We start from the raw sequence: 545,934 nt of genomic DNA on the forward strand, positions 1-545,934 counted from the left end.
TCTTTAGATATGAGAAAAGCAAAAAACAAATAGCAAAAGATAGGTCCAAATTCAACCATATCAATAATAATAAACATGAATGAACTGAACATTCCACTGAAATGGCAGACACTGTCAGACTGCATAAAAAAGGCAAGATCCACCTGATAAGACTTCCATGGAAGATATAAAAGATATAAAACTAAAATGAAGCAAATAATTTGAATAAACACTTCTCCAAGATATAAACATGGCCAATTAGCACAAGAGAACATACTAAAAATTATCAGTCACTAGAAAGATGCAAATTAAATCTACAATGACTAATTTGAGATTAGAATTTGGATGTTTAGGACTGGGGATGTGGCTCAAGCAGTAGCGCATTCGCCTGGCATGCATGCGGCCCGGGTTCAATCCTCAGCACCACATACAAACAAAGATGTTGTGTCCGCCGAAAATAAATATTAAAATTCTCTCAAAAAAAAAATTTGGATGTTTATTAATTTGGATATGAATAGTGTGAGATACCACATTATATCCACTAGAATGGTCATACTCAAAACAGTAGACTACTAAGAAGCACTGTAAATGATACAGGGGAAGCCAGACATCATGGAGCATGCCTGTAATTACAGTGAGTTGGGAGGCTGAGGCTATAGAATCACAAGCTTCAGACCAGCCTCAATGGTAAAGGGGCCACTGGTCTCAAAACCCAGTACCATAAAAGAAGATGTGGAGGAATGTAACCCTCACCTACTGCTGGCTAAAAAAATAAAACTGTCACTTTTGAAAACAGTTCACTTGCTGGGTGTGGTGACTCACATCTATAATCCCTAGGACTCCAGAAGCTGAGGAAGGATGATCACAGGTTCAAGGCAGGCCTCAGCAATTTAGCAAGGCCCTAAGCAACTCTCTCAAAAAATAAAAAGGACTAGAGATGTGGCTCAGTGGTTAAATGCCCCTGGGTTCAATACCCAGTACCAAACAAAGAAAAACTGTTCATTCATTTCTTAAAAAAGTTATCTACAACTGGCATGATAAAATTCTGGGGAAAGAGGAGTGATGGCAATGTTCTACAATCTGATTATGGAGGTTATTACATAAAAAGAAATATGTACATTGTAATGAATTTTATAGCAAGTGAACTCAATTTTTAGTTAGGTTAAGGCCTACAGGTATTCCTAATGTACACAGGTAGGCTTGATGTTGGCTAGTATGACAATCCAGCCCTAAGTAACAGAAATAAAGGGTTCTCTATGTAGAAAGATTTTACAAGCTCAGATGACAATAAGTAGCTTAACTACATCTTATGGGAATGGGGACTTGTAACATTAAGAGTTAAATGTTGTGGGGCCGGGTTGTAGCTCAGTGGTACAGCCCTCACCTAGTAAGTGTGAGGCCTTGGGTTCTATCCTCAGCACCATATAAAAATAAATAAATAAAGGTATTGTACCCAACTACAACTAAAAAATAAATATTAAAAAAAAGAGTTAAATGCTGTGTTTACATTCCTGATAACTTGGGGATGTTAAAAGATTTACATCCCCAAAAAGTCTTGACCACTCTGGCCTTGTTATGGGGACAACCTCCTGATGATAGAGTATTAATTGCTACCATCTTCACTGACACGTCCCAGATGCTGCAACATTTACTCAGTACTCACGTTTTTTGTTTCTCTCATAGAAGCACCCATCCTCAGATGACTTTACAATCTATTCTTCCCCAACCAGACTTCAATCCAACCTGACTTCTAAAAGGGAACTCCAAAATTGCTTGCCCCAAACCACCCCTTTCAAGTTTGCTGTCCCATTTCCTTACAGGAGTAAGAAGTTCCTAAAATTAGAGAGGTCAATGAAGCCAGAATTAGACAAGTCGGTATAGATAGGTAAATAGAGTCAGGTTAGATCCAGTCAGGCCAATTTTGAGTGAGTCCTGGGAAGTTGGAGAGTGTCCCTTGAGGGACTGAAATGTAAATTCCTTCAGAGCCCTACCTACGCCCTTATCAAGAACCTGCCCCTGTTCCAATCTGTAGCTAAGGTAACCTGTCCCAGGAATTGCAGCTCTCTACAGAGAGCTATAAAGTTGTTAATTAATATGTACAGGGCTGCACCATCCTGTTCCCCCTCAGGCCACCTGGTTCTCACCTTTTGGCCATCCCACCAAGCATTCCTGGGCCTCATCATTATATCAGGAAGGAGAGAGAAAAGGGAAAGAGGGCAGAACAAAGGAAGCCTAGGACTTATAAAAATGAAGAACACAGTGCTTCTTGGGATACCACCTATGGCCCCTCCAGGGAGAAGCCTATGTTACACCTTTTTAAATAAACCCTGCTTTATATGCTTGCCTCAGGGTGCTTCTCTAATGTTCAAACTTCAACATGTGAGAAAGCAGAACTCCTCACTGATAAACGGTGGTATCACATTCAAATTGGATAAGACAGAGAATGTATGTGAAAACGTGGAGAATTAAAACAAGTGGTATATAGGAGTTCCATATATTATTCTGGCAATAATCCTTGGTTTGAAATTACATCAAAATTTAAGATTATCAAAAAGAAAAGGTCAAGGATATTATGTTACAAGCTCCATCTAATTATATCCATATTCTTCAATGAAGACCATATACAGCTTAAGTTATTAGAAAACTATAGGTAATTTTAATAAAGTCACTTCAAGAATATATTTTGGTTATAAAACCAATACAATTCGTTCTAAAATATTTTCTAAGTTAAAAAAATTATTTGTAAATCCTAATATCTTCATATTTATAAAATTCGGATGAAAAGTAAACACAACCTCCCATTCCTAACACAGGGTAAATCAAAAGCTCCCTTTGAAGGGAACTTGAGTTTTTGCTTAATTTTACTTTTGAATTAAGCATATAACTATGCAGTTATTCAGAAAGAAATCTGTTACTTGTTTATTTAACAAAATACTACTATTTTGAAATAAAGGCCATTGGTTATAGCATAAAAAGAACATGAAAATGCATGCTGCATTTTTAAAAGGTTAAAATCATTTAAACTGTGAAATTGTGAGTGTATTTTTATGTTTGTTATTCTCTACTCTGAAGATTTTTTTAGAAACCATTTTATATATGGGTCAGTCTGGAACATAATTAAGTGCGTCTTAACCATGATGTACATAAAAATGATTTACCAACAACCAAACAGTATTATTGATCAAAGAGAAATGTAACTATCAAGAGATAATGATAAGTTTTCAGTAATTTTACCTTGTAAATTAAAAATACTTACCAAGAACTAAAGGCACAATTTTTTATTCACATGTATTAGCATACCCAACCTAAACCATTATTATCATCAAAATAATAACTGATTGATATTTCTCAAACAAATTGTTTTCAATCCTGATGGTTCTTTATTTTTTTAAATGTATGTGCTATGGGTTGCTAATTTGCAACAGATGTCATCATGAGAATAACGAAAATCAGACAAATGTGACAAAAGACTAACAAATTATTTCACACCCTTGAATTATATGAAATCAAGAATGGGAGGGGGAAGCATTGCAAAAGGAGACTACTGCAATGCTATTTATATTTTTTCAATAAAACCAGCAATGCATCCATACAGAGAGTTATCATCTCACTTCCAACTTCTTCCCCTCAAGAACAATTTGAATCTCTTTGGCATCCAAAGTCTCATAGGTCAATAAAGCTTCTGCTAGATTCTTATGTTCTTTTGCATGAGTTTTCAAGATATGTTTTGCTCGTTCATATGACTCCTGAAATAGAAAACAGACATGTAAGAAGCACAAAATATAGGGGAAGCAAAACCACAGGCAATGAGGAAAAAAAAAAGCTCATGGAGCTTAAGAAATCTATTGATTTAAATTTGTGAAACATAAAAGCATTTAAAAGCTTGGTTCTAGAGTACAGATAATTTGTGCCTAAGAACATGAGAGCCAGGCGCAGTGGTGCATGCTTATAACACCAGGGACTCTGGAGATTGAGGCAATAGGATGCCAAGTTTGAGGCCAGTCTAGGCAACTTAGTCTCAACAAACCATGTCTCAAAATAAAAAGTAAAAAGAGCTTAAGGACATGGCTCAGTGGTAGAACGCCCCTGGGTTGAATCCCCATTACTACATTCCCGCAAATCAAAAAAGAAGAAAAAAAAGAAATACTACATGGAAAAAGTCTCTGCTTTTCCAGAATGTTTATTCTCTTTGATGTAAACTACTTTAAAGCAAGGCTTCTACCTCCTTGAATTAATCAAAACCTGGCTTTCTCTTAAACCTTAAGAATGCATTCCCTAAGCCCTCTCCCAGTGTTATTTATTTGCTCCTATCCTAGATACTTTTTGTTTCCATTACTACTTTCAGATCATTATTAATCTTTGCTCTTGTAGGAAATATTATTCCTTTGAAGACCAAGCCATTTGACTACCAACCTATCCAATCCTGTTCACTGTGCCATCTAATGCCCACCTACATTCTGATTCACTAAAGACTCTGGCCTTCAGCTCATTCTTTCTCTCCATTCCAAGACCTGCCTCAAGGAATGGATAACTTCAACATCCAAGTGGAACACATAACCATCCTTTTGAGTAACCTCCAGACCCACATAACCTATTTCTAACTTGAAATCTTCATCAAGATGGCTCAAATTAACATGTATAAAAATGAATTTATGATCTACCCACGACCTGGCCTTAGTCTAGTACTCTCTAAGTTTCTTCAGTGACTGGCATAATTATATAATTTCATGATTCAAGAAATCTAGAAAAACAGTTTTAAATACTCTCTTATCCTTCATATGGAAAACATCAAAAAGACGTGATGATTCTACTACAGCAGTATCTCTTAAACCTGCTCATGTTTGTTTCTATTTTCACCACTCTAATTCAAGCATCCTTGATAGTATGCCTAGACTACCACAATACTGAATTTACTTTCACACATTCCTATACGCTAATCTGCATAAGATACTGCAGCCAAAAGGGACTCTTTCCTTTATTTTGTATTCTCAGCAAATACACATTGCTGGAAACAAAGTGAATAACCAGTAATATTTTTTTAAATAAACATATGAGAATAGGAAAACAGGAGCCACAGAGATTCAGTAACCAATATCCTACATTCTCTATGATTTTTCAGCTAAAGTAGAACTGAATGCTACACAGCCCATGATCAAAATAAAATAAATATCCAGTCCTGGAAAAGAGATTTCTTGATAACATTAAAACCATTATTGCAAGGCATACCTATTTTTATTTTCTAAAGTAAGAGTTCTGGATAACAGAGTATTTAACTATCATCACTTTGGTTTGGCTTTGTTTGTGGTATTGGGAATCAAACTGAGAGCCCTGCACATGCTAGGCAAGTATTTAACCATGGAGTAACATACCTAGCCATTGTTGTCATTTTTAAAGTTCATTCTTAGGCATATAATGTCTAAAAAATATAAATAAGAAAATACAAATACTATTTTTACCCTTAGGAGAATTCTTATTTCTTGTTCAATTGCAGATTGAGTTTCAGGACTCAGTTTTCCTGTATCACTGTATGTCATAACTCCAAGCTAAAACCAAAGGGAAAAAATTAATTGAACAAAAGTCCCCAAAAGCCAAGAAATTTACAAAGTACTAGCCTACATATAAGGATATAAACATCATGGGGCAAGAAAAAGGCACTCTGAAAATGCTCTTATTCCTCTAAAACTATAAGAACTGAGTTCAAAGAAGTAAATGTGAGAGAGAAATTTTTAAACCATTTTAAGTCTGGTTTCAAGTGCCTCCTTAGGAAATCCTGGAAGCTATTCCAAATTCAGTAATCCACGATTCACAGATGATAGTTCTTCAAGGAGCCACAATGGTAATGTGGGAAAGTGAAATATATGGAAGAGGTAAAGCAGTTAAAAAAGTAGGTTCTTTATGCCAAGAAAAGGCTGAAGAAGGTATCTTGTCACCTGGTTAACTCATGAAATGGCTACTATCTGAATAGCTAATTCTGAGCAATATTATGAAGAAGAATATTTAGAATATGTAGTCTTAAATGCATTTGATAAAATGCAGGGAAAGTGTATATGTTATCAAGTTAAAAATCAGATCTCTCAAAAAGATACTTGGGCCTGACCCACATCGCCGGAAAGGAACACTGACCGATGAGGAGAGGACTGTGCTGTGGTTCCCTATTCACCAACGTGGGGATCCACCAAAATTGCCTCCATTTTGGGACACTGCAGCCATTGCCATAGCCCTTCCCACATGGTAATCTCCAATGTGGGACACTGGACAGGGCCAGGAGGCAGCTGCCCATTGCAGCACTGCACACCACACTGTGGCATCATCAAATAGGACACCCAACACCATCATATAGCCCATGCTTCTAGCTCCATCTCTGAAAGTGGCTGCCACCATAGTGGGACACCTCTACCATCATTTTGGGTTACCTCTGCTGCTGTGTCCACTATCTTTAGCTGAGAAAGATTCCACCTTAGGACACTGACTGGGGCCTGGAAGCCCAACATCAAGGTACCTACAGGCTTGACGCTACTGCCACCAACAATATGGTCACTTCCATTTAGGGACAACAACCAGGACCTGGAAAACGGTCACCAAGGTACCTGTGGGCCTGGCTGCACTAGAGTTATCTCTACTAGGTTTGCTAACAGACACCGTCCCATTGCAGAGGTAATAGGGAGCCTTGCATGGGGTTGCCTCTCTTTTTTCTCCTGTTAACAGCTAAATTCGTTCGATTACCCTTTCACTAGTCCTATAATCTAATGCCTCTATATTCTCACATCCTACCTCATATACATCACAGCCTCACCCCTCCACCATTAGAAACTGTAAACCATTATGCAAAGCTACTGGCTATATGGTAGAAGATAAACAAACTCATCATTTTTGTTCATAGAGACAAAATTGTAAATGTCAAAATAGAAGCTAATTGGTTTATGGCTGTATATTGGTTGCACTAGGTGCTGTAAACATTGATATTCCCCTTAAAGGTGAGGTACTGGTAACCTGCAAGGACACTACAGGGTAGAAGCTGTAAATACCTCAGATCTGTACTGCAAGAGGGGAAGACACATAGACAACATGATTAAAAAAAAGGGAGGAAAGTGCCCCACACAAACCAAGATACTACAACAATAGAAACCATTGACTGTCAGGAGGAGTTCAGAATGTACATAATGAAAATGATCTGCGAATTAAAGAATGACATAAGTGAGCAAACACAGGCAAAAATGATCACTCCAACAAATAGATACGAGAGCAAATATAGGCAACAAAAGATTACTTCAAGAAAAAGAGAGACTCTGGGGGAAAAAAACAATCAGAAATCCTTGAAATAAAAGAAACAATAAACCAAACAAAAAACACAATAGAAAGCATCACCAACAGACTAGATCACTTGGAAGACAGAACCTCAGACACTGAAGACAAAATATACAATCTTGAAAATAAAGTTGACAACACAGTGAAGATGGTAAGAAACCATATAAACAATATCTAAGGGGCTGGGGATGTGGCTCAAGTGGTAGCGCGCTCGCCTGGCATGCGTGCGGCCCCGGTTCGATCATGAGCACTACATACAAACAAAGACGTTGTTCTGCCAAAAACCAAAAAATAAATAAATATTAAAAAATTCTCTCTCTCTCACACTCTTTCTTTAAAAAAAAAAAAATCTAAGAATTATGGGATAACAGCAAAAGACCAAATCTAAGATTTATTGGGATAGAGGAGGGTTCAGAGATTCAAACCAAAGGAATGCCAAATCTGTTTACTGAAATAATATCAGAAAATTTCCAAACATGAAGAATGAATTGGGAAACCAAATACAAGAAGCTTACAAGACACCAAATGTATAAAATTAAACAGATCTATACCAAGATACGTTGTAATGAAAATGCCTAACATACAGAATAAGGATAGAATTTTAAAGACCACAAGAGAGAGGAATCAGATTACGGTAGGGGAAGACCAATTTGGAAATCAGCAGATTTTTCAACAATCAAAGCCAGGAGATCCTAAAACAACATATACCAAGCTTTGAAAGAAAATGGATGCCAACCAAGAATTTTATATCCAGCAAAGTTAAGCTTCAGATTTGATGATGAAATAAAAACCTGCCATGATAAACAAAAGTTAAATAAATTTACAGCAAGAAAGTTTGCACTAACAGAACATTCTTAGTAAAATAATCCACAAGGAGGAAATGAAAAACAACAATGAAAATCTGCAAAGGGAGGAAGTACACTATAGGAAAGGCCAATCAAAGGAGAAACCAAGTCAAAGATGGTAAAAACCAAAAATAAACCAAAATGACCGGGAATACAAACCATGTCTCAATAATAACCCTGAATGTGAATGGCCTACACTCATCAATTAAAAGACAGATTGGCAGATTGAATTTAAAAAACAAAAAGACCCAACAATACGCTGCTTTCAAGAGACTCACCTCACAGGAAAAGACATTCACAGACCTAAGGTGAAATGATGGAGAAAAAAATGTATCACCCACGTGGACCACGTAAACAAGCAGAGGTTACCATCCTCATATCAGATAAAGTGGACTTCAAACAAAAGTTAGTGAAGAGGGATAAAGAAGGTCATTTCAGGGCTGGGGATGTGGCTCAAGCGGTAGTGCACTTGCCTGGCATGCGTGCAGCAGGGGTTCGATCCTCAGCACCACATACAAAAACAAATATGTTGTGTCTGCCAAAAGCTAAAAAAATAAATATTAAAAAATTCTCTCTCTCTTAAAAAAAAAAAAAAGGTCATTTCATACTGCTTAAGGGAATCATACATCAACAAGACCTAACAATCATAAATATCTATGCCCCAAACAATGGGGGATCTATGTATATCAAACAATCCTTTCTCAAATTCAAGAATCACATACACCATCATTTTGATGATGAAATAAAAACTTTCCATGATAAACAAAAGTTAAATAAATTTACATCAAAAAAGCCTGCAATAACAGAATATCCTTAGTAAAATAATCTCGAGGAGGAAATTAAAAACAACAATGAAAATCAACACAATAATACTGGGTTACTTTAACACACTTCTTTCACCACTGGATAGATCTTGCAAACAAAAACAAAACAAAGAAACTATATAACTCAATAAAACAATCACGAATTTAGATTTAACAGATATATATGGACTATTCCATCCATCAACAAGTGAATACACTTTTTTCTCAGCAGCATTTGGATCCTTCTCCAAAACAGACCATATGTTATGCCACAAAGCAAGTCTTAGCAAATACAAAAATATACAAATACTACCCTGCATTCTATCTGACCATAATGAAATGAAATGAGAAATCAATGATAAAATAAAAAGTAGAAGCTATTCCTAGAGACTAATGTTATTGAATGACACATGGATAACAGAAGACATCAAGGAGGAGATAATAATTCTTAAAATAATAAAATAATTCTTAGAGGTAAATGAGAACTCCAGTACAATGTATCAAAATCTCTGGGACACTATGAAGGCAAGAGGAAAGTTCAGTGCATTAAAGGAAGAAAGAGTCAACAAATAAATGACCTGACATTACATTTCAAAGCCTAGAAACAGAGGAACAAATCAACACTAAAAGAAGCAGAAGACAGAAAATAATTAAAATTAGGGCTGAAATCAATGAAACTGAAACAACAACAACAAAAACCAAAAAATTCAAAAAATTGCCAAAAATCTGGTTCTTTGAAAAAATAAATAAAATTGACAAACTCTTAGGCACCCTAATGAAAAGAGAGAAAACTCAGATTACTACAATTCATGAGGAAAAAGAAAATATCACAATATACACTATTGAAATTCAGAGGATAATTAGAAACTATTTTGAAAATTCATATTCTAATAGAAACTCTCAAAAAACATCCACAGATTTCTACAGGTATATGACTTACCCAAACTGAACCAGGAGGACATACAAAACTTAAACAGATAAATTTTAAGGAAATAGAAGACACCATCAAAAGCTTACCAACCAAGAAAAGCCCAAGTCCAGGCAGATTCTCAGCTGAGTTCTACAAGACCTACAAAAAGAAGTAATACCAACACTCTTCAAATTATTCCATGAAATATAAAAGGAGGAAACCTTTCCAAACTCATTTTATCACCCTGGTACTAAAACCAGTAAGAGACACATTGAAGAAAGAAAATTTCAGACCACTATTAGTGAATGAACAAAGATGCAAAAATTCTCAATAAAATTATGGCAAATCGCATACAAAAACATATTTTTTTAAAACAGTGCACCATGATCAAGTGAGGTTCATTCCAGGGATGCAAGGCTGGCTCAACATACAGAAATCAATAAACGTAATCCATTACTTCAATAGACTTAAAGAATCATCATTGTATCAATTGATGCAGAGAAAGCACTGCATAAAATACAGCACATTTTCATGTTCAAAACACTAGAAAAACTAGGGATAGTAGTAGGAGCATACTCTCAACATTCTAAAAGCCATCTATTCTTAGCCCAAGGCCAACATCATACTAAATGGAGAAAAATTGGAAGCATTCCCTCTAAAAACAGAAATAAGACAGGGATGTCCTCTTTCACCACTTCTATTCAACAAAGTCCTTGAAACTCTAGCCAGAGTAATTAGATGAGAGAAACTAAGGGGATACAAATAGGATAACATGATTCTATACTTAGAAGATCGAAAAAATTCTACCAGAAAACTTCTAGAATTAATAAATGAATTCAGCAAAGTAGCAAGATATAAAATCAATACCCATAAATCAAATGCATTTCTATACATCAGTGATAAATCCTCTGAAAGAAAAATTAGGAAAACTACCCCATTCACAATAGCCTCAAAAAAATAAAATACTTGGGAATCAATCTAACAAGATAGTTTGAAAGGCCTCTACAATAAAAAGAATACTAAAGAAAGAAATTGAAGAAGATCTTAGAAAATGAAAAGATCTTCCATGCTCTTAGATAGGCAAAATTAATACTGTCAAATGGCTTTACCCAATGCACTATACCCATTCAATGTGATACCAATTAAAATGCCAACATCTTTCCTTACAGAAATAGAAAAAGCACACGAAATTCATTTGGAAAAATAAGAGACCCAGAATAGCCAAAGCAATCCTTAGCAAGAAGAGTGAAGCAGGAGGTATCACAATACCAGACCTTAAACTATACTACAAAGCTGTAATAACAAAAACAGCATGGTATTGGCACCAAAACAGACATGTAGAACAATGATACAGAATAGAAGACACAGAGAAAACCCACATAAATACAGTTACCTCATACTAGACAAAGGTACCAAAAACATACAGTGGAGAAAAGCTACCCTCTTCAACATATGATTCTGGGAGAACTGGAAATCCATATTTAACAAAATGAAAATAAACCCCTATCTCTCACCATGCACAAAACTCAACTCAAAGTAGATCAAGGACCTAGGAATTAGTCCAGAGACTCTGTGCCTAACAGAAGAAAAAGTAGGCCCAAATCTTCATCATGTCAGATTAGGCCCTGACTTCCTTAACAAGACTTCTAAAGCATAAGAAATAAAATCAAGAATCAATAAATGGGATGGATTCAAACTAAAAAGCTTCTTCTCAGCAAAGAAAATAATCATTGAGGTGAAGGAAGAACCTATATTTCAGGAGCATATATTTGCCATATGCATGTCAGACAGAGCACTAATTTGCAAGATATATAAAGAACTCAAAAAATTTAACACCAAAAAAACAAATAACCCAATCAATAAATGGGCTAAGGACCTGAATGAACAATTCTCAGAAGAGATACAGTCAATCAACAAATATATGAAAAAATGTTCAACATCTCTAGTAATTAGAGAAATGCAAATCAAAACTACTCTAAGATTTCATCTCATTCCAGTCAGAATGGCAGTTATCAAGAACAGAAGCAACAATAACTCTTGGCAAGGATGAAGCAGAAAAGACAACTTATACATTACTAGTGGGACTGCAAATTGGTGCAACCACTCTGGAAAGCAGTATGGAGATTTCTTAGAAAATTTGGAAAGGAACCACCATTTGACCCAGCTATCCCACTCCTCAGTTTATATTCTAAAGACTTAAAAACAGCATACTATAGTAATGTAGCCACTTCAATGTTTATAGCAGAACAATTCACAATTGCTAAACCATGGAAACAACATAGAAGCCCTTCAATAGAAGAATGGAAAAAGAAACTGTGGTACATATACACAATGGAATATTACTTAACATTAAAAGAAAATAAAATCAAGCCATTTGCAGGTAAATGGATGGAGCTGAAGAATATCATGCTAAGTGAAATAAGCGAATCTCAAAATCCCAAGGGCTAAATGTTTTCTCAGTTAAGTGATGCTAATCCATATAGGGGGTGGTGCATGGGAAAAGTAGAGGAACTATGAATGGGGCTAAGTAGAGGCAGAGAGGGGGCAAAGGATTAGGAAAGATGGTGGAATGAGATGGACACCATTACCCTAGGAATATGTATGACTGAACGAATAGTGTGACTCTACTTTGTGCATGACCAGAAGTAAAAAATTCTGCTCCATTTGTGTACAATGAATCAAAGAATTTCTACTGTCATGTATAACTTATTAGAATAAATAAATAATTTTTAAAAAAAGATACTTGGTACATCACTTGATACATGAAAAGGATTAAAATTATTACCTTTTCACTCATTCCAAATTTGGTAACCATCCGCTTAGCTATTTTTGTTGCATTATCAAAATCACTGGAAGCACCTAAAATAAACAAACATACAGTTTAAATTTTGAAAAATATCTTTCAGTCAACAAACAAAACTTAACCATTATCTAAAACCAACCTGTTGTAATGTGGTCAGTTCCAAATATAAGCTCTTCTGCCACTCTTCCTCCCATACTAACATCCATCTGTGCAAGCAACTGGGCTCTAGTTTCATTCCATCTGTCATTCTCAGGCAACAGGGACACCTGGACAGTTGAAAAAGAAAACAGATATTTCAAATACAGTTCTGAAATAGTTACATTAAAAACAGAACTATCATATAACTCTCACAAGAAATATTTATTACAATGATTCTAAAAACTGACAGATACTTAAAAAGATTGTCATCAGGTGACCAATAACAAAATCAGCAATTGAAAAAATAAAGTATTCTTTATAAATCAAAAGTATATTTTATAAGCAACAGGTAGACAGATAATACTGTAAATGAACTATTTTATCCCAGTTGCATAAAAATGTTTGAAAATATACTGGAAAGATATGATAATGAAACTTATACCAAATGAGGGAAAACTATGGAACCAGTCACTGTGACACATCATTGGTCTCTTAAAGGATGGCAGGACAATTAGATATTTAAGAACCAGACTGTTATTCCACAATTAAAATTTCACAATGTAAAAATACAACATCTGAAATATATTATAAAATATTCTTTATTAACAGAAAAACTTCACAAATGTTGATTTCAAGATGGTTTAGGAAGTAAGAGAGATCCTATCAAAAAAAATTAGGAAGTAGCTCTATTTAAAAGCAAGTAAAAATTTTAAAACCTTACATGTCCAAGTGTTGGCCCTCGTGGCATGATTGTAGCTTTATTAATAGGCATTGCATCTTTTGTGTAATATGCAATAATAGCATGACCAGATTCATGATAGGCTGTGATGGTTTTATTTTTGTTATCAATTTCCACACTTCTTCGTTCAGGCCCTAAGATAAAAATTCAAATAAAATACTTCACTAAAAGGGTATATTTAAATAAGTGAAACCCATTTTCTTTTGCAAATCAAATATCTGCTTTCTTATTAATATAAAGTAAACAAAAAATGAAAACAACAAAACATTAACCACAAAGTCATTCTTAGAGTAACAATTTAATATTAACAAATATTTTAGTAAGTTTAAAAAATGAGTAGGTTCAATGTACAACACATAAACACATAGAGCCTAACAATTTGTTAAATACTAACCAAAATCATTAAAACCTATCATCTTAATCCTTATATCTAAAGGGAAAGCTTAATTATTCTATTTCTAGAAAACAAACCTTCAAATTAACCTGAAGGACAAAATTATCTGTTTATAAGATGATACAAGTTTTAAAAATCAAAGTTAAAAAGAATAAATAAAAATAACCATCCTTTTTTATCAGCAATATTGGACAAGAGGAAATACCTGGGTACCCTACCACAACCACCAGTCCAATCATATAAGCTACTAAAATACATTTGTTCTTTCAGAAGCCAAATTGTATTACTATTTTCAAGTATATATTTTCACGTTCTTATAAACTGTTCTTTCTTTTTTTTTTTTTTTTGAGTGCTAGAGATCCATCCCAGGGTCTCAAACATGTGAGGCAAATAATATACCACTAAGCTACACCCCCAGCCCTACATTTTTTTCCTGAACCTTTCTCTTTCAGTCAAAAAAAAAAAAAAAAGGTATTCCAAAAGAAAGACAAAGTAATGAATGTGTTACGCTATCACAACTGAGTTGATATCACTGACAAAACAGGTATTAATCTGGAAATAGTAAAGAAAAAAGAAAAACCTACCCATTAGAATTTTATCTTTGGAAAATTCTAGTTCCTTCATGGTAACCATATCTTTTCCATCAACAGCTGCCTTTAATGCAGCTTGGTTTACAAGATTCTCCAACTCTGCTCCAGAAAACCCAACAGTACCTCGAGCTATGATTTCTGGATCGACAGCTTTGCAAAAAGAACACAATATTAAAAATCTGAAATAGCTAAAGAAAAGTGACTCACACAAAAACTCACATTTTGAGGGAAAAAAGAACACAACTATTCTGAACTACAATAAAATATTTATGTTAAAACTCAAATTTACTGAAATCCTTGCAAAGTGCAAAATATGTCATTAAAAATGCAAACAGGTAAATCACAATAGTTCTAAATTTAACTACCTTTATGGGGGAAAAAATGTACATTTGCCTGATGGTAATTACAAACTTCAAACATGACCTATATTACCATGACCTATATTACCATCAGTCTAAGCACAAACTGTAAAAGCACACTGACAAAATTCTTTTCCTTGAATTTCACCTTGAAATACCTCAGACAAAAAAGCTCCCATTATTAATTGAAAACAAATTTAATTTTATATATTACTTCAGCTACCTTGAGAACACTGCAGCTTTAATAGCTTCCCTTAATTCAAAGGGGTCCATAATATTTCTATGTATCTTGTTTTATATATTGTTTTTCCCCTTGTGGTCCCCCAAACTGATTATTAAGTTATTATTCCTAGAGTTATTTCTATTATTTTGCATTTTTAATTAGTATTTCAAAAAATCCATCCATACATACATATTTAGATATAACTGTCTGAATATTTCAAAGAAAATTTTCTTTGGAAAAATTTTTTTAAATGACAAAATTCCCTGAACACATGCATGCTAATTAAGGAATGGCTTTTTAAAGGATATGTAAGTGGGAATAGAAAAATGAACTGATCTTTCAAGACATCATCAAGTAAGTATCACAAACAGAGTGAGTAGATCTATTACCATCTTAAGGAGATAATAATGACTGCAATATAGAATTAGACTTACATTTATCAAACTTTATTTTATTGAGATACCATTTCAAAATTTCTGTTCGACCTTTTACATCTGGCCTTGGAACTGTAACTTGCATGTCAAAGCGACCAGGACGTATTAAGGCACTAAAAGAAAAATGCAAAAGGTAAATGAATAAGCTGATTATGCTAATGCATGTTAAGAACATGACTCAGGTGACAATCTCAATGAACAGAAGGTAGCTGGGCATGGCAGCACATGCCTATAATCCCAGTTACTTGAGAGGCTGGGCCAGGAGTATTCTTAGATCAAGGCCAGCATGGACAACATAGTGAGATTCTCAAGAACATACAAAAACAATATAATGGAGAACAAAGGTTCATTCAGAAATACATGTGGTTTGTAGCTAAGGTAGTACACACCTTCAGAAACAACAATTGCAAGTTGATCAAAGGACAAATAATTCTATAGCAGACTATTGTAAGAACCACAGACCATTTCAAACGCTACACAGAATGTGACACCAGAGTATTAGGCAAAGACAAACTTCTGATCAAATGAAAATAAAAATAATCTCTAAAATAAAATTTAAAAATTTTAGTAGTAATTTTAATTTAAAGTTAAATATTACAGTAAATTTTATTTTTAAAATGCTATGCACTTAAAATTTTTGTGGTATGTAAGAAAAAAGAAATCTTTTGACAGCTTTATAAATGGATAATTTAGTTGTTTTTATTATATATTAAAAATTATGCAAACATCACTTCAATCTAATTTTAGAATATTCTCATACCCATAAAAAGAAATCCCATAACCAATGGCAGTCACCTCATTCTCCCAATGCTCTAGCAACCCATAATCTAATTTGTTTCTATGAATTTGCTTATTCTGAACATTTCCAATATAGGGAATCATACAATGTAATCTTCTATGATGAGCTTTTGTTTTTAGAATTATGTTGTAACATGTAATAGTACTTCACAAAAATTTTCTTTTAATACTTACTTATCTAATGCCTCTGGAAAGTTTGTGGCTCCTATAATGATTACTCCTTCATTAGGCTTAAAACTATTTAGGAAAAGAAAAAAATTATCTTTTCACTAACACAAAGAGCAAAATGATTTGCACAAAGCTGTTTATAATCAATCTTAGTAATAGCCAAGAAAAGAGACCAATAATAAAACACCAATCAAATATGATCACATAATTTCATAGTATCTGTTCTGCTTAGGAAAACATGATCTGGTATGAAAAGCTTGGGTGCCTAATTTTTAACAATTACTTTCAAGTATACTAATTCAAATTATTTATCCCTAGACGTCCTATTTAGTTCCCAAAATGTCTCATACTGAAGATACTTCTTTCAAAGCTTTCAATCACTTCTTGATTTCTATACTATACACACCGATCTAAGCTTCAAATGTACAAAAAGCTAGTCATAAGTTGTGTAAAAACCAGTGTACTAGGCTGGGGATGTGGCTCAAGCGTAATGAGCTCTCTTGGCATGCACAGGGCGCTGGGTTTGATCCTCAGCACCACATACAAATAAAATAAAGATGTTGTGTACACCGAAAACTGAAAAATAAATATTAAAAATTCTTTCTCTCTCTCTTAAATAAACAAACAAAAAACCAATAGTGTACTATTTGGTTTTTATTTAATTATTTTTGTGTGTATGGTGCTAGGGACTGAATATAGGGCCTCACACATGCTAGGAAACCACTCTATCAATGAGCTACACCCTTAACTCATTTCTTTACTTCGTGAAAAAGACAAGTCAAGTTTTAACTTGATCATTGCTTTCCTATAATAAAAACAATGCAACAAATTTTTTAAAAGGTATACAATATCATAAATTTGAAAGTAATTGATATTATCAAATTATCCAATCAGTAATGAAAACTATACAAATACAGAGAGAAAAACCTGCCCCTGATTTCTTTGATGAGGAACTACTTTGTTTATATATATATATATATATATATCCTTATATCCTTTATACTGCAGAATATTATCAAATGCTCTATGGGAACAATTTACTTAAGAACAAGTCCACATAATATCAAGTGCTGGGAGATATCTATTATCCTACACAATTTAAAACGTAATTTTTAAAATATATAACCAAATTTCACAAAGGAAAATTTCATTACCCATCCATTTCAGCAAGCAGTTGATTTATAGTCTGCCTTGAATATGGATGCATGGGAGATTCAATTCTCTTTCCACCAACAGAATCTAATTCATCAATAAATATAACACAAGGAGCATTTGCTTTCGCTTCCCCTAAGAAAACAGAAAAGATTCCAGTGAGATCAAAGAAATGAACATTTTTTTCAAAGAAAATCTTATAAATATTAAAATCTATAAGGATTGTCAAAGGTCAAAAAATTGAGAGAATACACAAAAGCAGTCACATTTTACCAAAAAAAGTATGAGGGTAGAGGAGGACAATGACAAAGAAAACAATATAAAATAAAAACAACTGACTATTCATTCATCCAAATTGTACAAATACATAGTCAAATTTAAGGCTAATAACTCTTGATTACATACTGCAGACAGATGAATAAAATGAAAACAAACCAAGGGCTTTACTACAGCCTCTAACTTCAGATAGTACTACTGTTAGTTCTTACTACGATTTAGACTATTTAGAAAAAGGGTACAGTTCTGTTTTATCTCCTACATTATCTGAAATCAGCACCCCACAATGCCTATTACAGCTTACTATCAATCACAAGCAATTAGCAGAGAAAGGGTAAGAAACATCCTTCCCCTAATATTAAGAAAATTTAGTACTGTATAAAAGAATCAACAAAACGTACTAAAAAGATTTCTGATACGGCTGGCTCCTACACCGACAAACATCTCATCAAATTCTGATCCAGAAGCATAATAAAAAGGAACATCAGCTTCTCCTGCCACAGCACGGGCAAGAAGTGTCTTTCCAGTTCCTGGGGGTCCAACTAAAAGTATACCTAACAGAAAAAGTAAACAAGAATGATTAAAAAAAATTTTTTAACTCTTGATATGAATGAATAAAACAATTATTAATTAACATAATTTTGAGATTGAAGGCATACCAATGACCCAATATTTTCAAACAGCAAAATATTTATCTGTTAATGATTTACTTCAGGATCTTCTCTACAACTAATTTTTTTCTATCCTTTTGAGATTATTTATATATCAATATTAAAGACAGGAAAATAATAGAAAGCCAAAGGAATATAAACCCATTATAATTAAATGAGTAAGATTGAATTCACATTAAAAACAACCAAATATAATGTACAAATATTGGTGCTTTTCCATAAAAAAAATAAGAGAAAATTCTAGGAATATTTGGTAAAATTAAAAAAAAAAAGATTAGCAAACATATGACATTAAAGCAATAGTACTAATTTTCTTTGATTAGGATAAATTAGAATGTTGTCCTTGTTCTCAGGTAACATATACAAAAATATTGAAAGGTAAGATAGCTAGCATCTAGATCTTTAATTCAAAAGTTCAGGGAACAAGGTATACACATGCATGTATACACACACAGAAAACAAATAAGACAAAATATTAATAACTGTTGAGTCTGGGTAGATAGCACGTATATGCTAACTGTACTACTATTTCAAGCTTTTCCTAATACTTGAAAATTTTTATAACACAAATAAGTTTTTCACAATAAATTGAAAAAAACAAAAAACAAACAAACCAGGATTCCCTGATTAGCATTTGACTTTGTAAATGTAAAAATTAAATTTTAAAAAGGCAATAAAAAGCTATATTAACATTAAAAAATCTTTTTTAAGCAAAGCTCAAAACAGCCCGAAGAATATCCCATGTGGCTGGGATTGTGGCTCAGTGGTAGAGAGCTTACCTGGCATGTGTGAGGCACTAGGTTCAATTGTCAGCACCACATATAAATAAAATAAAGGTCTATCGACAATTAAAAAAATATTTTAAAAAATCCTAGTACTGATGTTTTAGTGACACCTAAATAATTTAAATCTTAAATTAATCTCTATAGATCTTATCTGTACCTGAGGATAAATTTATAAAACATTCCTTGATTTGAAAAAGGAAGACTGCAATTTTTTTCAGTGGTTTTAAGCACTCTATGATGTTGTGGCACTGACTCCCTAAATATACCCTAAATTTTTAGCAAAGGTTCTTGAAAATATTCTCACAACAAATCAATATTAATGGTTAAATAAACATTCTATAAATACTCAGTAATTTTTCCTTCACAACTGTGAAGATCATGAAAGACTTCCTTTCTTCCACCCTACCACCCCTCACTAAAAATGCTAATGAACTGTGTCATATTAAAGAAAATATCTAAATGCTACATGTGATCCTAGATTGAGTCTTGACACTGGAAAATGTGGAGTGGAGACACTACAAAATATTACTGGAAAAAAATGTGGAAATTTGGGTTTGGACTGTGAATTTGCATCCATGATAAATTTACTGATCTTAATAATTATATACTCATTATATAAAAGAATATCCTATTCTTAGGAAATAGAGTTTTAGAGGTAAAGGAGCACTAACTCTACAAGTTCTTCTTAAATGGTTAAAAAAATACTTGTATGTAAGGAAACAAAGTGAGCAAAATGACAAAAAATAGTAAGGATTAAGGGTATGAGCAAACATTCTTTTATACTGTTTTTGCAAACTATACTAAAGTCTTAAATTTCAAAAAAAGGTTATAGAACTGTTTTGAATAAATACACTTTTTTAAAAAAAATAGTAATTAAGAACTAAATTTTATCATTTAAAATCTGATAAAATTAGTAATCTATTTTTTGACATCAAATAATGGCAAAGAGAAAATATCTTACCTTTTGGAAGTTTACCTCCAAGCACAGTAAATTTTTGTGGGTTTTTCAAGAATTCAACAACTTCTTGTAATTCTTGTTTAGCTTCCTCCACCTAAAGTTACATAGTTTGTCAAATAATTTTAAGTAATGGTTAGATTTGCTTAGATTATGAAGGCCATGTCTTTAAAAATCATAAATTTAATTTGGATATGCAATTAACTTGGCCTTCTTTGTTTCTCTGAAAAATGTGTGCAAAAGTGCCCCCAAACACATATACAAATGACTTTCTCCTTTCCCTACTTTCTAATTATGCAAAGTTTCTTCTAATGCCAACCAAAACCATTGAACTTCTTACATTTTTCTCAGTGAGAAAAAAAAGTCAAGTACACTGGCAGGGTTAAAAGAAAACTACCATTCAGAGAACTCAAAAAAACAAATAATCAATAAATGAGCAAAATAACTAAAAAGACATTTTTCAAAAGAAGAAATATAAATGGTCAACAAATATATGAAAAATTTCAACATCTATTTAGCAATCAGGGAAATGCAAATCAAAACTACAGTAAGATTTCATCTCACTCTAGTCAGAATGGCAATTATCAGGAATATAAATAATAATAAATACTGGCAAGGATGAGGGGAAAAAGGTACATTCAAACATCGTTGGTGGGACTGCAAATTAGTATAACCACTCTGGGAAGAAGTATGGAGATTTCTCAAAAGACTGGGAATAGAACTACCCAGTGACCCAGCTATCCCACTCCTTGGTACTTATCCAAAAGAACTGAAAACCATACCCTACTGATACAGCCACATCAATGTTTATAGCTGCACAACTCACAATAGCCAAATTATGGAATTAGTCCAGATGCCCATCAACAGATGGATTAAGAAATATGGCATATATATACAATATAGTTTTACTCATTCATAAAACATGATGAAATTATGGCACTTGCAGTTATATGGATGGAAATAGAAAACACAATGCTAAATGAAATAAACCAGACTCAGAAAATGAAGGGTTAAATGTTTTCTCTCATAGGCAGAAGCTAGGGCAAAATAAGGGGAAAAAGGTGAGGGTGGGAGAGAAATGCCATAAAACTAGAAGGGAGATCAGTGGAATGAGAGAGTGGGAGGGAGGAGGGATGGGAAAAGGGAAGAACTTTGGAATGCAACCGACCAAATTATGCTATGTACATAAATGATGCATTCTACCTTTATGTATATCTTTAAAGTACCAATTTAAAATATAACAATAAATAAGCCAGGCTCAGTGGCACACGCCTGTAATCCCAGGGGCTCGGGAAGCTGAGACAGGAGAATTTCCCCCTCATCCTTGCCAGTATTTATTATTATTTGTATTCTTGATAATCTCTAAGCAACTCAGTGAGACCCTGTCTCTGAATGAATAAACAAACAAACAATAAATAAATAAGTAGAAGGAATACCAGCACAGAAGAAGCGGAACAGGAAGGATAAAAGAGGGGAAAGAGGAACTACTGGGGACTAAAATTATATTCCACACAAGTATCATTATTTCAAAATAAACCCCATTATTATGTATAAAAATAATGCACTAAGAAAGGCATTAAAAGTAAAATTAACAAAAATAACTACCTGGAAAGAAACCTACTGAAATATAAACATATCCTTAAGTCAAATAGCAATCTGAAAATAAAAAATTTTCAGGCCATAACCATTTTCTATTTCTAGGAAATTTCCCATAAAATAATTGTTTAAGAGTTATCAAGGTTTTGTTTTGTTCTGTTAGGTTTGGAATGATCTTTGAAAATTATTCTAGTAAAATCATTAAGATTCTACTAAAATTTTAATGGAATAAAACAAATCTCTAGACAGGTACACTGATGCATGCTTGTAATCCCAGTGACTCTTGAGATTGAAGCAGGAGAATCTCAAATTCCAGGTTAGCTCAACAACCTAGGGAGACCCTGTCTCAAAATAAGAAATAACAAGGACTGAACTCAGTGGTAAAGCACCCTCAGATTCAATCACCAGTACCAAACAAAAACACCCAAAAATCCTAGGCCCAGAAGAAATGTGAATTTGAAATTGTTCTTTGTCAGTTATACCAATGACCTGCCCATTGCTAAAATGAACGGTCAATTCTCACTTCATCCATTAATAGTATTTCACAGAGTTGATTCCTCTGTTATAAAAATTCTATCACGCCAGTTTGTGACTAACTTTTAAAGAAACTAGCAAACTTTTTTTCAAAGTGACTATACATTTTTATTTTTTAGCCAGCAATGTATGAGGGTTACAGTTCCTCCGCATCTTTTAAAATTAATTTATTTTTATTCTAATTTGTTTTATATGACATCAGAATGCATTACAACTCATATTATACATATAGAGCATACATTTTCATATCTATGGCTGTATATAAAGTATATTCACACCATTCATGTCTTCACACATGTACTTGGGGGTAAAGATGTCCATCTCATTCCACCATGCCCCCAAAGCATTTGACAAAATACAGCACCTATACTTCTTCAAAACACTAGAAAAACTAGGAATAACAGGAACATATCTCAACATAATAAAAGCTATCTATGCTAAGCCCCAGGCCAACATCATTTTCTAAATAGAGAAAAATTGAAAGTTTTCCCTCTGAAATCTGGAATAAGACAGGGATGCCCTCTTTTGCCACTTCCATTTAATATAGTTCCTGAAAAACTGGCCAGAGCAATTAGACAGATGAAAAAAATTAAAGGGATAAGGATAGGAAAAGAAGATCTCAAATTACCAGGATTTGCTGACAATGAGATTCTAAAACTTCCACATATTTTATAGTGCTTAAGATTCTACCATTTTGGTTACACCATTCTAGTGAATATGAGAAATATATCTCCCTAGTAACTAATGATGTTGGACATCTTCTCCTGTGCTTATTGGACATTTTAATATCTTTAAGAAATGCCTATTCAAATCTTTTGTCTCCTTTTTTGAGTTGTATATCTTATTGAGTTATATATAACCTTTATCAGATGGATCTTGCTCTTCTTATATACTATATCATTCTCCAATCCTACTTTCAAAATTTAACCTCCATAAGGGTAGGAATTTTTTTGGTCCTAACGCAGAATCTAAAACAAGGCACTATAAAATATATGTTAAACAGGGCTGGGGTGGTGGCTCAGTGGTAGAGTGCTTGCCTAGCATGTATGAGGCACTGGGTTTATTCTCAGCACCGCATAGAAATAAATAAAGATCCATAGACAACTAAAAAAATATTTTTTAAAAAATGTATTAATCCATCTAAAATAAACTACCATCAACACATTCTTTTTACAAAAGAAATATATACTAATATGTCTTAGATACCAGAACTGCAAAGATCAATGAAAACAGGTGAAGTATCATTTACTGACTGACAACTATAAACCAAGCACATTTTTTATCTTTGAAAACCTAAAGTAATTTGTTCAAGGCACGTGGCCAGTAAATATAAAATAAATTTGAAACCTTGTTCTTTTTGACTTCAAATCCACATATATTTCACTACACCATGGTGCTTCTTCACAAATCAACATAAGCCATATGATGAAACAAGATTATTTTCTGGTACTATGATTTACTCTAGAATATTAAATTTTCTAATATTTTTGGATATGATTTTTACCTACTCCAGAACAACTTTTAGAATCAAATGTTGACCTTGTATAGAATCAGTTGGGTAATGTACAAAAAAGGCAAAGAAAACTTACTCCTTTAACATGTTCAAAGGTGACATTTTTCATCTGGACAGGATCTACTGCAGAATCAAGCCCCGTGGTTGTTCGGAAGCGGACTAAAAGAAAGAAAATATGTGTTCATATTTGACAGATTAATTATATTCCAACTACCTTAGTTTTTAAATGCAATAATAAAGCAAAACCTAGAAAAATTAAATTTTTGAGACTGAAGATCGTATACATTAAGTCAAAGTGAAAAGAAGGAACTTGGTCTTCTGGACTTCTAGACCATGTTCAAGGACCAAATGATGCAATTGAGGAGACATGTTTGTACCTTCTAGTTAAAAACAAGAGTGATTTTTTGCCTCTTTTTCATCAATGGTTATCAAATATCAATGTGAATGAGAATTCACCTGAGAAAAATGTGTTAAAATGCAGGTCCCTAAGCCAGGCAACATTCTTATGGTTTACATTTTAGTAATTGCCCAGGAATTTTGTTTTTTTTTTTTTTTTTGGCCTCACACAGTGCTCTCTACCACTGAACTATATTTCCAGTCCTTTTTTTAAAATTTTGAGACAGGGTGTCATTAAATTGCCCAGGCTGGCTTTGAACTTGAGGTCCTACCTCGATCTCTCTCAGCATCCCAAGTGGATGAGATTACGGGCATGCACAACCAAGTCCAGCAAGAGTTTGCTTTTTTAACATGATTCCTTAATTAGTCTGATACAACTTATCACAGATGTACACTTTGAAACACATTGTCTTAAATATAGCATAAACTTAAAACACTAATTTTTAAAAAATCATTTTTTTAACATTATTTCATCTTTCAAATATTATTCTTCACTAACGACATCCTTCAGTATAAAAGAGGGAAAGTCTAGCTGGGCTTAGTGCTCACGCCCATAATCCTAGCTACTTGAGAGGCTGAGACAGGAACATACCAAGTTCAAGGCCAATCTGGACAACTTAGTGAGACCCTATCTCAAAATCAGATTTTAAAAAAGGACTGTGACCATAGCTCAGTGGTAGAGCGCTTGCCTGGCATGCATGAGACCATGGGTTCCATCTATAACTCTGAAAAAATAAAGGAAAGAGTAAAATACTTGACAACTCTAGAAAACTATTACAAGGCTTTCTTAAAAGTTTCCTGTGGGGAGCCACTCTAAATGATTCGCGTCTTCCATCCTGGAGCGGAGAGGCTCTGATCGTCACTACATCTTATAACGACCTGGACATTGCCCTGGCCCTGGAAGTTTGAGGCAAGTCTTTAGACATAGGCGTGTTGTCCCATGGATTGAGCTACATTCACCTATTCCTTTGTGATACTACCCCTCTGTCCTGTTTAGGATAGAATGTTCCATGTCCCCTTCTCTTGCTCTGCCTTTGGATGTGGCCTTCCTAGATGTCAATTAACCCGCTGACAGAGGAAGCTAGACTCAATCCTCTGAAACCTGACCCCATTCCTCATTTGAATGGCTTCTCCTCAATAAAAGGGTGCTTTCTCTTGCTTTCTGCAGACCCTTGGGGTGAGAGGCGTTGTCACAGGACCCCAAGAAAAAGGTATCTCTGTCTCCTGTGTGATTATTTCGTGCAGCCCAGTTGCCCTGGAGTGACCCTGAGTGTTTTAGTCATATGAAACACGACAGTTTCCTTCTTTGTTAAAATTTCCAAACTAGAGCAGTTATAAAGGAGCAAACAGTTATCTCTAATTTCCTCAGGAGTCCAAAATATAAATGAAAAACACTTTATCAAAACCCCAAAGTAATTTCACTGATATTTCTACAGCATTTACAGACGGGAACACAGAAAAATTAAGATATCCAAAAGCCACTGACAAAAGTTAAATGCAAATCAGTGGAAAAATATCACCTAAAATATACCTAATTTCCAGATCAATTATCATGAAGACCAAAAACAAGGATGTCATGTTAACATTTCTTGGGCACAAAGTATCAACAAGTAGTTAAAGCAAGAATCATGAGTTCTCACAATCTCCCAGAACCTCATCAACCAAAGAACTCTGCCTCTCTTCGCTGGTATCACCATTTGTGCATTTTAAATGGCATATAGTATTGTAATTGTGGGGTTATGAGAAGCAGAAACTTGGTCTTCTGGATTTCTAGACCATGTTCAAGGACCAAATGATGCACATTAAGGAGACATGTTTGTTGTGAGGCACTGGATATTAGAAAACCCAAGATCACAATTATGTGCTCTGTCGGCCCTTCTGGAACCCTATTAAACACTGTTCCTTCCCAGACTACTCACTTCCCACATACAAGTGCCTTATGTCACTAATTATACTAATAAATTTATGTATTATTTTAAAGCTCCACACCCCCAAAAAATTACGGAAAAGAAAAGGGGCTCGGGAAGTAGCTTAGTGGTAGAGTGCCTGCCTTGCATACGAGACCCTGGGTTCAATCCCTAGCACTGCACCCCCCCCCCAAAAAAAAAAACAAAGAGAGAAAAAGGGAAAGAAGAATAAGTAGAGTGAAATTTAGAAGCAAAAACTGAGTAGGCAAAAATAAAGGGTTAAGAAGAAATGCTTAACACATCAAGAACATACAAGTGGGCAGTTAATAAAAAGACACACTAATAGTTGCACTAGTATAGTGTTTATTAAGGATATTAGATACTTTATCATAGAGTAAAGAATAAGGTAAAAATGAATAGTAACTGAAAAACTAATAAATCCACTTAAGCCTAATAATACTTCATTCTAAACCAACAAACTGAAAACTACTGGACTCATTTGTAGTTATTTTAAGAAAAAGTTCAATTTATTAATTTACCTTAAAAATAGATTATTTTCTTTTTATTGCTACAAAAATTCTTTGTAGTTTTAAAATTTGATCACTGGACAGGTATCATTTTCTAAAAATTTGGTAAACTAACCACTAGTAAGAATGAAAGGCTTTGCTGTAATTTGAGTATAACTTGAGTGTGGGAGACTAAACTTACACGTGACTGAGTCACACTCCCCAGCTGGGTGCTGAGGCGCTCAGTGTCTGGTGCAAGGGTGTGTCTTGCTACAGCCCCATGGGTGAAGCTATGCTCACCTGTTCCTTTGTCATATAACCCCTTGCCCTGTTTAGGATAGAATCTTCCATGGAAGTGCCTTGTGTGTGTCCCCTTCTCTTACTGTGCCCTTGGATGTGGCCTACCCAGGTGTCAGTCAACCTGGTGACAGTGAACATCATGAAGATACTCAGCCCCCTGAAACCTGACCCCTTGCCTCATTTGAATAGCTTCTCCTCAATAAAAGGGGTCAGCGTGTGCTCTCTCTCTCTCTTTCTGTGGACCCTTAAGGTCAGAGGAGCTGTCACAGCGACCCCAAAGAAAAAGGTATTTGTGTCTCTTGTATGGTTATTTCGTGCAGCCCAGTTATCCCAGTTTAACTGGAGTGACCCCTGAGCCTTTTAGTCTCAAGAACAGAAACCTGGCACTTGGGTCTATCCCACAGGTGTTCATGTATTGGGAATCTGGTCCTCAGACTAGAAGTGCTGAGCCTTTCAGAGATAGAGCATAATTAGAGGTCATTGGGAATGCTGCCATGACAAGGGATTAAGTAATTCGTAATTCTTGTGGGATCTTAGTTCTCACAAGAGGATGAATATAAAAGAACAAGCCAGGTACACTAATACACATCCAGCAACTGGGAAGGCTGAGACAGGAGGATCACAAGTTCAAGGCCAGTCTCAGCAACTTAAAGAAGGCCAAATAGACAGAACCTGTCTCGAAATAAAAAATAAAAAGGGCTTAGAGATGTAGCTCAGTGGTGAAAAACCACTGGGTTCCAAGGCCCTAGCTTCCTGTTTCACCACATGATCTTTCCCCTTTACACACACTCCCTCCACTGTGATACAATCCACCAGAAGGTCCTCACCAAAGCTAGTAGAAGCCATGAAATCTCTACAATGTGAGCTAAATAAACCTTTTTATTATGAAGTATCCAGTATCAGGTGTTTAATTATAGCACCAGAAAATGGACTAATATAGATCTACCTAGCAAATCCATTAACTTGAATACTTTCTCTAATAAGTAACCATAAAAAAGGAAATAGGTATTTAATGAAAGAAAATTTTAAAAAATAGCAAGTATGATAAATCAAAGAGCCTTTACCAGATAAAAATGGGTTCTTTAAAAGTCCATAAATGCCAAACAGTAACAGAACAAAGAGAATCAGACGAGTTCGCCTTAGGGAATCTAGGAGAGAAAGAAAAAGTCTTAAATCAAATGATCACAATAAGATATGACAGCTCAGTGAAATGCAAATATTTGCAGGGTGTGATGGTATATGACTATAACCCCAGAGCTCTGGAGGCTGAGGCAGGGGTATCGCAAGTTCAAGTCTAGCCTTAGCAACTTAGACCCTCTAAAAATAAAAATAAAATAAAAAGGGCAGGGGACGTATCTAGTGGTAAAGTGGCCCCGAACTCAAACTCTAGTACCTCACCCACCCAACCCACTCCTACAAAACAGCAAATATTAAATTTTTTTAATTAAAAAAATTTTTTTTTTGTATTAGGAATTTAACCCAGGGTCAATTTATCACTAAGCTACATTCCCAGTCCTTTTTAGTTTTTAATTTGAGACAGGGTCTCACAAAGTTGCTGAGGTTATGACTGAACTTGCATTCTTCCTATCTCAGCCTCCCAAGTCACTGGGATTATAGGCGTGTGTAACCACGGAAGCCCGTAGGTTATTATTAATAATCACATTTGATCACATGCAACTTTGGAATCTAGTATGTTTTCATACACCTGCCATGATTTCCTTTAAGTTCCTGTTCCCAAAAAACTTCATGAAGCTAAACATGCTTCTATCCTTGACTTTCGTCTTTCTCTTGAGAAAATAAAACTGCCAAAAGTAATTCCATGTCCACATAGCTTAAGTTATAAATATAGGAGAACATAACCAATGTAAAGATGTCACTAATAATAACTTAAATTTAGGACTACAGGATCTCCCATGGCACAATTGGTTACATGTGGTACTTACAAATTTGGGACTATAACACCCTTTCAGTTATTCTTCAAAAATCAACTTACCATTTGTTTTTTGTGTTAATGCTTGAGCTTTCAGAAAACCCTCCGCAAAACCAGTTTTAAATGCATCTTGATGAGCTTCAGGTATGTTTTTAGTTTTCATGAGTTTGTCCAAACTCTCAACATCTGATCCTCTGTCCCTCAAAAGAAACCCCTAAATACATAAAATACAACAGTAATGACTGCCTGCATAGATAGTAATACTCCTCCAGAAACACTGTAACCACCCACACAAAATTTCAGTAAAGCCTAGAATTTAATTTGTATTGCCAATGTGAAGAAATAGTATAAGACTCAATAATGAATTGCTTAATCAATGACCAGGATATTAACATTAGATTCTACACCTTCATCAATTAATAATACTCTAAAGAAAGTGATGACACTCTAGATAGAATACTTTTATATAGTGAAAATAGTAAAAAGATCACGTTATCTTAGGGTTTTAATGGCTGATGGTCACACTGCTTTATCTCTGCTAAAGGAAAATGTCATTGACTTACTAAATACTACTGCATAACTTCCAGATAACAGGCCTTGTGTAAGTTCTGAAAATAAATCACAGATCTGACAGTTTTCAGGCTCTTGGAGAAAGATGGATATTTCTGAAATAATTTTGATGCTATGTTGGAAAAATTAGGTATGGTAATAAAATACCTGTTATCTATGTAAGGACAGGAAAGACCTAATAAGAGAATGGGACATCAAAACCACATATAGAAAGCAAACACAAACACCATGAATAATCTAATAAAGGCACTGAATAGTGCTCAAGAACTGTTAGTAATCTGACAAAGAGTTAAAATGTCAAGAGGTAAGGATAGGGATCAAAGTATGTGGCATACTAAAAGATGAAAACAGAATAATGGTCAGTAGAGGCCATGACATGCCCTATATACCAGACTGAGTTGGATAAGAAAGCAGAGTAATTCAATTAGGTAATCATTTTAGAAAAATGAGTGACAATCTGAAGGCAAGACTGAAGACAAGGAGACTAAGTGTTTATATTAGAATAAGCTGCGCAAGAAATTGTTATTTCCTATGTCTGGCTTTAGAACTGGGGATGAAAATAAAGGATTCAGAAATATTTAGGAGATTGGATCCATTCGATTTAGTGATTAACAGATAAGAGAGGTGAGGAAAGACAGACTGATTGATTACCAGGTTGATTACCAGGTTGGTAGCTTGGGTGGATGCTACTCATTCATATATCAGCTTATATAAATTGGTAGAGGCGAAAAAACCATCAGCAGAAGAGATCTAATTAACAAGTAAAAATAAGTCTGCTGTCCAGGAGAGCACCGGGTATAATGAATACACATTAATTCCTTATCATCAGTAGAAAGAAGAGGAGGGGGAAAAAAAAAACCCACCAGCCAACACAAAAATTAAATACTAAAGATCCTCATTGATTAAATAATTTGAAAAATTATTGCTTTCTGGAACATCTAATTACCTTCACGAATGATGGTGCTATATTCTGTGTCTCTGCTAATCTTTCAGAGGTGGACTGTAGACGTCGGGTCCTTGATTTCAAAGTTTTAAAACCCCGAGACTGTATGAAAACTGAACAAAACAGTACCATTTGCTTTGTAAATTGTTAAAGGAAAGAAAAATGCCTGATTCTAAAGTCTGAGACTATACCTGCACATCCTAATCTAAGTTTTTGACACAGTTCTTTTGCCTGACACTTCAACTTGCTTTACATTATTACTTCTACCATCATGTTTTCAAAAGAACTTGATTTATAAACACTTTATTTCATGTTGATGGGAAGAAAACAGAAAGAAAATTTTACAATATAATTTAGAAAACAGGACCATAACTGATAAATTGTGACACCCAAAATATCCAAGTCATTAAAATAGGTTGAATCCATACAATTAACTTTATATTTTCTTAATTTCACGACATCTAAATTTAGAGTACTTAAGAGTATCAAATAAAAGCCAGTGACCCCTAATTCCTCAAACCTTAATCCCACTTCCTCAAAATAACCACAGTTAACAATTTCATGACTACTCTTCTATGCATGCACACACATGCACTTCCTATAAAAATTATTCTAGAAACAGAACATAACTTTATACAATTATCTTCTTTTATCCAATAATATATCATGGATATACATCAGAATAGGACGGATGTTGTATTCAGTTTAATAGCCGGTTATAGATTTATCAGAGTACAGCAATTTATTCAACTAATATCCCAACTATAGAACTTATTTACATATTCATTTTTTGATTTTGGTTGTTTTTACTTTGGTGCTGAGGACTGAACCCAATACCACTGAACTATACCTTCAGACCCCTATTTTAATTGCTAGAAATGATACTGCAGTGAACATTCTTGTGCGTATATCCTTCAACACATGTAGGCCAAATTCTTAAAAGTGAAACTGTGAAGTTTATATTTTGTTTGACACTAAGAAACTGCCTTCTAAGAAGGCTGTTGTCAATTTTTGTGATCAACAATGAATGAGTGTTCATTTCTCCATACCCTTGCCAACTCTAGATAATATAAATCTTTTAATCCATACAAATTTGACAGGCAAAATAAACTCTATATTCTTGTTTTACTTGGCATTTTCCAGATTACAAGTGATAATGAATTTTGAAAAGATTTCTACATTTTTACCTTTTTTCTTAATTGACCATTCATGTCCTTTGCACATTTTTAATTCTTATTACTTTGTAAAATAGATGATATATATAAAACCAATGATTACTATCCATAATATCTCTATTTTATCTATATATACACACATATATAAAGACGTTCTAATGTCCTTGTCTTTCAATTATATAATACGGTAATGTTAATAATAGCCACACTCTTTCATCCGTAGTGTTTCTGCATTTTGTTTTGATTAGTTCCTTCCCCAAATTAAGATTTTTATTTTGTTTATTCATTCATTCCTCATTTATTTTTGTACTAGTAGGGATTGAAACCAGGGCTTGAACATTCTTGGAGCTACACCTCCCAAAACTTAAGATTTTTAGACAGTCTGCTTACTTCAAAGACTTTCAGTTTTACATTTTATTTTCAGACCTTTAAAGTATTTGAAACTTATTTTGGGTATAATGTAAAAACAAGAACTTGATTCTCTTTTGTCAAAAATGGATAACCAATTAGCCAAATAACATTTATTGGTAATCCATCATTTGTTCATTGACTTGAAAGTCTTAATTTTCTTTTACTAACTTATGCCAGTACCAGTTTAAATTCTGTAGTTTCACAATTATTTGAGATGCTATATACTACTGATACACATTATTAAAACACATATTTTGATATATTTATATAGGATAAATCCCCCTTATTTGTATTGTTTTCCAATAAATTCTTAGTCATTACAAATAAGGTTTAAAACTAATTTCTCAACTTCCAAAACAAGTCTTAAGAGTTTTGATCAGAAAAAAAACTAAATTTATAAATTTAGACATAAATGCTTATTGTTAAAATATAAAGATCTTTCAAACAGGACTGTGGCACTCCCCTATTACTCCACTCAGCTCTTTTTATTTCAGTAATACTTCACATACGTACGTATGAGTATGTATGTAATTGGTGCATATTTCTTATCAGGATAAAACATTGAATGGATTTAGAAAAAATTGTAACTAAAACCTACCACTAAAATGTTAAGAAAGCTGTTGATTTATCTTATATGCTACCAAAGCAAACTCACGACTTGAACTGCTTTTTGGTTGATTCTCTTGCATTTTCTGGTAAATAATCATATCACTTGCAAATTATAATTTTGCCTGTTTGTGTATGACTCATTTCTTTTTCTTTTCAATCATACTGTTCCAAAACTCCAAATTAATGCTATGAAAAAACAAAAAACAGGGTACTAGATATTTTGTTTCTCGTGACGGTAACATAATAATGTTTTAAGAAATTTTAAAAGTCCCCTTAAAGTTCTAATTTTCTAAGAGTTCTTAGAAAACATAACTTTTAAAACAGATCACATGCCTTTACATCATACACTGAAATAATACTGTTTTTCTTCTCCAGTCAACATGATGAATTAGCAGACTTATTAATGTTACATTATTCTTATATTCCTTAATCATAATAAAATATTTTTAGTGCACTTCTAGGCTTGTTTTCAGAGTTTATTTAGGATTTCTATAATATTTGAATAATAAGAAGCTGATCTACTGTATTCCTTTTTTGTGCTAATGTTGACCAGCTTTAGTAATAATACTCTCACAGAATAAATAAGAAGGTCTATTTCATCCTTTACTCTTTCAGGGGGGATGAGATCTCCTATGTTACCCATGTTGGTTTCTCCAAATTAAACATGTTTCTGGTTTAATTAAGTTATTTCTTGTCTGGATAACACAGCACACACCTAAAATAGCAGTGTGACTATGGAGGCTGAAGCAAGAGTACTGCAACTTCAAGGCTAGCCTGGGTAACTTAGCAAGAGCCTGTCTCAAATAAAAAATTAAAAGGGTTGTGAATGTAGCTCACTGGTAGAGTACCACTGGGTTCTGTTTCCAGTAATGCAAAAAGAAAAAAAAAAGCAAACAAACAAAAAAACCTCTCTCACTGTTTTTATTTTTTTCATATCAGGAATTGAACTCAGGTACACTTAACACTGAGTTACATTTCCAGCTCTTTTTATTTTTTATATTGAGACAGGCTCTTGCTAGGTTGTTTAGGGCCTCACTAAACTCCTGAGGCTGGCCTGCTTTAGCCTCCTGAATCACTGGGATTACAATTGTGTGCCACTGCACTCAGCTTGATATTATTTTTTAATGCGTACTTTTATTTCACATTAATTTGTTTTCAATTTATTTTATATCTTTCTTAGTTCCTATTATATACAATTCCCTTAACACCACTTTGTCCTCAACCAGAAGTTTTTCACATGCAGATTTTCAGTGGTTCCTGCCTATAATTTCAGATTTGATTTCCCTTCAGTCACAGATCAGACCTTTTAAAATTATTAGTATTTCAGTATTATTTTAGTAGTCCTATTGTTACATTCTGTCTGAAGATCAGAGAAACTAATCTCTGAATTACAACATAAAAATCTAAGATAATTTTATACCCTAATGCACGATCAGTTTTTATGTGTTCCCTGTCTCCTGCATTAATCAGAGGATGATTGGTTTCTTTTTTCTTTTTCTTTTTTTTTCTTTTTTTTTGGTGTGGCAGGAGTTAACTGGGGACTGAACTGGGGGAGGGGGCTGCAAACACTCAACCACTGAGCCACAGCCTCAGCCCTATTTTGTATTTATTTAGAGACAGGGTCTCTCTGAGTTGCTTAGCACTTTGCTTTTGCTGATGCTGGCTTTGAACTCACAATCCCTCCTATCTCAGCTTCCCAATCTACTGGGATTACAGACATATGCCACCTCGCCTGGCTGGTTGGTCTCTTTGCTCAAGCTGGTGCCTCTTTTTCCATGCTTTTATAAAAAATGTGGAGATACTTAGCAATCAATTTCTATTTAAATATAAGAATATAGGGGATAGTAGCAGAATACAACAGTTACTAATAGGGCATTATGTAAAATTGTGGATGTGCAACCGACGTGATTCTGCAATCTGCATTTGGGGTAAAAATTGGGAGTTCATAACCCACTTCAATCTAATGTATGAAATATAATATGTCAAGAGCTTTGTAATGTTGTGAATAACCAATAAAAAAAAGAAATAAAATAAAAATAAGAATGTAGTGATCAGTACTGACAGCAAATGGGTTTCCTCAATAATAACAAGGCAGTGAATGCTTTCGGACTACAAATCAAAGACTATTTTGAATAAGCAAGACACCGGAAAAGTATGAATGATTCAAGACCAAATTACTCTCGGGTATTTTTTGTTTCTTTCTTTGATATCAATGCTCAAACCAGGAGTCTCTAGAGACAAAATCCCCTAAAACATCCCCCTTGCCCATTTCTTATTAGAAAGTGTTTTTTGCTAATTATATTCTAAAAGTTAACATTATTTCAATTACTGGCCCAGTTTGGGCCATCTTTCAACTATTTACTGTATCAACAATCCTTAAGCCCACTCTTATTATTGACTCTCAGCTTGGGGTTTTTCCTAAGTTCTACTAAAAATATTCAAGTCTTTTGTGATACTCTAAGTTCCCTGAAGGTGAGGACAATGTCTTTTTCATTTGCAATTATCACTGTAACCTAACACTTATTGCTAGTGCCTAGTATTCAATAAGTATATTAATAAATGCAAATTTGACTTTGCTATCAACTTGAGGTCACATAGTTAATTACTCAAATTTCAGGTCTAGTAATAAAAACTCGGGCGTTCCCTATCTCCATTTTAATACCTTTTTCCTATAATTTCAATGGGTTTTTAAATATGAGATCAAGTAAAAAATGTACTCAAACCTGTTTCAAAACAATCTATTGTAAAAAAGTTCCCTGGAGTTTGCTTTGCTGTGGCACTTAACACTCATATACAAAGATTAGCTCCTATTATATATTTCTCAGGTCAAAAATTAAATAGAATTACTGAAATTAATCAATTCCAAATGCTCTAAGTCCTACTATGCACTGCAAGTAGATGCTCATAATCATTAACATGGCCAACAAAGACCACGCTTAATATGTTCAATAAATCTACTATGATTTCCAAAATAAAAACATCTGTTGCTTCATACCTGGCCAGTAATGAAGATCTGAACAAATGCTTTGAAGAGTTCTTGGATGTTGTCTGTACAAGCAAGAGGAACGCAAAGTACTGAACATATCTAAGTAACCTGGAGGGAAATTGCAAATAAGTGAATTTCCTAACTGCTAAAACAAAAACACAAAAATCATATGAATGTAAATAACTGTATCAATTATTATATAATATACATGAGTTTCACCTTTTATTTGCCCTTGATTTCACTTCTATAAAATAGCTAAAGCATTGTTAATCCAATCACTTGTAACTGCAGTTTTTTTGCTTTACTATCACTTGTCCTTTTATCTGGTGTATGTAACTGCCGATGAAATTAAATTCAAATCCATAGAGGTAAAAGGTATGTACATTTAGGTTAAAACTGCTTTTATTTAAAAGCAAGAAAATGAAGAATTTTTATTTCATAGATAATTTCAAAAGCTCTAAGGATGTGACAAAAAATGTAAACCAGATTACTGCTCCTTCTCTCTCAAAGTTTTTACAGTAACTGGGCATGAAGAGAGTTCTTTCCATATCTGTAAGGCACGATTATTTCCATGTTCGTAAACTCCTGCCCTTGATTAATATGTCCCATCCCACTTTACATTTAAAATCCCAGTGACACGACTAGCAGCAACAACAATAGAAAACAAGTGGTTATTATCCATCTGTGTGTGTCGGAATTACAGATTCTTCACAAAAACTCATAAAGACAAATTAAGAGATGCCTTCCTAATATTTCTGCCTGCCTAAACAATACAAGCAATTGGTAGTATGAGAAAGAACCTTAAAAATAAAAGTAATTAGGCAGATTAGAAGAGCAGTATGAATAATAATACAATAAAGAAAAACTTATCCAATTGAACCTTTACTATAAGTCAAGTGGAGTTTTGCATAGAGACAACAGAAACACATTGTCAGTCTGAGCCACCAAACTCAAAAAACATTCCATTTTTTCTCATTCTTGCATTTTTAATGTCTTTATATGAAGTAAGGACAATGGAGTAATAAAGAATTTGAACATGAATTAAGCTAATGAAAAGTACAACTTGAAATCAAGCCTTCATCATAAACTATTCAAACCTGATCTTTTGAGACTTTCACAACTTGTACTGATTTACAAATCTGTCCTGCCATCAATATGAAACAGGTATTCTGATGGATTGGTAAAGCTCTAATATTCTTCCAAAGAGTAACTCATGAAGATGACATGACATCCCTTTCAATAGATTATAGTGTACCCTATTTATTATAATACCAGAATGTTACAAACCTCAAATAAGAAAATACATAGACATTCCATAAAAAGGACTTTGTGTCTTCATCAAGGTATTCTCAGGGTATAGTATTTTATACAGAATTTAACAAATGTGTGTCACCTAAAACTAAAACAACAATGATAATAAAACAATCTTCTAAATGTGATGTGATATGCTGCATTAGATCCTGGAACAGAAAAAGGATACTACTGGAAAAATTAATGATTTAGTTAAGTCAAATGTTGCTGAAATCCAAACACTCTGTACATAATTCAAAATGTTGTAAAGAAAATAAATAAAATGTCATGCCAAAAACATATATCATACCAATCTCAAAGTCTTGGTTTTGACAAATATACAATGGTTATGTAAGATGTTGACATTAAGTAAAGCAAGGTGAAGCATATATGGAAATTCTCTGTATCATTGTAGAAACTTTTCTGTAAATTTAACATTATTCTAATAAAAAAACTTATAGAAAACAATTCAAAAATAAAGTGGCCCATAACAAAAACTAATAAATGGTATCTAATATAATTATCATTACTAATATAAAAAATGGCTTATTTTAATTCAAACAAAAAATGTATCAACATACCATATTTATTTTCAAAGAAAGAATGTGCAGAGACATGAGATGTATGCCAGTGGGAAGAAATGTTTTTGCCTTTGTAAAATCCAGGAAGTAGATTTTCTACCAGTTGATCAATCTGTCCAATTTTCAATTCAGATAATCCAAGGTCCCTTAAATTAAGTGAAGGCTGTAAAAGATTAAGTCAACCAAATAAACATTAACATTGAGATATTTAAAGAGATTTATTATTTAAAAAATTATTAAAATATAACAAATACACTAATTTCTTAGTGCTTAAAATAGAAATTGATGAAAACATTCTTATAGTTCTAATTTTACTGAGATTAGTTATGTAAAGTCTGACAATGGTCAAAATACAATATCCCTAATGATATCTTTAAATAATAAAATCATATTTCAATACCACTGAACTAAGCATGATTCACAAAAATCAAGTAAAATGCTTTCTATGTCCTTTCCCTCTCTTCATAAGAGATTCTCATCTAATGCTAGCCTATCAAACATCAGCCAAACACTTATTTAATGACAAAAACAAGAGTAACTACTTGCTCAGTTAGAAAGTGTGTTCTATGGGGCTGGGGCTGTAGCTCAGTGGCAGAGCACTTGCCTAGCATGCATGAGGCATTGGGTTCGATCCTCAGCACCATATAAAAATAAACAAAATAAAGGCCCTCTGTCCATCTATAACTATTAAAAAGATTTTTAAAAAAAAGAAGTGTGTTCTACATGGTCAGGGGCAGAAGTGATTTGAGGTTAATTGTTAAGATGCTTTAACTGAGTAATAATCTTCAATTCCTCCAGTTCTAAATGCTCACAAATAAAAGCCCACCAAAATAACTGATATCTCTATTATTAGAGGACATCTCATTTCTCTAGCCTGATAAAGATCCTTCCTTGAGCTGAGGGAGTTACAAAGTAACTATATCTAACTTTGAATAAGAAGGAACAGTCAATAAGGTCAAAACATGTTTAACAATCACAAAAATGTGTAAAAACATGCTCATCTTTAAAGACTTCTAAGGTAAATACATAAGTGTAGATTTCATTTTTCTTATCCACATGATCCAACAAGTTAACAATCATATATTATTGAGTCCCAAACAGCTAAATCATCAAAGTAAGGAGAGAAAAAACTAAGCAGAACAAGTATCACCTTCTTATGACTGACATAAGGAGAGATCCATGAATTATATAGCTCTGAATTTATGTCTATGGATTTACTGTTTACTAGATATGTGACAAATGACTCACATTCCATAGTCCATTTCTTCATCACTAATGACTTTGAAATATGCCTGAATCTGCAATGGTAAGGATCAAAGGTAGGATGCTTAACTCATCCATTTATGCTAACATATATCATGGCAACACATAGTAACACAGAAGTATGATGAAATAAAATATTTAAAAATACTTTTAAACTATTAAAAATGATGGCCAAAAGCAGTGGCACAAGCCCAGTGACCTGGGAGGCTGAGGGAGAAGGATTACAAATTCAAGGCCAGAATTGGCAATTGAGTGAAAACTCTGTTTTGAAACATGAAAATAAAAGGGCTGGCAGTATAGCTCAGTGGTAGAGTGCCCTGAGGTTCAACCCCCAGTATCACAAAATAAAATAAATAATTAGCACTGATGAAGGAGAAAGGCCTGGGGAATGAAACAAACAAAAGTCCTACCAAGATCTGGAATGTCTCCAAAAGTGAAGGAAGAATGAACTAGAAAGATGGTCTATAGCCAAACTGTGAAAAGCCTTCTTTGAATTTAATTTCATCAGTAATATGATCAGTTTCATTTTACTTGAAGAAAATCCTCTAATAAAGAAGACAGAAAGTGTAAGAGAGAAGGCTGATGTATTCTGGGTTTGATTCCCAGAAAAAAAAAAAAAGGTATGTAACAAATCACAGAAAACAGATATTTGAAGAAGCCAGTAGGTTGTAGGGATTGAGAAGATAAGGAGTTCTGAATGGATGTGATAATCTATAAGGATTATCAAAATGCTGTCTCTTAGTTCCTCTTCATCATTTAGCTGGCTCCATGAATATCAATCTGCATCCTTTAAATATTTTTCCTTTGCCAACTGGCACAATGTTAAGCTTTGTCAGTGTAGTTACCAGAGATAAACTGTAGGAGAGAAAGAGTTTGAGTTCCTGGTTCTAGTGTGCTTCCTCAGCTGACTCCAGTCTGCAACACTCATGGTTCCTAAATAGTATGTAGCTACTGGCTCCTGGAATGCACAGTGGCCAGCAACACTCAACATCTTTCCTCAGTACTACTTTTCTATTTTTTCTTGCAAGACACATCTTCAAGAACAGCTTTCTCCAGTCTAGAGGACAGATTTCCAGCAAATTCAGCTGGCATCATACCACAGTGACATCTCCGCCATTCTGTGAGCCAAAGTCATGCTCTCTCCAATAAGGTCATTCCTCAGCCTGGAAGCGGAGCTCTTTTCCAGGGATACTCTATCTCAGCCCTAGAAGTATTAGTTACGTTAAGTCCACAAATTCTGTATTTTCTTTTAGGATGTTCATTACTTCTTACTAACCAATCCCTATCTACTCCAATTCCCAATAAAAGTAGGTGTTTGAAATAGTAAATTAAATTGCATTAAATTCTATAGTAAGACTTTATTGTTTAAGTGACTGTGTGGTTTCTCTCTCCTGATTGGATCCAAACTGATAATAAAGGACTGAAACCACTGTAAGCCAAACATATTGGAATTTGGGGAAATAATTCAGTTTTGGGTATCTAAGGTCCCTGGATATTATCCAAAGGAATATATATGTCTAATAAGCCACTAGATACTTGAAAACTTTTGAGAGAATTAAGGGTTGGAGACATACTTGAGAGATATCAGCATATAAATACAAATATTTAGATATAGATGTCAATGAAAGATATGAAAATGGATATCAAAACATCGGAGAAGAGGCTGGGTTTATGGTAGAGTGATTGCTTTGCACATATGAGGCACTAGGTTCAATCCTCAGCACCACATTAAAAAAAAACAATAAAATAATTTTTAAAAACCTGGAAAAATGTAAAGAATGAAAATTAAAATAAGGATACATATGCATAATAAACTCATTTTTCCCTTATACATAAACCTAATATCTAAGAAGTTGGCAATTTTAAAATGCCAGCAAAATATAGATATAATCACAGCAATAACATTCAATTAAAGGAATTATTTTGAAAGTAGTACACACTTGGCCTGGTTAAATGCAAATGATAAGTATTAAGAATCATATTTTTAAGACATGTATTTAGCACTAAGGAAGTCACCAATGAGTTTAGCAAAAAATATCTTTAAAATAGTAAAAGTAACATCCAAATTATAATGGGAGATGTTACTGAGAGATAGGAAGAGAGACTCAAAAATTTTTTAAGAATAGATACAAGCTCAAACTACTCATTTAAAGCAGAGATTTGGAATATGGCTCCATGGTAGAATACCTATCTAGCATGAGACCCTGGGTTTGGCCTCCAGCATAGAAGGTAGATAGATAGAGAATAATAATAATAATAATAATAATAATAATAATAATAATGCAAAAGGAAGCCAGTTACTTGAGGAAAATTCAAAGGAAGGTTTTGTTTTGTTTTCCCCTTGTCTTCTGGAGCAGATGTTTGTTAAAGAAGTCATCACATCCCCAAGAAAGTTAAGAGGTAGGATACTCAAAAATATGAAAAACTTCTGATACTGTAAAAGTACTTGTCAAAGACAAATAGAAGGACTAAGGAGGTATAACAGAGATTAAGAATATTAATTCTATATTTCACACCATTACTGTCTTAAACAAAACACTGGCTTCTAGGGTTTAGTTACCTTGCAAGGATCAAAAACATCCTTTACCAGCAACTCAGCAATTTTACTTGACACAATTATCAAAGATTTAACAACAAGCACAACAATAATAGCATTGTTTATGTCAACAAAAAAGAAACTGGAAACAATATCCAACACTGGACATCATACAAAGAACACTAAAAAGTCATTAAGAACAAAGAAAATGAGCCAAGTGCCATGGTACACATCTGTAATTCCATCTATTTGGGAGAGGGAGGTAGAGAATCATAAGTTTGAAAACAGTCTATTCAACAAAGCAAATTCACATCTCAAGGAAAAAAACCCATGATAATAATAATAAAAATAATAAAAATGGCATAAAAATAAAAAGTTCACTGAATGAAAAAAAAATCAGCACATGCAATATAATGCAATTATTATGTAATATAAAAAGCCCAAAAGAAGGAGACATGAAATATTTTCCAGCTGGACAAGGTAGTGCACATCTGTTATCCCAGAGACCCAGAGACTCGGAAGGCTGAGGTAGGAACTTTACAAGTATAAATAAAGCCAACCCCAGAAACTTAGTAATATCCTGTCTCAAAAAAAAAAAGCTGGGGATGTAGCTCAGGGGTAGAACACCTTTGATTCTATCCCTAGTACCACCAAACAACAACAAAAAAGAAATATAAATATAAAATATTAACAGCACTGTCTCTGGAAAACATGATCACAGATGAATTATATCTTCTACCTATATTAATATTTTCCAAAGTTTCTAAAATGAACATAATTTTGCTGCATGTAGAAATTTTTCAAGATACAGTAATCCCTCACCTGTGGTTTTGCTTTCTGCCACTGTAGTTACCCATGGTCAACAAGGAGTGTAGCACAATAGTTATTTTAAGAGGGACCACGTTTATGTGATATAAGTTTCACTACAGAGTATGATTATAACTGTTCTATTTGATTATTACTTTTTGTTAATCTCTTATTATATGTAATTTAGAGTCTTTTAAGTAGTAAAGTTCTCAAGAACTACAATTTGAGAGAGGGATGTCAGGAAAAAGGATAATGGATTACATATAGAAAGAAGCAACAGGAACTGCACAAACAGAATAAAAAGAAAACATAAAGATGACAAACTTTTCATCTAATTAAACTTTTATCTCTAGACTGACCCCCCCAAAGCACTCCCCCTCCCCCGTACTTACTTACATCCAAGGCAACGCTGGTTTTATAATTACATGAACTAAAAATATGGGTTTCCTAGTTCATATATTTCACTTTCAAGTATCTATATTCTGTTTAATTACACTAAAGGGTTCTATAAGGCAATGAATGATAATGTCTCAGTATACTATCTTCCTTGAGATTTAATTGTGGTCAGTTACCGGTGAGTTCACTGCCACTTGGAGAAACACAAAAGAATATCTTACTGATATCACACAAGCAGTAAGTCTGAAGGTGAATGCCAAATGCAATGCCTTATGAAAAAAATTTCTAAATTATATGAAGTAATTTTTAAATATATACAATAAAATCCATAATTAGTTATCTTTAATTACAAATTACACTGAACATAAAAGACACCTTGATATAAATGTCTAAATAAAGATATTTCATCAAACATGTTTATAATTCAGTATATAAAAAAGGTTTTCTTATACAGCCAGGGTAAAAAAATATTACCTCATTGCTGAAAGCCTCATGCTCAGGAACTACATCTCGATGCTGGTTTTGAGAAACTGATGTACTGACAGAAACAGATACTGTTTTTGGTGAATGGAAGGCACTGATGAGATGACTGAGAGGAACTGTAACCTAGAAAAAGATAAAAGTTCAAATTGAGTAATGTGTTTCTTTTTAAAAATAAAACCATCTCCTTTTCCTTGAAAGGATTTAGGCTATGTTAAAAGTTAAACATATAGTGCATAGCAAAAATATACACTGAGTTGGGGCGTATACAGCTCAGTGTAAGAGCACTTACCTAGCATGTGTGAGCCCCTGGGTTCCATACCCAGCAACACACAAACACATGTGCCAGCAAACAAAAGTATGTCAAAGACAGTATTATTCATTTACTGCTAGTGGGAAGATATTTGGGTCTATTCATTCAGGATACTATTCTTGATATATGAATCAAAAATGTTTTAAATACATATATTTTTTTCTTATTCCAGCAATCTACCTTCTAGGAATTTATTCTTAAGGAAATAATCCAACAAATGCTTGCACATGCAGACATAAAAATTTTTATCAACACATTTAAAAATAGCGGAAAACTGGAGAAAAGGGAGTAGTAAAATAAACGACACTATACCACAAAATAAAATATTTCACTGACATTCCAACCCAGGGCCTCACACATGCCACGCAAGTGCTCTACCACTGAGCCAAAACTCTAGCCCCTCCAATGGCTTCTTTTCCAACTTACAGAGTTAAAAATAAAAGCCAAAATCCTAACAACTATGACCTATAAAACCTTCCATGGTTTGGCACTTTATTACCTCCTACCCTAATGCTCCCTGTTTTATTCCTTCTGCTCTAGCTCTACTGGCCTCCTTGCTATTCCTGGAAGATACCTAGCAGGATCTTATCTCAAAGCCTTTTCACTGTTTTTATTCCCTCTTGTCCAGTTAGTAATATAGCTTGCTTTCACATTCCCTTCAATTCTTTATTCAAAAATCATCTTTTTAGGAGTCCTGTCTCTAGCCACCCTAATATTTCAATGACCTTTCCTCAAAAATATGTCTTACCCATGTTCTCTATTCTATTTTTTCTTCCTGGTACTTTTCGCTAACACTTTAAATATTTACTTAATTATCTGTATAAAAATCTGTCTCTGAGTATTCACCACACAATTTCCAACACCAGTTTGCTGCCCAACAATTCAACTTTAACACTATCTACCAGGAGGAGTTAAAGAGACCCCATAGGGTAAGGACTCAGTCCCATGACACTGTCTCCACTTCTGATGCCAGTCAGAGGGCGTGATCATTTGCTAGAAAGGCTAACCGATGTGATTCTGCAACTTGTATTTGGGGTAAAAAATGGGAGTTCATAACCCACTTGAATCAAATGTATGGAAGATGATATGTCATGAGTTTTGTAATGTTTTGAACAACCAATAAAAAAATAAATAAATAAAAAAAGAAAGGCTAACAGAACTCAGAAAAAAAAAAAAAAACTTTATGTTTACCAGTCTCTAAAATAAATAAATAGCCAGATCTATAGCAAGGTCTAAAAGGGTCCCTACTATAGGGACTCCTGTCCCCAGTCAGGTGAGACACCCCTCTACATGGATTGTATGCACACATTCACCAACCCAAAATAGGGTGACTTTCCCAGTTCAAGAGTTACTAATGGAGCTCAGTTTCCAGCCTTACCCTCCCCTCTCCAAAGATGAGGAAATTAAAGTACACTCTCAAACCACTTGGCCTTTCCCTGACTAGTCCCATCCTCAGGCTATTTACAGATTGAAGTCATTTTATTAGCAAAAACACAGATGTGATAAACAAGTTTCCCTGAATTTTAATAACTCATGAAATCCCAACAATTTTAGAAGCTATGTATCAGGGAGATTACAAAAACTACAAAAGTATTTTTCATTATACCATATTCTATAACCAAATGGCAAAAAAATTATTTTCCCTATTTCATTTTTTTCTATTTTATTCAATACTGTATCCCTATGTAACATCAATACATACAGCGACAGCATTAAATAAATATTTGTTGGGTAAATGAATAAACAAAATGGGTTCTTAGTATATACCAGGTCTTCTAGTTATCTAGTGTAATCCTCCTAAGAGTCATAAAAAATTGTTACTATTTCACTTCTTGTTAAAGTTTGAATATTTGTCCTCTCTAAAATTCACATTGAAATTTAGTTGTCATTTTAACTAGTTAAGAGGTAGAATCTTCAAAAGGTGTTAGGTTTCATAGCAGTGGGTTATCTCCTCTTCCTCTGTTTTACACGATGCCTTTCATCGTGTGGTATGTACTACCATGTTGCCAGATTCTGGCACCTTGAAAATGGATGTCCCAGTCTCCAGAACTATGAACCAATAAATTTCTATTCTTTATATAAATTACAGAGTTCAAAGTATTCAGTTTTAGCAGCAGACTAAGATACCTCCTATTTAATAGATGAAGACAACAAAGATTTAGATAGATCAGTGTCATATCCAAGGTCAAACAATTAGTATGAGTCTAACCCAAAGTATCTGATTCAAAATTCCAGTTAAAAGGCTTCTTATTTCAGAGCTATTGATACAGAAATAAGTTTATGACACTGCATGAATAAAGCAAACTATAAAGTAATATTTTTAAGTATGCATTCCCTTATTAATAAAGAGGGGGAAAGGGGTGGAATTTATTCTAAAATGTGTATCTTGAAATTATGGATGATCTTTATTTTCTTTCAGCATTTTTGGAAGAATATTATTTTTTGAAGTCAGAAACAGTAAGTTCCTTTTAAACTACAGGAATCAAATACAAAAACATATGTTATCTGCCTATTTCTTTGAAAAGGCTTATTTTAGGGATAGGGTGTAGACCAGTGATAGAGCACTTGCCTAGCATGTGGGGGGCCCTGGGTTCAATCCTCAGCATGGAAAAAAAAAAACAAAAGATTGAGCTGAGTGATTGAGCTCAGCTATGTCTTCCCTATTTCTAACATTTAAATTCAAGTGTATTCAACCAACTAAGCAACTAGGAATTCCAAATATGTTTATAATCCTACATAGCATAAATACTTCAGGGTCCTGTATTTGAGCCCAGTTAAGCCAACACCACACAAAATCCTTTCACCAGCTCTACCTACTTCACATAGCACCAATTCTCCATCCAGCCAATCATAAATTCCCTTAAAACCAGGAGTTCTTGATGTGAACTAAGAGTTTAGTTTCAAAAAGTTTAGCACTGTAGGCCAAGTCAGACCTGTTTTAAAAACAATTGTTAGGACTCCTCCCCAAATTATCATCTAGGCAAATAGCACCTTCCTGTATTCAGTTGATCAAACCAGAAACATCTCTCTCCACCACCTCTCATGAAATTCTACTCTTTGTTCAAATAAATTCATTCTCTACTTTTACAAGCATTGCCACAACTTTAGTGGAGCAACACCCTTATCCCAAAGTAGTGCAATATAATTCCACTCCTGCCACTTCATATTCTCCATAAGCAAGACAGCAAAGTGATTCATTAAAAAATGAAAATCTAGGCCAGGCACCATGATGCACACCTGTAATCCCAGCGACTCAGAGGCTAAGACAGGAGGATGGCAAGTTCAAATCTAGCCTCAGCAACTTAGGCCCTAAGCAACTCAGTGAGACCCTGTGTCTAAATAAAATACAAACAGGGCTGGGGATGTGGCTCAGAGGTTGAGTGCCTTAGAGTTCAATTTCTGATACCAAGAAAAAAGTGTGTATATATATACACACACATATACATATATGTGTGTGTGTGTGTGTGTGTGTGTGTGTGTGTGTGTGTGAGAGAGAGAGAGAGAGAGAGAGAGAGAGAGAGAGAGAGAGAGAGAGAGAGAGAGAGATTGTTTTAAAACCTTCAATTGTTCCTTTCAACTGTTTTCACTTAAAATAAAATCCAAACTCCCTAAACTGCCTTAAGGCTTCTCTCCAATCTCATCTCTGGCAATCCTTCCCTTAATCTTTAATGCTCTAGCCACCTAGACTTATTTTTGTTCCTCCAATCTCGAAATATCTTGTCCACTGTTCACCTGGCTAACTCCCTAATCATCTTTACTTCATATCACTAGTAAGATAAAATTCCATATTTGCTTTGTTCTTCTGCTGCCCAATAACTAACCAACCACTTCATTTTCTATTATTCAGCCAGTACTGCACTCGTACAAAAAAGGAGGGAGAGGAGTTAAACAAAGGAACACAACCATATACTTGAAATAAGAAAGAAAAGGTATCAAAAAAATTTAAATCTGAATGTTCTCAAAAAAAAATATTTGTCTGCAAAGCTCTGAGCATTCTCAAAAATGAAAAAAAAAGAAAGAAAGAAAGAAAAGGAAAAAAGAAATCTATCAAAATGTGGGGCTGAAGCTGTGTAGATCAGTGGTAGAGCACTTGCCTAGCATCTGTGAGGCACAGGGTTCGATCCTTAGTACCATATAAAAATAAACAAAGGCATTCTGTTCATCTATAACTACAATAAATAAACAAATAAATCTATCAAAATGTTACCACTAATGAAGTGTCCTGAGAGTACAATTTTATTCAATGATTGCAGACAATGGAAAAACTGTTGGTGCTATTATTGGTCTTTTTTATATAACTCAAAACATACTACTATCCTTGGTCTTTTTATATAAACATACACATCTCTAAATGTAATTTGAATTTTTGACAACTTTGGAAAAAGTATCCCAGTTCACCTGTTGAATTGGCCTTGTTCAGAAATTAACAGTCATGTTGGTCTAGAAATGTTAAGCTTATTTCTTTTCTCTGTAAAGGGGTAAGATACTGTTATTAAATGTATGATCTCATCTATGCGGGTGTGATTACAGAAACTAATAAAGTATTCTTTAATGAGAAAAAGTTGCCATCAAAAGAAAAAAAATTTTTTTGAAGTGAATAAAGGGCAAAACATTGTCACAACTGATAATCTTTCAAAGAGGGTCAAAACCCTTTAGAATTTTTCTCCCCCCTCTGGCTTAACTTTTGTTTCATTTGAGGATGAGGCTGAAATCAAAACTTTAATGGCAAATTAACTACACCAAAATTCATAAACTGGACATGATGTAATCCCTGTAATCCCGGGAGGGTGAAGCAGAGGAGGAACCAAATTCGAGGCCAGCCTCAACAAATTAGCGAAACACTGAATCAAAATAAATAAATGAAAAAGGCCTGGGGAAGTAGCTCTTTGGTCAAATGCCTCTGAGTTCAATCCCCAGTACTCAAAGAAAAGAAAGAATACTTATTAGTTTTTTCTAACCAAAAAGAAAAAAAAAAGTAGTTAGTCAAATTATTATAGAATGTTTGGGTTAAATTCACTTGCAAGGAGAAAAAAAGAGAGCTCGGAAAGGATGGAAAGAACATTACTTTTACATCCAAGAGGAGACATTTCCCCAACCCCCAACCCAGAATGTCCGGCCCTGAACAATGCATGACGGGTTCTCTACCAGAAAATTCCACGCAATCAATCCGATAAGCCCAGATCTCCATCACGCTTATACCGCGCCTCTCCCCTCGAACCCCATATGCTTAGCTGTCAGCCTTCAAGGCTCCGGTCATACTCTCTTCGTTATCCCCTGATCCACTTTCAACCTCGGGACTCTGCGTGGGCTAATAGTTTTCCTCCCTTGGTTCGCTTCCCAGAAACCGATTCCACGAAGGCAACTGGAAAACATCCGCGGGCAGGGCCGCAGAAAAACACGCTGAAAGTAGGGCTCACCTGGGGCTGCACCGTGCTCGTCAGGGAAAACATCTCCGGGCCCTCAGCGACCTCTCCCGCCTGCCGAAACTGTTTTCCGTTCTCGGCCCGGCAGGGAGGCGCTAAGCCCCCCTTTTTTCCCCTGTCTCTCCCTTCCTTTGCCCCTTACGCTTCTCAGAAACGGAAAATGGCCTCCCCTTCCTACAGCTGCTACAACAGCAATCTGCCCCGGAAGGCAAGGCGTTAACGCAACAGTACTTCCGGGGCAAATCGGCGCCCCGCCTTTTCAGAGACGTGAGATAGTACCACGTCCTGCGGGCACAGATTGATATTGGCAAGGAACGGAATCCCTTAGGCTGTTTGTAGCGTGGATTTACCCCACTTTTACAAGGGGGAACAGCATGCACCCTGTTGAGCCTTTCTCAGGCTCTCTGTAGCTTCCTTATCCAACATATTGTACTGAAGGTTGCTAAGAAGGTTTGCGGGGTTTTTTGGCTGCAATAAATCTAAACTTCTTCCTGTTGGTCTTAGCCTCTTTCCGTCAGGCAGATTACATTTTGTGAATAAATTCAGGTAACAGTGTCGGCTACCCGCCTCCTGCACATCCGGTTTCACACGTTCGGTGGCTTCCCTGGCTTCCAAACGTCATCTCGGGCCACTGCTTTCCTGAACAGACCAAACAGGTCGGGAAGGGCGGGATAAATTGCAGGTCTGGACTAGACCTGGGCAGGTTCCTTGCAGACTCGTTGGGAGGCGGGGAGACATCTTTTCAAATCCCGCGATTCAGATTCAAGTCCCAGTTGTCCCTCTTCTTGTTGGCCAGAGCTATTTGAACCTCCTCCCTCCTAACAAGATGTGTCAGCGGGCCGTGAGTCACCGCCTTCGAAATTTCTGTGGGGAACTCAAGTGTTCCCAGTGCCAAGACCTCACGCCCATTGGGCAACTGTACTTATTTAAGGGAGGTGACAGGGCGGGGCTGCTTTGGACTCGGCGGGACGGCGCGGTGGCGCGGTGACGTCACGGACAGCGTGCGGTGTGGGCGGAGCCTCACTTTGAACCCAGTTGGCGGGATTTGCGGCTGGGAAAGGCCGTGGCGCCTGGCCGGCTGTCCTCCTCTATCTGAGCTGTCCAGCGATGGAGTCCAACGCCCCGAGCGAAGAGAACGAGAGAGGCGCGGCGACAGGAGAATGTTTGAATAAGATCCCGGTGCCAAGACCGCCCTCCATTGAGGATTTCACCATAATGAAGCCCATTAGTCGCGGCGCCTTCGGGAAAGTGTACCTGGGACAGAAAGGCGGCAAGTTGTATGCAGTGAAGGTAAGAAAGTCGAGGAGTAAAGAAAGGGAAGGCGTGCAGCCGAGCGACCCTCTGTTGTACCTTCTGACTTGGGCAGGTTCCGGGGCTGCTGCAGTAATTAGTCTGGACCAGCTTGCTGAAGCCTGCAGAACCTTGCGAACTGACTTCTGTTTGGATTCCGTCAGGCGTGTGGCCTCTGCCCTACCCTGCCCCGCCCTTCTCTCCACATCCTAGTAGACACTGCCCAGTGAAAATAGCAAAACTTGACCCCCTTCGCCGTAGCCAGTGTCAACAAATGAGAACACTGAGGCCAGAGGAAAAGGGACTTGATTGAGGTGGTCAGTGGTCCTTTAAAGCTACAGCCATGATTCATGCCTAATCCGAATTTGACTCATGTTTCTAAATCCAAAAAGTTTTAAGTAGCTGGTGATGTCTTCTTAGTTTGTTTGCTTTGACATACAGATACGCTGAAATTTTTCTGTCCCAGTTTAATTAATTTGTAGCCACTAATTTAGAGTTTGATCCTAACCAGGAAGAAGCTACATGACTTTCAAATCTGCTATGAAATTGTTAAAATTAGTATTACCTATTCATTTTATGTATCTTCTGGATCCTTTTTACTAATATAGCCTTTACCAGGATGAAGGTTGGAATTTTCATTGTTTGTAATAGTTGTTTTCATTCTATATTTTTTGATATAGATTATTTGACCTGTTTATACAACCAAAAGGTCTCATTAAACAAATCTCATTTTTTTCTGTTCACACTTTCCACTCTGAGTCTAGGATATATTTCCATTTAAAGAGCAAGATGAAACGTGTGCTAAGTCAATCCTTTTATCCTTAAACCAATATATATCATTCTTAAAACCCTTAACATGTATTTGAAGTTATTCTGTCCATTCTTGGTTCTCAACCACTCCCAAGGATTCAGTTTATTCACACTTCAGCACTGAGTGAAGGAGGTAAAGGAAAGGAAAATCCAACGGACTGGATGAAATTTGAATTTCCTGTTAGAAAATGCCAAGTGAATATTTATCACTCATCTCCAAATTATACTTGCCAAATATTAAACAATCTCCTCCACCTACTATCTAAACTCTGAACCTCCTGTATTCCCTTCTCCATTTAATAACTCTACCATTGCCCCTGTCCTTTGGACTAGAAACCTGAGTCAATTTAACTTTCTTCCACTTCATTTGTGTATCATACCTCCTAATTAGTACTCACAATTCTGCCTTTCATTCTTTTTACTAACCCCTCCTTCCATTCCCAAGTTCTAGCAACACCAATTGGACTATCCCCCTAACCTATGTATTTTCTTGCCTTGGAGCTTATGTTTATGTTTGTTCTCCTTTAAGTGCTTTTCTTCCACCCTTCTGACTCTTCACCTATCTTGTTCTTGTATGAAGGTTCATTTTTGCTCTCCTTCAAACCTTTGATCTTTCAGACTCATCATGTTGAAATTTATTGTTACTTGCCTTATATGTTCCCAAGATTTTTGCTTTTCCTTCTACCGTACATAGTAATCAACCATTATCAATTGTTAAAATAGAAGCAGCAATTAATTTGTTAAATAAATATTTGGGGATATGGGATACAGTAATGAACAAAGCAAACATGTCCTCACAGAGTTCCCAACCCAGTGGAATGATAGGTGAAATCACGTTATAAGGTTCCTTTGTCAATTTCCTTTAGTTTTCTTAAGGAAAGGCAGTAAGGCTAGAATTTATCATGTATTAACGGATGTATTAAATACTAGGTAAATGCATTTTTCTTGTAATAGTAATGATAATTGATCCCAGTGTGTCTTACTGTTCAGTTCAGAGCTCCAACTTTAATGTAGATCACACTTTTGTTTCTGTGACAATTACCCTGAAATTCAAAAATACAGTTAGTTGTTTTCTGTAAGACAGCATCTGAGACTTTCATTAATTCTAATCATTCTTGCTCAAGTGAGGCAAACAAACTTCCAACATTTTGATTCAGTTCCTTTCTGCTAGAGAATCAGAAGTTTAAAATAAATAAACAAATAAAGACACACACACGCATACACATACATACACGGATGTGTATATGTATATATACACATCCGTGTATGTATGTGTATATGTATGTATGTGTATATGTATAGTGCTATTACACTGTATCCAGGTTCCTGGTTATCTGGGGAATAATTAGGAACATTACTATCTTTTGACTTTTTTATAATAACAGAACAGAATCTCTTCTGTAAACATGCAAATCAGTCAGGGAACATTTATTTAATTCTTTTTCCTTGTCAAAATGGATATGATAATTTTGCCATTTAATACCAAGATGAGCAGTTCTATGTTGAAAATAATGGTTTGATGCTGTTTGTTTGACCATCTTACTAGTTTTCTGGTACCATTTCCTGGTGGCAGTGTGAGGTGTGAATAATATCTGTTTTTTCTCTCATTTTTATGATGGCAATGTTGGAACCTGAGGACACTTTGTAATAAAAAATAAAATGTTTTTATTGTCATGTGTTCTATTATAGGTTGTCAAAAAAGCAGATATGATCAATAAAAATATGACTCATCAGGTACAAGCTGAGAGAGATGCACTGGCACTAAGCAAAAGTCCTTTCATTGTCCACTTGTATTATTCACTGCAGTCAGCAAACAATGTCTACTTGGTGAGTAAATAGCTTTACATTTTTTCTTCATGGACTCAGCCATCCATATATGAATTCTGACACTCAAGAGCTTTATGATTTTGGCCAGGTTGCCAGTTGTATTAGAGTTCTCCAAAGAAGAACACCTAATATTGTGTGTGTGTGTGTGTGTGTGTGTGTGTGTGTGTGTATGTGTGTGTGTGTGAGTGTGTGTGTATGTACATACATAACAGACACAAAGATTTACTTTAAGCAGTTGGCTCAGAAGACCATGGGGACTGGCGAGTCCAAAATCTGCAAGGTAGGTTGTTAACCTGAAGACCCAAGGAAGGATTGAAGTTGTAGCTCTGGAGGCAGAATCCCCTTTCCTCTGGGGATATCAATCTTTTTTTCTCTTAAAGGCCTTCAGCTGATAAGGGCTAATCACATCATGGAGGTAATCTCCTTTATCAGAGTCTACTGATTTAGATGTTAATCCTATCCAAAGAATTCTTTAGGTCGGTTTTCAAAATTATGTCTAATTTAAGAACTCTTCTGGTACCTGAGAATTTAATCCATCTCTAGTCTTTTAGCAAATCTTCAAGTATTTTAGACTGCTGTCAAATGTGGTATAAAGATTTACTAGGATAGGCAGAAAGTTTGGAAAGTTTTTTTAAATCTCTTCTGGAGATGTGGGGAGTATCTTTTTTTCTTTGCATAAGGACTAATTAAAAAAAAATAACATTTTTTGACAAACCACAACTTTAGTCAATGGTAAAATGTTATCATATTGTAAATACTATAATTCTGCTTTTTCCACTTAATGGTAACCTCATCATTTTCAATGATAACAGAATTAATAAAATTATGAATTTCATAATTCCTTTAATAAATGTACTATTGATGAATTTGTTTTAGGATTTTCCAACTATTTTATTGTTCAAAACTGGAATGAATTGTAAATTACAGTACTTGGTTATAAAGAACTCCTTTATGTGGGAGATGAGACATAGTGATTCAGAGGGAAAGGAGTTTGAGTGAGGACACAAATTTGTGTTGGAATTCACCTTCAAAGCCAGGTTAAAGAAAGCCCCTTTAGGAAATAAGATTCAAAGAGATCTTTTTAGAGTGGGGATGGAGATCTTTTTAGAATGATTCATTATCAGAGTCAAAAAGAAAAAATATATACTATGTGTACTAAGAATAGTTTTTGTATTTTTAAAAGTTTGGAAATACAAGTATTTTAAAATATATAAAAATTATATGAAGGGCTGAGGCTGTAGCTCAGTGGTAAAGCACTTGCCTAGTACACGTGAGGCACTGGGTTCAATCCTCAGTAACACATAAAAATAAATAAATAAAATAAAGGTATGGTGTCCATCTTAAAAAAAAAATAATATGAACTTGCCAGGCACAATGACACGCTTATAATCCCAGGAGGATCGCAAGTTAAAAACAAGTCTCCACAAAAGCCAAGCACTGAACAACTCAGTGAGACCCTGTCTCTAAATAAAATACAAAATAGGGCTGGGGATGTGGCTCAGTAGTTGAATGCCCCTGAGTTTAATCGCTGCTACCCCCAAAAAAATTATATGAAATTTGAAATTCAGAGAGTAAATAAAGTTTTATTAAAACCTAGCCACATTCTTTTGTTTACATGTCATCTACGCCTTCTCTTGCACTACAACAGCAGACTGAAATAGTTGCAATAAAGTCCTGTAAAATCTAAAATATTTACTATTTAGAACTTTACAGACTATAAAGGGAACATTCATTTATGCTGTATCCAAAGAAGGTAAGGGGTTATTTAATCCTTTAGTTCTTCCTGAGGTCCTCTAATACCTTTACAAATACTGTTTCATATGCAATATGTATGACCCCCTTCCCCAAAGCCATGACAACGGCTATAACATCAATTCTAATTTAGCTCTATGGGAAACCAGGAATTTCCTGAAACCAAGTCCAACAGTGAGTGAAAGAGCAGGTCCAAGAATTGCTTAACTTGGTAGATTTTTTCCAAAGGTTATGTCCTAGAAATAGTAGAAGTAAACAACTATAATATTTTTCTTTCCTTTTTGGGGAGGTGGGGTGGGCAGGGAGTGATTGCTAAAGATGGAACCCAGGGCTTGTACATTCTAGATAATACTCCACCACTATTTTTACTTATATTTGAAATTTATTCCTATTTATCTGTAAACCCTATCTTGTCTACCTAACTTCACCATGGGTTTAGATCCTTGATACTCCAAATATACAGACAAGCAGCATCAGCATCATCTGGAATCTTATTAGAAATGCAGAGGTCTGGGAATGTAGCTTAGTGGTAAAACACTTACCTATAGCATTCATTTTTGAGACCCTGCATTCTATCCCCAGTACTATCAGAAAAAAAAAAAAAAAGGAAGAGAATACAAACCTCTCTCCAAATCTGCATTATATGTCTCATCTGGTAGAAGTAACTGAGAAAGATTCAGCATACTTTGTAATATTTTTGTCAAAAATACATAACCTGGCTGGGCATGGTGGTATATGCCTGTTATCCCAGTGGCTCCAGAGGCTGAGGTAGTTGGATCTTAAGTTCAAAGCCATCCTCAGCAATTTAGTGAGGACCTAAGCAACTTAGCAAGACCCTGCTGAAAAGAATAAAAAGGGCTGGGAATGTGTCTAATTGGTAATGCACCCTTGGGTAAAATTCCTGGTTAAAAAAAAATGTATAATTTGAATCAAATCATGAAGAAATAATCAGATAACCCCAAATTCAAGGAGATCTGTATTCTTAAAAAAAATGTATCATACAAATATTCTTTTAAAATGTTTTTATCCAACAAAAAGAAGGCTGAAAAACTGCCAGAATGAATATAACAACTAAAGCCATGCATGGGCCTGGCTTGAGAATGGAAGTGAGGAAAGATGCTAATAAAAGACAATATTGTAATGGTCAGAGAAGTTTCAGTGTAGATTATATGTTAGATAATAGGATTATCTTGGTATGAAATTCATTGAATGTATTATACTCTAAACTGGACATGGTGGCACATGCCTGTAATCCCAGTGGCTCAGGAGGCTGAGGCAGGAGGACCATGAGTTCAAAGCCAGCCTCAGGAAAAAGCAAGGCGCTAAGCAGCTCAGTGAGACCCTATCTCTAAATAAAATACAAAACAAAGGGCTGGGGATGTGGCTCAGTATTTGAGTGCCCCTGAGTTCAATCCCCAGTACCAAAAAAAAAAAGAGCATTGTACTCTAGTTACATAATGATATCTTACTAGGAGATACATGATAAGAAATTTAATGGTAATAGGTCATGAGCTTTTCAGCTTTATTCTTGAATTTTTCAGGAAAAATTTTTAAATTACACATTGGCTGGAAGTAGTAGTACATATGTTTAGTTCCAGCTACTTGGCAGGTTGAGGCAAAAAGATCTCTCTCTTTTTGGTACTGAGGATTAAACCCAGGGGCACTGAGCTACATACCCTGTTCTTTTTTATAGATTTTATTTTGATACACAGCCTTGCTAAATTGCTTAAGGCCTCACTAAATTGCTGAGGCTGGCCTCAAACTTGTGATCTTCCTGCCTTAGCCTCCTGAGTTGTTAGATTACAGGCTTGTGCCACCACACCCACCTCAGAAGGATCTCTTGAACCTGGAGTTGGAAGACAAACCTGGACAACATAGCAGGATCCTGTCATTGGGGAGAAAATAAATAAATAAATATATATATAGGCTAGGGTTGTGGCTCAGCGGTAGAGCACTAGCCTAGCAAGTGTGAGGCCCTGGGTTTGATCTTCAGCACCACATAAAAATAAACAAGTGAAATGGAGATGTTGTATCCAACTACAACTAAAAAATGAATAATTTTTTTAAATATATATATAATACATATTTGGTAATGTTTCCATTGATTTTTTAAATTAAATGGTTTAAATTTTAAAATTTACATGCATGTATAATAAATAACGCTTATGTTGATTATATTAACTGGTTTTAATCTATAAAATATTAATATATAATATACTGAAAATTTATTTTATATACATTATGAAGAAAATTAGAATATCTTCCATATATAACTAGATAAATAATATATGAAAATACTCTAATAGTCTTCGAATTTTTCTGTAAGTCTGGATTTTATTCAAATTACCCAGTTTAGATTTTAATTAAAAATTATATAGTAACATGTGCAAGCCTGGTATTAATATGTAATGAATGATAATAGGAAAATGTGTTTTAAGTGCTGGTGATATAGCTTAATAGTAGAGCATTTGCCTTTTTATGGAATGCTCTGAGTTCAATCCCTAGCACTGCAAAAAATTTAAAAGGAAAACAAAAAAAGAAAATGTTTTGTTAATAGAATCGTCTTAAAATATATGACTATTATGCCCAAATACTTTATTTTTAAATTATTTTATTCCACAACATTAAATTTCTTTTTCATAGATAATGGAGTATCTTATTGGTGGAGATGTCAAGTCTCTCCTACATATATATGGTTATTTTGATGAAGAGATGGCTGTGAAATATATTTCTGAAGTAGCATTGGCGCTAGACTACCTTCATAGACATGGAATCATCCACAGGTAAAGATCACCTTTTCTCTAAACTAGTATTAAAAATACAGGTAATCAGATTATTTACCAGAGGTTACAGTCTCGAGACTGAGGCAGAAGGATTACAAGTTTGAGGCCTGCCTGGGCAACATAATGAAATGTATCTCAAAAGAAAAAAAAAGTTTGACTGTCAAATATTTGTAGTAACCACCTGCCCATATTTCCAGGTTATCTTAAGTTTAGTAGCAACTCATACGAGTTTACAAATTCCATTAACTCTTGTTTTACCTTCCTATGTTTTTATAGTTTTCAACATGAACATAGATAGCATTTTAATATGAGGAATATTGAATTCTTTTCTGTTCCTACCATAACATGCTATATTGTGAACCTTGCTGATTTACACTGTTTTCCTCTGTACAAAGAATGATTATGTGACTCTACTCTGTTAAAGCATAATTTTACCTCATTTAAAGAGAGAGATGTATTTTGAATGACTTGAGGTTGATTTTATTTAATGAGATTATTTGTATTAATGGATAATGACAAAGATAATCTAGTTAAAATCACTTAACATTTTTGTAGATTCAAATAATACGAAAAAGATGTTTTTGCTTTTCAGAGTTGTTTTCTGTACTTTTCAAAACTACCAATGAGTGCCTTTATTGTAAAGGAAATACATTTGCCTCTTCTATAACACTCTTTCTCGCTCTCTCTTTTTTCACCCTGGACATTCTAACATCAAAACTCCATTTTTTTAAAGTTATCCACTGTGCCTTTTGTATGTGCAGGGATTTGAAACCAGATAATATGCTTATTTCTAATGAGGGTCATATTAAACTGACAGATTTTGGCCTCTCCAAAGTGACTCTGAATAGAGGTAAGAAAAATAACAGGTAAATGTGTCTTTTTAAAAGTCCAATAAATTTTAGAGACATTAACTTACACTATTTTCTTTGTTCATTTACATCAAATAAAATTGATGGTTATTTATTCTAAAATAGGCTAGAAAAATGTAATAGTGTCTTTTTTTTTCCATAGCAAATGAAAAACTTGGTGGGCAGCTCAGTGGTAGAGTACATGCTAGCATGTGTGAAACCCTGGGTTCAATTCCAAACACCAAAGAAAAAAAAGATGAAAAATGGGCATGATTCTTCTTCTTCTTCTTCTTCTTTTTTTAGTTATAAATGGACACAATACCTTTAGTTTATTTTTTTATTTTTATGTGATGCTGAGGGTCAAACCCAGGGCCTCACACATGCTAGGCAAGTGTTCTACCACTGAACTACAACCCCAGCCGATGTGATTATAGGTCCTTGAAAAGCCTTTGATGTTCAAAAGGAACTCAGAATTGCTGGTCTTCTGAATTTTCTCCCTACTGAAACTGGTCCTTACACTTAAGCATCAATAAAATGACTAAACTATTAAAATATGATGAAGTATTAATAATAGCTGAAAACTAATTCAAATATTTATGGCCATCACTAAGTGATAAACAAACACAGGAGCAAAGAAAATGAACACATAATTCACACATATGTATATATGAGAAAATATGTTCATTTCACTAATAGTGATTTAATAAATGTTAATGTAAAAAATTAACCATCAGAGATGGAGTTGTGGCTCAGCAGTAGAGTACTTGCCTAGCACATTTGTTAACAGGAGCACGTGCAAGGACCTGGGTTCTATCCATGGCACCACATAAAAATAAATAAAATAAAGGTATTGTGTCCAACTACAACTAAAAAAATGAATATTAAAAAAAAAAAAGTTTAACCATCTGCTTTGGGGTTGTAGCTCATTGGTAGAGCTCTTGCCTAGCACATGTGAGGCACTGGGTTCGATCCTCAGTACCACGTAAAAATAAAATAAATAAAAATAAAGGTATTGTGTCATTTACAACTAAAAATGTTTTTAAAAAATGAACCATCTTACACTAATAAGTATATATCAAAAAGGAATACTGATGATCTAGTTAATGAGACTACAAAAACTGTTTTTTGATGGGCATTATAAATTAGCATAGTGCTTTCTAAAGAAATGCTGTAAATATTTTTTTTAAAATGGTTTTAATTCTTTTTGATCTTATGTTTTAGAATTTATAAGGAAATTATTCAAGAGAACAAAATATATGCAAATAAAATTATTTGTAGCAGCATTGTTTCCAATGGGTAGAAATAAGAAGTCACTTAACTTCATCACAGAAACATGGATAGATGATAGATTGTCATCTTGGAAACATATTGTATTCACTATTAAGAAGCATAGAAGTAGACTGAGGATATATAGCTCAATGGTAGAGCATTTTCCTATCATGTCTGAGGCTCTGGGTTCAATCCCCAACAACACACATGCACTGCAGAGGTTAGAAAGATGGAAAGGCATTTTTTAAAAATAATTTAACAGTAACCTAAAATTGAGCTTATGAATTATAAACCCTGGAATTATAACTACTTGAGAATATATGTAATGCTACAATTCTTTTTATAATTTTCAAACAATTGTGAATACCTTACAGTTTTTTGTAGTAGGATGATATTATCAGAAATTTAAATTATTTTTACATCATATGACTCTGATTTTTTTTAATAAAATATCCTTTAAGATTAATTACTATTACCTATTGGATTTCCCCCCCCCCTTTGGTTCTGGAATTAAACTCGGGGTCACTTGACCACAGAGCCACATCCCACATCCTCAGCCCTATTTTGTATTTTATTTAGAGACAGGGACTCACTGAGTTGCTTAGCACCTCACCTTGCTAAGGCTGGGTTTGAACTTAAGATCATCCTGTCTCAGCCCTCTGAGCTGCTGGGATTACAGACATGCCACCATGCCTGACACCTATTGGCTTTTATTACTTCATCAGTGTGAGGTATAAATTAAATTTAAGTCTACTTTTTTTTAAGTCCTATGCCATATACAGAACGTTAGACTTCTCATACCGTTTTTGATATCTAAGAAAATAATATGGTGTTATGTGTCAATGTTTAATTATTTTAAAATAGTGTGTACTGAAACACGTTAGCAATAGAGGTGATTTTCTATCTTGACCTAAGCTTAGATATATTTGTTAACATGAGAGGCCCATATTTGTATTAATTCCTTACTACCTCCTTTTCCAATATTTTATTTACCTAAAGATCATTTTCTTGCTAGTTGGGTAACACTCATTTTCAGTCACTGAGTATTCCCTAAAAAGCTAATAGAATTCTGAGTCATTTCACTGTTATTTTTATTTTGGGTAAGACAGTATTCTATCAACTTTTTAATGATTTCAGTTAATTAACTAGTATTTCTTCTATGGCACCGTAGATGATTCCCTGTACATACATATATAGGGAAAACATATATATATGTTGCATAAGCCAGTTTTATAGATAAAATTAATAATGTGGGAGCCAATTTGAGAACACATTATTAACATCTTAGTCGATGACAATGGGAGATTTTAAAGAAATTTCATATACTTTTGCATACATAGATATCAATATGATGGATATCCTTACAACACCTTCAATGGCTAAACCTAAAGAAGATTATTCAAGAACCCCAGGACAAGTATTATCTCTCATCAGTTCTTTGAGATTTGTAAGTACTTGATAAGAAAAAACTCAACATATACATACATACATATACATACATATATATACATACATATATATATATATATATACCCTTCTGTGATTAAAACTTAAAATTTAATGGGGATGGAGATATAGCTCCATTGGTAGAGTGCTTGCCTTGCATGCACAAGGCCCTGGGTTCAATCCCCAGCACCAGAAAAAAAAAAAAAAAAAAAGCCTTAAAATTTAAAATCCTTTAAAAAGGAAAAAGATCAAAACAAATTGAAATATCAAGCATGAGGTGGTTTTTACTTTGAAAGTTTGTCTACATAGATGGTATAAGTCTATACACTTCAGTGATGTTTTTGTGAAGATGACTCTTAATGTTTCTTTAATTTTCTCTTTTTAATAGTTCACACCAGTTGCAGAAAAAAATCAAGACTCTATAGATAACATTTCAACTCATCTATCTGAAACAACACAATTTTCTCAAGGATTAATTTGTCCTATGTCTATAGATCAAAAGGAAGCTAATCCTTATTCTAGCAAACTACTAAAATCATGTGAGTATAAAAGAAAAGATACTTTACTCCATTCAGTGTCTCTTAAAAAACAAAAATATTTCCAATGTTTCAATTTCTAATATCAATTTAATAATTTAAAATGTAAATATTTGGATTGTCCTGTATTTCATAAATGTCTTTGCTGATAGGGATTGCAATGATTTTTAAGTTGACAATAAAATGTCTAGCTAATGAGATATCCTTCAGTGACCTATGGTAGTGGTCAGTTTCACTAAACTGGGTCTGTGGAAATCTTTTATAAAGAAGATACAGGGGGCTGGGGCTGTAGCTCAGTGGCAGAGCGCTCGCCTAGCATGCATGAGGCACTGGGTTCGATCCTCAGCACCACATAAAAATAATCAAATAAAATAAGGGCATTCTGTTCATCTACAACTACCAAAAAATTTTTTAAAGAGAAGATTTAGTACCTGCAGTGTTGATTATCTCTATAAGCCTAATTCCAAAATATTTTGAGGTAGTTTAAATTTAAAATTTTGAGGATTTTTTTTGCATGACTTAAAAGACAAATGTAAAATAGTAGAGGAGAATGGGACAGATGTTTATATAGCACTTGACTTCATCTCTTATTACTTATTGATAGTGGATAATTCTCTGAACTCATGTTATTTAGGTTATGAATTTGATGAAGTTATTAGTTATTTTCATAGGTTTTAGCTCATTTTTATTTTGCCCTTTGACTAAACTGTACATATCTAATATATTATACTAATGTCTCCTTTTTTACAAATGAGAAAACTAATATTTGAAAATATTTAGGCTGGGCACGATGGCACATACCCGTAATCCCAGCAACATGAGAAGCTAAGGCAGGAGAATTGCAAATTTGAGACCATCCACAGCAATTTAATAAGATCTTCTCTCAAAATAAAAAGGACTCAGTTGTAGAAAACCCCTGGGTTCAATCTCCAGTACCAAAGAAAGAAAGATTTAGTTATACAGTAGTAGTAAGTGGGAAACTGAATCTTGATTGCAAATACATTTCTGTCCACTAAATTTGTCCTCCAAATGTAATGAGTGTTATTTCTTCTGTCAAAATCACATGGCTAAATTTAAAAAAAATGTATACCTTTGACAAACAGAAGACTGTTAAAATATGAAATATACAGATGTAATATCCTTATTCTGCATTTCTCCTAGTCGTTCAAATACTCTATCAAAACTAGATAGGCACTGTGCTGGTCATTGAGTGGGTATAACAATGAGTAAATGAGGTCCTGGCCTCTGATAATTTGTAGTTTTGTGGTGAGGACAGGTATAAAGGAATAACATGAACAATCCTCTAAAATAAATCAGCCAAGAAGGAGAAGTAACAAGTGCTAACTGGAATGAATCTGGAATGGTTCTAAGTAAAGACATAGTAATGGCCAACTTGGACCCAGAAAGAGAAGCAAGAACTTCACTTGCTACAAGTTTGGTGAAAGGGGGCATTTCAGATAGATGGTAGCATATGCAAAGGCATATGCATGTGGAAGTATATTCCATCTTCAGACAATAGGGATTAAATGTGATATGTGACAATGAAAACTATGTACAGTGGGAAAAGAAGCTTGGCAGGTAGATGGGAAAGGATCAAGTGTCATTACAGGAATACTAGGATTTTACTTGTAAAAAACTGGGAGCTATCAGAAGTTCCAAAGTAGGCAATGTTATGATCATAACAGTTATGGAGAAATAATGCAGTAGCAATATATGGTATACCCATGGCATTGATTAAATATAATTTCTTATGTTACTGGGGGAAGGGCATTGAGCACTTCAGTCATATATCAGGTTCAGTTTTCAGTGAGTTTCAGGAATTCCATTGAGAGGATTTATGTATTAGAAAACAAAGTGGGGGCTGGGGTTGTGGCTCAGTGGTAGAGTGCTTGGCTAGTATGTGTGAGGCACTGGATTCAATTCTCAGCACCACATATAAATAAATGAATGAAATAAAGGTTCATCAACATCTAAAAAAATATTTTTAAAAATTTGGATTAAATAGACTTTGAAATTCTCCTTCCAGTTTTAAAGTTCTAAGGCTTATTAGATCAAAAAGCTATAAACCTAAGAATTTCCTTGAGATTAAATAACGTTCACCTTTTTGGGGGGCAAAGAAAACATCTTTATATGTATGAAATCCTTTCATTCATATATTCTAATCTTCAGTTAAAACATAATTGTCTTACATCTATTAGTTGAGGAACAAGCATTTTATAGAATTATTTAAATATATTAAAGGAATAGGTGCTATATAGATGATGCTACTTTACTGTGTTGGCTCATTGTTAGCTGCTTTACCATTACGGTGCTGGGAATTGAACCCAGGGCCTTGTGCATGTAAGGCAAGCACTCTACCAACTGAGCTATATCCCAGCCCACTTTACCAAGTCATATTAAGAAAACACCTTACATGGGGTTGGGGATGTAGCTCAGTGATAAAGTGTTTTTAAAGCATGCTTAAGGCCCTATGTTTGATCCCCAATACTGCAAAGAAAAAGTAAAAAAACAAAATCCCTTAGGATGCCTATAATTCATACTCATAAGCACATAAATCTCAACATTACAATAAAGCTATAGTTCTAATTAAGTACACATTAAACTGAGTCACATTCTAACCTTATCATAGCATAACTGATATAGCATATGAATAGTGCTCCTTGGGGCTGGGATTGTGGCTTAGTAGTAAAGTGCTTGCCTCCCACACATGAAGCCCTGGGTTTATTCCTCAGCACCACATTAAATAAATAAATAAACAAATAAATAATAAAGACATTGTGTCCATCTACAACTGAAAAAAAAATACTAAAAAAAATAATTATGCTCCTTTATCCAGAATTATTAGTAACTCAAAATGGATTCCCTTCTAATTGTAAGAATCCCTTATCTTGATTCTAACTTTACAAATGTTAAGGGGATTTTGTTTTGTATTATCTTTGTGAGCAGTACTTTGTAACAATTTATGAATCTATAATGAGAATCATGCCCCAACCACCTATAGGCATCCTTGTAGACTTGATAGTATTTACAAAGAAACAGTCCTGATATGCAGTACCTAATACGGTTATCTGTAAAGATTCAGGTTCAGTGAGGAATTAAGAAAGCTTTGACATAAGTTTCAATATTTACTTTTTCCTACAGGTCTTGAAACATTTGCCTCCAACCCAGGAGTTCCTGTGAAATGTCTAACTTCAAATCTGCTCCAGTCTAGGAAAAGACTGGCTACCTCTAGTGCCAGTAGTCAATCCCACACCTTTGTATCCAGTGTGGAATCAGAGTGTCACAGCAGTCCCAAATGGGAAAAGGATTGCCAGGTTAGGAGAACATTTATTTTACTCAAAACCAAATGTGTATATCAAATGAATGAGAAAGACACCATAGCTTTTCATATAAACCCTATAAGGAAATGAAATTGTTTCATGAATGACACTCAAGGTATTATCAAAAATTCTTCATTTGTTGCCAATTCTTTTGAAATATTTTATTTCTCATTTTGTTGGGAAACTGCTCTTGCTTAAAATATAGTAATTAAATAATTATAGTAGACTTATAGTAAATGCTTCTAGGAATCTAGATGGGCTTTTCTTTTTAATTCCCAACTATGATATTCACACCAGCATATTGAGGTTTTTGTTTTGTGTATTTGCTTCTAATCTTTAGAATTCCAAATACCTCCTTCTATACTTTTTCCCACCAATTTCTCACTTTAAGGAATGGTAACTCTTTAGAAGTAGCTTTTATACCACAAAGGTAATAGGGGTATGCCCTTAAAAGTATCTATTCTGAGGAAACTGCTCACCAAACGAGTGGATTTTGTTAAAGTAATTTACTTAATCTATGTATTGTTTTTGCCTTTTAAAAAAGTTATTAAGCCAGGCATGGTGGCATACGACTGTAACCCCAGTGGCTGGGGATGCTGAGACAGGAAGATTGTGAGTTCAAATTTCAGCAATTTAGCAAGGCCTTAAGCAACTCAGTGAGACTTTGTCTCTAAATAAAATACAAAATAGGGCTGGGGATGTGGCTCCGTGGTCGAGTGTCCCTGAGTTCAATCCCCCGTTACCCTTCCCACCAAAAGAAGGTTATTAAAGCTAGAAACAGTAATAAATTTGGAAACAGCATTGTCTCCTTGTCATTCTCTGATTGGAGATGTCCCCGTCTCTCTCTAGAGAGTGCTCTCTGCTTCAGCCTCACTTTGCTTTTACTTTATTAAGTTTTTAAAGCTATAGTTCTAAAAGAGATAGGAACTAAAATGTAAAAGTATAATAATGTCTTCAAAGAATGCTGATAAAATAATGTTAGATTAGAATAAACCTTCCATTTGGTAAAATAAATAATTTGGATTATATTTATTTGCTTTTTATTCTCAGTAATTTTTTTCTCCTCTCTTTATAGGCTGTGCTATAAATAATATATGCTATAGGAAAAACATATACAGCTTTCCTTTTTTTCCTCCCACTTCTGCATCCCTGAGGAACACAAAGGTTAGATTATAGTAGTGCTTCTCAAGTTGTGATCAGAGGAGTGATAATGGACCATAAGGAACTCTCTGATAACCTTGTACTGATCCCTAAATACATATTTTTCTGTGCTTGTGAGATCAAGAATTGTAATTCAGGAATTTCCTTTTTGGTTGTAACTAAATGATCCTCCTTATTAAGTAAGATAATAATACTTATTAAAGTTTGATATTTGTACTTCAAAAATAGGCAATATAAGAGTTTACTGAAGAATCATTCTAATGGTTGATTGGGGTTGTGGCTCAGTAGTAGAGCACTTGCCTAGCACATGTGAGGCACTGGGTTCAATCCTCAGCACCACATATAAATAAATTAATTAAATAAAGGTATTGTGTCCATCTACAACTTAAATAAATAATTACTCTAATGGAGTAATCTTATAAAAATCCTTGTCACTATGAATTATTTTGCAATATTACATACAAAGCTATTGAGTATACATGAGCACTTGCAGATAGTTGGAATTCAGTTTTGAGAAAAGCATTTTGTTATCAATGTATCATCAGTTCCTCATATTGACAAAAGATTTTAATTCCTGCTATTTTTGGCATTATTACTCATGCGAAATGATACATGTTTATAATAATAATGTTTTTGCCATTTAATTTTTTATTGTTTAATTTTCAAGCCCTAGGCATTTTGTACTTTGAAACAGAATCATTCATATACCCCTAATACAAAACAGATATATACATAATGTCCAAATTTGCCTAAATATGTTACTCATAATAATATGTAGTATACTATCAACCTATGTAATAAAGGATAATTGACTTATATTTCAGATTATGTTTCACTCAAAATAATGTGCATAAACTTATGCTCTATGTGCTTATATATTTTTTTAATTCTCTGTGATTATTGTTCTTTTGTTTTAGTGAAAATAGGTAGCATTATATTTTATGGGTTATCTCTCATACCTAGATGGCCAGAAAGTAGAGAGGCAGGAGGATCATGAGTTCAAAGCCACCCTCAGCAAAAGCGAGGTGCTAAGCAACGCAGTGAGACTCCATCTCTAAATAAAATATAAAATAGGGCTGGGGATGTGGCTTAGTGGTCGAGTGCCCCTGAGTTCAATCCCTGATAGCCTCCCACCCCCCCCCAAAAAAGAATCTCAGATTTATAAAACTAAAAAAGTATTTCTCTTCTTCTCAGGAAAGTGATGAAGCATCGGGCTCTACAATGATGAGTTGGAATACAGTTGACAAGTTATGTGCAAAATCTGCAAATGCTGTTGAGACCAAAAGTTTCCATAAAAAGGATCTTGAGTTAGCCCTTTCTCCCATTCACAACCCCAGTGCCATTCCTGCCACTGGAAGTTCTTGTGTAAACCTTGCTAAAAAATGCTTCTCTGGGGAAGTTTCTTGGGAAGCAAGAGAACTGGATGTAATTAATGTAAATATGGCTACTGACACAATTCAGTCTAGTTTCCATGAGTCAAAGCAGTGGAATATAAATTCTAGTGATGTATCTGAAGAGCACCTTGGGAAAAGAAGTTTAAAAAGAAAAATTGAGTTGGTTGACTCTAGTCCTTGTCAGGAAATTATACAAAATAAAAAAAACTGTGGGGAGTATAACCATACTATGATGAATTGTAACACAAATCAAAATTCAGGCTTAACAGCTGAAGTTCAGAAGTTGAAATTATCAGTGCACAGAAGTCAGCAAAATGACTGTGCTAATAAGGAAAACATTGTCGATTATTTTACTGATGAACAACAAACATCAGAAAAATTACCTATACCAACGATAGCAAAAAACCTTATGTGTGAACTAGAGGAAGATTGTGAAAAGACTAATAAGGACTACTTAAATTCTAATTTTCTGTGCTCTGATGATGATAGAGGTCCCAAAAGTATTAATATGGACTCAGATTTGTCTTTTCCTGGAAGTTCTATCATGGAAAGTTCATTAGAAAGACAATCCTTAGATCCAGATAAAAGTTTCAAGGAATCCTCTTTTGAAGAATCAAATATTGAAGATCTACTTATTGTATCACCAAACTGCCAAGAAAATACCTTGCCAAAAGAAGATGAGAACCCTGTTATCCAAGATAATAACCAAAAAATATTAGCTCCTTCTTCAGATGTATTGAAGACCTTAACTCTTTATAAAAGAAATGCTGTAGTTTTTCGAAGTTTCAATAGTCATATTAATGCATCCAATAATTCAGAACCATCCAAGATGAGCATCACTTCTTTTGATGCAATGGATATTTCATGTGGTTATACTGCCTCAGATCCCATGGCTGTCACCCCTACTCATAAAGGAACACCCTATATGCCATATCAGGTACATTACAGCTTTTTAATAATTTGTTCTTTGAATTTTAGAAAAGTAAATTATTAAGAAAGACATTCACCTCTCAGGTAGAGTATAAGGTATTGATTAACTGTATGGTTTCATTCTCCTTATCGAGAATCTATGAATTGTTGGAAGTTTTCTTGCAGAATGGTAAAACTGTAGTAATAATGCTTATTACTAACAATAGTAACTTTCATTTGTATAGCACAGTATACTTTTCTAAGCAAATATAATCACACATTTTTACTTGATCTCAGCAATACTATACAATACAAAATTAAAGTCTACTTTCTTTCTTCCTTTATTAATAGAGCTTTATGGTTATATGTAGTAGTTAGGTTAATCCTGACAAATTAAAATCTACTCTTAACCTAGTGTCTTCCAAGGACACATTTAGATGATCTCGTTATAGAAAAATGTTAAAATATATATAATTAAAATAACAATCTAGGTGCTGTGGCTCATGCTTGTAATCTCAGCAGCTCAGGAAGGTGAGGCAAGAGGATCACAAGTTCAAGACCAGCCTCAGCAATTTAGCTAGGCCCTAAGCAACTCAGTGAGACTCTGTCTCTCAATGAAATATAAAAAAGGGCTAGGGAAGTGTCTCAGTGGTTAAATGCCCCTGGGTTCAATCCCTGGTAACAATAAATAAGTAAATAAAAATAACAGCAAATTATGCTTATTTTCTAAACCTTACCTTTTAAACCAAAAGATTTATATTTTTTCTTCCTTTGGAAGGACATCATAATATAAAAAGCAGGAACTCTGAATTTAGGTTATAAAACTAGAACTTACTTAGGACTTAGAAGTGCCTCAACCTTAGAGCCTATTTTTCCAACTGTGTGCAATACTGGTCCTCCAGGACTCAAAAGATTGTTAGACAATTTTCTTAAAACCTTTTAAATGCCATTAAGTACAGGAGATTGTTTATATTTAGTTTATCACATATTGTCCTAATAATTCAATCATTTGTCAGCAACAACTTTTCTCAGTAAATCTTCCTAAGCTTTGTGTTTATCCATACTGTCAAAATTTTTTTTCTTGCCAGGCACTATGGCGCACACCTGTAATCCCAGCAGCTCAGGAGACTGAGGCAGGAGGATCAAGAGTTCAAAGCCAGCCTCAGCAACTTAGCGAGGCCCTAGCCAATTTAGCAAGACCCTATCTCAAAATTAAAAAGGGCTGAGAATATAGCTCAGTGATTAAGCGCCCCTAAATTCAATCCCTGGTACAAAAAAAAAAAAAAAAAAAAAAGAATTGTGCACCTTTTCATTGTTTCTTGTGTATCCAGATATTATCAAAATAATTGATGTTATCTAAGCTACTGAATTTCATTACATGTAAGGACTTTTTCATAATTACAACTAGTTGTGAACCCATTGAGTGTATCTTACATACCTACCAGTCCATGATGTAGCTTTTTTTAATTTTAGTACTTTACTTTTGATAAAAAGAATTAAGATTTATTTATTGTCTCTTAAAATCCTTTTGAATTAGCAGACCCCAAATCAGATCAAATCAGGAACTTCATATCGAACTCCAAAAAGTGTGAGAAGAGGGGCAGCCCCAATGGATGATGGGCGAATTCTAGGAACCCCAGACTACCTGGCACCTGAGCTGTTATTGAGCACAGCCCATGGTAAGACTTGTATGTCTTGGGTTTTGAATCATGATCTATCACTACATTTATCTTTTAAGGTAAAAATTGTTTTAAATTTGATACTTACCTTACTAACTTAAAGTAAAAGAAAATATACTCATGTTTTTTGGTTTTTGTTTTTTGTTTTTTACAGTACTGGGGATTGAACTTGAGCATTCTATGCAAGTGTTCCATCAATAAGCTTCATCCCCAGCCCTATTTTATTTTGAGACAGGGTCTCAATAAATTGCACACACTGGCCTCAAACTTACGATCCTCCTGCCTTAGCCTTCCAAGTAGTGAGAATTATAGGTTTATGCCATCACATTCAGCTTGAAATACTCTTTTCACCCATATATTATTGTAGGAAAAGAAAAAAGAAAAAGAAATGGTTGTTATTTTCTGAATGTAGAAGACCAAATACTAAAGAACATGCAACTATTTGTCCTTTGCCCTTTCTGTTGAGGGGGGAAGGAGTACCAGGGATTGAACTCAGGAGCACATGGCCACTAAGCCACATTCCCAGCCCTATTTTATATTTTATTTAGAGACAGAGTCTCACAGAGTTGCTTAGCACCTCACTTTTGCTGAGACTGGCTTTGAACTCATGATCCTTCTGTCTCAGCCTCCTGAGCCAATGGGATTACAGGTGTATACCACTGTGTCTGACTATCCTTTGCCTTCTTTGATTCAATGTCATAATATAGAGAAGCCCCACCTCCCACACCCTATATTATATTTGCTCTAAATGTTTCATGTCTGGTCTACAATGAGTATGACTATAATGTTGGGCATGAATTTCTGTTCAGTGCCCAGAATCCTCTTCCTATTTAGACCTTATCCTCGCTCACAACTTCACAAGAATAGACAAACCAGAACTGAACCATCCTTCAAAATGGTACATAATAATGAAAAGATATTTTCACCTGTCTTCTTTATTTTCTTTCCTTTCTTTCTTTAAAAAATATTCCTTTCCTACATTTTGAAATGAACTATATTCATTTATTAAAACTTCTGTAATAAAGCACCACAAATTTGGTGGCTCAAAACAACCAAAATTTATTGCCTAATAGTTCTGGAAGTTAGAAATCCAAATTCAAGGTGATGACAGGGCCATGTTTCTGCTGAAACCTTAGGGAATCCTTCCTTGCCTCTTACAAGCTTCTGGTGGTTTCTGAGCAATCCCTGGTCCTCCTGACATGGTAGCTGCATCATTACAGTTTTACCTCTGCAGATGGTTGTTTTCTCCCGGTGTTTCTATCATATGGCTGACTTCTTAGAAGGACAGCAGTCATTTTAAATCAGGGTCCTACCCTATTTCAATCTATCCTTTTAACCTAATTAATTACAACTGATAAAGTCACATTTTGAGAGGATCCTTACTAGGAGTTAGGACTGGGTTTTTTTGTTTTGTTTTATTTTGTAATACTGGAGATTGAACCCAGGGCCTTGGGCATGCCAGTCAGGTGCTCTACCCCCGAGCTACATCACCAGCCTGGGAGTTTGGACTTTAATATACTTTTTTTTTTTTTTTTTTTCAGAAGTGACAGTTCAGTCCATAAGATAAATTTCTTCTTTAACATCTTGATGTTAATTACTTTCCTTTTATTTGGGCTTCTTTGGTTATCACCTGTTTCATCCTCCCCACTCAATGTCTCACACCATTTCTATTTTTATTTCTTTGCTTGTTTTTATCCCCAGCCTGAAAGTAAGTTTCTACTTTTGTCTTGACCTCACTGAGAAAAGTCTCAAAGGTTGCCTCTTTTCTTTGCCTGATTATTTTGTTCTGATAATGTGCTTGTTAGCTTGGCTATTTAACTGAAACTTTTCTTAACCATTACCACCGTCCTTATTGTCAAACCAATAGTTTCTTCTCAGTCTCATTCCCCTTACCTCTATTACAATTGTCAAGTTTTTTCCCTTATGTCTGTCAAGTATAATTCCCTCAATATCCATGAGGGATTGGTTTCATGATTCCCCAAGGACTACTAAAATTTGATAATGCTCAAGTCCCTTGTATAAAATGGCACAGTTAAAAATAAAAGGTGGTGGTGGTGGGGAAATGGCACAATGTTTGCATATAAACTATGTATATCCTCCTGTATACTTTAAACCACCTCTACATTACTTATAACATCTAATACAGTCTAAAGGCTATTTAAATAGTTGTTGTACTTATGAAATAATTATAAGACAAAAAAGAAGTCTGTACAAGTTCAGTACAGATGCAGTTTTTTTTTCAAGTATTTTCTACCTACAGCACTGGATACAGGACTGAGTAGTTCTTCAAGATATTGCCCCATGCTTCTGTTCCCTTCCCACAGCCCTTAATCTCCTCACTCCAAAGGACTTTAATTGTTACCTCCATTTGGATGATCCCCAAATCTCTATCTCTAATCCTTTCCCTAGGCAGCAAACACACAGCCCAACTTGCCTAGTCAGCATTCTACTGATCTTTCAAGTGTTGCATGTAAAAACAGGACTTGTTATCCAGTTCACTCTCTGTTCCCTATTTGTTTCACCATCTCCATGGAGACAATCATCCCTACATTCAGGCATTAAATCCATTTAATTAGATCTCTGCAGAGCTTTTCATCTCTGCTACTGTTCTAAGAACCTCATCTTTGTCTTTCATTATTTTAATGGCCTTCTATCTGATCTTCTCATTTTCATTCTATTGTCTGTAATCATTGCAACCAGATTTTTCTTCCTAAACTATGGTTCATTCTGTTTTTTGTTTTGTTTTGTTTTACTTTTTTTTTGGAGGGAAAAACTATGATGGTTCCCTCTGATCTGCTAAACAAAATCCAAATTCCTGATCATGATGCTCAAGACTCTAAGCTCATCTCAAAGAATCTCTATATGCTTTATGCTTTCATTCCTTTTCTTAATGAAATACATTTGACGTCCAACTCTTCCTTATTTTGCACATATATTTTGTTTTAGTTGACAATCATTATCCAGTCAAGTTTCTTCTCATCATCAGTTCAAATGTTTTATCTTTATAAAGTATCCCTTGACCAACTACTAAGATTTATTTCTGTATCACCTTATTAGAAACTTGGGGACTGAGAATATAGTTCAGTGGTAGAGTACTCACTTGGCATGTGTGAGGCCCTGGATTCAATCCCTCACACCATGGAAATAAAACTAAACCAAGCCAGGCACCATCATACATGCCTGTAATCCTAGCAACTTGGGATGCTGAGGCAGGAGGATTGCGAGTTCAAACCCAGCCTCTGCAACTTAGCAAGGCCCTAAGCAAGGTTCTCAGATGACTTTCATCATCTTGTCCCTCAAACAAGCTGAGTTTCTTGTAACTTTTGGGCACATTTGTGTTTCAGCTATTTTAACATTGCATTAAAAATATCTATATTATCTCTTCTTGAGAAGGCCGATTTCATCTTATATGTGGTACACTACCTTAAATATAGTGAGGGAATTAACTCACAATTTTAACAGAGTGTACCTAACTATTGTTTTCTTACATGCAGGGTTTCTGACTTCAGGTAAGTAAGCTTCTCTATAAAGTAACGTGGCAGAGCACATTAAACCATAGTCAAAGTGTAACTAGATCACATTGCATAATAAAATAATGTTTACTTTAAGCTCAATACAATACTGAACTGTCTCTGTGTTCTGAGCAGAAAGACATCCAGAAAGATGGTTGTTTGTGAAAAGAAATGTAGGTAATGACATTTTTTTATAACTTAAAGGTATCAAAGAGTAAAGAGATAAGCTTTTTATGACAACAGAAGCAATAATTTTGATGAACTTATTAAAATTGAATTTTCTACATTTTAAATTTCTGTACTATTAGAAAATAGAAAGATAACAATATCAATATATCCCTACAAATTATGAATGGGTTTTGAGTTAGAAAGCCAGTAGTATAAAACAACCTTGTTCTTTTTCTCCAACTAATAAAGTGTTGTAATTGCTAAGATTTATCTCAATATGTGGTCTTATTAGACTTTGACTTAAGTGTATGGGTATCTGTGACATATCTGTGGAGAAATCATGAATGCTTTTAACACAAGTACAATTTCAGCTGAGCTGGGTATGGGTTCTAATGTCTAACTCAAGGTAAATAAAAATACATTTCTTCCTGATTTCTTCCAGCTTTCCTGTTATTTGGTTATATTATCTAATCCATTGGAATAATTCTTTCTCCATGCTGCTTAAAAGGTGTACTAACTGAGGTGGTCTGTATGTTTTTATAATGATTTCTATAGAAATAGAAACCTACAGACCATTAGCATCTTATAATCCTCAAAGGGAACAGGGGATTATGGAGTTTGCAGGTAAAAAGGTACTCTAAATGCATGCAGTTTTTTCCACAATGCTTTCTTACTTCTTTTAAAATGGGATGGTGGTCGTTGCTTAAAACTACAATAATAAAGTTTGTGAAATTGTCTTTAAAGAAGTTGGGTGCAAGCCAGGCACAGTGGCACATGCCTATTATCCCCATGGCTCTAGAGGCTGAAGTAGGAGGGTCACAAGTTCAAGGCTAGCCTCAGAAACTTAGTAAGGCCTTCTGCAGCTCAGCAAGAAACTGTTTCAAAATTTAAAATGCTGGGATGTGGGTCAGAGGTTAAGAGCTCCTGGGTTCAGAGGAAAAGAGAGGAAGGAAGAGATGGAGGGGGAGGAAGGGGAAGGGCAAGAGAGAAAGAAAGGAAAGGAAGGAAGGAAAAAAAGGGAAAAGAAAGAAGCCGGGTACAATGGTATCTCTCTCTAATACCAGCTACTTGGGACGCTGAAGCCGGAGGGTCAGAAGTTCAAGACCAACCTCAACTTATTGAGACCTTGTCTCAAAAAGTGAAATAAAATAAAAGGTGCTAGGATGTAGCTTAGTGGCAAAGTGCCCCTGTGCTTTTAAATCTCCAGTACTAAAGAAAAAAATAAATGTATAAAAGAATAATTTGTAGCAAACTTAGCTACAAATTCTTAATTTTAAAATTAACCATTTTTATCAAAAATTAATCTTTCTATAGAAAATACTATTCATAAGCAGAAATAAAAGTGGAAACCAATTTATATGGTCATGATTAACATAATCATTAAAAAAAATCTTTGTATAGCTGGGCATGGCACATGCCTATAATTCTGGGTACTAAGGAGACTGAAGCAGCAGGATTACTTAAGCCCAGGAGTTCAAGGCCAGCCTGGGCAATATAGTGAGTCCCTTCTTAAAAATAAAAAACAACAACTTTGTATACAAATATTGTTTTCAATAATGATGTTATTCAGATATCAGTTTTACCTATTTATTATCTCCTAATTTCTTCTTCAAGCCAGAATTTAAATATTTTGTTAAACTAATTTGTCTTAGGTTCTTAAAAAGAATAAAGCCACATTAGAACATTCTGTAATTAGGGCCTTCCCTCCTTATCAAGCCATCTTCCAAGTTGTATAAATGTTTCTATCTCATCTCTTCCTTTTGTGACACAGTGGAATACAGATAATCATCTAAATGTAATTATTCCTGACTCGAAATTAAGAAATAGCATGTCTTAGAGAATATTCTTTAGGTTAAATGCATCCTTTTGTTGTGTTTTAGGAATTAGAACATATAAAATACCCAGGATATCAGAAGTTATTAATAAATTAAAATAAATGGCATTACTGTTCCTTTAAATAGCTGTGCTAGTTGCCAGTCTAAATTACTTAGAAAATAAAAAGGAAAGTAATATGTTTTTGGATTTTTGAACTGTATGAAGACAGTAGAAAGCCTTAGCCAATGAAAGCCTTGATTATACTCAAATATCTCTACACTGATATTTCAGTTTTTTTTTTTTTTATGGAAAAATACTTGCAAATTCAGCTATTTCTTCCTAAATTCCAGGTCCTGCAGTAGACTGGTGGGCACTTGGAGTTTGCTTGTTTGAATTTCTAACTGGAATTCCCCCTTTTAATGATGAGACACCACAACAAGTATTCCAGAATATTCTGAAAAGAGGTGATTCGTTTTCTCCTATTTTTCTCATTGAAAGATTAAGATAGATTCATTTATCTGTTAAGTAACAATTAACAAGTTTATTTGTGTATTTATATTTATAGATATCCCTTGGCCAGAAGGTGATGAAAAGTTATCTGATAATGCTCAAAGTGCAGTAGAAATACTTTTAACTATTGATGATACAGAGAGAGCTGGAATGAAAGGTAAGGTTTTGTATTAATGAACTCTCTTATTGTTGGTTTGTTCCAGCTGGTGATTTTTAATGACAATATCAAGTTCTAGTACAATACTACAGATAATCTGACTGCTAAATGGTAAAAAGATGATTTCATTTATTTCTCTCCTCTAGGTATATGCATTAATATATTTGTCATACTCCATTAAAATTAAGTACAGTCAAGATAAAATATTCATATACTGAATTTTGTTACTCCCACAGAGGTACCTGAAGCAGTCTTATATGTTGGTATCACACCCTGATAAACTATCAACAAATACAGGAAATCTGTTTCATGAAAACTTCCTGTTTTATCATTTCTTAACTGTTTAACTTCTAATAACATTTTTTCATTAGCAAATTTATCAGATTCCAGACAAACTTAGTACATTAAGAACCATTCAATGGGGGCTGGGGATGTGGCTCAAGCGGTAGCAAGCTCGCCTGGCATGCTTGCGGCCCAGGTTCAATCCTCAGCACCACATACAAGCAAAGATGTTGTGTCTGCTGAAAACTAAAAAAAAAATATTGAATTGAAATTCTCTCTCTCTCTCTCTCTCTCTCTCTCTCTCTCTCTCTCTCTCTCTCTCTCTCTTAAAAAAGAACCATTCAATGGTTTTCTCACTGCAGAAGTATATTAAGTAATTTTAAAATTCTAGTAAATCTCATCAACAGCAGCCTTAAAGTAATTTTGTAGGTCTGGGAATTAAGAGAGCTCATGCACAAAGCCCTAGGTTCTACCTAAGTACCTAAATCCTGTTTGTGATAAGGTATTACCATATCTTTATGGTAATATAGAGACATATAAATATTATGTCCCAAATACATTTTTAATGAATTAGGGTATATTTAGGAAATCAGGCTTTAGAAATAATGTCATTTGCATCAGCTTCTAAGTGTTCCCTCTCATAAAATCAACACTGTGAATTTCATCTACTCTGGAGGCTGAAGCAGGAGGATCGCAGTTTGATGACAACCTGGATAATTTAGCAAGACCCTATCTCAGAATAAGAAAGGTTGAAGATATAGCTCAGTGTAGAACACCCCTGGGTTTGGTCCCAAGTGTTAAAAGAAGGAGGAAAACACACATACACCAAAAAAACAAAAACAGTATGTTTGTTTATTGATTTAATTGAACCCATCAAGTGATTTCATAACTTCTAGCCCAGGGCTATACTAAGGATGAACTAGACTGAAGTCCCTTTCTTTATGGAACATTCTAGTAGAAAGACAGGTTGTAGGCAAACAGCCATAACATAACATGATGCATGGGTGAGTACTAGGAAGAAAAATAAAGCAAAGTGAGAGGATACAAAGTGATGGCAAGAGATGTTTTTAGATATGGTGATTGGAAATACCTCTATGAAAGAGTGAGATTTGATCAGAAACCTGTAAGAAGTGAAAGAGTGGTCATTTGAAAACTCAGCTTCAGCTTTCTTAAGAAGCCTAGGACTTCATTTAATATTTTTCAGTTATAGATGGACACAATATCTTTATTTTTTTTTAATGTGGTGCTGAGGATCGAACCCAGTGCCTCATGCACGTATTCTACCTCTAAGCCACAACCCCAGCCCTGAAGTAACTTTTTTTAAAACTGAAGAATATCCATCCTCTGCTTCACTCTGTAAACTGTTTGATGAAGAAAAAAATTCTGTGGTGTCATTAGTAAGAACATTTTTGTTTTATCCCCACTTAGTTTTAACAACTTATAATATATTATTTTCTGAAGAAGAGTTTCTCTGCTTTATCCAGATAATTGTGGGGCCTGTCCTGTTGACTGTAGAATATTTAACAGAATCACTGGCCTCTACTTAGTAGATGTTCCCACATTTATGACCACCAAAAATGTCTCCAAACATTGCCAAATGTCCTTTAAGGGTAAAATAACCCCATAACCACCATTCTGAAAAGTTATCCATGCTTAGTTATTTGGAACATTAAGAGACAAATTCTTTGTATGTAAACTATTGTTGCTATTTTATTCCTTTTCCTATTAGTCTTTTAGTGTAGAGAAAAATCAACTGGTAGACATTGATCTCCCAACTCCTCACCCCTAATATAGACCCATAATTCTTTCCTGTCTGTGTAGTCCTCTTCCAATATTTTACTTAAGTTGGGTTACTTTTTGTGTTGGTTTAACAACTTACTGCCTTAATTTCTTGTTTGTTAACATCTCTATTATTGGTTTAAGGATTGAAAGGTTCAGGCTAGGAATGTAGCCTAGTGGTAGAGAGCTTGCTTAATATGTGCAAGGACCCCAGTTCAATCCACAGCAATGACACACACACACAAAAGAAGAGTTTAGAAAAGGGGGGTGGTTATTTCTACCAACTAAATATCACCATGTGGTCAAATAAATGAACATACTTTTATTTTAGTAGGCAGAAAGAAATAGGAAGGATGAATAAGGTATCAATGTATATGTTAAAATCAATCACCATGAAGAAGGATGGAGCATAGGGAAGAAAGCAAGGGAGTGAAGGATGAGCTTCATGCTCAAGTTATCTGGGGCAATAGATAGTGCTAAAGATTTTAGTGATACAAATAAGTAGTTAGGCCTTGTAATGAGAACTGAAGCATTAATCATGTGATGTCAGCTTTATGGAAGTTGTATTTGGGAGCCAGAAGTAGGCCAAACTCTCTTCCCTCAAGTCAGGGATTATGTAAGAAGATGCAGGCAGCAAGAAAAATAAGCTTCATTTGCTCATTTGGCAAATCTAAACCAGGAACCTATTATAAGCCAAGTAATAGACAAAATCAAATGGTATTTGACCTTAACAGGGAGACAGACATTTGTAGAATTGGCATAGTAAATTCAGGCAAGATACATATTAGACATCGCCTTTTTAATTCCAAAAAGCAGTACTTACTTAGGCAATTGTGTCATAATATTGTTTTGTTTCATGTTTTTCCTAAGAACTGAAACGTCATCCTCTCTTCAGTGATGTAGACTGGGAAAATCTGCAACATCAAACTATGCCTTTCATACCTCAACCAGATAATGAAACAGATACTTCCTATTTTGAAGCCAGGAATAACGCTCAGCATCTGACTGTATCTGGATTTAGTCTATAGCACGTAAATGTTTCTTTTATTTAAAACTTGTATTATAGAATAAGCTTCATAATTATATACTCTTTAATACTAAACTGATAAAAGAGGGATCAAAATAATTATTCTACCTGGGTTGATGAGCTTTTAATGTATGTGACAGCTTTCACAGAGTTAAAAAGATATAAGAAATGTAATTAGTAATATCTCAACTTGAGAACTGTATATAAATCTTCAAATCTTTTTAAATCTTATTTATTTTATTTTCTGCACTTTATGAAAAGTAAAGCATCAATAAAATTAGAATGGCACTACCACTATAATACATAGAGATAGTTAGCAACAAGCTTGATTTTTTTCTTTGTGTTGATTGTAGTCCACCATTCAATGTGGTAACAACAAAAAAAGTATGGTTTCATTTGAATGTAATTTACTTGCCCATGTTCCAGTGACCTTGGAGTGTGAGGTTGGTGGATCGGGAGTTGCAGGCCAGCCTCAGCAACTTAATGAGACCCTGTCTCAAAATAAGAAAATAAAAAGGGTAGGGATGTGGATCAGTGGTAAAGTGCCTCTGGATTCAATCCCCAGAATGGAAAAACAAAAACAAACAACCCTGTGGTCTCATGGGCAATCATTTAAGGCATCATTTGTAACCTCCAAAATGTAGCTGGAAAATTTCTTCACTCATTAGTGTAACTCCTTTGGGAAACAAAGACTAAATAAAGGACTAGATTTTTAGTTTACAAGTTACTAATGATACAGTTTTATTGCCTTGACTGCTTTTGGTGCTTGCCTCTAGGATATTTATTTATTTATTTTAATACTACTGGAAAGGTTAGGTGTGATATACTGTAAACAAAAAAATTTAAAATAGTAATATAATTTTGCTTAATAAATATAATTATAAAAGTAAATTATCTGTCAGCATCAACACACACTGTAAGCATTCAGCTCAGTCATATCTTAAATTCATTGAGGTTTTCAGCATACTTAACACCTAAAAGAGCAAAGGTCAAATATAAATGTAGCATAAGTCTTCTGCTAATAATCTTTTAAATACCGTTTTCTTTTTGTACATTGGCTTTACTGTTTGTTTGCCCTGCTGTGATGTAGTTGACAAAGATACAAGTTGAAACAGTTACAGTGAAAGATATACCATTATAATCATTTCTAAGTAATTGAATTCACAGGCTAAAGGTTTTACTGAGCTTGGTTTAGTAATGACTACTTAGATTTAATGCTCCTCATAGTTACCCCTTGTAATAAAATGTTCAAAATACAGTTGTTTTAACTTCATTTAGTTTTGAGTTATACATTTTTACCCTAGATGAGAGCATAGAATTAATTACCTGTCATCATTTTATGGTATTGTCAAGTAGTGAAAAGAAAAAAGGCTGCGGAATCAAACGGATCAAACCATCACTCTGCCACATTAAGACACCTTAGGCAGATTATTTGGGAGCAGCTCTATGTTGGGGATTATACTGATTACTTTGAAGAGTTGGAATGAGCAGAGCCAGATTAAGAAACAACCACTTTTGTGGCTTCCCAAGGAAGGTATCAAGGACTTGAAATGTTACTTAATTGGAGAAATGTAAAATTAGCTGATTTTCAACAGAAGACAAAGCCCTTGAGTAGAAAATTACACGGTTTGTTGTTATAAACGTAGCTAGTCATCTGAAATGCTGCCACCAGGAAAGGCATGTTGTCATGGTATTTAGGGGGAATGTGTGATTTATCATCTAAATATATAACTGTCAAGGAGTTGTAAGTTCAGACACTTGTTAAGGAGAAACCCATGAAGGAACAACAATAATGAAATAAAGAACATTGACTACGATGAGTGGAAATCTGTGCATCTTTTACTCTGAAGGCAATCAGAATGTGTCACTCCAAAATGTCTCTGGCATAAAAAATATTTTTGACCTAAAGGAGGCAGAATAAGATTTCTCCCTCTCCTCTTGCTTTTTTGTCTAAAGGTAGGCTATAAATTCAACTTCACTGAAGAGAACTCTAGAGTCTTAGCCAACAGGTAGTACCAGAGGACTCTATAAACAAACCTTACTCCATTCTTTTCTCCTTTATATTTATCTTCTGAGAGTTTCCCTGTTTGGAAACCTAAAATCACTTTCTTTTGTCCTGTCATTTAAAAGATACATGCAAAGAAATGTGTTTGTTCTTTGTTGAAGATTCTATATTAGAATTCTAAGCACTCCTTGGGTTATTTTACATTGAAGTATCTCCTGCATAACATGCACTACACACAGTAAAAACTTTTTTATTGTTAATGTCTTTTGTTACAGAGAGCCATCCCAACTTAGAGCTCATGATGGTTAAGAAAAAAATTTCTTCACCAACAACTACTATATAATTTTAATTAACAGAAAATCATTTTCTTCCTAGCCCCACTAAATGTAAAAAAAAAATGCAAAAAGTGTTTGAAAAGCTACCTATTTATCTTGGCTTCTCCATATTAGAATAAAACTAGACAAAGTACTTAGCAAACACACACACAAAAAAAAGGGTTTACTAAATGATAATTATTTGAAAACCTTACCATGTTGTTCCAAAGTCTTTGAAGGACATTTAGGTCAAATAATTATTCCATTTGCCAAAAAGAACTGTCATAGTTTTAGCCAATTGCAAACATGTTCAGAGTCCAGAAGATATGTTCAAACATACTGTTTACACCAGGTTTTTCAATTAATACCAAGCCAACATAGATGGGTTATTCTTTCACTGTTGAAGTATATTGTGTGGGATAATTTTTTAAAGAAGACTAAGTAAAATGTACTAGCCTACCTGGATTCAAGATATATTTAGATATAGAATTATCAAAACTTACAGATGAATGGAAGGAACCAAGTTTGACTTGAGCAAGTGGGTCAATTGTGGTATTGTACCCTAAAATAGAATGAGGAATGGGATGGGTAGAAATGTCTGTGAGACACTCAAAGAATACAAGAAATCAGTTGGAGACTTCCAAGAAAAAATGGTGCCTGCAATTTCTTTTACACTATTGCCACAAAAAGTAGAATTTAATTATTCTTCCTATGAAGATAGGCAAAATGCATTGAATTGCATCCAGTGAGTCAAGTGGTGGAAATGACTCCACGTAGCTTTCAAGGCCAAGTTTAAGATGGCAAAAAAGCTTCTCCCTGGCTTTCTCCTGGGACATGCACTTTGGGAGCCTGAGCTGTCATATAGGAAGTCTTGCTACCCGATAGCCACCATACTGGAACAACCATGAGGAAAAGCATAAATAGTTACCCACAGATACCCCACACACTTTACCAGTTTCCAATTCTTCTGAGTTTCCTCAGATATGGAACCCTGCTATGCCTTTCATGGAATCCCTGAGCACACCAAATGGCTGCTTTGTGCCACTGAGTTTTCTGGTTATCCCTATCCAGCTATAGTAACATTGTAACCCTCAGGTACTGACAGAATAAGAAAGCAATTAAAAAAAAAAAAAAAAAAGCAATGACAATTTGGAAGGTGGTAAATAAGTGGGTAATTAGTTTAAGTAATGCAGTAACTAACTGCATCATTGTGAGTCATGAGAAACAAACAAAAATTAATTGAACTTACACTACGTAAGAGTTGGTACTAGGTACATCCCTAAGGGTGAAAGGTAGTAGTTGAATTAGTTGGATTCCACTTAAGCAGATCATAAGATCCTCTGTCCAACTGCACATACCTTCTATCCCTTCTTGACCCTTGCTAAATAGTAGGAGTTTTTTTGTTTTGTTTTGTTGTTTTTCCTCTGTGTAGAGGATAAACAAGAGAGATATCAGGCACATCAAAGAAAGTGCTGTGGTGGAGATCTCCCTGTCTTTCCAGAGCCACCTCCATACTTCTGAAGTCCGCTTTGTGCCCAAGGAAATTGCTATGCTAACCATGTCAAAAGACTCCTATGTTCCTCTGGCTTCCAGTAGATTTGGCTAATACAGGGCATCAGCAGTAGATCCCAGGGGAAAAAGAATGAAGGAGGAATGCCGATTCCCTAACTTTCTTCCCTGTGGATCCTGGTAGGCTGGTACTTTCCTTGACCAAATGCTGCAGTTTCTATAAGGTATCTTCATAAGTCCCAATCTGTGTCTGGCACCCTAAGAGATATTACACCAATTTTATGAATGAGAAAACTGAAAACACATACTAATTTCCCGTGACTGTACAGCTAGAAAGTGGCAGGCTGGCTCCAGAGCTTATACTCAGTCCTCAGAATAAAAAGACTACCTGTATGGGCTGGGGTTGTGGCTCAGTGGTAGAGCGCTCGCCTAGCATGTACCAGGCCCTGGGTTTGATCCTCAGCACCACATAAAAATAAATAAAGGTATTGTGCCCAACTACAACTAAAAAATAAATATTTTAAAAAAGGAGCTACCTGTATAGTGGTAGCAAGCATCAGAAACCTTCTTAAGTACTTTAAATAAGAAAGCAAATTTACTGGGGCTGGGGATGTGGCTCAAGCGTAGTGTGCTCACTTGGCATGCTTGCGGCCTGGGTTCGATCCTCAGCACCACATACCAACAAAGATGTTGTGTCCGCTGAGAACTAAAAAATAAATATTAAAAATTCTCTCTCTCTCTCTCTCTCTCTCTCTCTCTCTCTCCTCTCTCTCTTTAAAAAAAAAGCAAATTTACTAATCAATATAAGCAAATTATAGAGAGTTAGTATTGTTTACAGAGTTAAATGGATAGAGGGACTTGACCATGTCCTCCCGTCTCTAAGCTATGTTATAACAGTATTGGCCTTATTATCTAAGGCTCTTCCAAATGATAAGAGACATATTACCCTAGGGTAATATAATCTTAGCAGACTATAATTCAAAGAGAAAGAATATTCAAAAACAATGAAACCACAACATTCCTATCAGATCGACTAAAATCCAAAACACTGATAACACTAAATGCTGACAGAAATACTCTCATTCATTGCTAGTGTAAACAAAATGGTACAGCCACATTAGAAGATTATTTGGCAGTTTCTTAAAATAAAACTAAATGTACTCTTAACACATGATCCAGCAATCGAACTCCTTGGTATTTACCCAAATGAGTTGAAAATATGCTCACACAAAAACCTGCACAAACATTTTTTTAATATATTTTTAGTTGGTGATGGATACAATACATTTTTGTTCATTTATTTATACGTGGTGCTGAGGATGGAACCCAGTGCCTCACACAGGCTAGGCAGGTGCTCCACCACTCAGCCACACCTGAGGCCCCACAAACTGTTATATTTATAACAGCTTTATTCATAAGTTGGAAACAATCAAGATGCCTATAGTAGGTGAATGGATAAATTGTGGTATTTCCTTACAATGGAATATTATTCAGTGATACAAAGACATGAGCTATTAAGCCATGAATAAACACAAAACAAACATAAGTGCATATTACTGAGTAAAACGAAGCCAGCCTGAAAAGTCTACATATGGTGATTCCAAATACATGATATCTAAAATATGTAAGACTATTGAGACAGTAAAAAGATCAATGTTTGCCCGGGGTTAGCAGAGAGGTAGGAATAGGCCTTGCACAGATGATGTTTAGGGTAGTGAAATGACTGTATTCTATTAGAAGGTGAGTTCACATCATTTTAAATTTGTAAAAACCTACTGAATGTACACCAAGAATGAACCTAATGAAATCATTTGTCCATGTTAATTCATCGATTGTAACAAATGTGCCACTCTACCAGGGGATGGGGATGGTTGGAGAGGTTGCATGTGGGTGTTGGGAGAATGGTAGGGGAACAATGAACTTTTCACTCAGTTTTGTGGTGGACCTGAAACAGATCTAAAAAATTTTGCAAAGAAAAAAAAGTAATAATGTTCATTGGTTGCAAAAAAAAAAAAAATTGCAAAGAGAAGGGGTGAGAAAGAATATTCTCTCCTAGTTCCACAAAGTAATTCCCAAAGATTAACTCCAACTGTCTCACTGATGATCCTGTACCCATTCCTGAGATCATAACTTTTTCTTAGAAGAATGGGATATAAACTAGTAGGTGGGGGTCACATACTCATTACTGTGGCTTGGGTGGAAAGGAGTGGGCATATCTCGGTGTTCCATTTAACAGCCTCAACAGAATCCTTCAGTAGGAAAGGAAAAGCTTCCAAAGGAAGAAGGAAAGGGACAGAGGATACAGTTCTAGCTAATTAGATATGAGAAGTCTCCTACATGAGTCTTTCAATAAAGATAATTGTTTCCTAATTAGATAGGAAAATACAACTTGAAATTGCCTTCTTCCCTTCACTTGTCCACCTATACTGTAGATCTGGGAATAAAGAGAAAAGCTACACACTAAATATGGTAGAATAGAAGACAGGAAGTGAGCCCTATATCCATAATGGCATTGTGGAAGTACCAGCCCCAGACTTACTACCTCTGAGCTTCTAAGAGGAAAACAAAAAATATTTGGTCAAGCCACAGCAGAACACTGATATCTTAAGTGGTACAAGTAGTTAACATCACTTTTATACTATCATGAAATTATAAGTTATATATGCAATAAAAACACAAACTCACCATGTTCCACCTACAACCGATGGTATATATTCAAGATGGCTATTTTTAGGGGTTCACCGACTCCTTTGTGAGAAGCTATTTATTTAATGTTATGAACTAAACTAAGATTTTTGACTGGATCACTAATTCTAATCAACTAGATGATTAAATGAGTTAAATGTCATCCCAGCTTGATTTTTTATAAAATTATATATAAGCATGGCTTTATTTAAAAAGTAATTTTATGAATTCCTTCTATTTATTCTCATTTAATCTTTAGTATATAATCAATACACTAACAGTAACAACATTTCTCATTAACCTTTTATTTTAACTTAGTTTACAATAAAGAAACAGAAAATAAGTTGATCATTAAAAAAATACCATAGCTATCGATTTAAAATGAGATTCTTATTAAACAAAGCAATAACACTATACCCTATAATTACATCATTAATTTATATACAAGAATTGTGTGCAAAGTGCTTTTCAAACTATAAAATAAAGACTTTGGAATAAGATACAAATGGTTATCCCTAGCAGTTAATTACCCCTGACTGCTTGTAATGAATCCCAACTTCCTACATTCTTAATTTGCATTTTATTTATTTAAATACTAAGAAAAAAGCCACCATTTTGTTATTTTCATACTTGATATCTAATTTTTTTAAATAATCCCTGATCCACAAGTTTAAACTTTATTTCTACATATAATTCAGTTACTTTCTCCATTTTTTTCTAAATAAGTAGAGGATAGGTTGTTTCTTTTCGTTGTTGTTTTTAAGCAAAGGAAGATCCTTTTAGATACGTTTTAATCTAGATGGATTAAAAACTAAAAAAACATTAAGTTATACGAAAGAAGAAATAAGAACATGAGTTTGGGAAAAGCAAACTGTATTCTCATATTTTTTCTTCAGGCAAATAAAGAACCACTCTGTATATTAAAGTTGAACTAATTTCTTCCCTCTTATTAAAAACACTCTGAACACATGCTAATCCCAACATCTTGCAATACAGAATTCTTCAAAATTATCTGCTACAAAGTCTCTGATTCATAGAAATCTTTAAAGCACAAAGTACATCTAACTAAATGTAGAGTTTTGTAAGGTATACAGGAAGAATGATTTTCCAAATGCAATCTTCAAGGATCTAAATTACAATCTTCCTTTTAGTCTAAAAGGTGAGATGTGGGATAGAGGGACTTGAATTTTCATTGGTTGAGCATGCCTATTCATAAAAAGCATATGGCCTGTTAGCTTGTAAAACCTTCCAATACCCCTAATGAAGTATGTATATCCAAATATTATACCCCCAAGGAAAAACTGAGGCACTAAGAGGTTAAAGAGTCCAGTCTGTATAGTTTACCAGTTGCAGAAAAGTGATATTAATGTGTTTCCTTTTTTACCTTTGTAAAAACAGTATAAATAAGTTTTCATTTTATATTTCAAAGCACCCTATGAAGCATACACTAGATATCCTCAAAGAAAAATAATTACAAAGGAATATATGTATATGATTGAATTAAAATCTTATAGGTTATCTGTAGGCTCAGAATATACTTTTAAATCTATTACATTAAGCCCATTTTTCATAATTTCCATCATCATGTTATGTCTATCTGTAACTCATTTGTAAAAACTAAGGGATATAATTTTTAATAATGATGCCTGACATTTAACTCTGAGATGTGACTACTCAAGAAAGATTATGTGCAGCCCACAAAGTGAATGTAGAGAAGATTCTTCCAGCAGTTTCTACTACTTGGCATGGCAATTCAGTAACTAATATAAAATCCATTTACCCTCATTTGAAACTCATTCTTGGTTTACATTCTTTCTCATATTTAACTTAGAAAATGAAAAATACCCACTTATATAAATCTGATCTTATTATCAGATCTGTACCTTGGGAAGCAGCTTATATTTCTCTATGGAAGATAATCAGGTAAATGTTACCAAACAATAATTTAATGTCCTTCAAGTTCAAGAGTAGGGTACAATATATGTTACTTATAAACTAGTTCAGATTGATTATTCAAGTATCAGCACTATTAGTCCTTAAAATGTTATCATTTGTGTAGTGCAAAAAATATGTATGTATATATGTACACAAACCAAACTACTGGACAACAAAAAAGAAATGTAATCATCACAAATTAAGATTTTTCTTGTGAACTCCACAATCCATTTCATTCTGAGGTCATCCAGGCCCAGCAGTCTTCTTAAGTAAAATATCATTTTCTTCAGTTCAGTTTTCTTTAAAAAGAAAGTAAAAACCAGTTTCCTGTGAGTATAAATGCAACCCAATATGAAATACATCCATATCAAAAATTCTTGGATGATAACATAAAAACATTCAATTTCAAGATAAAACCATAAATTACAAATGATCCTCATGAAACTACTTTGTGTGACTTAGTCCAATAGGAAGGATCTAATTGTAGGCACTGACATTATCAAAAGTTTTTATTTATTTAATTTTTGGTACTGGGGAGTGAACCCAGATGTGCTTTACCACTGAGTCACAACCCTAGTCCTTTTTATTTTCTATTTTGAGACAGGGCTCATTAAGTTGCTTAAGGCCTTCCTAAGTTGCTAAAGCTGATCCCAAACTGGCAATCCTCCTGTCACAGCCTCCTGAGTCTCTGGTATCACAGGCATGCACCACCACACTTGGCTCAAAAGTTTTCAATAAATAAATTTACATTCCTTTTTTCTTCCCTTCTAGAATTTCATCCTTTTCCAATTGGCTACTATACAATCAAGACTTAAGGGAATTATTTCATAATTTTATGAAAATGGAAAGCTGTGAAACCAAAAGCTTAATTAACCCAGACTATTCATTTACTCAACACATACTTGTATTTATTATTTTCCAGACTCTATTCAGGCACCTGGATTCAGACATAAATAAGGCAGTCTCTTATCACTCAAAAGAGCTCAGTTTAGTGACAATGGAGACAGAAACATACAGCTCCCAAACTTGGATAAATATAACACAATAGTTTTAATGATAGCAGAGTGAATGAGCGACTGGGAGAGGGTAGGCTTGTTAGCACAAGACACAACAATCACATATGATTTAAGTTCTACAAAATGTTTCACTGCTGTAAAACCTCCATACCCTCTTGAGCACTCAAGATGCCTGTCTAAAACTCTCATATTAGTCATTCCTCTCTGTAGAAATACTCAGATTTTAAATAATCAGATCACTTTCTTACGATCTGTATAAATTCTTTTATATACACCTTCTTGGCATGAGTGACATTTTCAATAATCAGATCAGTTTTCACCTAACAGGAGTTCCCTGCAGAAGGAAGAAAACAGGTCCCTGGAAGAGGATAAATGAAATGATGGACAAAGACAGATGTGGGCGGTTCTAAAGACAAACTGTCTGAGTGAGGTTCTAGCACAAATGTTAACTGCAGCTGATTTGAACTCATGATTCTCCTGTCTCAGCCTCCCGAGCCACTGGGACTACAGGTGTGCGCCACTGTGCCGGCATTTTTTTAAACATTTAATGAAGTGGTAGGATAACTATTTTTTTTTAAATATTTTTTTCAGTTGTAGATGGACACAATATATTTATTTGTTTGTTTATTTTTAAATGTGGTGCTGAGGATGGAACCCAGGGCCTCTCACATGCCAGGCAAGCACTCTACCAATGAGCCACAACCCCAGCCCCAAAAGATAACTATTATTCGAATTTTATTTGATTTTGGTCCTACCCCAAGTTTCTCTACCCTCCAACTTTCTTCTACAAAGGAAACATGAAAAGGAATTTTGAAGTCCAGGGATGTAGCTCGGTGGTAGAGAGCTTACCCAGCATATGTGAGGGCCTGGGTTTAATCCCTAACACAGTAAAAAAATAATTTTGAAATAGTACAAAATATGTAAACACCTACCTTTAGTGTCACTGTGCCTATAGTTTAAGTTGAGCATTACTACTTATTGAGAAAAGATTTGGTTCTTTTTTCCTCCTATATCAAGGATACTAGAATTTAAAACACTGAACAGGACTATACCCAAACATCATAGGAGAAATTTATAATGTGTAAAACAAAAAAACAGATTTAAATTAAAAGTCTATATAGTTCTTTTGTTTTCCCTGTATGGTGCTGGGGATCAAACCCAGGCTCTTGCTGATGCTAGGCAAGTGCTCTATCACTGAGCTTTATCCTCAGCCCAACATCTATATCTTTTTGACAATTAAAAAAACAAATATGGGCTGGGATTATGGCTCGGTGGCAAAGTGCTTGCCTAGCATGCATGAGGCACTGGATTCAATCCCTGGCACCATATAAAAATAAACAAAGAAAATAAAGGTATTGTGTCCATCTACAACTTTTAAAAAAAAAAATCCATTAAACAAACAAACAACAAACATACGAATGGACTTAAAAGGTAAAAGTACTACTGAAAAATCAACTTAGTCTGGGTTTGTTGGTGTACTCCTGTAATCCCAGCGGCTTGGGAGACTGAGGCAGGAGGATTTCAAGTTCAAAACCAGCCTTAGCAACTTAGTGAGACCCTGAGCAACTCAACAACACACTGTCTCTAAATAAAATATATTGTTTAAAAAAGGGCTGGTGATGTGGCTTCGTGGTTAAGTGCCCTGGATATAGTGCCCCCCAAAAAAAGAAAGCAACTTACTTTTCATATGCATTTCAACCTACCTACTGTGATAGATTATAACTGGGTTCTTTGGTAAAGGAAAAACACCCATAAATATTTAAACTCACAGATTTTTTTAAATGTGTGTCAAGTGTGCCCTATTGCTTTCTACCCATCTATTATTACTTAATGGGAGATGATGATGAAACATGGAAGACACAATCAATAAGGTAAAGTAATGGTCTACCTTGCCAATTTGCTCAAGAAAGTAATTCAGTTTTTGTGTCCAGTTTTTGGATTGAAGATTTTCTGGAACACCTCAGAACAGAGATTCAGGGCACATTCAGGAATTCCAAGGTATTTCTCAGACCTGTGTGAGTTATCTTCTATCATCCCAAACTGGAATTTTGGCCCTCATAATAAACTACTTCTTAATTCTAGATACAGTCAACCAGCAGGCTGAAATTTTTCTGAAATGTTAATGCCCATCTGTCAAAGGTATACAAAGTAAGCAAGTATTATCTGTTTACCTTTCCACTGTCATTTATATTAGCAAAGGGCCCAAAACAAACATCATAAAGCCATAAAACTTAAGAAGCATATAGTAATTTTCTTGTTGAGCAGATCATAGGTATACAAATCTATCAGATGTTCCCAAGGGAAAACTAGTCTTATTAAGTACCGAGCAATCGCCAACATATCATTTCCAAGGTAGCTTTAGTCTCAGGATCAATATAGAATGTTCAATATGACAATGGACCTATTCTCTTAGTTGTTGCTGAAGACTATCAGTTATAAGAATTTATGCATCATTTCAAATTATAAAACTATAGTATTACCTTCTCCTTCTTTGATAATATAAATGCACCAACCACTGGGCAATAAAAGGCCATATAATAGCAAAAGTTAATGCACCAGGAGACATCTCAAAGGGCCACCAAGATGGTCTCTGGAAAAATAAAATAAACTTGTCAATAATCTATTAAATATTATAAACTTAACAAAATACTTAATTCTTAATTTTTAAAATATAAAAATCCTTATGAAGGGAAAGTGATATTCTGTATTTCAGGCCATAACTCAGTAAATACACTTTCAGGAACATTTCAAACTTAAACAAAACAAATATTTTTTAACTTCAAAGCTTTAAAGGATAAAATTCATCTTAAATGCTATACAGACCTCAAGATGTAATCTAAATGTACTATAACTCATTTAAAACCCTGCTACTTAGATTTGAAGGAAAAAAACATCTTACCTGTGAGGAAGGTTGAGTACTAGTCTGCAACGTTGATGATTTTGCCTGTGAATATAAATGAAAGTGACTCAGCTTGACAAAAGGAAAAAAATATGATAATTTTTCTATTTCCTGTCCTTAAAAAAAAATTCTAGGGCTAGGAATATAGCTCAGTTGGTAAAGATCTTGCCTCGTATGCACAAGGCTCTGGATTCAATCCCCAGCACCAAAAAAGCAAAAAAACGCCAAAACCCTCAATCAATTTAAGCACTTGCTTCTTTAAGGGGCTTATTACATTATCTACTTCCTTTGTTTCCATACAAACCAGCAATTTACAAGCATATTTGAGAACTGCAGCCTTGATTATTAATTAAAATAGACTGTAAACAATATCCAGAGACTTATTTGGGGAAATCCTGACAAGTTATAGCAAAAAAAATATATATGATATATATGAGAAATGAACTGTTAGTATTAAAGATTATTAAGTGAGAAGCAGTAAGTGTGTGTGTATAGATATAGATATAGATATATAGATATATATTTCTTTTTTTCCCTAGTGCTGGGAAATTCTGTAAAAGAGCTCACACGTGCTTGACAAGTGCTCTATCAGTAAGCTACACCCTGAGCCCGAGAAGCAATATGAATTAAACAGAACATTTTCAATTAATTCAGGAAACTTAGTCTAAATCAAGTTTCCTCAGAGTTATTAGAAGCTTATTACTCCAGTTTTCTCTATTTATTATAATTTTAGATAAAGGGAATGAAGATTAATGAGATCATCCATTCCCTGAAGAAAGGTTTACTGAGATCTATTATGTACTAGTCACTCTACTGGGCACTAAAGGTACAGGAAGAAGCAAAATGACAAATCCTTACCCTAATGGAACATATCCCAATGTAGGGATACTGATAATAACAAATAAAGTAATAAATTTGCAGCATGTCTGGTGTGAAAAATGCAGTAAGGAAAAAATAAAACAGGGAAGACATATGAGACATATCAGAAGAATTGAAGCCTGCAAGCAATTTTGTTTTTCTTTTTTTGCAGTGATGAAGACTGCACATAAGCAAGCATTCTATTACTGAGTTCTACCCGCAACATACTTACAAGCCATTTTAAATAAATTGTTTGAGGAAGGTTCAAAATTGTGGCTAACAGAAGGAACAGCCTTCTGTGTAAAAGTAAAAGCAAGTTCAAAGACCCAGGGTGAGACAGAGCCTACTAGAAACTTCAAGGAACAACTAGAAGGCCAATGTGATGAAGTTCTGTGAGATAGAATAGCAGCAAGGTGGGGCAGAAGGAAAGCAGGCTTTTAAATTCTTATGGGTTGGCTGGGGCTGGGGCTGGGGCTCAGTGGTAGAGCGCTTGCCTAGCACGTCGGAAGCCCTGGGTTTGATTCTCAGCACCACATATAAATAAATACAATAAAGGTCTATTGACAACTAAAAAAATATTAAAAGTTTTTTTTAAAAAATTCTTATGGATAATGTGATTTCAAGTAGCCTAGTATGAATATGGCTTACAGGTGCAACTAAATTAGATGCCTCTTGATGTTGCATTAGTCCCTATCGACCATTAAAGTGTTACACTGGTGAGTTGTAGTATACTCAAGCTGAACACTTCAAGTGCTAAAAGAATGAAGACAAGGTAATGACTCTTAAGCATAATAATATTCAACCAAGAAATGTACCTATGGCACTTCTCCAAATTAAATGTAATAAAGAGTAGAATTAAAAAACTGGGCTCCTAGGTATCCAATAACTTATATCCAACATCATATTAGTCACTATGAATTGGAATGAAACTCCAGGTGACCAAATTCCTAAGTGACAGACAGAATAACTACTCTTCATTACAGTAGAAACACCTATTAAACGCTAAAGTTGAACTGGAACTGTTTAACAGAACTTGGCTTACAGCTAAGAAGTAACCAACACTAGCTGGGCACAATGGCACCTGTCTGTAATCCTAATGACTCAGAAGGCTGAGGCAGGAAGACAGAAAGTTGAGGCCAGCCATAGCAACTTGGCAAGACTCTAATCAAAATTTAAAAAAAAAAAAAAAAGGAAGGGCTGGGAATATAGCTCAGTGGTAGAACTGGTAGAACACACTGGGGTTTAATCCCCAATACAAAAAAAAAAAAAGTAATCAGCACTACTTGTATAATTAAGATTATAGTTTTGGTTTTGCTTCAAAGATATTTATCCATATATATCAAGAAACTTTTATGTAAGTTCTAGTTAGAAATTCACAGTTTAATATTTTATTATTCTATTGCTAGATTAAAATAGAGGATTACTGATGGCTTTTCTATTCCTTCTGAGGTGTTGGGGATCTGACTGAGGCAAATACTCTACCACTGAGTTACATCCCTAGCCTACCCTTTCCCAATCCCAATTGTTTTGTTTTGAAATGAACTCATGGGCACGTGACTGCTGAGCCACATCCCAAGCCCTATTTTGTATTTTATTTGGAGACAGGGTCTCACTCAGTTGCTTAGCACCATGATTTTGCTGAGGCTGGCTTCAAATTCGCAATCTTCCTGTCTCAGCCTCACAAGTTGCTGGGATCACAGGCATGCACCACTCTGCCCAGCGTTTTTTGAAATTCATTTTGGGGCTGGGGATGTGGCTCAAGCGGTAGCGCGCTCGCCTGGCATGCGTGCGGCCCGGGTTCGATCCTCAGCACCACATACCAACAAAGATGTTGTGTCCACCAAGAACTAAAAATAAATATTAAAAAAAATTCTCTCAACACTAGAAAAAGTTGTGGATTTTGGAGCATTTCCAATTTTGGATTTCCAAACTATGGATGCTCATCGGATAAAAGTCTATGGTCATATTCCAAACTACAAAAAATCTCTGAAATCTGTAATACTTGGGGTCCCAAGCATTTTGAAGAAGGGATACTCAATCTATAGTAACTATTGCAAAGGAAATATGAAAACAGAAAATTACTTAAATTAGGTCCTCTTTAAGGTTGTGAGCCTCCTGAGGGGAGGAACTAAGTTGTCTTATCATCATCGTTTTTATTATCATCATTATCATTTCATAATGACAGTAATTACTGCTTACTATGACTTTGCTCTGCCACTAATTAATATAGCCCCCCAATACTTTAGTTTCTTTTTCTGTTAAATAAGTTTGTTAAACTAAGTCTCCTTCAGCTCTACGATCTACTACTATTCTATCTTCAATTTACTACTCATGAGTCATCCAAGTAAATTATTCACATTTTTAAAAAGTTCTTTATCATATCAAAATCTTTGTTTTTTTCCCTCAAAGACGGGGACTGAACCCACGGCTTCCAATATGATAAGCACAAGTTCTATCACTGAGCTAAAATTCCAGGACCCCAAATCTTTTTTTAAAAAAAGGGTTTGTAAAGACAACAATGAAAAAGTAAAACTTATAAATAATATCAAAAGAATTTCAGCAATATTTCAGTATCATTAAAGACACTACATATATACAAAATATTCCTTTTAAAAATAAAATTGCAAAATGAAAAACAATTTAAAAACAAAAATAAAATCACAGAATGAGAACAAAACAGACTGGAACAATAATGTTCAATAATAACTACACAACAGAGGCTTTTCTGTATGAGTACCTCTTTTTGGTTTCTCTTAAGATAACTCTGTATTATCTATCCTAGGAATAGTGTACCGGGATCATGGACTTTAAATATACTTTATTTCTCAAGTGTATACAAAATACTATAATTTCTTACTAATGAAAGATACAAATAAAAATTTATTTGATAAACAACTTACAGATACCTATATAAATAAGAATGTCATGTTATTTATTTAAGGCAGTATTCCTTTTTCCTTTTCCAAATTTAATTTTCTTTTTATTTTTTGTATTTTAAAAAATAAACTGGGGCTGGGGTTGTAGCTCAGTGGTATAACATTTGTCTAGCATATGTTAGGCACTGGATTCTATTCTCAGCACTGCATATATGTAAATAAATAGAACTAAATATCCATTGACAACTAAAATAAGTATTTTTAAAAAACAAATAAAAAAATAAACTGGGTTTAATTTTCTCATCTTAAACCTTTATTATTTTTTTAAAGATTTTTTTTTTTAGTTGTAGATGGACACAGTACCTTTATTTTTATTCATTTATTTTTATGTGGGGCTGAGGATCAAACCCAGTATCTTACACATGCTAGGCAAGTGCTCTACCACTGAGCTACAACCCGAGCCCTATTTTTTTTTTTAAATGTGAAAGATACTCTGAAACACTAAATCATACACATGAGACACTATTTTTAAATTTTTTTTTAATCACAGATCCTGTTGAGAATCTGATAAAGACAAATCCTTTCTCCTCAAAAATCAAATAAAATTTGCATAGTATTTTAGCGGGTTCATAGAAAATCTAGGAATTCAGTCTGATAATAAAACATAATTGAGAATCTTTGGGATACATACCATTGAGAAACCTTATGATACACTGAGTAAGTTACTGATTTGGTAAAGGGTAAGATATTCACAATGAGCTGGGCAGGATGGCACAGGCTTATAATCACAACAATTCAGGATGCTATATGAAGCAGGGGCCATCAAAAGCTTGAGGTCAGACTCCACAATTTAGCAGAGAGACTGTCTCAAATTAAAAAATAAAAAGGGCTGAGGATGTAGCTCAGCAGTAAAGTACTCCTGGGTTCAATACCAAAAAAAAAAAAAAGAGTGTGTGTATATATGTATGTTTTTTTTCTTACAATGGTTAATTAGAAAGCCTGTGGGTATCAGTTTGTTTATGTATCTACATTCAGTGTGTTTATCTTGCAATGGAAGCCTACTGCAATGGAAGTAGCAATTATTCTTCTAATACCAAGTAGTATTCAGTAGATCCTTCTTAGTTTTTAGAAAAATCACTAAAATTTGGGTAAATTGTGAAAATGTATGATTTGTATAAATCTGAAAAACAGATTATTTTTCACTGCTTTGCAGGATCTACAAACAGAAGACACTTCATTTAGTTTTTATTTGTTGTACTTAAAAGCAATGAAGTGGGCTTGGATTGTGGCTCAGCGGTAGAGCATTTGCCTAGCAAGTGTGAAGCCCTGGGTTCGATCCTCAGCTCCACATATAAATAAATAAGATACTGTGTCCAACTTCAACTAAAAAATAAATATTAAAAAAAAAAAAAAAAGCAATGAAGTAATTGGGCTGGGGCAGTGGCTGGGCAGTAGTGCACTTGCCTGGCATGTGTGAGGCACTGGGTTTGATTCTCAGCACCACATATAAATAAATAAAATTATAAAGGTCTATCAACAACTAAAAAAATACATTCAGAAGCTTACCTGTGAAGCGGTTAGTGTTTCCAGTTTTTGAAGTCTCTGAAGGACATTCTGCATATCCTCCTGCAATCTCATGAGCACTAGAGCAATCTGCTCATTGAGGCTGCCTCGTGATCCTCTGTCTGAGCCCCAGCGTTCTCCATCACCTCCACTTCCCACTTGCCCACTTTTGGTTCCTTCGCTCCAATGTGGCATCCTATGTCCTATTGTAAGAGAGCAAATAAGTTAGTTTTAAATAAAACTTTTTTAAAATTTTGCTTGTATTTAAATAAAAATAGAAATAGTATGTTTTATTCATTTTCCTCTGTTATTTCTTTAAGATCTAAATCTCTAAAGTAGAATAGAAACAATCAGGAAATAGACAAAATAACTCTTAGGATAAAAGAAATAAACATATAAAATAAAAAATATAAAATGTTATGTTTTATATAAAACACAAAATAAACATTTATTCTGACCTATTTAAAAATTTTCTTGCTTATGTTTTACATATATTAATGTGACTATATTCATATAATTTACAAACAAGATACATGTGCAGAGTCCATGATAAAAAATTCTTGAACAAAGGTTAAAAAAACTGAAAAAAATTGAAGATTGCTTCTCTAGAGTACTAAAAGTTATATTAAATAAATGTTATGTTTCCCTTTTTGGTTTCATTACATTGTCTCACAAAAGATTTAAATGTGTTTTTCTTATTATAAATTGTACAATTTTAATACATATTAAAACCTAACTACTAATGAGATTTTGCTAGCAACTGTCCATTCTTTTTTTGTAAGATTTGTCCTTTCTTGAACTTTGGATTGGGCAAAGGAGAGGGTGGAGAGGGATTATGAGGATAGGAAAGATGGTGGAATGAGATGGACATCATTACCCTAGGTACATGTATGATTGCAGGAATGGTGTGTCTCTACACCATTTACAACCAGAGAATTGAAATGCTGCACTCCACTTGTGCCCGATGAATTGAAATGCATTCTGCTGTCATATACAACTAAGTAGAATAAAATTTTTTTTAAAAAGGATGTCTTTTCTTTATATATATATTTATTTTTTAAATTTTATTTTTATGTGGTGCTCAGGATCAAACCCAGTGCCTCATATGTACTAAACAAGCACTCTACTACTGAGCTTCAACCCCAGCCCCTCTATTCTTTTTTCTATGCAGATATTTACAAAATTGGCACTACCCCTTATACTTGTCTTTTTAAAGCATATTATGAACAGATGTCTATATCATTAAATGTTATTCCAAAGACATTTAAATTAGTGTATGAATTTCCTAACTATCCAAAAGTGGAGAATGAGTGAATTACAAGTAATTCACTTTTTGATAGTTATGATGATTTCAAATTTTTGCTAATACAAATAACACTGCAAGAAATGTCGTTGAATATAAATTCTTATCCAAATTTCCACTGATTACTTTGACAGATTCCAAGAATAATAATTTCTGAATAAAAGGATAACAGGTTCTTGAGTTTTATGCTGCTCTGTTTAACAGTACAACCATGTTACCCTACCCTTGCAGAAATGGAGTATGCATTTCACATCTTTCCTCATACCAGAAGCCTTAAGGGCCTTTGGCAGTCAGAAACAATTATCCCTGAGCAATTATTCCCCCTTGCTTTTCGAAAGTCCTCTTAAAGGGAAAAATCAAATGTGAAAGCAAATCCCAGTTTCTTCAAACTCTGGCTATGTTATGCTTGTCCACTGTGGAAGTAACTGGCTAGATATATGAAATTCAGTGAACCAGGTGCTAGGTTATCCAATCCCCCTTTCATTTTCTCTCTTATGCCTTCTGTATAACAGATGATTAGTTCTATTAGATTATTCTCCATTCTCCAACCTTCTTCTCAACCACAGGTATTGGGGGGAGTCTCAGTTATTCTATTTATTTATCCAAAGAGGTTTTAAGAGGGCACTATAAATTCTTTTATTCAAACCACTATCGTTTACAGTTTACAACCCAATATATTGAAGAGATTTTTTCCAAATTTCATCAATTTGCCTTCCTCCTCATTGAACTACTTTTTTCAGAGGATGGGGTAGAATTTCCCATATATTCCAAATCAGATCCTTCATTTTCTTCTTAATTGTTTGCTGCTCTGCTGATACTTTGCAAAGTTTATGGTATAAGACCAAGTTCCTTAACTAGTTTCAGGGCTGTGTCATATATTTAGATATTTTCATATTCTTTTCATTCATTTAGGCAGAGTGTTATGAACATGCAGACACTTGCCTAATAATCCCAAGAGCCCACTTTCAACAAATAATGAACAATGAGAAAGGGAATGAGTAAAATGATACAAGGTGATACAAGGGTAGTAAACTACTTTTTTTTTTTTTTTTTTTGATACTAGGGCTTGAACCCAGGGGCACATAACTATTGAGCTATAACCAGAGGCCTTTTTTAATTTTTTGAGATAGGATCTCACTAAGTTGTTCAAGTCCTTACTAAGTTGTTGAGCCTGGCTTTGAATTTACAATCCTCCTGCCTTAGCCTCCCAAGCCACTGAGAATAGTGTGCCAATGTGCACACTATTAAATTAAAGTTAATGTACGGCTAGTGGGGCTGGGGATGTGGCTCAAGCGGTAGCATGCTCGCCTGGCATGCGTGCAGCCCGGGTTCGATTCTCAGCACCACATACAAACAAAGATGTTGTCCGCTGAAAACTAAAATAAATAAATAAATAAATATTAAAATTCTCTCTCTCTCTCTCTCTCTTTAAAAAAAAAAAAATGTACGGCTAGTGATATAGCTCAATGGTTGAGCACTTGCCTAGCATGTATGAGGCCTTGGTTCAATACCCAGTACTGCAAATAAATAAATGAATGAATGAATAAATAAATAAATAAATAAATAAATAAATAAAGTTAAATATAAATTATTGGGTACTTATTAAAAGTACCATTTCTTATTGAAATATGAATAAAGGGGTAGTCAAATATTTAAAGAGTCAAAATCCCATGATAGGAAAGGCATATAGAAAGACGCAGTGACTGAAGGAGCAAGGTATAGACATCAGAGTGGAAACATTTCCTTTGCTTATTCAAAATAGATGCTTAAAAGAAGTGATTCAAAAATTTAAAAAGGGGGGCTGGGGATGTGGTTCAAGCAGTAGCGCGCTTGCCTGGCATGTGTGCGGCCCGGGTTCAATCCTCAGCACCACATATAAACAAAGATGTTGTGTCCGCCGAGAACTAAAAAATAAATATTAAAAAAATTCTCTCTCTCTCTCTCTAAAAAAAAATACATTTAAAAAGGAAGAAGGTAATAAAGGCAAGGATCACAAAGAACAGGTTGGATTTAACTTTCTTAAGTTTAATTCACAAGCTAAGTTTAGACTTTATACAAAGATCACAAAAAAGTGATTCTTGAACAGGAATAATATGCCTTACAAACACATTAAAAGGAAAAAAGGGGCTGGGGCTGGGGCTGTAGCTCAGTGGTAGAGCACTTGCCCCGAAGGTGTGAGGCCCTGGATTCGATCCTCAGCACCACATAAAAATAAATAATAAATAAATAATCTGTCCATTTACAACTAAAAAAATATTAAAAAAAAAAAAAAAGGGGGCTGGGGATGTGGCTCAAGCAGTAGCACGCTCGCCTGGCATGCGTGCGGCTAGGGTTTGATCCTCAGCACCACATACCAACAAAGATGTTGTGTCAGCCGAGAACTAAAAAATAAATATTTAAAAAAAAAAAAAAGGAAAACAAGGCACAGTGACACAAGCCTGTAATCCCAGTTACTCAGGAGCTGAGGCAAGAGGATTATAAATTCAAAGCCAGCATGGGAAATTTAGTGAGATCCTATCTCAAAATAAAATTTGAAAAGGGGCTAAGAGGCCAGGCACAGTGGCACATGCCTATTAATCCCAGTGCCTTGGGAGGCTGAAGCAGAAGGATCGCAAGTTCAAAGCCAGGCTCAGCAACTTAAGGAGGCCCTAAGCAACTCAGTGAGACCCTGTCTCTATTTTTTAAAATTAGAGTGGGCTGGGGTTGTGGCTCGGTGATAGAGCACTTGCCTAGCACGTGTGAGGCACTAGGTTCTATCCTCAGCAACCCCTAAAAATAAATAAACAAAATAAGGGCAATATGTCCATCTACAACTAAAAACAAAATAATAATAATAGTTTTTTAAAAGTGTTAATTTGAAAATAAAAAAAGAAAAAGGGCTGGGGGTGTGGCTTGGTGGTTGAGTACCCCCTGGGTTCAATCCCGGAAACCAAAAACAAACAAACAAGCAAGCAAATAAACAAATAAATAAAATTTTGAGCTGGGGATGTAGCTCAAGTGGTAACCTGCTTGCCTGCCATGCACGGGGTGCTGGGTTTGATCCTCAGTACCACATAAAAATAAAATAAAGATGTTGTGTCCACCGAAAAACTGAAAAACAAATATTAAAAAATTCTCTCTCTCTTAAAAAAAAAAAAAAATTTAGGGGCTGGGGATGTGGCTCAAGCAGTAGCACACTCGCCTGGCATGCGTGTGGCCCGGGTTCGATCCTCAGCACCACATACCAACAAAGATGTTGTGTCCGCCGAAAACTAAAAAATAAATATTAAAAAAAATTATCTCTCTCTCTCTCTCTCTCTCTCTCAAAAAAAAAAAAAAAATTAAAAGGGCTGTAGATGTAGCTGAGTGATTAAGCACCCCCTGGCTTCAATCCCTAGTACCTAATAATAATAATAATAATCATAAATTAAAAAGAGGGGCTGAGGATATAGCTCAGTGGTAGAGCACCCCCAGCTTCAAGCCCCAGTACCCCCCCACACACACATTAAAAGAGAAAATATTGTTCAGAGAAAAGATTTAAATAGTGAAAAAAGAAAAACAGTCATAAAAAATGAAAAGCCTTGGTTCAAGCACAGTGGCTTGCATCTATAGTTCCAGTTATCGGGGAGATTGAGACAGGAAGATCACTTGAGCCTAGGAGTTCAAGGGAAGGTATATGAGACCCCCATCTCAAATAAAAATAAATAAGTAAATAAAAAGAGGTCTCTGTCATCAATAAAAAATGAAAAGTGTGGTTTGCTATCAAAACAAAAAGAAAGAAAGACTATCATTGACAGTCCTGCACTTTCTACATTTGGTCCAACATAAAAACCTATAAATCTGTCCAACCTCAGGATTTTACGCATACTTTTTTTTTTTAGTGTAAAGAGTTGCATAATCGGACGCAGTGGTACATGCCTGTTATCCCAGCCACTCAGGAGGCTGAGGAAGGAAAATGCCAAGCTCCAGGCTGGCCTCAACAAACTAGTGAGGCCCTAAACAACTTAGTGAGACCTGCCTCAAAATAAAAAAGAAAAAGGGCTGGGCATATAGCTCAGTGATAAAGCCACTATGGGTTTAATCCCCACTACAAATAAATAAATAAGTACATAATTCTACCTCTTTATATCACACTTAAACATCATAAAAGGATGTCTTTGTTTTTGTGCAAGTTTTTGAAACCGGGTCTTTCTGTTATCCAGGCTGGCCTCAAACTTCTGGACTCAAGTTTGATTCTCTTGCCTCAACCTCCTGTATGGCTAGGACTGCAGCCATGTACTACCACACCCATTTTGGCCTTCTTTGTCTTGATGCTTTTTGGCCTGACAATAATCTTCCCTGATATCAAAATTTAAAACCTTGCCTTTAAATTTGCATACATGAGCTACCATTGCAATATCCTTTTATTTTTATTTTCTACTTTTTAGAATAGTCTACCTCTTGGGCTGGGGCTATAGGTCAGTGGTAGAGCACTCACCTTACACGTGTAAGGCACTGGGTTTGATCCACAGCACCACATAAAAATAAAGATATTGTGTCCAACTAAAAATAAAAAAGAATATTCTACCTCTTGTAGACTATAACATTAAAGTTATGTTTTGCTTTGCCAACCAAGGAATACCTACTTTAAACAGGTGAGTACAGCCTGTTTACTTTACATTTTGCAGAGCTGAGGATTAAACTCAGGGCCTCACAAGCATACTAGGGCAAGCACACTAGCACTGAGCTATATCCCTAACTTTTAGCCTGTTTACTTTTATTGCTATTTCAAATAAATTTGCTCTAAGATCTTTTTTATCACACATTGTTTGGGGGGGGGTAAAAATTATTTTTCTATGTAATTTTCTTTTGTTACTTTTTAAAAAAATGTGTGCCATTTTTTTTTTCTGATAAATTAGGAAGGTTTGTATAAGTACTCTTTCACTTATATTAGGGTTATATCTCAATAAACCCATTGTAAGTTGAAAGTCTTGTAAGTTAAAAGTTTTATAATTTGAAAGTCTTGTAAGTTGAAAATGCATTTAATATGTCTAATCTACCAAACATCATAGCTTAGCAGCACATCACAGAGGATCCATTATTTATCCTCTTGACTGCATGAATGACTGGGGGTTAAGGCTTGCAACTATTGCTCAGCATCTTTAAAAAGTACCTTACTACATAGTGCTAGCCTAGGAAAAGATCAAAATTCTAAATTTGAAGGTTTCTACTGAATGCATAGATTCTACTTTTTTTTCAACATTACGATGGTGTAAAAATGTACCCATACAGTCACTTGTCTTTCACTTTCAGTATCGGATCCAATGAAGTACATGAAATAATCAATGCTTTTTTATAAAGTAGGCTTTACATTAGATGATTTTGCCCATCTATAACTAATGTAAGTGTTCTGAGTACACTGTAGGCTGGGCAAAGCTACACTGCTCAATAAATTAAAAGTATTAAATGCATATTCAAGTTATGTTTTCACAATGGGCTTAGTGGGACGTAGCTCCACTGTAAATTGATGAGCATTTGTATTTTGTTCAAGTGTTTATTTTAAAACTATTATTTATTTTCTTTTCCTTTTTTTTTTTTTGTGGCAAGGATTAAACACAAGACCTCATGCATACAAAATACATGTTTACCATTGACCTACAATCCTAGTCCTAAACCATAAGTTTCTATAATATCTTTAATTCTTTTTTCACAACATCTATTTATTTCTTACCAGAACAATTTTTTAAAAATATTTTTTAAGGGTCGATGGAAAGTATTTATCTTTATGTGGTGCTGAGAATCAAACCCAGGACCTCACACATGCTAGGTGAGTGCTCTACCACTCAGCCATAACCCCAGCCCTTACCAGAAACAATATAATGAGCATATTTATTTTTCTTCTCCATTCAACTCTATTCTGTTACCTGATGACATCACTATTCTAAAGATTTATCTTTACGTTGTTAAATGTTCTTTCATACCTGTTATTTAACTTGTCAGCTTTAAATGATCTCTTTTGTCCTAAGTGGAAAAATGTGGAAAAGATAAAGAACTCAGATTTCTACCTGGGGAAGAAGCATCAGCACAGCTGGAAAAGTGATTATTCAGGGGGAAATAGAACATAAATTTGGTTACAAAAAAATTGCATTAAAATTTTAGAAACAGAAATGTTTTCTCTGATGCTTTCAGAGATGACACATTATGCCCAGTGTCAAAGGGGAAAACTAGACAAAGAAAAACTGAAGATGTTATTAACTTTCAGCTTTACGATAACCTTTGCATACTAAACATACTAATGCTTCTGTTGTTTAGAACTTTCCCATTTTACCAATTAGTTTATAGTGAGGAAGAAGAAAAGAAAATACACACCTCTCCCTCTTCTGACATTAGAGAATTCCTCATTTTCTCCGCCTCGCTTCTCACGGTGTGGTGCTCCACTGTTACTTCTGCCATCTTCTCCTCCATGCTTTACTTCACCTTTTCCTTCAACTGTTAACACCTGCATATTCCCAATGTTGCCACTTCCAGGAGATACTTGGACATCTTCAGGAAAACCAGAATTTTCCAAGGGCTGATTGCAATCACTACCCAAGTAATACTGAAATGGTCCATTGTTTGATGTAAAACTGTCTAAAGACTACAAATTTAAAATGACACTTCATTAAAAACTATAAATTGTTATATACCATAAAGTTTTCATGGCACTAGAAATACCGTCTAAAATGTTATTTCATGTTTTATTGGAAATATTCCTAATCTAAAACATTTCTTCAATTCATCACCAACTTCCTACATGCCATTTAAAAAAAAAAAAAAGATAGGAATGATTTTGTCCATGACATTTTCACAGTGTACTGTTCTTATGAATCAATCACTCATCCAAGAAACATGTAAATTTCTATTCTCACCATAATTATTAACTTTAGGGATACTCTGAAGAAATAGGTAGGATCCCTGCCTGTATGAAGGTCACAATCTTAGGGAATCAGAGAAGGTTATAACAACACTGTTTAATAAGTTTTATGAAAAGATATGCAAAGAATGCTATAGGAGCTCAGAGAACGGGTAACAAACCCACACTGGTTTGTTTCAAGAACAGACTTCTTGAAAGAAATTAGATCAATTATGACTTGAAGAACAAATGATATATGCCAAGTCAAAGGTGTCATAATAATAACATCATAAACTAATAAATTAGTTGGAATACAGGATGATTTGAGAACTTAAAAAAATTGTTTTAAATATTTTTTAGTTGGAGATGGACACACTATCTTTATTTTATTATTTATTTTTATATGGTACTGATGATCGAACCCAGTGCCTCACATGTGCTAGGCAAGTGCTCTACCACTGAATTACAACCCCAGCCCAGACTTGAGAACATTTAACACTATAGAATCAACAAGACTTGAAGACTGAATAAGGGGAGTAAGGGAAAGAAAAGTCTCTAGAGACTAGATGATTTGTTGACTCACCAAGGTGAAATACTGAGGATAAAGAGGTTTCAGGAGAACAGAAAGGGAAAATGGTACTATTACAGATAAGAAAAAATTGAGGTCCCCAGGCAAGATATCTAACAGGGCAGTTGGAATTCAGAAAAACATTGGATTTATCACTTGAGAATAATCAGCCTGTGAGAAATGGTTGAAACTGAGGAAGTGGTAACTAGAACTACATGACTGAGGAACACTAAATTTAAGAGATCAACAGAAAAAGAAAAACTCAAAAGAAGAAGACTACATGGAACCTAACAAGTAAAAGAGAAACCCTTTTAAAGGAATGGTATAATGGAATATTTTCCAGGAGAGAATAGTTAATATTTTTAAATGATAGTCAAATGACAGGAAATTAGTGAACAGAGACAAGTTGGCATGTATGACAGAAACCTGACTGAGGTGAATGATGCAATTAATGAACACACCCCAAAAATGTCTGGCCATAAAGTAAAGGAGGTCGATAATACTTAGAGGTTTTATGAGATTAAGAAAGCATTTTCTGGGCTGGGGTTGTGGGGTTGTGGTAGAGCACTTGCCTAACATGCATGAGGCGCTGGGTTCAATCCCCAGCACCACATAAGGAAAAAAAAAAAAAAACTAAACAAAGGTATTGTGTCCATTTACAACTAAAAATTAAAATAAAAAAAAAAGGAAAGCATCTCCTTTCAAAGATAGAAGGGATATGAACATGTGTTTAGCATGAGAAGAAAGAATCAGAAGAGACACAATTGTTGGGGATAGTCTAGAGAGAGTAGAAAAAATGAAGGTCTTCAATGTGGAAAAAAATAAGACACAAGCAAATCAGAGAAACTGGCCTTAAATGGGAAGAACATGTTATCCACTGAGGTAGGAAGAAAAGTGGCAAGGATTAAATAAGAGAAGCTAATAGTAAGTTAAAGAAGTGTCAGGTATAAAGAACAATAACCTATTCTTCTATCTTCTAAGTATAATGAGAAACAAAATTATGCAATGAAAGCAAGGGAGTAGGAATATCAGTCCCCCACCCATACTACCAATTCTGGTAGAACTCTAGTATCTTTCATGTTTTTGATGTTACTAAGAGTATGGTCTGCAGACTACCAGCAGCAGCAGCAGCAATTTGAGCTTGTTAGACATGCAAATTCATAGATCCCACTTACTAAATCAGAGACTCTGGGATTGATAATGGCCCAGGAATCTATGCTATAATAGGCTCTCTGTTAAAATTTTGAGAAACAGCCAGGCACAGTGGCGCACACCTGTAATCCCAGTGGCTCGGGAGCCTGAGTCAGGATAATCGCAAATTCAAAGCCAGCCTCAGCAATGGCGAGGCACTGAGCAACTCAGTGAGACCCTGTCTCTAAATAAATACAAAATAGGGCTGGGGAGCCTGGGTTGTGGCTCAGAGGTAGAGCACTTGCCCAAGCATGTGTGAGGCACTGGGTTCGATCCTCAGCACCATATAAATATAAAATAAAGATATTGTGTCCACCTATAACTAAAAAATAATATTAAAAAAATAGGGCTGGTGACGTGGCTCATTGGTCAAGTGCCCCTGAGTTCAATCCCCAGTACCAAAAAAAAAAAAAAGCCCCTGGGATTACAGGTGTGTGCCACAGTGCCAGGCTAATAAAACAAGATTTTATTTACCTTAACAGACAGGCTAAATACCTCAATGGAAGAGACTGAAGATGAGATGAAGTTTGGGAAGAAAACAAATAATGAATCTTAAGAATAAGTAATACTGCAAATCATAAGGAAGTAAAGCAAAGGAAACTCCTGATGAAGTGATAATGTAGAACACAATCAAAGTCAACATTCTAATAGAAAAAGGAAAAATTCTCAAAGGCAAACATCAGGAAAAAATATTCCAAAATTATTTTAGCCTTTTTATTATGGAAAATGTCAATCACCAAATTTCAACAATTACCCCTTCAGGGCCAATCTTGTTTCACCTATGACCTCTATTTCCAGTGAATTATTTTTAAGCAAATTCTAAATATCATATCAGACTATTTTTTTAAAAAAATATTGCAACAAAATAAATATACCAAAGATTTTTGGTATGTACATTGCTTACTCTGTGTGGTGGTCTGGGTGTTAAACTTAACTGACACCTTGAAGAGGCTATTAACAGAATTCAATAAATACTTTTATAACAGAAATACAGTGAGAAGAGAAAAAGAAAATGTTTAAATTGTAATAGTCAAAAAAAAAAAAAAGAAAAACATGATATTAATGGTCCACAAAAATAACTTGAAAGGGCTGGGGATACAGCTCAGTTGGTAGAGTGCTTGCTTCAAACACACAAGTCCCTGTGTTCAATTCCCAGCACCACACACATACACACACACACACACACAAAAAAAAAAAAAACTTGAAAAGGAGCTGGGGTTGTTGGTCAGATCTTGCCTGTCACACGTGAGACCTTGTGTTCAATCCCCAGCATCACATTAAAAAAATAAATAAAAAATAAAAATAAAGATATTGTGACCGGTCTGGGATTGTGGCTCAGCAGTAAAGCACTCACCTAGCACTGTGAGGTCCCAGGTTTGATCCTCAACACCACATAAAAATAAATAAATAAAATAAAGATATTGTGTCCAACTACAACTAAAAAAAATTTTTTAAAAAGATATTGTATCCATCTACAACTAAAAAAAAAATTTTAAATAAGTAAATAAAATAAATGTATTAAAAGAAAAACTCAAAAAGACCTGGATTTTAAGGATTTCAAAACTGATAATAAAGATTACATAAATATTATTTTAAAAGATTCCACCTAAGACATTTGTGGATGACAATCTATAATTAAAACAGACTTGGTAAGGGTGGTAATGAGGTGGAGCTGTACCTATCTAAGAGGGTTCCTTTAGGAAGGAACACCTATGTAGGGTGAAAAGAATATACAGGAGTTAATCTACTACATGGAAAGAAGGAACTTTCCAGGCCAAATGAATGCACAGTTGCTAGTGCTGGACATGAAAAGGGGAAGAGACTTAACGTATATTAGAAGAAAAAAGTATATTAAAGAAGGTCAGGATGGATGGGGAGTAAAATTCTGACATAAGAGTGGTATTAACAAAGGCCAGTGAGGTAAGAGCAAGAGAGATCAGAGAGCCCCAAGAAATAACTCAGTCTACTATGGATTTATAGAGAAAACAGGAGCAAACCTAGAATTTAGTAGTCAGATATTTACTGAGATTCCACCCTATCCAGACCCTTTTCACCAACATTCTCCAAACAATAAAAATTTTAAGAGAAAATAAAAGGGAATCTAGGTTCTTACCACTTACTTTCAAATTTCATAATTAAGCTTATTCTCAGTTTGGGCTCCTGATTTTTCCAGTCTGTACTACTCATTTATGTTTAACCATAGTTAGTAAATTCTTTATTCATGTGTTTAAAAATTTGAGAAAACTAAGAGTAGATTCAATTGTCTAATGAAATGAAAAAAAGGGAGGGACATAAAAATTGTTATATTAGAGATAAAAGCTCAATGTTTTCTATACTACACTATCACAACAGGGGTATAAGAGAAATGGGGAGCGGATGTAAAACTGCCAAACGGAATCCCAGTTGTCGCAAGCATCCTCAACATCATCAGAAATAGTTTTCAAAAAGAACAAAACAAAACATGGACTTTGTGGGGGGGTTTTTTCCCCAAAATTTTCTCTTTTAATACAGAATCTTAACTAAAATTTAAAGATGATTTTCACTAAAAATTTTAGAGCAGAATTAGAGTTAATGTAAAGAATAGGCTTATTTGATTGAAAACTATTAAATTTTCTTTATTAATCAATGTTTAAAACATGATTAAACAGTTTACCCTCTGGATCTCCATCCCACCTCTGCCATAATACTTATAAAATATACATATGTTACAAATAATAATAAAATATTTAAACAGAAAAAATGGATTTTCTTTGAATATTCTACAATCTTATACATAAAAGTTTACAAAAAGTAAAAATGTAAATGCTTAAAGATTCTAGAGGTATGTTTTCAAAGTGATGAACAGCATGTACATCTGCTATTGACAGAAGTTATGCATTGAATTCTGTTATACCACTTTGAAAACTTACCAATCAGAAAATGTCATTTTTACCTCTTCTTGTCCAAATTGCTCCATAGAATCACAGTAAACTTCACTGTCTGAATCACTTGTCAAATGCTGAATTCCTGAAACATCTTCAACATGATCATCATTTATATCTAAATATGAACAAATACAAAAGTAGTATAATTATATTCTAACAGAAGAAAAACACATTCCATTTTCAAACTTCACCAGCTCTATATTATATGCATACTGAGTGACACACATGATTTAACAAGTCATACCCTTTTTTAAATTTAAATTTAGTTAATAGTTCCTTTTTTGTTTGTTTTTTGTTGTTGTTATTGTTGTTGTTGTTTTTTAGTTCCAGGGATTGAACCCTGGGGAGCTCAATGACTAAGTCACACCCCCACCTCATTTTATTTTATATTTTCAAACAGGGTCTCATTAAATTGCGTAAGGCCTCACTAAGTTGCTGAGGCTGGCTTTAAACTTGAAATCCTGCTTCAACCTCCTGAGCAAATGGGATTACAGGTGTGGGCCACAGCACTGGGGTTAGTTAATAGTTCTTATTTGAAAAGATTACAAAGTATTTTACCACTGAATTCTATGAAAACACTGTCCTGTTGAAACCTTAGAAAACCTAATAACCACCAAGCTCAGTGGCACATGCCTATAATTCCAGTGAACTGGGAGGCAGGGGCAGGAGGATCACAAGTTTGAGGCCAGCCTCAGAAACTTAGTGAGATCCTAAGCAACTGAGCAGACCCTAATCTCAAAATGAAAAAAAAAAAAAAAAAATTTAAAAAGGACCGGGGATATTATTCATGGTAAAATACTCCTGAGTTCAAGCCCTAGTACTAAAAAGAAAAGAAAATCTATGAAGTCAGCCTATAAGGCCTAAATTAGAGATGCAACTATGCAAGTTTGGTTGTTACGCTAAGAAATGACATTTCTTGGTTTCTGGACTAAACTGCACCACTGTTAATAATTCACCATATGCATATACAGGCTCACCCTGAGAGTCCTAGAACATGAAAAAACTATAAATTAAACTTATTGACTTCAGAACAAAGGCACCATATAATCAGAGGTTAAGAGAAATAATCGGGGAAAAAAATAAAAATTTGGAAGTTTTAGTTTAAAATATATTCTGAAATATCATATGGTTAGCATAAAAAAAAGTTTCAATACAAATATAAAATTTCTGGCTCTACTTCTCTGTCTTTCAAAGCTATAAAACCTTGTAACATTAATCAACCCTAAAAGATATTAAGAAATATTTTAAAATTTGAAACTATTTCTAAATATATTAAAATTATTAAAAGAAAATTTTAATTATAGGATAAATGTTAGACAAAAAAGTATTTGGGAACAATACCTTGGTGAATGCAGGCAGCAACTTTTTCAGTTTGCTCCAAGTTTTTATCTACAGGTTTTACATCATCAGCACTTTGGTCATTTGGAGAAGAGTTGGCATGAATGTCATTCTGTATCTCCTGAACAAAGCTGTCTTTATCATAGCCATTCGTGACAATAATCTCTAAATTCTTATAATCTGATTTCTTCATCATCTGCTTAGCTTTCGTGAGAAAATGGAGAGATTAATAAAAAGTTCACAGTAGGTCAACTTCTGATATTATGTTCTAATATCTGCTACTCATTTCCCCAATCTATCATAATCCTTTTGAAGGGTTTCCTCCTTGGATCACAGAGATGGGGAACTCCTTGAAAAGGAGCTTATTATATGTTGAGGGTTTACTCAAAAATTGTATTAGCTTCAAAAGTTTTCAATTCCCTGTAAATCTTCTAACAATAATCTTTCAAAGTCCTTATACTCTACCAGGCATAGACAAACTGCTCTAGAGAAAAGATCCAGCAGGAGCAATTATAATTTTTTAAAAAACCTCAAAGACTGAAAAGTAAAAGCAAAACAAAGTTGTGTGGTTTGTTTTACTGTCTTTCTATATTCCTCTTCTAAAATAGTCTTCCCATGAATCACAGACAAGGCTCCCTGAATACAGCTCCTGTAATTCTAGCGCTTGTCTTCATCAAAACTGACGCCTGGATGGAGGCTGGTGTTGTGGCTCAGTGTAGAACTCTTGTCTAGCACATGCAAGGACCTGGGTTTGATCTTCAGCACCACATAAAAATAAAAAGTAAAATAAAGGTATTGTGTCCAACTACAACTAAATATGTGTATGTGAGTGTGTGTGTGTGTGTGTGTGTGTATGTATGTGTGTATAATTTTTTTTTGAGAGAGAGAATTTTTTAATATTTATTTTTTAGTTTTCAGTGGACACAACATCTTTTATTTTTATGTGGTGCTGAGGATTGAACCCAGCACCTTGAGCATGCCAGGCAAGAGCACTACTGCTTGAGCCACATCCCCAGCCCTAAATATATAAATATTAAAAAAAAAAAAAAAAGAAAGAAAACGGATTCCTGGAGCCAAGCACAATGGTGCACATCTGTAATCCTAGAACTCAAGAGGCTGAGGCAGGAGGATTCAAAGTTCCAAGCCAGCCTCAGCAATTTAGCAAGACCCTGTCTCAAAATAAAAATAACAAAAGGACTGGGGATGTAATACCCCTGGGGTCAATACCTAGTATCAAAACCAAAAAAACTTATGACTAGAGGCTGGGAGTGTAGCTCAGTGGTTTAGTGGTAGAGTGTTTCCCTAGCATGTGCAAGGCCTTGGGTTCAATCCTGTGCACCACCAAAAAAAAATTGTTTTTTAATTAAAAAAATAAAAATTAAAAGCTAGTCTATTTCTCTGAATTTTTATTTATTTATTTTAAAAATATTTTTAGTTGTAGATGGACATAATATCTTGATTTTGTTTATTTAATTTTTTCATGTAGTGCTGGGAATTGAACTCAGTGTCTTACATGTGCTAAGCAAGCGCTTTACACTGAGCCACAACCCCAGCCCCTCTATTTTATTTTATTTTATTTTTAGAAAGATAGAGAGAGAGAGGAGAGACAGAGAATTTTTTAATATTTGTTTTTTTAGTTTTCGGCAGACACAACATCTTTGTTTGTATGTGGTGCTGAGGATCGAACCCGGGCCGCACGCATGCCAGGACAGCGCGCTACCGCTTGAGCCACATCCCCAGCCCCCTCTATTTTATATTTGATAAGATAGTGAGAGTTTAACTTGCTTCTGGTCCTTGGTAATATAACCATGTCCATGTTGGAAACACTAACTTAATACTCCGTAATAGGGCCTTTGGTCCACCACAAACCTGAATATAAGGTAAACAACTAACATCCCACCAGATGCACTAACCTTGTATAGTACCATATCAGCTCAAGTCTTTGTATCTTTTCATCTTATTAGTGCAAAATTATTGGCCCATTATCCAAAGCTTACCATTATCCATTTGTTCTGCTCCTTTTACTTCTTGGGCCTCTTCTTCCTCAGACTCTGCTCCACTATCACTGCTTTCAGCTTTACCATTAACAGTCTTAGCATTTGGAGTAGAAGTTAGAACATTACCAAGATCTAAAACATGAAATGACCACTTAATCATTAATGTCGTAACATATGATAATTCTGTACTTTATAACTAATAATTTTGAATTAGAATAGTAGAATTTTATAGATAATTAACAGTATTCTTTTTGACTCCAAATACAAACTTATATAGGCAAATTCCTTCCATTATTAAGTTTAAAACAAAAATGATAAAGCTATCTTAATTCCTTTATGGGCAAGGAGATAATAAATTACTTTTAAGTTAACATCAATCAAAACAGTAAAGTTAGAGATAAACAGTCTTCTTCAAACATATAAATAAATAAATAAAGAGATATACTATAGCATCTGAAAACATAAGTATGCTATTTTTGACCCTACCAACAATCTCATCAATATTTTATTTGGAAGCTGGGCACAGTTATAACAACTATAATCCCAGTTACTCTGGAGATTGAAGAAGATCTCAAATTTGAGGACAGCCACAGCAACTTGGGGAGACCCTGTCTCGAAATAAAATAAAAAGGGCTGCTGATGTAGCTTAGTGGTGGAGTGTACCTGGGTTCAACCACCAGTACAAAAAAAAATAAAAACAAAAAAAACCCCCTGTAATTCAATTCGATTTAAACAATTTTTCCCCTTATTATCTTGAGGATTTCAGGTACACAACTCACATTCTTATGTATTAATTATAACACACAAGAATTTCCTTAAAGCATCATTTAATGTAATGTGATCTCAAAGCAGCAAATTGTTGTCTTGGACAAAGTTAAGCCCTCAGTGTAAATGTATCAAAACTTCTTCTCAAACTATAACATGCATAATCAACTAAAATCTACTTAAGATACATATTCTGAATCAGTAGGTCTGAGGTACTCTAAAATTCTGCATTTCTATAAAGTTCCCATGTGTTGCCAATGTTTTCGGACCACATTTTGAGGAACACGGAACACCATTTTCATCAACTCTTTTTTTTAAAGAGACTAAAGTCTTCTTAGAAGGCCAAAAGAAGTAATTTTCCTTCATTCACTTTTGGGCTTTATTTTCTGTGAAATGAATGCATTTTGGATGCTTCTCTGCATCCCAAATAATATATTAAATTCCAAAATATCATACACCTTAAACAATCAGGTCTATATTTTTATTTAAGCCTACCTAATTAAAGGAACAACAGAACAAAAATTTAACTCTATTATTACAAAACCATGGCAGCAGCAGCATATATTTTTTGTTTGTTTCTTTTTATGGTGCCGGGGACCAAACCTAGGACCTTGCACATGCTAAGTAAACAGTATTCTACCACTAAGCTGCATCCCAAGCCTAAAGTATTGTATTATGTACTTTTTTTTTTCCCAGTGCTGGGAGTCAAATCTAAGACCTTGTACATGCTAGGCATGGAAACAGCATAGTTTCTGAATCTCTCTAACAACCAGAAAAAGGAAGAACAACAAATTTAAATAGCCAAGAAACTACCCACCCATGAATATCTTCAATAAAATGTAAATACAAATCACCTAAACCCCCATTAAATGGATAGTTGTAACAGAACCACTTCACAGCAGTAATAGCAGAGGCCAACTCAATATCCAAAAACCAATTAATGCAATATATCATATTAACAGATTAAAAGACAAAAGTCACATGATTATCACAATACATGAAGAAAAAACTGAACAAATCCTATTCTCTTCATGGTAAAAGTCCTAGAGAAACTAAGAATACAAGGGCATTTCCTCAATCTGATAAAAGACTTTGGAAAAATTAGGATCATATTTAATGTTAGTAAACTCCTAAAATAAGGTACAAGACAAACAAATGGAGAACTTATACTTTCACATTTTGAAACTTATTACATATGTATATTCTGAAAAAGACCATGTGAAACTGATATATCTGTTCCACTGGGTTTAAATGTCTACTTTTAAGAGGATGCTTTGTTTGGAAAAAAAAAAAAAAAAGGAGTCAAGATTGCAATTGGCCTGAAATTTGGCAATTCTTACTAGATTACAAACACTTCTTATTTCACTTCTAATATTATTTCTTACAAACATACTTTCAATATGTAAAATATCATGTACCTAGTTAGTTACTCTCAAAAGCTTCTGAAGATCAAAAAGAGAAAATCATCTAAATAGCCATCAGAATGGTCCAAGTTAAATAAATTACAGTGTAGGTCACAATTCCTTACTGACAACTCTTGGATTCAGAAATTTTTTAATTTTGCAAATATACATGACATAGTATGTTATATAATACTTCCTATGTGGAATCTCAAACAGCTCACTAAAAATAATAACATAATTATTATTTTTATATAACAATATAATCATTTTTTCAGGAAAATATGTTAGTCACACTGAATCATATAAAGAATCAAAATACCCTCATGTCATTTCAGATAAGGTTCTATTCCACAATGAGTTCATATGAGGTCAGGTTTTTATACCAAATGAGTTACAAAACAACCTTAGGTTTTCAAAGCTTTGGGGATTAATAAATTAAAGGAAAGTAATTAGTCCTGCGCACTTATAACTATCATTTACTCTTCCTTGTTTTGTACTTTATTATTCAAGAATGCTTCTGGCCAGTAGATTAGACACTACTGAAATAGGTCAAAATTTCCACCTGCATTCTAACAGTGTGCTTGATACAGAAAACATTTAAGTTTTTTTTCCTCAGCTTAATAAGCATAAAGTATAAAGAGAATTATTAATATTTGGTTCCTCTGCAAAATAATATAGAATGGTGTGATTCAGAATTATGCACAACAAACAAGCAGACACTGTCAGTTATACATGGTTTATTGCCATGAAAGACACAAACTTTAAGGCCTTTTAAGAGCACAGGAAAATTACTGTTCTGAAACACTACAAATCTGTTAATTATTAAAAGATGCCTTATGAACAGGAATCCAGGCTAATTTTTAATTAAAGCATACACAATTTTCATCTAAATTTACTCTTGAGGTTTCATATCATCATTCTGCTTTCTAAAAAAATTTAAAGAGCAAATGGTTACTGTTAATACCAGTAGATCTAGCATTTTTTTTAACTCCTTCTGGTAGGCAAAACATAATCTATCGATCCTTTACTGAAAAAATGCATACTTTTTAAAAGAGATACGTGAATTCACTGAGTCTTGTTTTTGCTTGTTATGCTACAATTAAGCCATACTGTAAACATACCCATTTTAAAATTAGATAGAAAATATTTTACTCCATGGAACTATTATTCTAATTCATACAGTAAAACAGAAAATGATTCATCAAAACATACTTTTGTTCATACTAAGTGAACCACCTAGCATGTTTTAACAACAGTTAAGGTTAAGAACCTAAGGATTTATTGTATTTTAGAACTTTATACAATGTGTTTTCTTGGAAAAAAATTCCCAACCTACAATAAGTTCTACAAATTTGTGCAGAATGCTTCAAACAAAATTTTTATATGGATTTCATTATTCCTACCTTCTAAATATTTAGAGATTTTCTCCAGTCGGACTGGCATGTGAAAGTAAAAATAAAAATTAGACATATAAATATTAATGCATGTATAATCTATAACTGGCCAAATTTTAAAAATAGGTAAAATAGTCCAACCTGAGGTTAAATCAGAACTCCTTCCACTCTTTTTGTCTTCTACAATTTCATAAAATGGACCTATGACATGTAGCAATTCTTCAACTTTTTCAGTCATTGGCATAGTTTCAAGAATCTGTAATCAAAAGAGACAAATATTGTAAAATTACAAACTATTAATTTGACCTGAATTAATATTAAATAGCTTATGGTTTCCAATTTATTATTAATTTGGAAATCTGAAGTTCATTAATAAATTCTCTTAAGAATCTATATTAATTATATGCCTAATATATACATACTTCTAGAAAAGTTGTAAGTATATTAAAAATCTAAAAAGTATTCTTATTTATTTTTTAGTTGTAGTTGGACACAATACCTTTATTTTAAAATTATGTGGTGCTGAGGATCAAACCCAGTGCCCCACACGTGCTAAGCGAGTGCTCTACTGCTAAGCCACAACCTCAGCTCCTTATTTATTTATTTTTGTTCATGCATTATAATTATACATAATAATGGGATTTTGGGGGGTGTTACTGGGAATTGAACCGAGGGGCATTCTACCACTGAGCTAAACTCTCAGACTCTTTTTCCTTTATTTTTTTTTTCTAATTTTTATTTTGAGACAGGTCTTGATAAATTGCTCAAACTTAACAATCTTCTTGTCTCAGCCTCCCAAATTGCTGAGATTATATATGCCTGCACTACCCTACCTGGCTGTTTAGATGTATTTTTAAAATAGCATGTATTTATATTTTTTAAACTCACAGCAGGTCTAGACTCATTAGTCACTCTCCTTGCTTTACTGTTCATTTACTGCCTGATTTCACAATACACTATAAGCTCAATACAAAAGGACCTTCATCTAGTTTTGTTCACTCCAGTTTTTAGTGTCTAGCATATAAAAGCTATTTAACAGTCTGGTTTAAAACTCTAAAATTCTTATTCAAATAACATGCTTTTATTTTTAAACCAGATACAGAGTAGATCATCAGTAATCTATTATTATAAACAAGTCTGATATTATTTTAAGCTGAGATAATATCCATAACATCACCACCCTCAGTGTGTTCCAATATGGAAGGTAGGTTTTTGGGAGAGACTATACCAAATGAACAACAGTAACAATAACTAGTTTTAGAGATTATCTTTTGATTTTATAGCTCATAGTAAGTTATCTATTTGCTGTTCCTATCAATATTAAGGAGTGAAAAATGGTTTATTCAGAAAATTTCTTTTTGCTAAGAAAATACTTGTTCTGAGACTGAGAGCAGTCATGAGGGAAAATTTTATAACTTACTATATATATATTTAGGTTATGGTAATAATTTTAAGAATTAGATTCAAGATAACTGAAACTATGAGGTAGTGTTTATTTTCAAGTAACCAAATCACAGCTAATATGCCAAAGATAAAACTGAAAACAATTCAGCACTTTTTTCACTACCCTATATTGCCACAACATGAATATTGATTTAGCAGAATCTGGTAAGGCAACCAGATACCCTATCCTGAACCTCATTCAACACCTCCTTTGATCTTCCTCCAGAACAGCTCTCTATTAGTTTTCTCATTAAAGCAATTTACAAACCACCAAAACAAAAAAAAACTCCTTCCTTAAACTCTAATTTGTCCTGAGCTACTCAGTTCAGTGTTTAGGTTCCCCCATGCCCCATAAAATAAGAGTGAACTTTGGAGTTGAAATGTCAGAACTAAATAAATGGAGTATGTACCAACACTGAACAAATATAAACAGTATTCTTTTAGTAAGGCAGAACAGTAGAAATGACACAAGTGGCCACCACAAGACCTACCTAGAATTTAAGTTTCTCATGAAGAAACTAGAAATCAACAACCAAAAAAATTCTCTCCCTTTCAACAATGCTGAAATTAAAAAAAAAAAAAAGGTACACACATGCATGTGTTCAGGCATACAGGAGACGTACAGGAAGAGAGAGGTGTACACATATACATACAAGAGATAGAAACAGAGACACACACCCAAGGTCAAACAAGGAGACACAGGCAAATCTCAGTCTAGAAGAGGTAGTACTCATCCACAGAGAGTTCAAGTTTTAAGTTAATAAAATTAGTTCAAGCGTAGACTTCTTTTTTTTTTTTAATATTTTTTAAGTTGTTGATGGATCTTTATTTGATTTATTTAAATGTGGTGCTGAGAATTGAACTTGGTCCCTCACACATGCTAGGTAAGTGCTCTACCACTGAGCTACAACCCTAGCTCCAAGTGCAGACTTTTAACGTTTAGTAAGCTGCATGGACTGTAGATGAACAGCATTCAAAGCACAGTAATTTTTCTAGATATATCCAGCACTTTTCCTCAAAGAGACATCATTTTTAGGTGATAAAAATATATCTGGAAAGATACATATATGCTTTATTAAGCAAAGAAAAAATTCCTCAGGTTTTTCTTGTCTACAATGAACATATCTTTTAAAGTTACCCAAGTCCCAATGCTCAATCTCTGTTTAATAATCTTAGTAATCACAAATTTAGTCTCTCCAGTGCTTCTGACCTTCTGATGAGACTCAGATATCAATCCCAAGTATGCCAATGATTAGAAAGGTCTATCACCCACACAAAGTAAAGAAATTGGAATCCTACTTTTTCCCTCAGTCTCTAAAAGATGTTTATCATGAGTCAAATCTTAAAAATACAAGTCAACTCAAAACTCAGAAAGTCAGTGCTCTAGACTTGTGTAGCTCTAGACTAGACCCTCAACCATGGTAACTTCAGGTTCTATCCTTTATAAGATCCCACTCTAATCCTCCCTCTATTACAGCAGATATCCAATCCTCTTAGAAATCCTGACACAATTAATCTGGAGTCATGCAAGGGCATCTGTACCAGTGAGTCTAATGTGCAGACAGGATTAAGTACACTGATTTCTCTTTAAATTCCACAGACAATGTATATTATTCAAGTGTTGAATGAATATTCTGGAAATCCCCATAAGATTTTGTAAAACTAGTACAAAAAATAGGATTTTATACTTCCCATTGATTATATATCAAAATAAACTTCAAAGAAATGGATTTTTCCTTAAAACCATCTTACTTACTTTATTCACTCAAAGCTAAAACAATTTTGGATTCCAAAAACTTTTTTTGGTGATATTTTACTGGACAATTTTATAAATTATGATAAGCAATATTCTACCAAACAGGATCCATTATAAAACACAAATTAATAAGGCTCCTGAAATCCATGAAATGAGATTTATATTCTAAAGAGTAATGGTACAATGATTTATGAACTATGAAACATGATTTAATGACTGCTTCAATTAGTAAATTATTAGAAAAAGTTACAAATTCAATATTCAAATCTTTGGGATAGAGTTCCATTCCACAAGATTATTTAGAAACATGCAATTTTTTTATACCTTTATTTTTTATGTGGTACTGAGGATCGAACCCAGGGCCTCGCACATGCTAGGCAAGCACTCCACTGCTGAGTCACAACCCCAGCCCCTAGAAAGACGTAATTTTATCTACTGATGTTCATAAGCTGAACTCTGAATGTAATTTAAGACTTATCACATTTTCAATCTATAGATATTTAATATTTTAGATTTAACTCTAAAAGTTAACTATAAACTTTGTTATTTGTAATAGAAAATAAAATTTTTAAAGCCTATTGAAGATAGTTTGTTTTTTTTAAAATAGAGAAATAATTACAGAAACTCATATATGGAAGAAGTATTTTAAGACAGCTAAAAGGCAGCACTATAATTTAAATGAGGGTGGAATGTACATTGTTTTATCCCCTTCTTATTTTAAATTGTGACAACATTAATTAGTAAAACTGGATAGGAAAAATATGTAAATTTTGCTTAATGTGGCAATTCAACCTTATACTATAGAAGTTTATCCTCAAAATTATAATGACACTTAAAGTAAAGAGAAAGAAATAGGGGGCTGGGGCTGTAGCTTCAGTGGCAGAGCGCTTGCCTAGCATGTGTGAGGCAGTAGGTTCAATCCTTAGCACCACATAAATATAAATAAAATAAAGGCATGCTGTTGATCTAAAGAGAGAGAGAGAGAGAGAGAGAGAAAGAGAGAGAGAGAGAGAGAGAAAAGAAAAAGGAACAGTTATCAAGCCAAACCAAAAAGGTTTTGAATTTTCTTTCTCTCTCTGATTTGAAAGGCTCTTTTTTTATTGTATTAATGATACAGATAACAGCCAAAAGAATTAAACTCTGCCCTCTACCATAAAGTCCACTAAATAAAAATTGTGAAAATGTAACAAAGGGCACCACTTGAGCAGCGTAGAAGAGAAACAACTAGAGATTGATACCATCGAGCCATTTGGCAAAAAAGCTATTCCTTTTTTACAGATTTTCTTTATGTTCAAAGATAATTTATTTAAGATTTTCAAACAGATTTAGATTTCACAACTTCTGACCCATGCCCAATATAAAATTCATGATTTTTTCATAAATGTATTCCTCAAAACGATGCCTTAGTCTCATGTGGTGGCACATGCCTGTAATCACAGCGACTAAGGAGGCTGAAGCAGGAGGATTCCAAGTTCAAAGCTAGCCTCAGCAACTTAGCAAAGACTTAAGCAACTTAGTAAGACTCTATCTTAAAATAAAAAGGTTTAGGAATGTCTCTCAGTGGTAAAGAGTCCCTGAGTCCAATCCCCAGTACCAAAAACAAAACAAAATGCCTTTGATAGACTTAAAAGAGCTAGTTAAAAAGGAATGCCCTCCTCTGTAGTCCACAGGAATCCTAAAAGCATCATTATCTTTTTCTGCCTTTAAAGGAACTATGCATTCATAGAAAAATGCTTGTTACTAGTAAGTCCACTGATTAAAATGCATCAATTTAACAGTCAAAACTTGTAAGAGAACATTGCTGGGGAGTCTTCTTAACTTTTTCTCCCAAATACAATGTTCCACACCTGAAATACTTTTCAGACAGACCAGCACTTACAAGACTCCCAAGTAAGAGACACCAATATTTTCAAAGATTTGTTGCGCAAATATTTATATATATTTTTCCAAGATTCCTATTTCTGTACTTTTTCCAGAAGTTGACTACAGAGAAAGAAAGATGTGAAAAAAAAAAAAAGCTACAATATTCCCACAATATAGTATCTTAAGGAAAAAATACTCCTGTTAAGATGAACTTTAACAAAGTACATAAAGTTCAAATAAACTTAATAATCTAGATTCTATAGCAATGTACTACAATCTCCTTGATCCTGAAAACAAAGCAGCTAATTTGTCAAATAAAAGTAAATTAGAGGGGCTGGGGATGTGGCTCAAGTGGTAGCGCGCTCGCCTGGCATGCGTGCAGCCCGGGTTCGATCCTCAGCACCACATACCAACAAAGATGCTGTGTCCGCTGAGAACTAAAAAATAAATATTAAAAATTCTCTCTCTCCTCTCTCACTCTCTCTTTAAAAAAAAAAAAAAGTAAATTAGAGGGGCTGGGGATGTGGTTCAAGCAGTAGCGTGCTCGCCTGGCATGCGCACGGCGCTGGGTTCAATCCTCAGCACCACATAATAAATAAATAAATAAATAAAGATTTGTGTCCACCGAAAACTGAAAAATAAATATTAAAAAATTCTCTCTCTCTCTCTCAAAGGAAAAAAAAAGTAAATTAGAGCTGCTCTGAATATTGTTATTTTCAACTACAAATTATTTTCCCTACCTTTTTCATTTCTTCAACATATGCAATCATGGCTTCTTCCTTGGTCATATCACCCAAAGAACTCCAAGCATCCCTAGCAATGAAAATACATACAAATAATAAAAAAAATAACTGATTTTTCAATTGTAGAGATTACAACTTATAGTCAATTAATTTAAAATAGGTTCTACTTAAAGCCACTATTATGTTTCCAAAAAAATCTCATTACCAAATATGTCACCTGGAAGAGAACTATAAAAACAAAAAGAATTGGCAAATTAAATAGCATTAAAACAATAAGTAAATAACCTATCCAGATATTAACATATCACAGAAACTGTAAGCTACTCATAAATATTGCCTAAGAATTCTTTAAAAGTTTTTACATATAATTATACAAAACAGTGGTGGAAATGAACATTTTAGAAGTCTACTGTCACAGCCATGTTTTAAATAAACAGAAGTTTTGGTTAAAAGTTTCCACTAATTTAAATAAAAGTAATGTATACACTAGAACAAAAACTAAAAATGGTTCCTTACTTCTAAAAAAATGAAAATATAAAGGTAAGAAAGTGTTTAAATTCCTTGAAATATTTGCCTAATATGAAAATCTCTCTTTTTATACATTTTTCCCAGAAGGAATTTAACTTCACTGAAGTTCAATTCTAGGGAAAAAATGTTAAGCAAATAAGTAAATTTTCTTGAAACAAAGAACATATTGCTATTTCGTTTAACCTATTACTTTATTATCATTCATAAAGATCTTACTGGAAGTATCATATTTAGTACTTTTAGTGGCTCTTAAACATGCTTCATCAATTAACATACTTTGTTAAAAGGTACAGTTGAAAATGGACTTTTGTGAGACATTCATAAAGTGTGCAATGGTATTTTAAAAATATCAAATGTAAGTGGACTGGGAAAATGATAACAACATCAATAACTTATCATTCTTTAATGGTATTAAAAATCAAATTTATACTCAAATGCAGTGGCTCAGAATAGCCGAGATAAAAAGTTAACATGGCAGTACCTGAGTCATATTTCTAGTTACATATTATCTGAAAGGCTCAAAGCAAACAGTATCAGTTGATGAACAAAAGTCATTACTTTTCTTGGCAGCTAAAAGAGGCAGGAAAGTTTATCTCTTGTACTTAGTTCAAGAGTTGCTTTGAAATTTAAAAAAAGAAAAACTACTTAGTTCATGAGTTGCTTTGAGGGCTGGGGATGTGACTCAAGCCGGTAGCTCGCTCGCCTGGCATGCGTGCGGCCCGGGTTCAATCCTCAGCACCACATACAAACAAAGATGTTGTGTCCGCCAAAAACTAAAAAATAAATATTAAAAATTCTCTCTGTCTCTCTCTCTCTCACCTCTCTCTTAAAAAAAAAAAAAAAAGAGTTGCTTTGAGATTTAAAAAAAGAAAAACTATAAGAAGATGAACTGAAAATCCTTTGTTTTTGATGCACCTAACCTCTTGGTTTACTGTTTTCTTGTCTTGCCCAAGATTTTCCTATTTGTGTAAGTAAGACTGTATTGAAGAGCACCTAGAGGGAAAAAACTGTATGCAGTACACCTAGGATATTTTATGCACTGAATAGTATATAACCACATAAGTAATAGCTGTGTGATAATTATTAAAATTTAAATCCTTTCTTGGCTCTATAAATGAAATTACCATTTATATCTTCCAATAGGATCCCAGAATCCAGGTCTTGAAAGCTTACAGGGTCCTTCAGTTGCCTGTTTATAGAAGCTATAGAACTTGAGCATCATTTCATTTGTTGGCTGGAATGAACCTATTGGAAACATACATTAAATACAAATTACTTGGGGAATAACACTGATAACCTATGGTTGTATATTAGCTTAGCCATGCAGTACTAATAGTGATCTGATATTTTAATAGTCAGGTAATTTTTTCTATCTTAGAAACAAAAGTTATGGCAGTTTTATTAATTAATCTGCTCCTTTGATTAAAAAAAAACTCTGAAACTTTAAACTTAAACAATGCTAAACACGATTCAGAGGCTTGGGAGGCTGAGGCAGAAGGATTTTGAGTTCAAAGCCACCCTCAGCAACTTAGCGAGGCCGTAAGCAACTTAGTGAAACTGTCTCAAAATAAAAATTAAAAAGGGCCGGGGATGTGTCTTCATCAGTCTTACACAAATAGGAAAATCTTGGGCAAGACAAGAAAACAAAATGTTTAAGCATCTCTGGGTTCAATATCTGTACCAAAAAATAAATGAGTCAGTCAGTCAGTCAGTAATAAATAAGTAAGTAAATAAATAAAATGAATAAAAACTCTAAGGGTATAACCAAAATAACCAAAAATAACCAGAAAACATCACATAAAATATATGGAAGTATAGGGCTGGGGTTGCAGTTCAGTGGTAGAGTGCTTGCCTACCACGTGCAAGACCCTGGGTTCGATCCTCAGCATCACATAAAAATAAATAAATTAAAGGTTTTGTGTCCATCAACAAATAAAAAATAATTTAAATATGGAAGTACAGAATAATGTTATTAAGCAAAATAAAGCTTGTGAAAAATCAAAGCTGACTAGCATAAATGAAAAAAAGTAAGAAACATACTTTGGTTACTAAAGTATCAACAGTAAAAAATCCAAGTCCTCTTGGCCAAATTTCAATTTCCCACTGGATAAGGAACTTTGGCCAAAGCCAACCAGTGTGTACTTTAGTGGAAAAAGAACTAATGCAATATAAAACATATTTCTCAATTTCTACCTTTGTAATTTTGGTTATATCAGTTTTTTGAAGATGTCTTCATATATGCTTCTAGCATATCTATCAATATTCATAACCTTTTTTATATTTGAAATTTTCAAAGTGTATACTCAAGTACCATAAGTTGGAATATAATTTTTTTTCCCACACTGTGAATTGATCTCAGGAGCTCTCTGCCACTGAACTCAGCATCCTCAGCCCTTCTTATTTTTTAAAATTTATTCTAATTTTTTATATACAACAGCAGAATGCATTACAATTCATGTTATACAAATAGAGCATAATTTTTCATCTCTCGGGTTGTACACAAACTAGAGTTACACCATCGTGTCTTCATACATGCTTCTTATTTTTTATTTTGAAATGCTGTCTCACTAAGTTGCTAAGGCTGGAATCAAATTTGTAATTCTCTTGTTTTAGCCTCCAGAGTAAATGGGATTACAGGTGTGTGCCACCACACCCAGCTACAATACTCTTAAAATGAAGAATTGGAATGCTAGTTTTTTTTGTTAATAGATAACTGGCTAGATAATTATGATACACACAAGTAACAGAATATATTATAATGATAGCCCCAATAATGGCCTGATAAATTTCATGATCTTCTATAAACTGTAGGTTAAAAACAGCATATATAATGTGATCTATTTTTACAAAATAAGAATTTACATACATGAAAAGTACATCAAAAGGCTATACATCAAAATGTTAAAAGGAGCTACCTCTGGATAGTAGATACACAGATTATTTTATTTTCCTTTTTACTTACCTATGTTAATTTTTTTTTTTTTCAGTATTAGGGACTAAACATGCTTAGCAAGCAATCTATCTCTGAGCTACATCCTCAGTCAATTTTCTTTTACTTTGAAACAGGGTCTCATTAAGTTGCCCAGGCTGTCCTTGAACTTGAGATCCTCCTGCCTCAGCCTCTTAAATAGGTGGAATTACAGGCAAATGCCACCACACCTGGCATTTGTTTAAATTTTTAACTTAGTGCATATTACTTTCAAAGCAAAAATTATTATACAAACAGTAAGCCAACAAAGTAAGATATTTTGTGTGTATGGTGCTTGAGATTGAATCCAGGACCTTGTGCATTCGAGGTAAGCATTCTATCAACTGAGCTATATCTCCAGCCCACAAAGTTAAGATTTAAAGGTTTATAGGCTTAGCTCAATGACACATACTTTATATTAAAAAAAAAAAAAAAAACCTTGCCAGATTCAATGGCACTCTCCTATAATCCTAGAAACTTGTTAGGCTGAAGCAGGAGGGATGCAAATTCAAAGCGAATCTCAGCAATTTAGTGAGGCCCTAAGCAACTTAGCAAGATCCTTAGCTCAAGTGCCCTGGGTTCAATCCCTGGTACCAAAAAAAAAAAAAAACCCAAACAAACAAAAAAATTATTGAACATATTGTGCGCTGTAAGATTGCAGACAAAGTATGATGTATCTGATCTTTTGTCTTTGAGGCACTCACATGACATACTTAATATATGTATTTGAAATATTATCTAAGAATTTACATTTCTAAAAATCAAGGTCATTATTGCACTTAGCGCCTTAAGGCCTTAACCAACATAGCTAAACCCTGTCTCAAAATAAAATTGTTTTTAAAAAGCCAGGAGTGGTGATGCACACCTGTGATCCCAGCAGCTCAGGAAGTAGAGACAGAAGAATCTCAAGTTCAGGGCCAGTCTCAGCAATTTAGTGAGGCTCTAAGCAACTTAGGGAGACCCTATTTCAAAATAAAAAATAAAAAGTGCTGGGAATATGGCTCAGTGATTAAGCACCCTTGGGCTCAATCCCCACTACCAAAAGAAAAAAAGAATTTACTATTAAATATTAAGCAATAAAAACAAAACTATAAGATTTTGTTTTTTGTAAAATAGATCAGAGCAGACCAATTTTAAAAAACAGTGTTTTATAAAAATATTTAATAATTCCTGTGAACCAAAATAAACTTTCCCTCCTGAAAAAAATTAATTTAAAATAAAAATATTTAATAATTCGTTATAACAAACTTGTGGTTTAATGAATATTAGTTCAGTTTCAGAAAAATAACATGATTTTTGTGGGGAGCCAGTGGGGGGACAGATGCTGGGGATCACACTCAGGGTATCCTGCATGCTAAGTCTGAACTTCGTCACTAAGCTACACCTCCAATACTATTGTTAATTTTAACTTTGTAATGCCTTCTAAAATGTTAAGTAAATACAAACTCTTTTAATTAATTTACATGAGTTTTTTTTAGTAAGTTGACTAAAATGTTAAAAAAAAAAAAGTAGGCAGCAGACATTAAGTCTAGCTTTTTCAATTTTCAAAAAATTTGTACTACTTATATAAAACTCTTGGAATCATACCTTTCTATAAACACCCTTAACCTAACATTAAAATATCAATACTTGATTGTAAGAGAATAGCTCAACATGGCGGCGGGCGCGGAGAGATCAAGTCTCTGACCTCTTCAGCTGTGCAGGCATAGGGAGTCGTAAACAGCCTAATTCTGTTTGCTGAGGATCACTAGGCAATGCTGAGCTGACGTGGATCTGGAACGAGCAGTCTGGGCCTCTCAGAACACACACTGAACCTGGATCGGCTGAATTCAAGCTCCCGTTCGCCTGCTTCCCGCAGACAAACAGCTGTGACTCAGCACTAATCCATCCGGCTGAAACAACCGGTCAGCCCTTCTGATCCTACGGAGGTAAATGCCAACCGAGCCTTCATAGGTAGTGGCCACAGGTGTGAAACGGGGCTTGGGAGAGACAGTAAGGACCCACCCGTTGCATTGGTCACCCGGCAAAGGGAAACGAACTGTCGCCATTTGCAAGAGATACCACCATGGCAGAGAACTGACGTCATCAGACTGCGGCGGAGGAGATAACTTCATTGAAACCTGCGGCTACAGGTGTGTAATTCGCTAGCCTTCCCTCTCCACACATCGGGGAAACCTTAAGGGCCAATCTCAGCTCTCCTGTAAGGGCCTCTCCCAGCTCTCCCGTGAGCACGGTAGCCAGACCGAGGGAATTAGAGGTGGCGCGGGACCCGCCGGCGCGGGACTACCGCTCCCACCAGTGCAGACAGCTGAGGTCTCTTGTACCAGCTACCGGGGGTGTGGCTACCGGAGGGGCAGTAAAATTCGCTGAGGATTCTCAGCCCCAAGCTCTACAAACTTAGGGTCTGAGGGAATGGCAAACTGGAAAAGTGTGCCCAGTCATTCATGACAACAGGGCTCCCGGGAGCAGCAGACCTGGTGTGTACCCAGTATTGTGGTGAGCGGCACCCGTGAGAGGGGCCTGGCTAGAGGAAAAGTGGGGAAGTGACTAGACACAAGAGGACGCCCTAGGCACCCAGGATTGGAGACTTGACCAGTCTGGGAGGAGGAGCTGCTGCACAGTGATTGGTTTCCGCGTATTGATAGGAGAAACTTGGCCTGGTGGTCACAGCGCCACCTACTGGAAGAGAAGTTAATCAAACTCTAAGACTGCATTTATTAGTTTTTTTTTTGTTGTTGTTGTTGTTTTTGTTGCTGTTATTGTTGTTGCTGTTGTTGTTGTTTTAATTTTGATTTGGGGTTTTCTTTCAGTTTCATTTTTCTTTCTTGTTTTTTTAATTTTTTTTTTTTTTTTTACAATTTTTTTAAAAAATTTTTTTTCTTCCAATTTTAATTTTTTTTATTATTTAAAAATTTTTTTTTCTTTTTTTATTTCCTATTTTTTTTCTTCTTTTGTCTTTTCATTTCTTTTCAATGATCTTATCCCCCCTTCCTTGAATTCTACCTGCTTACTCTCATTCTCTTTAGTGACTTTTTCCATTCCCTTCTAATACCTTTCCTCCCAAGCATCAAATAAATTTATAGGAGTAAACAGTAACGCAGCAGTCAAACAGAACAAGAAGTAACATGAGCAGCTTCAAAAAGCAAGGAAGAAAAGGAGTACAAACAATGCAGGACAGCCTAAATATTCAGGAGGAACTAGAGTCATCAGAAAAATGGTCATATAAAGAACTCAAGGAACACCTTAGACAGATGGAATGGAACCTTAAAGAGGATACGAGACAGCAAATTCAAGCAGCAAAAGAACACATTGAGAATGTATTACACAAACAGATAAAAGAAGAAGTTAAGCACCTTTATCAGGAGATAGAGATTATAAAAAAGAATCAAAACATAATCTTGGAAATGAAGGAAACTATAAACCAAATTAAAAACTCAATTGAGAGTATCACTAACAGAGTGGAGCAAGTAGAAACCAGAACGTCAGATAATGAAGACAAATTATTTCATCTTGAAAAGAGTCTAGCCAACTCAGAAAGGCTGGTAAAAAATCACGAGAAAAACATCCAAGAGTTATGGGATAACATAAAAAAGCCAAACTTACGAGTCATCGGGATAGAAGAAGGTACAGAGATTCAAACCAAGGGAATGAGTAACCTGCTGAATGAAATAATTACAGAAAACTTTCCAGAAATAAAAAAGGAAACAGATATACAAATTGAAGATGCATACAGGACACCGAGCACACAAAATCACAGTAGACCAACGCCAAGACACATTGTTATGAAGATATCCAATATACAGAACAAAGAGAAAATATTAAAAGCTACAAGAGAAAGGAGACAGATTACATTCAGGGGTAAACCAATAAGGTTAACAACGGATTTTTCATCACAGACACTGAAAGCAAGAAGGTCATGGAACAATGTATTTCAAACACTGAAAGACAATGGATGCCAACCAAGAATTCTGTATCCAGCAAAATTAAGCTTCAGGTATGACAACGAAATAAAAATTTTTCATGATAAACAAAAGTTAAAAGAATTTGCAGCCAGAAAACCAGCATTGCAAAGCATTTTGAGCAAAACACTACATGAGGAAGAAATGAAAAACAATAACCAAAACCATCAGAGGGAAGTGCCTCGGTAAAGACAGAGGGCGAGGGGGAAAAATAATCATGGAAAAACAAACTAAATTTTTTTTTTTTAAAAAAAAAAAAACGATAAATAATCAAACATGGATGGAAGTACAAACCATATATCAATAGTAACTCTGAATGTTAATGGCTTAAACTCTCCAATAAAGCGACATAGGCTGATATCATGGATTAAAAAAACAAATCCAACAATATGCTGCCTCCAGGAGACACATCTGATTGGAAAAGACATACACAGGCTGAAGGTGAAAGGATGGGAAAAAATATACCATGCACACGGTCCTCGTAAGCAAGCAGGGGTGGCCATCCTCATATCAAATAAAATCGACTTCAAGACTAAGTTAATCAAAAGGGATAAAGAAGGACATTATATACTGTTAAAAGGAACCATTCACCAACAAGACATAACAATTATCAATATTTATGCACCAAATAATGGCGCTGCGACATTCATAAAACAAATTCTCCTCAAGTTCAAGAATCAAATAGACCACAACACAATAATTATGGGTGACTTCAACACACCTCTCTCACCATTGGACAGATCCTCCAAACAAAAGTTGAACAAGGAAACTATAGAACTCAATACCACAATCAATAACCTAGACTTAACTGACATATATAGAATATATCAACCATCATCAAATGGATATACATTTTTCTCAGCAGCACATGGATCCTTCTCAAAAATAGACCATATATTATGCCACAGGGCAACCCTCAGTAAATATAAAGCGGTGGAGATAATACCATGCATTTTATCTGATCATAATGGAATGAAACTGGAAATCAATGATAAAAGAAGGAAGGAAAAATCCTACATCGCATGGAAAATGAACAATATGTTACTGAATGATCAATGGGTTACAGAAGACATAAAGGAGGAAATCAAAAAATTCTTAGAGATAAATGAAAATACAGACACAACGTATCGGAATCTATGGGACACAATGAAAGCAGTTTTAAGAGGAAAATTCATCGCCTGGTGGTCATTCCTCAAAAAAAGAAAAAACCAACAAATAAATGAGCTCACACTTCATCTCAAAGCCCTAGAAAAGGAAGAGCAAAACAACAGCAAATGTAGCAGAAGGCAAGAAATAATTAAAATCAGAGCGGAAATTAATGAAATTGAAACAAAAGAAACTATTGAAAAAATTAACAAAACTAAAAGTTGGTTCTTTGAAAAAATAAATAAGATCGACAGACCTTTAGCCATGCTAACAAAGAGAAGAAGAGAGAGAACTCAAATTACTAACATATGGGATGAAAAAGGCAATATCACAACAGATGCTACAGAAATACAGAAGACAATTAGAAATTATTTTGAAAACCTATATTCCAATAAAATAGAAGATAGTGAAGACATCGATAAATTTCTTAAGTCATATGATTTGCCCAGACTGAGTCAGGAGGATACACACAATTTGAACAGACCAATATCAATAGATGAAATTGAAGAAGCCATCAAAAGACTACCTACCAAGAAAAGCCCAGGACCGGATGGGTATACAGCAGAGTTTTACAAAACCTTTAAAGAAGAATTAATACCAATACTTTTCAAGTTATTTCAGGAAATAGAAAAAGAGGGAGCTCTTCCAAATTCATTCTATGAGGCCAACATCACCCTGATTCCGAAACCAGACAAAGACTCCTCAAAGAAAGAAAACTACAGACCAATATCTCTAATGAACCTAGATGCAAAAATCCTCAATAAAATTCTGGCGAATCGAATACAAAAACACATCAAAAAAATTGTGCACCATGATCAAGTAGGATTCATCCCTAGTATGCAAGGCTGGTTCAATATACGGAAATCAATAAATGTTATTCACCACATCAATAGACTTAAAGATAAGAACCATATGATCATCTCAATAGACGCAGAGAAAGCATTCGACAAAGTACAGCATCCCTTTATGTTCAAAACACTTGAAAAACTAGGGATAACAGGAACGTACCTTGACATTGTAAAAGCTATCTATGCTAAGCCTCAGGCTAGCATCATTCTGAATGGACAAAAGTTGAAGGCATTCCCTCTAAAATCTGGAACAAGACAGGGATGCCCTCTATCACCACTTCTATTCAATATAGTTCTCGAAACACTGGCCAGAGCAATTAGACAGACGAAAGAAATTAAAGGCATAAAAATAGGAAAAGAAGAACTTAAATTATCACTATTTGCAGATGACATGATTCTATACTTAGAAGACCCAAAAGGGTCTACAAAGAAACTACTAGAACTAATAAATGAATTCAGCAAAGTGGCAGGATATAAAATCAACACGCATAAATCAAAGGCATTTCTGTATATCAGCGACAAAACCTCTGAAATGGAAATGAGGAAAACTACCCCATTCACAATATCCTCCAAAAAAATAAAATACTTGGGAATCAACCTAACAAAAGAGGTGAAAGATTTATACAATGAAAACTACAGAACCCTAAAAAGAGAAGTAGAAGAAGATCTTAGAAGATGGAAAAATATACCCTGTTCATGGATAGGCAGAACTAACATTATCAAAATGGCGATATTACCAAAAGTTCTCTATAGGTTTAATGCAATGCCAATCAAAATCCCAATGGCATTTCTTGTAGAAATAGATAAAGCAATCATGAAATTCATATGGAAAAATAAAAGACCCAGAATAGCAAAAGCAATTTTAAGCAGGAAGTGTGAATCAGGCGGTATAGCGATACCAGATTTCAAACTATATTACAGAGCAATAGTGACAAAAACAGCATGGTACTGGTACCAAAACAGGCGAGTGGACCAATGGTATAGAATAGAGGACACAGAGACTAATCCACAAAGTTACAACTATCTTATATTTGATAAAGGGGCTAAAAGCATGCAATGGAGGAAGGATAGCATCTTCAACAAATGGTGTTGGGAAAACTGGAAATCCATATGCAACAAAATGAAACTGAATCCCTTCCTCTCGCCATGCACAAAAGTTAACTCTAAATGGATCAAGGAGCTTGATATCAAATCAGAGACTCTGCGTCTGATAGAAGAAAAAGTTGGCTCCGATCTACATATTGTGGGATCGGGCTCCAAATTCCTTAATAGAACACCCATAGCACAAGAGTTAATAACAAGAATCAACAAATGGGACTTACTTAAACTAAAAAGTTTTTTCTCAGCAAGAGAAACAATAAGAGAGGTAAATAGGGAACCTACATCCTGGGAACAAATTTTTACTCCTCACACTTCAGATAGAGCCCTAATATCCAGAGTATACAAAGAACTCAAAAAATTAGACAATAAGATAACAAATAACCCAATCAACAAATGGGCCAAGGATCTGAACAGACACTTCTCAGAGGAGGACATACAATCAATCAACAAGTACATGAAAAAATGCTCACCATCTCTAGCAGTCAGAGAAATGCAAATCAAAACCACCCTAAGATACCATCTCACTCCAGTAAGATTGGCAGCCACTATGAAGTCAAACAACAACAAATGCTGGCGAGGATGTGGAGAAAAGGGTACTCTTGTACATTGCTGGTGGGACTGCAAATTGGTGCGGCCAATTTGGAAAGCAGTTTGGAGATTCCTGGGAAAGCTGGGAATGGAACCACCATTTGACCCTGCTATTGCCCTTCTCGGACTATTTCCTGAAGACCTTAAAAGAGCATGCTACAGGGATGCTGCCATATCGATGTTCATAGCAGCACAATTCACAATAGCTAGACTGTGGAACCAACCCAGATGCCCTTCAATAGATGAATGGATAAAAAAAATGTGGCATCTTTACACAATGGAGTACTATGCAGCAATAAAAAATGACAAAATCATAGAATTTGCAGGGAAATGGATGGCACTAGAGCAGATTATGCTTAGTGAAGCTAGTCAATCCCTAAAAAACAAATACCAAATGTCTTCTTTGATATAATGAGAGCAACCATGAACAGAGCAAGGAGGAAGAGCAGGAAGAAAAGACTAACATTTAACAGAGTCATGAGATGGGAGGGAAAGGGAGAGAAAAGGGAAATTGCATGGAAATGAAGGGAGACCCTCATTGCTATACAAAATTACATATAAGAGGTTATGAGCGGAATGGGAAAATAAACAAGGAGAGTAATGAATTACAGTAGATGGGGTAGAGAGAGAAGAAGGGAGGGGAGGGGAGGGGGGATAGTACGGGATAGGAAAGGTAGCAGAATACAACAATTACTAATTGGGCATTATGTAAAACTGTGGATGTATAACCGATGTGATTCTGCATTTGGGGGAAAATTGGGAGTTCATAACCCACTTCAATCTAATGTATGAAAATATGATATGTCAAGAGCTTTGTAATGTTGTGAACAACCAATAAAAAAAAAAAAAAAAAAAAAAAAAAAAAAAAAAAAAAAAAAAAAAAAAAAAAAAATATCAATACTTAAATAAATTCCTATGTTATTTCTATATATTTTGTTTCTTCTAGCTTAACTTTCAATCCTCTCTATGACCTCCTTCAATGGAATGTTTGAAAGTATAAAAGAATCAGGAGACTAAGGCAGAGAATCACAAATTCAATGCAAAATAAAAAAATTTTAAAGGGATGGGGATATACCTCAGAGCCTCCCTAAGTTCAATACTAGTGGGGGCGGGAGGGGGGATTACAAAAGGGAACATTATTTTTTCTGTACATTTGTTTTCATAACTTTCTTTTTTCTTTTTTCCAAGGGTGTCACTGGGATTGAACCCAGGGCATCATTCAGCCTAAGTACTAGCTCTACAAAACTTTCTGAATCTACACTTATCCAATTTTAGAGTGAACTGTATTGAAGATTCATTACTTAGCCAAATATGATTAATGAAAACCAAGAAGATGATATTAAATACTCTAGTAATATATTTATATAGTCAGGTTTCCCACTCTGGTACAGTAATAGTGCTTAAAAGCATTTTTTAAAATTAGTTTATGATTTAAAATAATCCTTATGATGCAAAGGACATGAATTGCAAAGTGAAAGTCTCCCTCCCCGTGCCACTCTACTTAGAAAAGGGGGGAAAAAAATTAAATAATGGCTGAAAACTTTCCAACACTGCCCAAAAATAAAATTACAATTTACAGTTTACAAACTGTAAACAGGATAAATAAGAAGAAAAAACACATCTAAACACATCATAGTCAAATTACTGAAAACCAAAGATAAAACAAAGAAATGACATACTAAAAGAAAGAGAACAATAGATCTTTCCCCACAAGCTGCAAAGAAGGTCCAATATAAGTATATGTTAAACAAAACAAAACGCTAATACAACGGAATAGCAGCAAAAAAAAAGGTACTATATTTATTAAAATAAAAATAAATCGTTTTACAAATGAATATTGCTATTTTTTCCTTTCCTTTACTTGACTTCCTTTCCCTTACTTCATAGCAAAAGTTTTCAAAAGGTTTGAATTGTAGATTTTCAAGTATAGGGTACCAGGTATCCCATCCCAGAATTTTTTTTTAACAAATTTGCAGTCATTAAATGAGAAGACTTTCGTTTTTAACAATCTAAAGAACTTAAAACGTGGATAACATTTGTCTGTGGCTTCAAAGATCAGCAGGTCGTTAATTCACATTCAATACCTCCCCTACCAATTACATGCCTTTACAACACAGGAAAAAAGTAGGCTAAATAAGCCAGGCTTGAACCAGAAAGAAGGTTAAAGAAGGTGAGGTTTAGAGACCTGGGGCCTCTTCGGAAGGCTTTTCCAGCGAGGCCCAGTGCACGTACCATTTTTCGGCAAACTCTGGATCACCTTCACGGCCGCCTCAAACCTGGTTTCATGGACCGATCTAGTGTCCGCCATCTCCAGCCGCCAGCGCGGGCCCCGGTCCCAAGATCGGTCTGCAGGAATCAGGCAGCAGCAGCAGCACCAGCTTTCCCAGGAGCCTGCATGAAACTGGAACATGCAGCGCAGCCGCGGATCAACAAGCCCCAAAGGGAGGAGGCCTAGGAGCGCAGCTGGTCAGTTCCCCCTTTGACCTGCTCTATCCAGGCCACACACACTTCGAGGTGGCCTTGCTCCTTCCTCCTCCCCGGGGCGTGACTAAGAACCAGAACCCTGCCCGCGACGACAGAAAATTAACTCACCGAGAGGAAAAGCATCTCTAGCAGAAGGCAGAGGGGGTCCGGCCACCGGTGGTCGCGGAGCCACTCTCCCACTCGAAGGACGCTGGCCGAACAACCACACCCCCCATTCCCGCGGAGTCGGTCTTTCAATCGGCACCCTGCCCACAGCCCCGCCCCGGAGTCACCGCAGGACCCACCAGCTGCCGCTGCCGCCCTGCTGCCGCCGCCGCCGCCGCTGCGCAGCAAACCCCTCCCACCCGCCCCGTGGCGCTGACGCTCGCCGCCTGTGCGTCCCCAGAAAAGGACCTGGGAGAGGCAAAAGGAGAGACTGCTGTCCAAGGGACCACCGACCCGGATTGGTCGGGGGAAGACTCTGTGCTCGGTTTTGTTCAGGAGGGTGGGAAACGAGGTCGCTATACTCTGGGATCACGGGATTGGGTTCTGCCCCTGGGCCCTAAGGGCGCGCGTGGGTCTCTCCGGACAAAAACAAGAAAAGAAAAAGAAAACCAAACTGCACAAACGCGAAAGATTGTGCAGTCCCCAGCTCCTGCCTTCTCTTAGGATAGGGCTTGAAGAAGGTAATGGGTCAGAAGCAAAGAGCTTTAGATCCAGACAGGCTCGGTGCGAATCTTTCATTCTGCCACTTGGATTCTGTGACCTAGCGCAAGTCTCTTAGCCTCACCAACGGCACCGAGATACCACTCCAAAAGGTACAGGATGGGGACTCTGGATGGAGATGCTTGGCCCCCAAGTTATGACAGCTTTCACCGACCCGGCCAAGGATGTCCGAGAAGCAATCAAAGGAGGTCATCCGCTACTCGACTGGGTCGGAAGGGGGGCACCTTCCCCTACGCGACCCCTTTCTTTGAGCCCCAGGAAGCCCAGCACATCCCTTCTCCAGCCTGACTTAAAAGGGGATTGGGCGTGGGGGAGGGGCGTTAGAGGACCCTACACGAACCGTCAAACCTACAAAGGGATACCCTGGGCCTTCCTCGAGCAAGCACAGCTCCCCCGCTTCCTTGTGCATTGGGAAAGCGCCCCCAGACCCGTAGGGGTGTGTTGTCTAGGGTTGCCGGAGCGGAGGGGTGCGACTCGGAAATCTCAAAGTCGCCCCACTGGGAGCATCGTTTCTGTCGGTTCAGGATGGGTTAGAGGGGTTACTAGCACAAATCTAGTCGCGGATCCTAAGTGACTTTTCTCTTCGAGCCGCGGTGCCGGCATTTACCTTAGTACTGCCGGCAAGGCCTGTCCGGTAATGTCCCCGACGCCCACCCCTCGCCCTGCCCTGCCGACTTATGGGAAATGTAGTCCTTCCTCCGCGGCGCTTCCGGGCGCCGGCGTTCCTCCCGCCTGTTCCGGTGGGCTTCTGGGTATGGCCTACCCTCCCGGCGTTTGGCGGAAATCCCTCCTCACGGCTGGGTCGCGCTTTGTGATCCTTCGCGGAGCCACATCCGCTTCTAGCAAAAAGAACTAAGTGGCTTGTTGGAGAGGTATCCTAATTTGACTGGACGTGGTCGGGAGACGGGTTTAGTTTCTTGCCCTTGGTGCTTATTAACATTGAGATCATATATGAAGGCCAAAGAATACCGTAATAAAGACTTCCGTTTAGTGAGTGGCTAGTGTTTTGACAATCTCCAGACACTCCGAAAATGCTGTAGGGTATTTACGAATGAGGAAATGGAGGCTTTTACTAGCGAAACTGCCCAAGGCACTAGGATTTAATAAGCACCAGAGCCAAGATTCACAGAATCCCCAAATTTGGCCTTTTCCCAGCACAACAAAGGAAGATGTTAGCAACTTTAACTTATTCAAACTGGAATGATTTTATGTGTTTAATATGATAATATGTGTTGCTAGTTATGCATATTAATTAAAATATTTTGGATGTTTACTTCTAAGACTTCATTTTGACAACTCGTCATTGGGATTTTGTAATGAGCTACTCATTGTTGCTCTTTAGGTAATTATGAATGTGCGAGCTCTGCCAGTGATACACTGAATTTCCATTTCCTGGTTGTATAGATTTCCAGTTACAAACAATAGCGTAGAATAAAGGAAATTGAAGGTATTCGGGTAATGATTTTTTTCAAGTAGGATTTTGTTGGTTGTTTTTTGTTAGTTTATTTTCTTTGCTTGTTTTTGTTTTTGCCAAGAAGTGGAAACAAGTATCCATCAACTAAATAGATAAAGGAAATAAGGTACATGTACACCGCAGAATACTTTTCAGCCTTAAAGAACAAAATCTTGTTGTTCATAACAACATGGAGATCGTTATGTTAAGTAACATAAACCAGACCCAGAAAAACAAGTACCATATGATCTCACTCATGTGGAATATAAAAAAAAAAAAATCGATCTCAGAAGTTAAGAGTAGAATTGTGGTTACCAGATCTTGGAAAGTAGAGAAAAGAAAAGAGATTTGTGGGCTGAGATTGTGGCTTAGTGGTAGAGCGTTTGCCTGGCATCCTCAGCACCACATAGAAATAAAAAAATTTTAAAAAAGAGATTTGAGTTTGCTCATAGTCAGATAGGAGTAAGTAGTTCTGATACTGCCCTGTAGGATGACTATGGATAATGATAATGTACTATGTATTTCAAAAAGCTAAAAGTTTGAATGCTTTCAGTATAAAGAAATGATGGATGTTCAAGGAGATAGATGTTTGAACATTACAATGTATACATGTATCAAAAAAAATCATAGTAGTACCCCATAAAAACATACAATTATGTTTTTGTATCAGTTAAAAATAAAGTTTTAATTTTAATATTTAGCTCAATATATCTTAAACATGATCATTTCAATATAAAAACAATTATTAAGATGCTGTACATTTTTTTCATTCACAGTTTTTGAAATCCATTGTATTTTTTGCATTTACTGCATATTTTAATTCAGAGCTACATTCAAACTAAACTATAGATTACTACAGTCTCAAGTGGTCAGCAGGCACATGTGGCCATCGTGTTGATCAGCATACTTCTCTAGTTTACATGTACATGTTGATGTTTTCCACCTGTTTAGCTTTCATTCCCTGCTGTTACAACCATTCTCACCTGCTGAAGTTTGGAAACAACCCCGTCCTTTTGGTACACATGTAAGCTGGGGTAAACAACCATCTTGATTTACCTGGGACTGAGAGGTTTACTGTGAAACAGGACTTCACAGGCAAAACCAAGACAGTCCCAAGAAAACCAGGATGGTCATCTCACATGTTATATATACCTATTCAATTACTATATTGTATTATCCTGGCTACTCTAATGTATTCAGCTGTGGAACATACAAACCTGGCTGCAATCATGAGGTTTTATGGGAACCAGTGGGAAAAAAGAACCTTATTTTCTGTGGTGGTCATTATCTATACAGCTTCATCTAATCACCTTTACATTAAAAGGGGAGCACCTGGTTGAAAATATCATCTATTGTGCAGGAAACCACAGCTAGAGAGAAACTGAATTCGGGAAGGTGTTTTTTGTTAGGTTTGGTTTGGTTTTGGTTTTTGGTTTTTGGTTTTTTTGAGTCCTAGATCTAGCCCTTCCTGAACCTGTTTTTCTTGACTTTTTAGCAAGCCAGTAAATTTTTTTTTGTACTGGGCATTAAATTCAGGGGCACTCGACCACTGAGCCATATCCCCAGCCCTATTTTGTATTTTATTTAGAGACAGAGTCTCACTGAATTGCATAGTGCCTCATTTTTGCTGAGGCTGGCTTTAAACCCACAATCTTCCTGCCTCAACCTCTTGAACCGCTGGGATTACAGGTGTGTGCCACTGCACACTGCAGTAAATTCTTTATACATATTTCTGTTTTGTTTTTAAACCATTCAGGTTGAATTCACATTATGTAAAACTAGAACAGTCCTCGCTGATAAAATAAAGGAAGAAAAAATATGGAATCCAAGAAGTTTAGCTGCAATATGACAGATTCATGAGAAATGCACTGTGGAATGTGTGTGTGTCTCTAATGAAGATTGGAAACTTAGTACCTTTGTGAGGTAGGGAATTGAAGGCAATGAAATGCATGCTGGCAATAACCTACAAATTTGTAGGGGTTTTTATTTACTTTATTATTTATTTTAATTAGTTCATTATGTTGTACATAATAGTGGAATTTGTTGGTACATATGTGTACATGCACACAATATAATAATTTGGTTAATATCATTCCCTAGAACCCTCCTTCCCTCCTCTACTGCCTCCTTCTGTTTTCCTTCCTCTTTTCTAGTAATTTTCTTTTTATTTTCAAGAGATCCCCTTCCAACATTTTTCTTTCCTTTTTTCTCTCTACCTTTATGTATGAGAAAAAAACTTATGACCCTTGACTTTCTGAGTCTTATTTAACATAATACTATCAAGTTCCAACCATTTTTCTTCAGTGACACAATTTCATTCTTCTTTATGGCTGAATAAAATTCCATTGTGTATATATACATTTTCTTTATCCACGTGTATCCATCAACAGACACCTAGGCTGGGTCCATAATTTGGCTATTGTGAATTCTGCTTATATAAACATGGGTATGCATGAATCACTACAGTATAATGACTTTGATTCTTTAGGGTAACTCTGGTTATACTAAAGTCATGGTATAGCTGGAATATATGGTGGTTCTATTCCTAGTCTTTTGAGGAACCTTCATATTGATTTCCATAGTGGTTGTACTAATTTACAGCCCCCAAAATACTGTAAAAATGTTCCTTTTCCCTCAATCTTCGGCAGCCAGTGTAATCCTAGTTAGGAGTTTTTCCTTCTATAGAGAACTTCCAGGATCATGCTGACCAGCAGAGTTAGACTTATGACCACAGCAGTAACTATACCCACCACAACCCAGACTGGAAAAAGGACAGACTGTCTTTTTCAACCATAAAGCCTAATGTGCCAACCAAAGGGAGTGTTCTTGACATCACAGGTATAGGTGCCATTGTGTATAAACTGTATATTTTCTATGTAGATTGACGCACTTTTCTTATGGAGGTCTCCAGCCCTTAAATGGTGGATAGTTCCCAAGGTACACTTCACCTTGGGAATAGCAGAAAAACAACACAGTAGTTTAGGCCCCCTTGGGCTGGAAACTTCAGGAGATAAATATCGACCCGATGCTGGTGTTAGCAGTCTTGAAATTGCACATCAGCTTCCCTTGTGTCCTGTTTGACACAAAGATTTCTTTTGGTATGTATGCTGCCAAAGCTGACACTCCTGCATTTGATAGCACAAGTATCAGGGTCAGCAGTAGCTATGGCCAGGGCCTGTGGCCTGAAGCTGTTATTCCTATGCCAGCTCCTGCTGGCACTGCTATGGCCCTGCCACTGCTGCAGCTGCCCCTATGGGCACTAGACCAGCTCCCCACTACAGCTGTCTCACTGCTGCTACTCTGTACCTCTACCTTGTTTGTATTCTTGATGGCCATCATTTTAACAGGAGTATGATGAAATCTCATGATAGTTTTTTAATATTTATTTTTTAGTTATAGGTAGACACAATATCTTTATTTTACTTTTATGTGGTGCTGAGGATCGAAACCAGTGCCTCACGCATGCTAGGCAAGCACTCTCCTCTAAGCCATAACCCCAGCCCTCTTGGTAGTTGCATTTTCCTAAATGATAGTTGTTGAAAATGTTTTTTTCATATATTTGTTAGCCATTTGTATTTCTTCTTTTGAAAAGTGTCTGTAGTTCATGTGCTATATGTTAATTAGGTTACTTGGTTTTTTGGAGGCATTTTTTTTCGAGCTCTTTATGTATTGTGGATATTAATTCTATGTCAGAGTAGTAGCTAGGAAAGATTTTCTTCTATTCTATAGGTACTCCCTCTTCCCACTCTTGTTTCCTTTTCTACATAGAAGATTTTTTTTTATGTCTGATCGTTTATTAATTCCTGGTTTTATTTCCTGAGCTTTAGGAATCTTACTGAGGAAGTCATTGCCAACATCTACCTATATCTTGGAATGTTGACCCTACATTTTCTCCTTGCAATTACAAAGTTTCTGGTCTAATTCCTAGGTTGTCTTTAATCCATTTTGAGTTGACTTTAGTGCAGGATGAGAGATAGAGGTCTACTTTCATTATTCTACAGTGTTCTCAGCAACATGTTTAAAAGATTGGCTCTTCTTCAACATATGTTTTTAGTGTCTTTGTCAAGGATCAGATGATTGTATCTTTGTGATTTGTCTCTGGGACTTCTACTCTTAACCCTTGATCTATCTTTATGATTTTATGCCAGAACCATTCAGTTTTTGTTACTATAGTTCTGTAGTATATTTTGAAATCCAGTATTGTGATGCCTCCAGCATTGCTTTTTTGTTGGCTTGGAATTGCTGGGCTATTCTGTGTCTTTTATTCTTCCATATGAATTTTAGGACTTATAAAAAATCTAACTCTGTGTAGAATATCTGGTATTTTGATAGGGATTATGTTAAAATCTTAAGATCATTTTTGGTAATATGATAATTTTAACAATATTAATTCTGCCTGTTCATGAACATTGGAGGTTTTAGATACTGTAGACATCGTTGTCATCGTCTCCTCCTCCTCCTCCTCCTCCTCCTCCTCCTCCTCCTCCTCCTCCTCCTCCTCCTTCTTCTAGTTTCTGCTTATCTTGGAAGGTTTTTATTTCTTCCAAGTTTAAGAATAGCTTTGCTGGATATGAGCAATCTTGATTGACAATTATTTTTTCATGGCTTGGAACACATACTATCAAGCCCTTCTTGATTTTAGAATTTCCACTCACAAATCCAAAGTAATAGTGATTGGCTTATCTCTAATATTTTGTTTTTCTCTTAAGGTTTTTAAAATTCTATTTGAACCTGCTTGTGTTTTTTTTTTTTTTCATAATTTCTATCTCCCTATTCAACTTCTCATCAATAGCCTATACTGAAATCTTTAAATCACTCAGTTATGTTTCTGTTTCTCTTGTATTTCATTAATCATTTTTATAATTCTGTATAATGATAACATGTTGTGGAGAGGATCTTTTTGATCTTGTCGCTTTGGAGTTTTGAATTCATCCTGTGTGTGTGTGCACGTCCATCTCATTGCTAAAATTTGGAAAATATTACTATTTCCATAAAGAGGTTATTCATACCATTAGAAGGCATATGACAACCCTCTTCAATTCCAATTATTCTTAAATTTGGTCTTTTAATTGTAAGAGTTCTGTATATTCTGATCATGGTTACTTATTTTCTTTTCTTTAATACAGTGTTACTCTTCCAGTCTGGCCACATTGTTTTCCAGCTTTGAGCTGCTATCTTCTCATGGTCTGCTCTAGTGGAAAAACTTTCAACTGATTTTTATTTGATTTATTAAGCTCTTCATTTTCAAGATTTCTGTTTGGTTCTTTTTCAATGTTTTTATCTCTCTATTGAATTTCTTGTTTAAATCCTGAACTGCCATGCTTAAGTGATGTTGTTTTCTTGAAATTCATTAATCATTTTTATAACCAGTCCTTTAAATTCTTCATCTGATATTTCATTCACTTCAATGTCTTTGGAGTCAGATGCTGGTGAATTATAAACCTTAGTAGGTATCATGTTATCTTGTTTTTTTCATTCTTGTATTACTGTGTTGAAATTTGTGTATGTTGGAATGGATTGAATGGGCCTTTTGAGATCACAGCTTCCTCTTGGTGAAGTTTTCTGGGATAGCAGATTGTTGTGAATTATTCAATATATTCCTTGTGTGTTTTGTCGTATACTTTCACTGCTAGTTCTTTAGTGATGATGAGTGTACTTTGATACAGAGTGTATTGCGTCAGAGCTTGATGATCTCACTTTCTCTTTAGGTCTTACAAGAGTATGGTTCTTCTTATAAGTATGGCTGTTGTATTGTATACAGCAGAATGTATGGGATGCACCCTTTGTGATTGCTCTTCTAGCCTTAACAACTGAATATTCTAAAAAGATATGGGTTGAGATTCCCTCATAGGTGTGATGTCAAAAATCTTTGTGTTATTTCTTTTTGTTTGGTTTGGTTTTTTGGAGCACTGGCAGTTAAACCCAGAGGTGCTCTATAACTGAGCTTTATCCCCATCCAGGCTGGCCTCACAATCCTCTTGCCTCAGCCTTCCAAGTCACTGGAATTACAGGCATGCACCACTACACCTTGGTTCTCTGTTTTTGCAGTAGGTGTGGATGTCCATGGGTGGGACCCGAAGTCTACCCTTTAGCTGTCCATGCTTGGGACTGATCATTGGTTTAGGTTTTTGTTTTTTGTTTTATTTTCCCCTATTTTTTTATTTCATGGGGGGCAGAAACCAGGGCTTGAACTTAGGGGCACTTGACCACTGAACCACATCCCCTGCACTATTTTGTATTTTATTTAGAAATGGGGTGTCACTGAATTGATTAGTGCCTCGCTGTTGCTGAGGTTAGCTTTGAACTCTAGTCCTCTTCCTCAGCCTCCCAGCTGCTAGGATTACAGGTGTGTGCCACCATGCCTGACTCTCCCCTATTCTTTATGTTAAGTGTGGCTGAAGTTTGATCAAGGTTAGTTTGTGGAGCAGAGTATGCTATATCTTGGCTGGGTTGTGGACGTAGCTCAGATTCCCAGTATCTCATAGAAAAGGGGAAGATAAACAATAGCAGTGAAAAATATACAGCATTAAAATAAATACCCTCTGTGACATTTACCACACTAATTCCACTAAAACAGGAATGGCAGGTCAACAATTGACAATAGCAACAACAAAAACAACTATAAACTAGATCTGGCCTTAAAGTAAACAGATGTCAACTGCGCCCTCTACACTACTAATAACCACAACAACATGAATGATTGGAGCAGGGATTATATAAACTATATTTTTCTAAAAGATGGTAAAAATGCAGTTCATTAAAAGAAAGTGATTCATGAAAACAAAACAAAGTTTTAGAATATTCAAAATGTGAACAGAAAGCAGAAGTCCAAGTGATGTCTATAAAGAAGAAGGAGAAAAAGAGTTAAAAGGAACAAAATAGAGACCAAGAGAATCTAGCTATTAGAAGGAGAAGAAAAAGTAAAAGAAACAAAGAGAACACAACAGCATCAAAACTAAACCAAACAAAAAACCCTACCCCTCAAAAGATAAAGCAAAATAACTAATGAATTAAAAAGTGATAAAAAAGAAACATATATATATATATTTGAATGTATATAGAGTCACATATGTATGTAGTATATATGCATATGTATGTTTGTATGTATATCCAGGAACTAAGAAGAGCACAGCAAGAACACCAAAGGAAAAAAGTTCTTAAGGAAAATGAAAAAATTGTCACCACCCAGGTGGTCAAAATTGTTGATGAGGAGAATGTTCTCTGCCTATGTTGAACTATCCTTCTTTCCATTTCTTCTTGGGCTATGTATCCCTTTGATACAGCAAATGCTGAAAATTGTTAAACTCGTCCTCTTTTTGTATTGCTCATCAAGCTGCCAACTACAATGACCTGGAACCTAAGGTGGTTGAAATAGCTCTCAGCTTCCATTCTTACCAGAGTAATAGGATGGAATGTGAAGTCTTGTCAGTTGGAGTTTCTTCTGAACAGACTAGTTCGATGCCCTCCCAAGCAGAGCTGATGGAAAGTTCTATGTGGGAAGTTACAGCAGCTGGGGTTTAGCTCTAACTGAACCTTTGGAGCTTTGTCAAGCAGTATCTGCTCTAGGTGGTATCTGCTCAGGAGAGTTTAGATCAGCCAACCCCTAAGGACCCAGCAGACACCAATCTGTGTTGGGTATTTGGATCTTAGGGCTGCTAAAGAATTCTGTTCATAGAGTGAGGTAATTTACGCTCCACAGATCTTGCACACTCTATCGCCTACAAATATGACCTTCCTAGGCTCAGTCCCCAAGTATAATCATGCCTATTTACTCAATTTCCTGACCCTCTTCTGTTCACATGAGCAAGTTAACACTCAGCTCTATACTTCTGACCTGGAACCCCTGAGTACAGTAGTCTCTATGTTTGTTTCAGTCATATTCTGCCACAAGGTAGGTGCATTTCCTGGCAATATTTGCAGTGATCTTCTGGGCTCCCACAGCAGCAGACTGCAGCCTATCCTTCTCTACATGACTCCCTGCCTCAGCTCTCCACTTAACAGTTAGAAACCCAGAGCACTCATCAAACACCAGCTCATTGTGCAGCCTCTGGTTCAGCTAAGTTCAGACTGCCTTCCTGTTCAGTCAGCTATGTTCCTCTCTTTGTTTGTTACCTGTCCTCTATGGTGAACTGGTGCTGCTGCCACCATTTGCTAGGTGCCAATGTACTCATTTTCCTCCTCTGTTCCAGGTACCCAAATTTGGGAGTCTGTAATTATCCAATATTGAATCTCACTATACTAATTCCCACTGTTATATACATTGCTGAGAAGGAGTATTCCTGCTGCTTGAATCTGGAGCTACAGAGCAACAGGAAAGTGTACCCTTCTTCTAATCCACCATCTTTGATTAGGATCATCTTTGATCCAGAACTCAGGTCCAGCTCATGCCTGGCTCATGTTTGTAGTCTCAGCTACTGAGGATACTGAGGCCAGAAGGATCCCTTGAGCCCAGGAGTACAAGGCCAGCTGGGCAACATAACGAAAGCTTACCTCAAAAAAAAAAAAAAAAAAGCAGCTTTTTTTTTTTTCTTTTTCATGGCTGTGCTGGTTTAAATGTGATAATTCTTGTTAATATATATTAATGATATGATAGACTAAATCGCTTTCCAGAGTGCCTTCCAATTATGTGAACCTGTAATTCTACCTAAAATATGCTATCTTGAGACATTAATTAATGCCTTTCCATATTTCCAGTATAGTACCTACTGTGAGGCATTATTAATCATATGTTTCCAGGGACTGGGGTTGTGGCTTAGCGGCAGAGCACTTGTCTCTTACATGCAAGGCCCTGGGTTTGATCCTCAGCACCACATAAAAATAATAAACAAAATAAAGATATTGTGCCCATGTATAACTAAAAAAAATTTTTTTAAATCATATATTTCTAGAAATATTTTAATTAAAAGTAGATCCACTTTTATATATGACTTTAAGATAGGTAAGATAAAACATTTATGGATTTTAAGAAACACAAAGGAATAAGCATTAAAATACCTTTTTAAAAGGATTTGTGTAGATGTTCCTTCCTTTACAAAGATTTCTTTAAGTCCTAGTATGTCCCAAGTGATGTGCTTGACACAAAATTCTGACACACACAGGGTGAGGTAGCATATATCTGTAGTCTCAGTTACCCAGGAGCTGAGGCAAGAAGATGAAAGGTTGAGGCCAGCCTGGGGCAATTTAGCAAGACCCTGCCTCAAGGAAAAAATAATACAGTACTTGTGCAGTCAAGACAAACTGGGTTTAAACAAGCTGGCTGCAACATTAAGCTAAGGAGAAGGTGGTGAAAAATCACAGAACACAAAAGAGTAGTTTTTAAATCGTGGGCGGGATGGCCCTTTGAACTTAAGGGTCCTGCTTCCACACTGGAAGGAGAGAGGGCCTGAGTTTGGTTTACTTTATAAAGGGGACATCAAAGGCAGGGATAAGGTTTCAAGGGCAGAGTCTTGCTTTAAGATGTCTCCCGTGTTCAGCAGATTGACTGATATCTTGGCAGGTCACACTCATCCCAGGTGCTGTGTGCAATCTTAGGCAGAGCTTGTGAGGAGGCTCACCTGCATCATGCGATGAGTCCCTGACGGGGAGTTTGCAGGGCCAGATCTATCCCCTCATTTCCCAATGTGTAAAACCTTGAGTTCAGTTCTTTTTTTTTTAATTTTTTTTTTAGAATTTTAATATTTATATTTTTTTTAGCTTTTTGGCAGACACAACATCTTTGTTTGTATGTGGAGCTGAGGATTGAACCCGGGCCGCACACATGCCAGGCGAGCGCGCTACCACTTGAGCCACATCCCCAGCCCGAGTTCAGTTCTTAATACTGGAAAAAAGAAACAGTAAGAGACCACTTCACATCCACTGTAACCTCTTATCATTTTTTTTAAAACACAAAATAACAAGTGTTGATGAGGATGTAGAGAAATTAAAACCTTTGTACATTGCTTATAGCAACCTCAAATAGGGTAGTCACTATGAAAGAGAGTATGATGGTTCGTTAAAAAAACTAAAATAGAATTTCCATATAATCTAGAAGTTCTATTTCTGGGTATTTTCAAAAAGAATAAACAGCATGGATTCCAAGAAATACTTGTTCAGTGATGTTCACACAGCCATGTTTACAATAACCAAAATATAGTGTGACCCAAGAGTCCAATAACAGATAAATGAATAAAGAAAATATAGCATAAATGTACAATGGAATATTATTCAGCCTTGAAAGGAAAGAAAATTCTAATATGTGCTCCAACATGATGAACCTTGAAGACATTATTCTAAGTAGAATAAGGCAGTCATAAAGCCAGATTCACGATTCCATTTACATGAGGTGGAGTAGTTGGACTCATGAAGACAGAAGGAAGAATAGAGGTTGTCTGGAGTTGAGAGAAGCAGAGTAAAGGAAGTTTTTTTTTTTTTAATGGATGAAAATTCACTTTGAGAAGATGAAAATTTTCTAGAAATGAATGGTGGTGATGGTTGCACAACAATGTGAACAAAGTCACTGCCACTGAAGAGGACACTAATATTGGTTAAAATCATCAATTCTGGGCTGGGGTTGTAGCTCAGCAGTAGAGTGTTTGCCTAACACATGCAAGGCACTGGGTTCCATACTCAGTACCCCATAAATAAAATAAATAAAAGGTATTTTGTCTAACAACAACAAAAAAATTGAAAAAAAAATTATCAATCCTATGTTATGTATATTTTATAATAATAGCAAAAGTCAACTTTATAAAGTTACATTCCTTTAGAAAGACTGAAAACAGTGGGAAAGGGAAGAAATCCTATTACATAAAAATTAATTTTGTAATTCAAGTCATATTTTCATGGATAACTCAAGCCTTTATATTTATTTCAATGAAGCCAAATCCAGTGAACTATTTTCAGCCAGGATTAGTCAGAACTAAAAGGCTGAACTGTTTTTCTTCAGAGACTGAATGTCGTCCCTCCCTGCAATAGACCAGTGTGTTCCAAACAGAGTAAATAGAATTGCCCTAAAAAAAAAAAAAAAAAAAAAAAAAAAAACTGGTTCCAGTATATTTGGGGGCCTGTTTCTGGATTTCATATTCTTTTTTTCTTTTATCTATCTATTTGCCTGCCATTATGAAGTCAATTTAATTATAGTTGCTTTTAAATATGTTTTAATAACACACAGGCTAGATTCCTTATGGAAAAGTAATAACTGTTCATTGTAGTATTGTGGTAATAGCCAAAGACTGAAATCAATTTACATGTCCCTCCAAATGGGATCAGTTGTTTATGACCCATCCATTCAGTGGAATGCTATAAAGAATAATGGGGAAGGATTTAATAGATGATTTGGAATGACCTCCAAGACATATGATTAAATAAAGAAGCAAGAAGGCACAAGACTTAGAATTTATTAAAAATTTTTTATATGTGCATGGAATTAATCATGAATCCTGTTAAGATAGCAATAACATTTGTTGCCTTTGGTATTGTTGGAGACCAAGTCTTTTCAATACATACTTTTTTTACCCTTTTGAAAACTGAATTACACATTTGACTAAATAAATAAGATCTGTGAAAAGATCAGGGAATCAAAATACATTCACTGCTTGCTTAAAGTGGATATAATATCTATAAAGAGTAATACAGATATACACAAAAAGTGTTGGGGATCAAATCCAGGGTTTTGGGCATGCTAGGCAAGTGATCTAACACTGACCTTAAACTCTCAGCTCAACTACATTGACCTGACACTTGAGATGATGTCACAGTGACTATCATGTATGAACATTTGTATTGACTTGACAGTGCATGGTCCAGGTTTCGCAAATTTAGAAATTTTTGCACTGTGTTTCAGAGTAAAATATGTTTTATATCACCATCAAATACTCATATACATGTTTTATTTAAAATTAATAGGGTCTGGGGATGTGGCTCAAGCGGTAGCGCGCTTGCCTGGCATGCGTGCGGCCCGGGTTCGATCCTCAGCACCACATACCAACAAAGGTGTTGTGTCCGCCGAGAACTAAAAAAAAAAAATAAATATTAAAATTAAAAAAATAAATAAGTAAAATTAATAATTAAATATCATAATAATTTTAGTTTTGTTAAGCCAAACAGTTTTAATGTTTTATTTTAAAATAATATGTATTATGCACTCTCATACTATCTCTTATAAATCCTAATCATGACCTATTTTATTGATTTTTTTTTTAACTTTTAAACTTTGTTTATTTATTTCTGTGGAGCTGGGGAATGAACTCAGGACCTTGGACATTGCCAAGCATACACTCTTAACACTCCCAACCTCCATTTTATCGATTTTATGATTATTATTAGAGAGAGTCACATTTGAAAAATACTGATATTCTTTATGGTTACAATTGAATCCTTGCAAATATGTCATGTTATTTCTCATTGGTATCTCTGAAAATCAACAAGTATATAAAACTGGTAAAGAGTGGAATAGGGGCTGGGGATGTGGCTCAAGCGGTAGCACGCTCGCCTGGCATGCGTGGGGCCCGGGTTCTATCCTCAGCACCACATACAAAAAAACAAAGATGTTTGTCCTCCAATAACTAAAAAATAAATATTAAAAAAAAGAGTGGAATAGCTGAGTCTAAAATTCTTATTTATTTATTTATTGGGACTAAAATTGAACCCAAGTGTGCTTTACCACTGACCTACATTCCCAGTCCTTTTTATTTATTTATTTATTTATTTAGAGTCAGGACCTCAAAAAGTTGCTGAATGTATAAACAAATCATGGTACATTCATGCAATGAAAACTACTCAGCAAGAAAAAATAACTGCTAATGTACACAATGCCACAGTCTGGCTGGGCACAATTGACGAGCCACTTATTAAGCAGAAACAAACTTTATTTTTTGAAGGCACATGCCACACCATGGGAGCTCTTCAGGAATTCCCTCAGAGCCCAACTGCCACCACCAGCTCTCTCTCCCAGCACCTCAACCGCTCTTGAGGCAGATTGGTTGGGTTGCATGGGCGGAGCCAAAAGAGTCCCCCAATGAGCAACTCCGTGGTCTGAAAGGGCGGGGAAACTGCCCAATGAACATCAAGGCAGAGGAGCCAATCAGCTGGTTGCTGGGGCCACTTTCGCTGAGGCTCTCAACAACTCAGCAAGAAAAAAATAACTGCTAATGAACATAATAACATTATTAATCAAACTTGTGATCTTTCTGCCTACACCTCCTGAGTCACTAGTATTACAGGCATGTGCTTCTGTATCACTTGTAGAGTTTAAAGTACTACACTACTGGTGGAACCAGTAGGGAGGAAAAGCTTTGTGGAAAAGACCGGAGTTTCCAGCAGAAGTGCTTACATTTGGTGAAAACTCATTTGAAACTGGTACTGCTAAGTATTATATGATATTATCTGAACTATATCATTTATTACTCCCAAGACAAAGAAGCCAGGAAAGTTATATAAGTGAAGCCTTGGGTCACATAACTGGTTGATAGCTTAGATTTAAAACAAATGAGAGGAGGCACTTCCAGAGGAGAGGTGTAGAAAATCTTCAAAGACCTACTGTTCCATAAAAGTAATAATAACATTGGCAAATATTGTAAAAGTCACATTTTTTTAATATTTATTTTTCAGTTTTCGGTGGAGACAACATCCTTGTTTGTATGTGGTGCTGAGGATCGAACCCGGGCCGCACGCATGCCAGGCAAGCGCGCTACCAATTGAGCCACATCCCCAGCCCCAAAAGTCACATTTTTTAAAACTTTGGAATCAATCAAGGTTTATGATACTCTGAGCAATACTGATTGAAGAAAAACAACCAAATCTCAGTAAGAACAAGTCCTGCAATGTTTTTAACTTGCCTTTTTTCCATCCCTCTCTCCCAGCTCTACAGTACCCTTGAAAACAAACTTACAACCATGTTATCTGTGAAAAACAACAGCATAGAGGTCATTTGAGGGGAAAAAATAAGTTTAAAGTGCCTCAAAAGCCCTGTCTCAAGAATTATCACTACTTGTCCTGAATGAAAGCTCCCTGGAAACTTTACATTTTCAAGACTTGTCTTCATTTGACCTAAGTTGGAGCTCACCGTATGTCAGTAGCCCTACTTGTAACCCTATCCTCATGGGATTTGACAAAACTAATCAATGACAATTATAGTAATATTTCATTCTATAAGAAGGATGAATTCTGAGCAATGTGACATTTAGCAATTTTGTCATGTGAACATCATCACAGAGTGTATTCACACAAACCTAGATGGCATACCTAGTAGTATAAACAGTATGCATTTCTAACTTTTTTCTTCTATTATTATTTAAAGGTCAACTACCAAGAGATTATAAATCTGCATTGATGGGCTTATAATGCTTAAAAATATAATTTGTGATAATAATAGCACAAAGTGGAAGAGGGAATGGAATTATATTAGAGCAGATTTTTTGTATGATATTGAAGGTTATTTGGTATTCATTGGAATGAGTTTGTTTTAAATGTTAATTGTAATTCTCAGGACAACCACAAGAAAAAAAAACACAAAGAAATATACAGAAAGAGACATGTTAAAGGAAGTAAAATGTTATAATAGAAAATATCTATTTAACCTGAAAAAAGTCAGTGGAATAAAAAAAAAGACATACACTATGTAGAAAAAAAAATATGGCAAAAAATAAATTTTATTTTATCTATACTTAAAAGTAACTGGATCAAACATTTTAACTAGGAGGCATAGATTAGCAAATAGTTAAAAAGAAAAAGATATGCTCTAACTATACATTAAACTACAAGAGATACATTAGGGTCAAATTCAGGGTCTCACATATGCTAGGCAAACGCTCTACCACTGAGCCACAACCCCAGCCCCAGACAAAATCGGTCTTTTAAAAAATTGTTACCAGAGACAAGAAAGAAAATTTTATAGTGATAAAAGAACAATCCACTAGGGATCATACTGATTATTAGTATGAGTGTGTATAATATATATCTATCAGCAGAACTACTAAATACATAAGATTAAAAACTGTCAGATTTGATGGAAGAAATAGAGAATTTAAAAATAATAGCTGTAAACTTCAATATACATTTTCAATAGTGAATAAAAAAGACAAAAAGTAGAAAAAGACTTTAACAATGCTATAAACCAACTAGACGTAACAGACACCTATAGAACAAGCCACCAAACAACAACAGAATACATATCTATTCAAGTTCACTTGAAACATTCTCTGTGATAGAGTATGGCAGGCTGTAAAAAAAGTCAATAAATTTAAAAGAATTGAAATCATTTTTAAAAATCTCCAATCTAGTGGGATGAAAGTAGAAATTAAGCCAAGTGTGGTGATATGTACCTGTGGTCCCAAATACTTGAAGGCTGAAGCAGGAGGATCACTTGAACCCAGAGTTTGCAACCAGCATGTGCAAAACAGTGAGGACTCATCTCTAAATAAATAAATAAATAAAATGTGGAAAATTCACAAACATGCAGAACTTAAACAACACACTTTTAAATGACCAATGGGTAGAAGAAAAAAATATCACAGCAGAAATTTAAAAATACTTGGATACAAATGCAAATGAAAACACAATGTACCAAAACTATGGGATGCAAAGTGTGCTCAGATGCAAATTTATAACACCAAATAACTATATAAGAGAGATGATCCAAGCTGGTGGTGCATGCCCATAATGCCAGCAACTCTGGAGGCTGAGGCAGGAAGACCATGAGCTCAAAGACAGCACAGCAGATTAGGAGGCACTTAGCAACTCAGCAAGACCCTGTCTTTAAATAAAATAGACAAAAGGGCTGGGGATGTGACTCAGTGGTTAAGCACCCCTGGGTTCATTCCCTGATACCCCCCACCAAAAAAAAAAAAGACAGATGAAAGAAGACTAACTATTCTTTCTAATCTACTGAAGAATTGAAACAATAGGAAAAATTAATAAAAACTAAGTTGGTTTTTTGAAAAATGAAATTGATAAAGCTTTAGCTAGAGTAACCAAGAAAAAATAAGACTCAAATTACTAAACTCAGGAATAAAACTGTTGGCATTACTAATAACATTACAGAAATAAAAATAATAGAACTCTATGAACAACAATAAGCCAACAAATCAGGTAACCTGCATGAAATGGACAGATTGCTAAAAAGACAAAAACTACCAACACTGACTTAAGAGGAAATGGAAAACCTGGACAGATTTTAACAAGAAATCGAATTAGAAGCCAAACACCTCCTCCTCAAGAGGAGTACAGGCTTAGATGGCTTCAGTGGTGAACATTTAAAACAGAGAGGTTTGTTTGTTTGTTTGTTTTCTTTCCTGGATTGGACCCAGGACCTTGTACATGTTAGGCAAACACTTTACCACTGAATTACATCCCCAAATAAAAATTTGAAGAACTAACACCAATTTTTCACAAACTCACCAAAAAACAGAATAGAAGAGGACATGTTTCCACTCATTCTATAAGGCCAGTGTTACCCTGATAAGAAAAACAGACAAAGCTATCACAAGAAAAATATAGAGCTATATTGTATACATGTGCAAAAATCCTCAATAAGGTACTAGCAAATCTAGCAGTATGTTAAAAAGAATTGTAAAACATGATCAAGTTTGATTTACCCCAGAAATGTAAAGTTGGTTCAACATATGAAAATTAATCAATGTGATGTATTATATTAATACAATAAAAGGATAGAAAAGTTTTTTGTCTTAATTGATGGGTAAAAGAAAAAAATTGACCAAATCTAACATGTTTTTATGATAAAAGTATTCAACAAACTAGGTATAGAAGGGAACTTCCTCAAGCCAATAAAAGGCATCTGGAAAAACCCACATACAGTAACATAGATAACAGCAAAAGATTGAACGCTTTCTTCTAAATCAGAAACATCACGATGAGGATGATATTTGCTCTTGCCATCTCTCTCAACATTCATTCTACACATGGGAATTCGGGGGAAAAAATTGAAAGGCATCCAAATTGAAAAGAAAGAAGTAAAACTATGTTCACATATGACATAGTTTTGTATATTTAAAAATCCCAAGTGTGTACACACACACACACACACACACACACACAAACTATTGGAGTTAATATGTCAGTTTAGCAAGGCTTAAGAATACAAGATCAATATTAAAGAATCAATGATATTTCTATGTTCTTGCAATGAAAACATCTGAAAATAAAATTAAGAAACCAATTAATTTTATAATAGCATCAAAAACAATAAGATACTTGGGGGTAAATTTAACAAAAGAATCATAAATATTAACGATGAAAGTGACAAAACATTGCTGAGTGAAATAAAAGGACTAAATAAATAGACATTCTGTGTTCATCAACCAGAAGACAATATTGTAAATATGGCAATAATCCTCAAATTGATTTACAGATCAGTGCAATCACATACAAAAGACCATTAGTAAGATTAACAAAGTACCAGATGGCTTTCTGCAGAACTTGTCAAGCCAATGCTAATGTTGGTTTGGAAATGGATGGGAAGAACAGTGAAAACAATCTTGAAGTAGAAGAACCAAATTAGAGAATTCAAACTTAATGACTCAGAACTATCTACAAGCCAGGTATGATGGTACACAGCTGTAATCCTAGTGGCTTGAAAAGCTGAGGCAAGAGGATCACAAGTTCAAGTCCGGCTTCAGCAACTAAGTGAAGCTCTAATCAACAGAGCAAGACCCTATCTCAAAAAAAAAAAAAATTTTTTTTTAAGGGCTGGGAATGTGGCTTAGTGGTTAAGTGCCCCTGGGTTCAATCTCTAGTACCAAAATAAATAAATAATAAAAAGTAGAAGCATTGGGATGTGGCTTAATGGTACAATGCTTGCCTAGCACACATGAGACCCTGGGTTCAATTTCCAATAATGGGTAAAAAAAATTAAAGAGTGTTACAAGAGCTGCTTCCTAAAAGCCAATAAAGCACTTTTGTGTTGTTTATTTACTTTCCATTATAACTGCATTCTCCACCCCTTCTCTCCCAAAGGAGGAAAAAAAACAGTTGTCAATGGCAAATGGCAGTTGTAGGGAAACAACACCAATAAAACATTATGGCTTCTCCTGGTAGCTTCCAGTGATGTATCTGTTCAGAGAAACTTCTCTAGTAATAAAGAACAGTAATGACCTCTGAAAGTCTTTTTGCTAACTTTATTTTTAAATTTTTCTTTGCAGTGCTGGGGATCAAACCCAGGGCCTCCTATATGGAAGGCAAGCGTTCTATCACAGAGCATACCCTCAGTGGTAGAGCACTTGCCTTGCATGTGTGAGGAACTGGGTTCAATTTCCAGCACCACATAAAAATAAATAAAATAAAGGTGTTGTTCCCATGTATAACTAAAAAAAAAAAATTTTTTTTTAATTAAAAAGGGGCTGCAATTGTGGCTCAGTGGTAGAGCACTTGCCTACCATGCGTGAGGCACTGAGTTCAATCCCTGGCACTACATAAAAATAAAAACAAAACAAAACAAAACAACAACAACAACAACAAAAAGCACCTCTTCCTCTGAATGAATGCAGTCCACATTAGGACTTGCAGTTTGAGACACATAGCTTAGATTCTAAAGCAAAGTGCTCTGTGTGTACGTAATCTGCGCAGTTGTAAAAATTCTCCCAGTTGGACTGCATACCTGACACTGTTTTCTTTTGATTATCTACTCTCTGAAACTTCCCATGCAAACCTCAGGGTGATTCAAATAGCCTCCTGATTCTGTTGTTTGAACATGCCTGTACTTCTGAAGGTGAAGAGTGGAAAGAAAATGAAATTCAAGATAGACTAGTCAGATTCTCCTTTTGACCATGGGTGTGGAACTGAGGAATTTCAATCTCAGATTGAGTTTCTTGAATAGAGCCAATGAAAAACATGGGAACCAAGTGTGTCATGCTCTTTACCATTTAGAATGAGTAGCAGAGCACTTTTAGCATAGAAGCAGCATTAATTAAGAATACTGCCTGAGTGCCCACTCACCTTCCAAATGATTTGCTCTAGAATTTTCTTAGTGATTGCATTTCTATCTGTGGGTTCTATGCATAAGTAAGACTGAATATTTATAACAAAATTATTTTTAAAAGAATCTTTCCCCTTGCCTCTTATACTCGTTTGAGTTGTTTTTTATAAGAAACTTCCAGCTAACTACATGGATTGTCATTTATCCTTAGAACTTTTTTTTAGTACTTTAAATTAAACCTAGGACCTTGTGCATGCTAGGCAGTTGCTCTACCAGTGAGCTATGCCCTATCCTATATTATTATTATTATTATTTGTGGTACTGGAGTTGAATCAAGGGCCTGGAACATGCTAGGCAAATGTTTTGCCACTGAGCTACACCTTTAGCTCTTATTTATGTTTATTTTGAGACAGGGTCTCTCTTAATTGCTGAAATTGCTTTCAAACTTGCAATCCTCCTACCTCATCCTCCCAAATCCCAGGGATTACAAGGCATGCAGCACAATGCCTGCGCCCTTAGAACTTTTTAAGTATGTTTGTTCAATGTGTTAGTCAAAGTTCAGTCGGGAAAGGAGAAATAACTCTAGATATTTCAAACAGTAAAGGATTTGTAAAGCCTCTGAAAGGGTTATCTGTCAAAGTTCAGGGAAGGCCATTAAATTAGTTCCAGGTTCAGAGAACAAGGTACTTGTTATTGCTGGGTCAACTGCTCCAGAAACTGCTTTGATTGTTTCCAATCAGCCTGCAGTATTTTATCAAGAAGTCAAGAAAGAAAGAAAGAGGAGGGCAAGTTGATTCTGCAGTCCAAGATCAACAAGAGGTTAATTCACCCAATCCATATTTCAAATACTGCAACTTCTAGAGAAAAAAAAATCTGTAAAGACTTTTTATTTGCGGGGTGGGGGAAAGGTGGGGGGGTGGGGGAAGGGCCGGGTACAACTCCAGGCATTTTGCATCCCCCCACCCCCCACCCCCCGCCTTTTTTTTTTGTACTGAGATTGAACACTTTGTACAGGGACACTCTACTGCTGAACTACATTCCCCAGGCCTTTTCAATCTTTTATTTTGAGACAGGGTCTCCCTAAATTGTTGAGGTTGAACTTGAATTATGATCCTCCTGTCTCAGCCTCCTGAGTCCCTGGGATTACAGGCATGTATCAACACACCTAGAGAGAAGGCTAAAGTTCTCTAAGTATGCAGTTTTGCTCCTGGTGTGCAAGATAACAGGATCAACAATTACATATTAAGATCATCTAAATTATTATTTTGACTGGAATATCTCCTAATCTTTCTGAAGTATGGTTTCTATAATTGTCTGCAGTCTGATTTTAGAGTACAGTACATACAATTTCAATTTCTTCCCATGTGTATATCCAGAATTTGTGGTTACAAACTGTTTTTCATAACCAAATTGATTAGCCTGAGCAGATGTCCATGAAATGAAAGTACAAGTTCTGATTTACAGTTTGAGCTCTAGAAATAGATGATTTTGGCTGTGTGTGTGTGTGTGTGTGTGTATGTGTGTGTACCAGGGATTGAACCCAGGGGCACTTAACCATTGAGCCACATTCCCAACCCTTTTTAAAATGTTTTATTTAGAGACAGGATCTTGCTGAGTCACTTAGCACTTCACTAAATTGCTGAGACTGGCTTTGAACTCAAGATCATTCTGTCAAGCCTTTAGGGCCAGTGGGATTATAGGCTTGCGCTACCAAGTCCAGCCTGGATCATTTTGTTTAAAGTGAACACTATTATTCTTTGTTCTGTTGAAATTTTTTTGAATGGCATTTCATTGTAATTCATTTAAATAAAAACCACAGAAAGAGCATGAAAGTACACAGTATGGAGGATGCTGGAAAAAAGATACACAGGGGAGAAATTGATTTTTGAAAGTTAGTATGATATTCTTAATTTAATGTCACAATGTCTATCTACAATTCTCTTTCTTTTTAGGGGGTGGTACTGAGGATTGAACCTAAGGATGCTCCACCCTTGAGCTATGCCCCCAACTCTTATATATATATTTTTTAAGACAGGGACTCAGTAAATAGTCCAGGCTAGCCTAGAACGTGTGATTCTGCCTCAATTTCCTGAGTCACTGGAATTACAAGCATGTATTACCATGCCTGACTCATTTACAATTTTTTTTTTTGATACTGGGGATTGAGCCCAGGGGGCACTTAACCACTGAGCCATATCCTCAAGCCCTTTTTAATTTTTATTTTTTGAGACAAAGCCTTGCTAAATTGCTGAGGCTGGACTGGAACTTTCCATCCTTCTGCCTCAGCCTACTAAATCATTGGAATTACAAGTGTGCAGTGCCAAGCCCAACTCATCTATAATTCTTAATGGTATTTCTTGATCATTTGAACACCTTCACCTTTATTACTTGGGAAAGCAAACTATCCCATATCTTTTGGATTGGGTAACTTTTCATCATATGTCAAAAGCAACAAAATATATAATTTTTCCCTTGCTTTTTAATATTCGAAGCAGTGGGGTTTTTTTTTTCCCCCTTCTGCCTGTACTTTCTTTGGTCAGCTTCCCTGAGATACAATTTAGTTACAATAAAACTCACAGATTTTAAGTGTACAATTCAAGGTAGTTTGATAAATGTGTGTAATTATGTAAATCCTCCTACAGTCATCATCTAGAACTTCTCATCACTTCTAAAAGTTCATTTGTATCTCTTTGGAGTTACCTCTCACCTCACTCCTCTAGCAGAATTTGATCTTATTTCAATCACTGAAATAATTTTGTCTCTTCTAAAATTTCCTATCACTGGAATCATAAAGTATGTAGTCTTTTTGTGTACCTAGCTTCTTAGCACAATGCTTTTGAAATTTGTTCATATTGTTAAATAAATCAGTTTATTCCTTTTTAGTGCTCAGTGATATTCTACTATATGAACTTATTACAGTTAGTTTATAGATATAGGGTTTGAGGTTTTGGCTATTTTGAATAAAGCTGCTATGAATATTTGCGTGTAAGTCCTCATGTGAATATGTTTTAGGTTTTCTCAAGTAAATACATAGGAGTAGAATTGCAGGATCATAGGATAAGGGTGAATTTTCCTTTTAAAATAACTGCATAAGCACTTTTCCAAAATGATCTTAACATTTTGAGTTCTCAGTGGCATTGTATGAGAGTCACAGTTGCTCCACACACAGTTGTTTAACACTGGTCTTATCAATTTTGTTTTTTGTTTGTTTTGGGGGGATACTAGGGATTGAACTCGGGGGGGGGGCCACTGAGCCACATCTCCAGCCCTATTTTGTATTTTATTTAGAGACAGGTTCTCATTAAGTTGCTTAGTTCCTCACTTTTATTAAGGCTGGCTTTGAACTCGCAATCTTCCTGTTTTAGCCTCCTGAACTGCTGGGATTACAGGCCAGCATGCCCAGCATCAATTTTGTTTTTAACTACCCAACTGTGTGTGTAATGATATTTTGCAGTTTTATGTGTATTTAATTATGACAAATAATCAGCATTGAGCATCCTTTTAGGTATTTGTTCACATCTTTTGGCTTGTTTTAATAAACCATTTTATTTGTCATCTTATTGAGTTGTAGGAGTTCTTTATGTATTATGAATACAACTCCATCAAGATACTTGTTTTGCACCCTCCTTCTCCTGCTCTTCCTCCACTTCGTCCTCCTACCCAGCCTTGGCCTTCTCACAGTGCTGTTGTTCTCCTGGGACATACACAGAGAACTTGGGGTAGAGAGTAAACTTAGTTTATAGGTGCATAGGAAGCAATTGTCTCTCTAAGGGTCAAGATCTTCAAGGAGATCTGCAGCTGACTGCAAAAAATTCTGGCCCTTTTCCTGATTCTAGTGCAGGATTTGCAACACCATTTCATAGAGTATTGATAGAGACTTTGCTTTGCTGATCATGGTGCCTAATGCTTCAGAAACTGGAAAAGAAAGCTGCCATTTCATTTTGAATTTCCTTTTCTTTTTTTTTTTTTTCTTTTTTCATTCAGTGCTGGGGATCAAACCTGGGACCAGGTACATGCTAGACAAATGCTATACCAGTGAGCAAGCCATTTCTTTTCCCTAACAGTATCTTTTAAAGAAGAAATTCTTTAATTTTTGCAGAAATCCAATTCATCGTTTTTATTTTGCATTTTGTGTTTTCATAACCTATTTAATTGTTGCTTAACCCAAGTGTATTCAGGTTTTCTTCCAGGTTTTAGTTTAGAAATTTTATAGTTTTGTTTCTTTCATTTGGTCTTGACCCATTTTAAAGAGGCAAGGGATTTTGAATATCAAACTAAAATGTTTCTTAGCCAGGTATGGTGTCACACTCCTGTAATCCCAGCTACTTGGGGGTTGAGGGAAACTGAAGTAGGAGAATCACAAATTTGAGGCCAGTCTGAGCAATTTAGTGAGACCGTGTTCCAAAGTAAATAAATTAATTAAAGGGCTGGGGATGTAGCTAAGTGATAGAGCACCATTGGTTTTAATCCCCAGTACCTTGAAACAAAAACAAAAACAAAACAAAACAAATCCAAAAAAACCTAAAATGTGCTTTAGAAGATAGTTTGAAACCCACATCATTGCACAAATTTGTAGAGGAACAAAATTTGTCTGTATTCTCTTCCTCCCAACCAGTTAAACCAAGGGAGATACAGGTAGAATTACTAGTTATCATTTCAATGAAGTTGCTGCTGGAAGTCTGAAAATCTCTTCTTTTCATCATTGTAACTTATATTATGTTCCCTTTTTCATTATTTTCTTTCTTTATTCTTTCCTTCCTTCCCTTCTTTCTTTTTTTGATGGGGTGGTGGGGAATAGGGGCTGGGGATTGAACTCAAGGATGATGAGCTACATCCCTGTTCCTTTGCCGGGTTTCTGTTCCCACGACTAAAAGGCTCAGGGATCACTCTAGATAAACTGGGCTAACTGGGCTGCATGAAATAACCACACAAGAGACACAAATACCTTTTTCTTTGGGGTTGCTGTGACGTCTCCTCTGACCTTAAGGGTCCACAGAAAGAGAGAGAGAGAGAGAGAGAGAGAGCACGCGCTGACCCCTTTTATTGAGGAGAAGCTATTCAAATGGGGCAAGGGGTCAGGTTTCAGGGGCTGAGTCTGTCTTCATGATGTCCACTGTCAGCAGGTTGACTGACACCTGGGTAGGCCACACCCAAGGGCACAGTAAGAGGAGGGGATACACACAAGGCACTTCATGGAAGATTCTATCCTAAACAGGACAAGGGGTTATATTACAAAGGAACAGGTGAGCATAGCTTCACCCGTGGGGCTGTAGCAAGACACACCCATTTCTGTGACTGAGCGCCTCAGCACCCAGCTGGGAAGTGTAACTCAGTCACCCATAAAGTTGGCCTCCCACAGTCCTTTTCAGTTTTTATTTTGGGACAGGATCTTAATACATTGTACAGACTGATATTGAACTTGTTATCCCCCTGTGTCAGCCTCCAGAGTAGCTAGGATTATGGATGTGAACCACCCTACCTAGTTATTTATTTCATTTCTAAAATTGATTTTTTGTGTCTGTTAATTTTAAGGCTCAAACATTTTATATCTTAACTTTTCTGCTTGTGTCATTGTTCTCTGATAGGGATGTATTAAAAACCGTCCTTTTATGACATGGTGCATTAATTTTTTAAAGTTTTTATTTATACATTGAGATACTGTGATGTTTACTGCTAAGAAGTTACGATAAGTATATTTTATTTAGAAATTATTTCTTTATTGTAATTGAATGTCCCTCTTTATATTTTGAGGCATTGATTCTAAATAGCTTGATATTATTGCAATGACAGTTTTTTAAGGTTATATTAGACTGGTAAATATTTTTTCACCATTATAGGTGTCTCTTCTAAGCAATATATAGTTGGATTTTTTCTGTTAAAATGCCACACATAAACCAGGCATGGTGATGCAAGCCTGTAATCCCAGTAGCACCGGAGGCTAAGGCAGAAGAATCACAAGTTCAAAGCCAGCCTAACTAATCAAAGCATTAAGCAATTTAGCTAGACCTTGTCTCAAAAAAAAAAAAGAAGGACTGTAGATGTGGCTCAGTGATTAAGCACTCCTGGTTTTAATCCCTAGTACCAAACCAAACCAAACCAAACCAATCAAAAACCATATAAGCCAGGCAAGTGGCATAGGCAAATGGTGACTCAGGAGGCTGAGACAGGAGGATAGTGAGTTCAAGACCAATCTCAACAATCTCTCCCTTGAAATAAAACATAAAAAAGGCTGGGTATGTAGCTCAGTGGCAAAGTGCCCTTGGGATCAATCCCCAGTACCTAAATAAATAAATAAATAAAATAAACAAAATAAATACCACATGAAAAATCTCAGATGTTTTACTTGAAAAAACTGTGATTTTGTTAAATCACAGGTAATCTGTGTTAGCTTTTTATTGCTGTGATAAAATTGCTGAGTAAAACAACTTAGAGGAGAGATGATTTATTTAGCTCATAGTTTCAGAGGTTTTAGTTCATGGTTGATTGGCTTCTTGATTTGGGCCCGAGACAAGACAGAACATTATGGCAGAATGAACTGGCAAAAGGAAAGGAACTCACCTCATGGCAGCCAGGAACACAGAGGGAGTGGGAGAAAGGGGCCTGGGAAAAGAAATACCCTTCCAGGGTACACCTCCAGTGACCTACTTCTTTTAATGTGGCCCCCTCCTACAATTTCTACCACTTCCCCATAATGCCATCAAAATTTGAATTCATCAGTGCATTAATACATTGAGGTTAGAATCCTCACAATACAATCACTTCCCAAGAGTCCCACATTTGAATGTTGCTGTATTGGGGAATAGTTGTCAACACATGAGCCTTTGGAAGACACTCTAGATCCAAACCATAACAAACTCAAATTTGCCACTGTATTTCATTTTCATTGTCTTGTATTCCACTTTCCATGTACTTAAAAAAATCAGTATAATCATGGTCCAAGCGTTTGAACTATGATCATCCTTTTTTTGTACTGGGGATTGAACTCAGGGACACTCAACCACTGAGCCACATCCCCACTAAAATTTTGTATTTTATTTACAGACAGGGTCTCACTGACTTGTTTAGTACCTCACCATTGCTGAGACTGACTTTGAACTTGAGATCCTCCTGTCTCAGCCTTCTGAGCTGGTGGGATTACAGGTATGCCCCACTGCTCCTGGATATGATCATTCTTTCATTGATATTTAGTTAAGTTTAAATTCTAGGTTGAGAGTTATTTTTTCTCAGTGCTCTGATGATATAGCTCCCTAATATTTTTCACCATGAAATCAATTTAATAGTCCTTTTTAGAATTAAAAATTAAGTAGCATTTACCAGAATTAAGCCTGCCTTTCTGCCTTCCTGGGATGGTGGGGGAGATGCTGCTGAAAAACTGAGCCTCTTTTACAGAAATAGACTCAAGAAAATAAAGAGAAAATAGGGTAACAAATGAGATTGTATCTCTGATTTTTTTACTTTCTCCTCACTAGCTTTTTAGAGATAGGTCTATCATGTGAACTCTATGTGCACCTATGTATGTGAACTTTTCTTGTCCAGGAGGAAGTGGTGTCAGGGGCTGTCATCATCAATATTAATGCTTTATTCGGGCACAAGTATTTTTTTTTATGAAAAAGTGGGTGGGGGCTTTGGTTATAGTCAAGGGAAAAAACATTCATGGATCATGCAGATTGTTTCATTTACTCACCACTAAACAGTTTGAAGGACTTCGATATGAAGAGCCAAGTCTATGAAGTGAAGGATTCCTAGGAGATTTACAATTTGGGTAGGACTCACAAGCATCTATAGGCCGACTAGTTTCTTGAAGTGTCTATAAGCAGAATGAAGTCTATATGTTCTTATATGACTGAGTTTTGATCATCTTTCTTTTCTAATAACTTCCATGGTCTGGCTGGCCTTCTGAATGTACCCAATACTGCCTGGCTTCAGATCTGTAATGTGAGCTTTCTTCCTTTTCTTATTTATTTATATATATATATATATATTTTTGGTACTGAGGATTGAACTCAGGGACACTCAACCACTGAGCCACATTCCCAGCCCTATTTTCTGTTTTATTTAGAGATGGAGTATCATTAAGTTGCTAATCGCCTGTTGCTAGATCCTACCTCATGCCTACGGCCCCCCTGCCACTCTCCCTTAGCTGCTGGGATTATAGGCATCTAAGTTTTTTTTTTTTTTTTTAAACTTGTTTATCTTCTTTTATATCAATGTTTAGAACTTAAAATGAACTTTCTTTTTCCTCATTAGGTATTCAAATTTCTGTTAAAAAATGAAATAGAATGTTAAGAAATGTTAAGAGCATATATCTAGTTTTGTGAAACTTTTATCTGAATTTATGTATGTGTGTCTTGGGTCATAGCATACTATTGTAGTGGCACCCCCTCCTCCACAAAAAAATCTTAACTAAGCTTCTCCAGAAATCTTCACCATAATTGATTTTAAGTCTATAAGCAAAAAAGAGTCTCTACAAAAAAGTTCAATGTAGTTAAACTTCCTATTTTCCTGTTGCTCTATTTCACTTGGCCACTGGCCAGGAAGAAATTAGCACTCCAGGTGCTGAACACCCCTTCACTTGTTTTTCACAAACATGTATTCAGTATAGTAGTTTGTAGAAATGTGTAAACGAGGCCACTGGCCTTGAGCTGGAGCTTCCACAGATATGTCTACATTTCTAAGATAAGAGAAGTTATCAACTGGGCTCCAGGGTAACAGCTGGCAGGGGGAGGAAAGCAAGGGGAGAAGAAGCTCTCCCCTTCTCAGGTGTTGTCCTTGAAGGGTTAACTTGCCCAGAACAGTGAAATAAAAAGCTGTTTTTATGTGAACTTCTGCAGACTGTGAACTTCTGTGCCCTTCCCTTTACAAGCTTGGTATAAAATTCTGAAACTACCTAAACTCAGGGTTCAGGGGATTAATTGATTACAGTAAAAGCTGTGCCCTCTGAACCTGGCTGTAGCAAAACAAAACAGAACAAAACAAAACTGTTTCCTGCTATCTTTGGTGCCATGTCTCATCTGTCCCTACAACAATATTTTTTATTGTGAATTGAGTTAAAAAAAAAACTGATGAAAGACATTTGTTAGAGTATGGTGTTGTGTTTTATGGTTTTATCTCTACAGACACCATTTTTTTTGTGTGTGTGTGTGTGTGTGTGTGTGTGTGTGTGTTCATTTTCTTCATTGTGTTGTCCAGGCTGGTCTTGAATTTCTGGGCTCAAGTACACTAACAGTTGGGACTATAGGTATGCACCACTGTGCCAAGCTTAAAATCAATTTGGTTTTAAATAAATACTGCTTGATTACAGACTATAATTATCAAGGAAACCAGCTTTTAAAAAATGACAATACATGGATTAACATACTTAACTCAATCACTTTAAAGAAATGAGTGATTGCTTCTTTGAAATTGACTTTGAATCACAAATCTTTATACATAGCTGCATTACACTGTGGATAGGTTAAAGTCTTAGCAAACTTTATTACTGTTTTCAGTGCTCTTAGTTAAGTCTCTTAAGCTAAATTTAAATTTCCCTGTACGAGAATTATATTTAGATTATCTCAGAGGTGTGAACATTAAAGAAATCTAACAGTACTTTGAAAATAGTATAGCGGTATCATTTTCCTAATTTCTCTCCCATTGTTGTTGAACTGTATTGATATATGGATATTTGCAAGCTTAGTGATTTCCACTGTTAACTTTGACCCATGTAGAAATCAAGAACATATCAAATTATTATAACTTGGATTAAATCATGTTTGTTTAATGACAGATACTAAAGAAAGACTATTATGCCTCTTCCAGATATTATGGAAAGTAATCCAGTTTTGATTTATGAACCATTGAATCCTTGATGTATAATCTGTTGGCTAGGGTATATTATCAATAGATATGGAGTTATGGGAGATCTAAGTTTTTCCTTCTAGAGGTAATATATTTTATGGTCTCTAGTAAAGGCAAAATTCTCGAAATATTTGTCGATGGCAATGTTTAAAATTTGGTGGAGTAATATTGTTACTACTATAGTTGTGATTCTAAGTGACTTCATGGAGAGAAATGAAAACATGGGTTTTTAAGTGACATTTAAGTGTTCTTTCCATCTTTGAAGAACACTTCTCATAGCCGATTATATCGAAAGAATTTAATGTTCCCATGGAAATGAAAGCTTGCAATAAAGGACCTTTTGAGCCTCTTCCAAAGCAAGTGATGATATCAAACAAAAACAAAAACTAATATGCACAACTTAGAGAAAATGTGTACGTGACTTTAAAAAGTAGGAATATATATGCAAAGAAAGGTCAGAGATAAAAAACATAAGAAAAATAATAAAGAATATATTAGGACAGGAAAATACTGAAAATTATGTGTTTATTTTGTAAATGTGTGTTTATTTTAAAATTGTCTTTTTTTTTTTTTTTTTTTTTTTTTAAATTTTTATTATTTGTTTTCTAGTTCTCGGCAGACACAACATCTTTGTTGGTATGTGGTGCTGAGGATCGAACCCGGGCCGCACGCATGCCAGGCGAACGCGCTACCACTTGAGCCACATCCCCAGCCCTTAAAATTGTCTTTAAGGGTACAGAGTATCCTTGTTTAACTTGTACCCCCATTGTCTGGCACATTGGTACACAGCTGGCAATCTTCAAATGTTTCCTAAATGAACTGATGGGGGCATAAGTTTAGAAAGGAAAACCTAAGTCACATCTCTCTCAGAAGATAAAGATTTTGAGTTTCTCTTTTCAATCCTTATCTGAATGGGTATCTCTGATTAACTGACATTTATTAGTTGACAAAGTTCTTCCAAGTTTCAAAGCCCTCTAGAATCACCCTGTGGCGCCACCATCCGGAGCTGCAAGGAATCTTCGGACTTAAAACCACCGCCCTGGTTGGATTCACGTTCTTTACGTTCCTCCGCGTTCGTTTTCGGAGGTCCCCTGAACGCACGCGCTTGTGATGGGACGCTAGCCTACAAGAGACTACAATTCCCAGAAGGCCGTGCCACAAGAAAAAAAAAAGTCCCGCTTTGAAGGGGGGCGGGAGGAAGGAAAGCTCGCGAGAGAACAAGGTTCAGGCGGCTGCGCGAAGTGGATGGAGGGGGGTGGAGAGAGTGAGGAGGAAGAGGAGGAGGTGCTGTCCCACAATACCAGGCGGGAGGGCGGGTAGGCGGTTTGTATCCGGGCTGTGAGGTGCTCCGAGCCTCGGCGGACCTTGCTGCCTCTGTCTCTTTAACGCGAGAGGAAGCGATGCAGAGGGGTGGAAAATGGCAGAGCTGCAGATGTTACTAGAGGAGGAGATCCCATCTGGCAAGAGGGCTCTGATAGAGAGTTACCAAAACCTGACCCGGGTGGCGGACTACTGTGAAAACAACTACATACAGGTGAGGAGCGCGGGCGGGCAGGCAGCGGGCGCTGGCCCGGCCGAGGACCCGCCACCGGCCGCCCGAGTGACCAGCCCACTGGGCGGGGTGGGGAGCTGCCCTCACCTCAGCCGCTGCCTCAACTCCAGCCCTAGCCGTAGCCCCAGCCCCAGCCCCGCTGGGCAGAGGGCAAGTGGCCGGGCTGAGGGAGCGGCTGCGATACAGGAAGTGGCTGTGGGGATGGAAGCCGACCCGGGGGGTGGGAGAAAATGGGCGAGGGAGCCGGGAACCCGCCGGCGGCGCAGTCCGGCGCCCCCCTGGCGTCCGCCTCCCTGAGGGCTCGGCCCCCGGCCGCCTCCCGTCCGACGGGCGTGCGTCCTGGAGACCCCAGCTGCCGCCCTCTGCCTCTGCGCCCCGAGACGGTTCTGGGACCAGGAGATGGGAGAGGAAAGGGCAGGGAGAAGCGGCCAAAGACAGAGGGAAAGCGGGGTGTGTATCCGCCGAGGGTGCGGTGGGGGCGATTATGTCAGTTCAGCCCGGAGGGTGTGTCTTTTATTTATTTATTTTTTTTTTAAAAGAAAATTTGTCATGAGTCACATTACACGGACCTCCCCGAGGAGAGAAGGAAGCGGGTGTGGGGAGTGAGGGAGGGCGTTTGCGAGAAGTTAATCTTAAAATTCCTTTAATTGAAGGTTAGTAAATCTGTCTCTTGGTCCTTTTGCAAGTCGGGGTTTTCCCCCCTTCTCATCATTTTCACTTCCGCCTTACGATGATGTATTCTCGTTATAAAGCATCAAGTATTCCTAACTATTAGGATAAATGACTTAAATATTCTGTCTTCCTCCCCAAAGTTCTTGAGCTGTTAGCTTCGTGAGTAACTTAAAATAGAGAGGTGTCCTCTCCGGCTGCTTATTTTCTGAGGTTTCTCTTTCTGATCGAAGTAAATGTATAGAATTATGAATCCAAATAGATTTCCAAACATATTTAGTTATTCTTTGAACCACAATGCAAAATACCTGTTATTGTTATTTTATCAGAAAATTCTTGGAACCTTAGCTATGACAGATGCTTGTTTTTATTTTTGTGACTGGAAGTGAATTGTGTGGTAGTTTGATTTGTAGATCTTTATGTAAACTAACAGTTTGCAGTAGAAGCAAATAAAGTAGCGGAGTCCATTGTGTCATTATAATGGCACCAAAATTCGTTTTTTAAGGAAAGACCAACCTTGGTTTGAAAGGTTGGGGTTATTGCAGTTTTGATCTAAAGTATTTATAGAAGTGCCTCCCATGTGATTATCATTTTTAAGAACCAGTAGTTTCTGTTGGCGAATGCATTTCCTCTTTATTTTTAGAGGAAGATAACTGTTTTCAGAATATTTTGAATATTTCTGTTTCCATATTAGTGACATTGTATCTTCAGTAACACTACTAGGAATTTCTCTTCATGACTTTTTTCTAGCTTTTACTTTAGGAATTCTACTGATAAGTAAACTTGTTGAATGCCTGCTATGTCTACTATTTTACTTGTTTTTGCAAACTTTATATTTGGCCTTTTCAGTCTTGAAGAAATGTGGATGTAGTTTGCAAATAGAAAAGTGATCTTTTAGTTTATTGGTATTAGAAATGTGCCATTCTCCATTCAACTTAACTTGAAAACCCTTGCAGTTGAGGTAAACCTTAATTTGCTGAAAGTTTGAAAGGTTCTGAAAGGGCAAACATGGGAAGTTAAATTGCACTCGTTTTAGAAAAGTCATTTCTTTGTAGAAGTCAGCAGATAAGTACTTCATTAAGGGTGCCTCCTTGTTTTGCTTATTGGGAAATCTGACAAGTTTATGGTGTGGTAATGCTGCATGTTGGCAACTGTTGGTAACTATAACATGTTTTAACCTGTCTGTTGACTGTTTATTTTTCATATAGTTGTAGGCTGCAGTACTTTTTTCCCCCCTCACTCGGGCACCTTTCCTTTTCTCCTCCTGCTGTTAACATGTAACTTAGAAGCACTTTAAAACTTAAATGATAATATCCTTGATTAATAGAAGTTATTTCTCATGTGTCACTAAAAATGTTGACATGGTGCCAAGAATTACTGTCAGTGGCCCCAGACTTTTTTTGATCCTAAACCTGAATTATTCTGATCTGACTGGGGAGTAAGGAAATGAAATTCACACACAGCAATGATTATTGCACTACCTTTAAACTTTGGGCTTTATGATCCATGTCACTAGTTGCCTTCTTAAGGGGCTTGGAGAGGGTCAGGTTCAGACAAGCTCAGAAAATGATGTGGATGTTCTTGTGGTACGTAGTGCTGCTGACACTGGTACTGTGAATGAGGAACAAATAGTATTAGAAATATCCATTTGGATGAGTACTGAGGTCTTTCTATATCCTTTCTGTGATTATGATTGGGTTATAAATAAATATAGACAAATATACCTCCTTTTAGAGAAAGTATATAATCACTTATGTTTGAGAATTAAAAAAAAATACTCAGTTAAATTATTGGTTGGATGATTTTCATCTTGAGAATTCATTTTAATTGGGCATTTTGGGTCTTTGGGTTTCATTGACTCTTAATTATTAAATTATAATACTAATAGCAGAATTTCTCAATATTCCACTGTTCTTAAAAAGGACAGGGATTTAAAGGTATGAGGAAAATAGTATTAAAAGTAGAAGGTTTTTATGTAGACAAGTAGAGAAGTCTTTGCCATTTACATATATTTTTTTCAATATATATATTTTTTGGTTGTAGGTGGACACACAGTACCTTTATTTTATTATTTATTTTTATGTGGTGCTGAGGATCAAACTCAGTGCCTCACATGTGCAAGGCAAGCACTCCCTCGCCCCCACTGAGCTATAACCCCAGCCACCACTTACATCTTTTTGATATCAAATTGATTTTTTTCTGTTAGATTATGTCAAGTACAGTTATTCCTTAACCTGAACACATTTAGCTAATTTTCTTTGCTTCACTTTAGAGTTCTTAGTCCCTTTGCTATGAAAACTATTTTGGGGAATAGGAGGGAAAGAAAGCTAAGTGAAGTGGAATAGAAATTGTTTAAGAAAGGCTTCCCAGGATGCAGATTGCTGTATTGGATAAGAACAAAATGTCTTCCATACAGTTTAACTTTTTAGTTTAATATGTCTGACTGGAATTCCACCAACAAGAGCATCATCTGGGTTAACAAGAATGTTCTAATCATTAGTCATATTATTACTGTGAGCTAGGTAGTTTTGCTTACTTTACTCAACTCACATGACATTTACTTAGTTATGTGCATTTAATTTTGGAATGCAGGTAATTTTTGAGCAGGACCATTTTGGAGTTGGTAAAAGCTTCCCTTTCAGGTATTGTACAGTGTATGTCAGTTTATAAATTGTCACTTATATGTTTCTCCTTCACCCTTTCTTTTTCTGTTTGGAAACTAAATCTTTTTTGCCCAGCCTGATCTTATACTCTTGGGCTTAAGTGAATTTCCTGCTTCATCCTTCCTAATAGCTGAAGACTATGGTGTGTGTGTGTGTGTGTGTGTGTGTGTGTGTGTGTGTGTAAGAGAGAGAGGGAGAAATGTTGCCCCTTCCTCTCCTTTAAAAAAAATTTTTTTTCGGGGAGTACTGGGGATTGAACTCAGGAGCACTCCACCACAGAGCCACATCCACAGAGCCCTATTTTGTAATTTATTTAGAAATAGAGTCTCACTGAGTTGCTCAGTGCCTTACTTTTGCTGAGGCTGTCTTTGAACTTGAGAAAGTTTATCTCAGCCTCCCAAACCACTGGGATTACAGGTATACATTAGATGCCCATCTCTTTTTAAATTTTTGGTGACAAATCAATTATCTAGGTTTAGAGACATTGAATATCTAGCCTAAAGTTTAAGAGCTTGTATGAAACAGTGCCTGGAATCAAACCAGATTTTCAGTTTTCCAAATTCTAAATTCCTTTTAATAAATCCTAAATAGTGTGCTTATTGTAGTATAGGGGATTTAAAAAATATGAAGAGGATAATAGAGAACAGCAGGAGTAATAATATAATCAGTCATTTCTTTAATTTTGGAAAGCAGGTAAGTGACCATTAGTGATTGGATGTAGGACTCCCTAGGATGCCAAAGTCCCTGGATGTTAAGTCCCTTATATGAATCAATGTAGTATTTGTATATAATCATCACACATCCTTCCGTATACTTTTAATCATTTCTTGATTATTTACAATACAGAATACAATGTAAATGATTTGTGATTATACTGTACAGGGAATAATGACAAGAAAAAAAAACTGTACATGTTTGGTACAGATATAGGTCCCCCTCCTCCCCAGGTTATTTTGGATCAGGGTTTGGTCTACTCTTTGGTGGCTGAACCCATAGGTAAGAAGGGCCAACTGTAAGTGATACTATTTATTGAGTACCTAATCTGTCACAGCAGGTATTTATACTAATCCTTACAAACTCTCCATGATAGAAGTGCTCTCCCACAGATGAGTAACTTAGAATCTGGAAAATTCAATAAATTTTGTTTGGTCATATGGTTAGTAACTGGCAGACAGGATTTCTGTCTAATTCTGACAGACTCCAGAGATTATGCTTTTTTCATGTCACATTGTTTCCAGACAAATGAGTCTAGAACTCAGATTAGTTCAGCAATGTCATGGAGTAAATAGATTCTTGGTCAAGTCTGGCAACCTAACAACTTTAAGTTGCAAATATAACAAAGTTTGTAATTTGGAGACTTACTTGTAAAATCTCCAAATGATGAAAGTGTTGACTGTAGGAATTGAAGGCTAGTTTTTCACTGATCCCCATGGATTTTTTTTCTTTCTATGCATCTCTGCTTGTTTTTTTCCTATTCTGATTCATTTGTAATTAGGTAAGAAAATTTGTAGAATTAGAAATTAACAAAAAGTCGTGTGTGTGTGTTTATATATATATAATATAATATATATATTTTTATATGTATATATTTGTGTGTATATGTGTGCGCGTGCTGGGCATTGAACCCCAGGGCCATGTGCATGCCGGGCAAGCACTCTACCAACTGAACTATATCCCCAGTCCTTAAAATATTTTTGATAGTTCTGATTTCCATACACATTGGATTTGAGGAAGGGGTCAAAATGATTGAGGAGATTAGGACACACAGGCAAGTTACAATACTTAGGATTGCTCTTTGGAGTTTGAGTAAAGCAGTGAATACCAAAGTTAGAGGTGCAATGGGATATGTAAATGAAGTAAACAGGGGTTTAGTTAATTTTATAGAAGATCCTCAGGTAATTGTTAAATTGACACATACCATGTTTCAACATGTTTATTACTGCTGTTGTCAATCATCAAACTGGGCTTGGGTAGAGTAGGATATGACCCAGCATATTTCTTCTTAAGAAAGTCCATACCATGGGATATCTTATCGATTCTTGCTAGAAATACTCTCAAAGAATACTGAATTTATTTTTATAATTTTTTTAAGCATTTATTTTTTAGTTGTAGTTGTACATAATATATTTTATTTTTACGTGATGCTGAGGATTAAACCCAGTGCCTCACGTATGCTAGGTGAGCACTATTACCTCTGAGTCACAACCCCAAACCAAATACTGAATATTTTTTAGGGTATATATTATTTAGAAGTTTGCATAAAACTAATATTCTCTTTTTCCTTTTATAACTTTAATACCAATAAGAGTTTTACATATGGTACTTTAGTTTGTTTAAATCTTCTACGTCAGTGTGTTTCATTCTTTTGGAAAGTTGTTAGGAAATTGACACTTCTAATTCCTCTTAGATGCTTCTGCTTTCTCCTGTTCATTTCTGATAGTTGAGATATATTCCTTGTGGTGGAAAAGAGATATTTGGGCAACTGAAGGTCTGGCTATTTATATTAAATTATCTTGCAATAATTAGACATTTGTGAGTTAACAGTCAGTGTATCATTGCCGCAGTCTGGCTGGGCACAAATCATGAGCCACTTAAGCAGGAGCAAATTTTATTTCTGAACTCCCCCAAACAGCACCCATGCGGCCTTCTCTGGGACACACCACACACCAACCTGAACTACCCCAGGGAACTCTCCCAGAACATCACCGGGCTTGGAGCACATTCACTCTCGAACCGGGGACAGTAAAGGTCTAATATACAGTTGAATACACAGCCTGTTTCAATTCAGCATCATCCAGTCACGGCAGTTATAGACAGCTTAACTTAATATCATCATCTTAATGGCTCGCCTTTCAACCATTACTTCTGGCAAAATGCCAGGGGCCATTCCGACTGGGCTGTGGCTCTCAGCATATCATTCAGAAAGGAAGAGTGTACCCAGGCACTAATGACACATGCCTGTAATCTAAACTGTTTGGTTGGCTGAAACAGGAGGAATATAAGTACAGGGCCAGTCTGGACAACTTAGTGAGACTGTCTTAAAATAAAACAGTAAGAAAGTGCTGGGGATGTAGCTCAATGATAAAGCATCCCTGGGTTCAATCTCCAGTACTACACACACCAAAAAAAAAAAAAAAAAAAAAAGGAAGAATGATAGTGCTAATATTGGAGAAAAGATTGAACCAAACAGCTTACGAAAATATAATTCTATATAATACATGAAAATAGTGTTATGAAAAGTAATGTTCACACCTAAGTGCTAATCTGAGAGCATTTAAAAAGTTTTGAAAGAGGCCATATTTTTTTAATGTCTTGTGTTGATTGTAATTTTTAAATTTTATTTATTTATTTTTGGAGGTATTGGGATTGAACTTGGGGGCACTCAACCACTGAGCCACATCCCCAGCCCTATTTTGTATTTTATTTAGAGACAAGGTCTCACTGAGTTGCTTAGCGCCTTGCTTTTTGCTGAGGCTGGCTTTTAACTAGCAATCCTCCTGTCTCAGCCTTCTGGGCCACTAGGATTGCAGGTGTGCACCACTGTGCCCAGCTTTGTTGATTATAATTTTTTGAAGTTGTGATCTGATTTTAAAAAAATAATAAACCCCCAAACTACAGATTTCTTAAGTCTTAATATTATATTAATAATACATCAAGCTATAAAATTAGGGATTTTTTTTAAAAAAAGTATATCACCGAGAAAAGATACTAGGAAAATAGCAATTATTGGATTTTGTTTTAAAAGGAGATAGCTGAGTGGGATTTTTTTTTTTTTTGGGTGGTGGTAGTCCAGTGGAATTGAACTTAGGGCCACTTGACTACTGAGCCACAGTCCCCAGCCCTATTTTGTATTTTATTTAGAGACAGGACCTGACTCAGTTGCTTAGCACCTCATGTTTGCTGAGGCTGGCTTTGAACTCACAATCCTCCTGCCACAGCCTCCCAAGCCACTGGGATTATAGGTGTGCACCACTGCACAGCTGTAGTTGGTCCAAGTTGATTATTTTAACAGTAAATGTCTATTTAGATGTGGAGATTATTTTCTATTGCTACCAGTGCATAGACTCAAATAAGTATTTTAATTTTAAATCTACTAACATTCTCCATTAATAAAATAAAACTTTCTCAGAAATGGTTGGTAGTTAATCAGTGTTTGTGAAGAAAATCTGAAAGCAAAATAAACAAAACATCCCAAGGAAGATAATGTGTATTTGTTATTAAATGTATTCTAAACTTTATATGCATCTGTACTTAGCACATTTCTTACACAGGAACTGTTTGTGGAATTGAGTTTTTATATTGACTAAAGAATACTGGTAGGAACATTTCAAGTATAGCTTTAAGTGGAAGGAAACTTTATATCTTATTTTAGTGTTCTTCATTCATATACCATAAATATATATATTCTACCATATAGAAAAAGAAACTTTTTAGTTCCTAATTTAACAGCCTAAGGTTTATAATAAATACTTATTTTAAGATAAAAGTAGTAGAGAGTGTGTATGGGTGCCATTTTAACATTTTGGTTGCCACCCAGGAGTGGGCTTTTAGCTTATAGCCTAGCAATGCCATTATTTTTTGTCAGACTAGTTTTTCACTTATCATAAACTATTTGAAAATTTTCTTCCCTTTTGATATCTCTTTTCTTTTTTTGTCTTTTATTTTTTATTTTTTTTAGTTGTAGTTGGACAAAATATCTTTATCTTATATGTTTATTTTTATGTGGTACTGAGGATCCAACCCAGGGCCTTGCGGCAAGCTCTCTATTGTTGAGCCACAACCCAGCCCTCTTGTCTTTTATTTTATAGAGAAAACAGACTTTATAAGACTTATAATTCCCTATCAATAAATCTCCAAACCTATGTAAATAAGGCATTCTTGCTTATCCTATTCTACTTCCTTGTTATAATGGAGAAAAGGTGTCCTTCTTCCTAGCAAGGGTCAATCTTTTTTTTCTTTGCTCTGGGTTCCATCCTCTCTTAACCTTTCCAGAAACCTTACACTTTATTTTTCTTTCTTTTTTTTTAGGGAAGGGGAGCTTTACCACTTAGCTATACCCCCACTTCTTTTTTTTTTTTTTGTTTTGAGACAGGTTCTAAGTTGTGAGGATCTTGCTCAGTTGTTGAGGCTGGCCTTGAACTTGTGATATTGCTGCCTCAGACTCTCAGATTGCTGGGATTATAGGCACATGCCACTGTGCCCTGTGAGAAACCTTACACTTCTTACATCTTTTCTCTACTGAATTTTTGCAGTCCAAATTGAAACGTTTCAAGTCTCTCCCATATTGGGAAACTCTTTTGACTTCATATGCCCATCTAGTTGACTTAACCAGTTGTATTAAAACTATTGTCAATATCTTCCCTCCTTCCTTTCATCATTTTGCTTTCACTCTTTAGCTTGCTTTATTTGGTTAGTCATCTCCATTGCTTCATAAAATTATGCTCAGTATCTTCTTGTGTTGCAAAATTCATAGAATACTTTTAAAATTCTCATCTTGCTTGTCTTCTCAGCATCATTTCACATAGTTAGGCATTCAGCATTCTTCAGTTATCCTCCTGCCTCAGTCTCACATAACTGAAATTATAGACATGCCCCATTGTGCCATGTTCCCTCTTATTTTGAAAAGTTAATTATTGAGCTTCTTTGATACCTTTATTTCCTTGCCCTTTGTTTTCCTTTAAGTATTAAAGTAGTTTTATATGGGCTTTTTTCTTTACATGTCACCTTAAATTGTTTTACTTATTCCCATTTGAATCTCGATGTTATATCTGTCTTACACTTAAGTTTAGATCCATATATCCAAACACCTGCTTATGACACCTTTTTATTTGAACACGGGTGCCCTAGACTGAAGATGCTAGAAATTGTACTCATCACCTCCCCGCACATCTTTTACTTCCTATCTAGCTACTTACTCACCTACTGGAAACTTATGCATCATTCTTGACTCCTCCATTGTACTTCCCTGTTTTTTCATCCTTCTCCCCACCAATTTATTACCACTAATTCATATGTTATAGCTCTTGTTGTTTTCTTCTTCTTAAATGACTCTAAATTTGCCTATTCCATTCCACTGTACCACCCATTACAAAGCATTATCTGTTGTTTAGGCAGCTGTAGAGTTTCCTAACTGTCCTCTTTATATCACCACATCTCCTTCTGATCCATTTCCCACACTGAACTCCTGTGTAGTGCTGAAGTTTTTTTTCAAAATAGATATCCATCATTTTACTTCCCTGCTTAAAAAATCCTTTAGTGAGGGCTGGGGATGTGGCTCAAGCGGTAGCGCGCTGGCCTGGCATGTGTGCGGTCAGGGTTCGATCCTCAGCACCACATACAAACAAAGATGTTGTGTCTGCCGAGAACTAAAAAAAAAAAAAAAAAAACACCAAAATATATATATATATTAAAAAAATTATAAAAAAAATTAAAAAAATCTTTCAGTGATTCCCCATAAGTGTAGGGCTCTGAATGATGGTTTGAATGATAGTGTCTCATCACAATTCATGTTGTGCTTTAGTCCTTATGGTAGAGATACTGAGAGGTGGGACCTTTTCAGATGTCCTTGTTTTAAGGGTTACCACCTCATTAATGGGATTAAGTGTCCTTATAGAAGAGCTTGAGGGCCTGTTTAACCTTATTGCCCTTCAGTTTCTACAGTATACAATACCAAGGAAGAGACCCTCAGGAGTTGCCAAATGCCCACACCTTGATCTTGAATCTTTTGGTTTCTAGAACTGTGTGAAATAAATTTCTTTTGTTTACAAATTATCCTGTCCGTGGTATTTTTCTATAATAGACTAAGCCATATAAGTCTCTAAGAGACGTGTGTAATATAGTTTTGTCTGAGACCCTATTAATATAACTTTTGTCTTTTTAGTGTGCATTCATCCCACTGGCCTCAACTTGCCAGTTTCAAAGAAATCTCATTCTTTTCTGCCTTCACAAATATTGTTCTTGACTAAAAAACTAAGTCCTCTTGATCTGAATGTTACTTGTTAGGTTTCTCTTGTGGTTCAAATGAAAGGTTACTATATTAATAATTCATGCATTAATTCTTCATTTGATAAAAATCCTTTTCAGAACCTGCTGTGTATCAGATACTATTCTAGGTCCCAGAGATAAAATAGTGAGCAAGGCAAAGTCCTGTCCTTAGGGTTTTTTCATTACAGAGAGGAAGGAACTGGACAGTATTCACCAAAAAATAATGTTTCAGATTGGAAGAAGTTTTGCCTAAAAAAGTAAGTGGATCAAGATGGGAGGTAGAAAATAGGGGTTCGGAAGGAAGATTTCCTTTAGTGAGGTTAGGAAGTAGTAGTCTGTGGATGTAACTTTTTATTTTAATGAACCTTTATTTTATTCATTAATTTATATGTGGTGTTGAGAATTGAACCCAGTGCCTCACACGTGCTAGGCAAGTGCTCTACCACTGAGCCACCACCCAGCCCCTGGATGTAACTTTTGAACTGAGATTTGGAGGGCCGAGAAAACATCTTCCATGTGAAGATCTTAGGAAAAGGAATTGTGAAGGCTCTAAGATGGGGAAAACTTTTTTAAGAATAAAATGACTAGAGAGTAGTTAATGAGAACAAGAAGAGTACATGATAGAGTGGAGAGCTTATCAGGGGCCAGTTCACATATTGTGTGGCCATGGAAGGTTTTGGATTTTGTTTAAGGTGTGATGGGGTTATCATGGAGTACTTGATGGAATACTTGATTTTTTTTTTTTTCCCCCAAAGATCATTCAGGCTATTGAATGAAAAACAGGTTGAAGAGGAAGCAAGAACAGAATCAGTCAGCAGGGAGGATATATGTAGAGGGTATAATAATGAAGAATTAGAAAAAGTGGATTTTTTTTGTTAAATATTTATTTAGTTGTAAATGAACACACAGTATCTTTATTTATTTTTATGTGGTGCTGAGGATTGAACCCAGTGCCTCACACATACGAAGCAAGCACTTTACCACTGAGCTACAGTCAGTCTCAGCCCCAGAAAAAGTGTATTTTTAAAGGCATAGATAATGGGGCTGGGAATGTGGGCTCAAGCAGTAGCGCACTCGCCTGGCATGCGTGCGGCCCGGGTTCGATCCTCAGCACCACATACCAACAAAGATGTTGTGTCCGCCGAGAACTAAAAAAAAATAAATAAATATTAAAAATTCTTTCTCTCTCTCTCTCCTCTCTTTCTTTAAAAAAAAATAAAGGCATAGATGAACAGGGCATGATGGTGGATTGAACGCGGTATGTGAAGGAAAGAGAAGTCAAGGATGACTCTTTGACAGATGTATTATTTCTAATCAGTTACTCAGCAACTTTTAGTTTTGAGATGAGGTCTCACTGTGCTGACCAGGCTGGCCTTAAGCACCTGGTCTCAAGTTTTCCTCTGGGCTCAGCCTTCCGAGTAGCTGGAATTGCAATTACACTACCATACCTGACTCAGCATCCTATTTTACATCCTATTATGTGTTAGATGTGTTTTGTCAATTGGATCTAATCTCTCTCTCAAGGAGTTTTTGTCTGCCTTCCTCATGAATCAAGTAAATCATCAACTATAATAAATTAGGGAAAGTACTTGTTGGCATAAGCGTGTATATCAGGTAAGCCCATATAGCGTGGTGTGTCAAAGAAGTAATGTTGGAATTCTGAAAGGTAAATAAATATGTATTAACCAAGAAAATTTTGGGGGAGGGAAAACAGGGTCCGTTATAAAGAGAAGAGCATGTGAACAGACCCAAAGATGAGTGAAAACAGGGTGATTTTGAACAAATTATAGGCTTGTGTGTATTTAGAGTGAAGAAATGGTGCTAATGGAGATAAGTAGGAACCAGATCAAACTCGAAGCCTTGTTGACTCTGTTAAGGATTTTGGTCATTTTCTTTTTTTTTCCCTGAAGTCGATGAGAAGGCATTCAAAGTTTATAAGCAATGGGATAACATTATCATTTTTCACTCTTGTTCAGAGTGAAGAACAGATTAGGAGGAGGTTTAAGTTACAGATTGGCAAGAGCTCAAGAAGAGATTGGGGAGCTGAATGTAGTGGTGTAGGCCTGTAATCTCATTGAATTAGGAGGCTGGGGCAGGAGAATGGGAAGTTCAAGGACAGTCTCAGCAATTTAGAAGGACCTCATCTCAAGATAAAAAATAAAAAGAACTGGGGATATAGCTTAGTGGCAGAGTACCCTGGGTTCAGAACAAGGGGGAAAAAGAAAGAATAAGGAAAAAAGAAGAAGAGAAGAGATGGGGAAGCTCGTATAGAGGTGATGGTAGCAAGTAGTGGTAGATTATGAAATCCCTATTGCCTGGAATCGTCAAGGTAGGCTGTGACTCCTTGTTTTGTTTTAGTTTTTCCTAGAAAGAGAAGTGTTGGGATGGAGGTGCGGTTCAGTGATAGGGTGCCTTGCCTAGCATGTGTGAGACCTAGAGTTCAGTCTCTTGGACAACCAAACAAACAAATATACACCTCAGAGAATCCTAAGCTGGCTTTACATTTTCTTCTCAGAAATGCTACATGGCACTTGGAATTGTTTAAAAGTAAAGTTACTCAATTCAACAAGCCTTACAAAAAGAAAAGAAAGAAAAGTGTTCAATTCTTTTGGAATTTGTTGAACTGAAGTAAAGGAGGATTCATTCGACAAATAGTTTTCAATGGCCTACTCTGTGGAAGGCTCTGCTAGGTACTGTGATGGGATGGTGTAATGTAGATATTATATATGATATAGTTATGCAGAAATCATTCTATTATGGATTATAAAGCCTAATCTAAGAAAAAGGAAACTCTTCTGTAGTATTTATATTTGAATGAAGGAATATTCTCTATAGAAGAAAAATAAAGAGGTATTTTTTTAAAGGTTTATAATTTTAGTTTTGACATTCAGAATTTTGCTTATGGAAAGAGAAAATGTCAAGCAGCTTTTTAAAAGAAATATCTAGATAATTAATATGTTCCTATAAAAGTTTCAAGTAATACAGTTACATTGAAAACAGATCCTACCAGGTGCGTAGGATCTGCATACTGTTGTAATCTTAGCAGCTCAATAGGCTGAGGCAAGATTGTCATGAGTTCAAAGCAAGCCCAAGCAACTTACTGAGACCCTGTCTCTAAAGAAACTATAAAAAGGACTGGGGATGAGTCTTAAGTGGTTAGGTGCCCCTGGGTTCAATTCTGGGAACCAAAACAAAACAAAACACCCCTGAAATTCTCCTTTCTTCTTCCTTTACTTTATTTATCCTCTCTCCTAACAGGTGCTTATTTTATATCCTTGCGATTTGTGAAGAGAGGATGGGGTGGTTTAGGAAGATCCATCTTGCATTGGGGCATGATAGATGGGGAAGGGAGAGACTGTATGCATTCTGGACCTATATAGGACTGTTACATTTGTCCAAATCTGAAGAATGTTTGTAGAGTTGAGACAGCTATAGTGAAATTTAAAAGGAAGGTAAGAGTCTGTTAACTTTGGTGAAAGATATATGAGTTCTCCACAGACAAACTCAAAGATGGCTTATTTTTCCTGTGTCTGTTCTTTCACCATAAAGCCTACAGAAGGTAATTTGCAGTCACAGAAGTGAATCTTAGAGACCCTTTCTTTTTCAGCCATTAGTACACAGTTGGTTCCTGACACTTTCCAGCTTTTACTCCTCCACAATGGTATTGATTGGCATAACAGTGGGTTGGAAAATAGGAATAAGACTTGACTGCTAGCTGGCTGTGTGGGCAGAAGTAGGGAGAGGGAGGAAGGAGAAGAAAGAGACTCCCGGGTCTCTGGCTGTATACTATTATGACATGAGGTTGAGGTACAAGTTTCTTTTTCAAATATTTTCATTTCTGTCATAACCTATGTATTGGCATTTTCTTACATTTAGACTTTAATTTAATTTAATTTTATTTTTTTTAGTTGTAGGTGGACACAGTATCTTTATTTTATTTATGTGGTGCTGAGGATTGAACCCAGGGCCTTACACATATAAGACGAGTGCTCTACCTCTGGGCTACAGCCCCAGCCCCATTTAGATTTTAACACATTTTTTTTTTTTTACAAATAATTTCAAAATATATAATGTATATGGATTGAAAACTACTGCTCTTTGAAAGGAACTTTTAGATTTTTTTTTTTTTGTACCAGGGATTATATTTAGGGGAACTCAAACCACTGAGCCACATCCCCAGCCCTTTTTTGTATTTTATTTAGAGACAGGGTCTCACTGAATTGCTTAGTGCCTTGCTATTGCTGAGGCTGGCTTTAAGCTTGCGATCCTCCTGTCTCACCCTTCTGAGCTGCTGGGATTACAGGTGTGCACCACTGCTCCTGGCTGAATTTTAGAATTCTAAGGAACTTTTGTGTAGTGTTTGGGGGTGTCTCAGGAAAACTTCTGAAAGAACAGATTTAGCCAAGTCTTGAATTTAAAGGGTTGCTAGGAAAGAGAGGTTGGGATGCATGGGGTTTAGGTATTAGGACCAGCAAGAAAGCAAGGCATTTTTCACAGAGCTGTGAGTAGAGTCAGCTGCAAGAGAAGATGGTGGAAGAGATGAAGTCTCAATCGGAAATGTACCTGACCTGCTATAGAAAATCAGTTCAGTGTTTCCCACATTTAAAAATAGAGAGAAATCATGTTTTAAATTTAACATTAGTAAGATGAAATCGTGTTTTTGCTGTATCCTGACATACTATGTTCCTTTGTTTAGACACATTTGGCATAATCAACAGAAACCATGCAATAAGTGGGTAAATACAGGAGAAATGAGTTATGGATCTGAATAAACCACTTTTTATATGAGCTAATTGTCATAATTTGGGGACTGCTTTGCATTAGTGGATTTGTTGTGTTTATTAATATATCATTGCATATAGAGTCACTTGTATCCAATTGAGTTGTGTGTTTTCTTCTATGTATTCTTACTCTTCAAGGCCCCTCATCCCCCAGCCTAAGAAAAAAGGAGAAGAAAAGCAGTATGGTACCATCTGTAAAAGTTCCATCACTCTTGGGGTTTTGTTTGGTGGGGAAGAGGTACAGTGTACTATAGAACAAACATAAGATACATTTATATCACTGAGAAGAAATGCAATAAATTTTTCCTTTTACAGTCAGAAGTCTTAGGAAAATGTTTGCTTTCTAAAGATGTTTTGATCTCATGGATACTGTGAATCATACAATAATCTTGTTCCTTATTATTTGTGGTTCATAGAGATCAGAGCCAAACTTATGGCTTTACTTTATTAAGTAGTGCTCTTTGGTCTCTGTGGTCTGTGTTAACCTCTCACCTTTGTTTTATTATTTATTTATTTAGTTGTAGTTGGACACAATATCTTTATTTATTTTTATGTGGTGCTGAGGATTGAACCCAGGGCCTTGCACATGCTAGGCAAGCGCTTTACCGCTGAGCCACAATTGCAGTCCATTACCTTTGTTTTATACTATTAGATATCTTGATTTTATTTTTTTCAGTGCTGTGATTGAATCTGGGGCCTTGCACATGCTAGGCAAGTGCTCTACCACTGAGCTATGTCCCTATCCTGGTTATCCTGATTTTTTTATCTGTGTTTTTTTTTTTTCTGTTTTATATTGTTTATACTAGTATTAGCTAATCGTCCTACCCCAGACAAATGAAATCAGGGGAAGAGTTAGATTGGGTCCCAGGCTCTGGAATTGTTTTCCCTCCCTTCTGCCTATCTTTCCTTTTGACAGGGTATTGCCATCTTTTGCCCTGAACGACTAGGCTCAAGCCTAGTCTCTGCCTCCTGAATAGCTGGGACCACAGGTGCATGTAATCATGCCTGCCTAGAATTTTGTTTAGCTGTTGATGGACTTTTATTTTATTCATTTATTTGTGTGTGGTGCTGAGAATCGAACCCAGTGTCTCACACATATGAGGCAAGCACTCTACCACTGAGCCAGAACCCCAGCCTATGCCTGGAATTTTTTGAAAGCTCATCAAGTGGTGCTGATGTCCAGCTGAGTTCCACCCCCCTGGGGTGTGTGTGTGTGTGTGTGTGTGTGTGTGTGTGTGTGTGTGTGTGTGTGTGTGTGTTGTATTTTAGAATATTGTACTGGTAGAACTTAATAGAAAACAAATAACCTGATTTAGAAGTGGGCAAAGGATCTGAATAGACAAAAGGCATAGATACATAAAAATGACTAACAGGATATGAAAAGTTACTCAACATCATTAATCAAGAAAATGCAAATCAAATCTATTACAATATTACCTCACACCCATTAGGATAGCTATTATAAAAAAGTCAAAAGAATATCAAATGGTGGTAAGGATGTGGAAAAAATGAACAAACACCTGTACACTGTGGGTGGGTATGTGTACAATCATTATGAAAAACTGTATTGAATTTCTTAAAGAAGGTAAAATACAACTACTCTGTGACCCAATAATACCTCTTCCGGGCATATACTCAAAGGAAATGAAATCACCATCTAATAAAGGTTTCTGTACTGTTATATTCATTACAGCTTTATTTCAAATAGCCAAAATCTGGAAACAATCTAAGTTTCTATCCATGGATGAATGGGAAAAGAAACAGTGGTATATGCAGTTGAACATTATTCAAACGTAAACAGGAGGATCCTGAAAGATATACATAAGATATACTAAGGTGAACAGAGAAATAAAAATATTGCATGAGCTCACAAATTGTTAGTTAGCTTTCTATCACTAAAAATATCTGAGATAAAGAGAAGAAATGTTAATTTTGGCTCACATTTTAGGAAGTTTCAGTCCATTGTTAGTTGGCCTGTTGCTTTTGTGCCTGTGGCGGCAGCATATTGTGGTGGGAGCTTGTGATGGAAGAAGCCCCTCACCTCATGGTAGTTGTCAGGGAGTGGAGAGGCTGGGGTTCCAGTATCTCCTTCAAGGGCATGCCTCCAGCAACCTAATTTCCTTGTACCAGACTATTGTGGTTTGGATGTGAGGTGTGTCCCCCAAAAGCTCATGTGTGAAGCAGTGCAAGAATAGAGGTAAAATGATTTAGTTATGAGAGCTTTAACTTTAAACAGTCAATGAATTAATCCCTTGAGAGGGATTAATTGAGTGATAACTGAAAGTGGGTAGAGTGTGGCAGGAAGAGGCAGGTCATTGGGAAATGTGCCTTTGGGTTATATATTTGGTGGGCAGAGTTTAATCTCTGCTTTCTGATCATCATCATGTGAGCTGCTTCCTTCTGCCACTCTTCCACCATGATGTTCTGCCTCACCTCAAGCCTCAGGGAATAGAGTTGATTGTGGACTGAGACTTGTGAAATCTTGAGCACCTAATAAACTTTTCCTCCTCTAAAATTAAAATTGTTCCTCTCAAGTCTTTTAGTCACAGCAGTGAAAAATCTGGCTAAAACACAGACCATACCTCTTAAAGGTTCTACCGGCTTCCAAATAGCTCCACAAGCTGAATACCAAACCTTTAATATATGAGCCTTTAGGGGATGCTTATCCAAACCATTAGCACATGTGGAATTAAAAGAAAAGAATCAAATATTCATAGAAAGAGAAAAACAGTGATCATCAAGGGCAGGTGAGTGGGTGGAATTAGGGAAATGTTAAGTCAAAGATTAAAAAGTAGTATCCATGTAAAATGAAAAAGTCCAGAGATCTAATTTATAATACAAGGATTATAGTTAATAAAATAGTACTGTATTTGGGATTCCTGTTAAATGAATCATTTTTAACTGCTTTTGCCACAGAAGCAAGCACACACAAAAAAGTATCTGATATTGTTTCAGTCATTTTGTGTTACAATAACAAAAACCTGAGAACTGGGTATAAAGGAAGGCAGTTAATTTAACTTGGACTTTTAAAAGTGGCTCTATCTGGTTGGCCTCTGATGAGGGCCTTCTGACTCTTGTCATAACACTGTGGATGACTTCACCTAGTGGTAGTACATGCAGGAGAGAACATAGAGAGAAAGCCAAAGAGTGAGGGATGAAAATACTTGTTTTATAGTAGTCTGCTCTTATAGAAACGTATCATCCTGTGAGAGTGAGGACCTTACTCCTGTGATTAAAAAACAAACCCTCCTAAAGATCTAATTACATCTCTTAAAGGTTCCACCAGCTTTCCACATTGCTATATTAAGAGACCATGCTTCCAGCATATGATAAACCTTTGAAGAACAATTCATAGCAGTGATGGCTACTTTGCTTCACTTGAGTAACCATTTTGGGTATTGATGTGTATCTCTTAATGTTGTGTCATATACCTTAAATAAACAATGAGATTTATTTAAGAAATAATATATGTAGTTCATATAAAAATAAACAAAAGCTCACTAGGTGGTGCTGAGGTCCACCTAGTTGAGAATCACTGTTCTAAGCAGGAGTGGGCAGATAGTAAATATTTTAGGCCTTCCATGCCGAATGGTCTGTCACAACTACTCACTCTGTCATTGCATTATGAAAGCCATAGATGGTTGGTAAACTTTTTTCTTTCTTGTGGCAGTGGTGTGGATTGAACTCAGAACCTCAGTGCATGGTAGGCAAGCATACTACCAATGATTCCCCAGCCCTCCAAAAGCTAATACAAAATATTATAGTACAAATGGGTGATACTGTGTTCTAATAAAATTTTTTTGCAAAAACAGAAGAGGAAATATTAGACTTTTTTTTTTTTTAATAGAGCCTGAACTTTAATTCTGTGCTACATCATCGTGTTGGTCAGTGAAGGAGTATAACTGTACTTGAGCTAACGTGAGATGAGTTTGTTTTTAATGCTGTGGTATTAATTGGTATTTAGATTTCTAAGTGATTAAATTATGTTTGTTTGGAATTCAGTATGTGATTATTTATTTATTAAAATTTTTTTTAAGATATTGATGGACTTTTATTCATATGTTTACATGTGGTGCTGAGAATTAAACCCAGTGCCTCACACATGCTAGGCAAGTGCTCTACCACTGAGCCACAGCTCCAGCCCCTGTGATAATTTAATAAAAAGTTTTTCTCTATTTGGTCTCTTTCTTTATTTTGTAATGTACTTGTGTGAATAAAATGTCCCTGTGTTAATGTCTCAGAGTTTTGGGAATAACCGTATTTTAGTAAATGCAGTTGGTTACAGTAAAGATTTGTTAATTGATTTTTTTTTTTTAATTGTTGGTCGTTCTGATTTTTTTTTTTTAATGGTACTGAAGATTTGAGGATTTAACCTAGGAGTTGCTTTACCATTGAGCTACATCTTTAGCTTTTTTGTAGTTTTTATTTTGAGGCAGGGTCTTGCCAAGTTGCTGAGAGCCTCAGCCTCCCAAGTCTCTGGGATTACAAGAATGTGCTACCATGCCAGGCTGGTTCTTATATATATATATATATTTTGTTTTTACTAAGAGGAAAGTTTATTGCATTGAGCTCATTCATTAAAATTATAAAAAGTCAACAAATAAATTACTTAATGTCTCATCTCAAAGTCCTAGAAAAAGAACAAATCAACACCCAAAACAGTATAAACAAGAAATAATTAAAATCAGAGCTGAAATCAATAAAATTGAAACAAAGGAAGCAACTGAAAAAATTGACCAAACCAAAGGTTGGTTCTTTGAAAAAATAAATAAAATAGATAAACCTTAGCCATGCTAACAAAGAGAAAAAGAGAGAAAAATTCAAATTACTAAAATATGTGATGAAAAAGGAAATATCACAATGACACATCTGAAATACAGAAGATAATTAGAAAGTATTTTGAAAATTTATACTCCAGTAAAATAGAAAATATCAAAGATATTGACAAATTTGTAGTGACATATGACCTACCCAAACTGAATGAGGAGGTCATACATGATTTAAACAGATCAATTTTAAGTAATGAAATAGAAAATACCATCAAAAGCCAACCAATTAAGAAAGCCCAGGACCTAACAGATTCTCAGCCGAGTTCTACGAGACCTTCAAAGAAAAATTAAAGCCAAGAAGTATTCTCAAAGTATTGCATGAAATAGAAAAGGAAGGAACCCTTCCAAACTCACTCTATGAGCACCATCACAACTTGGGCTCATTATACATTATTACTTATGATTCCTATTTACAAGCTCTAAAGGATTATAAATATGTAATGCAAAAATATTAAGTCACATGTAAGTTGTTACCTATTATAAGTTATGAATTAGTGAGGATTAATGAAAAGGCTTTTTGTTTAGTCCTTAAGCCTATGATACAATTTCCATAATAGTATTTCCTTTCATCCTCTAAAGATCTCCATTTATGTTAACATTGTTTCCTTTGAACTTGGAATTTCTCTATGCAGAAGGTCAACTGAGAGTGCTGATGATTTGCACCATTGTCCATAGTGTAACAGTCTCCTACCCAGTAGGTAAGAACTGTGGATTGTTCCATGTTACCATTGGTGCCTCCCTGTGATGGCATCCAGCACATGACCATAAGTAGTATTGATACTGAACAGGGTACCGTTCCATTTGACTGAGCCCATGTGGTAACTTGTAATACCTAGACACCTGAGTGACTTGCAATATCTAGAGACTAATTGGAAGAGTAGGCAGAAAGCTTTGGGATTATTTTATTATTTATTTTTTTAAAGAGAGTGAAAGAGAGAGAAGTTTTTTTTTTTTTAATATTTATTTTTCAGTTTTCGGCGGACACAACTTGTTTGTATGTGATGCTGAGGATCGAACCTGGGCCGCACGCATGCCAGGCCAGCGTGCTACCACTTGAGTCACATCCCCAGCCCGGCTTTGGGATTATTTAAATGTTGATTGTCCCAAGTTCTTTAGTTTCTTGTTCCTTTGTGTCTTTGGTGAAAAGAAATAAGAAAAGGAAGCTTTGATGCACTTTAGAGTATGATACATCAAGCAGCTTGTGGCTCAGACATTGTTCCATGGATATGCTGGATCTGATCTTGAAACCTTGACATTTCAGCTTGATGGATCAACCTGAGCTTTTTGGCTTCTTCCTGCAGATGATGTTCCTGCTCCAACTGTTGCTGTGCCAAACAGTTTGCTCTTTCTATCTCTATAGTCTTATTTGCTGCTGATGGAGTCTCTCCTTCTCTTTCATCATTTGCTGCATGTCTACGAATCACCTCCACACTTTCTGCTTCAGCCTTGGCAGCCTCTGTTATTGCACATGCCTCTTTCATCTCGTTTTCCTTGGCTGTGAGAGCCAGGACTGTCTGTAGAACAGAGTTACTCAGACTCTTTGGACTTTAAATTCTTTTGCAGAGCTTCCTCAGCTTGTGTTCCTTTCCTGGGCTGCTGATGGAACTTTGTCTTCAGCTTCTCAGTCTTCTGAAGGTAGACATCATGGCCTCTTGGTTTAGAATAAAGCCCTTGCTTCACTGTTTCTTTCAGAGGACCAGAAATATCCTGAAGAAAGCTGAGCAATCTGAAGAGGCTTCTTCATTCTGTTTACAAATGTCTTTCTGCTTTGCATCTAGTAGGGTCTGTAATTCCTTCTGGAAACTTTGGTCCTCATCCTGGAACCAGTTCTTTGTGAGGATTTCTATGGCCTCTCTTTCACTGGCCCTGTGCATTTCCAGCAGCTCCTGGAGGGTCTCTGTGGGCAGCTGCACCTTCTGGCCCATCAGCTGGTCATAGTGGGCAAGTGCCTTTTATACTGCAGCTGAATTTTCTCTCTGGGCCAGGGCCAGGACTGCATTCTCCTTGCAGGGCAGATCCCCACTGTTGATACCATTGACATAGGTCAGCCCCAGGTTCTCTAGACCTTATCTACATAAAATCCGGAGCAGAGATCTTTTAGAATGGGCAGAAAAGCTGCTTTAAGGAGGACTTGGTAAGGGTCAGTACCAATAGTTTTTCTTTAGTTTAGCTGTGATGAGTTCTGATTGGTTCTTCTAATTTTTATAGAACAGATCAAGAGATTAGGATAAAAGTAGCTAGATAGTTTCATGAATTTTTGTCTTGATTTGGAAAATGATTAATGAATCACTAGGTTAGAGGTAGCCAAGACTGATTCTTTGAAACTGTATTGTAAATTGGTTTAAGTGAGGAAATAGGCAGAATCAATGGTCGGACCAAATACTTATTATTTTTTAGAGCTTCATTGTTAACACATATTAGTTGGGTTCATCCCAGCAAATACATACATGCATAGAAATAGATTTGTTCGTGATCATCCTTTTCCCTATTTTCCTCCCTCCCACTCTCAAATTCTCTTTCCTCTACTTGACTTCCTTTTGTTCATCTATTAATTTATATTTGATTGGTTCTTTATATTATCCTATCCTTCCCTCCCTGTTTTGTTTGTTTTACTCTAGTTTCTGCATGTGAGAGAAAACATTTGACCTTTCAGTTTCTGAGTTTGGCTGATTTCACATAGCAGGATTCATTTCCATTTCCATTTGGGGTTCGTTTGTCCTTTTTCTAAATCCTTGAGGTAGAACATAAGTTTATTTATTTGGGATCTCTAATTTTACTCTTGAGCTGCTGCCGTACTATCCTAGAAATTTTGATATTTTTTTTTCTGTTCTCATTCGTTTCTAAGAATTTCTTGATTTCTAGTCCCATTTATTCTTTGATTTATTCTTTGAGACAGAATTAGGGGGAGCTAGTATTGTGGCTCAGTGGTAGATTGCTCACCTAGCCTGGGTGAGGCACTGGATTCAATCCTCAGGACCATATAAAAATAAGTAAATAAATAAAAATAAAGGCATTGTGTCCACCTACAACTAAAAAAATAAAAATAAAAAAAGAGTATTGTTCAATCTCCGTGAGTTTTCTGTTTTTCTTGCTGTTGATTTCTAGCTCATGCTGTTATGATCTGATGGAATTATATCACTTTTGTGGTATTTGTTTAAGATTTGCTTTGTGGCTTATAATATGATCTATTTTGGAACAATATCCATGCCCAGTTAAGAAGAAGTTAAATTCAGCTGTTTTGGGGTGGAATATTCTGTAGATGTCTATTAGGTCCATTTAATTTACAGTGTTGTTTAGGTTGGAGATATCTTTTTTGTAAATATTTTTTTATTGATTTTTTTAAAAAAATCAATGACAGTGGAATGCATTACAATTCTTATTACACATATACAGCACAACTTTTCATATCTCTGGTTGTAAAAAAAGTATGTTGACACCAATTCGTGTCTTCATACATGTACTTTGGATAATGATGTCCATCACATTCCACCATCCTTGCTAATCCCGTGCCCCCTCTCTTGCCCTCCCACCCCTCCACCCCATCTAGAATTCATCTATTCCTTCCATGTTTCCCCTCCCTACCCAACTGAGTCAGCCTCCTTACATCAGAGAAAACAGGTTGGAGATATCTTTGATTTTATGTTTTGATGACTTGTCTGTTGGTGATAAGGGTGTATTAAAACCTCACAGTATTATTGTGTTGGTGTCTATGTGGTATTTAATGTCATAGAGTATTTTTCCCATGTAATTTGGTGCTTTGACTTTTGGAACATAAATATTTACTATTGTTCTATCTTCTTGTTGAAGTGTTCCTTAGGATGTAGTGGCCTTTTTTGTTTTCCTCTTCTGATTAATTTTTGCTTAAAATCTGCGTTGGCATATAAAAAATCTGCTTTTCTTGAACCACATACATGGAATTTTGTTTGCTATCCTTTTACCTTCAGCCTGTGAGTCTTTGCCTGTGAGTCTCTTATAAACAGCATATAGTTCAGTCTTGTTTTTTGATCTGCTAATCTGTATTTTTTAATTAGGGAGTAGAGATTAACATTCAGTGTTAATATATGTATGTGATTGTGGTTTGTTACCATTTGTGTGTGTGTGTGTGTGTGTGTGTGTGTATGGTTTTGCTATATTTTATTCTGTCTTAATTCTCATTTAGGGGATTATTCTGCTGAACTTCTTATGTTTTTGAGCTTTCAGAATTGTTTTTTAGTTTCTTTATGTGAAGTTTATCTTGGAGTATTCTTTGTATTGCTGACTTGGTGCTTATGAATTCTTTTAGCTTATTCTTTATTTAGAAAGGTTTTTTTTTTTTTTTTTGTGGTGCTGGGGGTTGAACCCAGGGCTTAACCTAGGCAAGCACTCTACCAACTGAGCTATATCCCCAGACCCTTGGAAAGTTTTTATTTCCTTCTCTAATTTGATACTGAGCTTTGCTGGGTATAGTAACCTTCACTGGTAGGTTTTTTTTTTTTTTTTTTGGGCTTAGAATATCTCATTCCAGGATGTCCTTGATTTTAGGGTCTGAGCTAAGAAAAAAAAAAAGAAATGAGCCTTATTGGTTTGCCTTTAAGTATGACCTGGTATTTCTCTTTTGTGTCTTTTAGGATTATTTCCTTATTTTCTATGTTAGGCATTTTGATTATGATATATTTTTGTGAGCTGCTTATTTGACTAGGTCTTGTTTGCAGTCTATAACCTTCCTGTATGTGGATGTCTATCTTATTTTTGAAATGGGAGACATTTAACTCATTGAAAATGTTCTTTGTGCTTTAGTTTGTATCTTCATGTTCTCTTCCATCCCAGTGTTTCTCAAGTTTGGTTTTTTTAAAGTTACCCCAGAGTTCTTGTATATTCTGGTCATGTTGTATAATTTTTTTTCCTTTATTGCCTTCTGTGTACTCAAGATCATATAGCCTGTCTTCAGTCCCTCTTTAAGGGTTAAGATTCTATTTTCCATACAATCTAATCTGTTAGTGATGCCTTCAGTTGAGTTTTTAATTTGATTGATTGTGTCTTTCATTTTTAGGAAGTCTGCTTGGTTTCATTTCATTGTTTCCATTTTTCTCTATTAAAGTGGTCTTTAACATCTTCTGTAATTGCTCATTTATAATCTTTCTGATTGTAACCTTAGTTTTTGTACCAAGGATTGAACCCAGTGGTGCTTAATCACTGAGCCACATTCCCAGCAAACCCCCCCTTCCTTTTTTACTGGGGATTGAATTTGGGTGCATTGGACCACTGAACCACATCCCCAGCCCTATTTTGTATCTTTTTAAATTTATATACAGGGTTTCATTGAGTTGCGTAGCTTTTGCTGAGGCTGGCTTTGAACTCAAAATCCTTCTGCTGTAGCCTCCCGAGTTTTAAGGGTCTTGCTAATAAGTTCCTTAAGGCCTTGCTAAATTGATGATTTTGGCTTTGAACTTACTGCCTCATCTTCCTGAGTTGCTGGGATTACTGGTGTGCACCATGGTGGTGTGACCATGTTAACTAATACCCTATCTAATATTTTGTAAAAAGATATCTTAAGTAATTTTCTAGCAAAGTACCATTAATTTTGGTTTGGATCAAAGGTGTCAATTTAGTATTTTAGTGAGGATGATTTAGAACAATGTTAAATGTTTGTTTCTTCTACTCTCCTGTATAGAACACCAATTGTTTCATGGATCAAAGACATTTTCAGAGGCTGGGGTGGTGGCTCAGTGGTAGAGTGCTCGCCTAGCATGTGCAAGGCCCTGGGTTCGATCCTTAGCACCACAAATAAATAAATAAAATAAAGCTACAAAAAATATAGAACAACAAGAATTAAGAAGAAAAAAAAAAGACATTTTCAGCAATCCTGAGCAAGTCAACTTCCTCATTCTCCTCCCTTTACCCTTCTGGTGAATTGAAATTCATGTGGTACATAAACTAGTTAATGATTTGGAGTGGCTTATCTTAAAGGCAGTATTTTACTGGTTCACTCTGCTACATTTGAATTACACTTCATTCACTCTTAGAATTACAGATCCTAGAGGCATTGTGGTCTTTGGAAACAGTCTTTCACTTTAAACTTTCCATATTTTCTTTATTCTCATTATTAAGCTAAGTGGAATATTTAAAATAAAGATATCTTTCTTATGCCTGGCACAGAGTACTTCTGCAACAGAATCCCTACTTCCATTTTTGTATCCTCTTTTCACTTACCCAGTCCAGTTTACAAAAGTGTAGCTGAAGTAAATGTTTCTAAAGCTTAAAACTAGTCCTGTCTTTTCTTCCTGAATTTGTTTCAGTGTTTCCTTATTAACTTCAGGATGAAGTCCAAATTTCTTATGCTTTCAAGAGCAGGATTTCTCTAGCCTTGCTTTGTATTTCCCATGAACCTGCTTACTACTTAGACTCACTCATCTCCATTCTGATGTTCATTTTCATCTCCAAGCATGTTCATTCATTCTGGTAGGAACCATGTCTTCTAATTCTTGCCCTTGCCTTTCTTTGCCTCCAAGCTAATTCTGCTGTTCTTCTAGAACATTAGCTGAGGCAAAGTTTCATACTCAAATGCATAATAAGATTTGTGTAAAGATATTTGGACTATGATTCAGACCTGCATTCTAGTTCTAGCTCCTTCATTTATTAGTTAGGGAATCTTAGGAAAAAATTAGTTTTCTCAGTGCTGTATTTAGTGCCTTCATTTGTGAAACCAAGATAAGTTTGGTTTATGAGAATGCTTGGAAAACCAAATAATACATAGCTGTTAAAAGTTTATCAAGTGTGTACTTTTTTCTTTTTTTCTTCTTTCTGTAGTATTGGAGGTTGGCCCAGGGGTGCTCTACCTCTGAGCTATGTCCCTGTCTTTCTTTAATTTTTGAGACAGGGTCTCGCTAAGTTTCCCAGCTTGTGATCCTTTACTCTCAGCCTTCAGAGTAGCTGAGATTATAGACCTGCACCATTGTGCCTAGCAATTTTGGATATTTGTAAGATGGCAACATTTCCTGTTTGAAGAGAAGGATTATGCTATGGATGTCTTTCCCCCTCCTATTCATGAGTTGAAGCCCTGACTCCTTATGTGACTTTATAGAAGATAAGGCCTTTAAGGAGGTAATTAAGATTGAATGAGGACATAAGTGTGGAGTCCTAGACCTGGTATCTTTATAAAAGAGGAATAGACACCAGAGATTGATCTCTTTTGCTATGTGAAGATACATTGAGAAGTTGGCTGATTGCAAGCCAGGGAGAGATCCCTTACCAGAAACAGAACACTGATGGAACCTTGATTGTGGACTTGGGGCCCAGCCTCCAGAACTGTGAGAAAAAATATTGTTATTTCAACCACCCAGTCTTGTTAATGGTCATCAGAGCTTAGTAATGCATATTAAAATATAATTTGCCTTATGGAAACAGCAAACTAAAATGATTTCTTAGGTAATTAAGATTGTGTGTCACTTAGCTATAAATTTAGCATAGTATTTTAGAAGATAGCTTCAATAATTTGGAAACTATTACTAATTACTAAATTACCCTAAGAGATCTTTTGCCTGTGTGACTAGGGGTATAACTATCAATTGTTACTTTCAAGTTCAGCCAGGATCTTTTTCTGAAAGTTAATCTCCTCTCATCCCCATCTTTATAAAAGTCAAATCATTTAGGATGCATTGACTGTAAGCAGTAAAATACAATTAGGCTTAAACAGCAAGGAACATTTATAATTTCTTTTTTTTTTTAAGAGAGAGTGAGAGAGGAGAGAGAGAGATAGAGAGAATTTTTAATATTTATTTTTTAGTTCTCAGCGGACACAACATCTTTGTTGGTATGTGGTGCTGAGGATCGAACCCGGGCAGCACGCATGCCAGGTGAGCGCGCTACCGCTTGAGCCACATCCCCAGCCCTATAATTTCTTAATAAAAGAAAAATCCAAAGTGGAATTGTTTCTGGATTGGTTAATTTTTCATGTTAGTGTCAAAGGAGTCAAGTTCTTTACATTTGCCTCCTTAGCCTTGGTGGGGTGGTAGTAAAGTATATTATTTGCCTTATTAGTCTTTTGGTGTCTATAAGATGGTTACAGTAAAAATGTTACATGTAATTGTTGAACATTTGGAAATGCCACAAAAAGAAAAAGATTGTAATAACACAAGGGGCTGATGCTGTGGCTCTGTGGTAGGGCGCTTGCCTGGCACATGTGAGGCACTGGTATTCAAACCTTGGCACCACATAAAAATGAAATAAGATATTGTGTCTACCTACAACTAATAAATATCTCAATAAACAAAAAAACCCCACAAGTTACTTGAAATTGAAATGAACATGCCAATGTATCTGCTTTTGTTATTTAGTGTATTAGTTTGTATAGATACTAATCATACCAAACAAAAGATTATACTGTGTACAAAAATACCTGTTTTGGAGTTCTTTTTCTGTTGAAGAGAGATCAAGAAAGTTCCCCATGTAATCAAAAATTCTTAGTAAAAATAAAATTTTTCCGATTCTTGAAGTAATAATTATTGTGAATAATTGGATGCAGAAAAATATAATGAACAATAAAATTACCATTTCTTATCACCCAGAAATAACTGCTAACCAATAAGTATTTCCTTTTAGACTTTTTGTTTGTATGCATATATACGTATTTTTTAAAAAATCAAGTACATAGTGGTTTTTTGTGTGTATACTCCTGGATATTGAACCCAAAGGCATTCTGTCACTAAGCGCCATCCCCGGTCCTTCCTTTTTTTTGGACAAAGGATCTTGCTAAATTGTTGGGTCTGTACTTGAACTTGAGATTCTCTTGCCTCAGCCTCTCAAATCACTGGCATGTGACATTTAGAGGCTTGTGCCACTGCACTCAGCAAGTACATAATAATTTTATAGACTGCTTTTATTATTAAAATCTATACACTTTATTTGGTTCATACTCTTGTTAATTTGATTTTTCACTTAATGTCACACCTGTGGCTCATGAAGAGTTCCAGTTGACCGAGGAAGAAAAAATTTAGGCATGGCTTAGACATTTATAGCATCATAGTCATTCTCAGGGGTGACTAAAGGACAATGGTGAAGGGAAATTCTCCCAGTCAGTGAAGATTTCATTAGTTCACTCTAGTTATTTATTTTATCTATAAGAGAAAAGGTTAAAGATGTGGGTCTACTGTGATTCATGACTTGGTAGGAGTATGGATAGAATTATAGGGATTAAATATGTGGAAATATATTCTGAATGGGTGCAGAGTAATATTCAGTTTTTTCCTTTAGTGAATGTCTCCTCACAAGAGGAGCATCTTGATGATCAGTTAGACAAAATGGTATCTCTGGATTTCAGCTATTTCTCAGCCACTTCTCTCTTTGCATAGTGAGTTTATAAAAAAAGATGTGATGATTATGGGTATGGAGGTTTTGCATGTGCTTACTAGCAATATGGGATTCCACTCACCAAGTTTGACCTACTTACTGTGCTACAACAAGGAAGATGTATCAACTCAGTATTCAAACTGGGAAGCAGAACCACTGTAACTTATGGAATAAAGAGTTTATTAGGGGCTAGGATTGTAGCTCAGTGGTAGAGTCCTTTAAATAAATAAAGGTATTGTGTTCATCTACAACTAAAAATATGTATTGTGTTTTAAAAAAGAATTTATTATAGTATTTTAACCTTACGATTATAAGAATAGTTGGGGAAGCAATAAAAGTCCAGTAAGGATGATCTCTATAATTTTTATTGTCTGCATGGTATTCTTTTTTTTTTTTTTTTTTAAGAGAGAGAGAGAGAGAGAGAGAGAGAGAATTTTAATATTTATTTTTTAGTTATCGGTGGATACAACATCTTTGTTTTGTATGTGGTGCTGAGGATCGAGTCCGGGCCACATGCATGCCAGGCGAGTGTGCTATGGCTTGAGCCACATCCCCAGCCCCTCTGCATGGTATTCTAATATATGCATTTTAAAAATCCTGGTTATTAGCCATTTAGATTGGTTCTAGTTTTTTTTTTTTGTTGTTGTTGTTATAAACAAAAGTGGTTTGAACATACTTTGGTCTTTATTTCTTTTGGGATAAATTCTTAGAAGTGGAAAACCAATGCATATTTAAAAAATGTGTGAAACATATTGTTTTCTTGCACTCCCCAGTATTATGTGAATGTATTTGCCCAAGATATATTATTGGTTATCATGGCTCTTGCAGTTTAATTCCTTTTCAGAAGAAATAAAATGGTGCAAGATAATTAGTTAACATGTAAGGAGTAAATGAAAGGAAAGCAAGTCTCTTGTACTAATTATGAGATACATTTGGTCACTAATACTTAAATATGTATTAAACTATGTGTTTAAATGTAGTTGTTCTTTCTAGAACTGGATTTTTCTGGATTGTGCCTTAAGCCTGTTTTTGAAATATAAGTCTGTATGATACAGGATGATAGACAAATTAGTTTGGGGAAAGTGTTATTTGACTTAGGCTGTAGTTCTGGAAAAACTTAAAATTTCAGAGCCAAGTTTATCTACTTATTGGAAATGCCCTGAGGATATAAACTAACTGTGAAGGTTTTAAAACTATACCTACATTATAGTTGAGTTTGAAATTTTATATAATAAATGTACTAGCAGTTAATTATTTTTTGTTAGTTTCCAAAACAGAAAAGAGTGTGCCTCAACTCCCATTCCTGTCCATCAGACACAGCAGGCAACAGAGACTTCCTTTAGATGCTGCTGTGAATGAAAGAGCTGCTAGGCAGTTAGTTGGCTGTTGCTTAAGTGGGAGGGGATGGCAATGTGTTGTGTTAAAGTTTACAACATAAGGTTTCAACATGAATTGTATGCAAAAAATTTATTGTTTTGGTTGAATATTTGCCATTACCTGATAGGATTTCTTTTTATTTTCATTTTATTAGAATGAGAATTCTGTTGGAGAAAATTTAGATTCTTTCAGTGGTACTTGAGCATTTGAATTTATGTATACTGTAACCCCTATGATTTGTGCTGAACAGGTTTGTTGTCAGTAGTGTCCCAGCACTTGGCCTGTATATTCTTCTGATCCTTCCCCACAAAATTGACCAGGAATTTTTCCTGGGAGGTTTTTCAGGTCTGAAACCAATCAAGGCCTTATATTGGTCTTTAGCAAAGTAGATGTTTTTCTGTAATTTATAGTGTTTAAAAGTCTTCCTCTTGCAGATACTAATACTCGAAATTTTAATTTTTCTTATTTGTATTAATATACTTTTAAAAAAGTCTGTTAGGCCAAGAAGTGTGTTTCTTATATACTGTATTTCATCAATTCTAAGAATTTCCTTCTCTTTACTTAATAGCTCTGAAATTGGGATGTATTTTATAATTAATGATAGCCATAAATAAGCTTTTTGGTGAGGCAGTAGTTATGAAATAGTTGCCATGCTTTGTGTTTGTGCAAATTTGCTTGTTTAATTGGTGGCTCAGCTGGATTTTTGGAACCTCTACCAATAAACATTTAAAGACCATTTGAAGAAAAATAGAGTTCTAGTTTTTGTCTTAGATTTTTATTTTTGTTTTTGTTTTGCTTTGTTTTACATCTTCTGGCAAATTCAAGAAAGTACAAGCATCAGAATGTGCAGAATTGGTGTTGGCAGCTTGGCAGAGAATAATAAAAATAAGTGTTGGGCTGGGGTTGTGGCTCAGAGGTAGAGTGCTCACCTAGCATGCGTGAAGCACTGGGTTTGATCCTTAGCACCACATACAAATAAAATAAAGGTAGTGTGTCCACTTATAACTAAAAAATAAATGTTAAAAAAATACTGTCATTTTAAAAGCTGTATCACCTGTAGTGGGAGTTTATAGTATTACTGTATTCTGGCCACTATGTTTAATCTGAACCTAACCATTAGGAAACATCAGATAAATCCTGCAAGACACCTGGCTATATTTCTAAAATAATTTCTGTGTTTTGAAAGGAGGGGTGGGACAGGTGGGTTTGAGGATGTTCTATATTTAAGGAGATGAAATAGGCAGATTATTAACAGCAGTGAACAATATTTGGCTCTTGGATCATACAGAATTAAATAAAACAGATATAGTCTTTTGGAATTTGGAGAAACTGGAGTGTAGGTTTGGAATCGATGATAAAATATGACAGACATGACATTTTTAGAAAAAATAGTAAGTTAAAGACGTGGAAACAAGATGGCAGAAACTTTTTTTTTCTTTTAAATTTTAAATATATACTGTTTTATTACCTAAGCAGATCATTTAGATAGTTTGTGGTTAGGACAGAAATTATTGTTTCCAAAGAAAGCAAAATATATTCTGGTACCCTAGGTAAACGTTTAAGGAAGGATTCAAAGTAAGAATGAAAGAGAAGATTTTAAGTTATACTGTTACTCCAAAATGTTATTATGCAGGCCAGTACTATAGTATATGTGTCTATATATAAAGATTTTGTTTTTTTACATATGACATCTTTTAGTACAATAGGACTCTAACTTAGAAATGATATTCTTAAAGTTATCTAGTAGTTATGCTTGAAACTTAAATTATGCAGCTAAAAAACAGTGGTAACATGTTGAAAGAAAATGGTTAGTTTTGTTAAACTTATAAATCAGTAAGTATTTTTAATAAATTGACAGTTCTTATATTTCAAAAAGTAAGATTTAAGATAAGAGCTAGAACAAAATGACTATTGGTATTTTCTGTAATATAAAAAAAATATCTGTATTAAAGTGGAGTTTAAAAGGAATTCTGGGTTCATTAAAAATCAAAAAACTAAAATTTTAATGGCTTTTAGATATAAACCTTTACAAACATTATAAAACCAAGTAAAATGTGAATTCATAAAACTAGGATGTTTACTGAAGTTAAAGGACAGCATATAGGGTTATCATTTATACTAGGAGATATTTATAATTAATTGTATATATTTCCTTCTCAAGTCCTACATCTTGAAATATTGCTATCTCTTGTTTGGTAATTTAGAGGCAGTTGTACTTGAACTTATTTTTAACTGTGCCCAAACCATTGATTATTTAGTTAAAAATCAAATGAGAGCTAGTGGGTTTACACCTGTAATCCTACTGGTTTGGAAGGCTTAGGCAGGAGGATTGAGAGTTCAAAGCCAATCTCAGCAAAAGTGAAGTGCTAAACAATTCACTGAGACCATTTCTCTAAATAAAATATACAATAGGGCTGGGGATATGGCTCAGTGGTCAAGTGCTCCTGAGTTCAATGACTAGCAACGTTCCCTACCCCACCCCCCCCGCCTCCACTCCCCAAAATCATCTAATGAAAAATTTGGTTAAAAGAGGAACTAAAATGAGTGTAGGCACTTGCTGGTTACCATCATAAATCATGATGTCATTGAAAATTACTTTTTGAAAAAGATGCTAGGGAAGAATATTATGTGGGGAAAGGTTTATGGTATATTGTTAAATGAAAAAAGCAAGATATATAATTATGGTATATTTTTTACATGCATGCATACATACATGTAGTGGAATGACTTGAAGAAAATTTTAGCTGATATATTTGAGTGATAGGACCATGATAAATATTTCCATTTTCATTTGTTTTTTTTCTCTTATTTCTATTATATCAACAATTAATGCATTCAAAATCAGAAATAAGAAAAAATTGAAAAGTATATAGCATTTGTTTTCATTTAAATTTTGTTACTTTCTCTCTCCCCACCTTTTTTTTTTTTTTTACTGTGTTGGGGATCAAACCCAGGGACTCATGCATGTCAGGCAAACACCCCAACACTGAGCCTCATCCCTCTCCCTAAATTGACTTTTAGGGATAGTCATGACAAGGATGTTCTCTTTTTCTTTGAGGGATCAGGCATTTACATATAATAAAGAGAAGGAGGAAGGTTTTTAAAGATTTTTCCTTTAATAATAGGTGAAGGATGAGAAAGTGAGAAGAAAGGCAATTAAATGTGTAGGTGAGAGAGAGAGAGAGAGAGATTGATTATAGCTAGTAATTTCTATTTCAGGTAGTGAAAAAGAAGAGATTACTTTGCCCGTGTGTCACCTTCTGCGGTGAGAAAATGACTTAGAAAAGTAAATTTTACTTTAGAAGATGCTCTACTCCAGCTCAGATTTTCATTTAGTAACTTAATTCTCACAGAGGAAAAAGAAGAGAGTAAGTTTATATGTATGAGATGAGATGTTCAGAAAGTTAATTATCTAAGGTATTTCAGGTTTAGCTTTGGTTACTTGTTTATTTTTTTTAAGGTTAACTATTTAAAACAACTAACTTTTCTTTTAAAGATGATTTTTAAAATTATTATTTTATTTATTTTTATTTTTATATGATAACAGAATGCGTTACAATTCATATTACATATATAGAGCACAACTTTTCATATCTCTGGTTGTATATACATAGTATATTTACACCAATTAGTGTCTTTATACCAGTACTTTGGATAATAATGATCATCACATTCCACCATCATTAATTACCCTATGCCCCCTCCCTCTCCCTCCAATCCCTCTGCCCTATCTACAGTTTGTCTATTCCTCCCATGCTCCTTCTTCCTATCCCACTATGAATCAGCTTCCTTACATTAAAAAAAAAAAAAACAACATTCGGCATTTGTTTTTTTGGGATTGGCTAACTTCATTTAGCATTATCTTTTCTAACTCCATCCGTTTATCTGCAAATACCATGATTTTATTCTCTTTTATTGCTGAGTAATATTCCATTGTGTATATATGTCACATTTTTCTTATCCATTCATCTATTGAAGGGCATCTAGGTTGGTTCCACAATTAAGCTGTTGTGAATTGTACTGCTATGAACATTGATATGCCTGGTGCTGGGGATTGAACCCCGGGCCTTGTACATGCGAGCAACTGAGCTATATCCCCAGCCCTTGTCTCCTATGTTATAATCAGTTTTGTGTGACCTTTGGAAGATACTAACGTTTGGTATTTATGTAGTGAAAATATCTAGGGGAGGAAGACCAGTTCTTGGATACTAAACTTACAAAATCAAAATAAGTTGGCAATGGTAATTTGTGTGTAGATTTAACTTTCAAATCATAGTTCTTAGAGGAAATTAACTGTGACTAGAACTGTATCTCCCAATAAGTTAATTTCAGTCTACATGTGGCTATTTAGCAGTTAAAGTATGGCAAGACTGAGAAAATAAATTTTAAAATTTTATCTAATTTTAATTACTTCAAATTTAAAAATAGAGGCATTGTAAATCTTGGTTTCTGCTAAACACAACTTTATTGTTTTGATACAAACATTTTACTTTATTGCTGTGGAACATGCATGGGAGGTTTTTATGATCAGGCCTTGATGTGACATCATTTCCACTGACATTTCATTAGTGCTACTTATTTACATGATCATATAGTAAAGGAAGTGGAGAAATAAAATGTAACTTTATGCCTGAGAGGAAAGGAACAACAGACTTTAGTTTAAAGCAGGCATTGTTTTCTGAGAGAAAATGATGTATATAACCTGTACACTGAAAAGTAAAAAATAGGCAGATGAAACTCTATAATAGTGAAAATAACCAAGACTTACTTCCATATTCTCAAAAAGAGCATCTGTGGAAAACCTTTATTCTGTGTTTTAATGGTAAAAGACAATGTGTTTCCTCTGTTGGGAGCAGCTACTTTTATTCAATATTATATTAAAGTCCCCAGTCAATGTAGTAGAGCAATAAAAAGAAACTGAAGATATATAGATTGAGAATAATAAATAAAATTGTTTTTATTTAAAGACAGCATGATCGTACAGAATATCCTAAGGAATCACAAAAAAAGTGACAAAAGCTAGAAAGTGAATTTAGATTACAAGGTCAGTATTTAAAAAAATTAGTTTTCTGTCATTCAGCTTAATTCAGTATCCTGAGACTATAATAATATTGGTGCAGTAATTTTTTGATTGAATTAGGCTTTTAAAAATTAAAATTTTGTCTTTCTATAGAATAAATGCATAATGAATATTAATCTAAGTAAATATTGATTGTTTTTGTTCTTGTTTCAGGCTACAGACAAGAGAAAAGCTTTAGAAGAGACCAAAGCATATACAACTCAATCTCTAGCTAGTGTTGCTTATCAAATAAATGCATTGGCCAACAATGTACTCCAATTATTGGACATCCAGGCCTCTCAGCTTCGGAGAATGGAGTCTTCCATCAATCATATCTCACAGGTAACAGTTTGTAAACACATTTATATTTACATTTCATCAAATGACAACTTATATCTAAGAAGTACCACTGTACATTGCTTAATGACAGTTATGTATTACAAGAAATCTGTCAGTAGGTGATTTATTCTGTGAACATTGTAGAGTATACCTTTATACACCTAGGTGGTCTGAATCAATCGGTTGACGTAGCTTCTTGATGCCATCAAGAGCAGCAAACACAAGTTGTATGAGGCTGTTGCTGGGTATGGCATACTGTTATGAATTAATTTTTTTTTAAATAAAGTAATACACTCTAGCATACTGATAAAGAGTATAGTAAATATACAAACTAATAACATAGTTGTTACATATCACCATCAAGTATAATATGTACATAATTATATATGCTGTCCTCTTAGATGACTGGCAGCACAATAGATATGTTTACTTTAATATCACCATAGAACACATGATTTATGCATTATGTTAGGATGTTAAGACATCACTAAGTGACAGGAGTCTTTTCAGTTCTACTATGGAACTACTGTTGTAAATTGTAGTTCATTACAGACAAAACGTGGTGAATATGGTAGACAGACTGGAAATATGAATTCTTTGTCTTATTACTGACTGTAATCATTATCGAATTTAGCATCAGTTTTAAATTCAATAACTTACTGTTTTTACGAGGCCTTTAAAAAATTGTACTAAAATAAACATTAAAATGACCAATTAAATCTTTTTTGTTTTGTTTTCCTGGTACTGAGGATTGAACCCAGGACCTTGCACATGATTGGCAAGTGCCACTGAACTACATCCCCAACTCTTTATTTTGAGACAAGGTCTTGCTGAGTTGTCCAGGCTGAACTTGTGATCCTCTTGCCTCAGCCTCCCAAGTAGCTGGAATTATAGGCATGTGCCACCATGCTTGGCATTTAACTCATTTTTAAATGTGCACTTCAGTGGCAACAAGTACATTTACATTGTTGTGCAACTGTTCCCACTCTTCAAATAGCTAGAAGTAAAATAAATTTTGCACAATTAAATTTTATAGTTTTTGATCTATTTTGACATACACAGATGTCCATGAGACCATCAACACAATTAAGATAATAAACAGGTGTTCTTTTGTAATTCTTCCCTCCTTCCCTCCCTTTACCCTGTCCTCAGACTTTCTGTCAATATAGATTAGTTTACATTTTGTAGAATTTTATATAAACAGAATCATATAATATGTACCACCACCCCCCCATTTTTGCAAAAGCTTTTTTCACATACATAGTTACTTTGAAATTCATCCATGTAGTGTATAAAAAGATTTTGCTTCTTTTTATTGCTCAGTGGTTTCTGTTGCACATTTTCCATATTTACATGTTATTTGAAATCTGGTTTATTTTCATATTTTGGTTTTTACAAATAAAACTTCTGTGAACATTTGTATATAGAGCTCTGTATGGTCAAGTGTTTTTTTTTTTCCTTGAGTAAATATTTCTGAATAGGTAGTTCATATAGTAGGTATCTGTTTATAAGAAACTACTAAAATGTCATAGGTTTCTCTTATTAGGAACAGATAATGTTCTTATCATAATAGATAATGGATTTTGTCAAATGCTTTTTGGGCATCTATTGAAATGACCATACTTCTAAAAGGTCTGTTAATATGGTGAATCACATTGGTTTTGTTTTTCATTTTGTTAATTTTAATGTTAAACTGTTGTTTTTTTTCTGGGGTAAAGCCTGGCTGACTATAATGTATTACCAATTTCACAGATTGTTAGGCTTAATTTAATTTGTTAGAAATTTGTTAGGAGTTTTTGCTTCTGTGCTCTTGAGGATTATTTGTTCTAGTTTTGTTTATTTTGTGATGGTTTGGTATTAGCATAATGCTGGTTTTACAGGCTGTGTTGGGAAGTATTCCATGTAGACCTATAGTTTTCTCAGTGGGAAGGTTTTTAAACTATTATAAATTTAATTTCTTTAATAGATTCAGAAAATGTATTTTTAGTACATACATTTTCTAGCTATCTGCTTCTTCTTGAGTAAGCTTTCCATCTTTCCAGGAATTTAGCCATTTTACTTAATTTGTTGGATCTAAAGCTATTTTGAACAATCCTCTATCCTTTTAATATCTGTAGAATCAGTAGTGATGTACTATTACTCATTCTTGATATTAGTAATCAATGTCTTTTTTTAAGTTGTTAATATGAATGGTTTACTAATTTCTTTGTTCTAAAGAACAGCTTTGGTTTTATTAATTTTCTGTATTGTTTTTTCTATACCATTGATTTTCATTCTGATTTTTTTTTGTTGTTGTTGGCGCTGGGGATTGAACTGACTGCCTTGTGCATGCAAGGCAAGCACTCTACCAACTGAGCTATATCCCCAGCCCCCTCATTCTGATCTTTTTTATTTCATTTATTTACCTTGGGATTAATTCTGCTTTTTTATTTCTTTCTGTCACAGGGGCTATTTGGAAAGGTGTTATTTAGTTTCCAGATATGTAGGGATTTTGCAAGGATATTTCTGCTGTTGGTTTCTAATTTAAATCCATGTAATCAGAAAATTATGCTTTGTATTTTTTAACATTTTTCAGTAGATAATTAGGTTTTTTTTGGCCAACTTTATTAAGGTGTAGTAGCGTGTGCAATATAATGTTTGGATATACATACATATTTGATATATATATATGTTACATAATTATTACCACTATCAAGTTAATTAACATATTCATCACCTCACATAGTTTTCCATTTTTTGGTATGGTGAGGGTGTTTAAGATCTACTGCCCTGTCCTAGCAAATTTCAAGTAAACAATATTGTAATATTTTTGGTACAGCGGATTGAACTAAGGGACACTCAAACACTGAGTCACATCCTCAGCCTTATTTTGTATTTTATTTAGATACAGGGTCTCACTGAGTTGCTTAGTGCCACCTCACTGTTGCTGAGGCTGTGTAGGCTGGCTTTGAACTAAAGATCCTCCTGCCTAGCCTCCCCAGCTGCTGGGATTATAAGGCGTGTACCACTGCACCTGTCAACAATACCATATTTTTGACTATAGTCACCATGGTGTGGATTACATCTCCAAAATTTATTCATTCTGCGTAACTGAAGCTTTATACCCTTTGATCAAGTTTCTGTTTTTTTTTTACCCCTCATTCTACTTCTGCGAGCTTGACATTTTAAAATTTCATATCTCAAAAAGTAAACTTATTCAGTATTTATCTTTCTGTGCCTCGCCTATTTTGTGTATCATAATATCCTTTAAGGTTTATCCATTGTTGCAGAGCTCAAGATTTCCTCCTTCTCTTTATTTATTTATTTAGCACTTAACCACTGAGCCAATCCTCAGCCTGCATTCCTCCACCATTTTATTTAGAGATAGGGTCTTGCTGAGATGCTAAGTGCCTCACTTATCTACTGAGGCTGGCTTTGAATTTGAGATCTTCCTATGCCTCAGCCTCCAGAGTTGCTGGGATTATAGGCATGTGCCACTGCGCCTGGCAAGATTTCCTTCTTCTTTGAGAGAAGAAAACATATTTCTTGTTTTTAAGGATGAATAGTATTCAACACTTATCGAATGTGCGCATATATAGTATGTTCACGCACACATGCCCACACACATACACACACACACCCTATTTATTTATTTTTACAGTATAATGTATTTTGATATATTGTACACAAATGGAGCACAACTGCTCATTCCTCTGGCTATACATGGTGCAGAGTCACTCCAGTAGTATAATCATACATGGATATAGGTTTATAATGTCTATTTCTCCATCCTTCCCATACTGGCAGCCAAACCCTCTCCTCCCTCCCCTCTGCACAAACCAGAGTTCCTTAATTCTTCCGTATCCCCCTGCATCCACTTATCAGAGAAAACATTTGGCTTTTGAGATTGGTTTATTTCACTTAGCATGATATTCTCTAGTCCCCCCCCCCTTTTTAAAATTCATTCATCCATTTATGAACACTTACATTGATTCCATATCTTGGCTATTGTGAATAATACTTTATATGATTTTATCCTATCAATTTACTAAGAATTGTTCTGTACCAAAGAATATGGTCTATTTTGGTGTTTTGTATGCATTTGAAAACAATGCATATTTTGATATAATTGTGTGTATTGTCTCTTAAAACTCTTTAGGTCAGTTGGTTGAATGTTGTTCAGTTCTTCTATATCTTTATTGCTTCTACTTGTTCTATTAATTATTGAGGAAAATAAGATGACATTGGCAACTGAAATTTTGGATTGGGGTGTTTCTCTTTGATTTTTATCATTTCTTGTTATCTATATATATGATTTTATTAGATAACATCCCTAGACTTGTTATATCCTCTGAACTGATCCCTTTATCATTAAGATCCCCTTACCTTGTTTGTTTCTGCTTCCATTTAGTCTTCCTGATAAATATCTTTAACTTACCAAATGAAGGTAGACTCTTGAAATAGTCTGTTTAAGACCTTGCAACAGTTTTTCATTCTGTTTCTCTCCTACCTTTGTGTTGTTGGTGTCATGCATTTTCCTTTTAGGTATGTCTTAAAACCCCATAATGCTTTGTTCTTATTTTTATGCTTTTAAGAAATCAGTTTCAAAGAGATTTAACATTAGGAAAATAATTATATTTAACCATAGATACCATTTATTATTGGAAAATATATGATTTAAGTCCTTTTAACTATTGGAAATTATTTTATAGCTCAAAGTTTTGGTGGCCTTTATTCCTCTCTTATCATTTAAGATGTAGTGTCTGGTGGTAGGGAATTATTTTTGTTTCATATGTCTTAAAAAGATTTTTTTTCTGTTTTTTCCTTTTTCCCCTTTATTATTATAGCTAAAATATACAGAACATAAAATTTATCATTTTCACCATTTTTAAGTGTTACAGTTCAGTGGCATTAAGTGCATATACATTGTTGTGCAGCCATCACCACCATCCATCTCCAGAACTATTTTTTATTTCCTCAACTAAAACTCTGTACCTGGATGCCAACAACCCTTGACAAACACAGTTATACTTTCCATCTCTATGAATTTGACTACTCTAGGTACCTCACGTAAGTAGAATCATAGAATACTTACGACATGCTTGTTTTCACTTAGCATAATGGCCTCAAGGTTCATTATCCATGTTGCAGTGTGTATCAAAATTTCCTTCTTTTTTAAAGATGAATAACATTCCAATCTCTCTCTCTCTCTCAATATATCATGATATATATAACACATATATATATATATATATCACATTTTGTTCATTTGTTTATATATCCATGGACACTTGAATTCTTTCTACTTTTTGACTATTGTGAATAATGCAATTATGAACCTGGGTACAAGTATCTTGAAAACTCTGCTTTTAATTCCTTTGAGTATATACTCAGAAGTGGAATTGCTAGTTCATAAGTAATTCTTTGTTTAATTTTTTAAGCAGCTTCTATATTGTTTTCAGGTTTTGTGATATTTTATTTCCTTTGTGGATTTTAGAACAAAATGGATATAGATTGGAATTTTGCTAAAATAATACTCTATATAGGACAGAATCTATTATTATAAAGTGGTCCATCCTGGGTCTTTAGGATGACCACTGGCAAATGATTGGTTTATAGTAAATATTTTACTGTATTAAAATAAATCCTTCTGAGAAAGATACTTGGGGAAATTTATAGTAGAACCTAATGTTTTTGGTTTTTGTTTTTTGTTTTTTTGGTCACCAGAGATTGAACCCATGGATGTTTAACCACTGAGCTACATCTCCAGCGCTTTTAATATTTTATTTAGAGACAGGGTCTCAGCTGAGTTGCCTAGGGTTTTGCTAAGTTGCTGAGGCTGGTTTGAACTTGTGATCCTTCTATCTCAACTCCCAAACTGTGGAATTACAGGTGGGCGGCACGAATGGCAGTTAATAACTTGTACATTGATTATAACCAGAGAATCACTGTATATTCAGTGTACCAGCAGTTGTTGGTTTACGTGGTTGTTGGAGATTATAAAAAGTGACCAGGCATGCTACCTTCTAATTGTATAGTTTTGTTATGAAGCAAACATCTTTTCTGTGCCTTGTGAATGGTTGTACTACTTTCGAAATGTCGGTCAGCTCTCAATATTTTGTCCTTTGGTTTTTCAATATTGTGAAGTATCCCCGAGAGTTTCATTAATATGAAATATCACTTCATCTGTAACAGCATCACCTTTTTATCTCAACTGCTTTGTTCGTTTATGTCATGTTCACCTTCACAATGTTCCTCAGTATTTATAGAGTGTCTCAAGTGGCAACAATGTCAACATTCTTACATTCAACTACTTTTACAAGCCATTTACATTCTCTTTTTGAATTTCACTTTGTAGCATTATTACTTTTCATGTTTTTGCTGCAATTTCATCTTTGTTGGCCAGTTCTTCTTTTTGTAAGATGTCACACAGTGGTTTATCATTGGAGGAATTACATACTTTGCATTATTTGATGAACCAAATAATAAAGGTATAATTTCACTAAATGAACTTCAAAATAGTGACATGATTGGTCACTAGTCACAATGCTCATCTGATATTTATGTGGTGATTTGTGTGCTGAATAACTACTAGCAATGTTTGTACTTTATGGAATTACAATTCTTGTGTTAACTGAAATTTGAACTATGTTTTTAGGGAATTGGTGTTATTTAACTAAAATGTGGTTGACTAAAATTCATGTCTATCAGAACTGCCAAGTAAGGACTGCCTGTACATGTTTTTAAGTAACAAAACATAAAATTATTTTCTCCCTTTAATTATACGTGTTCTCTGTATTTTGCTGAGACTATTAAAGCTTACCAAATTTGGGGCTGGGATTGTGGCTCAGTGGTAAAGTGCTTGCCTCGCACATGTGGGGCACTGGGTTCCATCCTTGGCACCACATAAAAATAAACAAAATAAAGATACTGCGTCCATGTATAATTTTAAAAAAAATTTTAAAAAGCTTAAAAAACAAATTTATTTCTCATAATGTGGAAGCTATTTTAATTCTTATAACTGGAGAGGTTTTCAATAGATTTAAAAATATAGCTCCTATCAGTTGATTTACTGAGAGTCATGGGAAAAAGTTCAAAGGGAAGAAATGAAGTATTTCATTTGTAACTTATTTTGAAATACTTGGGACTCTTAAACATAATTTAAATCTAATCGGTTTAATTCAGTTAGAAATAAGCTTTTGGAGGAAGACAGTATATTCTTTTGAGGTGCTAGGATTTGATTCCTGGGTCTTGTGTATACCAGGCAAGCACTCTCTCATGAGCTACATCCCAGCCCTGGGCATATTATTCTTCATTGGAGAAGTAGAAAGATTATTTCCTTGCTACTCCAAATTATTGTTCTTCAGTTGTTACTTGAATGAACTCATTGTAGTGAAAGAAATTTTTTTTGACTCTCAGGGTTTTATGAGAAATTTATTTCTGTCTTGCCTTGCATGCAAGAAGGTATGCTTTTAGTTAAAAATTTGCTTTCTAATCTAAAATATAGACAGTAATATTAATAGTAAATTTGTCTATTAAAAATTTTCCAAATTACCCACTTTTTAACTTTATCACAATTAATCTTTGCTCTGTAGAATGATTATTACTATCCATTTTGATTTCCTTTTCCATTTTGAGTTTTTCACAAATTTGGAATTTAGAACCATAAAGAAATTAGGTCTTTTTTGTTTATTTTGTTTGTTTCTGCGATGTTAGGGATTGAACCCAGGGACACTTGACCATTGAGCTATGTTCCCAGCTCGTTTGTTTTTTTTTTTATGTTGGGGAAGAGTTTCAGTAGATTTCTTAGATTGTCCTTGAACTTGACATCCTTCTGCCTCAACCTTCAGAGTTGCTGGTATTACTGCAGCTGGCAATATTAGATCATTTTATTTAGCCTTTAATTTTTTTATGGTTCATAACACTGACACCCAGAAAAATAAAAGATTTGCATAAAGTTGTACATAGCTAGGATGCCTTTCGAAATCAAAAGCTGGGCATCTTAACTTAAAAATGACTTACTGGTTTTCTCTTCTGTACCACAGTGCCTTCTAATTGTAACTGCATTCTCCTATATATAGGAATGCCCATCCTCTATTTTTGTATGGGTGAGTAAATACCTTACATAATGAGGTCTTGAAGTAGGTGCAACTCTTAGGGGACCATTTAGTTTTATGTAGGCAAACCTAGTCATTTATGGGCACTGTGTAGCAAGCTAGGGGCAAGGCTCCTAGATTGAAAGAACTAATTAACCGTATCAATATTCTGGGTTCTCAAATGTATTTTTCTTAGGATCCTTTTACATGTTACATTTTTGAGCATCTGAAAGGACTTTGGATTATGTGGGTAGACAGTTCAATACCTATCAAAAATTAACAGAAAAATTTGCTAGCTCATTTAACAATAAGATAAATGCATTATAAGTTAATACAGTTAACGTTTTAATGAAAAATAACTTATCAAAACCAAAGATTTTTGTGAAGCATTGTTTTATAATTTCTGCACATATCTTTTGTTATTAGAAGAAAACTAGATTCTCAGATGTGTTTCTGTATTCATTTTGTTGTGATTTATTGTTTTGGTTGAACTAGGTAAAGAAAGTTTGGCTTCACACAGATAGTTGGAAAAGTTGAGAACTATTTGGGGACTCCAGGAGTCTTTAGACCACAGTTGAGAACCATTGCTATATGTAGTTATTGCAGTTTAGTCCCTATGGATATGTATTTCCAATTTCATGTACTGGCCTTAATGTTTGTTTGTTTGTTTGTTTTGGTGGTGCTGGTGTTTGAACTAGGGCTTCATTCATACTAAGCATGTACTACTACTTAGTTACACCACAAGTCTACATGTTAACATTTTAAAAAAAAACTTCCAAAGTGATAATAAGTTTCTACTGATAGTTTTATTTGCCTCTTTGTTGAGTTTTTGGTCTGTTCTTATCAAATATCTTTGGTCAGTGATATTTTTGGTACCCTTGTCTATAACATCAAGTAAGGCACTTCTCCTTACCCCCATTGGATTGCTGATATTTATGTTAGGTTTCCTTAACCAATTTACTAAAGGTGTTTCAAGAATTTTAAAATCAAGTATGCTACTCTTCAAGTTGTCCTCTGTCCCTCAAATTCATTTGTTGAAGGCCTAACTCGTAGTATTTCAGAAGTGACTGTGGATAGAGTCTTCAAAAGAGACAGGTTAAAATGAGGTTATTTAGGTAGGAGTCCTAATCCAATATGACTGATATTCTTATAAAATGAGGAGAAAATGGCCACCTATAAGCCAAGGAGAGAGGATGTCAGTCAAATTTAACCCCGTTGACATGTTGATCTTGGACTTCAGCCTCTAGAATTCTAGAAAATAAATTTCTGTTCAGTCATCACATCTATCATACTTTGTTATGACTGTCCTGACAAACTCACTCAGCACCTTTATCTTTAGCATCATCACTTTTATACTTTTTGTCAGCTACTATGGATATAAACTTTTTACCAGAATTTTCACTATTGGCAAAAAGATACAATGTGGATTGATGAATGTCATCCAAAATAAAACAAAACAAAAAAAAAAAAAAACACAATATGTTGAATTTGTGTCCAATGGCTAGCAGCATTCAATAGTGCTAACTTGATTGGTTAACTTAACTGTACTTGTTCAGTACTCTGATTTATGTACACATCTGATCTTTCTAAGATGAACTATGCTGTGATAGACTGAGTAAAGCCTTCAGAAATATCCAGGACCTAATCTTTGGAAATGTGGATATTACCTTGTATGGCAGAAGGGGTTTTATAGATAAAAATTAAAGATTTTAAACTGAGGATATTATTCTGGATTATATAGTGATCCATAAATGTAATAACAGATGTCCTGATAAAAGGGAGGTAGAGGAGGATCTGACATAAAGATCAGAAAGTGATATAAAAACAGTAGTAGAGATGGGAATGATGAGCATCAGTCAAGGATTGATGGTAGTCAGTAGAAGCTGGAAAAGACTAGAAAACATTATCCTCTTTGATGAGAAGCAGATGTTAGTTGCTACCCATCTTAAAAGAGAAAGTTTGAAATCAATGTAAGTTTACTATACTTTCCAGAAGACTATAACAAGGTCTAGAATTTCTTTAAGATATTACTTACCATACGTAGAATGTAATCTAAAATTACTGTTCCTGTGAAAAAACAAGAAAAGATGACAAATACTCAAGCGAAAGGTGTTGTAGGGGCTGGGGATATAGCTCAGATGGTAGAGTGCTTCCCTGTCATGCTCAAGGCTCTGGGTTCAATTCCCAGATACCCCCCACCCCTGCCCAAATTAGAAAGGTATCGAAAATCAAAGTTGAGATGATATGCATATTAGATAAATAACTATTCCTTTGTTTGACCAGTCCTAAATTCAGGAACTTAAAATGTTTTATGGTCATAGAAAGATTTCAAGATATTGAATCTAGTCTCATTCTTCATTATTTTGTCACATATCTTAAGGTCTAACCTGTACTTCACAGTTGACTAGTCTTTCTTACACTGGTATTTCTCACTTTCTTTTGTTGTTTCTTTTTTCCTGTAAGGTGTTACTTAGTGTAGTTAAATAGGTGATTCAAAGTCCCAGAAACAGAAACCATTCTAGCCATTTAAAGTATGAATTAGGTTTTCATGAATAAATCCTAGAACCCATACTGATCCACTGTGTGTTGGTGTTTTTCCTGTACTTGACAGGCTTTTGAAAAGACAGAGATTATATCATGCCCCTGCCTTGCCACCAGTACTAGGGATTGAACCTAGGGCCTTGTACACACTAGGCATATCATGTTGAATTTTTCAAATTCTAAGACCTAGTAGTATCCTAGCTGGTATAGACTAAGCATTCCATAAATATTCATTAAAAAGTTACATTTGGGGGGCTGGGGCTGTAGCTCAGTGGTAGAGCTTTTGCCTAGCATGGGTGAGGCACTGGGTTCGATCTTCAGCACCATGTAAAAAATAAATTAAAAAAATAAAGTTATGGGCTGGGATTGTGGCTCAGTGGTAGAGTGCTCGCCTAGCATGGGCGGGACCCAGGTTTGATCCTCAGTACCATATAAAAATAAAGGCATTGTGTTGTGTCCATCTATACATCTATATATTTTTTATATATTTATTTTTTTAAAAAATAAATATATAAAAAATAAAGTTATAAAATTATAATTAAAAAATTACATTTAGGAGAGATTGGTATGCGTATTATTAAATACAATACAGGGAATTAGTTAATAGACACTGTGATAGAGACAAAAGTGCTGTGGGCATATAGTTTGGATGGCACTGAAAGAATGACATTTGAATTGACTGTTAAAGCCTGTGCAAATACAGAACATTTTAAAAAACTAAAAAAAAAAAAATAAAAACTATAAAAAAAATTTAAGTTTAAAGACTGTGCCTCTGTCATGTTGACATGGGAGTACAGATTCCAGTCTGAAGTAGTGGCATTAGACAAGACATTCGCCACTTTCCCCCAATGAATAGAGTATATGTACCTGGAGGCTAGTTTGGAAAAATAAGTCTACAATTCTAAATTATATTTCATGTCCCTGTGATTTTATTTTATTAATGATGAGTGATGCTTACATTACATTAAAGAGGCAGATGGTATTCTTTTGCTTCTCAACTGGTTCTTTTATCTGCTTGGTGCTGGAATGACACAGCTCCTGAGTCAGAGCAACATGCTTAGCAGAAATAAAGCAAGTATCAGTCTTCCTACAACATCAGATGGCAGACTGATTTGATTGAGCCCTGAGTTAAGGAAAGATACTATCTTAGAAATTGGAGACTCTGTTCCTTGCATTCAAGGTAAACACCAGGCTATTATACTTCTGTTCAACATGCTTTTTGGAGAGATGAATCACACAAGTCTACTTTCAATCTTAAATAACCTATTATGGAGTTGAGGAAGCAAACCTCTAGTCTCCTCCCTGTTCATTACAAAGTTTGCACTAACCCATTCCTTTGTTGTACTTTAGTTAATTGTATAACAAGGGATTATTCTCATCTCACAATAAAAACTACCTTTTTTTTTTTTTTTAAAGACTGGGTTTTTCTCGAAGTTGGGTTTTAAAAGCTAGTTAGGGAGTCTTCTTTCTAAATTTCAGATTCTTTTGGCTGTCCATAAACCATTCACCAGATTGCAGCTCAGACCTCCCAATTTGTTTCTGAGTCTTAACAGTATTCTAATCTGTATCAAAGTCTGGAAATAGTTCTTTCCTTTTGTATAACTTAAAGTTCAGATTCCTTAGTATGGTTTAAAAGGCTCTTTGAACTGGTTTCTTCAAACTCATCATATTTCTGCTGTGCTCAACATCTTGACATTTTCCATAATGTATGTCTTATCTGGAATTAATTTGGTCTCTCTCCTGCTTAACAAAAGTACCATCTGGAGTCTTCACTGGTCAGCTCAGGGTAACTGGCTCTCTCTTTTGGGCTATACCCTTTAACTTAATTTTGGATATAACTGATTCTAATTCTTTATAGGTAAGAACTATATTTTATTTATCTTTGTATCTTCAGTACATAGTAGCTGGCACTTAAAAAAGTAGTTTAAATAGTATTTGTTGAATGAATAAGGCATTATGGTATGGCATGCTTTACAATCAGAAGATTTGTGTTTGGATCCTAGTTCTGCCACTGTGTGATTTGTTCAAACTTTATGTGAGTTTGTTAAATTAGATCTGAGTTTTCTCATATGCAAAATTGGATCAATAATGCTGACCTTGGAATTCAGGGAAGAATTGCATGGAAAACCTTTAGCCTAGCACCTGAAGATAAAGTGCTGGCATTATTATTAAATGTATCATTCCTCTATCTCTTACAGTTAGCCTCTCTTAGTTGTACACTGACTTCTGTTTAACCTCTCTTGTGCCCCAGGCATTGTTTAAACACATTCATGAGCTTTCCTGTCTTTTGAGATATTGTGCCTTTTCTCTCTTGATTTTGAGATACTACCATTTCTCTCTTGCATTTCTAACCCAAGTTCTACCTCATGGCATCTTCTTCCTCCAGATATGCATGTCTCAGTCCATTGTGATTTGACTTTATTTTTATTCCATTTCTGGGCTTTAATTTTTTTAGAAATCATCAATTATATCTTTGTTCTAAGTCTGATAGTATTTTAAAACCTCATCCTTGTTGCTTTTGTTTGTTGCACAAAACAAATTTCTAATTACGTTTATATGCTTACTTATTTAACTTATGTCCTCCTTTAGAGGTAAGTTTAATGATGGCAAGTTTAATACTGATTTGTTTTATGTGTACTATCCCCTAGTGCCTTCTGCAGGGTCTCTTAGGGAGTGGATCCTAAGATCTTTAGTCTTTTGCAAATAGGGCATAGGTGTTAATTTTGATTTTTTTTTTTTAAGTTCTGGGGATTGAACCCAGGAGTGCTTTACCACTGAGTTCTAGTTCCAATTCTTTTCCTTTATTTTGAAAAAGAGTTTCACTAAGTTGGTGAGAGCCTCACTAAGTTGGTGAGAGCCTCGCTAAGTTGCTGAGGCTGGCCTTGAACTTGTGCTCCTCCCTGCCTCAGTCTCCCAAATCACTGGCTTTGAACCTCCATGCCTGGCATTGATTTTGATTTTAGAATGGGTGTACCCTAGTGTAAAATTTGAATTATCAATTATTTGGTTCAAAGTAGATTGCTTAATGTGGTTACAAAAAGTATTCCTGCCTTCCTGTTCCCTGGAAAAGTCAAAGTGTAGGGAATCTGATCAACAGATGAGTCTGGGGATGTAGCTCATGGTAGAGTGCTTACCTGTAAGGCCCTGGATTAAGTCCCTAGCACCACAAGAAACAAAAACAAAAAGCAAAAACAAACAGTAGATGAAGTAATTTTAATTTTGTAATTAAGTATTAGCAGTGTTTGCATTGTTCTTTACACTCCCATTCTATCTTGCCATTCTTGTGAAATGACCAGTTAGGAGCTATTCAACCAAGAAATAAAAGAGTGAATTGACCTTTACCATGTAAAACAAGAACAAAAACGCTGTGTCTGTTATAATTTTTAAAAACCCACATCATTTGTACATTGTGAGGTCATATCAATCCACTTCCCTTTCTGCTTCATAGCCTGTGTTTCAAGCATCCTAATATACTGGTTCCAGCAGAGTATCTTTGTGGTGGCTCTTCTCTTTGAAGGCTTGGATTATCTATCTTCCCTGTTGGCTCCGACTAACTCCTTCACATTCTTTAGGCTTCAGCTTAATCATCTCTGCCACATGGGAACCTTTTCCTAAGTCCCAGAAGTCTGAATCTTTCTTAGTTACTTTTGTGTATACCCTACATGACAGATAACTTCTTTTTGATCATCTTGATCTATTCTTTCTCTTCCTTGGTCTTTACCATGGGAAACTTACTTGATGGATTATGTCAGTGAGCATCTGTGATTTTGGGTTTAAGAGTTCAGCCAATGTGTAACACAGGCAGATCAGAATCAGGAAGGAAGGAAAGCCTCAGAGTGTTTATATTCTTCATTTCTTCCCTGTGAAGTTACAAGAGAGATCACAACTTCCCTCAAGGTGGCCTTCTTGATCTGACTTTTTCTTCCAAATTCCAGTAATTTCTTCTACCCCTTAACACTTTGGATTTAGATGTTTGGTTCCTGTTGTTAGCACTAGTTCCTCAATCTTCCATTTTATTCCCCATCTTTCACTAGTCCTTTGTTTTTAGTTCCTTTGTCCAAATGATCTGTGAATGATTCTGATTTGAATATTTTATTACTCTCTGATTGGAAGTGTGGCTGATATATTCCACCATATATTATTTGTAATACTACTTTCTGTCAAACAAATGCCTGTTTTTTCCCCTTAAGTAAGAGGTCCATCTGGTGAAACTGGAAAGTGCTCTCTTCCCACCTTAGGCAGAAAGTGCTGTTTGTTTCTTATTATACATTGTGATTCTATGAGGGAGTTGATTTGAAATTAGGGTTATGAGCTGACAGAGAAATTATCTTATGTCAGTGTCGTGGCATTTATTGTGAAAGACTTTTTCCACCTAGCTTTCACTCATTCCTTAGATTTTAGCCTAACTTTTGTTTAAGAGTGATTTTTCTAATTTCCCTTTGTGCCCTGCCTGCATATTATTAGAGTACTCTGTTAATTGTCTTTATACTATCCTATAATTTTCCTTCATAGCATTTATCATTTGAATTATGTAGTTCTTTGTCCAGTTATTCAATATCTGCCAATTGTAGGGGGTTTGTAACAGATATTGCTATGTTCCCAGCTTATAGCATATGTGCATAGATAATATTTATTCAACCAATGAAAGGAAATGAAGTTAAAGGGGAAGACTATAACATATTTTTGGAGAATCAGTTTAGAGTCATAGTTTTGAAAAGGGACATCCTTTACTAATTGCAGTTGATGAAAAATCAGTATGTCCTCTTTTTAGAAATTTTACTTTATTGTGTTCCTCTTCACATTGAGGTGACATTGTTCACTAAATACTCATGAATTTGTGCTTGGAAAGGTCTATACTCACTGGCCAGTGGCTGGGGAGGATGATGAAGGAGGGTAGCTAGTTCAAAGCTAGCCCCAGCAATTTAGCAAGGTCCCAAGCAACTTGCTGAGTTGCTAAATAAAATACAAAAAAAGGTTGGGGATGTTGCTCAGTGGTTAAGCACCCCTGAGTTCAGTCCCTGATACAATAAAAAAAAGAAAGTTCTGGGGCTGGAGTTGTTGCTCAGCAGTAGAGTGCTCGCTTAGCTCGTGTGAGGCCTTGGATTCCATCATCAGCGATCCTCAGCACATAAAATGAATAAATAAAAAAGGTGTTGTGTCTAATTACAACTAAAAAATAAATATAAAAGAAAAAGAAAGCTCTATACTTACGACTTAATAATAAAAATAATACTTTATGACTTAAAACACTTTCCAGGGGAGCAGTTTTGAGTTTGCATGTTTAGAAGTTGCAAGAACAGGCCAAAGCTTTTTGCTTTGAACAGTTTGAGAATAATTTGTTGGTATGATGCTCCCATTAATACCTGAATACTATGATGTGTATTTTTAAAAATTAGATACATTCTGTTCACGTAACCTCAACACAGTGGTCAGAGTTGGTAATGAACATTGATTATTGCTACCATCTAATCCTAAGATTCCTTCAAGTTTGTCAGTTGTTTCAGTACTTTTATAGGAGAAGAATCCAGTTTAGAAACATTTAGGTATCCTGTCTCCTTATTCAGTATGCAACAGTTTTTTAGTCTTTCTTTTGCTTCACCTGACCTGGCTACTTTTGAAAATGTATAGGCCACTTATTTTGTAGAATGTCTCCTGATATGAATATGTTTATTATTTCTTCAGGATTAGATTCAGATGATATGTTAAAGATGACTTTTTAAAGATAATAGTTTCCTGTTTAAAAAACACTGCCATTGTCAGTTTTTTTTTTTAAACTTTGTTGCTTAGATTCTCTTTTAACATGTTTTTTTGTTTGTTTGTTTGTTTTTAGGCTTGAATCTATGATGATCTTTAAAGCTAGAGGAAACCTATAAAAAAAAAAAAACTTGGCATGTACATCAAGACATAACATCCCTAAAAATATTTTCTTAGAGACCAACAAAATATAATATCATAGGACTTTTTTCCCAACTAGTCAGGAACAATTTTTTTTTGCTATAATTTGTCATTAAGATTATTTCAGATTGAAAAATTCTTTGACTTCTGAATTGCCAGCAGTTCTTGAAAATGTCTAAGGCATAAATAAATATATTAACTATGACAACTTATTTCTAAAATAATCCTCTTGGTTAAAAATACATTTCTTCTTTTGGTTTTTAGCCTTGAAATAATTTGAATATCCAAATGAGGCAGTCAGAATCACTATTCTAAGCCTATTTTTAGATTGTTTCCCTCTTTAGCTGGTTTCCTTTTTAGCCACCTGCAGTTTTATGCAATTGCAAGTGTTCTTTTTTTTTCAACAACCCTTTCCCCTCAACTAGCTGGTTGTTTAAGTAGTTTTTTTTTTTTTAAGAGAGAGAGAGAGAGAGATAATTTTTTTTAATATTTATTTTTCAGTTTTCAGCGGACACAACATCTTTATTTTATGTGGTGCTGAGGATCGAACCCAGCGCCTCGCACATGCCAGGCGAGCGCGTTACCGCTTGAGCCACATCCCCAGCCCTAAGTAGCTTTTTTTTTTTCTTGAGAGAGAGAGAGAGAGAGAAAATTTTTTAATATTTATTTTTTAGTTTTCGGCAGACACAACATCTTTGTTTGTATGTGGTGCTGAGGATCGAACCCGAGCGTGCTACTGCTTGAGCCACATCCCCAGCCCCCCTAAGTATCTTTTTTAATGCTTTTGACTTTTTTTTTTGAAGAGTGAATGTAAGTTATAAAGCTCCATTGAATATTTATATTGATTTAATTTTTTTTGATAAAATATCAAATAATTATGGATTAAAGGACCACTTGTCTTTCAGAATTCTTTTTGATTATCATTTATATTGCTATTATTAATGTTAGTATTAGTTTACAGAATATATCTATTCCATTCTTGCAGGTTTTTTTTGAGAGTTGTCTGTTCTAAGCATATAACTGGATTCAAAAAATATTTCTTTTAATGGAGTATTTATTGTATTTACATTCAACATAATTATTGGTATATTTAAATATAAATGAACTGCTAGTAGTTTGTATTTTCTACTCATGTTATCTATTCTATTTCTTTGTCTCCTAACCTTTTTTTGGAGTCACATTTCTTCGGAGGCCTTATTATGTGTGTGCATGCATATGTATGCTTCCTCTTAATTATGGTTAATTATTTCCTTTTATATTTTGAGCTCTTTGTGGTCTTTATGCAGCCTGTGGGATACACATCATAAACTAAGTTGAAGGTGGTCTTGTGTTACCAATTGTTCTAAGAATACCATCAGTTCAGGACTATTTATCGCTTTTAAGTCTGAAAACTTAATGGAAACAAATTACACTTCATGAGATAATACCAGCAGTTTCCATGAATGTTTTAAACTGCTGCAATAACAAATTCATAAATTTGTTATTGATAACAAACACATCTTTGTTATCTCACAGTTCTGGAGGAGAGTCTGAAAGGCGTTTTACTGGGTTAAAATTAATGTGGGTAGGGCTTTGATGCTTTAGACATTCTAGGGGCAAAAATATATTCCTTTGCCTTTTTTTTTAAGTTTCTGGAGGCCTGTATTTTTTGGTTCATGGCCTCTTCCCCCATTTCCATGTCAGTAGTGGCCAGTTGAATCTTTTTCATATTACATCACTCTAATCAGTACTGACTCTCCTGCCTTACTCTTTTACTTTTAAGAGACCCTTGTGTTTTCATTTTGCCCACCCCAGTAATCTTGGATAATCCTCCCATCTCAAGATCCTTGATCATATCTGCCCAAGTCCCTTTTGGGGGGCAGGTACTGGGGATTGAATTCAGGGGCACTCAAAACAATGAGCCACATCCCTAGCCCTAGGTTGCATTTTATTTAGAGACACGGTCTCACCAAGTTTCTTAGTGCCTCCCTATTGCAGAGGCTGGCTTTGAACTGGAGATCCTCCTGCCTCAGCCTCCCAAGCTGCTAGGATTACAGGCGTGTGCCGCTTTGCCTGGCTGCCAAGTCCCTTTTAATATATGAGTTCTAACTTTCCACTCTCAGGAAGCCCAAAGGTATTGTTATTTTGTCCCCATGTGGCATAAAACTCCAAGCCCCTTGTTTTTTGCTCTGAGTTTTAGTTCTTCCTTTTTCCTACTCTTCCAGGATTTTCTCTTTTTTTTCATTGTACTATGAATTTTAAAAAGATGCTGTCACAGCTTTTTAAAAAATCAAGCCTATTTAGGTATTTTATAGTGGGCAAGCTTTCAGGTTCCCAGCATGCCATATTGCCTCAGTGGACATTCCAGTGTATTTGAGTTTAATAAGACTTGAAGTTTGTTACCTTTGTTTTTTCCTTCCTTCCTTCCTTCCTTCCTTCCTTCCTTCCTTCCTTCCTTCCTTCCTTCCTTCCTTCCTTCCTTCCTTCCTCCCTCCCTCCCTCCCTCCCTCCCTCCCTCCCTCCCTTCCTTCCTCTCTTCCTTCCTCTCTTCCTCCCTCCCTCCCTTGTTGTTGTTGTTGTTGTTGGACTGGGGGTTGAACCCAGGCTTGCTCTGTCACTGAGTTATTCCCCCATTCTATTTATTTTTCTTTTGAGGTAAGGTTTCACTAAGTTCCTGAGGCTGTTGGTCTTTAACCTGCCTCAGTTTCCTAAATCACTGAAATTACAGACATGCACCCCCATACCTGGTCTGTTCAGCTATTCTTAAATGGCATGATTTGAATCAGTCTTGTTTGAGAATCTGTTATCACTGTGTTTCATTATCCTTAGTTTTATATTGAAAATTATTTTCCCTAGGATCTTTAAAGGTAATAAGTTCATTTCTTCTATCTTCCAGTATTGTCTCTGAGATGTCTGGTATTTCTGATTCCAGATCCTTTGTATGGAGCTTGTTTTTTTCTCTCTGGAGATTTTTGGACTGTGTACTTTGTTTAGCTATTGTGTTTTGAAATTTATCAGGAATGTAACTTGGTATTGGTCTTTTAAAAGTATGTTGTGCTGGGGCTGGGAACATAGCTCATTTGGTAGAGTGCTTGCCTCCCATGCACAAGGCCCTAGGTTCAATTCCCAGCACCTCCCCTTCCCCCCAAAAAAGTATATTGTGCTGATACTTGGAGGGCTCTTTCAGTGTGGAGATATTTCTGGGATAGAATGTTCTCTCTTTGATGATTTATCTTCTGTTATATTTTTTCTAGATGTTTAAGATTTTAGTATTCTTCTTACTTTTCATCTTTAAACTTTCCGAATTTCCCATTCCAGCATGCTTGTTGTTTAATTTTTACATTTTTTAAATTTCAAGAGTTCCCATGTCCTTAGGTTTATTTTTAAAAAATAAACTGAATTCTTATTTTATTATTGGATTGGTTTTTATTCTTCCAAGTTTTTTTTCTTTTTTAAAGCTGAGACAGGAGGATTGCAAATTCGAGGCTAGCCTGGGCAATTTGGTGAGATCCTGTCTCAAAATAAAACCACTCTAAGATTTCATCTCACTCTATTCAGAATGGCAGCTATTATGAAGACAAACAACATTGTGTTGGTGAGGATGTGGGGAAAAAGGTACATGCATACATTGCTGGTAGGACTGCAAAATGGTGCAGCCAATAGGGAAAGCAGTATGGAGATTTCTTGGAAAATTGGGAATGGAACCACCTTTTGACCCAGCTATCCCTCTCCTCGGTCTATACCCAGAGGACTTAAAAACAGCATACTGCGGGGACACAGCCACACCAATGTATATGGCAACACAATTCACAATAGCTAAACTGTGGAACCAACCTAGATGCCCTTCAGTAGATGAATGGATAAAAATGTGGCATATATACACAGTGGAATATTACTCAGCAATAAAAGAGAATAAAATCATGTCATCTGCAGATAAATGGACGAAGTTAGAGAAGATAATGCTAATTGAAGTTAATCAATCCCCAAAAACAAAATGCTATATGTTTTCTTTGAATAAGGAGGCTGATTCATAGTGGGATAGGGAGAGGGAGTATGGGATGATTAGACAAACTCTTCTAGATAGGGCAGAGGAATGGGAGGGGAAGAGAGTGAGCATGGCGTTATAAATGATGGTGGAATGTGATGATCATTATTATCCAAAGTACATGTATGAAGACATGAATTGGTGTTAATATACTATGTATACAACCAGAGATATGAAAAATTGTGCTCTATATGTGTAATAAGAATTGTAATGCATTCTGCTGTCATATATAAATAAATAAAAAGGACTGGGGATATAACTCTGTAGTAAAACACCCTTTGATTTAATCTCAGTACTGCAAAAAGGAAAAAAAAAACCAATACACACAAGCTTAAGTTGAAATTTTTTAAGTGTATGTCAGAGACTTAATACCTATCAGGGTGATGAGACTGTGAGCAGAGGCACCTCCAGTTTTCAGTATATGTTAGTCTCTTGTGTTACTTCTATTTCTTTTTTTTTCTGGTCCCTTTTGTAAAAAATGTAAATCATTTGAATTGGTAAAGAAAACCATAAACATGTACTGTGTGTTGTTTCAATACATACATATTATGTATTGTTGAAATCAGGGTAAACATGTCTCCTTCAGCATTTATAATTTTTATGGTGAAAACATTCAGAATTCTTTTTTTCTAACTTTCTAAAACATACCACACATCTTCATTATCTACAGTCACCCTGCAATAGCATAACAGAACTTCTAACTCCTATCTGTCACTTAGTTCCCATTGATCAACCTCTCCATTCCCTGCTCCCTGCTTCTCAGCCTCTGGCAATCAAAATTCTGCTCTCAACTTCTATGATTTCTTTATATTCTTTTGTATGAATGAGATCATGTGGTATTTATCTTTCTGTGCCTGCCTTATTTTACTTCATATTAATGATCTCCATTCCTATCCATGTTGTTGCAAATGAAGTATTTCATTGTTTATATGTAGATATTGTATTTTTACAGTGAAAATCTTTTAATTTCCTCCATGAAAGTCACATTTATGAGGGAGTGCTAGCATTCTGTGAACATGGTACAGACTAAGATGGACTGTGTTCAGATACTCAATTTTTTTCCTGCTTCTCCTCCTCTTCCTACCTCCCTCCCTCCTCCTCCTCCTCCTCCTCCTCCTCCTCTCCTCCCTGCCCCCTCCTCCTCTTTCTTTTCCACATTGTGGATTGATTGCTGGGCCTTGCACATGCTAGGCAAGTACTTTACTACCATATGCCTTACTTTTAAAGTAAAATTTTATGGAGATATGATTAACATATCATGTAATTTATCCATTTAAAGTATATAGTTCATTATTTTTCAGTATATTCACTATATATATATATATATTCAATACATTTACCACCAGTCAGTTTTAGAACAATTTTATATTTCCCAAAAGATACCCTGTACTCTTAGCTGTCACTCCCAATTCTCTGCATTTCCTTCACTTACCCCCTATGAAACTGTTAATCTACTTTTTTTTTTTTTATAATTTGCCTGTTGTGGATGTTTCATATAAATGGGATCATGTACTATATGGTCCTTTGTGATGACTTATGTTTATTTAGTTTAATGTTCTCATGGGCCATTTATGTTAAAAATTATTACCTCATTTCTTTTTATTGCCAAATAGTATTTTGTTATATTGGTAGACCACATTTTATTTATCTATTCATCAGTAGACATTTGGATTGTTTCTGTTTTTTGGCTGTTATGAATGCTGTTATGAACAGATGTGGACAAATTTTTGTTTTTAGTTATATTGGTTGTATACCTAGACAAGGGATTGATGGATCATAGGATAACTTTGTGAGGAAACTACCAGCTCTTTCCCAAAGTGCCTCTGTATACCATTTTACGTTCCTGCAGAGCAATATATGAAGGTTATAGTTTTTCTCTATTCTTACAAACCTGTTTTTCCTTTTTTGGTACTGGAGATTGAACCCAGAGGTACTTTACCACCCAGCTACATACCCAGTCCTTTTTATTTTTTGTTTTAAGGTAGGGTCTCACTAAGTTGATTAGGCCCTTGCCAAATTGCTGAAGCTGGTCTGGAACTTGGGATCTTCCTGCCTTAGTCTGCCAAGCCACTGGGAGTACAGGTGTGTGCCAGTGTGCCCAGCTGTGTTTTATCTTTTTAAAAATTTTTATTATTATAGTCATCCTAGTTAGTATGAAATGGTATGCCATTGTGGCTGTTTATTTATTTATTTATTTTTGATGCTAGGGATTGAGCCCAGGTCCTCATACACGCTGGGGAAGCACTAAACCACTGAGCTACATCCCCAGCCCTGATTATTTTTATTTTGAGAAAGGGTCTCACTAAGTTGCTGAGGCTGCCCTCTAACTTGCCACTGCCCTGCTTCAGCCTCCTGAGTTGCTGGGATTACAGGCGTGCCCCACTGCACCTGGCTTCTCATTGTGGTTTTAACTTTTTCTCAATTTTATAATCTGTAGAACCTGGTACTTTTGAAGTTTGAGTCTGTCAGGGCTTTTTTTTTTTTTTCTTTTAGGGTTAATTGCTTTGTGACATACAGGTGTTTAAGGTGCTTTTTTTTTTTTTTGTTGTTGTTGTTCTGATCAGTTACTACAGTCTTATCTCCATTTGCTTTCTCATATCCAAAGATTTATTGAAAATTCTTGTCCATTGATTATTTCCCTTATTCTTCTGAAAAGGTATATTTAAAATATATGAAAGTCTCAGGAAGGAGAGACATCAGTGTGTAATCAATTCTCATGTTCATATTTGTGCTTTTTAAATATCCTCAGTATAAATATTCCTAACTGCAGTCATTATTTCAAAGAATTATAAAACAAGAAATAGTCCTGTGATGAAGAAAGAACTAAGAAAGCTCAGAGTGGACTACTATTGAGTATAATCCAAATCCTTTCAGTGTTGGATTTGATTCTTCTTTTTTTGATAATACCTGCTGTGTTTATAATGTAAGTGGGGCAACTTAATATTTTCTAATTTCTAAAATTGCTACTAGTTTTATTTATTATTGGCTATAAGCTTTTAATGGTTTCATACCAAGTAATCTCAGGTAAGTACTTGAATATGGATTGAGGAACAGAATAATAAAAATAAAAGCTAACATTTAGTGAGTTCTTTCTACATAGAGACATTGTTGCAAATCCCTTACATTAACTCATAATCCTTAAAATACTGGTGTGAGATTGATATTGGTTTTTGTTTGCTTTTTATTTTCCAAATAATCATATATTTCAGCTTGTGTCACTACAGATTTCTCATTCTCTAATCCATTGACTTTAAATGGTAAAAGTAAAAAATATAATGCACTTTGTAGTTCCCACAAATATATCATAAATACACCCGGATAATATTCCAGAGCAAACCATTACCAACAGCTTCACAGGATGGTGGAGTAAAATCTTTTTGACAGGCTTGGATATTCATTCATAACCTCCCAGGATCATTATGGAGCTGGAACACAGAGGGCATTAGCTAATTTTCATCTTAGTGATAACATTGACTATTCTTTATAGTCAAAGCACCTTCTGTGGTACTTTATGAAGTGGCTTTATTTTATCTTTAGGGCAACTTGGCAGTGTCCTGCTGGTGACTCCCATTTCATAAATGGGAAAGCTGAGTTTTTACTCAGCGTTGTCCAGTTGACTAAAGGATAGAGAAGAGGGACTGACATCTTCATCTTATCTGTTCTGAGCTGAAGTCCTCCAGGGTTTCCCTGTAGATGGCTCCCTGGTTTTTTACAAGAAAACTACTTGGAGATACGGGTGGTTTGAGAGTTAAGGAAGGTGTGGTAGAATTAAGGGTGGTAAGCTGGGAGCCTGGAGACCCTGGTTTCAATCCCTGTCTCTGTAGTCACTGATGAACTTGGGGAAGTCTGAACCCATCATTGTAGGAGGAACCCTCTGGTTTGACTCTGGGAGTCTGTTCTCTGATAGGAAGGACCTCTGCCCAGGGCAGGATGGTGAGAACTAGTAGACCCCATTGTGACCTTTCTTCACAGCCTCACCTCTCTCTTCCCTCTGGCTCACGTGCTTCCAATCATGGGCCACACCCATCAAGGCCACCATTTTTATTGCCCTAAAGCCTGGACCCCTCTTGAAAAGATAAGTTTTAGAGCTGGTTCCTTCCCACTCAAATTTACCATCCCACCATCCTAGCCCTGTTTTACTTATTCAGGGTCATTAGCTGCCACTAAGTGAAAGGATCTTGTTGTTTGTTCCTCTGTTAAAGCAGGGCCATGTCTGAATTCTTCATCTGTTTCTCCAGCCCCAGTACAGTGTCTGACACATACTAGATGCTCAAGAAATATCTGTTGAGGAAAGAAACTGGGCACATGGCTTGTCCAGGAGGTAGAGGGAGAGCAGGGTTTGACCGAGGTTCTTCCTCTGCTTCTGAGCAGACTTTCCATTGCCAGAGCATGTTTAAGCCTGTTTCTAAGAGTGGACAGTCAGCTCTGGCAGAGCCCTGTGTCTACTCACCAGCCCATGTGGCAGATGTGGGAAAGAGCATGGTTCGGGAAGTCAGTGGGACTGGAATAGGTACCTAGTCCTTGATGCAGGGTAGTGGGTGAGACCCTAGAATTGGGTGGTCTGGGTTTGAATTCTTACAAATTACTTGATTTCTTTGGGCCTCAATATCTACTTCTGTTCTGCCCCAGGATGATGTTCTGGGTAAATTTTGAGAATTTTCTGTCTCATCCCATAGCTGAGATCCTGACAGGATGGGACATCCCTGCAGGGTTCTTAGCTGTTCTTTCCTCCCTCTTTCTGTGGTCAGACCCCCTCAGGACATGGATCAAAGGTTCCCTAGGCTCCTCACAGTGACCCTCACCTCTGAGCATCACAGCTTAGCAGCAGAGTCTGCTGGTGTGTGTAGGTGATCATGTGGCTAACTAGGAACTGCAGCTTTCTCCTGTGCCTAGCATCATAGAGGGTCCAATACTATTTATCACTAGCCTCCTTGGTGCAGGTGAGGTGCTGAGTCTCACAGTGACAGGACCAGAGCTGGGGCTACATCATCTCTTAGTCTTCAGAGCCCAAGGACACTTTTCATATCACCATAGAAATTGGGCCTGAGCTTGCCTGGAGGAACACACTTTTTCTCTGTGGAGATACAGCCTAATTCCTGCCATAGTTCACAGGGACATATGGAAAGGAAAGGGAAGAGGAAAGGGGAAAAAAAAAGACCAGAATAGAAAGGAAAAGGGGGAAAAAGGAAATAGGAAATGAAGGAAAGGAAAAAGGACAGAATGGAAAGAAAAGGACTTTTTGTTTGTTTTAAAATCTCATCTGGGGCTGGGGATGTGGCTCAGCGCGCTTGCCTGGCATGCGTGAGGCACTGGGTTTGATTCTCAGCACCACATAGAAACAAAATAAAGATATTGTGTTCACCTATAACTAAAAAATAAATATTAAAAAAAATCTCATCTGTATGGTGAAGAAACTGCCCCCCTCCCCCAAGATAGATGGCTAACAACTTTTAAATCTGTGCTATTTGGTTCTTGAGCCTATTCATTTAGTTGTTAGAGTATATGCCTGATATTTCTAGAGAAGTTAAAATGAATTACATTTTTAAGAATAGAGAAACATTCATGAAATATTAAAATAAAAGTTAATTTTTGCACAGTGTGGTGGCTCACACCTGTAATCTCAGCAACTCTGGAGGCTGAGACCGGGTTCCAAGTTTGAAGCCAGCTGTAACAACTTAGTGGGACCCTGTGTCAAAATAACAAACAACAGGGCTGGGATGTATCTCAGAGGTAGAGTGCCTCATCCCTAGTAACACACACGTACACAGAGTTAACTATTAGAAAAAGTAATAGGATGAGAAATAACTACAAATTTATGACCTTATTTTTAGAAGATAAACTGATTTAATGTTGTCTTAAAAGTTTGTATTTAGCTTATATCCTAGTTTGAATAAAAAATGGTTATCATTGGGGCTGGAGTTGTGGCTCAGTGGCAGAGAGCTTTCCATACACATGTGAGGCACTAGGTTCGATCCTTAGCACCACATAAAAATAAGTAAACAAAATAAAGATATTGTGTCCATGTGTAACTAATAAAAATATTAATAAAATGGTTATCATTGGATTAGAGGAATATATCACTGGTAGAGTGCCTAGCATGTTCAAGGGCCTGGCTTTGATCCCTAGCACTGCAAAAAAGGGGTATTTACCATGCAAGTGTTCTATACTTTATCTTATTTATGTTCTTAAATAGGTGGGGAGCCCAATGGCTCAGGAGACTGAGGCAGGAGAATCTCGGCATTGGCAAGGCGCTACACAACTCAGTGAGACCCTGTCTCTAAATAAAATACAAAATAGGGCTGAGAATGTGGCTCAGGGGTGAAGTCCCCCTGAGTTCAATTCCCGTTACCAAAAAAAAAAAAAAAAAAAAGTGGGCAGGAGGCAGAAAATGTTATTGATCAATACTGAAAAATTAGCATGGGCCAAAGTGTCAGATCTTGTTTTTCTAAGGATAAAATATTTCAAAACAATTCTGATTCAAGTGTTTTATAGTATGCTTTCCCACCAGTCTGATTTGCAACTCTTCTAAACAAATCTATTTTACAGTATATGTATATAGGTCATTCTGAATCAAGTTAACTTCAGAGTTGATTGGGACCTTGTTTTGAGCTCATCGAACAAAGCTCTGTAACAAAATTTTGGGCATGGGGCCATTTCTAGAGTCTGGTCCAAATAAGCAGTTAACAAAGCTTGTCTTTTTGTTGGCTGAAGGCTTTCTCTGTGTAGCTTATTCAGGATTCTTTTATGCTTTTTCTACTTTTCTTTTTCTATTCAAGGCAAAAGTATTTTAATTTTTTTCCCATAGTTTTTTTTTCCCTTGGCAAAATTTATTGTATTTTATTTATATTTAGGATTCTTTACCTATAGTGACAGTGACAGTTGTTGAGGATAGTAGGCATCCTAATATAATATTGTAGAAAATATGTGAAACATTAAGTAGTGTTGCTGTGCCGTACTTCTTTCCTGCCTGCCTTTCCATCTTTTGGTAAATAGGAAGTTTTTTCTGGAAGGCCTTTAAAAGAAGCATCTATCTTGTTTTTCCCCAACAAAATGACAAGGCAAAGAGAACACAATTAAAAAAACATCTCTCTATGTAGTAGTTTTAGATAACCAAATCTTAAAATATAATTTGAAAGTCATCTATTCATTTTATATCCACATTTGTTTTAGAACATAATATTTTCTTATCTAAATAGAATTGCTTTTGGAATATTTTCTCACTCCATTAGAACTTCATCACACAATTTATTTTATTTATTCAATTTCTAGTTATCTCATATTTATAAAGGTCCTGCTTGACCCTTTAAAAAAAATTGGCAGTTGATCAGTGAGTACTAAGTTACAGTTAGGTAGGAGCAACAAGTTCTAGAGTGTTATTGAACAGTAGCATGTGGATAAAAAAGTGTATTGTACATTTTAAAAAACTTGAAGAAAGGATTTTTTTCCCAGTTATGTACATGTATGGAAATATGAAACTCTGTGAAAACAATTTTTGTTTTTTGTATCAGTTAAAATATCAAGTTTTGTTTCCTAATTTCTACAGTTTTATCATTAACTTTATTAAAACTTAAAGAACAGATGCCCAGCTTATTTTTATTCATTCTTTGTTATCTTCATATTTTCCTGCCTCTTTGCTTATGCTGTTAGCTGTGCTTGAATTTTCCTCTTTTCCCTGATCTGCTTCCTTAACCTGCCAAATGTAGCTGGCTAAAATGACATTTCATTAGTGGAGTCTGTGGATGCTGCTCCAGGAATTAATTTTTCTCCTTTTCGCTTTTTCTCTTCCTTTCTTTTGTGCTGGAGATCAAACCAAGGACAAGGGCAAATACCGTACAACTGAGCTGTATTTCCAGCCCTAGCAAAATGAAGTCTTAATAAGTTAAAACTTGTATAAAATTTTATAATAAGTGAAAGAGCCAGTATTCAGTCTTAGGTTTTATGATTTCAAGCTTACATGTTATTTTGAATTTTTTATTGCTGCCAGGGATTGAACCCTGGGTCACTTAACCACTGAGCCACATTACATCCCTCTCTCCCCCCAGTTTTCTGACAAGGTCTAACTAAGTTGCTTGGAGCCTTACTAGGTTGCTGAGGCTGGCTTTGAACTTGCAGTCTCAGCTTCCTCTTGCTGGGATTACAGGCATTTGTCACCATGCCTGGTTTACATGCTTTTTAAAAAAACAGTGGGTTAGGCTGGTGTAGAGAGCACTTGATAAACATGTGCAAGGCTCTGGGTTCATAACCAAACCAAACCAAACAAACAACAACAACAACAACAACAACAAAAAAACCAAACCCAGTGGATCTATAGACTTCTCTAGGGTGCTCACCTTGAGCCTTCTAATTTCTTTCAATTAGGGTTACTGATTTTGTCTCTAGTATAATAAGATCAAAAACTATTTTTCTTTGCATCGAACTGCTTCTTTTGTTATCTAAAGAAATAAGTGTGAAATTAAGGAAATTCAAATATGAGAAAGAATTAGTTTTACTGTAAAAGCTTGGTGAACATATGTATGCTGTTGTTATACAAATGTTCCAGACCTGTTCTCCTCCTACGCACGTTATTTGCTTACCCTGCCATATGGAAGGTTGTACATTACTGGATGGGCTATAATTTAGACTTTTGTGATTCAAAATTGGAAAAATGAGGAGGGAGTGGAATCATAGGAGAATTTTTCAAGCAATTTGAAACAGTGTACTGAATATTTCTTTAAGTACTTGAAGAAAGTAAGAAGGATGAGAAAAAGATGTGAAAAGAAGGAGAGTTGTGGACTCCATGATGTTTGAGAAATATAGGAAAAGAACTTGAGCCATTTTGAATTTATTTTTCTCTTGAAGACTGAGGATCATGTGGAATGCTTTTCAATAGAATTTAGGCAAGTGAGATACAACTTTCTTTTTATTTTGCTTTCTTTCTGGCCTTTTTCTTTTGGGAGGTGGAGGTAAAGATCACATAATTATAATAGAGCTGATTGGAAAAAGGCCATATTGGATTCAACTGGACCAGTTGGAAGAATATTGTAGTAGCCAAGTTGAAAGAGGATAGTGGTTTAGGATTAAAGTGTTAAAAACAGAAGGAAACTGATTTCTTGTGTTTAAAGATAATTAACTCATCAGTTTTTCTAGTAGGAGCCTCCCTTCCAATCAAGAATAGCCTAATTTTGGAGAGACCACAGTTGTCTGTGAATTACTTTATCCTCTTTTTGGTACTTCCTTAAACACTTGAAGGTCAACTGTGACTACTTCTAAGTTGCAAGTCACCACATTTTTGGAAGAAGGCAAGTTCTTGACTTCTACACAAAAAGTACTCTCAAGGCTATATATTCCTCATGAGGCTTTTACTTCTATAAAGAATATGTTGTTTACAATTGTGTGTAGTGGTCCAGATCAACGCCCCGCGCGCCCCCCCCCCCCCACACACTACTTAAGTCAAGAGTTTCAGGATGACAGTTTCTCCGCTGTGGCTTTTAGCCTTAGGCTTCTCAGTACCTGAAAGCAATTGGTCCAGTCTATCCAATCTGTCCCATTTATCTGTGCTAATAGCCAGGTGGTATTCATCTGCCCCTTGGAATGTCTGAATGATAGCTATAGGAATGGGGATAGAGGTCTTGACAGGTGTTTTATGTGAGAGACAAAGGATCTTGGACCATCTACTGCTGCTTCCAACATCTGCTATGAAATTAAAGAGAATGGTGATCAGAGCATGTTCGACCAGGTGTATGTTGGACCTGCAGTTAAATTTAGAATGTTTACACAGTTTATGGGAGCTGAATCAGGAAATTTTCCTTTGTGAAGACAACTCCAGTAGTGATTCTGAAAGACAGAGTTCACAAATGTCCCTTCTTTTTCTTTATCTCCTAAGAGCTAACATGTTTCTCCAACAGGTGCCAGGGTTGACATCCTTCTACTGCCACAGATATCATTGGTATCTCATTCTAGTAGCTAACTTTATCTTTTTCTTTGGTCATTATGGACATACCCATACTTTTTTTTTTTTTTTCCTGGAGCAATCAGGTATAAGAGGGACAGGACATTTTTATTAAATTTATGGAGACCCTCTTCTGTCTTTTACTTTGGCCCACACGGGTCACCATAGGGAGACTTGATGAGCAGTGTACTTAACCAAATGGCCATTATCTTAACTAAATGGCCATTATCTTTCCCATTTTTTTTTTTTTTTTAGAAGAGATGTCTATTTAAGTGTCTACCCTTGCCCCCATTGTGTTCCTGGGAATTCAACCCAGTGCTTTGTGCATACTAAGCATGTACTCTACCCTTGAGCCACACCCAGCCCTCTTTTGCCCACTTTTTTTTTTGGGTTTTTATTTCTTTTGTTGTTGGTGGTGAGTTTTTTTTTTTTAACTTTATTTTTGAGGAGGCTGTTTTATTGCTTAGCAATATAAGATGCTTGTGGAGGCTGGGGATATAGCTCTGTTGGTAGAGTGGTTGCTTTACATGCTTAAGGCCCTGGGTTCAGTCCCCAGCACCACTCCAAAAAAAAGAAAAAAGAAAGGAAGATGCTGTGGCTGGTAGAAAATATGGAAGGTATCAGATAACTGTTGAGTAACAGCCCATTGTTGAATAACTCTTTTTTTTTTTTAAAGAGAGAATTTTTTAATATTTATATTTTAGTTTTTGGCGGACACAACATCTTTGTATGTGGTGCTGAGGATCAAACCCGGCCTGCACGCATGCCAGGAGAGCGCACTACCGCTTGAGCCACGTCCCCAGCCCTGTTGAGTAACTCTTGTGATTAAAAGCACACCATACTGTGCATGGTTATGCATGCATGCCTGTAAATCCCAGTGGCTCCCAATGGCTTTGGAGGCCTGAGGCAGGAGGATTGAGAGTTCAAAGCCAGCCTCTGCAACAGCTTGGTGCTAAAAAACACAGTGAGACCCTGTCTCTATATAAGATACCAGATAGGTCTAGGAATGTGGCTCAGTGGTCAAGTGCCCCTGTTCAATCCTTGGTATGCCCCTGAGTTCAATCCCTGGTATCTCTCCACCCCCCCCCCCAATAAGCATGCCATTATCAGATAATGAATGATGTAAAAAATAAAAATCATGACATAGTCAAGTGTTACATTGTCGTGGCTAGAGTCAGCTGATTTTGTTGGGATAGCATTATCAGACCCTGCAAATGTCACCAACAGTGAGGCACCACTGATAGCCAAAAGAGAAATGTCAAAGGTCTTATTTAGGCAATCTGTCAGTAGTATATAAAATGACTCATTTTCTGAGATTCACAAGTCTGAGATTAGTTCCAGTATCAGGAATATAGTCTTTTACACTGTTTTCTACTCTATGAAATGTGTCTATGATGATGTGTCATTGCTTTGGTATGGTGATCAGTTGGCAGCAATCAGTGGTGACATTATGGACATGCAGACTTAAATCTGGTAGCTTGATACCAGTTGGTGTTATGAGTCAATGGTCCTTTACTATGAGTATTATATTAGTGACCCTTATGGTTCAATCTACAACTAAGTTGATCTCCATATTTTATGGGTAATCTTTTATAGTTTTCCAAGTAGCAGACCAAATAGCTTGTCCATTGGTAACAGTCAAGGGGTCAGTAAGAATAAAACAATATTTTTAAAGGAAATATTGACCAGGAAAGAGAACATCTTTGAGTTTTGCCTGCCGAACCAAGCAGCCTCACACATTTTGAGTTCTGCATGGTTGGCACCAAGGTTGAACAATACAGCAGTCCACTGGGCACATAGGGTTTTAACATAGTTGAATCATCAGTGACCTTGGCCCAGGCATTTAAGGAACCTCTGAATCAAAGGCCTAATTGAACCAGAAGCTTTGTTTTACGTGGCAGCATAGAATAAGTTTTCCAGAAAGAGGGGTACCAGTTACTTTTTCATGTAGAGCTGAGATACTATAGGGTTAGGTTGATTGCATTCTTGAATATGCCATTTCCATATAATGAGACTAGCTCCCTGGGCCTTTCTCATCTTGTTGGTCATTGGGTTTGAGTTTACTTACTCCAAATGGTAATCTTTTTGTTAACTGGCAGGGGTCCTGGGAATCTGAGGTTTTCGTCATGTTTCTTGGCTCTTAGTTTCTTTCTTTCTTTTTTTTTTTTTTACCTGTCCAAGATTTTATTAGCACGACAGTCACAGAAGAGAAGGGGAGGGGGGAAGAGAGAGAGAGAAAAGAGGGGGGGGAGAGAGGAGACAGAGAAGAGAGAGAGGAGGGGGGAGAGAGAGGGGAGAGTAAGAGAGAGAGGGAGAGTGAGAGAGTAAGAAGGCTCTTGGTTTCTTGTAGGAGAAAATTTCAGACAAGACATGAACCATAGTAAAAGCAAGGGGAAAGGAAAAGATGCACCTAAGGGAGAGAGGGTGGATTGCCGCAGTCTGGCTGGGCACAATTCAGGAGCCACTTGTCAAAAGAAACTAACTTTATTTTTAGAACCACACACCAAATAAAACAGCTCCTCAGGAAAAACCCTCAGAGCCCAACTGCCACCACTGGCTTCCCACAAGCCACTCCCCCGACCCCCCCCCCATCCTTGTGCTCTTGAAGCCGATTGGCTGGGTCGCGTGGGCAGAGCCAAAAAAAGTCCCCCAATGAGCAGCTCCATGATCTGAAAGGGCAGGGAAATAGCCCAATGAGCATCACCGCAAAGGAGCCAATCAGCTAGAAGTTGCTGGGGCATCTGTGAGCCAATCATCAGCTGGCAGTCTGAAAGTTTGCTGGGGCCCCTTCGGCTGTGGCTCTCAATAGTGGATCCTTTGACAGTAGAGTTATATTGTGCCTCTTTGTTCTCTAGTTCTGTTGGGATCTTAGGAAAGTTTCAAGAGTCCTACCCAGATATCATTTCTTAATTCTTGACTGACTTTAGGATTGCATCAGATTTTTTTAAAATTTATTGTTGTTATTGTTTTTTATACCTTTATTTTATTTATTTATATGTGGTGTTGAGAATCTAACCTAGTGCCTCATACATGCTAGGCAAGCGCTCTACTACTGAGCCCCAGCCCCAGCCCCTGCATCAGATTTTTAAATGCCTACTGCACACTGTTTTATCCAGGGTACCCAAAGTGAACCCCATGAGGTGGGGGGGAATTTTACTATTATAATAAGATTAAAATGATAGGCTACAGATCTAAGGCACTCTCATTCACCTTGGTCCACTTGGACTGGTTCTAATTGGAACTTGTTATTTTTACAGATGTTATTTTTGGTGGACTTCACTTTTAATTGTCCTTTTTTTTTTTTTTTTTTAAAAGTCTGTATAAAGGTCACAAAATTCTCCCTGAATTCAGGGTGATTTGTGTTCTTGTTGGCAGTGGGCTGGGAGGGATGTTAAAGTCCTCAGCCCAGAGACTAGCCTTAAGGAAAATAAGCATTATATGCCTTACTCTTTGTCTTCCAAGCATGTTAGCCAAAGATTTGATTGGTTCTGTTCACAGTAGCTGCAAATTTTCCTCCTTTACACACTCAGTGCAGATACTCATCTCTAACAGTTGTCTGAAAAGGACAGAACCTTATGTTTTCTCCCCTCACCAGACAGATATTAGTTCTTGTTCATGGGACAGACCTCCTGAGGCTGTCAGCCTGGTGAGAGGAAGCTCTTCCATCTGGAGGATAGTTGGCAATAACCAGTACATTATTAGGCCTTGTCTTTGAATCTACCTACTTTTGATACTCAGCCTGAAATATCTCTTCAGTTCAGCTTCATTAACAGCAAAGTAAAGGACCATTCACTTACATTCTCATGGACTTTTCTCAGTTCACGTTAACTGGCCTTACTTCTATTGCTAGAAAAACTTTGTTAATATTCCATCTTCATTGCCAGAACAGTTAAAAATTGTGAAAAGTCAATGAGATTTTACCCTTGTGAGCTAATAGCTTCCACAGTTCTATGGATTCTGCTGGAAGACATAGGACTCCTGAATCAGAGACAAAGGACATCAATACTCATGGCAATTGAAGTAGCCAAGGAGTCAGCATTTGTAAAGCCCCAGTTTCTGCAGGATATGTCAAAGAGAGACAGGTGATGCTTGCACACAAATTTGTATGCACTACAGGAAAAGGACTCCCAGTGTAAGGGGCCACGCTGTGTGTGTGTGTGCGCGCACACACACACACACACACACACACACACACACACACAGCTGGAGTTGACCCTAGGGTCTTGAGCATGCTAGGCAGGTGCTCTACTACTGAGCCACATTCCTAGCCCAAGGGGCCACTTTTACCATTGCCTTGAATGCCTATATTATCTTTATTATATTGGACAGTAAACAATCTTGCCTTTTGCTTTCTAAGAAGACACTGTTTGTTATATGTTCTATGTATAATCAGTCAGAACAGAGGGAGGTAGTACATCTTCTTACAATGTATGGAATTATTTTGGAGTTAGGCTAGCATTTTTGATTATAGTTTCTTTCCCAACCAATTTAAAAATTCTGGTGAAATAAGACAGAATCTTTTTTTTCCTGTTTTCTTTTTTGGTACCAGGGATTGAACTCAGAAGCACTTGACCACTGAGCTACATCCTTGAGCTCACTGAGTTGCTTAGTGCCAAGCTGTTGCTGAGGCTGGCTTTGAAGTCAGGATCCTCCTGCCTTAGCCTTCCAAGCTGCTGGGATTACAGGCATGCATCAGGGTACCTGGCTAGGAAACAGAATCATAATGGATCTGTTATAGGCATAACATTAAGCTTTCTTTCTCCTGACAGTATCTCTTTCTTTCCTCTTTTCCTGCTTTAATTCAGTTCAGAATTCTAGCATTTTCTCATCTAATCAACTATAGTTACCTCCTAACTGGTCTTTTAGTCAACTATAGTTGCCTATCAACTGGTCATACTGTTGATTGTCTTATTCTTTCTATCCTCAACATTTGTGTCAGAGGGATCTTTTTTTTTTAAATATTAATTTTTTAGTTGTAGTTGGACACAGTATCTTTATTTTATTTATTTATTTATTTTTATGTGGTGCTAAGGATGGAACCCAGGGCTTCGCACATGCTAGGTGAGCGCTCTACCACTGAGCCACAATCCCAGCCCCAGAGGGATCTTTTAAAATGGAGATATGATCTTGTTAATTTAAATTTGTCATCAGTATCCTATTATTGTTAGGACAGTGTTTAAATTGTTAAGCAGTTGAATGATTATTTCTTGGAATCACTCTGTTATCCAGTTTTTAAATGTTCACAACTAAATAAAATACGTAAAATTTTATTATTGTTGTTGTTATTATTACTTTATGGTACAGGGGATGGAACCCAGGCCCTTGCATGTACTAGGCAAGTATTCTACCGTTTAGCTATATTCCCAGATCCCCCCCCCCAAGTATTTTTTAATGAGCTACATTTCTAGCTCCCCCAAAATATATATATATATTTTTAAAAAACCTCATAGGCCATTAGTAGGTAGTCTGTACTAAGTAAGTAGAAGGCTTCTTGTTAATAGTTTATAACCTTTGCCTTTTATTTTTTCCTCTCATGTTTTTGTCTGCTGTGTTCAGTCCTTCTGCCTTTTAATAATTTCCGTGTTTGTCCCCTACTCCTATTCATATGTTTAATAAAATATATTTATCATGTAAAGACTAAGTGAATTCTTTTCACTCTAATTAAGTATCTTGCTCTGAACACTTTTCTGTAATTTCTAGTAATCTGTGCATATGTCACTATAGTGCTTACCTTCGTTGTGTTATAATTAGTGATTTCTTTTTCTGATCTGCATCCCTGCTATGTAAAGTGGTAAAGTGTAGGATACTCAGTGCAGAACTCCTTAACACATTGCTTTTCTGACAAGTTGTTTTAGTGTCAAATTTATTAAATTGGTGTTTTAATCCCCTGTGAGTGAGTATACCTTGCTTTGAGACTTGAGGAAATTTATTTGTTTAATTTTGAAGATAAAGATAGTAAAGATAGAAAATAGACATGTGGTACAGTCAGTCCCATGGTCCAACCTATATGTGGCCCAATATAGATGGACTCTCATAAATGTTATTTACTCCAAATAACACTTTCTTGCTTTGTTCAAATTTAAAATACAGACTGTGGATATTCATAAAGAGAAAGTGGCTCGAAGAGAGATCGGTATTTTGACCACAAATAAGAATACATCAAGAACTCACAAAATAATAGCACCTGCAAATATGGAGCGCCCTGTAAGATATATTCGAAAACCAATTGACTACACAGTTCTCGATGATGTTGGCCATGGTGTGAAGGTAAGCATTTTAAAGTACAAAGTACATAACTTGAATTAATTTTGGATAGGAGATATGGTGATAAGATAATTTTCTTAATTGATAGATTCTCTTTAGTAACTAACATTATAATTTTATATGTATTTAATATTAATTGTGTATTTTACTAAGGTTGGAACAGAATTTTACCTTTGGAAGAGGCTATATTCGGAAAGATAAGAAAACTTGAAAAAGCTGTTCATTAAGTAAATCATTTGAGTTCTAGACTACTGTTATAAATTTGTATTGTAAATGCTTTTACTACTGAATAATATTTTAAAATAAAAAATTAAGTGCTTTCCAAAATTGGTTTAGCAAATAAATTATACATAATTTTGTCTTCTTAATCCTAAATATGTATGCATATTTGTGCACGTATGTACGTTGATATAGTTCTAGCAATTTATAAAAAATTGAAAAATTCATGAAATTTTCTTCATTATATTGTGTTGCTCCTTTCCCTCCCTTGAAAAAACCCCAAAATAAAAAATACAACAACAAACCACAACAGACTTTTAGGAGAGAGATAAGCATGGCAGAATTAGCTGATCTTGATGGATACCTATAGTTTTTCAGTTTTGGATATTCATGTGTCATTTTGCAAGCATCTGGAATGACCCATATTCTTTAGCTATCTCTGCTTAAGATAAATTATTTCTCTGAAATATGATAGTCCCTTTGTTTGAGGACCATTATTTGATTTTGTTTCTGGTATTTAGAATATTTTATAATAATTTTTAATGAGTGAAAGTGGAACTTTTCTACCTTGTTGTTCTGGCTATTGCTAGATCTGTTGCATTCCTCAATTTTCTTGGGTTCCTGATCCAGAAAGAACTATAGCTAACAGTAGTGGTCACATTTTACTCTTATCTAAGACTTTTGAAATCTTCTCTTCATTTTCATTAGTGGGAATTATATGTAAAGTTGGAATACTTCCAAATGTAGAGGAGACTGCTTGTTCCTTGTACCTTTTTCCAGATACGTGACTGTGGTTGTAAAAGAGGCAAAATTGCGTTTTGAGAGTCTAGGAAAACCTTATTTTGTATTATTACCCATCTTGGGATTAAAATAGACACACACGTACCCTATACATAGTTATATGTTTACCTGTATACACACATACACATACTCACTCATTCACCCACTTTACTTTCTTTTGTCTCATCTTGATTTTTCTTCCCACTAAAACTAAAAAAATTCTGTCTCATTAGAAGTGAATAACCTCCTTTATCTCATCCTTCCACTAATTGTGTTTAAAATGCATTACTTAGCAGAATATAAGGTGAGTCCTAATTTTAAAACAAAGTTTTGGGTGAGAAAACTTAACTATGGCATCAGGTGTGCAGGTAGTCAATGTAAACATAGCATAATATGCTGAAATGGCAAGGATGTGAATTTTGGCAGTATGCTTTCTAGCTATAAGATATTTTGAGAGATTTGTTTTAAAGTTGTTTCTTGTGGTAAGATACATGTAACACAAAATTTACCATTAACTATTTTTAAGTGTATAAATCTGTGACTGAGTACAGTCATTTGTTGGACTGTCTATATTTAATATACTTTTGGATACTGGTAGGAGTATGTGAAAATCCTATACCTTAGAAGCTGTTATATTGCGTATTTGCCCATATTTGTTTCTGTGGTATACACACACAAACAATTATTTCCCCTTTTAGTCTCATTACTGTTTTATTTTCCTAGTTTTGTGACTTCTGTAAAAGATCATTTTGCTCTTAAAATTTCTATAGGACTGTAGAGGTGTGTGAAATTAAGAAATTTGGAGAATAGTTAATGAACAAATATCAGGGCCAAAATTATGAGAAGGAGAATTTGAAGCTATCATAAAATTAGTATTTTAAGTATAAGGAAATACTACGAGCTCTAAAGCTATTTTATTATTCTTTGCCTATTTTTCTCTTTAGCAATTTGATTTTGTATTGACTTGTAAAAGTTCTTTTTCTGTTATGGAAATTTGTCCCTCATAAATTGTCAAATATTATTTCTTCATATTGCTGTTTGGCTTTTAACTTTGATGTTTTAGCATTTTTCAAAATATATACAGAATTTTAAAAAATGCATCTAAGTAGATTAATAATCCTATACCAGGTTTTAAGCTTGAAACTTCCACACTTCAAAATTAATGTTGTATCATATTTTACTATTTTTGTTATAAATTTAAGTGTTTGGAATTTGTATTTCATACACTTGGGCTTCATTTAAATAGTGTTTATTTAGTTAATACATTTTATGTGGCAAAATAGATGGTATACACAAACTTAATAGGAATTTAAATCTGGCTTGATTTTGTTTTGGAAACAATGTAAGATATGGATAAAAGAATCCCAGTATAGTGAAACTACCAGAATATGTGCATAAAGGGAATGAAAGATGATGAACTATAAATGAACACAAAGTTCAGAGTAATAGATAGGCAAAGGCTGGGACACTTAGCAGAGAAGTTTATGTTATTATTGATAAACAAAATAACAAATTTATGGCCTAGTTCATAAGTTTACAAGGACTTTCCATATGTATTAGTGTTCCTGTGCTTGCTTGCTTATTTATTTATTTATTTATTGGTTCTAATCACTTATACACGATGATAGAAAATTCTTCAATTCATTGTACACAAATGGAGCAGAATTTTTAATTTCTCTGGTTGTGCATGAAATAGAGTCACACCCTGTACTTATTTTTATGCTTCAAAAAGACAATGTGATATAGTAGTTGTTGGATTTTATTGGTGGTATTAAAAGATAAACATTAAAATTTGGTAACTCCAGACCACAGGGGATGTGAAAAGAAATTCACGGAAGTAAGACAACGAAAATGTTTTGTTAGTTAGAGGTTATTTGGCAATTTCGGATTGGTAAAATCTCTAGAGATTAGTTGTCAATTTTCTGATTATTTTGAGTTGGTTTTGGTTTGCTTTGTCAGAACCTAGAACACCAGTTTTTTTTTTTTTAAGCATAATGGCCTCCCAGTTCATTTAACAATGTAGTTGCCAAAGCTTTATAATATTTCCATAGGGATGTTATTTTTAAAAATGAGTTGAGCTAATTAGTCATTTCAAAGAAAGATTTGGCCTTACATACCTTTAATAGCTGTCATATGTAAATCTCTTATCTATTTAGGGATAGAAAAAGAGAGGAACCAGAGAGTTTTTAACCTGTGATTCTAGGGAAATGGTAAAATTACTTATTCATAAATGTAACTGTTGGGCTGGGGTTGTGCTCAGTGGTAGAGCACTCACCCAGCATGTGCGAGGCCCTGGGTTTGATCCTCAGCACCACATAAAAACAAATAAATAAAATAAAGGTATAGAAAAAAATTTAACTGTTAAGAAAATGAAGTAGAAATCTTAAGGAAATAAGAAAGGTCTTAATTTGGATATGTTTTGGGTATATTTAAGTAGATATTTAACTTACATTATTTCAGGTTATTCACAATCAAAATATTTTGAATTAGATTATTTCCTACAGCCTCAGATTTTCTATCTACTTACAACACACTTAATAGAGGAGGCTGAGCTCCATAAAATGTTAAAGATTACACCATTACATAGAAGCAGAGTTCAATTAGATTTCTCATTCCCAATCCAGTTCTCTTTTTTTTCTTTCCTTTGTGACAAGCTTACCCTTGGATGTTAATGTTTTTGGTTTCCTGTTTACTTGAAATAAATGTGAAGAGATGTGTGGTCATATTTAGAATATTTTTGGTTAAAGATAATGATTACTGTATTGTAATGCATATGCATTATAAGAGATATATATATCTGTGTATCTTATCAAGATCTTAATAGTAGTCACATTTATTTTCCTAAATCCAGGTGTGAAATGAAGTGGTTAGGTAGGGTTCCAGACATTGTTTTTCACTCATTGTGAGCCCTATTATTTTATGCAAACATTAAAGAATACCAAATTTCTGACACAGTTTCTATAAATGAGAACATATCTAAGTAAATTTTTCTATTGGATGATTTCCCTAGAATCACCTGAAAAGTGGTACATGTTAAGGACAAAAACTTGAAACCCAAAAAAGTCTATAAAAAGTAAGATTCTAGAAACTGAAGTTTTTTTTCCTTAATGGCATAGTATAAGTAGTAATGTTTTAGAGCTATACACATTGTTTGATACATGTAAGCTAGTAATCTTTCAAAGAAGTAGTCCTTAGAATCAAAGCATACTTTTTTGCATTTTGAATTCTGGTTTAACTGGTTCAGAAGAAAACTCAGGACTAAGAGCAACAAAACAAGTTTCTGTTAGTGTTGGCTTACTCAGGATTTGACTTTATAAGCTAGAAATGAGAGGGTTTTCCAGACCCCGTTTGCTTTACTGAATTGGGTCCATTACTGAATTTGGAAGCAACCTGTGGTTTTGAATTGCTTTGATTAGTGCACCATAGTTACACATAACAGTCTAGCACTTTTTTTTTTTTTAAGAGAGAGTGAGAGAGAGAGAGAGAGAGAGAGAATTTTAACGTTTATTTATTTTTTCTTAGTTTTTGGCGGACACAACATCTTTGTTTGTATGTGGTGCTGAGGAACGAACCCAGGCCGCACGCATGCTAGGCGAGCGTGCTACCGCTTGAGCCACATCCCCAGCCCAGTCTAGCACTTTTTATAATATACTATCATTGAAGTAATGCTTACACATGAACACTCACTATCCAATGGTCTTAAGACTTGTAGAATGATGTATTAAAATAGGTTTACATCTAATGAATTATTGTGATTAAACTTCATCTTATGAACTAATCAGTTGAATTAGTTTCATAGGATAAAATTTTGATCTAAGAAATTATTGGGCTCATATGAGCTTGACATAATTAAGTTGTGGTTTCCTTACAGATTTCTTTCTTTTGAAAACTATATGAAATGCATAAGTATTTTCCTAGTAATTATAGATAACTTTTTTTAACAAAATATTTGAAATGTGGCTGGATTTAAGCTTAATAACAAAAATTGAATAACTATAAATGTAAACCTGTCCTATCAAATATAACATCTAGAATTAATTTCTACTTTTTCCCCCCTTTTTATGCCAACGTAAAGTGGCTAAAAGCCAAGGTAAGAGACACTACTTATCACTTGATCCACAGTATTTCCTCTATATTGATAGAGACCGCAGAGCCACTAAAATTTGAAAACTCTTCTTATGTCTGTCTGCTTTTCCCTATAGGATTTATGTAGATTAAATATACTCAAACTCGGTTTAAATCAGCAACACTTAGCTTGGCTGTGTTAATATATCAAAGATATGTTGACATTTGCATTTACATAGGAACATTAATTTTGCTAACATTTATTGCTTTGCTCATTTTTTTTTGATAGCTGCCTTGCTTTCATTGACTTACAATTAGGAGGTTTCCCAGACATCATATGTGACTTTGTTACTGAATTATTAGATAATTTTTCAGATGGGTATCTTAACAAATTGACAGTGAGTTCATGTTTATGCATACATTTCAGAAATTCAAAGCAATTAAGTATTTGAGTGCAGATAAGTTTGATTTCCACAAACATGTTTAACAATAAAATAATATCTAAAATTCAATAATCACACCTGTATTTTAACATAAATTGATGTAAATGGCATAAAATAATAGGAAAGACTGAGTGCAGGTGGTTCCTGAGTTATTAAAATGTACCAAAGTCTTTATTAAATCTGTCTGGGAATCCTTACTTCACATTCTGATATTAAAAAAATAATACATGGTGTTAAAACATCAAGAGAACAATTTGATATAAAAATAAATGCTTTTCTTTCCACATTTTAGCATGGAAATAACCAGCCTGCAAGAACTGGCACACTGTCTAGAACAAATCCTCCTACTCAGAAACCACCAAGTCCTCCCATGTCAGGCCGGGGAACGTTGGGGTAAGAATTCAACTGCATTTTACAAAAGAATTTCTGTGTTAAAAGATGTTTCTTAAATGTATGGATCTTTGTCTTGGGACACACTTTATGTGACACTATCTTTTATAAATTGCTTTTGATTCTTATTTCCGTTAATAGAATCCAAAATGAATCTCCCTGCTTAATAATATTTCTTATAGAAGTCTGTATTAGAAAAGTTAGTTCTTTTGTGGATGTATAAATTTATTTTTTCTTTCATTTTTTTAAATTAAATATAAATCTAACTTTAAAGTTTATTTCAGATGGAGTGAATTTTGCATATAAATGGTTGTCTTTGCTTATATTTATAGTATTTATTTAACAGAACTAATAAGTGGTCTACTTTGTGTAGTTTTACTTAGTAGTCTGTAGCTCCTCTGTTTCCCTTATTACATGGCACCTGAGACTTAGGTACTTTTTACTTGGAGTACTTCTGCATGTGCATTGGCTGGTAATCTTGAGCCCCATTATACTAGAGTAGCTTTATGAGAAGTCCCATTGGAGAAATAGAAAAGGTAAGGATGGTTTCTTTCTTCCCAGTGCTCATGGCACTAAATATACAGAATACTTACCAAGACAGTTTTATTTTTTAAATGACTAAGCTACCCACTGCCCTGCACACTTTTCTTTTTCTTTAAATTTTTAAATTGATTTTTAAAAAATAAATGACAGCAGAATGGCTGGGCACCTTTTTAAAATAATCTTGCTAAGTTGCTTAGTGCCTCACTAAGTTGCTAACGCTGGCCTCAAACTTATGATGCACCTGCCTCCTCAGTTGCTGAGAGTATAGGTGTGTGCCACCACACCTGGCTTTCTAAGACATTTCTGAAAAATTATTGACCTTAATACAGGAGATATTATATTAGATTTTTTGGTTTTGGTAGAGAAGTTGACCAAGAATTGGAGCTTAATTTCTATTTTCATTCTTTACTTGTAGCTTAATTTCTATTTTCAGTCTTTAAACTCTTTGTCTCTTAAAAAAATGAAGTTATTACAAAAGTAAAGATCATTTATTTAGATATCAGTGACTGCAGTTAGAGTCAAAATGTACTTCTCCACATATACTTCTCATGTTGAAGTTTGGAAACATTACAAAGAAAATATTTTAGCTTCTTATGTAAAGGACAGGACTTGTGGGTGACTGAAGTGGGAATAAAGTACATTTCAAAGTTTTATATTATTAAGCATAAAAATTGTAACCATTATTTTTATATATATATATTTTTTTTATTGATTGTTCAAAACATTACAGAGCTCAAGACATATCATCTTTCATACATTCGACTCAATTGGGTTTTGAACTCCCCAAATACATAATACAGACTCACTTCTGTTACATACTCACATTTTTACATAATGGCATATTAGTGACTGTTGTATTCTGCTACCTTTCCTATCCCCTACTATCCCCCCTCCCCTCCCCTCCCCTCCCATCTTCCCTCTGTAACCATTATTTTTAGAAATAAAAAAACTTTAAATTACCCTTTTCTTTAGTTTTCCTATGTTAAAGTAGCAAATTTTAGTTTTTTTTTGTAATAGTAACAAAAATTCATATGCCCCAGCTAAGAATTATTTTTTTATAAGCTTTATTAATTTTTAAAAAAAATATGTTATACTTATTCACAAAGGGACAGTCACAGATTTGTTAGAAGGGATATTGTTTTATCTCTCTTATTCATTTATTTCTTTGTTTTCTTCTTCTTTAGACGAAATACTCCTTATAAAACCCTGGAACCTGTTAAACCCCCAACAGTTCCTAATGATTATATGACCAGTCCTGCAAGACTTGGAAGTCAGCATAGTCCAGGCAGGACAGCTTCTTTAAATCAGAGACCAAGGACACACAGGTAAACCTTCAGGTTCAGCATTTGAACATTTGAGTGTTATTGATAATGTAAAAGGTGCTAAGGTGAAGTACTACTCTAATGTTAATATTGAATGTGAAAGTCAAGAGTGATGATAATATATGTGCTTCTACAAATTGGTGTTATAAATCCTGAATTTTAGATTTTTAATTTTTTTGTGGTACTGGAGATTGATCCTGACGCTTTGCATATGCTAGGCAAGTACTCTACCACTGAGTTACTCACCTAGGTTGTTTTTCTTTTTTCAATATATGTTTTTACTATTAACAAATTGTTAATATTTCTCCCTTTTGACAAAGATAGAGTTGTATATTTGAATTAAAGCTAAAGAATGTTTTTTTAAAGTGGTCTTTCAAAAAAGCATGAGGGAAGGGGCCGAGGTTATGGCTCAGTGGTGGAGTGTTTGCCTAACTTGAGTGAGGCACTGGATTTGATCCTCAGCACCATATAAAAACAAATGAATAAAGTAACGGTATTGTGCCTCCCTAAACAAGTTAAAAAATAACAAAACAAAACACAAGGAAGGTACAGAATGGGAGAAAATCTTTGCCTCTGGCAGCTTAGATAGAGCATTAATATCTAGGATATACAAAGAACTCAAAAAACTTAACAAACAAACAAAACCCAGTCAATAAATGGTAAAGGAACCGAAGAAGTACTTCACAGAAGAAGAAATAGAAATGGTCAACAAATATATGAAAAAATGTTCAACATCTCTAGCAGTTGGATAAATGCAAATTAAAACTACATCAAGATTCCATCTCACTTCAGTCAGAATGGCAAATATCAAGAATACAAGTAACAATAAATGTTGGTAAGGATGTAGGGGAGAAGGTACACTCAAGACATTGCAGGTGGGACTACAAATTGGTGCAACCACTCTGGAAGGTAGTATGGAGATTCTTCAGAAAACTTGGAATGGAACCAGCATTTGACTGACCCAGTTATGCCACTCCCAAAGGACTTAAAATCAGCATATTATAGTGACACAGGCACATCAGTGTATAGCAGTTCAATTCACAATAGCCATGCTGTGGAACCAAACTAAGTGCCCTTCAATAGATGAATGGGGGCTGGGGATGTGGCTCAAGTGGTAGTGCCACTCGCCTACCATGCATGAGGCCCTGGGTTCGATTCTCAGCACCACATAAAAATAAAATAAAGATATTGTGTCCACCTAAAACTAAAAAATAAATATTAAAAAACCCCAGATGAATGGATAAAGAAAACACGGTATATATTAACAATGGAATATTACTCAGCCATAAAGAAGAATGATTATGGCATTTGCTGGTAAATGGATGGAATTGGAAACTATGATGCTAAGTTGAAATAAGTCAGTCCAAAAAACCAAAGACTGAATGTTCTCTCTGATATGTGGATGCTAATGCATAATAACTGGGTGGGGCAGAGGATGGAAGAATAGAAGTTCATTGATTTAGACAAAAGGGAATGAAAAGAAGGGAGGGGGATAGAAATAGGAAAGTGAGTGAATCGGGCATAACTTTCCTATGTTCACATATGAATATTCGGCCAGTGACACTCCACATTGTGTACAACCACAGTAATTAGATCCTAATTAGAGTAAGTTATGCTCCATATATGTATGTCAAAATACATTCTTCTCATATATAACTAAAAAGAACAGATAAAAGTTTTTTAAAAAGCACAATGTAGGGCTGGGGGCGTAGTTCAGTGGTAGAGTGCATGCTTAGCATTTCTTGAAGCCTTGGGTTCAGCATACCCCCATATTTCACGTCTCCCAAAAACCCCACATGGCAACAAAAGCTTAAATACTATAGAAGTTATATAGCATGATTTAAATTTTAAAGAAGTTGAAGAAAGATGATTTCACTTATTTCTGAAAAAGAATTTCTAAGAGAGTTGATGTTTTTAAGAGTATGTTATTATATGTAATATTAAAAAAATGTACAAATCAAATACCCCATTGTGTGTTTTAAAAACTTAGGGAGTGTAATATATGTTCTGTAAGGTATGTATTAAGTATCCAACTTGATTGATTAATTCAAATTGAACTATTTCTTCAATTTTACCTCTCAGTAACTTGGGCAAGGAACCTCTCTTTGCCTTGAATTTTAGGTTGGTGAATTAGAGCTAACTTACTACCAAAATTATTTGTGAGGATTCAACAAAGTAGGGCACATGAAATTGATAAATGCTAGGTAATTGCTAATTGTTGCTGTTGCTCTTATGGTAAATGCATTATTGTGATGATACTGCATATACCATGCCAGGTCAAATTCAGTGAGGACCAAAATTATTCTCTTTTTGTGTTTGTTATTGAGTTACTTGATCAAAGTATGGTTTTCCCTTGTAGTGGAAATAGTAATAGTTAGTAATAGAACTAAGGAGCACTTTACCACTGATTGCATCTCCAATCTATTTTATTTTTTATTTTGAGACAGGGTTTAAATTGCTGAGGGGCAAAGTTTCTTAGGCTTGCCTTGAATTTGTGACCTCAGCTCCTTAATCACTGGTATTGTAGGTGTGGACCACTTCTCCTGGCTCAGTGGCTCCCCCCCCCCATTAAAATGTAATAATGTAAAGATAGATTTATCATATTGGAGAAGAAAATAAAAATCTTATCCAAGCACTGCAAATCTTTGCTCTTTTGGGCTTGTGGGCTTATTGTGCAAATGTTGGTTTTTAAATACAACATGAACTGGGTATTGTGGCTTGCGCCAAGTACTTGGGAAGGTGAGGTAGGAGGGTTGCTTAACACCAGGAATTCAGGGCTAATCTAGTGGGACTGTGTCTCAAAATTAAGCAAATAAAATCCAGAGCCAAAGGCTACATGTGTACATAAACATGTTTTCAAACATGTGTGTCTCACAGCTAAAAGGACAGTATATCCTTAGTAAGTAGAATACTAGGGGATTGATTAGAGTTTACCAACAACAGTTATTCCAGAATATTTATGCTGAACTTTACTATTTTTTTCTGTTGATATTATGCTTGCTTTCTAATAAAATTTCTATTTTATTAGATTTTTTAAAAAATTAAGGTCAAGTTACCAATTATTTCTCTAATACCATCTTTTTGAGTCTAGACTAGTAGGGAAGAAGATAGTTGTTTAAAAAGTAAACACAGCACAGTGGTATACACCTATAATCCCAGTGGCTTGAGAGGCCGAGGCAGGAAGATTGCGAGTTCAAAGCCAGCCTCAGCAACTTGGCGAGACCCTGTTTCAAAATAAAAAAGAAAAAGGCTGGAGATGTGGCTCAGTGGTCAATCCCCTGGTTTCAATCCCTGGAACCAAAAAAAAAAAAAAAAAAAAAAAAAAAAGTGAACACAAAAATCTTAGATATTCTTTTAGACTTCTCCTGCTATAGAAGCAACTAATTCTTTAGGAGATGAATAGAGTTTTTAATATAAATTTCAGACCATGATTAATTACTCTTATTTTGTTTGCTAGTATCTTATATATTCTCTTTGTTAGTGTCCATAATTATTATTATTATTTTTTCCTTCCTCAGTGCTAGGGATCTGAATCCCAGGCCTCATGCATGTTAGGAAAATGCCCTTCCACTAAGCCACATTCCTAACCCTATATTACACTGTTTGAAAAATATGTTTCTTTATGCTTCACTATGAATTCCATGATAGTGTGGTTCTTTTCCGCATTGCTAACTGCATGTTTTAAATACACTTGTCAACTCCCTGTACTGTGAGATTTTTATTGACCATACCTTTCTCAACAGAGAAGGTTCCAGGTAGTGTGTTACTGCATTGGTTTCAGATGTTGAGAACTAGAGTGAAACACAAGAGCCACTCACTTCAAGTGTAAGAGTGAAGTTTTATAATAAACAGTTTTAAAGTTTACACACACAGTCATAAAAGAAGCTTTTAGTGGGTTGATAATTACTTTTTTTTTTTTTTAAATGTCTCTCACTGTGTTGCCCATGCTGGATTTGAATTCCTGTTCTCAAGGTGATACTCCTGCTTTGGCCTTCTGAGTAGCTGGTACTGCAGGCATGCACAGCCACTGTTGGTTAACCTTTGTTGTTGTTGTTGTGTTTTGGCAGGGGAGTGGGGGTTCTTATTTTTAATCTGTAGAATTGCTGCTTTCAGGCTTTTTTTTCTTGTTTGCAGTGGAAGTAGTGGAGGAAGTGGAAGTCGAGAAAATAGTGGAAGCAGTAGTATTGGCATTCCCATTGCTGTGCCTACACCTTCACCACCCACTATTGGACCAGGTATGTCATTTATTACTTTAATATGTGGTAATATTTCTGAATTTTATTATGAAAGGTTAAAATAAATTAGTAATATTAGAGAGAATTATTTCTTGCATTCATGATTATGGAATAACAAATTTAACAATATTTTAGATTCATTTTCTTGTCCTATTTTTTTTTTTTCTTTTTGAGTACTAGGGATTGAACCCAGGGGTGCTTTACCATTGAGCCCCCTCCCCAGCCCTTTTTACTTTTGATTTTGAAGTAGGGTCTTGCTAAATTGCTGATGCTTGCCTCTCACTTGTGGTTTTCCTACCTCAGCCTCCTGAGTTTCTGGGATTACAGGCATGCGCCACCACACCTGGCTTTTAGATTCATTTCCACAAAGTCATTAGGATTTTACCAGCTATTTCTTATGTATTAAATAGCTTCATTAAGTAACTTTTTGACCATTTTGCTTTATCTTATCTTTGTCAGTAGTCAAGAATGATATTATTTCAAGAGCAAATCAATATTGTATGATATTTCAGCCAAAGGATCAGTATATAAAGGTCACTTGTTTCCAAGAGATTTTATGTTGCCTTGTGTATTTTAACTCTGATGCTTGTTCTATTATAACTTTCACTATATATTTCTGTGAAATGCAGTGAATATAAAGTGAGGTTAAAATAGGAAAAGTTCTTTTCCTTTTTAGAAAATACACAAATTTAAGATATCCTTGGGAAACATTAAATCAGCCTCCTGAATTTTAGAAAATGAAATGGAGACTTTTGATAGTGTTAAAGTGTACATTTTAAAAGTAAATATGATAATGAGAAATATTTTGGGGAAAAATCTTAGCTTCTCAAATATACTTTTGAAGGAGCAACAGGTACTTTTAACAGGCATGTTTTACAGTTAATACAGTTATAAATTCAGTAGCCTTTTTACATAGTAAAAGACTTATTTGAGCAAACTTATGTATAAGTGTCTCTTTTTTCTTTCCAATACATTGTGTTTTTCTGCTATAGAATGTTTAGTTCTCTTTTCTTGCACTCTGACCTGAATTATAAACTATTTTATTAGAAAACATTTCTGTCCCTCCTCCTTCTGGAGTTCCACCAGCACCACCTCTGCCACCAGTTCTCCCAGTGAGCACTGTGATAGGTGAGATTGCATAACCACTGGAGCCATTGAACTTACTTTGTAAAATTCATAATAAACTCCTTTTTAGCTAATAGACTGGTAGCTATTATAGTTAATAGATTATAGTTGTTAATACAAAGGCTAAAGTATGAAATCTAATTTACACTAATTTCTTCAGGAAAAAGCCTCTGAATTTACATAGTAAACAAATATATAGTAACCTTTTTCTAATATTAGACATTTCTGTGTGTGGTTTATAACCAATTTAATTTGTTGTTTATTTGTCATTTATAGATTTTTGTAGAATTATAACAACGATCGTTAAAAAGAAATTTCTAAAAGTCCACAATAGAATTCCCTCTCCCCAAGAGTGAAGATTGGTTTGGTATATATACCAAAGGATTGGGGTGAAGGTAGTGATAGGAGGAAGAAAATTGAAAGGAAAATGTTTTGATGTGTGATGCTCTGATGATTTTCTGTGGACTACAGTTTGAAAAACTCTGGTATAACCTTGTTTATATGATAGCTAAGAATGCCATGAAATGGTCTTCTCAATAAAATGCACTTAATTGTTCCAAGTTGGGGAGGGATTAGATTGAACATATAAATAGTTGCACACGTATCCTCTGTATAAAAACTGTTCAGCATAGAAATACACTTTAGTAGTAATCTGGGTAGAAATGGATAATGAAGTATTTCAAATAATGAGACATAAGTTTCAGTTTAGGTAAAATATAGCTGTGTGGCAACATCTTTTCAAAACATTTGCACATATATAAAAGGAAAAAGGAAGAAAGTAGGCAAGAAGAAAAGAGCTTGATAAAAGAAATTGTTGACAGGAATTCTGTGTAAAAATAAAATACCTTCAACCTAATTATTAATCAGGGAAAATAAAACCACATTGAGACACTATATTATAACCACTGGATAGGTAAAAAATGTACAAGTCCACTCGTATTAATGTTGGTAAGGATATGTCATAGTTGAAATGTACATTGCTGGTGGGTATTTTAGTTGATATATACTTACTTTATAAAATAATTTTTTGTTAAACCTGGTAAAGTTGGACATGTTGCTACCCTTGATTTATCAATTTCATTTCTAGATATTTACACTGGAGCATTATTTCCCAAAATATGGTTAAGTGACCCCTGAGAGTTGCCATGATCCTTTGTTAAGAGTTTTTGAGGTTATTACCATATTCATTGTTTTGTCTTTTTCATTAATATTCTATTGGAAGTATACAGTGGACTTTTCCAGGGGCTACATAAAGTATAATAAAGTCACTGCTACATGATAGAATAAAATAAAATAAGTTAGTCATATTAGATAGAATTATTTTTTAAATTCATCATTATGGAATAACAAATTTAACAATATTTTAGATTCATTTTCTATTTTTTTTTTTTGAGTACTAAAGATTGAACCCAGGGGTGCTTTACCACTGAGCCCCCTCCCCAGCCCTTTTTACATTTGATTTTGAAGTAGGGTCTTGCTAAATTGCTTAGGCTGTTCATGTGTTTCAAAAATTTATCAGAAAAATTTCTAATACAGTAATTATCTATACTTATAACTCATATCAATAAAAGCTTTTTGACTAGTTTTTTAGGGCAACCCTGAGACCAGAAATCGAAAACCACTGTCTTTGAGCAGAATTAGACACCAATTATCTATATCCAGAAACTAGTTAGAAATGTAAGTTCTTAGATCTCATTCCATTTCATATTTAGTCAAAAACTCTGAAGGTGGGATCCAGCAATCTGTATAACAAGCTCTTAAAGTGAAATTCTGATTATTGTTGAAGTTTGAGAACAGTTGTCCTAGGGAAATTCAGGAATCATATTTAGGAATTTTTGTAGTAGTGGTAATAGTAATGGCACAAGTTGTATGGATACATACCTTTATTTTATTATGGCAACCAAATGTTTAATAACAGAATCAATAAATAGTGTATTCACATACAAATAGAGTAACAGAAATGAATGACAGACACATTGGTATGCTTACCTACATGGATGAAAAATAGTATTCAGAGGTAAGAGTATTTCAGTTATATGTATAGATTCATTCCATTGCAAAAAAAAATTATAAATTTGTAAAAACTCTTTTATGTTTATTGCTTAAGATTATATATACATATATGAAACTACATAGAAAAGAAAGGGAATGTTTAACACATGCCTTGTGGGGTTGGGAATCCAGGAGAGGGGCACACAGAAAGCTTTAGTGATTTTGTTAATATTCTATTTCTTTAGCCAGGTGTTTGCCTTATTTTTTAAAAAAATTCATCTATACACATATGTATGCTTTATATACAATTAATATGTAACATAAACATGTGTGTGTGTATATATATATATATATATATCAGTCATACCCTTTGACATAATGATTTATTTCACAGTAAAATATTAAATAAATTCTAAAATAGACAGTTGAAACTGCTCAATAATTGTTTTTCAGTTTTGACTTACCAAGAAAAATAGATTAGATATTTTATATTTTTTTATACAAGTCGAACATAGAAATCATTTTACAGAGATTTATGTAGAAATTACTAAAAGTTTACTTTAGTAATGGAACCACCTGTCTGTTCAATATTACTCATTCACAAAGGCTTCCTAAATAGATTATTATTTTAAAAATGTGTTTCTATTTAGAAAATGTATACGTGGATGATTCAGATAATTAATGACCACCTATGGCTTGAGAGTTGCAAAAATATCAGCTCTTATGAAATAAACAACCTCTCCTGTGTATTTCTACTACTTTGTAGGATCTCTAAAAGAGATTAAATTAGAGTACTGAATCAAGATAATCTAAGATACTTTTTAATTACTCTGTCATGGTTCATTGAGCATTTGGGTAGGGCAAGGAGGATAATATTTTTCCTGAAGTTGACCTTGAAAAGTGTAGTTAAAATTGCAGGTTTGCTTTGGGCATAGCGCAGAAGGAAAAGTCTCCTAAATATAGAAAGGCTGTGATAAGTATGTTAATCTTCCATAAAATATCTGATTTGTTTTTTCCTCCTCTGAATACTGGGGATTGAACCCCAAGGGTGCTTTGCCACAGATCCACATCCTTAGCCCTTTCTTTAATTTTTTAGAAAATAATTATTTTTTAGTTGTAATTGGACACATACCTTTATTTTATTTTTTATATGGTGCTGAGGATCAATCCCAGGGCCTCCTATTTGCTAGGCGAGTACTCTACCGCTGAGCCACATAAAAAATTTAATTGTTTAATTTTTTATTTAGAGACAGGTCTCACTAAGTTACTTAGGGTTTCAGTAACTTGCTGAGGCTGACCTTGAATTTGTAATCCTTCTGTCTCAGTCTCTAGAGCTGCTGGGATTACAGGTGTATAGTACTGTGCTTGGCATACAAATCTGATTTTATATGTGTTTTAAAACTAAAAATTGTACTTCTCTCAAAAATGAGAGTATGTATTGGTAATATTATCTGCTAGAACAATAATAATTCAAATGAAAATAGTAGTAAATGTAGAAGTTATGCTTAGCAGTTTAAATTTTATCATTTAACTTAGACCTGACTAATAGATTCTTATATATTGTTAATCAAAATTTTGAAAATTTTGGCAATGAAAAGGAAGAAGTTTGTAAATCAGATATGAATACATTCACATCTAAAGATGATGCTTTCTACCTCATAGTATCTTTTGCTATTAATTTTATGGAGAGACAGTTTGTATATAAAAGTTATATCAAGTTGGCCTTTATTTCCATGGGTTCAGGAACTCCCAAAGATACCAGAATCCTCAATGCCCAAGTTCCTTATATAAGATCGCATTGTATTTGCATATAACTTTCACACATTCTTAGTATACTTTAAATCATCTCTAGATTACTTATTAGATCTAATGCAGTGTTAGTGCTATGAATACTTACACTGTATTGTCTAGGGAATAATGGCAAGAAAAAATGTTTTTACATGGTCATTATGGATGCATTTTTTTTCTGAATATCTTCCATCTGAGGTTGATTGCATCCAGAGATATGGAACTCATACATACAGAGAGCCAACTGTATTCTAAAATGCACCTTATTTGGAAGGTTTAGAATATTGCATTTTTTACTTTTGTAGCTTTCTACACAGGAACTGTTTTTACTTGTTCTTAACTTCAGAGTAGTTATTTGATTTTTATCTTTACTTTTCCCTTTATTTTGTGCTTTGGGCTTTACAAAGAAATAAGTATTTCTTATTGAGAATTCCCCCCTCTTTGTTCTGACATCTGAGGTGATCATAATGCTCAAGTTTCTTTGTTGGTTGCCTTTGACTAATGCTTTTCAGCAGCCCCGGGCTCAGCTCCTGGTTCCCAGTATGGCACAATGACCAGGCAGATTTCTCGACACAACTCTACCACTTCTTCGACATCTTCTGGTGGATACAGACGGACTCCCTCTGTGACTGCTCAATTTTCTGCTCAGCCTCATGTTAATGGAGGTCCACTTTATTCTCAAAATTCAAGTAAGCTTGTGCTTTGCAGGCATTCAGCAACAGTGGAGCTCCTTTTGAAGGAAATTATTTGCAACTTATGCTTTGCCAGTGATAGACAACAATTGAGAAACCATGCTATTTCATGTTTACTTTTGCTTTAGTCCTTGAATCATACCATTTTAAAAGTAATTACTTGTCACTTTCTCCTCCAAAATTCAGACTTAAGTATCGAGTCTGTACTAAAATTGAGTGCTTCAATATTCTGTTTTTATCACTACAGTGTAAATAGAACTGGAGAACAAAAATATCATTGAAATAAATGAATTAATTTTTATTAGCATGCTTGCAGTAGTTCAGAATAGTAAAATTAAAGACACATTGTGAGAAATTTTCCTTTTAAAGAATAAAATTAAATTGCTGGCTATCACTTTTAAGGCTATTAACTTATACTGAAGTTATAAAACATTTGTGATTTCTTCTTAACTACTCCATCTTTGAATAATTCTAACTGTGGGAAGGAAGGGTTTTCTTTTGATTGCCTTTTGTTTGCCTTTGAATTGCACATCTTAATACTAATCACAGACAATATTTAAAGCTGATAAGATTAGGAAATGGTTTTAGGATATGATGTTAGAAAGTTTGAGTAGCTTAGGGTAGTCATTCATTTCACTTTCCATATTTAGATACTTAATTCAAAAAGGAAAAATAGTAAAAATGCAAAGCAAAGTCTCAGATGAGCTGTTTGCCCAGTGTTTGTTATTGGCTCAAAGTTGTGGTTACGAAGCATAGACTGTAGATTTTGTAGCTACTTTCTAGACCAGCATACTATATTATTTTACTTAAAAAATGTTGAATGCTCCATATTTACATAGAAGCATGGTTTAAGTACTTTTTATTTATAATGCATGTCCTAAATATGTATTTTAAAGTGGAGCTAGGAAAAATTTTCTTACCCTTTTTTTGTTTAAATTTTAGAGATGAAGATTAATTATTATGTAACATAAACTCCTAGAAATTGAAAAGAATTTTGGCAGAAATGTTGAAATTCTAAGATAATTTCAAACTTATATAGTCTTTTTCCAGACTAAAATTTTTATTCAAGCTGCCCCAAATATTGAACTACCAATCAGAATTTTACCTCACATTTTCCCTTTTTTTCTTTTGTTATTAAAAGATAGTGTCTGAATATTCCACAAATTCATAATTCACTTGTTTCATGAACTTTAATTTTCATGTTCTGCCTTTTTAGATCCCATCTTTATAATTTTCCTTTTTCCCTCCTAGACATTTAAGTTACTCTGCAAATAGGTGTTTTACCTTATAACATGTTTGTATAGTTTTATTTTAGTAATATTTGAAAATTATTTTCGAATAAGACACTTTCATTAGTAATTGTCTTCTTTTGAATATTAGCAAGCAAATTTGACCTGAAATTTTAAATATATCATGTTTTGTCTGATTATCCTTCAATATGAGTTACTGTTGGTGTTTTAGTAGTATGTAAATGTTTTTAGTGTTTTGATGTGCATATTTTTCTTTTTGTCTAAATGTGGTGCTAATGACAAGTATCTTCACAGCATAGCTTTTCTTTTTCCTTTACATACTAACCAGCATGGCTAGACACTAAGGGTTGTTTCTAAAAATCATTCAGGATTGTGGAAGCTTTTTTATTTATTTTTTTAATTTAAAACCTCTAACCTTTTATTTATTTAACAGCCTTTTATACACAGAGTATCAGAATGAAAGAGGACCACTTTCTTAGTGAATTGAATGTTATTTTGGGCTATACAATGAATATTACTGTAAATATATTGCTTTGTTAAGTTGTTGCTTCTTTGAACCCTGAACCTCTTTCAAATTTTTATACTTACCAACAAAATTTATATTATTAGATTAATTGAAACAACCTTTTAATGAAATTATCTTGAGAAACCAATAAATTGTTCTTCTTGTCAATTTATTGTCATTTATTGGTAACCACCAATAAATTGAATTTTGCCATCTAGTCTTATTGAATTTTTCTGAATCATCTTTGGAAGTTACTTTCTTATTAAAATGAGACAAAATAGTAAAAATTTGAATGTTTTTTCCTAATTTATGTTATTAGAGTTTTTCATACATTTGCTGTCCACATGAGCAGTTGGTATCAATTTCCCATAAATTATGTCCTTTCTCTGAAAGAAGTTTGAGTATGTTTCAAGCTAGCCAATGATTTGTGAAAAATTTATTTAATATAAATAGTTGTACATTTTAACTTACTGGAGATGAGGTTTCCTTCTTCAGAACATTGATAAAAAGGTTACCCTTTTGAGATACCTTGTTTCCTGAAACTCTGAATCAATATGGTATATGGAAGACTATTTCCTTAGTAAATTTAGTAATCCTATCTTTAAAAAATAAAATTGCCAACTTAAAAAAAAATAACCTTGTTTTCCAAACAAGAGTTTTTCCTGGAGACCTGTGTGTATATTTAGATGTATAGTAAAAACTAAAATCTAAATTAATATATTTATCTATGCAGTCAACAGCTATTACAGAATACATTCATTTTATTTATTTGACTTCTAATTTACAACATTATCTTAATGTTAAATAGCCCTGTTTTATAGAGTTATAGGAAAAGCAATATTCTGGAAACTTTCGTAGGTAATCATTATCTATTTTAGAAGTCTCTCCTTAGACTTTGAAAACTTCATTGCATTAAAGTGAATGTAATGGTAAATTAAAAATTTCCCCAAACTCTATAACGTTAGAACTGAATTAGGTATGTTTGTTCTTTTGTACATTTAACCAATTGGCTAAGCACAACATGGCTTCTTTAGGTTTATTTTTGGGACATGAACTTGAAGAAGGTTCTGCAGGTTTTTGTTTTGCTTTTGTTTTGTTTTGTTTCATTTGCAAACTGTTCTTTGCATACTTACGTTTGTGGTCCTTGTAACTGACTTCTGCTTTTTGTTTGTTTCCTTTTCTTTCCTTTATCTGTTTTACTTCCCCATACTGTGTTGTTGCTACCAGTTTCTATTGCTCCACCTCCTCCCCCTATGCCTCAATTGACTCCACAGATACCTCTCACAGGCTTCGTGGCCAGGGTGCAGGAAAACAGTAAGTTTGGAAAAAACTGAGCTATCAAAGAATAGAGGCTGTCTCTTATAGCATGCATGGCTGATGAGTCATCATTTTCCTTTTATTGAGAAGCTAATCTTATCTTGAAATAGGTGCAGATATGATCGAAACTGAAGAGCACGGTCTTCAGTTTCTTCTCTTGTGCATGATTACTGACCCATATAAGTTTCAAAACTGCAATTTACTTAAGTTTTTATATGATCTAAAACACGAGATCTAATCTTTGCCTATTCTTAAGGAAAGAGTAATTACACAAAAATACAAATTGTACAGAAACTTCTAATAGTTATTGAAATTAGAAAACATTTTGTATTCTAACAGATTTATCATGATGTACTGTGAGATTACATCTACTATGAAATTGGGACAAATTATTTTCCTTTTTAATTACTTTTTTTTTTTTTTTTTGGTGCCAGGGATTGAACCAAAGGGCACTTACCAACTGAGCCACATCCCAGCCCTTTTAAATTATTTTGAGGTAGGGTCTCACTGATTTGCTTAGGGCCACTTTACGAAGTTACTGAGGCTGGCTTTGAACTTGAGGTCTTCCTACCTCACCCTCTCAGGCTTCTGGAATACAGGTGTGCCACCACACCTGGTCTAATTACAAAAATATTTTACAGAAAGTTTGGCCTAACATCTTTGTACATAGAATGATTTTAAACAATATATATATATATATATATATATATATATATATATATATATATATATTAGTTCATTGTTAAAAATGAATCTTCAGGAAAAAGTAAATTATATTCCTGCTATTCATTTAAAGGTGAGTGATAATGATTATAGAGCCTGCTTTCCATTTGGACTACATGTGGGCCCATGAGGATTATTTCTGAATATGTAAATCTGCCAATTTTTTAGGTCATCACTGAATGAAGATCATGTTTAATGATTTTTGTTGTTTTTAATATATAGCTTCAATCAGGACACACTAGTTTATATTACTGCCTGATTATTTTTGAATTTGTAGAAGATATATAATCCTAACTACATGATCACAGTGAATGTTCTATGGGAAAATGAAAAATAACCACTACTATTGAATTACATTTTGCCAAAAAGCTGTTGAAAATAAGATGGAAAGTGATCTACTTCTAATTTACTTCTTTTGGGACTGTCACTATGAAAATGTGTTTCAAAATGGTTTAAACAAATGACTAGCCCATCGTTCAGGAGAATATATTGTGGCAAATTCCATTTCAACATTTGCTCAGTCTATTTTCCTTCCCTATTTCCTCCCCTCCACCAGTGAAATATTTGTTGAATTATTCAGTGTTCCATAGGCTCTGGGAAGAATACAAATCGTTTAAGACAAAGTCTCTTCCTTCAAGAAATATATAATCTACTGGGTTTATTATAAAATATTATAGCCTAAAATGTTAAAATTTCTGAGTGTGTGTAAACTGTCTTTATTATTCTGTTGAAAACTCTTAAAAGTTTGACAACTTCTAAAAGTAAGTGAATAGCAAACTACTGGTCTTTAATGCTACAGCAGTTTAAAAACAGCCTGCAGGAATTTACAAACTAAACCAGTTCATCTTTTTGAGCTGCCATATTGCTAAGAATTAATAGGTGGTAAATAGCCATAGTGAATATCAGTTTTTTGGGTCCAGAGATCATCGACTCACTCTTTAGTAATTTTTAAAAATAGAAATTTAGCATTAATGTGCGTTATATTAAGTATGCATGATCTGCTTAAGAGGCCATTATACTACTTTTTTAGTTCTTTTTTTACCAGACATGAACTTGACTCAGTGAGTTATTCTTGTGTTATAGATTCCCAAATTTCATTTGGTATCTTTTTTCTATAAAATCAAGTTTAAAAATGTAAGAATAAACTGTGTATCAGCACTTGAGATGTTTTACGAAATATAGATTTCCTGTTTTCTTAGATACCTAGTTTCTTTGGGACTCAAAAGTGGGTGGTAATGAATGCATGTAGCGATAAGTATTGGTTTAAGACATGAGCTTCTAAGTCAGCATTATGTTTATATCTCTTTATGATTAACATCAGAAAGCCTTTTTGCATATTTAGTATAAAGCATGGTGCAAATTTAGCATAATTCAGAGAATTAAATCCACCAGACTTCTGCCATAATTTGAAGATAAGTCAATATATATTTAGAGCAGTTTGACTTTTGAGTAAAAACATTATGTTAGTAAGTTGCGTATGAATCAAGAGAGGTGGCTATTAAGAGAGTTAGGCAGGCATATGTAATTTGCACATTAAGCCAAATTAAGGATATGAACTATGGCTATTTGATGTCAGGATGGGTTCATACCTATTTTCCTCTTCTCAGTATTAGAAAGCTTTATGGAGGAGGAATGGGCAAAGAAAATGGATCTATTCATGTGGTGGAAAAATTAATTGTAGACCCTTTTGATAGATATTAGAGTAAGTATCACCACCCACAAGTTATTTTTTTAAAGCCCTTTTCATCCTCTAAGAGGATAAAATAGAAATCACAGTTGAAATGAGGATGCAAGTAGAACTATTATCTGCAAATGTTTCAAATATGGACCTTTTGGTTATACTTCCATCACATTTATTACAAATCAGGTAAACTTTAAAACCTGTATTAGATTTCATAAAATTATTTTAATTTTTCTTTTGAACTCTTATGGAAATTTATTGGTCAGAAATTTAATCATTAGTTGTGTTCCAGGTTTGAATTCCTTAATATTGGAAGCATTTGTTACTTGGTATCATATTGGTTCAGTGAATACAGTTCTAATTTGACACTTTCCACTTCCACTTCACTGTTAACATCTTAACAGTGAAGTGGAAAACACACACACACACACACACACACACACACACACACACACACACACCAAGGCCATATAGAATTTGAGGTATGAGTCATTTTTATTGTTTTGTTTGATATTAGTTCCTTGTTTTCTTTTATTACATTTTCCCTCAACACTTTATGTTTAAGTCTTAATTGTGGTTGTATTCTTAGAAAATTAGATCTTTAGGATCTGATCTTTCCCTCATCTCATGCTTATGTTTTATTAGCAATAATGGAAAATGTTAGCTTCCTTTCTACATTAGAAATTGATAATGAATATAAACAGTTTTTAAAAGAATGTGATTATCTACTTGTTGAATTATTTTTAATTTAGCTTTTTATATTAAAATTTAAATAGTGGAAAACCTAGAAACAGAGCAGACCTGAAACTACCAACTTTTGCGTTTCTCCCCCTTGAAGGAAGTAAAATATGCAAATAAATAAAAATATGCCCACTTGAGATTTAACTTCTAGGGCACTGATGCTATTGAAAATCCAAATCAGGGGCATGAATGAGCACAATAAAAAGTTATTATTAAGCCACTGTTATAATGTTATCAGCATTTTATTGTAATCTAAATTACAGAGGAATAAGCTTAATTTTAGAGCAACATTGGTGTTGACCTAAGCCTTGGAATAAGGGAACTTCTTTATCCTATAATCTTTATAAAAAGTGACATTGTGATCTAACAACCTCTTGCATTCATTAATTTGCAGTACTTTTTGATACCCTTATAGCTCATTTTAATATTGCAAAATTATTCTTAAGAGTAGCATAAACTTAACATACCAAGCTTTTATTTCTAATCATTGCATGTTACTATAGTGCATGCTATATATGAATGAATAAGCTTTCTTTAATTGTTAATTTATAAATTTCATTTAGACTACTTTCTTCAAATTAATTATCTGAATCTTTTTAGTTGCTGATAGTCCAACTCCACCTCCACCACCTCCACCAGATGACATTCCCATGTTTGATGACTCTCCACCCCCGCCCCCACCTCCTCCAGTGGACTATGAAGATGAAGAAGCTGCAGTAGTTCAGTATAATGATCCATATGCAGATGGGGATCCTGCCTGGGCCCCCAAGAATTATATTGAGAAAGGTATGGTACTATCAATGTGGAATTGGTGCACAGGACAATAACCTAATTACAGAATTTTAGAACTTTTTTAATTTTAGAAATTTTTTTTTTTTGGGTACCACCTTGCCCAGTGTTTCTCAATTTGAACTGCATTACTCACCAAGATGATTTACTTAAACCTTACTGCCTTTACTTTGTGTTATTTCCCAAAATAAAATGAGGGTTCATTCTTCATATTTTAAATTAAAATATGCTTTCAAGGGGTTGGGGTTGTGGCTCAGTGGTAGAGCACTTGCCTAGCACGAGTGAGGCACTGGGTTCAATCCTTAGCACCACATTAAAAAAATAAATAAAAAGTTACAAAAAACATGCTTTCATCTGCAGATGAACTAGCCTGTCTACATTTTATAGATAAAACAAATAAGGCACAAAAAGGAGCTAATTGACTAACTAAAATCATATATAATTGGTAAAAATTTAAAAAGTTTTACAAGCTCTTAATTAAAATAGATTTCACATCTGAATATTTAAAAATTTATTGGCACTATCATGAGAAAAAGCCTAACTTAAGATTCCTTTATGTGATTTCGTGTAGAAGATAAATCACTAGGATTGTTTTCATGAACTTCTAAAGTCCAGATTAACCTACTGTGCCTGATATTCATTGTGATTATTTATTAAAGAAATGTGGATGGGAAAGAAAAAAGTCAGGTTTCTAGAGTTTGTTTTTTCAGAGTTTTAAAAATGCTTATAATTTAGTTGATCAATTTTGGTTGTCTTTGAAATATATTGCCTTCCATTTACTTTATTAACTGATTTAAAGCAAATAACTTTAGGTAGCTCTGAGACCAGTGACATTCTTGCTTGCCAGTGTTTAAAACCTATGGCAAAAGCAAAATATTTTTTTTAGTATATTTAAACAATAAATAGTTTACATATTTTAAGGAAATCTTCAATGTTCTTTGTATTTGGAGGTCCATTTCCTTCAAATAGAGATAAGTTTTTAAACTTTAGGTTTGGATGATGTTTTTAGTCATATTTTCTTACTTTGGTAAGTAAATTTAACTTTATGTATATGGGACTGTTATATTTACATAAACTGACAAATTTGGGATAATATATTGATTAATATATTTGATATTAGAGCAGGATTAAAGAATTTCTTCACCCATTGAAATAATGAGTCTTAAGCCAGGGGTTACTTTTTTTTTCTTAAAGCAAGGCCAAATAGTAAATATTTTAATGTGCTATTCTTAAAACTCAGCCTTTTGGCAGCACAAAAGCAGGCATAGACAATACGTGAGTCGATCTGCCTTTGTTGTGATAAAACTTTATTTAGGGGGGGCGGGAGGAGTAGCTTGAATTTGTCCATAGGCAAATGTTTGTGGACCCCTGGTCTAAATCAAAAGTTGAGATTTAGTAGGGTTATACTTAAACCCATCATGTTACCTTTGTAATTACAAAAATGAAGGAATCCTGAAATTTTGAAAAACAGTTAATTTTATAACTTTCCCAAAAACCCTATTCTTATTAACTTCAGCCTAAAATGTACCCATGTACCTTTATTCATTAAATGTACCAATGTACATGTATATATTGTGTATGTTAGACTAATAGACCTTTGAGTTCCAAAGAACCCTATAGTACATATGCAGAGAAGAATTTGGCCTTTAATATGGATTAGATTCTAGAGCAGAATGGACATCAAATTGGTTTTTTGGCATCAGGGATTGTAGGGGCATTTAACCACTGAGCCACATCTTCAGCCCTTTTTTAAATATTTTATTTAAAGACAGGGTCCTACAGAGTTGCTTAGGGCCTTGCTAGGTTGTTGAGGCTGGCTTTGAACTTAAAATCCTCCTGCCTCAGCCTCCTGGGCCACTGTACCTGGCTAATCAAATTGTTAATGGTTAAATATTTTAGCAGGAAAAGAAATTATATGAGGGAGTATGCACTGGGGAGGAGGGCTGGGTGGCACTAGGTTTTATTTAAAAAGGGCACCTAGGAAACAGAAATATAATTTGGTTTAGTACCTTTATCATCTTTTTGCCTCAGTGGATCTAAGAACACAGTGAAGTAAAATTTTTGTTTTAAAATTTTTGTTTTAAAATTTTTGAAACTTGTATGCCATTAAACTCAAAATCACAATGCTGTGATTCTGTTACAGAATTAAAAGGAGAGAAATGAACTTATTGAGTCTACTTAATACAATGTTTTGCAAAGTTAAAAATGCCTATTTTAACATAGCAAATGATGGCTATGGAACAGTACTTCAGATCTCTTCCATAAAAGTTACTAATTCAGAATAATTATAGGGAGATGCAGTCTTTCTTAGGGGAAAATGAATTCCAGAGTATTTTAAATATCTATGAAAAATGCTTACTTCAAGAAAAAAAATGACAGCAAATAAAAATGAGGTAAGTCAATGAAAAAAATACATATCAGATATTATTCATATTAGAAGATTATGTATAATTTTAGAATAAAGGTAGACTGAAGGTAATATTTAAATTCATAAACCAGTAGTATGGAAAACTAATATTTTTTGTTTGCTATTCATTTGTATAACACTGTTTGCAAAAATAAATTTTTTTTGAACTTGAATAGTTGGGAGTGGAAGAGAATGTTTTAAACTGAATTTCGGATACCACAAAATTGTAAGATTTTTTTGAAACAAGTTTTATTTATTTATTTATTCAAAAACTACATTTGCCACCTTAATAGTCCTTCTAGTGCATGCCTGTAATTCCAGTGTCTCTGGAGGCTGAGGCCAATAGATCACAAGTTCAAAGCCAGGCTCAGCAAGTGAGACCCTGTCTCAAAATAAAATATTTTAAAAAAGGGCTAGGGATGTGACTTATTGGTTAAGCACAGGGTTCAATCCCTGGTACCAAGAAAAAAAGAAAAATAAAATAGTCCTTCTTATCTTTAAGGTAAGTGTAGGTATAATGCATTATTAGAATGCTCCAATTAATAAAAACGTATAGGTATAGTCCTGTAACTTACTGTGGATCCTAGGATGAGATTTAACCTCTCAATAACAATAAATGACAATAATAATGTAGTATTTTTAAATTTAGAAAACTTGGTTTGTTACCTAGTTTACTGAGTGGCTTTGCAGCTTTATCCAGTAATTATTTTGAAAATGGATCTTTGCATGTGGTGTAGGCACTTGATAGATACTTGAATGGGTGAATTAAAATACTTAATCCTAAAATTCAGAGATTTTTCTTCCTTTTTTTGGGGGGGGGGCGGGGCTCCAGCACTGGGCCTTAATGCAGAGGTGCTTTACCACTTGATCTACATTCCCATTCCTTTGTTTATTTATTTATGTGGTGTACCAGGGATTGAACTCTGGGGCACTCGACCATTGAACCACATTCCAAGCCCCGCCCCACTTTTTTTAAATTTAGTTTTTAGAGACAGGGTCTCCTTGAGTTGCTTAGCGCTCTGCTTCTGCTGAGCCTGGCTTTGAACTTGTGATCTTCCTGCCTCAGCCTCCTGAGTGGCTGTGATTTCAGGCGTGCACCATGGACCCAGCTTTTTTTTTTTTTTTTTTTTAGTTTTTGAGACAGTCTTACCAAGTTGCTGAGGCTGACCTCCAACTTTTTTGATCCTTCTGCTCAGCCTCCTGAGTAATAGAGATGGTAGAACCTGTTGTCTTCTTTAATCTAATCAGATCGTCAGTTTGGCTTCAAGATGAAGTCATTGATATAGGCACTTGGGTAACTAACCATTGACCTATCTATAATGATACATATCACAATTTAAAATCTTTATAAAAATAGTTTGTTTGCTACATTATAGACTTAATTGGCATCAAAATTCAAGCTAAATGTTGGGTGCAGTATACTTATGTAGTATTGCATCTGTTTTCTCCATAGTTGTTGCAATATATGATTATACAAAAGACAAGGATGATGAGCTGTCATTTATGGAGGGTGCAATCATTTATGTTATAAAGAAGAATGATGATGGCTGGTATGAAGGAGTCTGCAATCGAGTGACTGGTCTCTTTCCTGGGAACTATGTTGAATCAATCATGCACTATGCTGATTAATTATTTCTTTTTCCTTTTTTTTTTTCTTTTAAAGTAGGTTCTTATTATTCAGTCATACTGTGGGACTCTTATGGTTAACAGAATTGTCTTAATGTTTTAAAAATGTGCCCATATTTTCAGGACATGCTGTTTTATTGGTATATTTGAATGTCTACCTGTAAGCATAAATCTTTGAGGCAGTTTTTGTATTGCTAAACAACAGTTTATACAAGAGGCTGTCTATAATTGATTATGCTTATGTACTTACTTACACATTGTTAATTTTATGACCAGCTTAAATATTCTGGGGAATTGGGGTATATTTAACAAATGATGATTCAGATTGTACCATTACATGTTTCAGTGCAGCATGGTTACTAATAATACTATGTCAAACTAATATTAAAATCAGAAAACTTAAATGCTGGTGCTGGTCATACTTTTTGTTTAGATTCTCATTTTTAAAAAGTGTAAAGCATGCATAAAATTTATGTATTGAAATGTACTTAAAAATTCCAAGATGCTTCCAATTTGTGTATTACTTACCTACCTAGTATACTCATTCTAGGTGGGTCTCTAAGGTCTATATGTGAAACAAAACAAAAGGGGTTATCTGTAATGTTGTAATTTGTACCTAAGTTTTTTAATGAGTGAATTTGCATTATAAATTTTTTTCCATTCATAAATACATAAGTGAACCAAAGGTTTTTGTCCTTTCCTTCACTGGTTTGCTTTTAAAAAAAATACAAAACCAATTTATTGCAGAATTATGGTTCTATTTTCTCAACATATTAACTTGGAAAAAAATTTTTAGCCTTATCTCAGTCTGTCCCAATGGTAATGTGACGGATGTTTGCAGATTTAAAATCTGAGGTAATTATTTACAAGTCAATCTACTGAATTACTTTTTTAAAGTAACTTTTGAATCTAAGAAAATGTGTCAAAGCGTGCACATCCTTCTATAGGTAAAAGTCTTAAAGATTGCCATATTAGTCCTTCAGTTTTACAGTGGACTATTCTAGTACACTGGTTCAATGAAAGGAAATTATAAATATCTTTTACATATTGTAAAAGTGTATGCGATTAATTTGTGAATAGGCACTATTTAATCCATTACCTGGCACTAGAAAGAAACATAAGATTTTAAAATAATTGGGAAAGAAGATGGGTCATGTATTAATCAGTGAACAGAGATATACTTAACCAACAGATTTGTATTGAAATGCAACACATGCACTTTGTGTGTCTCCTCTTAATTTAAGGGAAAGTTAGAAGGATGTTTTCTTATCTTGTGTATAATTCTGTATTGCTTAGAATATTAAAGTAGAGCACTCAGTGTGGGTTTCTGTGTATTGAGGATTTATTTGAAGTTCAAATTACAGTTATGTACTGGGCGTTACAGATTTATCAGCATAGTGAATGGTGAGACTAGTGCAAAACATTTTATTTCTGAAAATTAAAGACCATTATTACTACCAATTCAATGTGACTGTTTCATATGCATTTTGCCTTTGTTAATTTCAAAGTATCATCAACGACCAACTAGCTACCTTCTACTTTTCTTTTTTCAAGTGGAATGTTCTCTTAATTTGTATATAACCTGTTGTCTAAATTTTATGTACAGTCTTTTATAATAAACCATTCTCCTATATGAAATTTTGGATACTGTTAAAATATAAATAATGTGGATTTCAGACCTGACTTCACAAATTTCTGACCTCTACTCCTATGGTGAAATAGGACAAACCGTTTGAATTTTAACATTGATTATTTATTTGTGTAATGGCTTCACATGTGGATATTAACAGTGTAAACAATACCACGAATAATCATCAAGATACCTCAGTTAGAATTTAAAGGACTCTATGACAGATTCAGGCAGTTAAATTAATTACATTTAAAAAGATTTCTGGAAAACTTTGCCAATAAAAAAAAAATACCCATCAATAAGATCAGAATTATTTTAAAATGATTTTTGGTTATTTGCATATGAAGCAAACAAAGTATATTCCACAAAATTCTTTAGGCACAGTCTGGTAAAATAGCTGCCAGATAGAACAGAAAGAGTTGTCATTTATCTCTTGTAAGTACAATTTCTGAAAGTTGAATGAGGGCATCTCTTTCTGGGGATGGTCGAAGTTTACTGATCTCTCTTACTGCTTCATGGCAGTATCGCTGGGCGAGGTAGGTTGTTTGTTGCACACCATCACTCTACAGATACAGAACAAAACAAAAAGATAACAGATGTCATTGACTGGATCAGGTCTTAGGTTTCTGCTATGATGAATTAAAGCATACTTCTGAGGTCAAATGAACCAAGGATCAGTCATAGTTAATAACCAAATTAAATTTCTCATATGTTTTCTTTCCAACTCATAATTCTAGCTTCCCCTGCTTACTTCTTTTAGATTTTTTTCTCAGACTGGAGCACATTTTTAGTCTATTAGCAAAGTGTCTGGCTCATTAATATCAAGTAGCCATTTATTTCTTCCTATTTTTTTACTTAATTATTAGAGGTTTTTTAAAAGTCTTACCTATGTGATACCTACACAGAATTTTAAATGAAAAAAAATTTAAGGAGAGATGGGCATGGTGGCACAAAGCCTGTAATCCCAGTAGCTTTAGGGGGCTGAGGCAGGAGGATTGCAACTTTAAAGCCAGCCTTAGCAATTTAGCAAATCTCGCCAACCCGGTGAGACCTTGTCTCTAAAGAAAATATAATAAATGGCTAGGGATGTGGCTCAGTGGTTAAATCCCCAGTAAGAAATAATTTTTTAAAAAATGAGGAGAATGGAGGTATATCGAGAGATGCCTTTGGGATGAAGCAAGGAATATATATTCAAGTGAGAATTCAGGTACCCTCCAGAGTGAGACATCAATCTGTCAGTATTCTCATTTCTTGGTTACCAATTTTGTTGCCTTTCTGTTAACAAAGACAGACATTTGGCCCACACATACAATGTCTCTTAATTTGGTCATTATATTGCTGTGTTTACTTCTGTTGGTTACCTTTGAGGATACCAGTGTTCCTGTCTTCTCCTCTTAACTATATCATTGCACTTCAGACAGAGGTTTACATTCTATTCTGTAGTCTTTTTACTGTTGGTGCTTTCTAAAAGCGGACACAATTAAAATACTATTTCTATGATGCAAAAATATTTACTGTGAAATTAAGTCATGACTATTTAATTTCCGTCTTCTTAGTTAACGATCCCTTTTCCACTTAAGTATTCCTAACATCATGATTGAAAGGCCTGATTTTCTCTACCAGTTGCTCAAAATATGACATATTTCAATTTGCTGTGCCTTTTTGTACAGAAGTCTTGCCAGATGCAAATGACCTACCCAGAAAAGTGTGAATGGGAAGTCAACTTTTGAATCCTTATGTGTGATTACTTTAGTTTGCCTTAAGATTTAACAGATGAATTAACTGAGTCTAGGTAGGTGTGAAATGTTTATTTTTCCTATAACTGTTAGATTTCTTTAGTATTACTTTGCACCCCTTCTTTGGAGTTTTCCAAAATCATTTTAAATTTCTTAGAGCTTGTTCTAACTCATTTTAAAAATATTTTTTGCTTTTTTTTTTGTTTTATAAATGAAGTACTTTTTGGGTCATCCTATTTATATTTTTCCTGAGTCTTTATTTCTATTCATCTTGGTCTTTCTGGCTTAGCAAGATTCAATCAACTCCTCAGTAATTCTGAGTTGTCTATTCATATTTAATGAAGGAATGGGTCTAAAAGCTCTCTGAGTGTAGAGGGAACTATAATTGAGGCCTTTGGGCAATTTGCTTAGAGAACATTCCTGTGGAGTTTTGTCTAAGTGCATTTCTGGCTAGGAATGCTTCAGCAAGAAAAAGCAGGCTTCTGTATAAAAAGGCACAGCAAGTGGGGCATGGTGGTATACGCATGTAACCCCAGCAGCTTGGGAGGTTGAGGCAGGAGGATTGTGAGTTCAAAGCCAGCCTCAGCAAAAGTAAGGTGCTTTAATAAGCAAATCAGTGAGACCCAGTCTCTGTAGTATAAAAACTATACACATATCATTTACATCTAGAGATGATTTAAGTAAGTATCTGAAAGAATGTGTAAGTTATATCTGAAAGCTGCCTTTTTTTCTTTTTTTAAAATAAGGGGCTTTTGCATATCTGAGGTTGGGGCAGGGTGTCTTGTATCTAGTGTCCCAGGGACATAGGGGGGTGACTATAATTATTTCTGAAGCCAGAACCTCTCTCAGGTTTCTTTATCAGTTATAGATCCCTCTTATACTGAGTTTTTAAATAACTGCCAAACCACCCTCTTTGCAAATTGTAGAACATAACATTATTATGCATTAGTTAAAAAGAAATATATCCTTTTTGGAAGGGTTTTCTGCTTTTGAACATTTAAGAATCTGAACTTCAGGCCACTTTTTTTAGTAATTGTTATGCTTACTCTACCTCATTTACTAGATCTGTGGCCTCCAAATGATTGAATGTGCAAAAGCTCATTCTCAAAAGACAGTCACCCAAATTGAAAATATGCAAAAGATCTGGTTTCTACAGAATAATGCCGAAGATACATGGCAGTATATTTGAAACAAGCCTCTAGCCCCTGAACAGTTAAATGTTTCTTTCTTTAAAAGAAAACATAAGTCTAAAGTTTGCCTGTGTTGATTAAAACTTATTTTTAAAATTAAAAAAAAATTTTTTTTTTTTTTTTTAGTTGTTGATAGTCCTTTATTTATTTTACATGGTGCTGAGAATCGAATCCAGTGCCTCATACATGCTAGGCAAGTGTGCTATCCCTGAGCCACAGCCTCGGCCCGATTAAAATTTTTTTAAATGAGTATTTCTTTAGTTACCCCTCCAACAACTAGATAGCATGGGCCATTTGTGAGTGGACTACTGTAGTCTAGCTGTAGGGATGAGGGTTTGGACTAGGTTGGAAGCCAGTCTGGATACCTTGGAGCATAGCAGTGTGACAGGTGTGGGGAAGAGTAGTTTTCAACCATCAGGGTTCAACCATGACTGCACAGTAGAATTACTTGGGCAACTTGTAAAAACTTAATGTGCACACTGAACTTGTGACCAATTAAAATATTCGAGTAGTATTATAGAAGAAAGATGAAAATACTGAACAACAAGTGTTTCCTTCCCAGTTTCTATTAAATCAAAACTTAAACTTGGTCTTGTATCTGAAATGTAACTTTTCATTAGTGTTACATAATTTGTTTGGTGCAGGGCTGTGCCACATTGTATATGCTGCTGCCTTTTTTCTTGTAAACATAATCTTACCTGTAATACGTACTGTCGAGCTCTGTCCACATCTCCTGGCAAACTGAACCGTCTCATTATCATTGCATTCATTTCTGGGAACTAACCATAAAGAAAGAAAATGTATTTATTGTTCTTGAAGAATCAAGTGTTCTAACACTCGTTTGTAACAACAGGAAATAATAAAAAACAAAGGTGATCAAATTCTGTGATGTAGGGGAGCAGTAAGTTGTAGCATTAAAGAAGCTGAACAAGTGGGCCATGTCCATGCCCAGGAGCTATGTAGGTGCACATGGGAAGTACAGCCAAAATAATCTCATTGACTTCTCTGATGATTCTGAAACTTCAGACTGCAGCAGAATCACCTGTACTGCCTGTTGTGGCTCTTCCTCAGTTTCCAATTCAGTAGTGTAGAGCCTGAATATGCGTTTCAGACAAATTTCCAAATGATGCTAACTAATGCTGCTGGTCCATGCTGACATTTTGAGAAGCACTGGCCTAGGATGAGAGTAGGAATTAGGCATTCTAGTACTCAACTAAGTGGAAATGAAAGCTGCTGAGGTTTCTGAGCAGAGGGTAACGAGCTCTGCCCTAAGCAGTGTGTGGAGTGGCTCTGAGCAGTGGTGCTCAGTGCTGACTGCACATTGGAATCTTTGGAGGAAGTTAAAATACCATTGCCTGAATCCCACTCCCAAAGATTTTCATTCAGTCTATTGGCTTAGGGTTTAGCTTAGGCCTAGGCATGTTTAATGTGCAGCCCAGGTTGAGAACCTTAATAATTAGATCTTAATCAGGTTACTGTAGTGAACTATGAAAAAGGTCAGAATAAAGCTGATGGTAATTAGAGGAAAAAAGCAGGGAGGCACAAAAGATTCTGAAGACATAAACTATTCTATAGTACTTAGCAGTTATTTTGGAGAATTGCCTCCAGGAATAATAAGGAAACCAGGAGAAAAATCACTTCACTTCCTAAACACTAGTCCTGGTCTGCCACCAGGTGCCACAGCTGAATGAGTTCCTTAATCTCCTATCTTGGCTTGCTCATCTATCTTGTGATCTGAAATCCTTGATTTCTAACAGTCTGTCATTCCATGGAATAAGAGGTAAGATGTGTTTGGTCTTAGACAAGTCAGTGCTTACAACAGTTGCCAGTTTTTCCCTGGCAGTGAACTTGAAGGATGAAATAAACTGTCCTGCAACCATCACCCTGATATTAGTAATCCTGGAAGAAAAAAGGGCACACATAGAAAGAACTCAATCAAATGATGACACGCGAGGAAGATTTTTTCTAACAGTGAAGTATGCATTAGAACAAAGTTCTAAACGTGTAGAGGCTTCTAACGTGCTTCTAGAAACTAAGGAGCCAACAAGTGGCTAGTTCTTAAAACCAACAATTTGCTTTAGTTATTTGTCTTTTAAAAATAAAATAATTTAAGCTTTACTGGAAACAATTCAGGAAAGCCTCAATATTGTAAAAAGCCAAATGAGGCAGGCATTTGTTTACATTCTTTAATAGCACATCCCAAAACTGGGCAGCTAGAATGCTTTATCTTTATAATGTTGATTGTGACACTGGGCTTGAGTAATTTTACCTTGTTTACAGTGTATAAACTTTATCTGCAACATAGCAAGTGGTAAAATGTGCTGATTGGTGGTTTCTCTGATGCTTTTTTTATACTAAAAATATTTGCATTGAATGTGACTGTTTGTTTTAACATGCAAATATCAAACTTATTTTAGGCACTACTCCCCATCCCCCTTAAAGTGTGTGTGTGGAGAAGAAATGAGAAACAGGAAGAACAGCTGCCTGTCTGCAGATTTAATGAAAGCATAAGAAATTTTTTGTTTGTTTAGGCTGTTTTTAAGAGTAGGAAAACCTGTGGATGAGTCCAATTGTGAAATCCGCCCATAAATGAACCTACAAAGGTGATCAGTAAATTGGAGTGTTTACCCAAACAGAACTTGGGTAACTCTAGGGCACCAACTAGTCACCACAACAGCAAAAGCCTGTGCAGCTGGTGCAGGGGATGGTGATGCCAGCTGAAAGTACAGCTACATGCTGACATTTAGGTGACATCAAGTAAGAGAAACAGAAGAAAAGAAGGTTTTCAAAAAGATCTTGCAAACTAATGTAGTCTCACTGAAGAAAACACTTCCATTTTATTTCTGAAGATGAGGGTCTAATCAATATATTCTTGGGAAATTTAACAAGGTTTTTGTTGTCCAGTAATACTGAAAGTTTTCTTTCTTTCTTTCTTTTTTTTTTTTTTGTGGTGCTGAAAACAGACCAGAGTCTTGCACATGCCAGATGAGGGCTCTACCACTGAGCTACAACCCCTAAACTTGTTAAATCCCCTGTATCAACTATTATCAGAAAACATCTTTAGAGGATGCCAAGAATATTAGAATCCCAAACCCAGGGAATTTCTGACAATTGCAGAATCCAGCAAATTCTAATTTCAAGATAACCCAGCATGCCTTAAAAAGGCAGTTGCCCAATATTGCTTGTGCTATACCAATGAGACTCAGCAGATGTTTGTAAATGGTTAAGGTCAAAGACTAATCTACAAACAAAAATTCACCTACCTATGGAGAAGGATTACAAACACCTTAGAACTACTCTACTAAATGGGCATGTTAATCACAAATAAGAAAAAGTAGACTTCAGAGCATTATCACTGCATTTTCAATGCCAGGCACACTGGTTATCTGCTCTGTGGGGAGACCTACTGGGTATTACACAAGCTCATCAGGTAATAACTTCTGGCAACATTATCAGTGGTAATAATAATTTATGATGTAGTAAAATGAATGCTGGTCCTAGAAAACTTTGCCATGTTCAATTGCCTTTTGTGCCATTGACCAGATGTTTGATTTTGGCCAGGCTTGAGCATCAATTTCTTATTTGTAGAACAGACATCATCATATCTACCACAAAGAGGATTAGATATAATGTATGAAAGAGTCCTTTATAAACTAAAAAGAATGCATTTTCATTAAATGAAGATACTGTACTTCCTCATGTTATGTTTGAAACTTGTTTTAACCAAAATTTCAAAATGATAAACCCCATAAATTTGGGGGTGAAGGTGGGAGTACTGGGAATTGAACCCAGAAGTGCTTAACCACTGAGCCACATCCCCAGCCCTTTTAAATTTTGAGACAGTGTCTTACTGAGGCTGGCTTTGAACTTGCGATCCTCCTCGCTCAGCCTCCCAAACCACTGGGATGTGCCACTGGGCCTGGCTCCCACAATTTTTCTGACAAATTTCTTGATAAGAATCTCTTTTTTTTGGGCTGGGGATGTGGCTCAAGCGGTAGCGTGCTCGCCTGGCATGCATGCGGCCCGGGTTCGATCCTCAGCACCACATACCAACAAAGATGTTGCGTCCGCCGAGAACTAAAAAAAATAAATATTAAAAATTCTCTCTCTCTCTCTCTCTCTCTCTCTCTCTCTCTCCTCTCTCACACTCTCTTTAAAAAAAAAAAAAAGAATCCTTTTTTGACATTGTAATCCATTAGTATAGCCTAACTTTGCTGTTTTATTTGAAAACAATTACATGTTTAACTAACTATGAATACACATTTGACTAACTTCTGGCCCTTGTACCACCAGACAAAAACCAATCTATTTATGAAATAAGTCTTATGCAGAGTTACTTCCTGCTTGGCTTCATCATGTGTTCCCTTTTCTAAGGCTACAATGTGCCTTTTTAACTCTCTTTTCCAGCTGCCTTATGGGCAGATGAGGAAAGTGCTGTCTGGTGACAATGAGTGGATGCCTCATGACCCTGGGATTTCCCACTGAGACACACATAAAATCATGGTTTGGGGCTTTGAAACTCTTTGTTCCTTTTCTTTGCCCCTAACTCCCACCAAACCCACTATTTTTTATCACACATTTATCGACAGATCAATATGTAGGAGGAGTTCATTCAAACTGCTCCCCACTTTGCACCATTATATCTAAAGGCAAAATTAGCCATTATTTCCTTGTGTAGAGAAAATTAATTTCTTTTGAAATATGTTCACAGTGAAACAATCAGAAAAGGCCAGTCTCTTCTTGAACCAGTTATCTTAAGGTTTAAGTAGAACTCAACTGTTAGTATGATGGGGCTTAAGAAAAGTATTTGTAATTGTTGAGATTTCTAAAAATATACAACATTGTAGCAGATTGGAGGCTTTTTTTAAGGAAAGGCATGCTCTTAGTTATCTTGATAATCTCAGGGCCCAACTGAATCTTTGCCAAACTAGCTGTGTTAGCCTACTTATGCCGTGTCCTTCTTCACCCATGTTTACCAGCCACTGTCTGAGGAGACTGTATGTAGTTTTACCAGTCCTGGTAGCCAGTGACTAATTTTTTCTAACCTCAGGCTTACCCTTACATTTACACCGCTAATGAGTATTTTTTGTGTGGGATTATGGCAAAACAGGAAATGTTCCTCACTCCTGCTTTAATGTGTCAAAGGGAGTTTTATAAATTTTTGGCAGAATTTGGCATACATATTAATAATCTTCCTGAGTTTGAAACTGGTTAGTCTCAGTGAGAGAAAGGACCCGTGAAAAGCACACTTTTCACTTCAGCCTCAAATTTTTTCAAGAGGATGAAGCCTGGTAATAATGGTGTTTCTATCAAATGCCCCAACATCTCTGTTCACAGCCTTTATTCTTTGATTGACTGCTGTTGCCCAAGGCAACCTGATCAAGCACCCAGGATATCAGCCTCCCTTGGGATTGAATCACCCTGGCAGCAGCTCTACTAGATAATAGCTGCAAGATGATCGCTCTTCTCTAGATTAAAATGGAATCAACGAGTTCTACAAAAGACATGATTTACCTTTATAAATTTTAAATCAAAAAGGTAGTATTTAATTTAATGACATGGTGATGAATATCTTATTGCTTTGCTAAATACCCAATGCCTCTAAGTGAAAATCTATTTAAAAAATGGTCCAAGCACCAGCCAGTGTCCCACTTATTTCAGATAACACTTGGCACAGCCGAAAGCAGTGCCGCCAGGAACCAAAACATGGTTCTTGGTGGAAATGTCTTGCCTTGTGAGTCACAGCAGCATCTTTCATCCATATTAAGGAGAATATGAAGGCAGCTTTACTTACTTCCTTGACATCCCTCAATCTGGAGAAAGAAGGAACTGTGATTCTAGTGGATTCTATTGACTTCTTGACATTCTGAGGCAAAGGCTGAGGCTCTGATGCCTCATAGCAGTGAACAGTCCCATTAAACTTCTGGAACTGAAGAGTTTCTCAGGCTTACAGGCCCCTTTTTAATGGGCCCTGAGGCACACCCAAAGTCCAGTCCTACGATCAAGATGTGGGAACCAATCACCTAGCCAGTGCCCAATATATGAAACAAATCCTAATACTACAATAAATAAAATACCTATGGTACCTAACACTTTACAAGATAGTAAGAAGTATTCTCTCAGTTAATCCTCGAAACAACCTGGGGAAGAAGTGTGTAATCTTTTATATTTTATATTTTATATTTTACAGATAAGGCTTAGAAGTAAAAATGACTGGCTCCAGTATCTCAGTTCTAAAACCAGGATCAAACCCAGATCTGTGGTCTCTTATCTGTCTCCTTAGCTACTCCTTATCTCAGCCTTTCCATCAGATGTGACCAGAGACATTGGCTCTGTAAAGCTACATAACAGTGTATCAAAGGCAATTTGTAAAACTTACCTGCTGACAAGCAAACAAGACTGGGCCGGTGGCCAACCCAAGTTTCAGATCAGCAGATGTTGGTTTGCCCATCTGATCAGAACAGGAGGTGAAATCCAATACATCATCGATAAGCTAGAGAAAAGAAAAAGGCAATGTAAACAGCATCACAGTGCCCACATCACTGCTACTCTGTAGGGATTTTACACTGGGGGGAGAGTACTTGCTGTCCCAACACACTGCCATTCTTTTAAATAAGAAACACACCAACCTGAAAAGCTATTCCCACATTTTTTCCATATTGATAGGCAATCTCATGCACCACTGGGTCAGGGCATCCTAGGACAGAGACCTGAAACAAAGATTCTCAGATAAGCTGCTGGCAGCCAGAAAAAGGCCAAACCCTAGATCAAAGAGTCAGATGAAGATTCTCTTAAAATAAGAAGTTGTGAGGCTAGATTATGTAGAACCAGGAATCCCCAAAGGATACAAAACAAGTACAAAATAAATGTTCTTTTTCTTACCTTTTTTTTGGTGGTGCTAGGGATAGAACCCTGAGCCTTATGTATGCTAAGCAACCACTCTTATCACTGAGCTAGCCCACCCTCTGTTTACTTAAATACTAAGAAAACAACCTTACCCTTCCCCCTTTCTTTGCAACAGAATAAAGTCTTTCTCATTGCCTGGGAAAAACTGAGCTATTAGGAGACAGTTCTGCTATCAGGCTAAGTAAACCTTTGTGACATGAAAAAGAAACAGATTCCATTATGTGAAATACTGGCTTCCAGCACTCAGCACACTGGCCCAATATACTGTTGGCTTTAAAGAACCTCTACAGATTACCCTTCATTTTAGGGCGAGATATCTCATCAAATCATTCACATGATGTGTATTTCCCCATCTGTACTCTTTTCTTTTAATAAATTTTGGTTATTCCACTTACTTCTGAATGTAGTTGTTTCTTGCTCTGTCTGCAACAGTCTCAAGCCTTGTGCTTCAGACATTCAGATTTTATTCTTTCATTATCAGAAGGATTGTCCTTGGTTCTACTCTTCCTATATTTCTCTTGCAAGAACTAATATAATTGTGTAACAAGTGTTTTATCCCCTTGTTAGTGGGGTTCTGGAGAAAAAGGGCTTCAAAAGTCTTTTTTAATACTCAAAAGATAACTAGTCAGCCGCTTGAGTGTACTTCCCACTGCTCTGTTAAGCATGCTAAGCAGGCTTGGCCATATTTTCAGAAAACAAAGACTGGGTAAAAATACAAAGAGGGAAGGGGGTGCTCATTTTGCTTTACTGGAGAGGAAATGTCTACATTGACTCTCAATGAGAAAGTCAGATGGAGGTCTTCATGTAATGATCACTGGTGATAAATAATCCTATCCCCAACCTTTAGTCCCTACCTCTGTGTTTGAGAACCCATTTTGCTCAGGCATCAGCATGGTACAGTGGGGCACTCTCTGCAGTTTGCCAGCAGGGTTTGAATTTTGCCCCTTACCCCAACCATGTGACCATGGCATACTATTTAAGCTTTCTGTGTTTCAGTTCCTTTCTCTGTAAAATGTAGGTATTAAAAGCACCCCTCACATGGGTGCTGAGAAGTAAATGTGATGTTGCACCTAAGCCTCAGTAATTTTGCCTGGCATCTGGTTAGAACTCAATTTGTGTTTATAATCTACCCCTCATCCTCCTCTGTCCACTGGATCCAGAACCAGCAGCCTGGGCAGGGTCCACTCACTTCTGCTTTTTAAAGTTAGATCATATAACTTCCTGAGCCTGGAGAATGTTTTTTGACAATGTTAAGTCTGTGACTAGAATGCTTAGCTGAAAGTGCAGGATAAACTGCCCACACCATAAAGGGTCAGGTGATCATTTATTTGAATGGATAATAAGCTTGTAACTGCTTTCAATAGACCTATCTGGGGCTCTGAGTTTTAATTAAAGACTCTCTATGAGACATAGGAAATAATTTAGAAACTTTGAAGGAAGCTCAGATATCCATCAAATTGGCTTAAAGAATGAGAGCATGGCAAGATTTGGGCAGCTTGGGATATGCTGAACTGGGCAGAAATAACTGACAATGAAGCACACTCCTGTAGCTACATTAATGCTGTCTTCTTAACATAAAGCCCCTCAGAAATACAAACTGAAAAAATGGAAGATTTTTTAAAGAGGTCTTCTACTTCTAATGTTATTGTTAATAGATTAACAATCACGGAGCACATATTGTTAGCACCTTGTATCATCTTGGTTAAAGCTCACAACATCCCATAAATACTATTATGTGGCTGATGATGAGAAAAACTGACAAATTCTGATCACTCGCTCTGTACCAGACACCATTCTAAGATTCACTGCACAGGAAGTCACTGTGAGGTCTGAGGAACTGAGATGCCAAGGGAACAGGAGTTACATTCAAAGACATGCTGGAATCTGAATCCAAGATCTGGCCTCAGATACCATTTTTTTTTTTTAAATCCTTTTGTAATACTGCTTCCAACAGACAGAACAACAGAAGCTCAAAGAGGTCAAGGAACATGCCCCAAGTCGGCATAAAGCCATGAAGTCTGCCTGCCATGTCCCCTCCCCACTCACATCTGCCCAAACAGCCATGAGCTCCTCGTTAGCGGGCAGCTTCTACCTCACACACAGTGAAGGGTCAACGTTTGTGTTCACATTTCAACTCCTGTAGCACAAAGACCTCCTCAGAGTCCTGTTCCCTTAACTAGGTTAAGAACTGTTGGGATCTGTGGCAATCTAACCGAAAACAACCACAAATAGGAAAATCATACAACAAAGCACAACACATGTATGGCAAGGAGGTAAGCTAATGTAAAAGGACACTGCTCAGCATCAGAGATGCTCACGTTTCTGAAAGTGGGTGGAAAATAGAGAATGAGTAAGTCAAAGAAAGTAGAGCTTCACTGATTGTTTTGGTCGAAGCAGATGCCACAGCCATGTTGTGCTGTGTGTGTATATGTGCTTCTTTCTGGGGAAGGGCCACACCTTGCATCAGATTCTCAGAAAAATTGGGAAATACTGTTCGTATTGGAGAGGGAAAAATACTTGATATTTAATAAGGATCTCTTATCTTTTTTTGGTGTACTGGGGATGGAACCCAGGGGCACTTTACCACTGAGCCATATGCCCAGCCCTTTTTATTTTTTATTTTGACCCAGGGTCTTGCTCAAGTTGCCAAGTCTGGTCTGGAACTTGCAATCCTCCTTCCTCAGCCTCTTGAGCCCCTGTGATTACAGGCATGTGCCACTGCACCTGGCAAGGATTTCTATCTTTGAAGAATCTGTTTCTTCAACATGGATTAAGAGAAATATTTGGATAGGAATGTACACATTGAATCTTATTTGTTAAAAACAGCAGACAGAACTGAAACTCTACTATCACAGAAAATATCAAAAAAGGATACCGTCAAAACCAACTGAAAATATTCAGAGAAAATACATATAACATCACAGAAAAATAACTAATAACTTATAAAGAGCTCTTAAGAACTGAGGGGATAAAAGATCAAATAGGCAAAAGATAGGGACAGATAATTCTCCAAAATTAAAGAAATAATAACGACTCTTAACCATATGAAATGATGTGCAGCTTCACTCAGAAGAAATACAAATTAATCACCATGATACCATTCCTCATATATTAGATTGGGAACAACTAAAAAGTCTAATGCCGTATTCAGTTAGTAAGGCTGTGGGAAAGAAGTAAGACACCCTCATCAACTCTGACAGAAATGCACACTGTTATACTCTGTACAGGGAATTTGCTTATGTGTCTAACAAAGCCACAAATGCAACTGCCCCTAAATTAACCCAAAACACATACCTCTCACAATACAAAAATACTCTTACATAAGGTTAGTCATTGTAATGTTATTAATAATGATAAAATACCGGAGACCTGAATGCCCAAACATAGGAAAGTAGCTGAATAAACTATGGTACATCCACACAATAGATACAGTTGCAGCTGTTTTTAAATGAGGCAGATTCTATAATCATCATGGTATCTGTTCAGAATATATTATTAAGTGAATAAAGCAAGGTGCAAAAGCAAAACAAACACAGAGACCCGTGCATTCTTTGTTGTAAGAAAGAGAAAGAAAAGATAGACACGTGTTTGTTCGCTTGTACAAAATGAAACACAGGAAGGAGGAATCAGAAAATAATGAGACTAGTCACCCACAAGCTGCGTGCAGCAGATGGGGAAGTGACGATGGCATAAAAAAAAAAAGAAAGGGGAGCTGGCTTTTTGTAAGTTTTGACTTTTGAGCAATGTTAATGTCTTATATACTCAAAATAACAAGAGTAACAAGACCCTCACACAAAACAAGCAAAATCAGTTAACAACAGGAAGGAACCCCTAACATGGAATTAAAATGATCCAAATTTTCAAATAATAACCACACCAGAAAGGAGAGAGGAATTATTATTATTATTATTTTGATACCAGTGACTGAACCCAGCGTGCCTAACCACTGAGCCATATCTTCAGCTCCTTTCATTTTTAAATTTTTGAGACAGGTCTTGAGCTTGTGATCCTCCTACGTCATTTTCCCGAACCACTGGGATTACAGGTATTACAGGTGCCACCACACCGATGGGAGAGATAACTTTTAAACAGTGCTTTGATTTATCCTCAAGCTAAAAACAAAAGGATCTGTAAACAAAACACTAAATGCTAGCCACTGGGCTTGTTTTTCACATTTTGATTTTGAAAGTCCTATGGATACTGTAGGATTGAGCATATAAATACATTGTGGAGAATGGGAACCAAGTTTCTCACAGTTGGGGAAGAGTTACAAATATGGAAAAATGGAATGCTAGAATAAATCATGAATCCTGAGGGGTGAGGTGGATTTGGAGCCACCAGTAGGATACCTAAAGGTTTCAAAGAAATCTGGGTGGATACAGAAATGTACATATCCATAGGTGTTAGTCAGCTGTTTGTCACTATAAAGGAATACCTGAGAAAATCAACCGCAGAGGAAGAAAGATTTATTTTGGCTCATAGTTTCAGAGGTTCCAGTCCATGGTCACTTTGGTGAGGCAGAACATCATGGTGGAGAGTACACAGTGGATCAGAAGTGTTCACCTCAGGGCATCCAGGAAGCAGTGAGACAGAAGGGTCCAGGGACAAAGCATACCCTTCAAAGGTGTGCCCCAAGTGACCCACCTCTTCCAAACACACCCCATCTCCCAAGGTTTCCACCCAATGATACCACCAGCAAGGGACAAAGCATTCAACACATGAGCCTTTGGGGGAGAATCCAGATTTAAACCATAACACTACATACATACACAACACATACACAGGTATGTCCAGCTATTCCACCGACAGGGCCTAGAAACAGTGACACGCAGTTCCAAATTCTGATTTCTAAATATCATCTCCACCAAAAAGAATTTGGGCTCCATGGAAGCCAGGGCTGGAAAGCACAAGATGCGCCTGGAATATCTCCTGCCATAAATTAAGGAAGTGCTAAAAGAATGTTGGAAACATATTAAAAGATGTAGAAGCAAGATTAAAGGGCCTCCCCCCGTGGCCAAATATGGGACAATTAAGCTTTAAACCTTGATAAAGGGTTATAATCCATAGAATTACAACCTAAGATTCATCCAGACAAGAGCTACCTATAACAGAAGACTAACACTACTGTAGAAGAGTGACTTGGAAGGAATGACAGGAAAACCACCATTTGGCAACTACCATAGTAATAACTGCCTCAGAAAAGAATCATTAGAAGATGCTAAAACCAGCAGGTGAGAGTTTGATGAGAAACAATATTTACATAATATGAAAATGCCTCCTTAAAAATAGGGCAAAATATTAACTTTAAAGTAAAGACTCCTGGCAGATAGCACCCTCTCCAAGTGATCAAAGTGCACCTCAGTAGTTAGGAGCTAGAGACATCAGGCATCTCCTGAGGTGATAAACTGAGAGGACAGCACTGCTTGTTGTACTCCTGCCACATTCACAACCTGAATCTAATCTTGAGAAGCATCAGACAAACACACCTTGAGAGGCTCAACAACATAATTAGCCTGAGTTCTTCAGAACATCAAGGTAATAACACAACATGAAGCCTAAGGAACTGCTTTAGACAACAGAGACTAAGATCTCATGACAACTGAAGGCAACGTGAGATCCTGGAATGGATCCTGGGGGAAAAGATTTTTTCCCTTTTGTTATTTTGTATTTGGACAATTCACAAAATCTGACTAAGGTCTATTCATATACAGTAACAAAAACTCAGCATTCTGCTAATATGATCCAGAACACAAAATTCTGTGGTAGCACTCTAGAGCTTTGAAAATAAAGCAAGAAGAAACCCCAATGATTCCAGGACACACATATTGCTGGAGAGAAAAGAAACCCAGGAAAAAGGGCCAAGGATATAGCTCACTGGTGGAGCACCTGTATGTACGAGGCCCTAGTTCAACCCCCAGTACTACAAAGCCAAACCAAACCAAACCAAGGGGAAAAAACAACAAAGCAGGATTACCTAGTTCTAGGTTCAAGTCCCAGCTTAACCACTGTCTAGCTGAAGAACACTGGCCAGACAACACGACTTGTCAGCTCTCATTCCAAACAATATTCTGGACAACAAGTCATCACTTTTACTGGTAAGCTATACAATGTATTTTGCACGACTGTCTAAATAAACGCCCAGTCATTTTTTGAACATAAGATTAATTAATTCTATTTTTAGAATTAACATCAGTTACAAAAACAAATCTCCCTAGATAGTCCTCTCTTAGATTTCCATATTATTCCTGCTTATAATAAAGTGGTTGGTTAAAAAGGATAAGGTGGCTTGGGGTAAGATGGAAGAGGAAAAATGGTGTCCTTGGTAGAATGAATTAGAAGCTGGTAAATTTCTTTCCAATTCCTAAAACATTTTGGAAACCCACTAGTTCTTCTATAATAATACCAATCTTTACATTCCTATTCCCTCTTTTGGCCTGTTTAATTTGCTTCGTATGCATTTCTTCGGAGCTCACATCTTTGCATTTTAAATACCAAGAGTACATAAAAATAGCAATTTTCAATACATAACACCACTGGAATATTTCCACCCATGGGCACTTAAATATAGAAGCTTTTATTCAGAGAACACACTATGATTTTGTTTTATTATTCTAACAGCTCTGGGGTTTAGGAAAAAATTACATGGAAAAATAGATGGTTCTGGGGCGATGCCAGCATGACTCCTAGTGGAGGGCTTAGAGTATTTTGTTTTTAATAAACGGTTGAGTCATGTTCATACGTTCATTATTTACTTGCTAAAAATCTTTGAAGAATTCAGTACTATTTATGAAAGAATACCTGTGCATTATCTTTGGCTTCTTAAGCAGAGGATAGTGACCATAATTAAATCTTTCCTTGATAACTTAGATAACTTACATCCATCTCCTCGGTTTCTGGCACTGAGTGAATCAGTCCCAGTTCTGGCCCCAGGCAGTACTGCTCCTTTGTGCCTGAGGTTGTCCACTTTGTGCAATTCTAATTCCAACAGCCCCCTCACCTGCTCATGCCTCTAAACTGCAGTCTCAAACTTAGGAATTATCAATGAACTTCTCACTTAACATATTAGAGTGTCTTATGATGGGTCCTGATGCAGATTTTGGTCATCAATAATCAATGAAGGATTAATGTAACAGCTTTAAAGCACCCATTTTAAATAGGCCATTCTTTTATTTAACATTCGGTATCTATCATATTTTCATCTCTTAAAAAATAAAAAACTCCACACTTGTAATTTCTTAGAAATAAGAACATAATAGCCCTTTCAATAAAAAGACAAAAATGGCTGAGATTGTGGCCAGCATGTTCTACATAATTCACATTCCTTAGGGTTTCAATTAGATCTTTTTTAGGAAGACAGTGGTGTCCTCATTCTTTCCCGGCTCACAATTACACATTTCTTGACACTTATCAGAGATGGTATTAGCAAGGGACTTATTCACTGGAGAACTCTGAGAAAAAGCTCTCTTTAATTGTAGTCATGTTAAAAGCATGTCACGAAAGCAATTTCCATTTGACCCTCCGAGGTCTTCTTTTCTTGTTGCTGTAATCACATGGGATGATTACTTATCTCTGTATCCCTTAGGCTGAGAGACGCTCAGATGAAATTGTATGGAGACATTGGTTTTCATTTGTGTGCTTAACAATGAATACTACACCTTTTAGGCTATGGATTAAAGATGTTAACTAATGTTAAGATATCATCAGTGTAGCCAGGTGTGATGGCATACGCCTGTAATCCCTGCAGCTCGGGAGGTTGAGGCAGGAGGATCACGAGTTCAAAGCTAGCCTCTGCAAAAGCAAGGGGGCTAAGCAACTCAGCGAGACCCTGTCTCTAGATAAAATACAAAATAGGGCTGGGGATGTGGCTCAGTGGTTGAGTGCCCCCAAGTTCAATCCCTGGTTCCAAACAAAACAAAACAAAACAAAAAAATCATCAATGATAGTCTGAAGAAATAAGGCTTATTTATATTTCATATAATAATGTTGGAAAGATCTACTATCTATTAAAAAAATATGTAGAACACACTTCATAACTTTCTAAAGGTAAAAATGTCAGAAATAATGTGACAACAAATGTGAAAAAAATTGCCACAAATTGTTCAGAATGTTACAGTTTGAACAATAAATTGGGGATATAATATAAAGCTTATTTTGATTCAATTCTTAGGAGGCAAGATAAAAAGAATAGTTAATGGCTGCATATCAAAAGAAGATAGCAATGGGGTTGGGGTTGTGGCTCGGTGTAGAGCACTTGCCTAGCATGTGTGAAGCACTGGGTTCGACTCTCAGCACCAAATATAAACAAGTAAAATAAAGGTTCATTGACAATTAAAAAATATTTTTAAAAAAAATAGCAAAAATTAAAAACCATAGCCCATAGTAGAAGTTGTGTGTGTGTGTGTGTGTGTGTGTAACCCAGGGCATTGTGCATGCTAGGCAAGCACTTTGCCTCAGTTTTCTAGTGATATATTTTCTACAATTAGCTCCAAGAAAGAGCTATGAGACTTTTTTAACTTGAAAAGAGACAGAACGTACATACTGCTTTACAACTGTTGGCTATCAGACTTGCGGTCTTCTTGAAAGTCTTTTCAAGATAGTGGGCAAATCTTTCATTCTCATTTTCTTTTGACCCTAGTTGGAGAAATTCACCTGAAAAGAAGGAAAAAAGTCTCTTGAGATATGGTTTTACTGCCTACTAAATACCAGGATTGAATAAATTTTAAAAAAAAGAGTTAAAATCAACATACCACGCACCAAATCTTCAATAACTTGGGTTAAAATGGATATAACAGTTGTATTTCCGATCCGTGCCAGAGCTATAGATGCTGCAGAAAGAATTAAATCTCCAGCAAGAACAGCCTAGAAAAAGAAGAGGAAAAACTCAAATAAAAAGATGAGAGCAATGGAGTCAATGATGAAGCTGTCTTGTCAGAGGATGAATGCAGAATAGGAAAGAATGAGTTTCCTCCTTTCTCAGCAGGATTACATAATAATCAGTTACAGATTTGGGCCACTGTCTGACCTGAGCTGACTCTCACATATTACCTTAGTCATGGAAAGGGAATGGAATTTACCTTCTTACTTCATCCCCCAGAGGCCACCAAAATGCAGCTGCCTTCATTTTAGCTATACTGGATCATTTGCTCTTCCCTCAAACCACGTCACTCTGCCTTTTCACTTAATGTTCCTTTTGCTCAAAAAGTTCTTTGGGGGCTGGGGTGTTACTCAGTGATATAGCACTTGGTTAGCATACTCCAGTCCCTAGGTTTGATACACACACACACACACACACACACACACACACACACACACACACACACACCCTTTTTCAAGGGGAACTCAATTTGTAAACTCAATTTGCAAAATTAGCTCAAATACCACCTCCAAGAAGTCTTCTCTGCTATGGCAGTCTGATCAGATGCCTCTGACTAAGTAAGCACAACCATTGAACTCTGCACCCCAAGCAGCGTTGTCCTGTTCATTTCACTCCTGGAGGACCCAGACAAGGAACATTTCTGCTAGTACTTAGCATCCCAGCATGTTTTTTTCCCAATGAGAATTAAACTAAGGATATTTTGCTCCAAGTTCAATACTCTTTGCAGTGTTTTACACTGCCCTTCATTCATAGGTCATACCCCAAATTCTTTTAGTGTTGGGCATCAACCACAGGTCCTGGCACCTCCTAGTCAAGTTCTCTGCCACGTAGCTATACTCCCAGCCCAATTAAATATTGTTTTCATTGATTATTAGGTAATCAATACTTTCTCAAACTTTAGATCATGAGATGTCCACAAAGTATTAGCAAATAATCACAAATTACATGTAGTTGAATAACATGCTGTAATCATGTACTCACATTAATTTACATATTTAAAGACATGGCTTAAGTGTTATTAAGTCCTATTGGAATTAGTCATAAATGCTAGAGCTCACAGAAATTTTAATCCATAGAATTTTCAACATAACCATTTTAGGTATTTATTGTCTGTTCTCTTGTATCTAAAAGAGAGACATGTAACATTCAGAGTGTGTTTACTAATTAATCACCATTTTTATATAATACACATATCACATAAGCTAGCACCATGTAAGTATACACTTATAAAGTAATTTGACACATCATGACATATATGTACACACTTATACCCACCCATTTACCCGCCACAGCATTAGCAACTTGACGCCTGAGATTCCTGGGTCTTTACCTCTTTCCTTTCTGGCCCTAAGGATCCTAGAGGCCCAAAAGTTATAGCACATGAAACTAGAACCACAAGGATCTAGATAGCTAGGTTTGAAGAATTAAAGGGAACCAGGGGCAACAACGGCTCAGGTGAATGGATTCTTGTAGCAATAATACAGTCATGTGGTTTAGAAGCAGGAAAAAGGTGACTAGCAGGCAGACTCGTGCTGAGCAGGCCACTCTAGTAACAGAGAGAGGCAGAGGATGGCAGCAAACACCTCCTTTTACCTGCACTGAGAAGCCCCCATCAGCAGTGGCAGACACACAAGGAGAAGACCATAATTTGTTCCCTTGATGATCCTTCCCTGCCCAACAGCTCCAAACAAATAAGGCTCAGGACTGGCCCTGCCTGAAAACAGACACAGCTGATGGCAGGAATGAGTCATGAAGTTACCCGTGTCCTCTCCAAAACAAAACTTCATCTTCTTTTTGCCAGCATTCTCATGTTTAGACTTCAGTCAACAGGATAAAAACCTTTTAATTTAAAAGGCCTGTGCATCCTTATTTGTTCCTTTTTTAAACTTTATTTCCATTGTTCAACCTATAATTTATATATCCTCAAACTGAAGTCCCTAAGGTGCACACTGTCCTCAAAGAATGCTAATAAACTAATATGGAATTACATTTTAAAAATACATACTCATATGAACCAAACCCTATTGTATTGACTGAATTTAAAAAGATTAAGATTTTTATGGTAGAATAGTATCTAAGATTTTTTTTTCTTTTTTAGTTTTATTTATTTGCTTCAACACTCTTGTATATAGTAGTCAATCAATAAATGTTTAAAGAATTGGACACAGTCTGAGTAATTTGAATCCAAAAGTAAAATGTATGATTCCTGGGCTGGGCTTGCGGCTCAGCGGTAGAGCGTGTGCCTAGCTGATGCGAGGCCCTGGGTTCGATCCTCAGCACTACATAAAAATAAACAAAATTAAGGTATTGTGTCCAACTACAACTAAAAAATAAATATTAAAAAAAATGTATGATTCCTTATGAAATTCACTTTTTGGAAACCCATGAATATCCCTTTCCTTACAACCAAAAGAAATGCTATATGAAATGATGAGGAACCAGAAATACTAAGTTTATTTTCTATGGCATTTTCTCTTGTTTATGAAATATCTATATACAAAAGTGACATGAATACTTTTTTGAAATTTATAAGACCGTATTTGAACAAGCATGTTTTACTTCGGAATTAGAGACATATCTGAAAAACAAATGTAATCCAAAAAGCACGTGATTTGGTAAGAAGGAATTTTAAAAGCCATACCTTCTTTTCACCCCAGATCTTATTAACTGTGTGTTTTCCTCTTCGAGAACTTGCATCATCAATAACGTCATCGTGAACCAGACTAGCAGTGTGGATCATTTCTGCAATTAAGGCTATGGAGCGCTGGCTGGCTTGCATATCTCTAGTTAACAGAAAGCAATGCTTTTTTTAACAGAGGCGCCTCCTAGAACCTTCTCAGCAATCATCTTGTGAAAAGTGGACATCGGATCTAGGACAAAGAATTTTATTTCTCTAAGAGAAACTGTATAAAAATGATGGCTTCCCTACAGAGCTATTTCCATCACTTGGAGAACATTTTAAAAATGCACAAAAGATCCTGCCAAGACTCTAATTTATGGACTCTACATTAAGGAGTAGAATTTGCATAGTTAATAAAAAAAGGATAAATATCTCAAAAGTCTGGCCACTGGGTGAACAATCATCTTTATGTCCTTTAGTAGTGGACTTGGTCAGTTGTCCAAGTTATACTTAGGTTACAATTAAATTTCAGGGTTGCAAGGTGAAAAAACATAAGAAATATTTTTAAAGTGTCTTAAAGAATCAACTGTCACTATGTTTAAAGCTCTTAATAGTCTTAAATTAAATGGTCAGTATGACAACATCAATAACCAAGATAGAATGTTTTAGATTGTCTTCTATTTCATTAAATATGAATTTTTAGTACTTTTGTCTTGCTAGGAGCCCAGGCCTAGGCTGTAGTGCTTCTCCTGCCTCAGCCTTGCCTCAGCCTCTAGAGCAGCTGGGACTATAGGCATGTGCTACTGTGCCTGGCTCACTATCTCCATCTATGGGCATTAAAAAAAAAAAAAAAAACACAAACTAAAGAAATAGCTAACTCATTTTCAGTCTCATACATATGCCTGACTTAAACACACTACATGTTTCACTCATTCTGTTTACTCGACCTTGTGGGTGGGGAGGTGCTGGGGGTTGAACCTATAGTGTTTACTGAGCTACAGCCCTATTTTGATTTTTTATTTTGAGACAAAGTCTCCTTAAATTAGTGGGATTATAGGCATTCTCGACCATGCGCAGCTAGGTTATATCTAATGAGGGAAGGAAATGGAGTGTACTACTGAAATGACCCTTTTATGTAAAAATTTAATCTGAACATCTGTATAAGAGAGTGCTCATTCTTTATATCTTGCAGAATATAATTAAAAATGCAGTGTAACTACAGAAAAGATGCAGGAATCAACAATAGACACTAAGAAAGCATGTGACTATCTTCTGCTCTTTCTTTAAATAGAATTTTAAGATGATTCCTTGCTGGGTTCTCTTACCCGAGGCCTTAGAACTAAGACTCACAACTTTCCAAATGCTTTCAGCTTGAAATCAATTTTACATGATGCTCATCACTTATTAATATTTCACAAGCCACAACACAACAGTTCTTAATACTTCCAGATCATGACAGATTCTTCCAAGATGGAAAAAGTAAAACAAAAAAAGCAACAAAGGGATAGGGCTGTAGCTCAGTGGTAGAGCGCTTGCCTAGCACATGTGAGCACTGGGTTCAAATCTTAGCACCACATAAAAAATAAATAAATTAGAGGTATTGTGTCCATCAACAACTAAGAATAAAAAAAGCAACAGAGGATGGAGACAAATCATCATATAAAACTACTTCATTGGGCTAGGGGTGTGGCTCAGTAATGCCTGTTCAGAGACCCTAGGTTCGATCCTCCAGCACCGCAACAATAAACTACTTTGGTAAATGAGAAAACAGAGGTTCAGATGGCTTTCAGGAGCTTGCACTAAATTCCTCAGTGAGACACTCAGACTTCATATTAGGAACCTATGCTGTTTTTCAGGTAAAGATAGATTCTTATAGTTGGTTTTAAATATAAGGCTATTTTAAAAGAATATTTTCTCAACTAGGTTTCAGTCTAATAAAATATACTTTTCTTATCAACTAAGGATGGAACTTACCTTAAAGAAACTGTCAAGGCCTCTAGCTTTTCTCAGCATTCCTAAGTTGGGCACCACTTCCATTATCACAAGTTCTATCAGCCGACAGGGCTCCCGCTGGGAGGTTACAATGAAATGGAAGGGCTCATTCAGAGGCTAGCTTGTTTTGTTTTGTCATTTGAAGATATTAAAACAAAGACTTATTAATATTCTGAAATTTCATAGACTGGATATGCATACAAAAATGTCATTTTGCATGGCTTAATTACTGACTAATGAAATCAGAATTCTTGCTTAGAAGGCTATTTGGCACTGTGACATAGCCTCTACACCAGATTTTAGATGCTTTATGAGTCTGATGTATTTTTTTCCTACACAATTAGATTTTAATGTGTGCCACCTTGTAACTGCATAATACTGCCACTGCTTATCCTTAATGCAGCATCCTATAGGGACAGATGACTGTAATTTACAGATTACAGAAAAAGCTCACACTATCTTTAAGATGAAATCTTTGAAGTGCCAAACCGAGTCATGTCTTTGAAAAGCTGGGCACCATTCCTACTTCCTACTGTGAAATAACTGCCACACTTTCCCAGCTCCCTGGAGAGGTGACAGGCAAGGTATCACGAGAAAAAGAAGCCCTTAGTTTTGAAAGCTGGCTTTGTCCTGTGTGCTATGATTGAGCAAGCCCCTCGGAATGCTTTTCCCCTTCATTAGATTAAAATAATTTTCTAAATGAAGAATTTCAAACATACAAAAAATGGATGACTATAATGACCCTCCTCACACTCTTTATCCAACTTACATGTGACTTTACTTTTATTTAATTATTTGTGAGATACACAATCTCACTATGTTGCCTAGCATCTTACTACGATGCTGACCTAGAACTGCTGGGCTCAAACAGTCCTCTTGCTTCAGCCTCTGGAGTGGCAGGGACTACAGGAATGTACCACAGTGACCAGATAGGTATGACTAAAACCACTCCCCATTCATACTATTAAATAATGTGAAGTCTTAAATTACAAGCAAAACTAAAGTGTGTGTGTGTGGGGGATGTTATTGGCACCAAATCAACAGTGCCCACAATCTAAGGGGTGGCACAGGATGTAGGAGGGATGCCTGTGAGCTCACACTTGTGGGCTGTTATCCTTGGTCAAACCCATACTTTTCCCCCAGGTATTCCTCATCATTAACAGTGGCCTTTACTTTCCAGTGCTGGAAGTTTCACACAGGAATGGATGGTGCCAATGATGGTAGTAGGTCACTTCAACAAGGCTACCAGGAGAGGTTTGGGAGAAAGACATAGACACCATATTGTGCTATAAATACAGCAGAGCAATTTTAGAAAAATGTATTTAATATAAAGCCCCTCCCCCATCTTTTTTTTTTTTTTTTGAGGTAGGGGTCTCAGTATGTTGCCCAAATCCCTGATAAAGCTCAAAATTCTTTGATAACCTAAGTGCTGACCTAAGTGTTGGTTTAGGTTTTGTTGAATTCTATTACAAGTTAAATTATCTGGGACGCATTCTGAGATGGAGCCTAATTTACAAGATGTAGGCTGGGGATATAGCTCAGAGGTAGAGCGCTTGCCTAGCATGTGTGATGTCCTGGATTTGGTCCCCTGTATTGCCAAAAAAGCAAACAAGTTAATGAACTGGATGTTTACTAGAAGAGTCTTTAGGATCAACACCCAGGGGAAGGAGGGCAGAACAGGAAGGCAAGGCAAACCCAACAGACTTAGCCCAGAAGGAGCTCTGCAACTGGAATGGTCCTTTATCTATCAATCCCTAGACATGAGCTGCCTCCAGAAAGGACAATAGCATTTCTTGACAAGGCTGAGGAATGAAGGCAAATAGGCATTAACAGCTGAGGCAAAGAGTATTTCAGTGAAGGGCAATAGAGGAGGAACATATCAGAATTCACCGCATCTCTATTTATTGGACATTTGAAACCTGAGTCTGTATTCCCACTTTACTTTCCTATGTATGGTGATTATCAGGATATAGGGAGGAAAAAAACTGGATCTTAATCTTTTCAGGGCCATATTATCCTTCAAGAGTATATAGTAAGCCATGGATACCCTTCCCCAGATAAATGCAAATACACAAAAAATTTTAGCTGGGCATGGTGGCACACGCCTGTAATCAGCTTGGGAGGCTGAGGCAAGAGGATGGTGAGTTCAAAGCCAGCCTCAGTAATTTAGTGAGGCCCTAAGCAACTCAGCGAGATCCTGTCTCTATATAAAATATATAAAAGGGCTGAAGGTATGGTTCAATGGTTAAGCGCCCTTGGTCCAATCCTCAGAACCAAAATAAATAGATAGATAAATAAATAAACAAATCGTATATAATTTCAAGGGTTCACCGACCCCCACAACTCCTATAGACCTCAGGTTTAAAACTCCCAGTTAAGTCATCCAGCAGAGAACATTTAATAGATAGCTGAAAAGCTTAATAAAGGCAGAAAAATCAACAGGTGGTTTTCCCTTCCTTACTACTTCTTGAGATTCCCGTTCTGTCTTCTAAAATCCTCACCATGTTACTAAATGATTTAATACACACTTTAGAAATAAGATGTCTGATAAGGTTCATAAACAGCTGTTAAACTTTGACTGTCAAATGATAAAGAGGGTCTCTCTCCATTGTGCCATCACCAAGAAGCAAGCATGTGAGGCACAAGAATACATAGAGTGTCACTGGGATGAAAGGATACTCTGGCGGCACTGGCTAAAATGGAGGCAGTGTATGGTCCTGCTCCTGAATCTTTCTTTTTTTTTTTTTTAAATTTCTTTTAGTTGTACATAACGCCTTTATTTTTATTTATTTATTTTTATGTGGTGCTGAGAATCGAACCCAGGGCCTTGCATACTCCAGGCGAGCGCTCTACCACTGAGCCACAACACCAGCCCCTACTCCTGAATCTTAAAATGTTGTTTTTCTATGCTGTTCTGGACCTTTATGAGCAAGTAAAATCACAAATGGCCCAGCTCTTCAGATGTTGCTGCCCTTTTTTTTCTTCAAGTGGCACAGAAACAATAGCCACATATTTAGCTCATTAAGGGCCCAATTCAGAAATGTCTCTGAGAAACAAGTATTCTCAAGAAGTTGCAACTTGGAGAGTAATACTGGCAGAGTACTAGATCACCCCAATGCAGGCTGGGATTGTGACTTGTCCCCATGCTAGACATTGACTATGTATTATATATTAGTCTGAGAATTTAAAATATAAATATACTTTCCCTAGACCAGTGGTTCTCAACCAGGGGGGATTTTTGCACCCCATGGAACATTTGGCAATGCTAAAGACATTTTTGGTTACTATCAACTGGGGGGCCTTCAGTAGGTACAGACTAGGGATAGTGTTAAACATCCTATAATGCACCAGACAGTCTAACTCTCATCCCACCAACAAAGAATGATTGGCCCCAAGATGTCATGGGGCTGAGAAACTTTGCTCTAAAACCACATGAGATGTGTTTTAAGTTTGGTTCAAGGGGATCATTTCTGCTGTTCTGCCTTCTAGGTAAAGTCAAAGTGGTCCAGATAACAGCTAAAAGGTTTTACTGCATGCTCAAAATACATTGTAGCTCTTTGAAAATCTTATGATTTTAAAATCTTAAAATCTCTTTTAAAATCTTAAGGTGATTCTGAGCACTGTGATTGTGCTGGACATAAAGAGGCATCGCTGTAGGACACAAGACTGCAGGCAGAGGTGGCACCTGCATTTGCTAAGAAACATCTGGTGCTCATTCTTATAGCATCAGCATTAAAGTTAGTGCTGACAACTCTTAGAAATTCCTTAGAAGTAACTGTTCAACTCTAGGGATGCTTATTATGGTCTACTGGAATTGCCATTGATCGGTAACAGGAAGATACTTCAGCAATAAGGTAAAGAGTTTAAAAACAATGGCAAGAAAGCAAAGCAGAACACAAAATTATATATATTGAATAACTGAATGCAAGAAGAAAGGGAAGCAGAATGAGCAACAGGGCTGCACAAAGTAATGGGGAAATGGTTTTTCCTTTTAAGATTTCCTGTAATGTTAAAATGGTGCAGCTATTTAAAAATAAATCAATACGTCTTCTTTAAAGATTTCTCTTCTGCACGATTCAAAAAGTTACAGGAAGCAGTAACCCTGGGTGTGTGCATCCACTGCCCATAATAATGGCCTGCTCAACTTCAGAACAATCAACCTTTGGACTAACCATCCAAGTGTAAAATGATTAAATACACATCCCGGTATTCTTTACTTCCCAGTGAGAAAAACAAATATGGTTTTGGATTTTTATTTGTAACTTAAGTTATTCTTCAAAGGACATGAAGAAGTCTGCAAAAGGAAGATGTCCACAGTGACATCAGTGATTCAAAGTTAGAATCTATACATAACAGAACAAATTCTTAGATATATGCTTTTGTTTGTGGTACCGGGGATTGAACACAGGGGTGCTTTACCACTAAACTACATCCCCGGCCCTTTTTATCTCAAGACAGGGCCTTGCTAAATTGCTAAGGCTGACCTTGCACTTGCAATCCTCCCACTTTAGCCTCCCAAGTCACTGGGATTATATGTGTGCACTACCACATCTAGCTAGATATATGTTACTTTTAAAATGGGAACAAAATGGTAACCTGGGGAATGAAAAATCTCAAATATAACGCAATGATAGGGTGTGAAAGTATGGAACTCACCGGGAGTTATTATAATGACTATTACACGCTCGGGCCATTAGCACCACAATAATTGGTCGAAAGGCTTTTCCTTTTCCATCAAAGTAGTACTCAGACATTTCCTTAAGTTCTGTTGTAGATATGAGCAGTTCCTGAAATTAAGATTCTTTGCATCAATAAGACATTTTAATTGTACAACAAAGTCAACAGGATCTATTTTTACAAAACTTTGGTTCAATTTCAGTATGTCTCCTTCAATTAAGAAAGTGAACACTCAGCTGGACAAGGCTTTGATACTGTATGGACACAAACCTGGATGCCCTGTGGGCCAGAACACAAATGATGCCTGGCTCAGCCCCAAGTGGTCTCCTGCACTGCTAACTGCCTCAGGGATAATATCAGATATCAGGATGCAGCAGCAGATTAGAGGGAGCACTGAGTGGCCCAGGAACTTCGGGCTAGTAACAGGTGGACAGAGAAAAAAACAGGGGCTGGTAGGTAGCTTGGAAGATGGAGGAAAGAAGAGAACGTCAGGGGGGTGTGGGAGCCTATGAAGCAGGTAAGGGGCATACGGATGCTGCATATCAAGAAAAGGAAGACAGACAAGATGATGGGCAAGAAGAAGCAGAGGTCAGTAAGTCTGGTTGGGCCTATATTTAGCAGAAGATATTTCAAAGGTTCATAAAGGAAGTATTAGGCATAGTTTGCCTAACTACAAGCAGCTTAACATTGTATTAGGGAGACATTTAAAAAAATATGAACCATGTAATGAACAATACAGAAGTAACCTCAGCAATGCTGTGCATGAAATACATTAAAAGTTCAGAGAGAAAGAGATTAATGAGGGTTAGAAAACTCAAATATTTCATGGAGGAGATAAGCTTTGACTTGGATTAGGACTAGTAGGGTTTTGATTTGTAAAGAGGAGAGAAGGCCTTACAGGTCTTCCATGAGTGTGTATTTGTCCTGCTCAAGGGTGCACTGGACTGAATCAGAGCTTATCTCCTGGAAACAGTGGACCCAGGGGAAGGTAATACTGTAGGCCTGTCACTAATTCATTAGATTACTGATTCAGTGCCAAATACTGTAATAAAGGCAGAGGTCACAAAGATAAGCAAGACAGCCCTTGCCAACAAGGAGCCCAGGTTCTAGATGGAGAGAAGTAAACCAGTAATAGTCATCAACACCTTACAATGTGACGAGTGCTGTCATCAAGGTAAGCAAGACCCTGGGAAAACATGGGGAGCCCCTGGCTCAGGCTGAGATAGGGAAGACAATAGCAAGAAAGAACATGAGATATAGGGGTGACCTGACCTAAGGCAGTAGGGACTGAAGGTAAGAGACAAACTAAAAGGGCAAGTGGAGGAAGGAAAGGAACAACTTGAGAATCTTTCCTGCGTTCCTAGGTTGTATTATCAGTGACCAGGGACATAAGGAGACAAAACAGTTTGTGAAGGAAAAGGAGAGTTTAAAAAATGTTAAGTTAGACTCAGTCATGGCTACTTTTTTTTTTTTTTTAATTCCAGCACTGCAAGGGGAAAAAAAGGGGATAGCTGCTGGAAGACTGTGAACATCTATAATTGGAAGTTTGGGGGAAAAGTGGAGAACTTTGGGCCAGGAAGCTGACAAAGGGCATGTGAAGATTTCTGAGCAGCATTTAATTTATTTTATTTTCCTATTGTCTGACCCACTTTAGCCAGCAGCCTATGAACACAGAGGCCAGGAAATGGTTTGGGTCATGGTTTACTCTGGCATGGGACACCATGAGAGGCCTAGAAGGACAGGCCTACCATAAATTAAAATCCATGCACTGGACAGAATCTTAGAATTCACCTGAGGTCAGGATCCATGAAAAGTTTATAGGAAAAAGAGTTAAATGAAGAAAGCAATATTTAAGGTAGTTAATGATGATATTCAGAATTAGGAAAGATAGTCACAGGAATCACTGAGAGGTGATAGATATGAAAAGGAAAGGTGAGATAATTCACTACACATCTTTATGCTCCCTATACCATATTTTTTTTTTAGTTTCTAAACTCTGCAATAATGCCTTTCTGAACAATAACATATATTGCATCCTCCAAATTTTTTTTGACAGAAAGAGAGAGAGAGAGAGAGATAGAGATAGATAGATAGAGAGAGAGAGAGAGAGAGGGAGGGAATTTTTTAATATTTATTTTTTTAGTTTTTGGTGGACACAATATCTTTATTTTATTTTTATGTGGTGCTGAGGATTGAACCCAGTGCCCCGCGCATGCCAGGCGAGTGCGCTACCACTTGAGCCACATCCCCAGCCCCTGCATCCTCCATATTGCCCAGAACTGGGTTGCAATATGGTTTTTGCTTAAGTAATATTTGAAGCCTGATGTATCCAAGTAAAAAGTTTGCAATGGCATCATACATATATGAAGACCTGCACTGTTTTCAAAATTGTAAAACTACTAAGTTCCAGTAAACTAAAACATACTTCATAGCATAATCAAAAAACTTACCTTTCTAATGTCCTCATACAGACCTTTTAAGTCCCTCCAACCAAGTTTAAAGGGATCAGTGTATTTCTCACCACTCTGTGTTTTACTACAACAGCACACTGCTGGTGTCATGTGATGAAACCTGGGAAAAGGAAAAATGCACACAACCCCACTTCAAATTAAATATCATATGCATGTCTGGCAATAGATCATTTTTATAAACAGGACCATGAGAATTGACAGTATCAAAGAATAACTAAGCTATATTCATTGTGTTCTAGGTTGAGTTCAAATTTTATTATATTTCTATTTTTTGAAAAACAGAAATCATGTAAAGCACTTAACTATCATTAAATTTGTTATCTTAGTCAACCATAATTAAGTACAGAAATTTGATGGCAACATAGTATTTTTGGTAGTTCAATACAAATTATAAGCTTACCGTGACATAGTATGTACACTTGGAAAGGCAGATGTTAAACTCTTCAGAAGATTAAAACACGGCATCTAGAAAATAAAAGTATCAAGAAACTTGTAAGAATCATATCCTGAAAAACTTGTTTATAGCATTGGATAATAACCGTCCCCCGATAATTCATAATAAATATAATCTATATATTTTTAAAAAATTTCTATTTGTCAATGGACCTTTATTTTATTTTTTATATGTAGTGCTGAGATTCAAACCCAGAGCCTAACACATGCTAGAAGGTGCTCTACCACTGAAACATAACCCCAGCCCCAATCTATATCTTTTAATCATCCATTTATAGGTAAATGGAAACTTTAGAAAAAGGACAATTTTAAAAGTTTCCTTTCCTTATTACAAAAGCAGTACTTTTACAAAAAAAAAAAAAATATATATATATATATATATAAATAAGCAGAAAAATTTTAAAAACCTATAAATTCTTAAAGGTCCCAAAAAGCATCACCTGAGATGGCAAAAAGGTAAAAGATTTCAATATTAAGGAAGGTATTTACATTTATACAAATTGCCTATTTTAAGTTATAATATATTTTGAAAATGATGCTTCTGCAACTCTTTTTTTTTTTTAAAATAATGTTAAAAAAAAAAAAAAACGAGTTGCAAATATAGTTCTGTGGTGGTGGAGTTAACAATCACCTCAAGCAGCACATTCAGTATTAACTTAATCAGAGATCTAAAAAAATTAAGAGGTAGTAACAAATATTACTTCTAATAATTACTGAGCACTACTGTTATAGGCTAGAAATATTGTGATAGGCACGAGGGACTTAAGGATATGGATTTTTTAGTCTTGAATTCAGGGATTTTAGCACTTTAAAAATTACTCATTTGCTGTGTGTGAAGGCAAATGCCAGTAATCCCAGCAGGAGGCTAAGGTAGGAAGATTTTTAAGTTCGAGGTCAATGTGGACAACTTAGCAAGACCTTTACTCAACTTATTTTGTTCAGTTTTCCTGGGTAATTAATTCATACAACTTCAATTACTTTATTATGATAGTTATAAATAGAACTTCTTAAAGAGGAGGATGGGCTAGGTGGTATACACTTGTAATCCCAGCAACTCAGGAGGCTGAGGCAAGAGTATTAAAAGTTTGAGGTCAGTCTCTGGTACTTAGTGAGAACCTGTTTCAAAACATAAAAAGAACTGAGAATTTTTTTAGAGGGGGGGAAAAAAACCCTGGGTTCAATGTTCAGTACCCAAAAGAAAAAAGAAAAGGAGGAGGAAGAACTATTCAATTTGAGACTAACTCAGGGTTAAGGATTAAAATTACAGTTAATTCCTAACAGTTGTTAATAGCATAGTGTTTGGGGGAGAGAGCTTGATCCCAAATTTCCTGGCCATGCTACTTTGTGACACTTTTCTAATAAAAACTACCCATGGAGAGATGCTGAGATTAGAGAGTACAGTGTATGTATAGCACTTAGCTCAGAATCTAGTATACAATATATTTAGTTTTAAATGTTTTATGATACTGGGATGAAACCCAGGGCCTCGTGCATGCTAAGCAAGCCCTCTACCACTGAGCTACATCCCTAGCTCCACAAGAAACATTTAACACTGCATTTATTCTATCAAGCTGTGTTCTACTTTAGGAGTACCTTACAGCAATATTTTCCAAAGGGAGATTTAAAGTTCTCAGAAGAGCAATAAGGTATTAAAAGGAAGCTGCAAAACTACTGCTGAAGCACACTGCTAGTACTAAAGATGATTCTTTTCCATTCCCTCTCCATTACTTACTCTCCCCTGAAAGTCAACCTTTCCTCTCATGAATTCACATTTTAAAATAAGAGAAAATGATTGATGAGAATCAAAGACACATTGACAAGTGATTTGGCATGATCAAATGCACACTGGCTTGTATCCCATTGCAAGATTTGTTAATAATACTTGTGAAGAGTAAGGAGAATATACAAACAACAAGAAGTAACAGCACTGTGTTGTAAAGCCAAATGTGGCTTAATTATTGTTGCTCTGTCCCTGAGGTCCATTAGGCCCTGAAAGACTTGAAATAACCAAAGTACACATGCCTGAAGTAGACACCTGAATGCTAATCTGTTAATTTATAGTGAGAAATATTATTTTCACATGAACCAGAAATACTTAGGACGCATCATCAGCACTGTCCCTCCTTGTGGCCTAGGACGTAAATATGAAAGCCATGGAGCAAATGGTAAACTTAAAAGGTAAACTTCAAAGAAAGAAGTATTAGCCAGGCATGGTGGCACATGCCTACAATCCCAGCTATTCAGAAGGTTGAGGCAAGGAGATCAAATTCAGGGCTGGCCTCAGCAACTTAGTGGCATTACATGGTGTATACATCTATCTTCAAATAAGGTCATGGTCTTCAGACCTAGAAAAATCTGAAGTCCAACTAAGACAGCACTTACCTTCCCCTAAGAGCTTCTTCCATTTTCTACACCCCATATATAGTATCCTTTTTTAACTGTCTAGGTTGTTTTCAAGCCCAGTTGCCTTCCTTTTCCAAACATTTTTTTAGATAATGTGTGATATGCATCCACTTTGGTACAAAGTAGACATTTGTGAATGCTATATATTTCATGCTAGTAAATAAATGGTGTTTGATGAGTACATGGATAAATGAAATGTATGAAATGTGAATACAAACTGAATCCTAAATTCAAATAAAAAGTGGTGGGGGGACTGGGGATGTGGCTCAAGCGGTAATGTGCTCACTTGGCATGCGCGGGGTGCTGGGTTCGATCTTCAGCACCACATAAAAGTAAAAAAATGTGGATGTTGTGTCCACCAAAAACTGAAAGATAAATACTAAAAAACGCTCTCTTTCTCCCTTCTCTCTCTCTTAAAAAAAAAAAGTGGTGGGGACTTTGCAGATGCAAGGTGAACACAGTTACTGGGTGACTGGAGAAGTCTCTAAAAATGAAAGTCAGTGCCTAGATATGCTTACAGTATGGGCCTAAGTGGTGGCACCCTGAGAATGAGTCACTACAAAGTGATTAACAGAGCCATAAGAACAGGTTTATAACTCCTAAACTGACTAAATACAAGAAAAAAGAAATTGGACCCAAGGCAGCAGGAGACACCCTCAAGGAATCATCTTATTGCTGAGACTCTGCCTTTACTTCAAGAAGCTGCCATGAGATTTCAAAGACTCCAAGTTCTCTCTCCTTCTAAAGTCCTTCTAGCTCCATGCAGATGTGCGCTTCCTGAAAGTCCTTACTGCGAAGCCCTTAGGTATGGAACCACTTAAGTCCAGGCCCAGAGAGCATCAAACCTGCCTGCTCCCTAAGACCCTTTCCATGCAACTACTCCAAGGTCAATTTGATCCTCTATCTTGGAGAATGAGATAGGAATCCCTTTTGCTTTAAAAAGGTCTGTCCTCTTGGAGCCAGTTCTAAGGTGCAAAGGGATTAAGGGCAATGTCCTCCAGGAATTTCCTCTTCGTCCACACCACGAGACAATCTGATCGCTCCAGAGTCCCCCGGGGGGGGGGGGCAGGCTCCTCACCACTTGATCCCCACTCCCCCACCAACCGGTTATCACAGCTCCCAGGTCTCGGGACACCCCTACCTCAGGAGAACGCACAGCTCGGTCCCACCAGGGACGCCCGCTACCCCGGTGTCCCACCCTTGGGCGACCCTGGGCCCCCGGCCTCTGCGCACGTGCTCCTCGCTCCCATTCATTCCGCAGCGCCGCTGTCATTGGCGCCGTGACCTCTGCGCCCGATTGGGACACGCGCCTCCCGTCCTCACCTGCGCGAGGGCGTCGGAAGCGGCGCGCAGCCCAGGCGGCCCCGCATGGCCCGGGGAGCTGGGCCCAGGGCTCCGCGTCGCCGGTCTCCAGGAGCAGCCGCGCCGCCACCGCCACCAGCGCAAGGCCATGGTCCGAGTCTGAAAGTCGCGGCCGGGCGGCAGCTCCGCCTCTGGCCCCGCGGCCCTCCTCCGGGGACCCGGAGCCGGAAACCTGGTACAGGAAGCGCTTGGGCCCCGCCCGGCCTCCGCCTCCCGCTCCTCCGGGGCTCGTTTTTCCGGCTGCCGGCGGCGGGGCAGCCCGCTGGTAAGGCCCGGTGTCCCGGAGAGGCGGCGGCCAGCCCTGGGGCCACCAAACCTGGCCTCCTGCGGGATGAACGCTCTGTCCCCACCCCTTCCCCGGAGTCGCTCGGGGGACGGCCGGTCACTCCAAAGTGTACCTTTGGTGGCCCAGCTGTTGGCAAGAAATAGCACAGTGCGCCGGAATCGGCAGCCACGAAAGTCTCGCTCTGCGTATTTTGGCAGAAATATGATTCAGAGCACAGGGTTCTGGTTCTGTGGCCTAACCCGGAGACCACAGTTCCCCCTTCTGCTTCTCTTGAGGGTGACCTGCCACGCTGTCGTGAGCTGCCTTTTACAGTCTGCCGCAGAAGGACGTGTCCACCTTCTGCCACTTTCCAGTAACAAGTCCAGCCACGTTCAGAGCTACTGTGAAAGAGAAACTAAATTGGCCCTCTCTCTCGACTTTTGGACTCTCTCCTCTGAAAACCTAATAGGTATAGTTTGACATCTTGCTCACATCTGGATATATCGAGTCCCGCGCTTGGGGGTACTGAGGCTGCATACTTTTAAAACATATTTGGTAATGTCAAAATTTACTTGTATCCAGCTCAGAAAGTACTGAAAATGCACAGGACTGGTGCACTAAAGATCTTCTTTCCTTAGCTCTGTTGTCACATCTGTTCTGGTGTTGAGACAGCATGTTAATAACAGAAATCTGATACAGTTAAACATTCATACACAGAGTCAAAAGAGAAAGTGTAAGCATCCGGGATACTGAAAAGAAACGCTTTCCTCAGAAAGTTCACTGTTGGGAAGAAATAGACCAGTAAAATAGATGATTGCAACTCTCTGATATGAATTTTTTTTTCTTATTCTGAAAAACACTTGCATTAAAGAGTGAGGTAGCCCTAGAGCTGAGCACATTAATTTTATATTTATCTTAAAAAGTAAAAAAAAAAAATTACTGAGTAAAAATATTACAGAAAGGAACCTATCAAAATAAACCAATTTTGTCTCATTTTTCCCCCAGTCTTGAAGAATAATATATAAAACCATGTAAAGTGCTTTACAAGTAAAAATTGTTAATATGCGCATATGGTTTATCTTGATGGAGATTAGGTTTATGTTAAACATCCAACAGGCATAATTTGTCAAAGTCAAGTGTAGTCTTACATACTTTTATTGTACTTAGAAATCCTTTATTAATATACTATCATTTGCCCTTTTTTACAGATAAGGAAAGTTGTAGAGGAATTAACCACTGTTGGCAAGTATAGTACTCCACAATTCTGCCAGGCCATTTGCAGTTAGAGATTGCTTGGCCAGATTATAACAAAAGTCCTCGCTATTAAGATGTTGTAATAGGGCAAGGCTAAGTAAGGAAAACAGTTATAATTCATTAAGGCTTCCAACATTATTGTATGGCTCAACTCTTGAGGAACAACCATCTACGAATAGGACATGTAGAATTCAAAGGTAGTTCTGGTAGTTCTTTTGGCCCAACTAAGCCATCCATCAGTTTAGGTGGTCAAAAACTGAGCTGTGCAGGTAACTGCTAAAGAACAGATTTATCTTGTGCAGAGTCTAGAAATAATTTCGTTGTGGTTTTTTTTTTTTTTTTAACTGAAGCAAATGAAACTACCAGTACTTATGGATTAAAATGGATGAAGTGGGTCGTTGGAAATATTTTCAAAGTTGTCATTTCAATGTTGGAGCGTTGGCTGCACTTCAAGACATTTTCTTGCCATATTAATGGCACTGTTCAAAACATTACCTAAGGCAGGTTTTATACAAAGAAGGGATTATAAACATAATACTGTGTGTTACCATTTTTTGTTGTTTGGTTTGGTTTGGTACCAGGGATTGAACTCAGGGGGACTTAATCACTGAGCCACATTCCCAGCCCTCTCTTGAATTTTGTTTAGAGACAGGGTCTCCCTGAGTTGCTTCATGAGTCATTAAATTGCTGAGGCTGACTGTGAGATCCTCCTGCCTTAGCTTCCCAAGCTGCTGGGATTATAGGCAGGTACCACGTTGCCCAGCTGTTATGATGTTTTGATATATAGTACTGCATAAAATATCTCTTCCAGATGTTATTAGATAAAAGATCAATGGACTATCAACATGATTCTGGCAAGAGTATTTATTGAGAGAAAAAGTTCAAACAGTTACACTGAAAGATTAGCAGATTGTTTTCCTCTGTGCCAGGTCTAAACCCAGAGCCTCTTCATGGTAGGCAAGTGCTGTACCATTCCCAGCCCTTCTCTGAGATTTTTAGTATGACAGATTACTCTATTTAAGTGTCACAGAGTGAGAGATCAGACTTCACTGTTCTGAGGCCAGTGGTCACCTTGTCAAAATGTGCTCTATTTGGTACATATCATAACTGCTAAAAAATCATTCCATGTTGCTCATGCTTTATTAATATGTTAATGCATCATAAAGGAGAGTGCATTAATTATATAATTTAGTCAATTTACACTCAGGCTCTTCTGAAAGAAGAAAATAGACTGTTAAATTTTCTACTCTTGATTGTCAGGTTTTCTGAGATTATCTGTTTTTATTGTGCATGTTGGGGATTGAGCTACATCTCATCTCCAAATCAACTATTTTTTGGTTGACTACCCACGTGCTCCCCCATGAGTCAACATGTACTTAAAGAAAAAATATAAAGAACTAACTCTGGGCCCTATTTTCCTGACTTTATTGCTCATGTGAGGAAGACAGAAACATTATTACTCTTATTGTTGTTACAAGCAACATGTACTTAAGCTAGGCTTGGATGGAATAAATTGGAGTTATTCCAAACAGTTGAGCAAATTGTTCTTACACCACTCTTCTCTACTGATTTGAAATATCATTTTCTCTATATAGGAAATCCTTTTTTATTCTATTCACTTTTAAAAAAATTTCTATATAGGAAATTCTATTATAACATTTTCTTTATATAGGAAATTTGGTTATAACTTTGGGTTGTTTTTGTGCTTTTCATTTCAGTTCCATTGATTTTGTTTTTATTTTTTGGACAAAAATACTTCTAGAATTTTTGAAAAATTTTTTTAGTTGTAGATGGACACAATACCTTTATTTATTTATTTCTATGTGGTGCTGAGGATTGAACCCACACGTGCGAGGCTCTACTACTGAGCTATGGCCCCAGCCCTAGAATATTTAATATGATAAGCAAATTAATTTCTCTTACTTAAAAACATCTCTCCTGTTTCTTTTTCCAGGTTTGCAATTTATCTGCTTTTTTTTTTTAAAAAAAAAACTCCTACTAGAATTTTTATTAGATTCCTATTTGTTTATTAAATAATTTGGTGACACATTTTGACTATAAGCTCTATCTGGAAACATTGATTTTTGTGCCCCTTAGTCTGATTGATTAATTGATTGATTGATTGATTTCATTGTGGTACTGGAGATTGAATCCAGGGCCTACTACATGCCAGACAAGTAATGTACCACTGAGCTGTAACCCCTTTCCTTATGACTTTATTAACATGCTAACTCTCTTCTTCTATTTTTTGTTTTAGTTGCTTTGGATTAGGAAAACAGATGAAGAATTTAAGAATTTTTCTAAAATAAGAATAAATATATTCTTGAGTATCCAAAGCAAGTTCAAAACTCTCTTCTTTCACAGCTTCTTAGTGTAGTACATGTGCTTTATTGCATGAACTTTACGAAACAGTTTGTCAGTTGGTTTTAGGAGCAATTTTACACTTTTATCCTTCTGAGCAGGCATGAATCAAATGTTTCAGGGTTTGTAGTGGGATCCAGAACAAGTTTGTACATTTATTAAACCATGTGTTTCCTGCTCTTAGAGTTATTTATGTATATATGTGTTTCTTTTGATTATTTTGAGTTTCCTAAGGACAGAATTCATATGATTAAGTGTATAATATATTTTGGTTCTTTTGAGTTGACTAATGTAGTAATGCCACTCACCTTCACTTTATTTATTTCTATTACTTATAAACATGTTGTATATCCTTCTTGTCTCCCAAAATGAAAATCTTTATAGACAGAATATGTGTCTTGTTTTAAACATTTTCTACTTCCCATCTTCTTGGACAGATCCATATATAGGTTGAGTATCCCTTATCTAAAATGTTTGGAACTAGGAGTAGTTCAGATTTTGTAATTTTTTTTTCAGCTCTTGGAATGTTTGCATGTTCATGATGAAATACCTTTGGGATGGAACCCAAATCTAAATGCAAAATTCATTTATGTTTCATATGCCCTCATACATGTTGTCTGAGACAATTCTATAAATATTTTTAGTGTGCCTGCATTTTAATTGTGACTGTCACATGAAATCAGATCTGGAATCATCTTGTGGCATCATGTAGGTGCTCAGAAAGTTTAGGATTTTGGATCTTCAGATTAGGGATGCTCGCCCTGTACATAACGTGAATATTGGATAATGTTGAAAATGATAAAATAGTTTTCTGAATAAAAATATGAAGAAAATAGTAGTTTAGGTAGGCATTTTGAAGAACCATAGTTTTTCAAAAGAATATTTATGCTGTGTATGCAGCAAATGAGAACAATAAAAAGGGTTTTGTTTTGTTTTGTTTTGACAGCTGTGTTGCCAGTTGATCCTGTTCAGGAAAATTATGTTCGTAAAGTGAAAAACTGTATTTTTTCAATTGCCTTCCCTACTCCCTTCAAATCAAGAGTACTTCTTGCAGCAGTCTCAAAGGTTAGGCTTTATTTTTTTCTTACCACAAATACTTAGCTCACTAAAACATTTGTCTAACAAAGTATAAAAATTGTTCTGAGTTTTTATTGTTAATCTATTGATAACTTTTTATATTTAAAGCTCAGAAACCTGGAAAATATCATTCTTAGAGCTCACTTTTCAATACTTGTTCCTGGAGCATAGTATTCAGCTTTATCCTGAAGTTATCTTACAAGAAAGATATGCATATGTGGAAAAGAGGAAAACGAGTTAAATTTTTATTTTACATAACTTTTAGAAATTATCTCTAGTAACAAATTCTAAATTATTCTCTCATGATACAAATGTATTTGATATAAAAATAGGGCATTTACTTTTTTCTAGTTCTTTGAAAGAATATGTGCTAGGAAAAATATTATTTTTTGATGCATCACAGGAAATCCATGAAAATTTTAGAACTATCTCATAGAACTAATTTTCTGCAAATAGCATAAATAATCATAGAAAGTCTGGTATATCTCTTATAAAAATGTAATGTATTTTTGGAAGAAGTCTATTCTTGTAATTTTCTTCTATTAGGTCTCTTTTCTTAAAAATTATTCAAAGATTACTTAGGTTTGTAAGAAGACTTTTTTCCCCTGCCTCAGGAAGTTCTAGAAGATATTTTGGATCTTGATGTTTCTGTATCAGAAACGGATGATTTTATCCAGCTTGTTAGTGGTGGAAAGATAGTATCTGGATCTGTTCCATTGGCTCACCGATATGGTGGCCACCAGGTAAGAGTACAACATCATTTCCTGTATGTAAATAGAAACATTTGTTTGAAACGCTATAAATTATTTAAATTATTTTCTCTAATATTATGATATTGAGGGTTCAACAAGATGTTTGTAGAAGAATGTCATCATAAGATGCATATGTTGGGGCTGGGGTTGGGCTCAGTGGTAGATTGCTTGCCTAGAACATAGGAGGCACTGGGTTTGATCTTTAGCACCACATAAAAATAAATAAGTAAAATAAAGGTGTTGTGTCCACAATTAAAAATTTAAAAATTAGGGCTGGGGTTGTGGCTCAGTGGTAGAGCGCTCGCCTCGCACGTGCAAGACCCTGGGTTCGATCCTTAGCACCACATAAAAAAATAATAATAATAAACAAGTGAAATAAAGGTGTTGTGTCCAACTACAATTTAAAAAAATAAAAAAAATAAAAAATTTAAAAGATACATATGTCATAAGCGAAAAATCTGAATATATAACCAAAGAATATAAAGAGAGAGCAAACAAGTATATAAAAAGATATTCAATGTCATATCATTAGGGAATTGCAAATCAGAACAAGATATTAGAATGGCAAAAAATAAATGCTAGTGAGGATGTGAAACAATAGAAACTCTCATTCATTGCTGTGGGAATGCAAAATAGTACAGTGACTTTAGAAGATAGCTTAGTAGTTTCTTTAAAAAGCTAAACTTCTACCATATGATACAGCAGTTATACTCCTTGGCATTTGAGTTGAAATGCGTTTAACTTTATGTCCACACAGAAACATGCACATACATTGCATAGTAGCTCTATTCATAATTGCTTAAACTTGGAAGCAACTAAGTTTTCCTTTAGTAGATGAATGGATAAATAACCTATGGTGTGTCCTGACAATGAAATAGTATTCTGCATTAAAACAAAATGAGCTATTAATTAAAAGTCATGGGGAAACTTAAATGTATATTACTAAGTGAACAAAGCCCATCTGAAAAGGTTAAGCTCTGTATGATTCTAACTTTATGACACTCTGGAAAAGGCAAAATTATGGAGATAGTAAAAAGATCAGTGGTTGACAGGTTAGGAGGAGGAAAGGATGAATAAGCAGAGCATGAAGGACTGTTAAATCAATTAAATTATTATTTTCGATATTATAATGGTGGCTACACATCATTACACATTTGTCCAAACCCATGGAAAATATGACACCAAGAATGAATTCTAAACTATGGACTTTGGACAATAGTGAGATGCCAATGGGTATCGTTGTGGTGGAGTATGTTGATAATAGAGAGGATACACATGGAGTGGGGAAGGGGTGTATGGAAAATCCCTGTACTTTCCTAATTTTGCTGTCAGACTAAAATTGCTCTGAAAAATAAAGTATTTTAAAAGGGGGGATTATGGGAGAGAAGTTAGAGCCTGATCTTTTTAAATAGGGGGTGGAGGATAGTTCAGTGGTAGGTTGCCTAGCACTTGCCAGGCCCTGAGTCTGATTCCTAGCATCAAAAAAACCAAACAAACAGAAAAATTTAAAAACGAAGCTTTTAAAAATGGAATTGAGAAAACTGGGTCAGCACAAATATAAAATTCACATGACTTTTTACTAGAGAACTCGGTGCAATATTGGCAATGGATTTAAGCAAAGCCAAGTAGCACAATGTGTCAGTATAAAAGTCTCAGGAGGACAAACATTATAATTTTGCGAGAGTAGCTGTAAATCAGAGTAGTAGAACTGCTAGAAAGACAATAAATAAGGAAATAAAGATTCATTGGAGGGTGTAATAGATGCTGTAGCAATAAGGAAATAATTAAGGCACACTGTAACAATGAAGCAAGATGTTGAGAGAAGTTCAGGGCATGGTGTCTAAATAAGAACAGATAAAAAAATGCAGGACTAGTTGAAATTTCTGTCTTTTTCTGTAGGCTAAACACAATGAAATACTGCCTGTTTATTTAGGGGCTATTTTTGTAATGATGATTTTAATTAGAGAATAATTTTTGGAATCAGCACTAATGTATAACAGTAATAGTATAAGGATTAAATTAGGAAATTATGAAAAGTGCTTACATATGAACTTACAGAACAGTAGTTATGAGATCAAGCTCTGGTTTGTTGGGTTAATGAATTCCTTTCTTCTTTAAAGGCTCATAAACTAAGAAGCAAGGTAACTTAAACCATTAGAATTAGAAAGAATTTTTTTTAGATTTATTTTTTAGTTATAATTTGACATAATACCTTTATTTTATTTATTTATTTTTATGTAGTGCTGAGGATCGAAACCAGGACTCACAGGTAGTAGGCAAGCACTCTACTGCTGAGCCACAACCCCAGCCCAGAATTAGAGAGGATTTTTAAGGGTCATCTGTGATGCACCTCAGTTTGTTGATCTTGAAAGATCATTCCAGAAGCTGGGAGAAATGAGCCAGCAAAGAAATCTGCCAAGTTTTATTGAACACACCATTTTATAGACATACTACAGGGTTTGTTATTTTGTTTTCAAGGAATAACAACGTTTTACTAAACTGTGTTTCTCAGTTGAGAAACTTCTGTACTAAACAATCCTTTGGTCTTTTCTAGCAGGAATGTCAAGGCTCAAAAAGTAATCTTGTGTGGATTAAATTTATTTGAAATTGTTTTATCCATTGCTTACATATACTGCCAAAGTACAAAAACAAAACTCAAGCTCTGTGGAATTTCATTAAAGCATTCTTTTTGTGGGTTTTTCTTTTTTGTAGTATAATAGGTAGACTAGTAAATTAAAACTTTTATCAATTTCATGTTGATGTTATAGATATTTGTTTATAAGAATGTCTTTGCCACTCTGAACTTTAGTTTAAATTTATTTCTCTTTTAATGATGGAAAACTAACTTCCTGGTATCCTGATTTCCTTCCTAGCACTGAATTAATCATTCTTTGTCCTTTTCACTCATGGAGTGGAATATACTTAAGTATTGTTCACTTTGGAACCTTTCCAGATGATGGTGAGAGCACCTCTCAGACTTGTAGTCTTATGGATACTCAGAATTTGTGGTGGTCTCTTCCTGGTGAGGATGACAAAATAGTGGATGAATTTTTCTCAATTCTGGAACTTTAAGTATCATTTGAATATTCCATAGCTGTTTTTAGAACTTCCTGTGTGTGCTGGGAACTATAATGGTGAATGAAATCTGTCCCTTTCCCTCAAATGGCAGTAGTTTATGGAAGATGATAGATAAATAATAAACTTCAGGAACATCAGGGTAGTGATTTGGGCAAGTATAGGAGTTACAGGAGCTTATAGGACCACCTTGTTAGTCTGCAAAGTCAGAGATGACTCTTGTGGAGTAACATCTATGTTGAAAATGGAATATTGTCTATATTAGCAAATGATTGTTGGCCATAATAATTATTACTGTCTTATGGACACTGGCAAATGTCAGACATTGTACAAGTTACTTCTCATATATTAGTGTTCATTCTAGCAGCAACATGACAAGGGTTATCCCATTTTACAGAAATGTAAGGTCAGTCATGGGCTGAACAACCATATATGAATTTTAACAAAAAAATTTGAGAAAAGTAATCATCCAAGTTCAGAACAATTTTTTTAGGTATAAGTATAATCATGATTTTGTATTGTAGACGTATAATATAGGAATAGTCTGTTAATAAATTGCTCCTAGTTCTCTCTTTCTCTCTTTGTCATAGACACACACACACACACACACACACACACACACATACATACACACACACACACACACACACACTCAGATATATATATTTTTGGTCCTGGGGATTGAACCCAGGGCCTTCCTTGTACATGCTCTACCACTGAGCTACATGTGCAACCCTAGTTTATATTCTCTAACTAAATAAATCAGTTCTAAGTGTTCTACACTACCAAATTTAATCTGAGTTCTAGATGATAAAATAATTATGTTTTTTAATGTTTTTATTAATGTGTTATAGTTACATATAATAGTGGAATTTATTTTGACATATTCATATGTGCATATAATATAATTTGTTTCATTTCAATCCCCAATATTTTCCCTTTCCCTTTCTTCCTCCCTTCCCCTGGACCCCTTCCTCTACTTTATTGGTCTTCCCTCTATTAATATATTGTTTTTTAAATTGGTGCTTTATATACTTATATAAGAATGAATTGGTTTAAATTTGTATTTTTTAAAGTGAATTTCACTTGTTTTATTGATTGAATTTATTTTCACCATTATTGCAGTTGTAATTTTAAGTTATTATTTCTAGAAATAGAACACTTTAAATGACTTTGACTATAAAAATTATTATCAAAGCTTTAAAGATAATATGCATGAATAATTTTCCTTTCCCTCTTTTAGTTTGGGATGTGGGCAGATCAGCTTGGAGATGGAAGAGCTCACCTTATTGGAACTTACACGAACAGGTACCACATTTTTTCTTATATAATAGCTTATTTATTATATTTGAACCTAAATCTTCTAATATGTAAATTTTTTTTGAAGACAGGGTGAAAAATGGGAGCTCCAGTTAAAAGGCTCGGGAAAGACCCCATATTCCCGGTATAGTTTGATAATACGTTTAGACATCTAAGTAAGAATTATGTTGTCTTAATTAAAAATGAAATTCTTTTAAATTGTATTTCCTATAGAAATGGTGATGGTAGAGCAGTACTTCGTTCCTCAGTGAGAGAATTTCTGTGTAGTGAGGCTATGCACTACCTTGGAATTCCAACTAGCAGGGCTGTAAGGTAATTCCTTTTTCCTTCAAGTAACTTTCAGGACTGCATCATATTATCTCCAGAAATGTGTTAGGAAAATAGAGCAGATAAATCTCTGAGAATATGATCTCTTATAGTTTCTTGTCACTTAAGGTATTTCTTGATTGCAGATGAATGTTTGGGTTCTGTTTGTTTCAGCCTGGTTGTAAGTGATGATGAAGTATGGCGAGATCAGTTCTACAATGGAAATATTACGAAAGAACGAGGTAATTGTTTTTAGAATACTTACAGAAAACTGAACTAACTTCTTTAAGATCAACAGTTATTGGACATCTTTGTGGTCACCTTAAAAACAACCCATGGTTCTTCAAGATATAATTTCAGCATTGCAGTATCAGAATAGAGTAGCCTTTCCTGTATCCTTATATCACCAACCCATTCATTTCTGAGGCAAACATCTGGGAAGTGAACAAAAAATGTTTAGGAATAGCTGGGAAAAATGTTACAAAGCCAATACAGGAAGGTTCTTACATTTTATTCCCAGGAGAGCCCCACAGATCTTTCCATGGAGCCTGATTTCTCTGATTTTATGTTCTTTATCAATAAGCTGAATTTTCTTTTTCTTTTGCATTTAGTAGTTTAGAAATAAAAACTAGAGAGGGGAGTGAGAAAGTATGCTGTAGAGGTAGACTGCATATTTAGAGAGGCCAAAGAGACTGAGAGAGATTTGACTGAATCTTTGGGGAAGAGAGGAGACCTAAAAATTAATAATTAACATTTAAGAGCTTAAAAGTGAAGCTATCAAGAACTACTGACAGTCCGTTGTGCTTTAGTGGGTCTTATGGATATCACTGTGTTTGTCATGGACTGCATTCTTTCTGATGTTCATAGTGATTCACTAGGAGTACCTTTTATGTACTTTGTACTTAGTGCATGATGCATATTTTGGTCTGTGGTGCTATAACAAAACATTTTAGACTGGCTAATTCATAAACAATAGAAATTTTATTACACACAGTTCTGGAGGCTGAGAAGTTCAAGATGAATTTTCTAGCAGACTCTGTGACTGATGAGGGTTCTCTGCTTCATGGCACTTTCTTACTATGTCTTCAAATGATAGAAAGGGAAGGCAGATCTCTGGAGGCTCTTTTATAGAGGCATGAATCCCATTCATGAGGACTGAGCCCCCATGACTTAATAGCCTTCCAAAACCCCACCTCCTTGGTGATTAGATTTCACATCTGAATTTTAGTAGGATACAAACTTTCAGACTATTGCAATACATTTTTAAAATTTTTTTTAGTTGTGGATGGACACAATACTTTTATTTTTTAAAAATTTACTTTTTAGTTATAGGTAGACATAATATCTTTATTTTATTTTTATGTGGTGCTGAGGATTAAACCCAGTGCCTCACATATATTAGGTAAGCGTCCTACCACTGAGCTACAACCCCAACCCCTGCAATACATTTTTATAAGATCTTCCTAAAAAAACAGTCCCATAAAAGTATTCATACATAAAGGAATTAAGGATTATTTATCTTGCAGCATCTTTCTTTCTCTTTTTATGTCATTGGAGCAAAATGATACTATTGTACATAGGCTGCTAGCAAGTATTCTTGTCTTATTTTAAAATATATTTTTACATGTTGACAGACTTTTATTTTATTCATTTATTTATATGAAATGCTGAGAATTGAACCCAGGCCTCACATACACTAGGCTCTACCATTGAGCCACAACTCCAGCTTCCTGTTTTTATCTTCTTGTTCATGAGGATTGGATATGAAATTCAAACCACAGACTTTTAGAATGATTAGTACAGTGCTATTTACTTTTGTGGCTGTGACTTATATACATTGTTTATTTGAATTTTGAGCCACAATCTTAATGGTTTCAAATGATCCCAAGAATTTCTTCTATTAGTCCATTAAGATAATTTCCATATTTAAGTCTTTACATAAATACAGATACTTTGCTGGGTGAGGTGGTGCAGGCCTGTGATCCCAGCTGCTCAGGAGGCAGGGGCAGGAGGATTGCGAGTTCAAAGCCAGCCTCAGCAGTAGAGAGGTGCTGAGCAACTCATTGAGACCCTGTCTCTAAATAAAATACAAAATAGGGCTGGGAATGTGGCTTAGTAATTGAGTGTCCTTAAGTTCAATCCCCAGTACCCATACCCCCCCCCCAAATACAGATACTTTGATAGTACTTTTATCCTAATATTTGCCCAGGAACCACTGTTACATAGCAAGCTTAGTATACTGGACAAGAAAAAGGATATATGAAAACTGGAACTGGCTCTACAGAAACTAGCTTTGTGACTTAGGCAAGTTACTTAAACATTCTGCCCCTTAGTTTCTTCACCTAATATTAAGAGGTTAGATTTAATGATACTTCTAGTGCTAAATTCAGTGATTCAATGACTATCATTAAGGAGACAGAGTAATTTTTTGAGTTTTTCCTAGAGGTTTTTACATAGTTTTTGTTAAAAAGTGAAAATAAATATCCAGATTAGTATTGTGAATAAGTGTTGACCCTCGATAAGGCATTCAACTCAGAAAAACTACGCTTTCTGTGTTTACCACTGGACTAAACTCTAGTGGGTACAAAATTAATAAGTATGCCATAGTCCCTGGTCTTAAGAAACTCAGAGTCTTTGTAGACAAAAGGCTTAAACTCATGGAACAAATTATAATAAAAAAGAGAGAGGTCAATAAAAGGGGGATCAGTTGAGTTTTATAGAGGAAGTGGGAATTGATCCTGAGCATAAGGTTAGGTAGGAGTTTGTTTAGTAAAGAGAGAAGAAGGAGTGCGGTATGTGGAAGAGGGGAGACCAGCATAGGCAAAGGCCAAAGACCAAAGAGGTAGCAATGAGCCTGGTAGTCTACTGAAGGGAGGACAGCACAACAGAACAGGGCTTGCTTCACTCTAGCATAGACTTCACCTTGACAGCTAACCATGTAAACTACAGCATTTCTTATAGAAAGAAACATGGATTCTGTCTACTAATTATATTACATCCATAATCAAAACAGAAGAAGGCAATAGAAGGCTAAAAAGACCAAATGCATAGATTTATTTTATTTCTTCAGTATATTTTTAAGTTAGAACATACGTAAGATTCTTTGTTAGAGTTAATTCTCAATTAATTACAGGTCTGGGAGGCACTTATAATGACCTAAGCAAAATAAATGATGTATTAATTCCTTACTTCAGGATGAGATACAGGGAAAGGGCCACAATTGATGAATCAGTGGAGAATCTGTAGTTTGCAGATAACAACCACTTCTCAGCCTTTAGCTATGCTGTTTCTAAAAGCTTAGTGGATCTAAGCATTCTGAGAAAAACTGGAGACCATTCATGCAGTAGACATTAGTTACTTTTTTGGTAAATTAAGTGGTTTTCTTCTTTCTTTTATTAACATTTAATTTTCAGGCAAACATTTTGCTATTATTAACATAGCTTAACTTAGTTTTTTTAAAATATATATTTTAAATTGTAAACGGACACACTACCTTTATTTTATTTATTTATCTTTATGTAGTACTGAGGATCAAACCTAGGATCTCACACATGCTAGATAATCACTCTACCACTGAATTACAACCCCAGCCCTTAATATAGTTTTCAGCTAAAATAAATGTTTCTTTTTAAGGTGCAGTAGTGCTTCGTGCTGCGAAATCATGGTTTAGAATCGGATCATTAGAAATTTTGGCTCATTATGGTGAGCTGGATTTATTGAGGTTAGAAAATTGCTTTTTATTTTATTGAGCAGTAAATAACTATAAAAATGTACATATTGAAGGTATACAGTGTGATGTTTTGACCTATGTATACATTGTGAAATGATTACCACAACCAAGCTCATTAATATATTCATCTTCTCACAGTTACTTTGTTTGTATGTGTGTGATGAAAATACTTAATATCTACTCCAAATTTCAGGTGTACATTATATTATTATTAACCTTGGTCTGTACATGAGGTCCACAGAACTTATTTATGTTATTACAAAAACTCTGTACCCTTTGACTAGCATCTCCTCATTTCCCCCAGTCCCTGCCCCTGGTAACTGCCATTCTGTTCTCTACTTCTATTAAGTCCACTTTAGATTCCACATGAAAATGTGATGATTTGTTTTTCTGTGCCTGCCTTGTTTCACTTAAGTCTTCCAAGTTTATCCATGTTGTTGCTAAAGCTAAGAAAATTACATTTTAAAAAATGGTACAAAAATATTGGGGAAATGCTAATTTATGTGCTGAGAAATTAAATATTTTCCTATAAGTAAAGCCAAGAACTTTAATTAACAATGTGTGTGTGTGTGTGTGTGTGTGTGTGTGACTGCATGTCAAACTCAGAGCCCCATGTCTGCTAGGCAAACACCACTGAGCTACACTCTCAGCCCTCAGTTAATAACTATTTTTAACTCTTGCTATGTGCCAAATACCTTGTGAGGTTTCTAGGAAGTTAAAAAAAAAAAAAAAGAAGAAGGATAACAACCAGTAGTCCCTTTTCTCAAGGTATTTTTATGTAATATGCAACCTGGGTTATAGCTGAGGGTCTTCATGCCACCTAGAGCCATGGGGCAAGTAACTGAAACTCCCCAATTCTGCAGCCTCCACAAATCCATAGCTCTCCTCCAATGCTAGGATTCCTGGGTGCACCTCTCTCACATCTGTTCCTTCACACAATGAAGTTCAGCCCTCCAACAGCACAGACAAGCAACAGTCCACATTTACACAGAGTCTTTAGGACAGGGTGCATCTTCCTGAAGATTTCTGTTGGGGAGCCAGAGGAGAAGTTGTTTCAGCTTCCATCATTCTCTTTTGTCTTAGTGCCTACTGTGTCTGTGTACACAAAACTCCATCTTATTAAAGCAAACTTAGCTAGATGTTACTTCAGACAAAAATATTTCCTCCTTTAAGAGGAATTCTGTTTCCATGTTAATACAAATCTGTTTTAAAAAATCATTAAAAATGCACCAGAAAAATTTTGCTAGACCCTTTGTATCATTTGGAATGTAGATCTCATATTGTAGTTATTGGTGTAGGAAATCCAGAAAAAAAAAAAAGAAGGAAATGAGTCATCAGCATTTATTATGATTGTTTTGATTCTCTCTCTCTCTCTCTCTTTTAACAAATGTTTACTGAGTTTATGGTCGTCCTGCTGTTGAATAGAGTTGTCTATTTTCACTGGGCATTGTTTCTAACCATCTATTTACTTTTGGGGGTGACTACTGTTTGGATTCTCCATGCTTGTCAGCTTTTCATCGCTGTGACCAAAATACCTGTCATGAAAAATTTAGAGGAGGAGAAGTTTATTTTGGCTCATGGTTTCAAAGGTTTAGTCCATGGTTGACTAAGTGCATTGCTCTGGGCCCAAGGTGAGGCAGAATATCATGGTGAAAGGAGGAGGTGCAGGAGTGCTAAATATTGGAGAAATATTTTTCTTTTTCCAGTTTTGAGTAAAAGCTTACAGTTTTTAAAATTTAAGGTTGATATAATGAATTCATAAATGCTGAGAGTGGATTTAGGTGCTTGGATATGCAGTACTGTATTATAAGGAAGATTGACAATATATCTTTCTCCCCAGGACACTATTAGATTTCATTATACAGGAACATTTTCCCTCAATAGATGTCAAAGAACCTAATAGATATGTGGTAAGTTTGACTCCTTTTTCCCTCATTGGCCCACCAATGTTAGATATTATAACTTACAAAAGTAAAGCTGGGAAAGGAAGTATAGATCACTTTGAACATTTTGTTAGAGGAAAAGAAGATGAACCACATTATAGACAAGACAGTTGTTTTGTTTGAAAGCTGCCTAGAAAAGAGCAGGTGTGTCTACATCCTGACTATGTATGTTATTTTTTTTGAGTGGCATTTATAATTTGATCACATATTTTCTTCCCTCACACATTAGGTGTATAGATATTTCTATAGTAATAGCTAAAAAGCAAACCCAATACATAATAAGAAAACATGGTTTCCCATTCTTTTGGAAGGTTTTTGATCTTCATAGCCCTTTTCATTCTTTCAACAGTTACAGAATAGGGAATTCTGTTATTTTTCTTGGTGACATTGCAAAATTTAGTAACTCCCAATGCTTTAATCGAACTTTCTTATAAATTCTATTTAACTTTTCTTCTTGCTCATGGAGAATGTTAACCATAATATCTGAGGCTCTTAAATATATTATTTCTGGATGAATAATTTTACTTTCTTCTGTTTTAATGATATGTATGTATTTCTGTTCTTCAGTTACCTTCTGATCCATGTTTGAATTCTTCCCATGTTCTCCTTGAAGATGTACATTATCTTAAGTATCATAAAAGATTATGCCATATGCTATAGAAAACCTGAAAAACTCCTGAATTTTATTTTAGGATTTTTTTTCTACTGTGGTATTTGAGACAGCACAACTTATTGCCTTATGGATGTCTGTTGGCTTTGCTCATGGTAAGTTATCTATTGCATTTTTCTGATGGGAAAGTAGAATTAATTTTTTAAGTAAAAATTGTATTTTTATATAGTTAAAAATATTCCTGTGTTCCAGCAGCTCAGGAGACTGAGACAGGATAACTGCAAGTTCAAGGCCAGCCTTAGCAACCTAGAAAGGCCTTAAGCAACTTACTGAGACCCTGTCTCAAAATTAAAATTAAAAAAAGGCTGGGAATATGGCTTAGTGCCTAGAACCCACTCCTCCCCACTACTCTGGTTCAATCCCTGGTAACAAAAAACAAACAAACAAACAAATAAATAAATAAAAATAAAGAAGAAGAAAAAATTCTTGTGGATGAGCTTAACGTTTACTTGCTTTTAGCAAGCAACAGAGAAAGATTTTTTCATGTTTAAAATGATTTTGAATGGAACAGTAATCACAAAATAGGACAAGGTTACTTGTAAAGCCTTCCAACCTCAAGGTTATAATGTGTATCAGTATGGATTATGCCTAGAGTTCTTTAAGGCTTTTCTAAAAATTTAAATTATGATGTGTAACAATATGTATGTATTATGTTTAAAGCTCTTTAAGGCTATTTTAAAATTTTAAATTATAAATACTTATGATAAAGTACAGAGAAGTAACTGTGAGTTTTATTCTTCAAGGTAATCACTGTTAAATATTCCAAATCAGTTCTTCCAGACCTTTTTTGTATGCTATATAGATGTCTCCAGCAAAAACAAACAAACAAACAACACCCCAAAAAACCACAACAAAAAAAGGGCAAGGCTCCCCATGCTGCCAATCTTCTGCAGCTCATGACTATCATAGGGGACACATCTTAGTTTCTTTTTTCTTTTTGTAACCTTTGAAAACTAATTTATCATATTCCTTTATTAGTCTCATTTCAAATAATATGTGCTTTTAAACAAATGCTAAAATTGAGGATGAATAAAAGATGAAGTTCCATTTCTGGAGTTTTGTTCCTATAATATTTGAAGGCTTTTTGGGGGACTATAAAATAATAGCTAAATTTAATTTTAAAATATAGTTTTTTTGTGTGTATGCATGTTGTTGTTTGTTTGTTTTGAGGTTCTGGAGATTGAACTCAGGGACATTTGACTATCAAACCATATTCCTACATTCTCAGCCTCCCTTTTAAATTATTATTATTATTTTTTAATTTTAAGAGAGAGTCTCTCTAAGTTGCTGAACCTGACCTTGAACTTGTGATTCTCCTGCCCCAGCCTCTTGAGTAGCTGGGATTACAAGCATATAATACCCAGCGGGTCTAAACATATTAAGTTTTTTAATGTTACCAGTTAAATTCAGTTGTAATCTAATTTTGTTTCATCTCTGGAAAACATGGCATTCCTGTAACCTTTTATATTCTGGGTAATTTGATAGAGTTAAAATAAAAAGGTTATTATTTTAATATTGTTTTTTTCAGAATTTTCTGTTGTTGTTTTAGGTGTTTGTAATACTGATAACTTCAGTTTGTTATCCATTACAATTGACTATGGTCCATTTGGTTTTATGGAGGCCTATAATCCAGGTATGTATGATTTACATATGTGTATGTATTTAATTTTTTAAAACCATAGGTTTACTGTAAATGGTTATAAATAATACAATGATGCAGTAGTAGAAAGAATTGGGTTCATTCATAAAATGTTAGTTTTATGCCTAGTAGATCTTTTGGGTACTATTAATGATACAGTGAATCCTTTGGTGGTTTCTGCTTCTCTGAATTATATATTAGCGGAGATGATATAAAGTGTTTCAGGGAATATGTTGTCAGGCAGACCTGGGCTTAAGCTTTGGTGTCTGGACCTTAGTGTCTCTGAGCATTTGGAAACTTCTCACTTCACTAATATATAAAATGCAGGTAACAGTAATCCACTAACAACTGGATGGTTCAGAGAGGGCTTTGTGGAGGATATGCACCTTGAGTTAGAGTTTAAATATACACGTGGGCTGGGGATGTTGCTCAGTGGTAGAGCACTTGCTGTCTTGAATAAGGCTCTGGGTTCTATCCCCAGTACCCTCTCTTTTCCCCATCAAAAAAGGAAATAGATATGTGATAAACTATACATTCTTATAGGTTAGAAATGTATTCCTCTATTAGGCAAATATTCATATTTTTAAAACTTTTAGTGTAAATAGGTAATAAATACTTTTGAATTAAATATCTAATGTCAGAAAAATTTTTATCTAATAAATATATATTAAGTTTAAATGTAACCTTTAAACAGAAAGAAGCTATTTATTTATAATTATCCCCATTGTTAAACTGTGATATCTGTTTTAAACAGATTTTGTACCAAACACATCAGATGATGAAAGAAGGTATAAAATAGGAAATCAAGCCAGTATTGGAATGTTTAATTTAGACAAGTTGTTGCAAGCTCTAAACCCATTATTGGATCTTGGGCAAAAGCAGATGTGAGTAAATCCTAAATCTATTAATTAAATCTATGTGAAAATATATTGTATAATGATAACTTTTTGAAAAACAAGAAATTAACATTTAAAATAATATTTTATTATTTAATAATAAAGGTGTATACATACCCTATGTATAATATTTATGATAAAAATTTATGTATTTATTTTTGTGGCACTAGGGATTGAAGGATTGAACATAGGGCCTCTCTACCACTGAGCTACATCCATGGCTTTATGTTTTCATCTGGAGAGAGGCTCTTGCTAAGTTGCTCAGGCTGGCCTCAAAATTGTGATTCTTCTGCTTAAGCCTCCTGAATATCTGAATTATAGCTGTGTGTGCGCTATGTTGCTTGGATCAAGTTATGTAATTTTCTCTAGGACAATTTGGACTTTTTTCCATAATTATTAGGATAAAGTTTTTATTGTTTATTGCTTTTGAGATGTTATGAAACCTTAGTTTATTTTCTGTTTGATCCAAGGGTGATTTATCACTATGTTTCTTAATTTCTAATTAGTGGGAATTATTTTGTCAATATTTTTATTTGTGCTTTTTTTTTTTTTTTAAATAGTACTGGGAATTGAACCCAGGGCCTTAAGCATATTAGACAAGTACTCAAGCCCTGAGTTACAATTTCATCTCTTGTTCATATTTTTATGACCAAAGAATGTGTTTGGTAAAATCTCTATTATTTGTGGGCCAACATAAAATATTTTGGGACATGTTTAACAAACACACGTAAAAATGTATATTCCATAGTTAAAGGTTTTAATATATCAAAATGAGGGTGTTAATTGTGTTATTCAAGTCCTTTATGACCCTATTTTATGTATTAGAAAAGTTTGATTCTTAAGATATGCATATTAAGAGCTTCTTCTTTAGGCTGAGAATGTGATTCAGTGGTAGAATGTTTGCCTAGCACGTGTGAGGCTTTGCATTTGGTACTTAGCACTGCAGCAAAATACAAAACACAAAATAACAACAAAAATTCAGAACAACTACTTTAATTGCAATTTTTTTCTTTTTTTAGTACTAGGGATTAAACCCAGAGGTACTTAATCAGTGAGCCACATCCCCAGCCTTTTTTATTGTTTATTTTGAGACAGGGTCTGGCTAAGTTGCTTAGGCCCTTACTATGTTGCTGAGGCTGGCTTTGAACTTGTGATCCTCCTGCCTCAGCCTCCCCAGCCATTGAGATTACAAGCATGCACTACCATGCCTGGTTAATGGTATTTTTTTTAATCAAGTTTTAAAACATTGTTTGAAATTTGCATATTTATTATTTATTATTGGTATATACAGGTTTTTACTTATCTTTTTTTTTTCCAAAAAAATATCTTCTACCTTTCATTGTGCTTTATCATTATTTTACTGTCACAACCCCCAACCCCTCTTTTCTTATTTTTTTTTTTAATTTGAAATATTCATTCAGTTTTTCCCCTGTTGGTTTGGAAACTCTACTGAAGAAAAAAAACCAATTTTTTTCTTTACTGCTAATTACTTTCTTTTCCTGCCCCTTTCCCTATTATTATATGAAAACAAGTTTCCAAATATTTTCCAACATATTTTCTGATTCTAAAAGTCTTAAAATACTAAGATTCTATATGCCCATTGCTTTCCTTTCCATCCCAATAGGATGAGACTTATTTTTTAGAATGTTTTCATGTTTTACCTCCAGTTACCTGAGTTCTAGAATTTAATATTTTGAATTTTAGATTATTAGGTTCCTTTAAAGTGTTCCTCATCTGTCCCCCACCCCAGTACTGGGAACTGAACTCCAGGATACTTAAACACAGCCACATCCACAGCCCATTTTATTGTTTATTTTGAAACAGGGTCTCACTAAGTTACTGAGCTAAGTTACTGAGGCTAGCTTTGAACCCATAATCTTCCTCCTCAGCCTGGGATTACAGACATGAGCCGTTGTACCCAGCAGTACCTCCTCTGTTTTTAGCACTCTCTCATCCTCTCATCCTTCCATTTAGAGTCATTTCACTGCTTAATACCAATTTTTTTATGGTTTCATCTTGAAGTCTCTGCCTCAATTACTTTCCAAGTATTTCACTCATATAGGAAATATAGGCAATACATTCACTAAATTATGTAACCTTTAGTATTTTAATTTTACTCTGGTAAATGATTGCCATCAGTATATTAGCTAGTATGGATTCAGTTATATGTAGCAGTGTTTTATCATTCATATTTATCTGCAGACCTAAGCCATGTTCTCCAGACTAGCTTTTTGGGTAATAAGGCTGAAATTTTAATCTCCATCTATCAATTGTGTGGTTTCTCATTCTGAATTTATACTAAAAAAGGAACATGTTTGTCTGTTTAAAGCAAGAGTAAATAATGATTAGACAAATTTGCAATGTTCACAATTATTCAAATGGAAATATCATGTATGTATGTGAGTATGAGTGAATGGTAATCTGAGAACATGAATAAAGGAGAATGTTTAGATATTTATTGATTTATTCACTGGACATTGAGCACCTTAAGAGCAAGGACAACAATTTAATGATTTCTGTGTCTCAAATGTATTTGCTAGAAGTTAAGATTAAGTGCAGTACTGGGGATTGAACCCAGAGCCTTGCCCGGGTTAGGAAAGTGCTCTACCATTGAACTATATTCCCAGCTCTAAAATATGTTTTTCTTTCCACCACCTTTGTCCCTACAAAATCTAAAATTTACCTTTTCCTATACACGATTCCAAACAGAAGTCAAGGCATATAGTGATTTTATTAACCATAGGTAGCAGAAATATTACTATTAAGAAGATAAAAGTTTTACAGGTCTTCTATGGTTTCCTTAATTTAATAAAATATTGTTCACACAGTCATATAGTTAAAAATTGAAGTGGTGTAAAATGATGGTCATTAAGCACTCGCTGCCACCCTGTGTCCCATCAATTTTATATCTGATTTGCCCTGCAGAGTTCATTGATTCAACTAATATTTATTGAGTCTTAGGCATTCAAAGTGTTCCTGACACTAAATGCTAAGGCAGATAGCAATGAATAAAACAGCAGGAAAAAAAAGCCCACTAGAGCTTACTTTTGGAGGGATAAACAGTCAATAAATAAAATAACTTAATTATATAGTATATTAGGAGATGAGCACTATGGAGGAAAATGAAGTAAGGGATGGTGAGTACAGGGAAGGAAGCATTTAGAATTTTAAAAGAATAGTCAGCACTTGAGCAAAGACTTGAAGGAGTTGTGGGAGCAAACCATGAAAATATCTGGGGTAGGACACTAAGGGCAAGGGGACAGCCTGTGCAAAGGTCCTGAGGTAGAAGTATATGTGTGTGCTTAAGGAACAGCAAGATGCCAGTGTGGCTGCACAAAATAAGCAGGGGGAGGTTACAGGAAATGAGGTCAGAAAGGTAAAGGGAGTGGAACTTCAGAATGCATTAAGCATTCTGTAAGATACACTTTGGAATGTTAAGAGCCAATTTATTTAAAGATGAGCTTAAGGTGAAGAACCTTTATGTTTATATTTCCATAAAACATTTTACTATTATTTTAGACTTTCAGAAAAGTAAAATGTTATCAAATTGGGTGAGATATTTGTAATCAATTTGGTTCTAAGATGATTTTTTTAAATTCACCAAGAAAGTCTGTTACTCTGTTGGTATTATAGATACATATCCACATTTATCCTTAAGCAAATTGTTTATGACATAATTTGACCTATATTATATCCAAATCTTTGAGACAATATATTTATAGTGATAATTTTCTTTGAGCTATAATATATAATTAAACTGCTAAGCTATGATTAGTAGCATGTAATCTCCATGTTACTGAATATATGTGAGGTTCTCTTTACTCTCTTAAAATTTTTTTAAATTAATTAATTTATTCTAATGTGGTATATATGACAGCAGAATGCATTTTGATTCATTGCACTCTTTATTCTTATAAAAAATAATTTGAGAATGTTAATTTTAAATCAAAGTTTAACTCTTTCCTTTTTACTCCTCACCCAGTGCTGCTCAGATTCTCCATCAGTACCCTGTTCATTATTATGCAAGGTTTGTGAGTCTTGAATACAGATATTAAAACATCTTGGTTAGTTTGACAGTTGTTAAAATAGCGAGGATTTTAATAACAAATTGAATTGATGTTTCTCTTTGTAGGTTTAGAAAATTGTTCAAAGCCAAACTGGGATTACTTGGTGAAAAGGAGGGTGATGATGAGTTAATCGCATTACTCTTACATGTGAGTTTATCACCTTTGTTAACATTTGCATTACTCTGCAGAATATTTTTGAAGTATTGAGATTGCTAAATGTATTAACTTTCATCAGCTCATGGAAAAGACAGAAGCTGACTTTACAATGACATTTCTGCAGCTCAGTGAGATTACCGAGAGCCAGTTACAGGAACTCAACATTCCTCAGGTATTAACTTGTGACAGTGGCTTTTTTCTTAATTCAGTTTTCTTTACCAGGTTTATTGACATACAATTTATATATCACAGAGTCCCACTCATAAACTGTATAATTCAGTTCTTTTTAAAAGTTAACAGATTTGCGTAATTGTAACAATCCAGTTTTAGAATGGTTTTATCATTCTACAAAGATCCCTTGTGTTCTTCTGCAGTCAATCTTGTTTCTACTTCCAAGCAATTGCTGACCTGTTTTCTGTCTCTAAAGGTATCTGCTTTCTAGATATTTCATACACCTGGAACCATACAATATGGGATCTTTTGTGTCCAGCTTCTTCACTTAGTGTAGTTTCAAGGTTCATCCATGTCGTAATGTACATCAGTAGTTCTATCCAGGAATAGAATTGCTGGATTTTTTAATAGATTTAAATTTAACTTTTTAATAAACTGCTAAACTATTTCCAAAGTGGCTGCACTTAATTCAGTGTTAAGAATGTGTTGCCTTTTTATTTCAGTGCTAGTACATTGGATTTATGGAATGGTATGGGTATTATTAGAAGATTCCTATTTGTTGTGGAATTTTAGAACCATAGATCTATTTATCAGTCTCAAGTCTTTTAGATTGTAACCATTTTTTAGATTATTTTTGAGATTAAAGCCCAATTTTATTTTTATAATTTAAATTTCTTTACCTATTTATTTGTTGAAGGGCACCTAGATTGGTTCCATTACATTTTATGACATTCTTTGTATAGTTGATGTTATCTTTTTATAACTTTGTGTTGAAATCAGCCTACTCATTCATTTATTCAGCAAATACTGAGTACCCACTATTGTTGAGAGCTTTAGGGTTAGGCATCATAATAAATACTTTATAAAATAATGAAAAATTATTAATAATAGTAGCTATCATTTACTGAGTGCTTATTAGGGAGGTGAGATACATTGTTACTAATAAGGAGATAAGACTGCCCCTCCAACGCCAGCAACCTTGAGTGGGGCAGCATCTTCCGTTCTTTCCTACTGGCTTCCATAGTCATTTTTGATCTAGGTAGCATGGAGTCAGTAAAGCCCATCAGAACTTTTCCTGCTTTCAGTTTTTCTTCATGAAACAACTCTTAACTCTTATGGACTTTTAGAATAATTCAAACATTTTCATGTATCTAGAAAATTTTAGTTGTGTTACTTTACTTCTTTCAGTAAACCTTCATTGACAGCCCAGTCTGACTTAGATGTCCTTCCTTGTAGCTCCCTGAACAGCTTGCTGCCTGTTTTGATCTTGGCACTTTTCACACTGGTCTTGTAATGATGCATTTCCACTGGACACTTCTTTGGTTATGAAGAGACCAAAATTTAATCAGCTCTGTCTTTCAAATGTAGGAAAGACTTTAGCAAATAGTGTGTACTCACTAAATGTTTTTTGCCTATTGGCAAGGATTGGTGAAAGAAAACAACTTGTGAATACTGTAAATATGCCTGTCGTTCCTCCAGCTGCGATTCTCTTGGGCTGTGGGTACTTACCACTTTGCCTTTCTGCCCTATTTATTGGTATTTGTCTATATGGCAATAGTACATTTAAGAAATCTGGTGGATTTTAAAGTGATTTTTCATAAAGACACTTTCAGAATCTAGAAGTTGCTAGATATTGTGGTTTATTAAACCTAGGGAACAGAAACTACTAATTTTGTATAAGAAGTGGAAACAAAATCCTAAAGTCCTTGTCATTTGAGGGAGTAGCTCAATATAGTAATAATGGTAAAATTTTCATTAGTCTTTAACTTATTCTCTGTTAATAGAAAAACAGCAGGATTGGATCCTCATGCCTGAGGAAGCTCATCTGAAGGCATTTTCATGCTAAGAGCACTTTGTATGACGTTTTGGCAGCAGAATTTCATGGTGAAATGTGCTCTGAGCAGCGAGTAAGCCCTTACTGGGTCTGCTAGCTCATTTGTACCAGCAGCTCCTTCTCCCATCACTGTGTCTTGAATTAAATGCAGATTTGGAGTCCAGGGAGGAAGCCAAGGGCAGACAACTTTTCTTTGGGGCCCTATGTCCAGTCATAGTCACCAAAAGAAAGGCAGCATAAGTCAGAGGATGTAGTATTAGGGTCCTGTGGAATTTGAGTCTAGATGTCTTCACCTAATAGCTGAAACACTTGAGCATGTCCAGGTCCCAGTGCCTCATCAGTAACACAGGCCATCAGTCTCAATCCCCAACCCTTCCTCTCCTCCCTCTTGATGTTTAAGTAGGTAGTGTAGTCACCTAATTAAAACTTGTCTCCACCCACACATTCCCCTCATGCTACTCCTGGGAGAAACCATTTTTATTAATTTCTTATATGTCCTTCTAGCATTTCTTGGTGCAAATGAAAGTATATTGTATTTTTTCATATAAAAAGAGCCTATTTATATAATATAGGTTTTAATAATATAATATATCGTGAAGACCTTTCTACATGAATAAATAGAATAATTCTTATTCTTCTTGCAGTGCAAAAACAATCTGTTGAAGTACCATATTTTATCTAACCAGTTCCCTACAGTGGGATTTCGGTTGCTTCCAAACTTCTGCTATTACAGTGAATATAGGGTATTTCATTTGGTACAGATGTAGAGAATTTCCAGGAATGAGTTCTAGGAAAAGGACATATGCATTTGTAATTTTGCTAGATCTTATCAAATTGTTATAGGCTTTAATATTTTGTATTTTCATCAGAAATATGCCATTATCCCTCTGTAACTGTGGAGAAGTAGTTTCAGAACCCCAATGGATACCACAATCTGTGGATACTCAAGTTTGTCCTATAAAATGATGGAGCATTTTTTTTTAGTTGCTGATGGACCTTTATTTTATTTATTTATTTTTATGTGGTGCTGAGAATCGAACCTAGTGCCTCATACATGCAAGGCAAGCGCTCTGCCACTGAGCCACAACCCCAGTCCTCTCACACATAATTTTAAGTTATCTCTAGGTTGCTTTCAGTACCTAATATAATGTTAATACTTGCAAATAGTTATGATACTGTATTGTTTAGGGAATAAAGACAAGAACAGAAAGTTGGCCCATGTTGAATACAGACCTATTTTTTTTTCTGAATATTTTGATCTGCAATTGATTGATTCCATGGATATGGAATCTGCAGATAAGGAGGACCAACTGCCTTTGTTTTTTTTTTTTTAATTTTTTTTTTGGTACTAGGGATCGAATTCGGGGGCACTCAACCTCTGAGCCACATCGTCAATCCTATTTTTTTGGATTTTATTTGGAGACAGCGTCTCATTGAGTTGCTTAGTCCTCAATTTTGCTGAGGCTGGCTTTGAACTTCTGATCCTCCTGCCTCAGCCTCCTGAGCTACTGAGATTATATGCATGCACCACCACGCTCAGCTCAATTGCTTTTATTTTTTTATATCTTTATTTAATTCATTTATTTATTAACTTATTAATGTGGTGCTGAGGATCAAACCCAGTGCCTCTCGCATGTTAGGCAAACACTCTATTTCTGAGCCACAACCCTAGCCCCAACTGTCTCTATTTTTAAGAGGGAAAAATTCATTAAAGAAAAAGATCAAAATAAATGCTGGAAAAGAAAATATTGTGATTTTCTTCAAGGTGTATTTCCCTGATATTCTTTTTAATTAATTCATCTTAATTAGGTATATATGACAGCAGAATGTATTTTGATTCATTGTACACAATTGCAGCACAACTTTTCATTTCCTGGTTGTGCATGATGTAGTATTACACCATATGTGCAGTCATTCATGTACCTAGGGTAATGATGTCCTCTCGTTCCACCATCTTTCCTGCCCCCATTCCCCCTCCCCATCACTTCCTCCCCTTTGCCCCATCAAAGTTCCTCCATTTTTCTCATGCTCCCCCCCCCCCACCATTATGGATCAGCATCCACTTACCAGGGAGAACATTTGGCTTTTGGTTTTTTGGGATTGGCTTACTTCTCTTTGCATGATATTCTCCAACTCCATTCATTTACCTGCAAATGCCATAATATTATTCTCTTTCAATGCTGAGTAATATTCCATTGTGTACATATACCACAGTTTCTTTTTCCATTCACCTATTGAAGGGCATCTAGGTTGCTTTCACAATTTAGCTGTTGTTAATTGAGCTGCTATGAACATTGATGTGGCTGCATTACTATAGTATGCGGATTTTAAGTCCTTTGTGTATAGACCAAGGAATGGGATAGCTGAGTCAAATGGTGGTTCCATTCCAAGTTTAAGTTGCCAAGGCTGACTTGAACTTGCAATCCTCCTGCCTCAGCCTCCTGAGCTGTTAGGATTATAGGGTTGTGCCACGATGCCCAACTATATACTTATTTTCTCAAAGTTAGAAATGGTGTCCTACTAATTTTTATATCCTGCATTAACTGTAGTTCCCAGCACATAGCCATCATTTCATAAATATTTTTTAAGTGAATTAATGGATAACTAAATAAAATGCAGTTGCAGATTAAGGTTTTTATACAATAAAAGACTTCCCTATGTAAAAAAAGACTTGTTTAATGTAAGTATTCCGTATGTAATCTCTTATCTCTATTTATAAGAACTTCGTCCATTTTTTATTTCTCTTAAATCATGCCATTACCTCGATTTCTATGAAGCAGAATTTTAGAGTTAAATTTAAATAAGGAAAAAAAAATTTTTGCGAGAATTTCACTTGAAATAGCATTCTGTATAAAAATCTGGGTGAGTTATTATTAAAGGATATAAACAATGTAAATAAACATGAAATTAAAACAAACTGAGCAAATATTAATATAATAACCAATATATTGACATATTTTCCTTTAGCAATTCTGGGCACTGAAGACAATTTCAAAGCATGAACTCTTTCCTACCTGGGTGTCCAAATACATTTTGAGACTGAAGAGGTAAAGTCATCTAATTACTTCCCAAAAAAAGTATGTGATATTTTAATATTTTGTCATTGTTAACCTATCAGGTTCCTCCCTTCAGTTTCATTTTTCAGCGTTTCTTTGTTGTTGTTGTTGTTGTAGATGGACACAGTAGCTTTATTTTATTTGTTTTTTAATTTTTTAATTTTTTTATATGTTTCCGGGGATCGAACCCAGGTGCCTCATGCATGCTAGGCAAGCACTCTACCACTGAGCCACAATCTCGGCCCTCAGTGTTTCTTTTTATCCTGGCTGAAGCACCTAGGGTTAACACCTCACCTGTGCAGAGAGCATTCACCTATTCATTCAACTCTGATTACACAGCTCACACCGTGAGCCATGGAGGAGGGTCTGTAGGCTTCTGTCCAGTGTCTATTTATTATCACATCATGCCTCATAATGAATTAGAAGCAGCCAACATGAAAGAGTAAAGGAGTTGAAGGTAGTGGCAGGTATGGGGAGAAGGAAGAGCCAGGAAAACCACAAGATGTTCAGGACAGAATAGGCCTTTGCCACTTAATGGCCCTTGCTAGCTATTTATAAAAAGAATCCTCAAAAGGGAACTCTCAGTAATCGAGAAAAAGTTAAATTATGTTCAGAAAACTTATGTTCAAGACAAGGAAAAGTATCAATGCAGTTTTTTTTTAGACAAAATGGTTTTGTTGGGGGGTGGTGGGGGTACCAGGGATTGAATCCAGGGGTACTTAACCACTGAGTCTACATCCCCAGCTCCTTTTTTAATTTTTTATTTTGAGGGAGGGTCTTGCTAAATTGCTCAGGGACTTGCTAAATTAACAAGGCTGGCCTCAAACTTGAAATCTTCTTGCCTCAGCCTGCTGAGTTGCTGGGATTACTGACATGCACCACCACACTTGGCAAAACGTTAGGTTTTCATTGGATAAAATAAAAGAAGGTTTGGTGTTATCTAAAACTACCAAAAAAGGTAGTATTTTGTAGTGTTTACTCAAACTTGGTTTGAATATTGTTTCCTTTTTTCTTTTTTTTGTGGTTCTAGGGATCAAACTCAGACCCTCACACATGAAGGCAAGCACTCAACCACTGATTTACATCCCTAGTCCACCAATACAAATATATTTGTATTGGTTGTATATTGTATTACCTTTTCTTCCCTTCCTATCATCCTTTCACACACTGATTCAGTGTGATTTTTGAGTTTCGCCTCACTATTTGTGTTGTCAAATAATTTCCTCCTGTTTTTGGTTTTTTTTTGGTGGTGGTGCTGGGGGTTGAACCCAGGCCTTGTGCATGCAAGGCAAGCACTCTACCAACTGAGCTGTATCCCCAGCTCCTATTTCCTCCTGTTTATAAAAAGAATATAATTTGGGGAAATAGTGGTTAATTTTGTCCTCTGTTCATTTTTAGTAACATGAATGACTCAGTTTCTGAAAGAAGAAAAAGAATGATAAGTAAGCAATCCTTTTGATTTTCTTGATTTTAAGGATTATCACATGAAAGCAACATTTATTCTAAAATCAAAAAGCAATCACTTAAAGGGATTGAGTTTTGTGTGTTTTTAACTAGAATAAGTTTGAGTATTTTAGTTGGATTTAAGTGTCACATATGGGTCTTCCTAATTTTAGCAGATGTCTTTAAGAGTATGATAGCTCTGTTATCAGTAAGTTTTTATACTCATATTAAATAATGTTGTTTTAAAAGATAATAGACAAGTAAGTGGTTTGGGATCTGGTGGAAAGTACATGGATTTGGAATAAGGCAGATAAATCTCATCTCTGCCAGTTTTTGCTACCTGATCTGCAAGGTATTTAACTCTCTAACTCTCAAGATCTTAACTGTAGTAAAATGGGGGATATTTTATAAGGATGAGCAATAATATATAGAAAGTATCTTGTGCCTGGACATAACACATCTAATAAATGATAGCTTTAAAAATATATATCTTTTATGTGTTGATTTTCAGTTTACCATGTAACTTCATACCTGGCTTGAGATGGAAAAAAATGAAAATTAGTTCATTTTGTAATGCAGGATCTAGCAAGATGAAAGAAATCATGACAGAAGAACCTAAGACTGCCTTGAGACTTGTATCAGGAGCTAATGTGTATCATCTGGATTTCATTGCTGGTCACTTATTTTAGTCAGCTTTTTTGTTGCTGTGGCCCAAAAAACCTTACAAGAATAATTAGAAGAAGAAAAGTTTGTTTGGGGACTCATGGTTTCAGAGAGCTTAGTCCATGAATTGCCAGCTTCATTCTTTGGGACCTGAGGTGAGGCAGAACATCATGGCACAAGTGTGTGGTAGAGGAACGGAGCTGGGGATACATAACAGGAAGCAGAGAAAAAGAGATCTGGTCAACAAGGAGAAAATATAAATCCCAAAGGCACACCCCCAGGTACCCACCTCCTCCAGTCACACCCTACCTACCTATAGTTACCACGAAATTATTCCTTTCAGGGGATTGCTGCACTGATTATGTTCGACCTCTTACATCCCAGTCATTTCACCTCTAAACTTTCTTATATTATCTCACATATGAGCTTTTGGGGAACACCTAATATATAAACCATAATATCACTTAGGTCCCTTTGGACAATCATTCAGAACTCATAGGCCAGCCTAGAATATCAATAATCTCAGCAGTTAAGAGAAAGAAGAAATTGAAAGAAAAATAATGTGGCAGTCTGTCATATTTAGATTTGTTTGGTTATAACAGAGTGGATGAGATGGTAAAATGAAAAGAAATTTTGTAAGCTCAAGGTTACAGTTTTGCTTCTGTTATTTTAGAGAAATAATAAATGTTAAACAGTATGCTCTCAAGAAAGTGAGAAAAATCAATTTCCACAAAAGACAGTGGCATAATAAGCAGTTTATTTATTTTTAAGGTACACTCCCATATATTATATTTAACTGATCTATATTTTGAAATATCTAAAAAATTGGTTGCACAAATTTATGTAACAATGTCTACCAGGGATATAGAATTAAAGAGTAATAAGGGCATGAAGAAATAAACATCTCAAAGGAATTTACAGGTCAGTGAAATCTGAGTCCTCAATTCCCTTCTGAGCACATTCCTGTCCTGGATTTACTGTCCTCAGAGGAGCAGTGTAGTGTGGGCTCTGGAGATAGGCCTGCTAGACGGTGTCAGCCTGTCACTGGACACCTCACTGCTTTTTCTCTCTGGTGTGTAATTATTTCTTATTTATTGGTTCTTTTTAGTTATACAAGACAGTAGAATCCATTTTGATATAATTATACAAGCATGGAGTATATCTACTGAACTTCTCTTCTCCCTGCCCCTTATTGTGGGTTAGCTTACACATATCAGAGAAAACATTTGACCTTTGGCTTTTCCAGACTGGCTTATTCACTTAGCATAGTAGTTTCTAGATCTGTCCATTTACTGACAAATGTTATAAAATTCTTCTTTATGGCTGAGTAATAGTACACTATGTGTGTGTGTGTGTGTGTGTGTGTGTGTGTGTGTGTGTGTGTGTATCTCACAATTTCTTTATGCATTCATCTGTTGAAGGGCACTTAGCTTGGTTCCATAGCTTAGCTCTTGTGAATTGAGCTGCTATAAACATTGATGTGGCTGCCTCAGTGTAGTAAGCTGATTTTAAAGCCTTTGTATATATTCTGGTATATAATTTTTAAGTACTTTATTCAGTTATAACTTGATAACCATAAAATTTGTCCATTTGAAGTTAAAATGATTTTCCTCCAAAATTAAAAAAGCTGTGCTGTCATTATGATCTAGTTTTTAAGCATTTTCCACTTAACCTGACATAACTTTTGTTTCCTCACCTATACAATGCATTTAGATTATTGCAGAAATTAAATTAGTGGCATATAGTAAGTATTCAACTACTATATTATTACAGAGCACATTAACTATCTTTGCCACAGGAGTGTAGGCAACCCTGGGATGAATACAGTGTGTTTTTTGGTTTGTTTATTTGTTTTGGTGTCAGGGATTGAACCCAAGGGAACTTAAGCACTGAGCCACGGGCCCTTTTTATTTTTTATTTGGAGACAGGATCTCACTAAGTTGCTTAGGGCCTTGCTCAGTTGCTGAGGCTGGCTTTGAACTTGTGGTCCTCCTGCCTCAGCCTCCCAAGCCACTGGGATTTCAGGTGTGTGCCACTGTACCTGGCGAGTACAGTATTTTCTAGAAACCAGAAGACTGGAAATATGTTGCCACTTAAAATAATTTCAAAACATTAAAAAAAGTGTTTTTTTTTAAGCCTCCTGTGACACTCAGGATAACCACTGGGTTTTTTTGTTGTTGTTCAAAGGTAATATTTCTGATGATGTTTAATTTTATAGGACTATAAGATTGATTTGTAATAGTTTTAGTCTTTTGTGACTGTAAAAATTGATGATGAATAGTCTATTCTACAGTTGTAATGGAAAAAATTAAGATTGTCAGACTTTCAGAGGAAAGCAGCTGATATCCCCAAATGATATCCATTTATTTAAAATATGTTACCCTAACTAGCTCTGGCATTGTATGATTTGGTTTATATTGCCAAGAACATTTTCTTAAAGCCATGAAATACCTACATTGGCATTATCTACATTAAAATTTGTTTGGTTGTAATTCTTCTCCAGCACCAAATGGATTTATCCAGCAATCATTACTAACCCCAATTATATACCTTTTTGCACTTGTCACATTATTTAAAGCTGAAGTCTCCAGGATGAATTAGATTTCTGCCCTCAAAGAGCCTATAATCTAGTGAATCAGTGCTTATCTCATTATGTAAACTCTGGTTGGACTTTCGTGGGATGTAATTCTCATTAAGCAATGCTTAAAATTTTATTACCAAAAGAAATAACTTCAAACAGAAGGTTCCAAACCAGATAAGATTGTACAGAATCAAGTAACTACTCAAAGAATCTTATATAGGTAGAACGTCCCTTATTCAAAATGCTTTTTTCAGATTTCAGATTTTTTACATTTTGGAATGTTTGCATAGATTTAACTGGGCGAACCTACCTATCAAAAATCTGACATCTTAAATTTGATCCTGAGTATTTCTGCTTGCATCTGCAATTCCTAGCATGTTTTAATAATACTTCTTTGCTAGGTTCCTATAAAGCATTTGTCATATTTGTGACTCTTAACTGGGTGACTGTACTCTCCCTCTCAGCCTAAGCTGAATGTATCCACAATTCACTTCACATATCAGTTACCCATTTGTATAAAGACTGCAAATACACTATTTGTATATATGTGTTTTTATTATAAAGGAATTCTGTATGAAAATGAAATCTTGCAGAAGAATTTTAAAAGAACCCTATATTCTCTTCATCTAAATACAATTACTACTTACATTTTGATGCATTTGCCTCTAATTTCTTTTTTCATGTGTTTTTTTTTTTCTTTTTTGGTACTGGGGATTGAATCTGGGACACTTAACGACTAAGTTCATCCCAGCCCCTTTATTAAATTTTGGATTTTGAGACATGGTCTTACTAAAGTTGCTTAAGTTCTCCCTAAATTGCTGAGGCTGACTTTGAACTTGTAATCTTCCTGCCTCAGCCTCCTAAGCCAATGGGATTGCAGGTGTGTGCCATTGCCCCCGGCTCTGTGTGTTGTGATTAGGAGAAAATATAGTAGTGTCATAATATGGGGTAATATTCTTTCTTTGCCTCTCCCCCCCTCCTTCCCTTTATTCCTTCTTTCTATCGAATTTAGGGCCTTAAACATTCCAAGCATATGCTCTCCTCCTAAGCTATATCCCTAGCCCCTATCGTATAATTTCAGATCTTTTATTTCACTAAAAAAAAATTAAGCATATTTTCTTGCTATTTCATTCATTTTTAAATATCTTTATTTGTTCTTATCAGTTAGACGTAACAGTAGAATGTATTTTGCCATATTACACATATGTGGAGTATAACTTCCCATTTTTCTGTTTGTACATGATGTGGATTTACATTGGTTGTGTAGTCATATATCCACATAGGAAAGTTATGTCTGATTCATTCTACTGTCTTTTATATTTCCATCCCTCTCCCTTCCCTTCATTCCCCTTTGTCTAAACCAAAGTACTTCTATTCTTTCCTATCCCTCACCTCTTATTATAAGTCAACATCTGCATATTAGAGAGAACATTCAGCCTTTGGTTTTTTTGCATTTTTGTAGTGCTCAGGATTGAATCCAGGGCCTTGGAAATGCTAAATAATCACTCTACCACTGAGTTATGTTCCCAGCTATATACTATATATGTTTTATGACTGCATAATATTACTTTGAAAACATATGTAATGTTTACTTAACCTATTCCCCTATTATTAAATATTTCAGTTGATTTTAGTTTTCCTTTAATACAAATAATTCCTTTTATGTTTAAATATGTTTCCTTAGACTGTATTCCAAAGAAGTAGAATTACTGGATCAAAGGATCTTTACTTTTTAGATTATCTATTATAATGACAGATCTTTAAAACTAAGTTGAAATTGAATAGGTATGTTCTCTTCATTCCAGTAATTTGGAAACTGAAGCTGAGAATCATGTAACTGATCTCAGAATATCTGTTAGGCCAATGGAAAGAGCATGTCTCCTCCCGACCCACTTGATAAGTCTTTTTAGAAAATGCTCATCTCAAATAAAGACATGGTTCGTAGAATTTTTCAAAATGTACCATTATTGAAATACTTTTAAAAAAATATTCATTTTTTTAGTTGTAGTTGGACACAATACCTTTGTTTTGTTTATTTATTTTTATGTGGTGCCGAGGATCAAACCCATGGCCTTGCACACACTAGGTGAGCGCTCTACCACTGAGCCACAACCCCAGCCCCTGAAATATTTTTTTAATATGAAAAAAATGCACATTATTGTAAAAAAAAATACAGGTATATAAAAGGTTTTATCACGTGACCTTTCCTGTTTGCTCCTGGGCATAATCGACTCAGTGCAACTGAATCAGACTGCAATTCTGATGCCTACAGATGCTAAAGACAGAAACTGTTTTATTCTTTCACTCTCCATGTGGGCAGCTAGGCCTAATTCAAATGAACTATCTACTTTTCTTTAGCTTTATGGAATGCTTAATAAGCTTACAGTGGTGGAAAAAAACAAATTAATGATGAAACTAAATAAAACAGATATTGATCATGATGCTAAAATGTTTTTATATATCATAATAAATATTCAACAATATTTAGAAACATTCAATAATGTCTGACACTGACACTTCTCTTTTGAGCCAGTAAACTTTTAAAAGATTAACTAATTTCACTGGTGATTTAACGTGGCCTTTGTTCTCTCAGTAATTTATTGTTCTAAGATTACTTTCTTCTCTGGGTTAAGCTGTGAATCCTAGGTATGTGCTGAAGAACTGGATGGCTGAATCTGCAGTACAGAAAGCAGAAAGAAATGATTTTTCAGAGGTAAGATGATTGACTTCCCTGGTTTATTTTTATTAATTTTAAATGTAACATATTTAAACATTTATTTTGTTTATAAACATTCTCAACCATACCATTACCAACACCAGCTTCCCACATTTCACTCTGCCCATTTTTCTTGTATATCAGAGAATCATTTTTCTCTTATTTCTACTTTAATGTGTTCACATTTTTAATTATTCATTTTCATTTTAAAAATTCATATGTATAATATTTGAACTTCTGAGGGACTGATTCTGCTGTTTATTGTTTTTGTTTGGGTTTTTTGAGTTTCAATCTCTAAAATGTAGTTGAGGGTGTGTCATTTCAGAGGGCATAGTTAGCATTTGGTCCTATCAGGTTAGAATTATCCTGTGCTTCTACCATGGCACTGCCAACCTGAGTTCATTTTAAATTAATCAGCTAGAGCTACGCATATCAGCATGAAATGTGAAACATAATAAGCAGGAAGCAGAATAATTTTACATTGTGTTACCATTTAAATACAGTAGAAAAACATGCAAAAACATACTAGTAACATGCAATATGGCTTCAACCATTTTGGAAGTATTTGGTTTATGAAACTGAATAGAGGATACACAGGTGCTTATTATATTATTTTGTATATCTTCTCCACCTCAAATCTTTCATAATTAATTGTTTAAAGATACATTACACATAATGTATTATTTTAGGCCAAAAATAGCCCTGGCACTGATGTTGTCAATGACCATCCTATACCTGAAACAAATAATATTGATGGTCATGGCCCTCTTTTTCTCTAAACTTATCACAGCCTAAGATGTACTCACAGCATGCTGTGTAGTCACTATCAACTGATAAGAGTTGGCATATAAGGGAAACTATTTTTGCTATTTCTAATTCAGAACTTACACTAACTTTTTATTTCAGTAGTCTAACTAGCCTGACAATTTTAGGTTTTCATTTCGGAAAATGGAATATTTTTAAATGTAATCTTTTTATGGCACTAAGGAAAACAAAGAGAAGGAAATAACTCAGTATTTATCACTTGATAAATTTATCTGAGCTGGGGAAACTGAAGTTGTTTTGTTGGCCTGTTCTCCTTCTTTCCCTAGCTTATATTCTTTCTCTTCCTCCAAATTATATTTGAGTAATAATACATTGCCTACTGGGTGGAGTGGAAGGATAGGATTTCTTAAGTTCAAAGACTTTTATTTATTTTCCTGGTGTAGGGGATTGAACTCAGGACCTTGTGTATGCTAGGCAAGCACACTACCACTGAGCTATATCCCCAGATTGATGTGACTATTATAGACCACACTTGGCTGCCATCACCACAGAATGGTATAGGACAGGTACATAGCTTCCAAGAGGGCAACATCAGGTTCCTTGTGTTCAGGAGTTTTTACAGCAGTATACACCAGCAGTAAGGCCCAACAGTGCAGCCTGGGTACAGGAGACAAGAGCCACAGTGGGAAGATTCAGGGGTATCCCTGGCTTAAAAGATTCATGCTGCACAGAAACCAGTCTCTCATCACAACTTGATAGAGTTTCCAAAGTCTGTACAACAGACTATACCTACAAGTACCACACTTAGGAAAGCCCAAAGCACTATATCAGGTATTTCCAGTTCTACTAGTCCTTAAGCAATTGTCAATATTGCTTAATATTAATCATAGTCAATTTTTATTCATAATCATAATCATAATTCATAATCATAGTCAATTTTTATAATATTAATCATAGTCAATATTGTATGGTGATACTATTCATATACCATATATCAGGTTAGCAAAGGAACAAACCTAGAAACTAAACTAAAGGTCAAATTCTCATTTCCTTCTCAGGAGAGGGGAAAGATTTTGTTAAACCTTTGTACATGTAGCTCTTTATATCTGCAACTGGTTTTCTTCTTTTTTCATCAAATATTTCTTGAGAATCCACTCAATGCAAGGCACTGGAAAGAAGTGTAAAAATCTAGCTGGGATGTTTTAAAACTAGTAGGTGAGATTGATAGGTATGCAGCTAACTTCAATAAAAGGACATGGTTAGTAAATATTTGGGGGAAAGTTCCAGGAGGGGCTCTAAGAGCATTATGTTTATCATGATGCAGTCTTCCTATTTAAACAATAATACACATAGCCAAGAAATAAGTGAAAAAATGTTCGACATTCTTAGGCATTAAGGTAATGCAAACCAAAACTACACTGAGATTTCATCTCCAGTAAGAATGGAAATCATCAAGAATATAAATAGTAATAAATGCTGGTGAGGATGTGGGGGAAAAGGAACATTTATACACTGTTGTGGAATTGTGAATTAGTATAACCACGATGGAAATCAGCATGGTGATTCCTGAAAAGACTAGGAACGGAACGATCATGTGACCCAACTATACCACTCCCCGTTATTTATCCCAAAGAATTGAAGTCAGCATAGTATAGCAATGTACACATAACTGTGTTTATAGCAGCACGATTCACAATATCCAGATTATAGAGCCTGTCAATAGATAATGGATAAAGAAAATATGGTTATGTATGTAATGGGGTTTTATTCAGTCATAAAGAAGAAGGAAATTATGTCATTTGTAGGAAAATGTTGGAACTTGAGAGTATTATGTTAAGTGAAATCAGTAAAGACTCATTAAGTCTTTTCTGTCATATGGAGGCTAGAGAGAAAAAAGGAAAACAAAGTTGGAGGAACTCATGAAATTAGAAGGGAGAACAGTAGAGTAGAGGAAGGGGATCAGGGGGAAAGAGGAGAAGAGGGAAAAAGGAGGTACTGAGAAACGAAACTGACCAAATTATATTATATACATGTAATAATATGTCATAGTCAGTCCCACTATTTGTATAATTATAATGCACAATAAAAATTAATTAAAAAATAAAAATTAGGATAGTGGCACCTGCCTGTAGTCCCATCTAGTAAGCTGAGGCAGGATGGTTGCTTGAGCCCAGGGCTTTGAGGCCAGCCTGGCAACATAGCAAGACCCTATCTCAAAAAAAAAAAATTAGTAATATAATAATATGGTCTTTTGGCTTTACTGTCTTAGTGTAGATAATCATCCACCTTTTTAGTTAGTTCATTTGTTTAGTTTGAGACAAGTCTCACTATGTTGCCCAGTGTGGCTCAAGCTTGTGAGCTCAAGTGACCTTCCTGTCTCAGCCTCCTTAATAGCTAGGACTATTAACTGCACACCACCACATTCAGCTTCAATCACCTTTTTCTATCAGAATGAGGCATTTCCTTCATAATACCTAAGGAAGTCACAAAGTCACCGAAAATATACATTGTGGTTTTGGACTTTGTTGAAAGATGTGTCTTAGATGCCTCCGTTTATTTTAATAGAGCAAAATTCCACACAAGGAAGCAACATGAGTTGGAATCCATGCCCTTGATTTGGAAAGTTTGCAAGTCATTAACAACCTTTTATTTTTCAAAATATTTTAGAAAATTATAATCCTCAATCCTGTGAAAGAATCTTGAAATTACTGGGATATATTTGTAGTCTTTATGGATATATATATATATATATATATATATATATATATATATAATTTTGGTCTAAAGTAGTACTTAAAAAATTCTGTGGAATAATAAATAAATAATTATAGTTGAAGTTTTGATAAAAGATAAAATATATAAAGATTTGCAAATACATTTAAAATGAACCTTGCCACTTTCGAAATTTAGAAAATTAACAAGGGTCCTGAGTAAGAAAATCTGTTTTACCTACTTGAATTGTTTAACTAGGTCCGTCTTCTCCATCAAGTACTTCGGAGTCCTTTCCAGAAGCATTCGGCAGCTGAGAAAGCAGGCTACGCCTTACCAACTCCTTCTTGGGCTAAAGATCTCAGAGTCAGTTGCTCATCTTAATTTGGGAAAAATCAATTAAAAATACTTCTATTATTTAACTTAACATGGAATAATCTATTCAGTAAATTCTTAATTAAGGATTATCATCTACATTTTGAGGACAATCCCATGTTTAATAATAATGATTATATGCAAAAATATTTTTAGCCAAATAAATTGGACCTTATTCTTGAAACATCTCTGTGATCATTTTTGTTCTAATCAATAACTTAATGGAAGAATAAAATGTTTTTAGCAAAACAATGAGTTAACCTCAATGACTTAGAAGTCTTATGACAGTATTTTAATCAAAATGGTTTATAGGTATTCATCTAGTACTTACTAAGTGTTATGCATTTTGGGGTACATTGATAAGCAGGTAGCTTAATTGTACTCCTAGAAGATTGTTTTCTATAATGGAAACATTTCCTGAAGTAGAGAAAATATTTTTATGACTCCAATTTATATTTAACCATCTTACTAATTATAAGTGCATGGCCAATCTTCCCTCACCTGTATAGCCACTGGGTTCAAGATATATATACATATATATATATATATCTCAGAAAGATCAGTAGAGGAGAGGAAAGGGAACAGGGAGAGGGAGGAGAGGGAAGGGAAAGGTAAGTATTGGGGACTTAATTGAACCAAATTGTATTCCATGCATTTATAATTATGTCAAAATGAATCCTAACATTATGTATAACTAATATGAGCCAATACAAAAATAAAGAAATTTAAAAGTTTCTAAGGCCCAATTATTGAGTTGAATCATCTTAATATCATACCAGCTATTGTTTCTGTGATCAGATCAAATATGTGAATCATAATAAAGATCTAAATGTTCTCCCTTTGAGGATTTACGGTAAAATCTTACTTCATATTCTATTATATGGCAGGTTAAATGTTTCCTATAAACTGTCAAATGCTGTAGTTTTAGTTGCAGTTGACCTATTACATGGGTCTTTGTCCTGATGACATTATATAAGAAATTGTATAGTTTTTATGAACCAAGATATATTGTCTTAATCCTTGCACTCTTTGCCACATCTCCAGTTCTGCCCTGGCTTTTGCACTTGCCCTCATGCAAAGACCTCACTTAGCTTCATGAAAAAAGAACAAATTTTGCTTTGTTTCCAGGGCCAATCTCAATAATCACACTCAGGCATAGGAGCTGTCTGTGAAGACCTTCCAGTCAGATACCAAAGATTGTTCCACTGAGTGAAAACTGCAGAGATCATGATCTGGTGCCTGGGTCTGTCAAAAGCAAACTTCTGCCCAGGATTCACTAATTAAAAGCAGCACAGATTTCTAAGACTTCTGTCCATAAATACATGGTCAACTGTATGTCAATATTTTGACTACAAAACTAATTCTCTTCAGTATCTTGCCTAAAATACACATTATCAAATGTTAAAATTCATGAACAGTGTAGTTTTAATTTTTAGTTTTCCCCACTATAAGGATATATGGTATAAGATGGAAGTTACTGGGATGTGATGCATCTCCGTGGCCTGATTCCTTCCAGAAGTGACACTTCTGGGGTCTCAATGAAGCCCATTAAACCACATCCCTCTCTTCTACTCTCCCACGTCCTCATGTCCTACTCTCTGGACCCCTCCTGATCCACAGTGATGCATCCCTACTGCCTCTTTTATCATGTTTGGCTAAAGATGGTGGGACAAGGAAATGGCCTTTCCTTACCTTGACCGATGCTGTACTTTTTCAGAGAATTTTTCCAGTTAGGATGAAAGATAGCCAGGCTGTCCCGGCCTCTTTAGACAGAGTTGACAGAAATTTGGGAATCAGAGTGACTTTCCTCCATCATAGGGACTGAAAAGTACAGTGACAATGCAGAGAGTAACAATGTTTGCAAAGAGGTAACAATGAGGTAAAAGTATAGAGAAGAAAATTGAGAAATGAATTGTATTTCCAGGAACCACTTCTAGGGCCTGGCTGAGAGTCTAGGCACATGCTTGGTGTTATTGGAACTGTGCCTCTGATCCACAGAATAAATACCACCTTTTACTTGAGCTTTTCCAGTTGATTTTATTACTTAAAGTCATAGTCATCATTGATAGAATGGGCTTGACTATATTTTCAGGGTGCCTTCATCCTTAAGATTCTGTGGCTGTCAGATGGAAAGAACACTTTTCCTTCCTTCTGCAGATATGACCATGAATACCTTTGAGGTTTTTAGCCTGAAATAAACTCAGCCAAGCACTACTCTTTTGCTTACAGTGGTCCTAAATTCTAAGTTATTCTCAAAGATGAATGCATTTTTTGATCTGCAAACTAGGTGATAATTTTGATTCAGATAAGTAAATCCAGATTATAATCCTTTTGAAGGATCTTTTGTCCTGAGCCACCGGGTGACTGACCTGGACAACTGTGTGTAACAATAGATATTTATCTCTCTTTGTTGAACTTTAAATCTCCAAATCAGTCTGTGATCAAATCGTGCCATTAATACCTTTCCTATATGGTTTCAGGATCTGCATAATGGCCAGGCTTTGGTCAGATATCAGATAAGCTGTGTTTTCAGTGCAGTGACATTAAAAAATCACAAACTAAAACAAAAAGGAAAGAAAACAGAATGAATTGTATTATAAAATATTGATTTACCTACTATTAAGCATTTGCTCAAAAATTTAAGAGCACCTTTTCTAGATATTCCTTCTTTCTATTAGTCTACCTTACCAGCTTTAATTACTAAATATTTTGATTTTTAAAACTGAATGTGTCAATTTAGAGCTTAATTTTCTCTAAATACTAAAATCCAAGATTAATCATCTTCCTTAATTCAAAAAAACAATGCTTTGTTTAGTTGTAGGTAGACACAATACCTTTTATTTTATTTTTTAAATTTTTATGTGGTGCTGAGGATCCAACTCAATGCCTCATGCATGTTAGGCAAGTGCTCTACCACTAAGCCACAACGCCAGCCCCAGGAATTTTAAAATTAATACAAAACAAAAAACACAAAAAACAAAACAGAAAAAAACCCAGAGCCATGGAAATGAAAATAAAACAATCAGGAACTAATTAGAGAGTAGTTTTCAGAAACTACTTAGAGATTTGACACAGAAATAGAAAATATGTTAAAGATCAATAAGACTTAGAAAGACACAGGATTTGGGAAGGTTTGAGAAGGTCAAATATAGTGTTGATATTGCATTAAATTTATACAATCATATTTCTAGAAATTCTGTCTTAAGCAAAACTTTCAACTTTTATTAATTTGAGGCTTCAGAGCATAATAAAATAAACGAACCCAAAACATCATTTTAGTTAACTTGAATGGGAAGATAAATTCCATCCAGGTGAAAATACATAGGAGAGATACAGTACTTGAGTTGGATAGTCTAAATCTTGCTATGAACATATTGAGCACAACAGTGGTACTGGACTACATCATTTCTAGTCTGGAAAACCTCAACAGTGAATCTAACAGGAAGGCGACGTCCCTGACAGTGAAGCAGCAGGACGTGGTGCGCTGGGCACTAGCAATGCTCCTCCCGCAAGCACGTCCTGGGCTGCCCTAGGGCAGGTTGCCCCTCTTCTTTTGCAAGGCTTTCATGAGGTCTGACATGAAATCCTGCTCTCCGCCAGCTCCCCCGCCGGGGAGTCCTGGGTTCTCGTGCCTCTTGGGGGGCATGGGAGGCCTTTTGACTGCCATCGGGGGCGGCCCGGCGGGTTCGGGGGCCAGGCAGGGCGGGGGCGGAGGAGGCGGCGGCAAATCGGAGCCCAGGTCGCCCGCAAACGACGGCGGGGGCGGGGGCACGAAGTCCGGGGGCGCTTCGTAGAAATCTGGTGGTGGCGGCAGGACCTCCTCGTCCTCGGGAGGCGGCGGGGGCGGCGGCGGCAGGCAGTCGTCGGGTGGGGACGGGAAGGCGCTGGTGCCCGCGCCCTTGGCCTTGGGCAGCGCAGGGCTGCTGCAGGTGTCGGAGGACCGCCGCACTGGAGGCGGGGGTGGCGGCAGGCTGGACTTCGGGAGGTGCTGGGCCTTGGGCGTTCCTGGGTGGTGGTTACTCAAGGCAGGTTTCTGATCCTTCAACAAAGCGACAGCAGCACTCATTATTCTTGACAAAACAGCCACCGTGAAGGTGACTAGAGGACAATGACATTGATATGTTGACCTGCCAGATCTCTGCACCAGGATAGCCTCAGTTCCTCAGTCCCTGAGACTGCATGTTCATGAGTTTATCTTTGCTCTGGGATACAGGAATGGCTCCAATGGCCTTTAACATCATAACTCAGGGTGCTCAACTGCTACTTGGCTGTACTGGATAGGTGTTCACTGTATTTAAATCCCCTATGTGTCTCCCTAGCACTCACTTTATAAAAGAGTTGTCCCCAGTCTCTAAAATGTCTTTCCTGGCATAGATCTTAGCTCCCTGCGGGGTGCCCTCAGTCTTATCTAACAGCTACTTAGCCTGAGGCAACTCAAAATAGAAGCCAGGTTGCTTCCCTGGACTCCCTGCTCACTCCTTAGTACCCAAGACAGGACACGAGGATCCTCAGAATATTCAGGGACACGTTTTTTCTTTGCTCTGGACTGAACTGGTTGTGAAACTCAGCTGTGAGGTGTAGGCATCTATAAAATTATTTTGCTCCTGTATCACCCCCAGGATACCACAGAGAAGAGGCTCCCCAAAACCTTCACAAAAACCTACTGGCTTAGATTTCCTACTTTGAATAGGACTAAGAACTCAGGAGAGAAAATAACAAATGGAAATAGTTCTCCATGAGCTACAGCTGATCTTTTTGCAAATCCAGGCACAAAGGGTCTCTTTCTTAGCTAAGAACTGTTCCATTTGCTCTTGGGTCCCTACTTCTCATTAGGTTCCTAGAACAGAAGTTCCTTTTCCAGACTGTGGACTTCTAGGGAGGAGGAGCTTCTGCCATAACAGCTCCAGAGAGGCAATGTGTGTGTGGTGGGGCAACAAAGAGGACACCTGGACTACAGTCAGTTAACTTGTCTTAATGGTGTGAAGTCAAGTATCAAGCAAATGCCGCATCCCTGTTAATATTGCTCTCAGGTTTTGATGAGATTAAATACAATAAAACCAGTACACCAAATCTGACTAAAGTCCAACGAGAACATTGCCTTCAACTGCCAACAGTGGAACTGGCCAAAATCAAGATGTATATTTATATCTTGCAACTTCCCCAGGAATTTTAGGCAATTGAATTGAATGCCTTTGTTTTGCTGATAATTATCACTCCAATTTCCATCTTATTGGGTTTCCATTTTTTTCTTTCTTTGCTAAATAAATTCTTAACACTGCAGAAGTTTTCTAGACTTTAGGATTTTTTTCTTAGCAAAATGCTTTATGATTGAGTATTTATTGATTAACATGATAAGCTAATTAACTGGTGATGTTTATTTTTTTTCAATTTCTGAATAGACAGCTTGGGAATGGTCCATACATCATTAAATGATTTCTATTCTGAGGTTCTTTAATTTCTTTTGTCCTTTTAGAATACTTTCTTTCAGCTGACATTATAGAAGTAATGAAAATAATAGCTGAAAGTGCAATGCATGATGAGATTATCAGGCTGGAGAAGACAGCATTAGCTAAACAATTTTTAAAAGCATACATTGATATTCAAAGATAATAAGACATTCAATATACAGCAGGATTTAATTGTTTCTACCACTGGACAATAGACAAAAATAAACAAAAGAATGAAGTGAAAAACTAGTGAAGCTAAGCAACTGACTCTAATAGTTGGGTGGTGTGCCATTATCATTATTTAAGGCTGCTTTGAATCAGACATGGGAAATATTTAATGAGATTTATAGTCATTTGAGATGTTATGAACTGGATTAGTAACTAAATTGTAATTGTTATCTGTGATTTTTAGATAGATTTAAATGAATCTTTATTAACCTATTCTGTTTTTTAAAAAGTTAGAATGTTTTACCAATTGGGCTAATATTTTATTTTATTTTATTTTTGTGTGTGTGCTAGGGATTGAACCCAGGGTCTCATGCATGGTAGTCAAGTCCTGTACCACTAAGCTATATCTCCAAATCTTAACTATTATTTTTGAATGTATTTTTTCCCAATCACCCTAAGGACGTATGTGGGACATTAATAGGAAAATGTAAAATGTACATTTTGTAGTACATTTTGTAGTGTAACCCTTTTAGTAGTCTTCTAATATGGTTTGGGGGTTTACTTAAGACTTCATATAGGGTTGGTTGTCCTAATTTACTCAGGAAAAATAAATAAAAAATAAAAAATAAATAAAAATCCCAAGAGCTTAAAACTCACTTTCAGAGGGTACTAAAAATCACTAACCCAAGAAAATCACTTCTTTTAAAATAAATGTAGCTAAATACCTCCAGCATTTAAAATAAATGCTTACATTGTCATGAAACAATCTGATAATGGTTGGTTTTAACTTTTGATTCTTGCCTCAGTAACTTTAGGATAAAAAATATAAAGCAATATCCTAAATGAATTTATAGTAAAGTGACTTAGTTATTGGAACTATCTTTGCTCTTTCAAAAAGAGCAGTTAGTAGAAAACTGTTTATGGTTTAGAAGAGGGGCTTATACATTCCAGTTTGATTTGTGTTAGTTCCTCTCTAGTCTTACCTTTGTTGTTTCAACATTTCTCTGGGCCTCTTCCAGAACAATCTTGACAGAAGGTGCAGACTGGGGTATCTGACCATTGGGCTGGGCAGTGCCAGTTTTAAGTCCTGAAGGGAAAAAAAGAAAAGAATGAGCAAGATGTTTTCAAGATCCTTGAAAGTAAAAAAAAAAAAAAAATTCTTGAAAGTAAATCTGAAAATACAAAGTAGCTCACATCACTAAAGCAAAAAGAGGATTCACAGGTATGATGGTCCCTAGGACCCTATGAAAAATCAGGTTCTGCCTGAGAGTGTAGCTCAGGGGTAGAACCAGTACTTTAATATGCCTGAGGCCTGGGTTCCATCCCCAGCACAAAAATGCATTAATTTTTAAAAATTGGAGGTAATATGCCAAAACTGTACATGAGATCAGCAGAGTCAGCAGGGGTTGGAAATGTGTTAGTGTATTTTCATAGCATACACAGGCCCTGTACTTGATCCTCATTGCTGCAATCAATTATAAATCAATCAATCAATCAATCAATCAATAGATTCTGGAAAGTGAACAAACTTGAAAAAGCCCACTGAAGAAAATCTGGATGAACTTGGAATCTAGACGACAGTATATTCTGCTCTTAAAAACTTTTTTGGCAAGTAGAGAATAAACCTTGAACATCTATATTTACTTTTGGTAAATAAATTTTGGATTAAACCCAGGGGCATTTCAGTACTGAACGATATCCTCAACCCCTCTTATTTTATTTTGAGACAGGGTCTTGCTAAGTTGCCCATGCTAGCCTAGAATTTACAATCCTGCCTCAGACTGCCAGAGTGCTGGGATTATAGGCATTAGACACCATACCTGCTGTAAATCTATTTAAATTTTTTTTTCTGTTTCATATCATGCTGGGTACAGGAATAGCATTTTAAAATTATCCTCAACAAAAAGTCCTCTGTACATAGAAATAAATGAGGGTGAGCCGAGTTGGGGTGGGAGAATTAGGCTCAATGTGCAGACCCCTGATATATCCTGGAATTGAAGTGATATTTTGTTTTTCTCTCAAAAGTCCTGATATGTACTATTTTATTTTCCTGTCTTTTAGTTTGCTCTTTCACCACAAAAATGTGACTTATGAGGGTTTATGATGTTTTTTTGTGCATGTGGTGGTGGAGATGAGGCCCAGGGCCTTGCACATGCTAAACACACACTCAATGACTGATCTACATCCCTAGCCTGAGTTTTACAGTTTGGAGAAAATCAGATAGAAGATGCTGTGTGTTGATTACTCTGGCTCCTTAACAAGCACCCTAGGGACAGATGTTTCCACACACTGAGGCCATATCTTCTAGGACTGCGCTGCCACCCAGCCCATGCCATAGATCTGCTCTTCATCTGGTGAAGGTGGAGATTGCTTAGTCAGCCTCAGTGCCGGCAATTCTGTCAAGTAGTTACTTTTTCAAAGGGTTTTCCACCAATGTGAGGAACCCATTAATCTATATAACAACTCAAAGAAGGCTTTCAGAATTTCAGGAGATGGGAGAGAAAAGGCAAAGTTTGGTGAGGAGTAAGATGGTTATAGCCTCAAAGTATCTCCAAACCATTAGGTACAAAATGAAAAATCCATTCAGAAAAGAAACTGGACAACATCTCAACTGTATGCTCAAAGTGAATGCTTCCAACAGGGATAGACAGACAGGACCCCGAGGGACTCACAGCACTCTGCACTATTCCTGCCCAAAGTGTATAACCTGAAACAAATCATGAGGAAACACACATTTAAATCTCGGGACAGTCTATAAAGAAATGGCCCCCTTTATTTAAAAAAACAAAACCAAAACCAAAAAAAAAAAGCAAAATTTTTTTAATATTTATTTTTTAGTTTTAGGTGGACACAATATCTTTATTTCATTTTTATGTGGTGCTGAGAATTGAATCCAGTGCCTGACACATGCTGGGTGAGCATGCTACCACTTGAACCACATCCCCAGCCCTGCAAATGTTTTGAAATTCGCAGAAAGGCTGAGGCATTGTTCCAGATGAATGGGGACATATAGACACAGTGCACAGGAATGATGCATTATTGAAGCAGTTGGCAAAAGTGAAACATGGACTGCAGTTCAGATGAAAGTATGCCATCAATACCAAATACCGAACTTCTTAAATTTGAGTCTTGTAACTATGGCTAGTAAGAAAAAAAATTTTGTTTTTAGGAAGTATAAATTGAAGATTTAAGGAACAGAGGGGCATCTAGCAAGTGGTTCAGAAAAATATGTGTGTGTATAAGGTGTAGAAGAAGGAGGTAAGAGAGAAGGATAAACATAGTGAAATACTCAATATTGGTGATCTGGGTAGAGAGTACAGGGGAAAGCTGGGTGCTGTGGTGCACATCTGTAATCCCAGTGGCTCAGGAGGCTGAGGCAGGAGGATATTCAAAGCCAGCCTTAGCAATATAATGAGGCCCTAAGCAACTCAGTGAGACCCTGTCTCTAAATAAAATACAAAATATTGCTGGGGATGCAGTTCAATGGTTAAGTGCCGCTCGATACAATCCTCAGTGCCAAAAGAAATAAATAAATAGTACATGGGAGATTTTATGTTATTTTCACAACTTTTCTGTAAGTTTGAAATTTTCTCAGAATAAAATGAAAAGAGATATTAGTGTCCAGTTCTAAATTCAAAATAGTCCTGACCTTCATAGGCATAAAGTCATTTCATAGGTACTAAAAGAGATGCCATGGCTTTCCCTAATAGAAAAGAACAAACTGTCGTTTTTCTGGCATAAATCACTGTTGCTAATTACTTTTGAAATAGAGCAGCGTCTCCTGTCCTCCTCGCCCACGTGGGTAACCCTAGCAGAAACAGTAATCCCTTGTGGTCTCTGACTCCAGTCAGCAACTTACATTCCTCTAGGAACTCTGGTTTCCACTGTGTCAAGGAGGAAGGATGGAAGAAGAGAAAGTGGGGAAATGGGAGAAAGGGATACTAGATTCCCAGAGAAAAGCTGCAAACTAAAACTTAGAAGGCCGCAGATGGAATGGGGCTGGGGTTCATTTCCTCTGTCTCCTCCTAAATGATGGGACAGCATGTCTGCTCCATGGAGAAAGGGTGAGAGAGGCCAGGGATGGGGTGGGGCTCCATGGTATGCCTCGGCGGGAGTTCTGCTTCAGCTCTCTGCTGGGTGGTTCCAAAGGTCTGCTGGAACTCTTCCTGTTGTTAGTGGGAGGAAGGGGCTTCCTGTCCAGTGCTGCAGAGAGCCTAAGGGTCCTGTGAGTGCAGTCAACCAGTAGCTCCCCGGCCCTGTGTTGGTCCAGAAGTGGGGTGCCCTCCAGAGGTTCATGGGTTGGAAGCTTGGTCCTCAGAGTGACAGTGAGCGGTTGTGAACTTTTAAGAGATTGGGCCCAGTGGGAGGTCCTTAGGTCCTTAGGGGCACTGCCTTCCCAAGGGAATACTGATCTCTTGGAGTGGGTTCCCCTGGGAGTGAATTGTTATAAAGACCTAATTCCTGGATCTCTCTCTGGTTTCCCATTTTGCAATGTGATCTCTCGCTCCCCCCAACACTCCCACCCTCTATCATGGGAACTTTGCCTGCTGTTTGGACTTTCAGTATCCACAACTGTGAGCTGAGAAAACCTCTTTTCCTCATAAAGTTCATCTACTATGGGTCTTTGTGATAGTGCCATCAACAACAAAACAAACTGATAGAGACCTCAAGGAACTTTTTTCTTTCAAGGTTATTCTTGATGTTCCCCTTGACATTTTTTTTTTTTGAGGGGGGAGAGTTGGAAGGATCATATGCTTTGATTTGTACTGTGCTCCTAGGTTATCCCTCACAAGCAGGTTCTTGATTAAAAAAAAAAAGACGAGTTTAACCCCCTTCCCTTCTTTCCTGTGAGCTCTTTCTCATGAAATGCTTTCTGTCATGTCATAACACAACAAGAAGACTGTCACCAGATAGAGCTTCTAGGTCTTGAACTCCCCAGCCTCCAGAACCGTGAGCCCAAACAACTTCTGTTGTTCATACATTACCCAGTTTGTGATATTGTTAGCATGGCACAAAACATATCATGTCCCTCAAACACTTTCTAAGAACCCTACTGATTTTGTGTGATGTGTTCAGGTGGAGAGAAAGGCTTCAAGTAGGAATATTTGGCAAGAGCTAAATTTTAAAAGATGGCATAATTTCATGCAGATCTTCATTGCTAGGAAGCAGGAGTGGTCACCCTGTGAGGGTGTATGGGTGTAACCAGGAAAAGTAAACTTGAGTTTCTTTTAAACTCATTTTCAGTTCTTTCTGATCTAGTCGATGATGTTGCCCTTTAGAACTAAAAATCCTATACGTGCTGGTGGCAATAAATTCTAAGGCACTCAGGAAAGAAAGCTTAAATTGAGGATTCCCCCCCCCCCCTCATTGAAAGGTTTTATTAATAAGATGGTTCCCAGTGATAGGGGACAGACAGATGCAGATGGTGGGAACATGAAGTTAAGGGGATTATTCCCACAGTGCTGACTCCCCACATGCTTTCTTTTCCAAGAAGCAATTTACCTGCCGCTCTACCTGGCCTAAATGAACAGGATATGTCACATTCCTCAGCAAACTACCTATTATCTGCAAGAGAAATGCAGGCTCCAAATATTGTCAATAAGAGGAACTGAAGGGAAAGAATTTCAAGACCCTTTTCAAAGATCAAATCCAAAACTCAGAGAGATAAGGATAACTCTTCCGAACCAGAATACCTGTAAGAATTTATGGTTCATTATCCAATTAGAACCAGTTTGCATGGGCCAAACTGACATAAGAGTTGCCAAGGCAGTGGGGACTTGATAGTCTGATGGCATCTTGCTGTCAGTTAAAAGTCAAGAGGTGGACCCAGGAGGGCTCTGAAAACTTCTCTGGGATACCTAATACAGTTGGAGGGCAGGAGAGGCATGTTGTCCCTCTCCTCTCTGAGAGGACCCACTCTCTCCCTTGAAAGGGTCCCTTCCCCTTTTCCTATCCCTTCAATAAACTCATTCCTGTTATTCTGAGCAGCATGTCTGAAATCTTTCTGACTGGATTGCAAGAATTGGGATTTGAAGGGGGAGGGGTGTCTTCATGCTGCTTCAATTTCCCAAAGGCGCCAGCTCTGTAATACCAGTAGGGTTTATTTTAAAATCTCAACACATTTGTTCTTTGTAGGACCAGTGGCTATGACAGAACCTGAGAATTTTTGGTTAATAAGACTCTACAGCAGCATCCACATGGGTTAATTTTCTTTCCTTCTACTATGGGATATTTAATCACGTGCCAGATCTCTGTCCTTACTCATTGAAAGTCTCATCTGCTGCAATGGTATTCTTAAAAAATGATTTTCTTCAAAAACTGGTTATAAGCAAGTCACTTAGAAGGACTGGAACTACATTTACTGAGCTCATAGAATTAAGGATATTCCACACACACTGCTTTCTTCCAACCTTAGAGGAACTCTGTAGGGTACCATTTCAGTTTTTCACTTGTTATTTCAACCATTTTTTAATTCTACCTGAATACCCCTGATCAGCCAGCCACTGCTCTCCATGCTGGGGAAACCAAGGTTCACAAACCCAGCCCCTGATCTCCTGAGGTACCATAAAGTCTAGAGGAGGTCAGAGATTAAGCTAATATTACGCAAACTATTAATTTTGACTGACATACAAAGGACAAGTAATTTGAGGTCTGAGGATAAGTAGGAGTGAGCTATGTGGAGGAGTAGACACGGGAAACAGTTCTGCTCTGTGCCTTGCCTTTGTGCTGCCTCAGGACTCTGCAGTGTCCCCAACATCAAGAAGAGTCTCACTGGATGTGGCCCCTTAAACTGGGAGCTTCCTGAACCAGGAGCTCAAGAAACCATTTTTCTTCATAAATTACCCAGTGCTTGAGTCACAGCTCAGCCATGTAGAAGATACTAGTTTCTTCTATCTTCCGTTTTCTCAGCTGTGAGTGGGGATTATAATCTACATTTTGCCGGGCTATTGTGAGAACCCAAAATAGTACAACCATCCCTCTGCATCCTTGGGTTCCAGATCTGTGGACTCAACCAACCACTGATCAAAAGTATTTGAAAAAAAAAAAAGTGTGTCTGTATGAATACAGGGTAATGACCACTTACTTAGCATTTACCTTGCACTGGGTATTATAAGTAATTCAGAAATGATTTAAAGTATGCAGGAGGATGTGCATGTGTCATATGCAAATATCCCACTATTTCATGGATCCCAAGGGACAGTGGTATATGTAAAGCAGCACACAGTATTCACTCCATCCCTCTTTCTTATACATATAAGCAACTTGCTACTATGTTTTCATTAAAATGTGATGTCAGGATTGGGTATGAATCTCCAGCCCCGATGCCACTCAGGCAAAACACCAGGCCATTATCTTATCCTTGGTGTAATAGTATGCTGGGTGATAAAGAGCTTTGAACAAATATAGTATTTGAACTCTGATGAGACACACCTCCATACTAGCTCACCCTGAACTTGTGATTGGCATCAAGTATATCATGAAAAAACGGTCAAACCTTTGTTAAAGGTCACTTGGATGTATGCCTGGGGTGGGGTGAGGTGAGGCTGAGCCTCACTGTGGGAAAAGAAATGTATTCCAAGCAATGTCTATAAAGTTTGCTTTTATACAGCATGTTGGGTAAGTTTTGAACATGTGCTCTGAGCTTGGAATGCATGTTTCTCCTCTGCTTAGTACCTGTGGAAGGCTGATCTGGTGTAGCTGGGTTGACAGTCCCCAGGTTCGTCCACCGAGAGGCAAGTCCAGCCCTTGCCACAGCCCGCTGATAGTTATCATAGAGAGTCTTTCCATACTAGGGAGGGAATACAAAGAAAGAAAGAAAGAAATACATGAATCTCAAGTTCTGCACACAATTGCAATATACACATTGAGGGAAAAAAAAATTCCAGGACTATTCTTTTCTGTCCTTGCCTAAGTTGTTGTTTTTCATATATTTCAATAAAAATTATCTGATTGTTTTTTCACAAATCAAATAAGTTTTCAGATTAACAGAATCAGTTGATATTTCTACCCAGCATTAGAAGAGAGCTTTAGCCAAATAATTTTGATTATGCGTCTTTACGTAATGATACTGTAGACTCAATCTTGTGTTTCTGTTCCATGGTGCTGAGGATCAAACCCATGGCCTCACGCATGCCAGGCAAGTGCTCTACCATGGAGCCACACCCCAGGCCAATCCTGTATTTCTTAATTGTACCCTGAACTTGCAATCCACTCCATGAGTAAATACCTGGAAAGTTTCAATGTAAAGTTAACCCTTGGTTCTCAGGTTGGTGGAGAGGTCCACATTTCCATCACTCCCATTATTTAATAAATGCAGTGGGAAAATAAATGAGATGATCTCTGAGGCTGTACCAAGAGTGGGTCAGCTGTTTCACAGTAGCACAGAAGCTGGACCCAGGCCAGGAAGCTGGCTGAAGAAATTCACAGTAGGGTGAAGCTGGAAGGCGTCTCACCTTGGCGATCCTTATTCCCATGACCCACTGGTTGAGAGTTCTGGCGTCATCACAGCAAAGATACTTGATATACTGAGACTCCTTCTGAATTTGGGGGTGCTAGAAAGAAGCAAAATAGAACAATTTATAAACTTCAATTATTAGGGGTTCAAAGCGCCTCTCAAAATAACTTTTAAAAAACACTGGCACATGTGATTACTAAGGGGTGGCAAAAATTACTGGTAGCCATTTTAGGATTAGGAAATGAGGCACTTTTGAAAAATGACTTTGAAAGAATTTAAGAAATTGGCTACATAAGTTATCAAAAGCACCTCTTACTGTAATTATCAATAACAACATTTGTTTTTGTCTTTTTAACTTCCATTTTTTAAATTTCAGCTTGTACTAATATTGAACCCAGGGTCTCACTTATGCTAGGCAGGCAGTCTACCTCAAATGCCTCTTTTTTTTTTTTTTGGCTGGGGGCGGGGTATTGGGGATTGAATTCAGGGGCACTCCACCACTGAGCCATATCCCCTGCCCTATTTTGTATTTCATTTAGACACAGGGTCTCACTGAGTTGCTTAGCACCTTGATAAATTGCTGAGGCTGGCTTTGAACTCACGATCCTCCTGTCTCTGCTTTTTAAACTTTTGATCCTTCATATCTCTTCTGTCTCTGTCCCCCAAAGAAATTCAACTTGCTTCTCCATTTGTCAGATAAGGGAACTTAATATATTATTTCTTATGTTACAAAACTAATCCTACAAGAATGGTGGTTTTGTGACTCCCCAAGCCTAGTCCAAGAATTATTTCTCCTACAAGAATTCAGTTTTGCAATGATCTCCCTTTCTTAACTATCCTCTAGTACCCAAGTGGGCCAATGGCTTCTGGATGGATGGCCTCAGTAGAAATGTTTCCATCTATTCTCAAGTGGCACCAAGCAGTGGCTTGTAGGGATGATCAGGGGTTATCTAGGCATCCCAGGAGAACAACTTGGCAGACATGAAGGAGAGAGACAGACACCCTGCATTGCTTGTTCTCAGTCCTTATTGCTCCTGTAACCTCTGTTTTTATGTTTCTGTCTCTGATAGATTGTGTGTTCCATGACAATAGGAGCTATGTGGGATTTATTGCTTAGCACATGGCCTGGTGCATGGTTGGTATTCTAGCCATGGTGTCAAAATAATTGTTGAAAGAAATAAACAAGCACAATATTTCTTGCTGAGTCAAATATTGCAGCCATAAGGTGACAGGCAGGCAACCAAGCCTAGGTTCTGAAATATGTGCCACCTCAATTTTCACAGGTCATTATAACTTTTATTAAACTTTATGGGTTAGAAAAGTAATTAACCTCAACCAGTGTGTGTGTGTGTGTGTGTGTGTGTGTGTGTGTGTGTGTGTGTGTACGCGCGCGCATGCAACCTCTTGTTCCTCCATTCCTCAGGATAGTTTGTTAATCCTGCTAGGATAAGCATAAATTGAGGGTGGGAAGCAGCTATGAAATTCAGTGATCAGGAAAGGAGCGGAGCTGCCCAAATCTTCTGGTAGGTGATTGCACAGACCCCTCCTCTTTTGCTTATAGCATATCACTGATCTCCAAGGAAATGGCTAATTTCCAAAGGTGATCTCAGCAAAGGCCATTGTGCCCTGAACTTCAGTTGGAACCTGAGAGGCAGCACCTAGACCAGTTGCCCTGCTGGTCTTTCCAGTGAGTCATCCTGTGACATTGTTATAATTGACCAGAAAGAACAAAGAATATACATAATTGTGTGTGTGTGTGTGTGTGTGTGTGTGTGTATGTGTGTTAAGAATTGTAATGCAAAAAAGTACATTTATAAACTGACATGACTTCTTTGATATAATGAGAGCAACTAAGAACAGAGCAGGGAGGAAGAGCAGGAGGAAAAGATTAACATTAAACAGAGACATGAGGTGGGAGGGAAAGGGAGAGAAAAGGGAAATTGCATGGAAATGGAAGGAGACCCTCATTGTTATACAAAATTACATATAAGAGCTTGTGAGGGGAATGGGAAAAAAAACAAGGAGAGAAATGAAATACAGTAGATGGGGTAGAGAGAGAAGATGGGAGGGGAGGGGAGGGGGGATAGTAGAGGATAGGAAAGGTAGCAGAATACAACAGTTACTAATATGGAATTATGTAAAAATGTGGATGTGTAACCGATGTGATTCTTCGATCTGTATTTGGGGTAAAAATGGGAGTTCATAACCCACTTGAATCTAATGCATTCCACTGTTGTTGTATATTTAAAAAAATAATAAAATCAATTAAAAAAGAGTTTGGTAAAAGTTTAACAACTTTTGGTTTTATAAATGAGGCTCAGAGAGGTTAGTATATGACTCTTGATTTACCACCTAGAATTTCTGTATTCATATTAAGCTATTAAGCCAAAATGCCAGAATTTAAAGATATGGCATAAAAACTGAGCCGATTGACAAAAATCTATTTTTAGATTTTTGATATTTAAATATACTGCTTCCTTTATCTAGGTCCTTCAGCCCTCAGAATTTGGATCAGCATCTCTTGCAGAATAGTCAGTTTCTATTTGCTTAGGTATCATGGACTCCCTCTCCTGAGTTATATTTGAATGCTGCTATAGTTTTCCAGTTTGGCCGGCAGATGGCAGCAAAAACTTTGAGATGGCTACTACACATTTCACTTTTTAAATTGTGATTCAGAGCTTTCTTGATAATTCTGAATGTTCGATTTTAGTTTTGCAAATGTTACTCCAATAATCATGTTCTTTGGAGGCCTTTAAGACTGAAAAAAATCTATCAATTCGAGTAATGTGGCCCAATAGCAAAAAGGATTTGTTGCATTAATTAACCAGAGTGTCAGACTGATGAAAAATATAACAAGCCAGGCACTTATTAGATGGAATGTGACATTCCACAAATGCCTGCAGCATTCTATTCACAATAAAATCTGCAAAACCAAACCATAGCCCTGTCTTTCAGTACCAGAAACATGGCTTCCTAATCTACAACAGCATTTATGTTCTGATGTCATGGAAGAGGGGCAAACCCTATTCTCTCCAGTAATTTAATGTTTACAACTGTTCTTAGAAAGCAGATTTTTTTTTCCTTCTGAAACATTTTAAATGTTGACACTGTTACTTTGTGTTTAGTATTTGTTATTTGTTTGTTGTTGTTGTTTTGTTTTGGTGAGTGAGATTATCAGAGCTGACTGTAAATTGAGCTTGCAATGAAGTGCACAAAGCAATTGTTTGTATCCATTTAAGCAGCACAAGCAACAGTTTCTTAAGTATGTTATTCATCCAAATATAGCAAAATGTGGTTATTCTATGAAATAGACTGGTTAAACAGAGATCTCCAAGGTCTCTGCAGTGCTCAGAGTTTTGGGGTCTAAGATGAGCTCCTTTAGGCTCCTTTTGTGTTGTCTTTGTAAAGCAGAAATCCTTCAGGATTCCAGAACATCATGGAGCCAGTCAAAGCCCTTGTTCTCCAGTCCTGACACTTTACCTAGTAGCTTACTCTCTAACTGAACCTTTGACTGAAAACTTTTTTGCAAAGGAGTTTATGGAAAATGCTGGGTCAGGGCACTGACCAGATTCTTCCTCAATGATTTGATTGTTCCTGACCATCAGAAGAGAGAAGCTCTCTTAGGACATGCAGTACAGCATACAGAGGTCAGAGCCATTGGAGAATGTTACTGACGAAGGGATCTTACAGATCCTCTAAACTCACAAAATGAGGAAATGGAGCATCAGAGAGGTTAAGCAATTTGTCCAAGGCCAAAGGATAGCAGAGGAACCATAACTACAATAAAAGTCCCATTCATTCAACCAATACCTCTGGGTGCTGAAAAAATACACTGACCCCTAGGTATACAAGGAGGAGAAGAGACAGCTCATCCCATAAATGAGGAACAGGGACTGGGGGAGACATAAGCCAACAAAAATGTGATTGCTCTGTGACATGGTATATTTTATAGTAAGAGTTCGAAAACAGAGGCTGAGAAAGGATTTTTGAAGAGATGACAAAATGTAGTATATTCAGGGAATGTCAAAAATTTCTGTGTGGCTACGGTCTGGGAGCCATGGAAAGAGGCAGAAACTAAGGAGGAAAGAGGAGTTGGAATAAAGGGCCTTGATTCAAGCTAGAATCGTCCTCCAGACACTGGGGGCCACCAACATTTTAAAATAGCAGAGTAAGGCAGGAAGTGACTAGTGGCCATGAGGAAGATGGACTGGCATGGTGAATATGAGCAGACAGAGGGAGGGCTGACTGAGAGACTCTGATGAAAAAATCAGAAGAGCTTTTGCCTCAGGGTTTGAATGAGAGATTTCTCTGGCTCTAGCTTGGTAAAGTAGGTGGCTACGATGGGTTTGTGTCTGCCCAAAAAGAGATCTTGAAATCCCAGCAACCGGCACCTGTCTATGTAAATTTATTTGAAATAGAGTCTTTGCACATGGGATCAAGTGAAGATAAGATCATGATGAGTTAGGGTGGCTCTAAATCTAATATGACTGGTGTCCTATTGAACCAAAGGAGTACAAGAAACAGAGACTCGGACACACAGACGTGTGTTACAGGCATGTAACAATTCAGACAGAGGCTGGCATTTTATAGCTGCAAGCCAAGAAATGCTGAGGATTGCTAGACATTTCCAGAAGCTAGAAAAAAGGCACAGAATAGATTCATTCCCCAGTTTTGATTGTGTACTTTTGATTGCCTGAACCAGGAGAGTAATACATTTCTATTGTTTTAAGTCCTACAGCTTGTGGTTGTTTGTTCTGGAAGTCCTAGGAAACTATTACAGAGGGTGATGGCACCATTAATCTTGAGAGGTTCTGAAGAGGAAGGTTGTAAGGATGGAGAGGATGTTGGAATTACTGTCTGGCAGGTTATGGTTGAGGGACAACTGGAAATGTGGTTTCTGCAGGGGTGGAGCTAGGAGAGGAGGTGAGTCTACAAGCCACTGATTGGAAATAACTTTCACATAGATGATAGCTGGAGTTCTGGCTGGGAATATGGCCTCCAGAGAGAGCAGGAGTGTGGTGAGAACCAAATGTAGAAAGAACAATAGAGAATATTCTAGTGTGTGTGGGAGGAGGAGGAACTCGAAAAAGTGGAACAGGGACAGGTGGATAGATAGGGGTCCAGGCTGAAGATGATAAAATGGGGGAGTGGTCACCCATGCCAAAGACACCAAGAGGTCCAGAAGCCTGAGGACTGGGGAAAGCACTGTTTGCCAGAAATCTTAAAATGAATTTCGGTAGAGGTGGAGGGATAAGCCTGTTAGCATGCCGACTCCACAAAGCCAGAAGTCTCTTCTGTTCACTAATGTATCTCAGGGCCTTGAATAAAAGTAGATTTGAAAAAAAAATATTTTGAACAAGTGAATTATCTTCACAGAGTGAAAGCTGAGGACACGGAGGCCATGTGACTCAATAAATCTGAGTTCCAGGGAAGGAAGAGGCCATCTCCACCCCTTGCTTGAAAGGGTGGGGCAGATAAAACTGGGATGATTTGGAACTCCCAAACCAAGGAATGCTTGAACATGTTCGTGGCCCAAGGGGAAGAATTCTCTGGCAAAAGGTTAGAGATGCTAAAGCAAAATGACATGGCTTGTGTCTTGGCCCCAGGGGCGCTAACATAGCCTCTGAGGTTAGAAAGTTGGCAACAGGTTAGTTTCTGTGTTCAGTAAGTTGAGGAAGTGAGTGGAGCTATTCAGTCCTGTTCACTGTTTTCGTCAGTTAAGTGGGCTGAGTGACATGTTTGTGGGTGAGACCACTGGAGAAGAGTGTTGAAGATGTCTGGGGATAAGGTGGAAGACTAAGAAGAAATCAGGATTAACGCTGGTAACATCTATGAAGGCAAGAATGACCTAGAAGGTCGGCAAAGATCATACTCAAGAATTAGAGTGACTGACTTGGCTCAAGTAAACAACCTCAAATGTGTCACGACTCTTGAGCAAGCTAGAAAAGGGGTTGAGTAATGGGGAAGGTTGATCCGGAAGCTCAGTTCTAAGAAAGTTAAGATAGGTAGTAAAGAGGGTTTGTTTTCAAGCGAACACATTCCTGTACCTAATGAGCTTGAATAACTCTGGCCAAGTTCAGGAACCTTCATTGAGTTTCTGTTTCCATTTTTATGATATAGGGATGACAGTACCTCTCAAAAGGGGTCATGAAAAGCTTAAATGAAATAATGTGAGAAATAATGTGAGAAAAAGACTCAGTAACATGACCCCTGAACTTATTACTTATTAAGAACTTATTACTTATTAGCAACTATTACCCTTAATGTTATCAATGCTAGAACCAGGTTTCAAAGATGACAGTGGGAAAGGGGGCCTGTCTATCCATCCACCCATCCATCCACCCATCCAACCTTTCATGGGATATATACTGAGCTCTTGCAATGTGTCAAATACTGACTGAGGCTCTGGAACAAAATGGTGGCGATAATAAAAAATTCCCTGCTCAGGGAGAAAGCCAATGAAAATGCAAAGCAGTAATATAATTTCACATGATGAAAGTCATGTGAAGAAAATCTAGCAGAATGAATGGTAGGTAATAGGTGAGCCATATGGCAGAATTCCAGTGCTCCTTCCATGGGACTCCACCATCTCTTAACAGATCTCCATAAAAACATAATTTTTCCCAGAAGACATTTCCTTCCTCTGCTGTACAAGTTTCGCTGCAGAACAGGGTGAGAAAGAATTTACAAAGGAGCAGCTTCCCGTAAGCTCAGGATAGGAATGTGCTTTAAGAGTGACAGTGCAGGGAAGGCAATGATTCTTGGGTAACTGAGCACTTCCTTTAGCTTCCCGTGTCTGTGCCTTGTGTCACAGCCTCTTTGGGACCAGTCATGCCCATACTGCCTTCTCAGACGTGGTCCTGGATTGATAACATCTGCATCACCTGCAAACTTGTTAGAAGAGCAAATTCCTGGGCCTGATCCTGGACTTCTGAAACAGGGACTCTGAGACCCAGCAGTCTGCAACTTCACAACTATCTAAGTGATCCCAATGCAGAGTAAAGTTTGAGAACCACTGTCTAGTCAAAACAATTATTTAGGGGCTGAAAGTAGAGTTCAGTGGCAGAGTGCTTGACTAACATGCACAAGGCCCCTTAATGATCAGCCATACAAATAAATTATTTAATACTAGAGTGAAGTAATAACAATCAACTTGTTAAGAGTTGATATGCTTCTAGACATTGTACTAATGGTCTTAGGTCCTTATTTTATTTACTTTTTTGAAAACTTTTTTTTATTGGTGCATAATAATAACACATAATAAAAATACAGAATAGTGGGTTTCATTGTGGCCTGTTTGTGTATGTACATAACATAATTTGATCAATTTCAATCTTCTTAAAAGAAGGATTGGGTACTCATGTCTCTACTTTGAAGATAAGGCAATGAGGCTTAGAGTCTCAATGGTGTCCCTAAGGTCACAGTTAGTAGATGATAAGGCCAGGATTCATAATCCAATTTTTCTGATAGCACCTCTACCCCCAGGCACCATGGACTGCCACAGTCATTGAACTCATACTCAATAAGAAACTCTGGCCTGAATTTATGAGTCAGTGCACGTCCATGGAATCACGCAATCACACAATATGTCTCTCTGTATTCCCAAACCTCTCTTGTAAGCTGCACATATTTTTTTTTTTTTGCATTTTAGAAATTGGCTCACTCGAATGAAATATTTGAAAATCAAGAAATTTTTCTTTTAAATTCTAGGAAAATGAGTGACCACAGTGTTCATAAACAAATTACGTTCGCCAAACCTTTATAGACTCTTTAACTCAGCAAATTGATAAAAATTCTTAATATTTTGGGAAGGAACTAAGACGTATGCCTACGAGCAGAATGTGCAGGGTGACTGAGCATAAAGAAATTGGCTCAAGAACAGAACTGATCATCATCCTGTAAAAAAGGAAATGCTCATTCTTCTGGGGTTGTTCGGTTCCACTGGGTTCTGCTGGCTTCTCTACCTCTGAGCCTCTCTTCTTTCCAGGGGGTTCCTAACTCTGCCCTGAAGACCCAAGCCTTATATAGGAGAGCTTTTTAAAAGTTCTAGTTCAGAATTGCAATTCTTGGTGCAGCCCTGGAGAAGCTGGTTTCCCAGGTCAGAGAATTTAGATGATTTTAGGATTATAGGACCTCGTCACAAACTTGTGAAACAGGATAAAAAATACAGTCTCTATCCTGTGGACTGTCTAAATCCCCATCCAGGGACCTCTAGTCTGAGATCTTGTCTTTCTCTTGCTAGACATGCCTGTTCTGGTCTCTGGATCCTAGTCTTGGGATTTGGTCCTTGCTCTCTTTTCCTAGATGTCCCTTCCATCTGCCACTTCAAAGGATATTTCTTCACCAGCTAAGCCTTGACTATTGTTATTTAGTACTGAGACACATGTTAATACTACATGCGAAACTTTACCGTGCTTAGGAAAGAATAATTGCTGTGCTTCATCCTTAAATATTTTGATTTAGTGGGTCCAGAGCCTGGCAACCTGCATTTTAACAAGTCTCCAGTGATTTCAGTTCAGCTAATTTACTGGGCAGCATTTCAGAAACTCTTCCTCAAACCTTTTCCCTATTTAAGAAATGTGGACAACAGTTCAGAGATGAACTGTGTTGCAATGTCCCCATGGAATTTAGAACCTCCATTTTGGTAATCACTCAGAGTCTTAGAATTCCAAGCAAGGACCACCAGGTCAGATAGGAAGGCAGAGAAGACATGGTTCAAGGAAGGTAGCATTGTTGATAGAAGGGTTACAGATGATGCTTTGTGTCCAGGTCTGTGGTGGCTTAGTGAACAGAGAGAACTGCCTTGGAGCCACCAATCTGGGTTCTCATCATGACTTAGCCACTTAGTGTCCAGGGAGTCTCTGTGCTCAGATTCCACATCTATAAAAAAATGTTCCATTATTCTTACTAACCTTCCTATACAAGGAACAGACAAGAAATGTAAGAACCGGAAGCCACCTTCTTCTTCCTTCTGACCTAGACTGACCCTTTCCTGGGAACTTTGTTCTAACTGGTTTTGTTCCTGGAATGCTCCTCCTCCAGGGGATTCTTGTTGTATCACTTCATTCATATCTTTTCTCAAATGTCACTGTCTTTCTTTGATTATCCCATCCAAACAAGCCCTGGCACCCTCTGTCCCCTACTCTGCCTCATACCAATCCACAGTCTTATTAATTACCTGCACACATTACTTGTGTTTTGTTCATAACCACTTCCCTTACATGGAATACATACTCCATGTATCTTCTGTGTTCCCACCACCTGGGACAGTGCCCAGAAAATAGCTGTCATTCAACAAATATTAAATGAATGAGTGGGTGAGTGAGTGAATGGATGCATCCCTTTCCCTTCCTTCAGTCCCTTCACAGCAGTTATTCTGGGCTATTTTGTCTAGGGTAGAGGTTCTCAACAGCAGCACAGCTGACATTTGGAGACAGATAATTCTTTGGTCTGGGCTTGTCTTGCACTTTGAGGGATACTTAGCAGGGACCCTGGCTGCTCTCAGCAGATACCAGTGCCCCAAGTTCTGACAATCAAAAATGTCTCTCCAGAGGGGCAAATACCCTGACTGAGAACTACTGGGGAAGAGTCAGGATGATTAAGTTGGTATAGTGTTCGTTATTATTAATATCATTTATAAATTGCTAAAAGTAGATGTTCCATAATGAGAAGGAGGGCTAAGATGTCTAAATGAAAACTATAAATATGAGTCTCTAATGAAGGTGACAATTTCAACCAATTATTATTTGATTACAATAAATGATAGCAAGTTTCCAGAGTCTCAAAATTATTAAATATGATTTAAAAATAATAAATAAATTGCTTTTTAAATATGGTTGATTTGACTAAGAACAACCAGAAACAAAAACTTACCATGGTCCTAAGCCCAGAACTCTGTAGGTCTAAAGATCCTCAATATGTCACATGTGTGGTTTATAAGCATAATATATCTACTGACCTAACTTACCTGAGATTCCAATTTAAAAACCTGTAAATGGTACCCCAAACCTGATAATATACACTACCTTTTGACAATACACACCTTAAAACGTTTCATAACCTAGTAATAATTAAAAAAATTATATTTGCTATTTTCTATTTTTTTCTAGAAAATCTTGGCAAGTTCTTAATTTCTAAAAACTTCTTACAGTAGAAAAAGAGTCTAATAAATAAAGAACTGAAAACTTTTCTGTTTCATCAATTAATTTATAAATTAAAATTTTCAAAATATGGAACTTTTATTTTCAGCAGTGAGGCAGAATCCCAGGTAGATTTACTTTGAAGTTTTAGGTCCAGATAGCAGGCTTAGGGGAAATGATTCAAACTGATAGAAATGTTTTCCCCTGGGGCTGGGGCTGTAGTTCAGTGGTAGAGTGCCCACCTAGCATGTGTGAGGCCCTGGGTTCGATCCTCAGCACCACATAAAAATAAATAAAGATATTAAAAAAAAGAAATGATTTCTCCTTCCCTACTTTGCTTTATTTATTTTATTTATTTTTATGTGGTGCTGAGGATGGAACCCAGTGCCTCACACTTCTAGGCAAGCGCTCCTCCACTGAGCCACAACCCCAGCCCCCCTACTTTGCTTTAATAGTAAAAAATATACTATGTTACATTTATGGTTAACTATACAAATTTTACTTTTTTTTCCCTGAAAAGAAAATATTAATCAAATTGCTCAGAAATCTAAATGAAGGACTTCTTACCACATACCTTTAAAACAAAGCAGTAGTCAGTGGGTGCTTTATATTTCATTTTACAATGAATCCCATAGTAAATGTTGACGTTTTCAAACTGTATAAAACATGCCAGATCTCGAGATGTCTGAAAGAGAGGGGGAAAAAAATCACCTCAACTGAGACGACAGTTAATAATTTTCCAAGGTTGTTCTTGGTGGCACAACAAAGGATTTCATTTTAGTAGAGAAAATATTGAATTTTTGATAATTTATATGAACATCTACCACATGCAGTTAGTTTTCTCTAAGTCAAGCCTGCATAAAAGGTAAAGGAGTAAATTCAACAAAGGCAAGATCACGTGCCCCCCAAATGCAGTAAGGTGACACTGTTGCTATAGCCCAAGGACTCCCAGAGTCAGAACCAGCTGACTTCCAGATGTGGCTTTGGATGAGTCAAGATGAGGAGACCCCTGGTCAGAAATTTCATTTTGGCCTTTTCCATTCTAAGTCAGTGAAAGATTTTACGATGGAGCATTTTAAAATATTCCCCTCTGGATGAACAATGATTGGGAAATGGGATGCTCAGTAAATTATCATGCACTCCACGCACTTCCTCCTGAGAAAAAGGATCTCTTTCTTGCTTTCTCTTTACTGCTTTTGGGGTTGCCATGGAAACATGAGGCCTCTCTTCCACCGAAATTCTGCCTTGGGAAGATACAACCTCTAATCTACACATTTGGTTACACTTCAATTACACATTTGTTCCATTATTATTATTATTATTATTTTTACTTTGCCTTCTATACAGTTCTTAACATCATCAGTGAATTAAGAACAAAGGGCAAGGTTGCTATACCTTGGTATGCAATTATTCCTGTATGTATAGTAGTGTATTTTTTTCTTTTATTTTCTTCTGGATTTCTTGGAGTTTTAATTTTTTTGATGATAAAATAATGTATACTTGTCATAATTTAAAAATATAATAAAATGTACATTTTCTTTCACCACCTCTTTTTCATACTCCTTGTCTGAGGTACTACAGTGTGGAAATGTTCCTCCAAATGTTTTTTGAGTAAACATTTCTCTACTATGTATGTTTAGATGTACCCACCTACATACATTCATATGCAAATTTTTTATCAGCATTGCCTATTGAACCCAGGCCTCCTTGCTTGTTTGGCAAGTGCTTTCCCACTGAGTTACACTCCAGCCTCAAATAGAACAACTTTTGTTCAGTCTTTATTGGTTTTTCTTTTTCTGAGAATTCTCACTTAATAAGCATTGCCGTTTTTCTTTCTTCTCATATTTTTAACCATGTGGGAGATTGAACCCAGGATCTCAACACATGCGGGGCAACTGCTCTACCACTGAGCCTCACTCCCAGCTACAAACAACTCTTCCTTGTTTAAATTTTTCTTTTTTCGAGATGAGGTCTTGCCATGTTGCCCAGGCTGGTCTCAAACTTGTGAGCTCAAGATCTCCTCTGCCTCAGCCTCCCTAGTAGCTGGGACTACAGATAGTGTCACCACGCCAATGGTCAATGGCTTTCTTATTTTTCCACAGCACATTTATGTTTTTCCTGTTGATGTTTTGAAGTTTTTCCTTATTATGGATACACGTACTAGGTTATACATGTTGTAAATGTACTCATTGACTCTAGTCTTTTTTTTTTTCTGTGTGTGTGGTGCTGGGGATCTAACCCAGGGCCTTGTGCATGCAAGGCAAGCACTCTACCAACTGAGCTATATCCCCAACCTTGAATCTAGTCTTCAATAACTTGTTTGGTATCTTTGACCACAAGAAATTTAAAACAACTTTATATAGTCAAATCTGTCAAGATTCTTTTCTTTATAATTTTGCATTTTTATTTCTTATTAAAAAACCTGTCCTCAGTCCCCAATTATGAAAATAATAACCGCTATTTTCTTCTATGGTTTTATTCCTAGGGACATTTTAATCAATCTAGGATTTAACTTGGTACATGAAGTGATGGGGAAAACTATTTTTTTTCCAAATGGATATACAATTATTTCAACACTGTTTACTGAATACCATATTGTTTACCCACTGCTGCAAATGCAAATTTTGACTTCCCTTATGAGAGAAAGTTTTGTGTGATCTATTCCTGTCTACCTGTGTTATTTTTATTTAATGCTTTGAACTTTGGGAGAACAGGTTCTAGCCCAAATTTCATTACAATTTTAGGAGTCTGTTTTGAAACAGTATCTCTTTCTGATTAATCTTGGAATCAGTTTGTGAATTTTAAGTAAAAAAATCCTACTGAAAATTTGGTAGAGTTTACATTGAATTTATAGAAAAATTTGGGGACATGTATCTTTTCTTCTAGTAACATGGTACATTGATATTTATTCAATTCTACTTCACTTCTTTTATTAAATTTTATATTCTATGCTAAGTAAATCTTGAACATTTCTTGTTCAGTTTATTGCTAGGTATTTTGTCTTCTTCATTCCTACTATGCATGGAATCTTTTGCATTATGTTTAATTTGCATGTTGCTTATGGAAAAGAAAACAATTTCTTAATTGGTAAATTTCTTTTCTCATAATAGTTTTTCAGGCGAATTTCTTATATCATCAAGTAGACAATCATATCAACCAGGAACAATGAGAATTTTTGCTTAGTTTTTCTAAATTATACTTCTTATTCTTTTCCTGGACTTGCTCATTAGTTCCTACACCCTGATGTCAATGGCAGCAACGAAAGGGTATCTAATGTGCACTCGTCTAATTTTTATCATAGGAAATAGATTCTAAAGGCTTAATTATAAATATTGCTTATATTTAAATGCCTAAGACAAAAAATTTCTATAATACAAAAATTATTTATGGGTCAATGGTTAAATCCTTGGTGTGGGACTGGAATGAAAATGGCCCAGAGGGGAAAGTATCGGTTCTAAGATTGAGACCAGAGTACCAGAGGCTAAGAGAGAAGCAGTGGTTTTACTGCACCACTTCCACAGATTATAAATTTCCTCACTACTGGGGACAGACCTTGACATTCATGGTTGCTTCACCTGCTTGGGAATGTGGATTAAACCTTATCAGAAGAAGCCTGCAATTCATAAATGTGCCATTTGGTGGTACCCTGGATTTGGTTTATCCCAGACATAGATATGTGATACATCCTAAAGCTTTTTAAAGATGAACAAAAGATGGAAATATACCACTAAGAAAGGTCAAAGGAAAAGCTAATGAGCATAATGAATGTTAAGATTTCATTTCAGGGCTGAGGATGTGGCTCAAGAGGTAGCGCGCTCGCCTGGCATGCGTGCGGCCCCGGTTCGATCCTCAGCACCACATACAAACAAAGATGTTGTGTCTGCCGATAATTTAAAAATAAATATTAAAAAAAAAAGATTTCATTTCAAAGAAGAATTTACTATATGCTTATAGACTGTGATAATAATCCCAACTCAACAAGTAAAAGTTAAACTATATCTAAAGTACTCTGTTAAATTAGGCAGAGAAATGCATATACCTCAGAGTACAATTTTAATACTCATTTCACTCAAGGAGAGAAATGAATTTAGTAGATGGGGTAGAGAGAGAAGATGGGAGGGGAGGGGAGAGGGGATAGTAGAGGATAGGAAAGGCAGCAGAATACAACAGTTACTAATATGGCATTATGTAAAAATGTGGATGTGTAACCGATGTCATTCTGCAATCTGTATTTGGGGTAAAAATGGGAGTTCATAACCCACTTGAATCTAATGTATGAAATATGATATGTCAAGAGCTTTGTAATGTTTTGAACAACCAATAAAAAAATAAAATAAAAAATTTTAATACTCAGAGTGTAAGGGATAAAATCTCAGTGAAGATCTTATTAAGACTTTCAATACCTCTATGATTCCAGATAAAATAAGTTTTTATCACAAGGACTATAGAACAAGAAAGTGAATACAGGAGGAAAAAGGTCTTCATAAATGGACAGAAAGTAACAAAACAATCTTCAGAAAACTGCTTCTGCCCTAATTTTTGAAACGTGACTTATTTCAAGAGAGAGTTATGGGAAAACTCAAAGTATTCCAGTAATTCTGTCTCGTAGGATATGTATTTGTATAAACATTAGAACCACAGATCTCAACAGTAATGGGTATATTCAAATTGATACCTGAGGCATTTCTGTAGTTTTACTTCCATGAAATGCTTCTTGCTAAATTGTTTCTTTTGGGCTGCTGTTATTGTGCTATTTTTGTTTCTTTTTGATTGCTACAGTTTGGATATGGAATGTCCCCCAAAGACCCTCATGTTAAAGGTGTGGTTCCAGCCTGTTGCTCTACTGGGAGGGGGTGGAGCCTTCAGGGGGTGGAGCACGTGGGAGGAAGTTAGGTCATTGGTGGTGCCCCTTCAAATGGATTGTGGGACCCTGGTCTCTCCTCTCCTTTGCTTTTCGCTGAGATGAGGCCTTCTTCTGCCATGCACAACTGCCATCATGTTTTGTCTCAACACAGGCACAAAACAAAGGCACAATAGGCTATGGAGTGAATCCTCCAAAACGGTGAACCAAAATAAACTTTTCTTCTTCTTAAGTTAATTACCTTAGGTATTTTTTCACAGTAATGGAAAACTAACATGCTAACCTTAGTCTTTCCTTTGGGGACATAATAAATTCCAGAAGCCCGTAAAAGAAAATATCGTCTTTTCCAGGATTTCTTTCCATCTTCTTTCAAATAAAGAGCTCCTTCAAGTTCTGGTACAATGATAGATGTTCCACAGAAACTTTCCTGAAATTGAGATTCAAAAGACATAAAACACAAAAAGTAAAACACATATTTATTCACATTTACACAAACTTTCATGTTAGCCTTTAAAGTGAAAGCCAATTTTGTCTACAACTTTGATTGAATGCAAATGTTTACAGTATATGCTTTTTGCCCAAAGGGAAGAAAGTATAGCACAGAGGTCAAGAGTCTGGCTCCTGAATTGGACACCAAAGTTTCTTGACCTTTGAGCTCAGTGACTATGGACCATTAAACCTCAGTTCCTTTACATGTAGCAACGGAATAATAAGCCAATCTTCATAAAGTTGGTTGTTAGTAAAATTTTGGTATAATGTAAAATTAAGCATTCAATAAAGTCTACATATGTTATTATAAATTGGAAAATTGAAAAATGATTACTTTCCAGGTAAGTAAAAATTACTATTTTGCTGCTCATAAATAGAAAAACTATATAATTCTATGTATAAAATAAGTTAATATTTTGTTCTTGAGACAGTTTTCAAAAAATGGAGATAGAAATTATTAACACTATGATACCAGAAAGGAAAAACAAAGCACATTTTCTAGGTGTATGTTTTCAAATCTCAAAATCTGCATAAAATTAGATAATTCTTAACAAATTTCTTTTAAAAAACAACAGAATAAAATTATATATTATTCTATCTTTTTATTTTAAAACTCAAACTATCTTTTGCTTTCTGTTTATAACTATCAGTATTCTTTCTCTTGGTTCTATAAATACAAAATAACTTTATTTGAATCCCCAAGTAAATTTATATGTAGTAGAATTGGAGAATGTTTTTGTTACATTTGGCTCTCCCCAATTATTAGTTTTAGTTGATCTGTCGATCTATTAAATTTATTCAGATTTTTTGGCCCAAATTAACCAGGCAATGTTATTTTTCATAGCATACCATACTTTGTATTTTCTTCGTATCCAGCTGTAAAATACTGCTGAATTCCTATCATAAGGGCTGTTCAGGCAATTGTATCTATCATCACATAATCAGTGCCCGATTTACAGATAACTTATTTCTAAGCACTGATTAAAACAAATAGCGGTGTCAGGAAAATATTCCCTTTTCATGTCTGTCGGTCTCCATCTCTGCTAGGTGTGTTCAGAATCCTTTATCTCCTTATTGTCAGGGACACCTGTGCCTGGTATTCTCCAACTGAACCCCGAGTCTTGTTTGGTAAGTGCGGGAAGACATCTCTACTTTCACCGTTGGATCTCACTAGGAAATGCCCACTCTGCCCACAGTCCCAGGAACCAGAAATTCAAGCATGTGCTCAGGACATTTAGAGGAGCGGCTTGCAAGGATATGGAGCCTGGTTCACTTGGTACAGGGCTTGATAGAGCTTGGGAAGAAAGAGAAACATGAGCAGGGGCTTGGATAAACCTTGATGGACAGGAGAGCTCTGTTCAGTGTTACCAAACTGACCCCAGGAGAAATGTGGGCCAAAGCACTACTAAGTCTTCTGAATTTTCTAGAGATGTCCAAAATCTACTAACTCAAGAAAAGAATCAACCTTCTGTCAGGGGCAAATAAAACCTGTCTGGGGCTCTAGTATACCCATTTGTGACCTGTGTCCTGATACTTTCATCTGCATTGTGGGCTGGGAACACAGCAGAGATTTTTTTAACATAGTTACTAAGGAAAAACTCATTAGGAGTCTTCCAAAAAACAATCATCAAATGAACTCCTGGAATTTTCCCTAACAGTGATCACCATCTGGGCATCTGAGCTTTCCCCATCTTCCCAAGTCTCCGTGATAATCCAATACAATCTAGAAACTATCATTCACAGACTTGCCCATTAGCACACTGGGCAGAACCTCATCCTGTATCAGATCTCTAACTGCAAACCTCACACTTCCTATCAAACCTGGCTACTGGAGAAGCTTCTCAGAAGATTTAGAAATCCATCTGAGTTCTGTGGAGCACTCAAGTAATAAAACACAGATGACTGAGCAGATGAGTTTATGAGGATTCAAGTCTTTTTAGTCAAGAATTACTAACTCACCTTTATGAAAAGCAAACTATGTTATCTAAAGCCATACTTCATTACAATGAACTCAAAGAAACAGTTTAATAATTTAAGAAGCTATTATTTAGTGAAAATTTGATTTTAAAATGCCAAGTTAAAATTTCATGGCATGTCTCAGAATTTCCCATTGTTCTAGGGAGCAAATCATTTAAAAATAGATAGAGCAAATGTGCTTTTCTTTTCTACCATTCTGCAAAATTAAGCTTACCTCCAGTAAGGATTCCTTGTTCTTAGCATTCATTTTATCATTGGAGTCCTTGCTTTCTTTTTTCCCTTTGTTATCCAAGTAGAAATTCTAAATAAAATGTTAAAAGATCAGTTCAGCAACTGTTCATTCTTAGGCTAGACACTGCAAGGAAGTCAAAGTCGTTTTGGAGAGAGAAGATGTAGGTACACGTAAATAAACAGGGAACCTTGGTGTATTTGGCTGACCATTAGTCAACTTGCAGGAGTGACTAGTGCATCACCAGGGTAAAAGTTAAACCTTCTCTCCTTCCCTCTTATAGTGCACAATCAATGAGGAAATGAGACAGAAAACACTAGCAAAGGATGTGACATCATTTAATTTTTAAATGTCATAGTCAAAAGCATTGGTTTCAAATGCTGGAAGCTGAGAGACCCTCAAGCGCCAGCAGGAGCCTGGGACTGGAGTGAAGGTTGAGCTCATGTCCCAAGTACAAGAGGGGAACTTCTCTGGCTGGTGCATGCCCCTCCAGAGCCCAGGGCCCTGCCAATTGGAGATTCTAATTTCTCAAAAGAAGCTTGAAATCTGGATTTCTGTAAATGTTGCTGACTGCTTTTATTATTTTTTTAAATTGGTGAGTCCATCACAATGGAGGGCTACTTGGAAACCACTAAGGGGAGAGGGAGGGCAAAGGACAGTTCTGAAGGAAGCAGCCTAAACAAAGGCAGGGGAGAACATGATCAAAAGTATTTACAAATGGGTGCCTGGGCTCTCAGCATGGTTTGTGTTGATGCATGCATCAAATCTTGTTAATACTGAATATCAATGAGCTAGTGTTTGAGCTTCTAAAATATCATCAGCAATCAAGGACTAATTTGTACATAATCAGTACAGCTGAGGTACCCACACACTGAGCGAATGTTATATGTGACCACTATCACAATTTAAGTATTGAGGACTTTTATGTGAAAGCAGAGAATTTTATAAAATAATACATGAAAAAATGTACTCGGAGTAGAAATTAAACCTCAGGAGCGCAGTAACTAAATTAGGGACCCTTCTGAATCTAGATGCAAATGTTTACTTACACCATAGAAGTGTTTCTCTAAATGTGATCCCCAGATCACCTTAATATCTAATAAAATGTATGTTCCCGGGCTCCCAACCTACTGGCCTGGACTCTCCAGGGAAAATCCACCTACATTTCAATGTCCTTCCTGGATTATTTTTATGTACACTGTAGTCTAAGAACCAAGTGTACAGGACAGAAAGTTAGGAAGCGAACTACAGGCAAATCAGATCTACAGAATTAGCATAAACCCAGAAATGCAGTGAGTAAAAAGAGTGATTTCCTGACTTAAATACGGGAAATAGGTCAAGTGCAATTCCTTTGAGAATTCTTTTTTTTTTTTTTTTTGTAGTGCTGGGGATTGAACCGAGGGCCTTGTGCATGCGAGGTAAGCACGCTACCAACTGAGCATATCCCCAGCCTGCTTTGAGAATTCTTACTGAAAAGAAGTTTTCTTTTAATGTATTTTTTTTCTAGATCTTTTTACTATTATTTATTGTTCCAAAAGACAGTATGTTGTGAATTCCTGTGATTATAATGTAGGAATCATGAAATTATTTTAATTTTACATGATTAGCTTGAGCATTATAACTAATCATACTAAATAACATATATTACCTGCTGGAACTCTATGCTAAGGCTTTATGGGTATGCTTTTCATTCCATTTTTACAAGAACTTTGGAACATAGGTACTATTGCTAATGCTGCTTTACAAATAAGGAAACTGAGAATTATGTGATTTACTTAAGGCTAACTAGTTCCAGAGCTTTGCGTTCTTCATAATTTTTTTTCAGCACAACAATGTGAATACACTAAATACCATGGAAGGGTACACTTAAAAAGGGTTAAAATTAAAACTCTAGGAAGGAGGAAAGGTTGATAATGGGTAGGAATTAGAGGTTGATAATGGGCACTAAGTTACAATTAGGTAGAAATAAGAAGTTCTGATGTGTCATTGCACAGTAGGATGATTATAGATAATAAGAACGTACTGGACATTTCAAAAAGCTAAAAGAAAGCATTTTGAATGTTTTAACCTTAAATAAATGATGACTGAAGACATATCCTTTTTTGAACCTTACACAATGTGTACACATAGCAGACATGGGTATTACATGGTACCATATGTATGTGCATGATTTTTATGTTTCTATGTATCAGCTAAAATTTCATGAATTAAAATTCCATTGTATATATAGAACCCATTTTCTTTATTCATTTGTTTGTTGATGGGCTCCTAGGCTGGTTCCATAAATTAGCTATTGTGAATTGTGCTGCTATAAATATTGTTATGAATATATCACTTATTTTAGTTCTTTTGGATAAATACTAAGGAATGGGATTGCTGGGTCATATGGTGGTTCCATTCCTAGTCTTCTGAAGAAACTCCGTACTGCTTTCCAGAGTAGCTGTACTAATTTGCAGTCCCCCAACAATGTACAAGTAAGTGCATCTTTACCCCCACATCTTTGTCAGCATTCATTGTTTTCTTGATGATCGCCATTCTGACTGGAGTAAGATGAAAGTGTAGCTTGATTTGCATTTCCCTGATTTCTGAGGATGTTGAACAGTTTTCATATATTTTGTTTGCCATTTGTATTTCTTTTGAGAAATGCCTCTTTAGTTCATTTGCCATACCTTAGCCATAAAGAAGAATGAAATTATGTCATTTGCTGGTAAATGGATGGAACTGGAGAACATGATGCTAAGTGAAATAAGCCAGATTCAGAAAATCAAGGGTCAAATGTTTTCTCTTATATGTGGAAGCTAGAGAGGGAAGGAAAAAAGGAAATTAAAAAAGGAGAGGGCTCTCACAAAAACAGAAGAGAGACCGATCAAGTAGAGGCAGAGGATTGAGAGGCATGGAGGAGGGGAGGGTACAGGGAAGTACTGGAGAATGAAATCTATCAAATTATGTTATGTCCATATACAATATGCCATAATGAATCCTGCTTACTTATATCATTATAATGCACTTATTGAAATAATAATAATATGAAAATAATAATAATAGAAAGGAGATCAGTAGGGTAGAGTAAGAGCATCAGGGGAGAGAGGAGGAGAGTGAAAGGGAGGGTACTAGGGAATAAGATTGATCAAATTATGTTATGTGTGTGTATGAATGTGCCATTATGAACCCCACTACTATGTCTAATTGTAATGCACCAATAAGGGTACAAAAAGTGATATGGAGATTGATTGTGGCGATGGTTGCACAGAGGTGTTTAAATATTAGGTGTCAATGAACAACCAGCCTGGAGAGAGCGATGGGATTAACGCCATCCACCAGAATGAGGATCAGAGCATTGCTCCCAATTCTTTTCTTTCCTGTGTCAGAATACACCCACGCCTTTCATCCTGTAGAGTGGGTGGAGCTTATTTCCATGTCTCTCTTAGGTTGCACTTGGCTGTGGGACTGCTTTGGCCAACAGAATGTGGGTGGAAGAGTCAAATCATCAGTTTGGGGTGGAGGACTTATTTGTCTGTTGTCTTGCTATTGGAGAGAAGAATGTGTCACAGACGTGTGCTGTGGAGCACAACAAAAGGCGTGCAAAATTACCTGAATCTGACTCTCACTCTGGAGCCAAGGACAGGGGACCCGTGTACCCAGGAGCAAGTAAATGTCAGCTGCTTTAAGGCACTGAGATTCTGAGGTTGCTTTTGTGCACTGCCTAATTCACATACCCACACTGTCTGGGGAGAGGACAGGGCACCCAAGACATGGGTAGACTTTTCCTGAATACAGTAGCCCATCACCAGAACCAGTCCTCAGTTCTTAGATTTCTCTTTTGGTTTCAGGTGATGAGGTTCAGGACACAGTGCCCCCCAGGATAGCACCTAGGCATCTAGAAAACAGCAGAAAGAAGAGAAGAGAGATCTTTTCTATCCTTCTCCCCTGAAGCAGGCCATAAAAGAATTCTCTGACCTTATTCTAAAGTAGATGAGAGATCCTAAAGACCCTCATAAGAGAGCTTCCCTCTCTAACCCCAGAGAAAAAGAGGGTTCTTCACTCTGAAGTCACAGGACACACAAACACACACACACACACACACACACACACACACCTGAACAAATAGGCTTTGCTAAATCCCCCAGTTTATTACAATAAGATCTTCTATGTCCTATTATCATACTTCTGCTTGACAGTCCATAAAAATACTCGGTTTTCTGCGTGCCTTTGAGTTTTTATTGCGAAGCCTCCCTGTCACACAAAACTTAAATAACTTTGGGTGCTCTTCCCTTTTTAATTTGTCTTTTGTTATAGGGACTTCACCCATAAACCTAGTGATAGCTGAGGAAAGAAATCTGTTCTCCCCTACACTAGCCATGTCACTAATCTTTGCACAATGATTTTCCAGAAGTTAATTTTACTAAGATAGGAATGTTCTCCTGCCTCAATCCACTTTCTCCCAGAGGGAAAACACCACTTGGTCAAGAGGACCCTGTAGAGGAGAAAAAAATAATACCTTCTCATCACCTATGAAGGGGTCATGGAGGATGCCCCTAGAGTAAGACAGGTCAACAAGAGAAAAGCTTAACAGATTTAATTAACAAAGTTTTACATGACATGGGAGTCTTCAGAGATGAAAAGCCAAAGATGCAGAGAGAACTGTATCATGATGCTAAGTCCTATGGAAGAAGTAGACAGTGGTGGAGAAACACGACTGGACAGAATGGGGTGGGATCTAATGGTAAAAAACTAGTGTGGCAAGGGCGCTCAGCAAGGCCTGTTTGTTCAGATTCCTTTTCTGTGCCTCTGTATGACATTCCTTCCCCCAGGACATGGGGCAGGACACCTGTCACATGAGGACTTTCAAGCACAGAAGGGAGGAAATCAGAGAGTAATCTTTCTAGACTTTGTTTTGTGCTGGGGGGAATAAGTGGCTTCTATGACCTGCTTTGGGAGACAAATGGGGAATGGAGGAAAGAGGGAAGAAGACCAGAGAGTACTTCCTGCTTCTAAGGCCCTTCAAATGTCCTTTTTGCTCAAATTACTCAACATGCCAAAGTGCCATATTTTGGGATATCATGTTCTGAGCTCCAACACCTCTGTCTTGACCTCATGCTTTAAAGGATCTCTGTTTTAAAGAGTCTCTCCCCATCATCATCCAGTCAGGAGGCCAAAGGGACATGGTCACTTGATGCAATGACCCCCTCTATTGTGCAGTACATGCTCCATGAACCGAGGGCCTTAGCTTCTTGCTCACAAGGTTCTGAATCCCTTCCCTGAATCCTTCCTCCTGAGGGCTAAGTTGTTACTTGTGGGGACATCCTAGGACAGAGGGGACGGCCAACAGGCAACTGTTTGCCTGGGAGGATGAGGTATTTGGAGCTTGTTGTTTGGGCTGGAGTGTCCATATGTGCTATGGTTTGGCTGTGGGTGTCCTCCAGCAGCTCATGTGTGAGACAATGCAAGGAGGTTTGGAGGAGAAATGTTAGGGTTATGATAGCCTTAACCTAATCATTGAATTAATCTCTGATAGGATTCACTGGTAACTGGAGGCAGGTGGGGTGTGGCTGGAGGAAGTGGTTCACTAGGGGTGTGTCTTTGGGGTATATATTTGTATCTGGCAAGTGGAGACCTCTCTCTCTCTCTTTTCTGATCATCATGTGACCTGCTTCTCTCCACCACACTCTCCTGCCACGATGTCCTGCCTTACCTTGAGCCCCGAGGAATGGAGCCAGGCATTAGGGACTGAGATCTCTGAAACTGTGAGCCCCTAAAAATAAACCTTTCCTCCTCTACAGTTGTTCTTGTTGGGTCTTTCAGTCACAGCAGCGAAAAAGCTGGATAAAACAACACATGTGTCCACAAGGCCCCATGGAGCAGGATGGGTGATTCTTACACAGAGAACTATGCTACCATGTTGCCACATGGAACCCAAAGGAATTCATACTTCCAGGGGAGAATGAGGTATGGGGTGCAGAACACATTTTATTCAACTGCTTATTAACTTGTTTTATAGGTTTATATGTAGAGATGTGTTATTTGAACCTTTAGTTGTACCAGACCCTGTAAATGCTGGGGTGTGACTTGCTTCGGGGCATGTCCTATGGGATTCCCTGCTGCTTTCCCCCTATCCGTTTATTCTGTCTTCCCCTAGTCATCAGGCCTAACTGAAATGCAAAATAGAAATAGAGAAGAGATTTTCTACGTGTTCTCTGTTTGAGAAGGTATTAGTGTTCCAGGATACCTGGAGCCCTAGGAAGCTTCATCAACTAAACAGTGGCCAGAACTGTCAATGAACAAAACGCCTCCCCTTCCTCTTCCTGGGTCTCATTGCCCACCAGCCCATAGTTTCTTTCACTGGGTTCCCACCCTGACGACTGTGTCCTGGTGCTGAGGATAATGCCCATCACCCATCCTCAGTCCACGGTATCCCTGCTGCACTGTGCTACTGCTTGCTCAGGAACCCAGCCTGAGCAGAATGTCCCTATATCACTGGACTAATTTTGTCCCCTGCTGGGGCCTCACTTCATCTACAGTCTCCTGTGCTGGCTTTATTCTAGCACAAAGCAGACACTCATGATGAAGTGTTTGTAGATGATTCTTGAACAAAGGCTGGCATCCTGGGGGGAAACCCCGAGATGAAGGGATCTAAGTCCTTACTCCTTAATTTATCTTGGTCAGCTTCAGGCAGCCCAAGGTTAGCCTCAGATTCGTGCTTCTTTGACATCCTGCCTGAAACTTCAGAGATTGTACAGCACTGTGCTCCAGAACAAAGTCTGGGTCAGCCCCGTTGTGAAAACCCCTATCCAGCGCTCAGTGTTGACATCTTCCTGGATGGTTACTAACATCCCCAGCCTCCTTCCATTCCTTCCTTCTCCACATTATTCTTTACATGGAAGCAGACAACAATAATAATTATTATCATTATTACTGTTAGATAATGTCCATTAATTCTCATGATATATGCTTTAAAAATAAATTATCTGTATTTTTTAAACAAGAACATAAAGCCCTGGTGAAGCCAATAACTTGTTCAAGGGCTCAGAGTTGGTAAAGTGAAAGAGCCAGGATTTCAAACCCAACCCGTCTGACTTTAGAACCCAGCTCAGCAGCTCCACAACACTGCTTTCCAGCAAGAGGCAGTTTCTTAAAAGGCAAATGTGAACAGAAAACTTCCCCTTTGGTGAAGCTATGACTTGAAACCCTGGGAACAGGTCCTCCACATTAGGCTCTGTGCACATCTGTTTTTAGAATGTTCTTCATATCACCCTCACTGGGCCTTTTCTACTCCTTGAACTTGAACTTGACTCTGGTCTTTGATAATCCTGGTCTCTGATTCAGAATTCTCCCCCTCCTGCCTTGCACACTGGTCTTAACTCCCTTGGCAAACATAAAAGAATTCAGTTCCTTAGGGAGTTCATCCCTCACCCCCAAGACTGAGAGGGACCCTGCCCTGGTTCTTGGAGTTATCTGGTTAGCCCCTGCTACCATATATACTTTTATAAAATTGAGTGATGTTTGGCCTGAAGCTGCCTCTGTATGTATGTGCCTGTAGGCAGGCATATCTATAGATATTTTTCAGCTTTTGTTGGTACTGGGAGTTGAACCCAGGGGTGATCTACCATTGAGCTGCATCCTCAGGCCTTTCTGTTTTATTTTGAGATGGGCTTTCACCAAATTGCTGAGGGTCTTGGATTAGCCTATCTCCTGCCTCAGCCTCTTGAGTGTCTGGGATTACAGGTGTGAGTCACTATGCCCTGCCTCTGTACATATTTTAAGTCTGGACTAAAAGTTTCTTGGTCCATAGTGAACTTGATGTGTAAACAGACTGTAACCTGTTCTTGTAACAAGCAGCTGAGTCTCAGTCAATCACACATGACCAACCATTTAAACCATGTTTGACTAAGACAGACATGAGCTGTAACCAAAGGAGCTGTCCCTAACCCTCACTTCTCTTTCTGTATGTCACTTCCTTTCTTCTAGCTATAAATACCACCCATGCATGTGATGGTGAAGTGTGTGTGTGTGGGGGGGGGCACAAAAGGCAGTCAATATAGATAATAAATAATTGGGTCCTATGGGAAGATGGGGGCTGGTAGGAGAGACAAGGAAATCAAATGCTGAACTCTCCTAAAGCACTCCTTCCTCCTCTACCTGTTACCAAGGTTACCTGGCTACAGGGAACTGTTTCTCTCAAAAAGTTGTTAGTGAAGCACTTCCTGGGCAGCCCCATTGGACAGAATGGGAAAGGCACTTCTGGCCACTAGTCACATATTTATGCAGGATGGGGAGAGGAGACCCTGAGAACAAAGAAAATCTAAAATGTATAAAAGGGACAGGACATCCCCACTTCTTTGAATATCCAGCTCTGGGGCTGGTCTCTGCAGGAAGTCTGTCCTTGCTTTCTATTCTTGCCTTGGCATTTCAAGAGTGTGTTCCATCTTCACTTCCAGGAAAATGAAACTGGGGGATGGGGATACTCCAAACCACTTTTGGTCCAGACTGGTAGAATTATCTTCTAATTTGTTCACCCTGATCACACACACAATTTCTTGTAGAAGACTTGACTTGTATAGACTTTAATGTATTTTTATATTTCTTCTCCAACCAATTGTAATTAACCCCTCAACAAGAAATAATTTGTAGATTACCAGCATCTTACAAACTTTTTGTTTTGCATTACTTTGTTTCTTTGGCATTTATTTATGTATGTACCTATTTATATTGCAGCCGTGAGAATCCAAACCAGGACATCACACATTCCAAGGGAAGGCTCTACCACTGAGCTCCATCCCCAGCCTTTGGAGCTTAGCATTACAAGGGAGAGAAGACTCAGTGTTCTCCATCAATGCTAAGCCCAGGAAAGACAGCCTGAGGTGCACAGAATTTATCTTGCTTAAAGATCGGCAAAACTAGAGTTGTTGACATCATGTCTTAATAATTCAATGGCTATCACTTGATGAATGCCTTCACTGGTTGAAAGGAAGTTACAACAGTACCTGACTTCATGGAACTTACCAACTGTTGAAGATGATACCATTATTTCACGATAGGTGCAATATCTCTGTGAAGCAGAGGACAGTTAACTGTGGGGGAACCTAAGTCCTGGGGGCTTGAAAGAGTTTTCTCCCTGGAGTACAATGTGAAGCCTCTTTAAGGACACACCAGCATCAATTTCTATGTCTTCAACCTTCATGTGTACTCTTTTCTAAAATAGATCTGCCTGGGAATGGATGGCTCCTTTCACAATTGCTTTCTCACCTCTTAGAAAGGAAAGGCACAGCTCACACTCACAAGAACTTTACTGCCCTGGGGAATGGAGCTCAAAGGCCCTAAAAACGGGGGGGGGGGGGGTAATTTGAGATACTGGTATGAAAAAGAGGAAGACTCATAACAAATCCTTTTGGAAGTCACATGATATCTAGCTCTTTGCTTCCAACACAATGGAAAGTACCTAATTATCTTGCCAGATGATGGATGAAAAGAACCATCATTGATCCTTCTGTGACCTTGAGCAGATAACTTGGAAGGAGTTCAAAGAATGGAATGGCATTCTTCTATTCCCATCTACTTATTAATGTGAACAAAGTTTCTCAATACTTTCATCTATCTTAATACTTAACATCTACAAAAATGAAAAATAGAATACCAATATCACTTGTGTTCCCCCGAATATAATTAATATGGAACATTCATTCCTAGATTCTAGAATTAGTCAGAGGGAAAATGACTCCATTTATTTATATAATTAGAGATGTTTGTCCCATTTTTTTTACTTATTATGCTTAACTAATGTCAAAAACTTTAAATGTTTTTATGTTGTTTTAATCAACTGTGTTTTTCTTAACACAAGTGGCTTATGGTGAACAAAAATTAAAGCTTATTTATCAATTTGTAAACAGCTTGTAAAAGGGAAGTATAAGAGGAATCAAGAAAAGACTTTCAAGCATATAAATGGATTACAATATGATAAATATTTGTGGAACTAATAGAATGGGAACAGTTCAAGGGGTGGGGGGAAGGAGGAACAATATAAACTGTCCCCAAAGTTAAAGAACCTTATTACATGATACCAAGAGTGAACCCCAGTGTTAATTATGGGCTTTGGGTTGTAGTGATGGTGATCTGTCATCATAGGCTCATCCAGTATAAAAATCTGCCATTCTGGTGGAGGGTATTTATAGTAGAGGAGGCTGAGCTGTGTGGGATTTGAGGTAAAGGGAACTCTCTATACTCTTGGCTCCGTTTTACTTTGAACTGACTACTCTAAAAAAATAAAAGCTTATTCATGTGCTTTATTTAAAAGATGTTGATGGACCTTTATTTTATTCATTTGTTTATATGTGGTGCTGAGGATTGAATCCAATGCCTCACACTTGCTATGCCAGGTGAGCGCGCTACTGCTTGAGCCACATCCCCAGCCACTCTCATACATTTCTTAAATGGATGCTGTTAGAAATAAAACTGCCATGGGAATACTTTTGTAAGCATTGGATATTTTTTAAACTGCCAGAATTGGATTGGATACTTTTTAAAACTGGCAAAATTTACAATATGCTGCACACTGCATTCTTTGCATCTGCTTAAACTTCTGATGAAAAATTAGAAGTCAACAGGCAAATATCTGAGTGGTACAGGTTTTTACAAACTTTTTTAATAGGTTATGCAAACACAGAAGTTTGAACTCCATTCATAGATGGAGCCACTGTGTGAGGCTGGTCATAAAAGGCTGGGTGGGAATAGAGGAGAGAAGAGAGGAAGGGGGGTCTACAGGGAGGGAAAGCAATGACCTAGCTGTGGACAGGGACAGAGTGTGATAGAGATAGGGGCCCAAGGGAAGGCTGAGACCAAGATACTGCCTCAGGGTCCCAGACCCTGGGAGGCCTGGCCCTACCTTCTGTCTTTGGCTCCATGATACACCTCTGTATGTTTTCAGTTTCATTTTGGAAAAATTCCAAATAGAGCAGTAACTGTTCTGATCAAATCATCTCCATGACAGCTTATAGCATGGAGCTTGCAGCATCTGTGCACCCAGACTAATTCCTGTTCTTCAACAGGATAGGGCATAGCAGCAATCATCAGGAAAACTAATTAGGACTTATTCTGTTTTTATTCATTTTTATGAGAACTCCCCTATTGTCCTCTAGTAGCAGTGCCCCTAGTTAACCCAAGGACCTCTCATTAGGTCCTGCCTCTCAAAAGTTCTCCCTTCCAACATCATTACATTGAAGACAAAGCTTCCAACACCTGGACCCTTGGGGTGTGGGCAGTGGGGACAAGCCATATCCATCAACAGTACCATGACTCTATGTGGTGAATATAGTTTTTCTTAGGATTAAGGCAGGGGAGTTAGTTATTGCCCACTTCCTTGATTTACTCCTTTACTGATCTGATACCTTCCCCAACCTCCTGAGTATTACCAACTAATGCAGTATTTGGAAAGCTACACTTCTCATCATAGACCATTACTGAGGGTCTTCTGCTCTGTTCATAGAGTTTTGTGCACTGGGACTTCATCTGAAAAATATACCATGCTGTAATTCTATCCCATGTGGCCTCCATCTTAAACCTAGAAGTTTTGTGTCAAGCATTTTTGCACATCTGTTTCTCTAGCTAGATTTTCAATTTCTCAAAGGTAAAGATTACTTTAATCTACATATTCTCCATACAAGGTTATACATGTAACATGTTCCATAAATGTTTATGAAAGTCAAACAAATATCTATTGGAATACATTTCATTAAAGTCTCTTCATACAGGTCCACACGGGGAAGATGTTCAATATGTTGGCAACTTCTGTGGAGACTACTAAATAAGTCACTCAGAAGCTGTCTTTTCCTTTTATGATTCTGGTTAGGTCCAATTCTTCATGTACCGTTTCTTACTAGCTCTTCAAATATGTTCTAGGAGGTGCCACGATTTGGAGCAGTTGAGTAGAAAGATCAAGCCTGAATCCTCACTGACATGGCCCTGACCTGGGAGTAGAAGCTCCCTGTTACGCTCCTCCAATCCCAGGATTCATCATTTCATACCAATGTTGGCAATTACATCTAAAAAAAGAATTACCAGCCTAAATGAAATACAGGTTTATTTGGACTTTTCAGCTACCAGCTTGAGACAAAGCTTGAAGACAAAAATCTAAGGCACTTCAATGAAAGAATTTTCTGGTTGTATTTGTATTAAAATCTTCCTCTGGAAATACACTTCTCTAGGGCTTTTTACTCTCACCATAAATTTACCATAAAAAAGACATATGTTAAAAATCATCAAAGGGTCTCAACTACAGAACTTATACAAGGGGCTTTTAGGTATTTCAAAATCACAAAGCCTCCCTTTTTAAGGGCTGTAACATCAGTATGGGAACCAGCATAATGTGTTTTTCTTACTCTGGGGGTCAGCATGCTGAAGCCACTACCTATGCAGGGCACTGATCAGAAGACAGAATTCAGCCAAATACTGAAAAAACCTGACTATTTTAAGAATGCCTATAATTCAGTGTTGGTCTTTAAATCGGATTGCATATTAAAATAATCTAGTTACTTAATCTATATCATTATCCAAAAAAATTCATTAGGAGGATTTCTGTTTCCTTCTATGATAGAATAGCTTACAGTAGACCAAAATTCCACACACAAACAACAACAACAACAACAAAAACATCTAGACAAGCTGGATTAAAAAAAAATCAGTGTTGAGGCTGGGTTTATGGCTCAGTTGTAGAGCACTTGTCTAGCATGTGTGAGGCCTTGGGTTGGATCCTCAGCACCACATAAAGATAAATAAATAAAATAAAGGTATTGGGTCCATCTACAACTAAATCAGCATGAAGGCTTTGGAGAGCTATTGAGGCAATTAGAGACTCACAGAGTCAAGATCCAAGACAGAGAGGAACCACAAAGAGATATCTAGACCTTCTAAGAGCCATGTTTCCTCTCAGGGTATTTGTTGATACTTAACCCCAGGTGAGAGGCTGACAAAGGACCTGAAGAGACCTTTCACAAAAGTGGGATATTCAAATAGGTAATTAACATTTTAAAAGGTACTTGAATCATGGGCATTGAGAAAATTCATCTTAAAAACCAAGATGCTACTACACACCCTCAGCAAGGTTCAAGTTAAGAGAGAGAGAAAAAAAGGCAATACCAAGCGCTGCCAAGTATCTGGAACAACAGGAATTTTCATACAATGTTAAAGGGAGAGCAAATCACAGGATATATGAAAAACTGCTCAGAGTATCTGCTAAAGTTAAAAAAGTATAACTTATGATCCAGAATTCCATACCTATCTATCTACCTGCAAGATAAATGTCCACATGCATTCAATAAAAAGACACGTACAAGATATTCTCACTGGCATTACTTGTTTAAGCCCCAAACGAGAAACAAGTCAAACACTCACCAACAACACAATTAATAAATATAAACTGATATAGTCACACAATGGAATGAAAACACAATAATGAAAAAGAGCTACTGTTATAAGCAACAACACAAATGAAAGTTGAGTGGGTAAAAGCTAAACACAAAAGAGGACTGTGTGATTCCATTTCATATAAATGTCAAAAAGAGGGGAAAACCAAGATAATAAAGATTGGAATAGTGGTTGCCTTGTAATGGGGAATAAAGACTGGGAAGGGCCATGAGGAGCTCCACTAATGTTCTGTGTCTTGATGTGGGTGGTAGTTACCCAGGTATGTTCACTTCGTACGATTTCATAGAGTTACGACTATGATAGATGCAATAATTCACTTGACACTTCGGCAGATGGCAGACATCCACTAATACTAATTCTCTCCTTCCTCTGCTTACCTATACAATAACCATGCTGCACAACTTCTGGGTGCCATTTTTATGGACTCTATTTAAAGGTGCTTTGTGGAAGAGTTATCCAAAATGGTAGTCATGAATTTAACTCCACAAATTTTGCTGTATGTGCAGTTATTCATACAAACACCACATTTCTCTGCATCTCTTGTAGCTCAATGTTACCATGTAGCTATCTTTGGGTTGACGGAATGTTAAGCAGAAGTTTGGTTGTGCATTTCCCTGATTCTCTCCTTTCTTCCTATGGACTAGAAAAATGGGAAGTGGAAAAGATGCACTGGGCCCAGAGATGGGAGTCACATATCAGAAGAGCCATTCTACCCACCTATGTCTGGACCAGAATGTGATTGAGGAATGAGCTTCTAGTTTGATTGCGCCACTGTTTAAGGGGTCTCTTTATCACCACAGCTTAGATGGTACTCTCATTAATACAGGCAATAAAAGTCTGGTTTGAAGGTCATTATAGGCTGAAAACTTGGTACTTTTAGTGTCTGATATTTGTCACAAACAATAGTACTTAATGCTTTGTTGTCACTTGACCATCATATCATCTCAAGAAGACCCCAGAAAAGAGCACAGAAGAGTTTTTTCCCATGAGGGAGCCGCACTGGAGTCTCTTAATTCTGCCCCTAACGACAGGACTTCTTTATTTTACCTGTAAAAAGGAAAGTGTCTGGAGGAATGACCCTAGGCATCTCTTCCATCTCTAACATTCTCAGACTTTCCTAAAACATGTAATGACTTTCATGCCATGGTAGTTGCTCAAGGACACAGTGGGAAAAGGTTTAGACTTCTCAACAACATACCTGCACACATGACCTGAAGGGAGCATTTTCAAGTATGGAGAATAATGTGTTTTTTTTTTCTTGTATAGGTTGTTTGCAGGAGGAAATCACAACAAATTGTATATTTCCTAGGTATTCCCTTTAGTAATCCCGGCATCAATGAACAACATATATGAACAACAAAGATATGAGGATTTTTTTTCTTGGTACTGGGGATTGAACTCAGGGGCACTTAACTACTGAGCCACATCCCCCAGCCCTTCTTAATGTTTTATTTAGAGACAGGGTCTCACTGACTTGTTTAGGCCCTCACTAACTTGCTGAGGCTGGCTTTGAACTTGTGATCCTTCTGCTTCAGCCTCCCAAGCTGCTGGGAGATTACAGGCGTGTGTACCACCTTGCCTGGCAGGATCTTTAAATATAAGACATTAGTAGCCAAAAGTGCCATCAAGATATAGTGGAGCCCAATAGAAATGCTGACAGAAGGGGAGGGTTAGACAACCACAGATAGGTATGTTTTGGATTCTGAATGAAAAACAAGTGGATTTTGTTTTCCTTTCTAAATCCTTCAAAGGGTTCTTGGTTTATATAGCCAAAGATTGAGTTTGTATTTTTAAAAAATATTTGTGATATTTTGCAAGATAATACTGTGGTCTATACACAGGTAGAACAAAACCTGTGTTTTCTTCATGCTTTACATGGTTTAACAATATACAGGCCATCTTACCTGGGGATTTTTAAATACAGCATATTTTTCTTCTTTCTCCAAAAATAGCACTTTATTTTCTGTGTCTCTTGTCCAGTCTGATAAGACTTCAACAACATTTTCGTGATCTTCAAACAACCTCTCTGATGAAATAAGAAAACAGCATTCTTTCAGACCTAAGATATTAGGGTTTTCAACTGAGAAACAAGCTATTATTGAATCGAATCCAGTGCTTCATAGTTTTCATCAAGGTTTCTACAATTATTAATTCTTTTATGATGTCACACTGTTACAATCCTATTATGTTTATCTTTTAGTGGCATGTTTTCAATTTATCTTCCATTAAGAAAAACCCATTACAAATGACAGTACCTACAATACAGTGACAATGTTCAGCTTTAATGTTTTTTATGATAGCCTATTTTTTTTTTTTTTACTTTAAATTGCCCTAAGAGAAGGCAAACATTCTCTTTTGGAAAGGATATTAGGGCAAAGATTATTCAAGACTTTGAGTGTAATTGTGAGATTTACAATGTGTAGCCTAAAGCACTAGCTCCCTGAAACTATAAAAACAATGTATATGAATACCTGAAGCAAACTCAAAACATAAAGGAAGGCTTTCATTTCTCTTCTGGACTCATAGAATTGAAGAAAACTTCAAAGGACTGTTTAAGTATAGACTATTTCTTGCAAAGAAGAAAAGATTTCATCCAAACTTCTAAAACAGGTAATTTTGGGTTCCACCCAGTTCTGCTGGAAGGCAATGGTAGGTCAGTGCTATTAAGAACAAGAAGTAAGGCAGGCTCCGTGGCACATGCCTGTAATGTCCGTGACTCCATAGGTTTAGGCAGGATGATTGCAAGTTCAAGGCCAACCTTAGCAACTTAGCAAGTCCCTAAGAAACTTAGTGAGACCCAGTCTGGAATTTAAAAAAAAATTAAAATGGGTTGGAGATGTGGTTAAGTGGTTAAGCACCCTGGGTTCAATCTCCGGTACAAAAATAAAAATGAGAAATAACAGAAAATTTCTTAAATTACTTTTTTTAAAAGAAACATCATCAATTTCTATCATTGTCCTTTCCTCTCTGGAGCTAAACTTCTTCCATTAGACCAAGTGTCAGATATTAGGCAAGCAGGGAGGGAGGAAGAGGGAAATGAGCACAGATGTGAGGTCTGCAGTTACCAAGGCAGCCACCTCTGCAGGGGCACCAGCTGACAGATACCTAGGCTCTCCCACAAGCTGCTGGGCTTACTAGGCGTGCAGCAAGAGGAATCACCCTGCCACATTCTTTCCCTTATGGACCTAAGAGAAAGATGGCAATGATAATGCTTATACCCCTCAAGGTCCAGACACCTGCTACAATCTAAGTCTTTGTGCCACAAAGAAATGAAGAGGCAAGTTCTAATCTCACATAACGGCTGTGACATATGCGATGTCTTCAAGCCTTGAACCAAACATTTAAGGAACCAGAGCCCATAAAGCAAACCCACAAGGCTTTTGGAGCGCAGCCCGTTGCCAGGGAGGGACTTACCAATTTGTAATTCTGGGTATATTTCATAAAGACACCAATCCACATTGCAGTCACAATGAGTTTTTTCAAAAAGATTGTCCAGAACATCTCGGGCCAACTGTCGCTCATCCACCATCAGTGACTTTGTGCTGTTATCATTCATGTGCACCTTGACCACTAACTGAGGAGAAAACCACAGAGCAGCCAGTAAAGTTCAGCAAATGGAGAAGTCCACAAAGATCAAGTTTTCTGCATTGCTATTTTTTCTGCCACCTTAAGAACGTGTCCTGTGAACTCGCTGATTATGATCTCACCTGCCAGCCACGTGTATGCTAGGAATACACAGTTGGAACAAAAAACTCACAAAAAACGGAAAACAGACAATACACAAAGCCCTTGACCCACTTTCAGAGACCCTGCATTCTGGTGGGGGAGGGGAGGACAAATAGACAGAACTAAGTGCTGACTTCATGTTTTCCCAGCATCCTTCCGGTCCCTCCCCAAAGCCAACAGCTTTTCTTTCTTGAAAGCCACCTCTGCATTGTTTTGATGAATTTGCTTAGCTGGAGATGGGTTTTGTTTCATGCAACTGCAGAGTCCAAAGATTCCTCATGGCAAGGTCAAGTTTTTTACAGGAGATCAGTGATCAGCAGTAGATGAGGGCAAAAGAATGCAGACTGAAAAACAAGCTGTTCTGGAGGCATGCAGGCAAATGATCTAATATTCTTTTTATTTCATTAAAAAAAAAGTCTATTGAATGAATTCTGCAACCAAATTGGTAGCAACCAAATCTGGATATTTGGTGGGGGCAGAATTTACTTATCTTTAATTAGGACATAAAATATCACTGGCAAGGTGTCAAAATAGTTGAAACTTCTGATTTCCCAGAGAGGCTATGGTTTGGGTGTCATGGAACAGAATTCATGAAGGAATGCAGCTAGGATTTGGATTTTCTTTGATACTGTAGCATATATATTCGTAGTGTGTTTGCTGTGTGCTGGTCCTGCTTACTTCCCAGTGAGACTCACCATTATTAATACAACAGTTACTAATATGGCATTATATAAAAATGTGGATGTGTAACTGATGTGATTCTTCAATCTGTATACGGGGTAAAAATGGGAGTGCATAACCCACTTGAATCTAGTGTATGAAATATGATATGTCAAGAGCTTTGTAATGTTTTGAACAACCAATAAAAAAATACTAATACTTAAAAAAAACTGTGATTTGACGGACTGGAAAGGAGAGACAAGCCACAAAAATGTGCAACATTGCTTCTTCTCCAAAAGTTTGGGTTAGGTTCTGAGCAGCTTCTTGTCCCACTCCCACCTAATCCGACCTTAACAACATTCTAGTTTATAGAATAAGCAGTTCCTATAGATTCCTATACATAGTTACTGTTTCATTCCTACAACCAAGGGATGTAGGAATGAAACACCCACACATATGCTGGTGTTTTCCTTCGTTTTTATAGAGAGGAAAAAAAATACAAAACCACATAAATTCATAGTGAAAGAGAATTTTTTTTGGCAAAAATTGCAAACTAGATTTAATTCATGTATACTTATGAATATCCACAACTATGGAATTTAAGAAATATAAAAACCAAGAGGAAGCTGGTGACTTTTTTTTAAATACCTTTATTTTATTTTTATGTGGTGCTGAGGATCAAACCCAGTGCCTCACACATGTTAGGCAAGCACTCTACCAAATGAGCTATAGCCCCAACCCCAGGCTGGTGACTTTTAATGGGAAGAAAGTATATTTATTATTCTTCACAGCTTCCATCATATTTGCAAGCTGAAGAGTATCTCTATACCAACACGAAATCACAGTTATGTGATTTAGTAAGTTAAGTACTTTCCATATTTATACAATATCATATGGAGCAAAATGATTCAAGAATGAAAAAAACTTCACCTTTCTAATTTATTCTAGCAAATATTTTATAGTTTCTATAATTTTTTTCTTGTTTTTTTCATTTTCAAGATGTTAAACACTAAAATATCCTAGCCCTAAATCATTTACAATACTTTTTTTTGCTTCTATAATAAGATTTACAAATGGAAATGTCCTCCCGTGTCTCAGAGCTTTAGCACAAACAAAAAATTAAGTTAATGAATGAATCTGATTCTGTTTCTAGTTCCAAAGCTTTGCAGCACAAGCTTGTTCATTACTCATAATTCAAAATGATGTCAACGCCCTAGGGAATACTTGAGGGCAAATACTTCAGAGGGACTTGATCTCCATCCTTTAAAAACATGTTGTTATATTCTAAGTGAGCACCTCATAGTTAACTTTCTTAACATAGAAGGGACCCAGTTATTTTCTTTACCATAGTCAAGATTCAAAAAATAAAAGAAAAACTTGCAGTGTCTGAAGTCAGAACAAGTAGGAACTCATTTTTAAAATTTTCTTTTCCTTTCTCGTCAACTGGAGTAACTTCTGTTTTACATCTTCTTTGTTGAATCCAGGCAGATTGGGCTCTGTATTTACTGTTAAAATTCATCTAATCCAAATATGGCAGAGCGCTCTCATTTTCTGATAGATGGCAGGAAATCGGCACCATGTCCTCCTGTTCCCTGAAGGGCCAGCTGGAGCAAACAGACTGCATCTGCTACTTATCCTACCTCCTCTTTTCACTTCTCTACTGAGAACATAAACAACGGGGCTCTCATTTATAAGTAATCCAGGGGTTTGAAACAGTCTGATTATTAATTTTGTTTTTATTTTTCTTTTGTTTCTGTCTCCACAGGGAAAGTGGGTGACTGACACAGATCATCCTCACTTGCCACTTGCCAATTGTGAGATGTGCTATGTGTAATAATCCATGCTAGAGAGGACACCCCACTCGGACCTCCTACTCCCATAACTCATTTTCCATGCATCAGTCAACAAGATCCCTATGCTGTGTATTAGTCTCATACTCTCCTATTTAAAACCCTCAAATGAACCCCCATCATGCTTCTGATATGATCTAAACTTCTCCTCCTGCCTATGAGACCCTGTGGCTCCCACCTCCTCTCCAACCTCGATTTCTTCCTTTACTTCAATTTCTTCCTGTACTCATTGAGCAATGGTACCTGATTCTTTATTTTCTTCCATCTTGTCACGCTCATTCTCATCTGTGCCTTTTTCCCACCTGTCCCCTCTGCCCAGGATGCTCCCCTACCACGCCTCCATGTAGCCAGCTGCTTCTTGCCACTGAAAACTTTGCTCAAGAGCTGCCCCCTTCTCCGAGGGGGTGGAACCATCCGCAAATCCATCTAAAAGAGTGGCTTGAGCCTTCTCTACAACCTCTTGTTTCATTTTCTCGATAGCATTTATCTCCCTTGCTAGAATTCAACTTGACACAAGTAATGACCTCACTTGACTGTTTACCTCTTGCACCCCTGGCGCCTAAGAGATGGGAATGCATCACTATGGAACACAGGTAAAATTCAATGGAGGAGCTTCTATGGGGGAGGGAAGGAGATACAGGCAAGAAATTAGAAGACAGTAAGATGGATGGTGACAAGCAGTGAGGAGAAAAATAGGGAAGAGTAGGGAGGATCTGGGGAGGTATGTGTAGTGATAGTGGCAGACTGGCTAAGGTGGTGACTGAATACTCAAAGGAGGGACAGAGTGTCCCCACTCAGAACCTGCAGAAGAGGTGGGGGAACTGACAGGTGCAAAGTTTCCAGGGTGAGGTCTTACTGGGAGTGTTCAAAGAATAGCCATGACAACAGGGAAGTAGAATGGGGTGGACAAGGGTAAGAGGTGAGGCCAGCGAGATGGCAGGCAGACAGATCAAATAGGGGCTGCTAGGCCCCTGTAAAAACTTTGGCTTCCCTGTGCAAGTCAGGCAGCCTTTGGAGACTCTGGAGTAGAGGAAGGCAAGAGGAGAGGATGGGAACTGGGGTGAAAGTGGAGAGGCTGATCCTAGCAGTGCGCCAGCTCATCCCTAGTCACGGGAAAGAATACGGGATCTATGTGTGCACGTGAGAGGAGGGAAGCCTGTTGGTGGGAGCCTGTGGAATTTTTCTATTTTTGCAATATTGGCAGCAAAATCAAAAGCTGAGAGAATGTGGTTGGGGAAAGAAGTTTTGAAGGTTTTACAAAAGAGGACACAGTGTAAATGGTTTTCTAACTTAGTGTGAGAGTGACTGGACCTGGGGAGCTTGGGCAGCACTGAGTGCCCAGGACTGAGTTGGAGGAGGAATGTGGGATTAGCTAGGGCTTGAGGAAGGATGTATAATTCCAGGAGTGACCATGGGATTCTATCCACTGTGGATTCTATCCCTACGTGCCATGTGTTGAAGGTTTGGTCCTCAGCCCATGGAACTATTGGAAGGTGTTAGAACATTTAAGAGGTCAGGCCTAATGTGGAGGAAGTTAGGTCAGTGGATTGTGCCCTTGAGGGGGTCACTGGGACCTTAGCACCTTCCTCTTTCTTTTTGCATCCCAGTCATCATGAAATGAACCACCTCCTCCACTACATGCTCCTGCCATGATGTACTGTGTTGTCACAGCCCAAAGGAATAGGGCCCAGTGATCCTGAAACCTCTGAAACTCTGAGTCCAAAGAAACCTTTTTGCTTATGAGTTGATCATCTCAAATATTTATTATAGTAATGTAAAACTGATTAACCCACAATCATATGTAGTAGGGGAGAATAATAGTAAAGAAGTTCATATATGTTTGGAAGGAACAAAACCAGACTTATCTGGAAAAAAAAAATCTCTTCTAGATGAACGTTGTAAGTCTGGATCCAGGGATAGTCAAGGATTATTTGTTGAACAAATCAACATGTACCGAACACCTTCATTCAAAGAACTGTGACAGGGGCTTATATATAAAGTATCTGAAAAGGATTATTCACTTAACTAGGAGTCAAAAGTTCTTAATGAGTCTCAGAGATATTAGGTGCTTCAGGATTGGAAATAAGCTGAGGGCTGTTTCATTTCCCTTAATTTGCCCAATTAACCATTGTTAACAAATTTTATTTTAAAGTATAGGCTTCTAATGAGTCTAGGTGCAGGTGTTTCTGTGATAATACAATGAACCTACTCCTGAAAAACCTATGCTCTGCAGAAAATGCACAATCAAATTATAGGTATACTGGGAAAGTAGGGTTAAGGATATGTTGCTCAAAATCTATGCAACTTGGAAACTTGAGTACCAGCATAAACAACATTTGGTTCTTAGGGAGATGACTTGGACAGGTAGGGCAGCCAGCAGGGGGGCTAGAGGTTGCCCCAGGAGAAGTAAAAAAAAATGCACAAAAGCAATTGTGGAATTGTGAGACTCATTGAAGCTGAGGTTGAACCTAATTAAGGCAGGCCCAGAAGGTGGCGCCACCTGCTATAGACAGAGCAAAACCCCAGGAGGGCCCTTCAGGGGAAGGAGCCCTAGATGGACAGAATTGTTTAAAACTTTTTCAAAATAGAGCTGAAAGCCCCCTGCCTGTATGGCAGCCAAGTCAGAGCCTTTTCCTTTCTTGTTAAGGTATTCAACTTCCCACACTCCAGTTAACAGAGAAAATCATGCATAAATCAACACAGAGATCATGTACAAAGTCAAAGGAACTTCCACTTTTATACTAAGACAAGTCCACCATTTATCAGGCAAACTATATACTGTACCTTCGTTCTTAAATTTTTTTTTAAAAAAATAACAACTATTTGGAGAATACCACTTGACATTTTAACTTTTATCATTAAGTATAAAAAGTTGTTGCTAATTTAATCTCCCCCATGCAAAAAGTGATTCATAGTTTACCTTTTTAACCTTGGCCTCCTTCAGTTTTTCCAATGCCAGTTTAATTTTATCAGCTTTGGCTTGGGCTTCTCTTTCTTCCTGTAAAATGGTGAGATATTTGACATAGTCCATTAAATCATACCAGTGAGTATTTGCTTGTGCTGTCACTAGTATCTTAGTTTTTTTTTTTGGTAACAAAAATTACCCAACTTCACATGCTCGATTTCAGAATTTAAATGACTATAACCAAAATTTTCAACTCAAAGACACAGAAAGCAGTTACCATTTATAGCCCAGGTATTCCAACATAAAAGATGAAATGCTGATCTTAACAGTTCTTCACACAGTTAGACCACAAAAATCTCTCAAACTGGTGAGACCAACCTAAGTAATCTAAAGTGGCTCCATCTCAAGGGATTTGAACACTTTCTGAAATTATATGCACATTTTTGGATTAGCATTTTTTCAATTCTTAGGTTCTCTTAGATACTTTAAAAAGATCCTTAACTCCCTCCAAGTTAAGACTTAGACTCAAACTTTAGCTTATAAATCACCAAGAAAAGCACTGACACACATACACATAAGCCGTCAGAAAAAAGAGCCAAGTATTCTATGAGCCCAGATAAATACATCCTTTGATTTTCTTAAATTAGTATTGTGAAAATAGGATTATTAAGGCTCCCCTATCTATTTATGTTGAGGAAATGAATTTTTATGGTTACCTTTTAATTACTTGAAAGTAGACATATATCTTTTTATATCAGTGGTTCTTAAAAATATTTTGAGCCCCAGACCCTTTAAGAATACACAGAGAGTGAGGAATTCTCTAAAGCTTCCTATGTGAGTTCAACTTTGTATTTGCTTTGGGAAATTGTTGCTCCCTCCCCCCTTGAAATTTTCAGGGACCTTATGTTAAGATCCTCTTCTCTATACTGATCACCGTTTGTCACATAGTTTTTTTTAATAGTAAGCACAATGGAGCAATGAGTGTGATATAGTATAATTTAATATCTGATTTATATTTAAAATTTTCTGATTCAAAAGACCCAACAGGAATTTCCAGGGTCACAAGGGCCATATTTATAGAGACCAACCAATGTGGAAGCCAATGGAAATTGAGTTGGGTTCTTCAAAAATATTTTTAGTGGCTCACTCTAAGAAAAATCCTTAAAAGTTCTCTTTATATTTTTATGAGAGACAAATTTGAGGTCACAGCCCAAACAATGACAATAGGAACTTCTCAGCTGTATGTTTACAAAATTCAGAAATTTATTAATGTCAGGCACTCATTACCTTATGTCACCCTTCCCAGTGATGACATTATAAGTGATACTGAAATCTATTTTTTGCCCTACTGAACAGGGATATTAATGTCAGCAAAATTCAAATTTAGTTCAATTCAGGCAATTTGTAACAAGTGTCCTGTGTTCCCTTATGTCCTGGGCTAGGGCTAGGGACATGGAAAAATATAAATCAGTACTGCATATAAATCAGTTCATACAAAGTTACTAAAACATTTCCCCCAAAATTATCAGGAGTGTGTGCATACCAACATAACTTTTAACCAAATCATAGTAAATACTAAATACGGCCCAAATGTGCTCTTTATACATACATGATATGGTGTGAATGTCCCAACCCAAACTCATGTTGAAACGTAGTTTCCATATGAGGTATTAAAAGGCGGGACCAGGTAGGACCTTTAAGAGATGGCTGGGTCATGAGGGCTCTGGATTAATCCACTCATGGATCCACAAATTATCAAGACAGTGGCTTTGTTAGGTATGCTTGCTCTGTCTTGCCAAGTTATGATACAACATGAGGTCCTCACCATGGTCAAGCAGGTGCCAGCACCACACTCTTGAACTCCCCAACCTCCAGAATTGTGAGCTAAATAAGTCTGTGTTCTTCATACATTACCCAGTCTGTGGTACTCAGACAATACCTATGCATCTTGTTTATGGAGGACTCTGGCTTTGCAATGAACATACTCAGTATCCTCATGTTTTTAGTACTTCAGAGCTTTGAGCATGCAAACCTAGAAATGTAATTATCTCTTAAGAGAAAGTCAAAGATAATGGATGGCAGAAGTCAATGGTTCTGCCATATTTGGCCCCACACACTTACCTGAGAGAGAGGTTCGGGAGGTGGTGGAGGTGGTGGAAGGTCTAACACAGGATCAGCAGATGGAGGTGGTAAATTATCCTCATATTGGCTAAAACCAGTTGCAGCAACATTTGCTCCATATCCCAGAGAGGCTGCACCACTATAATTTGACACCTCTGCAGCTGCTGAATCCTGATGCCTTTGAGAGGATTCTTTCTGTGCTTGGATTGTTCTCTGCTCAGCTTCACTTATGTCTGCTACCAGATCTGCCATGAGGGCATCTAAATCTTGGTCTTCCAGTGCATTTAAAGACTCTGACAGAGAAAATCACATTAATGATAAAAACAACTATTTGCACCTGGAAAAACTGAAAGAAAATCTTTAAAAAAATTTTTTTTGTAGTTGTAGATGGACAGAATGCCTTTATTTTATTTGTTTATTTTCATGTGGTCATGAGGATTGAACCCCATGCCTCATGCATGCTAGGCAAGCGCTCTGCCACAATGAACTACAGACCCAGCCTGAAAGAAGGTATTTTTAAGAGTAATATTTGAGTAGTGAAGTCATTCTTTTGATTTGTTATGATATGAGAAAGGGTGAAAAGGTATGTTCAGTAGAACATACAAGTATAAGAATTTCTAAAATGATTATGATGGCATTTATTGAGTGCAATATGAGTTTTTAACTGGAAGAAAAGGAGAAACTATTTTCTACTGGGGCATGTCACATATCAGCTATAAAGTCAAATCCAAGCACATAAATAGAAGAGAAGGTAAGGAGCATTTCTTCTATAGTGCAAGATCTTAGGGTTTTAGAAAAGTAGGGAAGGAAAATAAGAGAAATAGATGGAAAGCGAGTTCTCTCTAAGCATTTGGAGGATAGAGAGAGTAATGCTGATACATATATTTGGAATATGTGAGTTTCAACATGCTATGTTTAATATGAGTTTAGGCTTTGTGGTTGAGGATGGAACTTCTGTAGATTCTCCCCCCGCCCAGCTACAGGAGGTCTCACATTCAAAGAAAGAGCGGTTAATGATAAATAGCAGGAATTAAAGCAGCAATGGTCTTAAGGAATAAAAAAACGTTATGGGATTAAATGGAAAAGACTTACGGAGATAGTGAGCTGGGAGGGCACTTATAAAATAAAGGGAGGGCATGGATTTTTAGGGTGAAGGGCAAGGAGAAGCATTCACCTTAGACTTTGTTCCAAGTGTGAGATCACTGTGGTAGACCACAAATATGATCCTGAAAGGTATTAGATTGCCAGGCATAGTGGGAGTGGCATTAGTGGGCAGTGTTAGTAGAACATGTTGAAGATGAGTGAACGTAATAAATTAAAGACGGGCAGGATAGAAGTGATCCATGAGATAAGAGAATTCTCGTTGCTCCAGGCTGAACGGAAATGAAGAAATATGAGCCGAAGATATAAAGCCTGCTCGGTGGCAAAGCATAAATCTTTGTGAAATAACTTATTGTCAAATATCATCAACACCTTATGACACATTACATCAGAACTAATAGTTCTAGTGTACAGTACTTCCTACTAAATTTCTGATCACCTAAATGTGTAACAGGTTTATTTTATTGTAAACCATTGTTAGAGTTTGGATGTGAGGTATCCCTCAAAATCTCATGTGTGAGACACTGAGAGAGGTCTGTTCCAAGGGGGGAAATGATGGGGTTGTGAGAGCCTGAACCCAATCAGTGGATTAATCACCTGATGGGATTAATTGAGTGGTGGCTGAAGGCAGGTGGGGTGTGGCTGGAGGAGGTGGGGCCCTGGGGCGTGGCTTTGGGATATATATGTATTGGGTAAGTGGAGTCTCTCTCTCTGCTTTCTGATCATCATGTGAGCTGCTTCCCACTGCCACACTCTTCTGCCATGATGTCCAGCCTCACCTCGAGCCCCTGGGGGAAATGGAGCTGGTTGTAAATGGTCTCAGAACTCTGAAACCAGGAGCCCTCAAATAAACTTTTCTTCCTCAAAAATTGTTCTGGTCAGATTCTTTAGTTACAGAAGTGAAAAAGCTGACCAAAACAATCATTTTTTTTTACATACGATTTCTTTATAAGATAAAATTAATTTAAAATATTTTCAGGGTTGTGGATATAGCTCCGTTGGTAGAGTGCTTGCCTCACAATGCACAAGGCCCTGGGTTCCATCCCCAGCATCACAAATAAATAAGTAAGTAAATAAATAAATGTTTTCAGAGAAATTTATATAACTAATAGCCTGTTCATAATTCCCTAACACAATCAATTGTATTTTGACTGTTGACATAAAAACGTTTGATTCATTCTAAATATTTCAGTAACAAAATCCCCATGATGATATCACATTAATAATTTTCAAATAAAATTCAACATATGAATGAAGAACCCTAAATTAATAAATACATGAGTAATATGATGCTGGAGAACGAGATAGAAATGGGCTCTCAAGTCTGTCACTAACTCTGAATGACTTTGAGCAAAATATTCTGAATCATTTTAGCAATTTTTTTTTTAATGTGAAAACAGTAAAATATTTATTCTTAAACTTATCTCAAAAGAATTGAATTTTCCAATCAAAGGGAGATCAGTAGAGGAAAGGGAAAAAGGGGTGAGAGGTGAGGTGGGAGGGGGGCAGATCTGGGGAGTGATATTGGCTAAGTTACTTTGTTATATTGTGTGCATGTACGAATATGCAACAACAAAACCCATCCGTTATGTACAACTATAATGCACCAATAGAAATGTGGAAAATTAAAAAAATAGTTTTTCACATATATCAGTACATTTAGATGTTCTTGTCCTATTCCCAAACTAAGCGATACGTGTGCATCTTGTCTTAACAAGACGAGTTTCTTAGTTTCTTGTTACCACACTGTAACCTTGCTACTTAGAGATTGCTAGGTTTTCTTGTTCCTATCATTTTCTGGGACTTTTTCCATACCAGGCTCTATGTTAGGGCCAAGGAAACATTAGTTGAATTGAATACAACTCAATTGAAATGTCGATTAAATTTTAATTGTAATAGAACGGAGGGTAAAGTACTTAAGCTGTTGTAAGTATGGTGAAGCCAAATCTGCACCGCCCATACGTGCAAGACTCTATGGCTGTCATAATTTTACAAAAGTGTATTGCTTTTTTGAAAGTTCTACAAATTGCTACCATCTTCGTGGAAATGACTGGCAGAAATAAGTTTATGTGGAAAATAGAAAAGAGTTTTGAAAAAAGAGCAAAATCAGAAGAGGTCTAATTTATCAAGGAACAGTCATTGGTACTCACTGGCTTATCAAAAAACCACTGAAAATGATGGAAACATGGGAACTCAGTGAAGAAAAGAAAGAAAACTTGGAACTCTGGATTCTCTTGTTTTTATATTTTTTTGTGGTCAATACAAGACTTTGGCAAATCTTTTTCAAGAGTTCCAGTGAATTCTCATTAATTTGGAAGTGATTACTTTAAGATTTATTATAATTTGAATAGCATCTGAGCTAAAGATTTTTTTTTTCTGCACTAAATAAGAAGAGAGATTTTTGTTAATAATAGCAAATGTCAACCTCAGGGGTAGTTTAAAAATGTCAAATGGACCAAATTGCATATAAGCATATATCGTATATAAATTAGAACATATTTTGAAATATTCATTCATGTATAATCAATCATTATGAGATATTATTTTTATTCTTTTTTTTTGTTTTTTCATATTTTTTCATATTTATTTTTAAAAAAATCCAGAATGGATCAAAAAGAACAATCTCAAGGATGTAGGTGCCAGATGCGCCAGAGGGTAGCTAGAAAAGTGTCTCTTAGGAACATTAGGGATTTAAGAACTACCTTATTTTAAGCTACCTAACATAAATAGCTTAGTTTTCCACTGACCAGCTTCCTCTGTCCCACCTATTACAACTGTAGCACAGCTAGCTCTCTTGCACTGCAATTATTTTTATTCTTGAACAGACATTTCCTTATTAATATTTTCTTACGCTACACTCTTTAGCAATAAGAAGAAACTCCCCTTCTCCAAAAAAAAAAAAAAAACAAGATAATTTCGAGATTTTCACCAACATCTCCTCATGAAGGCTTCAATAACGTTATCAAAGAAATATCTAGACATTTGAAGGAGAAAAGCTATTTTTAGGATGCAGTCTGCCATTTTCTAGTAAATATTATTTCTTTTGCATTATAGACAAAAATGTCCAATTGATTTTCTTAATTCAATCCAGGTACAGTAAAACACAATTTGAAATCCAAAACTTCAACCATGACACTCAGGCTCCTTTAATTTTGTTTTCAAATTATAGTTCCATACAAGTTTTTTTTTTTCAAATTACTTAAGAAAAGAAATTGTTATGCTTACCATTTAAATCTTTAAAACCCACACTGTAGTTAAATTCAGCTGTAGGTGGTTTAGGGTCCGGAGGAGGAAGAGTGTCCACTCCTAAACTCTGTGAAAACAGATCCCAGCCCCCTCAGAGTTATTCATGATACCAACAGAGCACATTTTAATCAGCAAGTCAAACATCTCTTATTATTTACACATTTTTCTCTTTAACTATGTTCTTTCAAGACCATATTCTTACTTGAGAATGTTTTATGTGAGTTTTCTCCCTATGGAGAATGGTGATTTAAAATGTTACTCTTTAAAGAGCATCTTGTAACAGATCCGGTCAATTGAGAATGACACAATTAATTCCACAAACAAAAGAAAAATCTTCCTGTAATGATGAACACACATACTATGTATAAATCTATAAAGATTTAAGTCATGACATAAAAAAGAGAAGGAAAAATCATTTAGAGGAGAAAAGCTGTTTCAGGATGCAATCTATTATATATAATAAAATATTATGCTGTTGCTCTGAGCAGTAATCTTACTAAAAGGAAATTAAGGCACTGTGGGTATAGCTCTGAGAATACGTGAGGCCCTGGATTTAATTTCCAGCACTACAAAATTAAAAACATACATAGACTAAGCTATTAATTGTGTAAATAGTGTTATGTTTTATTTGGAAATAAGTGATTTTTTTATATGATTTCAAACCATTATATTTACAAATTAATTTTTTGAGGAGTGATCTCACATGTTCTCCAACATGAATATTTTTATGACAGTGAATGCATCCCTTTATGTTAATTTAACTTGGTAAAAGATATCCCTGATCATTTTCTAAAGTTCTGGAGAAAACCAATCAGAAAATAAATTTGTGAAATTCAGCAGTTTTTCAAATGGCTGGAAAAATACTTAGTCATCTCAAAGGGCAACGGGGTAGTGATTAAACTGAACAACAGATCTTGGAGTCAAGGATGAGGGACACCTTTTTTCTTGCCCTGAAAGAAAAGAAGAAAGGGCTTACCCCCATGGGAGAGCTGACTACACCTCCCTGGGCACAACAAAGAGCTAGCAAAAACTCCAAGGTCCTTGACCAAAGGCAGGTTCAATAGTCTTGGAGGCTCCTCTTTCCCATTCTTTTAAAAATTTTGTTTGTTGTTTTTAATTACACATGACAGTATATATTTTGATATATTTATACAAATATGGAACATATCTTATTCTAATTAGGATTCCAGTCTTGTGGATGTACACGATGTTGAGATTCACTGTGGTGTATTCATATATGTACATAGGAAAGTTATGTCAGATTCATTCCACTGTCTTTCCTATTTCTATCCCCCATCTCTTCCCTTCATTCCCCTTTGTCTACTGAATGTCTGTTCTTCCCCTTTTCCCTGTTACTGTGGGTTAGCTTCCACATATCAGCAAAAATGTTTGACCTTTGGTTTTTGGGGACTGGCTTATATCACTTAGCACGATAGTCTCCAGATCCAGCCACTTACTTGCAAATGTCATAAAGTCATTCTTCTTTACGGCTGAGTAATACTCCATTGTGTATGTATATCACAATTTCTTTAGCCATTCTTCTGTTGTAGGGAACCATGGCTTAGCTATTGGGAATTGAGTTGCTATAAACATTGATGTGGCTGAATCATTGTAGTATGCTGATTTTAAATCCTTAGGATATAAACTGAGGAGTGGGATAGTTGGTTTAAATGGTGGTTCCATTCCTAGTTTTTTTGAGAAATCTCCATACTGCTTTCCAGAGTGGTTGTACCAATTTGCAGTCCCACCACAATGGATAAGTGCACCTTTTCGCCCACATCCTTGCCAACATTTTATTGTTACTTGTAACCTTGGTAATTGCCATTCTGACTGGAGAGAGATGAAATCTCAGTGTAGTTTTAATTTGCATTTTGCTAATTGCTACAGATATTGAACATTTTTTCATATGCTTCTTGATCACTTGTATTTCTTTTTTCAACAAGTGTCTGTTCAGTTCCTTTGTCCATTTATTGGTGGGGTTATTTGTTTTTTGGTGTGTTTTTTTGAGTTATTTATATATTCTGGAAATTACTGCTCTCTCTGAGATATAGGTGGCAAAGATTTTCTCCCATTTTGAAGGCTTTGTCTTCACACTCTTGATTATTTCCTTTTCTGTGAAGAAGCTTTTGTTTGATGCCATCCTATTTGTTATTTTTTAATTTTACTTCTTGTGCTTTAAGAGTCTTGTTAAGGAAGTTGGTTCCTAAGCTGACATGTTGGAGCGTTTGGTCTTCATTTTCTTCTAGAAGGTACAGGGTCTCTGGTCTAATATCTAGGTCTTTGATCCACTTTGAGTTAAGTTTTGTGCAGGGTGAGAGATAGGGGTTAAATTTCATTCTACTACATATGGATTTACAGTTTTTCATTTGTTGAAGAGGCTATCTTTTCTCCAATGTGTGTTTTTGATGCCTTTATCAAGCGTGAGAAAACTGTATTTATATGAGTCTGTCTCTGTGTCTTCTATTATTTTCCATTGGTCTGCATGTCTGTTTTGGTGCCAGTAACATGCTGTTTTTGTTACTGTAGCTCTGCAGTGTAAGTTAAGGTCTGGCATTGTGAAACCTCCTGCTTTACTTTTCTCACTAAGGATTGCATTGGCTATTCTGGGCCGAGTATGTTTCCAAATGAATTTCATGACTGCTTTTTCTATTTCTATGAAGAAGTCACTGGAATTTTAATAGGAATCGCATTATTGCTTGTGGTAGTATGGCATTTTGACAATATTAATTCTGCCTATCCAAGAACATAGGAAATCTTTTCATCTTCTAAGCTTTCTTTAGTGTTCTGTAGTTTTCATTGTAGAGGTCTTTCATCTTTTTCATTAGATTGTTTCCCAAGCATTTTATTTTATGTTTTTGAGGCTTTATTTTGAATGGGATAGTTTTCCTAACTTCTCTTTCAGCTGATTCTTCATTAGTGTACAGGAACACAATCGACTCAAGGGTGTTAATTTTGTATCTTGCTATTTTGTTGAATTCATTTATCTAGAAGTTTTAAGGTGGCATTTTTTTGGTCTTTTAAATACAGGATCATATCATCAGCAGAGATAAATTTATCTCTTCTTTTCCTACTCATATCCCTTTATTTTCTTTCTTTTGCCTAATTGTTCTCACTAGGGTTTTAAGAATGATGTTGAATAGAAGTGGTGAAAGAAGGCATCCCTGTCTTGTCCCAGTTTTTAGAGGGAATGCCTTCAGATTTTCTTGGATCAGACTGATGTTGGCCTTTGGTTTAATGTATATAGCTTTTACAATGTTGAGGTATGTTCCTACTATCCCTAGTTTTTCTAGTGTTCTAAGAACAAATGGATGCTGTATTTTGTCAAATGCTTTCTCTGCATCTATTGAGATAATCCTATGGTTCTTGTCTGTAAGTCTATTTATGTCCCGCTCTTGAATTATAGTAATAAGAATCAACCATGGTCCCATGAAAATCCCAGACTCTGCCAGTCAAGCCAATACCCACTGGCTGTAAAGGGAGTAAATGGTCATATTATGACCATCAAAAGGTCATAAATGTCCACTCACACTCTTTCCTCATGAGAGGGAAAAGAAAGCCCTCATCTGCAGAAACTTGGCTAGTGCCCTAACCCACCTTCTGACCACCACCCTTCCACAAGGGCTTTACCTTTTGTCTCTTCTTTTATAGAATAAAGACTGTCATGAATTTTATAGAGAATGTACATATAACTAACTTTTTTTTCCTAAAAAAGTCTTTGAAAATGCAGACAACTCATTTATGTTGTAGAAAACTCAAGATCCCTGCCTTCTTTAGGAATATTGGGTTATTTTTTATTTTGACCTTTTTGTCATGACCCGAGTGTCCTCCGAGTCAAAGAAGCATTTGTGAGCACATGACAAGATGCTCTAAAGCTCACCAGACTTTGAGACCTGGGTCAGTGGCCTTGGGTCTCTGGCTGCTGGGCTCCCGTTGACCTGATCGCTGAGTCAATGTGGTCTTGGTGACACCACTTTTCTCAGCCCTATAGCCTATGGCTGAGTGGCCTTCATGCTCCTTTGAGGGAACCAAGTTTTGAAAGTTCTGACAGTCCACTCAGGGGGTCATAATTACTCCCACTTAGTCCTTTAAAATGTAACAGTCTCTCAAAGGTTGGTTAAAAAAAAAAAACTTCACAAAAGATGATGTCATGTTCTCAGCCAGTCTTTATAAAGTTAACCACAGGGAAACTACTAGGTAGTGGTGGTCAGAGGAGGAAAATTCCTCCACTGGACACAGTAAGCATTAGAATTTCCATAACAGAATGCATGAGAATGTATGTATGCATGTGACCAAAATATTAAATAACTGAACTCAGAACGACAGAATCAGCAAGGAGTTTTACAACCACCTCCCACCACTGTCACAGTTATATCAAGAATATGTAATACAGAAGGTTGTCAGTCTCCAGCATTACTTTTACATACAGCACTCTTGTCAGATAAAAATCAAATTCTGTGATCCCACTTCCCTCCTCACTTTGCAGTTAAACAGCGGGGAGTTTACCTGGGTTAGAAGATCCATTTCTCCCAGCAAAGTGCTGAACATTTGGTCTATGTCGTCGTTTGACTCACCCATCTGAAAAAGGAAGAAATCCACATATTAACAGTCTCATAAAATATTATCCTAGGATAATCATCAGGTTGCTTTTTTTTTTTCCAAGAGCCCCATCTGTAGCAGGCAAGATGGGAAGAGAACTGTATGGAGAGGAAAATTCATGTTGCCCTGAAGTTCCATGCCTGACCATTATCCCATGTGCATGGTGCAAGACCACGGAGCCAGACCTTGAGAACTCCCACAAAGTGAAAACAGAACTTTGCTTTTATAGACTAAGCTAATCTCCTTGGAGCCAAGTGGATAAAGTGGACATCATTTTGGGATTCATGTCACCATAGGACACCTAGATATAAAGCAGAAAGCCTATGGGTATGAGAAGTGTAGACCTTCACCTCATTTAAAAACTTACACAAAAATCTTACTTCAAGAATGATTCAACACATTACCAAGTGATTCCCTGCTTTCCAAAGATATCTCTGAAATAGCAGCTTTTGCTACATTTATTTGGAAACACTGGGTCTTTTAGAGAACTCAAAAGGCCATACAGTCAAGGAAAAAAAAAACATCATTTTTTTGAAACATTATAACATTTCTTTGCCTAAACCAAATGAAGCTATTATCCCACAGAGGAAAGTGTTTTTATAAAGTAAGTAGTGGCCTGGTTCCTTGGGGGATGTAACCAGCTACTCTCTTTCCTGATATTTTTGGCAAGACTGGGATGAGAAATCAGGAGATAGGACCTAGCTGAAAACCACAGCTTAAAAATATTCATATTTTTTTTTCGTACTGAACATATACAGATATTTTTCTTGTTATGATTTTCTGAAAAATATAGCATAACAACTATAGTTACATACTACTTAATAACATATGATTTCTTTGGTCAAAGACAGATTATCCATACAACCAAGGTCCTCTGATTGTATTGCCTGATGATGTTGTAGCCATCTTTGTATGACAGGTATTCTCATGACAATAAAATTGTCTAAAGACACATTTCTCAGAACTTATCCCTATTGGTTAGGGACGTGTGACTGTATTTTCATATATATATATATATATATATATATACATACATACACATATATTTATATAGTATCATGGCATATGTGTGTGTGTATGTGTGTGTGTGTGTATGCAATCTAGAGATGATTTAAAGTATAGAGGAAGATTTGGGTAGATTTTATACAAATATAAGAGACTTGAGAATCCTTGGATTTGAGTATTCACAGGGGTTCCTGGAACCAATCCCCCACAGATGTTTAGGAATGACTATATTTAAGCCAAACAATATTTACCTGAATGTGCTTGTGTTTTAATATTTTACATGAAAATTATAAAACAAATACATATATGTATATACACAATGATATAATAATTATCATATACTCACTGTTCAACTTTGTTATCAATTCATTGCAACTTTAATATATACACACACATATTTATATATATACATATATATATTTTCACCCCAGTAGATTACTTTTAGACAACTTTTTTTTTCATAAATATTTAGTATGTAGCTCTATCAATACCATAACCAAAATATTACTATATCTATAGGGGTGTGTGTATTCAAATTAAATTATTTGATGAAATAGGCTAAGCCAAGGCAGATTTATTTTTCCTAAAATAAATCATCCTAAAACTTATAGTTCACCCTTGTTCTGATTTAGATATAGGTATCCCCCAGAAGTTCATGTGTGGGATAATGCAAGGATTTTCAGAGGTGAAATGATTCGATTATGAGTCTTAACGTAATCAGTGGATTAATCCACTGATGGGGATTAACTGGGCTGTAGGCAGATAGGATGTGACTGGAGAAAGTAGGTCACTGGGATGTGCCTTTGGGGTTTATATTTTGTCTTTGGTGAGCAGACCTCCCTGCTTCCTGGCTGCCACGTCCTGAGTTACTTTCCTCTCTCCTACCCTTCGGGCACGATGTTCCACCTCATTTTGGGCTTAAAGCTGTGGCTGATCATGGACTGAGCCTCTGAAACTGTGAGCGAAAATAAACTCTTCCTCTTCTAAGTTGTTCTTTGTCAGGTGTTTTGGTCACACTGAGGCAAAGCTGACTAAAACGACCCTTTAACAAGATGTCAAGCTAATACTTCAGCTGTGCCACATTTTCAATTTTAATAGCACTAACCAATCAGAGCTGCTCTCTTTATAAAATATTTATATGGAAGCTTTTGTCCTGCTGACTCTGCTTTCTTAAAAATGACACAAATGATTTTTTAAAATATCCCAATCTTTGAAAGCAAAATGATGTAATGATGATGATGATGATGATGGAAGAGCTGTTTCATAAGCCAGAGTTGATATCAAAACATTTAGGCCCACTACGGTATTGATACACAGCAACGAGAAGAGATGAGACCTTAAAAACCATTTGACGGAGCAGTGTAAACGTGCACCCTGCAGGGTGAGTGCTTAATCATCCCAGTTTACCCTTGACAGTAATTTTGGATTTATCACATAGGAAATCTGACATGATAAAATTTCCTTGCTAGGGCTGGGGATGTGGCTCAAGCGGTAGCGCGCTCGCCTGGCATACGTGTGGCCCGGGTTCAATCCTCAGCACCACATACCAACAAAGATGTTGTGTCCGCCGAGAACTAAAAAAAAAAAAAAAAAATGTTGGAAATTCTCTTCTCTCTCTCTCTCTCTCTCTCTCCTCTCCTCTCCTCTCACTCTCTCTTTAAAAAAAAAATTTCCTTGCTAAATTTTCCTATCATATATTTTCTTCTTTCCCAATGTTAAGAAGGAAAAGTGATCTTCTGTCTCTCTCGGAACACAAAAGCTACTCTGGGCTATAGTTACTGAATACATTCGATAGCAATTTCAAGTTTTAAGTTTGTATGTTTTATATTAAATATGAGATATTTTCTAGATCACCCTATGTGGATTCCAGTGGAGGAAGTATCTGATAGAGCCCAGGAGGGCAAAACTGAGCTGTCCAGGAGGGACCGGTGCACTTGGACAGAGAGACATGTGAATCCAAGGAAGCCATTAGATGAATGCTCTGAATTAGACCACATAAGGTAGACAGATGAGCACCCAGGTACAGAAATGACAGGTAAGGCACAGGCCAAGGTCTATGTGTGCAGGTCTGAGAGTCAGGGAGGTTAAAAAAATTTTTTTTTAAATGGCTGGGATGCAGCTCGGTGGTAAAATGCCCTGGGTTCAATCCCCAGTACCAAACAAAAACAGAAACTTAGAGGAAACAAAGATGATCCAGGTAATAAGGAGTCTGCTATTGACGTGTTGTTCTCTCAAACCACTAAATTTGGAAAAGCATTAAAATGATGAAGAATAAAATCTTGAAAGGAAATGACACAACCATGAGTCAGAAAAACCCACTGAATCCACAGACTTTAGCTTCTGAGCCTATACATACCACACTGATGTATGGTGGGTCAGGGACACGCCAGAGTGAATCATCCACCTAAGATGGAAATAACTCAGGACAACAGCACCTTCGCGTGACTTCTCCTGAAATTCTCCTTACATTCATCTGGTAAAAGTACTCCCCTCTGCCCTTTCATTCCTTTCCCTTAGAGTCTGCTACTGAATTATTAGGAGGAGTCAACATCAAAACTGTGCTGTAAATCTATAGGGGTAAGTAAATCTGCTTCCGAATGAGTCACGGTTCAAAAGGTTTGTGTCCTTGGTAAAAACAACAAGACATTTCAATTAAAGGCGATTTTTAACAAAAATCTGTATTAATCTGCAAAGTCAACCTTCTTACATGATTACTCTCCCTGCATTCCTTATTTTTGGAATGAAAAAACAATATATATATACATAATTTTTAATATATAATGTATAAATATATAAAATATGTATATGTAAAATATATATTCATTCTCTCTCTCTACACACACACACACACACACACACACACACACACTCACACAGTGTGTAAAAGTAGGGTGTGTGTGTTAATATGCGTGGTATTTTCTAAAGGTCAAGAGAAAGAGAGAAAACACCCAGCCCTGACAGCCAAAAGTGTCACACTCGGGTTAGTGCTGGGGTGGGGAGTCCTAGGGAAGCAACATATTGCAAAACAAACCCTGTTGACTGGGTGGAGTTAAAATCCTTTCATGGGTATGTCATTTCTGAGTTCATTTTGTGTCTTGGGGAGAACAACAAATTGCTGATTAAAGGAGAATTGGAATAGTACTTTATCAGATAGATTTTGTTTTTTGCCTTTGGGAAAGGTGATGAGTGGGATGGGAGAAGCTGTCTATCCAGGCCAAAATCCTGCCTTGAACTACCTTGATGCTCAATAATTCCCAAAGTCTCAAGTGTCTGGGCCTCAAACAGTTTCTCTTGTCTGCATAAATAAACTTTGAAAATATATACTTTGGAACTCTAAGGTCTGGAGGCATGGTTCAGTGATAAAGCACTTGCCTGTCATGCATGGAGCCGGGTGTTTGATTCCCAGCATCATACACCAAACAAAATCTATCCTAAGTATTCTGACATATACATTTGATGGGACGCCTGTTTATGTTAACCTCACATAGTTAATTAAGTTTGGATGCAGGTTTCATTGTCTTTTAAGTTAGCAATCCCAGCCATGATTTTGGACCAAGGTCAGGGGTAGCCCTTAGCATATCTGTCAGAGTAGCTGGCCTAAAAGTGGCCATTTTAAGGTCCCATTGGCATTTCCATCCAAGCAAGTCCAGCTCAGTATTTCCTTCCCATTCATTCTCCTCCCACATGCCCTAACTTGGCTAATGGTCATTCATCACTCATTAGTTTGATTTAGAAACTCTGGTATAGTGCTTTGCTCCTCCCATTTTTTTCCCCCATCCCATGAGTCAGGAAATCCTCTTGGTTTTTCCGGTGGAGAACTTCTCCTTTATTGTCACTGTCAGCCTTAGTTGACCTTCATCAGCTCCTCCAGCCGCTCTGACTCCACATCAGTTCTCATCACCACTGCCACAGCTGCCAATTTCCAACAGGAATGTGAATCTCTCCCTCTCCTGTTTGAAAATGCTCCATGGCTGATCATGAAGAAGTGGAGAGAATTCAGGTGCTCAGCATGTCTTTCAAAATCCTTCACGATTTTCCCAAACCTACTTTTCAACTCCAGCCATTTAGGACCAATGAACATTTTTTTTTTAAATCATTCTTTGTTTAAAACCTTTGCATTTGCAGGGCACATGCCTATAATCCCAGCAGCTTGGGAGGCTGAGGCAGGAGGATCACGAGTTCAAAGCCAGCCTCAGCAAAAGCAAGGCGCTAAGCAACTCAGTGAGACACTGTCTCTAAATAAAATACAAAATAGGGCTGTGGATGTGGCTCAGTGGTTAAGGGCCCCTGAGTTCAATCCCCAGCACCTAAATAAATAAATAAATAAAAATCTTTGCATCCTTGAATATGCTGTTCCCTTCATGTAATATCCTCTGTCCATGTTTCCTTCATAAACCCTAGTTATCATTCAAAATCCAGCTTTTATGTCAAGACTTCAAAAGTGTCTTCATATCCAATAGTGACATTTGCTATCTATTGCTCCTAGAAAACTTATGAGTAACTCCTGTCCCCAGAAACAACCTCAAATAAGGCATTAAACCCTTCTTTAACCTGAGTTTCAGTTTGTTTGTCTGTAAAGTGAAAGAATAATAATCCATGATCCGTAGGACTTTTGTATAATTTATATAAAATAGCATACGGTGCTTGGCATAAACAATCATAGCATTTACCATGTGGAATCATACTATTTTAGTTACTGTTCTAGAATCTCTTATAAAACTGGAAACTATCACTATGTAAGGATCAGATCTTGTTGATCTTTGTGTTAAAAAATGCTTTGTTGAAAGCCCAGAGAGATGAAGTAACTTCCCAGATTAATGGGAAGATCTGGGGCCAGAGCCCAGGTCACAAACGGCATGGAAATGCTTTCCATTGCTCCTCTGGCCATACTCTGCACATGGTTCCTATTGTACTGCATCAGAGATATGGTGGACAGTTCTTAGAGCCTCCAAATGCCATGTTTCCTGCTACTCTCACGACAAGAGATCGAACCCAGGCCTCACACATGTCAGGCAAGGGCTCGACCACTGAGCTACATCTCCAGCTCTTTTTATCTTTTATTTGGAGACAGGATCTCACTCAATTGCCTGGGCTGACCTTGAACTTTCCTCCTCCTGTCTCAGCATCCCCAGTAGGAGGCTGTGTCACGGCGCCTGGCTTCAGTAAGGATTTCTCTAAGCTGCCATCACAGCTATCGGTTTGTGAAATGTCACTCACTCTGTCACCATTATTTCTCTTTATTTGGTGCTTTCCACATGAGTAAATTCTGACATTTATAAGACACATTTTGTTTGGAAACACAAATGTTTCATTGGGGTTACATATATTCAGGCCTGAATTGGTTTTTCAAACTGAAAGTTTTAGTTGTTTTGAGAGAAATTCTAATAGCCACCATGCAACACAAGTGGCATTACCAATGGCTTTTCTTTTCTATACAAATCTGATGTCAATTAATACTTCAAGCAATAAATTAATGAGCCATTATTTAATAAATAAAAACAAGTCACGTTTTCTAAGTTCTTTTAATTCATCATGTGTATATATATATGTATATATATATATTAAATATTTTTTAGTTGTTGATGGAACTTTATTTATTTGTATGTGGTGCTGAAAATCGAACCCAGTGCCTCATGCATGCTAGGCAAGCATGCTACCACTGAGTCACAACCCCAGCTTTCATGTGTTTATATTTAAATTTGTTAATCTGTAAGAATAATAATGAAGACACAGGAATGAATACACACATAAACTTGTTCAAATACTGCTGTGTTACATACATATGTAATGATTTCTTGCTATGAACTGAATTTTGAGCACAATAGTTTTTGATGAAGGGTCTGAAACTAAATTTTTTTTTGTAAAAACACTTACTCTATTAAATATATGACAAATTTTTTTGCAAGAAGAATTTTTCATAAAGCAGAAACCAATTAAAAAGATGGACTACTTGGGGCTGGGGATATAGCTCAGTTGTTAGAGCACTTGCCTTGCATGCACAAGGCCCTGGATTCAATCCCGAGCAACACACAAACACACACACACACACACACAAAAAAAAAAAAGAACTATTTTTCATTTTGGCTTTCTTAAAAAAAAAGTGGTCCTAACAATTTCTGCAAAAAAGTCAAAAGCTTGTTAAGACTTTTTTTTTTTCCTCTTGTGATTGCCAAATTTTGGCTTTATGGAAATGATGTATCTAGTGGCAGCAAACATTGATATAACAAACAAATATTATTTACATTTTTATAATGGAGCTTATCTCAAAATCCTGCTTTCTCCATATCATCAGATTAAGATATTAAACCCAGGGGTGGCATCAGCTCATTTGAAGGGTTGCGAAGCTCATCTTTTTTAGCTGTGCTTGCAGTTAGGCATAGCCTTTTCTTGGGATGTGGTATGTATTACCAATAATAGGATGAAAATCTTAGAACAATAAGAATTAAAGACAAAATACTTGTGAGTAGAAGTCAGGGATATGGATGTATTAAAATGGGTTGGCACAAGTCACAAGTCACAAAGAAGCTCAGGCAGGTTAGATTGGTCACTAATATTTTATTAGGGCAGTTGCTATCTATCTGCAGAGAAGCCCCCACTCTTGATTCTGTGCATGGCTGTGGGTTGAGAGGAAAGGAACCACCATTCCCTGCATCCATCTGATCTTGATAACAATAATAACTAGTAAGTATCAGCTGTTCTCATTCTCTGCCAGGCCATGTCCTGATACTGAACGTGAACTGACTGCTTTTAGTTGTCCTTACTCCCTGGGCAGAACACTTATTTTCCATGTTGCACAGATGAGAAATCCCTAGGCAGCCAGAGGTTAAGTGGCTTGACCAAGGTTTTTAAGTCAGTCAACAATCTATTAAAGGTTTTAGGCTTAAATAAATGTCTGTAAGACTTCCTGTATTTCTCCTTGTCAACATGACAAACATTAAGTATCTAGACTTTATCTGTATACCATATTTCCATTTTGAAGATGGTTAAAGAACCAAGGGTGCATCCTGGCACTGAGCCTGGTATCATTTTTATCTTATAGGTAAGCAGTGTTTTGAGTCTATAATTAGCTCATTAGAGCCAAAATATAACTAGCATTAATGAGAAAGAAGGTTAAAATATCTGAGGCTCTCTCAGTATCAACTTAATTTGATTCCAAAATTATTTTTAAGTTTTAAAAAAAACTAGGTAGTAATATTTTTTTTCAAGTAAAAAATATCAACCTGTTACAACAACAGATGTCACAGAAGAGTAAAACTTAAAAAAAATATGTTCATGAAAGGGATCTTATGTACAGTAGAATCCAAACAATCACATGTTAGGTCAAAGTTCTGAAGTTGCTAGGGTAAAAAGTGACTGGAAAATAACTTAAAATATTGAATTTTATCTGGTTCCTTCAGTGTAGTATTTTTTTTTTCAAAATGCAATGAAAGCACTTTATCAAGAGGAAGTGGTTCACAGAATAACATGGTTAAGGTTTTGCAATGTTTGGGGGCGGAGGAAGGGGAAGCCTGAGTTTTGTGTAGCATAAAACAGGAAATAGAGGCATCTCTAAAATTACACATAACATCAAATTAATTCCCTGACAAAGAATGAAGATGAATAAATCACTTGGGCCTACTTAACCAGCTTTTCCCATTTCTGAGATCAGTGAAAGAAAATCTTAATAGGTTACCAAGTAGTCACTGAGTTAACAGGAAAACCACAATGGACATATATGATCAGTACAGCCTGACAATCAGTCACAAAGGAAATTAGTGTGGACAGTACACATACGAATGTGTATAGGCATGTAAAAAGATATGCAAGACAACAGAGTTCTTTTACAGGCAATACTGTCGTGGCAGAATTTAGACGGAAAAAAAAAGTAAAAGAAAAACGAAAAACAAAAAGCAAAAGAAAAAGTCATCATGAAAAGACATGATTGCTTTCAATAATTTAAAAACCAGTGATGCGGAAATTCTTAGAATTTGGCACAGGGTAAAAACACACACACACACACACACACACACACACACACACACACACACACCATGAGCTGGACTGTTCACATTTTTGAACAGGATGACTTTTAGATGTACTTATTTCCAAATTGTTTTGATTTCATGTGAATGCAAGGTGTGGAGGGGTAGAGTGTGGTGCTCTGCTAAGTCAAGCTTCTGAGTTGGTAAAAAGTTAGATGACTCAATAAGACCTGGAAATAGCTGGGCACAGTGGTGCAAGCCTAATAAACTCAGCTATTTGGGAGACTGAGGCAGGAGGCTTGCAAGTTCCAGGCCAGCCAGGGCAACTTAGCAAGACCCTGTCTCAAAACAGAAAGGCCTGGAAGTGTGGTTCAGAGGTAGATTGCTTTTCTAGGATGCACTAAGGCCCTGGGCTCAATCCCCAGTTACAGGAGGCAGAGGAGGGAAAGACCCAATAATATTCTAACATAACTCGTAAGTAAAACAGCATGTGACACAGGCAATCTGCGGTCAGGTCGTAGGAACATCATCTTCTCCCATCCATCAAGGGTGGCTTTTTCTCTGGGAGACAATTTGTAAACTAGTTTCACTTGGATATACAGGAGCTAGAAAGAATGCTCCTCACATTGAAATTTTCTTAAGTTCCCTTTGTCTCTTTAAGGAATGAGGAACCATTTTTGGATCAGCTATGACAAAATCAAAGCAAAAACATAATTTAGGGCTTCTTGAAGAAACAAAAATAGAAAGTATTCCATCTATGCACTTTAAATGAACTTTATGGACATTAATTTTCATAAACAAAACTCTTGTGAATAATTAAGTGTATTCACTGTTTCCTGCTTGTCTCTATTTTCTTTCGAATCTACTTCAGCTAGACTTTTGTCCCTTCTATGTCACCAAATTGTTTTTGTCAATGGTTAATTCCTAGTCAGCATTTTACATAGCATTTAACCATACTGACGGCTCCCTCCATATCCAGGGGATCCACATCCACAGATTCAACCAACTGTAGGTCAAAAATGTTTGGGAAAAAAATCACATCTGTATGTGATATTTTTTTGATCATTATTCCCTAAACAACATAACAACTATTTACATATACATTTACATTGCATTAGATATTATAAATAATCTAGAGATAATTTAAAATATACGGGAGGATGTATGTAGGTTGTGTGCAAATACTATCCCATTTTATACAAGGGCCTGAGCATCCTCAGTTTTTGATGTCCATGGGTGGCCTGGAACCAGTCCCCTGTGGATACCAAAGGATGACTGTACTTTCTTCAGTTGGCTTTCCTGACAGCTTTCTTTCCTGCTTTTTCTCCTAAAAGAGGCCAATTTACCTTGAAGGTAATAAAGCTTAAATTTCAGGCCTTATGCAGACCCCTTATGAGACTGAGTTTCTCTTTTGACATGCAACAGCAGCAGGAGACGCTGTTAGCCTGGTGGTGTCCCAGGGCTTGGGATGGGGCCAGAGGGCTACTAGTACTACCTCTATAGCAGCTGGGTTCTAGCATGATGAACATTGAACCCCTTCTCTGATTCCAAGGAGAAGATCTGAAGGAGATGCTACCTGGGGGTCACCTTGAGCCAGGTTTCATGACTACTTTATATGGCTCCTAGGACCCACTGAGCAGTTGGGATGAGGTGGGAATGGATGGCTGTCTGGCCTACGGCAAGCCACAGGTGCCATGCCACGTTTAGCCAGAGCAAAGACTGTGGTTCTCTGAGGTCTTACCAGAGCAAGAAACCACAGAGGAAGTTACAGATGAGGCCTCACCATGGAGAGATGCCATGCTAAGGCAAACGCCTTTTCTAAACTATCAATCATCAGGACTAATTTTGAGCAACCCTGCTGGAGGAATGACGGAATTAGTTAATACCTCTACAGAAAACTGTGTTTCAAATTCACTCTCATAGGGAAGACCCGGAAGCTAAAAATGTAGAAAACATGTTAGTTCATTAGTAATCATAAAATTAAGAATGTTGTTTGATAGATACTTTTATGGCATTTGTTAGTTTTAAAACAATTTTAAAAAATTTATGGTGTTTGTTAGTTTGTTGTAATTTCCTTCCTTTTTAAAAAATATTTTTAGTTGTAGACGGACACAATATATTTATTTATTTGTTTGTTTGTTTGTTTGTTTGTGTGGTTCTGGGAATCGACCAGTGCCTCACATATGCTAGGTAAATGTTTTACCACTGAGCCAGAACCCAAGCCTTGTGAATTCCTTTCTTGCTCTAAATATTTTATTCACTTTTTGGGGAAGTACTGGGAAGAAGCCCAGGGCCTCATGCATCCTAAGCACATACTCTACCACTGAGCTACACCATCAGTCCCTAAATATTTAATTTTGTTCTTAATTTTTTTGTTCATCATTTTGTATTCTTTTTCGAAGAGAGTCTCCCCAATTGGGTAGGATTTGGGCCCTGGAGGTCCTGGCTCTGTTCCTGGCAACCTCACCAGCTCTCCTTTCAGCTTCCTCGTTGGTTCCTCCTCATCCTCTCTGACCTCCTAGTTTCTCTCTGGCCCACCTACACTCCGGCCTAGGAGGTCCCATGCTGACTCGTGGGTGGCTTTGCATACCATAAACGTGCAGCCTACTCCCAAGGTATCCTTAGCTTGAACATCTGCTTCATCTGCTCAGCCATCGACGCAACACCACCCTCACCCCACCCCACCCTTTGCCTCATGGATTTTATCTCCTGTAACACTCTGTTCACACGGGCCTCCGTGAACGCGGAAAGCACGCACTCTGCATACGCCCTGCTCTCTGCCTGGAACACCTGTTCCCCACTTAAAGAGCCGCTTTCTCTCTGCCTTCGGGTGGTGCTTACGTGATCCTTCCCTGACCTAGTTCAAAAAATCAGTTTTTTCCCCCCATTCTTCCATTCCCTGTTTATCTTCTCTTCCTCCTCATCAACTAGACTGGAAGCCTCATGAGGGCAGAGAGTTGGCTGCTTTTGTTTACTGTTGTATCCAGAAAACAGAACAATGTAGATATACAGTGTAGATATGTGATAGGCACTGAGTGAACATTTGTTAAATGAATTGATAAATTAAAAAAAAAATGATTCACTTAAGGTCCATGCAGGCAGGGGTTGAGGCTCTTGCTGACCTTTGTGATCCCATGGTGAAAGGTAGTGCCTACCTGGTCATGGAAGACTTTCAAAAGTATTTGGCGAATAAGCAAATAACGTAAGAGAGAGAAATAGAGAAGAAATGAAGGAAGGAGAGAGATTTAAAAACAGAGAATGGTTGAACAGCCATCATGGTTGGTGGCAGTAACAAGGAATGGATGTCACTACCCTTGGATGGGAGATGCTGGAGACCACGATAGTCATCCACGTGTTTAGTCTACTCTGCTCCAGAGTCAAGCTACAGGACTGGTGGAAAGGAAGATGGCTGAGTAAGACCCCAGATGCTCAACAGACTACACAGTAAAACTGTACAAAACACAATACTTAGCACTCATCAAGGAAATATTTTAAGTGAAAAAGTCTGGTTGACACAACTTTAATAGAATGATCAAACTTAGGATCATCACCGGTGGGACAATGTGACACCATGTGCCTCTGATGCGACTGATACCTAGGGCACAGCCTCCCCCGTATAGCACTGCTGTCACAATGGCCAGCCAGTTCCAGTCAAGAGGAATACTGAGGAGAAATTCAAATGGAAGAACATTCTTCAAAACAAAACAAATGTTCTAGACTCTAAATTAAAAAAAAAAAGAAATTATTGGAGTCATTTGGAAAGTCTGAACATACTCTATGTGTTAGAAAAAAAGGATTCAATTTATTTAAATTTCCTGAGTGTGATAATTTTACTACGGTAATGGTATTATGATCATTTTGGTGTGATAATCATACTTCACAAATGTTCATAAAAGGGAAAAATAGAGTGAATGTGGTAAAATGTGAATAATGACTGAATCTAGGTGGAAGGTGGGTGGGTATTTGTTGCACTCATCTTTTTTTTTTTTTTAGATTAAAAACTTTTCAAAATAAATGGGGGAAAAAAAACCAAGGTAAATAGACCTGAGTTCAATAAAACCAATCCAAAAGGAGGAGGAAGAGGAGAAAAATGCAAAGTAGAGGCAGGCAAAGAGTATGTAAATGAAAAAAGTTAATCTCTTCCATGAACTGTATGTTATCTCATCTAATTCTCATAAAACCATGTGGAAATAGATAATATCGCTTCCTTTTTTTTTAGATAAGGAGGGAGTTTGAGTGACATGCCCAAGATCACATAGCTGAGATGTGGTTGGATGGGATTCAAACCCAGGTCTGGGCTCCTTCTTTACACCACTTCTGCCTTCCTCAGAAAATAAGCCGGGAAGATAATGACTCACAGCAAGAGAAGTGTGTACAAGAAAAACACAGGTGGGATGTACCCTTAGATATGCACAACACTCTGCTGAGACATTGCACATATTCAAACACACACAAAGGCAAAGGAAGGGGAGAGGCCAAGGCACACAGCCACACAGAAGGTCAAACAGAAACAGAATTTATGGAGCCATGTTTCCATCACAGAGAGGGTCTTTCATATCACTCTTTCTAGAAATTTCTAAAACAACATTGTGTCTTTGTAGTCATGATGGTGGATGTAACATACTATTACTTTCCCTCTATGACAGACACAATAACCACTTTTCTTTATAAGTACTCAGCCTCAGGTATTTTGTTACAGCAACTGAAAATGGACTACTACAAAGAGGAAGGAGGTTAAAACATTTTGACCTTGATATCTGTTTGGCTTTGGCAGAGAAGATGAATATTTTCTAGTGGAAGAAAGATTTCCCTGTGTGATTAGTAAAATTCTTAAATAGCTGAGCTTGGGAATATTAGTATTTAACTTCCAGGATTATAGAGGGAGTATTTTCTAAAGATTACTAACAATTGAAAGTCACAGTCTTGTCCATTTCTGGAGTAATGAAAAGTAGGCATGCCCATCAAGGCTTGAGCACATTTTTCAAGCTTTGCTAGAAGGCACTATATAGCCTCTGTTAGGGGCAAGATTGTCACTTTTGACAGTTAATGAAGACCTGAATTTACCATAATACTAGTCTAGGACTGATGGTTAGTTTAATGAGTTGTTTTAAATTGCAAAAAAATTCACAAGTTGCTACAGAGTAGCAAACAAACAAAATCCCCACTAAAACCAAAAGGAAAAATAAATACAATATATTTCCTTTATTCAAGATGCATGTTTTTATATTTTAATGCTTCTGGAATCAGGATAATTCATGTTGTAGAAAATCTATCTATCCCAAGCATAAGTAATCTAAGATATAGTTTTTCTCAACTACTTATATAGGAGCTGAGTAGAGCAGAATCAGTATCTATTCTTCTAATTGTAATCCAGATGCGTTATTTGCATTGGCAGTTGTATTAGTCTGCTTTCTGTTATTGTGACAAAATACCCAAGATAATCAACTTAATAAAGAAGAAGGTTTACTTTGTCTCATGATTTCAGATCTCGGTTGCCTGGCCTTGTTGCTTTGGCTGTGGTGGTATAGTATACCATGGTGGGAGCATAGAACAGCTGAGGCCTATTCATTACAGGGCAGCTGGGAAGCAAAGAGAGAGACAGGAAGGAGCCAGGGTCCCATAATCCCCTTCAAGGGCCTTCCTCTATTAACCCAACTTCCTTCCACTAGACCCCACCTCCGGAAGGTTCTTTCACCTCCCATTAGGACCCAGACTGGGGACCAAGACTTTAATATGTGGTCCTCGGAAAACACATATAAAAACTAAAGCAGTGGTATAGAATATACTGTTCAATTATTAATTTAAATTTGATCCCAAACCATCATTTCAAAAGCTTTCCGAAAGATCAACCTGGAATGCAAAGTCACCATTTAAAAAAGTCTACTGTTTCCAGGCCAGGCCAGCCCAAGAAGACAGCAGAAATCTCCAGAGCACTCAGAATGTAATTTTCCAAGTCAGAATAGATTGATGTGGCAGATCTATCCATCAAGAAAGATGATCTGTCAGGTACTACAGGCTGACCTATCTAATGCTTCTGTTGGAAACTGAGAGAAGTGGTTAAACCTCCAGTAATACATAATCCAGTAGTGAAATAAACCTTTGTGTTTAATCCAACAAGAAGTACAGAAAAATCCATGACATTCTTTAATAAACCTAAAAGTCATATTGTGGACTTTAAAGATCATAAAGAACAAGACTATGGCTCGGCGGATGAATAGCTGAGTATGCTAGCATGCTCTGCTTGCCTTAGGATTTTTAAATTCTTAATTTGACATAGTTAATGATACTAAGAAGAAATGATATGTGACTCCCTAATTAACAGTATGCTATTATCTCTGAAAATCTCTCTGAACATTTAATATAGCATCCCTAACCTCCGCAAGAAAGTGTTAATGAATTAATGAAGGAAATATGATAACAGTGGTGAGTGGTTCTCAAGATGCTAACTGAAAAGTGACCTTTGGTTTCAAGCCCACAGATAACTTCCCTGGTTATCTGTGGAGGAGCGTTGAGGGTAGAACCGAGCACCTTCTGCAGCAGGGGCTGGGGATATAGCTGAGTGGTAGAGCATGTGCTTGGTCTCTGTGAGGTCTTGGATTTGATCCTCAGGACCGCAAAAAAAAAAAAAAAACATGAATGGGAAATAAGAGATAATAACAGCAACAGCTTTCTGAGAAGGTGTGGTCCATACCATCCATGGCAATGGTAAACCCTCTCCTCTCCTTTCTATCATTTGAGATTCTTCCAGAGTCCCTTTTGTTGCTCCAGGCATCCTTCACGTGGATGCACGACACCATCGTGTAATCAGCTCTCTATTACTGGAAATGTGCAGCTTACTGTTCTTCCCAAGGTTGTGTGGTCTCAGCCAGACGTTTTAATCTGCAGGACATTTATATGCAGCATGACTTGAGGATAAAACTGAAAATGTCAACCTTCTTTTTTGTTTCTGTTGGGGAGAGGGATTTTCTGTGCTTTTGTTTTGGCCAACTTTCTGCACCTGGCACTTGAAAACCCCAAAGGATTGTGGCTGTTCGTAAAGATACCAGTCGAGTATGATAAACTTGGGAGTTAATGTGCTCAGCCAGTTATTTCTCTGTATCTGAAGGTCTGTATGTATGGCCACTTCTGTGACTGCTAGTGGCCCCAAATATATTAGGGTGATACATGCCATGGAAAAAAGAATTATTGATAGAGAAGAAGGATGGGAGGGAAAGGGAGGGGCAAGGGATTAGCAAAGATGTTGGAATGTGATGGACATCATTATACAAAGTACATGTATAAGACTTGAATTGGGTGTCAACATACTTTATATACAAACAGAGATAAAAAATGTGGTATATATGTTATTAAGAATTGTAATAAAACAAAATACATGTATAAAGGCATAAATTGGCATGAACATACTTTATATACAGAGATATGAAAAATGTGCTCTATATGTATAATAAGAATTGTGATGCATTCCACTGCTGTAGTGTATTTAAAATAAATCAATACAAGATAAAAATAAAGAAAGAAAGAAAAAGACAACCTAGATTTCTCTTCTTCTTTCTTTCTTTAAGTGCTCTACCATCAAGCCACATCCTCTGTTCCTCAGTTTTAATTCCTTTCCTGAGTTTCTTAGTAAATATTCTCTCTTCTTTCTCAAATGTGCTACTGACAATACTTTTATTCTCTTGTTTTGAAGGAAGAGAGGACTGCATCTTTACTCCCCCATATTCTAGGTGATTCATTCCTTAAAATAAAACAAAATTAGTATGCAATATTCTTCTCCTCCATTGCCTTCCATAAGTTTTCCAAGGTTCAATGTGAGGAATCCTATTTTAATCACATTTCATTTGTGACATGTGGACCCATCTAGATGAGCAGGCCACACTCTAGGGAACCAAATAAGCCACCTGGAACCGACCCGATCTCTGCCAGAGTCGAGAACAGAGTTCAAAATCCAGTGCTGCTACTGGTGGGCTGGGTAACTTTGGGCAAGTTACTTAACCTCTCAATGTTTGAGTTTTCTTAGCTTCAAGAAAGGTGTGATAATGAATTACTTCGTGGTGTTGAAGTGAGAATTCTAGAAATTAACACATCTTTGTGAAGTACTTAAAATAGGACCTGGCTTAGATGGGAGGGCTCAGGAAATGTTGCTCTTAATGCCATCCAGCCATTGAAGCTGCAGTCATCATTTATCCCTCCTGGACGCCTGGAAAGTTGAGGCAGACAGATACAGGCTGAGGACAGTGACTCTGGAGAAGAGAAAGACGGTGACCCCAGCATGGCCTATTAGATTCCATCTCCTGATGAACAGGTCCCTCCTCCCTCCACCAGGGAAATCACCCAGTCCCACAGTTGTAGTTGGTTGTGGTTGGTAGGGTGGGGGAGGTCATGATTAAAAATAAAAGGAGAGGATTGAAAAAAAGAGAGAAACAAACCAAAAGGACTCTGTCTTTTGAGACCCAAAGGAAACCAAGAGCTCAGGTCTCTGCTCTGTGGTTTATGTTGGAACTATCTAGATTAGCAGCTAGGCCCACACCAGATGCACAACAGTCAGAAGAGGAAGGCAGGGGCTGCCACTTCAGGAAGGGTAAAAGTTAAACAGCCACAGGAGCAACATGCAGCCTGGGGGGCAGCACCAGCCCTGCAGCTGGGAGCCAGGGCAGGTGCAGTAGGAACCATTACCATCCCTTCTGCACAGGACAGTCATATCGGTGAGATACACCCAGGACTCTAAGAAGCAGAGAAAGCTTAATACCTGGGTGTGTGGTGAAGCCTTTGAGGGTGGCGGGAGCAGGGGCTGTTACTTAGTTACTGTTATAATAACAATATTTCCCAGTGATACTTTAGGTCCCTATGACCTAGAGAAACAGGATGCATAAACACATACACAACGATCACTTGTTTATTTTCACATAAACGAGTTTATCTGTGCAGAGATGGGTCAGAATTTCAGACCGTGTTTTTTCACTTCTGAATTTACTTATTCATTAGCTCAGGAGGCATTCATGGAGTACAAGCTCTCGGCCAGGAAATTGCTAGACACCATAACTTGAATGTATGTTAAATGAATGAATAAAGTTGAAAGTATAAAGAGGATCAAAGGCACAAAATAACTTGCACTAAACAAAATAATATAAAAGGCATAAATAAAATAATAAGGGACCAGAGAATAGAGACCACTAATTGTCTTGAGGGGAGGACTTATTCCTGGCAGCCTAAGGAGATGGGTAGATAATAAAGCTGTTAGGATCATATGTAAGGATTTTGGATCCTGAAAGACCTGAGTTCTTCACTGGTTTAATGACTATGAAATATTGGGTAACTCAGACTTAATAGAGCCTCAAAGTCTTCATCAATAAAATGAGAATATTTCACTATAAAATGAAGATATTTCCTCCTTCAATGCTCAGAAAGTGGCAATAATGGTTTCTATTATTATTGCTATTGTTCTACAGTTAGTACATGAATCTTATAAAGACAATACCAACACCCGAAAGTACATCAAGGTAATTAATCTAGTGAGGCCAAAGCTAAGCTTTGGGCTGGGTTTTGCATTTTCTCCACAACAGTGGTTCTCAAAGCGTGGCTTCCCTGACCAGCGGCATCAGCCTTATCCACTTCTGAAAATGAAAATTCTTGAGCCCCATCTCAAAACTACTAAATCAGAAACTAAGGGGTGGGGGAACCAAGCATCTGTGTTTTAACAAAACTTCCCTGTGATTCTCTTGCATGCTAAGACTTGAGAGTCACTGCTTTACAATTTAGGGGGGAAAAAAAGGAAAGCACAGAATGGGAAGGGATTAAGAGAACCAAAAATTTAGCCACCACAAAAATTGTTTTCTGTTTTATGTCACGAACAAGGAAAGACGGTAGCACTTATAACCTCTATTGTTGCAATGTTGAAAACATATTAGAAACCATCATGCATTTTTTAAAAATATTTTTTAGTTGAAGATGGACACAATATCTTTATTTATTTATTTTTATGTGGCACTGAGTGCTCAACCACTGAGCTACAACCCCAGCCCCTATCGTGCATTTTTATTGTTTATAAGTTCAGAATGAAAGAGAATCTGGTGTGAACCTACATATTGGGACATCAGCCTCATTTTTACCAATGGTATTCCTGCTCTGGGCAACTGCAGAACCTCTTGAAGCAAGTATTCACTCAATTCTATCACATGATGAAGCACTTTCTTTATTATTACAGAGGCATATTCACTATATAATGATGATGGTAGCTGGTGGTTTTAAACTGGACCCTCCGTTCTTTAACACTTCTCTCATTAAGAAGTGGGTTCTACATAGACCCTACACCTAATAGAAGAAAAAGCAGGCCCAAATATTTATCACGTTGGATTAGGCCCTGACTTTCATAACAAGACTCCTAAATCGCAAGAAATAAAACCAAGAATCAATAAATGGGACAGATTCAAACTAAAAACCTTCTTCTCTGCAAAAGAAACAATCAACGAGGCGAAGGGAGAGTCTACAGAATGGGAGCAAATTTTTACCACACGCACATCAGAGAGAGCACGGACGCAAATCAAAACTACCTTAAGATTTCATCTCACTCCAGTCAGAATGGCAGTTATCAAGAATACAAGCAATAATAACTGTTCACGAGGAAGTGGGGAAAAGGCACACTCATATATTGCTGATGGGACTGCAAATGGTGCAACCAATCTGGAAAGTAGTATGGAGATTCCTTAGAAAACTGGGAATGGAACCACCAAATGACCCAGATATCCCACTCCTTGGCCTATACCCAAAGGACCTAAATATAGCACATTACAGTGACACAACCACATCAATGTTTATTGCAGCACAATTCACAATAGCCACACTGTGGAAGCAACCTAGATGCCCTTCAATAGATGAATGGATAAAAAAATAAAACTAAGGTAAATATACACAATGGAATACTACTCAGCATTAAAAGAGAATAAAATCATGGTGTTTGCAGGTAAATGAATGGTGTTGCAGAATATCATGTTAAGCAAAGTAAGCCAGTCCCCCAAAACCAAAGACCAAGTGTTCTCTCTGATAAGTGGATGCTGATCCATAATGGGGGGAGGGCATGGGAAAAATGGAGGAACTTTGATTGGGCAAAGGGGAAGGGGTATGGGGGCAGGAAAGATTGTGGAATGAGATGAACATCATTACCCTGGGTACATGTGTGATTGCATGAATGATATAACCCTACTTTATGTACAACTAGAGAAGTGAAAAATTCTGCTCCATTTGTGTACAATGAATTGAAGAGCATTCTGCTGTCAAATATAAATGATTACAGCAAATAAACAAAAACGAAGAAGAAGTGGGGTCTGTGTCCTACAATCTTGAATCTGAGCAGGCTTGTGATTGCTGGGATGGATGCAGGATGACAGCAGTGACATTATGTGACTATGGAGGTCAAAGATGTCAGAGAACTAATACGAGCTAGCTCAGCTGTAGCTCATCTGAATTTCTGACCCACAGAATCAGTAACTGTAATAAAATTATCTACTGAGTTTAGGGTAGCTTGCTATGCAGCAATAGAGAAATGAAACAAATAATCCTAATACTACTTCCAGAGCACCTACTATGCATTTGACAGTATGCTATGCTTTATGTGTTGTGCTTCTCATCCTTTCACATCCTTTCCACAGATCTGTGAAATATATTATCCCATTTTGCAAATGAAGAAATGAAGCCTTGGAAAAGACTGGCATTATGCAAGGGCATGTATCTAGTAAACAGACAGTTTATATAAAAATTCAGTGCATAAAATTTAAAAAAAGTTAGTCTTTAGCAGAATAAAGAAAATTAGGAAATAGCAAATATTACAAATTAATAATGACATTATTATATTGTCTTTGCTTTAAAAATATTCATGCCTAGCTGGGCATGGCTGTGCATACCTCTAATCCAAGTGGCTCGGGAGTCTGAGGCAGGAGGATCACAAGTTCAAATCCAGCCTCAGCAACTTAGCAAGGCCCTAAGCAACTTAGCGAGATCCTGTCTCAAAATTTAAAAAAAAAATTAAAAAGGGCTGGGGATGTGGCTCAGTGGTTAACTGCTCCTGGGTTCAATTCCTGGTACTGAAAAAACAAAAAAACAACAACTTCATGCCTTTTCTATGAAGAATGGGTATTTACCCATCAGAAGATGTAAAAGCTATTAACTTATTATTAATTACAATTAGTAATTATATTATTGTAATGTATAATACATAATGTCAACATTAGTGACCAATATGATTCAATTTCTTTCACCATAATTATAAGATGTTTGTCATGAAAAAAATGCAGAACTTTGTGTCCTTGAATAGGCCATTTGGCTAGCAATTTACTTGCCTGAGTGTCACTAACAGAAAACTAGTTAAGATCTGAGCATGTTTTTGAAGCAAAGAAATGTGCTTATCAGTTCAGTGGACATCTAATGATAATTAACAGCTCTACATGAGCTGCTTCATTTTTGGGGGGTAAAGATACTTACACACAATTTCCCATGAGTGTCTTTATATATGGAAAACAAGAACCTTCACACCTGATCTTCAGTATAGCATTTTCTACTTCTTAAGGTCTGGAGAGGAAATAATGTGCTTGCAAACACTGAAGGCTAGAGATTTTATTTAGATCATTAAAGCTAATTATCTATTTAATTCATGTGTCAACAAAATAAAAACAGTAAGTGAGGAACTTGGAATTATCCTTGGTCATCATCCCAGTGGTACCGGTCGGGGATCTGCTCTATCAATCATCAGAAAACATACTAGGTGTGAATGTGACCTATAAATTAAAGTAACTTAAAGAGCATGTTAGCACAACCAGAAGTTAAAATAAAAAAAAATTCCACTGTGAATGCTAGTCATCAAAATGAGGGGAAAAGACTCTTCTCCACTTTACCTTATGATGGCTCTATTTCCCCCAAAATTGCTGAGGTATCAATTTGAGGAGGACAGTTTGAACTAAGTGCATCGCAACGCTTCCTTCTCTTGACTAGACTCTAAAAATTCTAAGTGAAAAGAAGCAGCAAACTAAAATGAATGCTTTGCGTACTGCTTGATGGGCAAATTTTATGATGGTTATTTCTAAGATATTGTTTGACGTGTCTGTTTTTGGTTACTCTGCTTAGTAACTTTTTACGAGTCTTTTGCTTGTCATCAGTTAATTATTTTATTTAATTCTCTGGAGGTAACAACTGCAATTAAGAACTTAGCATTATTTGTCTTGGTTCAGAATGATTCATCATTAAAATTTTCAGCCAAGAACAATTTGTATTTTGTTTATACGAATTATGGTAAAGACTAAACTAATGTTTTATAGAAACCGATACTAAATAGTTGGCTTACAAAATTATAACCTTAGCAATGATGGCACATTTCCTCTATTTGATTAATTAATGAGCCCTAAAATAAAGATATTACAGAGGATGCAAGTAAAAATAAGGTTTGTTTTATTAGTTATTTATTAAAAGCTATTAATACACATAAAATCTCAATATATTCCCTAAAGGAAAAAAATTAAAATGTAACATAAATTAATAATAAAGGATCAAACAAATAAAAGCTCCTTAAATAAAAGCATCTTATAGAACATGTCTAGCATTTTATATAACAGAAAAGAAAATTTCAAAAGGATAATATCAAACAATCTAGAAAGTAATCATAGTAAAAAACACATACACACACATCTTCATAATTTCACCAGCGCAAATTTGGAGGAAATTTTGGAGAAAAAACAATAGTGAAAGCAGACAATAATTGAAGCAGAACAGTTACAGCAAAGGAATGAACTACATAATGGAATGTAAGAGAATGAAGAAATACATTACATAATATCGAAGAATTATGTGCTTTATAATCTTACCAAAATATAAAACATAAAATGAAATACAGTTTTAATTTTGAGGGAATAGCACATTCTAGAATTTTGTGGCTACTTTATCACTCATAACATTTTCTACACTACAACTTCCAACAATACCTGATATAAGATATAATGTACTGAGGGGCAACTTAGGTGTCTGAGGCAGACACTGAAAGAAAAATGTGGTACTGGAAAATATTTGATTAGTTTTTTGGGGTCAGGTGTTCATGAAATTTTTCAGATACAATTTCAGTAAAATTTTAAAGTAACCATTAAAAGCCCTTGCACCTCTGGTTTATAAATTTTCCCTGTTGTCCAAGGGGACTGTCTTGGCAAAAGATAGTAAAAAAAATTCCCCAGATTTCATAAGTATGAATAAAGATGCAGCTTTACCACTCTCAGGAGTGGCAGCAAGTTTTCCTTTCCAAAAAGAAAATTTTAGTCATTTGAGATTTGATCTACAAATTTTAGTCATTTGAGATCTAATCTTCCCTGATCTTTCTTTTATATTATAATTATTTTTTTAATATTTATTTTTTAGCTTTTTTCTTAAGGTGGACACAATATCTTTATTTCATTTTTATGAGGTGCTGAGGATGGAACCGGGTATCTCGTGCATGCTAGGTGAGCGCTCTACCACTGAGCCACAACTTATAATCATAAACCAGCCCTTATAATTATTTCTGTCATCTGATATTGCTACAGAGTGAAACAGGAAAATCTTACTTATCTTTTTCTCCCTATCTTGCTGCATTTTAAAGCCCTGCAATTTTATTTCCCACTGAATGCAGGGCGTTTGCACCAGGTGGTCCCACAGAGGTTTTATGCAGCCAAGTCCTCTTCCAGTCCCCCTTCCCTACCTTGTCCAGAAGTCCCCTGGTTTGCCAGAATAGATTGAGAGACAGAGATTCAAGCCAGAGGTTATCTTGGAAACTGGGGAGAAAGTTAGTCCACACAGGGACTAGATGAAAATCAGCTCCTGGGTCAGGAGGAGTAGACAGGGCAGTGAATCGAGACTGTGCCTGGGTATCTGGGCAGAAAGCATGAAAACCAAATTGAGAGAGTTACCAGAATTATGGAACTGAAACAGAAACCCACAATAGGATGTGCAGATGAAACGGAGGGAAGCAAAAGCTTGGAGAAGAAACACAGTTGTGCTGATTCCACAGCTGGGGACATCTGCAACGTCCAGGTTCAGCCTGGTCACCCATGCTGCAGGTGTCTAAAAAGAGTCACTTAAGACACAAACACCCATCTCCCCAGATAATCCCCTCTCAGCCAAAAAAAAAAAAAAAAAAAAAAGAAAAGAAAATAAACAAACCAGGTCATATTTATTTATCTTGACCTACAGTCCTAGATCATTCTTCCTAGGACCTTTACCTGTTTCTGAGGTCCCCAGTCTGATCAGGTTGTCTTGTCGACTTAGCCTTTCAAATGCCCTTGAACCTGTCTCTTTCTTTTCCTAATTACCCTGAGGGTTCAGGTCCTCCATGTGACTTTAAAGACTCCTTAGCTTATTGTCTGTCTCCCTACCTACCATCTCTCCCTTTTAAACCAGCTTCTAGAATGCCACCAGAGTGTTCTTCCTAAAAGCCAGTTTGGTTCACATTCTTTCAATTAGCAAAGTTTTATGGGGGCTCTCTACTGCGTGTAGGATTTACTCTAAACGCCTTAGTGTGACTTTTTTATTTTTTAATTGTCAATGGACCTTTATTTTTAATTTATATTCAGTGTTGAGAATCGAACCCAGTGCCCCACACATGCTAGGCAAGTGCTCTGCCACTGAGCCACAACCCCAGCCCAGGACTTTTAAATTCTTTCACAGTTTCACTCCCATTGTCTTCAACTTCATCTTTCAAATACCCATCCCATTCATCCCCTAAAACCTACTCTATTCCAGTAACTACCATTTTGTCCTTCTCTGGAACACCAAATGCTTTCATTTCAATGCACTGAATACAGAGCACAGATTGCTTCTATTGCATCTTTTCATCTTAGTGGCTCTTGGAAATGGGATTCTCTTTCTATAAATTTACCTGTTCTGGACACTTCATGTAAATGGAATTATATAATATATGGTCTCTGACTTCATTTATTTAGCCTAATATATACAAAGTTCATCTGAACTTTGTATCATCATTTCAATTATTTTTATCAGTTGATGGACATCTGGGTTGATTCCATTCTTCAGCTATTAGAAAATATGCTGCTGTGAACATTTGTGCACAATTATTTGCATGGACATATGTTTTATTTTCGATTAGGACTTTCCAGAATGAAATTACTGTGTAAAATGGTAACTCTGCATTTAACTTTTTGAGGAACTAAGAGACTGTTTTCCAAAGCTGTGGCATAATTTCACATTCTTCTAGCAGTCTATATAGATTCCAATTTTTCAACAGCCCTGACAATACTTGCTATTTATTATCTGTCTTTTTTTTTTGGGGGGGGGGCGGCTGCCAGGGATTGAACTCAGGGGCACTCAACCACCGAGCCACATTCCCAGCCCTATTTTGTGTTTTATTTAGAGACAGGGTCTCACTGAGTTGCCTAGTGCCTTGCTTTTGCTGAAGCTGGCTTTGAACTCGCCATCCTCCTGCCTCCGCTGAGTTCACAGATATGTGCCACCTTGCCTAGCTATTATCTGTCTTTTTGATTATAGCGTGAAACAATATCTTGTGTTTTTTATTTCTATTTTCCTTATGGTTAATGATGTTAAGAATATTTTCATATAATTGGTTATTTCTGTACCTTCATTGGAGAGATGCCTAGTTAGATCCTTTGTCCCAGTTTTAAAATAGATAATGTCTTTTTAGACTAACTATTAGACTGTAAGAGTTATTTAAATATTCTAGATACAAGTATCTTATCCGATATATGATTTTCAAATTTTTCCCATTCTGTGTATTATCCTTAGGGTTTCTTGATACTGTTGTAGCACAGAAGCTTTAAATTTAGATATAGTAAATCTATCCACTTTCTTTCATTGATTGTGTTTTTAGTATTATATCTAAGAAGCCATTACTTCATTCAAGGTCATGGAGATATATTCCTAGTTTTTCTCTAAGGGTTCTGTGACTTTTATTATCTAAGTGCTTATGTTTATGTCTATTAGTTTTTGTGTAGATGTGAGTCATTACTTTTTAATGGATGCTATTGGAAGCAGAGGTTTAATGCCTTTTCTCTTTATGTAATGTGATAACTTAGTTTTTCTGCCCTTTCAATAAAAACATACTTATTGAGTCATTTTTTTTTTTTTGCAAATGTCTATATCAAGGAACCGGTCTCTATGAAAACGTAACAATAAACTATTGCATTAAATATGTTAGTACTATACTCAGGGAGCAATCTAAATTAATTAGGCTAAGTTTTTTTATTTCTCCTTCAGAGAACCCAGATTCCAGGAAACCTGGATTAGATTGAACCCATCCATTGAAAGATTATAGTATGGAAATGAATCCTTGCCTTAAACACACATGCACAACACACTCTCTCTCTCATACACACACACAAATGAGAAATCCTCAAGTTGGTCCGGGGATGTGAGGTAGAGCACTTGTCTATCATGAGCAAAGCCTTGGGTTCAATCTTCAGCACCACTAAACCAAACCAAACCAAAACAAAACCCACAAGTTCACAGATAAGTCAGCAGATGTAGAATGAAATTCAGCTCCTAGAAGTGTATGTATTTTATATGTGATTGATCTAACAGTTCCCATGTAAATTTATTAAGTTAAACTAAAATCCCCAAACATTTATTTCTTTTGTATAATACACTTTTTTTTTTTTTTACACGTAACGGCTCATGTTTATATGTCCACTAACGGACTGCTTTCCTCAGCATCTCTCTCATTTGTCTCTTGATAAAGAATCGGAACCACCCTACACTCTTCAACCCAGTGTCCTTCACAGTTTCTTGAGCAGTACAGATAAAGTTCTGCAGCAGAGACACCCAGTCAAAAATGAAATTATTCTTCTCATCATTTCATAGTATGGAGTCAAATTGTGGAGGGCCAGGCGATCCCTCCAGGGTCAGTGTCCACCAGGGCAAAGTGCCCTCTTAGGCCTTTTTCCGGAGTGATTAGAATCTATACTGAAGCCTAGAGGAAATTTAACATTCTTCAAGGACAGGTTAGCACAATATCCGGGCACTTTAGGTCTTACAGGGGCAAACACTGAATCTTGCAAGTCCACATCAACCAGAGAAAGGCAAGCTCAAGGTGAAGTGAACAATGAAGGAGGCTTTCCTTCTAGCTGAGGATCAGGGGTCTGGCAGGAAAGCCCCATCCTGGCCCTCACTGTCATTGGTGTGTACAGGGCATCCTCACTTCTCCCCAGCTAGCTAGAAGAACTGCTCAGAGCAGACACCTCATAGGCTGGGCTTACCTACAATCCACTCCCAACACACTTCTCCAAGTTCATCTCCACCTCCTTACTCTCACTCAAACTTAGCTCATAGGGAAGGTGTCCAGGGGCATAGATTTCCAGAATCCCAGTGGATGCCTGAAACTGCACCAGTGTGGAAACTTAGATATGCTATTATTTCCTATAGGAACAAACCTGGGATAAGATGTATTTATGAAGTTGGGCACAGTAACAGGTTAACAATAATGACTAATGATAAAACAAAACAAAATAACAATATACGACAGTACAGTTGCCAGCACCACTGTTCTTGAGTTTTGGGGACATTTTTAAGTAAAATAAAGATTACTTAAACACTGTGATATCATGACTGTTGATCTGATAACTTAGGAAGTAGCTATGTGACTGATGAGTGGGTAGTGTATATAAAATGGATACGCTGGACAAATATGGTTTACATCCCAGAGGGATGGTGTGAGATTTCATCATGTTATTCCAACCGTGCACAATTTAAAAGTATGAATCATATTTTTCTGGAATTTTCTATTTAATATATCCAGATGGCTGTTGACTATGGGTAACTAAAAGTGTGGAAAGTGAAACTGCTGACGAGGAGGTGGCTACTGTAGTTTATTTCTAAACACATCATTTGCATTACCCCTGTGTAAGTCTTATCTCCTACATAATAAACACAGTTCAAGATCTATGACTCCATTCTAGCAATTTACCCTTGACTGAAATTGTGTAGCAACAGAGTTAGAATCAGAAATCCAACAGTTTAAGACATTATTTATGGTTTCTCTCTATATATCCATCTGTGTGTGTGTATATATATTTTACACATCAACACCTTAGTACTGGCATAGTGTCATCACTGGCATTTAAACCTTGAAATATGTTAGTTCATATTAATACATGGCAATACTGGCTATAAGAATGATAAGAGTTGTATTGGGCACAGGGGCACACACCTATAATCCTGACTAGTCAGGAAACTGAGGAGGAGAATCACAAATTCCCGGCAATTTAGTAAGATCCTGTCTCAAAATTAAAAAATAAGAAGAGTTAAAGAGGTAGCTCCATGGTACAGTTTCATTGGGTTCAATGCCCAGTATCAATCAATCAATCAATAAAAATCAAAATTTACTGAGTTATAAATAAATAATTCTTGAAAGTTAAGGCACCTATAGTATCTCACTTAATTCCCCAAACAACCTAGAGTTACTGACATTATTCCAACTTTATAGGTTATAAAAATCAGGCACAGTGAGTGAAGTTGCTAGTGAATGGTGGAGTTTGTATCCAAATCCAATTGTAAAGCTCACATTCACAGTCACTGTGTCATGCTGCTTTCTGAACATGGATTGTTTTTATTAAGAAGGGGAAATTGGTGGCTGCCTTTTTCAGATCTCTGTTACCTTGCCCATCTGTCTAGCTCTAATATAATTGATGGCATGTCTATTTGTCCAAGTGTGGGACACACACCTTGTACTCAGTAAATTTACTTGGCTCTTGGGTGATCTTAGACAAGTTATTTAACTTCTCTGTGGGCTTAGTTTTCTCATATGTAAAAATGGCAATGAAAACTATTTCTACTTTAGATAATAGTTCAAGATTACAATACCCTTTTAGGACTTTGTTTGTATATTTTTAAATAGTGAATAAATATGTATACATCATTTATTTCTCCAAGAATATGTTTGATATGATTAATAAAACCTTTAAAAATTGCTGGTTTTTTTTTAAAGTTTCTGAAATTGAAATTCATCATTGAAAAATTTGATGTTTCACAATAGCTCACATGCACCACCAAATATATTGTACATAGGACATTTATTTATTTATGAATTTATATGCCCTAACCATTCTTAAAAACAAATAAATGCTTGTTTTGAGAAGATATATTTACAATTGATACCCTCTAGCATATTGACTTCACTCAGTAGTTTTAAGTCAAGTTATTTATGCTCTTACATGGGAGGTCTTTATGTTTATTACTCTGAAATACTGACTAAATTAAACTGTCTTTATTTTCAGACAGTCCTGCCTCCATGCATATCACCTTAAAGCATTAGAGCCAGGAAAAAAAAATCATCTTGGTTTAACTTAATCTAAGCCTTTCATTTGATAATTGGGAAAACAGTGGGGAAGATAAATGACTATTTTGTAGTCTTCATTAGCTAGTTATTCATTCTACATCATCTGAAAAAGAATTAAAGGTAATTTATTGATATAAGACAAGAGAACACAAAATAGAAGAGGATCTAAACAGTGGCTGAATTTGATTGCAAATATAGTTTGGGTGTTCAAGTGGCAAAAAACAGATTGCAATCTTTACAAAATCAAAGATACCTCTGAGCTCCAACAGATCAATTACTTAAATAAAGCTTGAAGTTCTTAAAGTGGGTTGAGAACAATTTTTTAAAAATATTTTTCAGTTTTCGATGGACCTTTATTTTTACTTACTTACATGCAGTCTGAAAATTGAACCCAGTGCCTCACACATGCTAGGCAAGCGCTCTACCACTGAGCCCCAGCTCCAGCCTGAGAACAATGTTTTAAATCTACAACATGCTTAGAAGTGAACCAACCGACTCCCAGCTTGATTCCCTTCCTTCCTGCCTCCTAGGTCAGTTTTGCGATGCCTAGGAAAAGATTATTAGAAATGAAACATCCCTCCCATGTCTCACAACTTTTCTGCCTTTAGAAATGGTTGTTCTGTTACCAGCTGCTCCTTATGACATCTTGTTGGCACCCTTCAGACACCTGCATCTGAGAGTGGAGAAGGTGGGAGACAATTTTACCTCTACAGTCAGTGACCTATATCCATGGGTTAGGGTTAGGGATGTGACCAAACCCAGGAAATATATATATTTAAATCGCATCTCTACACAACATGTACAGAATACTTTCTTGTCAGATCCTGAACAACCCGGTGTATCTATTTATATAGCATCTACATTGAATTAGGGATATTACCCAATCTAGATAGGATTTGAAGCATATGGGAAAACACTACACATTTTGTATAAGGAACTTGAACATCTGGGGAAGTGGTTCCTGGAACCAGCTTCCAGTGGATATCGAGGAATGTACTAGTTTCCCACAGCTGTGTGACAGAGTGTCCACAGATGGTAGCTGTTAAAAATGGTTAGAGAAGAGAAGAATGAAGTGGAAGAATAGAATTATGTGTACTCTTTATCATTTACCTATGGATCATCTGACCAAAAGATGGTGGCAGCTATGCTTGATGCCTTCAAAGGCATATCAATAATAAAGGCTTATTTCAAATGTGAGAATAGAGTAGAAAATATTTATTTTTCAAGGGGAATGTATTTTCATTTTGCTTTGTTCAAAAATTTGGAAACAAAATATTTCAACATCCTTTGAACACTTACCATAAGCCAGGCACGATTCTAAGTGCTTCATATGTACAGACTCATTTAATAGCTAAGAATTCATAAGGCTTCATCCAATACCCCAGCTGACCTGCTGAAAGTCTGCCCTGAGTTTAATGAAAGCTCTTCTTTGCTCTATCAGATGCTGTCAATTAGTCTTGAATTTTTTTTTCTTTCCTTACTGATACGTGCACCATTTTTTTGGACAGAATTTGCCAATTTTTAAGCACCTCTGAGTGAATCCTAATGAGAAAATGTGATAACTACATCGGTGGTAAGGAAATCATATTTGCAGCAATGGTTTGACACCTAGAACTCTCCTATAAATGGCAATTAACATGGTATATCTTTGAAACAAAGCCAAATATATCTATTCTACTGGAATTCAGAAAGAAACAAAAAATCGATACACATTGCTTGTGTGTGCGTGCGCGCACACACACACACACACACAACACACACATACGTGCACAAACAGTTCCTACCTTTCTGGAATGATGTAGTGGAGGTACTGCCTATAAAGTGTTTCTTAAAGTGTCTGGTACACATAGAATGTTTATTATTAGATATTGTTATCATAATCATCAGTATTTATATTAGGATGTTCTCCTTTTAAAACCACTAGTGGTTTCTCCCCCACCCCCACACACTAGTGTGGGCACTCCTAAATCCACAATGGGATAGCTACTTCTGTCTGTCACATTTCCAGTACCTACAGACGTGAACTGCTGCTTATTTGTAGACCAGGTACATCTTTAAAAGACTGCGCCACTTTGGAAGAACATCTGTAAGTACAGTTTCTGGGACAGACACTCAACCATTCTCAGCAAGAGAGAAATTGCATTGGGATCTCCCTGAGCCTTTTCAAATCATATCCTGGGCCTTTTCAGTTCCATATTTCAATTTTACCACGGGCATCCTCTCCTGAAAGGGAGGTGTCTTTTTGGTGTGGAGAACCACAGCAAGGAGAGTTGCTGTTGATGAGAGAGTGTTTTGCTTGTGAACTAGCAGGCGGAAGTAAAAGTGGAAAAAAAAAAGGGTTGACAACATGGTTGCCAACAACAACAGATCACATTTTCAGGATGTGGGTTTAGGGTAAACTGATTTGCCATTTATTTCCAGTTCTTTTTCAGTCCTTGTAGTTTTTAGGCCAAATCCAGAAAATAAAAAAAGGAGAGAATGGATAAAAAGCAAAGTAAGCAATGACAATTTGAGGTTTCTTGGTTTGATTGCTGGAGGGTTAATAAAGCAACCTGGGTACAGATTTAAATATGAATTCAAATCAGATGCTAGAAACAGCATCATAAGAATCGCAAATGCTTTTCCCCTCTTTTTTCCTTTAGCCTACTTCAGAATTCATCTACTGCCCTCCCTTCAGCTGCAGAGCTAACATAGAGTGTCAGATAGGATATTTGTGTGTTTATCTCAAGTTGTGCTGTTGCATCAGTCACTGGCTACATGCAGCTATTCAGCCCTTGAACTGTGACAGGTCTGGATTGAGATATGCTATACATGCAAAAAGATATTGGATTTGGAAGATTTAGCATAAAAAATAGTCGATAATTTTACTGCTACTGGAATTTGATATGATTTCAAATAATTGATATTTGTTAAATAACATTCCCTATCATTAAATGAAATATATCATTAAAATTAATGCTACTGTTTCTTTTTGCCTTTTGGCTTCTGGAAAGTCTAAAGCTGCATATGTGGTTTGCATGTTTCTATTGGATAGCACTGTCTGGAATATTACTACACTTAGCTCAGCTTTTGACTCAAAAGATGAACAGTTGTAACACATGAATGCAGTCTGAATATTACTCACCAAGGGTTAAATCAGAACCATCTCATTTCCTTTCCCACTGTATTTTATGTTCCAGCATTGCCAAACTGTTTCATGTCTGGTGTCTGCACAGCCTTCTTCTGTATGGTTACCTGGAAATGCTTTTATCCTTCAAAGTGCCTCTTGGTCACCTCCACATAGTGTCTTCTCTACCGTCAATGTCTTTACGGTACTACTTCTGTACCCATCACTGCACGCTATACACTGTGATGTGTTTGTTTATAGGCCAGTTGACAGGAAGCTTCTAGAGATGAGGGGCCATATCTTATTTTATTGTATATCTGTCCATAGTGGCACTTGGTTGGCCCTCAATAGATATGCATTAAAACTGGAAGGAAAAACAACGTTCCATTTGTATTAGATAAGCATTTGATGCAACTAAAGTGAATGTTAAGTTCTGGCCCCCACTCTGGAAACCTGGCTTTGAGGATAGTGAAGGTAGTGGGCTGCCTCAGTTTCAGCTCCTCTATTTGACAGTGGTCTTAAGGCCATTTTCTTAGTACTCTGATCTGCATTTATCCACATTCATGGCCTAGCAACTTCATTTTTGTCCGTGGTTTACAACAAGGAAAATATAAAGTAACAGAATTCTAATCACATGGACAAATAGTCTTTGCCTGTTAAGCCATACCATTTATGGAGTTGGGTTAGAAGAAGTCATGAAAACGTGGATGGAGATGTAGTTCAGTGATACAGTCCTTCCCCCTCAAAAAAGAAGGAAGTTATTCTAAAAAGATAATACTGTATCTCAAACATAGTTCATTGACTCAACTGTCAGTTGTAAATGTTATCAGCAGAGATGAATGAGTTTGTTAATACTATAAGCACAGTAGCCTTAATAAACATATTTAATCAGTAACTTAGTTGTGATAACACATTGTAATACAATATGAAAACACCTGAACATATTTTTCAGGATCCCCCACCCCAGGCGCCATGAAGCCTATGCATAAATAATTATTTTATTTTTGAAATGAAATCCTAACAATACCTTTAAAAACGGAATTTTTGCTCTGTGAAAAACATGGTCTATGAAATGGTTATCAAGTGCTTTTAGCAGCATTACACCAAATACACTGGTCTTAAGGTCATTAATTGACATTGGCCATTATATGACAAATTATTAGGTCTTAATTGTGCTGCCTGGATACCTATTAATGACTGAACTAAGTACCAGTTACATTGATCTCTCCAAGGAGTTACTTCCTGACCACTTCTGGCTTTCCAAATATCTTAGCAGGGTCATCTGACCTCCTTCGGCAGCTCCTAGTAAAGCTGAGTCTTTCTCTTAACTCTTGAATCCATCTGAAATCCATCTGTATAAAGAGGAAGCTTCCTTTTCTTCCAAGTCCTGTCTTAGATTTTGAAAACAGAAACATCTTTAACAAAAATCTCCTTTGTGGAAAAGGCTTTCTCCTTCAGAAACGTGTTTAAAGCTTTCTATTGCACACAGCATCCACATCACTGGTTAAAATTTTATGGACAAATTAGGGGCTTTATATTGTTCATTTCTTGCTTTTCCACTTATTAAAAATAATTCTCATGGTCCTAATTATCACAGAAGTGGACTAATACTGATTAGCTATGTTCTTATTTTAGCTTCATAGTAAAGAAGTGTTCAATTTTTTACTCAGTGTAATCTTGGGCAAATTTTTAATCTCTCTAAATTGTCATTTTTACTTAGTAAAATAGGAATAATCATGGTATCTTCCTGGTTACTTAGTCTTATGTATAATAAGCACATCACTATTACCAATTGCTACTTTATATTCATAACCCAAACTGAACTTCTGATCATCTCCCTTCTAACTTCTCATCTAAGTTGACAATGATTCCTTCCTTCTAGTTGTTTAGATCAAACACTCTGGACTCATCCCTGACTTCTCTTTCTCTTACACCCCACATCCAATCTGAGGAAATCCTGTTGGTGCCAACTTCAAAATAGGTGCAGAATCCTGAAACTTCCTAATGGGCCTCCTACTTCTGTCTACTCCCTCCAGTGTATTCTCAAAATGTCAGTGTGAACTTTTTAAATGGAATCAGCAGAATCATGTTATTTCTCTTCTCAGGATCCTTCGATGGCCCTTCCATCTCACTAAAAGTTTTTACACTGACCAAAGCACCTTATGTGATCCCCGCCTTCCTCATCCCTCTCCAACTACATAGGTTACTGGCTCCCTTGATCATATGCCTACAGCCACACAGGCCTATGGCTGGTTCACCCATTATCTATGCCCTGGCACTCCGATCACTGTTGTCCTGGAAAGCCTCATAGTTCAACTCCATCATCTCTTTCAAATCTTTGCTTAAGTCTTTATCATCTCAATGAGGCCAAGCCTGCACATCTTATTTGAAACACAACTTCACCTAGGCAACTTAGTCTCTCTCTCTTTTTTTTTGTACCAGGGATTGAACCCAGGGGTGCTTAGCCACTGAACCACATCCCCAGGCCTTTTCATTTTTTATTTAGAGACAGGGTCTGGTTAAGTTGCTTAGGGCCTCACTAAGTTATTCTTATCATTACTATTTTTATTTATTTTTATTCTTTTTATTGGTTGTTCAAAACAATACAAAGCTCTTGCCATATCATATTTCATACATTTGATTCAAGTGGGTTATGAACTCCCATTTTTACCCCGTATACAGATTGCAGAATCACATCAGTTATACATCCACGTTTTTACATAATGCCATACCAGTGACTGTTGTATTCTGCTGCCTTTCCTATCCTCTACTATCCTCCTCCCCTCCCCTCCCCTCCCATCTTCTCTCTCTACCCCATCTGCTGTAATTCAATTCTCTCCCTTGTTTTTTTTTTCCCTTTCCCCTCACAACCTCTTATATGTAATTTTGTCATTACTATTTTTAGATAAAGGGCCTTGCTAAGTTGCTGAGGCTGGCTTTGAACTTGCAATCCTCCTGCCTCAGCCGCCCCAGTTGCTGGGATTACAGAAGTGTGCCACTGTGCCCCACAACTTAGTCTCTTTTAGAGCCCTTTTCACTTAAAACTATATCAGAATTATTATGTGTATCAATTATTCTTTGTCTCCCCACTAAAACAGAAGCTCCATGAATGCTGAGGCCCATCTCTTCTGTTCACTGATGGATAATAAGCACCTAGAATAGTGCTCAGCTAATATTTCTGATTGAAAATGATTGATGTGTCTTTAAAGTACAAATCTAAGTAATATAAAAAATTGGACTGTCTAAGTTATTCACTTATTACACTTAAAATCTTGATCATGGGCTAGGGATGTGGCTCAAGTGGTAGCGAGCTCCTCTGGCGTGCGTGCGGCCCGGGTTCGATCCTCAGCACCACATACCAACAGCAATGTTGTGTCCTCCGATAACTAAAAAATAAATATTAAAAAAATACTCTCTCTCTCTCTCTCTCTCTCTCTCTCTCTCTCTCCCTCTATCACTAAAAAAATAAAAAATAAAAAAAATAAAACCTTGATCACTTCATTAATGACTAAGAAACCACTATGTCTGTGATACTTACTCTTAACCATTTCTAATATTCTTTGCTTTTATGTTATTTAACATAAATTATTTTTACTTGATTGAACACCCTGATCACTCCTTAGATTCAGCAGGGATCCTAATTTTAGTTTTCTCTAATTCCTGGTTTGACAACATACTTTGCAAAAGTAGGTACATGATTCTTAAATACTTTTAACAAATTAGCACAATCAGAAAAACATTACCTTTAGAGCAGAGATAGGGGGCTATTACTAGGAGAAGGCCAGGGGATATGCTAGTAATACTGACACCCAGATGTTGGATTTCTTATTATTTATTATAACGTAGATATATATTTTGTTCTGCATATATGTATATATATCATATCATCATTTGTATATAAGAAATAATTTATAATAAAAATGGAGGAAAAATATAGTTCACTTGTTCTAATATTACTTTTTCTTTTTCTTCAGTTTGATATGACATAGCTCTCTCTATATAAATCTTCCAACCAGTTGTGGAAATATAACTGTTGTATGATTAAGCATGTAACCCCTCTCCCAGCCCACAACCATCTCGCTGATGAATCTGTGATATGAAACCAAATCAGGAAGATTTCCAGCAGAATTCGGAAAAAAAAAGTCAGACTTTCTACTTTGTTGATTTAATCAACACAGCAAGCTCTTGTGAGGGATTTGAATATAATAAAGATAAAAATAAAAACATGATGGCTACTACAGAAGATTATTGTTTTCAAAAGACACATATAAAGAAAATAACTTCAAAATTGATTATAATTCTTGTCTTGCCACTATAACAAGCTGACTTCTTTGCTTGGTTACCTTCTATTCACCCTCCTTCCCTGACCCTAGTCTGGTGTAAGGGCAGGATATACGCTCACATAGCATGTGATCAGGTCACTTGTGGAATGATAATGGCCTAGTTATGTTTCCTCTTCTAGACAATAAGCTCCTTGAGGAGAGGCCCCATGTGTTGTCACCATTTGCACCCTAGTCCTCGATAGTACCTCAGGCCCTGATATCATACTGGCCTGGTTTAAACATCAGCTGTGCATTTTATTTCCTGTATAAGTTTCTTACCCTCTCTGTGCTTTCATTTCCTCAACAATAAAAAGTGATAACAGTATAAGCCCAAGGTACAAGGATAAACAAAATGATAGCTCTAAATTAGTTAGCACAGCGTCTGGTACATGTGTTGAGCATGTGTAATCTAAAAATTAAGATCCAAAATGCTAAAAAATCAGAAATGTTTTTGAATGCCAATATGGAAAATTCTTCACTGACCTCGTGTGAAAGGTCATGGTCAAACACGGCATACAACATATTCAAGGGAAAAAATGACTCTGTAGGCCCCATTAGGATACAATATACAAACTTTGTTTCATGAACCAAATTATTTTAAAATATTTGATAAAATTATCTTAGGCTATGTGTACAAGGTGTATTGGAAACAAAAGGGAATTTTGTGTTTAGACTTGGGTTTGATCCTCAAGATATCTCATTATGTATATGCAAAGATTCCAAAATTAAAAAAAAAAAAAACAAAGCCCAAAATACTTACAGTCCAAGCACTTTGGATAAGTTATAAAGAAACATTATAATTAAATGTTATTTACTATTACCATCTGGGGATCAAAGAGGAACCTGAATTGACAGAAGAAAAGAGGTCTCATAATATGATTTTAATGATTCAAGTTCATAGTCAATGCTAAGGAAATGTTTGGAAATGGAGTCAAGAATCCGAGCCACAGAATAATGTACTGAGAACGTGTAGTGCCCTGGACTGGAGTTACATTTTTATCTGCTCAAGCCTCACTGTTGACTGGAGGACCAAAATTTGGGACCAAAAGGTCAACTGGGGTTTAGGCAGCTTGCGACAGTGTGATGGTGTCAACCAGAAGTGAATTGAAGTATTCAGAACATTTAGCAAATACATTTTTCATCCTAACCCTGGTGATGAAATTGTCTAGATAATGGGGATACAGTGGTGGCAGGTGCTGTGTTCTCTGAGATGCTATTCCTAGGACCTGCTCCGCTGTGCTACTGTACAATCCAGTCTCTGAAATGGGGTGTAGGTGGCTCAGTACCTTTTCTCAGTGCTGTTTTCCCTTCTGTAGAAAAATGTAATTAATACTTTTCTAGATACATTCAGTTTCCTCTAAAGTTCATGTTTCTCATGATGATTATAACATACATGTAAACATCATCATCATACATCATACATAAACATCAATATCCACCAGTGTCCTTACCTAAAACCTTTCAATCTTAAAACCTGGTATTTATCATATACCTGCATTTATATAATAAATGTTTAATGTTTCTTGCCACTTAAGATGACATTACTACACATAGCTTTTCATATTGAAAATGCCAATTATGTTAACAATGATTGTTCTATCTTGAGGTTTTATTTAGTTCAAAATTGTTCCATTTTTTCAAACTCCCAAGATCATTCTTTTGCTTATAAAACAAACTCATAGGGTTCTAGGAAACTGTAAAGATTACTGTCTGTTAGGCTATAGAACATAAATTTAGTTTATTTTAAAATTTTTGGACTCACATAAAGCCTTTAGGTATAAAAATAATTAAAATAGAAGGTAATTAGAAATAAATGAAAATAATAATGCTATTTTGAAGAAAATTTACGATGGCATATCAAACATTAGCATGTATGACAATAAACTTTATAAATACCTTACTTTAGTAATAGCATGGAAATATCTAAATGTCTAAGTTAAAAAATGTTGTTGGTAATTGGTATGCAGCTTAGGATATAAATACAAAAAATTTAATGGGTACTACATGGTACAATGTGTAAGATTTAAAGTAACTACACGTTTCAAAGTTGTACTTTTTGAGAAACAGCAATTGAGCACTTTTGAAATATAACACTGACCTGTGGCTATTCTCTGTCTCAGTGTTTATATTTTATTTTATTTTTTTAAAATATATGACAGTGGAATGCATTATAATTCTTATTACACATATAGAGCACAATTTTTCATATCTTTGTGTCTGAGTTTTTCAATAGAATGGGAAGTTGCTATTTTACATATAGGTTAGAAATCAACTCTACTTTTTTACTTTTAAGAAACAGAAGACTTCAAACGTGTTTATATTTCAGAATTTAACAAAATCCATCAGCATTCTTCTTCTTCTTCTTTTTTTTTTGGGGTAGTGCTGAGGATTGAACCCACAACTCAGCATGCTAGTGCTCTACCACTGAGCTATGTCTCAGCCTCTTACAATCATTATCCTTTCCTCCATTCTTTCACAATCCAATCATCTCACTTTACTGGTCAGTTATCTGAGGTCCAGAGAGGTTAAAACAACTTAAAGTCATCCTTGTCTAGTGAGTGGCAGATGTGGAGCTAAAATCAAAGTCTCAAATACCCAGAAAAGACACCAAAAGAAAAAATTATAAAATATGAATAGTTGAAAAAATTATAAAATATGAATAGTTTGAGGATGACATTAAATTTCACAACACATGGAGCTGACAGGAAATACCACTGGAAACACTGAGGGGGATTCTTCACAGATTCTCTACTCATCTTGCTAGGCAGCATTTCTGGCCCATGTGCTATCCTGGTATTTCAGTGAGGCCCAGCGAAAACGGCCCTCAGGTTTATTTAAAAAGACAAAGTTCTCTTTCTGAAATTGCAGTTTGGAGCCCCTGATTTAAAAATGAATGAAGTACCCTTGCCAGTGTTTAAACCACATGACACCACCAGAAAGCATATCTGGAGGGGTAATACTTCCTTGTGTCACTCATTTCTCTTTCTCCAACAATCCCATTTAAAGTTCCTTCTGAAGCACTTTGCTGGAGTGGTTTGAGAAAACATGTTTTGCTTTCCATCGTGATACGAATACTAAGAAAGTCCTTTCCAGAAGGCAAAGAAAAGGTACACCAGCCAAAGGGGCAAGGTTTTTATCCCCGGAGAGCTTGCCCAGGGATAGACAGACATTTTGGTTAGTTTTGTTGACGCTACAAAAGGCACCCTTCCCCCAAGCCAAACTATAACTTTTATCTGGTGTCCAAACTTTCTTCATCATATTTAAAATGAAAAGGAGACTATTTCGGGAAAAAATGTAATTTTTTTTTTTTTTTGAAAAAGAAGACGTAGATGTTTGAGAGTTTTAAAGGAAGGGAACACTTTGAGATGTATCTGACAGTCATCAACACGAATTCTCACAGGACTTGCATTTAAACTAGTGCCCTAAAGCGCCCCGGGAATTCCTCCAGATCCGGTCAGTTTGGGGCTCACTGGACTTGCTGGACCCTCGAGGGTGCATATTCGTTCCCTGTTCAACCTTGTAGCAATTTCCTGGGCAGGAAATCAGTCAAGTCTGATGAAACAGAATGCGGGGAAGCCTAGATCGAGATCCAACCCCTGGCGCGAACTGGGTTGACTGCTGAGTGTACCCAGGGGACCCGCTACCCTCCAGGGTCCAGCAAGGGGCGCGCGTTCCGGAGGCCTGCGCCGGGAGCCGCCCCCGGCCTAGGACACCACCCGCGTGACACCCGGTCGGGTAATGCCCCAGGGGCTCAAGTTGCAGCTCGCTGGGTTCCCGACCCGGTGGGCGCCGCTTACCTCGACGGCTCTGCTGGGACGCGCGGAGAGGCGGCGGCGGGAGCGCCCAACGGGCTGGGCAGCTGGGGACAGGCGGCGGGGCACGCAGCGAGGTCGCCCTCGGCTCTGAAGTCGGCGGCACCCAGGCTCGAGGTCCGCGCCTCGGGGAGGAAGTGGTGTCAGCCCTCCCCTTCCCACGCAGCGCGCAGACGGGTGGCGCTCGCCACGCTGCTTTGCACCGAGGTGCTGGGAGGGCGTCTGGTTAGGAGATGGGGACTTCAAAATAGGCTTAAGGACTCCTGCCGTTCGCTGGCTGCTTTCCCCAAGTCATCTGGCCTGTGCCTTCTTTCCTTTTGTACCCGCCCCCCCACACACACTACCTTTGAATCAACAAATGAAAAAAATCCAACAACAATAACAAAAGGTGTTTTTGTTTGTTTGTTTTTGTTTTTTAATTCTGGGAAAAAATGCGCCTTGCTCCTTCAGCTTTTTCCCCACGTGCGGGGATCTCAGGAGCGTCCCCTGGCGAACAGACCCATCTTTGATATAGGAGGAACTAAGGAACACAGGGCCAATTAATTAAAGGTTCCACAAAAACATAGAACTCAATTTATTTTGCAAGGGTCTTCCTAACTGTCACTTCAGCCTTTTCTGTGCTTCCTCTTTTGGGACACTTGAGTAAGGCTTCCCCGCTGCGCATTCCGCCCGCAGGGCATGAGGCAAAGGACAGCACAGAGGAGTGACTGGGTGCTGGGGGTGGCCAGGTGACACCGAGGGAGTATGGGCCCCCGTGGGGGCAGGGAAGAAGGGTGTGCTCAGCATTTCTCAACCATCCGCCTGGCAAACCCCATCAGATATACTGACGAAAATAAGTGATGCAAATGCACAAGGTCCTCTGAGGCCCCACGATTTGTAACAGCAAAGGACTGGAAGTGGCCTGTGACTATTGGGAGTGGTGTCTCCTGAGAGAAAATGGTTGAGAAAGTCTAAAAATACAGAAGTTCAAAAGCAGTTACGATTTGTAAATGTGGTTGAATTCATCTCCTCTTCCTCTCTACCGCTGGGTCTTCAAAGGCTCACAGGCAGAGGACTGTGGCAACGACATTAAGACATAAATTAGGCACATAAATTAATAAGAGGATTTCTGATAGATCAGTGATTTATTCAATGAGAAATTACTTATTAAGCAAAACCTACTCTTCTAAGAACAAGAGAAATGGGGAAGAAAACAATTCCTGCTCTGGTAGATGGTGCCTTCTAGTTGATAAAAAACAGACAATAATAAAAAAAAATTAGTAGCTCACATGTGGAATAATGTGTTTTGAAGGAAATTAAAAGGTGAAGGATAGAAAGTGGTGGGCATGGGAATCTGGCTTCTGGGTTAATGAGGCCCACTGAGGAAGAGCTATCTGATAACCAATTATTGAGCCAGGCCTGAATGACATGACATGAGACGCTAATTCATGTTGGATTTTTGGGAGAGAATATTCCAGGCAGAAGAAACAGTACCTTCGAAGGCCCTGAGTTAGGAGGATACTTGAGATATTGGAAAAACATCAAGGAAACTAGGATGGCTGGAGCCGGCATGAGAGCGCCAGATAGAAGATGAGATCAAAGAGAAAAGGGTGGCCAGATTGTGTGTGGCCTGGCAAGCTTTTATGTGGATGAGACTTGGATGTGAGATGGAGAGCCATTGGAAGGTGGTGAACAGAACCTTAAATGCTATGTAGAAAGGAAAAGCAAGCAGTGGAGTGGGAGTGACTTTCCTCAGGGAGGGAAAGTGGTCAAGGAACATCTCTTGGTGAAATAGAAGGGACAGCCGTTTGGAGACTTGGAAAAGCATTACAGAAGAGCAAGAAAAGGTGCTCAGATAGGGATACAGAAGGCTAGAAAGGAGGCACATCAGTGTGGCTGAACATAGTAAAAGAGTAGGGCAGTGGTAGAGGACAAGGAAAGGTGAGTAGGAACCAGATATAGCATGGCCTTGAGGTCAATGTTGAGGCCTTTGGGTTAATATTCTAATTGCAGTGGGAGCTATTAGAAGGTTTTCTTTTCTTTCTTCTTTCTTTCTTTCTTTCTTTTTTTCTTCCTTCCTTCCTTCCTTCCTTCCTTCCTTCCTTCCTTCCTTCCTTCCTTCCTTCCCTTCCTCCTTCCTTCCTTCCTTCCTTCCTTCCTTCCCTTCCTCCTTCCTTCCTTCCTTCCTTCCTTCCTTCCTTCCTTCCTTCCTTCCTTCCTTCCTTCCTTCCTTCCTTCCTTCTTTCCTTCCCTCCCTCCCTCCCTCCCTCTCTATCTTTCTTCTTTTTTTTTTTTTTTGGTACCAGGTATTAAACCTAGGGGCATTTAACCACTGAACCACATCCCCAACCCTTTTTAAATTTTTTTATTTTATGCCAGGGCTTCACTAGATTTCTGAGGCTGGCTTTAAACTTGCGATCCTCCTGCCTCAGCCTCTAGAGGCATATGTCACCACATCTGGCCTATTGGAAGGTTTTTAGCATGATATAAATTATGGTATAAGCCATCATACTGGCTGGTGGTATTTGGAAAACAATTGAATAGGGTAAGAGAAGCAGGGGAGAGAGAGAGATAGAGATAGAGATAGAGATAGAAATAGAGATATCCCTCAATAGGTTGTGGCAAGAGTCCAGATGAAAATGATTGTAGCTTTGATTAGAATCCTAATAGTGTGAATGGTAATAAAAGTTTGGATTCAGTATATAGTTTTCAAAGTAGAATCAACAGCATTTGATGATGAGCCAACGTGTTGGTGGAAGAGCTGGGGAGCCACAGCAGGGATTAGGAATTAAATGTAAACCAGCATGATGGCAGTCGTGGAAGCTCTAGAAAAGTCAGTAGGGACAAGCCATGCAGGGTGGCGTGAACCACATCAGAGTTGTTTTCTCAGCCTAAGAACAATAAGAATGTGTTAATAATATTTTAAGCTGGCAGGTGAAGGGATTTTAGAAAAATCATTCTGGCTATGATTTGAGGAATTGATCCGATGAAGAAAAGAATAGACACTGGAAGATTTCCAGGCTAAGACGGGGAAGAGGTTGTAATAGTTTTGACTCAGTTGGTAGCAAGAAAGAAATGGAAAGAAATGGATGGACCAGAGGGATATTTGCAAGGTTGTTGGTATGATGACTGGACACAGGCAGAGTGAGGAAGGGGGAGGAAGAAGTCAGGACTGACTGTAAGAATCAAGCTTGTGTACTGATGGCTGGAACACAGTGAGTTTTATTTCAAACAAACCAAGTTTAATAAGACCTGAGACATCTGGGTGAAGTCTTCTCTGTAATAGAAAGACGAGTTTAACTATGACAACATGGATAAGCCCCCAAATAATGCTGAGTACAAAAAGCCAGATTACAGAAGAATATTAATATAATATTCGTGAAAATTCAAACTATTGTGACCAAAAGCACTGGGGAGGGGAGAGAGGAAGAAAAAGGGAAGGAGAGCCAAGTGGCACAAGGACACTCAGAACTGATGAACATGTCCATTATTTGGATTTTGGTGGTGGCTTCAGTGGATGGGTATCTATGTCAAAAAGGATCAAACTGTATATGTTAAACATGTGTCCTAGACTATGTGTCATTTCATACCTCGATTTGGCTGCAAAAAAAAAAATCTTTTCACTCTACACTGCTGTTGAATTCATGATTTCAAAAAAATTAAATTCTGAAATCTAAAATAAATTTTAGTTACAATCATATATACCAATAAGAGAATAGTTAAAAGTGTGCAATACTAATATTTTAAGCCAATATTGATAAATAGGGAAGGTTTTCTGCTTTAGATTTTTCTTAACATTTTGTTGTTGGATGCCTTAATCTGAAATCAAGGCTTATTTATATTACTAAGAGAGAAAAAGGGAAAAAAGTTCAAAATTGTACAGGAAGAAATATGAAATGAAATAATACTAATTTTCCAGAATCTCTGACCAATACTAGAGTCTGCAAAAAGCTATTGGATATTGCAGATCTCTAGGTACATTTACAGGTACCATATGAAGGTGATAAAATAATAATAACTGTGCTATGACAATAAAGAGTGTTATTTTTGGTTTTGGACTGAAAATAATAAAACAAAAAAAGGAAGAATTCAAACAATGCTAAAGTTACTTTTTTTTTTTTTTTTTTTTTGGTACTGGGGATAGAACTCAGGGCTGTGCACACTAGGCAAGCATTCTACCACGGAACTGTATCTCTATCCTTTCAGAAAAATTTTATTCTGAAACAGGATCTTGCTAAACTGCCCAGGCTGGCCTTGACTTGTGATCTGCCTGCCTCAACCTTCCAAGTAGAAATGTTACATATTAGATACTTTAAATATCAACCAGATTAAAGTCTTTTTAATTAATTAATTTATGTATTTTTCCAGACCCATATGCCTTCTGGTAAGAGAGGCCAAAAATCACAATCTCCTCAGGCTATCTGGAGAAACTCCAAGAGGGAAAGAAGAATTTTAACCAATTATATAGTTAATTTCTTTGAATGTGTATATGCATGACGATAGTAATTAGATTGGTTAAAATCAGAAAATGTGCATGAGAATGTGCAATATTGCCCTGTTAAACATTTTAGGACCTCAAATTAAGATTTGGTAGCTTTAAGTGGGCACAGAGTCATATTTAAATACTGGCCATAAACATTGCCCAATTGCATATAAGTTTAATAGAGATTACTTCCCTGGGGCATGTAGGTTACCAACAAGAACTTATTAAATGGAAACATTTAAGTGATGATTTGTATTACGTTATTTATCTTTCATTACTATTGTCATGCATATACACATTCAAAGAAATTAACTATATAATTGGTTAAGATTCTTCTTTCCCTCTTGGAGTTTCTCCAGATAGCCTGAGGAGATTGGGATTTTGGCCTCTCTTACCAGAAGGCATATGGGTCTGGAAAAATACATAAATTAATTAATTAAAAAGACTTTAATCTGGTTGATATTTAAAATATCTAATATGTAACATTTCTACTTGGAAGGTTGAGGCAGGCAGATCACAAGTCAAGGCCAGCCTGGGCAGTTTAGCAAGATAAAAGATATATGAAGGGAAACTGGTGCAACAAAATTTCTGCACTTTAAAATAAAATTTGACTTCATTAAAATAAGATATTAGGTATTTTATTGTAATTTTATAATTCGATGGTTTTGGCTCTTCATATAATAGTAACTACTGTTTACTTTTATTCACTTTCTGTGAACCATTAACTTTTATGCACTATGATTAATTTTTTAAATTTTTAAAGTGAATCTTTTCCTTCATTCAAAATTCGTCATTTCTTAATTTACATACAGAGAAACAAAACAGTTTTTAAGTATACAATTTGATGAAACTTTCCCTCTCTTGGTAGTGTTTTAAATTTTGATAAAGTGCAATGAATCAGTTTTTTTTCTGTTATGATAAGCAGTTTTATGTGTGTGCATACCATGTGAGATCTTTGCCTATTCCAAGATAATCAGGTTTTTCTCCTCTGTTTTCTTGTAGAAGTTTTATAGTTTTAGCCATAGCTTTAGTTTATGCATGTTACCAATCTTGAATTAACTTTCATGAGTGGTATTAGGTAGACGTTGAGATTCAATCTTTTTTCATGTATTTATCCTGTTGTCTAAACAACATTTGATGAAAAGATTTTCTGGTTTATCAATGCCATGATTTGAGTAGGTGAATAGCCTAATTTGGGGGTTTAGTGACAGCTCATGTGGCCCATATTCTACATCCCCTAGTCTATTTTTTTGTCATTATGAAGTTGATCTTTTGGTTTCCAATAATCATTTGCCTCTTATTCAATGTGTTCAAAACTCAGGTTGGAAAAAGGGGTGATATTTATAAGTCCTGTCCAACAAAGGGGTCCAGGTTCAAAGCCAGAGGTTGAGTTGTTCCAAGTCCAGGATCCGTGAATGTTTCTGCCGTTTTCTTCCCCATTAAGTAACCAGTTACGCAGGGCCATGTCTTTAGGTAGTGTTCAGCTGAGGAATTTTTTTCTCCTCAACTATTTTTAATGGACAGTGTCCGTGGCTCCTATTAAATGATCATTTTTTTTTAAGTTAGAAATTATGATCCATATATAAATATAAAATCTATACTTGTCAAGGATTTTATTTAATTGATCAATTAATGAGGGAACTTGTAAAATGTTACAAATGTTTCAAAGAAGCACACATTTACATGCAAGAAAGGAATGCTGAAATTAATTTATAAATAGATAAAAAAAAGACTAGCCTGTCCCCAAGGCAAATCAATTACATTTCACTAGACAAGAGTAATTTGCATTTTTGTGGCAAGAATCATTTGTATTATTACCAATTTTCTCTAGTTTATACAGTTGCAAAACAGCTCAAAGGCAATGAAAGATGAAGATAGCTGGATTTTTAAGCTAGACAGATCATGCACTAATAATTTCTGCTCATTTCAGAAAATTTCTGACACTTTTAATCCTCACCCTGTTCCACCTGATGTCTGTGTCTGTCTCCGCCACAAGCATCTAACTAGCGTCAGTTACCTGGTTTTATCTAATTTTATTCTTGACCTTTGCACTTGGGTATTGTACAGGTACTTCAGCTTGATATATGTGAATAAGAACTTTTAATTTTCCCTCCAGGTCTTTTCTTATGTTAGAAAAAGGGATTTCTTCCTCACAATTGATTTCTCAGTACAAAACCCAGGAGCTATTGCTGATTCTTTTATTTCTTCCTCCTCATCTAATGCATTAGCATGTCTACTCCCCAAATATATACCCTTCTCTACCTTCACCTATTATACTAAGCTCCATAGACTATTCCTCATGGCCACTTTAATATCTTCTCAACTGGCCTTGAGGCTTACCCCATTATCCTCAATCTATTTTTCATCCAGCAGTCAGAAATATTTTTTTTAAACAAAACCAGATAACATTTACAAATCCTTACTGTAGACCAGGCATTTTTCTGTGTGTTCTATAATACATCATTTGAAACTGCCCTGTGTTGTGTCATTGTTGCTATCTTTGCTTTATAAATGAAGAAACTGACATCTGTAGATATTCAATAACATGCCTTCATTCACATATTTAATAACTGGTATAAATGGTGTTTGAATTCCAGAGCTTGGACTATTAACCACTGAATGTTCAGCTTCCCTGAACATGTAAGATTTGTTTTTGCTTGCTTACATGAAATCTAAACTTTTCCATATGCATTTGAGCTCCATGCCTACTTCCAAGTGTCGACCAGCCCATCTTCCCAACTCATCTCATAGCTGTCTTTTCTACTGCAAACCAAGTTTAAACCAACTTGTATTTTCTTCACTGTTCCTAAGCATTACTCTTAGGAAGCTCTTAACTGCTTGGAATGCAGATCTCCTGGTGTTTTCCTTAATGATGTCTCTCATCCTTTCAGTCTCAGCTTAAAGATGACCTCTGGCCCTACAAGGTGATCTCCATGAAGTCAAGGAGGTGTAGCTGTAAGTAGCGGGTGAAGGGGTGTCTGGGAGGCTCAGGGAGCCTTCATTTCCTCAAACACATCATCCTAAATATATGTATTTGAAGAAGAGATGTAGTGTGAAATCTTTTATTTCAACATCCATAATCAGACTGTGAAAACTAAGGAGGAGATCAGAAGATGACTCTTTTTATATTCTCCCCCATCCACAACAATAAAATCGGGTCAATAACAATGCCTTCCTGCCCTAATCATGGGGTTGTTGTGTAGATAACATATTCAAGATGGTTTTGAAAGCTGTAAACAGAAACAGATGTTCGCAACTGCAAGCTAATGTGGTCTTCACACTATGCTGGTGTCATCACTTGTGAATCATGCCCAAAACCAGGCAGTGAGGTCAACAAGCTTAGAAGGCTTTTCATTGCACTGCTCTGGGGACCTCCATTGCTGCATGAGCACTCAGTTAGTGACACTATGTTTATTTTACTATTTCAATAAACACAGCAAAGACATATACTTTTTTGGTGGTGCTGGAGATCAAACCCAGGGCTTCACACTGTGCATATTCTACCACGGGCCCTAAGAAATTCACTTTAAATGAGAAACTTTTCCCTTGTTCACTTTCCTCCAGTTTTTCCTAATACCATTTATCCTTCACTCATTCTCTCTCCTCCTTTCTTCCTTCTCTTATTCCATCCATGCTCACTTGATTTCTTCCTTTCCAACTTGGCCGAGATTGAAGAAAGAATCTGGTCAAAGTGAAAACCTCCATATGAACAGATGAATTTCAGGCATAGCAAAACATGTGTTTTCCTGCTAACCATTAGTGATATTAGAGGTTCCCGGGATAGTCAACTGATCAAGCAGCGTTGCTAAGACTCCACAAAAGCTGTATCAAATACCTCTACTTTTCTCTGCTTCATTCAGTTTTATATTCTATAGCCTTGGGTAAAAGGACAAAATAATTCATAACTAAAAATTTAAATTTCTAATTAGAGTCAGATAAAATATTTCTTTCCTTTTTCATTGTTATTTATTCTCCACAAGAGACAAAAACCAAATTGTCTTTCCTGAAGTCATGCTTGCAATTAGTCCATGAAATGGTATTCGATGAAATCATCATTTCTGTTAAAAGAAACTATTTCAGCTCCCATCCTTATCTCTGTTTTATTATTATTTTAAAGGGAATTTGACTCCGTGTTTTCCTTAGGCTCTTTCATTGTGGTAAGATTCTCTCTTGGTGAAGTGAATCCCAGGAAATCCCTACGGGCAGGGTCACAAAGTACGTGTCCCCTCCGTCTCTGTGGTCTGTAGGATCTCCTCCAGTCTTAAAGCTGTCAGGATCATCATTCTGAGCACCCAGGAGAAACATCTGGCTACTTCCCACAACACCCTGGGGCTCAGGGGTTGTGAGCAGCATTTCTCAGTCTAGAAAACTCTGCAGCAGTTTTCTTTGTTCTCCCAGACACTGATCCCCTCAAGGGCAACCAGATCAGAATCAGGCACATGTCCACTGACTCAGACCCCTTGTCCCAAAAGGCTGAGCAACCCACACCACACCCTTTAACTGTTCTTCTTCTTGAGAACTCTCTCCTCCCACCCCAAGTTTTATCTTATCGGAGCCTGAAAGTGCAGATGGGAGAATTAAATTCTGCTCAGTTGCACAAAGTTTCAAATCTTTTAAAATACTTTGCGCTAGAGACCATCACTCACCTCCAACATTCATTCTTTTCCTCTTGGACACCAAATCCTGGGTAACGTGTCCAGTGAGAGGGTCTGATTCCAGCCCCCCTTGCAGTTACTTATAGCCATGGAAATAAATTTTGGTTCATGAGAGGTAAATGAAAATGTTATTTGGAACTTTAAAGAATCGCCCTTAAAATACGCCTTTCTTCATATCCTTCTTCCTGTTGCTTGAATGTACACCCTGTTATTGCCCTCTTGGACTAAGAGATGACTTGAGTTTAGGAGCTCTATGATAAGAAGGCCAGGGCAGCGAAGCAGGAGATGTCTGGGTGTTTGAGAGCTATGAAATAGCCTCAATAGTGTTGGATTACCTATTTCTTATTTAAAAAAAAATTTAAAACTTTTTTTAGTCATTGATGGACCTTTATTTAGTTTATTTATTTGTATGTGGTGCTGAGAATCGAACTCAAGGCCTCATACATGCCAGGCAAGCACTCTACCACTGAGCCACAACCCCAGCCCTGGATCACCTACTTCTACACAGCTTATATGTGAGGGAATAAACCCTTGTGTTAGTCAGTCCCTAATTTTAAGATCTCTGTCACATACAAAAATACTTCCTATCTAATATGTTCAGAGATCTTTGTTCTTGAAATTTAAGAAACAAGAATCCTCTATTTTCTGGTTTTGAAAGAAAACACAGATAATTTCTACCTGAAATACCTGAATGTTGGCTTCTGAGACTTTGAAGCCAAGGACAACACTTGGATCTCTGGGTTCTGGGTTCTCTACCTTCAACCCCCTAATGCTCATAATGGCTGATTGTGCTGAGGAGTTGGTTCAGTCAGGAAAGAGTCTCTAGATATAAGGAGGTGCATGTGGAGGTGGAAAGATCTGGTTAATTCTGGTGACTACTAGAAGGTATGTTTGCCAGAATCCCCACACTGCGGTCAGAGTTGCCTCTATAGACAGACTAATCAGCCCATATCACTTCTTTCAAAATTAGGATATGCATAGATTGATCTGTCAAAACAGATCTTTTGGTTTAAGCAAATTCAGATGTGATCTTGAAAAGAAATCATTAAAGTTTCAGGTTTTTGATTGCTAAGAAATATATGAAACAGGAATCCTCACTCTGTTCTTGGACTTAATATCTTTAAGATTCCACTCCCTGGAGTAGAGGTCGGAGAAGGTTTGGAGAGGGAGAACTGAGATTATGTTTGTTTTTTTTTAAATAAGGGTGGGAGTGAAAGACTGAGTGAGGATTGGGGCAGGGGGAGTAGATAACACTTGGAAACACAGAGTCCCGGATCTCCTTCCTTACTCAGTTCTCATACATCAGTCTAATACAGCATTAACTTGATCTGTGAGAATTATATGTCGAGAGGACAACAGACTCTTAGCTTTCCTTGATAATAGGTGTAGTCAGTTACTGCTGATTAATATTATTCTTATTTGTTTAATAATGGAATTGTACTGGTTTGAATGATGTCTTAGTCTGTTCAGGATGCTGTAACAAAATACGGTAGACAGGGGCTTACACAACAGACATTTATTTCTCATAGTTTTAGAGACTGGAAAGTCTAAAGATAAAAGTGCCAATAGATTTTGTTCTTGACAAGAGCCCTCTTTATGGCTTGTAGACAGCTACTTTTTCAGCATATCCTCATGTGGCAGAGAGAAAAAGTTCTGATGTGTCTTCCTCTTCTTATAAGGGATCTAATCCCATCACGAGGATTCTACCCTCATGAGTTTATCTAAGCCTAATTACCTCCCAAAGGCCCTACCCTTCTAATACCCTCACATTGAGAAATGAGGTGTCAAAAAATGGATTTTGGGAGGACTCATCAACATTTAGTATATCACAAATGATGTCTTCCCCATCCCCAAATTCATGTCTACCCAGAATCTCAGAATGTGACCTTATTTGGAAATAGGGCCATCACAGATATAATCAAGTTAAGATGATTTCATGGTGGATTGGGATGAACCTTAATCCAGTGACTGTGTTCTTATAAGAAAAGGGAGAACTAGAAACACAGAATTGTCTATGAAATTGTTCTTGTCCTCAAGGTGGGTTAAAACATTAGAGAATGATTCAGAGAGCACATAATATTAGAATTTGGATAGTAAATACTTTCTCACAGTATATAATTGACTTGGTTAGAATACAAACCAAAATATCAAGAACATTGTTCATTTTGGTCTATGTCAACATCAAGTCTGATCTGGTGGCCCTGGTACATGAGGCTATGACAAAACTAGAATCCCTCCATTTTGTTATTCTGCTGTGTTATCTTTTCCTAGATGTCCACAGGAAAGATTTTGTAGAGGCCTATATTGCTGTCCTAAGCATTCTGGAGTCAGAATGTGTTTCTTTTGAATATGGCCTTGTTCTGGGACTGATCATGAAGCAAGAAAAAGAAGCTCCTACGTAGGCAAATTAGTGGAGTCTTTATGTGTGTGGTACGTTAGTTCACTTTGAAAAAATAGCTGTGAAATTTAAAAAAATCACTGAGAAAAAATAGCTGAGGTGACTTAATAATGGAAAAAGGTTGTATTTTGATTCATGGTTTCAGAGGTTCAAGTCCATGGTTGCTTGTCCTGGTTGCTTTGGGGCCTGTGGTTGTTGAGGGCCACAGCCGAGTGGGATGACGCCTGGCATTTTGCCAGAAGTAATTGTTGAGAGGCGAGCCATTAAGACGATGCTGGATTGATTCAATTGTATATAGACCCCTGCTGTCCGCCTCGGGCGCCCGCTACTTTGGAGTTCTTCTGGGATTCCTGGAAAGTTCCAGTTGGTTGGTGAAGTTCCAGGGGAGGGAGTTCTGGTTGGTGTGTGGTGTTCCTGGAAGGGCTGCGTGGGTGGCATTCTCGGGAGTTCGGAAATAAAGTTTGTTCCTGCTTGAGTGGCTCGTGATTTGTGCCCAGCCAGACTGTGGTAGTGCAGTAATTCATGGTGGGAGCATGTGTCAGATCATGGTGGCTAAGAAGCAAAGAGGGAGTATGAGAGAAGAACGGGAAAGAGTGTCAGGGTCCTGGGATCGTCCTCAAGGGCACACCATCAGTCACCTGACTTCAACCCACCAGCCCCAACCTCTTAAGTGTTCCACATGGTGAAGCTACAAGTCTCACTTGTTTGGCTTATTATCCACTGCATTTGCATGTTCATATATGTGCCAGAGAACTTTTATTTAAATCTTCAAAATAAGTCTTTTCTCTTTTTTTGTGAATGATTATAGATTGTAACAACAACAACAACAACAACAAAAGACATCCTCTTAAAAAAGAATTATTTTGTCAACCTTTTTCTTCTTATGTGGGTAAAAGATGAAATAAATTTGATATTATAGTCTCCTGATATGGTACTGCTTTTTATCTAGGCAGACACTGAAATCATTTATGACCATAATGTTCTGTTGAAGTAATTTATTTTGAAAACTGAAAAGGAAGCCATTAGATAGAAATAAGGTTTAGCCCATATTAGAGTGTTATGTTTTTTATTTACATCTTTACTATATGGTTACTGTGAGGCTAAAATAATGTATAATAATGTATAATTATCTGCTACTAGATAATTAGCTCAGATAATGCATACAAAGCACTGAATAGTTATATGAATTGTTGCTAAATAGTATCTTCCTCAATGTGTATTTTTTTTTCAGAAGGAAGTTCTATTTATTTACAAAACAAAATTTTCTGTCCTTAATTATTTACTACCTCTGTCCCCCAGCATGCTCTGGGAGTCCCTAGTTTCTCTTGCTCAGTGGTTGTGAAGATCTAGAGACTGAAGCTAACAAGGAGCCATAGCATGGGATTCTGCAGCTCTTTCTGCAGTGACATGTGTCACTACAGACAGGTGCGCTTAGAATCTATGGAGCTGACTTCAGTACAGGTTAGAGCCAGTTAATTTTGACCAATCTATAACATAGTAATTTAAATTTTTTAAAAGTTTTTTTTGTGGGGTTTTGTTCAAACATTTGCAGAAGCAATAAATTATTTCCAACAAATATAAATCAATTTCTTCCTTTCTTTAAAAAAAATATAAGTTGGCAAACAAAAAATGTAAGGTTATTATGTACAACATGATATCAAATTGCTAATCACAACATGTTGCTAAATTAAGCTAACATATGCATTACCTCACATACATTTTTTTGATAGAACACTATAAATCTACTCTCTTAGTAGATTTCCAAGTACACGATACCTTGTTATCAATTATAATCACCATGTTGTACAAAGATCTCTTGAACTTATTCCATCAAACTGACAATTTGGATCTTTATACCAACATCTCTCCAAACCCTCCACCCACTTTATGTTTTTCACTCTGTCTTTGCAGTGGTGTCTGGGCTAAGTAAGTCTTCCTGTCTTTTTGCCGAGGGGGCCACCTATGTTATCACTCGTTTTGTCACTGCCTTGGGTCATCTTTTAGCTGTGTTATTTTTTTGTCCCTGTGACCAAATATGCGAGGAAAAACAACTTAAAAGGAGGAAAGACTTTTAAATTGTTTTGACTTACCATTTAGAGGTATCAGTCTGTGTTTGGATGCCACCATTGTTTTGGGGCCTGAGACAAGGAAGAACATGGTGCAAGGTTGGTCTCCCACAATGGTGGAAGGTTGTGACAAAGAAAGCTGGTCAACTCGTGGTGTCCAGGAAGCTATGGATCCACCAATAATTAAAATTCATCAATGAAGCCAGAGCCCTCATGGTCCCATCTCTGAACAATGCTCCATTGGGGACCAAGCCTTCAACACATGAGACTTTGGAGAACACTTCATATCTAAGTCATAACAGACTGCATTCTGAGGTGATGTTCCTCATTATAAGTTCATTATATTGTGGAGGTGATGGTGGCAGGTCTTAGTTTAGTGGTTACATAGCAGTACTTCTTGCTTCTGTCTACTGGAGATACCCCTGATCCTTCATATTGTTTTACAGCCAGTTAGAACCATAGATCTATTGTCGACTTCTTTTTCAGGAAAAGGAGCTAAAACTCAGTGGAGAGGAACGCAAAGCTCAGACAGTGAATATGAGGACATTCCTGGTCTTTTTACATGGAATATGGACAAAGACTTTTTACATAGTCTTGAAAGTCTGACATGTACTAATTATAATTTTAACCAAAATAAATGTGTACTGACAGGGACTAAGGGCTAAAATGTTGGATAGAATTTGATTCTTCATATAAATGTGTCCCAATTAAAAATCTTTAGCCACTGGAGAGCTGGGGTTTTCAGGGTTAATAAAGAGCACTCCTCCTTTCCCCTCTTGAATTCTAAGCCAACTGAAAGATGGGAATAGGAATCAGATGGATATTTAAAAAAAAACAAAAAACAAAAAGCAGAAACTCTGTAATTGTTAAGTCTGAACTGTTGAGTTTGGCTTGACCAGGGGCAGATCTAGTTTTCTAATATTGCTCTCAGAATTGAACTTACCTGATACCATACTAAAGAATTGCTTGTAGTTCCCCGTCTTGGTTACACATTAGAATCATCTGAGAATCCTTTTGAAAATAGCAGGTATTCAGAACCCCACCTCCAAATCAGTTGAGTCATAATCTAAGGCATGGTGGAGGAGTTGGGGTATCTGTAATTTAAATATCTACTCAAATGATTCTCAGGGAGCATTGAGAACCTTGGAGGGTGAGGACCACTGAGCCTGATTGTTGTAAAGCACAGAAGACGGGAAATGGGAAACAGATATGGGGTGAGCTAATCCCCCAGGGAGATGAGTGAAAAAAAAATGAATCTGTGGTTTGATATCTACTTTTAATTTCACAAAATTCCTTGGCTTTTATTTCCTTGGCATTTGCCCTGTGTTTTCTTTCCTCTCGTTCTGGAACCCTAATTGCAGGTATAGTAAATGTTTTTACTGTGTTAAAGATGTCTCTTATGTTCTTTTCGGTAGTTTTGAACACTTTTTCTTTCTTTCTGTGCTTCAGTCCTCTAATATGTGTTGGATAACCCAATAACTAATGCCCTATGGATTTCTTTATTCTGTTAATTATTTTGGCAGAATTACCTGTCTTGCTTGTGGTATGTCTGGCAATTTTTGATGGAAAGACAGATATTGCAAATAAAAAGCTGCAGAGCTCCTTTGAGTCTCTAGATGATGTCATATTCTTTTGCATTCTACCTTATTTCTAATTTATCCAAAAAGATGTAGCCTTTTAGGAGTCTTGGGGGTTTCACTGAAAACTCTCAATTATTCCCTCACATCTCTGTTTTCTGGGTTCTGAACTTTAATCGGTCTCCCTATCTCTGTATAGATGCCAGTTTCTCAGCCTCTTACCTGAGAGGCATTTTATAAATCAGCAATATCTCTTTAGGGGACTAAGCTATTTATTTATGAATAAAAAATGAACAGAGGTTGTGTCCTATTAGATGGGTTACTCTCTGGAGAAGAGTCTTAGTGAGAAAACACACACACACACACACACACACACACACAAATGCACACACTATTGACCACTGGTGGCCACACAAATAAGCACTCAAAAAAGATATGATTCAATTTTCCTCCTCTACAGGATGTGAGTAACCAGAAAGTTAGCATTTTCTGCATAATGATATCCTCTCTTGTGGTTAATTCAATTCTGTGGATAGACTTGGGGAACTACAGGCTAAGTGGCATGGTGTTTTGAGATTTGATTGTGTGTGGAATTTAAAAACTGGAGTTTTTATATCAAAGTAAATTACTTTTGATTTTAAGAGGCATCTATTAATTTTTTTCTTTTTTATTGGTTGTTCAAAACATTACAAAGCTCTTAACATATCATATTTCATACATTAGATTCAAGTGGGTTATGAACTCCCATTTTTACCCCAAATACAGATTGCAGAATCACATTGGTTACACATCCACAATTTTACATAGTGCCCTATTAGTAACTGTTGTATTCTGCTACCTTTCCTATCCTCTACTATCCTCCCTCCCCTCCCCTCCCATCATCTCTCTCTACCCCATCTACTGTAATTCATTTGTTTCCTTGTTTATTTTCCCATTCCCCTCACAACCTCTTATATGTAATTTTGTATAACAATGAGGGTCTCCCTCCATTTTGATGCAATTTCCCTTTTCTCTCCCTTTCCCTCCCACCTCATGTCTCTGTTTAATGTTAATCTTTTCTTCCTGTTCTTCCTCCCTGCTCTGTTCTTAGTTGCTCTCATTATATCAAAGAAGACATTTGGTATTTGTTTTTTAGGGATTGGCTAGCTTCACTAAGCATAATCTGCTCTAGTGCCATCCATTTCCCTGCAAATTCTATGATTTTGTCATTTTTTAGTGCTGCGTAATACTCCATGGTGTATAAATGCCACATTTTTTTTTTTTTATCCATTCAGCATCTAGGTTGGTTCCACAGTTTAGCAACTGTGAATTGTGCTGCTATGAACATCGATGTGGCAGTATCCCTGTAGTACGCTCTTTTAAGGTCTTCAGGTAATAGTCCAAGAAGGGCAATAGCTGGGTCAAATGGTGGTTCGATTCCCAGCTTTCCCAGGAATCTCCATACTGCTTTCCAAATTGGCCATACCAGTTTGCAGTCCCACCACATCCTCACCAGCACTTGTTGTTGTTTGACTTCATAATGGCTGCTAATCTTACTGGAGTGAGATGGTATCTTAGGGTGGTTTTGATTTGCATTTCTCTGACTGCTAGAGATGGTGAGCATTTTTTCATGTACTTGTTGATTGATTGTATGTCCTCCTCTGAGAAGTGTCTGTTCAGGTCCTTGGCCCATTTGTTGATTGGGTTATTTGTTGTCTTATTGTCTAATTTTTTGAGTTCTTTGTATACTCTGGATATTAGGGCTCTATCTGAAGTGTGAGGAGTAAAAATTTTTTCCCATGATGTAGGCTCCCTAGTTACCTCTCTTATTGTTTCTCTTGCTGAGAAAAAACTTTTCAGTTTAAGTAAGTCCCATTTGTTGATTCTTGTTATTAACTCTTGTGCTATGGGTGTCCTATTAAGGAATTTGGAGCCCGACCCCACAATATGTAGATCGGAGCCAACTTTTTCTTCTATCAGACACAGAGTCTCTGATTTGATATCTAGCTCCTTGATCCACTTTGAGGTAACTTTTGTGCATGGCGAGAGGAGGGGATTCAGTTTCATTTTGTTGCATATGGATTTCCAGTTTTCCCAACGCCATTTGTTGAAGATGCTATCCTTCCTCCATTGCATGCTTTTAGCTCCTTTATCAAATATAAGATAGTTGTAGCTTTGAGGATTAGTCTCTGTGTCCTCTATTCTGTTCCATTGGTCCACCTGCCTGTTTTGGTACCAGAACCATGCTGTTTTTGTTACTATTGCTCTGTAATATAGTTTGAAATCTGGTATCGCTATAGCGCCTGATTCACACTTCCTGCTTAGAATTGCTTTTGCTATTCTGGGTCTTTTATTTTTCCATATGAATTTCATGATTGCTTTATCTATTTCTACAAGAAATGCCGTTGGAATTTTGATTGGCATCGCATTAAACCTGTAGAGAACTTTGGGTAATATTGCCATTTTGATGATGTTAGTTCTGCCTATCCATGAACAGGGTACATTTTTCCATCTTCTAAGATCTTCTTCTATCTCTCTCTTTAGGGTTCTGTAGTTTTCATTGTATAAATCTTTCACCTCTTTTGTTAGGTTGATTCCCAAGTATCTTATTTTCTTTGAGGATATTGTGAATGGAGTGTTTTTCCTCATTTCCGTTTCAGAAGTTTTGTCACTGATATACAGAAATGCCTTTGATTTATGCGTGTTGATTTTATATCCTGCCACTTTGCTGAATTCATTTATTAGTTCTAGTAGTTTTTTTGTGGACCCTTTTGGGTCTTCTAGGTATAGAATCATGTCATCTGCAAATAGTGATAATTTAAGTTCTTCTTTTCCTATTTTTATGTCTTTAATTTCTTTCATCTGTCTAATTGCTCTGGCCAGTGTTTTGAGAACTATATTGAATAGAAATGGTGATAGAGGGCATCCTTGTCTTGTTCCAGATTTTAGAGGGAATGCCTTCAATTTTTCTCCATTCAGAATGATGCTAGCCTGAGGCTTAGCATAGATAGCTTTTACAATGTCGAAGAAAGTTCCTGTTATCCCTAGTTTTTCTAATGTTTTGAACATAAAGGGATGCTGTACTTTGTCGAATGCTTTTTTGCATCTATCGAGATGATCATATGGTTCTTATCTTTAAGTCTATTGATGTGGTGAATAACATTTATTGATTTCCGTATATTGAACCATCCTTGCATCCCAGGGATGAATCCTACTTGATCATGGTGCACAATTTTTTTGATGTGCCTTTGTATACGATTCGCCAGAATTTTATTGATGATTTTTGCATCTAGGTTCATCAGAGATATTGGTCTGTAGTTTTCTTTCTTTGAGGTGTCTTTGTCTGGTTTCGGAATCAGGGTGATGTTGGCCTCATAGAATGAATTTGGCAGAGCTCCCTCTTTTTCTATTTCCTGAAATAACTTGAAAAGTATTGGTATTAATTCTTCTTTAAAGGTTTTGTAAAACTCTGCTGTATACCCATCCGGTCCTGGGCTTTTCTTGGTTGGTAGTCTTTTGATTGCTTCTTCTATTTTATCCATTGATATTGGTCTGTTTAAATTGTGTGTATCCTTCTGACTCAGTCTGGGCAAATCATATGACTTAAGAAGTTTATCGATGTCTTCACTATCGTTTATTTTATTGGAATATAGGTTTTCAAAATAATTTCTAATTTTCTTCTATATTTCTGTAGCATCTGTTGTGATATTGCCTTTTTCATCCCATATGTTAGTAATTTGAGTTCTCTCTCTTCTTCTCTTCATTAGCTTGGCTAAGGGTCTGTCTATCTTATTTATTTTTTCAAAGAACCAACTTTTAGTTTTGTTAATTTTTTCAATAGTTTCTTTTGTTTCAATTTCATTGATTTCCACTCTGATTTTAATTATTTCTTGCCTTCTACTACATTTGCTGTTGTTTTGCTCTTCCTTTTCTAGGGCTTTGAGATGAAGTATGAGCTTATTTACTTGTTGGTTTTTCCTTTTTTTGAGGAATGACCTCCAGGTGATGAATTTCCCTCTTAAAACTGCTTTCATTGTGTCCCATAGATTCCTATATGTTGTGTCTGTATTTTCATTTATCTCTAAGAATTTTTAAATTTCCTCCTTTATGTCTTCTGTAACCCATTGATCATTCAGTAACATATTGTTCATTTTCCATGTGATGTAGGATTTTTCCTTCCTTCTTTTATCATTGATTTACAGTTTCATTTCATTATGATCAGATAAAATACATGGTATTATCTCCACCCCTTTATATTTACTGAGGGTTGCCATATGGCATAGTATAATGGTCTATTTTTGAGAAGGATCCATGTGCTGCTGAGAAAAAAGTATATCCACTTGATGATGGTTGATATATTCTATATATGTCAGTTAAGTCTAGGTTATTGATTGTGATATTGAGTTCTATAGTTTCTTTATTCAACTTTTGTTTGGAGGATCTGTCCAATGGTGAGAGAGGTGTGTTGAAGTCACTCATAATTATTGTGTTGTGGTCTATTTGATTCTTGAACTTGAGGAGAATTTGTTTTATGAACGAATGTCGCAGCACCATTATTTGGTGCATAAATATTGATAATTGTTATGTCTTGTTGGTGAATGGTTCCTTTTAACAGTATATAATGTCCTTCCTTATCCCTTTTGATTAACTTAGTCTTGAAGTCGATTTTATTCGATATGAGGATGGCCACCCCTGCTTGCTTACGAGGACCGTGTGCGTGGTATATTTTTTCCCAATCTTTCACTTTCAGCCTGTGTATGTCTTTTCCAGTCAGGTGTGTCTCCTGGAGGCAACATATTGTTGGATTTGTTTTTTTAATCCATGTTACCAGCCTATGTCGCTTTATTGGAGAGTTTAAGCCATTAACGTTTAGAATTACTATTGATATATGGTTTGTACTGCCAGCCATGTTTGATTATTTATCTTTGTTTTTTTTTTTTCAATTTAGTTTGTTTCTCCATGATTAGCTTTCCCCCTGCCCTCTGTCATTACCGAGGCACTTCCCACTGATGGTTTTGGTTGTTGTTTTTCATTTCTTCCTCACGTAGTGTTTTGCTCAAGATGCTTTGCAATGCTGGTTTTCTGGCTGCAAATTCTTTTAGCTTTTGTTTATCATGAAAGATTTTTATTTCGTTGTCATACCTGAAGCTTAATTTTGCTGGATACAGAATTCTTGGTTGGCATCCATTGTCTTTCAGTATTTGAAATATGTTGTTCCAGGATCTTCTTGCTTTCAGCGTCTGTGATAAAAAATTCGTTGTTAACCTTATTGGTTTACCCCTGAATGTAATCTGCCTCCTTTCTCTTGTAGCTTTTAATATTTTCTCTTTGTTCTGTATATTGGATATCTTCATAACAATGTGTCTTGGCATTGGTCTACTGTGATTTTGTATGCTTGGTGTCCTGTATGCATCTACAGTTTGTATATCCGTTTCCTTTTTTATTTCTGGAAAGTTTTCTGTAATTATTTCATTCAGCAGGTTACTCATTCCCTTGGTTTGAATCTCTGTATCTTCCTCTATCCCTATGACTCGTAAGTTTGGTTTTTTTATGTTATCCCATATCTCTTGGATGTTTTTCTCGTGATTTTTTACCAGCCTTTCTGAGTTGGCTAGACTCTTTTCAAGATGATATATTTTGTCTTCATTATCTGACGTTCTGGCTTCTACTTGCTCCACTCTGTTAGTGATACTCTCAATTGAGTTTTTAATTTGGTTTATCGTTTTCTTCATTTCTAGAATTATTGTTTGATTTTTTTTTATAATCTCTATCTCCTGATAAAGATGCTTAGCTTCTTCTTTTATCTGTTTATGTAATTCATTCTCAATGTGTTCTTTCACTGTTTGAATTTGCTGCCTCGTATCCTCTTTAAGGTTCCATTCCATCTGTCTAAGGTGTTCCTTGAGTTCTTTATATGACCATTTTTCTGATGACTCTAGGTCCTCCTGAATATTTAGGCTGTCCTGCATTGTTTGTACTCCTTTTCTGCCTTGCTTTTTCATGCTGCTCGTGTTACTTCTTGTTCTGTTTGACTGCTAAGTTACTGTTTACTCCTATAAATTTATTTGATGCTTGGGAGGAAAGGTATTAGAAGGGAAGGGAAGAAGTCACTAAAGAGAATGAGAGTAGGCAGGTAGAATTCAAGGAAGGGGGAATAAGAAAATTGAAAAGAAATGAAAAGACAAAAGAGAAAAAAATAGAAAGTAAAGAAAGAAAAAAGATTTTTTTAAAAAATAATAATGATAATAAAAAAATGAAAATTGAAATTTAAAAAATAATAATAATAAAATAGAAAAATTTAAAAAATTAAAAACATTAAAAAAGTTAAAGAGCAACAACAACAACAAAAATGAAAATGAAAGAAAAAAAACCACAAATTAAAAAATAATAATAATAATAATAAATGCAGTCATAGAGTTTGATTAACTTCTCTTCCAGTAGGTGGAGCTGTGCCCACTGGGCCAAGCTTCTCCTCTCAATAGGTGGGAACCAATCACTGTGCAGCAGCTCTTCCTCCCAGACTGGGCAGTTCTCCAATCCTGAGTGTCTAGGGCCTTCTCTTGTGTTTCCTCAAGCCAGGCCCCACTCACCTGTGATGCTCACCACAATACTGGATACACACCAGGTCTGCTGCTCCTGGGAGCCCAGTTTTCATGAACGCCTGGTCACACTCTCCCTGTTTGCCTCCCTCAGACCCTAAGTTTGTAGAGCTTGGGGCTGAGAACCCCCAGCAAATTTGCTTGCCCTCCGGTAGCCACATCCCCAATAGCTGGTGCAAGAGACTTCAGTTGTCAGTACTGGTGGGAGCGGTAGCCGGGAGTTCCACGCCGCGAGTCCCGTGACAATCCTGATTCCCTCGGTCTGGCTATCTTGCTCACGGGAGAGCTGGGAGGGGCCCTTAAGTTTTCCCCGCTGTGTGGAGAGGGATGGCTAGGGTATTACACACCTGTCACCGCTGGTTTCAATGAAGTTATCTCCTCTGCCCATGACGTCAGTTCTCTGCCATGGTGGTATTCCATGCAAATGGTGACCGTTCATTCCCTTTGCCGGGTGACCAATGCAACGGGTGGGTCCTGACTGTCTCTCCCAAGCCCCGTTTCAATCCTGTGGCCACTGCCTATGAAGGCTCGGTTGGATTTTACCTCTGTAAGTTCAGAAGGGCCGACCAGTTATTTCAGCGGGATCATTAGTGCTGAGTCACGAGAAGCAGGCGAACCGGAGCTTGAATGCAGCCGATCCGGGCTTGGTGTGTGTTCTGAGAGGCCCAAACTGTTCGTCCCAGATCCACGTCAGTTCAGCATTGCCTAGTGATCCTGAGCAAACAGCATTTAGACAGTTTATGACTCCCTATGTCCGCGCAGCTGAAGAGGTCAGAGACTTGATCTCTCCATGCCCGCTGCCATGTTGGATCTCCAGGAATACTACTTAATTCATTTTATAAGGCCAGGATTACCCTGAAAACAAAGTCAGCAAGTGCAGGACTGCATCCCGGGGCGAGGCGCGAAGGGAAAGTGGCTCCGCTGACGCCCGCGGCAACCGGATGCAGGTCCGGGTCCCAGCAGTCGGCAGCCCCGAGGCACCTCCTCGGCGCAGGCCTCCGCCGCCGCCGCCTTCCAGCTCCAAATATTAAATTTTGATGCTCTAAAGCCTCAAGTACTCTAAAATGTTTGTACATGCAAATAAGGGAAGAGTGTAAAGCTTCATGTTGTTGCATAAGTAGAATGTGTGGGTACTTATGATTTCCTTAAAGATTCTGAAATGGCAAGTTATGTTACTAGAAATGGCTGTTTTAAACTCACTGTGTAACTTTACAGTGCTGAAGCTGGAATGGAGAACAAAGAAAAGTTATGTGGAGATATAGTTGCGGTTCCTAGTATGTACAGGAAGAGATGAAGTCCCATCTGGAGATGCTCTAGTCCTTCAACTGGAGCTTTCAAAGGGCCAGAAAAATTCATTGAGTGGTTAAATGGTCAGTGTGCAGTTATTGCTGGTTTGCAGCAAAAATTCAGAGAACATCAAATATTGATTAACCAGCAACAAGCTATTTTAGATAAGCAAAAGAAAATGTATGAGCAAACAAATCTTTGATGCTGGGAAGCCATTGTCTTTCCACATTTGCAAGAAGATATTCAGAGTTATTTTAAAACTTGTCTTCAGGGATGACAGGATCAGTTCAGAAATCATCTCTAGAAATAGAACTCTGCAGAAAGCTGATGGAAAAGTGATTAATGTTGGGGAAAGCTTTCTAAACTGTGGCCTTTGTGAAACTGACAGATATTGCAGTTTCCAAAAGAGAACATCAGTGTGTAAAACATGGTTTGTGTGTAAAACTTGGTTTATACTCCATTAGATCTTTTTTTTTCCTCCCCTCCAAATGCCTGAATGTTCCACAAACTTGAATAGGATTACTTAGGTAAACTATTATAATTATGTAAATTTTAATTAGTGATTTTAAAATACCTCTGTAAGGCAGTGAGCTGCATTTCCTAAAGTTGTTGGAATAATTATAACTTAAATTAAGTTTTGCTTGGATTTAAAAAAAAGTTAATGAAGCCAAACGTGGTAGCACATGCCTATAATCACTGTGACTTGGGAAGCTGAGGCAGAAGATGTCAAGCTTGAAGCCATCCTGAGCAACTTATTCAGAACCTGTATCAATAAAAAATTAAAAATAAAAATGGCAGAGGATGTAGCTAAGTGGTAGACCTCTTGTATGGCATGCATGAGGCCCTAGGTTCAATCCCCAGTACTAAAAGAAAGTTCATATAAAACATTTCAACTTAATTTATATATAATGAGCATCCTGAAAATTTTTATTTGCCAAAAATATAATGGTAAATGAATGCATTGTAAATAACCTCTTCAGATTGGCAAACAAAATGTATCTAATATTCATCGGTATTTCCAATTCTAAGTTTCTTTCTTTTTTTTTTTTTCGTATCAAGGATTGAGCCCAGGGCTCTTAACCACTGAGCCACATCCCCATTCCATTTTTGTATTTTATTTAGAGACAGAGTCTCTTTGTGTTGCTTAGGGACTTGCTAAGTTGCTGAGGCTGGCTTTGATCTCACAATCCTCCTACCTCATCCTCTTGAACCACTGGGATTACAGGTGTATGCCACCATGCCCAGCTTAAGTTTCTTTTTCTGTCCATAATTTGAGTGAGAAAGATACATAATTTCTTCAAAGTAGTATGATCAAATGAACATTATATGTCCAAAATTATATTGTCCTTATATAATTTGTATTTGTATGACTCACAATGTAATTAGTAGACTTTTCAGGATAGAGATGCATGTATCAACCATTCAAATATATGTAGTGAGAGGATAAAATATCTGCATACCCTAGGTAATATATTTATGTGCCTATTTTTACAGAAATATAAAAAAGGATACATGTATTAAAATATCCCAAGGTATCCCATAATATTTACACAATATTAATACTTTTATGTATTAGTTAAAAATAAATTTAAATTTAAAAATTTGAGAAAGAATAATATAAAACCTGCATCTGATTACTTGTGGCCTTTTCAAACACATGCATTTGCATGAATTCAAATAAATAGGATGTTAATATTTGTTCAGTGAATTAATTTTTCTGGACTTTCTGGGAGATTTCTTTGCTCTGAATTGCTTTCCTTTTACTTCTGAGTATTCTCTTGGGAGTTCCCCTATCACTTTCCTGAGACTTCTTGGGAAATATAAAGATATTTCAATAATTATTAAGGCAGAATGCAATTCAAAAGGTAAATTGTGTGCAAAGGACATGAACCATGCCTTTGAAAGTCAAAAAGACTTGAGCTTGTTTGTGGGGGGGCCACCCCTGAGCTATTTGAATAGCCTCTACTCGACCTTGGAGCCAAGGAGAGTTTGGTCTGGCATTGTAAGTCATTTTGTGGCTTATCACACAAAACATGATCCCTCAGTCTTCCATCAGCTGGAGAGGCTGCTCTCTAGCTCCAGACTTGGGCATTACTCAGGGGGCTTGAACAGCCCACCTCCTACCTTATTTTGCAAAAGAACATTCCACGGATATCCTTTGAAGTCCCCTTGTATAAATAAAGCAAATGCAGGCTCTCTCTCTCCTCCCAGTGTGGAAGTAGGACTCCTATGGTCTCAGAGCCATCCCACCCTCACTTTTTGAAAATTACCTTCTGTGTTGTGTGATTTTTCACTAAGTTTCTCAACCAGCATACCTCATGCAGAGGGAAACTCAAAAATTATACTCTATATACAAAGATATGAAAAATTGTACTCTATATGTGTAACAAGGACTGTAATGCATTCCACTGTCATGTATTTAAAAAAAATAAAATCAATAAAACTAAAAAAAAGAAATAAAATGGGCTTATAAAACAAAAATAAAATAAAATATCAGAATTTGTTCACGAGGAAAAGAGAGAGAGAGAGAGAGAGAGAGAGAGAGAGAGAGAGAGAGAGAGAGCGAGCGCGCGCCTGGTAGGACTTGGGCCAGACTTGATTATTTGCCTTGCCTGGCAGTGTTCTTTAATTAATGCAGGTGACCACTGACCCAGACCCAAGAATAGGACTAGTTCTTTGACTAAGCAGGAACTCTCTCTTGGTAGATGGCAGAATTCACAATCAGGGTCGAGTTCTGTACTGTTTTTTTTCCCCAGAAGCAGAGTCCATTTCTCAGTGACAGAAATGGGGAGTGAATGGGGGTGATTCCAGAGTACCTCCTATGGTAGGTTGAGCTCACTGAATGGTGGAGCCAACCCTGAGGCAGGGGTGGGGTCGGGGGAATCTGCTTTCCCCTCTACTTCAAGGGCCTACCGCCAATAGCCTTACCTTCAAACACCCCTCCCCACCATTAGTTACCAGAAAAGAAAGAGATGATTCAGGGTAGAAAACTGGGAATGTCAAGGACAAGTACAGTTTGATTAGAGATGAGAACGTGGATAGAATTTTCCATCACCCTCTCTAAACTGATGAGAATTTTAAGAAGACATGTAATGGAAAAGTTAGCAGTATTAAAGGTGAAAGTATGAGAATATACTCAATTAGAGGTGAAAGTATGAGAATATGAACTAGACTAGTTGATGCCTGGAGGCTCCTGTGATTCTTTTTTCCCATTTATCAACAAAGGGCTTAGGTGATACTTCACCTGACAGACCCTCTTTGGAGGATCAGGACAGTTGTTATCATTTCAGCCTGTGGCCTCCTTAGGCTAAGCTGTCCAGTGGTCTGTAGCGGCACATTTTGGAATGCCTGAACTTGGATGTGGAGTTGGAATCAGCATGCATTCAGGGAGTTCTTTGAAATTTGCAGTATGGTTAGCTCATAACTTTTTATATAAAAATCAATGGTATTTATACCTCAGAAATATTGTTTTTGACTTTGTTTTTTGTTTTGGCTCCCTCCCTTGAGCTAGTCATCTTTTGGATAATTCCTAGCTTTAGGACGATTTTGTTAAAAAAAAAAAAAATAAGCTGTGCACGATGAGGCATGCTGTAATTCCAGTGAGGACCTGTGAGGTATGAGGCCGAGGCAGGAGCATCCCTAGTTCAAAGCCAGTCTCAGCAACTTAGTGAGGCCCTGAACAACTTAGCAAGATTCTGTCTCAAAGTAAAACATAAAAAGAGCTAGGAATGTGGCTCAGTATTTAAGCCCCCCTGGGTTCAATCCTGGTACAAAATAATAATAATAATAATAATAATAATAATAATAATAATAATAATAAATAAATAAATAAATAGAAAGAAAGGGTGGATCTTGGTAATTCAGCTATTGTGTTTTCTATAAAGGTTTAAAACTGGTAGTGTCTACACAGATTTTAAAAGTCCTTTTTAAACAAATGACTTGTTCTGCTCAGAAGTGGTACTGATTCCTATTTGATTAAGAAAAGAATATGTCTAAGTTTTCAGACAAGTAGTTTCCTCATTCATATGTCAAGCCCAGGCTTTACCTTATGCTGTTGATAAAAGTAGCTAAAAAGGAGAGAACAGAAGTAATGAATGAAATGCAATATGGAGACGCGGGCATTTTGGGTCCTAAATTACTGGGGGGTCTGTGTAAGGTTAAGTGACATCTGGTATCTCTCTTGCCAAGCTGTGCTTCTAAATGCCATGTCTTCGCTTCTTTAATGAGCTAGGAGAATTAAATTCTTCACGGTGGTCTGCCCTTGGGGTTATAGTCAACATCCAGGACTTATTTTTGAAGTCTCTCAACTTTTGACTTATAATAGAATAAATATGAGTCTCTAACTTTATTTGTGGCATAATTGCCTAGAAATATAATGACTGTATTTCTTCCTTCTAAATAATTATGCTGAACTTGGATAGCCCAATAATCAACCCCCTCAGGCTAATACAATTTCTCCAGATTTGTTTGTTTTTCCAGAAATTGAATTGTAATGGGTTAGATAATGTGTTAGCTTTATGTACATTTAGATAATTTTGTGTCACTCAGGGAATTTTGTTGATATATAACTGAAGTCTCTCTTTATCTTATAATATTAGATACCATTGGGTTATCCAATTTTCTCTTCTCCATGCATGCACACATACAGTACATGTGTGCATAGGTATCCTTATGTATGAAGATTCATATGCAGTTTTTAGTCTTTAACAGTGGAGTAATATCTTCAATTTAGAAAGGAATATTGAGATTTTTTTTCTTAATTTCTATCCTATCTCAGAAATATTCCAAAATATTTTTTAAACATTCATAATTTAACTAATGACTGAAAAATTTTAGGGTCAAGAGAGGCATTTCCTTTCAAGGTAGCTGTGAAATTTTCTGGATGGTACATTTGAGAGCTAAACTTGAAATCTACTGTCTTAGTCTGTTGAGCCACTATAACAAAATGCCATAGAACAGACTTACAGACTATTTCTTCTTTTATTTTAAATATTTTATTTCTTCACATATAAACAACAGTAACAGTTTCTTAATCTATGTTTAAAAACCAATACTTTGAAATTCGTTTAAAAAATATAGATGCTATGCATATTCTTTTTTCTTTTTTTTTTTAACCCAGGGGTGTTTTAACACTGACTTCCATCCACAGTTCTTTTAATTTTTATTTTTGAGACAGGGTCTCACTAAGTTGCTGAAAATCTTGCTATAAGTTGCTGAGGCTGATCTTCAACTTGTAATCCTCCTGCCTCAGCCTCTCAAATTGCTGAGATTACAGGCCTGAGCCACCAGGCCCAGCTGCTATGCATATTATTTCTTCTTAAATAGGTGACTTCATGTTTCTTAGCATTGCCAAGGATGTCTGAGTGTTGCCAAGAAAGAAGCCATACTTTCTTCAGTAAAGAATCACGTGAATGTCAGTCTTGTTTGGTGTGGTTGTTCAGGACCTCGTAGAAAATAGCTCTCCAAGTACTGGACGGCAGATAGTGAGTTCCTGTCTGCCAGATCTTCTGCTTAAGGCTATGTTGGACTGAAACTCAAGGTGAAAAAAAAAGGTACCCTGTTTCATAGCATCCACTGAGGACAGGAAATGATATTTAGACAATACTATTTGCTATATTCCCCTATTATTTCTGGTTTTAATTACTGCAGTTATAGTTTTCTATGGTCATCGGTGGTCCAAAAATATTGGGTGGAAAATTCCAGCAATAAACAATACCTAAATTTTAAATTGTGTCCTGTTCTGGGTAGAATGATGAAATTGCCCACCTTCCTGCTTTTTCCTGCCTAATACATGAATCAGCCCCTTAAGCGGTGTATCTGCACACTGGACCCTACCCACGAGTTAGTTATAGATCCAATGGTGATAGTTACCAAAGTAACTATCATTTACTAAAAATTTTCAGTCATTAGTTAAACTATGAATGTCTAAAAAATATTTTGGAATACCAAAGTAACTATCATCTCATGTTTGAAATGAGCTCTAATCCACACAAGACCAGCCCATGCCGTGCTGTGGCAGGGCCGTATGGGTCATAGAGCTGGTCCATCACATTTGTTTTCCACAGGCTTCATAGTCCCAGTATGTCCATGAAGCTTTATCCTTGATCTTTGACATCAGCTGGAATGATTTCAATGCGAAACTGACCACTATGTGTGATCAGGTGTTAATTACTGAGCCATATCACCCTCTACCTCTGTAGCAGCCAGAGACCAGGATGGAGAGCTGGGAACTTTTGAGATTCTCTGCTCTGCTCAGTGTCCTCCGTGCTATTTCAGTGATAGCTCTACTCTGTTTCCTTGGCATTTGGGCCCTTCCTGAAAGGCAATACAAAATAGAGAATCACCAAGCTTTTGTCTTTCTACTGAATCAGTCCTAGCAAATTGTATTGCTTTTTCAAAAAATCATAAAAGTGACAAATCCATCACAAGGGTGGGACTATGGAGAAAATGCAATATCTAGCTTAGCCATTTATATAATTAAATTGTTTAAAGGTGGTGATTACTTATTACTGATCTCTTTTGCAGTTGTTGGGAACATTCCTGCTTGCATCTATAAATTCTGACTTGTGTCCTGTTGTATGGATACTTTGGAGATAAGAAAAGTGTCTTTTCCTCCATCTTCTTATTGAGTTATTGGGTAAAAGAAGGAAGACTTCATGTCCAGAGAATAATCAAAGAAGCTTTATATGCCAAACTGAATTGTTCAGTCCCAAAGCCAAATTAAAAATTCTTAGTTTCAGCCACGAATAAGCAACATCTCAACACTGTTCAGTAACACTGGGCTAAATAACCAAGGCATATAAAAGGAAGCCTGTTCTTGGTTTGGCAGTGAAATAAAGCTTTGAGATGAGGCTGAAGGCTGATGGGAAGTCAGTCCTGATTTCTGAGGTTGTGATTCTTAAACTGCTACAGCTGATGCACTTGGCTCCACATGTGGTTTATTTTTGGCCACATTAAGTGGCAATGTGCCTGCCAGTCACATTTGATATCAACTTGCAGTATAGGAACATTCTTAATTCCTGAGCACTAAACCCCCCAAACAGTAAATATTTTAAAATACCAGAAACAGGAATAGGATGGGTCTGCATTCATGGAATTTTCATTCAGAAGACTCATGATCATCATTTTTAAATTGGTATTTAAATCCTGATGTTTAAGTACATCTTAGTGATATTAATGCAATATCTCTTCATATATTTGATCTTGTAAAAATTAGTTTATTATTGAATAGTTTCTGATTGGGTGTATTTCAATATTCCTATTCTTTTAATAACAAATGTCTTCTATTAGGGATTTAGAGTATTATTGATTACATAGTAGTTTATTTATTGCAATCTGAGGGCTACTATGTTGCACATGCTATGCATTTAAATAATCTCAACTTCATAAGAATTAAAGGTGCTCAAGGAATAAATAATTTTTTTTCTGAGGTTTCTGGGTCTTCCAAGTATACTTTAGTAGTTGACTGGTGTTTTAATTAACTAAGGCTGCCATAAACAAAATACCATAGACTGAGTATTTTCACTATAATTTTCCTCATAGTTCTGGAGCCTTGAAATTCCAAATTAGATTTTTGTTGTTGTTGTTGTTGTTTTTAGTGATGGCTCTCTTTCTGGCTTGCTGATGGCTGCCTTATTGCTGTGTCTTCACCTGGCCTTTTCTGGTGTCACTTTTGAGTAGGACACTAATCCTATTCAATCAGGGCCCCAATCATTTGATCTTATTGAGCCATAGCTACTTCTTTAAAGATTCCCTTTCCAAATACAGCCAGACGAGGTGTTAGGGCTCCAACATACCAGGATTCTTTTGGCAGTAGGGGATGGAACACATAGATATTCGGTTATTAAAATTGGTAATCTGGAGTTCCACATACAGAAGGCAAGCTGCCCTTTATTACAGCTGAATATAACTTTCCATTTTAGTTGGAAGAATTGATTTATGAGATTTCATCATAAATGATCTCTGAGTGGTAGGCAAGATACACTGCAAATTAATATGAAGTTGCTTTAGTTGTTTTTCTTTTTTAGCCATTTATACCTATGCTGTCACATAAATGCCATTGTTTCATTCTGTGTGAGCTAGTTAATATTCAAAACACTACTGCGTCATTTCTTCCCATCATACTCCTAATATACACTTGCTAAACAGTGAGCATGTGCGAGGAATGGGCTAAATTTTAATTTTAATTTGAATGATAGCTGTGTTAGGCAGATAGTATATTTTCCTCTTTATAGTGATCTGGATAGAAAATGGCTAAGTTCCAACATCATTCTAAATGGAGAAAAGTTGAAGGCATTCCCTCTAAAAACTGGAACAAGACAGGGATGCCTTCTTTCATCACTTCTATACAACAGAGTCCCTAGAACTCTAGGTAGAGCAATTAAACAGACAAAAGAAATTAAAGGGATACAAAAAGGAAAAGAACTCAAAAGAATAAAAAGTGAGCCCAAATCTTCATCATTGATTTCCTTAACAAGACTCCTAAAGAGCAAGAAATAAAATCAAGAATCAATAAATGGGATGGATTCAAAATAGAAAGCTTCTTCTCAGCAAAGGAAACAATCAATAATGTGAAGAGAGAACCTACAGAGCGGGAAAAAATCTTTTCCACATGAACATCAGATAGAGCACTAATCTCCAGGATATATAAAGAATGGAAAAAACTTAACCCCCCCCAAAAAAAAAACCCAAACAAATCAATTAAAAATAGGCCAAGGAACTGAACAGATACTTCTCAGAAGATGATATACAATTGATCAAAAAATATATGAAAAAATGTTCAACATCTCTAGTAATTAGAGAAATGTAAATCAAAACTACTCTGAGATTTCATCTCACTCCAGTCAGAATGGCAACTATCAAGAATACCAGCAATAATAGGTGTCGATGAGGATGTGGGGGAAGAGACACACTCATACATTGCTGGTGGGACTGCAAATTGGTGCAGCCAATCTGGAAAGCAGTATGGAGATTCCTTGGAAAACTTGGAATGGAACCACCATTTGACTCAGCTATCCCACTCCTTGGTCTATACCCAAAGGACTTAACAACAGCATATTACTGAGACATAGCCACATTAAAGTTCATAGCAGCACAATTCACAATAGCAAAACTGTAAAACCAAACTAGATTCCCTTCAATAGATGAATGGATAAAGTAACTGCGGTATATACACAATGAAATATTACTCAGTAATAAAGGAGAATAAAATCATGACATTTGCAGGTAAATGCATGGAGTTGGAGAATATCATGCTAAGTGAAGTAAGCCAATCCTAAAAAATCAAAGACCAAATGTTTTCTCTGATATGTGAATGTTGATCCATAATGGGGGTTGCAGGGGGAGCATGGGAGGAATGGAGGAACTTTGATAGGGCAAAGGGGAGGGAGGGGGAGGGAAGTGGCAGGGAAGTACGAAAGTTGTTGGAATGAGATGGACATCATTACCCTGGGCACAGGTATGATTGCACGAACGGTGTGACTCTACATCATGTACAACTAGAGAAATGAATAGTTGTGCTCCAACTGTGTACAATGAATTGAAATACATTCTACTATCATGTATAACTAATTAGAACAAATTTAAAAAAAAGAAAATGGATAAGTTCACAGAACTTGTTTGGCTCTGTTGAAGCTTGTGCCCTTTTCTTTCATCTCATAAGAAAGCATGCAACGTTCAGGGATATAATGGGACAAAAGGAGGTCCTGCATTGTGATTTTGTCCTTGAGATTCTGGGCTGCTTAGCCTCCTTCTTATTACCTGGGCATGATAGTCCTGCAAGCACTCTGTTCAACATAAGCCCAATCTGAACCCCCCACCTGTTGAAGTTCAGGAGACATTTTAAAGAGAAAAATTTTCAAGAAGTCACCTTGAGAACTGTAGTCCATGTACAATTTACATGATAGTACCAATATAACTCAGGTCAAATTTTGCTTCTGTGGGGGCAATCCAGCCTGAGCACCTTAGTTTAGGTAGACCAGATTATAACATTTTGGTGTTTTACTTTTAACTTGTGTGGTTTAGGATAATAGCACCTTAAAATTTAAGTCAGTTCTTTCTGGTATCTGGTAGTGTTTCAGGCCTATGACACTATATATAGTGTGGGGAATCCACATTAAAATTTACCAATAGTTGCCTGTTGAATAGGAGGTATCAAGTGAACCCTGTAAAATCAGGAAGTCAGTAAATGGCAGAACAAAGGCTGGCCACCAATCATGAATGTGGATTTCTGACATGACTTGGAACATCTTTAAGGAAGTGGCAAGATAAAAATAAATTAGAGAAGGACTGAGTTTCATGCAGTTTTTGACCATGCCTTCTCCAGCCTGGCTCTCTATAAGTCTGGCAGTATTAACTGATGACAGTGCAGGGCTAATTCCTTGGTTTCCATTTAAATCAACATGGTCAGAGAAGGTTTCTTTAGTCCATTTTCTTTTGTGTTGCAATCTTACTTTCATTTCACTAGTTATTTAAATACAGGTCATCAGTTTAGACTCAATATGATAGGAAGTAGTGGCTGAAAGGAAACATATATTGCATATGAATGAAGCCTCCAGAATTCCAACTTTATTTTCATGCTGAGTTGGATACATATTTGCATTTATTTCAAATGACAGCTAATTATAATCTGAAGGTAAAATGTCACCTAACGTTACAGTTCTATTGAAATAATAAGAATTTGATAGTTTTAAAAAATTTTTCCTTTATAGGTTTTTTAAAAAACTTTTTTACTAGATATCTTTACATTGTAATACAAGGTCAAATTTGCAAAAGTATGCTTGGACATCACTGCAAGGATAATTTAACATGGTTAAGCTTTTAAAAATAATCAAACTTCTCTTTTGGAGTAGTATAGATATGACTAATTAAAAAAGAATGTTCACTACATCTAGTTGTAGTAGAAGAAGATTAATTTTGCATCACCTGGTGTCCAGACAGGTGATAGAAACTGTGCCAGTAATTTAAACAAGGAAAATTTAATGTAAGGATTATTAACTAGGAAAAGGTAAGCAGTCCGAAGGGAGGTGAAAGAAAGCTCCACACAATACATCAGTAACCAAGTTAGCCAATAGTTACTAAGGGAGAGAATCCCTAATGGCTTGACTTTGGTTTGTCTCTTCCAAATTCATGTGCTAGAAGCTTGGTCCTCAGTGTGGTGGCCTTGAGGTGGTGAAACCTTTAACAAGTGGGACCCAGTTGGAAGGTACTAAGTTGATGGAGCCTCCACTCTTATGGATGGATTATGCTGTCTCTCAGAGGTCGGTTAGGTCATGTGGGGCTAGATTATTTACAGAGAGAGTGAGTTGTTATAAAAGAGTGAGCCTGGCCCCTGCCCAGTCTCATGAATCCTTTCTTGCAATGTGACTGCTCTCTGCCTCTTGCACATGCTTCTGCCATGATGCCATATGCCATATTATAATGTAAGCAGAAGGCCCTCATCAGGGACTTTCAGCCTCCAAAAACCATGAGTTAAATACATTTCTTTTCTTTATAAAGTACCCACTGTCAGGTGTTCTGTTATAACAACACAAAAAGACAGAATCCAAGAAAGTAAAAAGCTTGGAAAAGACTCTTCTCCCACCTCCCGAAGACAAATATTCTGAAATTATCAGAGATGATACTGCTGTAAACTGTGCCATCAAGGTTCCTGAGGTGCTTCACTGAGAACTTGTCTGCAGCTATTGGAATGGAACTAGTAAGAAGGGAGCTGCCTGCCAAGAATCCAGCCAAACTTGAGAACCAGTGGGTATTTGCATGCCACTGGTAGTCTCACCACAGAAGTAAGAAGAAAAGCACAAAAGAACCAGCAAGAGAGCCTCTTCCTCTTTCAGTATCCCTTTCATACTTTCCACAGAAAAGCTTCACCGGGTGCCAACAGGCAAAGAAAAAACATGTATAAGGTCCAATCTACTGCCACAAATTCAAGAGTGGATTCCACAAGGAGATACCACCTCATATGCACTTTTTTTTAAAAAGATTTTTTTTTTAAAAAAAAGACAGATCATGGCAAAGGTTGGTGTTTTAGTCAGATTTTTCACCATTGCAACCAAAAGACCTGACAAACACAATCTTAGAAGAGGGAAAACTTAATTTGGTGCTCACTGTTTTAGTCCATAGAGAGTGGACTCTGTTGTTCTGGTTCCAAGGTGAGGCCAGAGTTGATGTAATGTGTATTTTCATTTCTCCTTTTTCTTTTCATTCCTAGGAATGGAATTGCTAGATCTACGGCAGCTCTTATGTTTAACCATTGGAGACACCTGCCAGACTGTTTTCCAGTGCACCCCTTCCATTCCCACCAACAGTGTACGAGAGTCTCCCTTGCTCCTCACACTCACTGACTCTTATGGTTTAGATGTGAGGCATCCCCGCAAAGCTCACCTTGGGCCCAGAGTAATGAACATCACCTTGGACCCATAGCAACAAACATCATGGTAGAAGAGTATGGTGGAGAAGGCAGCTCAGAACATGGCCACCAGGAAGCAGAGACAGAGTTTTGCTCACAGAGGACAAAACATATACTCCGACGGAAAGTCCCCAATAACCCACTTCCTCGAGCCTACAGCTACCTGCCTATGGCTATCACCCAATTAACTCCCATCAGCCTTAGGTTAAGGCTCTCATAACCCCAAATTTCACCTCTGAACCTTCTTGCATGGTCTCACACATGAGCTTTTGGGGGACGCCTCACATCTGAACCGCAAGAGTCAGTGAGTGTAGGAAGCAATGGAGGCTCTCAGACACAGCTGGTGGGAATGGGAGGAAAATAGTCTGACAGTCTCTCAAATGGTTAAACATAAGTGCCGCCATGGATCCAGCAATTCCATTCCTGGGAATGAAAAGAAAAAGGAGAAGTGAAAATACATGTCCACATAAACTTGAACACAAATGTTCACAGAAACCTTATTCATAATAGTGTAGCAGTGGCCCACTTAATCCTTTGAATATACCTCTTGCTGCTCTGTCACTGTGACTTATTTTTAAAATGGATATGTTTCTTTCTCTTCCTTTCTCACCCTTTTCTAATTTCTCCCTCTCCCTGGTCTTGGAGGAAACAGGATTATCTTTCTTCCCCATCCTAGGTAGAGTTAAAACATCTTGAGCACACATCCACTACAGGAATGAAGTAATTCAGACTTCAGGATGGCACCAGAGGTTCTCAGAAATGACCATCTCCCAAGTTCACAAGTGTATTACAAATCCCAACAAAAAACATATGGAATGTAGCCTTGGAATCACCTCTTTAAAACCCCCCTGTTCCTTCTGATGGTCAGAATCATCGCCTCTGGAACAAAATTCCTCTTGCTTCTCCTTTGCCAGCAAAACAACAAACTTATTTTTTCTTATTTTTCAAAATTGTGTCCTCATTATTGGATTGGCACTGGGGACAAGGACCGAGCCCCCCAAATGGAAACAACTCAAATGCCTATCAACTGGTAAAAGTATAAATAAAATGTGGGATAGCCATATGTTAAGGTTTTGTTATGAGGTGTCCACCAAAATTTCTGTGTTTCTGCAGGAATACTCAGAGATAAAAATGACTGAATTGTGAGAGCTGTAACCTAATCTGTCAATCCTAGTTTGAATGGACCAGTAACTATAGGCAGGTGGACAGTGACTGTGGAGAAGCATCACTGTGGCATGCCCTATAAGGGTGCATCTTCCCTGTGGTCCCTTTTCCTTTCCATCTCACTCTCTGCCTCCATTACCTGAGTCAGGCAGCCTTTCTCCATCGTGTGCTGCCTTTTCTTAGGCCCAGAGCAGTGAGATTGGCCATCTGTGCACTGAGTCCACTGTAACCCTGAGCCCCAAATAAACTTTTCCTGCTCTAAGTTGTTCTTGTTGGGCATTTTGGTCACAGTGATGAAAAAACTAACTAAAATGCCGTATAGTGGAATGTTGTTTGGTAACAAAAAGGAGCAAAGTGCTGCAATGTGTTACAACATAGGTGAAAATTGAAGTCACTATGATAATTGAGAGGAGTCAAACCAAACCCTATAGTGTTCCATTTCTATGAGATGTTGAGAATAAGCCAAACCATAAAGGCAGAAAGCAGATTAGTAGTTGCCTGAGCTGGTAGGAAAAGGATGAAGGATGAAGAAGAGCTGAAAGATCTGGAGTTTCTTTATGGGGTAATAGCAATGTTCTAAAGTTGATGTGGTGGTGATTGAACATCTCTGTGAATACATTAAAAATCATTGAGTTGTACACATTAAGTAGATGGATTATATGGAATGTGAATGAATCTTAATAAAGTGACACAGTATTCTAATTAAAAAGAGAAATGTTGAATTGAGAAACAATAAATTGATAAGGGGTGCAAATCTCAAAAAAATGCACAATAATGTAGCCATTTTATTATGCTAATTTCAAAGTATTCTTTTAAGGGAAGCTGCTAAAATATATGAAGCCCAGAAAGGTTAGGTGAGTTGCTCAAAATGTGTTTCCTGACTCCCAGGCTCTTGTTTGTTGTCAAAAAAAACATGACTTCAAGGGAATTTTTCAACCCTTAGTCTAAATTCTAGATTGTAGCAGCCCATATCCTTCCCAGAGATAAACACTTCCTGAGAAATGTATAGCAGATTTATCTCTATTTATCTTAGAGGTGTTAAAGGGCAAAGTATCAAGAAATTTAGTCACGTGGACAATACATGTCTGGATGTGAATATGGCCTTAGGCCCAGTTATGAAAAACAGCTGGTTGGGAAATAAAGACTTGAAGACAAAAGAACCAGGAAGTATTTTAAATAGCCAAGCTGTTTTAAAATTTTGAGAAACATAGACTCCTTTCTTAAAAAAGAAAAAATTCCATACCTTACACGCATGCTTTGTACTGCTTTGCATTTTAAACTCCCTAGACATAAACCAATACAGACACAGTTCTAGACCAGACTCCAAATAACATTTTTTTGCTTGATAATTCACACTCAAAATTGGTTAGTTATAAATTTTTGTTCATCTATGGATGATTTTAAATCACTTTCTTCATTTTAATTTTATCTTTAACAATCTTCTGTCATTTCTATTTTGACAAATCAAGATATGGAAACCATATGATAGACACATACTAATGTTATTTCCATTTACCTAGAAGAAATTATTTTATTTCTCGGGTAGAGTTATCATAACCAATTAAGTTTCAGTTATATATTGGAGGTTTATCTTTTTGAATAGATCAGGAATTCAGAAGACTTTTTTTCCCTTTAAAGGAAGAAAATACATAAATTTCATGTTAACTGAATAGAGATACATTTTTAAACAATTCTTTCTTAAAGTGATATAAATACACTGAAAGTTTCAGTGCTTCATCCAACGTTATCTTTTTAAACCAATTATAAGTTTCAGAGTTTGGTTATCTTCCTGCAATGGAAAACTTTCATGTCATATATTAAATCACAAGTTTTGTGTAACATCAGAGATAATAAATCAAGAAGTTTTAAAATTCAATGAAAATATTAGGCTGAAAATATTGGTCTTGTTATGTGAACTGATTATTTATTAGGAGAGTTATAAAAGGCAAGAAGCTCCTAGTTTTGGCAGAGGGATGATAAAGAGAATGACTGGTATTCATTCATATGATTTGAGGCCACCCTTGTGTGTCCCTTAACCAAGCATAAGCTAGTGCTGAGTCATGATTTTTCAGAATTGAATTGAATAACAAAAACCAGTTGATAATCTAGCATGATGGTGCATGCCTGTAATCCCAGCATCTTAGGAGGTTGAGGCACAAGTTCAAAGCCAGCCTCAGCAAAAAGCAAAGTGTTAAGCAACTCAATGAGATCCTGTCTGTAAATAAAATACAAAATAGGGTTGGGGATGTGGCTTAGTGGTTGAATGCCCCTGAGTGCAAAACCTGGTACCCTTACACAAACAAACAAACAGAAACAGTTGATAAATGCTTTCAGATCTTTAGAAAATCTGGCAGAAAGTCCTCTACTGTTTAGAATTTAATCATATGCTTCTGAACAAAAATAAAAGACATCAAATAGACTTTATTGCAATAGGATAGTTCACGTTACTTATATATGTGGGAGCTTTCAAGTTTCCATGTAACATGATTAGCCCTCATATTTTGATGAGGAATTATTTCTGCTGCTACTTCTTTACAAAGACAATCTGAATAGTAAAGTTCACTAAGAGAAAGGGAATTGAAAGATTGTCATTTCCACTGTGCTGCTGTTGGTATTTCTTTGTTTCCTTAGTTGAAGCAGAGGGAGCTTGTCCTGTGCTTCATGAGCCACCTGGGAATCTACGTGTGTACGTTGCAGATGGGAAGAGGAGGACCCAGAAGAATAAATTTACCTGTTCTATCACATCATGAATGAGAGGCCAGAAGATGTCAGGATAAAGATGTAATTCCTGCTGATTTTCAATTCACCCAACTGAAACGGTTGGGTCCATTTCTCATATGAACCAGAGCAGCTAGAGTTCTTTTCCCCTTCCAGATGCTCAATCCCTCCTCTAGGAATACCGCAGCATTGACAGCTATCTGTAGAAGAATTATTTCATGCCGTTGGAAATCACCTGTGCAAATTGTCTTCCACACCCAAACACATGCCAAGTTCCCATTCTCGAGTTTCTCACTCTACATAACATCTTGCACTTTACATTTTTGAGAGAGAGAGAGAGAGAGAGAGAGAGAGAGAGAGAGAGAGAGAGAGAGAGAGAGAATTTTTTAATATTTATTTTTTAGTTTTTTGTCAAACACAACATCTTTGTTTGTATGTGGTGCTGAGGATCGAACCTGGCCCGCATGAATGCCAGGCGAGCACGCTACTGCTTGAGCCACATCCCCAGCCCTGCACTTTACATTTTTAATAACCTTCATACATCATTCTGAGGCACAGCCAAGATTGATGGAGTAATAACAAATATACTATTTTTGCTTTCTTGCATGCTTGTTTTATCTAAGTGCCTCCTTGGATTTCACTGTTTTTCTGAAATCCACTTGTTGATCTCTTGAGTCATAAATTAATGTATTTGTTCCATTTGGAATTTATTCAGCCTACATTTCCTGTATTCATAGGAATTGTGCCACAGTAGGCTAATTTATGGCTGAGAGGGAGGAGCTATGGAAGGGGATACAGATAAGAAGCAAGTAATTTTGATAAAAGGTAAAAACTACTATACAGTTAAACTTAGAAATGAGGTAGGTTCTCCACCTAAGAAGTACAGTAATGGCATCACTAAAGATAAGGACAGATTGGAGAGGGCATGGAAGTAAACCTGGGCAGGTTTGGTTGTCCCTGTCCTTGGTGCTGATCTTTTTGTTTTTTCACTTACTAGGAAAAAGTCGTTTTCCCCAATACCTGGTTTCTCATGATTTCTGTACTACTCTCATTAATTGTGAAACAGATGAGGAAAGTTATATAGAAAATGGTGAAACACAGACACAGGCAGATGAACAAGGTTTTTGGACATAGTTGTTGAGCTATTAAATCCATGGTGCTAGAACTTTGGGAGAATAGGGAGAAAAGATTTAAGTAATTAATTTCCAAGAAGTGACTTTTCATTTTGGGATAAGATAGAATCTACAATACTTTATACACTGCTATTATTTTGACAGAGAGGATTTCCAGAAGTGTAACCAATCTTCAGTGAGTCCTGAAATACACCTTTCAGTGAAGGGGAACTGAAAGGCATTCCAAGGAGAGAAAACAGCATTAACAACAAAGAGAAAGGAAAGGACTTACTCAAGTTCAACATGGAAAGAACATAAAGTGTGATGGCAGGATAAGATGGTGACGATGTAGCTAAGAATTATACTGTGGAAGTTCTTGTCTCTTGAACTTGTAGGAGGGGCTGGCAAGGTCATTCTGATGGGGTCTCAAACTCAATGGAGCCTGAACGTTTGACTGTTAAGTAGTAAATTTGGGTGGTGGAGAAGAATGAGTTTCTTTTTTTTTTTTTTAAAGTTTGCAGTGATTTTTATTTATTTATTTATTTATTTATTTATTTTTAGAGATAGAGAGAAAGAGACAGAGAGAGAGAGAGAATTTTTTAATATTTATTTTTTAGTTTTTGGCGGACACACATCTTTGTTTTGTATATGGTGCTGAGGATCGAACCCGGGCCACACACATGCCAGGCGAGCACGCTATCGCTTGAGCCACATCCCCAGCCCAAGAATGAGTTTCTGTTATGTTTAGATTATTGCCTTAAACATATCATGTGTATGTGACATGTATGAATACAGAGATGGAGAAGAGCCAAATGGCTACTAATAGAGATTGTTATATGTTTAGCTATTGCATATAGAAGTCGAGCTAGCATTGCAAGTGAAAAACAATGTTGCCTAGTCCTCACTTTAAGGATATTGAGTATGTTATTAATGTTTCTACTCAAAGAGCTGATATTTAGCCAGTGCAAACTGGTTGGGTTCTTCCATGCATTACAATATAAAATAATTTTCTACTTTTTCATTTACAGCTCTTATCCTAAGCAACTAGCTGACTCTTGCTGACATGTTCATTGTCCGACCCAACCTTGGGAGCTCTTCATGCTCTGTGAATAAAAGGGTCATGATGGACCAATGAGGATCATCCAGAACCATCTCTAGCTCATGTTCATTGCACCATTGCTAATAAATTCTAACGCTATCTCTTCCTGCTCATGCTATGCCCCTCTCATTCCAGAGGGCACAGTGAGATAGTCTCAAGGAAGATCAGCTACACTATTACTTCTTATTTGAAAAAAAAGTTGTTTATTGTGTGTCAAAAATGCATTCTGCTGTCATGTGTAACTAATTAGAACAAATCAAAATATAATTTTAAAACATTGTTTATTGTTTTCTGACATTTCATCAGTGAGCATATTACAAGTGATTCATCACTTTACTTTCTTCATGGTAACTGTGTTAATCAAATTTCAATCCTATAATGGGATAACTGAGGTAATTAACCAACTTACAAAGAGCTAAGACTTGTTTTGCTCAAAGTTTAGGAGGTTCCAGTCCCTGATCAGTTGGCCTGTTGCTTTGATCCTATGATGAGGTGACACACCATGTTGAGAGTGTGTGGTGGAGCAAAACCAGGAAGCACAAGTAAGCAAGGAGGGAACCAGGGGGCCTTAAGTCCCCTTCAAGGACATGTCCTCAATGACCTAAGGACCTCCCACTTGGTCCCATCTTTAATGGTTTAACCATTCCCAATTGCATCACCATGGGACCTTTAACCTTTAACACATGGACTTTTGGGGGATATTCAGGATCCCAACTGTAGCAGTAATTTTGCATTTCTTTATTTCATCTTTTTTATAAGTTATCATTGGTCATTTTGATATTTTATATTTTCTTGTTTGTTTAATTTTTTATTTATTTTATCTTTCAAGATAGTCTCACTAAGTTGCCATCTTCCCATTGTACTTGAATCCTCCTATCTTACCCTCCCAAGCAGTTGGGATTACAGACTGTGCTTTGCCACACCAGGTTTCTTAATTTTGTATTAAAATATTAAAATAATATGAATTGACATTAGTGAACTTATAGAAACCCAAAAGTGGTTGGATATTCTTCAGCATTAGTGTAATAAAGCAAAAATGAAAGGAGAGGTCTATAAAGAAAATAGACACAAACTATATAGGGGCCTGTGAAATAATCCTCTGTAGGAATGACAAATAAATTTTATTTAAAACATCATCTTCAAAAGTTAAAAAAGATTTTGCAAAAATAAAGTTCGAAAAATCTTACAGTATTACTAGGACCACTTATTAGGTCACTATCTTTCAAAAAATAACATATTAATATTTGGAAATTGGACAATACATACACATGCCTATTATCCTCAATAGTTTTTGACCACTCCCACTTCAAAAATCATTTGTAAATTGTCAACTGTTCCTGTTGCTAATGGTTGTTGGTTTCCATATACTTTGGACAATTTTTTTGAGATATCTCAAGTTTTTAAAAAATTTTTAATTATGTATTTATTTGTTCCAGTCAGTTATACATGACAGCAGAATGGTCTTTAACTCATTGTACACAGATGGAGCACAACTTTTCATTTCTCTAGTTGTACATGATGTAGAGTCACACCGTTCGTGCAATCATACCTGTGCCCAGGGTAATGATGTCCATCTCATTCCACCAACTTTCCTACTCTCCTTCCTCCTTCCTTCCCCTCCCTCCCCTTTCCCTACCCAAAGTTACTCCATTCTTTCCATGACCCCCATCCCCAATATGGATCAGCATCCACTTATCAGAGAAAACATTTGGTCTTTAGTGTTTTTGGGATTGGCTTACTTCACTTAGCATGGTATTCTCCAACTCCATTCATTTACCTGCAAATGCCATGATTTTATTCTCTTTTTTTGCTGAGTAATATTTCATTGTGTATATATCACAGTTTCTTTATCTATTCATCTATTGATGGAATCTAGTTTGGTTTTACAGTTTTGCTACTGTGAATTGTGCTGCTATGAACATTGATGTGGCTGTGTCCCTGCAGTATGCTGTTGTTAAGTCCTTTGGGTATAGACCAAGGAGTAGGATAGCTGGGTCAAATAGTGGTTCCATTCCAAGTTTTCCAAGGAATCTCCATACTGCTTTCCAGATTGGCTGCACCAATTTGCAGTCCCATCAGCAATGTATGAGTGTATCTCTTCACCCCACATCATAGCCAACACCTATTGTTGTTTGTATTCTTGATAGTTTCAATTCTGACTGGAGTGACATGAAATCTTAGAGTTTTGATGTGCATTTCTCTAATTATTGGAGATATTGAACATTTTTCATATATTTGTTGATTGATTGTATATCTTCTTCTGAGAATTGTCTGTTCATCTCCTTAGCCCATTTATTGATTGTGTTGTTTGCTTTTTTTGGTGTTTTTCAGTTCTTTATATATCCTGGAGATTAGTGCTCTATCTGATGTGCATGTGGCAGAAATTTGCTCCTGAAATGTAGGCTCTTTATTCACCTCATTAATTGTTTCTTTTGCGGAGAAGAAGCTTTTTAGTTGGAATCCATCCCGTTTATTAATTCTTGATTTTATTTCTTGCTCTTATAGAAGTGTGCTTAAGGAATTTGGGGCCTAATCCAACATGATGAAGATTTGGGCCTACTTTTTTTTTCTATTAGGCACAGGATCTCTGGTCTAACTCCTAGGTTCTTGATCCACTTTGAGTTGAGTTTTGTGCATGGTGAGAGATAGGGGTTTAGTTTCATTTTGCTGAATATGGATTTATAGCTTTCCCAGCACCATTTGTTGAAGAGGCTATCTTTTCTCCAATGGGTATTTTTGACTCCTTTTTCTAGTATGAGATAACTCTATTTATGTGGGTTTGTGTCTTCTATTCTTTTTTTTTTAAAAGAGAGAGAGAGAGAGAGAGAGAGAGAGAGAGAGAGAGAGAGAGAGAGAGAGAGAGAATTTTTAATATTTATTTTTTAGTTCTCGGCAGACACAACATCTTTGTTGGTATGTGGTGCTGAGGATCGAACCCGGGCCTCATGCATGCCATGCGAGCGCGCTACTGCTTGAGCCACATCCCCAGCCCTGTGTCTTCTATTCTGTGTCCTCTATTCTGTACCATTGGTCTGTATGTCTATTTTGGTGCCTGTCCCGTGCCATTTTTGTGATATAGCTTTGTAGTATAGTTTAAGGTCTGGTATTGTGAAGCCCCCTGCTTCACTCTTCTTGCTAAGGATTGCTTTGGCTATTCTGGGGTCTCTTATTTTTTCCAAATGAATTTCATGATTGCTTTTTCTATTCTATAAGGAATGATGTTGGGATTCTTCTAATTGTCTAGCTTGAGTGTCAAAGACTATGTTGAGTACAAGTGGTGAAAGAGGGCATCCCTATCTTGTTCCAGTTTTTAGAGAGAATGCTTCCAATTTTTCTCCATTTAGAATAATGTTGACCTTGGTTTTAGCATAGATTGCTTTTACAATGTTGAGGTATGTTCCTACTATCCCTAGTTTTTCTAGTGTTTTGAACATGAAAGGGTGCTGTTTTTGTCAAATGCTTTCTCTGCATCAATTGAAATAATCATGATTCTTATCTTTAAGTCTATTAATGTAGTAGATTACATTTATTGGTTTCCGTATATTGAACCAAACTTCCATCCCTGGAATGAACCCCACTTGATCATGGTGCACTATTTTTAAAATATGTTTTTGTATGCAATTTGCCAGAATTTTATTGAGAATTTTTGCATCAATGTTCATCAGGGATATTGGTGTGAAATTTTCTTTCCTTGATGTGTCTCTGTCTAATTTTGGTATCAGGATGATACTAGCCTCATAGAATGATTTTGGAAGGGTTCCCTCCATTTCTATTTAATTGAATAACTTAAGGAGTATTGGTATTAATTCTTCTTTGTAGGACTTGTAGAACTCAGCTAAGAATCCATCTGATCCTGGGCTTTTCTTGGTTGGTAGGCTTTTGATGGCGTCTTCTACTTCCTTGCTTGAAATTGATCTGTTTAAATTGTGCTTTTGGTTTAATTTGGGTAGATCATATGCCCCTAGAAATTTGTCAGTGTCTTTGAGGTTTTCTATTTTACTGAAGTATAAATTTTCAAAATAGTTTTTAATTGTCTTTTGTATTTCAATAGTGTCTGTCATGGTGTTTCTTTTTTCATCACGAATTTTAGTAATTTTAGTTTTCTCTCTCCTTTTCATTAGAAAAGAATTGACTAAAGTTTGTCTAAAGGTTTGCAGAATTGACTAAAGATTTGTCAATTTTATTTAGTTTTTCAAAGAACCAGCTTTTTGCTTTGTCAATTTTTTGAATTGTTTCTTTTGTTTCAATTTTATTGATTTGAGCCCCGATTTTAATTATTTCCTTTCTTCTATTACTTTGGTGTTTGTTTGTTCTTCTTTTTCTAGGGCTTTGAGATGTAATGTCAGGTTAAGATGAGTCTCTTGAGATGAGTCTCTTGAAGGCAGCATTTTGTTGGGTCCTTTTTATTTAATCCAATCTGTCAGTCTATGTCTTTTAATTGATGAGTTTATACCATTTACATTCAGGGTTATTATTGAAATATGTTTTATATTCCTGGTCATTTGGTTTATTTTGGTTTTTCACTTGACTTGGGTTCTCCTTTGTAAGGACTTTCCTTTAGTGTAGTTCTTCCCTTTGCAAATTCTCATTGCTGATTTTCATTTCATCCTCATGGAATATTTTGCCAAGAATGTTCTATAGTGCAAATTCTTTTAACTTTTGTTTATCATGGAAGGTTTTTACTTCCTCATTAACTCTGAAGCTTAATTTTTCTGGATATAAGATTCTTAGATGCCACCCATTTTCTTTCAGAGCTTGGTATATGTTGTTCAAGGATCTCCTGGCCTTGAGGATCTGGGTTAAAAAATCTGCTGAGATATGAATTGGTCTCCCCAAATATGTGATCTGATTCCTCTTTCTTGCGACCTTTAAAATTCTACCCTTATTCTGTATGTTAATAATTTTCATTATAATGTGCCTTGGTGTAGATCTGTTGTCATTTTGTACATTTCACGTCCTGTAAGCCTTTTGTATTTGATTTTCCAATTCATTCTACATGTTTGGGAAATTTTCTGATATTATTTCATTGAAGAGATTGTGTATTCCTTTTGTTTGAATCACTGTGCCTTCCTCTATCATGAAAAATCTTATATTTGGTCTTTTGATGTTATCCCATTATTCTTGGATATTCTGTTCATGGTTTCTTACCATCTTCACTATGTGTTTGACTTTATTTTCCAGATTATATATTTTGTCTTTATTGTCTAAGGTTTTGTCTTCCAAGTGATGTAGTCTGTTGGTGATGCTTTCTATTGAGTTTTTTTACTTGGTTAATTTTTTCTTCATTTCAAGGATTTCTGGTTTTTTTTTTCACAATCTCTATTTCTTTCTTGAATTAATCTTTATTACCTGAATTTGCTTTCTTAACTCTTTGTTGGAGTGATCAGTTTTTGCCTATATTTACTCACTTAAGTCATTCTTTAATTTGTAGATCATTTTAATTATGTATATTCTGATCTCCTTCTCTGACATTTCATCTACTGCATTGTCAGTGGATTCTATTGCTATAGTATCTTGGTTTGTTTGGAGCATTTTCATCTCTTATTTTTTCATGTTGTCTATATGTCTTCCTCTCTTACAGTGCAGATCTGAGGTATTGCAGTTTCTACCCTATAATCTTGTAGTGTCCCTACAGGTTATGAAAATCTCACCTTTTAAGGAGGAGATCAATGTTTACAGCACCCAGTTCAACTAATATATAGCCATAAATCAATTAGCTTCTATTTAGACAATTACAGTTTTGCTGCTATAAACAGAAATGTATGGTTATCTTCTACCATATAGCCAGTAGGGTTGCATAGGTTTTACAATTTCTCTTGGTGGACAGAGAGAGAAGAGGGGGTAGAATGTGATGTTTATGAGTAGGATGTGAGAATATAGATGTATTAGCAGGAGGGAAAAAAAGTGGTAGAAGCAACCCCATGCAAGTCTCCCTGTTGCCTCTGCAACACTATGGTGACTGTTAGCACACTTCGTATGGATGCCTCTGGTGCAACTGGGCCCATAGGAACCTTGGTGATGGTCTTCCAGGTCCTGGTTGTTTTCCCTAGATGGAAGGGGCCAAGTCCCTAGTTGGTGGCAGCAGTAGAGTCAAGTCTATAGGTACCTTTCTCTTGGGCTTCCAGGCCTCAGTTGGTGTCCCAAGATGGAATCTGCCCCAACTAATGGTGGCAGAGGTTGTAGTGGAGGTAACCCAAGATGGTAGGGGAGGTGTCCCAAAGATGGAGGCAGCTGCTTTCACAGATGGGGTGGAAGGATGGACTGTGAGATGGCATTGGATGGCCTGTTCAGTGATGGCACACTGTAGTGTGCAGTCCTAGCCCTGTCCGTTGTTCTATGGTGGAGATGACTATGTGGGAAGGGCTATGGTGGTGGCTGCAGTGTTCCAAGATGGAGGTGGTTGGGGTGCAGCCACACACTGGTGGATAGGGACTCACAGCAGGCATAGGGCTTCCTCCCCGTGTGGCCAGACTTCAGGTGAAGCACTATTTTTATATTCTTTGTATTCATAAGTTCTATCAATTTCATGTGAAAACAAGCAAGCTGCTTACATTCAAGTATTTAGAATGTATTATTTACATTTTAAATCAGATTAAATAATGGTTGTTTTCAGATTAATTTATATTTTTAATAGTCACATTTTTTTTCTAGAAACTGTTTCCTGAATTTAGATCTTGTTTGGAAAATGACTTAGATAACATTATATAATTTTTTTCCATAAGTATGTGTTTTTAAAAAGCAGTATGATGACGAGACTCCTGTCACATCCAGAAAACAATGTAATTAGCTATCAAGTCACCACAGCTTTCCCCAGTTGTTTTCACATGTTTTAGTAAGTTCACATACTGACTTAGTTTAATTGTTTTAGTATCATTATAAATAACTGGGGTTTAATATGGTTTCAGTACTATTCTTTTTCTTGTTTGTCACATTTATCCATCTTTGGCCAGTGGGAGCTCCTTTGAATCGTCTTATGGGTGAATTGATGAATGGTCAAATTTGCTGCATTTAAAAATCCCTCAAATAGTTTCTCTTGGTGTAGTTAAGCTACCAATTAGATTTATAGATAATTTTAAAAATATTTACATATTTCAAAATCAAGTCTACAATAAATGTTATATTCAGAAAAGTCAAGTTTCAATTTCTGGCCCTTCTCTTCTACCACACATAATCTTTAAATTTATTTAATGGTTTATTCTTTAGAAGTGTAAGTGTATATATGACTGAAAGTTATGTGTTTATTTTTATATTTTCCCCTGTTAGATAAATACCACATGGTGTGTGTGTGTGTGTGTGTATATATAAAAATCTCCATCTTGTCTTTTATACTCAACATTATATTTTGATGATCACTTTAAGTTGTGTATAGAGGTAATCTCCATTCCTTTTTTATGGCTCTATGTGTTATAATAGGAAATTTAACTTATAATCTATTCCTAATTTTGTATTAAATACATTTACATTTAAATTACATAGTCAGTTCTATTTTCTGCAACTGTATTCAAATTAATAAAATATCCTAGAGCAAAATCTCTCATATGCATAAATGAGATTTATGCATAGAGGCATTGTTCATAATGGCAAAAACTGGAAAGAACCTAAATATCCATCAGTAGTAGAAAGGATAAATATTCATAGAATAGCACACTGCACAACAATAAAATCAATAAACTACACTCATGAATTCAAATGGATGGATTTCACAAACACAATATCAAACCAAACAAACAAACAACACCCCCCCAAAAAAAACACCCCAAGTTGCAGAATGTGAATGACATCATTTTTAAAGACATGAAATGTGCAAAATTAAAGCAGCTTTTGTACAGGGATATAACCATAGCATTAAAACTATAATTAAAGAAAGGTAATAATAAACACTACTTTAACATGGTGAATTACCAGCAGAAATAGAATGAATGAAGAGGAGGGCAGTGACATTAGGCAGGGAACCACCAAGGACTCCAAAAGGACCGGTAATGGTCATGTCTTAATCTAAATGTGTGGTATTTAGTTTTAATTAAATTTTTTCTTTTGCCTGATGAGAAATAACTCATTCATATATTATAAATATTTTTATTCAATATTTAATGTGTTTTTATAATCAAGGGTAATATCGAGAAATAAAAAAATATGCACATATACAATGAACAAAATAATTGACATTGTGCTGTGAATGATTATTTATGGTTTGAACTAAAGATTCCAGAGCCAGAATCATACCAGAATCATTCATATATATATATATATATATATACACACACACACATATATATGTGTGTATATACACACACATACACATACATACACACATACGTACATACACACATATACACATATATATTCAATCATATTATGTGTATGTAATATATATATAGTGTGTATATATATATATGATTGAATCTATCTATAATTGAATCTATCTCTCTATATAGATTGTATCATACATATATATAGTTTTCTTTGAGACATGGCCTCACTGCTTTGATCTCAAACTTGTGAGTTCAAATGATCTTCCTGCCTCAGCTTCCCAAGTGCTAGGACAACAAGAATTCACCCTCAGCTTGGGATCATACACATAAAATGTGAATAACAACAGTGTGGTCTGAAAAACTGCTCAATGACTCCAAAAGTTACTCTAGTGATGGTGAAGATAATGATGTCAAAGGTACATGTTTTCTCTAAAGATTGTACCCAGCGCCTTATATACCCTAGACAAGCACCCTACTATTGAACCACAGCTGCAGCCAGTGTAATTTTTTAATGGAATATGAAAGTGAAAAAAATTGCCTTTCTTAAGTTAAAGGACTTTTCAATAATATATAATTAAAATATGTATATAACTAGGTTAAAATGAAATAATATATGCAGGCAGACATTTGAGTATTTCATATACATCTTATAATGTCACCCAATGTTGCTTGGTTTTTGAAAGGGCTACTTTTATTCTGAACAACATGAGAAGATACTAAAGGGTTTTCTGACTGTGGTTGATCATGTAGGTCTCTGTAGTTCTTGGTTTCGTGTTCCCAAATTAATGGCTGCCTTCCCATCCTAATGCACTGAATTTTCATAAGATATATTTTTAGACTACTTCATTTTCTCAGAGCCTTTTTAAGTTCCTCTTCTATTTCAACATTCCCATGTTTACTTCCTTTTCTTTGTCTCCTGTCCACTGTATCTTTCACTTTATAGAGTCATCATTTTTCTTTTCCTTATTATCATTTTCTGCAAGTGCTCAACTGAATTTTTTATGTTCGTTAGCCGAATTTTATCATCCAACAATTCATCCATGTGTAATAATACCACACTGTATACCATACTACAAAATATCAATTAAAAATATAAAATACTTTAAAACAAATAAATAAATGGCTCTTGTCTCTTTGTAGATACCTTACACAGGAAATAGGATTCAAGGTCCCCCCTTTTGAATCTGAGCCTGAGATTCAGCCACTGAAAAAGAAGTGGTCATTGCTGGGGAATGGACACACAGGATTGAAACTACTCAGGTCTCAAATGAATTTTTTTGTATAGTTGAATATTATCCTGAAGCCTCTGTGTGAGTTGGCTTTCTGTTACCGTAACAAACACCTGGGAAAAACCTACAAAGAGAACATGTTTATTTGGCTCAGTTTTGAAGGTGTCCAGCTCATGGTCAGCTGACGCTCTTGCTTTTGGGCCTGTGGCAGCCTATCATGGAGGAAGCACAGGAAGAGCAAAACCACTTATCTCATGGCCAGGAGCAAAAGAGAGAAAGACACCAGGGTCTCAAAAATATCCTTCAAGGACATGTCTCCAGTGATCTAAAACTCCCCACTTGGCTCCACCTCCTAAAATTTCCAGCCTGGGCTCTATCACTGAACAGTACCACCAGCTCTAACGTACTGATATTTCTCTTTTCTTAGATTCACTGTTCTATGGATTTCCAAAACCAGAGCTGATACTAGCAAGTCTGTGCCCAAATGACATCTGTTTGGACTGATTTGTTTTCCCTTCTTGAGCAATCAGTTCCCATACAGTAGATAAATTAAATATTTTATCACTTCTGCCTGTGATACTCAAAATTCCTTTTCCACTGCATTTTTATCTAAAAGTCAGAACTGAATATGGGACAGTTTAAGCATATTTTCAGGGCAAGCAGTTATCAGAATGAAATGTTCTGAAGCAGAATTGAGGGCCACAGCCACTTGCAGCTTCTTGAATTTCTTCATCGGGTCACTTCCATGACCGGCCAAATTCGAGGCAAAAATTTTGAAATAATTTCTCTAAACCTATAGGGGCACTCATGTATACATTAAGTACCTTAAGACAGCCCTGCTGTAGGGCAGCTAGAACTTTCACACTTATAAGCATTACCATAAATCATTTTGTTTCCCCAAGGCATTTCAAAACTGAATTATATATTGTAAGATGTTCTTCTTTTAGAATTCTGCTGCCCCCACTAAAGTTCAGCATGGAATTTTCATTTAAGAAATTCTGCAAGCTTTGGAAAAACAGATGTAGCATTAGCTTTTGTGCCAAGGGCAGCACAATCATAAACGGATTAAGTGCCTAAAGGGAAAACAGTCTGCAGAGCTGAGGAGGTGCGACTCCCCTGGTGAATATATTGCTTGCATGAATTCAGAGCTCTGAGGCCAGGCTCTCTGCACAGTTCTGCATGGAAGCTTCCAGCATCAAAGACCATGAAGCTTTGTTTCCTCCCAGTGGAGACTCAGAGCAGAGATGTATAGAAGCTCAGAGAGTAGCCCAGGAGGATGGTACAAGGTCCTTTCATAATATGTGGTAGTAAACCTTCCTTAATTTGAAACTATTATGAGGGTGGTATTTTTTTAAATTTGGTTTCTCAGAGAGAAAGCTCAAATATAGGGGTACCTGGTTCAAAACCATACATTTTCCAAGAGGGTAGCTCAGTGGTAGAGAGCTTGTCCAGCATTCATGAGGCCCTGGGTTTGATCTTCAGCACTACAACAAAAAACAAACAAAAGAGAATTCCTATTTGGCAAGTATTAAGGTTAAAAACTTTGGTTGTGGAAGGTAAGCAAGTTAAGGGAAACAGGGTAAAAGAATGGAAGAGCATAGACTGAAATAGAGGAGACAAACAGGTTAAAGGAAATATCAGAAGGTGGGAAAAAATCATTGAGAGGAAGGAATAGCATCTAACAAGAGTTTTTTTTTTAATGATGAATACAAAGAAATAGTGGATTAGGAAGAAAACAAGAGTAAAAAGCAATTGCTTCAGGGTGAGTTCAATGAAGCAATTGAGCAGATGTGAGGGAAATGGAACAAAGATTATAGGAGGGATTTCCCAAAGATGAAGCGCCTCATACTTACTGTTTTAAGCAGGGAGGGTGAACAGAAGCAGGAGACCAGATAAGAAATGGACTAGTGTCAGAAAAATACTCAGAGGCAATGGCCAAATGATGGGCCTGGAGAAAGATGAAGAGATGGTCAGCAAGAAGTCACAGAAACAGTTCTGCCCCAGCAGGGATCCTCTCCTATACTGGCCAGCAGTATACTGTGTATACTGTATATACACATATATATACTGTATATACTGTGTATACTGTATATACTGGTTTCACAGTGGGAAATACAGAGCCTGGTACTGAGCACATTCAGATAGTCTCTCACTGACATTCTTCCTCCTGAAAAGTGGGATTGGTTCCAGTTGAAATGAGTCCATTGGAACCTTTCCACATTAACATGAGATTTTAAAATAGTAGTCTCAATGTAAATTAGTACAGCAGTTATTGAAAACAATATGGGGCTTCCTCGCAAAAGTAGAAATAAAACTACCATATGATCTAGCAATCCTGCTACTGAGTATATATTTTTTAAAAATAAAATTGTTGTATCAAAGAGATATCTATACTTCCATGTTTACTGAGGCACTATTCACAATAGCCCAGATATGGAGTCAACCAGGGTGTCCTTTGATGGATTATGAAAATGTAGTATATATACACAATAAAGTACTATTTGGCCTTAAAAAAAGACAATGAAACCCAGTTATTTGTGACAACATGGATGGAACTGGAGGGCGTCATGCTAAGTGAAATAAGCCAGGGACGGAAAGGCAAATAACAGAGACTGTGGTACATATTTGTCTGCATCAGTTGTGAATAATTTCTCTTCGCATCACAAGAGTTTCATGGTGGTGTGTTCACATTTTCTCACTTATTTTGTGGAAGCTGAGACAGTTGGTTGGTAGAAGTGGACCTTAGAACTGTGGTTACAAGAGTCCAAGGTGGGGGGGGAGGGAGAGAGAAAGAGACTAAATAAGGGACTAAATATTGACATCCCAACCCAGCCAATAGGAGGAAATTGTTCTTGTGTTCAGCAGAGCAGAGTGAGGATAGACCACAACGATTTATTACATATTTTGAATGTTCTAGGAAAGCTCCCCAAATCAGTGAAATGATAAACGTTTGAGGAGATAGACATACTAATTTTGCTGATTTGGTTATCACACATTGGATACCTGTATCACACTTTCATTCTTACCCTGTAAATGCATATCAATATTAGGTGTCAGTTAAAGATAAAAATAAAAATGTCATCTCTGATCATGTAAGTGTTAGTAGTGATAGTTTAGAGTAAAATACTCTGATGATTTAACTATATAATCTTAAAATTTATGCTTTAGGAAATTTAGGACTAAGGCATTGAGTTTAAGATAAGTATTTAAAATTGTGTGTGAAGTTCTGTCTAGAGTTTATACCCCTGTTGAACTCATATGGTAAAGAAAAATGGGTTATGTTTAGAATTCAGGCTGGCATAAGACTGAAGTGCAAGTTTAAGTGAGAAAGTTTTAAATCAGACTGAGATGGGTGTGTCAGAAATGCTTGTGCCAAGCCTTCCAAGACAAGGAGAGAAGAGGGACTTGTCTGCAGTTGAATGTCGTGTTGAAAGTGGGATGGGGATCAGATAGACTTGGAGCAAATGAGCAGGGTTAAGCTCTCTCCTGAAGCATCCAGAAAGTGGGGAGGTTTCCCTGAGCCCTTGAGATTTGCCATGGAGGGCCCTGACTCACCTCCCTTACTCCCAATGCTGCACAATATTCCATTGGATGACATTCCATAATTTATTAGACTGATCCAAACCCCTTTTTTCATAGTGTTAATAGTGCCTGGTATTTAATAGGCATTAAATATTCCCAACAACGAAGGAGGCATTACAGATGAGATTTGGAGAGCATAAGTGACTGATGGGAAGCCTCACAGCTTATAAGAAATAAATCAAACCAAGGGGGGGAAAAAAAGAAATGCTTGTGCCAGTGTAATTGGGAATTTTACAAGAAGTAGCAGCTGATGATTATCTTCAAAGACCTTGGACACAAATTGAACCAGGGGTTTAAGTCTTCTGAAAAACCTCATAGAGGTGTTTAGAAGTATTCCAAAAGGTGAGATAAAGAACAAGTGTGCAGGATTTTTTTAAATGACCTTTCATCTAATAAATTCTGTGAGAAGTATTTCTCATGGATAGGTCTGTCTCACAGAGAGCTCATAAAAATTACAGAATGGTAGAAATGGCGATCATTTTCTTTAATTTTCAGCATTGACGATGGTGACATTGACCATTTTTTTGTCCATTTGTAGAGTATTTCCTGCTTCCTTATTTAAAATAGTTTTATGTTATATATATTATAGACTTATTATTTGCTAAGACCTTTCAAAAGAGAGAATGGATGCTTATGGTTTTTAAGCCCATGCACTCCTCTGTAAATGCAGGTGGGAAGTCCAGGAGTGGGGTTCTGTGAATCAGAAAAGTAAAGATAAGAAAGGAAAAAAATTCCTAATTACTGGGTATTTTCCCCAAAAACACCTGGCTGAAGAGCATAGGGCACGTACTCTCCACTCAAACTTGTTCATCAACTCCTTGAAAACCTCTCACCTTTCTTTCCCATTTTCCACCATCCTAAACATAGACTCTCTCCCCTGAGACATGCTCTCCCAGAAGCCCTCCATTATTGGGAAAGAGGCATTTGTGCAAAACAGAACTCTTGATTTAGGACACTTTCTTTCTCTCAAACAGCAAACAAACAACAAGGGTAATAAGAATGAATAAACAAGGCTAACATGCTTTTTTCTTTCCCTGAGAGAAAGAGCCCCTTTTCTTTACCAATTTGACCTCTCTGGGACTTCTTCGACTCACATGTAGGATTCTGACACTCATTTCTTACCCCCACAAATATTCCTTTAGGGATGTTCTCCATTTTGTTTTGATAGAAGCATTTTTTGGAGAAGTTTTAGATTTACAGAAAATTGAGCAGGAAACAGAATTCCCATATATTCTCTCTCACTCTTTAATCCTCTTTTTATAGTTCCTCCTACTTTAATAGCTTGCATTGGTGTGGTATACGTGTTACAATTGATAAACTAGTGTTGATACATTATTATTAATTAAACTGCATAGTTTTCATTAGGGTTCACTGTACATGTTTACAAGTTTTGACAAATCCATAATGTTATGTATCTACCATTATATTTCATACAGAATAGTGTCACTTCTCTAACAGTCTCCTATACTCCATACTCTATTCAGTTCTCCATAATGTTGTAGAGTTGGAATCATACAGGATACAGCCTTTTCAGACTTAGATCTTTCACTCTGCAATATGTGCTTAAAGTTTCTGTCTTTTCATAGCTTGGTAACATTTCTTTTTATTACTGCATAATGTACCATTGGACAGGTGTGTCTGAGTTTGTTTATTCATTCACCTGCTGCTTCCGAGTTTGAGCAATCCTGTATAAAGCTTCTATCAACATGTACTTTTTTGTGTGAATATAAGTTTCAACTTGTTTGGGTAAATGCCTAGGAATGTGATTGCTTGATCCTATAGTAAGACTATGTTTAGCTTTGTAAAAATTACCAAATGTGGCTGTACTATTTTGCAATCTCATCAGCAATCTAATGTCTTTTCCTATCCTTTTGGTCAGTGTGTGGCCACTGACCAAAATTTTGGATGCATATTGAATTGACATTTGTAAATTCTTGGGAGCCGCTATGCCCAAAGACCTAATGGAGTAGTCAGTTGCTTGTATTTGTATGTAGAATCACTGTCAGTGGCAGATCAGATTTGTGGAGATGAATTATGTTGGTGATATAAATCCCATGCAGTGTTGCCACTCGTGATATGGTTTTCTGAAATATTGACCATTTTTGATAAATTTTCAAACTAAAGAACATAATTGTCACAGACTGGTATTCCTGGAAAATTCAGTGTATATTAAAAACATGTAAAATTGCTTTATATATACCTAGACTTTAATTTCAGATAATTATATCCAGGTGTTTTGTCTATTTATATATCAGAGGGACAGTTTAAAATTGTTTAGGACTGTGTGGTGCAGGAGGATAGCATGCATTTAGGATGTGTAGAAGTGCTACTGCTCTTTTTTTAGGAGCTGTGGTCTAATGTGAACTGAATGTAGCATAATGCTGGGGCATCCATCTTTCTTTGAAAAACTGTAAGGAGGGTTTCTCTCTCGCTCTATGCTAAGGTGGATGTAGCAGTTGACTGCCACGACATGTGACTAAATCAGGGTCATTCCAGGCGAATTGGGTTGGCACAAAATAATCACACTGAGACAGAAAAAATAACTTTTTCTTGGAGTTCCTCAGAGATGGCTCCTCTGCTCCCTCCCACAAGGGAGACAAGGGAGGCAGACAAAACATGGAGGAGCACATTCTGAAGCCCTTTTTATTGAGGGGAAGACACTGGAGAAAGTTCCAACCAAACAAGGGAAGGGGTCAGTTTTCAGGGGGTTGAGTCTAGCTTTGTGATGTCTTGCAGTCAGCAGATTGACCGACATCTTGGAAGGTTACACACATCTCAGGTACTGTGTGGGATCAAAAGGCAGAGCGAGCAAAAAGGACACCCATGTCACCAGCCCAAACAGAGAGGCAACGTCACTCTGGTCCCCTCATGTATTCATGCTCATAGTTCACACACATAGCCCATGGCCCGTGACAGTTGGCCAGCTGCCACCACTGTCTTCTGGACTGTTCACAGGGATACCTTAGATGCAACCAGCATTGCTCCTTGAAATTTGGGTTTGCTTCCTTGAGACCCCACTACACCTGCATTCCCATAATGCATTGTGCCATGTGGGTAGTGCTGTGGCACCCAGAAGCTGACATTGCATTCAAGGCATTCTGGCATTTTCTATCAGGCTCCTCAAAATTCTTCCAGTCTCTGCCCATTGCCCAATTTCAAAGACACGTCTATATTTTAGATATTTGTTTAAGCAGTGCCCTGTTCTCAGTATCAAAATTTATTAGTTATTTAGTATTAGTTATTTCTATGGTTTCTGTCCTCTCCAAAACTTAAGTGTTACCAATGTGATAATATTCAGAGGTGGGGCATTTAAGAGGTGATGAGGAGTTAGAGGTGTGGTACTTGCCTAACCTGTATTAGGTCCTGGATGTGATCCTCACACCCACTAAATAAATAAATATGATTAGGCCATGAGGGGTCCTCTCTCATGAATGGGATTAGGTGACCTTATAAAAAGGTTTGATGGATGAAGTTCATAACTTTTTGCCCTCTGCCTTCTGCTATATGATGTTCCTCCCCTATGGAGGATTCTATATTCAAGGCGCCATCTTGGAAGCAGAGACTGGAGATCTCAACAATTAATGAACCTGCCCAGTGCCTTGATCTTGGACTTCCCAGTTTCCAGGCTTGTGTGAAATAATTTCTCTTCTTTATAAATTACTCAATCTCAGATATACTGTTATGTAGCAGCATAAGGGACTGATAGCAGTTTTCTATTGCTGTTATAGACAAACTAACTTTGTGGCTTAAAATAACACACATTTGTTAACCTTTAATTCTGGAGGTCAGGAGACTGAAGTTGACTTCACTGAGCTAAAATCAAGGTGTTAGCAGGGCTTCCATCCTCCTGGAGACACTAGGAGAGAATCCATGGCTCCTTCTTCCATCTTTAAGCCAGAGGCTGGCATCTTCAAATCTCTGACTCTGCCTCCTCTTCTGCTTCTCTTCTCCATTTAAGGAAATTTGGATTACATTGGGCCCATTCGGATAATCCAGAATAATCTCTCACATTTAGAGTGAGAACATCAACCTTGATTCTATTTGCAGTTCTTAATTCTTCTTTGCTATGTATCCTAACATAGCCACAGGTTACAGGTAGCAGCATGTAGACATCTTTGGGTATCCTTAGTGTGCCTACAACTTTCTATGTCTTCATATTCATTAGATGATAAGAAATTTTAAAGTTTTAAGTCCAAATTCCCTGGATATTTTCGATGGAATGACTTCTCTGAGTATATCCTGAAATACGAGTCAGGAGAGAGGAAAACCTAAACATAAACTGTTCCTGAGGATAGTACTACCCTGACACTGCATTGTGATGAAACCCTGTATATACACCAAAGGAGCCCAAGAACAAGAGGTGAGTTCTGTGCCTTCTGGAATTGTGAGAAATGTAACTTCTTTATCACAGCAACTTGCACTGAAAATTTGATAGTTAAGTCTCTGAATATCACTGGAAGGAAAATGCTGAATTTATCAAAATGAGCAGAAATAGCATCTCATTCAAATGCAAATAAACAACTTAATTTCAGATGAATGTTTCCAAGTTGTGATTTTTTTTGATACTTTCAAGAACCATTTCTCTTTAAAAGGGGTCACATCCTTTCAAAAAATGAAGATATGTGTTTTCTTATTTTTAAATCATTTTAAGAGAATCATGTAATTTGCAAAGCTTATGTAGTGAATATGGAAGTGAAATATTAAAAAAACCTGTGCATGTCTACGTTCAAATTTTACCCTTGAGAAAATTAAAACAATATGCAACTCCTGAACAACAATTAGCATTACCATCTGTTAGTGCAGGCAGATGTCGTCAATAAGCTCATTTTGGGTTTCCTGATTTTTAAAAATGTTTTTCTTCTAAGTCTATTTTTTTTAAGAGCCCTGAGCCTTACCATACTAGGAAGCCAAAATTCTATTTAAAATATTTCTATAAGTGATCTGAATACAGGAAAAGAAAAACGGCCGAGAAGATTCACATCTGATATTGAATTGGTTGAAACTGAAAGACCACATTAGTTAATTGTACTGATACTATAATATTAAAATACAATTTAAATAGAAATTGAAAAAATTGAAATATAGTCACCCCCCAAAGGGACAAAATTTGGGCTGGAGAAGTTAATCTCTTGTCTGATAATCTGACTGTCCCCATACCCCTGAGGAGGTTTTTCTCCCTTTGTTGTAGGGGACAGATGAGGCAAGGCACCAAAGACAGCAGGAAATAGTTTTATTTGGCTGCAGCCAGGTTCAGAGGGCACAGCTTTCCCTGAAATCAATTAATCCCCTGAATCCCAAGTTCAGGTACTTTCAGAATTTTATACTCAGCATGTAAGGGGAGGGGCTCAGAAGTTCACAGTCAGCAGAAATTTACATAAAAGCAGCTTTTTCTTTAATTGTTTTGGACAAGTTAACCCTTCAAGGACAACACCTGAGAAGGGGAGAGCTTCTTCTTCCCCTTCTTTCCTCCCCTGCCAGCTGTTACCATGGAGACAACTTGGTAACTTCTCTTATCTTAGAAATGTAGACATCTCTGTGAAGCTCCAGCTCAAGGCCAGAGGCCTTGTAAAAGGGTTTGTCTTTTTATTATCACATTTTGCATTTGCAAACACACTTCTACAAACTACTATACTAGATAAATGTTTGTGAAAAACTAGTCAAGGGGCATTCAGCACCTGGAGTGCTGATTTCTTCCAGGCCAGTGGCCAAGTAAAATAGAGCAACAGGAAAATAGGAAGTTTACCTACATTGAACTTTTTTGTAGAGACTCTTGCTTATAGTCCTAAAATCAATTATGGTGAAGATTTCTGGAGAAGCTTAGTTAATGTTTTTTGTGGACAAGAGGGTGCCTCTACACCTTCGATATGACATTGACCCTTGTCCACAGTGGGTTGGAATGAAGGTGATCATGGAATCCTCACCAGTCACCCAGATTCTCTCCCAGGGAAATCTGGAATTGCAATATAGAGAATAAGAGAATTTTGCCTCATGTTGTTAAAAAATATTTCTGAGACATGATTTCAGTACTAAAAGTGAATTTTATGAGGAAAAAAAAGAGCAATGAACAATAAAAGTTAAAGGATGGAGCAAAAATATGGAGCCTCACATAGGAAATGGATCTGGAGGGGATTTGATGTGCAGAAAAATAAAGACAAGAGATCACCTCTCCATCCTCTTCATTCCTTTATTCCTCTCATTCATCAGTGGCTATGGACGAGGTTACTGAAGAAGTGGAAGGATACCCTAAGGTTTGACTACAGGGTGGTCTATGGACAAATTAAGGATTTTGAATTTTTTTCTAGTAATGGATAGAGAATGAGTTGGAGTGAGCAAAGAGTAGGAACAAATGGCCCAGAGAGACAGTAAAGGTTGAGGGATGGGTACCAGGGAGAGTCAATTCCTGTTGGATATTACTTCCTGTGTCAACTTCCAGTGTTCTTAAAATAAACTGCTACTTCTTCGGGCATATTTCAGTTCCTTTTTGTTCAGACACTAAACAATCCAAGTTTTCCAAACAGAATGATAAATAAATATTTATACACAGGTGTCCCAAGGTCACTTCAAAGGTAAGATGCAATGTAACTCCAAGCCGACTTCTCCTGGTCCTGGGCTCATTTAGTGAATCTCATAAAACTGAAATTTATTCTGTTAGCTCCTTTATCCTCTTTAGCCCATTAGTATAGTCACTAAGTACTACCATTTTTCCTCTTAATGCATTTTATTTATTTATTTATTTTTGGTACCAGGGTTTGAACTCAGGCACTGAGCCACATCCCTAGCCCTATGTTGTATTTTATTTAAAGACAAGATCTCACCGAGTTGCTTAGCACCTTACTTTTACTGAGGTTGGCTTTGAATTCATGAACCTCTGGCCTCAGCCTCTCGAGCTGCTGGGATTAAAGACCAGTGCCACCATGCCCTGCCTCTTAATGAATTTTAAGTCTGTGCTCTCTCCCTTTCCTGTATCATGAGGGCAGTTGCTCTGTCCCTAACCTTTGTCATCTCTCTCCTGAACTGCTCTCTGGTCTTGCCACCTCTTGTCTCTTCCACCTTAATCCCCATTTCCTATGGGTAATGAAGGAGTTTTTCAAAATGGAAATTCAAGTGTTCATGTAACTTCCTAATGAAAAAAATACCTGAAATAAAATTAGCCCAGTTTTCCAGCACAGTCTGACCCTAATGAATTGCCCAACTTTTCCCATTATCCAAAACAAGCCTTGCAACCCCAATAACTTTTCATTGAACTTGCTTTATGTCTTCTTACTCCCTTCCTTTATTCATTCTATTCAGTGGTGAAGCATATTTCCTACCGTGCATGTTTGCTATCCAACTTCTCTCCTTCCTTCAAGGTCAAGAACAAGAAAAATTATACTAACACTGGAGCATAGAACAAAAATATTAAAAAAATAGAAAATTATTTTTTGGTTATCAGGTACACTAGAGAGTATTTATAAGGTAGAATCCACCTTCAAGACTGTGACCTGGTAAGTAGATAACTTTCTATGTAGTAGAATTTCTTGGAAACTACTTTCTTTATCTTTAAGAAGTGGGTGGATATGTCCCTTAATACACCTGGGCTGTTCTAAAGGCTCCTGTCAAGAGACTCAGAGGCTTCTAGGAAACTCGCCTTTGTTCTGGTTCCCAGTGCCAAGCTCAGAAATGAGCTTGATCCAAGCTAGGGGTGCCTGGGGAGGTGGAGGATGGGGTGCCTGTTCCTGAGGTTGCACTGCTGCTTGTATAACTGGGATGAATGAGGTGATCTCAGAGCAGGTAAGGTCATCCCTAGCATACTCCAGATTAGACTTACCTGGAAGGGGACATTGAGGCTTCTAATGCCATCAACAGTCATGCATGTCCTGCTCGGGACTTTGGGCGTCCAGAAGCCTGAACCTCTTGTTGCCTGGGTGATGTTGTTAATCTCTTTGTTGTGTGTCCTATCTATACTCTGTCCTTTCTTTTTGATTTACCTAAGTCCAATCTGTTCCCAAACTATGGAAATCTGTACCAATTATTGAGATTTGTCAGAATGATATCAGTATTATTTATTCCTTTGGATCTTTTCAGATTTTCCTCTTTCTTTCATGGTACTGGAGATTGAATCCAGGAGTCTTCTATCTTTATCTATTATGATTCCCATATGTATGTGTGTATATGCATATATATGTATGTGTATACATACGTATACTATGTCAGTGATATCTATTATCACTGAGCTACATTTCTAGCCCTCCCCCTCACCTTTTGAAAAATTGAGACAGGTCTCACTCAGTTGCTGTAGCTGACTGAGTTTGTGATCCTCCTGCCTTGGCCTCCCGAGTAGCTGGAATTATAAGCATGTTCCATGGCACCCAGCCTGTTCAGAGTTTCTAAAAGCTATGCCTTTTGTAAGTACCAGGCCCCAATGTTTTCTTGAATGAATACTTTCAAATATTCAAGAAAGAGATAATTATGAGGTCTTTAAAACCATACCAGAGCATAGAGAAAATCTTTTTGCAAAATCAGCATGTAAACTCTGATTAAAATAGCACAAAAAAGAAAATTATAGGCTAATTTCACATGTGAATATCTATGCAGAAATCCTAAATGACAAGGCAAATAAGAATCCAGCAATAAATTAAAAGAATGCACAAAACCAAATGGGGTTATTCAAGAAAGGCTTAGTATTAGGATATTTGTTAATATAGCTCCCCAACCAGTTTAGGCATCCATCAACAGATGAATGGATAAAGAATATGTATTATAAATACACAATGGAATTTTATTCATCATAAAGAAAAAAAAATTATATCCTTTGAGGGAAAATGGATGGAGCTAGAACTATTACATTAAGTGAAATAAGTCAAACTCAGAAGATCAGGGGATGTATATTTTCTCTCATATATAGAAATTAGGAAAAAGGAGAAGAAAGGTAGGAGTAGACTTTATGAAAATCAAGGGAAAATCAGTAGAGGAGAGAGAGCAATGGGTGGAAGGTAGGGAGGGAGGGGGAAGTGGTGGGGAGTGATATTGGCCAAATTATATTGTTATATTATATGCATATATAAATATATAACAACAAATCCCATCATTGTGTACAGTTATAATGCACCAATAAAAAATGTGGAAAGAGAAAAAATATAACTCCCCCAATTTATAGTTTAAAAGATAAAAAGATAAGAGTACATTGATAAAAGTCAATGTCTGCTCCTGACTTTAAAGAAGTCATATAAAACAGAACAAATGAATACTCGTGAATATGATGAAAGTAGATCTAACAAACCAAAATGTAGGATTATACTTATGGCCAAACATTGGAAGCAGTCATATTAAAACCATAAATAAGGGCTGGGGTTGTGGCTCAGTGGCAGAGCACTTTCCTAGCATGTGGCAGGTGCTGGGTTCGGTTCTTAGCACCATGTATAAAATAAATAAAATAAAGTCCATTGACAACTAAATAATATTTTTAAAAACCACAAATAAGACTGAGCTGGTATTATTCCCTGCTATTTTACAGTAAAATACAAGAGTGAACAGTTTTCTTGTATCAGCACTAATTAGTTAGGAAATAGAGTGGATAGACAGGTCTTGTTTTCATGAAGGTATTTGTAATCATCCCTACAAAGAGCTTTCAAAGACGGTATTGTACTTGGGGAGAGGAAGCCTCCTGAGACATCAATAATGAATGGGTACATTCAGTAAGAGTCCCCATGCAAAATTATATTTAAAGGGAAATTTATAAAAAATTCATCCAAAGTTCATCTAGAAAAATAAGTCTGAAAATATTCTGAAAAATTTGGTAGGGTGTCTATGACCTCACTAGGTGATAGGAATTTTTCAGCTCTATTATAATTTTATGGGACCATCATCAGAGATGCAGTCCATTGTTTTCCAAAATGTTAGGCAGAGTATGATCCATTCACACATTCATATGATCCATTCAGTACAGCACACACATTCACTCAAACACAAATACACCTAAAATACAGCATCATAAGTACATATGTATTTCTCAAAATTTACATAGTGTGTTTGCTTCTATGTTCAGACATGCAAGTAAATATAGAAAACATATATAATTCAAATATTTTATGTATATACATAAAACATTTTTATGCTTTATAAATCTTTATTTACTTTCGAATGTATAGAAAAATCTCTTCAGAGAGCTTATCTCTAGGGAGTGGCATGTTAAAGGTCTTCCAACTTGCTTTTGACCTTTTTGTATTGGTTGAATTCTCCCTTATTTTTTTTTTAAACTTAGAAATGAAAGCATGTTTGAAAGGACTATAAAAGGTAAAGTGAAGTTTGAAAATACTTCCAGGTTTTTGCCAAAATACTTAAAAATATTTTCGCCAAAATACTTAAAATGATTTTACCACCATCATATGAATGCTGAATGGCTTCTTGAATTTTGCACTGTCTACTTAAAAACAAACTGTCAAACAAAAAGACCGTTAGACCAGTAAAATTCAACCTAGTTATTTCAGCAATTCTATAATAAACAGAAAAAGGGAAAATAAAACAAAAGTAGGGCAGCCTTCAGAACCAGAACAGGTCCCAAGAATTCACACCAACAATGTGATTGGCAGTGTATAGAGATTGAAGTATAGAGACAACTTAATTGACCACAGTTTCATTGGGTCATGGTCACAGAGACTCCTGCAATTAACCAACGCTCAGTGACTGTAATTAAATTCCATGTTTGTTTGGTCTGTTGTGCTTAGTGCAGGGGCCTTGTCCAAGTGAATGGCCTCCTCCAAAATTTTGTTTAACAGAACAAACAGAAGGGACTGGTGACCCTTTCTCCTTAGCAGTGTGACACATTTACAGGGATGGTGTGTCCCATGGAGAAAGACAAAGCCCACATCTTCAACCTTTCAGGAGCCCAGGCTAGAGCTGTGGGTCATGCAGCATCTTAACTTTCCTCTCCTTGTTCTTGTCGATATTCTTACTATTTCTTATCATTTTGGGAGGATGGAAGAGAAAAAATATAAAACCTAATATTCTAATGTGCTCCTTCTGTGTGTGTGTGTGTGTGTGTGTGTGTGTGTGTACTTCCTAATTTATATTGGTAGGTGTCTACAGTAGACCCCCACAGAAGCAAAAGGTTGCTATTTGTAGACTTGGGCGCTGGGGAGTAATATAACACTTCATATATAGCATGTACTGACTACAGAGCATTTTACTTTTTCCAAGTACTATCAATTGTGATTTGCCAGTTTCAGTATCATACTCATAAGTGTGCTGGCAATGTGGCTCAGAACACCCTTTCACTCGATTTAAATGTGCTCCGTTCTTGCTCTGCTTGTGAAAGGAAATTGAGGAGTCTAATTATGTATGAAGAATAGATAAATGGCAAAAGAAAAGATTTTCTCTCCCAAGAACCACAATAGAGAATTAGAAATGGAACAGGAGGAAATGGCAAGCATACCAAATAATAATTTTCAATGTGTCCTTAGAAATTGAGGTGAAAAATGTGCACAAGCCAGAAGTTTGCAGATGCTGAGAGAGCTCACAGAAACTGCCAGAGTCCCAGCTCTGCAAAGAAAAATATCATTGTGCTTCTTATTTCCTGCAGTGGGAAAGGAGCTGAAGAAAATAAAAATGAGGACCCAGAATACAGGTTCTATTACACAGGATGATCCTGGCAAAAGGTCCATTTTTTTTTTAAGTGAACGTTGGAGGAAAAGAAAGCAAGTATAAATGCTGTCTGAATTAAAAGGCACATGGGATTTAGCCAGAAGGGCAATTATCAAGAATACAAGCAACAATAAATGTTGGTGAGGATGTGGGGAGAAAAGGTACACTCATACATTGCTGGTGGCACTGCAAATTGATGCAAGCATTATGGAAATCTGTATGGGATTCCTCAGAGAATTTGGAATGGAACTACCATTTGACCCAGCTATTCCCCTCCTCAGTTTATATTCATAGGACTTAAAATCTGCGTGCTATGGTGATGCAGCCATATCAATGTTTATAGCAGCACAATTCACAATAGTTAAACTATGGAACTAACCTTGGTGCCCTTCAACAGATGAAAGGATAAAGAAAATGTGATACACACGCACACACACACACACACACACACACAATGCAATATTACTCAGCTTTAAAGAAGAATGAAATTATGGCCGAAGTTGGGAATATGCATTAATCAGAGAAGACAGCAAATGAATGGAGCTAGAGAATATCATGCTAAGGGAAGTAAGCCAATCCCCCCAAACCAAAGGTCAAATATTTTCTTTGATTTGCAGATTAATTCACAATGAGGGGTGGCTAGGGAAGAATAGAGTTACTTTGGATTAGGTAGATAGGAGTGAAGGGAGGGGAGGGGGTGCGGGGTTAGGAAGGCTAGTAGAATGAATCAGACATTATTACCCTATGTGCATATATGATTACACGACTAATGTGATTCTACATCAAGTCCAACCAGAAGAATGAGAAGTTATACTCCATTTATGAATGATGTGTCAAAATGCATTCTATTGTCATGTATAATAATTAGAACAAGTTTTTAAAAAGTGTAAAAAATTAAAATTACAAGGTACATTGGGGAAAAAATATGAATTCCTTGAGGAAGTTATTGCTGCTGCCCAGCCCTGACATTTTAACAGGTTGAAACTATAAAGGTGACAGTGAATACTAGATATGGGAGCAGAGTCCCTGAGATAATAATATTGGTTCCAGCTTCCAAGTATCGACTCAATGCCACACATGAGCCACCAAGACGCTGATGAATAAGACACTATCAGGTGGCTTCACCTGATGTTGAAAAGTGAGCATGTGGGGGGCAATTGGGACTACTGGGTGTGGATGTCAGGTGTTTGAAGCTGTTGAAAGGGTTTAAAGGATTAAGAAGGAAATGCAGATATTCAGGCGACCAGTTCAGCACTGAGTTCATGTATCTCCCCTGAATTTCTATGGTTGTAGTCCAGGTACGTGGCAAGTTTCCCACTGTTATTATACTGTTTACTAAGGAAAATAAGCTCACAGGGATGGGCAATGTGATAAATGCACTTTTTTCCTCCTCTCTTTAATTTCTGAGAAAATGTATCCATTTATTCTAAGAACAGCCTGAGTTTATGAACCGTTGGTAGCCGTGTGGGAGGACACAAGGGAAAAATTAAATTGTTGTTGAAATATGAAAAACCCAGGCTGGGGCTGTAGCTCAGTGGCAAAGCACTTGCCTAGCATGTGTGAGGCACTGGGTTCGATCCTCAGCACATAAAAACTAACAAATAAAATGAAGGCATTCTGTCCATCTACAACTACAAACATACAAACAAACAAACAAAAACCAAAAAAAAAAAAAAGAAAGAAAGAAAATGAAAAATCCTAGAGAGAAGCTTTCTATGAGGAAAAAAAAAAAATTGTGCTTTTCTGAAGTACCACATCCTGGAAAAAGCTAGTGAGGCTCTTTGAAATTTTCTTATAGGGCTTTTAAGAGATGGCAGAAGTTGGGGCATAAGAGAAAAGATTGATATATGAGGCAAATCTCAAGTTATTAATAAAAATCATTAAAACATTTCAGAAACATCTTAAATATTCGAGGGTTGCTTCACATAAAATCATGCTGTTTTCTCATTTTAGTGACACCATTAGACACACAGTCTGAGGACAAGTGGAGTGGCAGTTCTTGTTGCAGTTAACATGTTCTGTGGTTTCTCCATGATTCTGAATCTACGTAATGTCTAACAAGTCAGATTTGGCAAAGCCACAACCTGGGTGCAAGTGGGGGTGGAGAGGGAAGGAAGAGATGACAGGGTGTTATGGTTTGGATGTGAGGTGTCCCCCAAAAGCTCACATGTGAGACACTATAAGAAGGTTCAGAGGAGAAATGACTGGGTGGAGAGAGCCTTAACTCAATCAGTGAGTTAATCCCCTGATAGGGATTAACTGAGGGACAACTGAAGTGGTGGGGTGTGGCTGGAGGAGGTGGGAACTGGGGCATAGCTTTGGGGTATATATTTGTTCCTATCAAGTGGAGACCTCTCTCTCTGCTTCCTGATCACCATGTGAGCTGCTTCCCTCTGCCATGTTGTTCCTGTCTCACCTGGAACCCTGAGGAATGGAGCCGGCTGTCTATGGATTCAGACCTCTGAAACTGTGAGCCTTTAAATAAACATTTCCATCTCTACAATTGTTCTGGTCAGGTCCTTTAGTCATAGCAGTGAAAAACCTGACTAAAACACAGGGAGAGGGTCAGAATTGCTTTGCACATTGGCAGAGGTAATAAGCCTGTTCTCTGTTAACTAAGAGACATTTGGGGGGGATATAGATCGCTGACTGAAATATCCCTTGGAAACAGAAAAAGGATTCTAAGTGGTGGCAGAGAATGGACCAGGGAATCTCACTGAGCAAGCAACAGCTTACAGCAGAGTCCTGGGTTCCCTTTTATTTAATTTATTTTTTATGTTTATTTTTATTTATTTATTTATTTATTTATTTTTAGGGAAGTGACTTCTTATTATTGTGTAAAGATGTTAGGTAATCTTAGTGCTACAGATCTTCTATTCCTGTTTTCTTTTGGAATTTGATGAAATTTGGTGCAGCAATTAAGGCACCTGGTAACAGTTGGCCACAGTTGGGAATATGCATTAATCAGAGATGACAGCAATTAGAGAGAAAAAAAACAACACATGAATATAATTTTTAAAAAATTGTGATGCTGGGGATTGAAATATTATTACTAAGTTCTTTAAAATTTAGATTATCTTGAGCTTGCTTTAGTAAACAATAGAGGGTGTTTGGGGGCAAATAATATGTTTTTAAGAATAAAAAGGATGTTTTCAATGAAAGAACTTACAAGCTGATATAATGCTTGTCAAATTGTGCCAATTAGATTTGTTCAAAAAAACCTGGATTAGACAATTGGCATAAGGAGCAAAAATTTAGGGTGACTGCTAACGTGTTGAGGATCCTGGCATTTTCCAGGTGAAGGAGAGTGGCAGACCCAAGTCTGTGACCTCCATTAGGGCAATTCTGCGTCTGACATTTCTATCTCGGGAATGCTTTTGCCCAAGTCCCTTCTCCAAATGTTTGATCCTACATTTGGCACAAGTGTTGTATTTACTTTCATCACCAATTTTGACAGATTCTAAAATATATTTTTGTAACTGTAATAGTTGTCTGTAGGTGAGGTGAAATATATTTTAATATAGATTTTTCAGTGTAATAAAGAACTAGAAATTTTCTGTGGCTTTGGATGGAATTCATTAATTGAATGGAATCATTTTTATTGCTTATGTAGAGGCTTTCTCAGTGGATGCAGAATTCATAGAAAAGCAATTGCAAACAGGCACATATTAAGAGGGTTAGCTGAATTATAAAGGCTACTGCTAAATTAATTATCATTCCGAGTATATTAAAGGAATTAGGGAAAGGTTTGGAAAGCTGGCTTAAATTGAACTTCTTAGAAATGTCAAAAATGTTTGCTGACTTGGTCTACTTGAGGAAGAGTCAAGCTATTTTGTGTTAGAATCAGTGAGCAAGGTTTTATACTGGGCACTAATATAGATTTTTAAAATGTTTAAGACAGAATCACAGTTCTCAAATTAGAAGGAAGAAGTAAAGACAAAAGAACTTCCAAACTTTCCACTTTAGATGATTAACATCGTTCAGAACTAGCTGGGGTAGTGGGGTACAGAGGGGGAACATAGGAAGAATAGATGAATTCTAGATAGGATAGAGGGGTGGGAGATATTTTACTATAGTTCAGAACTATAGTAAAATATTATTGATATTTTACTATAACAACGTGAAGTCAATTACTGTTCTTTATTCTTTTTTTTTTTTTTTTGGTGTGTGTGGAGTATACTAAAAATTGAACCCAGGGGTGCTAAAATGCTGGGCCACATCCCTAGTCCTTTTTTATTTTATTATTTTTAAATTAAATTTAAAAAAATTTTTTTTAGTTCTGGTTGGACACAATACCTTTATTTTATTTTATTTTTTATGTTGTTCTGAGGATTGAACCCAGCATCTTGCATGAGCTAGGCAAGCAATGTACAGCTGAGCCACAATCCCAGACCAGTTTTTAAATTTTGAGACAGAGTCTTGCTAAATTGCTCAAGGCCCAAATAAGTTGCTGAGGTTGGCTTTGAACTTGGGATCCTCCTGAATCAGCTTTCCCAGGCTGCTGGGATTGCAGGCATGCACCACAGCACCTGGCTCTGTTCTACATTCTTTATTCCCTTCCCAACTTCATTTTGTAGTGCCTCTTACTGGATTAAGAGATGTTGAACTTTCTTATGTGATTGCTTTGGCCAACAGAATGTTAACAGACAGGACATACACAGAGGCTTGAAATGTGCTTGTCTGATATAACTTGGCCTTTTGTATTTCTGCAGTCCATCATGAAAAAACAAAAACACTCTAGGTAATTGTCAACCATAGGATCAGAGATATGTGAAAGAGCTGAAACCAACCAGAAGCATAGGGCCAAGCCTAATTAATACCTGACAGAAAAGTATTTTGGGGCAAAATAATATGTTTTTTACATTTTTTATAATTGATTTTATTTTTTAAGTACATGACAGAGGAATGCATTATAATTCTTATTACACATATAGAGTACAATTTTTCATCTCTGGTGTATATAAAGTATGTTGACACCAATTCATGTCTTCATACATGTACTTTGGATAATGATGTCCATCACATTCCACCATCATTGCTAACCCCATGCCCCCTCCTTACCCCTCCCACCCCTCTACCCTATCTAGAATTCATCTATTCCTCCTATGTTCCCCCTCCCCACCCCACTATGAGTCAGACTCCTTATATCAGAGAAAACATTCGGCATTTATTTATTTATTTATTTATTGGATTGGCTAACTTCACTTAGCATTATCTTCTCCAACTCCAACCATTTACCTGCAAGGGCCATGATTTTATTCTCTTTTATTGCTGAGTAATATTCCATTGTGTATATATGCCACATTTTTAATTCATTTATCTATTGAAGGACATCTAGGTTAGTTCCACAGTTTAGTTATTGTGAATTGTGCTACTATAAACATTGATGTGGCTATGTCCATGTAGTATGCTGTTTTTAAGTCCTTTGGGTATAGACTGAGGAGAAGAATAGCTGGGTCAAATGGTGGTTCCATTTCCAGTTTTCCAAGGAATCTCCATACTGCTTTCTATATTGGCTTCACCAATTTGCAGTCCCACCAGCAGTGTATGAGTGTACCTTTTCCCCCACAACCTTGCCAACACTTATTGTTTGTCTTCAAATAGTTGCCATTCTGACTGGAATGAAATGATATCTTAGAGGAGTTTTGATTTGCATTTCTCTAATTGCTAGAAATGATGAACATTTTTTCATATATTTGTTGATTGATTGTATATCCTCTTCTGAGAAGTGTCTGTTCATGTCCTTGGCCCATTTATTGATTGGGTTAAACCCCTATCTCTCACCATGCACAAAATTCAACTCAAAGTGGATCAAGGACCTAAGAATTAAACCAGAGACTCTGGGTCTATTAGAAGAAAAAGTAGGCCCTAATCTTCATCATGTGGGATTAGGCCCCAATTTCCTTAATAAGACTCCTCTGATGCAAGAATTAAAACCAAGAATCAATAAATGGGATGGACTCAACTAAAAAGTTTCTTCTCAGCAAATGAAACAATTTGTGAGGTGAATAGAGGGTCTACATCTTGGGAGCAAATTTTTACCCCTCACACATCAGATAGAGCACTAATCTCTAGGGAATATAAAGAACTCAAAAAGCTAAACATGTTTTTAAAAGTTGTCTTGCGTGTTTTACAGATCTGGGAGCAAGAAATCACTTCTCGTGCCACATCTAATTTCATGTTCCCCAGTTAATGATGTCTTGGCCATGTTCTACCATATTGAAGCTTTAGCACTTCAACTTTTACATTCTGGCATTAATCCTAATTGTACAATAAATGAAATCCCATTTTTGCCTGCAGGTTTTTCCCTCAACCCACCTTTCTGTAGAAGTAAGGTGATCATCAAATCACCTTGATTATCTTTATTATCCTTAATGGCCACAAAAAGAAGTCACATCATACACACTTCATGTCAGTCCCTTAATTAGACTATCATCAGAATTTCACATGGAACTTCTTAAAAATATACTTCCCTGGAATCTATCACCAGAAAAGAATGATTCAGCCATGGTCAAGGCTGATTCATTTGACTTCACTCTTGGAAATAACATGGTTATTGTAACATAGGACTCCAATATTTTAATCCATTTGGTACTTAATAAAGTCCAGTTGGGAGAAAGGTTTATGGGGCATTGTCCAGAAGACATATGCACATTTGCTTTTCTGTGTGGTCCAGGATCCATGAATCAAGTTGTACCATCAGGGAAGCAATTTTGAAGATATATTCTTTCTTAGTTCTTCATCAAGATGTTTTTATTAGTTGTATTTTGGATTCTCTTACAAGAACTCTATCACTGTTGTTGAATGTGTTATCCATGTGTCTCTCCCTCTTGTTTTTATTGCCTACTTGTGGGCCTTTAAGGAAACATTTAACAAGTGCCTGAAGGAGAGAGACCTGATATATAGAAACAAAAGTTGTTTCTGTTAAACGTTTAATTTTTAAAAATACTCTGCCTACATGTTATTCTCTATTTTCAAAAAATTCTATGAAACATACAAGCACATAAATGCACACAATTTTCTTAATCACTCTTATTTTTAAGATGCATGCTTTTATGATTAAAAGCAACATATTATCTTCATAGCAAATTTAAAAAACGTAAAAATGTATTAGGAAAAATTCATTATATTTAACATATAGATTTAACATTTGGTATATTTTCCTCTACCCCTTTCTGCCTGCCTCTGTGTCTCTGTCTCAAATTACAGGCACATACACATATCATTATGTATATAATAATGGAACTAATAAAAAACTGGGCTCATACTCATATATGGTTTTGGGTCCTTTTTACATAATACATAATATTACATAATATATACATAATACCACATTATTTTAATGAAAATGTTGTGGCCTCTTGTATGAAGGTGGAAATTTTTTTTAACTCTTGCCTGATTGTTGGATATTTAGACTATTTTCAGTCATTCACTTATAAATCATGCTTTTATGTGTGTGTGTGTGTGTGTGTGTGTGTATACACACATGTATATGTATACCTTTGTGCTTATAAAGGAGTTGTTTCTGTAAGGCAAATTTCAAGAATTTATATTCTTCAAAATGTTCACATTCCAATTTTCAGTTATACTGAGCCAACTGAAATGGCTTTCTTTAATGCCCTTTCACTCTAGGCATCCATTTCTTATAAAATCCTATTGAATGAGCACAGGATCCTGACCAATGAGCTGACAGAAGTCTAATGAGCCCATCCATTTGAGGAGGAATTGAGGAAGAAAGTATTCCACTGTTATTCATTGATTGTGCTAGTTACATGGGAAACCTTAACAACGTTTCATCCATTATACTGTTTTCCAATAATTTGATATCTCTATGTATTCACCCTATTCCTTTGAAAAGTACATGACCTAAAAGTAACATTATAAGAATGAAAACCAGTTCATCCTATTAAATGATAGTCTCCATGAGATAAATCCCTAATAACCCATGAGAGATAAAAGGAACAAAAGATGATATTCTCCTGTTGAAATAAGAACAGAATGAAATTTAAGAGATGTTCTTAAGATATTTGAATATTAGTTGCTAGTGTGAGCCTTAAGTTTTTATGTAATTTGGATCAACTGAAATTTCAGTACCTATTTTGACTACTGTTATCTGACATGAAGTTTATTTTTGTGGATACATCTATAACCTTGGAAACTGCTTCTGATTGTCTTCATCTCCAAAATCTTTGGGGTTCTTTGGGTTGACTTGATGTTTCAGTCAACTTTTTTCCCAGCTGTGACCCAAAGACCTGATAAGAATAATTAGAGTTTATTTGGGGGCTTATGGTTTCAGAGGTCTCAGTCTATAGATGGCTGACTCCATTCATTGGGGCTTGAGGTGAGAGAGAACATGGAGGAAGAGTGAGGTGGAGGAAAGCAGGTCAGGACATGGCCACTAAAAAGGCAGAGAAAGGGAGAGACAATCCTCTTCATGACAGAATATACAACGTGAAGGCACACCCCCAATTACCTACCTCCTACAGTCAGGAGGTGGATACACTGAATAGGTAAAATCTCTTAACCCAATCCTTTCACATCTAACCTTTCTTGCATTGTCTCACACATGAGCTTTTGGGGGACACCTCATATCTAAATCATAACACTTGGTGTGTTAGATTTTCATTGCTGTGACCAAAATGCCTGACAAGAACAAGTTAGAGGAAGAAAATCTTATTTTGGCTCAGTTTCAGAAGTTAAGTTCATGGTCATCTGATCCCATTGCTCAGGGCCTCAGGTGAGGCAGAACATCATGGGCAGAATGAAGAGGTGGAAGAAAGCTGCTTCGTTCGTGGCTGTTGGGAATCAGAGAAGGAAAAAGGGAACTGGGATAGATATAGTTCAAGGCCTTTTCCCCAGTGATCTTCTGCCAGCCCCACCCCACTTGCCTATAATTACCACCCAGTAGTCCATCCAGTTATCAGTGGATTAATTCAGAACAGATTTTAGACTCAACTGCAAATAGAGAAATGTCCAAGGAAAGAATAAAATAATAAAATACTTATTGAATATTTGGAAAATCTTACGGCACATTTTTGCTTCTCCACAATAGAAAGTTTCATGTAACTCATTGACATCACTTCATTCTGATATTGGCCATGTGGAGTCTTATGATTCTTTCATAATTTCTAAGAAATCGTTTGCTTTGAACATTTCCTTAGAGAAATGCTTTAAATTTTTGGCAGCAGATTTTGAGTAAGACCAAGGAGAAATGATTGGTGTCACTTTTACAGTTATTAAATTACTGATGGGAGGCTCTTCCAAGTTCTGGTGTTCCCAGAGCTATAATGTTCACATATTAAGGGCTGAACTCTACCAATTTGTGGCAGACAGCTCTAAATAAGACTTATACACAGATGTTTTTTATTGTAGATGTGTGTGGTTTGGACTATTGTAAAAAGTGCAGACTTAAATAGTCTCTGAGAAGAATTTTTGCTGTCAAAGTGAACCTGCCAGCATATAATACATCATCCATGGAGAAAGAGAGAGAGAGAGAGGGGGGGGGAGAGGGAGGAGGAGAGAGAGAGAGAAGAAGAAGAAGAAGAAGAAGAAGAAGAAGAAGAAGAAGAAGAAGAAGAGAGAGAGAGAGGAGAGAGAGAGAGAGAGAGAGAGAGAGAGAGAGAGAGAGAGAGAGAGAGAGAGAGAGGAGTTGTCAAGGTTGTGGTAGGACAGAAAATGAGAATCCATGCATATATAGAATTATTGGAGCTCAAAGAAGAAATATATGAGCCACCAATATATCTTTTAAGTACCTTTGAGGGTAAGAATAGTCAAGGCCTATCTTAGTCTGTTTTCTGTTGCTATGATGAAATACAGGACAATGTGTAATTTATAAAAATAGGAGTGCCATGAACAAGCTATGCCATTAACATAACCAGACATGTTTGTCTTTCCACAGTATCAGAATTTATTAAATAATAATAAATTCACAAGTTAACTTTTATCAGTTATGATTCACTGAATATATATGCATATATATATGTATATATGTGTGTGTGTGTGTGTATATATAATCTCACAGAAAGAGCCCTGGAACAGAACCAAAGGTTCATCACTGGGCAAATCTCAATATCAAGGCAAGAAACTAGGTGACAGGGTCAGGTACCACATTGACCAGTCCTTGGGTGGGTTCCTCGTTTTATGGGTAATGTCAGGTGAGGTTGATAAGCTCCAGTGACTGGTATTCCTGATATGATTATGTCTTGATTTATTTTGATAAGCTGGCACAAATAAGTTATCGATCAATTTATACCTTAAAGATGTGACTTCTTACATGTATGAACAAGGTATGGAGTTGCTCTACCTTGGCACTTGTACTGAGAATGGAATAACCCAAGACTAACTGCCGCTGTACAAAAATGGAGTGACTTGGGGTTGGGTGAAGCCTGACAACTCCTGTCCTCCACACTGAGGAGTCACTCAGCAGGGCACAGCCTGCTCACAGCGTGCCTGGCTTATGATTCTGGAGACTGGGAAGTACAACAGCATGGCACTGGCATCTGCTTGGCATGTGCTGAGGGCTTTATTGTGGCATCGTAACATGGCAGAGGGTGTCACATGGTAAGATGGAGCAGGTATGCTAGAACAGGTCTCTATTCCTCTTACAAAGACACTAGTGCCATCTGGGCAACTCACCTTTATGACCATGTCCTAATGGCCTCCCAAAGGCTAATTCCACATCCATTAATGCGTGATTTGGGGGATAAGGTTTCCAGCACATGAGTTCTGGAAGACACACAGTCCACAGTCAGAGCCCTAGCAAATAGCCTTGTAGGAAACACAGCTTCTGGAGGTAACCTTCATGTAGACTGGAATATGAGTGATAATCTTGCAGTTATGCAAAAATGTTCACCCTGACATTTTTGAATTCTCAATGCCTGGCAAGCCAGAGGTAGACACCGAGTCTTCTCTGAATCAATAAGGGGTTACATGTATATACGTATATACATGTATATACGCAAGAACCTATCTATATAAAGCTTGGAAATTATATATGTGTATATATATTAAATGGAAATTTTAAAAGTACATAAATATGAATGTATGTATATGTGTATACTAACATAGGCACACATAAAAATCTATATTCATATAGAAGTGACCACTAAATATTTACAATAATGAATCATGTTCAGTCAGCCCTACATATCTACAAAATTCATCCATAGACTTAACCAATCACAGATAAAAAAGTTGAAAAAAAGTATAAGTCGTAGGCAAGTACTTTGCCTTTTTATATAAGGGATTTGGGCATCCTTGGGTTTTGCTATCATCCAAGGGGTGTCCTGGAACCAATCCCTACGGATACCAAGGGACAATTTTACTTAGCCAGATATTTAAATAATTATCATCTCACCTAAAAAACTCACTAAGTTCATAGGGAATTCATCATTTCAAGAGAATTGACAGGAATATTATTCTGCTTTTCAGTAACTAAATCACTTGCAAAAACTGTAAGGTAATTTAGGAATCCAACTGACATTTTATATGATACTATAAGTGTCCAGCCTTTTCCTAAAATGATTACATTAAACACATTTCAATTATTCTTTTACTATTCAAAAATCAAATTTTAATTTAGGCCCTATAAATAAAATATAAATTTGAATTTGAAGAAATGAAATGCACTCTGGAAGAAGAACTAAAATATACAATATGACAATAATGAAAAAGTAATGACCATGGAGAAGGTGTGCTTGTTTAAGGCACAAGCTTGGAATAAATTCCAGACAAGAGAGGCACAAATTGATCTTACAGTCTTTTAGTGATTCTGGCAGAACTTTAAGTACTTAAACTGTGTCATTTGTGCCTTTCTAACTACCACACTATGATTCTATGTGGAGAAGTGTTAAATGGAAAGAAAGCAGCAATGAAAAGTAAGGTTTGAGTAAACAAGCTTGGCTATGTCCTACATAAAGAAAACCTAAAGGAGGTCTAAATGCAATCATGTGTTCAATTGGATTGGAAATATTGATTGCTGCATGGGTGAGGGGCAGGGAGCACTTTTGAAATCAATGGAAGAAAGTGTGAATTTATGCCAACTTATTTTAAAGTGTTTTAGTCACTAGTGTATTAAAAAATGAGATTTGCCAGTATATGGTGCAAGTGGAGAGCTGGAAAAGATGTAAATAGCCATGCACTCAGAATTCACCTCAATCCTCCTGTGCCCAGATAATCCTTCTCTGAGTACCAGATCTGATATGCTGACAATCTCAATTTCAAGAGTGGGAGAAAAAAACATTTTCTAAGAAATTTGAGTGACAAATGCAAACAAGGAGTAAAAATAAGACATAGGAATGCAATTAATGAAAACAGATTAATCGGCTTAAACAGAAATTTAGTAATTAACCCTTGTTTTATTTCTTACCTCAAAAAGTATCTTAATAGTACCTGGAAAGATCCTGACTAGCAATGCCTAAATTGGTATATACAATGCAATGGTCTGTGGCAATAATTCTAGTATTTTTGAGATATAAATCTCTTACCAAAAGAAAACGGACACATGGTAAGAATAAATACCATGCATTTGGGAAACAAAGAGTTGCAGTCTGGGCATACTGCATCAGGTCAGCTCTAAATGGTGTCCTCTAAGGCAAATGCAGGAAGGAGTCCACTCCTCCTCCACATAGGAGATTTCCTCAGCAGTTGTGTGTGGAGGCAGTTCAATGGTGAGCAAAAATCCTGAAATGCAAACCCATTCTGGTTGGTTAGTGAATTAGAGTAGTCCTGGAGGAGAGATGTTAAAAACAGGTAGACCATGACTTCAATGGTTCATCCAAGTCTATTGGAACATTCTGTGTTGATTCTTTAAGGGGCTGGTGCAACCCTCTTGCAATCCCCCAACACCATTTTTGAAAGTTTCTGCCTTAATTACTTCCTTTTCTTTCACAAATTCCTTTGTGATTGAGATTAGAACCATGAGCCTAGGAAAATGTATGTAAACAAAAGATTTTGCGAACAAAATATTTTAATGCACTAGATATTCATTTTCTTTTTTTTTAAAAAAGCCAGGAATGAAATGAATTGTATTTTGGTACACAGTTCACAGAGTTCCAGAAACTGAATTATCAATCCCAGAGGGGTCACTGGACCACAGGTTTAAAACTTTTGATCATGAAATAAATTTTGATTTGAAACTACAAAGAAGCTCAAGTTCAGAGAGAAGGGCCTTTTCCATTCCCAGAGCCACCATATGGTTTTTTAAAGTTAAGAACTTACAAAGTAGAGGGAGCTCTTTGAAGAATCAATGAGGCAGATTCTTAAATTCTATGTGCATCTTAAATTCAGTTGAGCAGTCCTTTTTCAATAGTAACTTACACTGCAATGAATATCCTTGCTTACACATGCTTGTACACTGGATTAATTGTTTTCTAAATGTGAACTCTTGAAGCTGACGTTTTTAATTAAACAGTAGGTGCATCTTTAAAGTTTTTAGTATTTACAGCTAGAATTTGCCACAGAAAGTCTCTATCAATTTGTGCTCATGTAAGGAGAGCCTAGAATTGTTCCCACCTTCCAAATTCTCACCAAAGCTTCTTTGACCTTATCCTGTTGCTTTTCTAGTTATTTCATTCATGTTCGCATCCATTTATCATTAATTTTAAGAGATCATGCTGGGAGAACCAAGGTCACAGCGCACGTGACAAGCCAAGGTGGCTGATTGAGGCTATAAACTTCTGAGAAAAATGAATGAGATAATTAGAGAGCTTGGGCATTAGAAAAGAAAGACTAATGAGGATAATTTATACTAGAAAAAGGAGAATCAATACCCCAGACAGAATAAGGCTTTAAAATAAGCCTTAGAACTGTCCATAAAAATATAAGGAATGCTAATAAGAAGAAACAGCCATGAATAAGAAAGAAGCTGGTAACACAGGGTAGTCATAATTACAGGAAAGTCTTCAACAGGATGAATTAAAGAATAACTGGATATGGGTGAAGAACCAACGAGGGATCTGGAAGAATTAATTGGCCAAGGCACTGTTCCAGAAACTGTAAGAAAGGAATAAAGACACCAAAATAACAAAAGCAAAGTTAAGAGACATGAAGGGTTCAGGGGCAAGAACCTGAGAATGGACACCAGCAACCCTCACTCATCATGATGTACCAACTCAGTAAAAATGTATCCTCAGTTGCTCCTTCTGCTCTCTTTATAACACACACACACACACACACACACACACACACACACACACCCTACATAAATTCATTTTGTGTTTTACTGTTGCTTTAAAAACTAGTTCTAGATGGTGACAAGAAATTCTTAAATATATTTTATTCAATATACTTTTTTAAAGTACACTGTTTAAGAAAATATAGACCACAGGTTTTCTCTTTAATATGTTACCATGAAATCAAGTGCATTTTCAGCATTCTCTTAACTTAATTATTTACAAAGACAAAAGGATATAATTTGAACATTTGGGATAAATGATAACCTCCAAGAGAAAGCAAGAGCAAAAGACATTGCTTTATAGTTTAAAAGAAAATTTTAAACAAATATCTTCTGGTCTTGTAGCATTTTAGTACTTCAGTGAATGTAAATATGCAGATTATTTTTGTTAAAGAAAAAAAAGCTTCTTCAGACAAAAAGTTGTTTTTGTTGTTGTTGTCGTCTCTAAGTATAATTAATCTCTGATTTATTTGATCCAGTACTAAACAGTTAAACAAGCACAAAGGAAATTGTTGTTTCCAGAATTTTTTTTTCTTAGAACAAAGAAAATATAGGTATTTCTCTCTTTTTAAAAATTCATTAAAATTTTTTCTAACCCCGACTTTGTGATTTTTCTCTATTTTTATACTCAGGGTTTCAAATTGGAAATTCACGAACCATGATGTGTGGAGACTAAGGAAAATGCCTATCAAAATCAGCCAAATTTTCTTAAAGAGTTATAGGAACATCACGCTAATGAACAGGATACTAACAGGCCATGTATTTGTGAGGGATTTTCTCCAAGTTGCTGTACTGTCTAGGAGGTAAAGGACATTGCTTTCTTCGACTTCCTTATTGATAAATGAGGAAACAAAGAAACAGGAAGACAAACAATGTCACCAAGCCATGGAGGTCCACATATGAACTTGAATCCCAGGCCCCAAATTCCCTGGTCATTTCTTGCACCGTTATCCATAAAGCTATAGTTTAAGAAATTGATAAATTATACAGATTTGCAAGAAAACAATCATGAAGTCTGAGAAATTTGCAGGGAAAAGATATAGGCCTGGAAAGTCAGGTGACCAATATATATTCAAGTGATGATGGAGACCAAGGGCTGAGAACACAGCTGGAATGAGGGATGCCTTCGCTCAGATCTAGAAAGTTTCTTCATCCAGGGAAAAATCTATGGAAGATCCACACAAAAAAACACAGGAAACCAATAAATACCTCTCAAATGTGTATATCTAAGGGTGCATCCAAGGGTAGATTCCCCTGGTTCAGTAGTGGAGAGTAGAGAAGAGCTGACTGTGTTAGCCCTTCTGATACTGACTTCCTTTCCTCCTATTCCAACAGCCACCCATCACTCCACCCTTGGTTTCTAACTCCCAGCCATGGACATCACTTTGCATCCTGAAAGAGGTAAGTCTGGTTGACTTCAGAATAGGTCTTGTAAGTGGGTGTGGAATTATCTCAGGGAATTTCTGTTCCTCGCCAAAGTCTTACTCATTTTCTTGGCTGACACCTGAAATTTCTTCCTCTGGAAATCTCTTTTGCTTTCCCAATGGGAGTGGATGAGAGCATAAAGTGAAAATGACTGATTTTATTAATATATTGGCTGGAGAATGTTTCCTTGAAAAGTTATCAAGCAATGACTAATTCTTTCTCTTTTTCTCACTAACTCATCCAATATGTCAGTAACTCTATTGTCTTTATAAAATATAACCCTTTCCAAAGACTTCTTGGCACCACTGCTGGCAATACACAGGTCTCTTTTCACACAAACCACAACAATTACTTTCTCACTGATCTCTGCTCCATCACTGAGTCTTTTCCCCTTTCAGTTCATATTTTTAAAGTTTGTTTTAAAGTTTTGTACTGAGTGGCACTTCCCCCTTTCCCATATGTAATAAAATATTTTCATTGTCATTGACTTCTTGTCTATCATTTTAGTTTTATGCCTCTCTTGAGGCATACTGAATAGTATTCTTAATTTTCATGTGATGACTTATTTTTTGACTATCTTCTTGTTTTTATTTTCTGCTTGTAAACAAATATAGTTGAAAATGGAGCATGTAAAATGGAACTGAGTGAAATTACAGTCGGCTAAGCTTAAGCACACAACTTAAGTCTTACATGTCCCTGTATGTCTAAAGGTGAGTAAAGGGAATGGGAAAGTTTGAGGCGAGTATTGTTTTTTACATCAGTACAGTTAACTTTATTTATCATTCGGACATGGAATGTCACTCCAAAAGCTTATGTGTTAAAAGCATGGTCCTTGGTGTGTCAAGGTTTGGAGGTGGGGCTTTTAGGAAGTGATTAGATTGTGAGAACTGGAACCTCATTCGTGGATTAGTCTGTTTGATTGTTTAATAATTTGAACGGACCACTGGGTGGTAACTGTGGGCAGGATGGATGTGGCTGAAGGAAGTGGGTCACTGGGAGCATGACCTTGGGCATTGAATCGGTCCTAAGCCCCTTCCTCTCGCTCTCACTCTCTCTCTTTAGTTCTCAGCTGCCATGAGCTGAGAGCAGCTTCCCTTCTTCATGCCCTCTGCCATGATGTTTGTTCAATGGAGTCAGAGGACCATGGACTCAGGCCTCTCGAACAATGGGGCAAAAAGGTATTTTGGTCACAGAGACAAAAAAGAAAAAAAAAAACCTAACAGAGAAATTGGCACTGAGAAGACAAGTGGTTGTTTTTGTGAATATATCTGTTGTACTAGTTAGCTTTTTGCTACTGTGACCAAAATATCTGATAAGAACCACTTAGAGGAGGAGAATTTTATCTTGAGCTTGTGGTTTCAGAAGTTCCGTCCCTGGTCACCTGGCTCCATTGCCTTGGGCATGGGGTGAGGCAGAATGTCATAGCAGAAGCACGAGGTGGAGGAAAGCTGCTCAGCTCAAGGTAGTTAGGAAGCCGTGGAGGGGGCGGGGTCCAGGGACAGATACAGTTCATGCCACACCCTCAGTGACCTACTTCCTCTAGCCGTGCCCCATCTACCTACAGTTTCTACCCAGTAGTCCACTGAAATTATTAATCCATCAAACGGATTAATCCACTGACTAGGTTATAGCTTTCATATTTTAAACACTTGATCTCAGAATATTCCTGCCTTGTCTAACACAAGACATTGCTTTTTGGAAGACATTGAAGAGTCAATCCATAACATTCTGTCCCTGGTCCCAAAAGCTCACGTCCATCTCACAATGCAAAATGCATTTAATCTGTCTCCAACCGTCCCGTAGTCTTAACAGTTCCAGCATGGCCCAAAGTCCAAACAAAATATCTTTTCTGAGACTCAAGACAGACACTTGGTTGTTAGCCCCTGTAAAAGTCAAAAGCACAGAATAAACGTTCCCCATTGCAAAAAGAGGGAAATAGGAGCATAGAAAGAAGGGGTGGGACCAAAACAAGACTGAAACCCAGCAGGGCAAACAAGAGCCAGGACATCCCTGCCCCATCCTTGCCAGTTGCAGCCCACATGACCTCTCTCTGGCTTGGCTCCGCTCACTTCCTGCAGCTTTCCTCAGCGGATGTCTCACTTTCCTGGTATCTCTTAATTTCTGGGTTCTCTGCTGTTGCTCAAAAGACCTCCAGGAGCCGAATCCTATGCAATCACACAAGAGTCTTTATTGCAAGCTCCAGCCTGGACTCACAACTGTTCCCGACGCAGGGGTCCCAGGGAGCGAGTCCCGGTCCTTTGTCCAGTGAGATTTTATAGGTTTTGGGGGGATACTCTATGCGCCACAACATCACACAGCAAATCATTCCACATCGCAGGAAAATCAAACAACAACTCTTAACATTGATTAGCACATTCACTGGCGGGAACAAGTTGGGTAGGGGTGGTTGGTTAGTACAAGAGGGGGATTCCTTTGAACTGATTGGTTTAGGCCACGAGGGGTGCGTGCTAAACTACATGGTTTCCCAACATGCTGTCAACCACCATAAACTACTGGGAGGTCATCTGGCATCCCAGGTATTTTCCCTGTCTCATGCTGATTGGAGGTTGCTAGGGGGGGTGCTATGGGTCTTCACCTAGCCTGAGTCAGGGACACCTGGCACCATGGACCGCTCCTGTTATTTACAGATAAACAACTCAGCAGGGTGGGTATGTGCTTAGGAGTGCCTTTTTCCAAGGACAAAGGTCACACCTCCTTCCTTGGACAGGCTTTGCTCTGAGGTAGAGGCTGGTTTCTCAAAAATGGAGTCACATCAGTTTCTCAGTAGAAGCCTCCACTGAGACAAAAAGACAACAAGTAGACTCAGGAAAATAACATGCTGTTTAATTTTATTAAAGTCTTATCAGCTTTTGTCTAGGCACAAACTTTTTAGCAAGTTAACAGAACAGTGAGTGGTGAAGGTCTTAAGACTTCTGTTCTTGTCTTCTTTGATATAATGAGAGCAACTAAGAATAGAGCAGGGAGGAAGAGCAGGAAGAAAATGTTAACATTAAACAGAGACAAGAGGTGAGAGGGAAAGGGAGAGAAAAGGGGAATTGCATGGAAATGGAAAAAGACCCTCATTGTTATAAAAAACTACATATAAGAGGTTGTGAGGGGAATTGGAAAAAAAAAAACAAGGAGAGAAACGAATTACAGTAGATGGGATAGAAAGAGAAGATGGGGAGGGAGGGGGGATAGTAGAGGATAGGAAAGATAGCAGAATACAACAGTCACTAATATGGCATTATGTAAAAATGTGTATGTGTAACCGATGTGATTCTGCAACCTGTATTTGGGGTAAAAATGGGAGTTCATAACTCACTTGAAACTAATGTTTGAAATATGATATGTCAAGAGCTTTGTAATGTTTTGAACAACTAATAAAAAAAAGACTTCTGTTCTTAAGACTGTGTAACTTAATTCCTTACGTTTCTTCTCCTTTTAATGGAATCTGGCTAAAGCAGAAGAAATACATTTATCCCATCTATTATCTCATACTAGAATTTGAATAAAAGATTCTTTTCCATTTTAGAAAAGCAGTGATATTTTCTTCCTCTCTCTTCTTTATATCCTCCCCTTATTTGACACAGGATGTGTGGGTCCGTGGTTGAATGTGTATCCATATAGCACAATATAGTGGAGCATGACGGACTGGGGAGAAGGAGATGCTCTGGAGATCTAAGGCTCTAGGAAAGGTGGACCCTGGCATTTCCTTGTCAGCGGTCACTTCCCTGGTCCAAGAAGTTGTCATGCTCTTCTGAACCATTGTAGTAGCCTCTCAGTGAGTAATGGCTGAAGGAAGACCCTCCAGTCATTTCTCCACATTATGAAGAGTGTCCTTTCAATATGCAAATCCACACCCACCCTGCTTTCTCTTATCACAAAGGTACAACTTCTTAATATGCTCTCCAGTTCCCCTTGGCAAATTCCTTCTGCTCTCCTCTCCTCTTGGAGACCTCACATCAGGTGCCAGTCCCCCTCTAGATGATGGAGAAAGCAGGAACAAGATAGGTAAAGCTATTAATAATCTCTATGGTTTAGGACCCCTCAGAATTTTTTTCAATTTATTTTCTTCCTTCTTTATTTTTTAATTTTTTTTTTTTTTGCTAAGTCATATTCCTGGTCCCCACAGGACATTTACACATGCAGTTCCCTCTTCCTGGAACACCAGTTCTTTCCCTTCTACGTGGGTCATTCTTTTTCATCCTTAAGATCTCAGTTTTCAAGTTAATTTCTCAAGAAAGGGATTTCTTTAGCCTAGGCTCTCAAACTTTTTATTGTCTTCTCTCTGCTTAGGAATTTCCTCATAACAACAGGGACTATGCCTGTTTTTGCTTCCCATAATGATATAATGATATATCTAGGTAGGTCCAGACGTAATGGGCACTGAATAAATATTTGTTGGATGCTGGCTAGATGAATGACTTAGAAGATGAGTGACATCACCTATGGATAGAGTTGTGGCACATTAAATAACCAATAGCACCTATTGGGGTGCCTGCCAAGCCTATGAAGTCCATGAACCAGACCCCTTTTCCTGACATTTGTTCATGATCTATAACGGTAGGGCCTGGGGGCCATATTTGCACTATATGATACTATCATTTTGGACATGGCCACCTTGACTTCTGTCAGCTTGGGGTCCTCTGTCTCAGGTGGCAGCTAGTCATCACCCGTTAATGGGTGATTATCTTATCTGCCCCTTGTGGGGCCAGCCTAAATAGAATCCAATAAAGTCCTTACAAATGAGTTAAACAGAATACAACCTGATCCCAGTATGCTTAGACCCACAGCTCTTTTTGCAGAAGTACAAAGCCCCAGTTGATGTTTTGTCCCCAAACTCACTCAGTCAGATTCTTCCTTAAGAATTGGGGACAGAGACTGGGAACCTGGGGGCAGATGAGGTTACCAATGGCAGGGCTCCAGAGAGTGCAAACATAAGCTCTGTGGCTACAAGTACCAATATCAGCTCTGTAGCCCCCTGGCACTGCCCTTTCCAAGTTCAGAGTTCTCAGGGTTCTTTGAATTCTATGAACGTTTTTACTTTTCTACCAATTTTTCTTGTCCTAAGCTATTTCAAGTTGATTTTGAAATGTGGGCTACAACTTGGATGAATGGCAGGAGTAATAGAGAGGAAGTGATAGGTTTGAAGAAATACACTTGATTTTGATAGAATTTGGTGATAAACTGGGCAAGATTCAATGTCTGAAATGGAAACAAATGGTTTTTGGTATGTTCTGTGGGAAACTACCCAGGAAGTAGTTCATATCCCTGAGCATTCATTGTTTCCAATCAAATAGATTTAATCGCATAAAAATGATTTCACTAGATTTTTACTTTCTTAAAATATGATAAATCAAGTGTTTTCCTCCCTCTTTATTAAATGTGCAAGAACGTTTCTTAGAGTTTATGGCACTGATGGATTACTGAGCCTGCAGCTACTTCTAAAACTACTTGTTCTAATATCATCTCTCTGTGGAAAAATATAGTCCCTATAGAAGCAAAAATTTCCACTGCAGACTTCTCTATGTTGATATCCTTGGTAAAGAACCACCATTCTAGGCCTTTCAAGGTCAAGTGATGTGAAAATTCTCTGACAGGGATGAGCTGGTCTGAGGGGCTACACATCATCCCCACACCAAATAAATGTTTGTGTCACTATCCTTGGACCACTTGAACTCTTCTTACGTGCTTCCAGGATAATAGCAATACTAACTTAGATAAGGTTCTTTGATTGCAAGCAACAAAAACCAACTTGAAATAGTTTAGGAAAAGAAAAATTGATAGAATACTAGAAAAGTTTATAGAACCCAAGGAACCCTAGGAACTCAGAACTTGCAAAGGGCAGTGTTCAGGGTTCATTAGTTTTAGTGTCTATTAGTCAATGATATGTATTTAGTGCCCTATGGTCTGTAGTTCCCCACTGGGCAAAATGGAGGTCTGGCCCAAGATGATCTTGGGCTGTGAGTGGCTCTTTCTCCTAGAGCTCTCCTGCTTGGAGTGGATGGACTTCTATGACTTTTTTCATACTCATCATAAGACCTAGAATGCCCGTCTCCCCTTGGCCCTCTTGGCAAACTTTCTTCAAGTCCCAGACTTCTTGGTGCTCTCACAAAGGCATCATCACAAAACCATGAGAATCCATATGATGTTCTGTGTTGATTCACTTCCTGTCTCTCCTGCCACGTTGTAAGTTTCTTGAAGCATGAGAGTATAATATGTCACCTTTGTCTTCTAGCAGCTAACATTGCAAATACACCAGATTTATCCTGACTTGCTTTTGATTTACTCTTTCAGTAGCTAAGGCATGGGGCCTGGGAGGCAGAGGGCTGGAGAGGGAAAGTAAGACCGAGGTCATAGGATGTTTATTATATAGTGTATACAAGTATATGATGTGTGTGTGTGTGTGTGTGTGTGTGTGTGTGTGTGTGTGTGTGTTTAACATGGGGAAATTGAATATTTATGTTCCAGTCAGCTTTTTCACTGCTGTGACTAAATGACCTGACAAGGATAATTAGAAGAGAAAAAGTTTATTTTGGGTTTCCCAGTTTAATAAATCTCAGTCCATAGATGGCAAACTTTATTCTTTGAGGTCCAAAGTGAGGCAGAACATCATGGTGGACGAAATTAGTCAAAACATGGGTGCAGGAAAGAGAGGTAGAGGGAGAAAAAGAGGGAGAGAGAGAGAGGCAGAGCTCTGCTCAACAACAACTAAATAAATAAATAAATAAATAAATAAATAAATAAATAAATAAATCCACCCACCCCTAGGGACCCACTTCCTCCAGGCTCACCCTGTCTACAGTTACTACTAAATTTATCCCTATCAGGAGATTAATTCAGTGATGGGTTAAGGCTCTGACAACCCAATCATTTCACTTCTAAACCTTCTTGCATTGTCTTACATATAAGGTTTTTGGGGACACCTCGTATCTAAATCATAACTCTCTCTCCATAGAGAGATCTTTTACCCCTTAGACTTCATTATGTTTTCCTCCATTCCTGAAGCACATTGTGTGTTATTTAAACCTTCCTTGTGTTTTTCCCTTGGTTGAGCACAGGGAGAATGAAACAATTATGGTTCCTGTGCCAGACAGAAGATGAAAGGACATGGTCCATCCTTAGGTTGTTCTTGGTTGGCACAGGTCCTTGTGTAAACTCCTGCAAAAGACCCTGGGGAAAGGCAGGCAGATCAGCTTCCTCTTGTTTGTGTGTGAGGTGAACAAAGGCAGAATGAGATTCCCGCAGAGCAGCAGCCTCACGGTGTGAGACGTGGAGACACTGCATCACTGACTCCATTCCTTGCATGCCAGGCCTTCCATGGCCACATGACCCCGTTTTCTTTGCAGCAAAGGCAGCTGCCCTGGCTTCTGTCAGCTTGGGGTCTTCTGTCTCAGGTGGCAGCTATTCAGCCTTTAATGGGTGATTATCTGATCTGCCCCTTGTGGGGCCTGTCTAGATAGAATCCAATAAAGTCCTTACAAATGAGTTACACAGAATACAACCTGATTCCAGGATGCTCAAACCCACAGCTCTTTTTGCAGTTGTACAAAGACCCAGTTGGTGTTTTGTTTAAACAAAACCCTTAGTTTTCATGAGAAGCTATCAGGGTAGCAAACAATCCCATTCATAATGAATTGTTGATCCAGTCAAGTCACCAGCACTAGTTCATTAGGAGGCAGTTCTGATGCCATAGGAAGAGTGATCCCAGGGCACTGGAGGGGAACGAAGGGAACAATTCACTGGCTGTTTATTATTGCCAAGGAACTTGCTAGCATTTTCTTTTTGAATGTTTATAGCCCTCTCTGATAAGTTTCAATAACCCTATTTTATAAATAGAGAAAGGACACTTGGAATTTATAAAAAGAAGGGACAATATATTGTTGGACAGTAGAGAATTTTGTCATTAATCTAGGAAGTATCAAAGGGGCTTTGGAATTTTGGAGGAACTGGCTTAGATTCAGGGTGAAGGTAAGGTAAAAATTTAGGCCATGACTTTGCAGGTTCATCCCTGAATGTCCTTATCAAATGTTGCTATAATTAATAGATTAATTATGTCAATAGGTCAGGGTCCTTCAGGCATTGAATTTACTCATAGACTAAATAATCCCTTATAATAAATGATTATAGGTCATTATGATAGGAGCAAAGATAATCACTCAATGTCAGAATTTAATTTCTCACCCATGCCTAATTGTAATTGGTTCATTTTTGATACACATTTTATCTGAAATACCACACACCCTTCTAAAAAAGTGAAGTGACAGCATGTTTTGTCTTTGCAAACTTTAACAAACACATACACACAATCAATCAATCTTTCTTTACATCATGGCTGTTAAGTAATATTTGGAATCATCTGTTCTTCTTGAACATGTATCAGCCTCAGCCCAGCCTGTTATGAAGGTACACCATGAGCAATGGTTTTTCCCACTAGAATATATCTCCATAATACACAGGGAGTGAAAAATTTATACAACAACTTAAATAAAATGAATAACTGAAACCTTATTCTTTACTATTGGAATCATTATATTCCTAAAATGAACATGTAAGGAAGTAAAAAGAAGGCAAGATTTCCTTTTAACTGACTAAAATCTGAATTGAGAGAAGTCTCTGATTCTCTCCTTTTTTTAAATGTTTGTTTTTGTGTTAGTCAACTTTCTGTCAGTGTGACACAATCCTTGAGATCTTCTGCCTATAAGGAGGAAGGAATTGTATTTGCTCATGGCTTCAGAGGCTTCAGATCATGGTGGCTTATCCCTGTTGCTTTGGCCCGGTGATGCACAGTATATTATGGGGGAAGTAGTTTGTTCAACTCATGGTTGCCAGGAAGCAAAGAGGAACAGGAAGAGGCCTGGTTTCTAATTTCCCCTTCCAGGGCACCCCCCCCCCCACCACCCAAGTGGCCTAACTTCCTTCTACTAGGTTTGACCTCTTAAAAGTTCTTCCATGTCCCAACAGCACCACCAGCTGGGGACCAATCTTTAACACATGGGTCTCTGGAGAACATTCAAGATCCAAACTAGAGTATAATTGAATTTTCTTGGAATTTACAAAGTTACTGTGTTTAAATAAAGAAATTTCTCTTAAAAATTATTTTCTTGCCCACTGTAATAAGCTTTTCATTATTTCCCACAACCAGAACCATTGGTTCTCATACTTTAGTGAGGATGGGGCATTTTCCCTCCAATGTGTAAACAATATTCCTGGGAGAGAAGTGGCTGTTCATCCCTCTCGGGGCCATAGCTTGTGTTTACCCATGCACCTGCTGTAAGTCAAGGACTCACCATGGGGAAAGCTGACCATCCATTCAGAAAATTTTATGCTCATTTTCTGCTTGTTTTGAGGTGTTGGATACTCTTTTAATGACTTGGGGGAGAACAAGTCACTCTCCCCTCATGGTGTGTCCCCAGTTGTTTCAGTCAACTTGGTTGTTATGAAAAATAGCAAAAACTGGGTGACTTATAAACAACATATTCATCACTGTTTTGAAGGCTAAATGTTGAGATGAGGATGCCTGCATCTTGAGTTCTGGTGCAGGCCTCTTCCTGGTTGAGGACTGCTGACTTCTCCTGCATCTGCATTTGGCAGATGGGGTGAGTGATCTCTCTGGGGCTCCTTTTATTAGGGCAGTGATCACCTTCATGAGGGATTCACCTTTCTAACCTAGACATCTCCCAAATGCCCTGCCTCTAAATACCATCATGTTGAATATTCTTAGGTTTCTATTTATGAGATTTTTTTGCGGGGGGCATAAATGGTACTAGTTTGGACCAATGATTAATTCTCATTGTGTGAAGAGAAGCCAGTAACCATTAAGCAATTGACCGTATTTGCAATTCCAACGAAACCAAAGTCTACATTCCACATCATTTTGCTCTGATAGGTGTCTGTCTAAGAAAGAAATATACCTGGGATAAGGGATCACCAACAGGTACTAGACAAACTAACTTATCTGCTCTTGTTCTTCCTTTTCTCCTCAACTATCCGGTTAGCCCTCTGGGTTGTTCCCCAGTCCCTATTAAAGCTTAGACTAAGGCTGAGACCAGGGCTGCTTCAGTCACTTGCTGATCTCAGGGGTGATGCGTAACACACAAGGAGATACTCCTGATGCTGATCTTTGTGTGTCAGGACACAATTTCCTCTAGGAGAGTTCATGGAGGATGAAGGGCTCACATATAAATCTGGTCTTTACAGGCAGCAGCACAGAATTAAAATGAGATTAACACGAGCTGAATGGTTCACTCACAGTGTTCTAGACATTCAGGCTCTTTTCTCAGCTGAATCCTTACTGTCACTCTGCAAAGCAAGTGATATTTTTGTCTTTGTTTTATAGATGAGAGAACTGAGGTTTGGAGAGGTTAACTGATCTGTTCAGGGCCACCAAACGAATAAATGGAAGAAGCAGCATCTGAGGTCAGACAGTCTGTCTCCAGCCACTATTCTGGCAGATGGCTCGTGAGAGGAATGAAAACTGAGCGTACAGATCTGACTTCTCCTGGCAAGAGCCTGGACTGCCAAGTGTCACAAACTCAGCCCTTTGCAATGCTTGTACTTAGGCGATTGGAGCACCCCATAACACACTATATTACATTCATGTTAGTTGACCATGGAAATCCCTGGGAGGAAGTTAAGAGGACTCTGTTCCTCCATAGGTATCAAGAACAAGCAGAAGAACCTCAGCTTCCAGAATTAACATTTGCAACTGGTTATTTTATCACTAAGCAGGTAATTCAAATGCTGGTTGGGTTAGCAAGGTAAGTAGAATCCCTTTACTGTTATACATGAAAAAAAAATCAGACAAGATGCATCTTTAAAAATCTCACATACTTTGGGATGATATTCTTTTTATGATCCCTTTAGTCATTAAATACTCACATATGCATATGATGTAGATGTTTGGTTAAGTGCAGTACGACAAAGGCCAGAATAAAAGAAACTCTCTAATGTGCTCTTGGAACGAAGAAGTTAAAAATAACAGTGGCTGCTTTGTTTTTCTCTCTCTCTCTTCATATTCATCTCTCTCCCTATACCCTGCTGCAGCTTCCCCTGGGGACTAACTAGGACAGCAAGAAGAAAAAGCACTGAGTTGCTAAAGTCATTTCAAATCAGAGCTTTCTCCGCATAATCAAAGACAGATGTTAAACCAGGTGCTTTTCCTAAATGGACATTTTTGAAATATGTTGCTGAGAATTGTCAGTTTTCCATGCAGCAGCCAATGTTGTTAAATGTGTGAATTTGTTTAAATCATGGACAAGAAACTTTTAGGAACATGAAATAAAAAGAAAATTGCCACTCTGCTCACTGGAGCCTGGGAAGCACCTGCGCGATGAGACATCCCTGTATTCCACTCTCTTTTGAAGTAAACCAAGTGAAGCAAAGAGATGGTTTTGGTATTTCATGTTCCCTGCTTCTCATCTGTCTATCAAAGATTAATTTTGAAAGTTTTTGTTTCTTCAAAACATCATGAGAGAACTTAGGTTCTAATGCCATTAAATGAATACCTAGTGGAAAAGTCACACTATTTAGCATTGCCAGAGTGAAGTCAACTATGGCACCTGTCTGGTCAAATTGCAATAAAATGCATATAACCAGGTAGGAGGAGTTCAGTGCCTAGAGGTATCTCGGGTGTGTGTGATTTTAAAAATGAAAACATTATAGGTGGATCATTAGCTTCTAATAGCATGCTGGTTATACCGTCCACAGTCTTTCAAAGCTTCCAAATTGACTTGTAAATATTAAAGCCAATTTAAATAGCATTTATTAAAAGCCAATTAAGTGAAGGTTGGAAATGGGGTTGGTGATGAGCATTTGAAATATCTGATGAAATTTGTGGGTCTAAGATTTATGGTCTACATAACCAGTATAATATTTTAAATGCAGAGGTCTAAGAATTGCTCGTTCTTTCTTCAGTCAACTAAAATACCATCACTTTCATTTTATAAATAAAAGGACATTTGATTAACAACAATAAAATATAACCAGAACATAATCTGACTTAGAGAGTCAGGGAAGAAGGGAAGAGACTGCCTGTCCAATTGAATAGATTTGGCTTTATAAATTCAAATTTTGTCCTGGGCTTCTCATTTTGCCAGACTGAGAAATCTTCATTCTGCCTGGATCCAAAGACCAGAGTTTGGGAAACTCTGGATGAGACAACAGTGGGAAAACTCTGAACTAGAGGATCATTCAGCGTCTCTCCAGGTCTCTTGGTCTATGACTGGAGGGCATGTCCCTGCCATCAAACAAACTGGAGAGTAAATTTACGGATGAGAAAGATGAAGAACCACTCTAAGGCAATGGATGTAAGCAGTGACATGGACTAATCATGTGAAAGCAAACCGTATTTGTTAAGGGTAGATGAGGAA

General features: G+C 36.4%; 7 protein-coding genes, 1 long non-coding RNA gene, 2 other non-coding genes and 2 pseudogenes across 41 annotated transcripts; 4 read left to right on the forward strand and 8 right to left on the reverse strand.

The window, feature by feature from the left end:
* Positions 1-3,336: 3,336 nt before the first annotated feature.
* Positions 3,337-48,999, reverse strand: Yme1l1 (YME1 like 1 ATPase). The gene is made up of 19 exons (XM_005320267.4): positions 48,787-48,999; positions 43,051-43,182; positions 37,575-37,737; positions 35,713-35,811; positions 30,526-30,635; positions 29,073-29,223; positions 28,144-28,227; positions 24,047-24,129; positions 20,334-20,424; positions 18,318-18,470; positions 17,643-17,775; positions 16,495-16,557; positions 15,523-15,635; positions 14,501-14,656; positions 13,505-13,656; positions 12,785-12,911; positions 12,628-12,701; positions 5,436-5,522; positions 3,337-3,725 (listed from the first exon to the last, which is right to left on the reverse strand). The coding sequence occupies exons 1-19, from the start codon at positions 48,817-48,819 to the stop codon at positions 3,582-3,584; spliced, it is 2,148 nt and encodes a 715-aa protein (XP_005320324.2). The 5' UTR covers positions 48,820-48,999; the 3' UTR covers positions 3,337-3,581.
* Positions 49,000-49,049: 50 nt separating this feature from the next.
* Positions 49,050-80,883, forward strand: Mastl (microtubule associated serine/threonine kinase like). Of its 2 annotated transcripts, none has more exons than XM_040278142.2 (12): positions 49,050-50,082; positions 52,582-52,719; positions 57,115-57,254; positions 58,016-58,104; positions 60,712-60,818; positions 61,206-61,356; positions 64,495-64,667; positions 67,029-68,165; positions 69,675-69,816; positions 75,662-75,775; positions 75,877-75,978; positions 78,910-80,883. In XM_040278142.2, the coding sequence occupies exons 1-12, from the start codon at positions 49,900-49,902 to the stop codon at positions 79,065-79,067; spliced, it is 2,634 nt and encodes an 877-aa protein (XP_040134076.2). In that variant the 5' UTR covers positions 49,050-49,899; the 3' UTR covers positions 79,068-80,883. The 2 variants fall into 2 exon arrangements, with proteins under 2 accessions (XP_040134076.2, XP_005320322.2); XM_005320265.4 differs by having other exon boundaries at positions 69,678-69,816.
* On the reverse strand, positions 63,657-63,729 carry Trnav-uac (transfer RNA valine (anticodon UAC)). Its single transcript has one exon. It is a non-coding gene; the product is annotated as a tRNA-Val (tRNA).
* Positions 80,884-85,868: 4,985 nt separating the features above from the next.
* On the reverse strand, positions 85,869-137,321 carry Acbd5 (acyl-CoA binding domain containing 5). 7 transcript variants are annotated; one of them, XM_078023266.1, is made up of 14 exons: positions 137,199-137,321; positions 135,635-135,803; positions 123,917-124,037; positions 122,262-122,334; positions 116,601-116,715; positions 116,469-116,501; positions 112,898-113,029; positions 110,904-111,104; positions 109,571-109,677; positions 104,357-104,624; positions 96,730-96,929; positions 91,430-91,474; positions 91,011-91,120; positions 85,869-87,813 (listed from the first exon to the last, which is right to left on the reverse strand). In XM_078023266.1, exons 2-14 carry the CDS (start codon positions 135,708-135,710, stop codon positions 87,801-87,803), a joined length of 1,494 nt encoding a protein of 497 aa, XP_077879392.1. In that variant the 5' UTR covers positions 135,711-135,803; positions 137,199-137,321; the 3' UTR covers positions 85,869-87,800. The 7 variants fall into 7 exon arrangements, with proteins under 7 accessions (XP_077879392.1, XP_077879394.1, XP_021578670.2 ...); XM_078023268.1 differs by having other exon boundaries at positions 135,635-135,793; positions 137,199-137,252; XM_021722995.3 differs by lacking the exon at positions 137,199-137,321 and adding an exon at positions 135,995-136,164.
* Positions 136,146-154,150, forward strand: LOC144367348 (uncharacterized). Its single transcript, XR_013426689.1, has 2 exons — positions 136,146-137,463; positions 151,632-154,150. It is a non-coding gene; the product is annotated as an uncharacterized LOC144367348 (long non-coding RNA).
* On the reverse strand, positions 140,635-143,141 carry LOC101975285 (myelin protein zero-like protein 1 pseudogene; annotated as a pseudogene).
* Positions 154,151-155,972: 1,822 nt separating the features above from the next.
* Positions 155,973-156,151, reverse strand: LOC144367675 (small nucleolar RNA U3; annotated as a pseudogene).
* An 11,896-nt stretch (positions 156,152-168,047) lies between these two features.
* Abi1 (abl interactor 1) lies at positions 168,048-271,186 on the forward strand. Of its 15 annotated transcripts, none has more exons than XM_021722985.3 (12): positions 168,049-168,322; positions 204,201-204,368; positions 240,919-241,095; positions 246,167-246,181; positions 246,892-246,992; positions 248,717-248,857; positions 252,989-253,089; positions 254,137-254,217; positions 258,507-258,683; positions 261,669-261,755; positions 265,504-265,689; positions 269,553-271,186. In XM_021722985.3, the coding sequence occupies exons 1-12, from the start codon at positions 168,206-168,208 to the stop codon at positions 269,726-269,728; spliced, it is 1,527 nt and encodes a 508-aa protein (XP_021578660.1). In that variant the 5' UTR covers positions 168,049-168,205; the 3' UTR covers positions 269,729-271,186. The 15 variants fall into 15 exon arrangements, with proteins under 15 accessions (XP_021578663.1, XP_021578664.1, XP_021578662.1 ...); XM_021722986.3 differs by having other exon boundaries at positions 258,510-258,683; XM_021722988.3 differs by lacking the exon at positions 261,669-261,755 and having other exon boundaries at positions 168,048-168,322.
* Positions 271,187-271,456: 270 nt separating this feature from the next.
* On the reverse strand, positions 271,457-306,211 carry Pdss1 (decaprenyl diphosphate synthase subunit 1). Of its 3 annotated transcripts, XM_078023278.1 has the most exons (11): positions 306,002-306,209; positions 302,223-302,287; positions 301,802-301,922; positions 299,331-299,461; positions 292,704-292,845; positions 289,935-290,046; positions 289,727-289,836; positions 280,911-280,991; positions 280,661-280,774; positions 274,980-275,060; positions 271,457-271,918 (listed from the first exon to the last, which is right to left on the reverse strand). In XM_078023278.1, the coding sequence occupies exons 1-11, from the start codon at positions 306,128-306,130 to the stop codon at positions 271,778-271,780; spliced, it is 1,227 nt and encodes a 408-aa protein (XP_077879404.1). In that variant the 5' UTR covers positions 306,131-306,209; the 3' UTR covers positions 271,457-271,777. The 3 variants fall into 3 exon arrangements, with proteins under 3 accessions (XP_077879404.1, XP_077879405.1, XP_021578668.1); XM_078023279.1 differs by lacking the exon at positions 280,911-280,991 and having other exon boundaries at positions 306,002-306,211; XM_021722993.3 differs by lacking the exons at positions 299,331-299,461; positions 301,802-301,922; positions 302,223-302,287; positions 306,002-306,209 and adding an exon at positions 294,657-294,752.
* On the reverse strand, positions 300,986-301,118 carry LOC120887724 (small nucleolar RNA SNORA42/SNORA80 family). The gene has a single exon (XR_005731057.1). It is a non-coding gene; the product is annotated as a small nucleolar RNA SNORA42/SNORA80 family (small nucleolar RNA).
* On the forward strand, positions 306,123-346,048 carry LOC101961113 (protein nucleotidyltransferase YdiU-like). Of its 9 annotated transcripts, none has more exons than XM_078023272.1 (19): positions 306,123-306,774; positions 310,867-310,985; positions 311,612-311,740; positions 316,068-316,132; positions 316,212-316,268; positions 316,358-316,456; positions 316,625-316,692; positions 320,084-320,171; positions 322,021-322,090; positions 322,816-322,888; positions 324,343-324,426; positions 325,187-325,316; positions 329,311-329,355; positions 329,461-329,542; positions 329,631-329,723; positions 334,524-334,603; positions 336,011-336,054; positions 341,933-342,012; positions 345,751-346,048. In XM_078023272.1, the coding sequence occupies exons 1-19, from the start codon at positions 306,372-306,374 to the stop codon at positions 345,871-345,873; spliced, it is 1,932 nt and encodes a 643-aa protein (XP_077879398.1). In that variant the 5' UTR covers positions 306,123-306,371; the 3' UTR covers positions 345,874-346,048. The 9 variants fall into 9 exon arrangements, 6 of the variants coding, with proteins under 6 accessions (XP_077879398.1, XP_077879400.1, XP_077879401.1 ...); XM_078023274.1 differs by having other exon boundaries at positions 329,676-329,723; XR_013426690.1 differs by lacking the exon at positions 336,011-336,054.
* Positions 346,049-348,674: 2,626 nt separating this feature from the next.
* On the reverse strand, positions 348,675-452,052 carry Apbb1ip (amyloid beta precursor protein binding family B member 1 interacting protein). The gene is made up of 14 exons (XM_078023271.1): positions 451,747-452,052; positions 411,155-411,226; positions 406,631-406,718; positions 402,305-402,597; positions 400,199-400,276; positions 394,457-394,616; positions 392,947-393,068; positions 377,615-377,701; positions 375,218-375,361; positions 370,648-370,758; positions 359,933-360,031; positions 359,154-359,268; positions 352,463-352,566; positions 348,675-349,903 (listed from the first exon to the last, which is right to left on the reverse strand). Exons 2-14 carry the CDS (start codon positions 411,224-411,226, stop codon positions 349,394-349,396), a joined length of 1,983 nt encoding a protein of 660 aa, XP_077879397.1. The 5' UTR covers positions 451,747-452,052; the 3' UTR covers positions 348,675-349,393.
* Positions 452,053-545,934: the final 93,882 nt, after the last annotated feature.

Source organism: Ictidomys tridecemlineatus, chromosome 10, assembly GCF_052094955.1.
Source record: "Ictidomys tridecemlineatus isolate mIctTri1 chromosome 10, mIctTri1.hap1, whole genome shotgun sequence".
NCBI lineage: Eukaryota > Metazoa > Chordata > Mammalia > Rodentia > Sciuridae > Ictidomys > Ictidomys tridecemlineatus.

Bases quoted from the DNA above. Each gene is read 5' to 3' on its own strand.
- Yme1l1 (XM_005320267.4), bottom strand. From the start codon at position 48,819: ATGTTTTCCCTGACGAGCACGGTGCAGCCCCAG. The intron at 37,738-43,050 runs GTAATATTTTTT...AATCTTTTACAG, and splicing joins ATGAGGCTTTCAGCAATGAG to CCTTCACTTAATTTAAGGGA. The intron at 28,228-29,072 runs GTAAGTTGATTT...TTTCTCTCCTAG, and splicing joins ATTAACACAAAAAACAAATG to ATTCCCTAAGGCGAACTCGT.
- Acbd5 (XM_021722995.3), bottom strand. The intron at 104,625-109,570 runs GTAAAAATGACA...TTAAATTTGTAG, and splicing joins AGCAATTTGGACAAGAAGAG to TCTTTAGACAGTTTTACATC. The intron at 96,930-104,356 runs GTGTGTATTTTC...CTCTTACAATAG, and splicing joins TAATGTCAGAAGAGGGAGAG to GACATAGGATGCCACATTGG.
- LOC101961113 (XM_078023272.1), top strand. From the start codon at position 306,372: ATGAACGCTCTGTCCCCACCCCTTCCCCGGAGTCGCTCGGGGGACGGC. The intron at 311,741-316,067 runs GTAAGAGTACAA...TCCCTCTTTTAG, and splicing joins ACCGATATGGTGGCCACCAG to TTTGGGATGTGGGCAGATCA. The intron at 316,693-320,083 runs GTAATTGTTTTT...TTTCTTTTTAAG, and splicing joins AAATATTACGAAAGAACGAG to GTGCAGTAGTGCTTCGTGCT.
- Abi1 (XM_021722985.3), top strand. From the start codon at position 168,206: ATGGCAGAGCTGCAGATGTTACTAGAGGAGGAGATCCCATCTGGCAAG. The intron at 253,090-254,136 runs GTATGTCATTTA...CTATTTTATTAG, and splicing joins ACCACCCACTATTGGACCAG to AAAACATTTCTGTCCCTCCT. The intron at 265,690-269,552 runs GTATGGTACTAT...TTTTCTCCATAG, and splicing joins CAAGAATTATATTGAGAAAG to TTGTTGCAATATATGATTAT.
- Apbb1ip (XM_078023271.1), bottom strand. From the start codon at position 411,226: ATGGGTGAGTCAAACGACGACATAGACCAAATGTTCAGCACTTTGCTG. The intron at 393,069-394,456 runs GTAAGTCCCTCC...TTATTTCATCAG, and splicing joins ATACCCAGAATTACAAATTG to AGAGGTTGTTTGAAGATCAC. The intron at 360,032-370,647 runs GTATGTGGTAAG...GCTTCTTTCTAG, and splicing joins ACTACTGCTTTGTTTTAAAG to CACCCCCAAATTCAGAAGGA.
- Pdss1 (XM_078023278.1), bottom strand. From the start codon at position 306,130: ATGGCCTTGCGCTGGTGGCGGTGGCGGCGCGGCTGCTCCTGGAGACCG. The intron at 292,846-299,330 runs GTGAGTTCCATA...TCTGTTAACTAG, and splicing joins AGTCATTATAATAACTCCCG to AGATATGCAAGCCAGCCAGC. The intron at 289,837-289,934 runs GTATGTTGATTT...CCTTCTTTTCAG, and splicing joins TATTGAAGATTTGGTGCGTG to GTGAATTTCTCCAACTAGGG.
- Mastl (XM_040278142.2), top strand. From the start codon at position 49,900: ATGGAGTCCAACGCCCCGAGCGAAGAGAACGAGAGAGGCGCGGCGACA. The intron at 50,083-52,581 runs GTAAGAAAGTCG...GTTCTATTATAG, and splicing joins GCAAGTTGTATGCAGTGAAG to GTTGTCAAAAAAGCAGATAT. The intron at 64,668-67,028 runs GTTAGGAGAACA...TCTTCTTCTCAG, and splicing joins AATGGGAAAAGGATTGCCAG to GAAAGTGATGAAGCATCGGG.